General features: G+C 40.3%; 1 protein-coding gene and 1 pseudogene across 1 annotated transcript; one reads left to right on the forward strand and one right to left on the reverse strand.

The window, feature by feature from the left end:
* Positions 1 to 6,376: 6,376 nt before the first annotated feature.
* LOC126438172 (piggyBac transposable element-derived protein 3-like) lies at positions 6,377 to 14,758 on the reverse strand. Its single transcript, XM_050090546.1, has 3 exons — positions 14,685 to 14,758; positions 6,994 to 7,480; positions 6,377 to 6,931 (listed from the first exon to the last, which is right to left on the reverse strand). The coding sequence occupies exons 1-3, from the start codon at positions 14,756 to 14,758 to the stop codon at positions 6,377 to 6,379; spliced, it is 1,116 nt and encodes a 371-aa protein (XP_049946503.1).
* Positions 14,759 to 32,990: 18,232 nt separating this feature from the next.
* Positions 32,991 to 483,739, forward strand: LOC126438173 (protein HIRA-like; annotated as a pseudogene).
* The last annotated feature ends 67,113 nt before the right edge of the window (positions 483,740 to 550,852 follow it).

The following is a 550,852-nucleotide window of genomic DNA, read 5'->3' on the forward strand; positions in this document are numbered from 1 at the left end:
GCAAGGAGACGTGACGTCAGGATGATGAAATAAGTTAAACATTTCAGGATCAAAATGCCTCCATATTTCTTCCTTTATTGAAATTGTTCCTACATAGCAAACAAACGCCAAATACGTGCCATTAAAGTGCTTGTGAATCGTTTTAAACACTTAGTTTGGTAACCCTTTGTTTTATATGGCGCTTGTGCTCAGTACAACGCTCTGCAATAGTGCGAATTGTTTGTCAGATATACATGCTGCCTCATTGCTCTTCGAGTGTCCGGTGTGTATGGTGTACCCTGTACAAAGGGAGCTTGACAAGTTGGCCATAGTGGAGCATTGCCTAGAAAACGGACATAAAATACAGTTTGAAAATACAAAGTGTTGGCTTATGCGTCTACATATTGGGCCTCTGTTATAAAAGAAGTAGCCTAGATTCGTTTAAACAACTTCAACAGAGACCAGGGGTACACACTCAGCAGGGCATGGGGATGGGCGTTGGACATCGAAAGAAAGCAGATACGCAGTGTGGGAGCGGCAGTCTCAAACATGGCGCCTGCCCCTGGCGCCACCTGACATCAACGGTGCTGCCACGGGCAATAGCTGCGCTAACTGCCCGGGTCGACTTAACGCGCATGTGCGCCACAGTGGGTGTATCTGATTGGCTGCTGATGTCATCATGCCTATATAAGCGAGAAACCATAGCGGCCCGGCAGTCGGTGAACTCCTGACGATGGCGAAGATGGCCATCAAAAGCTCGAGGATTTTATTCGAATTGACGTGGCTTGAAAACCGAGAACGTTTTATTCAGATATTGCATTGTAAGCTGTAATCAGGAGCAAATATAGACTCGGATTTACAATTTAGTAATGATTGAAAAGCAGGATCATATTTAGAAACTAGTCAGAAAGGATCAACGATCAAATAAGTGGAATACGGAAGCACTAGGGAATGAAGAGATGGAGCAGGTCGCTTCATCTTATCTGAGGCTATAGATACTGCGATAATGAACAGCCCAGTAGGCGGTTCAGTGAAGAGGAATGGATATCTCTAAAAAGGACAATCACAGAAGTTGGAAAGAAAACCGTAGGTACAAGGAAGGCAACTGTGAAGAAACCATGGCTAACAGATGGAAATACTCCAGCTGACTGACAAAAGAAGGAAGTACAAAAATGTTCAGGAAAAGACAGTAATGCAGAAATACAAGTCACTTAGGAATGAAACAAATAAAAATTCAGGGAATCAATGGTGAAATGGCTACATGAAAACTCGGTAACATTAATAATGCAATGGTAATTGCTCTGTCAAATACAGAGGAGTGAACGGCTAGGTGGAAAGAGTAACTGAAGGATATTGTGGTGGGGACCACTTGCCTAATGACGTGATGGAAGTAGAAACAGGTGCCGACAGGGAAAAGATAGGAGATTCAGTAATAAAATCAAAATTTAAGAGAGCTTTGGACGACTTGAGATCCAGTAAGGCGTAATGGATAGCTACTATTGCATCGGAATTCCTAAAATGATTGGGGGAAATGGCAACGAAACGACTATTCACGCTGGTATGTAAAATGTATGAGACTAGTGATATACGACCATCAGACTTTCGGAAAAACACCATCCATCTAATTCCGAAGATTGTACGAGACGACAAGTGTGCGAATTATCGCACAATCAGCTTAACGTTTCAGATGTCAAATGGTGCAAGGTGTTCGAAATACTGAGGAAAATAGGGGTGAGCTATAGGGAGAAACGGGTAATATACAATATGTAAAAGGAGCAAGGGGGAACAGTAACACTGGAAGAACTAAGTGCTCTGATTAAAAAGGGTGTAAGATAGTGATGCAGTCTTTCGCCCCTAGTGTTCAATCTACATGTCGAAGAAGCAATTACGGGAATAAAAGACTTAAGAGTTGAATTACAATTCAAGGTGACTGGATATCAATGACAAGGTTCGTTGATGACGTTGCTATCCTCAGTGAGAGTGAAGAGGAGTTACAGGATCTGCTGAAAGGAATGATCAGCTTAATGGGTATAGAATATTGACTGAGAATAAATCGAAAAAGTTGCAGGTATTGATAAGTAGCAGAAATGAAAATAGGGGGAAACATAATATCAGAATTGGGACTCACAAAGTAGATGAAGCTATGGAATTCTGCTATCTTGGAAGTAAAATAACCCATGATGGATGGAGCAAGGAGGGCATGAAAAACAGTGCTGGAAAAAGGACTTTTCTTTTTGAAATCTACATGAGTAACTATAATATCCTTTAAGTAATTTGTGGCACATTACTGACTTAAGATTAAATATTTATTCTGAGAATGAACGTCCTTTCCTAAAACCATTTTGATAGTCACCTAAATGATGTCTAGTGGTTTTCTTCGCATCCTGTTTAGTAAAATCTTGGGAAATACTTTATATGCTACTGGCAGTAAAGAGACTCCTCTGTAATTTTTTCCATTCTGTTTATTACCTTTTTCGTAGAGTGGGTGTATCATGGCAACTTTCCCTTCCTCTGAGATTTTTTCTGTTTTCCAAATTTCTGCAAAGAGTAAATTTAGCTCCTTTCCTGTATTGGCAGGGAACACTTCAAAAGATCACCTGAATATAAGCTTCTCCACCAGCTTTGATGTTTTTGAGAGTCTTAATTACTTCTTGAATTTCTTCTATAGTTGGTGGAATATCATCTCCCCATTAATATCTGAGAGTTCGATTTTATAACTTCATTTAGGACAGTTCAGGAACTGATGAAAATATTTAGCTAGTGTTTCACAATTTTCAGTATTGCTTAACCAAATTTGCCGTTTTCGTTTTTGAAACAGACTTTGGAGTTTGTAACTCCCTTAATTTGTTCTTAAAAGTTTGATAAAAGAATGAGTATTACATCTTAGAAAATCTCTGTCTGTTTCCAAAAGTTTCTCCTTCTCAAAGGCTCATTTGGTTTTCTGATTAAGCTGGCTCTTTCCTATCTCTGTTGTTTAAATTGATCACAATCTTCAACTTTTTTAGCATTTTCATTTTTCCCATTTTTTAATCCTCTCTGCTATGGCTCTTTCCCATATTTCATTCCACCGCATTTTCCCTTTATTTTAATTGACCCAAATATTTTCTGTGAAGCATTATTAATTCCTTTGGTTATTTCATGCCAGCTGCCATTTACCCACTTCAATTTTTTCTTTGCAGTTTTTAACTGATTAAGCCTGTCTGTAGTATATTTTATTAACCCCTATGACTTTCTTTGTTCTTTATCAGATAGGGCTTTGACTTTAATCTTAGAGAGGTAATGATCAGAATCAAATTCACCATTCCTTACTACTTTCATATTCATAATTTCCATCGTACTTTTTTGCAAAATAGCCATATGATCAAACTGAAATTTACTTAACATTGGGTTGGGAGATATCCACGTTTTACCTTTTCTTGGGAATTCCCTAAAGAAAGTTGACATTAGTTTCAGGTGAGGACTTTGACACAAGGTGATTAGTCTCAAACCAACTGCGTTGGTTCTTCTATAAGCTGGGTAGTGTCCCACTACATTCTAAATTTCTTTTCTCTGCCTATTTGGCCATTGAAGTCGCCTAATAGTAATATGGTGTTCATCTTTGGAATTTTGAATATTTTCGTTTCTAAAAGATCCCAGAATTCCTCCGTTTTTTTCGTGTTGTCTTCATTTATTGGTGCATGGAGATTAACAAGTGTGTATATCTTATGTTTGCATTTTACTAATAGGGAAGATACTCTCTCAGAGGTGGATTTAATTTCCATAATATTTCCTATTATACTCTTATCAACATAGAAAGCTGTACCCAATAATGGAATCTGATTCATAATTTTGATTGTTGGTTTGCCTTTGAAGATTCTATAGTTACAAGTATCTGCTACATTTTCGTCTAGGAACCTCGTTTCTTGAACTACTAAAATATGAATTTTGCTTTTCTCTAAAAGTATTTCTAGTTCCTTTTTTACCAGTCTTGATTGGAGAATTTACATTTAAAGTGCCAAGAAAGAATTTGTTTTTGAATTTTATTTTAGAAAGATTTCAAGGTTGCTCTGATTCTACCTTCTGACTGCAGTTGTTGGGACTCCCCAGAACCCTTGGTCCCAGTGCACTCCGTGATGCAATGGTGGATTTCTCTCTCAAGTTATCACCTGGGGTAAAGTATTGATTTTGCGGACTTTCCATACGGCAATTGAAACTGTATTACATTCAAAGTAAGGAATTATATTCCCAGATAGATCCCACTGTTAGTCCGAAATTTGATTTTTTGTTCGTGGTTCACTCCACTAGGGTCTTCCGTTCTCTCCACCAATGGAAATTAAATCAGACTTCCTCTTCCGCCACCAAGGCCATTGATGGTATATAATCAGGAACTCTAAGCATGTGTCCTCACAGGATACTAACATCCAGTTAGAGCTTATCCGAATCCGAGAAATACATTTCAATTGTGGAAGTGTTACCTGCTACGTTGATAATGAGCCTATCAACAACAATACCCACGAAGCCAACCATGCGCAGCATTTTCTCTTCTTTTATGACGAGCCGTTCTACATCCCACCAGCATTTGGCAGTAACATGACAAAAAGCTGCGTGCGTTAGTGCCAGTACATCTGGCAGCTTAACAGTCTTGTTACTCCTCGGGCCAAATCCCACAGCTTGGCTCCAGATCAGTTCTGTTGGGTTCATATTGTAATGGTACAGTAACAAATGTAAAAATGCATCATTTGTATGACGTGCTCGATGCTGTGAAAATGATTGTTTTTCGTGTTTCTACAATAGTTATCTATCTATGTGGTATGAAACGATGGACATGGTCCAAATAAAGAGGATTTGGTTTCTCATTTTTGCCTTAAAGAATTAACTGTTACGTTTTCTTAATTTAAACAACTTTTATGAAGTCATTCATAAAACATCGATAATTAAGAATTTGTATTTAAAATGGAAACAGAAATTTCACATCCAGTATGTAATTAGAAACAAGAAGACGTGAATTATTCATAAAAATTATGATGATTTTTATAATTACGAGATGTATGTATTTCAAATTGAACGAGAAATAAAGAGTAACAATGGGGAGATTTGAACCAACGAACGAATTACCAGGTTGTCGTACACATTCCATTACGCTACCGACTGCGCTATACGTTCAACACAACATGTTTCCCCCAATCGCAATATACTTACAGGTCTCGGAAAATTTCAGAGCCGAATATCTCCGTAAATTTATTAAATACACTATGAACAGCCTATTTCTCGGCAATTTTTAACCGTGTTCCACGCACGTGTCTCACTACGGAACAGAAAGCAGCCTCAGTCATTTTCAGCATTAACCCTCTATTGCCCAAATTATTATTTCCTGTAGAAAAAAATATTTATATGCACAGAATGTTAGAGAATAATGTATTTAACATATATAAGGTGAATTTTTGTTTTTCAAATAATTTATTTTTTAAAAATAGTTCTGTGATTCTGAGGTCACAGTGGGCAGCTACATTTTTTGTTCAGTCTTGTACAAATAATTTAGTAGTTCTAATTCGAGACAAGAATGGAGCTGCATGTTACGGTAAAATTGGAAGTAAGTAAAGAATAATGAGATAACAATCAATTACAGACAAAAACATACGCAATACAATAATTTAAAAAATACAAACTTAAAAATTGATTTTAATGTCAGCAATTTTCTGGTTATTTTTAGTTTCTGACATGAACTACTGAGGATGAAAATAAAAACAAAACAGTTAGAATTTGGTGTGAAGCAAAGATGCACTTTACATTTTGTGCAAAACACTTTTGGTGCACCATTACATCCTGGTTTTTTGCAATGACCTCTTTTTTCTGAAAATTGAGGCCAGTGGCCAATTCCATCCTTCCTCACTTCTTTTTCAGGCAGTGGTGCTGCTGACCCAGTCTTCTTCTTCAACTGAATTGCAGTTTCCATTGACAAACTACTAGGTTTTCCCCTTTTTTTCTGTCCATCCTTATTCTGTTTGCAAAGACAAGCAGCAACAGTAGCTTTGAAGTCCAATAGGCTGAGCTGATCTAGTTTTCTCACGTTACACTCTGTACAATCTCTTCTGTATAGTAGCCAAGCATTGACTACAGTCAGATCAAGCAAGTGAAATACAATTCTCAAATACCATTTCTTTGACTGGATCTTGATGCGATACAATGCTATCAGTGAGTCCAACAGATAAATACCACCCATGCACTAATTGTAATAGTGAACAATACTGGGGCATTCAACATTTATTTTTTCTTTCTTTGTACAGTCCCATCTCTCCACTGTTGATGTTGGATGAGCACCAGCAAAAGTACTGAGCAAATAAACAGGCTTGTTATCATACCATTTTGCTGCACTCAAAGTAATGCCATCAATTTTAGATAAATGTTCCTCATAACTCCCTCAACCCTTCTTTTTCATGACTTTGCCAGAAGTGAACATACAGCCTTTGAGCCGATTAGGTCTCACAGTTTCTAAAGACTGAATACCCATCTCTTCTAGTTCAACTTCTAACCAAACTCCTATGAACCAATTATCAAAATACAGTTTGTGAAACATGTGTCTAGATATTACAGAAGCCAATCTGAGAACAACATTTCCACTCACACCTACATCAGGTAAGGATGGGTCATGTTTCACTTTCCCTGAATATATCTCTAAATTATGTGCAATTCCATGTGAATCACACAAGACAAATGCTTTGTAACCCCATTTTTTAGGTTTATTTTTGACATAATTCTTCAAGGTGTGTCTTCCCTTGAAAGGAATCATCTGTTCATCCACTGACAATTTTTCACTCATGGGAATTCTTCGAAAATTTTCAACCAATGGCTCCAGAAAGGGTCTGATCTTGTACAATGTGTCAGCTTGATCTATAGTTTCGTTATCATTGAAATGGAGGCCTAATTTTAGCTGCTCCCACCTATTGAGGCTCATTACATCAGCAACAGCTGGAATCTGAATAGTAGTTTTTCAATACATACGAGACGATGGAAGTCCATAAATGGACAAGTACATACAACAACCAAAAATTGTTCAATCTCATTTTTATCAGTGTTTATTGGTTTAGAAATGTCTTTCGGTATTGCATATAAGTTGGTTTGATCTACAGCATTTTCCAAAATTTTATCATCTAACAACTGCCTAAAATAGGTCATAGGTAGGCGAGGTTCTTCCGGTGCACAAGGGAAACAACACTTCCATGGTTGAACAGGACGAATAATACGATTGCTAGAACGTCTCCACTCATAATTGACTTGAAATTCATCACTAACATTCTCTTTATCACTTTCATTAGTCACAAGTACAGAATTATCACCATCCTCTTCACTATCATTATCACTCTCACCTATAATTATGTCACCTTGACGCTTTTCTACTATCTCAATATCATCCACACTATCTGAATCTAAGACAGAATCTTCTGATTCATACCCAGGAATAGTTCTAACTTCATATTCTTCACCTTTCTTACGTTTTCCATAAAACTTATTGGGCTCCAAGACTCTGTAACAAAGTGAGGTTATGATTCCATTATTGCCCAAGGTGACTTCAGAGAAACGGACCCAAATTCGCTCATAGCACATGCAATATTTATAGTTACATGAAATGCAGTGTTTATATTGAAGAATGATACTTACATTTCTAAGTATTTTTGTTTCTTGAAAAATGACAATAGCATCACTGTAAATAATAGCTAAACTTGCACCAGCACAGGAAGACGACAAATGACTGCAGTCCAACATTCAATGCTACCTACCAAAGATAATATTATTCTGGTGCCAGTGCAAACAACCTAAATATAAAGCAGCCAAATTGTAACACTCAAGTCACACTGGTCAAGAAAGAAATAATGATCCTAATGCGAAATATTACGATAAAATTTGACGTGACTTCAGAGTCACGGTGGGCAGTAGAGGGTTAACAGTGCGACAGCCAGAGCACAACCATGCAGAAGCTGTGACTGCACACGATTTTTTAAATAAAAACTACGTAGCTGAAGCATGATTAAGAAAAAAGTTGATGGCTGTTAATACATTTGAATATCTTAAAGTTTCAGTTAAAGTAACTTAGTAATAAGAAACCTCTTGCATAAGTAGGATCTACTTCCAAGAGCGTAACAACACCAGTGTATGTGTGCTATGGCTTTCGACCAATCATAGCGTTTGTGTTTGTTTGAATCAGGTTTATCCTAATGATGAACAGATTATAGTTTCAAAGTAATGGAAAACAAATCACGTTGAATATGACGACGCCAACTTGCCCCCTATCCCTTAGCGGGATGACGGGAGAGTGGAGGAGGAAAGATGTCCCGGTGTTTAAGTTTGACACCATGTGGTGGCCCTAGTAAAACTTCTCCCCCATCTGAGGTCAAGACTGAATGCAACAGTCTTGTCCTTTACTGATTTACGTAATCTTGAGGCTTTCTTATTTTAACCGATATTAAAATTAATCTACCCCCATACTTAGGCAACACATTGGTAGTCTTGGCAAATTAATAATATAAGGTAAATTTGCTAATTAAGTCTTTCAACTTGTTAATTACGTAATTACACAAGTGGTCTGTAGTTATTAATTTTATCCTCTGTATTAATTTGTGATTTTAAACATTGTTTATTAAGTAATTAATCACAACATTATTCGCTGCATCAAACAATCAACAGATGATGACTAAACTGCTGTGGCACATGAAACACTAAGGGTGTTATATTGCACAGCAACTGTTAGTTGCCATTGCTTTAACTTGGGCTCAATGTCAGCTTGCATGCCTGTAACTTGAATAATATCAGTAACAGCTCCTATTAACACATTGCTCAGTGTCATGTAGCAGTATCCTTACTATATTAGTTTATTATGGTATCATGAGGAATTCTTCGAGTTGATCTGTTCTGTATCTCCCCAGCAGGAGATAAGCATGTCCATAAGAAAAAGTCTTTTACAAGTTTTTGACATCTGCACATGACACTGATCCCAAACGAAATCGCCGGCCGCGGTGGCCGAGCGGTTCTAGGCGCATCAGTCTGGAACCGCACGACCGCTACGGTCGCAGGTTCGAATCCTGCCTTGGGCATGGATGTATCTGATGTCCTTAGGTTAGTTAGGTTTAAGTAGTTCTAAGTTCTAGGAGACTGATGACCTCAAAAGTTATGTCCCATAGTGCTCAGAACCATTTGAACTATTTTTGAACCAAACGAAATCGACCCCTCTTCCTGCTCACCCTACGGAAGTGCTTCCTTGAAACATGCGTTAATACTTGGTCTCTTCAACACTCATCTTTGACTATCAGCTGGAGTCAGAAAAATGCTGCACTCATCGGTGAAGAGAACCTGACAACATTGACACGGTTTGCATTGCTGATGTTCCATTACCCACCTTCTCCATGCACCACAATGCTGGGGCCTTTGTGCTGTTGTTTGCAGCAGATGCCTAGGTGCTTCATATGTCGTATGGAGATGGTTGTCTACATTCTGCGTTGAATAATCCCCAAAGGGCAGTGTACATATCTGTTGCATTCTCCTTGAGGGTCCTATGAGCTATAACACACACATCAATAAATGTGTTGTATCACCACGATATGCTGTGCAGCTGTGTTGTTATTGTGACTGTTTCTGTACCTACAGAAGACTGTCCCTGACGTTGTTTTGTAACCGTAAACTCAGTTATAATGCGTGATACCTACGGTACTGCACTCGAATGGACTCTAGCATTTCAGTTGAAAGTGAAGCTCCAGTGGACATGTGGAGAAGTCTGTGGAACAGTAGAGTGCACATGGATCATTACACGAAGGACAGTTGTAACCAATGATCAGGGCTGCATCATCAAGTTACGTGCAGAAGGTTTGTCAACCAGGGAAGTTGCTCGACATGTTCTTTGGAATCAAAGTGATGGGGTGCGGACACGAATTCGGTTCAAAATGACAAATGGTGTTGAAGACTTACACCGCAAAGGCTGTCCACCTTCGACAGGTGCACAGGATGATCGATATATACGACATTTGAGTCAAAGGAATTGTGGATCGACTGCTCCAGAACTAAATCCAACATTCTAAGAGGTTACAGGAAATCACGTATCGCATCAAACTGTTAGAAAACGACTGCATGATGTAAATCTCCATTCCCTACGACCACCATGTCGTATACCAGAACACCACGGACTTCGTTACAGATGGACATGAAATCATGCTGAATTGATGCCCCAGGATTGGCGTAAGTTGCTGTTCATGGACGAAAGTTGGATCTGTTGTAACCTGATAACTGCAGACAATCTCTGTAGAGACTATCTGCTAATATCTACTGCTTCCAGCACTGTGTGTCACATCTAAAACAAAGTGGTGATGGAGTTATGTTCTGGTGTAGCATTACATGAGGCCACCGTACAGCTCTCGTGGTTGTTGAGGGCAATCTCACTTTCTGCAGTGCAGGTATGAGATTTTGCAGCCAACAGTGGGATTGACTCACTAACGATTTGGTGAGAATTTCAGCTTGATGAACTGTAGCTCGCGTACTGCTTTCGTGGAAACAGTCCTTCAGCCCACTGGTGCCGAGTGGTTAAAGGCGCTACAGTCTGGAACCGCACGACCGCTACGGTCGCAGGTTCGAATCCTGCCTCGGGCATGGATGTGTGTGATGTCCTTAGGTTAGTTAGGTTTAAGTAGTTCTAAGTTCAAGCGGACTTATGACCACAGCAGTTGAGTCCCATAGTGCTCAGAGCCATTTCAGCCCGCTGGTATCACCAGAATTGAGTGTGCTGCCTGTTTGCTGAGCATGAACCCAATCGAACCTGATTCGTGAATATCGACAACAACCACATATTGTGTGCGACTTATACATAAGTGCATTGAGGAGTGGGACAATTGGGCCAGGGCTTGATGACTTCAGTGATGGCATGTCATGATGGATTCAAACTTGCATCTCGGCAAGGGGAAGTTCTACCACATATTGATGTTGCTCACGAGTCCCCTATGGAAACAGACGATTTTGTCAATACAAAAATGCTTGTTCTTTTGATTTGGTGATCTGTACGCATTAAGAAAGAATATAGGCACATGCCTTGGTGCTGGTTTTTTTGTTTTATACCGTGAATTTCGAAATAAAGTTGTGATGCAAAACTTTTGTTGGTATACGTATATAAGTAGTGTGTATCAATTGATGTTGTGGACCACGAGTGATCTCTAGAAGGAAGATCTTCAATATTTGGTGCCAGGTAAATTTTCAAATGGCGTCAAATATAGAATACTCAATTCACTGTGTGCATAATTATTCCCATGTCGAAATCGTCCCTACACAGCAAACAAACGCCAAATATTGACCACTATGAGAATGACCTTCAGTGTTTAGTGTCCAACAATAGCAGCTGAATGTTCAGATGATGTCAATGTGGAGTACACTAATTTGGTGTGCAGCTTCCCACGCTGACAAATCTCATTACTATAAAGGCTGATGGTCACATGGCATAATCTCAGACTCAGCCACTGAGATATGATGACAAACTAACTATTGAACATAAGCCACATTGTCCCATTCACTACTGGAAACAGCACACACACTACTGCACTCCACTGATAATGCAGCATTAGTTTCACTGCCAAAACACAATTTGGCTGTTCATAGTGGTTTCTTTTAGTCAAACTACGTTGATAAAGAGGTGTACAATTAAAAAAAATAACTTTTGAAGGTGATGTATAAGTCTTTCTGTGTGATTTATATACATTATTTTTGTACTGTCGCCAAAATCTCCCTCATAAAAACTCCTCTCCATACAATTCTATCACTTCATCAGACAAATCCTCAGTCTTGTAGAAGTCTTCATTGTATTCTTTTCAACTAACTGCTCTTTCCTTTCTGTTGAACAGTGAAACTCCCACTGCAATCTTAGGGTATGTTTATGCTGCAGACTTTCTACTGACACCTCACTGCCAGCACATTGCACCTCTCTGCTCACCAGGAGCCTTGTTACACTTACGCTCCAGCCTTGCTGCTCTCTGATAATAATTACCCTGTAGCCTTTTATGTAGCTAACTGAATGCTTGCAGAATCAAACATGGCACTGCTGGAGTGACCTTGAAGCAGCCAATTATGACCTAAGTTTCAGGCCATGCAGCGATGGTCACGGCGCAAAAAACAAACGAGCCGGATATCACCGTCTGGCGAAAATTGTAGGGAGCAGTTGGGCAAGCATCAATAGATTGTTTTAATTTGGTATACACCGAATCAGTCGTTGTTCTGTCGACCATTTCTTTTATGACATCTTCACATTTTTCTTGCATTGGTTGTGGCTTGACTTCCCCACACGTCCCATTTATTACATTCCTTAGTGACTCACATCGCTATATTTCTGTCTTTTGTTAGACGTTTTTGTACTTTGTTTTGTCAAGCAGTTTAATTAATCCTTCTGTTACCCAATCTTTCTTCATAGTCACTTTCCATGTACCTATGTTTGTCAGTCTAGCTTCTGTGATTATGTTCAAAATTTTTTAATTGGATAGGTAAAAAAATCTACTCACCAAGCTGGTGCCGTTTGGTGAGTAGATTTTTTATCCAACCAATTAAATAATTTTGTCAATAATTATTTGTTTATGTGATTATGTGTGTTATCGATGTCTATTCCTCTTCAGCTTAACTGCCTAGTGTGGTACTCATTAGGACAATATCCACAGCCTTAGAGACCTTCAAATACATCTCATCATTCCTTGGTATTACAATATCTCACATCTTCCCACGTTAATTCTTCTGGAAGATTATTTAAAATTTCAGTTTACTGTTCATCATTACCAAGTTGTGATCTGAGTCTATATCTGCTCCTGGATATGCCTTACAATATAATATATGACTCTGGAATGTCCATCTGAGCATGATGCAATCTAAGTGTAATCTTCTCATTCCTCATTCGCCATTCAGCATGTATAACTGAGCTATTGTTGTTGGTGTAGATTTTCTGTTGATTCTGATAGGAGCAACTCTTATCATCTTTCATATTAACTCACTCTGTGCCCACCCCAGTTATATCATCTTCTGCTTCTGTTGGTATTACCTTATATTTGGATGAGCAGTAAGTACTATATTCTTTCCATATCACTTCACTTATCCTCACAATATCTATATTGACCTCTTCATTTGCCTCTTCGGACTTTCTAACTTTCCTGCCATCTGACAGTCCACACTCTGACACGTAGAATGATAAACTTTCGTTGCTTATTCAATCTTTTATTCATGTTTACCTCCCACTTGATTGTCCTCTCCCAGAGATCTGAATTGGGGACTAATCCAGAATCATTTGCCCATGGGAAGACTATCATGACACTTTTTCAATTACCAATGCAGGTTACATGTCCAGTGAATACACACAATGTGGCTTTAGTACATTGATTCAAATTGCCTTCTGTATCCCCATGCTGTTGTTCATTGCTGATACTTCCACCTTTCAAGTGTAGTTTACCGCCCAAAATTTAAGCAGTGTCTGGAATCTAACCTCAATAGTTTCAATTGCTTGTCAAACACATTCCCCCTTTTTTAAAATTTTCTGTATTTTTTTTCCTTCCATAACTAAACTAATCCATCCCTATCTTCTGTCACATAATGTATTCAAACAGAGAGTAACACAAAGTGTTCTCGTAGACATCCCAGAAGAAGAGGTTTTGAATGAGATATGTTCCCCAGTAACAGTTCTTAATGTGAGAAGACTCTCAGAATGGTCTTAGGAGAAAACAAAAAATAAAATAAAATAAAACTACAAACAAGTGTGTTAACCTTTTACTCTCAAACTCTCCTGCAATATGTATATTTATTTGGTACAAGATGTGAGGTGTCACATCAAGTATCACAAACGGTAATCCACCTCCATTTAGGGAAACAAAGATGAGTATAATAGACACACATTCTCAGACTTAGTTTCCACATATCAATGGCAGTGTGGCGATGTTCAGAGAAGTAGTTAGACACCAACCGTCACCAGCTATGAAGGTTTGATTTCTCTTTGCCATGTTCTTTGGAGCGTCAAGCGTAGACCCACGTCTTGGTGCCCTTTCCTTAGTCTATGTGCTGTATACATTGTGCCATCAAGTACAATAAATCAGTGTTTTTAGCAATGGGTGTATTATTCGGTATTATAGTACCTACTTATACCCCGTATTGGTGACCCCGAGTTTGTTATTCCACCTTTTCGCACGAGTTAAGTGTTTGGGACTACCGCATAATGAAAAACGCCATTTACATCCATCGACTCAACCGCATCACGGAGACCATGGCCATGGGCTACACACACCTGGCATTCAGTGTCGACCAGCACAATGAAGAAAGCGTGTTTAACCCGCTGTATTTCCAACACCCTGCTACAGTGAAATCAGCTCACGCTACATCGCCAGAACCTGCTTCCACGCCACTTCGAGTACATAACCTAGAGAACAATCTGAGAGCCTCTGGTTTTGTGATGCCATGCTTCCCCCACATTACACCAAAATATGAATCACACCAGCGGAACAACCCCTTCACATTTCCTACACCTACACCAGTGCAACGAAACATTAATTACAGTGTGCAAGCAGACAGCATTAATTCCGTAGATGGACCTGCTTCTGTCCCATATAGACTTCAACAGTATCCTTCTGTGAATGTGACACAGCAACAAGTTGCACAGTTCACGAACGCCTCTATCGACTTATCAGGCAGTTACTCTAATAATGCGAGTGTTAGCATACCTTCGCCAGTGAACGTACCTCAGTACTTTTTCGTACCAGTTCATGGAACCTCTTCTTATACGTGCCATGTGAACATTGTAAAGATGCACCATGATCACGTAGTACCGCACCGCTCCATTGGAGCACAGTGAACTATTCCGCCAGGGGACCAAGTAACGTCAATTGTGAACACTGGCCTAATGATCAGCCATGTACCACAACACGTGTTGTGCCAGCTGCGTCGATTGACTGCTTCATTGCACCAAGCTACTCTACCGCCCAACAGTGCCACCGAGCACGTCGGCCGCACCACAAAGTCTAGAAGATACAGCAAACCCCCCCACATGGCACCTGATATCCGCGCTCACACCTAACCTATCTGCTGCTTCCAAACTGCTACCACCCAAGAGGCTACCGAAACTACCAGCGTTCACACTAGAACACCCCGAATTTTGGTTCGCTCTCGCAGAACAAACTTCTCAGTACTATTCGCTCAATGATGACTCAAGATTCATCTGTCTGCTGACCAACCTCCACGACCATGTAGACCTGATCCATGATTTAGTAAGCACATCCCCACAGGTAGACAAATACACAACTGCCAAGGAGATAATATTGGAAAGCGTCATCCAGACGTCAATGGAAAAGGTTCAGAACCTCATCTACAAGGAGCACCTCGGTGACAAAACTCCGTCTCAGATGTGGCAACGCCTATGACTCCTCATCAACAAACGGGCCCTGCCCAATGACACCCTCATGTCGATATGGATCGGGAAACTGCCTCTCTCCATCCAAACTGCCATCGCCAGCAACGAAGATCAATCAACTGAAGAACGCATCAGCGCTGCTGCCCGAGCGCACTCCGCTCTCCAGCGCGAACACCACGCGCAGCAACCCCCCCCCCCTCCCCCTCGCGCTACAACATTCCACCCCTCCCCCCCCCCCCCCCCAACGGCAGGCCGCAGACGACGCCACAACTTAGACGCCGGGCACAACTCACCAAGCCAGCCAAACCAACTACAAACCGCACAAACAGCAGTGACTACACCACCTCCGTCCCTTCCCCCTAGTCTCAACACTTCCGATGATCCAGAGCCCCAAGAGCACCCACAACACTACCCATTCTGCTACTACCATACCAAGTTTGATCGGGCGCTAAGAGATGCAGCCCTCCTTGCTACCACCCAAATGCACCGCGCAGGTCGATCTAGGCACTGCCACCTGCAACGAAAAAGCCAGGTGCAAGCTGTCCCTCGACTCAGTAGAGGAGCCACTCCCTAAGTGCACTCCTACGTACATCAGAGACTGTGAAATAGGCATTCGTTTCCTCATCGATACGGGCGCAGACGTGTCTTCGCTACCACTGTCGATGAAACCAGCAAACATCCGACCACACCGCACACAGTTACGAGCGGTCAACACTACGTGTCTAAAGTGTGTAGGCTCGATGTCATTTTCCGTACACCTTTCCCCCAAGTGCGTGTTTAAGTGGACTTTTCTGGTGGCAGACATTCCAGAACCGATTCTGGGCATTGACTTTCCTAAACACCATGTGCTTTCGCCTAACATAGGGTGCGATACTGTTTTTCACGAACTCTCGTGCAAACATTTCCAGTGCGCCACTGCGAGTGTGTGTGATACCGACTTGAGTTCATACTACCACCTAATAAGTTTGTGTGACTCGCTCTCAACCACTTTACAACAAATTACTGACAAACTGTTCGCCAAGACAGACGAGAGGACATGTTTACAACAGGAACAGCACAAGATCAAACGTCACATGGAAAAGGCTACACTCAAGCTTACGGCCACCAGGCGACACATCGAGAAGCTACAGGAATGCCTCACAGAGGACGATACTAAGGTTAGTACCAGTACCTCGATTTAGTGTGCGAACAGTGATTCTCCACCCACACACAGTGCTAATCTTCCCTCGGCAGACTCTGCACAGCTGCAACCCACAGATACAGATATTTGTAAACTTTCAGGTGTTACCATGACAACCACGTGCACAAAGAATGATGTCTTGCGCACGGCAGTTGTCACATCGCCACTAGTGCCAGTTTCCAACACCGCAGTTGTGGCTCGTACTCCCTCACCGCCAGCGACGCCTTCTGTGCCGGACCCGCTAACTAAAGACAAGGCCGCCACTACACGCAAGCATAACGCACTTTTTTCGCCGACTCCAGAAGCGTTTGTCACCCCCGTGCGGCAGGCATCTTCCCTAGAAATGCCCGTCGCGCCGCCAACTCAGATTATGGCCACACAGCACACTACGTCAGCAAGGACACAAGCAGCTGACCCGAAGACAACCTAACAGCACACTTGGAATACTTTGGACCTGCCAAACCACACCAGGCGCGTTGACCTCGCGCCACTCCAACAGACTGCTGCACAACACACGAGTGCTCACAAGTACACAGTCGCACGCATCGACCAACAGTCTCAGTCGCTACAAACGGAACCATCCACAAACTGCGCCTAACTGATGGACCCCCAATCTCTTGTAGAACTAGACGCTTAAAACCTGAACTCGTGCAGACCGCGAAGGAGCAAATTACTGAGCTTTTACAAGCCAAAGTCCTGGAGCCCTCCTCCAGCATGTGGTCTATGCCGATACGTTTCGTAGATAAGAAAGACGGTAACAAGAGAATGTGCAGAGACTACAGACTACTCAACGCCTGCACTATTCTTGACAAGTACCCTGTACCTAACATAGCCGATTTTGCACACGTACTTCCCGGCTGTAGTTATTTTTCGGTCATCGACTGCAAACGTGCGTATCATCAGATACCTATGGCACCCGAAGACGTTGAAAAGACGGCCATTACCACACCTTTTGGCGTCTTTGCATACCGTTACATGCCTTCCGGTCTTCGTAATGCAGCCCAGACTTGGCAGCAATTCATAAATGAGGTTCTCTTTCACCTCTCTTTTTGTTTCACCCATTTAGACGACATCATAGTCTTCAGCCCCTCACTGGAGGACAACAAGACCCATGTACAAACTGTACTCGATACCTTGCAGCCAGCAGGTATCGAAACTAACAGTAAGAAGCTGCAGTTACACCAGACCTCCATCGACTTCATAGGGTTCGTGGTGTCATCAGTTGGCAGTGAACCAGTGTTAGAGATGCAACGCCCGACTACTTACAAGGAATTGCGCTATTTCTTAGGAACAATAAACTATTACAGGAAGTACCTACCTGCTGCGGCAGGTCCAGGCTCCACTTACGGACGCGCTTGCAGGACAGTTAACCTTAGGCACACGACCCGTCCCTTGGACAGAAGAAATGAACTCCACTTTCGAGAAATTAAAAAAACTTTTGGCCTCAGCGGTTACCATAGCACACCCTCACCTGGAGGCAGAACTATTCATAACTACAGACGCTAGCGAAAACGCAGTAGGCGCCGTCCTGAGCCAAGCGGTCAGCGACTCTACCTCCCTACCGAGTTTCTTCTCGAAGAAATTGAACAACGTGCAGAAGTAGTACTCCGCTTTCGATCATGAACTATTAGTGGTCTACGATGCCATCAAACATTTTCGTCCAGAGATCGAGGGCCGAGGACTCTATATACTCATGGACCACAAACTGTTAGCCGATGCCATACAGAACCCCCCGAAAGACCCGCCCCCACGCTGTTTTCGATATTTCGACTTCATATCACAGTTTACCACTGATGTGCGGTATATCAGGGGCGCCGACAAGGTTGTCGCAGACTTCCCGTCGCGAGTGGACGCAGTGACGCCACTTTTCGGTATACCGAACCTCGATACCTTGCAAGCAGTGGACGAGGAACTCTTGACAATGATTTCCGACCAAAACTCGTCACTCAAACCAGTACGCACTACTTACCTGGGCGTAGTGGGCGAGATTTGGTGCAACGAATCCACCAGGACCCTACGACCGTTCAACCCATGTGCCTTACAGCGTGAAGTGTTTCTCAAGCTCCACAATTTAGCACACCCTGGCATCTGCGCATCCACATGACTCATAATGGAATGTTTTGTTTGGCACAACATGAAGCGTAACTGCCAAGAGTGGGCCTGCAACTGTACACCATGCCAACAGAACAAGTTATCACGCCGCTCCATACTCCCCACTGCATAGTTTCCCTACACCCACAAGCCGGTTTCAACATGTCCACACAGACTTAGTGGGTCCCCTCACCCCCTCTGAGGGCAACAGGTACATCCTTTCAGTAATTGACAGGACAACACGGTGGATGGAAGCACCACCCCTGCCAAACATTACCGCAGAGACTGTAGCACAAGAATTCTTCTCCGTGTGGATCGTTCGTTTTGGTTCCCCTGCCACTGTCACCACTGACCAAGGTCGCCAGTTCGATTCCACATTGTTCAACTCGCTCTGCACTCTTTGCAGTGTTGCCCCTGTTCACACCACAGCCTACCACCCCCAATACAATGGATTAGTTGAGCAATGGCACACGACGCGAAAGACTGCAATTCGATGCCATGGAAAGCTATGGACAGAGGCATTGCCATTCATACTGCTTGGTCTCCGTGCCACCTACAAGGAAGACTTGAATGGCACAACTGCCGAGTTTGTGTACGGACAGACACTCGTCTTACCTGGTGAACTGGTCAATCTCTCACCCGAACCCATCCTCTCCGAGCTACCCACCTTACTTGAATGCGTCAAACTGCATTGCTCTAAACTTCTACCACCCCCCCTCCTCCAGCCACACTCCCCCGCACACATACATCCTGCGAACATTGGAAACCTGCACACACGTAATGCTCCACGTGACACAGTGTGGACTCCCCTAAAGCCTCCCTAAACTGGTCCACATAAAATTATTAAACACAAAGACCAGACATTAACATCAAGGTCAAAGGCAGCCCAGTCCACTTCACCGGGTAAAACCAGCATATGTGGAGCCGACGTCCACGCCCCCTCTTGTTGAGGATGCAATTCCTCTAATCACATCACAGCTCACAATCGAGCTCCCTTATTTTGCCCCCGGCTGCTCCCACTTCTAGGCCCCCTGCAACTTGCAGGACTCCTGGCTCACCCTTCCGGGGTTTCTCGCCCCAACCTTCACTGTCCAACTCACCCCAAGCCAAGTCCAGTGACACCAACAGCTCTCCATCAAGCTCTTTACCCCCCTCTCAGACCTCTCCCCCCATGCCGGGAACATCAAGGTACTCCCAACCAAGCACATATTATCCCCATACTCCTGTGCCCCCCTCGCCGGGTCAGCACACACCACTGACCCCTCCCTGCTCGCCATTCCATGGCTTGTCAGCACCCCTACCTAGAACTGATCAGGGCCTTCCACCAGAGACCCATAAGATTGAACTGCGGGTGGACATTTCCCCAGGGGATATCACGAACCTCTCTATCACCATCCTAGGTGATTCTGCTTACGTACTGTTAGGAGTAAAACTGAGTGTGTCGCCCCCTATTTCCACACCAGCCACTTCAGTAGTGCAGTGATTCCCACTCCTGCCCTCCACATCTGTTGACTCTATCAGAGCATTTGTGTGCCCTAACGGGTACGTGTTCCTGTGTGGGCCGTGTGCGTCACAGATCTCCTCACCACACCCACACTCCAGGGCTGGCCGGCGCCTTCGTTACCCTCAGAGATTCGACAACTACGCCATCCAGTGGATCCCCCTCGAGCTGTGAGCCCAGCCATCACCGCCAATCCCAGATGACGTCGAGGAGTTATCAGTCACACATCTGCCTGTCGGCCCACTGCCCCCGCCCACTGCACCGATGAGTATTCCATACACCAAGAAGGAAGGTGGGCTATGTGGCAATGTTCACAGAAGTAGTTAAACATTGACTGTCACCAGCTATGAAGGTTTGATTTCTCTTTGCCATGTTCTTTGGAGCGTCAAGCAGAGACCCACATCTTGGCGCCCTTTCCTTAGTCTTTGTGCTGTATACATTGTGCCATCAAGTACAATAAATCAGTGTTTTAAGTAATGGGTGTATTATTCAGTATTATAGTACCTACTTATACCCCATAGCAGCACCTCAAGCAAATCTTCTGAAGTCATCCATTGCATCTCCAACAGATCAGCAAATACTACAGCACAAATAGTCAACATAATTTTGAATGAACAAAAAAAATGGAATTCAAATACAAAAATAAATTCTTCCAAGTGTAACAAGAATCCACATAGACACACAATACAGGAGTTAGGATTTGATGCAAGAGAATTAACTGTACCTCATATTGTATATAATAATTTCCAAGTTCAACATACTTCCCAAGTTGATAATGAATCTTTATTAAACAACTCATTGCCAGATAAAATGTTTCGTTTCATTCTTTGTCTTATAGATCAGCTGTGGAAAAATGAACCAGCAGATACACAGCCCTTTAGAACCAGACTGCTTAAACTGATTCCCATATAAGGAGGCTAACAAGGTCACTAAATGCAAAACCAGGAATTTTAGAGTTTTGCAATGGAATGCTAGATCTGCTATGTCCAACAAAATCAGCCTGTAAAATGAATTTCATCGACAGAAGGTTATGATAGCCTGCATGGTTCCAGTCTTCCTTACCTGTAACTTTCAATGGATGTTCTTTGACAAGTTCTGACAGATTAGATGGAAAAGCTGGTGTGGCAATTTTGGTTCACAGTGGTATATAATATACTAATGTAAATCTACAGTCACACAATTCAAATTTACATGCATTAGCTTTTACTATTTCTTGTATCACATCTACCTTCTTTATAGCGTCTGTTTATAATCCACTAAGAAATAAAATAGAAGCTGGGACATGGAATCGGCTAAATATGCCAGTCACTGTATGTGGTGATTTCAGCTCCCACTGTAAGAGTTGGGGCAGTGATTACACAGACAGAGAAGGAAACAACTTATTGACAGCAATAGAAGATAACCAAGAAACTAACCAACAAACTGTAATGAATGGTGGCCCACCCACCTTCATTCATCATCTGTTTAAAAAACAGTTCACCCCAGACATTATGCTGTACTCTCCTAGCATCGCCAATATTTCCAACTGGGAACTTTTAAGCGACCCACTGGGTTCAGACTCTGACAATCAAAAATTTATTTACATTTTTTGTGTGTAGACCATCAAGCTGATGACTTTTGCAAATGTCTTGCATAGGTTTAGCTAACACTTACATACAGTAGTAGTACATACATTCATCTTAATACCGAGCGAGGTGGCACAGTGGTAGCACACTGGACTCGCATTCGGGAGGACAACGGCTCAATCCCATCTCCAGCCATCCTGATTTAGGTTTTCCGTAATTTCCCTAAATCATTTCAGGCAAATGCCGGGATGGATCCTTTGAAAGGGCATGGGCGATTTCCTTCCCAATCCTTCCCTAGCCCGAGCTTGCGCTCTGTCTCTAATGACCTCGTTGTTGATGGGACGTTAAACATTAACCTAACCTAACTAATTCATCTTAATATTCTAATTATACTACTTGTTACAGAAGAGGGCAAGTAGATTAGAATTTACTGAGCGAATATAAACATTTATTCACTAAGAAGGATTTTAACTACTTGTGGAACAGCTTTAGTTCACAAGTTTGCATAGCATGCGGCAGCTTGTTGAACCATATCTGCTCATTAATGAAAGGACTATTGTCAGTTATTTTTAATTTTGTCCTCTGCCTGAAGTAGTTACTCTTACTTTTAGTATCATAATTTTGTGAATCACTGCATTTAGTTACTTTGTTTTTACAATTCATAAAAATATAGGAAGTTTATGCAAATACAAGGAATATACTGTTAGATATTTGCATTGGACAAAGGTTTCACTGCAGACCTCTCTGGACTTTAGTCCATGCATTAATCTAATTGTTCTTTTCTGTAATGCTAATATTCTACTCAGGTGCAAGTCTGCTGCACTATCCCACAACTCAATACCATAATTAAGAAATGGATAAACTTTTCCACAGTAAACAATTTTTAGCGTTTGACTTGGGACTGTTTTCGCCAGCTGATTTATCAGACATAGACTAATGCTGATTTTATCACATACAGAAGTAATGTGGTTTACCCAACCCAGATTTTTGTCTGGGAGGACGCCAAGAAATTTAATGTTATCTGTTTCTGCCTCATGAGAACCAGTTGTTTTAAATGTTAGTGGCTGGGATTTACTGATGGTATTTAACCCCTGGTGTAGAAAATATGTGGTTACTTCCATTACATCCTTAGTTGCAGCTGATTTTAATGTCTCCACATCTTTTTCATAAAATAAGCATAGGGTACTAGATGTGAGTTTAAGAGTTGTGTCATGTCCTTGACATAAACCAAGAAGAGAAAGGACCAAGTATCGATCCCTGGGTTACTGTGTCTCTAGAAGACTTGAAATCTGTAACCTTATTATCTATTTTACATGAAAGTTTAGTACACTGTTTGTGATTTGTCACGTATGCGGTCAGTAATCACATAAATGAGAGTTTGATGTTGCAAGCTTTCAATTTCTTAATGAGCTATTCATCGTTGATTGAGTTGAAAACTTTGGAAAGATCTAAGAATACGCCCGCTGTCTTCAGGTCTTGGTCTAGGAGGATGTACACTAAATGGAGAAATTCAGCAACTGCAGTAGTCATGCACTGATCTTTCCTAAAGCCATACTGGATTTCTGTTAACAATTTGTTCTTTGTAACATAAGCAGGGATCTGAGAAAGGGTAACCATTTCAAAAACCTTACTAAACCTTACTGAGTGGTAGTTTGAAATCTCTTTTGTATTCCCCTTCTTATGCTCTGGTTTAACAATGCTTATTTTGAGGCTACTAGGATAAGTGTTTTCTCCAACACTATAGTTAATGAGGTACATGAGTGTTGTAACTATTTGTTTTATGCAATTTTAACTGCTACTAAATTGCCAGTAACCATTAAAAACTAGTTTTTAGATAAAGCAGGGGTCAAACAGAGTTTGAAAGACTCTTTGATAGGCAACTCCTTCTACTCTGTAGATGTATATCTTAACAGAGACAGTTAAGCCAGGTTAAGTAAAAATGTTTTTTAGCTTTCAGTTTTGATAGCACTTGGTCACAACAGTCAATAGTAGGTATTTTGTGTATGATAAATTTGTTAATAGTGCATAACAATGTTTCACCCTGACTGTGTGTTAAATCTGCAAATATTAGATGCTTCAGTTTACTGTGAAGGAAATGTTCGGGTTACTTACACCAAACAACTCCCTTTTAGTGGTAGTTCATTTATTCACCCAAACACAAGCAAGGCTCACAAAGAACTGACATGACAGAACAGGCCAAAGATAATCTTAGCTTAGTTCAAAGATGGATGCATTGATGTTGGTGTTGATTTCATCAGCGCCAAACCCCCCCCCCCCCCCCTCCCCCGCAGTATGGAGTACTCTTGATAGGCTGGGGAGGGGGCACTATGGTGTCAGCAGAAGTGGTCTGTAGGAGCCGGACCATGGTCAGCTCGACAGTGTCATCGGGGAGCTGTGTGGGTAGATGTCATGAAGGAAGGTTTGGCCACAGAACCTGGAAGTCATGAAAGCGAACTGGGCATCGTACTGGGCATGCAGCGACAGACAGGCCGGCGGTTTGCGGGTGGAACTGAGCGACGATGACAATGTCTCTGGTGGGCGTGGCGAACACACGAAGCATGTCCAGGTCAACGAAGGGTGGGAGGGAAACACATTTCACCAGGTGGCAGGTAATGGCGGAGGTTGTGTCATGAGCACTGGATGAAGAGAAACACAAAGTGAACAGGGTATAATCGTGCAGTATTATTGAGATGTCATGGATTATGTCCAGGGGTACAGGCACAAACACCTCGAGCGAGGGCAAGATGGGGAGGGGGGCATGAGAAACCTCGACAGGGTGAGGCAGGCGATGGTGGAGAGCTCAAAGGGACCGGTGAAGGGCCCAGTGGCGAGGGTGTGATCGTAGGTAAGCTCGACGTGGGGAGCATATGGTCACTCGACGGAGTGCGTGAGACCGGAGTAGAGGGCGAGGTCGGAGGAGAGCTCGATGATTGGAGCTGGAAGTCACTTGACTGAGTGTGTAAGTTCAACGTGGAGGGAGTAGTCGGAGCGTTGTGAGCCACGACAGTGAGTGGCGTGGTCGTGGTAAAGGAAGGCTCGACATGAGCAGGCTTAAGTTTGTTGGGAGAGACTGTTACAGCTGAATCTTTCATCTGGATTTCATGTTGGCTGAACGCTGGAGAACTTGGTACGGGCCGGTATATGGAGGTTGGAAGGGAGCACAGACAGTGTCATCTCGGAACATGAAGTACTCGCAATTGTCCAGAGATTTCGGGACGTGAACCTTAGGGCGGGAGTGGCTGGCGGGTGGAGGGATATGGTGGTTGATGAAAAGGCATCTGACGTGGTCCACGAAGGAAGGTAAGTCAGACTGAGGGAGAGAAGCGGAAGGGCTCACAAGTTCGCCAGGGAGAACAATGTTCTGGCCATATACAAGCTCAGCTATTGTGCCTTTGAGGTCTTCCTTATAGATCGCACAAATGCCGAGTAGCACAAGGGGAAGGACCTCCATCCATAGTCATGGCATCGAAGAGCCGCCTTGAAAGTGCGGTGCCAGCGCTCAATTAGCCCATTGCTTTGCAGGTGATATGTTGTGGTATGGATGCGCCAGATGCAGCAAATGTTACAAATCTCATTGAACATGGCAGACTCAAATTGTCTGCCCTTGTCAGTCGTGATGATAGCTGGACATCCAAAACGCGATACCCATGACTTGACGAAAGCTCGAGCAACAGTTTCTGCCGTAATATTGAGGAGAGGGACAGCCACGACCAAGCAAGGGCGGGGGGGGGGGGGGGGGGGGGGCAACAATGTCAATATTAATATACTGGAAACGCCCAGGAGGGATCAAAAAGGCACTGAGGGGGGGTGGGGGGGGGTGAAGTGTGCTTCTATACTTTGCAGCGTTGACACACGATGCAGAGCATACCCATTGCTGGCAGTCCTTGTTGACATTTCTCCACACAAAGCCCTCAGCTATGAGGCAGGCGGATGCACAAACACTGGGGTGGGCTAAATTATGCAATGCGTAACGTGCCCGTACTGTCGTCACACAAGTTCTCACCAGAAATGCCAGGGAAGGTGGTGCAGACAAAGTGTAGTGAAGAGGTAGAATCTGAAATTTGGTTTTATGTTTCCCAGTCGGTGGGTTGGAGGTTAAGCAGTTCAGAGAAGTCTAACAGTGAATGGACTGCATCGACTCATGAAAGGAAATCTGCAACTATATTGTCAGCACCCTTTATATGTCTGACATTGGTAGTGAACTGAGATATGAAATCCATGTATCTGAAGTGGCGAGGAGCCGGATCAGCTGGCGGGGTTGTAATGGCCACAGCCAGGGGTTTGTGGTCCGTTAAAACATAGAAAGGGCGTCCCTCAATGTCACTCTTAAAATACTTGATCACTTCGTCGACTGCGAGCAACTCCATGTCAAATGTGGAATATTTCCGTTGTGCATTGGTGAGCTTGCGCAAGAACAACTGCAGAGGCGAAGTTTGGCCGTCGACTGTCTGGCTAAGGACAGCGCCAATGGCAGTATTGCTCATGTCTGTGGTGATGAAAAGCTGCACATTGGGATGAGGATGTGTGATGGTGCAGGCCTCGGCAAGAAAATTTTTGAGGGCAGTGAAAGAGTTAGTCCTAGCAGGGGTCCATGGAATGGGCCGAGATCCAGAAGTGTTGGTGCCTGCCAAGGCATCCGCCTGCCAAGGCATCTGTCAGTGGAGCCTGAATCTCCACAGCCCAAGGTAGATGTTGGCTATAATCATTAACCGTACCCAGATAGTGCTGGAGCTCTTTGAATGACAAAGGTCTGGGATAGGTTTAGTATTGTTTGTACTTTCTAAGGGGTGGTGAAATGCCGTCGGCAGAGACCCGAAAACCAAGAAAAGTGACAGCAGGCTGATGTAGCTGCAATTTGTCCTGGTTAGTCTCGATGCCTGCTGCTGTGAGAGTGTTCATAACAGTTTACACATGTTGAATGTTGTCCTCAACATAGGAGCTGAACACAGTAATGTCATCAAGATATGCAAAGCAGAATTTTAGGTCGAATAGCACTTTATTGATGAAGCGTTGCTATGTCTGGGTTGCGTTTCTCAAACCGAAGGGTATGATTCGAAACTGAAATAACCCAATTGTGGTGGTGATTGCTGTCTTCTTGATGTCTTCAGGTGCCATGGGGATCTGGTGGTAGGCCCGTTTGCAATCAATGACAGAGAATGTGGTCGCACCTGTGAGGGAACTGGTAAAGTCGGCAATGTTGGGTATGGGATAGGTGTCCATAATTGTTCGTGCGTTTAGTTGACAGTAATCTCCACACATGTGCCAGGACCCGTCTTTCTTGGGTGTCATATGAATGGGCGTAGACCAGCTACTGGCAGAGGGTTCAATGATGCTGGAGCTTAGTAGTTCAGAAATCTGATTTTTAAGGTCAGAGAGGCGCTCGGGACAAAGTCGACGTGATTTACTGGAGATTGGGGGACCTGACGTGAGCTGAAGCTTGTGAACCGTGCCGTTGGTGACGACGGAAATGTTGCCAGCGGCGCGGGAGGCGGTTTGTTTACAATGTGTGGTGGGCACGGCAGGCGAGGTGTGGTTGTGGTGTTTGGAGCCACTTGGCGGATCCGACAGGAGCAGAAGCGGCAAAGTGTGCCAGGAGTCAACACAACCAGATGGCCCCCGGCCCGCAGCAGTGGCACTGTGGTTGGGTGAGCTCGGTAGAGCTTGTGAGCCATTAGTGAGTCCACGGTCCGAGGGTGTGGCCTGTGACAGCGCGGTCGCGGGTGAAACGCTTGGCGTGAGTGCACTGTTTGTGTTGTCAGTGGTGGTCGCACAGCGGCGCGCCGGAGCCGAAGTTGCATAGTTTGAGGTGCCGTCCGTGAGGGGCGGGGTAGGAGCCATCAGTTCGGGAACACGTGATGCTCGTCACGCATGCACACTTGTGTCCAGCTGAGTGTCAAACGCTGCCATGTTAGGACGGTGTGGCCCTGCGGAGCTGTCAGTACATGTTATGGCGGTCTTGATAGTACAGTTGCGAGGGGTACCAGGAGATAAACACACAGAGGCTCGATTGCTGCGACTGCTGCGACTGCAAGCAGATTTGGCGCACTTATTGACCTTGCTTTGTCCTTACTGTAGTGTCTGTAATACCTTTGCTGCATCGGAGAGCTGGAGCTGAGATTCATGGAGCCAGAGGGAGAGCTCAAAGTTTTCCTTGCGTATGCGAGCGACATTTTCAAGCTCGACAAGACACCTGTGCATTGTTTCTTGTAACATCGTCGACAGAGATGAGCATGTACGGATGAGATAAGCCCAGACCGATGTGTCACGGGGGAGTTTGCTCGATGGAGCACAGGGGAAGTGAGTCTTGGACAGGTGATGAAACACGGTGTTTCGCACTAGGTTTGGTGAAAGTTTGTGGTGTCGCAAGAAGTCAATGCCTAGTATAGGTTCATCAATTTCGCACACTAAAAAGTCCACTCGATTTTGCAGTTTGTGAAGAATGAGATGACGTGGGAAGTGGAACCCGAGTGTTGTAGTTTAAATGAATTCACGGCCTGCAGTGAAGTATAATGATGGCGGATATTCGATGACACTAAGGATGTAGGCAGCAGTGAAACATCAGCGCCTGTGTCCACTAGGAAAAGGTATACCGACGAAATGTCTTTAATGTAAAGACGTCCACAATTATCTGGTCTTTCCCGGACAGAATGGAGTACTGGGCGGTGCCTGTCATGTTGTGCGCAGGAGGTGGCATCCGGATCTAGCTGCGATTGGCGTTTGGGAAGTAGCAGGGCGGTCTGCAGTTCTGTGCCGCCTCACCAAACCTTGTGTGGAAGTAACAGCATGGGTAGTGCAGTTGCATTTTCTGCGGAACGTTCGTTGCCAGTGGCGGTGGCAGAGGTTCGGTGGCCACAGCAGGCTCGGTTGCAGGAGGGGGCGTGACCATGGGCGGAGCCGGTGATGTCCCAGTAACTTGTGTACTGCTTCCCGGAGCGAGTGGAACGGTCGGCACAGTGCGGCCCCGGCCGCGTCCGGCCACAGGACGAAGAGCCTGAACCAAAGAATTGTCAGGTAGGCAGTGGCTAGCGAAATAGATCAGTGATGCATCGTGTAGCTTGTCAGCAATTGGCATTCTTTGCTCGACAGGTTCGGGAGACCTCTGAGCCAGAGCAAAGCGGATGTGAGGAGATATTTTATCTGACCAGATGGTGAGGAGAGTTGTGTCAGAGAGTAGATCGGCGCTGACCAGGGCACGTAGCTGTCTCCAGAGCTGGAAAGGTTTGTCGTTGCCTAGTTGCTCGACGTGGAGCACTTGCTTTGTTGCTGCCTCAGTTGAGCGTGCAAGCCGACGTAGAACTGTCTTTTTGGCTAGAGTGTACTCGGTAGATGAGTCTGGGGCGTCGACCAGGTCAGCAATCAAGTCCTCCTGGTCGTGCAGGTGGGTGATGAGACACAGAAACCTGGTTGACTCGTCGAGTTTGTAATGGTCGAACACTTCGTCCGCAATTTTGAACAAGGTTTTAGCTCTGTCGGGATTAAACGGCGGCAGCGTCGGTAAGCATTGTAGAATGTTTGGAAGAACAGATAGAGTTCGTTGGGGCACTGCCTGAAACGAGCTGTTGTTGCTGTAGTGTTCCAGGAGAGTGTGCCTCCAGGAGTTGTGGCAACGATGGCTGTTTGGGTGGCAGCGTGAAGGTGACACGTCGTGGTTGAGCATGATCCGTCGCGATGCAGAAGGCCGACGCGGGTGAGACACCGTAATGTGTCAACTGCGGTTGCGGAAGCTCAACGCGTAGCAGCTGTGTTCGGATTGATGTGTTGTGGAAGACCGACGCGGATGATGCACTGAGATGTTCCGAGAATGGTAGCGGAAGCTCGACTGGAACCGGCGCGGGGGCAACAGGTGAGAAAAAGTTCAAAGTTTGAGAATGCATGTTAGTCCGCGGAAAGCTCGACGAATGATCACAGCTGGGGCCTCCTGTGTTGCAGGGAGGCTACGGCGGTGTGGGCTGTCTGGTAGCACAGTGTGGGAAATGATGTCGAATGTGGGATGGAATGTGTGAATGTTCACTGCTCTTAGTCACTCCACTCAAAATGGTGTGTGGATAAGGTGAATGCCGTAGCACAAAACACTGAGGTGTAGCAGTGGGACGGAAGTGGAGGTCAGGCACAGATAACAAGTTATTGTTCCTGATGCAGGCCGAGGTATTGAAGTAGGAAGGAATGTGCTGATGCTGAACCAAGGCAGGCGTGGGCATGGTCGGATGCTGAGGAGGTTGACCTGTGAACAAAGCAGTTCTGGCCATGTGGCAGGTGTCCATGTGGTATTGCACGGATTGGGGCATGGCAAATCGTTGTCCTGGAGGCGGTAGGTTGTCCAACGAAGCATTTGCAGAAATCGGCATTGGTCCCGCACTGCACGGAGATCCGTAAGAGGTAACTGCACAGTCGATCAGGGAGGGCACATGTGGTGGGAACAAAGGCGTTTGATAGCCAGAGTCATGCACACTCCTAACCTCACTAATTGTTGCAGGCTCGAAAACACCAAGCGAAATGGGTGCAATCGTCGAGAGAGAGGCATCGTGTTGCAGTCCTGGCAGGTGTACATCACCCACAACACGATGCATGTCGATCAAAAAATCCGGCGTTAGGCGCTGGGCCTAAATCATTGTTCAAATGCTGTGTCGATGTAATACAAGCAAAAATAAGCAACGTGGAGGTCGCGGACACAGTAAAACGGCGAAAACGGAAGACATTACAACTCGGGGTCACCAGTGAGGGAAATGTTCGGGTTAGTTACACCAAACAACCTCCATTTAGCAGTAGTTCATTTATTCACCCAAACACAAGCAAGGCTCACAAAGAACTGACATGGCGGAACAGGCCAAAGATAATCTTAGCATAGTTCAAAGATGGATGCATCGATGTTGGTGTCGATTTCATATGCGCCACAACTGCACTGTATTCACCTATTTCCACAATCTCCTGACAAATGATCAGGGTATAAGTATTATATTCAAATGTTTTAGTTTTTTATCTTATACTTTCTGACATGTTCCACACTCACAAGAATAATCTCAGTTTTTGTGTCTATGGAAGAAAACTGAATCTAAGCTAATCTGGACTAATCAAGTAGACTACAAAATAGAACAATCAATTGATGTAATGAAGTCTATAGCCAGCACTTGGTGGGGTACTCATCTCTCTGTTCTGCTGATATTACACAGAGTACTAATAACAGTAGTACTAGACTAAGGAAGCTTTCTTTGTGGTAATGGTTCAAAAAAGCTCTGTCTAGATAATCTTCAATATTGTTGTCTTGGGATATGTAAATAAGGAATGCAATCCACAGCCATAAATGCATTGTTGGCTGAAGCAGTAGGAAAGCCCCTTTCAGAAAGAAGGCTTCAAATAACAAAGAAGATCTTACAATGGAAGAGACAAGACTCAGGTCTTACTTCACATCGTCTCCTACATCAATTACAATCACTGGATGTGTCAGTAGTTCAAATTCAAATCAATCTCACAACTGTAATCTTACCCTCCCACACATCACCATTAAAATTCACTGTCGGTTCATTATTTTCAAAAGCTTCGAGAGGCATAAGATGCACAAAAGAAAACCTTTTTAATAATCTTCATTATCTCGGTGTTGATGGTACCAAGTCTTGAATATAGGGTACATTCTTGAGGCTGAAATTTTTATAACGTTGCGGGTTCTAGTTGAACTGAATAACTGATGAAAATTTGCTATGAATATCTTTTTATTTTATCCCATTCTTTTATATCACACCGACTTTAGAATTCCACTTCAGAACATGAATTCACTTTGTTGTTGTCAAGATTAGAAATTCGTCTACTTCCATCAGAGGCATGCCCACTACTACTACATTCTGCAGTACTCACACTATTCCAAAGAGTTTACAAAGCAAAAGATTTTTATGTACTGTTTTGAAAAAAGAAGAATCATCACCAAGATATAACATTATTTTATAAATTAATCCAGAAATAAATTTAATAATTGGCATAAGATTGTGCAATTAATAACATGAATTTTAAATGTGCCAGAAATTTTGTAATTTCAAATATTTTTAAAACAAGAGTAATTTTAACTGTATGTACAGAGAAATAACAAATTAATTTCTTTTTACATATTTTAGCCCAAAACACAACACATCACATACCAAATCATTTGAAGTTCATTCAGTTAGACAGCTGATACAATGTTCACCTATACAATGAATCAAGAGAATACATGGCATAGGTTATTTCTATAAAAAAAAAAAAAGGGTAATGTTAGAGGAGAGTGACCCATTACACAACCTCTCCTTTTATTAGCAGCCATTCAAGAGGTCCAATTAAATTTCCATTCAGTTGCCAGTTGAGTAATGCTACAACTTTTTATTGTAACCTGACAAGGTGTTCTTCTTATGAATGGAACAAGGATGACATGAATTGAATTTTTGAAGTTTCTTCTAAGGCGTTGTTAATATTTACAGATGGGTCAAAAAGGAGATTCAGTGGTTCTGTTGGCTGTGCTTCTTTATGACCCGTAAATAGAACTTTGCAAACAATTTATCCTTCCAATACATTCTCCCATCTATATCACCGAAAAAATAGCCATGAAGGAGGCACTGTTACTAGGTAGACAAACAGGATATGGCAACATTGCAGTTATTTAAGATTCAAAAAGTGTTATTCTAACCAACAAAAATTCAAAATGGAACTATGATACAAACTTACATACAGCTGAAATTATTCACATGGTGATGCAAAGCAATGATAAAGGAATTCTATCTTCTTTCAATTGTATTCTCAGACTTTCAGACATAATAGAAAATGAATATGCAGATCAGGTTTGAAGTCAGTAGGAATTTTATATCACTCAAGAGTTTCTAAATCTGACCTCAGTCCATGGATCAAGGAAAAAAATTATTATTTATTCAAAAAAATGTTGGAAGCCATCTGTAGCCAATAAGGACAGCTTATATGCATTAATACAAGAATCTATCTCACATAAACCTTGATTCCTGGACAGAAATCTTTAAAGGAAATTAATAACTACTGTAATTTAGATATGGTTCAATCACTGATATTTTCCAGCCCAAATTCACCAAATTGGAGTCTTGGATTCCCCTTATTGTGACAGTGACAATATCTCCATGACAGCTCAAACAATATTTTCTTTGCTTGTCCAAAACACAGTATGCCTACTACCTTGTAGCTGCAAGACAATATTTAAATTTGTTACTTCAATTCAAATTGCGGCATAGATACTTAGATGTTCAAGAAAGTACCATTGAAAATATATTATTTAATCATTAAAATTTTCATTAAATTATATATGTAATATTAGTGGTTATGTGGTACTATTTACCAAGAGGTAAAGAAAACAAAAAACTAAAGAAAAACCTTGTATTTTACTTTGGATAAAAACAAACATAGAATCATTTATTCCACATAAAATTACAGATTTACGCAGAAATAAAGCAGAATGGAACAACATACTGACAGCGCAACTCAGAGTGCAGTACACACAAGTACTCACAATCAGAAAACAATGCAATGAATCAAGAGTTTCTGAATCTGATCTGTGACATGTTACGTCACAAAATTTTTAAGTTTTGACACATGCTATTCCACTTGATAATTGCCACAGAATCGAAATTGCGGTACTGGGTTTTAGAAATAAATAATTTTACAGTTAAATGGTGACCATGACAGCATGTACAAAATATTGTGTGACTGAACCTCAACTACGGAAGTTGATTTATTTATTTATTTATTTATTTATTTCGAGTTCTATATATCCATATGAGAATATATCTCTGGATATAGAACAAGTCTGTTTTTTACAAATTATTGTTTAGTGCACAAGTACATTGTTCTCATCATATAAATAATAGGAACATATAGGTTAACATATAACATTACGTGTGAGTTACTGTACTTTACTTCTGAATAAATATACAGTTATACATACAGATATACATACATTTCAGTTTTTAAATTACACTGTAGATAGATTAAGAATGATAAAGAATTATAAAGGCCACAAGAAAAGCATACTCAGGAAGCATTATGCATTTTGGCTTAGAAATTCGTCTATACTATAAAAAGATCCATCTAGAAGGAACTGCCTCAGCTTTTCTTTAAAGTGGGGTATGTTTCCAACCAGTTCTTCAATTATTGGTGGAAGGACATTAAAAATCTTGGTGCCACAGTCTAACACCCCCTCTGCACGATGCTCTTTGTTTTTACATCATAATGAATATCAAGTTTACTTCTGGTGATATAATTACGGTACAGACTATTGGATTTAAATAAATTGCTATTTTTTTGAAACAAAGCACATCAGAGAAAAATATATTGAGCAGTTTTTGTAAAGATTTGATCTCTAAATAGATTTCTGCATGAGTGCCTAGGATGTACTCTGCACATAATTCTTATCGCTCGCTTCTGTGCATGGAATAATTTTCTTGTCGACAATTGATTTCCCCAAATATTACACTGTAGGCCATAAGCTTATGGGAATAGCAAAAGTATGTTGTTTCTGTTGTGGTCACCTCTCTACTGCCTGATGTGTTTCTCAAGGCAAATGTTATTGAGTTTAACCTTTTCCACAGATCCTGAATTGGTAGTGCCACTTACGTTTGCTGCCTATATGCAGACCCAAGAATTTGGAAGACTCAACCTTTGTATTAGAGGAAAAAAGAACATAATTTGTCTTTTTTAGATTGATGGCAAGACCATTAGTCTCGAACCACTTGTCATAACTGCTATGGTAGTGTCATAAACGAACATGGTGAGTTTCCCATGTTCTGTGCATAGTGGTAGATCATTTATAAATATTAGAAAAAGAAGTGGGCCCAATACTGAGGCTTGAGGTACTCCAGTGGCAATGGAGCCCCAGCTGGAAGACACCATGCAGTACTTCCATGATTTCTTTCTGGTTTCTACCACACAGACAGGGTTCAAGCCATTTGCTTACTGTTCCACCCAATCCTAGGGTGTTGTCTTTATTCAGAAGAAAATGGTGACTTACACTGTCAAAAGCTTTTGACAGGTCACAAAATATTCGAACTGTCAGCATATTGTTATTTATAGATTCTAAAACATTGTCAACAAATGCATCCCCAGTTGATACCCTTTTTGAAAGCCAAACTGGCAACTGCTGAGGGTGCAATATTTACTAAGATGCTCAACCACTCTGTTGTGCACCAATTGGAAAAACTGAGAGTAATGAAATGGGTCAATAATTTGTAGCATCAATCTTTTCCCCCTTTCTATAAATTGGTCGTATAAGTCCACATTCTAACCTGTCAGGCAATACGCCTTCCTCCAGTGACATATTACAAATATGGCTGAGGACTGTACTTTTTCACTACAACAATATTTCTGTAACTTGGTGGAAATGTTATCAACTCCAACAGAGTTTTTACTTTTTAAAGACAGAATTACTTTTTCTATTTCTTTCACTGCCATTTTCCAAACATTTTGTTACTTAAGGTGTATCTTTATTTACAGTACCCAGTCACCCCATTTGTTTTGTGACTGTTAAGAAAAGGTTATTGAAAATATTAGCCAATATTTCAAGATCATCCACTGTATTGCACCCATTTCTTAAACTAGTAATTTCTTTGGCAGTTGATCTTTTCCCAGTCTCACATATTTCCATATGGTTTTCATTTTGTTAACCGATTTATCAATTTTCTCTTTGAAGTGCATGTTTCTTGATTTCTGTATCACTTTCCTTAACATCTTAGAGTCCACGTACCTTGCCTCTTCATGTCAGTATTGTTAGACAGTCTGGCTGACTTATAGAATTCTCTTTTTGTTTTACATGTGTACTCCATGACTTAAATGTAGTGTTAAACTTGTTTTCTGTGACTCTTTTCTTTGGCAACACTTCCTCAAAAAGACTTGTTATTTGATTAATAAAGACGATACATTTTGAGTTAACTTCTGTTGAATTATATATTTCAAACCAGTCTACTACTTGTTGCTCCTACCTATATGTCTACATTGTTTCTTTATTTACTGGTCTCAAAGTTTTTCAGATAGGTTGTAGTTTTATCTTAAGATCAAACTGAAGGAAAGTAAGAAGTACAACATCATGGTCTGACAGCCCACTTAAGACTTGACTGACTGACAAGCTGCTGTGCCTATACTTATTAACAAAACCATTATCAATAAGAGTACTTGAATGGTCAGGTAACCTAGTGGGAAATTCTACTATTTGCACTAATTTGTAAGCACTCATCAATTGCTCTAATTCTATTCTATCACTTATTTCAGTCAAGAAATTTAAATTAAAGTCACCTATTAATATGACTGAAATGTGTTTTTATACAATTTTGACAAAACTGCTTCACTCTGTTTGAGAAAGATTCCAAGATCCCCTGTAGTTACTCTATAAATTAACAATATCACAACTGGTCTCTTACTTGCTGTCAGCTCTATACACACACTTCAAAGTGTTGCTTAGTACAAATCAATATTTCTCTAATATGTTACTTTACTAGGTCACAAAACTTTTGTTTCCAGGCACGCACTTTACCACTAAAGTATGACGCCCACTCGTAAAATATAAATGAAATATAGTGTCATCTACATCATGTATTTAGTATTAAAAATACTGATTTTGGCGCCATATTTTCTTGTATTCAAAGTTCACCACCATACCACTAGGAGCGCTGCTGTCATTCTGTTTCCGTAGCGTTGTACTATTTATATTTTGATATTCTGTGCCTTAGTGTCAGACTCCGTCAGAATGAGCAGATCTTTGGTCTGCATCTTATTTATTATAGAGTTTATTTCAGTCAGAATGAAAATAAATTGTATTTAATGTCATAAAGACCTTTTGCATTGTGCAGGTTGCTGTTTTATTTGAAAATTAATATCTTTGATGGGTTACGCCTATCATTGATTGGTGTTGTTTTGCTTTCGTCAGAGGTGCAAGTGTATTGTGGATCTGGAGTATGGGAGTAAATACTTTTTATGTGGGTGTTGATGAGGATAACACGTTCACTCTTAATGATATTGAAGTGCAACGACAGCGAAAGTAAAGGAAGTGAAATGTCTGTACTGCGATTTAGGCTATGGAAATACGGAAGCGTCCGATCCCACCCGTCTGCTTTGACCCATGACGTCACAGATATGGCGGAAACAAACACAAACACACACACTTTCCACAAGAAGCCTAATGACACTAACGGGACAAGCGCGGGAAATGGGGTGTTTTGGGTGGGGGGCAAATTAAATATAATTAAATTTAGACGCCTTGCGTAGCTACAACGTGTAAGTGAAGACAGCCATGCATGAATAACGACCCACCTCCCCAGGGGTCATAACCCCTGCAACCCATAGAAGATAAAGATGCTTCAGTAGCTGATTAGTGTTTCTTGTCTTTTTAAAAAAAAAAAAAAAAAAAGTCTCACGGGATAGAACGAACAGATCAGAAAGATAAATATAATAAACTAAAACAGAAATTCGAGGAAACAGATAATTAAAATAAGTAATAAGTGTTATTAAATTTTTAAAAAAATCTCACAAGATAGAACAAACAGATCAGAAAAGTAAATAAAATAAGATAAAACAGACAGCCACACTCAAACCAAACTCCGCGCCTTCATGACGTCACACACAACACCTTTACGTCACGGGTCAAAGCTGACGCCTGGGATCGGACGCCTCTGTCGACCTTTAATTTTTTTCAGAACTTCCTATTTTCTCCGTTGACATCCATCCTGATGGATCCAGGTTTGCAACAGGAGGACAAGGTACTATTATGTGATGTATTTGGTATAATATGTTTGTGAACTTAATGTAAATCTTGTGTTTGACCAAAAGCATTTATTTATATGAACAGGACACCTCTTCCACGGTGCAAGTGTAGAAGAAAGATGTAGTAGCATCAGTGTGTTTTCGTAAAGATCTGCACCAAGAATAGAATAGATTTATTCACCCTTGAGAACAATTGAATGCACATATTTGTCTCTGTTATAGCCCAATAAAAAAATTTTGTGTGCGCATTCAGCAGCAAATGCACAGTATATTAATTTTATACATATAGATCACAAAGGACTAAGAATGTATTAGCCACTGCATAGGACTATGGTGCATAAGGGAACCAGAAATGAACAATTTGAAGCTATTTGATTTATCAACTATGCAGAACTATGTCCAAAAGAAGAAATGGATTAAGAAATTGTGAACTGTTGGTTGGTTTGTGGGATTGAAGGGACTACACTGCTACGGGTATCGGCCACTGTGAACTGTTAACAAAAAATTTGACTCTCAGAATATGGACCTTTTGAATATCACAGTTGTCAAGATGGTTTTCAGTTTGACACATTTGGTCCATGACAGTGCTACCAGTAGTTGGCTTTGCCATTAGTTTATTTCTATGTGCTTTATGATCAATTGACGGAAATCACAATTTGTCGACTATTACACCAGCTTTGTGTACAACAGCATTGTTACCCATGTATTTCATCTTTTTGCAGGTGGAGATTCTGGAAGAATTGTTATTTGGAATATGGCTCCAGTTGTTAGTCCAGAAATTGAAAATGATGAAAATATACCGAAAATGTTGTGCCAAATGGATAATCACCTAGGTATGCTTACAGCCTACACCTATTTGTTTCTTTCATTTTTTTAAGGAGCTATTTCTTACAACAAAATTTCAGATTAACATCAACTGTAATGATCACATGGTTTCTCAGATTTTCACTGCAATAACTGCAGGTGGTTCATTTTAAGTGACTGCTCATATATACATGAAGCTTGGTTTGTTCTGCACTCTGTACATCATAGATTGAAACTTCCTATGGGTTGACTCTTACACAGTAGATTACAGCAACCAGCCACTTTTTACAGTGCTATTTATTTATTTATTTAAACAGCACCGATATTGATTATGAACTGACAGGTTCATCTTCAGATGGCTAGTTCACGTTTTACATTAGCTTTTGCCTTTTGTTTCCCCAACGGATGAAATTTCATTGGGGTAATGGTGCATTACAATCAAAACAAGATGTGAGGCAATGTCTTTTTAACTATAATTGTGCCTCACAACAATTTTAAGTGAAGTAAAGAAATTATTAAAGGGAAGACATTCCGGTGAGTAACCGAAACATTCTGTAACTTTACAGGTGTCTTTGCTACAGGCTGTGTCTTTCCTAGTTCTTGGTAAGGGTTATTTAGTGCCCACATCCCCACACTTCCTTTGTTTCTGCATGCAATTCTTCCAAAATTGTCATTGGTGATTTGTCTATAATGTAATATAGCTTTTCTGAACATATCTTGCTAAACTAAAGTGTGTTAATGTGGAGGGAAAATAGATGTTGGGATGCGCTACATTTCATGGCATAACTACAACCTTTATTTTGTATTCACAGTTTTTAGTGTCTCTGCCTCACAGCCAATTTGTTGCCTCTAACAAAACCTAGACCTTGGGCTAATGTTACAGGTCAATTTGTTAACAAAGATGTGTTGTTGATGGGGGACGGAACTCAGTCACACTTGAACCTCATTTCCTTAACTCCTGAGGAAAAAAATCCTATGCGTATAGAACTCATTACCAAGCCCAATATGACCTTATAAAATGTAAAAGCCATAAAAATTCTGTAGTATGTGTGAATGATGGTACAAAAAACTTTTTGGTCTCTGTTTTTACCTAATACACAAGGCATAATCCGTATCACTTCAGGCAGGGGGGTTACCTTCATAGTCTCAGATGTTATTGAATTTAGCGTATGTTGAAATTCAGGAGTAAGTGAGAATCATGTATTTTTTTGTTTTCCCCACAAAAATTTCTGCCACTGAGATACAGGCCTCCAAAGATGACACTGTGAACACCATTTTGAAGATGCAAATTTTGGAATTTTTTAAAAAAATGCTGTATCTCTGTAAAAGTTCTAGATATTTTGTTAGAGTTTTTTTTTTATTTGAAAGATAATTGCTTTATGATGACAGTAGTAGCCTCCATTTGGACATATCTGTCAAAGTTCTTTTTCTTAATTTACAGTTTTTTTTTCCAAAAATGAATATATGATTTCAATGAAGTTGTTACTTACTAATTTCTTTGTTACAATGTTTATTTCCATTGTCTTTGTTGCAGTTATCTCTTATCACTTTCTTTGTTGCAGTTATTTTTTTCAGTCTCATTGTTGCAGATATTCTTACACTTTGTTGTAGTTTCTTGTCAGTTTCTTTATTGTGGTTGTTCATTGCAGGTTTCTGTATTGTAGTTGTTCAGTGCTAACTTGTTTTCTGAAAATGCTTCTAAGAAATCTGAGACCATACAGTAAGTTCTCTGTTTTCATGAGTAATTTGCCAGTTGACACAGTTGCAGTGTGTTTTGTGAAAAGGACTGTTTGAAATGTCTTCTGACTGGGGCCACAGAAGAGTGAAGTCTGCTGACTATTTGCATATCCATAAAAGACTGATATAAAACACAGACAAAAAAACAGACTTTACTCAAGTTGGGAATAAGTGTTCTCATTTGAAGAGTCTGTTTCAAAGTTAAGATGTTTCCAGTGATGAATTTTTGTGTTCTAAATGTTTTAACAGAATAACAACAATGATAGTATCTGAACAAGGTGAAGCCTCCCATGATGCAGGTGATGCAGATTTTGCATCAATAGAGGAAGAGTTAAATACCCTGAATCAGTCAACTACAGAGGTAGATGTTAGTCCTGTTTAGAAACTGTGATCAGTGAAGTCGAGCCACAAGCTCTTTGCCTCAAGAAAGCTCAGAGAAATTACTAAAGCAGTGGATGAATGCACTACAGCAAAACTGACCACACTCGTCAAAGTAAAAATTCCATCTTCAGAAGAAAATGAACCAAAGCACTCTTTCACCTCTTGCCAAGAATTTTCACAAATATCAATTCAGCTGTTGAATATTGTGCACCCTACAGTGAAAGGGTGCAAGTTTTAACTATTGTTCCAGAGACATTTTCAAAGAAAACAATTTTGAGCCATATTCCGTCAGTATCAAAGTACATTGTAGACAACTCAAGAAATGTGAGGTCAGTAAAAGGAGTCTTTGGAAGGCCACATCCCTATTAGGCCTATGTTCATCCTGTAGAAGCAGCTTAAGTTCAAATAGTGCAGTCATTTTATCTGGAAGATAAGTAGAACTGTTCTCGCCTGAGTGCCAACAAGAAAGACACTATATCTGTAACAGTTGAAAGTCAGAAAGTTATGTAAGTGAAGAGGTACATGACTGGTGGTATTAAAGAAACTTAATAGCAATTTATAAGAGCATCTATACAACTTCACATGTTGGGAGATCAAAATTTTATGCACTGCAATCCAAGTGGGTAGTTCCACACCCATCTAGAGATGTCTGTTTGTATGTGTACTGCGTGAATTTTGAACGTTGTATGGTAACTTTGAAGAACTTACTGGAGCACGTGACATATGACACCTTGGTTGTTGGGCGTGTGAAGTCATTAGTAGTCTGTTATGTAAAGCAAGATACTTGTTTGTTTCAAGAATTTGGCAACTGCCTTGGAAAGGGAGGACTGTCTTTACAGCCACTTGGCCGGAAGATGTAGCAGATAACTCTGCAGAAATTACATATGTGACATGGGAGGAAAGCAAACTAATTAAGAAAACTGTTGCCTCTGACAGTCTCATTGATGAACTTGGCAAATGGTCAGTGAAAGGAATAACACACCAGCATCTGAAGAAATTGCAAGAACAACACATTGCAGAAGTGAAAGGGTGTGTACAGGCTGAAGAACTATGTTTAGTTCTTCACTGTGATTTTGCTGATAACTGGTCTGTAATACTCCCACAAGATGTACAAGGGTATCATTGGAGTAATAACCAGGTTTCAATTTTTACAGGAGTGACATACTTTCAAAACAAGACCACAAGTGTTGCAGTTATAAGTGATGACATAGGCCATGACTCAGCACATGCCTTGCTAGCAATGCGCCAAATTCTTCAACTGCAAACAGGGGCAGAGATCATCATTATTTCTGATGGTGCTCCTAGTCATTTTAAGTGCTACTGGTCACAGGAAGAGTCCTTGTGATGGTGTAGGAGGCCTGCTGAAGCAATATGCTACAAAACACAATCTTTCGAGATCAAATACAGCTGCAATTCAGAATGCTGAGGATTTTACGAGAGTCGTGAAATCTTGCACATCCACAGCCCTCATTCTTTTGTCCAAAGAGGAAATCAAAGAATTCCGTGAGCGGAAAAAAAGAAGAATGGTCCAAACAAGCTACTACTGCGAAAGAAATTCAGAAGACACGTTTTTGGACTCAAAGTGATGGGCAAACTCATATTGCATGCACTTTAAAGAGCAAGAGAGAAGAAATTTCATTTGTTCGGTGAACACCTTAGAAACAGCAGGATAATATTTGGATTCACAACCTGAGAAGGGGAGTGTTTGTGGTGTGTGTGTGTATACAAAATTGTAGTGAACTTAATGCTAACACATGGACCAGCTACTGGATACAGGTTTCCAGCTGAAGGACAGCAACAACACCATCAGTGCTCACTTCCTGTTCAGTGTTTTGAAGATTGTAAGTGCTCCAGTTCCTATTGGTTCAACAGGAATGCATGACTGTATATCAAAAAAAGATACTGAAGCAGTGGAACACACTTCTAGTTCATTGACTGTCTAATTTCAATTCAAAACAGAGTGCACAGAAGTTGTATAAAGTGAAGCTTTTAAGTCTTCGAACCTTTCACATACATTTTGGAACAGTTTAAAAAGGTTGAAAAATGAATCTCTTACTCATCTTTCAAAACTAAAATTGTGTTAAATAAGGCTAGGTTTTGATGTTTATGAGCCTGTTGTGTGATAATGTGGTAATAAAACAGGTTTTATGTATGGCAAAAATTTCAGTTGCTTATAGAACCTGTTCAACCTAAAAGTGGAAGCTCTCCTTTTCAGCAAATGTAAAACTATATGGTACTAATCTACAGGAAAGAAATCAAAATTTTATGGATTGGTATTTTTAAAGAAAAAAGTCCATAAATTATCAGTAAAGTTCAGAATGCTATAATAAAATAACTTTGACAGATAAGTCCAAATGAAGGATTTCTTTGTAATCATAAAGCAGCTATCCTTCAAATAAGAAACACCCCCAACAAAATATCTGGAACTGGTCCAGAGATACAGCATTTTAAATTTTTTTTCCAAAATTTACAACTACAAATTGTTTTTTCCAGTGTCATCTTTGGAGGACTGTATCTTGGAACAGAATTTTTTTTTTTTTTGGAGAAAACAAAAATGTGTGTGTTTCTTAGTTAGTTTGACATTTTAACATATGCTAAATACAGTAACATCTGAGATGATGAAAGTAAGATTTTCTCTTAGCCTTCCTGTATTGATATGGACTATGCCATAAGTAAATAAATAAATAAAATTACTGCATATGACAGTTGATGTGATATGAAGTCTTAATGTAAGTAAAGGCCTATAGCAGTTAGAATAATTTGAACAATGCAAAGTGATAGCCTATAAAACAAAGAACATGAATGAAAAGTGTTTGCTGCATACAAGGATAAATTTGATAATACTGATGATTATGTAATTCCAATCCCAAAGAAAGCAGGTGTCGACAGGTGTGAAAATTACTGAACTATCAGTTTAATAAATCATGGCTACAAAATACTGACACACATTATTTGCAGAGGAATGGAAAAAGTCGTAGAAGCCGACCTCAGGAAAGATCAGTTTGGATTCCATGGAAATGTTCGAACACGCGAGGCAATACTGACCCAATGACTTATCTTAGAAGATAGATTAAGGAAAGGCAAACATACATTTCTAACATTTGTAGACTCACTGAAAGCTTTTGACAATGTTGACTGGGGTAAAATAAAAGGAGAGAAAGGCTATTCACAATTTTTACAGAAACCAGACAGCAATTATTACTACAAGAGTCGAGCAGTGCGAAAGGGAAGCAGCGATTGAAAAGCGAGTGAGACAGGGTTGTAACCTATCCCCGATGTTATTCAATCTGTATATTGAGCAGGCAGTGAAGGAAACAAAAGAAAAATTTGGAGTAGGAATTAAAATCCATGGGAAAGAAATGGAAACTTTGAGGTTTGCCAATGGCATTGTAATTCTGTCAGAGACAGCAAAGGACCTGGAAGAGCGGTTGAACAGAATGGACAGTGTCTTGAAAGGAGGATGTGAGATGACCACCATCAGAAGCAAAAGGAGAATAATTGAATGTAGTCAAATTAAATCAGGTGATGCTGAGGGAATTAGATTAGGAAATAAGACACTGAAAGTAGTAGATGAGTTTTTTTCTTTGTAGAGCAAAATGACTGAGGATTGTCGAAGTAGAGAGGATTTAAAATGTAGATGGTCTCTGGTAAGGCAACTGTTTCTGAAGAAGAGAAATTTTTTAACATCAAGTATAGATTTAAGTGTCAGAAAGTCCTTTTAGAAAGTATTTGTATGGACTGTAACCAGGCATGTTAGTGAAACATGGACAATAAATAGTTTAGACAAGAAGAGAATAGAAGCTTTCAAAATGTGGTGTTAGAGAAGAATACTGAAGATTGGATGGGTAGATCAAGTAAAATGAGGATGTACTGAATAGAATTGGGGAGAAGAGGAATTTGTGGCACAACCTGACTAAAAGAAGGGATCGGTTGGTAGGACACATTCTGAGCCATCAAGGGATCACTAATTTAGTATTGGAGGCAAGTGTGGAGGGTGAAAATCATAGGGGGAGACCAAGAGATGAATACACTAAGCAGGTTCAGAAGGATGTAGGTTGCAATAGTCTTGCTTTTAGAAAAGTGTTACAAGAAATTTGTTACATAAGCCATTAAGACTAAATGCTTGTTCCAGATCACAGCAGATAGTGCTCAAAGTAAACAATTTCAATGTTATGGAATACTGTACATAGAGGACAGACATCAGGTATTATTTAAATGAAAGCTCCATGATTAATTGCAACATAATTCATTTTTTTATAGTTTTGTGTTATCTTTTGGATATTTCTGCTGAATTGATCACACAAATACTACTATAGACAGAAGGGCAGGTGCTAAATACCAGTCCAGAATAAAGTATCTTGAACTGTTGTACCTGTTCAGTGACAGAGGGTCCTCATAACTCTATCAGTCTGTGTAGCTTTCATCTATCTATGATTCAAGACCTGGAGTGACAAGAAATAATATTTTAAATACTTTTTGCTTCATGAGTTGTTTGTTTAGTGAACATGCTTAAAAGTTCAGGATCAACACGGAGATAAATGGAATCTTAGGTTCATAAGAGGAAGAAGATACCTAGCGACAGTAGTACAGGAATAAAACTAAACTCAGAACAAGATAGCAGTAAACATAAAATCCATGAAGGTTCAGTGCTACATCTATTTCAGCGTTTAATCCACCTAAATGATCTAACATTGACCTCAATGGAGTGTTCAAAAACTATTAATTCTTCTTGAAGAGATTAGCATGTTCATCAAAAGGCAGCTTCGACTATAGCATACGTATTTCAGGAGACTGTTGAATAGGCCTACTGCAGGTTCACACTAAAAAAAAAATTCATGTTCTGAGTTGGGTTGATGTGGGGGGAGGAGACCGAACCGCGAGGTCATTGGTCTCATCGGATTAGGGAGGAACCATCCCAGCATTTGCCTGAAGCAATTTAGGGAAATCATGAGAAACCTAAATCAGAATGGGTGGACACAGGATTGAACTGTCATCCTCTCAAATGCAAGTCCAGTGTGCTAACCACTGTGCCACCTCGCTTGGTCATATTCTGAAATTTCAAATGAGTAAAAAAGAATCTTCTGGAAATAGATACTAATGATCATGTGCAAGGTGAAATAGCATGTGTAAAATTACTTGGTGCTCAGTTGGCTAACAAACTAAAATGGCGTCGGTACATATGCCTACATAAATTAATCAAGTTACTCAGCTTACACCCCTCCCCCCCTTTCCTCTTCTTCCCCTGACTCAGTTGTATCATTCTTTATATTGTCTTGAAAAACTAGGTTGTTATTTTGTGTTGTGTACTGTTCGCAGCCTCATGTTGACCTAGGAGATGAGAAAATGTCAATATGGTAGTAGTCGCGGATATTGGCCCCTTGTAGAACTCTGCCCATGAGTGAAAATCAGCCTCTCTTAATACTTCACTTCATAGGCTGTATGGATACAAGGCGTACTAATGCAAAATGCGTTACCCTTTTATGAGACTTAAATGTACAGAGTGAGCACAAAGTCTTGCCCTGATTGTAATAAAAACTGTTTGACATAATAATTTACATTTTATGCTGTTACTTAGGTTAGTGTTACTAGTTTCTTTTTAAGACCACTTATGTTAATAAACCTCAACAGGTACTCCCTTGGTAGCTCGGAGAATGTTGAGGCGGTATTCCAGTTCCCGCAAGGTGTTTCGTAACATGTGTTCTGTCACACTACCCACAGCAGCTTGAATCCTAGCCTTCAGTTTGTCATCGTCAGCAACTGGTGTGACAAAGAATCTGTCCTTGATATAGCCCCAGAAAAAAAAGTCAAGGGGCGTAATGTCTGGTGAGGGGAGTAATGTCAGGATTGGTGGATTGGAAGGAGTGCTATACCATGACAGAGTCTTCATCACACCAGTTGCTGACATCAATGAACTGAAGGCTAGGATACAAGCTGCTGTGGGTATTGTGACGGAACACATGTTATGAAACACCTGGCGGGAACTGGAATACCACATCGACATTATTCGAGATACCAAGGGTGCACATGTTGAGGTTTACTAAGATAAGTGGTCTTAAAAGAAAAAAAAAAAAAAAAAAAAAAACTATTAATAGTAACCTATGTAACGGCATCAAATATAACTTATTATGTCAAACAGTTTTTCTGTTATAAATTTTTATAATCAAGGTAAGACTTTTTTCTAAAATAATTGTCAATGCAAATGTAACATGCTCCTTCATGGCAGCTGCTGATACATGGGACAGCTCGTTTTTTTTCCCTAGAAGTTCTGAGCACTATTTAGCTACCAACAGTGAAAATTAGAATATCTCCCACTTAGACATGCCGGAACGCCTATTTCGGAGGAAGTAATAGGAAGAGAAGAGCAAGTAGACGAAGATGACAAGGGAGGTGACATTCTGCAACAAGAATTTGACAGAGCTCTAAAAGAACTGCGGGACAACAAAGTAACGGGTGTTGATTAGATTAGATTAGTACTTGTTCCATAGATCATGAATACGACACTTCGTAATGGAATGTGGCTATGTGGCTATCTGTCAGACTTTTGATCCTATTAGGTAAGTGACCAAAGACTTGTGGCAGCATAATTTACCCCCTTCTGAGCCAAAGTTAGATGTAACCTTGAGTAGTGAAGATCATCCTTTCTCTTAGTGTTGTAGCCATGTACACTGCTATTACTTTTGAATTCGTTCGGATTGTTAATAACAAATTTCATAATTGAATATATATATATTGTGAGGCTACAGTGAATATTTATAGCTCTTTAAATAAGTGTCTGTAGGATGATCTTGGATGAGCTCCAGTTACGTGCTTTTGTGCAGCCCCAGAATATGATACCATACGAAAACAGAGAATGAAAGTAGGCGTGGTAAGCTAATTTACTCAGATGTACATCACCAAAATTTGCAACGACCCTAATAGCATAAGTAGCTGAACTCAAACGTTTCAGCAGATCCTCAGTGTGCATTTTTTTTTTTTTTTTCAGTTCAAACCCTCATCAACGCATACACCTAGAAATTTTGAATATTCTACCTTAGCTACCGATTTCTGGTCGAAGTCTATATTTATTAATGGTGTCATTCCATTTACTGTGTGGAACTGTATATACTGTGTTTTGTCAAAGTTTAATGATAGCCCATTTCCAGAGAACCACTTAATGATTTTCTGAAAAACATTGTTTACAATTTCACTGGTTAATTCTTGTCTGTTGGGTGTGATAGCTATATTTGTATCATCAGCAGAAAGTATCAGCTTTGCATCTTCGTGAATATAGAATGGCAAGTCATTAATATATATTAAGAACAGCAGAGGACTGAAGACCGAACCTTGTGGCACCCCATTCTTGATTGTTTTCCAGTTTGAGAAATCACCAGTTTTTTGCATATTATGTGAACTGCTTATTTCAACTTTCTGCACTCTTCCATTTGAGCACTGTCCCATTCATACCACAGTACTTGAGCTTATCTAGAAGTATTCCATGATTTACACAATCAAAAGCCTTAGATAGATCACAAAAAATTCCAACGGGTGACTTCCGGTTACTCAGAGCATTTAATATTTCATTAGTGAAAGTATATATAGCATTTTCCGTTGAAAAACCCTTCTGGAAATCAAACTGACATTTTGTTAAAACTTTATTTTTACAAAGGTGTGAAGCTACTCTACATTACATTACTTTTTCAAGAATTTTGGATAAAGCAGTCAGAAGAGAGATTGGGCAGTAGTTGTTGACATCAGACGTATCCCCTTTTTTATGAAGAGAGATTGGGCAGTAGTTGTTGACATCAGACGTATCCCCTTTTTTATGCAGTGGTTTAACAATGGCACACTTCAGTCTACCTTACTTCAGAGAGCTATTACATATGTGGCTAAGAATCCCACTTATTTCTTGGGAACAAGCTTTTATTATCCTGCTGGAAATGCCATCAATTCCATGTGAGCATTTATTCTTAAGAGAGTTTATTATCTTCATAATTTCAGAAAGAGAGGTGGGTGGAATTTCAGTTGTATCAAATGGTGTGGGTAAGGCCTCTTCCATTAACCGCCTTGCTTCTTCTAATGATCATTTAGATCCTATTTTCTCTATAACATTTAAAAAATGATTATTCAAAATGTTTTCGACTTCCGGCTTGTTGTTTCTCAAGTTTCCATTCGCTTTTATGGTGATGCCATCATCCTGTACTCTTGGTTGCACTGCCTCCCTTGTAATAATATTCCAAATTGTTTTGGTTTTGTTATCAGAGGTATTAATCTCAGACATGATGCACATACTTTTGGACTTTTTAATAACCTTTCTTAAGGTAGCACAGTAGTTTTTATAATATTTGACTGCTTCTGGCTCATTACTCTTTCTTGTTGTTAGATACAGTTCCCTTTTGTGGTTACAAGAGATTTTTATTCCTTTAGTAAGCCAAGGCTTTTTGCATGGTTTCTTATAATTAGATTTAACTACTTTCCTGGGGAAACAGTTTTCAAATTCTCTTACAAGTGTATCATGAAATAAGTTATATTTTAAATTAGCATCGGGTTCCTTGTACACCTCATCCCAGTATAACTGCTAAAGATTTTCTCTTATTACACTCTTTCAGTGAATCAATATTGAAGTCCCCACAAACAATAATTTGCTTTCCCCTATCTGACAGATAGCACAACAAGACATCCAAGTTTTCCAGGAATAAATGAAAGTTTCCTGAAGGGGACCTACATACTGTTACAATTATAAAAGAGCCCTCCTTCAGTTTAAGTTGACAGGCACATGCTTCTATATGTTGCTCTAGACAAAACTTTTTTGTATCTAAGCTTTTTACACAGTGATAACTTTTGACATATATGGCAATTCCTCCTCTCACCTTATTCTCTCTACTCATATGTGCAGCTAGTTTATAACCACTGACATTTACCTTTTCCATATGAGACACAATGTGATGCTCAGACAGGCATAGTATATCTATTACATTATCAGATTCAATGTCATCTAAACAAACAAGGAGCTCATCTACTTTATTCTTCAATCCTGGAATATTTTGGTGAAAAATGGTAACATTATTATTTACTTTCCTCTTGTGAGAATTTTGTGAATTTCGGAACTCTTTAGCACCTGCCTGCCTGAACTTCTCAATGGACACTGAGAACCAATAAACTAATAAAAAAAACTGCAGAACTAATAAAGAATGCTGGTGACAGCTTGAAAATGATGCTGCTTAAACTTATTGGGTCCATCTATAACACAGAAGAGATACTGACGGACTTCCAGAAATGTATCATTGTTCCTACACCAAAGAAGGCAGCAGCTACAAAATGTGAACAGTACCGAACTCTAAGCCTAATATCACATGCATCAAAAATTCTCATAAAAATAGTCCTGAAGAGAGCTGAAGAGAAAGTGAAGGATATGAGTGAAGATCAGTTTGGTTTCAGAAGGGGATTGGGAACAAGAGAGGCAATTCTGGCATTGAGACTCGTTATAAAAAAGCAATTACAGAAAAATAAATCTACTTATGTTGACTTTGTAGACACAGAAAAGGCATGTGATAACATTATCTGGCAAGAGATGTTCAGAGTGCTGAGGAAAAGTGGAATAAAGTACAAAGACATCCCTGTGAAAGTCGGTTTCTATAAGAATGAGGTAGCAGTGATTAGGAACTGTCACCAGGAACAAGAAGCAAACATTAGAAAAGGGGTAAAGCAAGGATGTGCTCTCTCTCCTCTTATATTCAATGCTTACATCCAGGAAGCTATAGACCAAGTTCGAGAACCTACTGAGGTGGGGATCAAAATTAATGGGCAGTAGATAGACTTGCTATGTTATGCAGATGATATTGCTATAGTCACGGAGACAAAAGAAGCTCTAGAGGAAGTCCTCAGAACAATGGAAAAAATTCTGTGCAATCAGTATGGAATGAGAATAAACAAGAAAAAGACTAAAGTGATGGTATGCAGTACAGGAGCAGAATATGAACCTCTGAGGATGAGAATTGTAAGAGAGGAGCTGGAAGTGATCGAGGAATTTACTTACCTGGGAAGCAAAATCACAAGGGATGGTAGAAGCTGGAAAGAAATTGCGAGCATAATACAAAAGGCCAAAATTGCATTTAATCAGGGAAGAAACTTACTCACCAGCAACATCTGCCCGAAAATGAGGAAACGAATCATGAAAGGTTTCGTTTGGAGTGTGGCACTATATGGATGAGAAACTTGGATAGTTGGATGAGAAGAGAGAAGACGGCTAAAGGCCCTGGAGATGTGGTGCTATAGAAGGATGATGTGATGAAGGTCAGCTGGAGAGATAAAGTAACAAATGAAGAGGAGCTTAGAAGCGTACAGGAAACCAGATCTCTGTGGAGGCATATCCAAACAAGAAGAGACAAACTTGTAGGGCACATCCTACGACACAACATCATCATTGGAACAATAGCAGAACAAGCTATTGAGGGAAGGAATCGGCGGGGGACCAAGGATATTATACATGCAACAGATCATGAATGACATTGGATGTAACACATATGTGGAAATGAAGAGGAAGGCAGACAGAAGAGAAGAATGGCACTTTGCTGCAAACCAACCTCAGGGTTGAGCACTAAAAGAAGAAGAAGAAATGAACATGAATTATTAACATATCTAAACACTGTTTCTGTACTATTGTGTAAACAAAGGCAAACTTAATTTATAAACACTCAAGTTTTCAATTAAAAAATAAATAAAAGGAAAGAAGTTAATGTAAGATAGTTAAGATCAGAAAGGAGGTGTTCTGTATGCTGACTATACTTCAAGCAGGTGAATATTAAATGATTAATGTACCCCACATCTGAGCTGTTGCAATAACAGGTGCCGGAATTTCTTAGTTGAAAATAAAATAAATGCATAGGAAAACAGGCTTGATTAAATCTCATCCTCATGATTGCAGAGATAGCTCTACAGTGTATAGACTGTTGTGAAACCACAGAAATCTGGGTATGTGGGTTGTATCCGTATCCAACTATAATACATTGACACTAAGAAGGAGTTGTGCAACATAAATGAAAGTTGGTGGGCATGTTTATACATCTGAAAGATGACGTCGCTTCAAATTTTGTTGCAGTCACATAAGAGTGGCCTGATAGAGCCATTATGAGGATGCAGATCAGCTTTTGTTTAAATATACATTATAGTGGTCCTGAGCATTAGTTACTGTTGAAACTGGGCATGGTGAGTTGATGTAAGTCAAGAATGACTTTAAGATGAGGAAATCACTATTATCAAGGTATTAACACGATTCACGTTGTCTGTCGCACTTCACATAGTGTAGACCGGGAACTGTCTGCCAGGCATGCCCGATGTAAAACTGACTGGGCTCGGCCCGTGCTGCCTGAGTTGTTGTTGTTGTTCTGCCAGCAGAGGGCGTGGCCGAATTCTTGTGTGCCCTCTGGTGGACTGGACTTTACTTGCGGCAACTACTGTCTGTGACGTGCCGTGCCAATGTGCGCCTCCCGCGATCTTTCTGGTGGCTACTGCACTCCTCCTCCGGGGGGGGGGCGTGAAGCAACTGTGAGCCACTGCATCTGAAGGTGGAGCGTCATGCAGTAGCGATGACCTCCATGTCCATTGGCATGCTGGAGTCAGGGGTATCTGCCAACCCTCGAGCCGAAACCTTCGAATATGGTTGGAAGTGACCCACACGAAGAGGCCCCCATTGTCCCACCATCGGAGCCCGGGACAGAACAGGTGACAAGCTGTCGAACTCAGGATCCTGTTCCACCTCGGGAGGGGCAAGACCCAGTGGTGGGGATGATGGGGAAGGCACGACCACAGGTGAACCAGCCTCCTGAGAAACCGGGCCTGCGAGGGGGGCTGGCTCTTGCTGGGGCATCTCTAATGATGGCGATGCAGGTGCTGGAGCTACTGGAGGGCGCCAAGGCTGAGAACCATCGCTGTGTGGCGGAGTCACAGGGGGTAGAGGCGGTAGTGTCCCCTGTGAAAACAACACGGGTGCTGGCAATGGGGAAGCCGGTGCCTGAGGGGTCGTAGGGTGGGTGCCCAAACGTGGACGTAGCTGATTTTGGTGATGACGCACCTCCCGGTCCCCCGCCTGCAAGGTATAGAGCCAGCGGCCATTGCGGCGCAGGACCACCGCCCGTATCCAACATGGATTGCGACCAAACCCACATGCCCAGACAGACATACCTGGTGGTAAAAGCCGGGTACCCCGTTTTGAAAAGACTGGCGAGGACCAGGCCAGAGGAGGTGCAGCAGAGTCCTAGGTTGGCACCCGTGGAGGAGCTCTGCGGGGCTGCATTCTCCCATCGGTGTGGTCCGGTATGCCGTCAGGAAAAACATCAATGCCTCCTCCACAGGAAATTCGTGCACATACTTTTTCATCTGCATCTTAAATGTGCGCTCCATACGCTCGGCTTCACCATTCGATTGTGGATGAAAAGGGGGAGAGCAAACATGCCAAATACTGAAGCACCTACAAAAATCCTGGAAGGTCTGCGAAATAAACTGAGGTCCATTGTCTGATACCAGGGTGACTGGCAGACCTCCCACAGAAAAGATTTTTGTGAGTGCCTGGATTGCAACCTCTGAAGTGGTTGAGGAGCAGCGAGCCACATATGGGAATCGGGAATAAGCATCAATGACAATGAGCCAAAAGCCATTGAGAAACGGATGGTTGGAAGAAGTTCGACTTACGCAGGTTGCAACGCAGGCCCACGGACCTGAATTTGAGAAAGAGGGTTCGAAGGTTTTGCAAGTGTTCCTTCATGCTGCGACCTGTGACAATTATGTCGTCCAGGTAATTAATACAATGAGAGATTGTCGACATGATGTGCTCAAGATAATGCTGAAATATCGCCAGGGCACTGGATATTCCGAAGACCAAGCGCTGGTATTGGTGAAGGCCAAATGGGGTGTTGATGACCGCCAGCTGTTTGGAGTCCTCATCAAGTGGTATGTGATGATAAACCTCCAAAAGTTCGATTTTCGAAAAATATTGGCCTCCCGCCATGTCGGAGAACAATTCATCAGAACGAGGCAAGGGATAGGTGTCCACCACCAATTGGGAATTAATGGTGGCCTTGAAATCGCCACAAAGATGTAATTTTCCCGAAGGTTTCCTGACAATAACGAGGGGCGAAGCCCACTCACTAGAAGAAATGGGAAGAATGACCCCGAGGGCTGTCAGCCAGTCTAGCTCTGCTTTTACCTGAGGGCGGAGAGCCAAGGGGATCTGCCTCACACGTAGAAAACGCGGGCGAAGCGACGCCTTCAACGTTAAGTGAGCTTCAAAGTCTGGAACATGCCCCAGGCCCTCCTCAAAGATATCCTTAAAGTCAGAGGTCAAAGATTCCAATGATTGATAGGAAACGTCTTCGGAAACCAACTGTATGGTGTTTGCGATAGAAAAACTGAAAGCTTGATAGACATCCAATCCAAAAAGGTTAGCGAAGCTCGCATCACTGACAACAATACAAGTAGGAGGCCGAGTGACTCATTTGTAAGTAACATCGTTAGTGTATTGACCCAGTAGGGGAATGAACTGTTTACCATAACCACAGAGATGCTGGTAAACTGGCACCAACGGGGGCGACCCAAGGTCGGAGTAAGATTGTGCATTCAACAAGGAAACTGCCACGCCCGTATCTACTTGCAGTTGTAGTCGGTGCGACTGAACTGACACCACGATAAAGAGTTTGTGTGCCGATGTGTTGGGAGCCTGTCCCGATGAAAGTTCCTGAATGTCCTCTGTATCTGCTTCCTTCGATTCCTTTGAGGCTGAGTGGCAAACTTGAGCAATGTGTCCTTTTTTATTACATTTGCAACAAACGGCCCAACGCTGGGGCACTCTGACTGATCATGATGTATATAGCACAATGCACAGGATGGTAACAGGGGCCGGCGGCCAGAACTCTGTTTATGCGCCGTGCGGGAGCGGCCGTAACGGCCGGATTGTACCGCTCGCACGTCTTCCACCCCGGACGCAGTGGACATGGCTGCGTTGCCCTGAACCACTGCTATGTCACACCACACTTCCAACTGTTGACCTGCGGTGTGAGAGACTTCATACGATTGAGCAATGGACAGGACTTCCTCAAGGGAAGGATCTACCAACTGCACAGCCCGTTGCCGGACCTCCCTATCAGGGGCCGAACAAACAATGATGTCTTGCACCATAACATGGCCATACGACTCTCACAACTGATCCGTGACAAAATGGCACTTGCAACTAAGACCTTGTAGGGTAGCGGCCCGCACCCGGTAAGACTGATGGGGCTGTTTCTCGCATTGATAGAACTCAACCATAGCTGCCACAACATGCATGCGGTGGCGATAATAGGAAGACAGCAATTAACACAATGCGTCAAAAGACAAGGACGAGGGTTCCTGCAACAGCGCTAGCTGCCGCAAAACTTGATACAGGGAGGGAGATATCCAAGACAAGAAAAGAGCACGACATACCTCCACATCGGCAACATGAAATGCCTGGAAATGCTGCCGAAGGCGATGTTCATGTGTGTCCCAATCCTCCGCCGTCTCGTCATACGGGGTAAAGGGAGGAGGGAACGGCGCTGGAGCAGACTGCATGGAGAGCAACGCCGGAAGTGCTTGTGTCATGGTTGCCATGAGCTCCTTCTGCTGCTCAACCAAAACCCGCAATAAATCCTCCATGCTGTGGATAAGCTGCGAAACCAGAACAATGACACAACAAGCAAAAGAACGACCCTATTCGTCGCCAATTGTGTATTAACACAATTCACGTTGTCCGTCGCACTTCACTTAGTGTAGACCGGGAACTGTCTGCTAGGCATGCCCGATATAAAACTGACTGGGCACAGCCCATGCAGCCTGAGTTGTTGTTGTTCCACTGGCAGAGGGCGTGGCCGAATTCTCGTGTGCCCTCTGGTGGGCGGGACTTTACTTGCGGCAACACTGCCTGTGACGTGCCGCGCCGATGTGCACCTCCCGTGATCTTTCTTGTGGCTACTGCAATAAACACCAGTGAGTTTGAAAGAGGTCATGTTATAGGGCTACAAGAAGCTGGATGTTCTGTTCCTTCCTTGAAATTGCAGAGACGCTTGGTAGGAATGTAACATGATTGGTGGCACCTGTAGTCATGAAAATGTACAGTAGCAAGATGATTGGGCTCTGGACACCCACGTGGCACTACAGAGAGATGATGACTGTGTTGGGCATATATCTCTGGTGCATTGTACTGCAACTGCAGCAGCAGTGGTCACCACAGTGTTACAAATTAGTTACTTCAAGGACATCTTCGAGCCAGGTGCCCTGTAGCATGCATTCCACTGACCCAAACCACCACCATCTGCGATTTCAATTGTGTCAATTGAGAGCTCGTTGGAGAGCGGGATGGTGGTCTGTTGTGTTTTCTGATGAAAGCAGGTTCTACCTCATTGTCAGTGATGGCCCTGTGTTGGTTAGGAGGAAGCCATTTGAAGGCCTGCAGCCATCCTGTGTGTATGTTAGACACTCTGGATCTACACAAGAAGTTATGGTGTGGTTGCGATTTCGTATGACAGCAGCACCACCCTCGTGGTTATCCCACACTTCCTGACTACAAATTTGTACATCAATCTGGTGATTTGACGTGTTGTGCTGTCATTCATTAACAGCATTCCAGGGGCTGTTTTCCACAGGATAACGCACAACTGTAAATCACTGTTGTAACCCAACATGCTCTACAGATGGTCAACATGTCCCTTGGCCTGCTCGATCAGCAGATCTGTCTCCAGATGAGCACATATGGGACATCATCAGCTGACAACTTCAGGGTTTTCCACAAGTGGCATTAACCATCCCCGTATCAACCCACCAAGTGCAACAGGCATTGAACTCTTATCCCATAAACTGACATCAGGCACCTGTATAACACAGTGCAGACATGTTTGCAAGCTTGCATTCAATATTCTGACAGTTACGCCAGTTATTAATGGGCCAGCATTTCACATTTGCAATGGCTTATCTTACACTTCCATTAACCTGTGATCTAGCAATGTTAATCACTTAAATAGGTTACCTAGGCAAATGTATTCGCAAAATTACATTACTCTACATTAATATTTTTGTGTTGCATTTTTTTAATCAGTGTATTTTCATTTTTTAACAGATGTCTTCCATTCCTCTTTTTCTCTGTGATCTGATGTCCCTTTTAATTTGATGTAATAAATTGGTGTAAGGTAGCCTGATATCTCAGAGAGTTCCTGATATGGCAGCTTCCTTGGTCAACAGTTTTGTTAAACAAAACGCCTGCATGAGCTTTAACCCAAAGTAAATAAATATATTTGTTTGTTTGTAAACATTCTGTTATTTTGTTACCTATGTCAATAACAAGTTTATTGCTGTGTTTACTCCAATTTCTGCTCTCTATAGCTCTAAGAATACTTTTAGAATCAGAAACAATTATAATACTTTCATTATGCTGGGTTAAAGAGTACTTAATGGCCTTCATGATTGCTCTTGCTTCCACCGTATATGAAGAAGCTGATAAAGCTTATACTGTTCAAAGTGACCCCTTTTTGGACACATTGCTCCTTCCTCCTTCTGATCTTACAGGATGAGTCAATCAATTTTCAGTCGTTATGTGAACTGTGCAGCTACTAGCTACTACAAATTGTGGTGGCATAGTAGTTAAAAACTCTGGAGGGTGAGTGTGAGTGTTCAAATCCCAGGCTGATTATCCACATTTAGGTGTGCAGTAGTTTCACATATCCCCTCAAAACAAATGCCAAGACATCTTCTATCGGAAGAATATAGCCAATTTCCTTCCTCATTGTTGTCCTGTCTAATTGTGTTTTCCATTTGTAAATCATTTTTGACAAAATTGCTTATTTCTAAGCATGTTCTTGATAAACTTTGTACAATTTAATTTCCGTAAGATTTATCTGTATGTCTGTCATTTTTTACCTTCAGCATATAGAACAAAAACACAACAAAACAATGGAACTAAAACAATCAGTTATTGACATCTTTAATTTTCGTTCCCATCTATTTTTCACCTTCCCCCCTCCCCCCTCCCCCACCCACCTACCCACCCACCGTTCCACCTCTGCTACGTGCACATGCACAATTCACTTTGCTTTATTAACTCATGCATGATGTTTTAGTAGTAATCTCTGTCTTGCATATTACCCTGTCTTCCACCATTAAGCTCTCAGGATTTCAAATCTCGTCCGATGCTGTCCACTACAATCAGTTTTTCCTTCTCATCCCGTACGGTAAGTCTCCCCTGGCCCACAGTTCTGGGTGACTTTGCCAAAAACTATCCCTTTTCCTAGACCTCTCCAGTCCTTTTCCTTCACCCTTCTTCCTTCCCCTTCAACCATTAAGGAGCCACTGGCTCCGAAAGCTTGCCATTTACGACAGTCTTTTATGTGTGTGTTCTGCTGCCACTTGGTGAGTAGATTTTTTAAGATAAAACATTGGAACTGATATTACCTTGCTCTCTTCCTTAAATTTTTAATTGATTATACGTTATTATTTGCTGCAGCAAAATATTCTGACTCCAAGACACTATAGTGGTTCATATTCATTCAGCTGATTTTCCACATGCTTGTAAGGTTTTCAGGCATTGCACTGGGTAGTGTCATGGAAAGTGCACTGTGCTTCAATGTAGCAGCTCGTCATCTTCAACTGTGGGGAGTAGTTGTAGCTCGTCAATTCATATACTGATTCACTAGAGAAGTGCAGATGCCAAGAGGCTATAACATCATCACAGATAACATTGACATCTATAGCTCCCTGCTAAAGAAATAGGCAGGGGACCCCAGATGCATGACACATTGAAAACTGCTGCGGACCCCAGCACATGCATTGTGGCAAAGCTGAGCTCTCCTAGCTTTTGAGTCTGTCAGTGCAATCTTGTTGAATTAATGTATCTGCTCCAATCATTGCTTTAGTGCTACCAAAGCTGTGGAATCCTCTGTTTCTGTTGAGTAAATCATTTGCTATATATATTTCAACCATTACGTTAATGGCACAGCTTGTGGCAGGGGTTTCCTGCCCCACATGTGGGATCAACGGCTCATTCTTCTGGTAGTGGGGCTTTGTATGCTGACATATCCTATGATGATGTTATAGCCCTACTTCCTGGCACATGCATTCTTCTTAGAAACTTCTGTATAAATTGGCAGCCTACTTCAACTCAGCACAGTTCCACCAGAAAATGATGAGCAGCAACTTCATTGAAATATAACTTACGTTCCATGGCAGTAACCTACAGGGAGGAGACATCAACAGTTAAGAGTTTGATAATCTTCATTACGAGAGAAACAGACTGTTGTGTTCTCTTGCATTTTGATTAAGATTTTGGCTTCAGAAAACTTGATTGAAATTCACCAAGTGGGCACTGATGACAGTAAGAATTTGTTATGCATAACAAGAACTAGACATGATCTCCAGAAATCTGCATTCACTTTCCCTTTCTTATATTGTCATGTCAGTTGTCATATTCCTGGAAGTGATAGGCAGTGTTATTTGGTCACTTTCAGACCAGGCTGAAGAAGCCATGGTGTGTCGAATTTCTGTCACCTTGCATACTGACCACTTCAAAAATATAAACATTGCAGACATACTGTGCTTAATTTCACAGATAAAGACATTTAGGATGCACACACCCAAGCAGAATATTACCTCTGTGATGATGAAAGCATTTCGATATTCAAGAGAGGACAAGTGTGACACCATTATTTTTTTGTCTCTGACATCTTATTTTGACAACATGACAGATTTATTGGAGATTTCCAGAAGAATTCTATGGATGCATACAAGCAAAGACATCCACACTCCTCAGTGCCCACCTATTAATGACCACCTGAAACCAAGACTTTATGGCCTACCAAAGAGGCCTGCTTCACCCCTTGCCAGCAATATTGCAACCCTGACATACTACCCAGCAATAGATCTGGCTTCTCTTTTGAACCATTTGGTTCAAAAATTGAACACTGCATTAAAAATTCAGAAGACAAAATGTCAACTCAACGTCTTACTTCGCGAACCAACTGACATATTACAGTTTCGTCCCAGTTTATCTGTTACCAAAAGTGCCTTTTTAAGAAACATTGCATCAACTATAAAGTACCTCAGTGAGTAGTTCTTGAACCCAAATGTTTCTTGATATGTTTAAATGATACCTTGGTGGTATGACCACATGAGACCACAATGCTTCCTTTATTTTTAGAAATCAAAACTCCCTCTATACAATTGTCTGGTTAAAAATGAAGACCTCCCTTTTCTAGATGTCATGAATGTAGAAATCGCTCATGGGTCACAATATGTATGGTGAATGAACACACAATTACTTATAATTGTGAGCTACTAACTGTTTTCACTCATCCCAAGGCAGTAGTATTTTATGAGCACTCACTCAAATTGTGGGAGTTATATCAGGTCCTGAGAGCTTGTCGGCAGAGTTTACCCATTTCCATTTAGTGTTAGGTGTTAGCGCAGAAAAGGTGCTCTGAGAAGCAGATTCACCATGCATTTTGACTAGAATGCTCAAACACCATGAGCAACCAGATGTTGTGGAGAACTCAAGTAGGATGGTTTTCCTGCCATATGAAGATAAAGAGCAATGGTGAAACTCATCTCTGCATGTGGTTAGATGTACTCAGAACTGAGCTTCATGGAATAAAAAAAAATTTTGGGTATGCGTGTTTGAGAAAGTCAACAACATATTACACATAGAAAATATAAATTATGAACTGATATCTCTCTCTCTCTCTCTCTCTCTCTCTCTCTCTCTCTCTCTCTCTCTCTCTCTCTCTCTGTGTGTGTGTGTGTGTGTGTGTGTGTGTGTGTGTGTGTGTGTGTGTGTGTGTGTGTGTGTGTGTGTGTTTTGTTTTGTAGCATTCCATAAGTCATATGCAGTACTATATGGTAGGACAGCTAGGCAATAGAGCTTAGCAAGAATTACTTAGATTCATTTGTGATGAACCATAGGTTCCTAAGTAGTGAGCTCCCAGTCCCACTGATTCCCTATCATCTTAAAATAAATACATGCTCCAGCAACCAGTGTCTTAAAGAAAGCCAAAACGTATACTTAATTGTGAAGATCACAAGACTGCAGAAATCTGTCAAAGCCATCAGCCCTGAATGTGTACAATACACGAAGTGGGTTGATTGCTGTTGATGCAAAATAGTCAGTGATAATGTGTAGGATACCTCCTGCATCCCAGTTGCATTGAAAGTGAATTTCTGGTGACTTCAAGCTGTTGTATCTTGGGCAATATTTTGTTGAAATAAATGAAATTTTGCCATCTTGTACAACTTCATACATTCTCTTGAAAATAGTAATGTAAAGAATTTTATGTGCCATATTTCACCACAGTTTTTTAACACAAAATTACCTGAAAAATTGGCTCCGTAAATATCGACGCCTAAAACAATTTCAAAGTTTGGCTTTGTGTATATCAGGGACTAAAGGTACAATGAATGTGAAGTTCGACATGTAGTAACCTAACAACACAAGATTCTAAGATATAAAGTTTCATTTATATACCACTTTCCAATACTGAATAAATTCAGTACAGAGTTAAAGATTTTGTAAAAAGGTAAAAAATGCAGTGTTTTTGACCTAATTTTGCAAAAAGTTGTATTCTGTAAAACTCTCCAAACTGGACTTCTTAGAAAGACCATGGCTTTAACAAAAAGGAAATATGTTATTGATGAGCCAACAGAGGCTAAGAATGCTAGCTACAGTAATTTGAAACAAAATTGGGCACAAAAATCGCAAAAAGAAAAAATGTAAATTTTGGATTGTTATATCTCTTAGAGTTAATACATTGTGAATATGAAACTTATTGTGCACTAGCTCAGTAGCACAAGCATATGGAATAAAAAAAATTTTTCACCTACTATTTTCCATTAATCTACAAATTTGTAAAAAACTGATGATTTTTGTGAAAAGATGTAAATATGGTATTTTTGACACTTTTTTTGTTGTTATTGTTGTTGTTGTGGTGGTCTTCAGTCCTGAGTCTCCATGCTACTCTATCCTGTGCAAGCTTCTTCATCTCCCAGTACCTACTGCAACTTACATTCTTCTGTATCTGTTTAATGTATTCATCTCTTGGTCTCACTCTACGATTTTTACCCTCCACGCTGCCCTCCAATTCTAAATTGGTGTTCCCCTGATGCCTCAGAACATGTCCTACCAACCCGATCCCTTCTTCTAGTCAAGTTGTGCCACAAACTCCTCTTCTCAACAATCCTATTCAATACCTCCTCATTAGTTATATGATCTACCCATCTAATCGTCAGCATTCTTCTGTAGCATCACATTTTGAGAGCTTCTATTCTCGTCTTGTCCAAACTATTTATCGACCATGTTTCACTTCCATACATGGCTACACTCCATACAAATACTTTCAGAAATGACTTCCTGACACTTAAATCTATACTCCATGTTACGAAATTTCTCTTCTTCAGAAACGCTTTCGTTGCCATTGCCAGTCTACATTTTATATCCTCTCTACTTCGACCGTCATCAGTTATTTTGCTCCCCAAATAGCAAAACTCCTTTACTACTTTAAGTGTCTCATTTCCTAATCTAATTCCCTCAGCATCACCCGACTTAATTCGACTACATTCCATTATCCTCGTTTTGCTTTTTGTTGATATTCATCTTATATCCTCATTTCAAGAGACTGTCCATTCCGTTCAACTGCTCGTCCAGGTTCTTTGCTGTTTCTGACAGAATTACAATGTCATTGGTGAACCTCAAAGATTTTATTTCTTCTCCATGGATTTTAATACCTACTCTGAATTTTTCTTTTGTTTCCTTTACTGCTTGCTCAATATACAAATTGAATAACATCGGGGAAAGGCTACAACCCTGTCTCACTCCATTCCAAACCACTGCTTCCCTTTCATGCCCCTCAACTCTTATAACTGCCATCTGGTTTCTGTACAAATTCTAAATAGCCTTTCGCTCCCTGTATTTTACCCCTGCCACCTTTAGAATTTGAAATAGAGTATTCCAGTCAACATTGTCAAAAGCTTTCTCTAAGTCTACAAATGCTAGAAACGTAGGTTTGCCTTTCCATAGTCTTTCTTCTAAGATAAGTTGTAAGATCAGTATTGCCTCACGTGTTCGAACATTCCTACAGAATCCAAACTGATCTTCCCCGAGGTCGGCTTCTACCAGTTTTTCCATTCGTCTGTAAAGAATTTGCGTTAGTATTTTGCATCCGTGACTTATTAAACTTTCACATCTGTCAACACCTACTTTCTTTGGGATTGGAATTATTATATTCTTCTTGAAGTCTGAGGGTATTTCGCCTGTCTCATACATCTTGCTCACCAGGTGGTAGAGTTTTGTCAGGACTGGCTCTCCCAAGGCCGTCAGTAGTTCTAATGGAATGTTGTCTACTCCCGGGGCCTTGTTTAGACTCGGGTCTTTCAGTGCTCTGTCAAATTCTTCACGCAGTATCATATCTCCCATTTCATCTTCATCTACGTCGTCTTCCATTTCCATAATATTGTCCTCAAGAACATCGCCCTTGTATAGACCCTCTATATACTCCTTCCACCTTTCTGCTTTCCCTTCTTTGCTTAGAACTGGGTTTCCATCTGAGCTCTTGATATTCATGCAAGTGGTTCTCATTTCTCCAAAGGTCTCTTTAATTTTCCTGTAGGCAGTATCTATCTTACCCCTAGTGATATGTGCCTCTACATCCTTACATTTGACCTCTAGCCATCCTTGCTTAGCCATTTTGCACTTCCTGTTTATCTCATTTTTGAGACGTTTGTATTCCTTTTTGCCTGCTTCATTTACTGAATTTTTATATTTTCTCCTTTCATCAATTAAATTCAATATTTCTTCTGTTGCCCAAGGATTTCTACTAGCCCTCGTCTTTTTACCTACTTGATCCTCTGCTGCCTTCCCTCAGAGCTAACCATTCTTCTTCTACTGTATTTTTCCCCCATGCCTGTCAATTGTTCCTGTATGCTCTCCCTGAAACTCTGTACAACCTCTGGTTTAGTCAGTTTATCCAGGTCCCATCTCCTTAAATTCCCACCTTTTTGCAGTTTCTTCAGTTCTAATCTACAGTTCATAACCAATAGATTGTGGTCAGAGTCCGCATCTGACCCTGGAAGTGTCTTACAAGTTAAAACCTGGTTCCTGAATCTCTGTTTACCATTATATGATCTATCTGAAACCTGTTGGTATCTCCAGGCTTCTTCCATGTATACAACCTTCTTTTATGATTCTTGAACCAAGTGTTAGCTATGATTACATTGTGCTCTGTGCAAAATTCTACCAGGCGGCTTCCTCTTTCATTTCTTAGCCCCAATCCATATTCACCTACTACGTTTCCTTCTCTCCCTGTTCCTACTACCGAATTCCAGTCACCCATGACTATTAAATTTTCATCTCCCTTCACTATCTGAATAATTTCTATTATTTCCTCAAACATTTCATCAAATTCTTCGTCACCTGCAGAGCTAGTTGGCATATAAACTTGTACTACTGTAGTAGGCGTGGGCTTCGTGTCTATCTTGGCCACAATAAGGCGTTCACTATGCTGTTTTTAGTAGCTTACCCACATTCCTATTTTTTTATTCATTATTAAACTGACTCCTGCATTACCCCTATTTAAATTTGTATTTATAACCCTGTATTCACCTGACCAAAAGTCTTGTTCCTCCTGACACCGAACTTCACTAATTCCTATTATATCTAACTTTAACCTATCCATTTCCCTTTTTAAATTTTCTAACCTACCTGCTTGATTAAGGGATCTGACATTCCACGCTCCCATCCATAGAACGCCAGTTTTCTTTCTCCTGATAACAACGTCGTCCTGAATAGTCCCCGCCCGGAGATCCGAATGGGGGACTATTTTACCTCCAGAATATTTTACCCAAGAGGACGCAATCATCATTTAACCATACAGTAAAGCTGCATGCCCTCGGGAAAAATTACAGCTATAGTTTCCCCTTGCTTTAAGCCATTCGCAGTACCAGCACAGCCAGGCTGTTTTGGTTAGTGTTACAAGGCCAGATCAGTCAATCATCCAGACTATTGCCCCTGCAACTACTGAAAAGGCTTCTGCCCCTCTTCAGGAACCACACGTTTGTCTGGCCTCTCAACAGATACCCCTCTGTTGTGGTTGCACCTACAATACTGCTATCTGTATCGCTGAGGCGCGCAAGCCTCCCCACCAACGGCGAGGTCCATGGTTCTTGGGGGGGGGGGGGGGGGGGGGGGGGGGGGGGGGGGGGGGGGTGTCACTTCTTTTACAGATACTATTTTGTATCAAAGCTTTAAAACTGGCATCATTTGAAACAATTGTTTTAAGAGCTTGCAACCTCCACCTCAGCAACCAGCCCCCCCCCCCCCCTTTCCATCACTAGATAAGGGTGTAATTTCCAACATGGGCTAACAATACTACATGAATTCAGGGAAAGTAACTGGATATATCATGCTGCAAATAAAGTTTTAACTTTTGCATCTTATATAAAGTATATTGGTGATTAAAGGCATGATAAAGATGAAACTTTGTACACAAGACCTTAGCAAAGTAAAGTTTTTTCCAGTATAAAATATGGTTCATCTACTGCTTTCCAAATTTCTAGAAATTCATTCCAAACTTGTTTTTCATAAAAATTACAAAAGTAGATCACATTCAATTTGTATTTAGAAAATTTGTGTTCCATAATTAATTTCACACTAATTACAGCTGGAAAGAGCATGTTTTTGAAGCATCCAGAAAATCATATTCAATTTTCCAGTGTGCACTAACAATATCGGATAATGATGGCCAGATTTGAGGAAATGTGCCACAGCAACAGGGTACATTTCAGCAAAATGTTGTCCGTGTTTTATTGCCTATGATTTTTATTTTTAAATTGACAAGTAAGATCTCACTCTATTGTTTTGGTACATGGTGACATTGTCTTTATCAGTACAAGAATTTGACATGGCGACCCAGTTGCCATAGGAGTCATGAAATGCTAGCCACAGGTGGGTTTATTCATCCAGTTTCCTACAGCTGTAATTTGGTTTCTTAGTTTAGGATCAAAGCTTTGCGATGGTAATGGTCTGCTTACAAAGCCATTTCCTAAGTACCTAATCCCCAAATCTCAGTTCTGTAGGACTGTTGTAACTGTGACCAGAAAGGTTGCGGGGTTGTAGTGAAGGAGAGCTCGGTGAGACCCATGGAGCAGCCCATGAACAACAACACAAACAGGAAAGGACAGAAACGAACAACGAAGGACAACCGAGCAAGACCTTATGCACAACAACACACAAGAAGCAACAGAGTCACAAGAAAACCTCACCAATCAACCACATCCACTCGTACATGGAACAAATTAACGTAAACACGCTGTCTGTAGGCGAGATGTTGATAGACACAAACAAAGATCAGACTGACTGACTGGCTGAGCAAAAGGCAGGCGCTTAAATACATGATTGGGGACGTCGCTATTGGCCTCTGGGACCATGTGTTCCACCGTGGTGCCCTCACATTATACATGGGCCAGGAGGCGCGCCCCGCCCCGCCATGGCTTATGGTGTGACGGTGCAGAGACCTCTAGTGGTCTTCGACGTCCATGTCGTCTGGCACAGATTCAAAACCCGCGGCGCGTGGTACCAGGACGACTATCCAACATAGGCAGATTTTAAATTTGACAACATTTCAGTTTACATTTTTTTATAATATTTGAACCACTTTCTGCAGTTCGTTTTCTGGAAATTGATACTGTCAGTTAGATGATTGTATTGAAGGAAAACAGAGCATGATGGGGTCTTGCTCTGGTACCCAACAAACATTATGGCCAATAAAATGAATGAGCTGGGCCTTAAGCATGCATAAATTTTATCAGGGTATAATTGTGTTTCATTAATTTTTCAATAATGTTACCAATCCACCATTCAGTATCATATTTATAGGCAATATAATGACTGAGAGTATCAACTCCTATCCATTTCAGAGTGAGCATGGCTGCACTAGATACTCTGGCAACAAAATAGAAAATTTATCATGTCAGTAGAAACTTTGCTGATACGAATTGATGATGCTCTCTCATACTGGCAACTGTGCTGCTTTCTTGCCATCTTATTTCTTCAAACTTTTTGCTTTCTTACATTTCGTTTTGTAAAAAACACACACACACACACACACACACACACACACACACACACACACACACACACACACAGATATGTCACAAAAGATGAATAGATCTTTTGTCTTCAGTATTCGATTGGTTGATGGCCTTTGTAGGCTTGTGCATATAACCAGTTGCTTGTGCTACCAATCCCATCACTCCCTGCAGATTTTCCATAGCTGGTGACAAAAAAGTTCCATTCTGCATCAGTGTTGAAATCATTTTTGTGGCTACACAGATTGACAAAATTCTTATAATTTTTACATTGTGCAGCTGAGATGGCACTTAAATAATGTTTTTTTGTTTGAGTTCACAAAAAGTTGATCAGTTTTTGAATAAACGCCTGTACAGATACCGTAACATTTTGCATTGACCTGAAATAGTGCAACAGTTAACAGATTGCAACATTCCCTTGTTGATGTAATAAGCTACAAAATGGTGTAAAGTAGCATGCAGATTTTCCCTCTGGAAAACTAACTTTCTAAAAACATGTTGAATGACATCTATTTTTGTAATTTTTATGAAAATCAGGTTTGAACTGATTTTATAGAAATTTGGTTATCCTATAAAATACTTCATGTTGCTAAGTTGTTGTGTCCAACGTTTCATGTTTATCGTGCCTTTAATCAATGAGATACCTGAAGACAAAGTTAAAACTCTATTCGCATCACGATTTTTCCGTCCACTTTGCCTCAATTTATGTAGCGTTGTTATCCCATGTTGGAAATTACACCCACTGTTTTTGGGGGTGCGGGGATCTTAAACCATATTGTTTCAAATGAGACTGGTCTTCATGCTTTAAAAATGGTATTTGTAGAAGTGCTCAGTACACCAATTTACACCTTTTCACAAAAGTCATTCTCCCTTCTTTTCCAAATTTGTAGATTACTGGAAAATAGTAAGGGGATGAAATTTTGTTTGCCTTATCCTTATGCTAATGAGCCACTTGAACCATTGCATATTAAGTTTCATGTCCAGCATGTGTTTACTCTATGAAATACAAGAATCCAAAGTTTACATTTTATTCGTACTGCAACTTTTGCACCCAACTTTGATTCAAATTATCTGGCATCACTAGCCCACATTGGATTATCAAATACACATTGTCTTGTGGTTGAAGCCACAGTCTTCCTAATCAGCCCAGTGTGGGGAGTTTTAAAGAACACAGTTTTCTGCAAAATTAGGTCAATTTTCTCCGTAATTTATTCGGCATTGGAAAGTGGTAGTAAATGTCTTATATATGAGAACCTTGTGTTGTCAGATTACTATGTGCCAAATTTCACATTTGTCATAACTTTAGTTCCTGAGATATAAGAAGCCAATCTCTGAAATTTTTCTCAGGCTGAATATGGCTCATAATATTATTTTCATTGATATCCTTAAGAGAATGCATAAAAGGTGTACAAGATGGCCAAATTTGATTATTTTCAACAAAATATTACCCAATATATAACAGCTCAATGCCGTCAGAAATTCACAGTCTGTGCAAACTTGTGTGTGGAGCCAAACAAGGTGACTGGCTATATCTCTGCCAGTGATTCTTTGACGAACATTAAACTTTGCCAGTTATTGTTGGGGTTATGTGCAAATATTCACACAAAATTTCATCAAAATCCGTGATGATTGAGCAGGAAAATGTTCGGAAATTAGGCGATTAGAAGTGGCGTGACTGCAGAGAAAGTGGGCTAATGTAGCTGTCAGAGATGCCAAGAACATCATCAGGAAAATAAATACTGTGCTGAAAAAGAGCAGGACATTTGTTTTAAAACATAAATTGCTTGTATTGCCCTAAAATGGTCCAGTTGGGCACCTCACCTTAAACTCACATGTGACCAAGTATGAAATAGCCAACCAGATGAACTGCCGCTGCCAAGCTACAGCCTAAGGCCAACAGTTTCACTCAGTAATGGAACATCCTGTTAAAAAAATGTAACAGACTTCAGTAGCTGCTTCACAGTCTCTTCTCCGTGGAATTGGAAAATTGTAAGTATAAAAGTTTTTTCCAAATAAAATGCAGTCTTGTGAGAAAAATTATTTTATTTCTGCTGGAACTCAAACATAATACCTTCTATTTGTATTTTTCCCTTTTTCTCTCAACATTCCTCCTTGCGCACCAGTATCCTGGCGTGTCTTTCATCTACATGTCGCACTCCAACACAGTCTTTCCCAGTGCATTCAAGTCTTCTTGTTTTTTCTTCTCCACTTCATGCTCCACCCTTTTCCCCAATATCCACCACAGCTGGGATTGCTGCTTGCACAGTTCATGCAGCAACAGCTCTACACTACAGTAGGTGTGTGAATTGTTCATTAGTTATCTCTTACAATGAACTTTGCCCAGAATCCAAAAAATCTTCCATCTTTTATGTTTGGGTGTCCACTGTTTAGCACTCTTTACATTTGGAGAGGAAGTAATCTTACCCTAATGTACATGTTATATAAAAATTATGTCTTGTATACTGAATGCTGTAAGATGTTGTAAATATCAAAAACTGGGGCAAACAACTAGTTTCTGTAGAGGTGACTCTTGTGGGTGTTGCTGAACTCAAACATACTAACATTCATACCATTAACTGCAGATGTTCTCCATCACAACTTACATATAGAGGTCAGCAAACAATAAAGCCAGTTGAGATGCACTAGAGACTGGTTTCCATAGCTCTATCACTTCCTAGAAGTGAGACAATAAGAAATAATGCACGTTACTTACGGTGATAGCAACACAACTATCTCTTGTCGACAGCATCACGGTAGATATTTTCATGGAGTGTTGGGTAATGATAAATCATGAAGCACATAGATGACAAAGGGTGGATAGGTGGATCCTTGATGAATAGGGCAATATGAAAGTGAAATTTGTTGGAAGAAGTGTGACAGCCCATTTCTGTTTTTCTTTGTTTTGTCTCAGCTCATTACTTCTGATTAATTGGCAAAATAATGCAGGAATATTTGATAATATTTAAGCCAATGACATTCTTCCTACATTGTAGCAACTGTTTTGTGTATTAACACAATAAAGGTCTTGCCTACAAAGCAAGTAGGACCCCATCTTTGTTAAAAAAAAAAAGAAGAAAGGTCATACATATTTTCTGTGTGTGCCTCTTCAGAACCCATATTTGAAATGACTTCAACAATTCTGCGGTGAACTAGAATAATTGTTAATGCCAGATCTGTTTAGCTAAAAACCTGGCAACAGGTGTTAAATACGCTTCTTGTTATGTTTTTAGCAAATGGATGTAGCATTTAAGAATGAAAATAAATTTAGTTTTCAGTGTGTGTTTGAAGATACCACCCCAGCATTAGGCTCTGTCATCTTTCTTGACTACCTTCCAGAGGCCGTGCTTGTAACAATTGTTTCAAGAGTGTGTGGAACAGGGACCCAACCATTCATAGAATTTGCATTTTCCCTTCAAATTCTTGTAAATCACCAACAGTTGGGCAAAGCTTAGTTGCATTTGTTTAATTCTTCTGTCCTCGAAGTCTAAGAATAAAGTTGAAAATTTCATACTTTCTTGTTGACTTTTCTTATGGCAAATAGGCATTGGAATGTATAAGGATAGTAACAAAATGCCAATTAAACCATTAATTAGAGCAAGTCATATTCAGGAAATTTCATGAAACTTGTGCATGTTTATGTGATCAGGTTTAATTAATAAAGAAATGTGAAAAAATACAGCTTATTCAAACAACAGGCCTAATAGATCACTACAGGTGGTGTAGCTAAAATAAGAGCCAACTATTGACTGAACAAGCTTCACTGTGCAAATTATCATCAGAAGCATTATACAGTGTGTACTCACTATTCATAAATAACTAATTCATACATCTGTGGGTGACCTGACTGTAACACACGATGTTTTCACAGGAAGAGCTACTCCATATGGTGGTCTGACTCACTGCAACAGGTAGTTGAGCACTCCATTGTGTGGCAACAGGCACCAATGCTGCCAAAGTAAGAACTTTCTAGATATGACAATTTTTAAGAAATTATATAAAAAAAAAAGATGATGTAACTTACCAACCGAAAGTGTTGGTATGTTGATAGAGACACAAACAAACACAAACACGCACACACAATTCAAGCTTTCGCAACCCACGCTTGCTTCATCAGGAAAGAGGGAAAGGCGAAAGGATGTGGGTTTTAAGGGAGAGGGTAAGGAATCATTCCAACCTGGGAGCGGAAAGACTTACCTTAGGGGGAGAAAAGGACAGGTATACACTCGCTCGCGCGCATCCATCCGCACATATACAAACCAAAGCAGACAATTATATATGTAAAAAAACAATAAAAAAGGAAACATCTGATGTAGCTGGAAATGTAACATATCTCTCATGAGTTTTTGAAACTGGGTGCAATAAGTCCAAAAATAGCCAGTTTTGAGGAGAGATAAGAACTTTCAAAACAAAAGATTAAAATTACTTGTTTCACCTCTTGTCTCTAAAATGTGGACTGTATCTGAAAGTACAGAGATCATGTACCTTCTTTTGCTCACTTGTAGCACCACAGGAGATATAGACATTAAGCAGGACAATATGCCTCACTACCACTTCAAATGGTGCTGAGGGATGCTGGGTAACATTCATATCTACATCTGTACTGTGTGAACCATCATGAGATGCATGGCAGGGCTGTCTGGGACTATTGACCACAGTATTGTTAAGCAAATCTGGGATGTTGTTGACATGCAAGTTGTGGGTCTTTTTGTATAGTTGCAGACTGGCATGGCTCTTTTTAGCTTCCAGTTCTTTGTGAGATTTTCCGTCATCAACAGAATGGAGAAGGATATCGCATACTGCAAGGAGAGTTTCTGATTCAGTTACTTTCAATAAAACCATGAAAGTATTAAACTCAGAACTCCAGAACATTGTGAATGGTTACCCATTTGATACTCTGCTGTGATTAGTATAATTGGAGTGCACAGAACATGCATCATTGAGATTCCTGGTGTTTCAGAGAAATGTAGAATAGATTTTAAATACTATGACTTTTTCATTGTGCGGGTATGCAGATGATATACCAAAAGCAAGCACATAATCTACATCTAAATGTTTGCTCCATAAACCATCATACTCTGTATAGACCTGTACCCTATTCACAGCTATCTTGTATCAGTTTGACCTAGGTGTGTGCAAATTAGGTTTTTGTGGCCTTTGGGTGTGGTTTTGATCTTTAGTGAGACCAGTTTGCTTAAAACCCCCTTTTTCCCATGTATAAAGTGCTCTGCAGATCCCATTAATCTCGAGAACTTTGTGGTGACTAAAACAGCCAACATTGCCTCCATAGAGTTTTTTCTTTTAATTTCAAATAAACCTGCCAGAGGAACATCCACAACTGAACTTTATACCAGAGGTTGAAAATACCGCTACAGTTGTAAGGTTCTTTTATTTAGAACACGACCGGTTTTGTGCTCTTATACGCCCATCTTCAAATGTTATTCTGAAAACAATTAATAATTAATTGTGAAAATAATTTATTATGTTGGGCTCATGTAGTGTCTTAGCAGCAACACATTGCAGTGTTTCTTGATATCTTGGATCTTGTCTTCTGATTGTGAAAAATGCACCCATCATCTTGTCTGAAAGCAGTATAAATATTTTATACACACACTGCTCTGCAGCTTGCATGAATCTCAGGAACTTCATAGAGGCTCAAAGTTGATGTCAGCTGCAGAGGATTTATTTAAAATCCAATCAGAAGACAAGTTCCAAGAGATCAAGGAAAAACTGCACTATATGAGTAAGGAGAGGCATTTGAGATCCAATACATCTGGCATAATCTATTTCAAGAATTTCTAAATAAATTTAACACAACTGATCCCAACTTTTAGTCATGGTGAAAGTGTTGTTGTTGTTGTTGTTGTTGTTGTTGTGGTCTTCAGTCCTGAGACTGGTTTGATGCAGCTCTCCATGCTACTCTATCCTGTGCAAGCTTCTTCATCTCCCAGTACCTACTGCAGCCTACATCCTTCTGAATCTGCTTAGTGTATTCATCTCTTGGTCTCCCTCTACGATTTTTACCCTCCACGCTGCCCTCCAGTACTAAATTGGTGATCCATTGATGCCTCAGAACATGCCCTACCAACTGATCCCTTCTTCTATTCAAGTTGTGCCACAAGCTCCTCTTCTCCCCAATTCTATTCAATACCTCCTCATTAGTTATGTGATCTGCCCATCTAATCTTCAGCATTCTTCTGTAGCACCACATTTCGAAAGCTTCTATTCTCTTCTTGTCTAAACTATTTATCGTCCATGTTTCACTTCCATACATGGCTACACTCCATACAAAGACGTTCAGAAACGACTTCCTGACACTTAAATCTATGGTGAAGTTAGTAGCAACATTATTACATGCAACTTGTGAGTCAGTCTGAACTGCTATTGATGGATTTGTAACAACTTTTATTGTAGTTACTATTGTATCTGAATCTTCCATCTTACGCAGTAACATGTCCAATGATGGTTTTCCCAAAACTTTTAGTAAATAATGCAATCATTACTTTAAATCTTCAGAAAATATATTTGTTTTTTTGTTAATAGCAGAATTTTCTCCTTTATTGTACAATTTTTTTAAAATAAGATTTTTCTTCATTGTTGCAGCGTGTGTGAATTGTGTCCGGTGGAGTTTCTCAGGAACATTTTTGGCATCTGGTGGTGATGACAAGCTTATAATGATATGGAAAATTAGTAAATACACAGGTACGAATATTTCCTCTGTCTGTTTTAGTAAGGTGTCCTTCATTTTTTTTCTGTTTTTTGTTTTTACCTTTCTTCTTATTTGTCTACTAATGTACTGTCAGTAGGCTGATAGGTTTTGTGTTTTGCTAGTTTCCTTTGAAATGCTTCTTTTTAAAAAATGCATTGAAACAATTGTTTGAATATAGATTGATAGGTCTGGTAGTAGTATATATATCATGTTGATAAGTGTGATTCTTGTATTCTGGATGTAAATACATCCGTGAAATCTTCTCGGGTGATCAGCCGAGTAAAGGCGTCATCTTCTCGCAACGTTTCGAAGGGTTTCGTACCCATCATCTTCAAGCGCTTGAAGATGATGGGTACGAAACCCTTCGAAACGTTGCGAGAAGACGACGCCTTTACTCGGCTGATCACCCGAGAAGATTTCACGAATGGAATACACCGAGAAAGTCTCAAATCACATGTAAATACATCGTTACCTAAATGATTACTGTCACAAATCTCATAAATTATTAAAATTGAGTGTTGTAAAGTTAGAAAAATTTCATTTAAAAATGTGAACTGTACCTCAAGATACAAACTGTGCTGAAAACTGGAGAGCTGTCACTACCGGTAGTTAAGAGATTCAGATAGCCATTCCCCAAAAAATAGTTGGATATTGGAAGATTCCAGCTAGTTGATTTCTTGAGATGTATCCTCTGCAAAGTCTTTCCAGGTACCAGTGAATTTTCTTTTCGGGCAATTATGCAAAATGTGGCTCAGTGATGTTCCAGTGACATTGGTCATTCCTTCCTTATGAAGTGTTCCTTTAGTCACAGCATGGCCAGTTCTTATATGATTGAGGTAGCTCCATATTTTTCTTTGTATGGTGGTTCCCAAGAATTGGCTGGTCAGATCTATTTTATACCTATATTCTGATGACCATGGAAGAACATCTGTTGATTTCTCCATTCTGGATCATAGCTGCCTGGCATGAGTATGTCATTGTTTACCCAGATTGGTTCACTAGATTTTAGTTGTGAGTGTGATAAATTGTTCAGTGTTTCATGAATTGTTAAGTCTCTGGACCTTTTGAGTTCTGTCTGTTCATGTGTTATGCTTCTTATTGGAGATTAGATGGGGCAATAGTAGCAAGTACTGACAGTCTACATCTACATCTACATTTACACTCCGCAAGCTACCCAACGGTGTGTGGCGGAGGGCACTTTACGTGCCACTGTCATTACCTCCCTTTCCTGTTCCAGTCGCGTATGGTTCGCAGGAAGAACAACTGTCTGAAAGCCTCTGTGCGCACTCGAATCTCTCTAACTTTACATTCGTGATCTCCTCGGGAGGTATAAGTAGGGGGAAGCAATATATTCGATACCTCATCCACAAACGTACCCTCTTGAAACCTGGCGAGCAAGCTACACCACGATGCAGAGCGCCTCTCTTGCAGAGTCTACCACTTGAGTTTGCTAAACATCTCCGTAATGCTACGACAGTTACCAAATAACCCTGTGATGAAACGCGTCGCTCTTCTTTGGATCTTCTCTATCTCCTCTGTCAACCCGATCTGGTACGGATCCCACACTGATGAGCAATACTCAAGTATAGGTCAAACGAGTGTTTTGTAAGCCACCTCCTTTGTTGATGGACTGCATTTTCTAAGGACTTTCCCAATGAATCTCAGCCTGGTACCCACCTTACCAACAATTAATTTTATGTGATCATTCCACTTCAAATCGTTCCGCACACATACTCCCAGATATTTTACAGAAGTAACTGCTACCAGTGTTTGTTCTGCTATCATATAATCAAACAATAAAGGATCCTTCTTTCTATGTATTCGCAATACAATACATTCATCTATGTTAAGGGTCAGTTGCCACTCTCTGCACAAAGTGCCTATCCGCAGCAGATCTTCCTGCATTTCGCTACAATTTTCTAATGCTGCAACTTCTCTGTATACTACAGCATCATTAGCGAAAAGCCGCATGGAACTTCCGACACTATGGTGTCATGGTATTGGTGTGGATTTAAGAGTTCCTATCACAATTCTCATTCTGTTCTTTAGATGAATATCTATTTTATTGATGTGGCTATGTCCACCTCAAACACAAGAAAGCTTTCAATGACAGGATACACTAGTGGCTGTGCTGTAGTTCTCAAGATGTTTACATTTGATCCCAATTAATAACAGCCAGTTCCCTTTGTATATTATTTCTGTACTTTAGCTTTTGTTTTCTTAATTCTAAGTGTTTCCTAAATATTGGGGATTACCGAGAGTGATGTTGACTTTTCTTTTCTTCCTGTGTATCACTGACAGTAAGAAAGAGAGGGAAAATAGTTACAAACTGTTATTGTGCCATGGTAATGGAGCTTCTTGTTGATGCAGAACTGATCCAGAGTAATGTGAATCATATTTGTAAAAAATTTCAAACTTCTAGCAATTACCCCCATTGTCATCAGTAGGAAGAGAAACAGATAGTCAAAAATCCTGATTTAAAATGCCCATCTTAATTGAGTTATTGTAATTTGGAGTGTGGGCCGGAATTGTTATTGGTTCATACAACATGTTGTGCATATCCATAGGACAGTGTTTGGCCACAACTAATTTTTACAGATTTCAGTATTTGATTAACCATTGGTTTTTACTATGGCTTTGGAACACTGGCTAAATAAATTATCTGTTGTAGATAGTACCAAAGAATATAATGAATGGTTGAAGTGATGGCTATTTCATAGTTACGAGGGTTGCCCAGAAAGTAATACACCACATTTTTTTTCTCAGCTGAAAACAATGCTTAGAGTGGGAAACATTATGTATGTATTATATGAAATCTCCTGAGTGGGTGCGCCAAGCTTCTGTCACATTTGACAGATAACATAGCTGCAGGACAGTTTCAAAATGGCATCTGTAGGTGATGTACCGTACATTACAAGCAACGTGGTGTCAGTGAATTTCTCACTGCAGATAAACAAACTATGGGGAATATTCACAAGCACATGTGCAAAGTGTATGGAGCATCTGCTGTCAACAGAAGAGCAGTTAGTCACTGAGCACGGTGGGTGAGGTCATCAGAGTGCAGTTCAGTGGAGCTCCAGTGGTTGGGGTTAGGGCATCCTTGGCTGTCACAACTGACAGCCCTGAACTAGCTCCCCTCAGACTTCCTTGTTTGGGCTGTTAAAGGATGCCAATTGTGGAAGACATTTTGAGGACGATGGGGAGGTGATTCACACAGTGAAGCATTGTCTCTACCACCAGGACAAGGATTGGTACCGACAGGGTATATATGCCCTTGTTTCTCACTGGAGGAAGACCATAGAACAGGATGGAAATTACACTGAAAAATAGGGTGTGTAGATAGAGCACCATTCTTCTGTGTGTAATTCTCATTTTGTTCCATAAAAAATTGTCGAAGAAAACAAATGCAGTGTATTACTTTCTGGGGAACCCTTGTATTTGGATCACAGTTTTAATCCCTCATCTTCAAAATATTCTGCTTGGAATAGTGCTCGCTACGATTAAACAATGGACAGCCTAAGTTGATGCAACATTCTAACTGGTTGGTAATTAATATTCACTAGTAATAACTTCTGATACTAGGCATCTTTGGTTGTGTGATGTTTTAGTTGTTTACAGTGTGTTGTGTGTGCGTGTATTGTGTTTTTCTGAATAAACTATATTATGGTTCTTGGTAGGTGTAGCTCCACTTACAGAGGTGTTAAATTTCTGTGCACAGTGCTATCTCGTTACGTTTATACCATGAAAATGACAGCATGTTCGCCTGTTGAAATATTGCCGGTTGTTGGAGATGTCGCTCAGCTACATTCCTTTAATTTGTTTGAACATTTTATATGCAATGAGAAACTCAAATTTCATACAAAGGAATCAACTGCAACAAAGATTAGTTTATGTAGTACCTTTTTATACTTATAGCATAGTTTGGCCTCTCAGTGAGCCAGCTATTTACTGGGGATGATGCCTTGCCACTGTGGTTGCAGTAGTGGCAGTGGGCCAATTGCACTGGTATATTTTCATGTTTATACTTCCCATATGTCAACCTAGAACTCCATGGAAACACCACAGACTGAGAAGAGAGAGAGAGAGAGAGAGAGAGAGAGAGAGAGAGAGTGAGTGAGTGAGTGAGTGAGTGAGTGAGTGAGTGAGTGAGTGAGTGAGTGAGTGAGTGAGTGTGTGTGTGTGTGTGTGTGTGTGTGTGGGGGGGGGGGGGGGGGGGGGGGGGAGTGCGCGCGACCCACTTCCTTTCGTCTTCCCCTCTCCTTCCCTCTTTCCTGATGAGGCAACAGTTTGTTGCGAAAGCTTGAATTTTGTGTGTGTGTGTGTGTGTGTGTTTGTTTGTGTGTCTATCGACCTGCCAGCGCTTTTGTTCGGTAAGTCACCTCATCTTTGTTTTTATATATAATTTTTCCCACGTGGAATGTTTCCTTCCATTATATTGATATCATTAATTTGAATCCAACAATTACGTTTCTTATTGTCACTGTTGCATTTCGAAATTTTTCTGTCGTCTTATTTTCCTCTTTCTGTTTTTGCCAGTAGTTTCACTTTGTATTCACCTTCTCCTTTTTACCGTACTCTGCTATACTATTTTATCCCGCCTATATATATACTCAATAATATGTAACCCACTTCCAAACCATAACCAAAAAAATATTTTTTTTTTTGCCGCTTTCAGCACTACCGCCGCTATAATATCCACCGTTTCTAGTTCACAAACAGCTCCTTTCACCTTTTAAACAACCATTTCGGCCAGTTCTAATAACTTTCGCTTTATTTCCATTTCCGTTTTTCCCACATCACTGATCATTTTTAGCCGCTTCCCACAGGTTTTAACGCCATTATTTCTTCGTCAGACAATTGTTAGCCTCATTTTCATAATCTGCCACCACAATACCACTCCTTTTAATATACTACACGCAGTTTTTTCGAAATTTTCCCGAATTTCTCCGTCCTTTAACGTGTTTTGGCGGCAACACAACCACCTAACCTATATGCACATCGTTGTCTACCAACCCAAGTCCAACATAGCCCAGCTGTAACCAACACCTTTTCGCCTTTTTTCATTCCAGATCTCCAGTTTCTTTCCGGTTCACCTTTATCTCTCCCCATATATTTTTATTTTCATTTTCATTTCACCTCATGTTACACTTTCCACCTTCTAATACCATGTCACCCTCACAACACCCCCACAATGACCCCATTAAGTTTTATTTACATTCCCTCCGCAAACATGCCTTCGCCCTAGACAGATTACGCTCGCATATTTTATTTTCTCAGGCTTGTCTGACATTTGGCATTACCCCCAAAGGCCTCACACTTAAAGTTCCCATCTCTGGCTGCAACCCTTCCTTCCATCAGTCCCTATACCAGTTCCAAACTGAACAATCCATTGCCCTCACCCACCTAATCCTTCACCTACACATCAACTCAGCCAATGAACACACCCGTCAACTCCTATCCTTAATAAAAGTCCTTAATCTTTCCTCTCCCACATCCACACCGGCTGTTCAGAGCATCCTCCTACAGACCAACCGTAAATTAGAACAGCATGCCACCCTCCACCTCAAAAAACTATCCAATCTCCTGGTTTCCCACCTCCGGAAAGGCAACTCACTCACCCTTCACAACCTTTCCAGCAAACCTCAACCTCCTCTCATTGCACACAAACCCAGTCTCTCCCATCTACTCAATCTCCCACTTCCAGCTCCACTTCCTCCAAAACCTCAAAATTCCGATCAACACAATCTGGAACCACAACACCCGAATTCAGTAGTTAACCTTTCCTCCAAACCTCTCTCCCAATCCGAAACCTCTGTCCTATCCAAAGGCCTCACCTTCAGCCCCACTCCCAGATTCAACCAAACAGCCCTCGTCAAAGATTTACTGTCCTACACTCGTACTCTCTGCTGGAAGTATCACTTTGCCATGAAGAAAAATGATCCTAATCCTACTCCTAATGATCCGACTCCTCAAGACACCATCCAAATTGAACACTGCCTGGAACAGTTCCGTCCTCCATCACAGCGGGACCCACCTCCTCTTCCTCAAAATCACCCTCTCCAAACCTTCCAGGAATTTCTGACTTCCAGCCTTGCATCTCAATCCTTCTTAAAAAACCTTAATCCTACACCCAACATCACCACTGCTGAAGCCCAGGCTATCCGTGATCTGAAGGCTGACCGATCCATCGTCATTCTTCTGGCGGACAAGGGTTCCACGACCGTGGTCCTTGATCGTCGGGAGTATGTGGCTGAGGGACTGCGTCAGCTTTCAGACAACACCACATACAAAGTTTGCCAAGGTAACCCCATTCCCGATGTCCAGGCGGAGCTTCAAGGAATCCTCAGAACCTTAGGCCCCCAGCAAAACCTTTCACCTGACTCCATCAACCTCCTGACCCCACCGACACCCCGCACCCCTACCTTCTACCTTCTTCCTAAAATCCACAAACCCAATCATCCTGGCCGCCCCATTGTAGCTGGTTACCAAGCCCCCACAGAACGTATCTCTGCCTATGTAGATCAACACCTTCAACCCATTACATACAGTCTCCCATCCTTCATCAAGGACACCAACCACTTCCTTGAACGCCTGGGATCCTTACCCAATCTGTTACCCCCGGAAACCATCCTTGTAAACATTGATGCCACGTCCTTATACACAAATATTCCGCACGTCCAGGGCCTCGCTGCGATGGAGCATTTCCTTTCACGCCGATCACCTGCCACCCTACCTAAAACCTCTTTCCTCATCACCTTAGCCAGCTTCATCCTGACCCACAACTTCTTCACTTTTGAGGGCGGGACATACCAACAATTAAAGGGAACAGCCATGGGCACCAGGATGGCCCCCTCGTACGCCAACCTATTCATGGGTCACTTAGAGGAAGCCTTCTTGGTTACCCAAGTCTGCCAACCCAAAGTTTGGTACAGATTTATTGATGACATCTTCATGATCTGGACTCACAGTGAAGAAGAACTCCAGAATTTCCTCTCCAACCTCAACTCCTTTGGTTCCATCAGTTTCACCTGGTCCTACTCCAAATCCCATGCCACTTCCCTTGATGTTGACCTCCACCTGTCCAATGGCCAACTTCACACGTCCGTCCACATCAAACCCACCAACAAGCAACAGTACCTCCATTATGACAGCTGCCACCCATTCCACATCAAACGGTCCCTTCCCTACAGCCTAGGTCTTCGTGGCAAACGAATCTGATCCAGTCCGGAATCCCTGAATCATTACACCAACAACCTGAAAACAGCTTTCGCATCCCGCAACTACCCTCCCGACCTGGTACAGAAGCAAATAACCAGAGCCACTTCCTCGTCCCCTCAAACCCAGAATCCCCCACAGAAGAACCACAAAAGTGCCCCACTTGTGACAGGATACTTTCCGGGACTGGACCAGACTCTGAATGTGGCTCTCCAGCAGGGATACGACTTCCTCAAATCCTGCCCTGAAATGAGATCCATCCTTCATGAAATCCTCCCCACTCCGCCAAGAGTGTCTTTCCGCCGTCCACCTAACCTTCGTAACCTGTTAGTTCATCCCTATGAAATCCCCAAACCACCTTCCCTACCCTCTGGCTCCTATCCTTGTAACCGCCCCCGATGCAAAACCTGTCCCATGCACCCTCCCACCACCACCTACTCCAGTCCTGTAACCCAGAAGGTATACACGATCATAGGCAGAGCCACGTGTGAAAGCACCCACGTGATTTACCAACTGACCTGCCTACACTGTGATGCATTCTATGTGGGAATGACCAGCAACAAACTGTCCATTCGCATGAATGGACACAGGCAGACAGTGTTTGTTGGTAATGAGGATCACCCTGTGGCTAAACATGCCTTGGTGCACAGCCAGCACATCTTGGCACAGTGTTACACTGTCCGGTTTATCTGGATACTTCCCACCAACACCAACCTATCCGAACTCCGGAGATGGGAACTTGCCCTTCAGTATATCCTCTCTTCTCGTCATCCACCAGGCCTCAATCTCCGCTAATTTCAAGTTGCCGCCACTCATACCTCACCTGTCTTTCAACAACTTCTTTGCCTCTACACTTCTGCCTCGACTGACATCTCTGCCCAAACTCTTTGTCTTTAAATATGTCTGCTTGTGTCTGTATGTGTGGATGGATATGTGCGTGTGTGCGAGTGTATACCTGTCCTTTTTTCCCCCTAAGGTAAGTCTTTCCGCTCCCGGGATTGGAATGACTCCTTACCCTCTCCCTTAAAACCCACTTCCTTTCGTCTTCCCCTCTCCTTCCCTCTTTCCTGATGAGGCAACAGTTTGTTGCGAAAGCTTGAATTTTGTGTGTATGTTTGTGTTTGTTTGTGTGTCTATCGACCTGCCAGCGCTTTTGTTCGGTAAGTCACCTCATCTTAATATTATTTTCATATATTTGTATATTTTTCCCGCGTGGAATGTTTCCCTATTATATTCATATCATTAATATTATTTTCACACAAACATACACACAAAATTCTAGCTTTCGCAACCAACGGTTGCTTCGTCAGGAAAGAGGGAAGGAGAGGGAAAGACGAAAGGATGTGGGTTTTAAGGGAGAGGGTAAGGAGTCATTCCAATCCCGGGAGCGGAAAGACTTACCTCCTTAGGGGGAAAAAAGGACGGGTATACACTCGCGTGCACACACACACATTTTTTGTGTGTGTGTGTGTGTGTGTGTGTGTGTGTGTGTGTGTGTGTGTGTGTTTGTTTGGTAAGTCTCATCATCTTTGTTTTTAGATATATTTTTCCCACGTGGAATGTTTCCCTCTATTATATTAATATTATTTTCAGCAACATTTTAAAATTGTCAATAATTTGCTGTTGTACATACATTACTACATAATTTTTTGGAAGCTAACAGTTGTAGGAGTTCAAGTTTGGCATCTAGTCGTTTCCTCAAAGATATTTCAACATACAATATATTCAGCCTAACTTCATACAACTACTGCCATCATATATCTTCAACAATTACTAACTAACTGTGCTGACACAGCCACTTTAGTATGTATATTAATGTAACAAACACAAGGTTATAAGTGTTTTATTAAAACAGTTACTTTAATTACCTTAAAATGAAAATTACATATTCACAAATATTCTGGTGCGACATTAGACTTTACAAAAAGAAGGAAAAATATTTGATTTTCTGTGCAAACTTTCATGAAATGAATCTCTTTATGAAATTACTGTCAAGGTGCTTAATTATTTAAATTACTCTCATTTACAGAGGCTTCAATGCTGTAGCCAAAATATTTACTGCACCTAATTATTTTATGAGCTGTGTTGAAGGTCATGATCTAAAGAACACTATACAGTTTCAGTAATCAGACCAGACATTACAATGTGTTTTTTTCTGGGACTTTATTTTTGTTAATTTTATAAAATTGGATTATCCAAGTGAAAATTCATCATTCTGGATTAGGAGTTACCATCCTAACAAAACAGGAAGATACATGCATGAAAATTCAAAGTATCGTATTTTTGTAAATAAACTAGAATGACTGACTTGTCATTTGTGAGACATTTAGCAATCACAGATAGTATCAAATAAAGAATAATAACTGTGGAATAATTTCACTTAGGTTTAAATATAAGATAATGTGATAAAAGATACAGTGTATCGAGTAATATATTAAATATCGTATATCAAGGTGATTCGTAAACATATGTATCATATACTTCAATATTTGAGTCTCAGTCCATTATAGTACACACTCCTACAGCCTATTATAGTTTTTTTTGTATTTTCTGTCTGTTTTTTAAATTGTTAAAGGTATAGCTAACAATAGATACACAATTGTGCTGATTAACAGTTTCCTGCCAGTGATAATGATACTTAAAGCAAGGCAGTTTCTTCTTCAGCTTATGTTAGGAATAAGAGAATGCATAGAATATTTTCATGAATTAAGTCCCCAGTATTCATCTTCTTACAGAAATGGTAGCAGTACTGAAAGGTCATTCTGGACTAGTGAAGGGTGTTGCATAGGATCCTGTAGGCAAATATATGGCTTCACAATCTGATGACAAGACATTGAGGGTTTGGAGAACAGCAGACTGGAAAGAGGATTCAGTCATCACTGAACCATTTGAAGAGGTTTTTATCTCTTAAAATTATAATTTTGCACAAATATTACTCTACGAATTTTCATGTTAATATGAATGCTGACTTCAGTGGCTGGTAACGTACTGGTGTCCTTGTTTAAGTAATTACATTGTGGAAATACTGCTCCTTGTTTTATATCTGAGAGGGTAGAACATTAACAGTATTAGATCATAAATGTGTTGAAGAAACTCCTACTAGGAATTCAATTTTTAACTCTACCAAATCAGAAGGTATCATTTTAGGATGGAGCCAGATTTCAAAACCTGTTGATTGTTTCACTGTGGCTTTCTGAATAATCTGTTTCTTGATTGGCATATTTTCTTTCCCTTTGTTTATGTAACTGACACAGGTATTTGAAATGGGGTGCTGTGATTGAGGTAATGAATGCATGCCATTTGAATGAAGTAAGGTCAAATGTAACTGTACTGTTGCATATTGCAACAGCATTGCCAGCAAGGCTTAGGAACATTGTTAATTGAATTTGATCATCTCAGTGTTATCTGATACATAAAATGAACACTAGGAATACAAGAATATACTCAAACCCTTACTCCTGGAGTACATTAATAATTTGATAAATAAAGTAGATAAATTTTATGTATAGTATTTCAGGATACTGCTGCTATTTCCTGAAGCCTGATTGTAGAGTTGTGTAGTTAGGTGATAAGTTTACTTCGGCAAGTTTATTTTGACTGAAGGCGATCTGCAGTTAAAATGTGCTATTAATATATACAATTTTTATGTTATATATCTGATTGGTTTAGTAACAGTGTGTCGAATACTTACTTTCATATCTCATCATCGACATTGTGGCTGTCAAATTTTGCTGCTTATTGTATTTTGTAGTTGAAATTTTCATTTTTTATTAATTTTTAACAGCTTCACTTCACATAAGCCAATTATATTGTATGGTTACATATTAATTTTTTTATCGGTACAGTTATGTGGTGGTTATATATTCTTTGTATAGGTCTGTATGAGTATTCTTTGCATATCATGTTATTTTTTTACCACGTCCTAAAATTTTGACATAATTTTCAATAAAATTTTTATGCTTGAGTTAAGTCAGTTCATTTAGGATCTAGTCTGGGCATTTTTGTATATGTAGCGTCTATTTCTCTTTCTTCTAAAAGGGTCATTATTGGGCCTTTTGGTATTATATGTAGGATTTTCATTGTGTGCTCAGACTGCTTTATGTTTTGGGTTTCTGTTTTCATATGGCAGAAAAATTTTGAGAGATTTGTGTCATTCTTTCAGGTGTGTTCTCGATATCTGATCAGAAAATTTCATTCTGTTTGGTTTACATAGAATTTTTACTATCATTAAAATTGATTTAAAATAGTCCTGGATTCTTGTGTGTTGGTGTTTTTGTTTTGCTGGCCTTGATTTGTGTTTTTATGTTATCTCACTGTAGTATTTTTTAACCCCATAACTTACCAATTTTTTTAAAAAATTATGTTCCAAAAAATGATTATTTTTTTTATTAATGAAAACATCCTGTAATGAATGGCAGCACTTACAGACATATGAATACAACTTAGAAAGCTCAAAATAATGAGTTACAAAGTTTTGAAAATAACCAATAATAAAATCCCATGTATATTTGGGCACTGAACTTTGACTAAAATATAGTGAAACTTGAATTCATTTTTTAGTTTTTGTATAGCTGTGAAATCTAACCATGTATTTCAGAATGTTTCCTGTGAACATAAACTTTGGAGGAGTTGTATGGAGCACAATGGATGTGTTTCATGTTGTTCCACTGGTGAGCACTCATCACCCTGGTGACGAACTGTCATCACTTTCAGTCTCTAATGAAGTAACATCATATTCTTCTTCACTTTCTGAGCTGCTAAACTCAGTGTCAAATTCTGGTTTGCTATAGCAAATATTTTTTGAAAGCATTGCTTAAACAACAATATAGGAGAAAGCGCAAAGTTTGTTGTCAAATATCCAAAGCTGCACACAGTAAAGATGATATCTTATAGCAACCACATCAACCAAAACAGGACAGCCAGGCTACAAATGTAGTACCGGGTGCTCTCTAGTGGCTGAAGAAACTATTGTGCTGAAAGAGATATAAGCAGAGTCTTATATTTTCAAAGCCCTCTTGTTAACTTGCCTGAGTGTACTTGGGATTTTAAGTTTCTGTTAAAATAATAAATTCGAGGTAACTTGACATTTTATGTTAAGAATTTAGTAATGAATTTAATTTGTCTGATATATTTCCTATGTATGTATGTATGTGGTTTTCCATCTTGTTGGCGTTTTTTGTGTTAGTTTTATGTCAGCATTAATATAAAATCAGTTGTAATGATTGCAAAAAATTCTTTATAAGCCAGACAGGATGAAATTGAGAGCAGTCAAGCAATATAGAAACAAATCCCTCCACTTTTTTTTGCCCAATTGAAAACAGAAAACCATAATATAACAAATTTTATCCTGCAATGAAAATTCTACATATAATACCTAAAGAAGAAAGAAAACTGGCCATCTGTGGATCAGAGCGTGGAATGTCACATCCCTTAATTGGGCAGGTAGGTTAGAAAATTTAAAAAGGGAAATAGAAAGGTTAAAGTTAGATATAGTGGGAATTAGTGAAGTTTGGTGGCAGAAGGAAAAAGACTTCTGGTCAGGTGAATACAGGGTTATAAATACAGAATCAAGTAGGGGTAATGAAGGAGTAGGTTTAATAATGTATAGCATAATAGGAATGTGGGTAAGCTACTACAAACAGCATAGTGAACGCATTATTGTGGTCAAGATAGATACGAAGCCTACCACAGTAGTACAAGTTTATATGCCAACTAGCTCCACAGATGACAAAGAAAGTGGTGAAATGTATCATGAGATAAAAGAAATTATTCAGATAGTGAAGGGAGATGAAAATTTAATAGTCATGGGTGACTGGAGCTCGATAGTAGGAAAAGGAAGAGAAGGAAGCATAGTAGGTGAATATGGAATGGAAGTAAGGAATGAGAGAGGAAGCATCCTGGTAGAATTTTGTACAGAGCATAACTAAATCATAGCTAACACTTGGTTCAAGAATCATGAAAGAACGTTGTCTACATAGAAGAAGCCTGGAGATACTGGGAGGTCTCAGATAGAGTATATAATGGTAAGACAGAGATTCAGGAACCAGGTTTTAACTTGTAAGACATTTCCTAGGGCAGATGTGGACTCTGACCACAGTCTATTGGTTATGAACTGTAGATTAAAACTGAAGAAATTGCAAAAAGGTGGGAATTTAAGGAGATGGGACCTGGATAAACTGACTAAACAAGAGGTTGTATAGAGTTTCAGGGAGAGCATAAGGGAACAATTGACAGGAATGGGGGAAAGAAATACAGTAGAAGAAGAATGGGTAGCTCTGAGGGAAGAAGTAGTGAAGGCAGCAGAGGATCAAGTAGGTAGAAAGATGAGGGCTAATAGAATTGCTAGGGTAACAGAAGAGAGATTGCATTTAATTGATGAAAGGAGAAAATATAAAAATGCTGTAAATGAAGCAGGCAAAAAGAAATACAAATGTCTCAAAAATGAGATAGACAGGAAGTGCAAAGTGGCTAAGCAGGGATGGCTAGAGAACAAATGTAAGGATGTAGAGGCTTATCTCATGAGGGGTAAGATAGATACTGCCTACAGGAAAATTAAAGAGATTTCTGGAGAAATGAAAACCACTTGCATGAATATCAAGAGCTCAGATGGAAACCCAGTTCGAAGCAAAGAAGGGAAAGCAGAAAGGTGGAAGGAGTATATAGAGGGTCTATACAAGGGCGATGTTCTTGAGGGCAAATTTATGGAAGTGGAAGAGGATGTAGATGAAGAAGAAATAGGAGATATGTTACTGTGTGAAGAGTTTGGCAGACCACTGAAAGACATAAGTTGCAACAAGGCCCCGGGAGTAGACAACATTCCATTAGAACTACTGACAGCCTTGGAGAGTCAGGCCTATCAAAACTCTACCATCTAGTGAGCAAGATGTACGAGACAGGCGAAATATCCTCAGACTTCAAGAAGAATATAATAATTCCAGTCCAAAAGAAAGCAGGTGTTGACAGATGTGAAAATTACTGAACTATCAGTTTAATAAGCCACAGCTGCAAAATACTATCACGAATTCTTTACAGACGAATGGAAAAACTGGTAGAAGCTGACCTCGGGGAATTCCATAGAAATGTTGGAACACATGAGGCAATACTGACCTTAAAACATATATTAGAAAATAGATTAAAGAAAGGCAAACATGTGTAGACTTAGAGAAAGCTTATGACAATGTTGACTGGAATACTGTCTTTCAGGGGTAAAATACAGGGAGCGAAAGGCTATTTACAATGTGTACAGAAACAAGATGGTGGCTATAAGAATAGAGGGGCATGAAAGGGAGGCAGTGGTTTGGAAGGGAGTGAGACAGGGTTGTAGCCTATCCCCGATGTTATTCAATCTGTATATTGACCAAGCAGTAAAGGAAACAAAAGAAAAATTTGGAGTAGGTATTAAAATCCGTGGAGAAGAAATAAAAACTTTGAGGTTCACCAAAGACATTGTAATTATGTCGGAGAGAGCAAAGGACCTGGAAGAGCAGCTGAACAGAATGGACAGTGTCTTGAAAGGAGGATATAAGATGAACATCAACTAAAGCAAAACAAAGATAATGGAATGTAGTTAAATTAAATAGGGTGATGCTGAGGGAATTAGATTAGGAAATGAGACATTTAAAGTAGTAATTTTGCTATTTGGGGAGCAAAATAATTGATGATGGTCGAAGCAGAGAGGATATTAAATGTAGACTCGTAATTGCGAGGAAAGTGTTTCTGAAGAAGAGAGATTTGTTAACATTGAGTATAGTTTTAAGTGTCAGGAAGTCGTTTCTGAAAGTTTTTGTATGTAGTGTAGCCGTGTATGGAATTGAAATGTGGACAATAAATAGTTTAGATAAGAAGAGAATAGAAGCTTTCGAAATGTGGTTCTACAGAAGAATGCTGAAGATAAGATGGGTAGATCACATAACTAAGGAGGAGGTTTTGAATAGAATTGGGGAGAAGAGAAATTTGTGGCACAACTTGACTAGAAGAAGGGATTGGTTGGTAGGGCATATTCTGAGGCATCAAGGGATCACCAATTTAGTATTGGAGGGCAGCATGCAGGGTAAAAATCGTAGAGGGAGACCAAGAGATGAATACACTAAACAGATTCAAAAGGATGTAGGTTGCAGTAGGTACTGGGAGATGAAGAAGCTTGCACAGGATAGATATGATAGGGAAAGACAATTCATACAAACCTGCACAGAGAATCTATAAGCACTATATAATTCCATAGATGAATAGGATAAATATGTAGTGATACAACATCATCGACTTTGTCAAGGAAAGCTGTCAAATTTATAGAAAACAAAAATTTAAACCAAAAATTACTCAGCATCAACATCCTTTGTTGAGAAAAGAATATATATAATCAAAACCAACTCATTCTGCACTACAAATCCGATACACAGTCTTGTTTGACAGCCACAATGTCAATGATGAGATATGGAAGTAAGTACTTGAACATTACTTTAAAAAAAAAATTGCAATGTGCTGGTATAATATACATAAAATGTCACTACAAGATAACTACTACACTTCAAGCCCTGAGTAATAAAAAATTGTACCACTATTGATAACTAAAGTGTTGAGTTTTATTGCAGAGAACATACATAAACTCTTCTTCTTCTTTCGAATAACCCATTTGGAGGGTATGATGAATCAACTTTGGCTACTCTTTGTTGTATTAGATTTCCTTAGTTTCCAAATTTCCTTCATCCTTTTAGAGTGTTGTTCCCTTTCTTCTTGGGTTCACTATTGTCTAGTTGTTTTCTTTCTCTCCTGAAATTCTGCCTTTCTAACTGCCTTTCTGAAATATGTTCTGTTTTCTATTGTGTCCGTTGCAATTCCAGCATTTTCCATGTCCTTTTCAATCTCTTATGAACTATGCGGGCTTGGATTTGTAGCTATTGAGTAATGTGAATATCCACTTGGTCAGTCTGTTCTTATTGATTCTGAATATATGTCCAAAAAACTGCAGCCTCCTCTTCCTCATTACATCAGTTAGTTTTTCAGTTTTCGAGTATAGCTCTCTGTTTGTTTATCAAATTGTTTGTTGCTTGCTTAAGGTATGTTTCAGGATGCTCTGACTCATCCTTTGCACACTGCTGTAGACCCCCAGAATCCGAATGCCTAGTTTTAATTTCCTTACATAAACTCTATGTGTCGCCTTTGTCGAAAATACCTATTTGGCATTCAGATAAAACCCAAATGTTGAATCAGGTTCCAGTTGAGCTTGAGAGAAGTGTGTCATCTAATTATGCATTACAAAATCTTCAGTGAGAGGCTTCCAGACTCTTGTTTTAACATATGTATACATATGGAACTTAAAAATTTTGGTTCTTATTATTAATAATAAAGAGGGAATGGCAACTGGATCATATATTTATGGGTAAATTTCACCTTCGTGAAATCTACAGTGTCAAAGTTTTAAGAGGTGAAGACTCAGGGTCAGACCACTATGTCCTGAAGATCAAAATAAAATTAACACCAATGGTAAAGAAAAGATCTCAGAAAAAAAACTAGAAGAAAATTCAACCCAACCATCTTAACAAAAAATGAGGAAATACGCTAGGAAATCAGGTGAAGGATCTATCAACTATAATACGCTAGTAGAATTAACAACAAAATTAAAATCCATAGCAGAAGAGTTGGATCCAATAAATCCTAGGAAGAAACATGAGTGGTGGAATGAAGGCATTAGAAAGAAGACACCAAGCTTGGAGAAAGCATCAAGTCCAAAAGTCTGAAGAATCACATCTAGAACTTATGAAGTAAAGAAAGTCAAATCATAAAATCATCAGACAGACAAAACACAAACATCTTCAAATACCATAGAGAAGATAGAAGAAAACTTCCAGAAGAAACAGTCAAGAGATTATTACAAAACCTATGGGAGATATCTTAAAAAGTATGAGTTCCCAACATTGCTGCTGAGAGATAAGTCAGGAAATTTGGGGCATAGTAATCAAGAAAATGCAGAGATCCTTGCAGAGACTTTCAATAAACTTTTAAATTGTGATGGCCCACTGGAAACATTTCAAGTAGACACTGAAGCACCTATTTGAACCACCCCAGAGCTAATAGACCCTCCAACTATCAAAGAGATAGAGGTGCAATTCAGGAACAAAAATATTACAAGGCATGTGGTGAAGACTATGTATTTGCAGAAATCTGGAAGAATGCTGGAAAATGTGCGGTCATAAATTCCACCAACATCTAATTGAAATGTGGATCACAGAAAATTCCAGAGCACCGGACCTCAGGAATAATACATCAATTGTTCAAACAAATTTCGGGCTTGCAGCCGGGAAAATTTTAAAATTCAAATCCATCCAGCTTTTTTTTATTTTTTTTTTAATTTTTAAAGATAATTAAAGAGGAATAAACCTTCTGGACTGCACATACAAAATTTTCACCCGCATAATTTACAATAGGATGAAAAACATTCTGGAACAACAACTTGGAGAATACCAAGGATGATTTCGACCATACAGAAGGTGCACAGACCAAATTCATATCCTGCAACTAATAATGGAGTGTCACAAGTGTAGGAGCAAACAGTTATTCATCCCATTCATAGATTTGGAAAAAAAACGTTCATAGGAACCACACTTCTAAAAATCCCTAGATCATATGGCCGCCATCCCACACTGGGAAAACTCATTCAGCTAACTTTAACTAACACAAATTCAAAGGTCAAATTTAGAGGAGAAATGTCAAAAGCTTTCACAATAAAAACAGGACTCAGACAAGGTGATGGATTGTCCCCTTTGATTTCCAATGTGGCCCTCTATTACATCATGACAAACTGGCAAAAAGAAATTCCATGTAAAATAAAAATTGGAGGAAAATCAGCAATAAGAGCAAACTGCCCTGGGTTTGCTGACAATTTATCTCTCTAAGCCCTTGACATAGAAGAAGTTCATGCTCAGATCACAAGTTTCCAGAAAATTGCTTCAAATATAGGAATCTGAAACCATGCCCATGAAACCTCTATGCATAGATAAAATCTTCATAAATGATGAATCAATTAACATAGTTCTACAGTTCAAATATCTTGGAGAAATTATTTTGCACTACTTGGGTTAGAAAGCAACATGGATAAATAGAACCAACAAAATGAAAAAAGCACAATTTCTAACCTGGTCAACATATAATAAGAAATGGCCGTTAGTAGACACTACAATCCAACATTACAAAACTGTAACTCTCCCGGAAGCAACTTATACTTGTGAAAGTCTGTCCCAATCACCAGCACAAAGAAAAAGAAAAGAATCTCATATTTCTTTCATGTCTTATGACTCCCTGATAACAGGATTTTAAAACAACTAGTGATGAGAAGTCTCGGAAAGAAGACCGGAGGACAGTGGGCGAAAGAAATTCAACAAGATCTTGAAGCAGTCGGACTTAGAATTACTGATGCAGAGAACAAAAACTAAATCAACACTCTCCTTATGAATAATAAATTTTCAGCAGAAATGATATACAGAAGACTGGTAGATATTTCAGACGAGTTAAGAAAATTGTGTTTGGAACAAATGAAAAATACTGGACTGTGCACAAAAAGCAAGTAGTCCAATCTTCAAAGAGAAAGTGAACATGGAATATGGTTCAGTGTGGCCAATCAAGTTAGTAATAATAATAATAATAATAATAATAATAATAATAATAATAATAATAATAATTTGCTGTTATTCTTGCACTGGAGAAAACTTGCAAAATACTTCTGACATACCTTCCTGTCCACATCTAAACCTACTGCTTCAAAATTGCTATTAACTAAAGGAAATCGTTTTAAGATGTCAGGTCATGACAGGAGTAGTATGTAGAATTTATTAAATATTTAGCTGTTGAAGCTGCAACATTGTCATTGCTCAGTGAGAGGTTTGGGACTTAATAGAAACTATAGAACTAAACACAGATTGATGTGTCATATCCTTGTTCTGCTTTTGTGGCCTCATTGGACCACTTCAGTCAGAAATTTTCTGATCATCATCATCAATAAGTTTTCTTTCCAAATTGCCCAGTACCGTTTAATGTGCTACAACCTTTTTTATCATTCCTCATCTGTAAATACTCCTTGTATTTTATATTGTTTGTCTGTTTTTAATTTGAATCATATTTTTATGTTTTTCAGGGGTCCTCACACCTGTGACCAAAAAAGAGAGATTCTTTTTTTTCCCATATAGTGTCTGTAATGGGCTCCCATTCATTGTACATCACTTTATTTGGAGCAATCTGCCATTGTCCATCTTTTTGATATTTCTTATTAATACACGTTCCAGGTATCTTTTCCCTGCTTTTGGGATTATGTCAATTCTACTTTTCTAAGTGACTTTGAAAGGAGTTTCATTTCTGTTGAATCGCCATCCTGTAATGTTTTAAGCCTTGATTGATTGACTCTCTTTGTTGTATGTAGATCATGTTAAATTTAAGCTTTTTGAGCAGTGTTCTCCTTGCTAGCGCATGTGGACCTGCACCTTGTTAACGGTTCTTATGGTCATCAAGAAAATTAAGATTTGAAGACGATCTCTTAGAAGATTGAAGTGGCCATCTGAAAATAAAAATAGACAACTTAAATGTGAGCACAAGTGTGTGTTCTGAAATAAATTATAATATTATAAAGGTCACTGTTTCTCCTATGACAATAACCCAAAAAATGTTATCATTTTATTAGTTCTTTCTTCCCATGCAGGTTTCTCATCTTTGTGTGTTATAATTTCTCCTAGGTATTTAAATTATTTCTCTATTTTTACTTTCCTGTTACTTACTGTTATGTGGTTGATTACTAGTGGATCTGCTCAGTCTTTTCGAATGGTGTCTGGAATCCTATTGATTGTCGTTTTTTTGTAGGCTTGTTATTGGATTTCTGTCTTGTTGACTGTTATTAACTAGGAACACCAACTCATCTGTGAATCCCAAGCTGTTTAAGTTTATTTGGTCTTTCTTGGTTCCAATTCATATGTTTTGAGCATTTTCCTTGTACCATTATGGTGATTAACTGTCTCCCTGTCTTAACCCTATTTTAATCATAAATGGCTCAGATGTTTCTCCTCTGAACTTTACTTTAGAGTTGGTGTTTTTTTGAGTTAATTTTATCATATTTATTAATTTGGGATGGCATCTCAAATTCCTTTGTATCTTCATCATTGAAGAACTGTGAATATAATCATAAGCTTTTTTGAAGTTTACCAAGGTTACAACTTCCTGTTTTTTTTTCCTCCCTTTATAATAATCCATTACCAATTTCAAATTGATTATTTGTTCTGGCTAGCTTCTCCAAGACATAAATCCTCCTGGCTTTATCCTAGTTCCAGTTGAAGTTGATCTTTACAAAGATTATATAAAATTCTTCTATTGACTTCATATGTTTTTATCATTCCTCTGCAGTTGTGTGGATTTTGTTTGTCTCCTTTTTTGTGTAGTGATTGGACTATAGCTGCAGTCCAATGTTCAGATAGTTCTTTGTTGTTGCAGATTTTCTCTGTGTATTGGTGTAGCGATATCTTCACTGATTCTACTGCATATTTCCAAAGTTTCACTAATATTTGGTGTTCTCCACTTGCTTTATAGTTTTTGAGCTCTTTCAAAGCTTTGTAGACTTCATGGATTGTGTATGGGTTTATATTTTCTACTGGTGTTTTAATAGGAGTATCTGTGTTTATTTGCAGTAGTTTACATTTTAGTAACTTGTTTAATGTCCCTGCTAAAATTTCTGTATTCTTCCAGTCGCTTTGGGCCATCTTATTATTTTTATCTTTTTACATAAATATTGGAGAGTCACACCATTGTAATTGTCTGCTAAATATTTTGTAGTAATCCTGTCTGCTAAATATTTTCTAATAATTCCTTGAGTTTGTTTTCTGATTATTTGTTTCTATCATTAGAAGCATGGTGGCCTTTCACCGCACATCTATCTTAGATTTTCCCTATGTTCCTAGCTCACTGTGACCATCTGCTAAGGCAGTGAGGTTCTTCCTTGTGCACTTACTTCCACCCCAAGCTGTTGGTTCTGTTGTGCAAGCAGATAGCTGCCTGTTATGGTCACAGGCATTGGTGTGGTGCAGTAGCTTGGTTTCTAGGAAGGCTTCCATTGACCTGGCATCGCCCTCAGTCTTGTTCTTTTTCTTGTGGAGCCAATATTGATTACAGCCCCCATGACAATGCCACTATGAATAATCCACATGGTGATGCACTTTGCACCAAGAATCTCATCAACAAATTTCAAGACTCCCCCATGCCATGCTGTCTTTATACTTTCTACACAGCCCGGTGTGTAAATTTGTGATGTACGCCATGGGAAATTCCATCTGTGTTGATGCCCAAATGAGTACTATTAGAGTTTGAATTTAGCCACCAAGCTTCCATCACTGGCACAACTGCACCTTGCCACATGCTACTGCCACTCCAGCCATGTGACATGATCACCGAGCTGACTGCATGCTCCCGAAGCTGAATGCTGCAACACGAATCAGTGTGTGCAATTCATGGAGATGCGACCACTGGTGGCAAAGCTCCCAGCACTAGACTCCATGCCGATACCCACACAGACCTCTGCATGTACTGCCACTGCCATTCATGGCTGAGATATGAATGGGAATGTGGATTGCTAGGGAGGCATGCCAGGTAGTCTGTGCTGTTGTGCACTGTGCCTGCCTAGTGAGCATCAGACCTGGATTTGAATTCCGGCCTAGGTAAACATTTTCATTCATCACTTGAGTCTGCACTATACATTATAGATGCTTGAGACTTAGAAAGATCTCTGGAATCATATATAGTTTCACAGACAGCTGTGACATCGTATGCCTACTGCTCTGTCACCAACGCTGCCACCCTCATCAAAAGGATCCCTGAGGTGCTGCTAACGACACCACCAGCCGACCTGCAACACATTGCCTAGCAACTGGAGGTATACGACATCCTCACCTGACTCAGTGCCAATGTGGCAATGCTGCAGGCAGCTGTGACTCACCTCAACCCTGACCGCTGCCATCAAAGCAGCCCCAGCCACAGATGCAGTGACGGCTACAACAACTGCTTCAGCTCTAACCGTTCTGCTGACACCTCTAGCAATATGGCCAGCCTCTGCTGATACCACGAACACTTCAGCCCAGATGCTGCAAACTACAGGGAACCCTACTCTTGGCACTCAGACCCATACAGCTGCTGGGATAAGGTGTGCCCAGCTGCTGCTCGGTCTCCCAGCACTTGTTTGTTTGCAATGGTTGCTCTGCCATGCCATTCCTGATAGATACCAGGTCCAAGTTGCTTCCTGCAGAAGCTCATATGGGGCAATGGTGCTGCCACAGCTATTCTCCTGATGGCAGTAAATCTATACCATTGCCGCAGCATATATCGTCATATCGTAGACCATGGCCTGTAACAGAACCTTCCCGTGATCTTCACTGACATTGCTGTTACAGACACATTATCTGAGTGGACTTCATCAGGCACTATCATCTGCTCCCTGACGTAGCCAGCGACTATCTCATTGGAAGCGATACTGGGAGGTCAACGAAATGCGTCACTCATTCTGCTGTTTTCTCTAGTGTGAAGCATGTGGAATATTCTGGCCCATAAGCTGACCCCTGACACAATTTCCTGCTCTCACAAACTCATTCAGTGCACCAAGGGAGATCTGCACTTCAACTGCCCACTACACCAACACCTCTCCTGGTTCACCCATCTCCGGCCAGTCAAAGCCCCTACCACCGCACCCAGGTCACCAAGGCCAAGTTTGATGAGCTACTCATTGCTGGCCTATTGCATTGTGCAAAGAGCCTGTGAGTGTCCACCCCCCACCTTACCTAGAAGGGGGATGGCTCCTGGCAACTATGCAGTGATTACCATCTCTGATTGGTATCAACAACAACAAAGTACTAGTTAGGGCTACAATTTTTGGCACAATCAACTGTGTCTAGGCTTTCACCCCTATTTCTAGTTGCAACCAAGGACATTTAAAAGACCACCATCATCACAACATTTGGTCTCTAAGAGACCATCTGTATGACCTGTGGCCTCCATAATGCTGCCTAACATTACAGCATTCGTGGACGGTGTCTTTTGATGCTTGAATGCTGTTTTACTTACTTGGACAACTTGCTCGTTTTTTCCGTGTTCCCCGAGGAACATCACAAGCACCTCTGGAGTATTTTTGAATGCCTCCAGGATCATCAAAACAGCAAAGTGCATTCGTGGTGCCAGTTGAGGTGGTATTCCTATGTATTATCATCTCCACTGCCAGCTGGTGACCCTGCCTGACAAGGTACAAGCTGTCCTCGATTTCCTATGCTCGGTGACATTCAAGGACCTCTGCCACTTCCTTGGCATTTTAAACTACTCCTGCTGCCATCTGAGAAATACTGCTGATATGCAAGAGATTTTCATTCAGTGCTGCCCTTCATGTGGTCAAACAATGGGAAACAAGCTGGTGCAGTGGACACCGCAAATGGAAGACAATTACACCACAAAGAGCAACCTGGCAGACACATTGGCCCACCCCAAATCCACTGCCCTGCTTTGCCATCTTGGTCTACACCTGCCAGACACTCATCAGCACTGTCCTGCAGGAGCACACTGACTACATCTGGCAGCCATTCACTCTCTTCTCCAGCAAGCTCTCTGCTGTTCAACAGCATTGGAGCACATACGAAAGGGAGCTCCTTGCCATCTACAAGGCAATCAGATATTTCCAGCTTTTTGAGAGGCCCATCACTTCATGGTATTCATTGAACACAAATCTATAACGTCTTCCCTGTCAAAAAAACACTGATCTGTGGTCCCCACATCAATTCCAGCAGCTGTCATTCAACTCCATATTTACTACTGACATATGCCATGTCACTGGTATTGACTGGTATTGTCAACGCCAACTGCCTCAGCCGCATCTGCACTGTCAGTTCATCCTTGGAATAAGAGGCACTTAGCAATGACCAAGAGGAAGACCTGAAACTCACCCACCTTTGCCTAGATGCTGCATCCAGACTCCACTTTCAGTGTACATCCACTCCCGCTCAAACAACAGCAACTAGTGTGATGTATCCACTGGCTCACCAATCCCATTCTTGCCCGCTGCCTTCTGAAAGCCCACATTCTACCTGTTAGACAATGTGATGCACTCCACTGTCTACATGTCTGTTGCTCTGATGATGCAGTATTTTGTGTAGTCAGGTATTCAGGGAGACTGTAAGAGTTGAACCTGCACACGCCTCACCTGTCAGTGCGTAAATATTGGCCCCATGTAGATGTCCACATTACCATTTTTCTAGACTTTGTGCATGTTCGTGTGGACTTTGACAACCATCTACTTTTTTCTGCTGCCGTTGCCTCTCACGCTGGTGGACAGATTCACCAGCTTCCTTGAGGCAATGCCAATCTCGACATCATGACCACCACGGTAACCACCACCTTTGTCTCCACGTGGTTGCCCGTTTTGGCTGCCCGTGCTATGTCACAGTGGACTACAAGTGCCTATTTACATGTGCCTGACAGACTTCTGTGGGACTGAAATGCACCTGACATTGAGCTACCACCTAGCTGCCAATGGCTCGATGGAACGGTTTCACCAGTTTGAAGCATACACTCAGCTGTCATAACAGCAAGTGGAATACTGTCATGGTGCTGGTATTTATCAGCCTCCTTGTTGTTCACAGGGCTAAACTTGAGACATCAGCTACTGACCTCATTTACAGCTAGCCTCTCGCTGTGCTGAACGACTTCCTGAAGCCTGCCAACTGGCTCATGGATGACGTCATCCCAGGGTTTGTCATTGGCTTGTAGGATTGCATGGCTCATCTGCTGCCAACCCCCTGCCTGTCCATCCACAAGCACTATGGCAGATGTAAAGGATTCATTCATAGAAACCTTGTCTCGTGCTATTCTGTGCATTGACCCTTGTCAGCTCCCACTTCGCACGCACTGCCACACCCAGACTAGGTCCTGAAGTGTGACTCAAAGACATTTATCCTACAACTTCATGGCACCCCTACCAGCAGTGTGATTGATAGACTGAAGCCCACCTATATGCTGCCTGATCTCATGCAGCCCAGTGTGACTACCATCTTGGCCCAGGCGAGGTGGTGTTGTGGTTAGCACACTGGACTCTCATTCAGGAGGATGATGGTTGAAACACACATGCGGCAATCCTGACATAGGTTTTCTGTGACTTCCCTAAATCACTCTATGCAAATGTTGTGCTGGTTCCTTTGAAAGGGCACAACTGACTTCCTTCCCTAATCCGATTGGATCGATGACCTTGCCATTTCGTACCCTCCCCCGAATCAATCGACCAACCAACCAACTACCATCTCTGTGTAAATCTCATAGGCGATCACTTCCAATAACAGTGGTGCCACTGCTGCCAATGCCAGTGCTGACACCATGACAAGTGTCCCGCCACCAAAGACCTCGAGATGCTATCCTACCACACTACGGCTAAGGACACTGTGGAAAACCCACCATGCTACATCAGTGCTGGCCCTATCCCTGACCCACTGGTCGTTGACAACACAGACATCAGCACCCTTCACATGTAGGATGTCCCTGCTCCTATGCCTGTCTTATAGCCTACGCCTAACTCAGCAATTTCGCCTTGACAGCAGGTTAACATTCCCCCATCCAGCCCCCCACCCTCCCATCCCCCATCCCACTGCCACCACCAATGCTGCATGCAACTTCTACAATAGTGTTATTTCATCCTTTTCCAGCACCTCATCCTCAACTGCTGCTCATCCTCATACTGGAGGCACCAACCAAGCCATTCATGCTCACAGTGCCTGGCGCATGTGCTGTCAATGGCCAGAGTCTGCTAACAGCCTGCCAGCCTATCCTCACAGCCACCCGGCAACACCTCTGTGCTCTTGCTTCTACAGCCCCAAGCTGGCAACTGCGCCTTGCGCCTGCCCACTGCTGCAAGCACAGCACTGAACACGGCTCAGGCTGGCCCCGCACTCTCCACCCTGCACTGCATCAGGTTACTCACCACTTGGGCCCACTGATGGTACTGCACCACTGTTTGCTGTCATGGAGTGGACTAGCATACTTGACCGCCAGCCACCCCACCCACCTCACACCCAGCATCCTAACACCTGGCACCCACCTCCATTGCATGGCTGACAACTGCAGACCTGCAGTGTTGACCGCTCTGCTCATTGCCTCAACACTGATACAGTACACAGTCCTCACACCTCACCCCCCCCCCCCCCCCCCCGCCCCCGCCCACCACCAATCCCCCGCCATTGGTAGCAGCCTTCACCATCACCAACTCGCTCACCATCTGAGCTCCACTCTCATGAGGGGCAGGTGGGCCTTCGTGTGGCAGCCCTTCCCCGCACATGTGTCTTAGCATATCTGTGCATTCCTACTTCACTATGACTGTCTCCTAACACAGCAAGTTTCTTTCTTTGTGCATATACTTCCGTAACAAGCTGTCGATTCTGTCGTGTGACCGGATACCTTCCTACTACAGTCACTGGCTACAGGACAGTAGCTCAGTTCCTAGCAAGGTGTTCGCTGATCTAGCCCCACCCTTAGTTTTGCCCTTCTCCTCATGGCATCACATTAACTTTAGCCCAGCGACAGCAGTGGGCCGAACACACTATGTGGTAACGTGCTTTGCTCTGAAACTTTCAGCTTGAGTTTCATGACTCATCCGCACCACACCATCTCTACATCTATACAGCCCAGTGAGTAAATCAGTGACTCATACCACAGAACATTCTGATTGGCGCATATTAGTACCCACATGAGTGCTATTAGAATGCCGAGCTGTGCCTGTCACTGCTGGCACACTCATTGTTGAAATCCTGTCCAGACCACGTCTTCCGCAAGAGACAATTAATTCTGTGCATTGCATTGTAAAAATTTGTTGTTGTACTGGCAATACTCAGGGACGAGGTAGTGACTTTGTTCGATGTTCACTAGTTCTAGTGTGCCGTGCCTTTGTTTGGTGCCACCACATCAGTGATTCTCTCGAATATTTGTTAATTTTAAGACCATTTCATGCTTTTCTTTTGTAGTAATTTAGTCATTAAATAAATGTTTTGTTTATTAACCACTTGTGAACACTTCCTATTATGCCACATTTCACGGTTTAGTAAGATAGGTAGGAAAACTTTCGTACAGAAGTGTACACACAAAAAAGAACGTCATAGAGAACTGCCTAACTGCTTCACAAAACTGCTTCCACAAACTGGTTTGGCACTGGCCATTACACAGGATGGGCAAAATAAAACTGTCCCAGAAAATATTTACAAGATTGACATAGAATTGACCCTTGTTAATGAACTGGAGAACTGCATATCACAGAAAATACTGGAAAACATAAATTTGATACACCAGTCAGTTGCTGTCACATGTCTGTGTATTTGCAGCTCCCACTTGCTCTGTCCCAGTACACAGTTGTGTTATTGTGTTTGAGTCAGTGAGGGGAGACGACATATTTAGTGACCAGTTGTATTGGCACAAAATTGTGCTCACAATAACATACTTCTTATAGCCATTTCTAGTATTCACCCAAAATTCTAACATACAACAAAAGGTTAGCTGAAAAAGCTGCTATTGCTTCTGTTTCTTGGAAGTGTGATAACAGGTGTGAACCTAGTGATTATCTGAAATTTCAGTGAACTTAGTATTAAACTTAGGACTTCATTGTGTGCTAAGTTGTGTTGCTTGCCACTGTATAAACTGGTGTTCTCAGTGAGGTACATATTTAGTATCTTATTTCTTGCTTTCTCATCACTGAAAAAATATTTTAATACATTATATTTAGTCTAATAATACTGTAAATTGTAGTGTTACAAAGTGCTTACAACATGTCAGTTCAATGTTGTTTTATTTATTTGTATTTTTTCTTAAATTTTTAGTGTGGAGGTACAACACATGTCTTGAGGCTCAGCTGGTCACCAGATGGTCAATACTTAGTATCAGCACACGCCATGAATGGTGGAGGTCCCACTGCTCAAATTGTTGAACATGAGGGATGGCGGAAAGATAAGGATTTTGTTGGACACCAAAAGGCTGTCACATGCGTTATAAGTTTACTACGTTTTCCTACAGTAGGAATAATTCGTTTCTTATTCTACACTCGTGCTCATAAATTAAGGATAATTGCATAGTGTGGTGCCACACAATGTGGCACTACACAAAACTGGCACTAATAGCATAGTCACATAGGGAACAAACATGACACAGATTGGTAAGTCCACGGTATTGGTGATAAGTTTAGAAAACCGTCCCGAAACACATGTGCCAGAAAACGCCACTGTTTCCTGCGCATGTACCCCAACATCAATATTGGATATGATAACCACACACACTTACACAGGCCACACAATGGGTTGGCATACTCTGGATCAGGTGGTCGAGCGGCTGCTGGGGTATAGCCTCCCATTCTTGTACCCGTGCCTGTCAGAGCTCCTGAAGTGTTGTAGGGGTTTGAAGACATGCAGCGATACGTCAACTGAGAGCATCCCAGACGTGCACAATGGTGTTTAGGTCTGGAGAACAGGCAGACCACTCCATTCGTCCGATATCTTCTGTTTCAAGGTACTCCTTCATGATGGCAGCTCGGTGGGGCTGTGCGTTATCACCAATCAGGAGGAAGGTGGGACCCACTGCACCCCTGAAAAGATGGACATACTGGTGCAAAATGATGTCCCAAAACCCCTGACCTGTTACAGTTCCTCTGTGAAAGACATACAGGGGTTACGTGCACCAAACATAATCCCACCCCACACCATCAAACCACGACCTCCATACAGGCCCCTTTCAAGGACATTAAGGGGTTGGTATGTGGTTCCTGCTTCACGCCAGATGAAAACCCGGTGAGAATCACTGTTCAGACTATACCTGGACTCGTCCGTGAACATAACCTGGGACCACTGTTCCAATGACCATGTACTGTGTTCTTGACACCAGCCTGTGACCAGGGGTCAGTGAATGCACCTTGCAGGTCTCCAGATGAATAAACCATGTCTGTTCAGTCATCTATAGACTGTGCATCTGGAGACAACTGTTCCAGTGGCTGCAGTAAGTTCCTGAGCAAGGCTACCTGCAGTACTCTGTGGCTATCTGTGAGCACTGATGGTGAGATATCAGTCTTCTTGTGGTGTTGTACACTGTGGACATCCCGTACTGTAGTGCTTGGGCACGTTTCCTGTCTTCTGGAACCATTGCCATAATCTTGAGATCACACTATGTGGCACACAGAGGGCCTGTGCTACAACCTCCTGTGTTTGACCAGAGTACAGTCGCCCTAGTACTCTACCCCTCATAACATCATCAATATGTGTTCTTTGAGCCATTTTCAAGACACAGTCACCATTAGCATGCCTGAAAACGTCTGCACACTTACTTGGTGCACCATACTCTTAAATGCACCAACACACCTCTGTATATGTGACTGCTGCCAGCGCCACCATGCAATGACCGAAGGTCAAATGCACCGCATGGTCATACCCCGAGCTGATTTAAACCCACAAACCACCCACCAGAGCGTTGTTTCAGCATGTATCAGCATCATCCTTAATTTATGAACATGAACATGAACATGAGTGTAGTATGTAATAAATTATGAGTATGAATTACTGACCATTACTTACATTCAGTAGGTGAAATGTGTATTACTGCTGATACACACATATAAAAGAGTGACTCACTACCTGGCTCTTGGCATTAATAGTTTCTCCTTGGGAGAGGAGAGGAAAGGTTGGGAGAAGGTTTAATTGAAAAGGCAGTGTAAAAAGGCACCATCTATAATGAGCAGGGTTTATACACTTTGGGACAACTGGAAAATCTGGGAAAAACCCAGGAATTTCTTCATCCAGGAAGAACCTTGAATTTTTAGAAATCTGGAAATTTTTTATTGTTTTATTTCTCAGTTAAATTTTTGTAATTTTAACTGGTAAGAACTTAATGCAGCAATGAATCTATAAATGAGAGAATAACACCAAAACAAAACTTTAGTTGCATAGAAAATGTGCCATTTACAACAACAAAACACAGTGCATGCACATTTCTCTGCTGACAGTGAAATGTGTCAAAAGCTTTAGCACGAATCCCATGCAGTACTTTGTAACAACAAACTGCTTTCAATGAGCATCACATCACAACTGTTTGCAGTTCTAAAAGTTTGTGGAAAAATATTACAAATGGTGGTGTGAGAAGCTTTAGTTTTTAAAGTAAATTTCCTTTTAAGCAAGATGAATTGTGTTATGTTTGAGGATGTGCAATGAATTTCTTAAATCACAGAATGTTTGACTCACATTCAAAACTTAACACCATGAGGACCAGTCACTTGGAAAAGTTTTGGACCCAGAAGACAAGCGATTTATGCCATTATTTATAATTTATCTGAGACATTTGTCTTTGATGTTTCTTAAAGGGTAACACGTGTTAAAAAGACAAATCTTCAAGGTGAGTTTTTCATATTTATTTTAGTTCTTTCATAGATTACAAATTATCAGTGACAATGGCAAATAAAGTTATCATCCTTCCAAAAAGAAGTATGAGATGAGGTCTTGAGCAATTTCACATTTAATTGGCTTTTCTGTGGAAAAATAGAAGTGATCGACGGAACATGTATTCAGCCAGGTAACCCATGAAATGTTTGGTCCACATCAGTGAAATTTATAATTTTGCTTGTCAGAAAAATTCATCAGCTGTAATTTAAACTGTGCTTTTAGGATCATGCATAACCACACCCTCATAAAAAAAACTGCAAAAAATTTTTGGGAGTTTAGCTTTTCAGGTAACTGTACTGCATATATATCAATTTAAATCATTAACATTTCCTATTTGTGTATTTGCACTAGTTAACAGTGATGTTGCTATTTGCTGACGACATTGTGTGTCTTATGGTCCGAATATCTGCTGTCATTGGCTGGCGATCATGTGACACGAGCTACGATTGGCTGACAAAAGTGTACCAGGCAGTGAAATCTCAATTTCAGTGCTTTTGAAGTGCTGTATTTTGTGGAATTCTTGTTTATACTTTAATAATCCTAAAATATGCACTCTTCGTGTCCTGAACACCTCTCCAAAATATGTAGGTTTTTGCTAAAATGTCAGGAAGTTCGCACAAAACCTTTACCATCCAAAGAATTGATAAATAAGTTTTACAGCTCTGTGGGAATTTTACAGTTCCATGGGAAAGTATTTTGTCATTTAACACAGAAAAAATGTACTTTCATCCAGGAAAAAGTGTGTTTTTAACTGTAAAATTCGGAAATTATTATTTTTTTCTCTCTCTTTTTCCACATGTACACTCTGATGAGGTTGAGGTTACACAAAGCTCTGTCTGAAGCCTCACTACAATTGGCTCTCTCTCATTCTATGGTCTGAGAGCCTTGCCCGACCTGTCTCCTCTCAGCTGTGAGGAAGGAATTATTAGTGTGTCATTTTCACTGCAGTTCTATATATATTGTCTGTGAAGATAAATACTCATCAGTGATGCTGTCTCATAATTTGTTGGTTTTCTTGTACGAATTTTGTTTTGTTGGTAGTATTGTCGATAAAAGTTTAGTTCACAAATGTTTTCATTATTGGAGGTTGGCTATTTCTTTGAGTAGCTTTATAAACTGTTTGGAAACTGAAGAATAAGGATGTGTGCTGCCATTCTCTGTAGCTAAATATGTTACAAGGAACACCTACAGATATTTCACAAGGAGGGTATATCAGCACTTCTATTGGGTACCTTTACCTTTCACATAACTGGTGCACCATCACATAGACAGGTCCTGATGTGTTTATTTTCACTAAATGCATTAAAAGAAAACAAAGAACAGAATATGACTGCCGTACTTCAAATTGTAACACTATATTGTAAACTTTACTAATGTGGAAAGAAAAGTAATAAGACTAATAGAATTAAATTAGGTTTATGCCCTTTTTTCCATAATTCTTTCTAATGGTTCATTGGTGTCTTCTATCTTTCCCTATCTTACCTGGATCTTTATATATTTATATGACTGCTACAATCAACATCCTCTGTAAACTGTTTTCAGCAGTCTAGTCTATGTTTGCTCCTGCTATTTTTCCCCTTTACTGTTCATTCCAGCACCAAGTTAACTGTTTCTGCATTCTGTAGCAGTTGTGCCAACATGTCCATTTTTGTAATGTTGTTTCATAGAATTTGTTTCTCACTTATTCTTTTTAATACTTCATTTTACATTTTGATCTTGCCATTTATTTTTTAACACATCTTGAGAGAACCATTTTTCAAATGCTTCCAATTTCTTCTTCCCCAGATTTCTGATGATACGTATTTCACGTTGTGCTCCAGACACACACATACAGGAACTTCTTTGTTTCCAATGGAATATGTGCTGTAGAGCTCTCCTATTGCAGAAAGCCTTCTTCACCTTTGTCAGTTTCTTTCTGATATCTTTCTTACTGCAACCTGTCTCTGTACTCTTACTTCCTAGACTGGAGAATTCTATCACTTCTTCCACTCTGCATTGACTTCATATTTGCTTTGTTTATCCTAAAGCCATATTCTGTGCTTCCTGTACTGTCTGTTCCTTACAATAGATCTCCTAAGTCTTCCTTGCTTATGGTAAGGTGGTGTGCAAACCATAACATTATCTGTTCTCTTTCGACTTTATTCCTCTTCTGAAATTGTCTGTCACTATTTCATTGTTGCTTTGATGTACTAATTGCAGAACAGTTGTGAGAAGCTGCAACCTTGCCTTACACGCTCCCTAATACTTCCCTGTCTTGACATTCCATGTTTATTTCTCCCACTTGGCTTTTGCACATTTACAGTTAATTCTCCCATCTCTTTACTTTAGCCCCCAGTCTTCCAAAGATTGTGAACTACTTATGCCATTTTATATTTTTGAATACTTCCTCTAGGTCCACAAATGCTAGGAAGCTATCCTTATTTTTACTCATCTGCCTTCCATTACTAAGCACAACACCACAACTGCTTATCTAATACATTTTGTCTTTCTGAAGCCAAACTGTTCTTTTTCCAGTATATCTTCAGTTCTAGTTTCCACTCTTATTGACATTATTTTGCTCGGCAGTTTACAAGTGTAACTTATCCGACCTGTCATCTGACACAGTTACCACATTTATCCATATGTGCCTTCTATGGTAATGTGATGGCAGTACTTGTCTGGAAGTCTCATGGTAAGTAACATGTATCATAGATTTTTTTCAATTGCTGGATGGTTGCCTGTTTCCATTGTCTCTGATTCCAAGCAACCCGGTACCGTAGTGTTCCAGGCACCTGCTTCATGTAGTCATCCCTCTCTTTTGAGATCTTCCAGTACCTTGTTGCAGTCCCATTGCCCCCAGTGAAAAATTCTGGAGTCCACATACTGTGATTTTCACTGTGTCTTCACTGTATCTATCTAAATTGTTTTTTCCTTGTTCTCTCCACTTCCACAAAACTACTCTACATTTTTTACTTTTGATGTTTCTCAGTGCTTCAGAGAATTTCCCCTTAATAGCGTTGTATCCTAAATTTTCAGTATTGCTTTTATTCATATACTCCTTTTTCATTCTCTTCAGCTTCAATCTGTTGTTTATCATTACCAGATTATAGTCTGAGTCTGTTTCACACCTGGATATCCTGTGTAGATCAGGATTTATTTCTAAATCTTTCTCTAAACATAATGTAGTCTACTTGATATCTCTCTTTGTCTCCTGGTCTTTCTTTTGTGATTTTGGTAATGAATGTTTGCTATAAACAGTTGAAACCTATGACAGAAGATTTATTCAAGTGAACATCAGCAGCTGAGGAACGTGTTTATAGAATAAAAATCCACTTCAATTGCATGTGATTCCTTAATTTATTCCATGATTCGTTTCAAAGCCTAGAACTTTATCTTCAGGTGCCACCAAGTAATTATGGGAACATACAGGAATTGTATGAAATAAAATTGGCATAACTTCTGAAAGGTCTGCCTTAGGATGTTCAAAATGGATGGTCGGCTGCAGGGCATGATGTATGCACATGGCTTGGTTTAGCTCACTTGGATGGGTTCATCAGTATGCAAAATTGGTTCATTTGGGGGACTGAGAATCTGTATTTCATGACCAAGAAGTCTCTTCACCCTCAGTGGGTGACTTTGTAGTGCGCAGTGTCCAGTTATGGTATAATATGTGTGATATTTCTTGATGGCATGGTGGCTACCGAATGGTACGTGAAGGTTTCGGTAGATGATTTCATTCCCATTTTGACAAGATGTGGTTCGTGCAAGATGGAGCATGACCTCATCGAAGCAGGAGAGTGTTCGATGTCGTGGAGGAGCACATTGAGGATGACTGCATTCTGGCTCTGGGGTACTCAGAAGCCACTGGCATGGCCCTTGATTGGTCGCCATATTCCCTGGATCTGAACACTGGCAACTTCTTTTTGTGGGGCTATATTAAAGGCAATGTGTACAACAACAACCTCAAGACCTTTGCTGAGCTGAAAACAGCTATTCAGGCGTCATTGACATCATTGATGCTCAGGCACTTCAATGGATCATGCAGGATTTTGCTATTCGTCTGCACCACATTATGGCAGGCATATCAAACATGTCGTAATCTAAATCTGAATATCTGTAGTGACTTTTACATGTTGAATAAAGTGTTTGTACAAATTAATTTACATTTTTTTCATATAGTTCAATAGTCACCACCCTGTAACTACCACACATTTTTGTTCCCATAATTATTTGTTGGCACCTAATATGGAGTTTTATGCTTTGAAACCGGTCATGGAAAAACATACAAACTTTCATCTCTCTACACAATGTTGCCTTAGCTTCAGTTCTTGGTCACTGTTTTGCTCATAGTAACTCTTATTACATACCTTTCTGTTCATAATCATGCCAATACCCATTATACCATTCATTGATACTGTTTATATTGTACCCTACAATGATTTGACCAGAATTCTCTGGCCCCTTTACATTTCATTTCACTAATCCCCATCACTTCTAAATTTAGCAACAGACCCCCAGGGGGCTCACCACTCTTTGGCGGGTTTGTGCTTGGCTACCACAGGGCCCCAGCCTTTACAGCATTTTTACCTTCTGTGCTGCATGTCTTTCCTCTTGCTATTCTTTTTCCCCTCCCTTGGGGAACATGTCTCTGGTGTTATTGAGAATGTTCTGCATTCTCTGTCGCTGACCTAAGAACAGTCTCACCTTTTGTTTTTTTGCTCCCTTTCCTTTCTTTGTTTCCCTTCTCCTCTTGTTCCTCCGCTTTGGCATTTGAGGCTCCTCTTTCTCTTCTTCCTCCCTGTGTGCTCCTGAAGGTCGGCCCATGCATCTGACTTGTAACAGGTGACTGCGTAACACGTAATTCCCAGTTCTGGGTTGACAGGCAGGGTTCGCACATACCCCCTGGTACATGCCAGGGCCAGGGAGGGGTGATTGCAGCTCAGGCAATCTTCCCAAATTGCTGATTGGTCCCTCTGTCAGGTGTTCAGGAGGTGCAACCTGAGGTGTGAACAGTCACCTAAGGTGGGTGCGCCCCCTAGTGAAGGGGGCCCCCAGTTGGAAGGAGCATGCCATCAGAGATGCTGGCAATCATGGGGAATTTTCTCACAATTAATCAGTCAGCTTCCCAATCAACAACTATGATACGTAAATGTAATGAGGCTAATGATTCAAAGACCCTTACCCAGCACGACTGTTCCTCATTGTCTCACGTACTTAAGACGGTTTGTCCTTTGCCATGGTAAATCTGTTTATTATTCAGAAAGGTGCTGATGCAATTGCTGGCCCTGTGAAATCCTGCTCTCGTTCACAGAATGGCACTTGGATTTTGGAAACTATGTTTGATTCTCAAGCACAAATGCTTGCTGCCTCGCTTCTCCATGGCTGCCCTGTTTATGTCAGTGCCCATAGAACTTTGAATTCTTCCCATGGTGTAATTTACACGAGGCTGCTCGACTGTCTAACTGAGGCCAAAATCCAATCTTACCTATCTGATCAGGGTGTCACTGCCATCCATCATGTAATGAAAAAGGTTGATCTATCCTTACTGCCCACCCTCACCCTTTTTTCTCACCTTTGATAGAATTGTGCTTCCATCCAAGATCAAAGCAGACTATGAAATTATCACAGTTCGGCCATACATACCAAAACCTATGCGCTGCTACCAGTGTCATCATTTCAACCACATGAGATCATCTTGTCGACACCCAGCCAAATGTGTAATCTGTGGTAGGGATGCGTACAAGAGCGATTGTCCACCTCCTCCTCCCCGCGGTATCAACTGCAATGGCAGACATGCCGACTCCTCTTGGGATTTTCCCTTGTATCTTGATGAGCAGGCTGTCCAAGAGATCTGGGTAAAGGGAAAAGTGCCTTACCAAGTCACTTGCAAGTTAATGACTAGTCACAAATCCTGTGTTCTCCTGTCTGGCACATATAGTTCTGCTCTTGTTATCCCTCGCTCCATGAAGGGCATGGCCACGCAGGCATGCGACCTCAAATTCAGCTCTGAGGTAGTGAAATCACCCAGTGTCAATGTAGTATCGCCATCCCCCCCATCCAGCTGTGCAACATGTCATCAAACTCTTGCCTCAAGGGGCAAAGCCACCAGCTACTTAACCAGTAGGCCAGAAAGGACAGAAGGAGTACTTCCATGAAGACTTCCTCCATTCCTCCAGTGGAACAACACCCGAGTCTTCCTCTAACTGGAAAGGCTCAAGTAAGTCCACCAAAGGCAAAAGGTCTTCTCCTTCACCAACTCAAAGATCCTCTACAATGGTGTTGCCACTTGATACGTTAACCCGGCTAGCCTCCATGTCGCCAGTGCTCACACCAACTGTTTTTCAGTGTTGGACTCCACAGACCGACAACAAAATCAAGCTGATGCTTCTGTTGACCCCATGGGGCAGGATACTCCTGCTTCTGTGCCCTGTCATAGTCTGTCTTCACCAACTGTCACTGGGCAGCCACCGAGGTGACACCCCTTCATCTCTTTCTCATCATTACACACTTCCAATGGAACGTTCGTGACCTTTGGTGCCACAAAGAGGATTTACAGTTGCTTTTAGCATCACAGCGTCCCCTTGTACTCTGCATTCAGGAAACAAAATTGCACCCTCACACCCGCATTGAGCTTTCACATTTCTTACCAATTCGTTTTGACCTTCTCCCAGAGGTCAGCATTTCATCTCATGCGGGCATCATGCTGCTCATACAGGATGACATTCATAGTCAACCCACCTTCCTGACTATCCAGCTTCAAGCTGTTGCAGTTCAGCTTTCCTTTCCCTACCTGATTTTTTTCCGTCTGTACCATTTATGTCCCTTTGTCATTCGATGTCACCAGGGCACACTTCTTTCAGCTTATTGGGCAGCTGCCACCCCCATTTTTATTACTCAGTGACTTTAATGCATATTATCCCCTTTGGGGTTCTCCCAGGACCTGTCAGAGAGGTGCTCTCTTGGCTGATATTCTTAACCAACTTAACCTCTTCTGCCTTAACACTGGAGCATACTCTTTCCTTTCCGACTCCTTGCACTCCCATTTGGACCTATCCTTCTCCACTGCCAGCTTGCCTATCGTCTTGAGTGTTTCATTCTTTCTGACACTTACTCGAGCAACCATTTCCTATGTGCTATCCATTTTCTGACTTGTACTCTATCCGCATGCACACCCAAATGGCAGCTTACTAAGGCTGACTGGCAGCTTTAGTCCTCCCTGGTGACCTTTGAAGAGCAAGATTTCCCCAGTTGTGATGACCAGGTGGAATTTCTCACAAACGTTATCCATACCGCTGCAGAACATTCCAATCCTCACACTTCCTCTTTACCAAATTGTGTCCCAGTCCCTTGGTGGACTGAGGCATGCCGTGATGCAATTCGCACACGGAGACATGCTCTCCGCATTTTTAACCACCATCCTAATGGCAAACTGCATTCATGATAACCAGATACGTCCAAAGTGTCATAGCAAAAGAGCTTGCTGGATTTCATTCACTAGTTCTTTTAACAGTTCCACCTCTTCCTCTCTCATGTGGAACAACCTCCAATGGCTCACCGAGATCAAGATCCATTCCCCAATTTCCGACCTGAAAGTAGCACACGACATCAGCGTGGATCCAATTGCTATCTCCAACACCTTGGGCCACCATTTTGCAGAACTTTTGAGCTCTTCCCACTATCACACTGCCTTCATCCATCGGAAACAAGCGGAGGAGGCTCTGGCGATAAGTTCATTCCAATCCTCAGCCCCAGGGCCAGACGCCATCCACATTCAAATGTTGCAGCACCTTTCTCTTGCTGTCAAGCAATTTCTGCTTGACACATACAACCGCATCTAGGCAGAGGACACATTTCCCAGACACTTGCTTGAAGCCACCATCATACCTATACCTAAACCCGGTAAGGACAAAAACGTTCCTTCTAGCTACCGCCCCATATCTCTTACCAGCTGCATTTGCTAGGTGATGGAACACATGATTAATGCCCTTCTGGTACAGTGGCTCAAGTCTCGCAATTTACTGACGAGTGTACACTATGGATTTTGTTACTTTAGCCACCCATGTCATGAATGGTTTTCTGCAGAAATCCCAGACTGTCACTATGTTTTTCGATTTGAAGAAGGCCTACGACACCTGCAGGAGAACTGATATCCTCCATAGTCTCTGCACGTGGGGCTCCCATGGCTGCCTGCCCTGTTTCCTTCAGGCATTTTTAAAAGACTGAGTTTTCAAGGTGCGTGTAGATTCTGCCATGTCGGACACCTTTATCCAAGAAAACAGTGTGCCTCAGAGTCTCATCCGGGGTGTTGTCCTCTTTGCTGTCACCATTAATCCTATAATGGCTTTTCTGCCACCAGGCATCTCCAGCTCTCTTTTTGTTGATGATTTTTCCATCTGTTGCAGTTCTCCATGGACCTGTCTCACTTGCAGTTCTCGATGGACCTGTCTGACGGAGCGGCATCTTCAGCGATGTGTTGATTGTCTTTAGTCATGGAGCATTGACAATTGCTTTTGTTTTTCCACTGACAAAACCGTCTGTATGAATTTCTGTCGATGTAATTGGATTTTCCCACCATCTTTATATCTTTGGCCTTTTGCCCTTTTCTTCATTGAAACTACAAAATTCCTCGGGCTCATGCTTGATAGGAAACTCTCTTTGTCCTCCCACGTGTCTTACCTGGCAGCCCACTGTTCTCAATTCCTCAAAGTCCTACATGTCCTGAATGGTACTTCCTGAGGTGCTTATCGAACACCATCCTCTGTTTGTACCGGTCCCTTGTCCGTTCGAAACACGACTTTGGGTGCTTTGTTAACGCGTCTGCCCTTTCATCCCTCTTAATGCTGTCTCAACACTATCCACCATTGTGGCATCCGTTTGGCCCCGGGTGCCTTTTACATTAGCCTGGTTGAGAGTTTAACAGAAGCTGCTGAACTACCACTGTCCTACCACGGTGACTTCCTCCTCAGCAGGTATGCATGCTGTTTGTCTGCCATGCGTAGCCACCCATCCTATGCCATCTCCTTCAATGATTCCTGTGATGGCCAGTATGGGGCGTGTCCCTCTTCTCTGACACCTCCTGGAGTCCGTTCAGCTTTTGCTACAGCGGCTTAGCTTCACACTACCTGCAACTTTCCCAGTGGGTGTGAACCCTTCACCACATTGGCTTTGTGAAGCAACCCATGTTAACCTTGGCTTTCATTTGCTTCCTAAGGACACTATTCCAGCCTTGGTCTATCACCTTCAGTTTCACGACCTTCGCATGGAACTTCGCAACAGTACCTTTGTATACACTGATGGCTCTTGGACTGACCGTAGGGTTGCAAGTGCCTTCGTCATTGGCACCTGTGTCTTTCGACATTGGCTTCTGGCACACTGCTCAGTATTTACAGCCAAGCTCTTCTCCATTTGTCAGACCACGGAGTACATCCGACAACACAGCCTTTTCAATTGTGTCCTCTTCTCAGCCTCACTTAATGCCCTTCAAAGTCAAAGTGCACTGTACACCACCCATCCCTTAGTGCAGTTGGTCCAGGAAAACTGTCACCTGCTCACCCTTAGTGGAGCAGTGTGATATTTCTGTGGGTTCCTGGTCATGTTGGTCTGCCAGGAAACAAGCCTGCTGATACTGCTTCCAAGGCTGCAGTCCTCGTACTTCAGTCCCTACAATGATCTCTGTGTTTCTATCTGTCAGGAGGTAGTGTCCCTTTGGCATCGTCAATGGTCCTCCCTTCATGGGCTTATTAAGCCTCTCCCAGCAGCTTGGACAACCTTCTCTAGGCCCTTCTGCTGGGAGTAGGTCATTTTAACTAGGCTGCATATAGGGCACTGCCTTTTTAGCCATCGTCATTTGATAAGTGGCGCTACCCCACTACTTTGTACACATTGTGCCCAAGTCGTAACTGCCTGCCTCTTCCTTATGGAATGCCCAATTTTTAACCGTTTATGTTCCCACTTGGGTTTTCCCTCATGAGTTATCAGCTGTTTTAGCATATGACGGGCAGGCTGTTGACCGTCTTTTACTTTTTACCCGCCAAACCAATGTGGCAAAGTCCATTTAATTTTTAGTTTTCGACTTCCACTTCTGTATGTCATTGTTTTAGCCCTTTTTTCACATGTCCCCAGGGGCTCGGCATTCATTTGCTGGGTACGGGCTTGGTGACCCCGGGGTTCCTGAGCTGGGGATTGGTAAGAACCAGCAGTCCCGTCACCTTAAGTTCTGGGCATGCTGTCGCAACTGACGATCAGATGGCACCACAGGTTTTAAATTCTCATTAGAGACAACAGTTTGTGTTGCTTTTAATCGTTTCTGCTCTCTGTTTAATTTGCCCGTTTAAAAACTCAGGGTACTGATCTCACTTTTAAGGAAAAGGTTAAGTGTCTGGGTCTTATCTTTGATGAGAAGTTAACATGGTTGCCACACCTTAAAGAAATGAAACTGAGATTTCTCAAGGCCTTAAACATCCTTAAATGTGTTAATCATAGGTCTTGGGGAGCCGACAGAGCATGTCTGCTCCAACTTCATAAGGCCTTCGTGCAACCCCAGCTTGAATACGGATGCCAGATTTATGGGTCAGCAAGGCCTTCATACCTTAAAGTGCTGGATGCCATTCACCACGAGGGTATTAGGTTGTCAACAGGGAGTTACCACACGAGCCCTGTTGTTAGTTTGTGTGCAGAGGCTGGTGAGCCTCCTCTGTCTATTGGACGTCTTCTTCTCGTGGTATGCCACACATATACACTCCTGGAAATTGAAATAAGAACACCGTGAATTCATTGTCCCAGGAGGGGAAACTTTATTGACACATTCCTGGGGTTAGATACATCACATGATCACACTGACAGAACCACAGGCACATAGACACAGGCAACAGAGCATGCACAATGTCGGCACTAGTACAGTGTACATCCACCTTTCGCAGCAATGCAGGCTGCTATTCTCCCATGGAGATGATCGTAGAGATGCTGGATGTAGTCCTGTGGAACGGCTTGCCATGCCATTTCCACCTGGCGCCTCAGTTGGACCGGCGTTCGTGCTGGACGTGCAGACCGCGTGAGACGACGCTTCATCCAGTCCCAAACATGCTCAATGGGGGACAGATCCAGAGATCTTGCTGGCCAGGGTAGTTGACTTACACGTTCTAGAGCACGTTGGGTGGCACGGGATACATGCGGACGTGCATTGTCCTGTTGGAACAGCAAGTTCCCTTGCCGGTCTAGGAATGGTAGAACGATGGGTTCGATGACGGTTTGGATGTATCGTGCACTATTAGTGTCCCCTCGACGATCACCAGTGGTGTACGGCCAGTGTAAGAGATCGCTCCCCACACCATGATGCCGGGTGTTGGCCCTGTGTGCCTCGGTCGTATGCAGTCCTGATTGTGGCGCTCACCTGCACGGCGCCAAACACGCATACGACCATCATTGGCACCAAGGCAGAAGCGACTCTCATCGCTGAAGACGACACATCTCCATTCGTCCCTCCATTCACGCCTGTCGCGACACCACTGGAGGCGGGCTGCACGATGTTGGGGCTTGAGCGGAAGACGGCCTAACGGTGTGCGGGACCGTAGCCCAGCTTCATGGAGACGGTTGCGAATGGTCCTCGCCGATACCCCAGGAGCAACAGTGTCCCTAATTTGCTGGGAAGTGGCGGTGTGGTCCCCTACGGCACTGCGTAGGATCCTACGGTCTTGGCGTGCATCTGTGAGTCGCTGCGGTCAGGTCCCTGGTCGACGGGCACGTGCACCTTCCGCCGACCACTGGCGACAACATCGATGTACTGTGGAGACCTCACGCCCCACGTGTTGAGCAAGTCGGCGGTACGTCCACCCGGCCTCCCGCATGCCCACTATACGCCCTCGCTCAAAGTCCGTCAACTGCACATACGGCTCACGTCCACGCTGTCGCGGCATGCTACCAGTGTTAAAGACTGCGATGGAGCTCCGTATGCCATGGCAAACTGGCTGACACTGACGGCGGCGGTGCACAAATGCTGCTCAGCTAGCGTAGCGCCATTCGACGGCCAACACCGCGGTTCCTGGTGTGTCCGCTGTGCCGTGCGTGTGATCATTGCTTGTACAGCCCTCTCACAGTGTCCGGAGCAAGTATGGTGGGTCTGACACACCGGTGTCAATGTGTTCTTTTTTCCATTTTTAGGAGTGTAGATCTTTGTCCGTTCCTACATCGCCAGCATCCAGTTACATTCTTCAGCTGCCACTGGAATGGCCATTCAACCACCGACCACAAGCAACATGGCCATTTGGGATCTGTGCAATGGAGAGCCTTGAATTATTACGGGGGGGGGGGGGGGGGGGGGGGGGGGGTGGCATTAAGGTCCAAAGCCAGGGGTTGAGTAGGGTGTCCCCCTGGCTACTACCAAGGCCTAGATTGCTTTTAGAACTAACTATTTACAAGAAGCATTGTTCCCCAGACCATGTTTATAAAATTAAATTTAATGAATTTTTACGTAGCCACCCAGATTTTATTACTGTCTACACAGATGGCTCTAAGCAGGGAGATGTTTTTGTTTGTTCTGTCGTGCTCCCTGACACTGTCCTCAGGATAGGGCTCCCAGAGCAGTTTTTAGTTTATTATGTGGAATTGTTTGCTATCATGAGGGCAATGGAGCAGATGAGACAGTGCTGTGACAAAAAATTTATCATCTGCTCCAATTCTCAAAGTGCCCTTCTCGCTGTTGGACAGATGTACCCAGCAGATTGGATGGTGCAACAAGTGCAGGACACTCTCCTTCTCTTGCCCAGGCAAAACAAGGAAATCGTTTTGTGCTGAGTTCCAGGGCACATAGGCATCCAGGGTAATGAACTCACTGATGCTACTGCTAAGGAGGCTTGCTCCTTTCCTCCTCCTGCCAGCTGTTCAGTCCCTCTGTGGGCTGTCACTTCATTTGTGACCAGAAAGGCAACATTTTGGTGGGAGTCCCAGTGGCTGGAAGTGAGGAACAGTAAACTACGTTCCATCTAAACTTCAGTGTGACCATGGATCACCTCCTTTCGCTTGCGATGGTGTGAAGAAGTAGCCCTTACTTGGCTTAGAGTGGGACATATTGCCCACTGACACGGCGTGCTCTTACATGCTCTGACATGTAGTCAATTTTAACTCCTCTCTGTCTTCGTGTTCTGTAGTTTTGATTTGGACACGTATGACCTCAATTGTTTTTTGCACCCTAAAGCAATGCAAAATCAAACCCTTAGTAACAGAACTGTTGTTTCAGATTATCCTCTTTCCCTACAACATTACATGCAATGCTTTGATTTGCAGAATATATTCTTATTTTCCCGAGCAGCGTCATTTGAAGATTCAAATACGAGAATAGTTTACCGCTAGAATGTTTTTCAACAAAAATTATCAATATATTTAATTTTGATGACTGCATATATTGTGGATACATATTAGATGTCTTTAATGCAGTGGTTTCCATTAACTTCTGTATCAATATTCTGCTGAATGTTGTTGAATTTTCTGCCCTTAGGAGCATTTCCCAACCCAGTGGCAAGAGAGTGGCCTGAACTTTTACTCTCTCATTTGCACTCTTTTAACGAGGCCACTGTCATTATTATCAATGTTTTAAGCAATAACTAGGATTGAACCTATGACCCCAGACCTTTCTGGATTCATAGTTAGTTGCTATCCCTAAAACGAGATTTAAACCATATTGCACAATTATGTCCAAGAGTTTCTTATTTTATAAATTTTGAGTTATCAGTGGAAGGTAGAGGTAATTTTTGACAGAACACATTGGAAAGTAAGCTGTCATGTGTCTCCAATTTTTTCATATGCAACTAGAGGATCAGCATGTGTGTTTCAGTGGCATTTTTATCACTGTATAAAACAAAACAAACACCATCCTAACAAAACCTTGAAGGCTCAATAGAACAGTCTCATCCCAAGGCAAGAAGAGCTCTTGTCAAGACTATCAGGTGGACAGTACTTTTCGGGAATTGGTTTATCCTAATCTTATTTACAGTTGCAGCTATACAGACAATCCTGTAAATTCATGGTCATCATTATCCATTTGGATTACACAGATACAATAAATTGCTTTTCAGAATTGCTAGCACACCAGCAGTTTTCCAGTGTTTTTGAGCAGATGAGTCAAAACATTCTGATCAGACAAGTATCAGGACAATACAGTAGTAAATGTTGAACTTATGTCTGCCATTCCAGACCACTTCAACAGAATGGGCTAAAGTGTAACCTACAAAAGAATGAACTCTTTCACAAGCGAGTTGAGTATTTCATCTACATGTTGAATCTTAAAGGACTTCAACTGAATTGACAACATATGTAAAGCATGGAAAAAATTCAAGGGCCTACCAACTTAAGATCTTCAATCATTTCTTGACAAAATAAATTATTATGTATATTTTATGTTGGACCCTCTTCCTCACCAGTTACAAGTATGCTATTTTCTATTGATAGACAACACAACATGCTAATGCCAATGTCCTGTCTAGATTACCTGTGGGACCAATCTCTCATTTGATTCTCAGAGGCACTATGCTTCCAAGTAGACAGCATCTTACAAAACTGTCTTCAAGAGTGTCCTGTTGATTACACTGTGTCATGCTGGTTCATTTATTGTAGATGTCATAATTTTCGCATCTGTCATCTGTCAAAATTACAACAGCACCTACTCCAAACAAGCCAGCGTGACACACAGTGTAACCCAATATCCAATAAGAACAAATTCTCCATTGTGTATAAAATATTGTTGTCATGTGGATCACATCATGCTAGATAATAAATGTGACTTATGAAAATGGGCAGAGCCTTAAATGAGTTATTTAGTATATAAACAGCAGCTATAGTGTTAAAATGTCTTTCTTCAATATTTGATAGCTGCAAGACACAACACACTGAAAACGTTTATAAAACTCAATGTCAAAACTCTCTTTTGTACAAAAGTTGGTCAGCATTTTCAGGTAAATATTCTTCTTGATATTGTAATGTACAGGATGTCAAATTGTTATCTTTCTTTCTATAATTCGATCCATTAAAAAAAAAGAATCAGTCATGGTACAGCATTGTTCACTGCCCCACTTGGAAAAACACAGAGAGAAGTCTCATTCTGATATTTTGGATCTCAGACTGTGAGACCTGTGAGATAGTCGACATTTGGCGTTCATTTCGGCCGCGTGTCTGAAATCCGTGCTCGAGAGCTCAAGTGACAACAATGAGCAGGAGGGCCTGCACACACCAATAACAGCTTCTAGAACAGACAAACCCAGTATTAACACACAATTCACAAAAAACTAAAGCCAACTGGCAAGCACTGGGTAGCGACAAATACAGGACGAGACGTTAAATGTTATAGTGTGACAACCGCGATTACTATTAAAGCAATAGTTCGTTAAACAATCTCCAATGATATGAAATTTCACTTGATAAATTTATAAATCACCACTATCTCAAGGTGATAATGACCAGACAGTCTGCACACAACCTTAAATACCAAAGCACCATTTGATGGCGCAAAATCGTTACCATTATAGTTGCCAACAAGGAAGAAGTTTGCAATTCTAGTTTAAATTAGCAGCTGAAGTTTTATGTAGAGAATTAACTTTGATTCATAAAATTTACCACTTAATACATTAACAATAATAATAAAAAATGAATCACTGAATATCAGCCACACTTGCAATTCAAAATAAATGCAGTGGAATCAGGCACAGTGCAGTTTCATGGACTTGCAATACCAAGTATCGTGGACCCTCATCCAAATGGTTTACACATCCAAAAGTTCCACCACAAAATTGCTCATCGCTTAAAGTTAGTCCAGGAGCTCGCTGTTAACATGCACACCTGGGTAAACTCCCATGCTCTCCTCAGGACTCGAGATAGACATGACTCTTAAACAGAGCCTGTGATGACTGGTGACTGCTTTCACACTCCAGTTCTGCTCGCCGCCAGACCCAGGCACTGGAATGTCAACACTATGCCCAGTGCAGTACACTAAGCATCGACTGACTACTCATGATGCTCAATGCCCTATCTTCCCTCTGTCAATGTCCCCAACCACGTCTCCATCACTGCCCGGACCGAGTCTCCTTTGATGCCCCCGACTGAGTCTCACCTTGCCAGCCACTGCCATCCTAAATAGACGGTGCTAGCCAACCATGACACCACAAAGCATGACAGGGAAGCTATCCTGCTAAGAGCATCGCAAGAAGTCACAGTTCAATAACATTATTTTACTAGTTAGGTAATAATAATTATTAGACAGAAAATATATACCTGGAAAAGAATAAAAAGTAAACTGCAATTTATGAAATGAGTACTTGAACCATTATTTCTAATTGTGAATGTGATACGAAACCTTGTTGGTTTTATTTTATTTCTATCTGCAATGGTCTCTCGTTATTGATGTGCAAATGACATCATGTTGTGATGAGAAAGTTTGCCAGTGCACGTGACTTAATGGTGTAGGCACTTTTTCACACACACAGGACAATGAATGTAGTATGTATTTTCATTGTTTTACTGCATGTCTAATTCAGTGTTCCATTCAGAAACATCATGTTCATATTACATTATTTTTCTCCATGATTAAAAACTTATTTTATTGTTGACAAATATGTCTTTCTCTATTCATCTGTACTCACCAAGCCATCTTATGGTGTGTGGTGGATGGTACTATGTGTACCACTGTCACAGCCTCTTCCCTGTACCAGTCACAAATAGTTCACAGGAAGATTGCTGGTAAGGCTTTGTGTGGGCTCAATGTTTCTAATTCATGCTCATGATCTTTTCACGAGATATACATAGAAGGAAGCTATATACACTGAAGAGCCAAAGAAACTGGTACACCTGCATAATATCGTGTAGGACCCCTGTGAGCATGCGGAAGTGCCGCAACACGATGTGGCATGAACTCGACTAATGTCTGAAGAAGGGATGGAGGGAATTTACACCATAAATCCTGCAGGGCTGTCCATAAATCTGCAAGAGTATGAGGGGGTGGTGATCTCTTCTGAACAGCACGTTGCAAGGCATCCCAGATATGCCCAATAATGAGGATATTGAAAGGGTAATGCAGTATGTAAAGGGGTACGAAGATCTAATAGTCATGGGCGACTGGAATGCAGTTGTAGGGGAAGGAGTAGAAGAAAAGGTTACAGGAGAATATGGACTTGGGACGAGGAATGAAAGAGGAGAAAGACTAATTGAGTTCTGTAACAAGTTTCAGCTAGTAATAGCGAATACCCTGTTCAAGAATCACAAGAGGAAGAGGTATACTTGGAAAAGGCCGGGAGATACGGGAAGATTTCAATTAGATTACATCATGGTCAGACAGAGATTCCAAAATCAGATACTGGATTGTAAGGTGTACCCAGGAGCAGATATAGACTCAGATCACAATACAGTAGTGATGAAGAGTAGGCTGAAGTTCAAGGCATTAGTCAGGAAGAATCAATACGCAAAGAAGTGGGATACGGAAGTACTAAGGAATGACGAGATACGTTTGAAGTTCTCTAACGCTATAGATACAGCAATAAGGAATAGCGCAGTAGGCAGTACAGTTGAAGAGGAATGGACATCTCTAAAAAGGGCCATCACAGAAGTTGGGAAGGAAAACATAGGTACAAAGAAGGTAGCTGCGAAGAAACCATGGGTAACAGAAGAAATACTTCAGTTGATTGATGAAAGGAGGAAGTACAAACATGTTCCGGGAAAATCAGGAATACAGAAATATAAGACACTGAGGAATGAAATAAATAGGAAGTGCAGGGAAGCTAAGACAACATGGCTGCAGGAAAAATGTGAAGACATCGAAAAAGATATGGTTGTGGGAGGACAGACTCAGCATATAGGAAAGTCAAAACTACCTTTGGTGACATTAAAAGCAACGGTGATAACATTAAGAGTGCAACGGGAATACCATTGTTAAATGCAAAGGAGAGAGCAGATAGGTGGAAAGAATACATTGAAAGCCTCTATGAGGGTGAAGATTTGTCTGATGTGATAGAAGGAGTTGATTTAGAAGAGATAGGGGATCCAGTATTAGAATCGGAATTTAAAAGAGCTTTGGAGGACTTACGGTCATATAAGGCAGAAGGGATAGATAATATTCCATCAGAATTTCTAAAATCAGTGGGGGAAGTGGCAACAAAACGACTATTCACGTTGATGTGTAGAATATATGAGTCTGGCGACATACCATCTGACTTTCGGAAAAGCATCATCCACACAATTCCGAAGACGGCAAGAGCTGACAAGTGCGATAATTATTGCACAATCAGCTTAACAGCTCATGCATCGAAGCAGCTTACAAGAATAATATACAGAAGAATGGAAAAGAAAATTGAGAATGCGCTAGGTGATGATCAGTTTGGCTTTAGGAAAAGTAAAGGGACGAGAGAGGCAATTCTGACATTACGGCTAATAATGGAAGCAAGGCTAAAGAAAAATCAAGACACTTTCATAGGATTTGTTGACCTGGAAAAAGTGTTTGACAATATAAAATGGTGCAAGCTGTTAGAGATTCTGAAAAAAGTAGGGGTAAGCTATAGGGAGAGACGGGTCATATACAATATGTACAACAACCAGGAGGGAATAATAAGAGTGGACGATCCAGAATGAAGTGCTCCTATTAAGAAGGGTGTAAGACAAGGCTGTAGCCTTTCGCCCCTACTCTTCAATCTGTACATTGAGGAAGCAATGATGGAAAAAAAAGAAAGGTTCAGGAGTGGAATTAAAATACAAGGTGAAAGGATATCAACAATACGATTCGCTGATGACATTGTTATTCTGACTGAAATGGAAGAAGAATTAAATGATATGCTGAACGGAATGAACAGTCTAATGAGTACACAGTATTGTTTGAGAGTAAATCGGAGAAAGACGAAGGTAATGAGAAGTAGTAGAAATGAGAACAGCGAGAAACTTAACATCAGGATTGATGGTCACGAAGTCAATGAAGTTAAGGAATTCTGCTACCTAGGCAGTAAAATAACCAATGATGGACGGAGCAAGGAGGACATCAAAAGCAGACTCGCTATGGCAAAAAAGGCATTTCTGGCCAAGAGAAGTCTACTAATATCAAATACCGGCCTTAATTTGAGGAAGAAATTTCTGAGGATGTACTTCTGGAGTACAGCATTGTATGGTAGTGACACATGGACTGTGGGAAAACCGGAACAGAAGAGAATCGAAGCATTTGAGATGTGGTGCTATAGACGAATGTTGAAAATTAGGTGGACTGATAAGGTAAGGAATGAGGAGGTTCTACGTAGAATCGGAGAGGAAAGGAATATGTGGAAAACACTGATAAGGAGAAGGGACAGGGTGATAAGACATCTGCTAAGACATGAGGGAATGACTTCCATGGTACTAGAGGGAGCAGTAGAGGGGAAAAACTGTAGAGGAAGACAGAGATTGGAATACGTCAAGCAAATATTTGTGGACGTAGGTTGCAGGTGCTACTCTGAGATGAAGAGGTTAGCACAGGAAAGGAATTCGTGGCGGGCCGCATCAAACCAGTCAGTAGACTGATTACCAAAAAAAAAAAAAAAAATGTTCATGTCCGGATGTCCGGGGATTTTGGTGGCCAGTAGAAGTGTTTAAACTTGGAAGGGTGTCCCGGGGGCCACTCTGTAACAATTCTGGCCGTGTTTGGTATTGCATTGTCCTGCTGGAATTGCTCAAGTCCATCAGAATGCACAGTGGACATGAATAGATGCAGGTGATCAGATAAGATGCTTACGTACGTGTCACCTGTTAGTCATATCTAGATGTACCAGGTGTCCTATATCACTCTAACTGCCTATGCCCCACATGATTAGAGAGCCTTCACCAACTTGAACTGTCCCCTGCTGACATGCTAGGTCCATCGATTCATGTGGTTGTCTCCATACCTGTACATGTCCAAAATACTCGATACAAGTTGAAATGAGACTTGTCTGACCAGGCAGCATGTTTCCAGTCATCAACAGTCCAATGTCATTGTTGACGGGCCCAGGTGAAGCATATAGCTTTGTGTTGTGCAGTCATCAAGGGTACACAAGTGGGCCTTCAGCTCCGAAAGCCCATATCAATGTTCCTTTGAATGGTTCACATGCTGACACTTGTTGATGGCCCAGCATTGAAATTTGCAGCAGTTTGCAGAATGGTTGCACTTCTGTCATGTTGAATGATTCTCTTCAGTTGTCATTGGTCCCATTCTTGCAGGATCTTTTTCCAGCTGCAGTGATGTCAGAGATTTGATGTTTTAATGGATTCTTGATATTCATGGTACACTCGTGATACAGTCATATGGGAAAATTCCCACTTCTTTACTACCTCAGAGATGCTGTGTCTCATCGCTCATGTGCCGATTGTAACAGCACATTCAGACTCACTTAAATCTTGATAACCTGCCTTTGTAGCAGCAGTAACTGATCTAACAACTGCACCAAGACACTTGTCTTATATAGGCGTTGCCAACTGCAGCACTGTATTCTGCCTGTTTACATATCTCTATATTTGAATATGCATACCTATATGATATATACATGGTATATACATATTATATACATGGTATATACTGGGACTGAAGACCACAACAACAACATACCTGTACCAGTTTCTTTGGCACTTCAGTGTATTTGTTGACTCTTCTGGGAACGTATGATCTGGGAAACAATAAGTCTCACTGTGATGCAGAACGTCTCCCTTACAGTGTCTGCCACTGGAGTTGGTTGACACTTTAGAGTTTACTAAATGACCCTGTAACAAAATGGATTGCTCTTCTTTGGATCATCTCTATTTCCTCCGTCAGTCCTATCTGGTATGGATCTCATACTGATGAGCAATATTCAAGTATTGGTCTCTCTCTCTCTCTCTCTCTCTCTCTCTCTCTGTGTGTGTGTGTTGGAATGATTGACAGTTTATAATCTACAATAATCTAGAATTTAAAATTATCTTTATGAAATTATAACCTTCAACCATTCCCAATTTTTGCTATTTAACATGTTGGAGTCCAGCTGCTTAGAAGAATATCGGGTCTAGGAAACCAACCATTTATGCCATTATTTAAAGTATTTCTGGCATATATGTAATTGATGCATCTTCAAGAGTAACACATATTAAGAAAAGACCAAGCTTCAAGATTTAATTATGATGGAAAGTAAATTATTCTTCCAAAAACAGGTTCTCGGTGAGTTGTTGAGCAATTTCTTCCTTGTGAGCTTCCAAAATTTCTGCTTACTCAATGAACATGAAGTGTTTATAGCAGAATTACAGTAAACTGTGAAACCTAACAAATAAGTGCCTGAAATTAAATCAATGCAATTGTATTCGCTCAGGCAATTGCGACTGCATCTTTTACGTTTACTAATGTTTCTTTCGACATAATTCTAGAAATTGACAACAGAAGGCATCATCAGTTAGTGGACAGGTAACGAGATGTCCGTACATTGTTCTCATATGCCGTAAGTCAAGTTTTCGTGTGGTTTATGCCCGTGGTTTGAGAAATCACGGCCAGACCTATACTCGGGCATGGTCTTTTTAACACAAAGTTGTGGCCTGAGCCATGCTTGGGCTTGACCTGCATAGTGTTAGAGTGTGACACTGATGGCACCCATCACCAAATTACACTCCTGGAAATTGAAATAAGAACACCGTGAATTCATTGTCCCAGGAAGGGGAAACTTTATTGACACATTCCTGGGGTCAGATACATCACATGATCACACTGACAGAACCACAGGCACATAGACACAGGCAACAGAGCATGCACAATGTCGGCACTCGTACAGTGTATATCCACCTTTCGCACCAATGCAGGCTGCTATTCTCCCATGGAGACGATCGTAGAGATGCTGGATGTAGTCCTGTGGAACGGCTTGCCATGCCATTTCCACCTGGCGCCTCAGTTGGACCAGCGTTCGTGCTGGACGTGCAGACCGCGTGAGACGACGCTTCATCCAGTCCCAAACATGCTCAATGGGGGACCGATCCGGAGATCTTGCTGGCCGGGGTAGTTGACTTACACCTTCTAGAGCACGTTGGGTGGCACGGGATACATGCGGACGTGCATTGTCCTGTTGGAACAGCAAGTTCCCTTGCCGGTCTAGGAATGGTAGAACGATGGGTTCGATGACGGTTTGGATGTACCGTGCACTATTCAGTGTCCTCTCGACGATCACCAGTGGTGTACGGCCAGTGTAGGAGATCGCTCCCCACACCATGATGCCGGGTGTTGGCCCTGTGTGCCTCGGTCGTATGCAGTCCTGATTGTGGCGCTCACCTGCACGGCGCCAAACACGCATACGACCATCATTGGCACCAAGGCAGAAGCGACTCTCATCGCTGAAGACAACACGTCTCCATTCGTCCCTCCATTCACGTCTGTCGCGACATCACTGGAGGCGGGCTGGACGATGTTGGGGCGTGAGCGGAAGACGGCCTAACTGTGTGCGGGACCGTAGCCCAGCTTCATGGAGACGGTTGCGAATGGTCCTCGCCGATACCCCAGGAGCAACAGTGTCCCTAATTTGCTGGGAAGTGGTGGTGCGGTCCCCTACGGCACTGCGTAGGATCCTACGGTCTTGGCGTGCATCCGTGCGTCCCTGCGGTCTGGTCCCAGGTCGACGGGCACGTGCACCTTCCGCCGACCACTGGCGACAACATCGATGTACTGTGGAAACCTCATGCCCCACGTGTTGGGCAATTCGGCGGTACGTCCACCCGGCCTCCCGCATGCCCACTATACGCCCTCACTCAAAGTCCGTCAACTGCACATACAGTTCACGTCCACGCTGTCGCGGCATGCTACCAGTGTTAAAGACTGCGATGGAGCTCCGTATGCCACGGCAAACTGGCTGACACTGACGGCGGCGGTGCACAAATGCTGCGCAGCTAGCGCCATTCGACGGCCAACACCACGGTTCCTGGTGTGTCCGCTGTGCCGTGCGTGTGATCATTGCTTTTACAGCCCTCTCGCAGTGTCCGGAGCAAGTATGGTGGGTCTGACACACCGGTGTCAATGTGTTCTTTTTTCCATTTCCAGGTGTGTATAATAAAACAACAAGAGCATGTGTGGCAACACCTTCATCCTTTATGGATGTGCTCCTGAACACAAATCTTTAATTCTAGAATTTCATGAAAAGTTGTGTAGTTTTCAAGTTTCTGTTCACATTATATTATTACACATGTTAACCAAACCACTGGCATCTATCTATCATACAAACTTTTAATTTTGTTTTTAAAATGTGTAGAGGCTGTCTTGATATAGCATTGCTCTGAAGTTTTAATGTATTGTTCATTGTTTCAGCACTTCAATTCCAACATTCTGCAGAAACTATATCGTTCTTCATCGAAGCCTCAGCAGTACTGCTGTTGTGCAATTGGTTCTCGAGATCGATTGTTATCAGTATGGCTTACAGCACTCAAACGACCTCTTGTTGTGTTGCACGAGTTGTTTACTAATTCTGTGCTTGATCTGTCATGGAGCTGTACAGGTCTGCAGTTGATGGCTTGTTCATGGGATGGAACTGTTGCTTTTGTAGAGTTCTCAGAAGATGAACTTGGGAAGCCACTTACAATGGAAGAGAAGGTGTGTTTAATTAATATTATTTCTAATTCATTTTAATTACTGAAAGATAATGTTGACTCCTTCATTGATGGAATTATGTTTTATTCATGAATTGTTAGTTCCTTAGTGTGAAAAGCTAACATGGATTACTGGATTACTTTCACAACTTTACTGTAGGGGGGGGGACAAAGATGATGTATCTTACCAAACGAAAGCGTTGGCATGTTGATAGACACACACACACACACACACACACACACACACACACACACACACACACACACACACACACAAAATTCACTTTTTCGCAACCAACGGGCGCTTCATCAGGAAAGAGGGAAAGACAAAAGTGGGTTTTAAGGGAGAGGGTAAGGAGTCATTCCAATCCTGGGAGCAGAAAGACTTACCTTAGGGGGAAAAAAAGGAAGGTATACTCTCGCGCGTGCACACACGCGCACACACGCGCGCGTCCACACACACCGACCCACACACACACACCCACACACACACACACACACACACACACACACACACACACATGTCCATCTGCACATATACAGACACAAGCAGACAATTGTAAAGGCAAAGAGTTTGGGCAGAGATGTCAGTCGAGGCAGAAGTACAGAGTACATTTGCCTCTGTGTTTGTGTGTCTATCAACATGCCAACGCTTTCGTTTGGTAAGTTACATCATCTTTGTTTTTAGATATATTTTTCCCACGTGGAATAAACATGACTGTTCAGATAGAAGTTATACTAAAAATTTTCTGATCATTGGTCTGGCACCAAACAGAAGTAGCATTTCATAGGGATCCTTTCATGTTCCACACTTAAAGTTCTATCCACTTTTTAAAAGTCTTCTTTTGCATATTTATAATAAACTGTACTGGCAACAGTATTTGAAGACTAAATGGAGCATTTTATTTTATTTGTCTGAAAACAAACAAAATAGACTGAGTTGTTAGATATGCTGATAAAATGAATCCCATCTTCTGTCGTGTATTTTTTATACATCACTCCAAAACTCACAAACCCTGTCTCCTCTTCTTTTTTTTTTTGCCATGACAAAGAAATTACTTTAACATTTTGTGTTTGCCAGCCCTGTTGCTGTTTTTGTGAATGATATATGAATGTTTCCTTTCTCTCTGAAATTGTAGTGAGAGACTCCCTACTAATTCAAAAGAAAGTTAAAACATACCTCATCAGTCACTTTTTCTACAAATTATGTAAATACCCAGATTTAGATATTTAAGAATTCTGTTAGCTAGATGGCCAGTAGCAGTGTGGGTTTATATAGGAAGCTGTATAGTAATAATGTACTATAAATAGGACTTGTTTTTAAAGATGTATACATATTCTTGAAAACTACTATTGTAATCAAGTAAATAGTATGCTATTAATGGCAGACAAACAGCTGCTGTATGATGAAACTAACGAGGCAGCATTATTTTTCAAAGAAACAACTTTATTACTAATTATCTTGATTAAATTTGGATGGCATTAGTGTGAATAGCATTAAGTAGTGTAGTGATAGTTTATTGTTGAAAAGTTTGTCATATCTTTCTCATATGTTACGTGTATACCTTGACTTGTTCCACATCATTGGAGGTACCCCTTCTTGATAGTATCTACTGAATATGATAATGAATTCACATATCACTATAATTTGTGTATTTTTAATTACTTTTTTCTTTTTGTTTCACTTGTGGTTTACATAATTGGTAGCACCACAGCATGTAAGCAAATAATTTATTCTGCTTTAATTTTTATGTCTTCCTGATCCTTATCCTGTAGATTGTGTTATCGTCATCAGCTGTAGTTTATCGACAGGCAGGTTTTCATTCATTCAAGATTAGGTTTGCTCATGCTATTTTATATTTTTCTCTATCCCCCATTTTGTTTCAATTGTTAAATAATACAGAACTGCCCTGTTTTATACTGTCATAAATAAAGTTTTCTTGAAAGCTAACAGAATTGCTCCAAATGTGGAACATTTCCCTAAATCGTTTCAGGCAAATGCCGGGATGGTTCCTTTAAAAGGGCACAGCCGATTTCCTTCCCAATCCTTCCCTAACCCGAGCTTACGCTCCATCTCTAATGACCTCGTTGTCGACGGGACGTTAAACACTAACCACCACCACCAAATGTGGAACATTTACATGACTTTTCTGCAATTCACACTTAGTGTGGCAAACCACCTTCAGACATCCTGTACTGTTCACCCTCAAACAGCGCATATGGAAAATAAACACTTAAATCTTTTGGCATGAGCTCTGATTTTTTAAATTTTATTACAGCAATCACTTCTTTCTTGTAAGTGACAATAAAATATTTTAACATTCAGAGGAGGAAGTTGGAGGCTGAAATTTTGTGAAAATATCTTGCCACAGTGAAAAATGCCTTTGTTTTAACCCTTTCGTGGCTACAAGGGCCAAGTGTCCTGGCTACTTGGCCGGCTGATAAGAGGAAATGCAGCATTCGCCTGGCCGGTAGACTGCGGACTCAGCCCTGTGGTCGCTGTAGGCTATGGCCACTGTTGGCATCCCGCACGTTCTGGTGCATACAGAACCGCTGTACTGTCTCAGTGGTCATAGTTTCTGATGACCACGAAAGAGAGCTTGGAACTAAGTAACACTTTCTGTTATATGTTTATTATGGGCTGATAAACAGTTGGTTTAGAAAAATGATAGGAACGTTTTTAATAATAATTCCTATAACTTGAGGCTTATTCCGTCGATATGTGTGCCTACAACATATTAAAATTTCCTTAAAATCGAATGAATGTGTTCCAAGATATATAGTGTTAAAGTGAGTAGCGTGTAGTGAAAACGCCCAAATATTGGACAGTTCTTGCTACTATCTTAATTAAAAAATAATTACAGGAATTTAAAACCAAATTATGGCACATATCCGGACTCTGAGTTAAACAAAGCATATATCTGGATAACTCATTTTTTGATAGGCCCATGGGTTGGTTTGTAATTGAAGCCTAAAGTCGATTCTCCACAATAAGATTGGTTGGTTTAAGGGGTGAGGGGGGTGGGGCAGATAGTAAATGCCTACCTTCTTCTTGCTCAATGTTTTCTTTTTCAGCTCGTCATGTTCAGTACAGTTTCCTTTAATGGTTTCCCATTCTCATTTTTGATGCAGGCTTTGACTGCCACTGGCTGAATTAAAAACCCTTTTTATATACTTTTTTAAATTTTTTAATTTTAATTTATTACTTTCCTTTGCTTGAAACGTACACAGTTACTAAAACATACTAATATATCTTTAGTGTGTGATATTTTTCAAAACATGGCACCATACAGAGAACCACATCACACTTTTTGCATCTTACATGTGTAATTTTTTATTGTGAATTAGCAGTACATACTACACAGTGTGTCCGGGGAATCTCCTTTTTCTCTGTTGCTTCTAGGAACCCTGAATAATGTCCCTCTTTATTCTGCAGTTGGAAAGGGATTTCTTCTTTGGTTGTTCATAGGATTGCACTTTTACAAGTTTGACTATGAAATTCATTAAGCAACTGACAGATTGTTTCAAAGTGGTATTTCACTAGTGGTATCTTCCGTTACTTTTGCATTTCAAAAAATACTTTTTGCATTAAACACACACAAGTCAGTCATATGAAAGAATAATTTTTTGTACCACTTCATTGTCTTTCGGATGAACTGTTCAGAAGACAACAGCATGTCTGTCTTACCAACTGCACCCATTGACTTATTATAGCTGACAACACAGGTAGGTTTCAATTTGTTTTTGCCCACTCTATGGTCTTTTTTCTCTATCTCCACAAACTCTGGTCCATTTATGGTAGAAGGCATCCAGACTTCTCTCTTGCCCATCCATTTTAGTGTCATTAATGTTCCACAGGACTAGGACTGTATTTCCCCGTTTTTCAAACTGTCTGGCAACGGTGGTAGATGTTTCCTGTTTTTGCATGCCGTTCCAGTGGTGTTTGTACATTTATCATGGAGCCACAGGAATAATTCAAGGCTCGAATACCAATTGTCTAAATAAATGGTATGACCTTTGTTGGGGTATGGCTATAACAAACTCACAACAACATCGCCTGATTTTCCCCAATCAGCATTTCTAGATTCTATTTCTGAGGCAGCACCAGTGTAGACAATATAATCCAAAATATAATTGATTTGTACATTACAAAGGACAAAAATTTTAATGTCAAAATGGTTCCTTTGAAAAGTAGCAGACTTTCGTCAATCACTAGGTTTTCAAAGGGTACTAATGCCTGGCAGAATTTATTTTTTGTGTGATCTACAATGAGACATATTTTTACAAGAATGTCTTGGAGGTGTGGTGGAATTGTCACTGAAGTGCGATAAAGGCAGGATCAACTTGTACCAGTCCCTGGCCATTATGTTAGAGAATATTGGTGTTTGAAGCAGAGAATATGTCAACCAATATCCATTCGCTTCTAACTTTTTACTTCTAGGCATAAACAGAGAACTTGGTAGGAAGCAATAAAATTAAGCTGGCTCTGCGTGCTTCCAGCATGCAAATTTCCTGGGTACTGTTTTCATTTTTCCAGTAATAAATTTATGATAATTATTGATCTGTGTACAGATAGCAGAAACGAATTCCATGGACATGAAGTACAAAAATATCTAAATGACTTGCTGACTCTTCGAAGTCTGCTTTTAATGCACTAAATGTGTTCACAAAGTGGCGTCGTTTCATCACTGGATGATTCTCCGTCCAGTCATACTTTCTTTTTTCTGATGAAGTTTCACTTACTTCATCTTCTTTTCTGTCTTCAGAGCTAGAATCTTCTATTCTTGATGTCAAGGATTCAGCAGTACATTGACACGCATCCAACTCTTCATTGGAAGAAAGTTCTGCAGTATCACTACAATCTTTGTCACTACAATTCATAAGAATATCCATAATTTCCTTGTCTGATAAATTGTGTCCCATGATGGTGCGAATAAATTGAAATGTTGTGGACAGATGAAGTTGCATGAGAAAACATCATTTTAGCCATCATCATTTGTTAAGTGGCACTCCCCTGCCATTTTGTATGCATTGTGCCATAGTTTTAACTGCCCACCATTTCATGATGGAACGCCCATTTTTTAACCATTTATGTTCCCACTTGGGTTTGCCATATGAGTTATCAACTGTTTTAGCAAATGACGTGCAGGCTGTCAAGAGCATTTTACTTTTTATGTGTCAAACGAATATGTTGAAGGCCATTTAATTTGTAGTTTAGGACCTCCATTTCCGTCAGTAGCCATCTGGAGTTACCGCCCGCTGAGTGTACATCTAGGCCAATAGCAATGACCTTTCTACCTGCTGGACATACATGTATGCCCATAGTCACGAAAGGGTTAATGACTGCCACCACAACTCACTTATCGTATCTGTGATACTCCTTCCCCTCTTGCCGGGTAATACAGAATGAGCTACACTGCTGTGAACTTTTTCAGTGTCCTCCATCACTCCTATTCAGTAAGGATTCCATACTGCAAATCAGTACTCTAGCAGAGGACAGAGAAGTGTAGGTAAACAGTCTCTTTAGCAGACCTGTTGCATCTGCTAAGTGTTCCACCTATAAAATGCAGTGTTTGGTTTGCCTTCCCCACAACATTACCTATGTGATCATTTCAATTTAAGTTCTTCATAATTGTAATTCTTAGGTACTTAGTTAAATTTACAGCCCTTAAAGTTGTATTATTTATCATGTAACTGGAGTATAATGGATTTCTTTTTGTACACATGTGGATGACCTCATGGTTTTCCTTATTCAGGGACATTTTTTCATTTTTTCACCAAACAGATATCATGTCTTAAGTCATATTGCAGTGGGTTTGACTTTTGATGATTTCACTGATTCTTTGACACGCAGTTTATGTCAGATAATTATTATTTAATTACTGTTCTACAACTAGCTGCATAAATATTTTAAGAAAGTCATTGTTTGTTTTCTTTCCCTGCCAACTGTGAAACTTCAGCTAGCTTTCCTTCTAATAATACTGTCTTGGTTGCTAGGAAAGTCTGTCACTTTTACTCCATTTAAATTACATTTTGTTTCCTCCTTTTCTTTTCTTTTGTTTTCACGGTGTCTTCATCTTGTGAAATCATTAGAATCGACTGTTATTAACAAAGTGTAGGGATGATAAGGTTTTCACCAAAATTGGAATAATAAGAATATAGTGTAAAGCAGATAACAGCACATCTTGTTTAGGCCTCTACAAAGACCTATTATTATTATGCTCTTAGGTAACAACGAAGGATGAAATAATGGTATCTACATATGGTTTGCCTTCTTATTAAGCTTTAGAGTAGTAATATATTCAGTTGCCAAGGTCTTATAACAAGCTCCTAGTAGATATAAAGTAATAAACTGGAAACCCTTAAAAAAGTCATTGCTGCTTTTCTGCTAGAATCATGACAAAAGAACAGAGTTTACTTTAAATAAACTTTTATTCTTACACCACCTATGTAATTGTTATTGACTGGAAATTATTAATGCAGCCATATAAACTCTAAGCAAGTTGGTAGACAATGGCAACGTAGTAAAAATGAATCATAATGTTACCTGTGACAATATATAATGTGTATCCTCTCCGAAGCTCAAAATTTTGTTCATGATTGTCTTTGTTGCTCACATCTGTCTTCACACTATCATCAGATATTTCTCATAGTTTCATAACATTGCCTGGCATGCTATGACCAGTGATGTATATGATTTAATAAACTCAACACCAGGAAAAGAGAGAATGTAGTTTGTGGATACTGTACATAAGTTCGATATTTCTGTGTCTTCAGCAATGTGTAACTACCTCCTTGAGATGAGACTTCTCATCTAGAAAAATAGTACTACTTGCTAGTTTACTAATATAATGCTTATATCCATATCCAGTGGTCACGAGCCCTGAAGACCACACGCTGCCTGCACAAAGTGCCTGTGTTCCTTTCTGTTGTGCATGGTTTCTCCAGGTGTCTTTAATCCCTAGGGCTGCCAGACCCAAATGTCAGTACTAATGGCAGAATTGTAAATGACATAGACAAATGAAACCAATAAAATCAAAGTTGAGAAGACGCTGGTTTAAACACATTGTTCAAGACATGGTGACAATAGCTTTCTGGGAAACCTACTTATGTAAAGCTGCTCTGCATTTCATAATGTCACTTGGCTGTCACTGACTTTTGACTTTTGATATGAAATTGTACTGGATAGTAAATTTGATAGCACCATTTGTATCAAAACAAAACATATCTCGCATAGTACCTGAAGTTAGTGGTGCACCAATTGAAGATCATGTAGATTAAGTAGTTTGATTATGTGAATTACATTAATATGAATGCACATAGCTGAAGATTGAGAAATCTGTAGGAGGCTTTTATGCAGTAGTGGATACCAAATGTGTGACGATGATGCTGTTTTGTAACTAACCTAACCAACAAACATTTAATCTACAGATAATCAGTGTTATTCAATCGTAAAAATAACTAATGTGTTTCTTTCACTGCACCATCATCACAAGGCTATTTTCCAAGCTAATTAGAAATTGATTTGGAGCAAAATAAATAAGGTTAAGGCAAGTGCTCATGAGAATCCTGGACCAGCATCAGTTCTCAGCTTTCGTTATTGCATTAGGACAATGCCCTGTGTGCCTGGAAGTGATGAATTCCCATGCATCCTTTCCCTTTCTTTCCCCATTCTGTGTTTCATATAAATGTAAGCATCAGCCATGTCATCACAAGTGATGTCTGTTCTGTCGGACAGGTTGTAATGTTGTGTGTGTCTCACTGTTTTTTAAACTAATTTGCGCCTAATTTTATTCCGAAAACTCAGTAATGTATGTAAATGTGATTAAAAAAGTACTTGAAGTTAAGTGAAGCGCAGCTGAACAGCAAGAAATTCTTTAGTGCGCAATCCCCACAACGATAGTAGTTGTGATTCTTTGAGTATGGACTCTAAAAAACAAAAAAAAACAAAAATAAGATTTATTAAAAAAAAAGAAAAAAAAAAGGACTGTTAATTTGTATCTTGTGGAAAGAGGACTTGTTGCTATGCCATCGCTCAGAACGTATTTTTACATTTAATGAAAATTGATATTTTAGTGATAAAACCGAGTAAAGTATGTGTAAGAGTTGCCAAACATTTATGTATACAAATTTTTTGGAAGTGAAGAATAGAAATATCTTGTTTTTGGATGAGGAGGTAAACTTCATTGTCATTGCTGTCTATCAACCAACAGAATTGTAAGTGTACGAAGTTCACTAAAATACAGTTTTCATTCAATAAGTAACAATCCCTCAGAATTTCTTAATTACAGTAATTGGATTATATTCTTGTACAATAGTATTGTGCTGAACTCCACTGACCAATTTTGATGTAGCAGGACATGTAGTTTGAAGGGAGTTTGTGTGCTAAGGAATCTCTTATCTCTTTTTCTCACAAAAAGCAGATTGCTGTTTGATCTTATTTACTTACAACAGTGGTCCCTTAGGTATGAAAAGCTATGAAATTTTGGGCTCAAAGCTATCCACAATACGGCCAAGTAACTAACAGAGTTGTGTTTTAAACCTTAAAGAGCAGTAGCTTCCTCCAAATTGTAATACGTCACCAACTGGTGCAGAAGCTGATCATTCAAGGAGGCAGCAACCAAAATTCAGATACCAGTTACGACTTAAAGTAAAGTCTCAATCAAAAATCAGTCTCTCTCTCTCTCTCTCTCTCTCTCTCTCTCTCTCTCTCTCTCTCTCTCTCTCCAAACACATATATAAATATTCATATTATTAAAAAAGTAGGTCATTTTATATTAGGTCTGACAGAATGTACACAACTCAAATATATCAAACAAGACTGAAGTTCGTGCACATCACAGAATTCAAATAAAAAATAGTAAATGTGTATATCCATGCACAGTGTGTCACTCATTTCAGTTTGATTCATGTATGCCAAGGAAATGCAAGGCGTTCATCTTAAAGCATGTGCCATTCCAGGTTTCATAGCATTTCTGTGATAGCCTCCTGTGAGTCAAGATGACCTGTAACCACTTTCACATCCCTTCTTCATATTTGCTCAATGTCCTCTGTAAGTCATATGTGGTATGTGTCACACACACTCTAGCAATATTCTAGGTTGGGGTCACACAAGTGTTTTTCATGCTGGCTCCTCTGTAGAGTGATTGCATTTTCCTACAATGAACCAAAATCTGCTGTCTATTTTACTTTCAGCAGAACCAGTGAGATCATTCCATTTCATATCCCCACAGATTTTTACACCAAGGTGTTTGTATGAAATGACTGACTGTAATTGTCAGTCATTGGTATTGTAACCATAGGAACCACATTTTCTCATTTTGTAAAGTGTACACTTTTACATACCCGTCATTTAAAGCAAGGTTCCAATCTTTGCACCACTTTGACATGACGGAATACTAATGCAACCCTTTCCAGATATTGCTGCATCATCTGCAAAATGACTGACGCTATTATTAATGTCGTCTATAATGTCATGTGTATACAACAGTATCAATAAAGAGCCCCAACACAGTTACCTGTGGCCTGCCTCAAGTTACTTCTACATCTGTTGATGATTATCCATACTATTAATACCAGTTAATCCCACAGCCCAAGTGTTTAAAGAGACAGTCTCCCATGTATAAAAGAACTTCAGATGTCTGGCTTTACAAATGAGTTTGTGTGTTAAATATTTTACATTAAGTGTGTAAACCTTTATGTTTGAAGACTCAAAACCCCAATTACTTACGAGGACTATTCAGAAAGATGATGATGAAGAAGAAGAAGAAGAAGAAGAAGAAGAAGAAGAAGAAGAAGATGTATATACATTTTATTATATACATGTGAAAGAGCGACTGACATACTACTTTTCCACATTGTCACCAAACACATTGAGGCACTTATCATAGCGGTGGACAAGCTTTGAAAAACCTTTGTTGTATAATTCTGCCACCTGAGACATCAGCCAGTGAGTCAGCCTGCCTGGAGTTCTGCATCATCATCAAAGCACTGCGTTGCAAGCCATTTCTTCACTTTGGGAAACAAGTGGAAGTCGCTTGGTGCAGGATTGGGGATATAGGGCAGATGAGGGAAAATTTCCCATTTGAATGAATTAGGAGTTCTTTAGTGCGGTTTGCCATGTGAGGTTGGGCATTGTCAAGCAAAAACAAAATTTTGGACATAAGCTTTCCACGGCATTTGTTTTGAACTGCTCTTCTAAGGCCGTGCAAAGTTTGACAGTACCGGGCAGAATTTATGGTTGCTCCATGTTCGAGAAAATCAATAAGAAGCACACCCTGCCTATCCCAAAACACTGTGGCCAACAGCTTTCTTACCAACAAGGTTTGCAAACATTTTCTTTGTTTCTGGGAGGACCTGGGAGGACCTTGTGACCCCCACTCCATGGACTGTAATTTTGTCTCACAATTGACGTGTTTCACCCAAGTCTCATCACTGGTTATGATTTCATCCAATAATGAATCACCATGTTTCTGTTATGATTTGATCCAATAATGAATCACTTGTCAGCAGCTTCATTCACATGTCAGCAGCTTATGACATGATGTGGCGTACTGGTATAATATTGAAATTCCTGATAACTATACCTTATAAGACTAAGTAACCTCTTAAGGAACATGTTCAAAAATTAGCAGTGTGAAGTACACCAATTTAAAAAGAAGAGCAGACAATGTGTACTCTAATGATGGCTCACCTCAAGGCTCTGTTCTTGCTCTGGCCTTATTCAGTATGTAACAGCAGACCTGCCAGAACTCCAGTATGCAGGATGTGATGACAGACTAAGGTTTCTAAAACAAAAGTAAATCTTTTCCACCCCTCTAATCATTTAGCAGCAGCAAAGATCAACCCACAGTTTGGCCCTATGGCATTGCCAATCATAGTAATATGCCAACTTACCATGGCATCCCATTAGACAGAACTCTGACATAGCATAAACACCTTTCCAACACAGCTAAGAAAGTACAAAGATGAGTGAACTTGGCGAGGAAGTTGGTAGGTAGTATATGGGAAGCAAACATGTCAGTTGTCCGTGGAGCATGTCTTGCATTGATATATAGGGTGCATTTTAAAAAATCATAACTATTATGTTATTTGTGCATGAACAATGTACTGTTGGAATGAGCAAACTCTCGAGTTTTACATGGTTCCCACTAGGTAGCAGCAGTGTGCATCCACTTCAGTTCTACTAAAAATGGTGACAAGACAACAGAAAGCATTTTGTGTTCTACATTTTGCACAATGCAAGTAATAACTGTTCAGTGTGACTTTTGTACTAGGTATGGTGTGGATCCTCCTACAACACAGAGCATTAGACAATGGCATGAACAATTCTGAGAAACAGGTTGTTTGTGTAAAGGCAAATCCCTGCACCAACCCTGAGTGCCTGAAACAGACATCGAACACCTCTGCCATAATTTCACAAGGAGTCCACAGAAACCTGTTTGCTGTGCAGCTCGACAGCTCAACATGCTCCTGCTGTGCATCTGGCATGTGTTGCGTCAACATTTACACATGAAACAATACAAAATTGAGGTACGGCAAGTTCTTCGTGAAAGTGGCAAACAACAACATGTGATGTTCTGTAATTTCGTTCTGGGCAAGATGGAGGATGACAGTTTTCTTCCACGTTTAGTGTTTAGTGATGGGGCAACATTCCATTTAAATGGAAAGGTGAACCATTGTAATGTGAAAATATGGGGTACGGAACAACCACATGAGGCTGTACAACATGAGAGGGCTTTCCAAAATTTAATGTGTTTCATGCAGTTTCATGAGAAAAGGCGTATGGTCCATTTTTCGTTGCCAAGAGCACTGTTACAGGAAGCACATATCTTGATATTCCTTAGAACTTTCTTTTCCCACAGTTGGAGACTGATTCGAACGACTTCATTTACCAACAGGATGGGAAACCGCCACACTGTCATCAGGAAGTGGGGGAGTTTTTAAATCAAAGGATTACTGAACAATGGATCGTTGCACTGGAGGAAATGATTCAGCCATACATTACTGGCCTCCAAGGTCACGAGATCTGACTGTATGTAATTATTTCTTGTGGGGGCTTATAAAAAACTCTATTTATGTGCCTCCATTACCAACAACAATGAATGAACTGAGACATCGCTTAACAGCAGCTGGGGAAGCTGTAACTCAAACATGCTTGTTGCAGTGTGGGAACAATTTGAATACCACATTTCCATATGCCGTGCATCTCAAGGGGGCCCATATTGAACACCTACACCTATGAAAAGGTATTGGGGGGACTTTTGAGTCTCCTGTTCATCAAAAATAGAAAAACCATTGTATACATTTATTAGTTCAGAAATATAGATGTGCCAAATCAGATGATTCTTTTTTTTTTATAAACCCTGTACTCTGCAGTAGAATATTGCACATGAGTGTGGTTCTGCAGCGCACATGTGAAAAAATGATGATGATTACTTGAATGATTCTGTGAAAACCGTTAGTGACTCATTGCTGGCTACGAATACTATCGAACATCTGTGTTGTCTGCTTTTGTTGAAAGGTGGCTCTGTACAATCTTTGCAAGCAAGTCTAAAAATGAATCAGTCCCCCTTCACAAAGTTTTACTCTTGCCGCATAGGAAATGCCTCAAATCCAGAAGACCAGCATATGAAATAGAAATCCAAATGCTCTCCACTGGGTTGAACTGTGATGCTAAATGGAAATGTAAGTGGTAAGCCATGAAAACCGGGAGTCATGAGCTTATTGGCAACTCAACTTTTAAAGTTCCAGGCTTTCATCATCCTGGAAAGGTGTTGTGTAAAGCTTAATACATTTCGAACTGGAGAAGATATGTGCAAATACACCATGCACAAATGGCGTGTTTGCACTGATAGGATGTGTGTCTTTGGTGATGTACAGACAATAAACCACATTGTAAATAAGTGCCCTAATAGATGTTTCCCTAGTGGTATTGAGTCTGCATGAAGTATCTGAAAAGGTGCTTCACTGGGCTTAGTCTTCCAACATTTGTTTGTAGTCTGGACTACTGAATGTTTATATACCCTAAATAGTTGTGCATGTTAATTTTTTGGTGCACGAAGCTACATAAATTTAAGTATTAACTGTGTTTTTTGTACTTGTCACTTCTTTTTCCACATGTTGTTACTTTTAGGAAGCTTTAATTTTCGAGTACTAGTAATAGTGTTCCATAGATTTTGTGTTTGTTTCGAATAGAATCCAGAGACAGTTAGTGCTTATTTTCATTGTTTCCAACAAGAAGTGTCTAGTAACCACAGTTTAGTCAGCTATCAGCCGCCTTTAGTGAATTGGCAGTCTAGTTAAAAGTTGATTACTTAACTCTCTACAGTAAATTGTTGATTTCTTAGGATGGATAGGATGTGTGACTGCTGTGTACGGATGCAGGAGGAGCTGACCACTGTTTGCGAACAGCTGAACATGCTGATGGCCACGGTCAGCTGTCTTCAGGCTGCTGCCTCAGAGTGTAGCGGCAACGGGGAATCTGGTGCGTCACATGGCACACACCAGGTGTTACATGCTTCACCCACGGTCCCTGCTTTCGAGACATCTTCATGGGTACTGGACCCGGTTGGGCCACCCTCTCCCCAAGGAGAGTGGCGGGTTCAATGGCGTTCGCGTTGTTTGACGCGGAGGGTCAATGTGGAGGCTGGCCATGCCAGTGAGTGGACATGTGGCCGCTCCTTCAGCAAGGTCTGAACAGGCACACGGGGGGGGGGGGGGGGGGGGGTTATTAGTGATTGGGAGCTCCAATGTTAGGTGGGTGATGGAGCCCCTAAGGGAAATAGCAGAAAGGTCGGGGAAAAAGGCCAGTGTTCACTCTGTCTGCTTGCCAGTGGGGGTCTCATCCGCGATGTGGAGGAGGCCCTGCCAGCGGTAATAGAGAGCAGTTGGTGCACCTGACTGCAAATTGTTGCTCATGTTGACAGCAATGAGTTCTGCTGTCTGGGTTCAGAGTTCATCCTGAGTTCATACAGGCGGTTTGCAGTGTTGGTGAAGGTGGAAAGTCTCGCTCATGGGGTGGAATCTGAACTAACTATTTGTAGTGTTGTTCCCAGAACTGATTGCGGTCCTCCGCTTTGGAGCCGATTGGAAGGCTTAAACCAGAGGCTGAGACGATTCTCCCGAGATCTGGGGTGCAAATTTCTTGACCTCCACTATCGGGTGGAGAAATGTAGGGTCCCCCTGAATAGGTCAGGCATGCACTACACACAGGGAATGACAAAATTAATGTGGTAATAGTAAACTGCAGGAGGGTCTATAGAAAGATCCCAGAACTGCTCTCATTAATAAATGGTTACAATGCCCAACTAGTACTAGGGACGGAAAGTTGGCTGAAACCAGATGTAAACAGCAATGAAATTTTAAACTCAGATTGGAATGTATATCACAGAGACAGGCTGGACAGTGAAGGGGGAGGCGTGTTTATAGTGATAAAAGGTGCAATAGTAGCACAGGAAATTGACAGGGATCCAAAATGTGAAATAATTTGGGTGAAGATCACGGTTAAAGCAGACTCAAACATGGTAATTGGATGTCTTTATAGGCCCCCTGGCTCGGCAGCTGTTGTGGCAGAACACCTGAAGGAAAATTTGAAAAGTATTTAGAGTAGATTTCCCGACCATGTTATAGTTCTGGGTGGAGATTTTAATTTACCAGATATAGACTGAGAGACTCAAACGTTTATAACAGGTGGCAGGGACAAAGAATCCAGTGAAATTTTTTTAAATGCATTATCTGAAAACTACCTTGAGCAGTTAAACAGAGAATTGACTCGCGATAACATATTAGACCTTCTGGTGACAAACAGACCTGAACTATTTGAAACAGTTAACACAGAACAGGGAATCAGTGATCATAAAGCAGCTACAGCATCAGTGATTTCAGCCATAAATAGAAATATTAAAAAAGGTAGCTAAATTTTTCTGTGTAGTGAAAGTGACAAAAAGCAGATTTCAGAGTACTTGATGGCTCAACACAAAAGTATTATCTCATGTACAGATAGTGTTGAGGATCAGTGGACAAAGTTCAAAACCATCGTACAATATGCATTAGATGAGTATGTGCCAAGCAAGACTATAAGAGATGGAAAAGAGCCACAGTGGTACAACAACTGAGTTAGAAAACTGCTGCAGAAGCAAAGGGAACTTCACAGTAAACATAAACATAGCCAGAGCCTTGCATACGAACAAAAATTACGTGAAGCAAAATGTAGTGTGAGGAGGGCTATGTGAGAGGTGTTCAACGAATTCGAAAGCAAAGTTCTATGTTCTGACTTGGCAGAAAATCCTAAGAAATTTTGGTCTTATGTCAAAGCGGTAAGTGGATCAAAACAAAATGTCCAGACACTCTGTGACCAAAATGGTACTGAAGCAGAGGATGACAGACTAAAGGCTGAAATACTAAGTGTCTTTCTCCAAAGCTGTTTCACAGAGGAATACTGCACCCTAGTTCCTTCTCCAGATTGTCGCACAGATGACAAAATGGTAGATATCGAAATAGATGACAGAGGGATAGAAAAATGATTAAGATCGCTCAAAAGAGGAAGGGCCACGGGACCTGAGGGGATATCAGTTCGATTTTACACAGAGTACGTGAAGGAACTTGCCCCCCTTTTTGCAGTGGTGTTTCGTAGGTCTCTAGAAGAGTGTAGCGTTCCAAAGGATTGGAAAAGGGCACAGGTCATCCCCGTTTTCAAGAAGGGACGTTGAACAGACTTGCAGAACTATAGACCTATATTTCTTACGTCTATCAGTTGTAGAATTTTGGAACACATATTATGTTCGAGTATAATGACTTTTCTGGAGACTGGAAATCTGCTCTGTAGGAATCAGCAAGGGTTTCAAAAAGACGATTGTGTGAAACCCAGCTTGCGCTATTTGTCCACGAGACTCATAGGGCCATAGACATGCGCTCCCAGGAAGATGCTGTGTTTCTTGACTTCCGCAAGGCCTTTGATACAGTTTCCCACAGTCATTTAATGAACAAAGTAAGAGCATATGGACTATCAGACCAATTGTGTGATTGGATTGAAGAGTTCCTAGTTAACAGAACGCAGCATGTCACTCTCAATGGAGAACGCTTAAAGTAGTAAAGGAGTTTTGCTATTTGGGGAGGTAGAGAGAATATAAAATGTAGACTGGCAATGGCAAGGAAAGCGTTTCTGAAGAAGAGAAATTTGTTAACATTCAGTATAGATTTAAGTGTTACGAAGTCGTTTCTGAAAGTATTTGTATTGAGTGTAGCCATGTATGGAAGTGAAACATGGTCGATAAATAGTTTGGACGAAGAGAATAGAAGCTTTCAAAATGTGGTGCTACAGAAGAATGTTGAAGATTAAGTGGGTAGATCACATATCTAATGAGGAGGTATTGAATAGGATTGGGGAGAAGAGAAGTTTGTGGCACAACTTGACTTGAAGAAGGGATCGGTTGGTAGGATATGTCCTGAGGCATCAAGGGATCACAAATTTAGCATTGGAGGGCAGCGTGGGGGGTAAAAAGCGTAGAGGGAGACCAAGAGATGAATACACTAAACAGATTCAGAAGGATGTAGGTTGCAGTCGGTACTGGGAGATGAGGGAGCTTGCGCAGGATAGAGTAGCACGGAGAGCTGCATCAAACCAATCACAGGACTGAAGACCACAACAACAACAAATGTAGACTTCAACTTTCTATGTCTATGGGAAATTTTACTAAACTTTGAAGTATCTCCTGTACCTGAATCAAATGATTTTGTTCATGTATGTTATGAGACACAATATATTTTCTTCTGTCATTGATTAAATTCAATCTCTCTTGTGTTACCCAAGGATTTCTACTATTGTTCCTCTTTTTACTTACTTCATCCTCTGCTGCATTCACTCTTTCATCTCTCAAAGCTACCCATTCTTCTTCTACAGTACTCATTTCCCCTGTTCTTGTCAGTCATTCTCTAATGCTCCCTCTGAAACATTCTAGTTTGCTGTTTCTTCAGTTTTAATCTGCAATTCATAATCAATAAATTGTAGTAAGAGTCCACATCTGCACCTGAAATGTCTTACTACTTAAAATCTGGTTCTGAAATCTCTGTCTTACCATAATATAATCAATCTGGAACCTTCCAGTATCTCCACGTCACTTCCACATATAGAACCTTCTTTTACGATTCTTAAACCAAGTGTTAGCAGTGATTAAATTATGCTCTGCGGAATCTTCTACCAGGTGGCTTCCTCTTTCATTTCTTTCTCTCAGTCCATATTCACCTACTACTTTTCCTTCTCTTCCTTTTCCTACTATCGAATTTCAGTCCCCCATGACTATTAAATTTTCATCTCCATTAACTATCTGAATAATTTCTTTTATCTCACCATACATTTCGTCTATGCCGTCCTCATCTGCAGAGCTAGTTGACATATTAATCTTGTACTACTGTAGTGGGTGTGTGCTTTGTATCTATCTTGGCTACAATAATACGTTCAGTATGCTGGTCATCGTAGCTTATCCATATTCCTATTTTTTATTCATTATTTTAGCTACTCCTGCATAACCCATATTTGATTTTGTATTTATAACCCTGTATTCACCTGACCAAAAGTCTTGTTCCTCCTGCCACTGAACTTCACTAATTCCCACTATATCTAGCTTTAACCTATCCATTTCCCTTTTTCAATTTTCTAACCTACTTACCCAATAAAGGAATCTGACATTCCACGCTCTGATCCATAGAACACCAGTTTTGTTTCACCTGATAATGACGTCCTAAGGAGTCACCGCCCGGGGATCCATATGGGGGACTATTTTATCTCTGGAATTTTTTACACAGAGGATGTCATCATAATTTAACCATACAGTAGAGCTGCGTGACCTTGGAAAAATAAAGCTGTAGTTTCCTCCTGCTTTCAGCCATTTTGAATAATGTTACCAGGCCAGATCAGTCAATCATCCAGACTGTTGCCCCTGCAACTACTAAAAATGCTGCTGCCCCTCTTCAGGAACCACATGTTTGTCTGGCCTCTCAAGAGATATCCCTCCATTATGGTTGCACCTACGGTGTGGCTATCCATATCACTAAGGCATGCAAGCCTCCCCTCCAAGGGCAAGGTCCATGGTTCATGTTAACTTATATCTATAACATTTTCAAAATAACTGTAGCTTCGAAGTGATTTGTTGTGGAACTATAGCCATAAAATGACATCCTGTTAAGTGATGGTACTTGGATATGCCTAACAATGCAGCACAGCTAATTATCTTAATAATTTTAAGGCGCTATGGTAGTTATGCATACAAGTAACTGATTTAATAGTCATGAAACATCAAAGAAAATGTTAATGAAACGTAAACACTCTTGGATGAGAATTTAAAATTTACCTAGCTATGACTGTTCACTTGAAACCATTATCTTCAGATAAGTTGATTATTAACTGCACTCCTTAGCATAACAGGTATTTGCTGTGGTAAGATAGTTTAAATGCGCACACATGCACATGCTTGTCACCGATCGGCTGTCATTTTGTGGCTGTGGCACCATAATGGTACATTTCTGACCTTTGATTATTTGAGAAATTTTGTAGAATTTGAAGTCCCCCTGCTCAGAAATGACTATCAGGTTGTTTTTCTCCCCCTCTGTCCATGTATATGTCCACTGTTGGACAGACACAACAAAAAGACTGCTAAACAAGTGAGCTTTCACCTCAGCCAAAAAGCCTTCTCTTGAATTATACATAAAGCACACACACATATTCATGCAACTGCACATGACCACTGTCCACTGTCTCTGGCTGCTAAGGCAAAACTGTATGAAGAGTTGCATGTGTGTGAATGTGCGTGTGCTGTGTGTAGCTTACTTGTTTAGCAGTCTTTTGTTGTGCCTCAACATTTCTACTTTATGGTAAGATGAAATCTATCCTTTTTATAATATTGTCGTTATTCCATCCTGGATTTTCCATTGTTTTAGATATTCACTCTGTGTCTTGTAGCCCCAACCCTATTTGATAAGTGTGTTGTAATTCTTTTGTGGGACTCTTGTTAGTCACCTTTTACAGTATTTGGTTTTTCCTATATCATATACATGATAACTTTTCTTCAGAAAGCATTGTAACATTGCAGGTGCAACAAATGTTTTTGGAAGTGTTGGGAAAGTAAATGTCGAGAGTTGGCATTGCTGCATGACTTTGCGTGGACATAATGGTGGTGTCCTGGATATGGCATGGTCTCCACATGATGCGTGGCTTGCGTCTTGTTCTGTTGACAACACAGTGATTGTGTGGAATGCTCTTAAGATGCCAGGTAATAACAATGATTTATACAGGGTGTTTCAAAAATTACTGGTATATTTGAAACGGCAATAAAAACTAAACGAGCAGCGATAGAAATACACCGTTTGTTGCGATATGCTTGGGACAACAGTACATTTTCAGGCAGACAAACTTTCAAAATTACAGTAGTTACATTGTGGCTGCCAAATTTTGCTGCTTATTGTATTTTGTAGTTGAAATTTTCATTTTTTATTAATGTTTAACAGCTTCACTTCACATAAGCCAATTATATTGTATGGTTACATATTAATTTTTTTATCGGTACAGTTATGTGGTGGTTATATATTCTTTGTATAGGTCTGTATGAGTATTCTTTGCATATCATGTTATTTTTTACCACGTCCTAAAATTTTGACAAAATTTTCAATAAAATTTTTGTGCTTGAGTTAAGTCAGTTCATTTAGGATCTTGTCTGGGCATTTTTGTATATGTAGCGTCTATTTCTCTTTCTTCTAAAAGGGTCATTATTGGGCCTTTTGGTATTATATGTAGGATTTTCATTGTGTGCTCAGACTGCTTTATGTTTTGGGTTTCTGTTTTCATATGGCAGAAAAATTTTGAGAGATTTGTGTCATTCTTTCAGGTGTGTTCTCGATATCTGATCAGAAAATTTCATTCTGTTTGGTTTACATAGAATTTTTACTATCATTAAAATTGATTTAAAATAGTCCTGGATTCTTGTGTGTTGGTGTTTTTGTTTTGCTGGCCTTGATTTGTGTTTTTATGTTATCTCACTGTAGTATTTTTTAACCCCATAACTTACCAATTTTTTTAAAAAATTATGTTCCAAAAAATGATTATTTTTTTTATTAATGAAAACATCCTGTAATGAATGGCAGCACTTACAGACATATGAATACAACTTAGAAAGCTCAAAATAATGAGTTACAAAGTTTTGAAAATAACCAATAATAAAATCCCATGTATATTTGGGCACTGAACTTTGACTAAAATATAGTGAAACTTGAACTCATTTTTTAGTTTTTGTATAGCTGTGAAATCTAACCATGTATTTCAGAATGTTTCCTGTGAACATAAACTTTGGAGGAGTTGTATGGAGCACAATGGATGTGTTTCATGTTGTCCCACTGGTGAGCACTCATCACCCTGGTGACGAACTGTCATCACTTTCAGTCTCTAATGAAGTAACATCATATTCTTCTTCACTCTCTGAGCTGCTAAACTCAGTGTCAAATTCAGGCTTGCTATAGCAAATATTTTTTGAAAGCATTGCTTAAACAACAATATAGGAGAAAGCACAAAGTTTGTTGTCAAATATCCAAAGCTGCACACAGTAAAGATGATATCTTATAGCAACCACATCAACCAAAACAGGACAGCCAGGTTACAAATGTAGTACCGGGTGCTCTCTAGTGGCTGAACATGAAACTATTGTGCTGAAAGAGATATAAGCAGAGTCTTATATTTTCAAAGCCCTCTTGTTAACTTGCCTGAGTGTACTTGGGATTTTAAGTTTCTGTTAAAATAATAAATTCGAGGTAACTTGACATTTTATGTTAAGAATTTAGTAATGAATTTAATTTGTCTGATATATTTCCTGTGTATGTATGTATGTGGTTTTCCATCTTGTTGGCGTTTTTTGTGTTAGTTTTATGTCAGCATTAATATAAAATCAGTTGTAATGATTGCAAAAAATTCTATATAAGCCAGACAGGATGAAATTTTCTGTATATTGAGAGCAGTCCAGCAATAGAGATACAAATCCCTCCACTTTTTTTGCCGAATTGAAAACAGAAAACCATAATATAACAAATTTTATCCTGCAATGAAAATTCTACATATAATACCTAAAGAAGAAAGAAAACTGGCCATCTGTGGATCAGAGCGTGGAATGTCACATCCCTTAATTGGGCAGGTAGGTTAGAAAATTTAAAAAGGGAAATGGAAAGGTTAAAGTTAGATATAGTGGGAATTAGTGAAGTTTGGTGGCAGAAGGAAGAAGACTTCTGGTCAGGTGAATACAGGGTTATAAATACAGAATCAAGTAGGGGTAATGTAGGAGTAGGTTTAATAATGTATAGCATAATAGGAATGTGGGTAAGCTACTACAAACAGCATAGTAAACGCATTATTGTGGCCAAGATAGATACGAAGCCTACCACAGTAGTACAAGTTTATATGCCAACTAGCTCCGCAGATGACAAAGAAAGTGGTGAAATGTATCGTGAGATAAAAGAAATTATTCAGATAGTGAAGGGAGATGAAAATTTAATAGTCATGGGTGACTGGAGCTCGATAGTAGGAAAAGGAAGAGAAGGAAGCATAGTAGGGGAATATGGAATGGAAGTAAGGAATGAAAGAGGAAGCATCATGGTAGAATCTTGTACAGAGCGTAACTAAATCATAGCTAACACTTGGTTCAAGAATCATGAAAGAACGTTGTATACATGGAAGAAGCCTGGAGATACTGGGAGGTCTCAGATAGAGTATATAATGGTAAGACAGAGATTCAGGAACCAGGTTTTAACTTGTAAGACATTTCCTAGGGCAGATGTGGACTCTGACCACAGTCTATTGGTTATGAACTGTAGATTAAAACTGAAGAAATTGCAAAAAGGTGGGAATTTAAGGATATGGGACCTGGATAAACTGACTAAACCAGAGGTTGTATAGAGTTTCAGGGAGAGCATAAGGGAACAATTGACAGGAATGGGGGAAAGAAATACAGTAGAAGAAGAATGGGTAGCTCTGAGGGAAGAAGTAGTGAAGGCAGCAGAGGATCAAGTAGGTAAAAAGACGAGGGCTAATAGAATTGCTAGGATAACAGAAGAGAGATTGCATTTAATTGATGAAAGGAGAAAATATAAAAATGCAGTAAATGAAGCAGGCAAAAAGAAATACAAATGTCTCAAAAATGAGATCGACAGGAAGTGCAAAGTGGCTAAGCAGGGATGGCTAGAGGACAAATGTAAGGATGTAGAGGCTTATCTCATGAGGGGTAAGATAGATACTGCCTACAGGAAAATTAAAGAGATTTTTGGAGAAATGAAAACCACTTGCATGAATATCAAGAGCTCAGATGGAAACCCAGTTCGAAGCAAAGAAGGGAAAGCAGAAAGGTGGAAGGAGTATATAGAGGGTCTATACAAGGGCGATGCTCTTGAGGGCAAATTTATGGAAGTGGAAGAGGATGTAGATGAAGAAGAAATAGGAGATATGTTACTGTGTGAAGAGTTTGACAGAGCACTGAAAGACATAAGTTGCAACAAGGCCCCGGGAGTAGACAACATTCCATTAGAACTACTGACAGCCTTGGAGAGTCAGGCCTAACAAAACTCTACCATCTAGTGAGCAAGATGTATGAGACAGGCGAAATATCCTCAGACTTCAAGAAGAATATAATAATTCCAGTCCAAAAGAAAGCAGGTGTTGACAGATGTGAAAATTACCGAACTATCAGTTTAATAAGCCACAGCTGCAAAATACTATCACGAATTCTTTACAGACGAATGGAAAAACTGGTAGAAGCCGACCTTGGGGAATTCCATAGAAATGTTGGAACACATGAGGCAATACTGACATTAAAACATATATTAGAAAATAGATTAAAGAAAGGCAAACATGTGTTGACTTAGAGAAAGCTTATGACAATGTTGACTGGAATACTGTCTTTCAGGGGTAAAATACAGGGAGCGAAAGGCTATTTACAATGTGTACAGAAACAAGATGGCAGCTATAAGAATAGAGGGGCATGAAAGGGAGGCAGTGGTTTGGAAGGGAGTGAGACAGGGTTGTAGCCTATCCCCGATGTTATTCAATCTGTATATTGACCAAGCAGTAAAGGAAACAAAAGAAAAATTCGGAGTAGGTATTAAAATCCGTGGAGAAGAAATAAAAACTTTGAGGTTCACCAAAGACATTGTAATTATGTCGGAGAGAGCAAAGGACCTGGAAGAGCAGCTGAACAGAATGGACAGTGTCTTGAAAGGAGGATATAAGATGAACATCAACTAAAGCAAAACAAAGATAATGGAATGTAGTTAAATTAAATAGGGTGATGCTGAGGGAATTAGATTAGGAAATGAGACATTTAAAGTAGTAATTTTGCTATTTGGGGAGCAAAATAATTGATGATGGTCGAAGCAGAGAGGATATTAAATGTAGACTCGTAATTGCGAGGAAAGTGTTTCTGAAGAAGAGAGATTTGTTAACATTGAGTATAGTTTTAAGTGTCAGGAAGTCGTTTCTGAAAGTTTTTGTATGTAGTGTAGCCGTGTATGGAATTGAAATGTGGACGATAAATAGTTTAGATAAGAAGAGAATAGAAGCTTTCGAAATGTGGTTCTACAGAAGAATGCTGAAGATAAGATGGGTAGATCACAAAACTAAGGAGGAGGTTTTGAATAGAATTGGGGAGAAGAGAAATTTGTGGCACAACTTGACTAGAAGAAGGGATTGGTTGGTAGGGCATATTCTGAGGCATCAAGGGATCACCAATTTAGTATTGGAGGGCAGCATGCAGGGTAAAAATCGTAGAATGAGACCAAGAGATGAATACACTAAACAGATTCAAAAGGATGTAGGTTGCAGTAGGTACTGGGAGATGAAGAAGCTTGCACAGGATAGATATGATAGGGAAAGACTATTCATACAAACCCGCACAGAGAATCTATAAGCACTATATAATTCCATAGATGAATAAGATAAATATGTGATGATACAACATCATCGACTTTGTCAAGGAAAGCTGTCAAATTTATAGAAAACAAAAATTTAAACCAAAAATTACTCAGCATCAACATCCTTTGTTGAGAAAAGAATATATATAATCAAAACCAACTCATTCTGCACTACAAATCCGATACACAGTCTTGTTTGACAGCCACAATGTCAATGATGAGATATGGAAGTAAGTACTTGAACATTACTTTAAAAAAAAAATTGCAATGTGCTGGTATAATATACATAAAATGTCACTACAAGATAACTACTACACTTCAAGCCCTGAGTAATAAAAAATTGTACCACTATTGATAACTAAAGTGTTGAGTTTTATTGCAGAGAACATACATAAACTCTTCTTCTTCTTTCGAATAACCCATTTGGAGGGTACGATGAATCAACTTTGGCTACTCTTTGTTGTATTAGATTTCCTTAGTTTCCAAATTTCCTTCATCCTTTTAGAGTGTTGTTCCCTTTCTTCTTGGGTTCACTATTGTCTAGTTGTTTTCTTTCTCTCCTGAAATTCTGCCTTTCTAACTGCCTTTCTGAAATATGTTCTGTTTTCTATTGTGTCCGTTGCAATTCCAGCATTTTCCATGTCCTTTTCAATCTCTTATGAACTATGCGGGCTTGGATTTGTAGCTATTGAGTAATGTGAATATCCACTTGGTCAGTCTGTTCTTATTGATTCTGAATATATGTCCAAAAAACTGCAGCCTCCTCTTCCTCATTACATCAGTTAGTTTTTCAGTTTTCGAGTATAGCTCTCTGTTTGTTTATCAAATTGTTTGTTGCTTGCTTAAGGTATGTTTCAGGATGCTCTGACTCATCCTTTGCACACTGCTGTAGACCCCCAGAATCCGAATGCCTACTTTTAATTTCCTTACATAAACTCTATGTGTCGCCTTTGTCGAAAATACCTATTTGGCATTCAGATAAAACCCAAATGTTGAATCAGGTTCCAGTTGAGCTTGAGAGAAGTGTGTCATCTAATTATGCATTACAAAATCTTCAGTGAGTGGCTTCCAGACTCTTGTTTTAACATATGTATACATATGGAACTTAAAAATTTTGGTTCTTATTATTAATAATAAAGAGGGAATGGCAACTGGATCATATATTTATGGGTAAATTTCACCTTCGTGAAATCTACAGTGTCAAAGTTTTAAGAGGTGAAGACTCAGGGTCAGACCACTATGTCCTGAAGATCAAAATAAAATTAACACCAATGGTAAAGAAAAGATCTCAGAAAAAAACTAGAAGAAAATTCAACCCAACCATCTTAACAAAAAATAAGGAAATACGCTAGGAAATCAGGTGAAGGATCTATCAACTATAATACGCTAGTAGAATTAACAACAAAATTAAAATCCATAGCAGAAGAGTTGGATCCAATAAATCCTAGGAAGAAACATGAGTGGTGGAATGAAGGCATTAGAAAGAAAACACCAAGCTTGGAGAAAGCATCAAGTCCAAAAGTCTGAAGAATCACATCTAGAACTTGTGAAGTAAAGAAAGTCAAATCATAAAATCATCAGACAGACAAAACACAAACATCTTCAAATACCATAGAGAAGATAGAAGAAAACTTCCAGAAGAAACAGTCAAGAGATTATTACAAAACCTATGGGAGATATCTTAAAAAGTATGAGATCCCAACATTGCTGCTGAGAGATAAGTCAGGAAATTTGGGGCATAGTAATCAAGAAAATGCAGAGATCCTTGCAGAGACTTTCAATAAACTTTTAAATTGTGATGGCCCACTGGAAACATTTCAAGTAGACACTGAAACACCTATTTGAACCACCCCAGAGCTAATAGACCCTCCAACTATCAAAGAGATAGAGGTGCAATTCAGGAACAAAAATATTACAAGGCATGTGGTGAAGACTATGTATTTGCAGAAATCTGGAAGAATGCTGGAAAATGTGCGGTCATAAATTCCACCAACATCTAATTGAAATGTGGATCACAGAGAAAATTCCAGAGCACCGGACCTCAGGAATAATACATCAATTGTTCAAACAAATTTCGGGCTTGCAGCCGGGAAAATTTTAAAATTCAAATCCATCCAGCTTTTTTTATTTTATTTTATTTTTTTTTAATTTTTAAAGATAATTAAAGAGGAATAAATCTTCTGGACTGCACATACAAAATTTTCTCCCGCATAATTTACAATAGGATGAAAAACATTCTGGAACAACAACTTGGAGAATACCAAGGATGATTTCGACCATACTGAAGGTGCACGGACCAAATTCTTATCCTGCAACTAATAATGGAGTGTTACAAGTGTAGAAGCAAACAGTTATTCATCCCATTCATAGATTTGGAAAAAAAACGTATAATAGTGTTCATAGGAACCACACTTCTAAAAATCCTTAGATCATATGGCCGCCATCCCACACTGGGAAAACTCATTCAGCTAACTTTAACTAACACAAATTCAAAGGTCAAATTTAGAGGAGAAATGTCAAAAGCTTTCACAATAAAAACAGGACTCAGACAAGGTGATGGATTGTCCCCTTTGATTTCCAATGTGGCCCTCTATTACATCATGACAATCTGGCAAAAAGAAAATCCATGTAAATTCAAAATTGGAGGAAAATCAGCAATAAGAGCAAACTGCCCTGGGTTTGCTGACAATTTATCTCTCTAAGCCCTTGACATAGAAGAAGTTCATGCTCAGATCACAAGTTTCCAGAAAATTGCTTCAAATATAGGAATCTGAAACCGTGCCCATGAAACCTCTATGCATTGATAAAATCTTCATAAATGATGAATCAATTAACATATTTCTACAGTTCAAATATCTTGGAGAAATTATTTTGCACTACTTGGGTTAGAAAGCAACATGGATAAATAGAACCAACAAAATGAGAAAAGCACAATTTCTAACCTGGTCAACATATAATAAGAAATGGCCGTTAGTAGACACTACAATCCAACATTACAAAACTGTAACTCTCCCGGAAGCAACTTATACTTGTGAAAGTCTGTCCCAATCACCAGCACAAAGAAAAAGAAAAGAATCTCATAGTTCTTTCATGTCTTATGACTCCCTGATAACAGGATTTTAAAACAACTAGTGACGAGAAGTCTCGGAAAGAAGACAGGAGGACAGTGGGCGAAAGAAATTCAACAAGATCTTGAAGCAGTCGGACTTAGAGTTACTGATGCAGAGAACAAAAACAAAATCAACACTCTCCTTATGAGTAATAAATTTTCAGCAGAAATGATGTACAGAAGACTGGTAGATATTTCAGACGAGTTAAGAAAATTGTGTTTGGAACAAATGAAAAATACTGGACTGTGCACAAAAAGCAAGTAGTCCAATCTTCAAAGAGAAAGTGAACATGGAATGTGGTTCAGTGTGGCCAATCAAGTTAGTAATAATAATAATAATAATAATTTGCTGTTATTCTTGCACTGGAGAAAACTTGCAAAATACTTCTGACATACCTTCCTGTCCACATCTAAACCTACTGCTTCAAAATTGCTATTAACTAAAGGAAATCGTTTTAAGATGTCAGGTCATGACAGGAGTAGTATGTAGAATTTATTAAATATTTAGCTGTTGAAGCTGCAACATTGTCATTGCTCAGTGAGAGGTTTGGGACTTAATAGAAACTATAGAACTAAACACAGATTGATGTGTCGTATCCTTGTTCTGCTTTTGTGGCCTCATTGGACCACTTCAGTCAGAAATTTTATGATCATCATCATCAATAAGTTTTCTTTCCAAATTGCCCAGTACTGTTTATGTGCTACAACCTTTTTTATCATTCCTCATCTGTAAATACTCCTTGTATTTTATATTGTTTGTCTGTTTTTAATTTGAATCATATTTTTATGTTTTTCAGGGGTCCTCACACCTGTGACCAAAAAAGAGAGATTCTTTTTTTCCCATATAGTGTCTGTAATGGGCTCCCATTCATTGTACATCACTTTATTTGGAGCAATCTGCCATTGTCCATCTTTTTGATATTTCTTATTAATACACGTTCCGGGTATCTTTTCCCTGCTTTTGGGATTATGTCAATTCTACTTTTCTAAGTGACTTTGAAAGGAGTTTCATTTCTGTTGAATCGCCATCCTGTAATGTTTTAAGCCTTGATTGATTGGCTCTTTTTGTTGTATGTCGATCATGTTAAATTTAAGCTTTTTGAGCAGTGTTCTCCTTGCTAGCGCATGTGGACCTGCACCTTGTTAACGGTTCTTATGGTCATCAAGAAATTTAAGATTTGAAGACGATCTCTTAGAAGATTGAAGTGGCCATCTGAAAATAAAAATGGACAACTTAAATGTGAGCACAAGTGTGTGTTCTGAAATAAATTATAATATTATAAAGGTCACTGTTTCTCCTATGACAATAACCCAAAAAAATGTTATCATTTTATTAGTTCTTTCTTCCCATGCAGGTTTCTCATCTTTGTGTGTTATAATTTCTCCTAGGTATTTAATTTATTTCTCTATTTTTACTTTCCTGTTATGTGGTTGATTACTAGTGGATCTGCTCAGTCTTTTTGAATGGTGTCTGGAATCCTATTGATTGTTGTTTTTTTGTAGGCTTGTTATTGGATTTCTGTCTTGTTGACTGTTATTAACTAGGAACACCAACTCATCTGTGAATCCCAAGCCGTTTAAGTTTATTTGGTCTTTCTTGGTTCCAATTCATATGTTTTGAGCATTTTCCTTGTACCATTATGGTGATTAACTGTCTCCCTGTCTTAACCCTATTTTAATCATAAATGGCTCAGATGTTTCTCCTCTGAACTTTACTTTAGAGTTGGTGTTTTTTGAGTTAATTTTATCATATTTATTAATTTGGGATGGCATCTCAAATTCCTTTGTATCTTCATCATTGAAGAACTGTGAATATAATCATAAGCTTTTTTGAAGTTTACCAAGGTTACAACTTCCTGTTTTTTTTTTCCTCCCTTTATAATAATCCATTACCAATTTCAAATTGATTTTTTGTTCTGCCTAGCTTCTCCAAGACATAAATCCTCCTGGCATTATCCTAGTTCCAGTTGAAGTTGATCTTTACAAAGATTATATAAAATTCTTCTATTGACTTCATATGTGTTATCATTCCTCTGCAGTTGTGTGGATTTTGTTTGTCTCCTTTTTTGTGTAGTGATAGGACGATAGCTGCAGTCCAATGTTCAGATAGTTCCTTGTTGTTGCAGATTTTCTCTGTGTATTGGTGTAGCGATATCTTCACTGATTCTACTGCATATTTCCAAAGTTTCACTAATATTTGGTGTTCTCCACTTGCTTTATAGTTTTTGAGCTCTTTCAAAGCTTTGTAGACTTCATGGATTGTGTATGGGTTTACATTTTCTACTGGTGTTTTAATAGGAGTATCTGTGTTTATTTGCAGTAGTTTACATTTTAGTGACTTGTTTAATGTCCCTGCTAAAATTTCTGTATTTTTCCAGTCGCTTTGGGCCATCTTATTATTTTTATCTTTTTACATTAATATTGGAGAGTCACACCATTGTAATTGTCTGCTAAATATTTTGTAGTAATCCTGTCTGCTAAATATTTTCTAATAATTCCTTGAGTTTGTTTTCTGATTATTTGTTTCTATCATTAGAAGCATGGTGGCCTTTCACCGCACATCTATCTTAGATTTTCCCTATGTTCCTAGCTCACTGTGACCATCTGCTAAGGCAGTGAGGTTCTTCCTTGTGCACTTACTTCCACCCCAAGCTGTTGGTTCTGTTGTGCAAGCAGATAGCTGCCTGTTATGGTCACAGGCATTGGTGTGGTGCAGTAGCTTGGTTTCTAGGAAGGCTTCCATTGACCTGGCATCGCCCTCAGTCTTGTTCTTTTTCTTGTGGAGTCAATATCAATTACAGCCCCCATGACAATGTCACTATGAATAATCCACATGGTGATGCACTTTGCACCAAGAATCTCATCAACAAGTTTCAAGACTCCCCCATGCAATGCTGTCTTTATACTTTCTACGCAGCCCGGTGTGTAAATTTGTGATGTACGCCATGGGAAATTCCATCTGTGTTGATGCCCAAATGAGTACTATTAGAGTTTGAATTTAGCCACCAAGCTTCCATCACTGGCACAACTGCACCTTGCCACATGCTACTGCCACTCCAGCCATGTGACATGATCACCGAGCTGACTGCATGCTCCCGAAGCTGAATGCTGCAACACGAATCAGTGTGTGCAATTCATGGAGATGCGACCACTGGTGGCCCAGCTCCCAGCACTAGACTCCATGCCGATACCCACACAGACCTCTGCATGTACTGCCACTGCCATTCATGGCTGAGATATGAATGGGAATGTGGATTGCTAGGGAGGCATGCCAGGTAGTCTGTGCTGTTGTGCACTGTGCCTGCCTAGTGAGCATCAGACCTGGATTTGAATTCCGGCCTAGGTAAACATTTTCATTCATCACTTGAGTCTGCACTATACATTATAGATGCTTGAGACTTAGAAAGATCTCTGGAATCATATATAGTTTCACAGACAGCTGTGACATCGCATGCCTACTGCTCTGTCACCAACGCTGCCAGCCTCATCAAAAGGATCCCTGAGGTGCTGCTAACGACACCACCAGCCGACCTGCAACACATTGCCTAGCAACTGGAGGTATACGACATCCTCACCTGACTCAGTGCCAATGTGGCAATGCTGCAGGCAGCTGTGACTCACCTCAACCCTGACCGCTGCCATCAAAGCAGCCCCAGCCACAGATGCAGTGACGGCTACAACAACTGCTTCAGCTCTAACCGTTCTGCTGACACCTCTAGCAATATGGCCAGCCTCTGCTGATACCACGAACACTTCAGCCCAGATGCTGCAAACTACAGGGAACCCTACTCTTGGCACTCAGACCCATACAGCTGCTGGGATAAGGTGTGCCCAGCTGCTGCTCGGTCTCCCAGCACTTGTTTGTTTGCAATGGTTGCTCTGCCATGCCATTCCTGATAGATACCAGGTCCAAGTTGCTTCCTGCAGAAGCTCATATGGGGCAATGGTGCTGCCACAGCTATTCTCCTGATGGCAGTAAATCTATACCATTGCCGCAGCATATATCGTCATATCGTAGACCATGGCCTGTAACAGAACCTTCCCATGATCTTCACTGACATTGCTGTTACAGACGCATTATCTGAGTGGACTTCATCAGGCACTATCATCTGCTCCCTGACGTAGCCAGCGACTATCTCATTGGAAGCGATACTGGGAGGTCAACGAAATGCGTCACTCATTCTGCTGTTTTCCCTAGTGTGAAGCATGTGGAATATTCTGGCCCATAAGCTGACCCCCGACACAATTTCCTGCTCTCACAAACTCATTCAGTGCACCAAGGGAGATCTGCACTTCAACTGCCCACTACACCAACACCTCTCCTGGTTCACCCATCTCCTGCCAGTCAAAGCCCCTACCACCGCACCCAGGTCACCAAGGCCAAGTTTGATGAGCTACTCATAGCTGCCCTATTGCATTGTGCAAAGAGCCTGTGAGTGTCCACCCCCCACCTTACCTAGAAGGGGGATGGCTCCTGGCAACTATGCAGTGATTACCATCTCTGATTGGTATCAACAACAACAAAGTACTAGTTAGGGCTACAATTTTTGGCACAATCAACTGTGTCTAGGCTTTCACCCCTATTTCTAGTTGCAACCAAGGACATTTAAAAGGCCACCATCATCACAACATTTGGTCTCTAAGAGACCATCTGTATGACCTGTGGCCTCCATAATGCTGCCTAACATTACAGCATTCGTGGACGGTGTCTTTTGATGCTTGAATGCTGTTTTGCTTACTTGGACAACTTGCTCGTTTTTTCCGTGTTCCCCGAGGAACATCACAAGCACCTCTGGAGTATTTTTGAATGCCTCCAGGATCATCAAAACAGCAAAGTGCATTCGTGGTGCCAGTTGAGGTGGTATTCCTATGTATTATCATCTCCACTGCCAGCTGGTGACCCTGCCTGACAAGGTACAAGCTGTCCTCGATTTCCTATGCTCGGTGACATTCAAGGACCCCTGCCACTTCCTTGGCATTTTAAACTACTCCTGCTGCCATCTGAGAAATACTGCTGATATGCAAGAGATTTTCATTCAGTGCTGCCCTTCATGTGGTCAAACAATGGGAAACAAGCTGGTGCAGTGGACACCGCAAATGGAAGACAATTACACCACAAAGAGCAACCTGGCAGACACATTGGCCCACCCCAAATCCACTGCCCTGCTTTGCCATCTTGGTCTACACCTGCCAGACACTCATCAGCACTGTCCTGCAGGAGCACACTGACTACATCTGGCAGCCATTCACTCTCTTCTCCAGCAAGCTCTCTGCTGTTCAACAGCATTGGAGCACATACGAAAGGGAGCTCCTTGCCATCTACAAGGCAATCATATATTTCCAGCTGTTTGAGAGGTCCATCACTTCATGGTATTCATTGAACACAAATCTATAACGTCTTCCCTGTCAAAAAAACACTGATCTGTGGTCCCCACATCAATTCCAGCAGCTGTCATTCAACTCCATATTTACTACTGACATATGCCATGTCACTGGTATTGTCATCGCCAACTGCCTCAGCCGCATCTGCACTGTCAGTTCATCCTTGGAATAAGAGGCACTTAGCAATGACCAAGAGCAAGACCTGAAACTCACCCACCTTTGCCTAGATGCTGCATCCAGACTCCACTTTCAGTGTACATCCACTCCCGCTCAAACAACAGCAACTAGTGTGATGTATCCACTGGCTCACCAATCCCATTCTTGCCCGCTGCCTTCTGAAAGCCCACATTCTACCTGTTAGACAATGTGATGCACTCCACTGTCTACATGTCTGTTGCTCTGGTGATGCAGTATTTCGTGTAGTCAGGTATTCAGGGAGACTGTAAGAGTTGAACCTGCACACGCCTCATCTGTCAGTGCGTAAATATTGGACCCATGTAGATGTCCACATTACCATTTTTCCGGACTTTGTGCATGTTCATGTGGACTTTGACAACCATCTACTTTTCTCTGACTGCTGCCGTTGCCTCTCACGCTGGTGGACAGATTCACCAGCTTCCTTGAGGCAATGCCAATCTCGACATCATGACCACCACGGTAACCACCACCTTTGTCTCCACGTGGTTGCCCGTTTTGGCTGCCCGTGCTATGTCACAGTGGACTACAAGTGCCTATTTACATGTGCCTGACAGACTTCTGTGGGACTGAAATGCACCTGACATTGAGCTACCACCTAGCTGCCAATGGCTCGATGGAACGGTTTCACCAGTTTGAAGCATACACTCAGCTGTCATAACAGCAAGTGGAATACTGTCATGGTGCTGGTATTTATCAGCCTCCTTGTTGTTCACAGGGCTAAACTTGAGACATCAGCTACTGACCTCATTTACAGCTAGCCTCTCACTGTGCTGAACGACTTCCTGGAGCCTGCCAACTGGCTCATGGATGACGTCATCCCCGGGTTTGTCATTGGCTTGCAGGATTGCATGGCTCATCTGCTGCCAACCCCCTGCCTGTCCATCCGCAAGCACTATGGCAGATGTAAAGGATTCATTCATAGAAACCTTGTCTCGTGCTATTCTGTGCATTGACCCTTGTCAGCTCCCACATCGCACGCACTGCAACACCCAGACTAGGTCCTGAAGTGTGACTCAAAGACATTTATCCTACAACTTCATGGCACCCCTACCAGCAGTGTGATTGATAGACTGAAGCCCACCTATATGCTGCCTGATCTCATGCAGCCCAGTGTGACTACCATCTTGGCCCAGGCGAGGTGGTGTTGTGGTTAGCACACTGGACTCTCATTCGGGAGGATGATGGTTGAATCACACATGCGGCAATCCTGACATAGGTTTTCTGTGACTTCCCTAAATCACTCCATGCAAATGTTGTGCTGGTTCCTTTGAAAGGGCACAACTGACTTCCTTCCCTAATCCGATTGGATCGATGACCTTGCCATTTCGTACCCTCCCCCGAATCAATCGACCAACCAACCAACTACCATCTCTGTGCAAATCTCATAGGCGATCACTTCCAATAACAGTGGTGCCACTGCTGCCAATGCCAGTGCTGACACCATGACAAGTGTCCCGCCACCAAAGACCTCGAGATGCTAGCCTACCACACTACGGCCAAGGACACTGTGGAAAACCCACCATGCTACATCAGTGCTGGCCCTATCCCTGACCCACTGGTCGTTGACAACACAGACATCAGCACCCTTCACATGTAGGATGTCCCTGCTCCTATGCCTGTCTTATAGCCGACGCCTAACTCGGCAATTTCGCCTTGACAGCAGGTTAACATTCCCCCATCCAGCCCCCCACCCTCCCATCCCCCATCCCACTGCCACCACCAATGCTGCATGCAACTTCTACAATAGTGTTATTTCATCCTTTTCCAGCACCACATCCTCAACTGCTGCTCATCCTCATACTGGAGGCACCAACCAAGCCATTCATGCTCACAGTGCCTGGCGCATGTGCTGTCAATGGCCAGAGTCTGCTATCAGCCTGCCAGCCTATCCTCACAGCCACCCGGCAACACCTCTGTGCTCTTGCTTCTACAGCCCCAAGCTGGCAACTGCGCCTTGCGCCTGCCCACTGCTGCAAGCACAGCACTGAACACGGCTCAGGCTGGCCCCGCACTCTCCACCCTGCACTGCATCAGGTTACTCACCACTTGGGCCCACTGATGGTACTGCACCACTGTTTGCTGTCATGGAGTGGACTAGCATACTTGACCGCCAGCCACCCCACCCACCTCACACTCAGCATCCTAACACCTGGCACCCACCTCCATTGCATGGCTGACAACTGCAGACCTGCAGTGTTGACCGCTCTGCTCATTGCCTCAACACTGATACAGTACACAGTCCTCACACCTCACCCCCCCCCCCCCCCAATCCCCCGCCAATGGTAGCAGCCTTCACCATCACCAACTCGCTCACGATCTGAGCTCCACTCTCATGAGGGGCAGGTGGGCCTTCGTGTGGCAGTCCTTCCCCGCACATGTGTCTTAGAATATCTGTGCATTCCTTCTTCACTATGACTGTCTCCTAACACAGCAAGTTTCTTTCTTTGTGCGTATACTTCCGCAACAAGCTGTCGATTCTGTTGTGTGACCAGATACATTCCTACTACAGTCACTGGCTACAGGACAGTAGCTCAGTTCCTAGCAAGGTGTTCGCTGATCTAGCCCCACCCTTAGCTTTGCCCTTCTCCTCGTGGCATCACATTTACTTTACCCCAGCGACAGCAGTGGGCCGAACACACTATGTGGTAACGTGCTTTGCTCTGAAACTTTCAGCTTGAGTTTCATGACTCATCCGCACCACACCATCTCTACATCTATACAGCCCAGTGAGTAAATCAGTGACTCGTACCACAGAACATTCTGATTGGCGCATATTAGTACCCACATGAGTGCTATTAGAATGCCGAGCTGTGCCTGTCACTGCTGACACACTCATTGTTGAAATCCTGTCCAGACCACGTCTTCCGCAAGAGACAATTAATTCTGTGCATTGCATTGTAAAAATTTGTTGTTGTACTGGCAATACTCAGGGACGAGGTAGTGACTTTGTTCGATGTTCACTAGTTCTATTGTGCCATGCCTTTGTTTAGTGCCACCACATCAGTGATTCTCTCGAATATTTGTTAATTTTAAGACCATTTCATGCTTTTCTTTTGTAGTAATTTAGTCATTAAATAAATGTTTTGTTTATTAACCACTTGTGAACACTTCCTATTATGCCACATTTCACGGTTTAGTAAGATAGGTAGGAAAACTTTCGTACAGAAGTGTACACACAAAAAAGAACGTCATAGAGAACTGCCTAACTGCTTCACAAAACTGCTTCCACAAACTGGTTTGGCACTGGCCATTGCACAGGATGGGCAAAATAAAACTGTCCCAGAAAATATTTACAAGATTGACACAGAATTGACCCTTGTTAATGAACTGGAGAACTGCATATCACAGAAAATACTGGAAAACATAAATTTGATACACCAGTCAGTTGCTGTCACATGTCTGTGTATTTGCAGCTCCCACTTGCTCTGTCCCAGTACACAGTTGTGTTATTGTGTTTGAGTCAGTGAGGGGAGACGACATATTTAGTGACCAGTTGTATTGGCACAAAATTGTGCTCACAATAACATACTTCTTATAGTCATTTCTAGTATTCACCCAAAATTCTAACATACAACAAAAGGTTAGCTGAAAAAGCTGCTATTGCTTCTGTTTCTTGGAAGTGTGATAACAGGTGTGAACCTAGTGATTATCTGAAATTTCAGTGAACTTAGTATTAAACTTAGAACTTCATTGTGTGCTAAGTTGTGTTGCTTGCCACTGTATAAACTGGTGTTCTCAGTGAGGTACATATTTAGTATCTTATTTCTTGCTTTCTCATCACTGAAAAAATATTTTAATACATTATATTTAGTCTAATAATACTGTAAATTGTAGTGTTACAAAGTGCTTACAACATGTCAGTTCAATTTTGTTTTATTTATTTGTATTTTTTCTTAAATTTTTAGTGTGGAGGTACAACACATGTCTTGAGGCTCAGCTGGTCACCAGATGGTCAATACTTAGTATCAGCACACGCCATGAATGGTGGAGGTCCCACTGCTCAAATTGTTGAACATGAGGGATGGCGGAAAGATAAGGATTTTGTTGGACACCGAAAGGCTGTCACATGCGTTATAAGTTTACTACGTTTTCCTACAGTAGGAATAATTCGTTTCTTATTCTACACTCGTGCTCATAAATTAAGGATAATTGCATAGTGTGGTGCCACACAATGTGGCACTACACAAAACTGGCACTAATAGCATAGTCACATAGGGAACAAACATGACACAGATTGGTAAGTCCACGGTATTGGTGATAAGTTTAGAAAACCGTCCCGAAACACATGTGCCACAAAACGCCACTGTTTCCTGTGCATGTACCCCAACATCAATATTGGATATGATAACCACACACACTTACACAGGCCACACAATGGGTTGGCATACTCTGGATCAGGTGGTCGAGCGGCTGCTGGGGTATCGCCTCCCATTCTTGTACCCGTGCCTGTCAGAGCTCCTGAAGTGTTGTAGGGGTTTGAAGACATGCAGCGATACGTCAACTGAGAGCATCCCAGACGTGCACAATGGTGTTTAGGTCTGGAGAACAGGCAGACCACTCCATTCGCCCGATATCTTCTGTTTCAAGGTACTCCTTCATGATGGCAGCTCGGTGGGGCTGTGCGTTATCACCAATCAGGAGGAAGGTGGGACCCACTGCACCCCTGAAAAGATGGACATACTGGTGCAAAATGATGTCCCAAAACCCCTGACCTGTTACAGTTCCGCTGTGAAAGACATACAGGGGTTACGTGCACCAAACATAATCCTACCCCACACCATCAAACCACGACCTCCATACAGGCCCCTTTCAAGGACATTAAGGGGTTGGTATGTGGTTCCTGCTTCACGCCAGATGAAAACCCGGTGAGAATCACTGTTCAGACTATACCTGGACTCGTCCGTGAACATAACCTGGGACCACTGTTCCAATGACCATGTACTGTGTTCTTGACACCAGTCTGTGACCAGGGGTCAGTGAATGCACCTTGCAGGTCTCCAGGTGAATAAACCATGTCTGTTCAGTCATCTATAGACTGTGCATCTGGAGACAACTGTTCCAGTGGCTGCAGTAAGGTCCTGAGCAAGGCTACCTGCAGTACTCTGTGGCTATCTGTGAGCACTGATGGTGAGATATCAGTCTTCTTGTGGTGTTGTACACTGTGGACATCCCGTACTGTAGTGCTTGGGCACGTTTCCTGTCTTCTGGAATCATTGCCATAATCTTGAGATCACACTTTGTGGCACACAGAGTGCCTGTGTTACAACCTCCTGTGTTTGACCAGAGTACAGTCGCCCTAGTACTCTACCCCTCATAACATCATCAATATGTGTTCTTTGAGCCATTTTCAAGACACAGTCACCATTAGCATGCCTGAAAATGTCTGCACACTTACTTGGTGCACCATACTCTTAAATGCACCAACACATCTCTGTATATGTGACTGCTGCCAGCGCCACCATGCAATGACCGAAGGTCAAATGCACCGCATGGTCATACCCCGAGGTGATTTAAACCCACAAACCACCCACCAGAGCGTTGTTTCAGCATGTATCAGCATCATCCTTAATTTATGAACATGAACATGAGTGTAGTATGTAATAAATTATGAGTATGAATTACTGACCATTACTTACATTCAGTAGGTGAAATGTGTATTACTGCTGATACACACATATAAAAGAGTGACTCACTACCTGGCTCTTGGCATTAATAGTTTCTCCTTGGGAGAGGAGAGGGAAGGTTGGGAGAAGGTTTAATTGAAAAGGCAGTGTAAAAAGGCACCATCTATAATGAGCAGGGTTTATACACTTCGGGACAACTGGAAAATCTGGGAAAAACCCAGGAATTTTTTCATCCAGGAAGAACCTTGAATTTTTAGAAATCTGGAAATTTTTTATTGTTTTATTTCTCAGTTAAGTTTTTGTAATTTTAACTGGTAAGAACTTAATGCAGCAATGAATCTATAAATGAGAGAATAACACCAAAATAAAACTTTAGTTGCATAGAAAATGTGCCATTTACAACAACAAAACACAGTGCATGCACATTTCTCTGCTGACAGTGAAATGTGTCAAAAGCTTTAGCACGAATCCCATGCAGTACTTTGTAACAACAAACTGCTTTCAATGAGCATGACATCACAACTGTTTGCAGTTCTAAAAGTTTGTGGAAAAATATTACAAATGGTGGTGTGAGGAGCTTTAGTTTTTAAAGTAAATTTCCTTTTAAGCAAGATGAATTGTGTTATGTTTGAGGATGTGCAATGAATTTCTTAAATCACAGAATGTTTGACTCACATTCAAAACTTAACACTATGGGGACCGGTCACTTGGAAAAGTTTTGGACCCAGAAGACAAGCGATTTATGCCATTATTTATAATTTATCTGGGACATTTGTCTTTGATGTTTCTTAAAGGGTAACACGTGTTAAAAAGACAATTCTTCAAGGTGAGTTTTTCATATTTATTTTAGTTCTTTCATAGATTACAAATTATCAGTGACAATGGCAAATAAAGTTATCATCCTTCCAAAAAGAAGTATGAGATGAGGTCTTGAGCAATTTCACATTTAATTGGCTTTTCTGTGGAAAAATAGAAGTGATCGACGGAACATGTATTCAGCCAGGTAACCCATGAAATGTTTGGTCCACATCAGTGAAATTTATAATTTTGCTTGTCAGAAAAATTCATCAGCTGTAATTTAAACTGTGCTTTTAGGATCATGCATAACCACACCCTCATAAAGAAAACTGCAAAAAATTTTTGGGAGTTTAGCTTTTCAGGTAACTGTACTGCATATATATCAATTTAAATCATTAACATTTCCTATTTGTGTATTTGCACTAGTTAACAGTGATGTTGCTATTTGCTGACGACATTGTGTGTCTTATGGTCCGAATATCTGCTGTCATTGGCTGGCGATCATGTGACACGAGCTACGATTGGCTGACAAAAGTGTACCAGGCAGTGAAATCTCAATTTCAGTGCTTTTGAAGTGCTGTATTTTGTGGAATTCTTGTTTATACTTTAATAATCCTAAAATATGCACTCTTCGTGTCCTGAACACCTCTCCAAAATATGTAGGTTTTTGCTAAAATGTCAGGAAGTTCGCACAAAACCTTTACCATCCAAAGAATTGATAAATAAGTTTTACAGCTCTGTGGGAATTTTACAGTTCCATGGGAAAGTATTTTGTCATTTAACACAGAAAAAATGTACTTTCATCCAGGAAAAAGTGTGTTTTTAACTGTAAAATTCGGAAATTATTATTTTTTTCTCTCTCTTTTTCCACATGTACACTCTGATGAGGTTGAGGTTACACAAAGCTCTGTCTGAAGCCTCACTACAATTGGCTCTCTCTCATTCTATGGTCTGAGAGCCTTGCCCGACCTGTGTCATTTTCACTGCAGTACTATATATATTGTCTGTGAAGATAAATACTCATCAGTGACGCTGTCTCATAATTTGTTGGTTTTCTTGTATGAATTTTGTTTTGTTGGTAGTATTGTCGATAAAAGTTTAGTTCACAAATGTTTTCATTATTGGAGGTTGGCTATTTCTTTGAGTAGCTTTATAAACTGTTTGGAAACTGAAGAATAAGGATGTGTGCTGCCATTCTCTGTAGCTAAATATGTCACAAGGAACACCTACAGATATTTCACAAGGAGGGTATATCAGCACTTCTATTGGGTACCTTTACCTTTCACATAAGTGATGCACCATCACATAGACAGGTCCTGATGTGTTTATTTTCACTAAATGCATTAAAAGAAAACAAAGAACAGAATATGACTGTGGTACTTCAAATTGTAACACTATATTGTAAACTTTACTAATGTAGAAAGAAAAGTAATAAGACTAATAGAATTTAAATTAGGTTTATGCCCTTTTTTCCATAATTCTTTCTAATGGTTCATTGGTGTCTTCTATCTTTCCCTATCTTCCCTGGATCTTTATATATTTATATGACTGCTACAATCAACATCCTCTGTAAACTGTTTTCAGCAGTCTAGTCTATGTTTGCTCCTGCTATTTTTCCCCTTTACTGTTCATTCCAGCACCAAGTTAACTGTTTCTGCATTCTGTAGCAGTTGTGCTAACATGTCCATTTTTGTAATGTTGTTTCATAGAATTTGTTTCTCACTTATTCTTTTTAATACTTCATTTTACATTTTGATCTTGCCATTTAATTTCTAACACATCTTGAGAGAACCATTTTTCAAATGCTTCCAATTTCTTCTTCCCCAGATTTCTGATGATACGTATTTCACGTTGTGCTCCAGACACACACATTCAGGAACTTCTTTGTTTCCAATGGAATATGTGCTGTAGAGCTCTCCTATTGCAGAAAGCCTTCTTCACCTTTGTCAGTTTCTTTCTGATATCTTTCTTACTGCAACCTGTCTCTGTACTCTTACTTCCTAGACTGGAAAATTCTATCACTTCTTCCACTCTGCATTGACTTCATATTTGCTTTGTTTATCCTAAAGCCATATTCTGTGCTTCCTGTACTGTCTGTTCCTTACAATAGATCTTCTAAGTCTTCCTTGCTTATGGTAAGGTGGTGTGCGAACCACAACATTATCTGTTCTCTTTCGACTTTATTCCTCTTCTGAAATTGTCTGTCACTATTTCATTGTTGCCTTGATGTACTAATTGCAGAACAGTTGTGAGAAGCTGCAACCTTGCCTTACACGCTCCCTAATACTTCCCTGTCTTGACATTCCATGTTTATTTCTCCCACTTGGCTTTTGCACATTTACAGTTAATTCTCCCATCTCTTTACTTTAGCCCCCAGTCTTCCAAAGATTGTGAACTACTTATGCCATTTTATATTTTTGAATGCTTCCTCTAGGTCCACAAATGCTAGGAAGCTATCCTTATTTTTACTCATCTGCCTTCCATTACTAAGCACAACACCACAACTGCTTATCTAATACATTTTGTCTTTCTGAAGCCAAACTGTTCTTTTTCCAGTATATCTTCAGTTCTAGTTTCCACTCTTATGAACATTATTTTGCTCGGCAGTTTACAAGTGTGACTTATCCGACCTGTCATCTGACACAGTTACCACATTTATCCATATGTGCCTTCTATGGTAATGTGATGGCAGTACTTGTCTGGAAGTCTCATGGTAAGTAACATGTATCACAGATTTTTTTCCATTGCTGGATGGTTGCCTGTTTCCATTGTCTCTGATTCCAAGCAACCCGGTACCGTAGTGTTCCAGGCACCTGCTTCATGTAGTCATCCCTCTCTTTTGAGATCTTCCAGTACCTTGTTGCAGTCCCATTGCCCCCAGTGAAAAATTCTAGGGTCCACACGCTGCGATTTTCACTGTGTCTTCACTGTATCTATCTAAATTGTTTTTTCCTTGTTCTCTCCACTTCCACAAAACTACTCTACATTTTTTACTTTTGATGTTTCTCAGTGCTTCAGAGAATTTCCCCTTAATAGCGTTGTATCCTAAATTTTCAGTATTGCTTTTATTCATATACTCCTTTTTCATTCTCTTCAGCTTCAATCTGTTGTTTATCATTACCAGATTATAGTCTGAGTCTGTTTCACACCTGGATATCCTGTGTAGATCAGGATTTATTTCTAAATCTTTCTCTAAACATAATGTAGTCTACTTGATATCTCTCTTTGTCTCCTGGTCTTTCTTTTGTGATTTTGGTAATGAATGTTTGCTATAAACAGTTGAAACCTATGACAGAAGATTTATTCAAGTGAACATCAGCAGCTGAGGAACGTGTTTATAGAATAAAAATCCACTTCAATTGCATGTGATTCCTTAATTTATTCCATGATTCGTTTCAAAGCCTAGAACTTTATCTTCAGGTGCCACCAAGTAATTATGGGAACATACAGGAATTGTATGAAATAAAATTGGCATAACTTCTGAAAGGTCTGCCTTAGGATGTTCAAAATGGATGGTCGGCTGCAGGGCATGATGTATGCACATGGCTTGGTTTAGCTCACTTGGATGGGTTCATCAGTATGCAAAATTGGTTCATTTGGGGGACTGAGAATCTGTATTTCATGACCAAGAAGTCTCTTCACCCTCAGTGGGTGACTTTGTAGTGCACAGTGTCCAGTTATGGTATAATATGTGTGATATTTCTTGATGGCATGGTGGCTACCGAATGGTACGTGAAGGTTTCGGTAGATGATTTCATTCCCATTTTGACAAGATGTGGTTCGTGCAAGATGGAGCATGACCTCATCGAAGCAGGAGAGTGTTCGATGTCAAGGAGGAGCACATTGAGGATGACTGCATTCTGGCTCTGGGGTACTCAGAGGCCACTGGCATGGGCCTTGATTGGTCGCCAAATTCCCTGGATCTGAACACTGGCAAGTTCTTTTTGTGGGGCTATATTAAAGGCAATGTGTACAGCAACAACCTCAAGACCTTTGCTGAGCTGAAAACAGCCATTCAGGAGTCATTGACATCATTGATGCTCAGGCACTTCAATGGATCATGCAGGATTTTGCTATTCGTCTGCACCACATTATGGCAGGCATATCAAACATGTCGTAATCTAAATCTGAATATCTGTAGTGACTTTTACATGTTGAATAAAGTGTTTGTACAAATTAATTTACATTTTTTTCATATAGTTCAATAGTCACCACCCTGTAACTACCACACATTTTTGTTCCCATAATTATTTGTTGGCACCTAATATGGAGTTTTATGCTTTGAAACCGGTCATGGAAAAACATACAAACTTTCATCTCTCTACACAATGTTGCCTTAGCTTCAGTTCTTGGTCACTGTTTTGCTCATAGTAACTCTTATTACCTACCTTTCTGTTCATAATCATGCCAATACCCATTATACCATTCATTGATACTGTTTATATTGTACCCTACAATGATTTGACCAGAATTCTCTGGCCCCTTTACATTTCATTTCACTAATCCCCATCACTTCTAAATTTAGCAACAGACCCCCAGGGGGCTCACCACTCTTTGGCGGGTTTGTGCTTGGCTACCACAGGGCCCCAGCCTTTACAGCATTTTTACCTTCTGTGCTGCATGTCTTTCCTGTTGCTATTCTTTTTCCCCTCCCTTGGGGAACATGTCTCTGGTGTTATTGAGAATGTTCTGCATTGTCTGTCGCTGACCTAAGAACAGTCTCACCTTTTGTTTTTTTGCTCCCTTTCCTTTCTTTGTTTCCCTTCTCCTCTTGTTCCTCCGCTTTGGCGTTTGAGGCTCATCTTTCTCTTCTTCCTCCCTGTGTGCTCCTGAAGGTCAGCCCATGCATCTGACTTGTAACAGGTGACTGCGTAACACGTAATTCCCAGTTCTGGGTTGACAGGCAGGGTTCGCACATACCCCCTGGTACATGCCAGGGCCAGGGAGGGGTGATTGCAGCTCAGGCAATCTTCCCAAATTGCTGATTGGTCCCTCTGTCAGGTGTTCAGGAGGTGCAACCTGAGGTGTGAACAGTCACCTAAGGTGGGTGCGCCCCCTAGTGAAGGGGGCCCCCAGTTGGAAGGAGCATGCCATCAGAGATGCTAGCAATCATGAGGGATTTTCTCACAATTAATCAGTCAGCTTCCCAATCAACATCTATGATACGTAAATGTAATGAGGCTAATGATTCAAAGACCCTTACCCAGCACGACTGTTCCTCATTGTCTCACGTACTGAAGACGGTTTGTCCTTTGCCATGGTAAATCTGTTTATTATTCAGAAAGGTGCTGATGCAATTGCTGGCCCTGTGAAATCCTGATTTCGTTCACAGAATGGCACTTGGATTTTGGAAACTATGTCTGATTCTCAAGCACAAATGCTTGCTGCCTCACTTCTCCATGGCTGCCCTGCTTATGTCAGTGCCCATAGAACTTCGAATTCTTCCCATGGTGTCATTTACACCAGGCTGCTCGACTGTCTAACTGAGGCCAAAATCCAATCTTACCTATCTGATCAGGGTGTCACTGCCATCCATCATGTAATGAAAAAGGTTGATCTCTCCTTACTGCCCACCCTCACCCTTTTTTCTCACCTTTGATAGAATTGTGCTTCCATCCAAGATCAAAGCAGACTATGAAATTATCACAGTTCGGCCATACATTCCAAAACCTATGCGCTGCTACCAGTGTCATCATTTCAACCACATGAGATCATCTTGTCGACACCCAGCCAAATGTGTAATCTGTGGTAGGGATGCGTACAAGAGCGATTGTCCGCCTCCTCCTCCCCGCGGTATCAACTGCAATGGCAGACATGCCGACTCCTCTTGGGATTTTCCCTTGTATCTTGATGAGCAGTCTGTCCAAGAGATCTGGGTAAAGGGAAAAGTGCCTTACCCAGTCACTTGCAAGTTAATGACTAGTCACAAATCCTGTGTTCTCCTGTCTGGCACCTATAGTTCTGCTCTTGTTATCCCTCGCTCCATGAAGGGCATGGCCACGCAGGCATGCGACCTCAAATTCAGCTCTGAGGTAGTGAAATCACCCAGTGTCAATGTAGTATCGCCATCCCCCCCATCCAGCTGTGCAACATGTCATCAAACTCTTGCCTCAAGGGGCGAAGCCACCAGCTACTTAACCAGTAGGCCAGAAAGGACAGAAGGAGTACTTCCATGAAGACTTCCTCCGTTCCTCCAGTGGAACAACACCCGAGTCTTCCTCTAACTGGAAAGGCTCAAGTAAGTCCACTAAAGGCAAAAGGTCTTCTCCTTCACCAACTCAAAGATCCTCTACAATGGTGTTGCCACTTGATACGTTAACCCGGCTAGCCTCCGTGTCGCCAGTGCTCACACCAACTGTTTTTCAGTGTTGGACTCCACAGACCGACAACAAAATCAAGCTGATGCTTCTGTTGACCCCATGGGGCAGGATACTCCTGCTTCTGTGCCCTGTCATAGTCTGTCTTCACCAACTGTCACTGGGCAGCCACCGAGGTGACACCCCTTCGTCTCTTTCTCATCATTACACACTTCCAATGGAACGTTCACGGCCTTTGGTGCCACAAAGAGGATTTACAGTTGCTTTTAGCATCACAGCGTCCCCTTGTACTCTGCATTCAGGAAACAAAATTGCACCCTCACACCCGCATTGAGCTTTCACATTTATTACCAATTTGTTTTGACCTTCTCCCAGAGGTCAGCATTTCATCTCATGCGGGCATCATGCTGCTCATACAGGATGACATTCATAGTCAACCCACCTTCCTGACTATCCAGCTTCAAGCTGTTGCAGTTCAGCTTTCCTTTCTCTACCTGATTTTTTTCCATCTGTACCATTTATGTCCCTTTGTCATTCGATGTCACCAGGGCACACTTCTTTCAGCTTATTGGGCAGCTGCCACCCCCATTTTTATTACTCAGTGACTTTAATGCATATTATCCCCTTTGGGGTTCTCCCAGGACCTGTCAGAGAGGTGCTCTCTTGGCTGATATTCTTAACCAACTTAACCTCTTCTGCCTTAACACTGGAGCATACTCTTTCCTTTCCGACTCCTTGCACTCCCATTTGGACCTATCCTTCTCCACTGCCAGCTTGCCTATCGTCTTGAGTGTTTCATTCTTTCTGACACTTACTCGAGCAACCATTTCCTATGTGCTATCCATTTTCTGACTTGTACTCTATCCGCATGCACACCCAAATGGCAGCTTACTAAGGCTGACTGGCAGCTTTAGTCCTCCCTGGTGACCTTTGAAGAGCAAGATTTCCCCAGTTGTGATGACCAGGTGGAATTTCTCACAAACGTTATCCATACCGCTGCAGAACATTCCAATCCTCACACTTCCTCTTTACCAAATTGTGTCCCAGTCCCTTGGTGGACTGAGGCATGCCATGATGCAATTCTCACACGGAGACATGCTCTCCGCATTTTTAACCACCATCCTAATGGCAAACTGCATTCATGATTACCAGATACGTGCAAAGTGTCATAGCAAAAGAGCTTGCTGGATTTCATTCACTAGTTCTTTTAACAGTTCCACCTCTTTCTCTCTCATGTGGAACAACCTCCAATGGCTCACCGAGATCAAGATCCATTCCCCAATTTCCGACCTGAAAGTAGCACACGACATCAGCGTGGATCCAATTGCTATCTCCAACACCTTGGGCCACCATTTTGCAGAACTTTTGAGCTCTTCTCACTATCACCCTGCCTTCATCCATGGGAAACAAGCGGAGGAGGCTCTGGCGATAACCTTTCTCTTCTCCAAATTGTGAGTGCTACCATGCCGCCTTTACTATGAGGGAGCTAGATCATGCTCTCAGTTCATTCCAATCCTCAGCCCCAGGGCCAGACGCCACCCACATTCAAATGTTGCAGCACCTTTCTCTTGCTGTCAAGCACTTTCTGCTTGACACATACAACCGCATCTAGGCAGAGGACACATTTCCCAGACACTTGCTTGAAGCCACCATCATACCTATACCAAAACCCGGTAAGGACAAAAACGTTCCTTCTAGCTACCGCCCCATCTCTCTTACCAGCTGCATTTGCTAGGTGATGGAACACATGATTAATGCCCTTCTGGTACGGTGGCACGAGTCTCGCAATTTACTGACGAGTGTACACTGTGGATTTTGTTACTTTAGCCACCCATGTCATGAATGGTTTTCTGCAGAAATCCCAGACTGTCACTATGTTTTTCGATTTGAAGAAGGCCTACGACACCTGCAGGAGAACTGATATCCTCCATAGTCTCTGCACGTGGGGCTCCCATGGCTGCCTGCCCTGTTTCCTTCAGGCATTTTTAAAAGACTGAGTTTTCAAGGTGCGTGTAGATTCTGCCATGTCGGACACCTTTATCCAAGAAAACAGTGTGCCTCAGAGTCTCATCCGGGGTGTTGTCCTCTTTGCTGTCACCATTAATCCTATAATGGCTTTTCTGCCACCAGGCATCTCCAGCTCCCTTTTTGTTGATGATTTTTCCATCTGTTGCAGTTCTCCATGGACCTGTCTCACTTGCAGTTCTCCATGGACCTGTCTGACAGAGCGGCATCTTCAGCGATGTGTTGATTGTCTTTAGTCGTGGAGCATTGACAATTGCTTTTATTTTTCCACTGACAAAACCGTCTGTATGAATTTCTGTCAACGTAATTGGATTTTCCCACCATCTTTATATCTTTAGCCTTTTGCCCTTTTCTTCATTGAAACTACAAAATTCCTCGGGCACATGCTTGATAGGAAACTCTCTTTGTCCTCCCATGTGTCTTACCTGGCAGCCCACTGTTCTCAATTCCTCAAAGTCCTACATGTCCTGAATGGTACTTCCTGAGGTGCTGATCGAACACCATCCTCTGTTTGTACCGGTCCCTTGTCCGTTCGATACACGACTTTGGGTGCTTTGTTAACGCGTCTGCCCTTTCATCCCTCTTAATGCTGTCTCAACACTATCCACCATTGTGGCATCCGTTTGGCCCCGGGTGCCTTTTACACTAGCCTGGTTGAGAGTTTAACAGAAGCTGCTGAACTACCACTGTCCTACCACGGTGACTTCCTCCTCAGCAGGTATGCATGCTGTTTGTCTGCCATGCGTAGCCACCCATCCTATGCCACCTCCTTCAATGATTCCTGTGATGGCCAGTATGGGGCGTGTCCCTCTTCTCTGACACCTCCTGGAGTCCGTTCAGCTTTTGCTACAGCGGCTTAGCTTCACACTACCTGCAACTTTCCCAGTGGGTGTGAACCCTTCACCACATTGGCTTTGTGAAGCAGCCCATGTTAACCTTGGCTTTCATTTGCTTCCTAAGGACACTACTCCAGCCTTGGTCTATCACCTTCAGTTTCACGACCTTCGCATGGAACTTCGCAACAGTACCTTTGTATCAGTACCTTTGTATACACTGATGGCTCTTGGACTGACCGTAGGGTTGCAAGTGCCTTCGTCATTGGCACCTGTGTCTTTCGACATTGGCTTCTGGCACACTGCTCAGTATTTACAGCCAAGCTCTTCTCCATTTGTCAGACCACGGAGTACATCCGACAACACAGCCTTTTCAATTGTGTCCTCTGCTCAGCCTCACTTAATGCCCTTCAAAGTCTAAGTGCACTGTACACCACCCATCCCTTAGTGCAGTTGGTCCAGGAAAACTGTCACCTGCTCACTCTTAGTGGAGCAGTGTGATATTTCTGTGGGTTCCTGGTCATGTTGGTCTGCCAGGAAACGAGCCTGCTGATACTGCTTCCAAGGCTGCAGTCCTCGTACTTCAGTCCCTACAATGATCTCTGTGTTTCTATCTGTCTGGAGGTAGTGTCCCTTTGGCATCGTCAATGGTCCTCCCTTCATGGGCTTATTAAGCCTCTCCCAGCAGCTTGGACAACCTTCTCTAGGCCCTTCTGCTGGGAGTAGGTCATTTTAACTAAGCTGCGTATAGGGCACTGCCTTTTTAGCCATCGTCATTTGATAAGTGGCGCTACCCCACTACTTTGTACACATTGTGCCCAAGTCGTAACTGCCTGCCTCTTCCTTATGGAATGCCCAATTTTTAACCGTTTATGTTCCCACTTGGGTTTTCCCTCATGAGTTATCAGCTGTTTTAGCATATGACGGGCAGGCTGTTGACCGTCTTTTACTTTTTAACCACCAAACCAATGTGGCAAAGTCCATTTAATTTTTAGTTTTCGACTTCCACTTCTGTATGTCATTGTTTTAGCCCTTTTTCCACACGTCCCCAGGGGCTCGGCATTCATTTGCTGGGTACGGGCTTGGCGACCCCGGGGTTCCTGAGCTGGGGATTGGTAAGAACCAGCAGTCCCGTCACCTTAAGTTCTGGGCATGCTGTTGCAACTGACGATCAGATGGTTGGAGGAATGGTCTCGCACCACAGGTTTTAAATTCTCATTAGAGAAAACAGTTTGTGTTGCTTTTAATCGTTCCTGCTCTCTGTTTAATTTGCCTGTTTAAAAACTCAGGGTACTGATCTCACTTTTAAGGAAAAGGTGAAGTGTCTGGGTCTTATCTTTGATGAGAAGTTAACATGGTTGCCACACCTTAAAGAAATGAAACTGAGATTTCTCAAGGCCTTAAACATCCTTAAATGTGTTAATCATAGGTCTTGGGGAGCCGACAGAGCATGTCTGCTCCAACTTCATAAGGCCTTCGTGCAACCCCAGCTTGAATACGGATGCCAGATTTATGGGTCAGCAAGGCCTTCATACCTTAAAGTGCTGGATGCCATTCACCACGAGGGTATTAGGTTGTCAACAGGGAGTTACCACACGAGCCCTGTTGTTAGTTTGTGTGCAGAGGCTGGTGAGCCTCTGCTGTCTATTGGACGTCTTCTTCTCGTGGTATGCCACACATATACACTCCTGGAAATTGAAATAAGAACACCGTGAATTCATTGTCCCAGGAGGGGAAACTTTATTGACACATTCCTGGGGTTAGATACATCACATGATCACACTGACAGAACCACAGGCACATAGACACAGGCAACAGAGCATGCACAATGTCGGCACTAGTACAGTGTATATCCACCTTTCGCAGCAATGCAGGCTGCTATTCTCCCATGGAGATGATCGTAGAGATGCTGGATGTAGTCCTGTGGAATGGCTTGCCATGCCATTTCCACCTGGCGCCTCAGCTGGACCGGCGTTCGTGCTGGACGTGCAGACCGCGTGAGACGACGCTTCATCCAGTCCCAAACATGCTCAATGGGGGACAGATCCAGAGATCTTGCTGGCCAGGGTAGTTGACTTACACCTTCTAGAGCACGTTGGGTGGCACGGGATACATGCGGACGTGCATTGTCCTGTTGGAACAGCAAGTTCCCTTGCCGGTCTAGGAATGGTAGAACGATGGGTTCGATGACGGTTTGGATGTATCGTGCACTATTAGTGTCCCCTCGACGATCACCAGTGGTGTACGGCCAGTGTAAGAGATCGCTCCCCACACCATGATGCCGGGTGTTGGCCCTGTGTGCCTCGGTCGTATGCAGTCCTGATTGTGGCGCTCACCTGCACGGCGCCAAACACGCATACGACCATCATTGGCACCAAGGCAGAAGCGACTCTCATCGCTGAAGACGACACATCTCCATTCGTCCCTCCATTCACGCCTGCTGCGACACCACTGGAGGTGGGCTGCACGATGTTGGGGCGTGAGCGGAAGACGGCCTAACGGTGTGCGGGACCGTAGCCCAGCTTCATGGAGACAGTTGCGAATGGTCCTCACCGATACCCCAGGAGCAACAGTGTCCCTAATTTGCTGGGAAGTGGCGGTGCGGTCCCTTACGGCACTGCGTAGGATCCTACGGTCTTGGCGTGCATCTGTGCGTCGCTGCGGTCAGGTCCCTGGTCGACCGGCACGTGCACCTTCCGCCGACCACTGGCGACAACATCGATGTACTGTGGAGACCTCACGCCCCACGTGTTGAGCAAGTCGGCGGTACGTCCACCCGGCCTCCCGCATGCCCACTATACGCCCTCGCTCAAAGTCCGTCAACTGCACATACGGCTCACGTCCACGCTGTCGCGGCATGCTACCAGTGTTAAAGACTGCGATGGAGCTCCATATGCCATGGCAAACTGGCTGACACTGACGGCGGCGGTGCACAAATGCTGCTCAGCTAGCGCCATTCGACGGCCAACACCGCGGTTCCTGGTGTGTCCGCTGTGCCGTGCGTGTGATCATTGCTTGTACAGCCCTCTCACAGTGTCCGGAGCAAGTATGGTGGGTCTGACACACCGGTGTCAATGTGTTCTTTTTTCCATTTTTAGGAGTGTAGATCTTTGTCCGTTCCTACATCGACAGCATCCAGTTACATTGTTCAGCTGCCACTGGAATGGCTATTCAATCACCGACCACAAGCAACATGGCCATTTGGGATCTGTGCAAGGGAGAGCCTTGAATTATTACAGGGGGGGGGGGGGGGGGGCATTAAGGTCCAAAGCCAGGGGTTGAGTAGGGTATCCCCCTGGCTACTACCAAGGCCTGGATTGCTTTTAGAACTAACTATTTACAAGAAGCATTGTTCCCCAGACCATGTTTATAAAATTAAATTTAATGAATTTTTACATAGCCACCCAGATTTTATTACTGTCTACACAGATGGCTCTAAGCAGGGAGATGTTTTTGGTTGTTCTGTCGTGTTCCCTGACACTGTCCTCAGGATAGGGCTCCCAGAGCAGTTTTTAGTTTATTATGTGGAATTGTTTGCTATCATGAGGGCAATGGAGCAGATGAGACAGTGCTGTGACAAAAAATTTATCATCTGCTCCAATTCTCAAAGTGCCCTTCTCGCTGTTGGACAGATGTACCCAGCAGATTGGATGGTGCAACAAGTGCAGGACACTCTCCTTCTCTTGCCCAGGCAAAACAAGGAAATCGTTTTGTGCTGAGTTCCAGGGCACATAGGCATCCAGGGTAATGAACTCACTGATGCTACTGCTAAGGAGGCTTGCTCCTTTCCTCCTCCTGCCAGCTGTTCAGTCCCTCTGTGGGCTGTCACTTCATTTGTGACCAGAAAGGCAACATTTTGGTGGGAGTCCCAGTGGCTGGAAGTGAGGAACAGTAAACTACGTTCCACCTAAACTTCAGTGTGACCATGGATCACCTCCTTTCGCTTGCGATGGTGTGAAGAAGTAGCCCTTACTTGGCTTAGAGTGGGACATATTGCCCACTGACACGGCGTGCTCTTACATTGGGAGGAGCCCCCAGTATGTCAGAGACGCGGGACAAAGCTGACATCTTTTAACCGATTGTGTTCTCTTGCCGACCTGAGGCTTGAACTGGATATCCCACAGGATCTTCTCTCTATTGTAAATGATAACAAGGCGAATATTGTTTGTGTCTTAAAATTTTGTGCGGTGTCTGGAATTCTTCCCAAAATACTTGGTGTGCAATCTTAATGTGTCACATATTATTTCTAAGTTGTCATCCAACCACACTCATTGGTCCCTTTCTAAACAGCTTCTTTACAGGTATTTTCTCCATGATTTCGTTTAGTTATTCCACTGTGTCTCACTGGGGTTTTATTACGGGCTTTTCTGAACCTCTCATTTCTGGTGTTGCTTTACGTTTCCTGTGGTGGGATCAAACGTAGTTTTCCAGTTTATTGATCTCCTTCCATAGATTATGGAAATCTTCTTCAGTATAACTTTAATGCTATTGCGCTGATGACGTAGCTAAATCATCATCATCTTTTTCCATGTGCCTGTTTTTAGCTGTCTTCTATTATGTCAGTTGGGACTGACATGTAGTCATTTTTAACTCCTCTCTGTCTTCGTGTTCTGTAGTTTTGATTTGGACACGTATGACCTCAATTGTTTTTTGCACCCTAAAGCAATGCAAAATCAAACCCTTAGTAACAGAACTGTTGTTTCAGATTATCCTCTTTCCCTACAACATTACATGCAATGCTTTGATTTGCAGAATATATTCTTATTTTCCCGAGCAGCGTCATTTGAAGATTCAAATACGAGAATAGTTTACCGCTAGAATGTTTTTCAACAAAAATTATCAATATATTTAATTTTGATGACTGCATATATTGTGGATACATATTAGATGTCTTTAATGCAGTGGTTTCCATTAACTTCTGTATCAATATTCTACTGATTGTTGTTGAATTTTCTGCCCTTAGGAGCATTTCCCAACCCAGTGGCAAGAGAGTGGTCTGAACTTTTACTCTCTCATTTGCACTCTTTTAACGAGGCCACTGTCATTATTATCAATGTTTTAAGCAATAACTAGGATTGAACCTATGACCCCAGACCTTTCTGGATTCATAGTTAGTTGCTATCCCTAAAACGAGATTTAAACCATATTGCACAATTATGTCCAAGAGTTTCTTATTTTATAAATTTTGAGTTATCAGTGGAAGGTAGAGGTAATTTTTGACAGAACACATTGGAAAGTAAGCTGTCATGTGTCTCCAATTTTTTCATATGCAACTAGAGGATCAGCATGTGTGTTTCAGTGGCATTTTTATCACTGTATAAAACAAAACAAACACCATCCTAACAAAACCTTGAAGGCTCAATAGAACAGTCTCATCCCAAGGCAAGAAGAGCTCTTGTCAAGACTATCAGGTGGACAGTACTTTTCGGGAATTGGTTTATCCTAATCTTATTTACAGTTGCAGCTATACAGACAATCCTGTAAATTCATGGTCATCATTATCCATTTGGATTACACAGATACAATAAATTGCTTTTCAGAATTGCTAGCACACCAGCAGTTTTCCAGTGTTTTTGAGCAGATGAGTCAAAACATTCTGATCAGACAAGTATCAGGACAATACAGTAGTAAATGTTGAACTTATGTCTGCCATTCCAGACCACTTCAACAGAATGGGCTAAAGTGTAACCTACAAAAGAATGAACTCTTTCACAAGCGAGTTGAGTATTTCATCTACATGTTGAATCTTAAAGGACTTCAACTGAATTGACAACATATGTAAAGCATGGAAAAAATTCAAGGGCCTACCAACTTAAGATCTTCAATCATTTCTTGACAAAATAAATTATTATGTATATTTTATGTTGGACCCTCTTCCTCACCAGTTACAAGTATGCTATTTTCTATTGGTAGACAACACAACATGCTAATGCCAATGTCCTGTCTAGATTACCTGTGGGACCAATCTCTCATTTGACTCTCAGAGGCACTATGCTTCCAAGTAGACAGCATCTTACAAAACTGTTTTCAAGAGTGTCCTGTTGATTACACTGTGTCATGCTGGTTCATTTATTGTAGATGTCATAATTTTCGCATCTGTCATCTGTCAAAATTACAACAGCACCTACTCCAAACAAGCCAGCGTGACACACAGTGTAACCCAATATCCAATAAGAACAAATTCTCTATTGTGTATAAAATATTGTTGTCATGTGGATCACATCATGCTAGATAATAAATGTGACTTATGAAAATGGGCAGAGCCTTAAATGTGTTATTTAGTATATAAACAGCAGCTATAGTGTTAAAATGTCTTTCTTCAATATTTGATAGCTGCAAGACACAACACACTGAAAACATTTATAAAACTCAATGTCAAAAACCTCTTTTGTACAAAAGTTGGTCAGCATTTTCAGGTAAATATTCTTCTTGATATTGTAATGTACATGATGTCAAATTGTTATCTTTCTTTCTATAATTCGATCCATTAAAAAAAAAAGAATCAGTCATGGTACAGCATTGTTCACTGCCCCACTTGGAAAAACACAGAGAGAAGTCTCATTCTGATATTTTGGATCTCAGATTGTGAGACCTGTGAGATAGTCGACATTTGGCGTTCATTTCGGCCGCGTGTCTGAAATCCGTGCTCGAGAGCTCAAGTGACAACAATGAGCAGGAGGGCCTGCACACACCAATAACAGCTTCTAGAACAGACAAACCCAGTATTAACACAAAATTCACAAAAACTAAAGCCAACTGGCAAGCACTGGGTAGCGACAAATACAGGACGAGACGTTAAATGTTATAGTGTGACAACCGCAATTACTATTAAAGCAATAGTTCGTTAAACAATCTCCAATGATATGAAATTTCACGTGATAAATTTATAAATCACCACTATCTCAAGGTGATAATGACCAGACAGTCTGCACACAACCTTAAATACCAAAGCACCTTTGATGGCGCAAAATCGTTACCATTATAGTTGCCAACAAGGAAGAAGTTTGCAATTCTAGTTTAAATTAGCAGCTGAAGTTTTATGTAGAGAATTAACTTTGATTCATAAAATTTACCACTTAATACATTAACAATAATAATAAAAAATGAATCACTGAATATCAGCCACACTTGCAATTCAAAATAAATGCAGTGGAATCAGGCACAGTGCAGTTTCATGGACTTGCAATACCAAGTATCATGGACCCTCATCCAAATGGTTTACACACACAAAAGTTCCACCACAAAATTGCTCATCGCTTAAAGTTAGTCCAGGAGCTCGCTGTTAACATGCACACCTGGGTAAACTCCCATGCTCTCCTCCGGAATCGAGATAGACATGACTCTTAAACAGAGCCTGTGATGACTGGTGACTGCTTTCACACTCCAGTTCTGCTCGCCGCCAGACCCAGGCACTGGAATGTCAACACTATGCCCAGTGCAGTACACTAAGCATCGACTGACTACTCACAATGCTCCATGCACTATCTTCCCTCTGTCAATGTCCCCGACCGAGTCTCCTTTGATGCCCCCAAGTGAGTCTCACCTTGCCAGCCACAGCCATCCTAAATAGACGGTGCTAGCCAACCATGACACCACAAAGCATGACAGAGAAACTATCCTGCTAAGAGCATCGCAAGAAGTCACAGCTCAATAACATTATTTTACTAGTTAGGTAATAATAATTATTAGACAGAAAATATATACCTGGAAAAGAATAAAAAGTAAACTGCAATTTATGAAATGAGTACTTGAACCACTATTTCTAATTGTGAATGTGATACGAAACCTTGTTGGTTTTATTTTATTTTTATCTGCAATGGTCTCTCGTTATTGATGTGCAAATGACATCATGTTGTGATGAGAAAGTTTGCCAGTGCACGTGACTTGCTGGTGTAGGCACTTTTTCACACACACAGGGCAATGAATGTAGTATGTATTTTCATTGTTTTACTGCATGTCTAATTCAGTGTTCCATTCAGAAACATCATGTTCATATTACATTATTTTTCTCCATGATTAAAAACTTATTTTATTGTTGACAAATATGTCTTTCTCTATTCATCTGTACTCACCAAGCCATCTTATGGTGTGTGGTGGACGGTACTATGTGTACCACTGTCACAGCCTCTTCCCTGTACCAGTCACGAATAGTTCACAGGAAGATTGCTGGTAAGGCTTTGTGTGGGCTCAATGTTTCTAATTCATGTTCATGATCTTTTCACGAGATATACATAGAAGGAAGCCATATACACTGAAGAGCCAAAGAAACTGGTACACCTGCATAATATCGTGTAGGACCCCTGTAAGCATGCGGAAGTGCCACAACACGATGTGGCATGAACTCGACTAATGTCTGAAGAAGGGATGGAGGGAATTTACACCATAAATCCTGCAGGGCTGTCCATAAATCTGCAAGAGTATGAGGGGGTGGTGATCTCTTCTGAACAGCACGTTGCAAGGCATCCCAGATATGCCCAATAATGAGGATATTGAAAGGGTAATGCAGTATGTAAAGGGGTACGAAAATCTAATAGTCATGGGCAACTGGAATGCAGTTGTAGGGGAAGGAGTAGAAGGAAAGGTTACAGGAGAATATGGACTTGGGATGAGGAATGAAAGAGGAGAAAGACTAATTGAGTTCTGTAACAAGTTTCAGCTAGTAATAGCGAATACCCTGTTCAAGAATCACAAGAGGAAGAGGTATACTTGGAAAAGGCCGGGAGATACGGGAAGATTTCAATTAGATTACATCATGGTCAGACAGAGATTCCAAAATCAGACACTGGATTGTAAGGTGTACCCAGGAGCAGATATAGACTCAGATCACAATATAGTAGTGATGAAGAGTAGGCTGAAGTTCAAGACATTAGTCAGGAAGAATCAATACGCAAAGAAGTGGGATACGGAAGTACTAAGGAATGACGAGATACGTTTGAAGTTCTCTAACGCTATAGATACAGCAATAAGGAATAGCGCAGTAGGCAGTACAGTTGAAGAGGAATGGACATCTCTAAAAAGGGCCATCACAGAAGTTGGGAAGGAAAACATAGGTACAAAGAAGGTAGCTGCGAAGAAACCATGGGTAACAGAAGAAATACTTCAGTTGATTGATGAAAGGAGGAAGTACAAACATGTTCCAGGAAAATCAGGAATACAGAAATATAAGTCACTGAAGAATGAAATAAATAGGAAGTGCAGGGAAGCTAAGACAAAATGGCTGCAGGAAAAATGTGAAGACATCGAAAAAGATATGGTTGTGGGAGGACAGACTAAACATACAGGAAAGTCAAAACTACCTTTGGTGACATTAAAAGCAACGGTGGTAAAATTAAGAGTGCAACGGGAATATCATTGTTAAATGCAGAGAAGAGAGCAGATAGGTGGAAAGAATACATTGAAAGCCTCTATGAGGGTGAAGATATGTCTGATGTGATAGAAGGAGTTGATTTAGAAGAGATAGGGGATCCAGTATTAGAATCGGAATTTAAAAGAGCTTTGGAGGACTTACGGTCATATAAGGCAGAAGGGATAGATAATATTCCATCAGAATTTCTAAAATCAGTGGGGGAAGTGGCAACAAAACGACTATTCACGTTGATGTGTAGAATATATGAGTCTGGCGACATACGATCTGACTTTCGGAAAAGCATCATCCACACAATTCCGAAGACGGCAAGAGCTGACAAGTGCGATAATTATTGCACAATCAGCTTAACAGCTCATGCATCAAAGCAGCTTACAAGAATAATATACAGAAGAATGGAAAAGAAAATTGAGAATGCGCTAGGTGATGATCAGTTTGGCTTTAGGAAAAGTAAAGGGACAAGAGAGGCAATTCTGACATTACGGCTAATAATGGAAGCAAGGCTAAAGAAAAATCAAGACACTTTCATAGGATTTGTTGACCTGGAAAAAGTGTTTGACAATATAAAATGGTGCAAGCTGTTAGAGATTCTGAAAAAAGTAGGGGTAAGCTATAGGGAGAGACGGGTCATATACAATATGTACAACAACCAGGAGGGAATAATAAGAGTGGACGATCCAGAATGAAGTGCTCGTATTAAGAAGGGTGTAAGACAAGGCTGTAGCCTTTCGCCCCTACTCTTCAATCTGTACATCGAGGAAGCAATGATGGAAAAAAAAGAAAGGTTCAGGAGTGGAATTAAAATACAAGGTGAAAGGATATCAACAATACGATTCGCTGATGACATTGTTATTCTGAGTGAAAGTGAAGAAGAATTAAATGATATGCTGAACGGAATGAACAGTCTAATGAGTACACAGTATGGTTTGAGAGTAAATCGGAGAAAGACGAAGGTAATGAGAAGTAGTAGAAATGAGAACAGCGAGAAACTTAACATCAGGATTGATGGTCACGAAGTCAATGAAGTTAAGGAATTCTGCTACCTAGGCAGTAAAATAACCAATGACGGACGGAGCAAGGAGGACATCAAAAGCAGACTCGCTATGGCAAAAACGGCATTTCTGGCCAAGAGAAGTCTACTAATATCAAATACCGGCCTTAATTTGAGGAAGAAATTTCTGAGGATGTACTTCTGGAGTACAGCATTGTATGGTAGTGAAACATGGACTGTGGGAAAACCGGAACAGAAGAGAATCGAAGCATTTGAGATGTGGTGCTATAGACGAATGTTGAAAATTAGGTGGACTGATAAGGTAAGGAATGAGGAGGTTCTACATAGAATCGGAGAGGAAAGGAATATGTGGAAAACACTGATAAGGAGAAGGGACAGGATGATAAGACATCTGCTAAGACATGAGGGAATGACTTCCATGGTACTAGAGGGAGCAGTAGAGGGGAAAGCTGTAGAGGAAGACAGAGATTGGAATACGTCAAGCAAATAATTGTGGACGTAGGTTGCAGGTGCTACTCTGAGATGAAGAGGTTAGCACAGGAAAGGAATTCGTGGCGGGCCGCATCAAACCAGTCAGTAGAGTGATTACCAAAAAAAAAAAAAAAAAAAAAAAATGTTCATGTCCGGATGTCCGGGGATTTTGGTGGCCAGTAGAAGCGTTTAAACTTGGAAGGGTGTCCCGGGGGCCACTCTGTAACAATTCTGGCCGTGTTTGGTATTGCATTGTCCTGCTGGAATTGCTCAAGTCCATCAGAATGCACAGTGGACATGAATAGATGCAGGTGATCAGATAAGATGCTTACGTACGTGTCACCTGTTAGTCATATCTAGATGTACCAGGTGTCCTATATCACTCTAACTGCCTATGTCCCACATGATTAGAGAGCCTTCACCAACTTGAACTGTCCCCTGCTGACATGCTAGGTCCATGGATTCATGTGGTTGTCTCCATACCTGTACATGTCCAAAATACTCGATACAAGTTGAAACGAGACTTGTCTGACCAGGCAGCATGTTTCCAGTCATCAACAGTCCAATGTCATTGTTGACGGGCCCAGGTGAATCATATAGCTTTGTGTTGTGCAGTCATCAAGGGTACACAAGTGGGCCTTCAGCTCTGAAAGCCCATATCAATGTTCCTTTGAATGGTTCACATGCTGACACTTGTTGATGGCCCAGCATTGAAATTTGCAGCAGTTTGCAGAATGGTTGCACTTCTGTCATGTTGAATGATTCTCTTCAGTTGTCATTGGTCCCATTCTTGCAGGATCTTTTTCCAGCTGCAGTGATGTCAGAGATTTGATGTTTTAATGGATTCCTGATATTCATGGTACACTCGTGATGCAGTCATATGGGAAAATTCCCACTTCTTTACTACCTCAGAGATGCTTTGTCTCATCGCTCAGGCGCCGATTGTAACAGCACATTCAAACTCACTTAAATCTTGATAACCTGCCTTTGTAGCAGCAGTAACTGATCTAACAACTGCAAAAAGACACTTGTCTTATATAGGCGTTGCCAACTGCAGCACTGTATTCTGCCTGTTTACATATCTCTATATTTGAATATGCATACCTATATGGTATATACATGGTATATACATATTATATACATGGAATATACTGGGACTGAAGACCACAGCAACAACATACCTGTACCAGTTTCTTTGGCACTTCAGTGTATTTGTTGACTCTTCTGGGAACGTATGATCTGGGAACATTAACAATAAGTCTCACTGTGATGCAGAACGTCTCTCTTACAGTGTCTGCCACTGGAGTTGGTTGACACTTTAGAGTTTACTAAATGACCCTGTAACAAAATGGATTGCTCTTCTTTGGATCATCTCTATTTCCTCTGTCAGTCCTATCTGGTATGGATCTCATACTGATGAGCAATATTCAAGTATTGGTCTCTCTCTCTCACTCTCTCTCTCTGTGTGTGTGTGTTGGAATGATTGACAGTTTATAATCTACAATAATCTAGAATTTAAAATTATCTTTATGAAATTATAATTTTCAACCATTCCCAATTTTTGCTATTTAACATGTTGGAGTCCAGCTGCTTAGAAGAATATCGGGTCTAGGAAACCAACCATTTATGCCATTATTTAAAGTATTTCTGGCATATATGTAATTGATGCATCTTCAAGAGTAACACATATTAAGAAAAGACCAAGCTTCAAGATTTAATTATGATGGAAAGTAAATTATTCTTCCAAAAACAGGTTCTCGGTGAGTTGTTGAGCAATTTCATCCTTGTGAGCTTCCAAAATTTCTGCTTACTCAATGAACATGAAGTGTTTATAGCAGAATTACAGTAAACTGTGAAACCTAACAAACAAGTGCCTGAAATTAAATCAATGCAATTGTATTCGCTCAGGCAATTGCGACTGCATCTTTTACGTTTACTAATGTTTCTTTCGACATAATTCTAGAAATTGACAACATGTAATGGTCGCCTAGTCGTTGATATAGCTAATTGCTGTAATCGCACTATTTCACTCCCATTTACGGAGCTTGTTAGCACTTGATGTTAGGTTGGCACCATTAAAATGCGTTGTAGTAATCGCTGCTGCTTGCTGGATCGCTGCTGTGTCTCGATGCTGATGCTGGCTCTAAATCTGGTTGTCTAGGGTTAAAAACATGAGGTCCCGTGTTTTTTATGTGCTTTTGATGATAAAGAACGAGCGAAACCAACAAATATGTAACCTTCAAATATTTATTATGGTGGCCATCTTAATTCCACTGTCTACCAAAGACCATGACACAACACAAAGTAGTACTTCCATTACATGATCTTTGCATTGTTTATCCACCTCAAACAATAACACACAAACACACTTTACCAGAGTGACATTCCGACTGCCTCCTCGACCCTTCTTGCTGCTTGAATTACAACATTGTCAAAGAACTACTAAAAAGAGATATAGTTTATAAGTCACATGTACATCTGTTATCATAATTTGTGCAGATAAGTTATTAATTTGCATCGAGTGACATAATTTAACATGTTATGAAAATGACAGACAGATTTGTTGACTTGACAGAATAATTCTCTGTTACAAAAAGGCCATTTTTTTGAAGTTTGTCAATTGACTTCTCTAATTTGCATAAATAAGTAATTAACAGGAATTATTAAGAATTACATTGGTTTTCGTCTAAAATAGGATTGATTACGTGAATACTGAGTGAAAACACTCCTAGTGAACAAATAGGTTTCACTGGGTGATTTTTATTTAAGGAGATCCAAAATACCTAAGTTGGCTACTATTTTTCGTACTTCATATTAATTATTTAAGATAAACTTAGTGTTTTTACATGATGACATTTGCTGTATCAGTGATCAAGTGAAATTAACTTTTGTGTGGGTCAGTTATTCAGTATGATTTAATGGGTTGACTGTTTATGTAGACATGTTGTGCAATCATTGTTAACATACACAATAACTTTTCTATAATCATAAATACTCGTTAAACTTCGGTAAAGTAAAGCCTTTAATATGTTCTATTACAAACAGAAGGCGGCATCAGTTAGTGGACAGGTAACGAGATGTCCGTACATTGTTCTCATATGCCGTAAGTCAAGTTTTCGTGTGGTTTATGCCCGTGGTTTGAGAAATCACGGCCAGACCTATACTCGGGCATGGTCTTTTTAACACAAAGTTGTGGCCTGAGCCATGCTTGGGCTTGACCTGCATAGTGTTAGAGTGTGACACTGATGGCACCCATCACCAAATTACACTCCTGGAAATTGAAATAAGAACACCATGAATTCATTGTCCCAGGAAGGGGAAACTTTATTGACACATTCCTGGGGTCAGATACATCACATGATCACACTGACAGAACCACAGGCACATAGACACAGGCAACAGAGCATGCACAATGTCGGCACTAGTACAGTGTACATCCACCTTTCGCAGCAATGCAGGCTGCTATTCTCCCATGGAGTGATTGTAGAGATGCTGGATGTAGTCCTGTGGAACGGCTTGCCATGCCATTTCCACCTGGCGCCTCAGTTGGACCAGCGTTCGTGCTGGACGTGCAGACCGCGTGAGACGACGCTTCATCCAGTCCCAAACATGCTCAATGGGGGACCGATCCGGAGATCTTGCTGGCCGGGGTAGTTGACTTACACCTTCTAGAGCACGTTGGGTGGCACGGGATACATGCGGACGTGCATTGTCCTGTTGGAACAGCAAGTTCCCTTGCCGGTCTAGGAATGGTAGAACGATGGGTTCGATGACGGTTTGGATGTACCGTGCACTATTCAGTGACCCCTCGACGATCACCAGTGGTGTACGACCAGTGTAGGAGATCGCTCCCCACACCATGATGCCGGGTGTTGGCCCTGTGTGCCTCGGTCGTATGCAGTTCTGATTGTGGCGCTCACCTGCACGGCGCCAAACACGCATACGACCATCATTGGCACCAAGGCAGAAGCGACTCTCATCGCTGAAGACAAAACGTCTCCATTCGTCCCTCCATTCACGTCTGTCGCGACACCACTGGAGGCGGGCTGGACGATGTTGGGGCGTGAGCGGAAAATGGCCTAACTGTGTGCGGGACCGTAGCCCAGCTTCATGGAGACGGTTGCGAATGGTCCTCACCGATACCCCAGGAGCAACAGTGTCCCTAATTTGCTGGGAAGTGGTGGTGCGGTCCCCTACGGCACTGCGTAGGATCCTACGGTCTTGGCGTGCATCCGTGCGTCCCTGCGGTCTGGTCCCAGGTCAATGGGCACGTGCACCTTCCGCCGACCACTGGCGACAACATCGATGTACTGTGGAGACCTCACGCCCCACGTATTGAGCAATTCGGCGGTACGTCCACCCGGCCTCCCGCATGCCCACTATACGCCCTCGCTCAAAGTCCGTCAACTGCACATACGGTTCATGTCCACGCTGTCGCGGCATGCTACCAGTGTTAAAGACTGCGATGGAGCTCCATATGCCACGGCAAACTGGCTGACACTGACGGTGGCGGTGCACAAATGCTGCGCAGCTAGCGCCATTCGACGGCCAACACCACGGTTCCTGGTGTGTCCGCTGTGCCGTGCGTGTGATCATTGCTTGTACAGCCCTCTCGCAGTGTCCGGAGCAAGTATGGTGGGTCTGACACACCGGTGTCAATGTGTTCTTTTTTCCATTTCCAGGTGTGTGTAATAAAACAACAAGAGCATGTGTGGCAATACCTTCATCCTTTATGGATGTGCTCCTGAACACAAATCTTTAATTCTAGAATTTCATGAAAAGTTGTGTAGTTTTCAAGTTTCTGTTCACATTATATTATTACACATGATAACCAAACCACTGGCATCTATCTATCACACAAACTTTTAATTTTGTTTTTGAAATGTGTAGAGGCTGTCTTGATATAGCATTGCTCTGAAGTTTTAATGTATTGTTCATTGTTTCAGCACTTCAATTCCAACATTCTGCAGAAACAATATCGTTCTTCATCAAAGCCTCAGCAGTACTGCTGTTGTGCAATCGGTTCTCGAGATCGATCGTTATCAGTATGGCTTACAGCACTCAAACAACCTCTTGTTGTGTTGCACGAGTTGTTTACTAATTCTGTGCTTGATCTGTCATGGAGCTGTACAGGTCTGCAGTTGATGGCTTGTTCATGGGATGGAACTGTTGCTTTTGTAGAGTTCTCAGAAGATGAACTTGGGAAGCCACTTACAATGGAAGAGAAGGTGTGTTTAATTAATATTATTTCTAATTCATTTTAATTACTGAAAGATAATGTTGACTCCTTCATTGATGGAATTATGTTTTATTCATGAATTGTTAGTTCCTTAGTGTGAAAAGCTAACATGGATTACTGGATTACTTTCACAACTTTACTGTAGGGGGGGACTAACAAAGATGATGTATCTTACCAAACGAAAGCGTTGGCATGTTGATAGACACACAAACAAACACACACACACACACACACACACACACACACACACACACACACGTCCATCTGCACATATACAGACACAAGCAGACATTTGTAAAGGCAAAGAGTTTGGGCAGAGATGTCAGTCGAGGCAGAAGTACAGAGTACATTTGCCTCTGTGTTTGTGTGTCTATCAACATGCCAACGCTTTCGTTTGGTAAGTTACATCATCTTTGTTTTTAGATATATTTTTCCCACGTGGAATAAACATGACTGTTCGGATAGAAGTTATACTAAAAATTTTCTGAATATCGGTCTGTCACTAAACAGAAGTAACATTTCATAGGGATCCTTTCATGTTCCACACTTAAAGTTCTTTATCCACTTTTTAAAAGTCTTCTTTTGCATATTTATAATAAACTGTACTGGCAACAGTATTTGAAGACTAAATGGAGCATTTTATTTTATTTGTCTGAAAACAAACAAAATAGACTGAGTTGTTAGATATGCTGATAAAATGAATCCCATCTTCTGTCGTGTATTTTTTATACATCACTCCAAAACTCACAAACCTTGACTCCTCTTCCTTTTTTTTTGCCATGACAAAGAAATTACTTTAACATTTTGTGTTTGCCAGCCCTGTTGCTGTTTTTGTGAATGATATATGAATGTTTCCTTTCTCTCTGAAATTGTAGTGAGAGACTCCCTACCAATTCAAAAGAAAGTTAAAACATACCTCATCAGTCACTTTTTCTACAAATTATGTAAATACCCAGATTTAGATATTTAAGAATTCTGTTAGCTAGATGGCCAGTAGCAGTGTGGGTTTATATAGGAAGCTGTATAGTAATAATGTACTATAAATAGGACTTGTTTTTAAAGATGTATAAATATTCTTGAAAACTACCATTGTAATCAAGTAAATAGTATGCTATTAATGGCAGACAAACAGCTGCAGTATGATGAAACTAACGAGGCAGCATTATTTTTCAAAGAAACAACTTTATTACTAATTATCTTGATTAAATTTAGATGGCATTAGTGTGAATAGCATTAAGTAGTGTAGTGATAGTTTATTGTTGAAAAGTTTGTCATATCTTTCTCATATGTTACGTGTATACCTTGACTTGTTCCACATCATTGGAGGTACCCCTTCTTGATAGTATCTACTGAATATGATGATGAATTCACATATCGCTATAATTTGTGTATTTTTAGTTACTTTTTTCTTTTTGTTTCACTTGTGGTTTACATAATTGGTAGCACCACAGCATGTAAGCAAATAATTTATTCTGCTTTAATTTTTATGTCTTCCTGATCCTTATCCTGTAGATTGTGTTATCGTCATCAGCTGTAGTTTATCGACAGGCAGGTTTTCATTCATTCAAGATTAGGTTTGCTCATGCTATTTTATATTTTTCTCTATCCCCCATTTTGTTTCAGTTGTTAAATAATACACAACTGCCCTGTTTTATACTGTCATAAATAAAGTTTTCCTGAAAGCTAACAGAATTGCTCCAAATGTGGAACATTTCCCTAAATCGTTTCAGGCAAATGCCGGGATGGTTCCTTTAAAAGGGCACAGCCGATTTCCTTCCCAATCCTTCCCTAACCCGAGCTTACGCTCCGTCTCTAATGACCTCGTTGTCGACGGGAAGTTAAACACTAACCACCACCACCAAATGTGGAACATTTACATGACTTTTCTGCAATTCACACTTAGTGTGGCAAACCACCTTCAGACATCCTGTACTGTTCACCCTCAAACAGCGCATATGGAAAATAAACACTTAAATCTTTTGGTATGAGCTCTGATTTTTTAAATTTTATTACAGCAATCACTTCTTTCTTGTAAGTGACAATAAAATATTTTAACATTCAGAGGAGGAAGTTGGAGGCTGAAATTTTGTGAAAATATCTTGCCACAGTGAAAAATGCCTTTGTTTTAACCCTTTCGTGGCTACAAGGGCCAAGTGTCCTGGCTACTTGGCCGGCTGATAAGAGGAAATGCAGCATTCGCCTGGCCGGTAGACTGCGGACTCAGCCCTGTGGTCGCTGTAGGCTATGGCCACTGTTGGCATCCCGCACGTTCTGGTGCATACAGAACCGCTGTACTGTCTCAGTGGTCATAGTTTCTGATGACCACGAAAGAGAGCTTGGAACTAAGTAACACTTTCTGTTATATGTTTATTATGGGCTGATAAACAGTTGGTTTAGAAAAATGATAGGAACGTTTTTAATAATAATTCCTATAACTTGAGGCTTATTCCGTCGATATGTGTGCCTACAACATATTAAAATTTCCTTAAAATTGAATGAATGTGTTCCAAGATATATAGTGTTAAAGTGAGTAGCGTGTAGTGAAAACGCCCAAATATTGGACAGTTCTTGCTACTATCTTAATTAAAAAACAATTACAGGAATTTAAAACCAAATTATGGCACATATCCGGACTCTGAGTTAAACGAACCATATATCTGGATAACTCATTTTTCGATAGGCCCATGGCTTGGTTTGTAATTAAAGCCTAAAGTCGATTCTCCACAATAAGATTGGTTGGTTTAAGGGGGGAGGGGGGCGGGGCAGATAGTAAATGCCTACCTTCTTCTTGCTCAATGTTTTCTTTTTCAGCTCGTCATGTTCAGTACAGTTTCCTTTAATGGTTTCCCATTCTCATTTTTGATGCAGGCTTTGACTGCCACTGGCTGAATTAAAAACCCTTTTTATATACTTTTTTAAATTTTTTAATTTTAATTTATTACTTTCCTTTGCTTGAAACGTACACAGTTACTAAAACATACTAATATATCTTTAGTGTGTGATATTTTTCAAAACATGGCACCATGCAGAGAACCACATCACACTTTTTGCATCTTACGTGTGTAATTTTTTTTTGTGAATTAGCAGTACATACTACACAGTGTGTCCGGGGAATCTCCTTTTTCTCTGTTGCTTCTAGGAACCCTGAATAATGTCCCTCTTTATTCTGCAGTTGGAAAGGGATTTCTTCTTTGGTTGTTCATAGGATTGCACTTTTACAAGTTTGACTATGAAATTCATTAAGCAACTGACAGATTGTTTCCAATTGGTATTTCACTAGTGGTATCTTCCGTTACTTTTGCATTTCAAAAAATACTTTTTGCATTAAACACACACAAGGCAGTCATATGAAAGAATAATTTTTTGTACCACTTCATTGTCTTTCGGATGAACTGTTCAGAAGACAACAGCATGTCTGTCTTACCAACTGCACCCATTGACTTATTATAGCTGACAACACAGGTAGGTTTCAATTTGTTTTTGCCCACTCTATGGTCTTTTTTCTCTATCTCCACAAACTCTGGTCCATTTATGGTAGAAGGCATCCAGACTTCTCTCTTGCCCATCCATTTTAGTGTCATTAATGTTCCACAGGACTAGGACTGTATTTCCCCGTTTTTCAAACTGTCTGGCAACGGTGGTAGATGTTTCCTGTTTTTGCATGCCGTTCCAGTGGTGTTTGTACATTTATCATGGAGCCACAGGAATAATTCAAGGCTCGAATACCAATTGTCTAAATAAATGGTATGACCTTTGTTGGGGTATGGCTATAACAAACTCACAACAACATCGCCTGATTTTCCCCAATCAGCATTTCTAGATTCTATTTCTGAGGCAGCACCAGTGTAGACAATATAATCCAAAATATAATTGATTTGTACATTACAAAGGACAAAAATTTTAATGTCAAAATGGTTCCTTTGAAAAGTAGCAGACTTTCGTCAATCACTAGGTTTTCAAAGGGTACTAATGCCTGGCAGAATTTATTTTTTGTGTGATCTACAATGAGACATATTTTTACAAGAATGTCTTGGAGGTGTGGTGGAATTGTCACTGAAGTGCGATAAAGGCAGGATCAACTTGTACCAGTCCCTGGCCATTATGTTAGAGAATATTGGTGTTTGAAGCAGAGAATATGTCAACCAATATCCATTCGCTTCTAACTTTTTACTTCTAGGCATAAACAGAGAACTTGGTAGGAAGCAATAAAATTAAGCTGGCTCTGCGTGCTTCCAGCATGCAAATTTCCTGGGTACTGTTTTCATTTTTCCAGTAATAAATTTATGATAATTATTGATCTGTGTACAGATAGCAGAAACGAATTCCATGGACATGAAGTACAAAAATATCTAAATGACTTGCTGACTCTTCGAAGTCTGCTTTTAATGCACTAAATGTGTTCACAAAGTGGCGTCGTTTCATCACTGGATGATTCTCCGTCCAGTCATACTTTCTTTTTTCTGATGAAGTTTCACTTACTTCATCTTCTTTTCTGTCTTCAGAGCTAGAATCTTCTATTCTTGATGTCAAGGATTCAGCAGTACATTGACACGCATCCAACTCTTCATTGGAAGAAAGTTCTGCAGTATCACTACAATCTTTGTCACTACAATTCATAAGAATATCCATAATTTCCTTGTCTGATAAATTGTGTCCCATGATGGTGCGAATAAATTGAAATGTTGTGGACAGATGAAGTTGCATGAGAAAACATCATTTTAGCCATCATCATTTGTTAAGTGGCACTCCCCTGCCATTTTGTATGCATTGTGCCATAGTTTTAACTGCCCACCATTTCATGATGGAACGCCCATTTTTTAACCATTTATGTTCCCACTTGGGTTTGCCATATGAGTTATCAACTGTTTTAGCAAATGACGTGCAGGCTGTCAAGCGCATTTTACTTTTTATGTGTCAAACGAATATGTCGAAGGCCATTTAATTTGTAGTTTAGGACCTCCGTTTCCGTCAGTAGCCGTCTGGAGTTACCACCCGCTGAGTGTACATCTAGGCCAATAGCAATGACCTTTCTACCTGCTGGACATACATGTATGCCCATAGTCACGAAAGGGTTAATGACTGCCACCACAACTCACTTATAGTATCTGTGATACTCCTTCCCCTCTTGCCGGGTAATACAGAATGAGCTACACTTCTGTGAACTTTTTCAGTGTCCTCCATCACTCCTATTCAGTAAGGATTCAATACTGCAAATCAGTACTCTAGCAGAGGACAGAGAAGTGTAGGTAAACAGTCTTTTTAGCAGACCTGTTGCATCTGCTAAGTGTTCCACCTATAAAATGCAGTGTTTGGTTTGCCTTCCCCACAACATTACCTATGTGATCATTTCAATTTAAGTTCTTCGTAATTGTAATTCTTAGGTACTTATTTAAATTTACAGCCCTTAAAGTTGTATTATTTATCATGTAACTGGGGTATAATGGATTTCTTTTTGTACACATGTGGATGACCTCATGGTTTTCCTTATTCAGGGACATTTTTTCATTTTTTCACCAAACAGATATCATGTCTTAAGTCATATTGCAGTGGGTTTGACTTTTGATGATTTCACTGATACTTTGACACACAGTTTATATCAGATAATTATTATTTAATTACTGTTCTACAACTAGCTGCATAAATATTTTAAGAAAGTCATTGTTTGTTTTCTTTCCCTGCAAACTGTGAAACTTCAGCTAGCTTTCCTTCTAATAATACTGTCTTGGTTGCTAGGAAAGTCTGTCACTATTACTCCATTTAAATTACATTTTGTTTCCTTCTTTTCTTTTCTTTTGTTTTCACGGTGTCTTCATCTTGTGAAATCATTAGAATCGAGTGTTATTAACAAAGTGTAGGGATGATAAGGTTTTCACCAAAATTGGAATAATAAGAATATAGTGTAAAGCAGATAACAGCACATCTTGTTTAGGCCTCTACAAAGACCTATTATTATTATGCTCTTAGGTAACAACGAAGGATGAAATAATGGTATCTACATATGGTTTGCCTTCTTATTAAGCTTTGAGTAGTAATATATTCAGTTGCCAAGGTCTTATAACAAGCTCCTAGTAGATATAAAGTAATAAACTGGAAACCCTTAAAAAAGTCATTGCTGCTTTTCTGCTAGAATCATGACAAAAGAACAGAGTTTACTTTAAATAAACTTTTATTCTTACACCACCTATGTAATTGTTATTGACTGGAAATTATTAATGCAGCCATATAAACTCTAAGCAAGTTGGTTGGTTGGTAGACAATGGCAACGTAGTAAAAATGAATCATAATGTTGCCTGTGACAATATATAATGTGTATCCTCTCCGAAGCTCAAAATTTTGTTCATGATTGTCTTTGTTGCTCACATCTGTCTTCACACTATCATCAGATATTTCTCATAGTTTCATAACATTGCCTGGCATGCTATGACCAGTGATGTATATGATTTAATAAACTCAACACCAGGAAAAGAGAGAATGTAGTTTGTGGATACTGTACATAAGTTCGATATTTCTGTGTCTTCAGCAATGTGTAACTACCTCCTTGAGATGAGACTTCTCATCTAGAAAAATAGTACTACTTGCTAGTTTACTAATATAATGCTTATATCCATATCCAGTGGTCACGAGCCCTGAAGACCACACGCTGTCTGCACAAAGTGCCTGTGTTCCTTTCTGTTGTGCATGGTTTCTCCAGGTGTCTTTAATCCCTAGGGCTGCCAGACCCAAATGTCAGTACTAATGGCAGAATTGTAAATGACATAGACAAATGAAACCAATAAAATCAAAGTTGAGAAGACGCTGGTTTAAACACATTGTTCAAGACATGGTGACAATAGCTTTCTGGGAAACCTACTTATGTAAAGCTGCTCTGCATTTCATAATGTCACTTGGCTGTCACTGACTTTTGACTTTTGATATGAAATTGTAGTGGATAGTAAATTTGATAGCACCATTTGTATCAAAACAAAACATATCTCCCATAGTACCTGAAGTTAGTGGTGCACCAATTGAAGATCATGTAGATTAAGTAGTTTGATTATGTGAATTACATTAATATGAATGCACATAGCTGAAGATTGAGAAATCTGTAGGAGGCTTTTATGCAGTAGTGGATACCAAATGTGTGACGATGATGCTGTTTTGTAAGTAACCTAACCAACAAGCATTTAATCTACAGATAATCAGTGTTATTCAATCGTAAAAATAACTAATGTGTTTCTTTCACTGCACCATCATCACAAGGCTATTTTCCAAGCTAATTAGAAATTGATTTGGAGCAAAATAAATAAGGTTAAGGCAAGTGCTCATGAGAATCCTGGACCAGCATCAGTTCTCAGCTTTCGTTATTGCATTAGGACAATGCCCTGTGTGCCTGGAAGTGATGAATTCGCTTGCATCCATTCCCTTTCTTTCCCCATTCTGTGTTTCGTATAAATGTAAGCATCAGCCATGTCATCACAAGTGATGTCTGTTCTGTCGGACAGGTTGTAATGTTGTGTGTGTCTCACTGCTTTTTTAAACTAATTTGTGCCTAATTTTATTCCGAAAACTCAGTAATGTATGTAAATACCATAAATGTAAATGTGATTAAAAAGTACTTGAAGTTAAGTGAAGCGCAGCTGAACAGCAAGAAATTCTTTAGTGCGCAATCCCCACAACAATAGTAGTTGTGATTCTTTGAGTAGGGACTCTAAAAACAAAAAAAAAAAAAAAACAAAATAAGATTTATTAAAAAAAAAGAAAAAAAAAGAGGACTGTTAATTTGTATCTTGTGGAAAAAGGACATGTTGCTATGCCATCACTCAGAACGTATTGTTACATTTAATGAAAATTGATATTTTAGTGATAAAACCGGGTAAAGTATGTGTAAGAGTTGCCAAACATTTATGTATACAAATTTTTTGGAAGTGAAGAATAGAAATATCTTGTTTTTGGAAGAGGAGGTAAACTTCATTGTCATTGCTGTCTATCAACCAACAGAATTGTAAGTGTACGAAGTTCACTAAAATACAGGAAAAGAAATGCATTCTCTATAGTTTTCATTCAATAAGTAACAATCTCTCAGAATTTCTGAATTACAGTAATTGGATTATATTCTTGTACAATAGTATTGTGCTGAACTCCACTGACCAATTTTGATGTAGCAGGACATGTAGTTTGAAGGGAGTTTGTGTGCTAAGCAATCTCTTATCTCTTTTTCTCACAAAAAGCAGATTGCTGTTTGATCTTATTTACTTACAACAGTGGTCCCTTAGGTATGAAAAGCTATGTAAATTTGGGCTCAAAGCTATCCACAATACGGCAAAGTAACTAACAGAGATGTATTTTAAACCTTAAAGAGCAGTAGCTTCCTCCAAATTGTAATACGTCACCAACTGGTGCAGAAGCTGATCATTCAAGGAGACAGCAACCACAATTCAGATACCAGTTACGACTTAAAGTAAAATCTCAATCAAAAATCAGTCTCTCTCTCTCTCTCTCCAAACACATATATAAATATTCATATTATTAAAAAAAAGTAGGTCATTTTATATTAGGTCTGACAGAATGTACACAACTCAAATATATCAAACAAGACTGAAGTTCGTGCACATCACAGAATTCAAATAAAAAATAGTAAATGTGTATATCCATGCACAGTGTGTCACTCATTTCAGTTTGATTCATGTATGCCAAGGAAATGCAGGCGTTCAACTTAAAGCATGTGCCATTCCAGGTTTCATAGCATTTCTGTGATAGCCTCCTGTGAGTCAAGCTGACCTGTAACCATTTTCACTTCCCTTCTTCATATTTGCTCAATGTCCTCTGTAAGTCATATGTGGTATGTGTCACACACACTCTAGCAATATTCTAGGTTGGGGTCACACAAGTGTTTTTCATGCTGGCTCCTCTGTAGAGTGATTGCATTTTCCTACAATGAACCAAAATCTGCTGTCTATTTTACTTTCAGCAGAACCAGTGAGATCATTCCATTTCATATCCCCACAGATTTTTACACCAAGGTGTTTGTATGAAATGACTGACTGTAATTGTCAGTCATTGGTATTGTAACCATAGGAACCACATTTTCTCATTTTGTAAAATGTACACTTTTACATACCCGTCATTTAAAGCAAGGTTCCAATCTTTGCACCACTTTGACATGACGGAATACTAATGCAACCCTTTCCAGATATTGCTGCATCATCTGCAAAATGACTGACGCTATTATTAATGTCATCTATAATGTCATGTGTATACAACAGTATCAATAAAGAGCCCCAACACAGTTACCTGTGGCCTGCCTGAAGTTACTTCTACATCTGTTGATGATTATCCATACTATTAATACCAGTTAACCCCACAGCCCAAGTGTTTAAAGAGACAGTCTCCCATGTATAAAAGAGCTTCAGATGTCTGACTTTACAAATGAGTTTGTGTGTTAAATATTTTACATTAAGTGTGTAAACCTTTATGTTTGAAGACTCAAAACCCCAATTACTTACGAGGACTATTCAGAAAGATGATGAAGAAGAAGAAGAAGAAGAAGAAGAAGAAAAAGAAGATGTATATACATTTTATTATATACATGTGAAAGAGCGACTGACATACTACTTTTCCACATTGTCACCAAACACATTGCGGCACTTATCATAGCGGTGGACAAGCTTTGAAAAACCTTTGTTGTATAATTCTGCCACCTGAGACTTCAGCCAGTGAGTCAGCCTGCCTGGAGTTCTGCATCATCATCAAAGCACTGCGTTGCAAGACATTTCTTCATATTGGGAAACAAGTGGAAGTCGCTTGGTGCAGGATCGGGGATATAGGGCAGATGAGGGAAAATTTCCCATTTGAATGAATTAGGAGTTCTTTAGTGTGGTTTGCCATGTGAGGTTGGGCATTGTCAAGCAAAAACAAAATTTTGGACATAAGCTTTCCACGGCATTTGTTTTGAACTGCTCTTCTAAGGCCGTGCAAAGTTTGACAGTACCGGGCAGAATTTATGGTTGCTCCATGTTCGAGAAAATCAATAAGAAGCACACCCTGCCTATCCCAAAACACTGTTGCCAACAGCTTTCTTACCAACAAGGTTTGCAAACATTTTCTTTGTTTCTGGGAGGACCTTGTGACCCCCACTCCATGGACTGTAATTTTGTCTCACAATTGACGTGTTTCACCCAAGTCTCATCACTGGTTATGATTTCATCCAATAATGAATCACCATGTTTCTGTTATGATTTGATCCAATAATGAATCGCCATGTTTCTGGTAGGCCTCCAGAAATGTCAACAGTGCCTCCATTTGCTGTTCTTTATTGTGCTCTGTAAGCATTTTGGGCACCCACCATGCACAAAATTTGTGGTAGCCTAGCTTTCGAGTGACAATTTCAAACAATAATTTCAATGAAACTTGTGGAAAAGAAAGTGAAAGCTCCATTATTGTGAAGCGACGATTTTCACAAATCGTTTCATCAGCTTTAGCGACAAGATTGTCAGTCACAATGCTCAGGTGTCCACTCTTCTCTTCATCATGAACATTGGTTTAGCCATTTTTAAACCGAATGCACCATTCCTGGACAAAACATTCACTCGTTACATTGTTTCCGTATACTTCACACAGTTCACGATAAATTTCTATAAGTTTTAGGTTTTTTGCCAATAAAAACTGTGTCGCAGACCGCAGCTCACAACTGGCAGAATTTTCGAAATGCAGTGCACATTTCAAATTCAAATATCGAAAAAACCAGACATGCAGAGACGTTCCCACTGTCACAGATGGATGCTAACTGAGCTGCCGAGCTCACACATATACCAAAATATACGTGATTGGTGCGTGCCTAGCGGCGTCAGATGGAAATGTTCCCTACTTTCTGAATAGCCCTCATAGAATGTATTAGTTTCACCTTAGTGACCCATAGATTGGTGAAAAATTCCAAACCAAAATCGATTCATCTTAGATTCTGGCAGTTTTAAAATATCACATCTCTGGAACTGTGTCATACAATGATACAATTTTGCAGGTACATTCAGTGACGTATGTGGATACTGTCTCTAAAACATGTTGCAAATAATTTAGAAATGCAGTTGTAGTACATTAAAATGAGATACCTGAAGCTGAAGTTTTACTTCATGAATCACGAAAACGTAGTAAGCATTAAAAAGTTTTCCTTGCATTATTTCTGCATCTACATCTACATCTATACTCTGTAAACCACCATGAGGTTCATGCAAGAGGGTACATCCCATTGTAGTAGTTATAAGGGTTTCTTCCTATTCCATTCACATATGCAGCATGGAAAGAATGATTGTTTGAATACTTCTGTATGTGCAGTAATTATTCTGATCTTACATTTGTGATTAGTATGTGAGCAATATGTAGGGGGTTGTAGTACATACCTGGAGCAATCATTTGATTTTCTCAGTATAGTTTACATATATCTTAGAGAGTGTTCCAGCTTAGTTTCTTCAGTATTTTTGTGACTGTCTTCCAAGGATTATAAAATCTTTGACCAATCATGCTGCCCTACTCCATATTTGTTCAATATTCCCTGTTAGTCCTATCTGCTATGGGTCCCGTACACTTGTACACTTAAGCAATATTCTAGAATGGGTCACACAAGTGACTTGTAAGCAATCTCCAGTGTAGATTGATAACACTTCCCCAGTATTCTACCTGTAAACCGAAGTCTACCACCTGCTGTACTTACAACTGAACCTATGTGATCATTCGATTTCATATCCCTAAAAACTGTTACACCCAGGTATTTGTATGAGTTGGCCAATTCCAGCAGTAACTCATTGATATTTTACTAACTCATTGATATTATACTGATAGGTAAGGACGGGAAAATATATTTTTGTAAAATCCACATCTGTGTTTTGCAAAATTCGCATATAGTTTTGTTGAAATTTGCATATATTTTCTTTGTTTGTAAATTATTAGACACACAAATTTATAAGATTGTCATACTACACGAGTGAACACAGACAAATTACTAGTTCTTTGAAATTGTACTTTTTGATGGGAGTGTTTGCTTTTGCAAAAAACTTCAAGACCTTTTTCTTCCAAAACGGCACTTCTTTTCTTCATTTGGCTGCATTTATGCTTTCAAAACTGGTTGTTCTGTTGAAAAGCAGCAGCACTTTCCCTCTAGTTAAATGGAATGTGTCTCCAAATGTAAGATGTTTCTGAACATTACTTGTCTTTTCTCACCCAATTTGAAGATAAAAAATCTGCAGACTACTAAATTCAACCTTTCATGGGCATTCACAGCCATGTGACCCATGCGTGACAACACTGCAGATAGAGCTGACAAGGCATTTAGCATAGAAGTAGAATTGAAAGTACGGCAACTCAATTTAACGTTAGGAGAAAAATTTCGGCACTGTTAGAAAACTTTACAGATTTTGTGTTTCAGTCACTATAGTGCAGAGAGATGGTGCTATAGGCTATAGTCACAGATGGCTGCAAACATAAACAGACTAGAATTTTGACCACCACAGAGTAAGGAGCAGTGCACAGAAACAAACTCTGCCTCCATTTCGCTGAGCAGAAGCTTACAAATGAACTGACACATTGTCACAGGGATCACTGACCTCTTCTGGTTTTGTAAAGGTCATAATCAAAATCTGTGATGGACCAGGATTAGCCGCTTCAAAAGAAGAAAATGAGCAATGCACAACACAAAGCATTCAGGCACAGCTACTGCACAATGGCTTGATGAAGTTAGCAGATTACTGTTAAAGATGTAGTTAAGGCCCAACCTCTAGCAGTATTATATGCAAAATACAACTCTGACCATCAGCCACCTAATTTCCCACGTTAAAACTGTCCCTGTTATACTATCTTTTAAGCTTTAGCTAACAAACAAACAGGCACGTTTCCTTCTTATAAAATGCTAGGTCTCATGGCTGAGTACTGTGTTGCATTATGTGCCGTGTAACTTAAACAGTCCATCCAACCACCTACATTGGCATGGCTCCAGATCATTGAGCACACTTATACATTGGTTGTGGTTTGTACACTTCATTTTCCATGTAGGTTCTTGTGGACATTATCATTCTTAACTGGGCTTTGCCAGATGATGTACAATGCCAGTAACTGCTTATGTTTTGATATTCGATGCAGAAAATAGAGCTATTTCAACCTGTCTCTGACAAATAACTTGTCTGGATACAATTTGCTATGGAACAGCATCTGTTAAGTAATTTTGCATATTGTCATTTTGAGGGAAATTTTTGCAGTCCTTAGTCATAGGATACTACTCTCTCTCTCTCTCTCTCTCTCTCTCTCTCTCTCTCTCTCTCTCTCTCTCTCTCTCTCTCTCTCTCTCTCTTTTTTTTTTTCGAAGTGCAAAATTTTAAATTTCTGAACACTTAAAGCAAGTTACCAGTCTCTGCTCTGCACCACTTTGAGAGATCTGACTGAATATTTATGCAGCTTCTTTCAGATAGTACTTCATTATAGCTAACTGCATCACCTGCAAGATCATTAATATATGATATGAGCAGCAAGGGTCCCTACACACTTCCATGGGTTACACTTGAAGTTACTTCTACATCTGATGTTGAATCTCCATCCAAGGTAACATGATAAGTCCCCCTACCAAAAGGTCCTCAATTCAGTAACAAATTTCACTTGATACCCCATATGATCATAGTTTTGACAATAAGCATAGGTGTGGTATGGAGTCGAATGTGTTTTGGAAATCAAGAAATACATCATCTAGCTGTTCAAGATACTTCATTATGTTTGAACTCAATATATGGTCTAAGATTCTACAACAAATAGATGTCAAGGATGTTGGATGGTAGTTTTGTGGATCACTTGTACTCCCTTTCTTGTAGATGGGTGTGACCTGTGCCTTTTTCCAAGAACTAGACCTTGTTTTTTTTTTTTTTTTTTTTGTTCAAGATATCTGTGATACATTATAGTTACAAGAGGATGAAACTCAGCCACAAATTTAGTATAGAATATGATAGGGATTCCATCAGGTCCTGATCTTTGTTCAATTTTAATGATTTAAGCTGTTTCTCAAAGCCACTGACACCAATACTTATTCTGTTCATCTTTTCAGTGGTACGAGGATTAAATTGTGGCAGTTATCCAGGGTTTTCTTTTGTAAAGGAACATTTGAAAATTTAGTTAAGCATTTCAGCTTTTGCTTTGGTATCCTCAATTCAGCTTTTACATATGACCAGAATTTCTTTGGGTTCTGTGAAAGATCACTTGACAGTAATCTGCTAAGGTAGTCATTGAAGGCATCACAGATTGCTCTCTTGACAGGCAAACTCGCTTCACTCATTATCTCTCTCCCTATAGCCCTACGCTTTGTTTCACACCTATGATGCAGTGATCTCTGTTTCGTTAGAAGTTCTTTTACAGTGACTGTTTCCCATGGAGATTCCCTCCCACTATGAACTGTTCTATTGGGTACTTATCTGTCCAGTGCATGGTCAACTATTCTTTTAAACTTGAGCTAGATTTGCTCTTTACCTGTGCTGAAAGTTTAAAGTTCCCCATTGTGAGATGTCACTACTGATTTTTTATCTAGTCTACTGAGCATACTTTCCTAATCATTGTTGCCACAACTGTGTCATGGTCACTGATACTAGTTTTGATGTGGACATCCTCAAAGAGGTCAGCTCTATTTGTTGCCATTAAATTCAATATATTTCCATCAAGAGTGGGGATCTTAACTATGTGTTCCAGGCAGTTTTCAGAGAAGGCATTTAGTAATGCTTCACAGAATGTCTTATAACACCAACAGCCAACAAAACTATAACTGTCCTAATTAATTGTTGGATGATTAAAGTCTCCCCTGATGATTATGCTATGATTGGGGAACTTATGTACAATTGAACTAAGATTTTCTATAAAGTTTTTGTTTATATCAGGAGATGAGTCTGGTGGGCAATAAAAGCATCCATTTATCATTTTATTCCCACCCCTGATACTGGGTCTTGCCCAAACAATCTCACATGCCGCTTCGGTTTCTATCTTGCTGGATTTGAGTTTCTTGTATACTGGGGGACATTGCTGCAGATTGTGACAAAAGTCATTGAAACTCCATGCTCAAGGCTGATCTCCTGAACTATCTCTGTCAGTTGGTGGAATGACCCAAGAGTGGCCTCGGAGCCCAGATGAAAGGCATCTTTGTTCCAACTTGTGCCATAATCTGCAGTTGCTTGCACACTGTTCCCTCACTGGCTGCTTGATTAGCCTCTTCAACATGTTGAATGTGGCCTGCAGGCATACACACTGAGTGCACCTGGTGTCCTTTCGCGTCCCTTGCTGCAATTTTCCTACCATCATTTGCTGTACATTTCAACTGCTGACGATTAATAGACCTCCTACCCTTTTGTGTTCACCTCATCTTGCCACCACACAAAACAAATTTTCCTAAAACAGGTGAAGTGAGTCCCTCTGGATCAGTTTCAGTGAAAGACATCAGCTCGGACTGAGTCCTCCGTGGTCCTCGTCCACCCTGTAGAAGATGCCTAGATCTACCATTGACACGCCTCTCTCGGTAAAGTGAATGGTTAATGACAGATCCCATACTTTGCGCAGAGGAGACAGGATTCATGGGAGAGAATAGTACATGAGGTACCTCTGGTACAGATGTCACAGGTCACTCTCGGGAGCTCTCCACCAATTCTCAGCAACTGCCGATTGTTTGACTGTAGTCAGGGTGATTTCCAGATGCTTATGAATGTCAACCATTTCCATCCAACTATTTTGTGTGTGTGTGGGGGGGGGGGGGGGGGGGGGTCATACTTTCATTAACAGTCTTTGTTGTGGTGATGAGGCAAATGCTTCTTGAAAGTCAAGAAATACCTCTGCTTGATTGCTTTTATCTGTGGCTTTCAAAATGTCATGGGAGAGAAGCTCAATCTGAGTTACAAGTGACTGAAGTTTTCAGAATTCGTGCTCATTGGCATGGAGGTCATTCTAGTTGAGAATCTGGTTGAAATTTGAGCACAGAATATGTTGTTCTTAAATGAGTCTACCCCACTTCCCAGCCTCTTGTTCTCTTCTATTCTGTGTTTCTCTTGTTAACATTGTGTCTACAGTAACCCAACCTGCTCTTCAATATTGCTGCCACTGGCATTGAATATTTTCAATTAGAAATCCTATTTTAATTTAATATTTATGTTGTGAGTACTTTGCATTTTCCATAGCCAAACCTCTGCTTAATTTTGAAAGATAAATTTCTCGATTTGTTTCCTTAACTGGTGCATACCAAATCGATAGCACCACAAGTAGATATGAGATTTGTGTCATTAAACATAAGTAAAACTGTCAAACAACCACGCAACTGTGATATGTGTGTATGGACATAAACAGTGCTTCATTTGATTTAAACCAAGCGTGGTCTTGATTGCAGTTTTTGTTTTTTCTGCATTTTCATAACATGTTAGTGCAGCTGTAGCTGATAATATTTTGTAAGTACTCTTGTGAACAGTGTTAAGGGAGCCAGTGTGGAGCACCTGTTCATGACATTATTTGTAACGTCTTGAAATCCTGATACTAATATTGAACCTGTCATAATTGAAACAGACAATGCTTCATGAGCGCATGTATGGCAAGTCACTATCAGCTGCCAGTGGTGCAGGTGCATGTGTGGTGGAGACACCAGAGTTGCTTGCTGTCCGGGAGAAGGCAGAAAAAGCTGCATCAGAGAAAGCGGCAGCAGACGCTGGGCAGACTAACGGATCACTGGAACGGCCAGCTGCTTCTGTATCCCAGCCTTCAACACCTCTTAAGGGCCCCATCAATAAACAGATAGAGACTCGAACTTCAGATGGAAAGAGAAGAATAACACCTATGTACATACCTCTTGCACCAGATGCTGGGTGAGCCTTGATTAATTTTTCTGTAATTTTAAATTGTATTTGTGTGTTGTATGTGTATTGTGATCATTTTAAATTGAGTTTGATTGGGGGCCTGCACTAGTGCAATTAACTTCAAATCAGTCATGTTTTGTGTTGTAAATATAATGTAATTGTACAGATAAAAATCCTACTTACCAAGGAGAAGCAGGAGAAAACGTATATGAAGGTTAAAGAAATATGCAAGCTTTTGGAGCCAGTGGCTCTTTCTTCTTGCAGAAAGGTTGAGGGGAAAGGAAGAGTGATGAAGAAAAAGGATTTGTGAGGTTTAGGAAGTGAGGAGAGTACAGAAAAGTCACTCAGAACCTTGGGTCATGGGAGACTTACCAGATGGGGTAAGAAGGGGAGGGGGTGGGGGGAGGGAATGTTTAATTTGGGCAGTGAATGTCACTGAGGAACTTTGGCATTTTGGTCGGCAGTGCTCTTTCCAGTGTTATTTCCAGACATTGTGAACATCAAAGTTTGAGTGTGTCAGTTCCTTAGCAGTGGATAGTGCCTATTTTCTTGATATCAGTGTTCTGTGAGTCAGGCCAGCAATTTCAGTATGTATGAACAGCTGAGGGATACTGCTAATTTTATGGTACTCTCTAAGGAAAGCATTTTTACGCCATATCTCTGGTAGTCGTATATGGCTCAAGGAGGGCAGTCATGCAGTAGGAGTTGATTGTACTGTGCTGCTGATAGTGTGGATAATGTCATTTGGTGCCACACCAATCTTGTTCGTATGTGAGCAGATAATCATTGTAGGGGCACAGTATTTCACCTCCGAATAGATGAGCCCAACTTCTAATGTGCAAAGCTTATTTACCTAGGAGCCCAAATAGATGCCACACAGTTTATTAATCATTTTAATTCTTGCCCTTCTTTTACCTGTGGTCTTTGTCAGGTGCTCCTTCTAAGCAAGCATTCTGTCCACGGTAGTTGTCACGGTTGAGACCTTCATCTTGAGCGTTAATGTTAAGCTCTCTTCTTGTGACCATTACAGAGGTGTAAGCATGATACTTCTGTCTTAGTTGTGTTAAGCTGCAGTCTCCATTTATGAAAGTAGTTGCTTGGCAGCTTTAAGTCAGAGATCAAAATGTCTTTGGAGGCCTCAAATGATTCATGTTGTGCAACTTTGGCTGAGTCATCTGTGTAAATGAACTTTCTGGATTGTGTGTTTAGCTTGTTTGAAATAAAAATATTCAAGAAGATAAAGGCAAGTTTTGAACCTTTGGCAGTTCGTCTCCATGTGGTGTACCCTGTGTAATGTCAAAGAGGTAACAATGCCTGGTATTCAGACAGTCGTCAATTGCTGACCTCCTGGCAAGTTTTAAAACATCTATGGCTGCATCTTATTGATTTCTGAAGAAGACCTTTTGTTGCATTATATCTAGGGTTCTTTGTGTCAGTCTTCTTCAATGTTTGACTCCAGATGTTTAGAAATGGAATTTACTCCTCCGTGATAATGCTCCATTCAACCTTCCAGATAATGCATTATACAGGGAAAGATAAATGAGCTAGTTGAATAAATGAAATGTGAAGAAAGAGAGATTACATTTGCAGAAGTGCCAAAATAAACTATGAGTTATCAGTGCAAGGGGAGAAGGAGTGAATGAATAGAGAGAGAGAGAGCATGTGCATTTGTGTTTGTGGTCACATGCTTGCATGTATGTCTGTGGTGAAAGACTGGATTAATCATAAAATGTAGAACTTAGTAAATGAGAAAGTGACAAGGGAGAATACAATGTTAGGAAGAGAGAGGATTGTAATATGAGGGTAAAACAATGAGAGGTGGTGTGTATTTGACAGGTGTTGGGCATCAACAGTAAATGTAATAAATAGTGGTTTGTTTGATTCAGATGACCATTCTCTGGACTGTAATGGTTTAATTTTCCTGTTCACTCTGATTTTGCCAGGGATGATTTTGTAGCTGTAATGCACAAGGTTTGAAACTGTACAATGATTTACTGTATCCATAAATTTATTCTCCAGTCACCATTAGTACAGTACCAGTGCTTATTTGAAGTTTCTTGATAAGAAGTATTTTATGTGTTTTTGGGAAATAACAGTTAGATGTTCAGTCAGTAAAGAAAGAAAGGGACATTGTTAAGTATATTAACAAAAGTGATCTTAATTGTTATTGCAACATTAGTTTTAATGAACACATGTACAATGCAATCCCACATTATGTACCTGGCATCCTGCAGGGAATATTTTAGGCCAACACTTAGTGCATAAAAGTCAAAGGTGTCTTGAAGGATAGTTCCTCATCATACAGTTATGTTCACTGCTGGCACGCAACTGTTTACAGTATATAATATCATAATTTCTTATGATGTTACGTCGACTATATTAATATAGCTGTTATTCATGGATGAAAATTTGGTTTGCTTTTAGTAATGTAAAGGTGATTGGTGGCTGAAGCTGAGATGTCATTGCTTTCAGTTGTATTAAGAAGGATAATATGAACAGAATTTCTATTTTGTATAATATATGTCCTTGTGATGTTTTAGCATACCACACGTTAATGTTGTCTGAGGCTGTGTGGACCTATTCAGGAAGGTTCACAGTATCTGTTTCTGTTGCTAAATCTTTGTATATACATTTTTGTTGCCTGTATAAATGAAGTGCTGATGATATGTGGCTAATTTGGATAGAAGTTCATGGTGATGCTTGTAAAATTAGTATTACTGGCAATTGTACCATATATACATTAATTTGGTCTGTGTTTAAACACCCATTCTGCCTCATTCTGACTTACTAAATACATATGCCAGCTGTCATAGCTGAGGATGGGGTTTAACAGATACCTAGTATCAAAATACTCCCTTCATACAGCAACACCCCCCCCCCCCCCCCCCCACCTGCCGCAAAATTGTGGCTTCCACCACTCACCCAACCTATTTAATATCCTAGTCCCACCACTGTACTCCACTTCTTATCCCAAACCATCATCCATGTGTCACTACAATGTCAACAGGCAAAATACAAAACATATCATATACATCTTAACTATCAGTTTGTAACTATCTGTCCCACACATCTGTTCCAGCAAACTCCCTGACCTAAAACTCCACCCTTGGACATTTCTATCTCATTCACTTTTCCATTCACCCTTACCTTTGCCCCCGTCACCATTTTTCACTTCTGCACTCATCCCTCACTCCCTCCCTCCCTCTTCTATTTTGGGCTTGTTTCACTGCTGTCACTAAAACCCATCTGTCTCCCCCCTCCGATATTTCAACACTGCTCTATACTGTCCTTTCATCTTCTCCCACACTTTTGCCTAGATGACTATCACTGGCTAGTGCCTGTACACACTCATTTTTCTGAGTAATTTCCATTATAATAATGACAAGCATGTTTGCTGTGTCACATTATGTAGCTGATGAATACAGATATTGTGAGATGTTTCTTACACAAATACTAACTGCTTCTGCTACCCTATCTTCCCTCATCTAATATTGACAAATTATGTGCCCTGTACATTATGGTGAATATTAGTTGTCCATCATCCTTTATTGTGTTTTAGCTGATTGTCTCCTGTTCCCAGTTACTTATTTACCTCAGTCTTATGTCAGATAGAAAAAGGAATTAAATTATTGTACAGCATAAAACAAACCTACTGTATTTATTTGTTTTTAAAAGTATAAATACAATACACAAACTATAAAATTAAGCCCTTTACAAATTTATTGTAAAATTAATTCAAGACAAAACTTGATTACCTAAAATATTTGTCACTCCCTTTCCATTTCTGCTCACACTCCTAAGAGGGAAATGTCTTTGAGCTTAGCAACTCTGAAAACTGTGAAATCAATATTAAAGTTGGTAATTTTTACACACTTCCAGCATCCCACTTCCCTGCCCCCTTGTAGTGGTGCTTGGGTAAGGGATCTTGTACCTAAAATATTTTCCCCAAGATGGTGAGTTATATATGTACAAAGTGTGGTAGACATGTCTTCAGTGGTTTCTGAGTTTTGCCTACATGTTACCTGCTTCCCTCGTAACTTTTCATTCAGTTTTATGTTTTAATAGTTTTAACACCTACATAGAGAGTGCTGTAAAGGGTACATCCAAAGAGATACATTCAAAGGAGGTGGAGAGCAAGAAACAGCCACAAATTCAATGAATTCTGTGACTGATCAAAGCAGAGAAAACTGGCACAAAGAATGATTTCACACATTCCAGTAGAAAAGCTGGGACACTGATTCGGGAGCTGGGAGAAGACCTGTCCCATAACACAAATTATTGCCAGTCATTGAGTGAGAGTTTCCAAGGTTCCAGCAGATAAAACATGTGTTCAACAAGTAAACAGAGAACTTACTGAGGTTAAGAAATCTCTAGAATCTAGTGCAAAATTCTCATCTCAATTTATGACCACTGAACAGAAGACTGTCCTTACTGACATGAAATGTAGAAAAGCAGGTGCAGATGGGCTTTACTCAGGAATTCTGGTGCACAACAGTCCTGCCTTTTTAATGTAATTCTTCACAAAGGAACATTACCATCAAAATTTAAGAGCACTTAAGTTATTGTTATCAAAATTACAGGGAAAGAAAGAACTGCTTCAGAGCACATTTGTATTTAGCTATGGTTACAAATTCCTGGAAATAGTTATATTAGACAGAATACAAACCAAATTAATTATGTGGTACCAACTGAACAAGATAGATTACATCTTGTAGAAGCTGCTGTGAGCAAGTGCTCTCCTTGTCTACTCACACAGAAACTAGGTATCAGAAATTAAAGACCAGGATAGTTTTCATTCACATGTCAGCAGCTTATGACATGATGTGGCATACTGGTATAATATTGAAATTTCTGATAACTATACCTTATAAGACTAAGTAACCTCTTAAGGAACATGTTCAAAAATTAGCAGTGTGAAGTACACCAAGTTAAAAAGAAGAGCAGACAATGTGTACTCTAATGATGGCTCACCTCAAGGCTCTGTTCTTGCTCTGGCCTTATTCAGTATGTAACAGCAGACCTGCCAGAACTCCAGTATGCAGGATGTGATGACAGACTAAGGTTTCTAAAACAAAAGTAAATCTTTTCCACCTCTCTAATCATTTAGCAGCAGCAAAGATCAACCCACAGTTTGGCACTATTGCATTGCCAATCACAGTAATATGCCAACTTACCATGGCATCCCATTAGACAGAACTCTGACATAGTATAAACACCTTTCCAACACAGCTAAGAAAGTACAAAGATGAGTGAACTTGGCGAGGAAGTTGGTAGGTAGTATGTGGGAAGCAAACATGTCAGTTGTCCGTGGAGCATGTCTTGCATTGATATGTAGGGTGCATTTTAAAAAATCATAACTATTATGTTATTTGTGCGTGAACAATGTACTGTTGGAATGAGCAAACTCTCGAGTTTTACATGGTTCCCACTAGGTAGCAGCAGTGTGCATCCACTTCAGTTCTACTAAAAATGGTGACAAGACAACAGAAAGCATTTTGTGTTCTACATTTTGCACAATGCAAGTAATAACTGTTCAGTGTGACTTTCGTACTAGGTATGGTGTGGATCCTCCTACAACACAGAGCATTAGACAATGGCATGAACAATTCTGAGAAACAGGTTGTTTGTGTAAAGGCAAATCCCTGCACCAACCCTGAGTGCCTGAAACAGACATCGAACACCTCTGCCATAATTTCACAAGGAGTCCACAGAAACCTGTTTGCTGTGCAGCTCGACAGCTCAACATGCTCCTGCTGTGCATCTGGCATGTGTTGCATCGACATTTACACATGAAACAATACAAAATTGAGGTACGGCAAGTTCTTCGTGAAAGTGGCAAACAACAACATGTGATGTTCTGTAATTTCGTTCTGGGCAAGATGGAGGATGACAGTTTTCTTCCACGTTTAGTGTTTAGTGATGGGGCAACATTCCATTTAAATGGAAAGGTGAACCATTGTAATGTGAAAATATGGGGTACAGAACAACCACATGAGGCTGTACAACATGAGAGGGCTTTCCAAAATTTAATGTGTTTCATGCAGTTTCATGAGAAAAGGCGTTTGGTCCATTTTTCGTTGCCAAGAACACTGTTACAGGAAGCACATATCTTGATATTCCTTAGAACTTTCTTTTCCCACAGTTGGAGACTGATTCGAACGACTTCATTTACCAACAGGATGGGAAACCGCCACACTGTCATCAGGAAGTGGGGGAGTTTTTAAATCAAAGGATTACTGAACAATGGATCGTTGCACTGGAGGAAATGATTCAGCCATACATTACTGGCCTCCAAGGTCACGAGATCTGACTGTATGTAATTATTTCTTGTGGGGGCTTATAAAAAACTCTATTTATGTGCCTCCATTACCAACAACAATGAATGAACTGAGACATCGCTTAACAGCAGCTGGGGAAGCTGTAACTCAAACATGCTTGTTGCAGTGTGGGAACAATTTGAATACCACATTTCCATATGCCGTGCATCTCAAGGGGGGCCATATTGAACACCTACACCTATGAAAAGGTATTGGGGGGGACTTTTGAGTCTCCTGTTCATCAAAAATAGAAAAACCATTGTATACATTTATTAGTTCAGAAATATAGATGTGCCAAATCAGATGATTCTTTTTTTTTATAAACCCTGTACTCTGCAGTAGAATATTGCACATGAGTGTGGTTCTGCAGCGCACATGTGAAAAAATGATGATGATTACTTGAATGATTCTATGAAAACCGTTAGTGACTCAGTGCTGGCTAAAAATACTATCGAACATCTGTGTTGTCTGCTTTTGTTGAAAGGTGGCTCTGTACAATCTTTGCAAGCAAGTCTAAAAATGAATCAGTCCCCCTTCACAAAGTTTTACTCTTGCCGCATAGGAAATGCCTCAAATCCAGAAGACCAGCATATGACATAGAAATCCAAATGCTCTCCACTGGGTTGAACTGTGATGCTAAATGGAAATGTAAGTGGTAAGCCGTGAAAACCGGGAGTCATGAGCTTATTGGCAACTCAACTTTTAAAGTTCCAGGCTTTCATCATCCTGTAAAGGTGTTGTGTAAAGCTTAATACATTTCGAACTGGAGAAGATATGTGCAAATACACCATGCACAAATGGCGTGTTTGCACTGATAGGATGTGTGTCTTTGGTGATGTTCAGACAATAAACCACATTGTAAATAAGTGCCCTAATAGATGTTTCCCTAGTGGTATTGAGTCTGCATGAAGTATCTGAAAAGGTGCTTCACTGGGCTTAGTCTTCCAACATTTGTTTGTAGTCTGGACTACTGAATGTTTATATACCCTAAATAGTTGTGCATGTGTATTTTTTGGTGCACGAAGCTACATAAATTTAAGTATTAACTGTGTTTTTTGTACTTGTCACTTCTTTTTCCACGTGTTTTTACTTTTAGGAAGCTTTAATTTTCGAGTACTAGTAATAGTGTTCCATAGATTTTGTGTTTGTTTTGAATAGAATCCAGAGACAGTTAGTGCTTATTTTCATTGTTTCCAACAAGAAGTGTCTAGTAACCACAGTTTAGTCAGCTATCAGCCGCCTTTAGTGAATTACCAGTCTAGTTAAAAGTTGATTACTTAACTCTCTACAGTAAATTGTTGATTTCTTAGGATGGATAGGATGTGTGACTGCTGTGTATGGATGCAGGAGGAGCTGACCACTGTTTGCGAACAGCTCAACATGCTGATGGCCACAGTCAGCTGTCTTCAGGCTCCTGCCTCAGAGTGTAGCGGCAACGGGGAATCTGGTGCGTCACATGGCACACACCAGGTGTTACATGCTTCACCCACGGTCCCTGCTTTCGAGACATCTTCATGGGTACTGGACCCGGTTGGGCCACCCTCTCCCCAAGGAGAGTGGCGGGTTCAATGGCGTTCGCGTTGTTTGACGCGGAGGGTCAATGTGGAGGCTGGCCATGCCAGTGAGTGGACATGTGGCCGCTCCTTCAGCAAGGTCTGAACAGGCACACAGGGGGCGGGGGGGGGGGGGGGGGGGGTTATTAGTGATTGGGAGCTCCAATGTTAGGTGGGTGATGGAGCCCCTAAGGGAAATAGCAGAAAGGTCAGGGAAGAAGGCCAGTGTTCACTCTGTCTGCTTGCCGGTGGGGGTCTCATCCGAGATGTGGAGGAGGCCCTGCCAGCGGTAATAGAGAGCAGTTGGTGCACCTGACTGCAAATTGTTGATCATGTTGACAGCAATGAGTTCTGCTGTCTGGATTCAGAGTTCATCCTGAGTTCATACAGGCGGTTGGCAGAGTTGGTGAAGGTGGAAAGTCTCGCTCATGGGGTGGAATCTGAACTAACTATTTGCAGTGTTGTTCCCAGAACTGATTGCAGTCCTCTGCTTTGGAGCCAATTGGAAGGCTTAAACCAGAGGCTGAGACGATTCTCCCGAGATCTGGGGTGCAAATTTCTTAACCTCCACTATCGGGTGGGGAAATGTAGGGTCCCCCTGAATAGGTCAGTCATGCACTATACACAGGGAATGACAATATTAATGTGGTAATAGTAAACTGCAGGAGGGTCTATAGAAAGATCTCAGAACTGCTCTCATTAATAAATGGTTACAATGCCCACATAGTACTAGGGACGGAAAGTTGGCTGAAACCAGATGTAAACAGTTTTAAACTCAGATTGGAATGTATATCACAGAGACAGGCTGGACAGTGAAGGGGGAGGCGTGTTTATAGTGATAAAAAGTGCAATAGTAGCAAAGGAAATTGACAGGGATCCAAAATGTGAAATAATTTGGGTGAAGATCACGGTTAAAGCAGACTCAAACATGGTAATTGGATGTCTTTATAGGCCCCCTGGCTTAGCAGCTGTTGTGGCAGAACACCTGAAGGAAAATTTGAAAAGTATTTAGAGTAGATTTCCCGACCACGTTATAGTTGTGGGTGGGGATTTTAATTTACCAGATATAGACTGAGAGACTCAAACGTTTATAACAGGTGGCAGGGACAAAGAATCCAGTGAAATTTTTTTAAGTGCATTATCTGAAAACTACCTTGAGCAGTTAAACAGAGAATCGACTCGCGATAACATGTTAGACATTCTGGTGACAAACAGACCTGAACTATTTGAAACAGTTAACGCAGAACAGGGAATCAGTGATCATAAAGCAGCTACAGCATCAGTGATTTCAGCCGTAAATAGAAATATTAAAAAAGGTAGCTAAATTTTTCAGTGTAGTGAAAGTGACAAAAAGCAGATTTCAGAGTACTTGATGGCTCAACACAAAAGTATTATCTCATGTACAGATAGTGTTGAGGATCAGTGGACAAAGTTCAAAACCATCGTACAATATGCATTAGATGAGTATGTGCCAAGCAAGACTATAAGAGATGGAAAAGAGCCACAGTGGTACAACAACTGAGTTAGAAAACTGCTGCGGAAGCAAAGGGAACTTCACAGTAAACATAAACATAGCCAAAGCCTTGCATATGAACAAAAATTACGTGAAGCAAAATGTAGTGTGAGGAGGGCTATGTGAGAGGTGTTCAACGAATTCGAAAGCAAAGTTCTATGCTCTGACTTGGCAGAAAATCCTAAGAAATTTTGGTCTTATGTCAAAGCGGTAAGTGGATCAAAACAAAATGTCCAGACACTCTGTGACCAAAATGGTACTGAAGCAGAGGATGACAGACTAAAGGCTGAAATACTAAGTGTCTTTCTCCAAAGCTGTTTCACAGAGGAATACTGCACTCTAGTTCCTTCTCCAGATTCTCGCACAGATGACAAAATGGTAGATATCGAAATAGATGACATAGGGATAGAAAAATTATTAAGATCGCTCAAAAGAGGAAGGGCCACGGGACCTGAGGGGATATCAGTTTGATTTTACGCAGAGTACGTGAAGGAACTTGCCCCCCTTTTTGCAGCGGTGTTTCGTAGGTCTCTAGAAGAGTGTAGCGTTCCAAAGGATTGGAAAAGGGCACAGGTCATCCCCGTTTTCAAGAAGGGACGTCGAACAGACTTGCAGAACTATAGACCTATATTTCTTACGTCTATCAGTTGTAGAATTTTGGAACACATATTATGTTCAAGTATAATGACTTTTCTGGAGACTGGAAATCTACTCTGTAGGAATCAGCAAGGGTTTCAAAAAGATGATTGTGTGAAACCCAGCTTGCGCTATTTGTCCACGAGACTCATAGGGCCATAGACATGCGTTCCCAGGAAGATGCTGTGTTTCTTGACTTCCGCAAGGCCTTTGATACAGTTTCCCACAGTCATTTAATGAACAAAGTAAGAGCATATGGACTATCAGACCAATTGTGTGATTGGATTGAAGAGTTCCTAGTTAATAGAACGCAGCATGTCACTCTCAATGGAGAACGCTTAAAGTAGTAAAGGAGTTTTGCTATTTGGGGAGGTAGAGAGGATATAAAATGTAGACTGGCAATGGCAAGGAAAGCGTTTCTGAAGAAGAGAAATTTGTTAACATTCAGTATAGATTTAAGTGTTAGGAAGTCGATTCTGAAAGTATTTGTATTGAGTGTAGCCATGTATGGAAGTGAAACATGGTCGATAAATAGTTTGGACGAAGAGAATAGAAGCTTTCAAAATGTGGTGCTACAGAAGAATGTTGAAGATTAAGTGGGTAGATCACATAACTAATGAGGAGGTATTGAATAGGATTGGGGAGAAGAGAAGTTTGTGGCACAACTTGACTTGAAGAAGGGATCGGTTGGTAGGATATGTCCTGAGGCATCAAGGGATCACAAATTTAGCATTGGAGGGCAGCGTGGAGGGTAAAAATCGTAGAGGGAGACCAAGAGATGAATACACTAAACAGATTCAGAAGGATGTAGGTTGCAGTAGGTACTGGGAGATGAGGGAGCTTGCGCAGGATAGAGTAGCACGGAGAGCTGCATCAAACCAATCTCAGGACTGAAGACCACAACAACAACAAATGTAGACTTCAACTTTCTATGTCTATGGGAAATTTTACTAAACTTTGAAGTATCTCCTGTACCTGAATCAAATGATTTTGTTCATGTATGTTATGAGACACAATATATTTTCTTCTGTCACTGATTAAATTCAATCTCTCTTGTGTTACCCAAGGATTTCTACTATTGTTCCTCTTTTTACTTACTTCATCCTCTGCTGCATTCACTCTTTCATCTCTCAAAGCTACCCATTCTACTTCTACAGTACTCATTTCCCCTGTTCTTGTCAGTCATTCTCTAATGCTCCCTCTGAAACATTCTAGTTTGCTGTTTCTTCAGTTTTAATCTGCAATTCATAATCAATAAATTGTAGTAAGAGTCCACATCTGCACCTGAAATGTCTTACTACTTAAAATCTGGTTCTGAAATCTCTGTCTTACCATAATATAATCAATCTGGAACCTTCCAGTATCTCCACGTCTCTTCCACATATAGAACGTTCTTTTACGATTCTTAAACCAAGTGTTAGCAGTGATTAAATTATGCTCTGCGGAATCTTCAACCAGGTGGCTTCCTCTTTCATTTCTTTCTCTCAGTCCATATTCACCTACTACTTTTCCTTCTCTTCCTTTTCCTACTATCGAATTCCAGTCCCCCATGACTACTAAATTTTCATCTCCATTAACTATCTGAATAATTTCTTTTATCTCACCATACATTTCGTCTATGCCGTCCTCATCTGCAGAGCTAGTTGGCATATTAATCTTGTACTACTGTAGTGGGTGTGTGCTTTGTATCTATCTTGGCTACAATAATACGTTCAGTATGCTGGTCATCGTAGCTTATCCATATTCCTATTTTTTTATTCATTATTTTAGCTACTCCTGCATAACCCATATTTGATTTTGTATTTATAACCCTGTATTCACCTGACCAAAAGTCTTGTTCCTCCTGCCACTGAACTTCACTAATTCCCACTATATCTAGCTTTAACCTATCCATTTCCCTTTTTCAATTTTCTGACCTACTTACCCAATAAAGGAATCTGACATTCCACGCTCTGATCCATAGAACACCAGTTTTGTTTCACCTGATAATGATGTCCTAAGTAGTCACCGCCCGGGGATCCATATGGGGGACTATTTTACCTCTGGAATTTTTTACACAAGAGGATGTCATCATAATTTAACCATACAGTAGAGCTGCATGACCTTGGAAAAATAACGCTGTAGTTTCCTCCTGCTTTCAGCCATTTTGAATAATGTTACAAGGCCAGATCAGTCAATCATCCAGACTGTTGCTCCTGCAACTACTAAAAATGCTGCTGCCCCTCTTCAGGAACCACATGTTTGTCTGGCCTCTCAACAGATATCCCTCCATTATGGTTGCACCTACGGTGTGGCTATCCATATCACTAAGGCATGCAAGCCTCCCCACCAAGGGCAAGGTCCATGGTTCATGTTAACTTATATCTATAACATTTTCAAAATAACTGTAGCTTGGAAGTGATTTGTTGTGGAACTATAGCCATAAAATGACATCCTGTTAAGTGATGGTGCTTGGATATGCCTAACAATGCAGCACAGCTAATTATTTTAATAATTTTAAGGCGCTATGGTAGTTATGCATACAAGTAACTGATTTAATAGTCATGAAACATCAAAGAAAATGTTAATGAAACGTAAACACTCTTGGATGAGAATTTAAAATTTACCTAGCTATGACTGTTCACTTGAAACCATTATCTTCAGCTAAGTTGATTATTAACTGCACTCCTTAGCATAACAGGTATTTGCTGTGGCAAGATAGTTTAAATGCGCACACATGCACATGCTTGTCACCGATCGGCTGTCATTTTGTGGCTGTGGCACCATAATGGTACATTTCTGACCTTTGATTATTTGAGAAATTTTGTAGAATTTGAAGTCCCCCTGCTCAGAAATGACTATCAGGTTGTTTTTCTCCCCCTCTGTCCATGTATATGTCCACTGTTGGACAGACACAACAAAAAGACTGCTAAACAAGTGAGTTTTCACCTCAGCCAAAAAGCCTTCTCTTGAATTATACATAAAGCACACACACATATTCATGTAACTGCACATGACCACTGTCGACTGTCTCTGGCTGCTAAGGCAAAACTGTATGAAGAGTTGCATGTGTGTGAATGTGCGTGTGCTGTGTGTAGCTTACTTGTTTAGCAATCTTTTGTTGCGCCTCAACATTTCTACTTTATGGTAAGATGAAATCTATCCTTTTTATAATATTGTCGTTATTCCATCCTGGATTTTCCATTGTTTTAGATATTCACTCTGTGTCTTGTAGCCCCAACCCTATTTGATAAGTGTGTTGTAATTCTTTTGTGGGACTCTTGTTAGTCACCTTTTACAGTATTTGGTTTTTCCTATATCATATACATGATAACTTTCCTTCAGAAAGCATTGTAACATTGCAGGTGCAACAAATGTTTTTGGAAGTGTTGGGAAAGTAAATGTCGAGAGTTGGCGTTGCTGCATGACTTTGCGTGGACATAATGGTGATGTCCTGGATATGGCATGGTCTCCATATGATGCGTGGCTTGCGTCTTGTTCTGTTGACAACACAGTGATTGTGTGGAATGCTCTTAAGATGCCAGGTAATAACAATGATTTATACAGGGTGTTTCCAAAATTACTGGTATATTTGAAACGGCAATAAAAACTAAACGAGCAGCGATAGAAATACACCGTTTGTTGCAATATGCTTGGGACAACAGTACATTTTCAGGCAGACAAACTTTCGAAATTACAGCAGTTACAATTTTCAACAACAGATGGCGCTGCAGTCTGGGAAACTCTGTAGTATGATATTTTCCACATATCCACCATGCGTAGCAATAATATGGCATAGTCTCTGAATGAAATTACCCGAAACCTTTGACAATGTGTCTGGCGGAATGGCTTCACATGCAGATGAGATGTACTGCTTCAGCTGTTCAATTGTTTCTGGATTCTAACGATACACCTGGTCTTTCAGGTGTCCCCACAGAAAGAAGTCACAGGGGTTCATGTCTGGCGAATAGGGAGGCCAATCCACGCCGCCTCCAGTATGTTTCGGATAGCCCAAAGCAATCACACGATCATCGAAATATTCATTCAGGAAATTAAAGACATCGGCCATGCGATGTGGCCGGGCACCATCTTGCATAAGCCACCAGGTGTTCGCAGTGTCGTCTAAGGCAGTTTGTACCGCCACAAATTCACGAAGAATGTCCAGATAGCGTGATGCAGTAATCGTTTCTGATCTGAAAAATGGGCCAATGATTCCTTTGGAAGAAATGGCGGCCCAGACCAGTACTTTTTGAGGATGCAGGGACGATGGGACTGCAACATGGGGCTTTTCGGTTCCCCATATGAGCCAGTTATGTTTATTGACAAAGCCGTCCAGGTAAAAATAAGCTTCGTCAGTAAACCAAATGCTGCCCACATGCATATCGCCGTCATCAATCCTGTGCACTATATCATTAGCGAATGTCTCTCATGCAACATGGTAGCGGCGCTGAGGGGTTGCCGCGTTTGAATTTTGTATGGATAGAGGTGTAAACTTTGGCGCATGAGACAATATGTGGACGTTGGCGTCATTTGGACCGCAGCTGCAACACGGCGAACGGAAACCCGAGGCTGCTGTTGGACCACCTGCTGCACTAGCTGCGCGTTGCCCTCTGTGGTTGCCGTACGCGGTCGCCCTACCTTTCCAGCACGTTCATCCGTCACATTCCCAGTCCGCTGAAATTTTTCAAACAGATCCTTTATTGTATCGCTTTTCGAACCTTTGGTTACATTAAACCTCCGTTGAAAACTTCGTCTTGTTGCAACAACACTGTGTTCCAGGCGGTGGAATTCCAACACCAGAAAAATCCTCTGTTCTAATGAATAAACCATGTTGTCTACAGCACACTTGCACGTTGTGAACAGCACACGCTTACAGCAGAAAGACGATGTACAAAATGGTGCACCCACAGACTGCGTTGTCTTCTATATCTTTCACATCACTTGCAGCGCCATCTGTTGTTGAAAATTGTAACTACTGTAATTTCGAAAGTTTGTCCACCTGAAAATGTACTGTTGTCCCAAGCATATTGCAACAAACGGTGTATTTCTATCGCTGCTCGTTTAGTTTTTATTGCCGTTTCAAATATACCGGTCATTTTTGAAACACCCTGTACATTTCATACATAAAGTTTTGAAACACGAAGCAGTTCATTGTTTCATAAATAGGCAACTACTTGAACTATCGTTTGTGGTAAATATCTGTAAAGGTACCTCATAGGCTTTTGGAAAACAAATTAGATGAAAATAAACCAACTTAGAGGAGTTCCTCTTATTGAGGTTGTTTTTTGTTTTAGTAAATCCAGTCTCCTGAATTAAATGTAGTTCACAAACAAATAATCTTAGAATATTGAATAATATGCAGATTTTTGTGGCATTACAGAAGCACACAATTGTCAGATGATAGGCAATTTCTTGTTTATAAGTTAGTGCTCAGATGAGAGTTAGTCCTACAAATATATGTTCTGAAAAGCGTGGCATGTTAAAACAGATGAAAACCTGATCATATCATAAGCAACAGAAAATAATTTTTGCTCATGAAGAATAAATATTAATGGTGTCTGTCATATATATAGTGGAAATTAATGGTTAAAAAGTTGTACTATAGTTCTGCCTTCTGTAAGACATCATTAATTTATTTTTTCTGCACCTGTACGTGTTTCAGCACATTATCGCGCCTTCAGTGGACCGTTATTTGATTGTGTTATTTAAAAATAAGCAATATCTTGTATTGATAATGCCACAGGTACTCTTAACATCACGCTCTGCTGGTTTAAATAAGAAGTTATTATTTGACTTTTATTTATTTTGCAGATGAATTAGTTGTAACTCTAATTCAGTACATATTAACTAGAGTCAGTATTTTATCAGATAATAGTGAGAATAAGATAACGTGAATTCAACCAATGGAAAATCCTGAATGGAATGTAACAATAACATGAAAAGGATATTTGCTCTACTCACCATGTAGCAGAAATGCTGACTCGCAAGTAGGCTCAACAAAAATACTGTCTGGACAACAGTCTCTATATTCGCGAGCGCGCGCGCGCGCTGTTTTTTTTGTGTGTGTGTGTGTGTGTGTGTGTGTGTGTGTGTGTGTGTGTGTGTGTGTGAAGGCTCACTTCCGGAGAGTCTTTTCGTTGTGCCTATCTGCAACTCAGCGTCTTCACTGTAATGTGAATTCTTCACTTTGTTGTTGAATAAAGGGGTCCTGTGTTGTGTGTGTGTGTGTGTGTGTGTGTGTGTGTGTGTGTGTGTGTGTGTGTGTGTGTGTGTGTGTGTGTGTTAGACATAAATAAAATCCTGACAACATTTGTGTATGACTTCCCACTTATTTCTCTCCAGCCCAGCGGACAGATTAACAAATTTTAACAAACTTTGATTTGCTTTTGCAGATAAATCCAATTTCAAATCTTGATTTTACAGCCATCTTCATACAGTGTTATGCAGAGAACTGGAAAACAATGTGCTGCCTGATATTTTATTTTAATATATTAGCTTATTTCAGCTTATTCCCTTCATCAGTACATGTCCTGATGTTGTAGGGACATATGTCAACTTAATATTATTTTCATATATTTGTATATTTGGAATGTATCCCTATTATATTCATATCATTAATATTATTTTCACACAAACATACACACAAAATTCTAGCTTTCGCAACCAACGGTTGCTTTGTCAGGAAAGAGGGAAGGAGAGGGAAAGACGAAAGGATGTGGGTTTTAAGGGAGAGGGTAAGGAGTCATTCCAATCCCGGGAGCGGAAAGACTTACCTTAGGGGGAAAAAAGAACGGGTATTCACTCGCGCGCACACACACACATATCCATCTACACATACACAGACACAAGCTGACATTTGTAAAGGCAAAGAGTTTGGGCAGAGATGTCAGTCGAGACATCTCTGCCCAAACTCTTTGCCTTTACAAATGTCTGCTTGTGTCTGTGTATGTGCGGATGGATATGTGTGTGTGTGCGAGTGTATACACGTCCTTTTTTCCCCCTAAGGTAAGTCTTTCCGCTCCCGGGATTGGAATGACTCCTTACCCTCTCCCTTAAAACCCACATCCTTTCGTCTTTCCCTCTCCTTCCCTCTTTCCTGACGAAGCAACCATTGGTTGCGAAAGCTAGAATTTTGTGTGTATGTTTGTGTTTGTTTGTGTGTCTATCGACCTGCCAGCACTTTTGTTTGGTAAGTCTCATCATCTTTGTTTTTAGATATATTTTTCCTACGTGGAATGTTTCCCTCTATTAATATTATTTTCAGCAACATTTTAAAATTGTCAATAATTTGCTGTTGTACATACATTATTACTAATTTTTTGGAAGCTAACAGTTGTAGGAGTTCAAGTTTGGCATCTAGTTGTTTCCTCAAAGATATTTCAACATACAATATATTCAGCATAACTTCATACAACTACTGCCATCGTGTATCTTCAAGAATTACTAACTAACTGTGCTGACACAGCCACTTTAGTATGTATATTAATGCAACAAACACAAGCTTACAAGTGTTTTATTAAAACAGTTACTTTAATTACCTTAAAATGAAAATTACATATTCACAAATATTCTGGTGCGACATTAGACTTTACAAAAAGAAGGAAAAATATTTGATTTTCTGTGCAAACTTTCATGAAATGAATCTCTTTATGAAATTACTGTCAAGGTGCTTAATTATTTAAATTACTCTCATTTACAGAGGCTACAATGCTGTAGCCAAATTATTTACTGCACCTAATTATTTTATGAGCTGTGTTGAAGGACATGATCTAACAAACACTATACAGTTTCAGTAATCAGACCGGACATTACTAAGTGTTTTTTTATGGGACTTTATTTTTGTTAATTTTACAAAACTATATTATCCAAGTGAAAATTCATAATTCTGGATTAGGAGTTACCATCCTAACAAAACAGGAAGATACATGCATGAAAATTCAAAGTATCGTATTTTTGTAAATAAACTAGAATGACTGAATTGTCATTTGTGAGACATTTAGCAATCACAGATAGTATCAAATAAAGAATAATAACTGTGGAATAATTTCACTTAGGTTTAAATATAAGATAATGTGATAAAAGATACAGTGTATCGAGTAATATATTAAATATCGCACATCAAGGTGATTCGTAAACATATGTATCATATACTTCAATATTTGAGTCTCAGTCCATTATAGTACACACTCCTACAGCCTATTATAGTTTTTTTTGTATTTTCTGTCTGTTTTTTAAATTGTTAAAGGTATAGCTAACAATAGATACACAATTGTGGTGATTAACAGTTTCCTGCCTGTGATAATGATACTTAAAGCAAGGCAGTTTCTTCTTCAGCTTATATTAGGAATAAGAGAATGCATAGAATATTTTCATGAATTAAGTCCCCAGTTTCCATCTTCTTACAGAAATGGTAGCAGTACTGAAAGGTCATTCTGGACTAGTGAAGGGTGTTGCATGCGATCCTGTAGGCAAATATATGGCTTCACAATCTGATGACAAGACATTGAGGGTTTGGAGAACAGCAGACTGGAAAGAGGATTCAGTCATCACTGAACCATTTGAAGAGGTTTTTATCTCTTAAAATTATAATTTTGCACAAATATTATTCTACGAATTTTCATGTTAATATGAATGTTGACTTCAATGGCTGGTAACGTACTGGTGTCCTTATTTAAGTAATTACATTGTAGAAATACTGCTCCTTGTTTTATATCTGACAGGGTAGACCATTAACAGTATTAGATCATAAATGTGTCAAAGAAACTCCTACTAGGAATTCAATTTTTAACTCTACCAAATCAGAAGGTATCATTTTAGGATGGAGCCAGATTTCAAAACCTGTTGATTGTTTCACTCTGGCTTTCTGATTAATCTGTTTGTTGATTGGCATATTTTCTTTCCCTTTGTTTACGTAACTGACACAGGTATTTGAAATGGGGTGCTGTGATTGAGGTAATGAATGCATGCCGTTTGAATGAAATAAGGTCAAATGTAACTGTACTGTTGCATATTGCAACAGCATTGCCAGCAAGGCTTAGGAACATTGTTAATTGAATTTGATCATCTCAGTGTTGTCTGATACATAAAATGAACACTAGGAATACAAGAATATACTCAAACCCTTACTCCTGGAGTACATTAATAATTTGATAAATAAAGTAGATACATTTTATGTATATTATTTCAGGATACTGCTGCTATTTCCTGAAGCTTGATTGTAGACTTGTGTAGTTAGGTGGTAAGTTTATTTCGGCAAGTTTATTTTGGCTGCAGGTGATCTGCAGTTAAAATGTGCTATTAATGTATACAATTTTTATGTTATATATCTGTTTGGTTTAGTAACAGTGTGTCGAATACTTACTTTCATATCTCATCATCGACATTGTGGCTGCCAAATTTTGCTGCTTATTGTATTTTGTAGTTGAAATTTTCATTTTTTATTAATTTTTAACAGCTTCACTTCACATAAGCCAATTATATTGTATGGTTACATATTAATTTTTTTATCGGTACAGTTATGTGGTGGTTATATATTCTTTGTATAGGTCTGTATGAGTATTCTTTGCATATCATGTTATTTTTTTACCACGTCCTAAAATTTTGACATAATTTTCAATAAAATTTTTATGCTTGAGTTAAGTCAGTTCATTTAGGATCTAGTCTGGGCATTTTTGTATATGTAGCGTCTATTTCTCTTTCTTCTAAAAGGTCATTATTGGGCCTTTTGGTATTATATGTAGGATTTTCATTGTGTGCTCAGACTGCTTTATGTTTTGGGTTTCTGTTTTCATATGGCAGAAAAATTTTGAGAGATTTGTGTCATTCTTTCAGGTGTGTTCTCGATATCTGATCAGAAAATTTCATTCTGTTTGGTTTACATAGAATTTTTACTATCATTAAAATTGATTTAAAATAGTCCTGGATTCTTGTGTGTTGGTGTTTTTGTTTTGCTGGCCTTGATTTGTGTTTTTATGTTATCTCACTGTAGTATTTTTTAACCCCATAACTTACCAATTTTTTTAAAAAATTATGTTCCAAAAAATGATTATTTTTTTTATTAATGAAAACATCCTGTAATGAATGGCAGCACTTACAGACATATGAATACAACTTACAAAGCTCAAAATAATGAGTTACAAAGTTTTGAAAATAACCAATAATAAAATCCCATGTATATTTGGGCACTGAACTTTGACTAAAATATAGTGAAACTTGAACTCATTTTTTAGTTTTTGTATAGCTGTGAAATCTAACCATGTATTTCAGAATGTTTCCTGTGAACATAAACTTTGGAGGAGTTGTATGGAGCACAATTTGTGTGTTGTTCATGTTGTCCCACTGGTGAGCACTCATCACCCTGGTGACGAACTGTCATCACTTTCAGTCTCTAATGAAGTAACATCATATTCTTCTTCACTTTCTGAGCTGCTAAACTCAGTGTCAAATTCAGGCTTGCTATAGCAAATATTTTTTGAAAGCATTGCTTAAACAACAATATAGGAGAAAGCACAAAGTTTGTTGTCAAATATCCAAAGCTGCACACAGTAAAGATGATATCTTATAGCAACCACATCAACCAAAACAGGACAGCCAGGCTACAAATGTAGTACCTGGTGCTCTCTAGTGGCTGAACATGAAACTATTGTGCTGAAAGAGATATAAGTAGAGTCTTATATTTTCAAAGCCCTCTTGTTAACTTGCCTGAGTGTACTTGGGATTTTAAGTTTCTGTTAAAATAATAAATTCGAGGTAACTTGACATTTTATGTTAAGAATTTAGTAATGAATTTAATTTGTCTGATATATTTCCTGTGTATGTATGTATGTGGTTTTCCATCTTGTTGGCGTTTTTTGTGTTAGTTTTATGTCAGCATTAATATAAAATCAGTTGTAATGATTGCAAAAAATTCTTTATAAGCCAGACAGGATGAAATTGAGAGCAGTCAAGCAATATAGATACAAATCCCTCCACTTTTTTTGCCCAATTGAAAACAGAAAACCATAATATAACTAATTTTATCCTGCAATGAAAATTCTACATATAATACCTAAAGAAGAAAGAAAACTGGCCATCTGTGGATCAGAGCGTGGAATGTCACATCCCTTAATTGGGCAGGTAGGTTAGAAAATTTAAAAAGGGAAATGGAAAGGTTAAAGTTAGATATAGTGGGAATTAGTGAAGTTTGGTGGCAGAAGGAAGAAGACTTCTGGTCAGGTGAATACAGGGTTATAAATACAGAATCAAGTAGGGGTAATGTAGGAGTAGGTTTAATAATGTATAGCATAATAGGAATGTGGGTAAGCTACTACAAACAGCATAGTAAACGCATTATTGTGGCCAAGATAGATACGAAGCCTACCACAGTAGTACAAGTTTATATGCCAACTAGCTCCGCAGATGACAAAGAAAGTGGTGAAATGTATCATGAGATAAAAGAAATTATTCAGATAGTGAAGGGAGATGAAAATTTAATAGTCATGGGTGACTGGAGCTCGATAGTAGGAAAAGGAAGAGAAGGAAGCATAGTAGGTGAATATGAAATGGAAGTAAGGAATGAAAGAGGAAGCATCATGGTAGAATCTTGTACAGAGCATAACTAAATCATAGCTAACACTTGGTTCAAGAATCATGAAAGAACGTTGTGTACATGGAAGAAGCCTGGAGATACTGGGAGGTCTCAGATAGAGTATATAATGGTAAGACAGAGATTCAGGAACCAGGTTTTAACTTGTAAGACATTTCCTAGGGCAGATGTGGACTCTGACCACAGTCTATTGGTTATGAACTGTAGATTAAAACTGAAGAAATTGCAAAAAGGTGGGAATTTAAGGAGATGGGACCTGGATAAACTGACTAAACAAGAGGTTGTATAGAGTTTCAGGGAGAGCATAAGGGAACAATTGACAGGAATGGGGGAAAGAAATACAGTAGAAGAAGAATGGGTAGCTCTGAGGGAAGAAGTAGTGAAGGCAGCAGAGGATCAAGTAGGTAGAAAGACGAGGGCTAATAGAATTGCTAGGGTAACAGAAGAGAGATTGCATTTAATTGATGAAAGGAGAAAATATAAAAATGCAGTAAATGAAGCAGGCAAAAAGAAATACAAATGTCTCAAAAATGAGATCGACAGGAAGTGCAAAATGGCTAAGCAGGGATGGCTAGAGGACAAATGTAAGGATGTAGAGGCTTATCTCATGAGGGGTAAGATAGATACTGCTTACAGGAAAATTAAAGAGATTTTTGGAGAAATGAAAACCACTTGCATGAATATCAAGAGCTCAGATGGAAACCCAGTTCGAAGCAAAGAAGGGAAAGCAGAAAGGTGGAAGGAGTATATAGAGGGTCTATACAAGGGCGATGTTCTAGAGGGCAAATTTATGGAAGTGGAAGAGGATGTAGATGAAGAAGAAATAGAAGATATGTTACTGTGTGAAGAGTTTGGCAGAGCACTGAAAGACATAAGTTGCAACAAGGCCCCGGGAGTAGACAACATTCCATTAGAACTACTGACAGCCTTGGAGAGTCAGGCCTAACAAAACTCTACCATCTAGTGAGCAAGATGTACGAGACAGGCGAAATATCCTCAGACTTCAAGAAGAATATAATAATTCCAGTCCAAAAGAAAGCAGGTGTTGACAGATGTGAAAATTACCGAACTATCAGTTTAATAAGCCACAGCTGCAAAATACTATCACGAATTCTTTACAGACGAATGGAAAAACTGGTAGAAGCCGACCTTGGGGAATTCCATAGAAATGTTGGAACACATGAGGCAATACTGACCTTAAAACATATATTAGAAAATAGATTAAAGAAAGGCAAACATGTGTAGACTTAGAGAAAGCTTATGACAATGTTGACTGGAATACTGTCTTTCAGGGGTAAAATACAGGGAGCGAAAGGCTATTTACAATGTGTACAGAAACAAGATGGCGGCTATAAGAATAGAGGGGCATGAAAGGGAGGCAGTGGTTTGGAAGGGAGTGAGACAGGGTTGTAGCCTATCCCCGATGTTATTCAATCTGTATATTGACCAAGCAGTAAAGGAAACAAAAGAAAAATTCGGAGTAGGTATTAAAATCCGTGGAGAAGAAATAAAAACTTTGAGGTTCACCAAAGACATTGTAATTATGTCGGAGAGAGCAAAGGACCTGGAAGAGCAGCTGAACAGAATGGACAGTGTCTTGAAAGGAGGATATAAGATGAACATCAACTAAAGCAAAACAAAGATAATGGAATGTAGTTAAATTAAATAGGGTGATGCTGAGGGAATTAGATTAGGAAATGAGACATTTAAAGTAGTAATTTTGCTATTTGGGGAGCAAAATAATTGATGATGGTCGAAGCAGAGAGGATATTAAATGTAGACTCATAATTGTGAGGAAAGTGTTTCTGAAGAAGAGAGATTTGTTAACATTGAGTATAGTTTTAAGTGTCAGGAATTCTTTTCTGAAAGTTTTTGTATGTAGTGTAGCCGTGTATGGAATTGAAATGTGGACGATAAATAGTTTAGATAAGAAGAGAATAGAAGCTTTCGAAATGTGGTTCTATAGAAGAATGCTGAAGATAAGATGGGTAGATCACATAACTAAGGAGGAGGTTTTGAACAGAATTGGGGAGAAGAGAAATTTGTGGCACAACTTGACTAGAAGAAGGGATTGGTTGGTAGGGCATATTCTGAGGCATCAAGGGATCACCAATTTAGTATTGGAGGGCAGCATGCAGGGTAAAAATCGTAGAGGGAGAACAAGAGATGAGTACACTAAACATATTCAAAAGGATGTAGGTTGCAGTAGTTACTGGGAGATGAAGAAGCTTGCACAGGATAGATATGATAGGGAAAGACTATTCATACAAACCCGCATAGAGAATCTATAAGCACTATATAATTCCATAGATGAATAAGATAAATATGTAATGATACATATGTATTGTCAAGGAAAGCTGTCAAATTTATAGAAAACAAAAATTTAAACCAAAAATTACTCAGCATCAACATCTTTTGTTGAGAAAAGAATATATATAATCAAAACCAACTCATTCTGCACTACAAATCCGATACACGGGCTTGTTTGACAGCCACAATGTCAATGATGAGATATGGAAGTAAGTACTTGAACATTACTTTAAAAAAAATTGCAGTGTGCTGGTATAATATACATAAAATGTCACTACAAGATAACTACTACACTTCAAGCCCTGAGTAATAAAAAATTGTACCACTATTGATAACTAAAGTGTTGAGTTTTATTGCAGAAAACATACATAAACTCTTCTTCTTCTTTCAAATAACCCATTTGGAGGGTACGATGAATCAACTTTGGCTACTCTTTGTTGTATTAGATTTCCTTAGTTTCCAAATTTCCTTCATCCTTTTAGAGTGTTGTTCCCTTTCTTCTTGGGTCCACTATTGTCTAGTTGTTTTCTTTCTCTCCTGAAATTCTGCCTTTCTAACTGCCTTTCTGAAATATGTTCTGTTTTCTATTGTGTCCGTTGCAATTCCAGCATTTTCCGTGTCCTTTTCAATCTCTTATGAACTATGCGGGCTTGGATTTGTAGCTATTGAGTAATGTGAATATCCACTTGGTCAGTCTGTTCTTATTGATTCTGAATATATGTCTAAAAAACTGCAGCCTCCTCTTCCTCATTACATCAGTTAGTTTTTCAGTTTTCGAGTATAGCTCTCTGTTTGTTTATCAAATTGTTTGTTGCTTGCTTAAGGTATGTTTCAGGATGCTCTGACTCATTCTTTGCACACTGCTGTAGACCCCCAGAATCCGAATGCCTACTTTTAATTTCCTTACATAAACTCTATGTGTCGCCTTTGTCAAAAATACCTATTTGGCATTCAGATAAAACCCAAATGTTGAATCAGGTTCCAGTTGAGCTTGAGAGAAGTGTGTCATCTAATTATGCATTACAAAATCTTCAGTGAGTGGCTTCCAGACTCTTGTTTTAACATATGTATACATATGGAACTTAAAAATTTTGGTTCTTATTATTAATAATAAAGAGGGAATGGCAACTGGATCATATATTTATGGGTAAATTTCACCTTCGTGAAATCTACAGTGTCAAAGTTTTAAGAGGTGAAGACTCAGGGTCAGACCACTATGTCCTGAAGATCAAAATAAAATTAACACCAATGGTAAAGAAAAGATCTCAGAAAAAAACTAGAAGAAAATTCAACCCAACCATCTTAACAAAAAATGAGGAAATACGCTAGGAAATCAGGTGAAGGATCTATCAACTATAATACGCTAGTAGAATTAACAACAAAATTAAAATCCATAGCAGAAGAGTTGGATCTAATAAATCCTAGGAAGAAACATGAGTGGTGGAATGAAGGCATTAGAAAGAAGACACCAAGTTTGGAGAAAGCATCAAGTCCAAAAGTCTGAAGAATCACATCTAGAACTTATGAAGCAAAGAATGTCAAATCATAAAATCATCAGACAGACAAAACACAAACATCTTAAAATACCATAGAGAAGATAGAAGAAAACTTCCAGAAGAAACAGTCAAGAGATTATTACAAAACCTATGGGAGATATCTTAAAAAGTATGAGATCCCAACATTGCTGCTGAGAGATAAGTCAGGAAATTTGGGGAATAGTAATCAAGAAAATGCAGAGATCCTTGCAGAGACTTTCAATAAAATTTTAAATTGTGATGGCCCACTGGAAACATTTCAAGTAGACACTGAAGCACCTATTTGAACCACCCCAGAGCTAATAGACCCTCCAACTATCAAAGAGATAGAGGTGCAATTCAGGAACAAAAATATTACAAGGCATGTGGTGAAGACTATGTATTTGCAGAAATCTGGAAGAATGCTGGAAAATGTGCGGTCATAAATTCCACCAACATCTAATTGAAATGTGGATCACAGAGAAAATTCCAGAGCACCGGACCTCAGGAATAATACATCAATTGTTCAAACAAATTTCGGGCTTGCAGCCGGGAAAATTTTAAAATTCAAATCCATCCAGCTTTTTTTATTTTATTTTATTTTTTTTTAATTTTTAAAGATAATTAAAGAGGAATAAATCTTCTGGACTGCACATACAAAATTTTCTCCCGCATAATTTACAATAGGATGAAAAACATTCTGGAACAACAACTTGGAGAATACCAAGGATGATTTCGACCATACTGAAGGTGCACGGACCAAATTCTTATCCTGCAACTAATAATGGAGTGTTACAAGTGTAGAAGCAAACAGTTATTCATCCCATTCATAGATTTGGAAAAAAAACGTATAATAGTGTTCATAGGAACCACACTTCTAAAAATCCTTAGATCATATGGCCGCCATCCCACACTGGGAAAACTCATTCAGCTAACTTTAACTAACACAAATTCAAAGGTCAAATTTAGAGGAGAAATGTCAAATTTAGAGGAGAAATGTCAAAAGCTTTCACAATAAAAACAGGACTCAGACAAGGTGATGGATTGTCCCCTTTGATTTCCAATGTGGCCCTCTATTACATCATGACAATCTGGCAAAAAGAAAATCCATGTATATTCAAAATTGGAGGAAAATCAGCAATAAGAGCAAACTGCCCTGGGTTTGCTGACAATTTATCTCTCTAAGCCCTTGACATAGAAGAAGTTCATGCTCAGATCACAAGTTTCCAGAAAATTGCTTCAAATATAGGAATCTGAAACCATGCCCATGAAACCTCTATGCATAGATAAAATCTTCATAAATGATGAATCAATTAAAATAGTTCTACAGTTCAAATATCTTGGAGAAATTATTTTGCACTACTTGGGTTAGAAAGCAACATGGATAAATAGAACCAACAAAATGAGAAAAGCACAATTTCTAACCTGGTCAACATATAATAAGAAATGGCTGTTAGTAGACACTACAATCCAACATTACAAAACTGTAACTCTCCCGGAAGCAACTTATACTTGTGAAAGTCTGTCCCAATCACCAGCACAAAGAAAAAGAAAAGAATCTCATATTTCTTTCATGTCTTATGACTCCCTGATAACAGGATTTTAAAACAACTAGTGATGAGAAGTCTCGGAAAGAAGACAGGAGGACAGTGGGCGAAAGAAATTCAACAAGATCTTGAAGCAGTCGGACTTAGAATTACTGATGCAGAGAACAAAAACAAAATCAACACTCTCCTTATGAATAATAAATTTTCAGCAGAAATGGTGTACAGAAGACTGGTAGATATTTCAGACGAGTTAAGAAAATTGTGTTTGGAACAAATGGAAAATACTGGACTGTGCACAAAAAGCAAGTAGTCCCATCTTCAAAGAGAAAGTGAAAATGGAATGTGGTTCAGTGTGGCCAATCAAGTTAGTAATAATAATAATAATAATAATAATAATAATAATAATAATAATAATAATAATAATAATAATTTGCTGTTATTCTTGCACTGGAGAAAACTTGCAAAATACTTCTGACATACCTTCCTGTCCACATCTAAACCTACTGCTTCAAAATTGCTATTAACTAAAGGAAATCGTTTTAAGATGTCAGGTCATGACAGGAGTAGTATGTAGAATTTATTAAATATTTAGCTGTTGAAGCTGCAACATTGTCATTGCTCAGTGAGAGGTTTGGGACTTAATAGAAACTATAGAACTAAACACAGATTGATGTGTCGTATCCTTGTTCTGCTTTTGTGGCCTCATTGGACCACTTCAGTCAGAAATTTTATGATCATCATCATCAATAAGTTTTCTTTCCAAATTGCCCAGTACTGTTTATGTGCTACAACCTTTTTTATCATTCCTCATCTGTAAATACTCCTTGTATTTTATATTGTTTGTCTGTTTTTAATTTGAATCATATTTTTATGTTTTTCAGGGGTCCTCACACCTGTGACAAAAAAAGAGAGATTCTTTTTTTCCCATATAGTGTCTGTAATGGGCTCCCATTCATTGTACATCACTTTATTTGGAGCAATCTGCCATTGTCCATCTTTTTGATATTTCTTATTAATACACGTTCCGGGTATCTTTTCCCTGCTTTTGGGATTATGTCAATTCTACTTTTCTAAGTGACTTTGAAAGGAGTTTCATTTCTGTTGAATCGCCATCTTGTAATGTTTTAAGCCTTGATTGATTGACTCTTTTTGTTGTATGTAGATCATGTTAAATTTAAGCTTTTTGAGCAGTGTTCTCCTTGCTAGCGCATGTGGACCTGCACCTTGTTAATGGTTCTTATGGTCATCAAGAAATTTAAGATTTGAAGACGATCTCTTAGAAGATTGAAGTGGCCATCTGAAAATAAAAATAGACAACTTAAATGTGAGCACAAGTGTGTGTTCTGAAATAAATTATAATATTATAAAGGTCACTGTTTCTCCTATGACAATAACCCAAAAAATGTTATCATTTTATTAGTTCTTTCTTCCCATGCAGGTTTCTCATCTTTGTGTGTTATAATTTCTCCTAGGTATTTAAATTATTTCTCTATTTTTACTTTCCTGTTATTTACTGTTATGTGGTTGATTACTAGTGGATCTGCTCAGTCTTTTCGAATGGTGTCTGGAATCCTATTGATTGTCGTTTTTTTGTAGGCTTGTTATTGGATTTCTGTCTTGTTGACTGTTATTAACTAGGAACACCAACTCATCTGTGAATCCCAAGCTGTTTAAGTTTATTTGGTCTTTCTTGGTTCCAATTCATATGTTTTGAGCATTTTCCTTGTACCATTATGGTGATTAACTGTCTCCCTGTCTTAACCCTATTTTAATCATAAATGGCTCAGATGTTTCTCCTCTGAACTTTACTTTAGAGTTGGTGTTTTTTTGAGTTAATTTTATCATATTTATTAATTTGGGATGGCATCTCAAATTCCTTTGTATCTTCATCATTGAAGAACTGTGAATATAATCATAAGCTTTTTTGAAGTTTACCAAGGTTACAACTTCCTGTTTTTTTTTCCTTCCTTTATAATAATCCATTACCAATTTCAAATTGATTTTTTGTTCTGCCTAGCTTCTCCAAGACATAAATCCTCCTGGCATTATCATAGTTCCAGTTGAAGTTGATCTTTACAAAGATTATATAAAATTCTTCTATTGACTTCATATGTGTTATCATTCCTCTGCAGTTGTGTGGATTTTGTTTGTCTCCTTTTTTGTGTAGTGATTGGACTATAGCTGCAGTCCAATGTTCAGATAGTTCTTTGTTGTTGCAGATTTTCTCTGTGTATTGGTGTAGCGATATCTTCACTGATTCTACTGCATATTTCCAAAGTTTCACTAATATTTGGTGTTCTCCACTTGCTTTATAGTTTTTGAGCTCTTTCAAAGCTTTGTAGACTTCATGGATTGTGTATGGGTTTACATTTTCTACTGGTGTTTTAATAGGAGTATCTGTGTTTATTTGCAGTAGTTTACATTTTAGTGACTTGTTTAATGTCCCTGCTAAAATTTCTTTATTTTTCCAGTCGCTTTGGGCCATCTTATTATTTTTATCTTTTTACATTAATATTGGAGAGTCACACCATTGTAATTGTCTGCTAAATATTTTGTAGTAATCCTGTCTGCTAAATATTTTCTAATAATTCCTTGAGTTTGTTTTCTGATTATTTGTTTCTATCATTAGAAGCATGGTGGCCTTTCACCGCACATCTATCTTAGATTTTCCCTATGTTCCTAGCTCACTGTGACCATCTGCTAAGGCAGTGAGGTTCTTCCTTGTGCACTTACTTCCACCCCAAGCTGTTGGTTCTGTTGTGCAAGCAGATAGCTGCCTGTTATGGTCACAGGCATTGGTGTGGTGCAGTAGCTTGGTTTCTAGGAAGGCTTCCATTGACCTGGCATCGCCCTCAGTCTTGTTCTTTTCTTGTGGAGTCAATATCGATTACAGCCCCCATGACAATGCCACTATGAATAATCCACATGGTGATGCACTTTGCACCAAGAATCTCATCAACAAGTTTCAAGACTCCCCCATGCCATGCTGTCTTTATACTTTCTACACAGCCCGGTGTGTAAATTTGTGATGTACGCCATGGGAAATTCCATCTGTGTTGATGCCCAAATGAGTACTATTAGAGTTTGAATTTAGCCACCAAGCTTCCATCACTGGCACAACTGCACCTTGCCACATGCTACTGCCACTCCAGCCATGTGACATGATCACCGAGCTGACTGCATGCTCCCGAAGCAGAATGCTGCAACACGAATCAGTGTGTGCAATTCATGGAGATGCGACCACTGGTGGCCCAGCTCCCAGCACTAGACTCCATGCTGATACCCACACAGACCTCTGCATGTACTGCCACTGCCATTCATGGCTGAGATATGAATGGGAATGTGGATTGCTAGGGAGGCATGCCAGGTAGTCTGTGCTGTTGTGCACTGTGCCTGCCTAGTGAGCATCAGACCTGGATTTGAATTCCGGCCTTGGTAAACATTTTCATTCATCACTTGAGTCTGCACTATAGATTATAGATGCTTGAGACTTAGATAGATCTCTGGAATCATATATAGTTTCACAGACAGCTGTGACATCGCATGCCTACTGCTCTGTCACCAACGCTGCCACCCTCATCAAAAGGATCCCTGAGGTGCTGCTAACGACACCACCAGGAGACCTGCAACACATTGCCTAGCAACTGGAGGTATACGACATCCTCACCTGACTCAGTGCCAATGTGGCAATGCTGCAGGCAGCTGTGACTCACCTCAACCCTGACCGCTGCCATCAAAGCAGCCACAGCCACAGATGCAGTGATGGCTACAACAACTGCTGCAGCTCTAACCGTTCTGCTGACACCTCTAGCAATATGGCCAGCCTCTGCTGATACCACGAACACTTCAGCCCAGATGCTGCAAACTACAGGGAACCCTACTCTTGGCACTCAGACCCATACAGCTGCTGGGATAAGGTGTGCCCAGCTGCTGCTCGGTCTCCCAGCACTTGTTTGTTTGCAATGGTTGCTCTGCCATGCCATTCCTGATAGATACCAGGTCCAAGTTGCTTCCTGCAGAAGCTCATATGGGGCAATGGTGCTGCCACAGCTATTCTCCTGATGGCAGTAAATCTATACCATTGCCGCAGCATATATCGTCATATCGTAGACCATGGCCTGTAACAGAACCTTCCCGTGATCTTCACTGACATTGCTGTTACAGACCCATTATCTGAGTGGACTTCATCAGGCACTATCATCTGCTCCCTGACATAGCCAGCGACTATCTCATTGGAAGCGATACTGGGAGGTCAACGAAATGCGTCACTCATTCTGCTGTTTTCCCTAGTGTGAAGCATGTGGAATATTCTGGCCCATAAGCTGACCCCCGACACAATTTCCTGCTCTCACAAACTCATTCAGTGCACCAAGGGAGATCTGCACTTCAACTGCCCACTACACCAACACCTCTCCTGGTTCACCCATCTCCTGCCAGTCAAAGCCCCTACCACCGCACCCAGGTCACCAAGGCCAAGTATGATGAGCTACTCATTGCTGGCCTATTGCATTGTGCAAAGAGCCTGTGAGTGTCCACCCCCCACCTTACCTAGAAGGGGGATGGCTCCTGGCAACTATGCAGTGATTACCATCTCTGATTGGTATCAACAACAACAAAGTACTAGTTAGGGCTACAATTTTTGGCACAATCAACTGTGTCTAGGCTTTCACCCCTATTTCTAGTTGCAACCAAGGACATTTAAAAGACCACCATCATCACAACATTTGGTCTCTAAGAGACCATCTGTATGACCTGTGGCCTCCATAATGCTGCCTAACATTACAGCATTCGTGGACGGTGTCTTTTGATGCTTGAATGCTGTTTTGCTTACTTGGACAACTTGCTCGTTTTTTCCGTGTTCCCCGAGGAACATCACAAGCACCTCTGGAGTATTTTTGAATGCCTCCAGGATCATCAAAACAGCAAAGTGCATTCGTGGTGCCAGTTGAGGTGGTATTCCTATGTATTATCATCTCCACTGCCAGCTGGTGACCCTGCCTGACAAGGTACAAGCTGTCCTCGATTTCCTATGCTCGGTGACATTCAAGGACCTCTGCCACTTCTTTGGCATTTTAAACTACTCCTGCTGCCATCTGAGAAATACTGCTGATATGCAAGAGATTTTCATTCAGTGCTGCCCTTCATGTGGTCAAACAATGGGAAACAAGCTGGTGCAGTGGACACCGCAAATGGAAGACAATTACACCACAAAGAGCAACCTGGCAGACACATTGGCCCACCCCAAATCCACTGCCCTGCTTTGCCATCTTGGTCTACACCTGCCAGACACTCATCAGCACTGTCCTGCAGGAGCACACTGACTACATCTGGCAGCCATTCACTCTCTTCTCTGCCACACACCGTTGGGTGGCTTGCGGAGTATCTATGTAGATGTAGAAGCTCTCTGCTGTTCAACAGCATTGGAGCACACACGAAAGGGAGCTCCTTGCCATCTACAAGGCAATCAGATATTTCCAGCTGTTTGAGAAGGCCCATCACTTCATGGTATTCATTGACCACAAATCTATAACGTCTTCCCTGTCAAAAAAACACCGATCTGTGCTCCCCACATCAATTCCAGCAGCTGTCATTCAACTCCATATTTACTACTGACATATGCCATGTCACTGGTATTGACTGGTATTGTCATCGCCAACTGCCTCAGCCGCATCTGCACTGTCAGTTCATCCTTGGAATAAGAGGCACTTAGCAATGACCAAGAGCAAGACCTGAAACTCACCCACCTTTGCCTAGATGCTGCATCCAGACTCCACTTTCAGTGTACATCCACTCCCGCTCAAACAACAGCAACTAGTGTGATGTATCCACTGGCTCACCAATCCCATCTTGCCCGCTGCCTTCTGAAAGCCCACATTCTACCTGTTAGACAATGTGATGCACTCCACTGTCTACATGTCTGTTGCTCTGGTGATGCAGTATTTTGTGTAGTCAGGTATTCAGGGAGACTGTAAGAGTTGAACCTGCACACGCCTCACCTGTCAGTGCGTAAATATTGGCCCCATGTAGATGTCCCCATTACCATTTTTCTAGACTTTGTGCATGTTCGTGTGGACTTTGACAACCATCTACTTTTCTCTGACTGCTGCCGTTGCCTCTCACGCTGGTGGACAGATTCACCAGCTTCCTTGAGGCAATGCCAATCTCGACATCATGACCACCACGGTAACCACCACCTTTGTCTCCACGTGGTTGCCCGTTTTGGCTGCCCGTGCTATGTCACAGTGGACTACAAGTGCCTATTTACATGTACCTGACAGACTTCTGTGGGACTGAAATGCACCTGACATTGAGCTACCACCTAGCTGCCAATGGCTCGATGGAACGGTTTCACCAGTTTGAAGCATACACTCAGCTGTCATAACAGCAAGTGGAATACTGTCATGGTGCTGGTATTTATCAGCCTCCTTGCTGTTCACAGGGCTAAACTTGAGACATCAGCTACTGACCTCATTTACAGCTAGCCTCTCGCTGTGCTGAACGACTTTCTGGAGCCTGCCAACTGGCTCATGGATGACGTCATCCCCGGGTTTGTCATTGGCTTGTAGGATTGCATGGCTCATCTGCTGCCAACCCCCTGCCTGTCCATCCACAAGCACTATGGCAGATGTAAAGGATTCATTCATAGAAACCTTGTCTCGTGCTATTCTGTGCATTGACCCTTGTCAGCTCCCACTTCGCACGCACTGCCACACCCAGACTAGGTCCTGAAGTGTGACTCAAAGACATTTATCCTACAACTTCATGGCACCCCTACCAGCAGTGTGATTGATAGACTGAAGCCCACCTATATGCTGCCTGATCTCATGCAGCCCAGTGAGACTACCATCTTTGCCCAGGCGAGGTGGTGTTGTGGTTAGCACACTGGACTCTCATTCGGGAGGATGATGGTTGAAACACACATGCAGCTATCCTGACATAGGTTTTCTGTGACTTCCCTAAATCACTCTATGCAAATGTTGTGCTGGTTCCTTTGAAAGGGCACAACTGACTTCCTTCCCTAATCCGATTGGATCGATGACCTTGCCATTTCGTACCCTCCCCCGAATCAATCGACCAACCAACCAACTACCATCTCTGTGCAAATCTCATAGGCGATCACTTCCAATAACAGTGGTGCCACTGCTGCCAATGCCAGTGCTGACACCATGACAAGTGTCCCGCCACCAAAGACCTCGAGATGCTAGCCTACCACACTATGGCCAAGGACACTGTGGAAAACCCACCATGCTACATCAGTGCTGGCCCTATCCCTGACCCACTGGTCGTTGACAACACAGACATCAGCACCCTTCACATGTAGGATGTCCCTGCTCCTATGCCTGTCTTATAGCCGACGCCTAACTCGGCAATTTCGCCTTGACAGCAGGTTAACATTCCCCCATCTAGCCCCCCACCCTCCCATCCCCCATCCCACTGCCACCACCAATGCTGCATGCAACTTCTACAATAGTGTTATTTCATCCTTTTCCAGCACCACATCCTCAACTGCTGCTCATCCTCATACTGGAGGCACCAGCCAAGCCATTCATGCTCACAGTGCCTGGCGCATGTGCTGTCAATGGCCAGAGTCTGCTATCAGCCTGCCAGCCTATCCTCACAGCCACCTGGCAACACCTCTGTGCTCTTGCTTCTACAGCCCCAAGCTGGCAACTGCGCATTGCGCCTGCCCACTGCTGCAAGCACAGCACTGAACACGGCTCAGGCTGGCCCCGCACTCTCCACCCTGCACTGCATCAGGTTACTCACCACTTGGGCCCACTGATGGTACTGCACCACTGTTTGCTGTCGTGGAGTGGACTAGCATACTTGACCGCCAGCCACCCCACCCACCTCACACCCAGCATCCTAACACCTGGCACCCACCTCGTTTGCATGGCTGACAACTGCAGACCTGCAGTGTTGACCGCTCTGCTCATTGTCTCAACACTGATACAGTACACAGTCCTCACACCTCACCCCCCCCGCCCCTGCCCCCCCCCCCCCAATCCCACGCCATTGGTAGCAGCCTTCACCATCACCAACTCGCTCACCATCTGAGCTCCATTCTCATGAGGGGCAGGTGGGCCTTCGTGTGGCAGTCCTTCCCCGCACATGTGTCTTAGCATATCTGTGCATTCCTACTTCACTATGACTGTCTCCTAACACAGCAAGTTTCTTTCTTTGTGCGTATACTTCCGCAACAAGCTGTCGATTCTGTCGTGTGACCAGATACATTCCTACTACAGTCACTGGCTACAGGACAGTAGCTCAGTTCCTAGCAAGGTGTTCGCTGATCTAGCCCCACCCTTAGCTTTGCCCTTCTCCTCGTGGCATCACATTTACTTTACACCAGCGACAGCAGTGGGCCGAACACACTATGTGGTAACGTGCTTTGCTCTGAAACTTTCAGCTTGAGTTTCATGACTCATCCGCACCACACCATCTCTACATCTATACAGCCCAGTGAGTAAATAAGTGACTCGTACCACAGAACATTCTGATTGGCGCATATTAGTACCCACATGAGTGCTATTAGAATGCCGAGCTGTGCCTGTCACTGCTGGCACACTCATTGTTGAAATCCTTTCCAGACCACGTCTTCCGCAAGAGACAATTAATTCTGTGCATTGCATTGTAAAAATTTGTTGTTGTACTGGCAATACTCAGGGACGAGGTAGTGACTTTGTTCGATGTTCACTAGTTCTATTGTGCCATGCCTTTGTTTAGTGCCACCACATCAGTGATTCTCTCGAATATTTGTTAATTTTAAGACCATTTCATGCTTTTCTTTTGTAGTAATTTAGTCATTAAATAAATGTTTTGTTTATTAACCACTTGTGAACACTTCCTATTATGCCACATTTCACGGTTTAGTAAGATAGGTAGGAAAACTTTCGTACAGAAGTGTACACACAAAAAAGAACGTCATAGAGAACTGCCTAACTGCTTCACAAAACTGCTTCCACAAACTGGTTTGGCACTGGCCATTGCACAGGATGGGCAAAATAAAACTGTCCCAGAAAATATTTACAAGATTGACATAGAATTGACCCTTGTTAATGAACTGGAGAACTGCATATCACAGAAAATACTGGAAAACATAAATTTGATACACCAGTCAGTTGCTGTCACATGTCTGTGTATTTGCAGCTCCCACTTGCTCTGTCCCAGTACACAGTTGTGTTATTGTGTTTGAGTCAGTGAGGGGAGACGACATATTTAGTGACCAGTTGTATTGGCACAAAATTGTGCTCACAATAACATACTTCTTATAGCCATTTCTAGTATTCACCCAAAATTCTAACATACAACAAAAGGTTAGCTGAAAAAGCTGCTATTGCTTCTGTTTCTTGGAAGTGTGATAACAGGTGTGAACCTAGTGATTATCTGAAATTTCAGTGAACTTAGTATTAAACTTAGAACTTCATTGTGTGCTAAGTTGTGTTGCTTGCCACTGTATAAACTGGTGTTCTCAGTGAGGTACATATTTAGTATCTTATTTCTTGCTTTCTCATCACTGAAAAAATATTTTAATACATTATATTTAGTCTAATAATACTGTAAATTGTAGTGTTACAAAGTGCTTACAACATGTCAGTTCAATTTTGTTTTATTTATTTGTATTTTTTCTTAAATTTTTAGTGTGGAGGTACAACACATGTCTTGAGGCTCAGCTGGTCACCAGATGGTCAATACTTAGTATCAGCACACGCCATGAATGGTGGAGGTCCCACTGCTCAAATTGTTGAACGTGAGGGATGGCGGAAAGATAAGGATTTTGTTGGACACCAAAAGGCTGTCACATGCGTTGTAAGTTTACTACGTTTTCCTACAGTAGGAATAATTTGTTTCTTATTCTACACTCGTGCTCATAAATTAAGGATAATTGCATAGTGTGGTGCCACACAATGTGGCACTACACAAAACTGGCACTAATAGCATAGTCACATAGGGAACAAACATGACACAGATTGGTAAGTCCACAGTATTGGTGATAAGTTTAGAAAACCGTCCCGAAACACATGTGCCACAAAACGCCACTGTTTCCTGTGCATGTACCCCAACATCAATATTGGATATGATAACCACACACACTTACACAGGCCACACAATGGGTTGGCATACTCTGGATCAGGTGGTCGAGCGGCTGCTGGGGTATCGCCTCCCATTCTTGTACCCGTGCCTGTCAGAGCTCCTGAAGTGTTGTAGGGGTTTGAAGACATGCAGCGATACGTCAACTGAGAGCATCCCAGACGTGCACAATGGTGTTTAGGTCTGGAGAACAGGCAGACCACTCCATTCGCCCGATATCTTCTGTTTCAAGGTACTCCTTCATGATGGCAGCTCGGTGGGGCTGTGTGTTATCACCAATCAGGAGGAAGGTGGGACCCACTGCACCCCTGAAAAGATGGACATACTGGTGCAAAATGATGTCCCAAAACCCCTGACCTGTTACAGTTCCTCTGTGAAAGACATACAGGGGTTACGTGCACCAAACATAATCCCACCCCACACCATCAAACCACGACCTCCATACAGGCCCCTTTCAAGGACATTAAGGGCTTGGTATGTGGTTCCTGCTTCACGCCAGATGAAAACCCGGTGAGAATCACTGTTCAGACTATACCTGGACTCGTCCGTGAACATAACCTGGGCCCACTGTTCCAATGGCCATGTACTGTGTTCTTGACACCAGCCTGTGACCAGGGGTCAGTGAATGCACCTTGCAGGTCTCCAGGTGAATAAACCATGTCTGTTCAGTCATCTATAGACTGTGCATCTGGAGACAACTGTTCCAGTGGCTGCAGTAAGGTCCTGAGCAAGGCTACCTGCAGTACTCTGTGGCTATCTGTGAGCACTGATGGTGAGATATCAGTCTTCTTGTGGTGTTGTACACTGTGGACATCCCGTACTGTAGTGCTTGGGCACGTTTCCTGTCTTCTGGAATCATTGCCATAATCTTGAGATCACACTTTGTGGGACACAGAGGGCCTGTGCTACAACCTCCTGTGTTTGACCAGAGTACAGTCGCCCTAGTACTCTACCCCTCATAACATCATCAATATGTGTTCTTTGAGCCATTTTCAAGACACAGTCACCATTAGCATGCCTGAAAACGTCTGCACACTTACTTGGTGCACCATACTCTTAAATGCACGAACACACCTCTGTATATGTGACTGCTGCCAGCGCCACCATGCAATGACCGAAGGTCAAATACACCGCATGGTCATACCCCGAGGTGACTTGAACCCACAAACCACCCACCAGAGCGTTGTTTCAGCATGTATCAGCATCATCCTGAATTTATGAACATGAACATGAGTGTAGTATGTAATAAATTATGAGTATGAATTGCTGACCATTACTTACATTCTGTAGGTGAAATGTGTATTACCGCTGTTACACACATATAAAAGAGTGACTCACTACCTGGCTCTTGGCATTAATAGTTTCTCCTTGGGAGAGGAGAGGGAAGGTTGGGAGAAGGTTTAATTGAAAAGGCAGTGTAAAAAGGCACCATCTATAATGAGCAGGGTTTATACACTTCGGGACAACTGGAAAATCTGGGAAAAACCCAGGAATTTTTTCATCCAGGAAGAACCTTGAATTTTTAGAAATCTGGAAATTTTTTATTGTTTTATTTCTCAGTTAAGTTTTTGTAATTTTAACTGGTAAGAACTTAATGCAGCAATGAATCTATAAATGAGAGAATAACACCAAAATAAAACTTTAGTTGCATAGAAAATGTGCCATTTACAACAACAAAACACAGTGCATGCACATTTCTCTGCTGACAGTGAAATGTGTCAAAAGCTTTAGCACGAATCCCAAGCAGTACATTGTAACAACAAACTGCTTTCAATGAGCATGACATCACAACTGTTTGCAGTTCTAAAAGTTTGTGGAAAAATATTACAAATGATGGTGTGAGAAGCTTTAGTTTTTAAAGTAAATTTCCTTTTAAGCAAGATGAATTGTGTTATGTTTGAGGATGTGCAATGAATTTCTTAAATCACAGAATGTTTGACTCACATTCAAAACTTAACACTATGGGGACCAGTCACTTGGAAAAGTTTTGGACCCAGAAGACAAGCGATTTATGCCATTATTTATAATTTATCTGGGACATTTGTCTTTGATGTTTCTTAAAGGGTAACACGTGTTAAAAAGACAAATCTTCAAGGTGAGTTTTTCATATTTATTTTAGTTCTTTCATAGATTACAAATTATCAGTGACAATGGCAAATAAAGTTATCATCCTTCCAAAAAGAAGTATGAGATGAGGTATTGAGCAATTTCACATTTAATTGGCTTTTCTGTGGAAAAATAGAAGTGATCGACGGAACATGTATTCAGCCAGGTAACCCATGAAATATTTGGTCCACATCAGTGAACTTTATAATTTTGCTTGTCAGGAAAATTCATCAGCTGTAATTTAAACTGTGCTTTTAGGATCATGCATAACCACACCCTCATAAAAAAAACTGCAAAAAATTTTTGGGAGTTTAGCTTTTCAGGTAACTGTACTGCATATATATCAATTTAAATCATTAACATTTCCTATTTGTGTATTTGCACTAGTTAACAGTGATGTTGCTATTTGCTGACGACATTGTGTGTCTTATGGTCCAAATATCTGCTGTCATTGGCTGGCGATCATGTGACACGAGCTACGATTGGCTGACAAAAGTGTACCAGGCAGTGAAATCTCAATTTCAGTGCTTTTGAAGTGCTGTATTTTGTGGAATTCTTGTTTATACTTTCATAATACTAAAATATGCACTCTTCACATCCTGAACACCTCTCCAAAATATGTAGGTTTTTGCTAAAATGTCCGGAAGTTCGCACAAAACCTTTACCATCCAAAGAGTTGATAAATAAGTTTTACAGCTCTGTGGGAATTTTAGAGTTCCATGGGAAAGTATTTTGTCATTTAACACAGAAAAAATGTACATTCATCCAGGAAAAAGTGTGTTTTTAACTGTAAAATTCGAAAATTATTATTTTTTTCTCTCTCTTTTTCCACATGTACACTCTGATGAGGTTGAGGTTACACAAAGCTCTGTCTGAAGCCTCACTACAATTGGCTCTCTCTCATTCTATGGTCTGAGAGCCTTGCCCGACCTGTCTCCTCTCAGCTGTGAGGAAGGAATTATTAGTGTGTCATTTTCACTGCAGTACTATATATATTGTCTGTGAAGATAAATACTCATCAGTGATGCTGTCTCATAATTTGTTGGTTTTCTTGTATGAATTTTGTTTTGTTGGTAGTATTGTCGATAAAAGTTTAGTTCACAAATGTTTTCATTATTGGAGGTTGGCTATTTCTTTGAGTAGCTTTATAAACTGTTTGGAAACTGAAGAATAAGGATGTGTGCTGCCATTCTCTGTACCTAAATATGTTACAAGGAACACCTACAGATATTTCACAAGGAGGGTATATCAGCACTTCTATTGGGTACCTTTACCTTTCACATAAGTGATGCACCATCACATAGACAGGTCCTGATGTGTTTATTTTCACTAAATGCATTAAAAGAAAACAAAGAACAGAATATGACTGTGGTACTTCAAATTGTAACACTATATTGTAAACTTTACTAATGTAGAAAGAAAAGTAATAAGACTAATAGAATTTAAATTAGGTTTATGCCCTTTTTTCCATAATTCTTTCTAATGGTTCATTGGTGTCTTCTATCTTTCCCTATCTTCCCTGGATCTTTATATATTTATATGACTGCTACAATCAACATCCTCTGTAAACTGTTTTCAGCAGTCTAGTCTATGTTTGCTCTTGCTATTTTTCCCCTTTACTGTTCATTCCAGCACCAAGTTAACTGTTTCTGCATTCTGTAGCAGTTGTGCTAACATGTCCATTTTTGTAATGTTGTTTCATACAATTTGTTTCTCACTTATTCTTTTTAATACTTCATTTTACATTTTGATCTTGCCATTTAATTTTTAACACATCTTGAGAGAACCATTTTTCAAATGCTTCCAATTTCTTCTTCCCCAGATTTCTGATGATACGTATTTCATGTTGTGCTCCAGACACACACATTCAGGAACTTCTTTGTTTCCAATGGAATATGTGCTGTAGAGCTCTCCTATTGCAGAAAGCCTTCTTCACCTTTGTCAGTTTCTTTCTGATATCTTTCTTACTGCAACCTGTCTCTGTACTCTTACTTCCTAGACTGGAGAATTCTATCACTTCTTCCACTATGCATTGACTTCATATTTGCTTTGTTTATCCTAAAGCCATATTCTGTGCTTCCTGTACTGTCTGTTCCTTACAATAGATCTTCTAAGTCTTCCTTGCTTATGGTAAGGTGGTGTGCGAACCATAACATTATCTGTTCTCTTTCGACTTTATTCCTCTTCTGAAATTGTCTGTCACTATTTCATTGTTGCTTTGATGTACTAATTGCAGAACAGTTGTGAGAAGCTGCTACCTTGCCTTACACGCTCCCTAATACTTCCCTGTCTTGACATTCCATGTTTATTTCTCCCACTTGGCTTTTGCACATTTACAGTTAATTCTCCCATCTCTTTACTTTAGCCCCCAGTCTTCCAAAGATTGTGAACTACTTATGCCATTTTATATTTTTGAATACTTCCTCTAGGTCCACAAATGCTAGGAAGCTATCCTTATTTTTACTCATCTGCCTTCCATTACTAAGCACAACACCACAACTGCTTATCTAATACATTTTGTCTTTCTGAAGCCAAACTGTTCTTTTTCCAGTATATCTTCAGTTCTAGTTTCCACTCTTATGAACATTATTTTGCTCGGCAGTTTACAAGTGTGACTTATCCGACCTGTCATCTGACACAGTTACCACATTTATCCATATGTGCCTTCTATGGTAATGTGATGGCAGTACTTGTCTGGAAGTCTCATGGTAAGTAACATGTATCACAGATTTTTTTCCATTGCTGGATGGTTGCCTGTTTCCATTGTCTCTGATTCCAAGCAACCCGGTACCGTAGTGTTCCAGGCACCTGCTTCATGTAGTCATCCCTCTCTTTTGAGATCTTCCAGTACCTTGTTGCAGTCCCATTGCCCCCAGTGAAAAATTCTAGGGTCCACACGCTGCGATTTTCACTGTGTCTTCACTGTATCTATCTAAATTGTTTTTTCCTTGTTCTCTCCACTTCCACAAAACTACTATACATTTTTTACTTTTGATGTTTCTCAGTGCTTCAGAGAATTTCCCCTTAATAGCGTTGTATCCTAAATTTTCAGTATTGCTTTTATTCATATACTCCTTTTTCATTCTCTTCAGCTTCAATCTGTTGTTTATCATTACCAGATTATAGTCTGAGTCTGTTTCACACCTGGATATCCTGTGTAGATCAGGATTTATTTCTAAATCTTTCTCTAAACATAATGTAGTCTACTTGATATCTCTCTTTGTCTCCTGGTCTTTCTTTTGTGATTTTGGTAATGAATGTTTGCTATAAACAGTTGAAACCTATGACAGAAGATTTATTCAAGTGAACATCAGCAGCTGAGGAACGTGTTTATAGAATAAAAATCCACTTCAATTGCATGTGATTCCTTAATTTATTCCATGATTCGTTTCAAAGCCTAGAACTTTATCTTTAGGTGCCACCAAGTAATTATGGGAACATACAGGAATTGTATGAAATAAAATTGTCATAACTTCTGAAAGGTCTGCCTTAGGATGTTCAAAATGGATGGTCGGCTGCAGGGCATGATGTATGCACATGGCTTGGTTTAGCTCACTTGGATGGGTTCATCAGTATGTAAAATTGGTTCAATTGGGGGACTGAGAATCTGTATTTCATGACCAAGGAGTCTCTTCACCCTCAGTGGGTGACTTTGTAGTGCACAGTGTCCAGTTATGGTATAATATGTGTGATATTTCTTGATGGCATGGTGGCTACCGAATGGTACGTGAAGGTTTCGGTAGATGATTTCATTCCCATTTTGACAAGATGTGGTTCGTGCAAGATGGAGCATGACCTCATCGAAGCAGGAGAGTGCTCGATGTCGTGGAGGAGCACATTGAGGATGACTGCATTCTGGCTCTGGGGTACTCAGAGGCCACTGGCATGGGCCTTGATTGGTCGCCATATTCCCTGGATCTGAACACTGGCAACTTCTTTTTGTGGGGCTATATTAAAGGCAATGTGTACAACAACAACCTCAAGACCTTTGCTGAGCTGAAAACAGCCATTCAGGAGTCATTGACATCATTGATGCTCAGGCACTTCAATGGATCATGCAGGATTTTGCTATTCGTCTGCACCACATTATGGCAGGCATATCAAACATGTCGTAATCTAAATCTGAATATCTGTAGTGACTTTTACATGTTGAATAAAGTGTTTGTACAAATTAATTTACATTTTTTCATATAGTTCAATAGTCACCACCCTGTAGCTACCACACATTTTTGTTCCCATAATTATTTGTTGGCACCTAATATGGAGTTTTATGCTTTGAAACCGGTCATGGAAAAACATTCAAACTTTCATCTCTCTACACAATGTTGCCTTAGCTTCAGTTCTTGGTCACTGTGCTGCTCATAGTAACTCTTATTACCTACCTTTCTGTTCATAATCATGCCAATACCCATTATACCATTCATTGATACTGTTTATATTGTACCCTACAATGATTTGACCAGAATTCTCTGGCCCCTTTACATTTCATTTCACTAATCCCCATCACTTCTAAATTTAGCAACAGACCCCCAGGGGGCTCACCACTCTTTGGCGGGTTTGTGCTTGGCTACCACAGGGCCCCAGCCTTTACAGCATTTTTACCTTCTGTGCTGCATGTCTTTCCTGTTGCTATTCTTTTTCCCCTCCCTTGGGGAACATGTCTCTGGTGTTATTGAGAATGTTCTGCATTGTCTGTCGCTGACCTAAGAACAGTCTCACCTTTTGTTTTTTTGCTCCCTTTCCTTTCTTTGTTTCCCTTCTCCTCTTGTTCCTCCGCTTTGGCGTTTGAGGCTCCTCTTTCTCTTCTTCCTCCCTGTGTGCTCCTGAAGGTCGGCCCATGCATCTGACTTGTAACAGGTGACTGCGTAACACGTAATTCCCAGTTCTGGGTTGACAGGCAGGGTTCGCACATACCCCCTGGTACATGCCAGGGCCAGGGAGGGGTGATTGCAGCTCAGGCAATCTTCCCAAATTGCTGATTGGTCCCTCTGTCAGGTGTTCAGGAGGTGCAACCTGAGGTGTGAACAGTCACCTAAGGTGGGTGCGCCCCCTAGTGAAGGGGGCCCCCAGTTGGAAGGAGCATGCCATCAGAGATGCTAGCAATCATGGGGGATTTTCTCACAATTAATCAGTCAGCTTCCCAATCAACATCTATGATACGTAAATGTAATGAGGCTAATGATTCAAAGACCCTTACCCAGCACGACTGTTCCTCATTGTCTCACGTACTGAAGACGGTTTGTCCTTTGCCATGGTAAATCTGTTTATTATTCAGAAAGGTGCTGATGCAATTGCTGGCCCTGTGAAATCCTGATTTCGTTCACAGAATGGCACTTGGATTTTGGAAACTATGTCTGATTCTCAAGCACAAATGCTTGCTGCCTCGCTTCTCCATGGCTGCCCTGCTTATGTCAGTGCCCATAGAACTTCGAATTCTTCCCATGGTGTAATTTACACGAGGCTGCTCGACTGTCTAACTGAGGCCAAAATCCAATCTTACCTATCTGATCAGGGTGTCACTGCCATCCATCATGTAATGAAAAAGGTTGATCTCTCCTTACTGCTCACCCTCACCCTTTTTTCTCACCTTTGATAGAATTGTGCTTCCATCCAAGATCAAAGCAGACTATGAAATTATCACAGTTCGGCCATACATTCCAAAACCTATGCGCTGCTACCAGTGTCATCATTTCAACCACATGAGATCATCTTGTCGACACCCAGCCAAATGTGTAATCTGTGGTAGGGATGCGTACAAGAGCGATTGTCCGCCTCCTCATCCCCGCGGTATCAACTGCAATGGCAGACATGCCGACTCCTCTTGGGATTTTCCCTTGTATCTTGATGAGCAGGCTGTCCAAGAGATCTGGGTAAAGGGAAAAGTGCCTTACCCAGTCACTTGCAAGTTAATGACTAGTCACAAATCCTGTGTTCTCCTGTCTGGCACCTATAGTTCTGCTCTTGTTATCCCTCGCTCCATGAAGGGCATGGCCACGCAGGCATGCGACCTCAAATTCAGCTCTGAGGTAGTGAAATCACCCAGTGTCAATGTAGTATCACCATCCCCCCCATCCAGCTGTGCAACATGTCATCAAACTCTTGCCTCAAGGGGCGAAGCCACCAGCTACTTAACCAGTAGGCCAGAAAGGACAGAAGGAGTACTTCCATGAAGACTTCCTCCGTTCCTCCAGTGGAACAACACCAGAGTCTTCCTCTAACTGGAAAGGCTCAAGTAAGTCCACTAAAGGCAAAAGGTCTTCTCCTTCACCAACTCAAAGATCCTCTACAATGGTGTTGCCACTTGATACGTTAACCCGGCTAGCCTCCGTATCGCCAGTGCTCACACCAACTGTTTTTCAGTGTTGGACTCCACAGACCAACAACACAATCAAGCTGATGCTTCTGTTGACCCCATGGGGCAGGATACTCCTGCTTCTGTGCCCTGTCATAGTCTGTCTTCACCAACTGTCACTGGGCAGCCACCGAGGTGACACCCCTTCGTCTCTTTCTCATCATTACACACTTCCAATGGAACGTTCGCGGCCTTTGGTGCCACAAAGAGGATTTACAGTTGCTTTTAGCATCACAGCGTCCCCTTGTACTCTGCATTCAGGAAACAAAATTGCACCCTCACACCCGCATTGAGCTTTCACATTTCTTACCAATTCGTTTTGACCTTCTCCCAGAGGTCACCATTTCATCTCATGTGGGCATCATGCTGCTCATACAGGATGACATTCATAGTCAACCCACCTTCCTGACTATCCAGCTTCAAGCTGTTGCAGTTCAGCTTTCCTTTCCCTACCTGATTTTTTTCCATCTGTACCATTTATGTCCCTTTGTCATTCGATGTCACCAGGGCACACTTCTTTCAGCTTATTGGGCAGCTGCCACCCCCATTTTTATTACTCAGTGACTTTAATGCATATTATCCCCTTTGGGGTTCTCCCAGGACCTGTCAGAGAGGTGCTCTCTTGGCTGATATTCTTAACCAACTTAACCTCTTCTGCCTTAACACTGGAGCATACTCTTTCCTTTCCGACTCCTTGCACTCCCATTTGGACCTATCCTTCTCCACTGCCAGCTTGCCTATCGTCTTGAGTGTTCCATTCTTTCTGACACTTACTCGAGCAACAATTTCCTATGTGCTATCCATTTTCTGACTTGTACTCTATCCGCATGCACACCCAAATGGCAGCTTACTAAGGGTGACTGGCAGCTTTAGTCCTCCCTGGTGACCTTTGAAGAGCAAGATTTCCCCAGTTGTGATGACCAGGTGGAATTTCTCACAAACGTTATCCATACCGCTGCAGAACATTCCAATCCTCACACTTCCTCTTTACCAAATTGTGTCCCAGTCCCTTGGTGGACTGAGGCATGCCGTGATGCAATTCGAACACGGAGACATGCTCTCCGCATTTTTAACCACCATCCTAATGGCAAACTGCATTCATGATAACCAGATACGTGCAAAATGTCATAGCAAAAGAGCTTGCTGGATTTCATTCACTATTTCTTTTAACAGTTCCACCTCTTCCTCTCTCATGTGGAACAACCTCCAATGGCTCACCGAGATCAAGATCCATTCCCCAATTTCTGACCTGAAAGTAGCACACGACATCAGCGTGGATCCAATTGCTATCTCCAACACCTTGGGCCACCATTTTGCAGAACTTTTGAGCTCTTCTCACTATCACCCTGCCTTCATCCATTGGAAACAAGCGGAGGAGGCTCTGGCGATAACCTTTCTCTTCTCCAAATTGTGAGTGCTACCATGCCGCCTTTACTATGAGGGAGCTAGATCATGCTCTCAGTTCATTCCAATCCTCAGCCCCAGGGCCAGACGCCATCCACATTCAAATGTTGCAGCACCTTTCTCTTGCTGTCAAGCAATTTCTGCTTGACACATACAACTGCATCTAGGCAGAGGACACATTTCCCAGACACTTGCTTGAAGCCACCATCATACCTATACCTAAACCCGGTAAGGACAAAAACGTTCCTTCTAGCTACCGCCCCATCTCTCTTACCAGCTGCATTTGCTAGGTGATGGAACACATGATTAATGCCCTTCAGGTACGGTGGCTCGAGTCTCGCAATTTACTGACGAGTGTACACTGCGGATTTTGTTACTTTAGCCACCCATGTCATGAATGGTTTTCTGCAGAAATCCCAGACTGTCACTATGTTTTTCGATTTGAAGAAGGCCTACGACACCTGCAGGAGAACTGATATCCTCCATAGTCTCTGCACGTGGGGCTCCCATGGCTGCCTGCCCTGTTTCCTTCAGGCATTTTTAAAAGACTGAGTTTTCAAGGTGCGTGTAGATTCTGCCATGTCGGACACCTTTATCCAAGAAAACAGTGTGCCTCAGAGTCTCATCCGGGGTGTTGTCCTCTTTGCTGTCACCATTAATCCTATAATGGCTTTTCTGCCACCAGGCATCTCCAGCTCCCTTTTTGATGATGATTTTTCCATCTGTTGCAGTTCTCCATGGACCTGTCTCACTTGCAGTTCTCCATGGACCTGTCTGACGGAGCGGCATCTTCAGCGATGTGTTGATCGTCTTTAGTCGTGGAGCATTGACAATTGCTTTTGTTTTTCCACTGACAAAACCGTCTGTATGAATTTCTGTCGACGTAATTGGATTTTCCCACCATCTTTATATCTTTGACCTTTTGCCCTTTTCTTCATTGAAACTACAAAATTCCTCGGGCTCATGCTTGATAGGAAACTCTCTTTGTCCTCCCATGTGTCTTATCTGGCAGCCCACTGTTCTCAATTCCTCAAAGTCCTACATGTCCTGAATGGTACTTCCTGAGGTGCTGATCGAACACCATCCTCTGTTTGTACCGGTCCCTTGTCCATTCGAAACACGACTTTGGGTGCTTTGTTAACGCATCTGCCCTTTCATCCCTCTTAATGCTGTCTCAACACTATCCACCATTGTGGCATCCGTTTGGCCCCGGGTGCCTTTTACACTAGCCTGGTTGAGAGTTTAACAGAAGCTGCTGAACTACCACTGTCCTACCACGGTGACTTCCTCCTCAGCAGGTATGCATGCTGTTTGTCTGCCATGCGTAGCCACCCATCCTATGCCACCTCCTTCAATGATTCCTGTGATGGCCAGTATGGGGCGTGTCCCTCTTCTGTGACACCTCCTGGAGTCCGTTCAGCTTTTGCTACAGCGGCTTAGCTTCACACTACCTGCAACTTTCCCAGTGGGTGTGAACCCTTCACCACATTGGCTTTGTGAAGCAGCCCATGTTAACCTTGGCTTTCATTTGCTTCCTAAGGACACTACTCCAGCCTTGGTCTATCACCTTCAGTTTCACGACCTTCGCATGGAACTTCGCAACAGTACCTTTGTATACACTGATGGCTCTTGGACTGACCTTAGGGTTGCAAGTGCCTTCGTCATTGGCACCTGTGTCTTTCGACATTGGCTTCTGGCACACTGCTCAGTATTCACAGCCAAGCTCTTCTCCATTTGTCAGACCACGGAGTACATCCGACAACACAGCCTTTTCAATTGTGTCCTCTGCTCAGCCTCACTTAATGCCATTCAAAGTCTAAGTGCACTGTACACCACCCATCCCTTAGTGCAGTTGGTCCAGGAAAACTGTCACCAGCTCACTCTTGGTGGAGCAGTGTGATATTTCTGTGGGTTCCTGGTCATGTTGGTCTGCCAGGAAACGAGCCTGCTGATACTGCTTCCAAGGCTGCAGTCCTCGTACTTCAGTCCCTACAATGATCTCTGTGTTTCTATCTGTCAGGAGGTAGTGTCCCTTTGGCATCGTCAATGGTCCTCCCTTCATGGGCTTATTAAGCCTCTCCCAGCAGCTTGGACAACCTTCTCTAGGCCCTTCTGCTGGGAGTAGGTCATTTTAACTAGGCTGCGTATAGGGCACTGCCTTTTTAGCCATCGTCATTTGATAAGTGGCGCTACCCCACTACTTTGTACACATTGTGCCCAAGTCGTAACTGCCTGCCTCTTCCTTATGGAATGCCCAATTTTTAACCGTTTATGTTCCCACTTGGGTTTTCCCTCATGAGTTATCAGCTGTTTTAGCATATGACCGGCAGGCTGTTGACCGTCTTTTACTTTTTACCCGCCAAACCAATGTGGCAAAGTCCATTTAAGTTTTAGTTTTCGACTTCCACTTCTGTATGTCATTGTTTTAGCCCTTTTTCCACATGTCCCCAGGGGCTCGGCATTCATTTGCTGGGTACGGGCTTGGCGACCCCGGGGTTCCTGAGCTGGGGATTGGTAAGAACCAGCAGTCCCATCACCTTAAGTTCTGGGCATGCTGTTGCAACTGACGATCAGATGGTTGGAGGAATGGTCTCGCACCACAGGTTTTAAATTCTCATTAGAGAAAACAGTTTGTGTTGCTTTTAATCGTTCCTGCTCTCTGTTTAATTTGCCCGTTTAAAAACTCAGGGTACTGATCTCACTTTTAAGGAAAAGGTGAAGTGTCTGTGTCATATCTTTGATGAGAAGTTAACATGGTTGCCACACCTTAAAGAAATGAAACTGAGATTTCTCAAGGCCTTAAACATCCTTAAATGTGTTAATCATAGGTCTTGGGGAGCCGACAGAGCATGTCTGCTCCAACTTCATAAGGCCTTCGTGCAACCCCAGCTTGAATACGGATGCCAGATTTATGGGTCAGCAAGGCCTTCATACCTTAAAGTGCTGGATGCCATTCACCACGAGGGTATTAGGTTGTCAACAGGGAGTTACCACACGAGCCCTGTTGTTAGTTTGTGTGCAGAGGCTGGTGAGCCTCCTCTGTCTATTGGACGTCTTCTTCTCGTGGTATGCCACACATATACACTCCTGGAAATTGAAATAAGAACACCGTGAATTCATTGTCCCAGGAGGGGAAACTTTATTGACACATTCCTGGGGTTAGATACATCACATGATCACACTGACAGAACCACAGGCACATACACACAGGCAAAAGAGCATGCACAATGTCGGCACTAGTACAGTGTATATCCACCTTTCGCAGCAATGCAGGCTGCTATTCTCCCATGGAGACGATCGTAGAGATGCTGGATGTAGTCCTGTGCAACGGCTTGCCATGCCATTTCCACCTGGCGCCTCAGTTGGACCGACGTTCGTGCTGGACGTGCAGACCGCGTGAGACGACGCTTCATCCAGTCCCAAACATGCTCAATGGGGGACAGATCCGGAGATCTTGCTGTCCAGGGTAGTTGACTTACACCTTCTAGAGCACGTTGGGTGGCACGGGATACATTCGGACGTGCATTGTCCTGTTGGAACAGCAAGTTCCCTTGCCGGTCTAGGAATGGTAGAACGATGGGTTCGATGACGGTTTGGATGTACCGTGCACTATTAGTGTCCCCTCGACGATCACCAGTGGTGTACGGCCAGTGTAGGAGATCGCTCCCCACACCATGATGCCGGGTGTTGGTCCTGTGTGCCTCGGTCGTATGCAGTCCTGATTGTGGCGCTCACCTGCACGGCGCCAAACACGCATACGACCATCATTGGCACCAAGGCAGAAGCGACTCTCATCGCTGAAGACAACACGTCTCCATTCGTCCCTCCATTCACGCCTGTCGCGGCACCACTGGAGGCGGGCTGCACGATGTTGGGGCGTGAGCGGAAGACGGCCTAACGGTGTGCGGGACCGTAGCCCAGCTTCATGGAGACGGTTGCGAATGGTCCTCACCGATACCCCAGGAGCAACAGTGTCCCTAATTTGCTGGGAAGTGGCGATGCGGTCCCCTACGGCACTGCGTAGGATGCTACGGTCTTGGCGTGCATCTGTGCGTCGCTGCAGTCAGGTCCCTGGTCGATGGGCACGTGCACCTTCCGCTGACCACTGGCGACAACATCGATGTACTGTGGAGACCTCACGCCCCACGTGTTGAGCAAGTCGGCGGTACGTCCACCCGGCCTCCTGCATGCCCACTATACGCCCTCGCTCAAAGTCCGTCAACTGCACATACGGTTCACGTCCACGCTGTCGCGGCATGCTACCAGTGTTAAAGACTGCGATGGAGCTCCGTATGCCACGGCAAACTGGCTGACACTGACGGCGGCGGTGCACAAATGCTGCTCAGCTAGCGCCATTCGACGGCCAACACCGCGGTTCCTGGTGTGTCCCTGTGCCGTGCGTGTGATCATTGCTTGTACAGCCCTCTCACAGTGTCCGGAGCAAGTATGGTGGGTCTGACACACCGGTGTCAATGTGTTCTTTTTTCCATTTTTAGGAGAGTAGATCTTTGTCCGTTCCTACATCGCCAGCATCCAGTTACATTGTTCAGCTGCCACTGGAATGGCTATTCAATCACCAACCACAAGCAACATGGCCATTTGGGATCTGTGCAAGGGAGAGCCTTGAATTATTACAGGGTTGGGGGGGGGGGGGGGGGTATTAAGATCCAAAGCCAGGGGTTGAGTAGGGTATCCCCCTGGCTACTACCAAGGCCTAGATAGCTTTTAGAACTAACTATTTACAAGAAGCATTGTTCCCCAGACCATGTTTATAAAATTAAATTTAATGAATTTTTACGTAGCCACCCAGATTTTATTACTGTCTACACAGATGGCTCTAAGCAGGGAGATGTTTTTGGTTGTTCTGTCATGTTCCCTGACACTGTCCTCAGGATAGGGCTCCCAGAGCAGTTTTTAGTTTATTATGTGGAATTGTTTGCTATCATGAGGGCAATGGAGCAGATGAGACAGTGCTGTGACAAAAAATTTATCATCTGCTCCAATTCTCAAAGTGCCCTTCTTGCTGTTGGACAGATGTACCCAACAGATTGGATGGTGCAACAAGTGCAGGACACTCTCCTTCTCTTGCCCAGGCAAAACAAGGAAATCGTTTTGTGCTGGGTTCCAGGGCACATAGGCATCCAGAGTAATGAACTCACTGATGCTACTGCTAAGGAGGCTTGCTCCTTTCCTCCTCCTGCCAGCTGTTCAGTCCCTCTGTGGGCTGTCACTTCATTTGTGACCAGAAAGGCAACATTTTGGTGGGAGTCCCAGTGGCTGGAAGTGAGGAACAGTAAAGTACGTTCCATCTAAACTTCACTGTGACCATGGATCACCTCCTTTCGCTTGCGATGGTGTGAAGAAGTAGCCCTTACTTGGCTTAGAGTGGGACATATTGCCCACTGACACGGCGTGCTCTTACGTTGGGAGGAGCCCCCAGTATGTCAGAGACGCGGGACAAAGCTGACATCTTTTAACCGATTGTGTTCTCTTGCCGACCTGAGGCTTGAACTGGATATCCCACAGGATCTTCTCTCTATTGTAAATGATAACAAGGCGAATATTGTTTGTGTCATAAAATTTTGTGCGGTGTCTGGAATTCTTCCCAAAATACTTGGTGTGCAGTCTTAATGTGTCACATATTATTTCTAAGTTGTCATCCAACCACACTCATTGGTCCCTTTCTAAACAGCTTCTTTACAGGTATTTTCTCCATGATTTCGTTTAGTTATTCCACTGTGTCTCACTGGGGTTTTATTACGGGCTTTTCTGAACCTCACATTTCTGGTGTTGCTTTATGTTTCCTGTGGTGGGATCAAACGTAGTTTTCCAGTTTATTGATCTCCTTCCATAGATTATGGAAATCTTCTTCAGTATAACTTTAATGCTAGGGCGCTGATGATGTAGCTAAATCATCATCATCTTTTTCCATGTGCCTGTTTTTAGCTGTCTTCTATTATGTCAGTTGGGACTGACATGTAGTCATTTTTAACTCCTCTCTGTCTTCGTGTTCTGTAGTTTTGATTTGGACACGTATGACCTCAATTGTTTTTTGCACCCTAAAGCAATGCAAAATCAAACCCTTAGTAACAGAACTTTTGTTTCAGATTATCCTCTTTCCCTACAACATTACATGCAATGCTTTGATTTGCAGAATATATTCTTATTTTCCCGAGCAGCGTCATTTGAAGATTCAAATGCGAGAATAGTTTACCGCTAGAATGTTTTTCAACAAAAATTATCAATATATTTAATTTTGATGACTGCATATATTGTGGATACATATTAGATGTCTTTAATGCAGTGGTTTCCATTAACTTCTGTATCAATATTCTGCTGATTGTTGTTGAATTTTCTGCCCTTAGGAGCATTTCCCAACCCAGTGGCAAGAGAGTGGTCTGAACTTTTACTCTCTCATTTGCACTCTTTTAACGAGGCCACTGTCATTATTATCAATGTTTTAAGCAATAACTAGGATTGAACCTATGACCCCAGACCTTTCTGGATTCATAGTTAGTTGCTATCCCTAAAACGAGATTTAAACCATATTGCACAATTATGTCCAAGAGTTTCTTATTTTATAAATTTTGAGTTATCAGTGGAAGGTAGAGGTAATTTTTGACAGAACACATTGGAAAGTAAGCTGTCATGTGTCTCCAATTTTTTCATATGCAACTAGAGGATCAGCATGTGTGTTTCAGTGGCATTTTTATCACTTTATAAAACAAAACAAACACCATCCTAACAAAACCTTGAAGGCTCAATAGAACAGTCTCATCCCAAGGCAAGAAGAGCTCTTGTCAAGACTATCAGGTGGACAGTACTTTTCGGGAATTGGTTTATCCTAATCTTATTTACAGTTGCAGCTATACAGACAATCCTGTAAATTCATGGTCATCATTATCCATTTGGATTACACAGATACAATAAATTGCTTTTCAGAATTGCTAGCACACCAGCAGTTTTCCAGTGTTTTTGAGCAGATGAGTCAAAACATTCTGATCAGACAAGTATCAGGACAATACAGTAGTAAATGTTGAACTTATGTCTGCCATTCCAGACCACTTCAACAGAATGGGCTAAAGTGTAACCTACAAAAGAATGAACTCTTTCACAAGCGAGTTGAGTATTTCATCTACATGTTGAATCTTAAAGGACTTCAACTGAATTGACAACATATGTAAAGCATGGAAAAAATTCAAGGGCCTACCAACTTAAGATCTTCAATCATTTCTTGACAAAATAAATTATTATGTATATTTTATGTTGGACCCTCTTCCTCACCAGTTACAAGTATGCTATTTTCTATTGGTAGACAACACAACATGCTAATGCCAATGTCCTGTCTAGATTACCTGTGGGACGAATCTTTCATTTGACTCTCAGAGGCACTATGCTTCCAAGTAGACAGCATCTTACAAAACTGTCTTCAAGAGTGTCCTGTTGATTACACTGTGTCATGCTGGTTCATTTATTGTAGATGTCATAATTTTCGCATCTGTCATCTGTCAAAATTACAACAGCACCTACTCCAAACAAGCCAGCGTGACACACAGTGTAACCCAATATCCAATAAGAACAAATTCTCCATTGTGTATAAAATATTGTTGTCATGTGGATCTCATCATGCTAGATAATAAATGTGACTTATGAAAATGGGCAGAGCCTTAAATGAGTTATTTAGTATATAAACAGCAGCTATAGTGTTAAAATGTCTTTCTTCAATATTTGATAGCTGCAAGACACAACACACTGAAAACGTTTATAAAACTCAATGTCAAAACTCTCTTTTGTACAAAAGTTGGTCAGCATTTTCAGGTAAATATTCTTCTTGATATTGTAATGTACAGGATGTCAAATTGTTATCTTTCTTTCTATAATTCGATCCATTAAAAAAAAAGAATCAGTCATGGTACAGCATTGTTCACTGCCCCACTTGGAAAAACACAGAGAGAAGTCTCATTCTGATATTTTGGATCTCAGACTGTGAGACCTGTGAGATAGTCGACATTTGGCCTTCATTTCAGCCGCGTGTCTGAAATCCGTGCTCGAGAGCTCAAGTGACAACAATGAGCAGGAGGGCCTGCACACACCAATAACAGCTTCTAGAACAGACAAACCCAGTATTAACACACAATTCACAAAAAACTAAAGCCAACTGGCAAGCACTGGGTAGCGACAAATACAGGACGAGACGACAAATGTTATAGTGTGACAACCGCAATTACTATTAAAGCAATAGTTCGTTAAACAATCTCCAATGATATGAAATTTCACTTGATAAATTTATAAATCACCACTATCTCAAGGTGATAATGACCAGACAGTCTGCACACAACCTTAAATACCAAAGCACCATTTGATGGCGCAAAATCGTTACCATTATAGTTGCCAACAAGGAAGAAGTTTGCAATTCTAGTTTAAATTAGCAGCTGAAGTTTTATGTAGAGAATTAACTTTGATTCATAAAATTTACCACTTAATACATTAACAATAATAATAAAAAATGAATCACTGAATATCAGCCACACTTGCAATTCAAAATAAATGCAGTGGAATCAGGGCACAGTGCAGTTTCATGGACTTGCAATACCAAGTATCGTGGACCCTCATCCAAATGGTTTACACACACAAAAGTTCCACCACAAAATTGCTCATCGCTTAAAGTTAGTCCAGGAGCTCGCTGTTAACATGCACACCTGGGTAAACTCCCATGCTCTCCTCCGGACTCGAGATAGACATGACTCTTAAACAGAGCCTGTGATGACTGGTGACTGCTTTCACACTCCAGTTCTGCTCGCCGCCAGACCCAGGCACTGGAATGTCAACACTATGCCCACTGCAGTACACTAAGCATCGACTGACTACTCACAATGCTCCATGCACTATCTTCCCTCTGTCAATGTCCCCAACCACGTCTCCATCACTGCCCCGACCGAGTCTCCTTTGATGCCCCCAACTGAGTCTCACCTTGCCAGCCACAGCCATCCTAAATAGACGGTGCTAGCCAACCATGACACCACAAAGCATGACAGAGAAACTATCCTGCTAAGAGCATCGCAAGAAGTCACAGCTCAATAACATTATTTTACTAGTTAGGTAATAATAATTATTAGACAGAAAATATATACCTGGAAAAGAATAAAAAGTAAACTGCAATTTATGAAATGAGTACTTGAACCATTATTTCTAATTGTGAATGTGATACGAAACATTGTTGGTTTTATTTTATTTCTATCTGCAATGGTCTCTCGTTATTGATGTGCAAATGACATCATGTTGTGATGAGAAAGTTTGCCAGTGCACGTGACTTGCTGGTGTAGGCACTTTTTCACACACACAGGACAATGAATGTAGTATGTATTTTCATTGTTTTACTGCATGTCTAATTCAGTGTTCCATTCAGAAACATCATGTTCATATTACATTATTTTTCTCCATGATTAAAAACTTATTTTATTGTTGACAAATATGTCTTTCTCTATTCATCTGTATTCACCAAGCCATCTTATGGTGTGTGGTGGACGGTACTATGTGTACCACTGTCACAGCCTCTTCCCTGTACCAGTCACGAATAGTTCACAGGAAGATTGCTGGTAAGGCTTTGTGTGGGCTCAATGTTTCTAATTCATGCTCATGATCTTTTCACGAGATATACATAGAAGGAAGCTATATACACTGAAGAGCCAAAGAAACTGGTACACCTGCATAATATCGTGTAGGACCCCTGCGAGCATGCGGAAGTGCCGCAACACGATGTGGCATGAACTCGACTAATGTCTGAAGAAGGTATGGAGGGAATTTACACCGTAAATCCTGCAGGGCTGTCCATAAATCTGCAAGAGTATGAGGGGGTGGTGATCTCTTCTGAACAGCACGTTGCAAGGCATCCCAGATATGCCCAATAATGAGGATATTGAAAGGGTAATGCAGTATGTAAAGGGGTACGATGATCTAATAGTCATGGGCGACTGGAATGCAGTTGTAGGGGAAGGAGTAGAAGAAAAGGTTACAGGAGAATATGGACTTGGGACGAGGAATGAAAGAGGAGAAAGACTAATTGAGTTCTGTAACAAGTTTCAGCTAGTAATAGCGAATACCCTGTTCAAGAATCACAAGAGGAAGAGGTATACTTGGAAAAGGCCGGGAGATACGGGAAGATTTCAATTAGATTACATCATGGTCAGACAGAGATTCCAAAATCAGATACTGGATTGTAAGGTGTACCCAGGAGCAGATATAGACTCAGATCACAATATAGTAGTGATGAAGAGTAGGCTGAAGTTCAAGACATTAGTCAGGAAGAATCAATACGCAAAGAAGTGGGATACGGAAGTACTAAGGAATGACGAGATACGTTTGAAGTTCTCTAACGCTATAGATACAGTAATAAGGAATAGTGCAGTAGGCAGTACAGTTGAAGAGGAATGGACATCTCTAAAAAGGGCCATCACAGAAGTTGGGAAGGAAAACATAGGTACAAAGAAGGTAGCTGCGAAGAAACCATGGGTAACAGAAGAAATACTTCAGTTGATTGATGAATGGAGGAAGTACAAACATGTTCCGGGAAAATCAGGAATACAGAAATATAAGTCACTGAGGAATGAAATAAATAGGAAGTGCAGGGAAGCTAAGACAAAATGGCTGCAGGAAAAATGTGAAGACATCGAAAAAGATATGGTTGTGGGAGGACAGACTCAGCATATAGGAAAGTCAAAACTACCTTTGGTGACATTAAAAGCAACGGTGGTAACATTAAGAGTGCAACGGGAATACCATTGTTAAATGCAGAGGAGAGAGCAGATAGGTGGAAAGAATACATTGAAAGCCTCTATGAGGGTGAAGATTTGTCTGATGTGATAGGAGTTGATTTAGAAGAGATAGGGGATCCAGTATTAGAATCGGAATTTAAAAGAGCTTTGGAGGACTTACGGTCATATAAGGCAGAAGGGATAGATAATATTCCATCAGAATTTCTAAAATCAGTGGGGGAAGTGGCAACAAAATGACTATTCACGTTGATATGTAGAATATATGAGTCTGGCGACATACCATCTGACTTTCGGAAAAGCATCATCCACACAATTCTGAAGACGGCAAGAGCTGACAAGTGCGATAATTATTGCACAATCAGCTTAACAGCTCATGCATCGAAGCAGCTTACAAGAATAATATACAGAAGAATGGAAAAGGAAATTGAGAATGCGCTAGGTGATGATCAGTTTGGCTTTAGGAAAAGTAAAGGGACGAGAGAGGCAATTCTGACATTACGGCTAATAATGGAAGCAAGGCTAAAGAAAAATCAAGACACTTTCATAGGATTTGTTGACCTGGAAAAAGTGTTTGACAATATAAAATGGTGCAAGCTGTTAGAGATTCTGAAAAAAGTAGGGGTAAGCTATAGGGAGAGACGGGTCATATACAATATGTACAACAACCAAGAGCGAATAATAAGAGTGGACGATCCAGAATGAAGTGCTCGTATTAAGAAGGGTGTAAGACAAGGCTGTAGCCTTTCGCCCCTACTCTTCAATCTGTACATCGAGGAAGCAATGATGGAAAAAAAAGAAAGGTTCAGGAGTGGAATTAAAATACAAGGTGAAAGGATATCAACAATACGATTCGCTGATGACATTGTTATTCTGAGTGAAAGTGAAGAAGAATTAAATGATATGCTGAACGGAATGAACAGTCTAATGAGTACACAGTATGGTTTGAGAGTAAATCGGAGAAAGACGAAGGTAATGAGAAGTAGTAGAAATGAGAACAGCGAGAAACTTAACATCAGGATTGATGGTCACGAAGTCAATGAAGTTAAGGAATTCTGCTACCTAGGCAGTAAAATAACCAATGACGGACGGAGCAAGGAGGACATCAAAAGCAGACTCGCTATTGCAAAAAAGGCATTTCTGGCCAAGAGAAGTCTACTAATATCAAATACCGGCCTTAATTTGAGGAAGAAATTTCTGAGGATGTACTTCTGGAGTACAGCATTGTATGGTAGTGACACATGGACTGTGGGAAAACTGGAACAGAAGAGAATCGAAGCATTTGAGATGTGGTGCTATAGACGAATGTTGAAAATTAGGTGGACTGATAAGGTAAGGAATGAGGAGGTTCTACGTAGAATCGGAGAGGAAAGGAATATGTGGAAAACACTGATAAGGAGAAGGGACAGGACGATAAGACATCTGCTAAGACATGAGGGAATGACTTCCATGGTACTAGAGGGAGCAGTAGAGGGGAAAAACTGTAGAGGAAGACAGAGATTGCAATACATCAAGCAAATAATTGTGGACGTAGGTTGCAGGTGCTACTCTGAGATGAAGAGGTTAGCACAGGAAAGGAATTCATGGCAGGCCGCATCAAACCAGTCAGTAGACTGATTTCCAAAAAAAAAAAAAAAAAGAAAGAAAAATGTTCATGTCCGGATGTCCGGGGATTTTGGTGGCCAGTAGAAGTGTTTAAACTTGGAAGGGTGTCCCGGGGGCCACTCTGTAACAATTCTGGGCGTGTTTGGTATTGCATTGTCCTGCGGGAATTGCTCAAGTCCATCAGAATGCACAGTGGACATGAATAGATGCAGGTGATCAGATAAGATGCTTACGTACATGTCACCTGTTAGTCATATCTAGATGTACCAGGTGTCCTATATCGCTCTAACTGCCTATGCCCCACATGATTAGAGAGCCTTCACCAACTTGAACTGTCCCCTGCTGACATGCTAGGTCCATGGATTCATGTGGTTGTCTCCATACCTGTACATGTCCAAAATACTCGATACAAGTTGAAACGAGACTTGTCTGACCAGGCAGCATGTTTCCAGTCATCAACAGTCCAATGTCATTGTTGACGGGCCCAGGTGAAGCATAAAGCTTTGTGTTGTGCAGTCATCAAGGGTACACAAGTGGGCTTTCAGCTCCAAAAGCCCATATCAATGTTTCTTCGAATGGTTCACATGCTGACACTTGTTGATGGCCCAGCATTGAAATTTGCAGCAGTTTGCAGAATGGTTGCGCTTCTGTCATGTTGAATGATTCTCTTCAGTTGTCATTGGTCCCATTCTTGCAGGATCTTTTTCCAGCTGCAGTGATGTCAGAGATTTGATGTTTTAATGGATTCCTGATATTCATGGTACACTCGTGATACAGTCATATGGGAAAATTCCCACTTCTTTACTACCTCAGAGATGCTGTGTCTCATCGCTCAGGCGCCGATTGTAACAGCACATTCAAACTCACTTAAATCTTGATAACCTGCCTTTGTAGCAGCAGTAACTGATCTAACAACTGCAAAAAGACACTTGTCTTATATAGGCGTTGCCAACTGCAGCACTGTATTCTGCCTGTTTACATATCTCTATATTTGAATATGCATACCTATATGGTATATACATGGTATATACATATTATATACATGGTATATACTGGGACTGAAGACCACAGCAACAACATACCTGTAACAGTTTCTTTGGCACTTCAGTGTATTTGTTGACTCTTCTGGGAACGTATGATCTGGGAACATTAACAATAAGTCTCACTGTGATGCAGAACGTCTCCCTTACACTGTCTGCCACTGGAGTTGGTTGACACTTTAGAGTTTACTAAATGACCCTGTAACAAAATGGATTGCTCTTCTTTGGATCATCTCTATTTCCTCTGTCAGTCCTATCTGGTATGGATCTTATACTGATGAGCAATATTCAAGTATTGGTCTCTCTCTCTCTCTCTCTCTCTCTCTCTCTCTCTCTCTCTCTCTCTCTCTCTGTGTGTGTGTGTGTGTTGGAATGATTGACAGTTTATAATCTACAATAATCTAGAATTTAAAATTATCTTTATGAAATTATAACCTTCAACCATTCCCAATTTTTGCTATTTAACATGTTGGAGTCCAGCTGCTTAGAAGAATATCGGGTCTAGGAAACCAACCATTTATGCCATTATTTAAAGTATTTCTGGCATATATGTAATTGATGCATCTTCAAGAGTAACACATACTTAGAAAAGACCAAGCTTCAAGATTTAATTATGATGGAAAGTAAATTATTCTTCCAAAAACAGGTTCTCGATGAGTTGTTGAGCAATTTCTTCCTTGTGAGCTTCCAAAATTTCTGCTTACTCAATGAACATGATGTGTTTATAGCAGAATTACAGTAAACTGTGAAACCTAACAAATAAGTGCCTGAAATTACATCAATGCAATTGTATTCGCTCAGGCAATTGCGACTGCATCTTTTACGTTTACTAATGTTTCTTTCGACATAATTCTAGAAATTGACAACAGAAGGCATCATCAGTTAGTGGACAGGTAACGAGATGTCCGTACATTGTTCTCATATGCCGTAAGTCAAGTTTTCGTGTGGTTTATGTCCGTGCTTTGAGAAATCACGGCCAGACCCATACTCGGGCATGGTCTTTTTAACACAAAGTTGTGGCCTGAGCCATGCTTGGGCTTGACCTGCATAGTGTTAGAGTGTGACACTGATGGCACCCATCACCAAATTACACTCCTGGAAATTGAAATAAGAACACCGGGTATTCATTGTCCCAGGAAGGGTCAGATACATCACATGATCACACTGACAGAACCACAGGCACATACACACAGGCAACAGAGCATGCACAATGTCGGCACTAGTACAGTGTATATCCACCTTTAGCAGCAATGCAGGCTGCTATTCTCCCATGGAGACGATCGTAGAGATGCTGGATGTAGTCCTGTGGAACGCCATGCCATTTCCACCTGGCGCCTCAGTTGGACCAGTGTTCGTGCTGGACGTGCAGACCGCGTGAGACGACGCTTCATCAAGTCCCAAACATGCTCAATGGGGGACCGATCCGGAGATCTTGCTGGCCGGGGTAGTTGACTTCCACCTTCTAGAGCACGTTGGGTGGCACGGGATACATGCGGACGTGCATTGTCCTGTTGGAACAGCAAGTTCCCTTGCCGGTTTAGGAATGGTAGAACGATGGGTTCGATGACGGTTTGGATGTACCGTGCACTATTCAGTGTCCCCTCGACGATCACCAGTGGTGTACGGCCAGTGTAGGAGATCGCTCCCCACACCATGATGCCGGGTGTTGGCCCTGTGTGCCTTGGTCGTATGCAGTCCTGATTGTGGCGCTCACCTGCACGGTGCCAAACATGCATACGACCATCATTGGCACCAAGGCAGAAGCGACTCTCATCGCTGAAGACAACACGTCTCCATTCGTCCCTCCATTCACGTCTGTCGCGACACCACTGGAGGCGGGCTGGACGATGTTGGGGCGTGAGCGGAAGACGGCCTAACGGTGTGCGGGACCGTAGCCCAGCTTCATGGAGACGGTTGCGAATGGTCCTCGCCGATACCCCAGGAGCAACAGTGTCCCTAATTTGCTGGGAAGTGGTGGTGCGGTCCCCTACGCCACTGCGTAGGATCCTACGGTCTTGGCGTGCATCCGGGCGTCCCTGCGGTCTGGTCCCAGGTCGACGGGCACGTGCACCTTCTGCCGACCACTGGCGACAACATCGATGTACTGTGGAGACCTCACGCCCCACGTGTTGAGCAATTCGGCGGTACGTCCACCCGGCCTCCCGCATGCCCACTATACGCCCTCGCTCAAAGTCCGTCAACTGCACATACGGTTCACGTCCACGCTGTCGCGGCATACTACCAGTGTTAAAGACTGCGATGGAGCTCCGTATGCCACGGGAAACTGGCTGACACTGACGGCAGCGGTGCACAAATGCTGCGCAGCTAGCGCCATTCGACGGCCAACGCCACGGTTCCTGGTGTGTCCGCTGTGCCGTGCGTGTGATCATTGCTTGTACAGCCCTCTCGCAGTGTCCGGAGCAAGTATGGTGGGTCTGACACACCGGTGTCAATGTGTTCTTTTTTCCATTTCCAGGTGTGTATAATAAAACAAAAAGAGCATGTGTGGCAATACCTTTATCCTTTATGGATGTGCTCCTGAACACAAATCTTTAATTCTAGAATTTCATGAAAAGTTGTGTAGTTTTCAAGTTTCTGTTCACATTATATTATTACACATGATAACCGAACCACTGGCATCTATCTATCACACAAACTTTTAATTTTGTTTTTAAAATGTGTAGAGGCTGTCTTGATATAGCATTGCTCTGAAGTTTTAATGTATTGTTCATTGTTTCAGCACTTCAATTCCAACATTCTGCAGAAACAATATCGTTCTTCATCGAAGCCTCAGCAGTACTGCTGTTGTGCAATTGGTTCTCGAGACCGATCGGTATCAGTATGGCTTACAGCACTCAAACGACCTCTTGTTGTGTTGCACGAGTTGTTTACTAATTCTGTGCTTGATCTGTCATGGAGCTGTACATGTCTGCAGTTGATGGCTTGTTCATGGGATGGAACTGTTACTTTTGTAGAGTTCTCAGAAGATGAACTTGGGAAGCCACTTACAATGGAAGAGAAGGTGTGTTTAATTAATATTATTTGTAATTCATTTTAATTACTGAAAGATAATGTTGACTCCTTCATTGATGGAATTATGTTTTATTCATGAATTGTTAGTTCCTTAGTGTGAAAAGCTAACATGGATTACTGGATTACTTTCACAACTTTACTGCAGGGGGGGTGGGGGGGGGACAAACAAAGATGATGTATCTCACCAAACGAAAGCGTTGGCATGTTGATAGACACACAAACAAACACACACACACACACACACACACACACACACACACACACACACACACACACACACAATTCACTTTTTCGCAACCAACGGGCGCTTCATCAGGAAAGAGGGAAAGACAAAAGTATGTGGGTTTTAAGGGAGAGGGTAAGGAGTCATTCCAATCCTGGGAGCAGAAAGACTTACCTTAGGGGGAAAAAAGGAAGGTATACACTCGAGCGTGCACACACGGGCACACACGCGCGCGTCCACACACACACACACACACACACACACACACACACACACACACACACACACACACACACACACACATGTACATCTGCACATATACAGACACAAGCAGACATTTGTAAAGGCAAAGAGTTTGGGCAGAGATGTCAGTTGAGGCAGAAGTACAGAGTACATTTGCCTCTGTGTTTGTGTGTCTATCAACATGCCAACGCTTTCGTTTGGTAAGTTACATCATCTTTGTTTTTAGATATATTTTTCCCACATGGAATAAACATGACTGTTCAGATAGAAGTTATACTAAAAATTTTCTGATCATTGGTCTGGCACTAAACAGAAGTAGCATTTCATAGGGATCCTTTCATGTTCCACACTTAAAGTTCTATCCACTTTTTAAAAGTCTTCTTTTGCATATTTATAATAAACTGTACTGGCAACAGTATTTGAAGACTAAATGGAGCATTTTATTTTATTTGTCTGAAAACAAACAAAATAGACTGAGTTGTTAGATATGCTGATAAAATGAATCCCATCTTCTGTCGTGTATTTTTTATACATCACTCCAAAACTCACAAACCCTGTCTCCTCTTCTTTTTTTTTTTGCCATGACAAAGAAATTACTTTAACATTTTGTGTTTGCCAGCCCTGTTGCTGTTTTTGTGAATGATATATGAATGTTTCCTTTCTCTCTGAAATTGTAGTGAGAGACTCCCTACCAATTCAAAAGAAAGTTAAAACATACCTCATCAGTCACTTTTTCTACAAATTATGTAAATACCCAGATTTAGATATTTAAGAATTCTGTTAGCTAGATGGCCAGTAGCAGTGTGGGTTTATATAGGAAGCTGTATAGTAATAATGTACTATAAATAGGACTTGTTTTTAAAGATGTATAAATATTCTTGAAAACTACCATTGTAATCAAGTAAATAGTATGCTATTAATGGCAGACAAACAGCTGCTGTATGATGAATCTAATGAGGCAGCATTATTTTTCAAAGAAACAACTTTATTACTAATTATCTTGATCAAATTTGGATGGCATTAGTGTGAATAGCATTAAGTAGTGTAGTGATAGTTTATTGTTGAAAAGTTTGTCATATCTTTCTCATATGTTACGTGTATACCTTGACTTGTTCCACATCATTGGAGGTACCCCTTCTTGATAGTATCTACTGAATATGATAATGAATTCACATAACGCTATAATTTGTGTATTTTTAATTACTTTTTTCTTTTTGTTTCACTTGTGGTTTACATAATTGGTAGCACCACAGCATGTAAGCAAATAATTTATTCTGCTTTAATTTTTATGTCTTCCTGATCCTTATCCTGTAGATTGTGTTATCGTCATCAGCTGTAGTTTATCGACAGGCAGGTTTTCATTCATTCAAGATTAGGTTTGCTCATGCTATTTTATATTTTTCTCTATCCCCCATTTTGTTTCAATTGTTAAATAATACACAACTGCCCTGTTTTATACTGTCATAAATAAAGTTTTCTTGAAAGCTAACAGAATTGCTCCAAATGTGGAACATTTCCCTAAATCGTTTCAGGCAAATGCCGGGATGCTTCCTTTAAAAGAGCACAGCCGATTTCCTTCCCAATCCTTCCCTAACCCGAGCTTACGCTCCATCTCTAATGACCTCGTTGTCGATGGGACGTTAAACACTAACCACCACCACCAAATGTGGAACATTTACATGACTTTTCTGCAATTCACACTTAGTGTGGCAAACCACCTTCAGACATCCTGTACTGTTCACCCTCAAACAGCGCATATGGAAAATAAACACTTAAATCTTTTGGTATGAGCTCTGATTTTTTAAATTTTATTACAGCAATCACTTCTTTCTTGTAAGTGACAATAAAATATTTTAACATTCAGAGGAGGAAGTTGGAGGCTGAAATTTTGTGAAAATATCTTGCCACAGTGAAAAATGCCTTTGTTTTAACCCTTTCGTGGCTACAAGGGCCAAGTGTCCTGGCTACTTGGCCGGCTGATAAGAGGAAATGCAGCATTCGCCTGGCCGGTAGACTGCGGACTCAGCCCTGTGGTCGCTGTAGGCTATGGCCACTATTGGCATCCCGCACGTTCTGGTGCATACAGAACCGCTGTACTGTCTCAGTGGTCATAGTTTCTGATGACCACGAAAGAGAGCTTGGAACTAAGTAACACTTTCTGTTATATGTTTATTATGGGCTGATAAACAGTTGGTTTAGAAAAATGATAGGAACGTTTTTAATAATAATTCCTATAACTTGAGGCTTATTCCGTCGATATGTGTGCCTACAACATATTAAAATTTCCTTAAAATCAAATGAATGTGTTCCAAGATATATAGTGTTAAAGTGAGTAGCGTGTAGTGAAAACGCCCAAATATTGGACAGTTCTTGCTACTATCTTAATTAAAAAATAATTACAGGAATTTAAAACCAAATTATGGCACATATCCGGACTCTGAGTTAAACAAAGCATATATCTGGATAACTCATTTTTCGATAGGCCCATGGGTTGGTTTGTAATTGAAGCCTAAAGTCGATTCTCCACAATAAGATTGGTTGGTTTAAGGGGGGAAGGGGGGCGGGGCAGATAGTAAATGCCTACCTTCTTCTTGCTCAATGTTTTCTTTTTCAGCTCGTCATGTTCAGTACAGTTTCCTTTAATGGTTTCCCATTCTCATTTTTGATGCAGGCTTTGACTGCCACTGGCTGAATTAAAAACCCTTTTTATATACTTTTTTAAATTTTTTAATTTTAATTTATTACTTTCCTTTGCTTGAAACGTACACAGTTACTAAAACATACTAATATATCTTTAGTGTGTGATATTTTTCAAAACATGGCACCATGCAGAGAACCACATCACACTTTTTGCATCTTACGTGTGTAATTTTTTATTGTGAATTAGCAGTACATACTACACAGTGTGTCCGGGGAATCTCCTTTTTCTCTGTTGCTTCTAGGAACCCTGAATAATGTCCCTCTTTATTCTGCAGTTGGAAAGGGATTTCTTCTTTGGTTGTTCATAGGATTGCACTTTTACAAGTTTGACTATGAAATTTATTAAGCAACTGACAGATTGTTTCCAAGTGGTATTTCACTAGTGGTATCTTCGGTTACTTTTGCAATTCAGAAAATACTTTTTGCATTAAACACACACAAGTCAGTCATATGAAAGAATATCATGGAGCCACAGGAATAATTCAAGGCTCGAATACCAATTGTCTAAATAAATGGTATGACCTTTGTTGGGGTATGGCTATAACAAACTCACAACAACATCGCCTGATTTTCCCCAATCAGCATTTCTAGATTCTATTTCTGAGGCAGCACCAGTGTAGACAATATAATCCAAAATATAATTGATTTGTACATTACAAAGGACAAAAGTTTTAATGTCAAAATGGTTCCTTTGAAAAGTAGCAGACTTTCGTCAATCACTAGGTTTTCAAAGGGTACTAATGCCTGGCAGAATTTATTTTTTGTGTGATCTACAATGAGACATATTTTTACAAGAATGTCTTGGAGGTGTGGTGGAATTGTCACTGAAGTGCGATAAAGGCAGGATCAACTTGTACCAGTCCCTGGCCATTATGTTAGAGAATATTGGTGTTTGAAGCAGAGAATATGTCAACCAATATCCATTCGCTTCTAACTTTTTACTTCTAGGCATAAACAGAGAACTTGGTAGGAAGCAATAAAATTAAGCTGGCTCTGCGTGCTTCCACCATGCAAATTTCCTGGGTACTGTTTTCATTTTTCCAGTAATAAATTTATGATAATTATTGATCTGTGTACAGATAGCAGAAACGAATTCCATGGACATGAAGTACAAAAATATCTAAATGACTTGCTGACTCTTCGAAGTCTGCTTTTAATGCACTAAATGTGTTCACAAAGTGGCGTCGTTTCATCACTGGATGATTCTCCGTCCAGTCATACTTTCTTTTTTCTGATGAAGTTTCACTTACTTCATCTTCTTTTCTGTCTTCAGAGCTAGAGTCTTCTATTCTTGATGTCAAGGATTCAGCAGTACATTGACACGCATCCAACTCTTCATTGGAAGAAAGATTCGCAGTATCACTACAATCTTTGTCACTACAATTCATAAGAATATCCATAATTTCCTTGTCTGATAAATTGTGTCCCATGATGGTGTGAATAAATTGAAATGTTGTGGACAGATGAAGTTGCATGAGAAAACATCATTTTAGCCATCATCATTTGTTAAGTGGCACTCCCCTGCCATTTTGTACGCATTGTGCCATAGTTTTAACTGCCCACCATTTCATGATGGAACGCCCATTTTTTAACCATTTATGTTCCCACTTGGGTTTGCCATATGAGTTATCGACTGTTTCAGCAAATGACGTGCAGGCTGTCAAGCGCATTTTACTTTTTATGTGTCAAACGAATATGTCGAAGGCCATTTAATTTGTAGGTTATGACCTCCGTTTCCGTCAGTAGCCGTCTGGAGTTACCACCCGCTGAGTGTACATCTAGGCCAATAGCAATGACCTTTCTACCTGCTGGACATACATGTATGCCCATAGTCACGAAAGGGTTAATGACTGCCACCACAACTCACTTATCGTATCTGTGATACTCCTTCCCCTCTTGCCGGGTAATACAGAATGAGCTACACTTCTGTGAACTTTTTCAGTGTCCTCCATCACTCCTATTCAGTAAGGATTCAATACTGCAAATCAGTACTCTAGCAGAGGACAGAGAAGTGTAGGTAAACAGTCTTTTTAGCAGACCTGTTGCATCTGCTAAGTGTTCCACCTATAAAATGCAGTGTTTGGTTTGCCTTCCCCACAACATTACCTATGTGATCATTTCAATTTAAGTTCTTCGTAATTGTAATTCTTAGGTACTTAGTTAAATTTACAGCCCTTAAAGTTGTATTATTTATCATGTAACTGGGGTATAATGGATTTCTTTTTGTACACATGTGGATGACCTCATGGTTTTCCTTATTCAGGGACATTTTTTCATTTTTTCACCAAACAGATATCATGTCTTAAGTCATATTGCAGTGGGTTTGACTTTTGATGATTTCACTGATTCTTTGACACACAGTTTATATCAGATAATTATTATTTAATTACTGTTCTACAACTAGCTGCATAAATATTTTAAGAAAGTCATTGTTTGTTTTCTTTCCCTGCAAACTGTGAAACTTCAGCTAGCTTTCCTTCTAATAATACTGTCTTGGTTGCTAGGAAAGTCTGTCACTATTACTCCATTTAAATTACATTTTGTTTCCTTCTTTTCTTTTCTTTTGTTTTCACGGTGTCTTCATCTTGTGAAATCATTAGAATCGAGTGTTATTAACAAAGTGTAGGGATGATAAGGTTTTCACCAAAATTGGAATAATAAGAATATAGTGTAAAGCAGATAACAGCACATCTTGTTTAGGCCTCTACAAAGACCTATTATTATTATGCTCTTAGGTAACAACGAAGGATGAAATAATGGTATCTACATATGGTTTGCCTTCTTATTAAGCTTTGAGTAGTAATATATTCAGTTGCCAAGGTCTTATAACAAGCTCCTAGTAGATATAAAGTAATAAACTGGAAACCCTTAAAAAAGTCATTGCTGCTTTTCTGCTAGAATCATGACAAAAGAACAGAGTTTACTTTAAATAAACTTTTATTCTTACACCACCTATGTAATTGTTATTGACTGGAAATTATTAATGCAGCCATATAAACTCTAAGCAAGTTGGTTGGTTGGTAGACAATGGCAACGTAGTAAAAATGAATCATAATGTTGCCTGTGACAATATATAATGTGTATCCTCTCCGAAGCTCAAAATTTTGTTCATGATTGTCTTTGTTGCTCACATCTGTCTTCACACTATCATCAGATATTTCTCATAGTTTCATAACATTGCCTGGCATGCTATGACCAGTGATGTATATGATTTAATAAACTCAACACCAGGAAAAGAGAGAATGTAGTTTGTGGATACTGTACATAAGTTCGATATTTCTGTGTCTTCAGCAATGTGTAACTACCTCCTTGAGATGAGACTTCTCATCTAGAAAAATAGTACTACTTGCTAGTTTACTAATATAATGCATATATCCATATCCAGTGGTCATGAGCCCTGAAGACCACACGCTGCCTGGACAAAGTGCCTGTGTTCCTTTCTGTTGTGCATGGTTTCTCCAGGTGTCTTTAATCCCTAGGGCTGCCAGACCCAAATGTCAGTACTAATGGCAGAATTGTAAATGACATAGACAAAAGAAACCAATAAAATCAAAGTTGAGAAGACGCTGGTTTAAACACATTGTTCAAGACATGGTGACAATAGCTTTCTGGGAAACCTACTTATGTAAAGCTGCTCTGCATTTCATAATGTCACTTGGCTGTCACTGACTTTTGACTTTTGATATGAAATTGTAGTGGATAGTAAATTTGATAGCACCATTTGTATCAAAACAAAACATATCTCGCATAGTACCTGAAGTTAGTGGTGCACCAATTGAAGATCATGTAGATTAAGTAGTTTGATTATGTGAATTATGTTAATATGAATGCACATAGCTGAAGATTGAGAAATCTGTAGGAGGCTTTTATGCAGTAGTGGATACCAAATGTGTGACGATGATGCTGTTTTGTAACTAACCTATCCAACAAACATTTAATCTACAGATAATCAGTGTTATTCAATCGTAAAAATAACTAATGTGTTTCTTTCACTGCACCATCATCACAAGGCTATTTTCCAAGCTAATTAGAAATTGATTTGGAGCAAAATAAATAAGGTTAAGGCAAGTGCTCATGAGAATCCTGGACCAGCATCAGTTCTCAGCTTTCGTTATTGCATTAGGACAATGCCCTGTGTGCCTGGAAGTGATGAATTCGCTTGCATCCTTTCCCTTTCTTTCCCCATTCTGTGTTTCGTATAAATGTAAGCATCAGCCATGTCATCACAAGTGATGTCTGTTCTGTCGGACAGGTTGTAATGTTGTGTGTGTCTCACTGCTTTTTTAAACTAATTTGTGCCTAATTTTATTCCGAAAACTCAGTAATGTATGTAAATGTGATTAAAAAAGTACTTGAAGTTAAGTGAAGCGCAGCTGAACAGCAAGAAATTCTTTAGTGCGCAATCCCCACCACAATAGTAGTTGTGATTCTTTGAGTATGGACTCTAAAAAACAAAATAAGATTTAATAAAAAAAAAGAAAAAAAAGAGGACTGTTAATTTGTATCTTGTGGAAAGAGGTCATGTTGCTATGCCATCACTCAGAACGTATTGTTACAGTTAATGAAAATTGATATTTTAGTGATAAAACCGAGTAAAGTATGTGTAAGAGTTGCCAAACATTTATGTATACAAATTTTTTGGAAGTGAAGAATAGAAATATCTTGTTTTTGGAAGAGGAGGTAAACTTCATTGTCATTGCTGTCTATCAACCAACAGAATTGTAAGTGTACGAAGTTCACTAAAATACAGGAAAAGAAATGCATTCTCTATAGTTTTCATTCAATAAGTAACAATCTCTCAGAATTTCTGAATTAGAGTAATTTGATTATATTCTTGTACAATAGTATTGTGCTGAACTCCACTGACCAATTTTGATGTAGCAGGACATGTAGTTTGAAGGGAGTTTGTGTGCTAAGCAATCTCTTATCTCTTTTTCTCACAAAAAGCAGATTGCTGTTTGATCTTATTTACTTACAACAGTGGTCCCTTAGGTATGAAAAGCTATGAAAATTTGGACTCAAAGCTATCCACAATACGGCCAAGTAACTAACAGAGTTGTATTTTAAACCTTAAAGAGCAGTAGCTTCCTCTAAATTGTAATACATCACCAACTGGTGCAGAAGCTGATCATTCAAGGAGACAGCAACCAAAATTCAGATACCAGTTACGACTTAAAGTAAAATCTCAATCAAAAATCAGTCTCTCTCTCTCTCTCTCTCTCTCTCTCTCTCTCTCTCTCTCTCTCTCTCTCTCTCTCTCTCTCTCTCCAAACACATATATAAATATTCATATTATTAAAAAAAAGTAGGTCATTTTATATTAGGTCTGACAGAATGTACACAACTCAAATATATCAAACAAGACTGAAGTTCGTGCACATCACAGAATTCAAATAAAAAATAGTAAATGTGTATATCCATGCACAGTGTGTCACTCATTTCAGTTTGATTCATGTATGCCAAGGAAATGCAGGCGTTCATCTTAAAGCATGTGCCATTCCAGGTTTCATAGCATTTCTGTGATAGCCTCCTGTGAGTCAAGCTGACCTGTAACCATTTTCACTTCACTTCTTCATATTTGCTCAATGTCCTCTGTAAGTCATATGTGGTATGTGTCACACACACTCTAGCAATATTCTAGGTTGGGGTCACACAAGTGTTTTTCATGCTGGCTCCTCTGTAGAGTGATTGCATTTTCCTACAATGAACCAAAATCTGCTGTCTATTTTACTTTCAGCAGAACCAGTGAGATCATTCCATTTCATATCCCCACAGATTTTTACACCAAGGTATTTGTATGAAATGACTGACTGTAATTGTCAGTCATTGGTATTGTAACCATAGGAACCACATTTTCTCATTTTGTAAAGTGTACACTTTTACATACCCGTCATTTAAAGCAAGGTTCCAATCTTTGCACCACTTTGACATGACGGAATACTAATGCAACCCTTTCCAGATATTGCTGCATCATCTGCAAAATGACTGACGCTGTTATTAATGTTGTCTATAATGTCATGTGTATACAACAGTATCAATAAAGAGCCCCAACACAGTTACCTGTGGCCTGCCTGAAGTTACTTCTACATCTGTTGATGATTATCCATACTATTAATACCAGTTAACCCCACAGCCCAAGTGTTTAAAGAGACAGTCTCCCATGTATAAAAGAGCTTCAGATGTCTGACTTTACAAATGAGTTTGTGTGTTAAATATTTTACATTAAGTGTGTAAACCTTTATGTTTGAAGACTCAAAACCCCATTACTTACGAGGACTATTTAGAAAGATGATGATGATGAAGAAGAAGAAGAAGAAGAAGAAGAAGAAGAAGAAGAAGAAAAAGAAGATGTATATACATTTTATTATATACATGTGAAAGAGCGACTGACATACTACTTTTCCACATTGTCACCAAACACATTGCGGCACTTATCATAGCGGTGGACAAGCTTTGAAAAACCTTTGTTGTATAATTCTGCCACCTGAGACTTCAGCCAGTGAGTCAGCCTGCCTGGAGTTCTGCATCATCATCAAAGCACTGCGTTGCAAGACATTTCTTCATATTGGGAAACAAGTGGAAGTCGCTTGGTGCAGGATCGGGGATATAGGGCAGATGAGGGAAAATTTCCCATTTGAATGAATTAGGAGTTCTTTAGTGTGGTTTGCCATGTGAGGTTGGGCATTGTCAAGCAAAAACAAAATTTTGGACATAAGCTTTCCACGGCATTTGTTTTGAACTGCTCTTCTAAGGCCGTGCAAAGTTTGACAGTACCGGGCAGAATTTATGGTTGCTCCATGTTCGAGAAAATCAATAAGAAGCACACCCTGCCTATCCCAAAACACTGTTGCCAACAGCTTTCTTACCAACAAGGTTTGCAAACATTTTCTTTGTTTCTGGGAGGACCTTGTGACCCCCACTCCATGGACTGTAATTTTGTCTCACAATTGACGTGTTTCACCCAAGTCTCATCACTGGTTATGATTTCATCCAATAATGAATCACCATGTTTCTGTTATGATTTGATCCAATAATGAATCACCATGTTTCTGGTAGGCCTCCAGAAATGTCAACGGTGCCTCCATTTGCTGTTCTTTATTGTGCTCTGTAAGCATTTTGGGCACCCACCATGCACAAAATTTGTGGTAGCCTAGCTTTCGAGTGACAATTTCAAACAATAATTTCAATGAAACTTGTGGAAAAGAAAGTGAAAGCTCCATTATTGTGAAGCGACGATTTTCACGAATCGTTTCATCAGCTTTAGCGACAAGATTGTCAGTCACAATGCTCAGGTGTCCACTCTTCTCTTCATCATGAACATTGGTTTAGCCATTTTTAAACCGAATGCACCATTCCTGGACAAAACATTCACTCGTTACATTGTTTCCGTATACTTCACACAGTTCACGATAAATTTCTATAAGTTTTAGGTTTTTTGCCAATAAAAACTGTGTCGCAGACCGCAGCTCACAACTGGCAGAATTTTCGAAATGCAGTGCACATTTCAAATTCAAATATCGAAAAAACCAGACATGCAGAGACGTTCCCACTGTCACAGATGGATGCTAACTGAGCTGCCGAGCTCACACATATACCAAAATATACGTGATTGGTGCGTGCCTAGCGGCGTCAGATGGAAATGTTCCCTACTTTCTGAATAGCCCTCATAGAATGTATTAGTTTCACCTTAGTGACCCATTGGTGAAAAATTTCAAACCAAAATCGATTCATCTTAGATTCTGGCAGTTTTAAAATATCACATCTCTGGAACTGTGTCATACAATGATACAATTTTGCAGGTACATTCAGTGACGTATGTGGATACTGTCTCTAAAACACGTTGCAAATAATCTAGAAATGCAGTTGTAATACATTAAAATGAGACACCTGAAGCTGAAGTTTTACTTCATGAATCACGAAAACGTAGTAAGCATTAAAAAGTTTTCCTTGCAATATTTCTGCATCTACATCTACATCTATACTCTGTAAACCACCATGAGGTTCATGCGAGAGGGTACATCCCATTGTAGTAGTTATAAGGGTTTCTTCCTATTCCATTCACATATGCAGCATGGAAAGAATGATTGTTTGAATACTTCTGTATGTGCAGTAATTATTCTGATCTTACATTCGTGATTAGTATGTGAGCAATATGTAGGGGGCTGTAGTACATACCTGGAGCAATCATTTGATTTTCTCAGTATAGTTTACATATATCTTAAAGAGTTTTCCAGCTTAGTTTCTTCAGTATTTTTGTGACTGTCTTCCAAGGATTATAAAATCTTTGACCAATCATGCTGCCCTACTACATATTTGTTCAATATTCCCTGTTAGTCCTATCTGCTATGGGTCCCCTACACTTGTACACTTAAGCAATATTCTAGAATGGGTCACACAAGTGACTTGTAAGCAATGTCCAGTGTAGATTGATAACACTTCCCCAGTATTCTACCTGTAAACCGAAGTCTACCACCTGCTGTACTTACAACTGAACCTATGTGATCATTCAATTTCATATCCCTAAAAACTGTTACACCCAGGTATTTGTATGAGTTGGCCAATTCCAGCAGTAACTCATTGATATTTTACTAACTCATTGATATTATACTGATAGGTAAGGACGGGAAAATATATTTTTGTAAAATCCACATCTGTGTTTTGCAAAATTCGCATATAGTTTTGTTGAAATTCGCATATATTTTCTTTGTTTGTAAATTATTTGACACACAAATTTATAAGATTGTCATACTACACGAGTGAAGACAGACAAATTACTAGTTCTTTGATATTGAACTTTTTGATGGGAGTGTTTGCTTTTGCAAAAAACTTCAAGACCTTTTTCTTCCAAAATGGCACTTCTTTTCTTCATTTGGCTGCATTTATGCTTTCAAAACTGGTTGTTCTGTTGAAAAGCAGCAGCACTTTCCCTCTAGTTAAATGAATGTGTCTCCAATGTAAGATGTTTCTGAACATTACTTGTCTTTTCTCACCCAATTTGAAGATTAAAAAATCTGCAGACTACTAAATTCAACCTTTCATGGGCATTCACTGCCATGTGACCCATGCGTGACAACACTGCAGATAGAGCTGACAAGGCATTTAGCATAGAAGTAGAATTGAAAGTACGGCAACTCAATTTTAACGTTAGGAGAAAAATTTCGGCACTGTTAGAAAACTTTACAGATTTTGTGTTTCAGTCACTATAGCGCAGAGAGATGGTGCTATAGGCTATAGTCACAGATGGCTGCGAACATAAACAGACTAGAATTTTGACCACCACAGAGGAAGGAGCAGTGCACAGAAACAAACTTTGGCTCCATTTCGCTGAGCAGAAGCTTACAAAAGAACTGACACATTGTCACAGGGGATCACTGACCTCTTCTGGTTTTGTAAAGGTCATAATCAAAATCTGTGATGGACCAGGATTAGCCGCTTCAAAAGAAGAAAATGAGCAATGCACAACACAAAGCATTCAGGCACAGCTACTGCACAATGGCTTGATGAAGTTAGCAGATTACTGTTAAAGATGTAGTTAAGGCCCAACCTCTAGCAGTATTATATGCAAATACAACTCAAACCATCAGCCACCTAATTTCCCACGTTAAAACTGTCCCTGTTATACTATCTTTTAAGCTTTAGCTAACAAACAAACAGGCATGTTTCCTTCTTATAAAATGCTAGGTCTCATGGCTGAGTACTGTGTTGCATTATGTGCCGTGTAACTTAAACAGTCCATCCAACCACCTACATTGGCATGGCTCCAGATCATTGAGCACACTGATACATCGTTGGGTTTGTACACTTCATTTTCCATGTAGGTTCTTGTGGACATTATCATTCTTAACTGGGCTTTGCCAGATGATGTACAATGCCAGTAACTGCTTATGTTTTGATATTCGATGCAGAAAATAGAGCTATTTCAACCTGTCTCTGACAAATAACTTGTCTGGATACAATTTGCTATGGAACAGCATCTGTTAAGTAATTTTGCATATTGTCATTTTGAGGGAAATTTTTGCAGTCCTTAGTCATAGGATACTACTCTCTCTCTCTCTCTCTCTCTCTCTTTTTTTTTTTTTTCGAAGTGCAAAATTTTAAATTTCTGAACACTTAAAGCAAGTTACCAGTCTCTGCTCTGCACCACTTTGAGAGATCTGACTGAATATTTATGCAGCTTCTTTCAGATAGTACTTCATTATAGCTAACTGCATCACCTGCAAGATCATTAATATATGATATGAGCAGCAAGGGTCCCTACACACTTCCATGGGTTACACTTGAAGTTACTTCTACATCTGATGTTGAATCTCCATCCAAGGTAACATGATAAGTCCCCCTACCAAAAGGTCCTCAATTCAGTAACAAATTTCACTTGATACCCCATATGATCATAGTTTTGACAATAAGCATAGGTGTGGTATGGAGTCGAATGTGTTTTGGAAATCAAGAAATACATCATCTAGCAGTTCAAGATACTTCATTATGTTTGAACTCAAAATATGGTCTAAGATTCTACAACAAATAGATGTCAAGGATGTTGGATGGTAGTTTTGTGGATCACTTGTACTCCCTTTCTTGTAGATGGGTGTGACCTGTGCCTTTTTCCAAGAACTAGACTTGGTTTTTTTTTTTCAAGATATCTGTGATACATTATAGTTACAAGAGGATTAAACTCAGCCACAAATTTAGTATAGAATATGATAGGGATTCCATCAGGTCCTGGATCTTTGTTCAATTTTAATGATTTAAGCTGTTTCTCAAAGCCACTATCACTAATACTTATTCTTTTCATCTTTTCAGTGGTACGAGGATTAAATTGTGGCAGTTATCCAGGGTTTTTTTTTTTTTGTAAAGGAACATTTGAAAATTTAGTTAAGCATTTCAGCTTTTGCTTTGGTATCCTCAATTTCACTTCATGTCTCATTCACTAGGATCTGGACACCAACTTTGGTGCAATAACAGCTTTTACATATGACCAGAATTTCTTTGGGTTCTGTGAAAGATCACTTGACAGTAATCTGCTAAGGTAGTCATTGAAGGCATCACAGATTGCTCTCTTGACAGGCAAACTCGCTTCACTCATTATCTCTCTCCCTATAGCCCTACGCTTTGTTTCACACCTATGATGCAGTGATCTCTGTTTCGTTAGAAGTTCTTTTACAGTGACTGTTTCCCATGGAGATTCCCTCCCACTATGAACTGTTCTATTGGGTACTTATCTGTCCAGTGCATGGTCAACTATTCTTTTAAACTTGAGCTAGATTTGCTCTTTACCTGTGCTGAAAGTTTAAAGTTCCCCATTGTGAGATGTCACTACTGATTTTTTATCTAGTCTACTGAGCATACTTTCCTAATCATTGTTGCCACAACTGTGTCATGGTCACTGATACTAGTTTTGATGTGGACATCCTCAAAGAGGTCAGCTCTATTTGTTGCCATTAAATTCAATATATTTCCATCAAGAGTGGGGATCTTAACTATGTGTTCCAGGCAGTTTTCAGAGAAGGCATTTAGTAATGCTTCACAGAATGTCTTATAACACCAACAGCCAACAAAACTATAATTGTCCTAATTAATTGTTGGATGATTAAAGTCTCCCCTGATGATTATGCTATGATTGGGGGACTTATGTACAATTGAACTAAGATTTTCTATAAAGATTTTGTTTATATCAGGAGATGAGTCTGGTGGGCAATAAAAGCATCCATTTATCATTTTATTCCCACCCCTGATACTGGGTCTTGCCCAAACAATCTCACATGCCGCTTCGGTTTCTATCTTGCTGGATTTGAGTTTCTTGTATACTGGGGGACATTGCTGCAGATTGTGACAAAAGTCATTGAAACTCCATGCTCAAGGCTGATCTCCTGAACTATCTCTGCCAGTTGGTGGAATGACCCAAGAGTGGCCTCGGAGCCCAGATGAAAGGCATCTTTGTTCCAACTTGTGCCACAATCTGCAGTTGCTTGCACACTGTTCCCTCACTGGCTGCTTGATTAGCCTCTTCAACATGTTGAATGTGGCCTGCAGGCATACACACTGAGTGCACCTGGTGTCCTTTCGCGTCCCTTGCTGCAATTTTCCTACCATCATTTGCTGTACATTTCAACTGCTGACGATTAATAGACCTCCTACCCTTTTGTGTTCACCTCATCTTGCCACCACACAAAACAGATTTTCCTAAAACAGGTGAAGTGAATCCCTCTGGATCAGTTTCAGTGAAAGACATCAGCTCGGACTGAGTCCTCCGTGGTCCTCGTCCACCCTGTAGAAGATGCCTAGATCTACCATTGACACGCCTCTCTCAGTAAAGTGAATGGTTAATGACAGATCCCATACTTTCTGCAGAGGAGACAGGATTCATGGGAGAGAATAGTACATGAGGTACCTCTGGTACAGATGTCACAGGTCACTCTCGGGAGCTCTCCACCAATTCTCAGCAACTGCCGATTGACTGTAGTCAGGGTGATTTCCAGATGCTTATGAATGTCAACCATTTCATCCAACTATTTTGTGTGTGTGTGTGTGGGGGGGGGGGGGGTCATACTTTCATTAACAGTCTTTGTTGTGGTGATGAGGCAAATGCTTCTTGAAAGTCAAGAAATACCACTGCTTGATTGCTTTTATCTGTGGCTTTCAAAATGTCATGGGAGAGAAGCTCAATCTGAGTTACAAGTGACTGAAGTTTTCAGAATTCGTGCTCATTGGCATGGAGGTCATTCTAGTTGAGAATCTGGTTGAAATTTGAGCACAGAATATGTTGTTCTTAAATGAGTCTACCCCACTTCCCAGCCTCTTGTTCTCTTCTATTCTGTGTTTCTCTTGTTAACATTGTGTCTACAGTAACCCAACCTGCTCTTCAATATTGCTGCCACTGGCATTGAATATTTTCAATTAGAAATCCTATTTTAATTTAATATTTATGTTGTGAGTACTTTGCATTTTCCATAGCCAAACCTCTGCTTAATTTTGAAAGATAAATTTCTCGATTTGTTTCCTTAACTGGTGCATACCAAATCGATAGCACCACAAGTAGATATGAGATTTGTGTCATTAAACATAAGTAAAACTGTCAAACAACCACGCAACTGTGATATGTGTGTATGGACATAAACAGTGCTTCATTTGATTTAAACCAAGCGTGGTCTTGATTGCAGTTTTTGTTTTTTCTGCATTTTCATAACATGTTAGTGCAGCTGTAGCTGATAATATTTTGTAAGTACTCTTGTGAACAGTGTTAAGGGAGCCAGTGTGGAGCACCTGTTCATGACATTATTTGTAACGTCTTGAAATCCTGATACTAATATTGAACCTGTCATAATTGAAACAGACAATGCTTCATGAGCGCATGTATGGCAAGTCACTATCAGCTGCCAGTGGTGCAGGTGCATGTGTGGTGGAGACACCAGAGTTGCTTGCTGTCCGGGAGAAGGCAGAAAAAGCTGCATCAGAGAAAGCGGCAGCAGACGCTGGGCAGACTAACGGATCACTGGAACGGCCAGCTGCTTCTGTATCCCAGCCTTCAACACCTCTTAAGGGCCCCATCAATAAACAGATAGAGACTCGAACTTCAGATGGAAAGAGAAGAATAACACCTATGTACATACCTCCTGCACCAGATGCTGGGTGAGCCTTGATTAATTTTTCTGTAATTTTAAATTGTATTTGTGTGTTGTATGTGTATTGTGATCATTTTAAATTGAGTTTGATTGGGGGCCTGCACTAGTGCCTATTAACTTTACATCAGTCATGTTTTGTGTTGTAAATATAATGTAATTGTACAGATAAAAATCCTACTTACCAAGGAGCAGCAGGAGAAAACGTATATGAAGGTTAAAGAAATATGCAAGCTTTTGGAGCCAGTGGCTCTTTCTTCTGGCAGAAAGGTTGAGGGGAAAGGAAGAGTGATGAAGAAAAAGGATTTGTGAGGTTTAGGAAGTGAGGAGAGTACAGAAAAGTCACTCAGAACCTTGGGTCATGGGAGACTTACCAGATGGGGTAAGAAGGGGAGGGGGTGGGGGGAGGGAATGTTTAATTTGGGCAGTGAATGTCACTGAGGAACTTTGGCATTTTGGTCGGCAGTGCTCTTTCCAGTGTTATTTCCAGACATTGTGAACATCAAAGTTTGAGTGTGTCAGTTCCTTAGCAGTGGATAGTGCCTATTTTCTTGATATCAGTGTTCTGTGAGTCAGGCCAGCAATTTCAGTATGTATGAACAGCTGAGGGATACTGCTAATTTTATGATACTCTCTAAGGAAAGCATTTTTACGCCATATCTCTGGTAGTCGTATATGGCTCAAGGAGGGCAGTCATGCAGTAGGAGTTGATTGTACTGTGCTGCTGATAGTGTGGATAATGTCATTTGGTGCCACACCAATCTTGTTCGTATGTGAGCAGATAATCATTGTAGGGGCACAGTATTTCACCTCCGAATAGATGAGCCCAACTTCTAATGTGCAAAGCTTATTTACCTAGGAGCCCAAATAGATGCCACACAGTTTATTAATCATTTTAATTCTTGCCCTTCTTTTACCTGTGGTCTTTGTCAGGTGCTCCTTCTAAGCAAGCATTCTGTCCACGGTAGTTGTCACGGTTGAGACCTTCATCTTCAGCGTTAATGTTAAGCTCTCTTCTTGTGACCATTACAGAGGTGGAAGCATGATACTTCTGTCTTAGTTGTGTTAAGCTGCAGTCTCCATTTATGAAAGTAGTTGCTTGGCAGCTTTAAGTCAGAGATCAAAATGTCTTTGGAGGCCTCAAATGATTCATGTTGTGCAACTTTGGCTGAGTCATCTGTGTAAATGAACTTTCTGGATTGTGTGTTTAGCTTGTTTGAAATATAAATATTCAAGAAGATAAAGGCAAGTTTTGAAATTTTGGCAGTTCGTCTCCATGTGGTGTACCCTGTATAATGTCAAAGAGGTAACAATGCCTGGTATTCAGACAGTCGTCAATTGCTGACCTCCTGGCAAGTTTTAAAACATCTATGGCTGCATCTTATTGATTTCTGAAGAAGACCTTTTGTTGCATTATATCTAGGGTTCTTTGTGTCAGTCTTCTTCAATGTTTGACTCCAGATGTTTAGAAATGGAATTTACTCCTCCGTGATAATGCTCCATTCAACCTTCCAGATAATGCATTATACAGGGAAAGATAAATGAGCTAGTTGAATAAATGAAATGTGAAGGAAGAGAGATTACATTTGCAGAAGTGCCAAAATAAACTATGAGTTATCAGTGCAAAGGGAGAGGGAGTGAATGAATAGAGAGAGAGAGAGCATGTGCATTTGTGTTTGTGGTCACATGCTTGCATGTATGTCTGTGGTGAAAGACTTTATTAATCATAAAACATAGAACTTAGTAAATGAGAAAGTGACAAGGGAGAATACAATGTTAGGAAGAGAGAGGATTGTAATATGAGGGGAAAACAATGAGAGGTGGTGTGTATTTGACAGGTGTTGGGCATCAACAGTAAATGTAATAAATAGTGGTTTGTTTGATTCAGATGACCATTCTCTGGACTGTAATGGTTTAATTTTCCTGTTCACTCTGATTTTGCCAGGGATGATTTTGTAGCTGTAATGCACAAGGTTTGAAACTGTACAATGATTTACTGTATCCATAAATTTATTCTCCAGTCACCATTAGTACAGTACCAGTGCTTATTTGAAGTTTCTTGATAAGAAGTATTTTATGTGTTTTTGGGAAATAACAGTTAGATGTTCAGTCAGTAAAGAAAGAAAGGGACATTGTTAAGTATATTAACAAAAGTGATCTTAATTGTTATTGCAACATTAGTTTTAATGAGCACATGTACAATGCAATCCCACATTATGTACCTGGTATCCTGCACGGAATATTTTAGGCCAACACTTAGTGCATAAAAGTCAAAGGTGTCTTGAAGGATAGTTCCTCATCATACAGTTATGTTCACTGCTGGCACGCAACTGTTTACAGTATATAATATCATAATTTCTTATGATGTTACGTCGACTATATTAATATAGCTGTTATTCATGGATGAAAATTTGGTTTGCTTTTAGTAATGTAAAGGTGATTGGTGGCTGAAGCTGAGATGTCATTGCTTTCAGTTGTATTAAGAAGGATAATATGAACAGAATTTCTATTTTGTATAATATATGTCCTTGTGATGTTTTAGCATACCACACGTTAATGTTGTCTGAGGCTGTGTGGACCTATTCAGGAAGGTTCACAGTATCTGTTTCTGTTGCTAAATCTTTGTATATACATTTTTGTTGCCTGTATAAATGAAGTGCTGATGATATGTGGCTAATTTGGATAGAAGTTCATGGTGATGCTTGTAAAATTAGTATTACTGGCAATTGTACCATATATACATTAATTTGGTCTGTGTTTAAACACCCATTCTGCCTCATTCTGACTTACTAAATACATATGCCAGCTGTCATAGCTGAGGATGGGGTTTAACAGATACCTAGTATCAAAATACTCCCTTCATACAGCAACACCCCCCCCCCCCCCCCCCACCTGCCGCAAAATTGTGGCTTCCACCACTCACCCAACCTATTTAATATCCTAGTCCCACCACTGTACTCCACTTCTTATCCCAAACCATCATCCATGTGTCACTACAATGTCAACAGGCAAAATACAAAACATATCATATACATCTTAACTATCAGTTTGTAACTATCTGTCCCACACATCTGTTCCAGCAAACTCCCTGACCTAAAACTCCACCCTTGGACATTTCTATCTCATTCACTTTTCCATTCACCCTTACCTTTGCCCCCGTCACCATTTTTCACTTCTGCACTCATCCCTCACTCCCTCCCTCCCTCTTCTATTTTGGGCTTGTTTCACTGCTGTCACTAAAACCCATCTGTCTCCCCCCTCCGATATTTCAACACTGCTCTATACTGTCCTTTCATCTTCTCCCACACTTTTGCCTAGATGACTATCACTGGCTAGTGCCTGTACACACTCATTTTTCTGAGTAATTTCCATTATAATAATGACAAGCATGTTTGCTGTGTCACATTATGTAGCTGATGAATACAGATATTGGGAGATGTTTCTTACACAAATACTAACTGCTTCTGCTAACCTATCTTCCCTCATCTAATATTTACAAATTATGTGCCCTGTACATTATGGTGAATATTAGTTGTCCATCATCCTTTATTGTGTTTTAGCTGATTGTCTGCTGTTCCCAGTTACTTATTTACCTCAGCCTTATGTCAGATAGAAAAAGGAATTAAATTATTGTACAGCATAAAACAAACCTACTGTATTTATTTGTTTTTAAAAGTATAAATACAATACACAAACTATAAAATTAAGCCCTTTACAAATTTATTGTAAAATTAATTCAAGACAAAACTTGATTACCTAAAATATTTGTCCCTCCCTTTCCATTTCTGCTCACACTCCTAAGAGGGAAATGTCTTTGAGCTTAGCAACTCTGAAAACTGTGAAATCAATATTAAAGTTGGTAATTTTTACACACTTCCAGCATCCCACTTCCCTGCCTCCTTGTAGTGGTGCTTGGGTAAGGGATCTTGTACCTAAAACATTTTCCCCAAGATGGTGAGTTATATATGTACAAAGTGTGGTAGAGATGTCTTCAGTGGTTTCTGAGTTTTGCCTACATGTTACCTGCTTCCCTCGTAACTTTTCATTCAGTTTTATGTTTTAATAGTTTTAACACCTACATAGAGAGTGCTGTAAAGGGTACATCCAAAGAGATACATTCAAAGGAGGTGGAGAGCAAGAAACAGCCACAAATTCAATGAATTCTGTGACTGATCAAAGCAGAGAAAACTGGCACAAAGAATGATTTCACACATTCCAGTAGAAAAGCTGGGACACTGATTCGGGAGCTGGGAGAAGACCTGTCCCATAACACAAATTATTGCCAGTCATTGAGTGAGAGTTTCCAAGGTTCCAGCAGATAAAACATGTGTTCAACAAGTAAACAGAGAACTTACTGAGGTTAAGAAATCTCTAGAATCTAGTGCAAAATTCTCATCTCAATTTATGACCACTGAACAGAAGACTGTCCTTACTGACATGAAATGTAGAAAAGCAGGTGCAGATGGGCTTTACTCAGGAATTCTGGTGCACAACAGTCCTGCCTTTTTAATGTAATTCTTCACAAAGGAACATTACCATCAAAATTTAAGAGCACTTAAGTTATTGTTATCAAAATTACAGGGAAAGAAGGAACTGCTTCAGAGCACATTTGTATTTAGCTATGGTTACAAATTCCTGGAAAAAGTTATATTAGACAGAATACAAACCAAATTAATTATGTGGTACCAACTGAACAAGATAGATTACACCTTGTAGAAGCTGCTGTGAGCAAGTGCTCTCCTTGTCTACTCACACAGAAACTAGGTACCAGAAATTAAAGACCAGGATAGTTTTCATTCACATGTCAGCAGCTTATGACATGATGTGGCATACTGGTATAATATTGAAATTTCTGATAACTATACCTTATAAGACTAAGTAACCTCTTAAGGAACATGTTCAAAAATTTGCAGTGTGAAGTACACCAAGTTAAAAAGAAGAGCAGACAATGTGTACTCTAATGATGGCTCACCTCAAGGTTCTGTTCTTGCTCTGGCCTTATTCAGTATGTAACAGCAGACCTGCCAGAACTCCAGTATGCAGGATGTGATGACAGACTAAGGTTTCTAAAACAAAAGTAAATCTTTTCCACCTCTCTAATCATTTAGCAGCAGCAAAGATCAACCCACAGTTTGGCCCTATTGCATTGCCAATCACAGTAATATGCCAACTTACCATGGCATCCCATTAGACAGAACTCTGACATCGCATAAACACCTTTCCAACACAGCTAAGAAAGTACAAAGATGAGTGAACTTGGCGAGGAAGTTGGTAGATAGTATATGGGAAGCAAACATGTCAGTTGTCCGTGGAGCATGTCTTGCATTGATATATAGGGTGCATTTTAAAAAATCATAACTATTATGTTATTTGTGCGTGAACAATGTACTGTTGGAATGAGCATACTCTCGAGTTTTACATGGTTCCCACTAGGTAGCAGCAGTGTGCACCCACTTCAGTTCTAGTAAAAATGGTGACAAGACAACAGAAAGCATTTTGTGTTCTACATTTTGCACAATGCAAGTAATAACTGTTCAGTGTGACTTTCGTACTAGGTATGGTGTGGATCCTCCTACAACACAGAGCATTAGACAATGGCATGAACAATTCTGAGAAACAGGTTGTTTGTGTAAAGGCAAATCCCTGCACCAACCCTGAGTGCCTGAAACAGACATCGAACACCTCTGCCATAATTTCACAAGGAGTCCACAGAAACCTGTTTGCTGTGCAGCTCGACAGCTCAACATGCTCCTGCTGTGCATCTGGCATGTGTTGCATCGACATTTACACATGAAACAATACAAAATTGAGGTATGGCAAGTTCTTCGTGAAAGTGGCAAACAACAACATGTGATGTTCTGTAATTTCGTTCTGGGCAAGATGGAGGATGACAGTTTTCTTCCACGTTTAGTGTTTAGTGATGGGGCAACATTCCATTTAAATGGAAAGGTGAACCATTGTAATGTGAAAATATGGGGTACGGAACAACCACATGAGGCTGTACAACATGAGAGGGCTTTCCAAAATTTAATGTGTTTCATGCTGTTTCATGAGAAAATGCGTATGGTCCATTTTTCGTTGCCAAGAACACTGTTACAGGAAGCACATATCATGATATTCCTTAGAACTTTCTTTTCCCACAGTTGGAGACTGATTCAAACAACTTCGTTTACCAACAGGATGGGAAACCACCACACTGTCATCAGGAAGTGGGAGAGTTTTTAAATCGAAGGATTACTGAACAATGGATCGTTGCACTGGAGGAAATGATTCAGCCATACATTACTGGCCTCCAAGGTCACGAGATCTGACTGTATGTAATTATTTCTTGTGGGGCTTATAAAAAACTCTATTTATGTGCCTCCATTACCAACAACAATGAATGAACTGAGACATCGCATAACAGCAGCTGGGGAAGCTGTAACTCAAACATGCTTGTTGCAGTGTGGGAACAATTTGAATACCACATTTCCATATGCCGTGCATATCAAGGGGGGCCATATTGAACACCTACACCTATGAAAAGGTATTGGGGGGACTTTTGAGTCTCCTGTTCATCAAAAATAGAAAAACCATTGTATACATTTATTAGTTCAGAAATATAGATGTGCCAAATCAGATGATTCTTTTTTTTTATAAACCCTGTACTCTGCAGTAGAATATTGCACATGAGTGTGGTTCTGCAGCGCACATGTGAAAAAATGATGATGATTACTTGAATGATTCTATGAAAACCGTTAGTGACTCAGTGCTGGCTACGAATACTATCGAACATCTGTGTTGTCTGCTTTCGTTGAAAGGTGGCTCTGTACAATCTTTGCAAGCAAGTCTAAAAATGAATCAGTCCCCCTTCACAAAGTTTTACTCTTGCCGCATAGGAAATGCCTCAAATCCAGAAGACCAGCATATGAAATAGAAATCCAAATGCTCTCCACTGGGTTGAACTGTGATGCTAAATGGAAATGTAAGTGGTAAGCCATGAAAACCGGGAGTCATGAGCTTATTGGCAACTCAACTTTTAAAGTTCCAGGCTTTCATCATCCTGGAAAGGTGTTGTGTAAAGCTTAATACATTTCGAACTGGAGAAGATATGTGCAAATACACCATGCACAAATGGCGTGTTTGCACTGATAGGATGTGTGTCTTTGGTGATGTACAGACAATAAACCACATTGTAAATAAGTGCCCTAATAGATGTTTCCCTAGTGGTATTGAGTCTGCATGAAGTATCTGAAAAGGTGCTTCACTGGGCTTAGTCTTCCAACATTTGTTTGTAGTCTGGACTACTGAATGTTTATATACCCTAAATAGTTGTGCATGTTAATTTTTTGGTGCACGAAGCTACATAAATTTAAGTATTAACTGTGTTTTTTGTACTTGTCACTTCTTTTTCCACATGTTGTTACTTTTAGGAAGCTTTAATTTTCGAGTACTAGTAATAGTGTTCCATAGATTTTGTGTTTGTTTCGAATAGAATCCAGAGACAGTTAGTGCTTATTTTCATTGTTTCCAACAAGAAGTGTCTAGTAACCACAGTTTAGTCAGCTATCAGCCGCCTTTAGTGAATTGGCAGTCTAGTTAAAAGTTGATTACTTAACTCTCTACAGTAAATTGTTGATTTCTTAGGATGGATAGGATGTGTGACTGCTGTGTACGGATGCAGGAGGAGCTGACCACTGTTTGCGAACAGCTGAACATGCTGATGGCCACGGTCAGCTGTCTTCAGGCTGCTGCCTCAGAGTGTAGCGGCAACGGGGAATCTGGTGCGTCACATGGCACACACCAGGTGTTACATGCTTCACTCACGGTCCCTGCTTTCGAGACATCTTCATGGGTACTGGACCCGGTTAGGCCATCCTCTCCCCAAGGAGAGTGGCGGGTTCAATGGCGTTCGCGTTGTTTGACGCGGAGGGTCAATGTGGAGGCTGGCCATGCCAGTGAGTGGACATGTGGCCGCTCCTTCAGCAAGGTCTGAACAGGCACACAGGGGGGGGGGGGGGGGTTATTAGTGATTGGGAGCTCCAATGTTAGGTGGGTGATGGAGCCCCTAAGGGAAATAGCAGAAAGGTCGGGGAAAAAGGCCAGTGTTCACTCTGTCTGCTTGCCGGTGGGGGTCTCATCCGAGATGTGGAAGAGGCCCTGCCAGCGGTAATAGAGAGCAGTTGGTGCACCTGACTGCAAATTGTTGCTCATGTTGACAGCAATGAGTTCTGCTGTCTGGGTTCAGAGTTCATCCTGAGTTCATACAGGCGGTTGGCAGAGTTGGTGAAGGTGGAAAGTCTCGCTCATGGGGTGGAATCTGAACTAACTATTTGTAGTGTTGTTCACAGAACTGATTGCGGTCCTCCGCTTTGGAGCCGATTGGAAGGCTTAAACCAGAGGATGAGACGATTCTCCCGAGATCTGGGGTGAAATTTCTTGACCCCCACTATCGGGTGGGGAAATGTAGGGTCCCCCTGAATAGGTCAGGCATGCACTACACACAGGGAATGACAATATTAATGTGGTAATAGTAAACTGCAGGAGGGTCTATAGAAAGATCTCAGAACTGCTCTCATTAATAAATGGTTACAATGCCCACATAGTACTAGGGACGGAAAGTTGGCTGAAACCAGATGTAAACAGTTTTAAACTCAGATTGGAATGTATATCACAGAGACAGGCTGGACAGTGAAGGGGGAGGCATGTTTATAGTGATAAAAAGTGCAATAGTAGCAAAGGAAATTGACAGGGATCCAAAATGTGAAATAATTTGGGTGAAGATCACGGTTAAAGCAGACTCAAACATGGTAATTGGATGTCTTTATAGGCCCCCTGGCTCAGCAGCTGTTGTGGCAGAACACCTGAAGGAAAATTTGAAATGTATTTAGAGTAGATTTCCCGACCACGTTATAGTTCTGGGTGGAGATTTTAATTTACCACATATAGACTGAGAGACTCAAACGTTTATAACAGGTGGCAGGGACAAAGAATCCAGTGAAATTTTTTTAAGTGCATTATCTGAAAACTACCTTGAGCAGTTAAACAGAGAATCGACTCGCAATAACATGTTAGACCTTCTGGTGACAAACAGACCTGAACTATTTGAAACAGTTAACGCAGAACAGGGAATCAGTGATCATAAAGCAGCTACAGCATCAGTGATTTCAGCCGTAAATAGAAATATTAAAAAAGGTAGCTAAATTTTTCTGTGTAGTGAAAGTGACAAAAAGCAGATTTCAGAGTACTTGATGGCTCAACACAAAAGTATTATTTCATGTACAGATAGTGTTGAGGATCAGTGGACAAAGTTCAAAACCATCGTACAATATGCATTAGATGAGTATGTGCCAAGCAAGACTATAAGAGATGGAAAAGAGCCACAGTGGTACAACAACTGAGTTAGAAAACTGCTGCGGAAGCAAAGGGAACTTCACAGTAAACATAAACATAGCCAAAGCCTTGCATACGAACAAAAATTACGTGAAGCAAAATGTAGTGTGAGGAGGGCTATGTGAGAGGTGTTCAACGAATTCGAAAGCAAAGTTCTATGTTCTGACTTGGCAGAAAATCCTAAGAAATTTTGGTCTTATGTCAAAGCGGTAAGTGGATCAAAATAAAATGTCCAGACACTCTGTGACCAAAATGGTACTGAAGCAGAGGATGACAGACTAAAGGCTGAAATACTAAGTGTCTTTCTCCAAAGCTGTTTCACAGAGGAATACTGTACTCTAGTTCCTTCTCCAGATTGTCACACAGATGACAAAATGGTAGATATCGAAATAGATGACAGAGGGATAGAAAAATGATTAAGATCGCTCAAAAGGGGAAGGGCCACGGGACCTGAGGGGATATCAGTTCGATTTTACACAGAGTACGTGAAGGAACTTGCCCCCCTTTTTGCAGTGGTGTTTCGTAGGTCTCTAGAAGAGTGTAGCGTTCCAAAGGATTGGAAAAGGGCACAGGTCATCCCCGTTTTCAAGAAGGGACGTCGAACAGACTTGCAGAACTATAGACCTATATTTCTTACGTTTATCAGTTGTAGAATTTTGGAACACATATTATGTTTGAGTATAATGACTTTTCTGGAGACTGGAAATCTGCTCTGTAGGAATCAGCAAGGGCTTCAAAAAGACGATTGTGTGAAACCCAGCTTGCGCTATTTGTCCACGAGACTCATAGGGCCATAGACATGCGCTCCCAGGAAGATGCTGTGTTTCTTGACTTCCGCAAGGCCTTTGATACAGTTTCCCACAGTCATTTAATGAACAAAGTAAGAGCATATGGACTATCAGACCAATTGTGTGATTGGATTGAAGAGTTCCTAGTTAACAGAACGCAGCATGTCACTCTCAATGGAGAACGCTTAAAGTAGTAAAGGAGTTTTGCTATTTGGGGAGGTAGAGAGGATATAAAATGTAGACTGGCAATGGCAAGGAAAGCGTTTCTGAAGAAGAGAAATTTGTTAACATTCAGTATAGATTTAAGTGTTAGGAAGTCGTTTCTGAAAGTATTTGTATTGAGTGTAGCCATGTATGGAAGTGAAACATGGTCGATAAATAGTTTGGACGAAGAGAATAGAAGCTTTCAAAATGTGGTGCTACAGAAGAATGTTGAAGATTAAGGGGGTAGATCACATAACTAATGAGGAGGTATTGAATAGGATTGGGGAGAAGAGAAGTTTGTGGCACAACTTGACTTGAAGAAGGGATCGGTTGGTAGGATATGTCCTGAGGCATCAAGGGATCACAAATTTAGCATTGGAGGGCAGCGTGGAGGGTAAAAATCGTAGAGGGAGACCAAGAGATGAATACACTAAACAGATTCAGAAGGATGTGGGTTGCAGTAGGTACTGGGAGATGAGGGAGCTTGCGCAGGATAGAGTAGCACGGAGAGCTGCATCAAACCAATCTCAGGACTGAAGACCACAACAACAACAAATGTAGACTTCAACTTTCTATGTCTATGGGAAATTTTACTAAACTTTGAAGTGTCTCCTGTACCTGAATCAAATGATTTTGTTCATGAATGTTATGAGACACAATATATTTTCTTCTGTCATTGATTAAATTCAATCTCTCTTGTGTTACCCAAGGATTTCTACTATTGTTCCTCTTTTTACTTACTTCATCCTCTGCTGCATTCACTCTTTCATCTCTCAAAGCTACCCATTCTTCTTCTACAGTACTCATTTCCCCTGTTCTTGTCAGTCATTCTCTAATGCTCCCTCTGAAACATTCTAGTTTGCTGTTTCTTCAGTTTTAATCTGCAATTCATAATCAATAAATTGTAGTAAGAGTCCACATCTGCACCTGAAATGTCTTACTACTTAAAATCTGGTTCTGAAATCTCTGTCTTACCATAATATAATCAATCTGGAACCTTCCAGTATCTCCACGTCTCTTCCACATATAGAACCTTCTTTTACGATTCTTAAACCAAGTGTTAGCAGTGATTAAATTATGCTCTGCGGAATCTTCAACCAGGTGGCTTCCTCTTTCATTTCTTTCTCTCAGTCCATATTCACCTACTACTTTTCCTTCTCTTCCTTTTCCTACTATCGAATTCCAGTCCCCCATGACTATTAAATTTTCATCTCCATTAACTATCTGAATAATTTCTTTTTTCTCACCATACATTTCGTCTATGCCGTCCTCATCTGCAGAGCTAGTTGGCATATTAATCTTGTACTACTGTAGTGGGTGTGTGCTTTGTATCTATCTTGGCTACAATAATACTGTCAGTATGCTGGTCATCGTAGCTTACCCATATTCCTATTTTTTTATTCATTATTTTAGCTAATCCTGCATAACCCATATTTGATTTTGTATTTATAACCCTGTATTCACCTGACCAAAAGTCTTGTTCCTCCTGCCACTGATCTTCACTAATTCCCACTATATCTAGCTTTAACCTATCCATTTCCCTTTTTAAATTTTCTAACCTACTTACCCAATAAAGGAATCTGACATTCCACACTCTGATCCATAGAACACCAGTTTTGTTTCACCTGATAATGACGTCCTAAGTAGTCACCGCCCGGGGATCCATATGGGGGACTATTTTACCTCTGGAAATTTTTACACAAGAGGATGTCGTCATAATTTAACCATACAGTAGAGCTGCGTGACCTTGGAAAAATAACACTGTAGTTTCCTCCTGCTTGCAGCCATTTTGAATAATGTTACCAGGCCAGATCAGTCAATCATCCAGACTGTTGCCCCTGCAACTACTAAAAATGCTGCTGCCCCTCTTCAGGAACCACATGTTTGTCTGGCCTCTCAACAGATATCCCTCCATTATGGTTGCACCTACGGTGTGGCTATCCATATCACTAAGGCATGCAAGCCTCCCCACCAATGGCAAGGTCCATGGTTCATGTTAACTTATATCTATAACATTTTCAAAATAACTGTAGCTTGGAAGTGATTTGTTGTGGAACTATAGCCATAAAATGACATCCTGTTAAGTGATGGTGCTTGGATATGCCTAACAATGCAGCACAGCTAATTATTTTAATAATTTTAAGGCGCTATGGTAGTTATGCATACAAGTAACTGATTTAATAGTCATGAAACATCAAAGAAAATGTTAATGAAACGTAAACACTCTTGGATGAGAATTTAAAATTTACCTAGCTATGACTGTTCACTTGAAACCATTATCTTCAGCTAAGTTGATTATTAACTGCACTCCTTAGCATAACAGGTATTTGCTGTGGCAAGATAGTTTAAATGCGCACACATGCACATGCTTGTCACCGATCGGCTGTCATTTTGTGGCTGTGGCACCATAATGGTACATTTCTGACCTTTGATTATTTGAGAAATTTTGTAGAATTTGAAGTCCCCCTGCTCAGAAATGACTATCAGGTTGTTTTTCTCCCCCTCTGTCCATGTATATGTCCACTGTTGGACAGACACAACAAAAAGACTGCTAAACAAGTGAGTTTTCACCTCAGCCAAAAAGCCTTCTCTTGAATTATACATAAAGCACACACACATATTCATGTAACTGCACATGACCACTGTCGACTGTCTCTGGCTGCTAAGGCAAAACTGTATGAAGAGTTGCATGTGTGTGAATGTGCGTGTGCTGTGTGTAGCTTACTTGTTTAGCAATCTATTGTTGCGCCTCAACATTTCTACTTTATGGTAAGATGAAATCTATCCTTTTTATAATATTGTCGTTATTCCATCCTGGATTTTCCATTGTTTTAGATATTCACTCTGTGTCTTGTAGCCCCAACCCTATTTGATAAGTGTGTTGTAATTCTTTTGTGGGACTCTTGTTAGTCACCTTTTACAGTATTTGGTTTTTCCTACATCATATACATGATAACTTTCCTTCAGAAAGCATTGTAACATTGCAGGTGCAACAAATGTTTTTGGAAGTGTTGGGAAAGTAAATGTCGAGAGTTGGCGTTGCTGCATGACTTTGCGTGGACATAATGGTGATGTCCTGGATATGGCATGGTCTCCATATGATGCGTGGCTTGCGTCTTGTTCTGTTGACAACACAGTGATTGTGTGGAATGCTCTTAAGATGCCAGGTAATAACAATGATTTATACAGGGTGTTTCAAAAATTACTGGTATATTTGAAACGGCAATAAAAACTAAACGAGCAGCGATAGAAATACACCATTTGTTGCAATATGCTTGCGACAACAGTACATTTTCAGGCAGACAAACTTTCGAAATTACAGTAGTTACAATTTTCAACAACAGATGGCGCTGCGGTCTGGGAAACTCTGTAGTACGATATTTTCCACATATCCACCATGTGTAGCAATAATATGGCGTAGTCTCTGAATGAAATTACCTGAAACCTTTGACAACGTGTCTGGCGGAATGGCTTCACATGCAGATGAGATGTACTGCTTCAGCTGTTCAATTGTTTCTGGATTCTGGCGGTACACCTGGTCTTTCAGGTGTCCCCACAGAAAGAAGTCACAGGGGTTCATGTCTGGCGAATAGGGAGGTCAATCCACGCCGCCTCCTGTATGTTTTGGATAGCCCAAAGCAATCACACGATCATCGAAATATTCATTCAGGAAATTAAAGACGTCGGCCGTGCGATGTGGCTGGGCACCATCTTGCATAAGCCACGAGGTGTTCGCAGTGTCGTCTAAGGCAGTTTGCACCGCCACAAATTCACGAAGAATGTCCAGATAGCGTGATGCAGTAATCGTTTCTGATCTGAAAAATGGGCCAATGATTCCTTTGGAAGAAATGGCGGCCCAGACCAGTACTTTTTGAGGGTGCAGGGACGTTGGGACTGCAACATGGGGCTTTTCGGTTCCCCATATGAGCCAGTTATGTTTATTGACGAAGCCATCCAGGTAAAAATAAGCTTCGTCAGTAAACCAAATGCTGCCCACATGCATATCGCCGTCATCAATCCTGTGCACTATATCATTAGCGAATGTCTCTCATGCAACATGGTAGCGGCGCTGAGGGGTTGCCGCGTTTGAATTTTGTATGGATAGAGGTGTAAACTCTGGCGCATGAGACGATATGTGGACGTTGGCGTCATTTGGACCGCAGCTGCAACACGGCGAACGGAAACCCGAGGCTGCTGTTGGACCACCTGCTGCACTAGCTGCGCGTTGCCCTCTGTGGTTGCCGTACGCGGTCGCCCTACCTTTCCAGCACGTTCATCTGTCACGTTCCCAGTCCGCTGAAATTTTTCAAACAGATCCTTTATTGTATCGCTTTTCGGTCCTTTGGTTACATTAAACCTCCGTTGAAAACTTCGTCTTGTTTCAACAACAGTGTGTTCTAGGCGGTGGAATTCCAACACCAGAAAAATCCTCTGTTCTAAGGAATAAACCATGTTGTCTACAGCACACTTTCACGTTGTGAACAGCACACGCTTACAGCAGAAAGACGACGTACAAAATGGCGCACCCACAGACTGCGTTGTCTTCTATATCTTTCACATCACTTGCAGCGCCATCTGTTGTTGAAAATTGTAACTACTGTAATATCGAAAGTTTGTCCGCCTGAAAATGTACTGTTGTCCCAAGCATATTGCAACAAACGGTGTATTTCTATCGCTGCTCGTTTAGTTTTTATTGCTGTTTCAAATATACCGGTCATTTTTGAAACACCCAGTACATTTCATACATAAAGTTTTGAAACACGAAGCAGTTCATTGCTTCATAAATAGGCAACTACTTGAACTATCGTTTGTGGTAAATATCTGTAAAGGTACCTCATAGGCTTTTGGAAAACAAATTAGATGAAAATAAACCAACTTAGAGGAGTTCCTCTTATTGAGGTTGTTTTTTGTTTTAGTAAATCCAGTCTCCTGAATTAAATGTAGTTCACAAACAAATAATCTTAGAATATTGAATAATATGCAGATTTTTGTGGCATTACAGAAGCACACAATTGTCAGATGATAGGCAATTTCTTGTTTATAAGTTAGTGCTCAGATGAGAGTTAGTCCTACAAATATATGTTCTGAAAAGCGTGGCATGTTAAAACAGATGAAAACCTGATCATATCATAAGCAACAGAAAATAATTTTTGCTCATGAAGAATAAATATTAATGGTGTCTGTCATATATATAGTGGAAATTAATGGTTAAAAAGTTGTACTATAGTTCTGCCTTCTGTAAGACATCATTAATTTATTTTTTCTGCACCTGTACGTGTTTCAGCACATTATCGCGCCTTCAGTGGACCGTTATTTGATTGTGTTATTTAAAAATAAGCAATATCTTGTATTGATAATGCCACAGGTACTCTTAACATCACGCTCTGCTGGTTTAAATAAGAAGTTATTATTTGACTTTTATTTATTTTGCAGATGAATTAGTTGTAACTCTAATTCAGTACATATTAACTAGAGTCAGCATTTTATCAGATAATAGTGAGAATAAGATAACTTGAATTCAACCAATGGAAAATCCTGAATGGAATGTAACAATAACATGAAAAGGATATTTGCTCTACTCACCATGTAGCAGAAATGCTGACTCGCAAGTAGGCTCAACAAAAATACCCGTGTGTGTGTGTGTGTGTGTGTGTGTGTGTGTGTGTGTGTGTGTGCGCGCGCGCGCGCGCGTGCGTGAAGGCTCACTTCCGGAGAGTCTTTTCGTTGTGCCTATCTGCAACTCAGCGTCTTCACTATAATGTGAATTCTTCACTTTGTTGTTGAATAAAGGGGTCCTGTGTTCTTAGACATAAATAAAATCCTGACAACATTTGTGTATGACTTCCCACTTATTTCTCTCCAGCCCAGCGGACAGATTAACCAATTTTAACAAACTTTGATTTGCTTTTGCAGATAAATCCAATTTCAAATCTTGATTTTACAGCCATCTTCATACAGTATTATGCAGAGAACTGGAAAACAATGTGCTGCCTGATATTTTATTTTAATATATTAGCTTATTTCAGCTTATTCCCTTCATCAGTACATGTCCTGATGTTGTAGGGACATATGTCAACTTAATATTATTTTCATATATTTGTATATTTGGAATGTATCCCTATTATATTCATATCATTAATATTATTTTCACACAAACATACACACAAAATTCTAGCTTCCACAACCAATGGTTGCTTTGTCAGGAAAGAGGGAAGGAGAGGGAAAGACGAAAGGATGTGGGTTTTAAGGGAGAGGGTAAGGAGTCATTCCAATCCCGGGAGCGGAAAGACTTACCTTAGGGGGAAAAAAGAACGGGTATTCACTCGCGCGCACAGACACACATATCCATCTGCACATACACAGACACAAGCAGACATTTGTAAAGGCAAAGAGTTTGGGCAGAGTTGTCTGCTTGTGTCTGTGTATGTGCGGATGGATATGTGTGTGTGTGTGCGAGTGTATACCCGTCCTTTTTTCCCCCTAAGGTAAGTCTTTCTGCTCCCGGGATTGGAATGACTCCTTACCCTCTCCCTTAAAACCCACATCCTTTCGTCTTTCCCTCTCCTTCCCTCTTTCCTGACGAAGCAACCGTTGGTTGCGAAAGCTAGAATTTTGTGTGTATGTTTGTGTTTGTTTGTGTGTCTATCGACCTGCCAGCGCTTTTGTTTGGTAAGTCTCATCATCTTTGTTTTTAGATATATTTTTCCTACGTGGAATGTTTCCCTCTATTAATATTATTTTCAGCAACATTTTAAAATTGTCAATAATTTGCTGTTGTACATCCATTATTACTAATTTTTTGGAAGCTAACAGTTGTAGGAGTTCAAGTTTGGCATCTAGTTGTTTCCTCAAAGATATTTCAACATACAATATATTCAGCATAACTTCATACAACTACTGCCATCGTGTATCTTCAAGAATTACTAACTAACTGTGCTGACACAGCCACTTTAGTATGTATATTAATGCAACAAACACAAGCTTACAAGTGTTTTATTAAAACAGTTACTTTAATTACTTTAAAATGAAAATTACATATTCACAAATATTCTGGTGCGACATTAGACTTTACAAAAAGAAGGAAAAATATTTGATTTTCTGTGCAAACTTTCATGAAATGAATCTCTTTATGAAATTACTGTCAAGGTGCTTAATTATTTAAATTACTCTCATTTACAGAGGCTACAATGCTGTAGCCAAATTATTTACTGCACCTAATTATTTTATGAGCTGTGTTGAAGGTCATGATCTAACAAACACTATACAGTTTCAGTAATCAGACCGGACGTTACTAAGTGTTTTTTTCTGGGACTTTATTTTTGTTAATTTTACAAAATTGGATTATCCAAGTGAAAATTCATAATTCTGGATTAGGAGTTACCATCCTAACAAAACAGGAAGATACATGCATGAAAATTCAAAGTATCGTATTTTTGTAAATAAACTAGAATGACTGACTTGTCGTTTGTGAGACATTTAGTAATCACAGAAAGTATCAAATAAAGAATAATAACTGTGGAATAATTTCACTTAGGTTTAAATATAAGATAATGTGATAAAAGATACAGTGTATCGAGTAATATATTAAATATCGTACATCAAGGTGATTCGTAAACATATGTATCATATACTTCAATATTTGAGTCTCAGTCCATTATAGTACACACTCCTACAGCCTATTATAGTTTTTTTGTATTTTCTGTCTGTTTTTTAAATTGTTAAAGGTATAGCTAACAATAGATACACAATTGTGGTGATTAACAGTTTCCCCGCCTGTGATAATGATACTTAAAGCAAGGCAGTTTCTTCTTCAGCTTATGTTAGGAATAAGAGAATGCATAGAATATTTTCATGAATTAAGTCCCCAGTTTTCATCTTCTTACAGAAATGGTAGCAGTACTGAAAGGTCATTCTGGACTAGTGAAGGGTGTTGCATGCGATCCTGTAGGCAAATATATGGCTTCACAATCTGATGACAAGACATTGAGGGTTTGGAGAACAGCAGACTGGAAAGAGGATTCAGTCATCACTGAACCATTTGAAGAGGTTTTTATCTCTTAAAATTATAATTTTGCACAAATATTATTCTACGAATTTTCTTGTTAATATGAATGTTGACTTCAATGGCTGGTAACGTACTGGTGTCCTTATTTAAGTAATTACATTGTAGAAATACTGCTCCTTGTTTTATATCTGACAGGGTAGAACATTAACAGTATTAGATCATAAATGTGTCGAAGAAACTCCTACTAGGAATTCAATTTTTAACTCTACCAAATCAGTAGGTATCATTTTAGGATGGAGCCAGATTTCAAAACCTGTTGATTGTTTCACTGTGGCTTTCTGAATAATCTGTTTGTTGATTGGCATATTTTCTTTCCCTTTGTTTATGTAACTGACACAGGTATTTGAAATGGGGTGCTGTGATTGAGGTAATGAATGCATGCCATTTGAATGAAATAAGGTCAAATGTAACTGTACTGTTGCATATTGCAACAGCATTGCCAGCAAGGCTTAGGAACATTGTTCATTGAATTTGATCATCTCAGTGTTATCTGATACATAAAATGAACACTAGGAATACAAGAATATACTCAAACCCTTACTCCTGGAGTACATTAATAATTTGATAAATAAAGTAGATACATTTTATGTATATTATTTCAGGATACTGCTGCTATTTCCTGAAGCTTGATTGTAGACTTGTGTAGTTAGGTGATAAGTTTATTTCGGCAAGTTTATTTTGGCTGCAGGTGATCTGCAGTTAAAATGTGCTATTAATGTATACAATTTTTATGTTATATATCTGTTTGGTTTAGTAACAGTGTGTCGAATACTTACTTTCATATCTCATCATCGACATTGTGGCTGCCAAATTTTGCTGCTTATTGTATTTTGTAGTTGAAATTTTCATTTTTTATTAATTTTTAACAGCTTCACTTCACATAAGCCAATTATATTGTATGGTTACATATTAATTTTTTTATCGGTACAGTTATGTGGTGGTTATATATTCTTTGTATAGGTCTGTATGAGTATTCTTTGCATATCGTGTTATTTTTTACCACATCCTAAAATTTTGACAAAATTTTCAATAAAATTTTTATGCTTGAGTTAAGTCAGTTCATTTAGGATCTTGATTGGGAATTTTTGTATATGTAGCGTCTATTTCTCTTTCTTCTAAAAGGGTCATTATTGGGCCTTTTGGTATTATATGTAGGATTTTCATTGTGTGCTCAGACTGCTTTATGTTTTGGGTTTCTGTTTTCATATGGCAGAAAAATTTTGAGAGATTTGTGTCATTCTTTCAGGTGTGTTCTCGATATCTGATCAGAAAATTTCATTCTGTTTGGTTTACATAGAATTTTTACTATCATTAAAATTGATTTAAAATAGTCCTGGATTCTTGTGTGTTGGTGTTTTTGTTTTGCTGGCCTTGATTTGTGTTTTTATGTTATCTCACTGTAGTATTTTTTAACCCCATAACTTACCAATTTTTTTAAAAAATTATGTTCCAAAAAATGATTATTTTTTTTATTAATGAAAACATCCTGTAATGAATGGCAGCACTTACAGACATATGAATACAACTTAGAAAGCTCAAAATAATGAGTTACAAAATTTTGAAAATAACAAATAATAAAATCCCATGTATATTTGGGCACTGAACTTTGACTAAAATATAGTGAAACTTGAACTCATTTTTTAGTTTTTGTATAGCTGTGAAATCTAACCATGTATTTCGGAATGTTTCCTGTGAACATAAACTTTGGAGGAGTTGTATGGAGCACAATGGATGTGTTTCATGTTGTCCCACTGGTGAGCACTCATCACCCTGGTGACGAACTGTCATCACTTTCAGTCTCTAATGAAGTAACATCATATTCTTCTTCACTTTCTGAGCTGCTAAACTCAGTGTCAAATTCAGGCTTGCTATAGCAAATATTTCTTGAAAGCATTGCTTAAACAACAATATAGGAGAAAGTACAAAGTTTGTTGTCAAATATCCAAAGCTGCACACAGTAAAGATGATATCTTATAGCAACCACATCAACCAAAACAGGACAGCCAGGCTTCAAATGTAGTACCAGGTGCTCTCTAGTGGCTGAACATGAAACTATTGTGCTGAAAGAGATATAAGCAGAGTCTTATATTTTCAAAGCCCTCTTGTTAACTTGCCTGAGTGTACTTGGGATTTTAAGTTTCTGTTAAAATAATAAATTCGAGGTAACTTGACGTTTTATGTTAAGAATTTAGTAATGAATTTAATTTGTCTGATATATTTCCTATGTATGTATGTGGTTTTCCATCTTGTTGGCGTTTTTTGTGTTAGTTTTATGTCAGCATTAATATAAAATCAGTTGTAATGATTGCAAAAAATTCTATATAAGCCAGACAGGATGAAATTTTCTGTATATTGAGAGCAGTCCAGCAATATAGATACAAATCCCTCCACTTTTTTTGCCCAATTGAAAACAGAAAACCATAATATAACTAATTTTATCATGCAATGAAAATTCTACATATAATACCTAAAGAAGAAAGAAAACTGGCCGTCTGTGGATCAGAGCGTGGAATGTCACATTCCTTAATTGGGCAGGTAGGTTAGAAAATTGAAAAAGGGAAATGGAAAAGTTAAAGTTAGATATAGTGGGAATTAGTGAAGTTTGGTGGCAGAAGGAAGAAGACTTCTGGTCAGGTGAATACAGGGTTGTAAACACAGAATCAAGTAGGGGTAATGTAGGAGTAGGTTTAATAATGTATAGCATAATAGGAATGTGGGTAAGCTACTACAAACAGCATAGTAAACGCATTATTGTGGCCAAGATAGATACGAAGCCTACCACAGTAGTACAAGTTTATATGCCAACTAGCTCCGCAGATGACAAAGAAAGTGGTGAAATGTATCATGAGATAAAAGAAATTATTCAGATAGTGAAGGGAGATGAAAATTTAATAGTCATGGGTGACTGGAGCGCGATAGTAGGAAAAGGAAGAGAAGGAAGCATAGTAGGTGAATATGGAATGGAAGTAAGGAATGAAAGAGGAAGCATCATGGTAGAATCTTGTACAGAGCGTAACTAAATCATAGCTAACACTTGGTTCAAGAATCATGAAAGAACGTTGTATACATGGAAGAAGCCTGGAGATACTGGGAGGTCTCAGATAGAGTATATAATGGTAAAACAGAGATTCAGGAACCAGGTTTTAACTTGTAAGACATTTCCTAGGGCAGATGTGGACTCTGACCACAGTCTATTGGTTATGAACTGTAGATTAAAACTGAAGAAATTGCAAAAAGGTGGGAATTTAAGGAGATGGGACCTGGATAAACTGACTAAACAAGAGGTTGTATAGAGTTTCGGGGAGAGCATAAGGGAACAATTGACAGGAATGGGGGAAAGAAATACAGTAGAAGAAGAATGGGTAGCTCTGAGGGAAGAAGTAGTGAAGGCAGCAGAGGATCAAGTAGGTAGAAAGACGAGGGCTAATAGAATTGCTAGTGTAACAGAAGAGAGATTGCATTTAATTGATGAAAGGAGAAAATATAAAAATGCAGTAAATGAAGCAGGCAAAAAGAAATACAAATGTCTCAAAAATGAGATCGACAGGAAGTGCAAAGTGGCTAAGCAGGGATGGCTAGAGGACAAATGTAAGGATGTAGAGGCTTATCTCATGAGGGGTAAGATAGATACTGCCTACAGGAAAATTAAAGAGATTTTTGGAGAAATGAAAACCACTTGCATGAATATCAAGAGCTCAGATGGAAACCCAGTTCGAAGCAAAGAAGGGAAAGCAGAAAGGTGGAAGGAGTATATAGAGGGTCTATACAAGGGCGATGTTCTAGAGAGCAAATTTATGGAAGTGGAAGAGGATGTAGATGAAGAAGAAATAGAAGATATGTTACTGTGTGAAGAGTTTGGCAGAGCACTGAAAGACATAAGTTGCAACAAGGCCCCGGGAGTAGACAACATTCCATTAGAACTACTGACAGCCTTGGAGAGTCAGGCCTAACAAAACTCTACCATCTAGTGAGCAAGATGTACAAGACAGGCGAAATATCCTCAGACTTCAAGAAGAATATAATAATTCCAGTCCAAAAGAAAGCAGGTGTTGACAGATGTGAAAATTACCGAACTATCAGTTTAATAAGCCACAGCTGCAAAATACTATCACGAATTCTTTACAGACGAATGGAAAAACTGGTAGAAGCCGACCTTGGGGAATTCCATAGAAATGTTGGAACACATGAGGCAATACTGACCTTAAAACATATATTAGAAAATAGATTAAAGAAAGGCAAACATGTGTAGACTTAGAGAAAGCTTATGACAATGTTGACTGGAATACTGTCTTTCAGGGGTAAAATACAGGGAGTGAAAGGCTATTTACAATGTGTACAGAAACAAGATGGCGGCTATAAGAATAGAGGGGCATGAAAGGGAGGCAGTGGTTTGGAAGGGAGTGAGACAGGGTTGTAGCCTATCCCCGATGTTATTCAATCTGTATATTGACCAAGCAGTAAAGGAAACAAAAGAAAAATTCGGAGTAGGTATTAAAATCCGTGGAGAAGAAATAAAAACTTTGAGGTTCACCATAGACATTGTAATTATGTCGGAGAGAGCAAAGGACCTGGAAGAGCAGCTGAACAGAATGGACAGTGTCTTGAAAGGAGGATATAAGATGAACATCAACTAAAGCAAAACAAAGATAATGGAATGTAGTTAAATTAAATAGGGTGATGCTGAGGGAATTAGATTAGGAAATGAGACATTTAAAGTAGTAATTTTGCTATTTGGGGATCAAAATAATTGATGATGGTCGAAACAGAGAGGATATTAAATGAGGACTCATAATTGCGAGGAAAGTGTTTCTGAAGAAGAGAGGTTTGTTAACATTGAGTATAGTTTTAAGTGTCAGGAATTCGTTTCTGAAAGTTTTTGTATGTAGTGTAGCCGTGTATGGAATTGAAATGTGGACAATAAATAGTTTAGATAAGAAGAGAATAGAAGCTTTCGAAATGTGGTTCTACAGAAGAATGCTGAAGATAAGATGGGTAGATCACATAACTAAGGAGGAGGTTTTGAACAGAATTGGGGAGAAGAGAAATTTGTGGCACAACTTGACTAGAAGAAGGGATTGGTTGGTAGGGCATATTCTGAGGCATCAAGGGATCACCAATTTAGTATTGGAGGGCAGCATGCAGGGTAAAAATCGTAGAGGGAGACCAAGAGATGAGTACACTAAACATATTCAAAAGGATGTAGGTTGCAGTAGTTACTGGGAGATGAAGAAGCTTGCACAGGATAGATATGATAGGGAAAGACTATTCATACAAACCCGCATAGAGAATCTATAAGCACTATATAATTCCATAGATGAATAAGATAAATATATAATGATACAACATCATCGACTTTGTCAAGGAAAGCTGTCAAATTTATAGAAAACAAAAATTTAAACCAAAAATTACTCAGCATCAACATCCTTTGTTGAGAAAAGAATATATATAATCAAAACCAACTCATTCTGCACTACAAATCCGATACACGGTCTTGTTTGACAGCCACAATATCAATGATGAGATATGGAAGTAAGTACTTAAACATTACTTTAAAAAAAAATTGCAATGTGCTGGTATAATATACATAAAATGTCACTACAAGATAACTACTACACTTCAAGCCCTGAGTAATAAAAAATTGTACCACTATTGATAACTAAAGTGTTGAGTTTTATTGCAGAGAACATACATAAACTCTTCTTCTTCTTTCAAATAACCCATTTGGAGGGTACGATGAATCAACTTTGGCTACTCTTTGTTGTATTAGATTTCCTTAGTTTCCAAATTTCCTTCATCCTTTTAGAGTGTTGTTCCCTTTCTTCTTGGGTCCACTATTGTCTAGTTGTTTTCTTTCTCTCCTGAAATTCTGCCTTTTTAACTGCCTTTCTGAAATATGTTCTGTTTTCTATTGTGTCCGTTGCAATTCCAGCATTTTCCATGTCCTTTTCAATCTCTTATGAACTATGCGGGCTTGGATTAGTAGCTATTGAGTAATGTGAATATCCACTTGGTCAGTCTGTTCTTATTGATTCTGAATATATGTCCAAAAAACTGCAGCCTCCTCTTCCTCATTACATCAGTTAGTTTTTCAGTTTTCGAGTATAGCTCTCTGTTTGTTTATCAAATTGTTTGTTGTTTGCTTAAGGTATGTTTCAGGATGCTCTGACTCATTCTTTGCACACTGCTGTAGACCCCCAGAATCCGAATGCCTACTTTTAATTTCCTTACATAAACTCTATGTGTCGCCTTTGTCGAAAATACCTTGGCATTCAGATAAAACCCAAATGTTGAATCAGGTTCCAGTTGAGCTTGAGAGAAGTGTGTCATCTAATTATGCATTACAAAATCTTCAGTGAGTGGCTTCCAGACTCTTGTTTTAACATATGTATACATATGGAACATAAAAATTTTGGTTCTTATTATTAATAATAAAGAGGGAATGGCAACTGGATCATATATTTATGGGTAAATTTCACCTTCGTGAAATCTACAGTGTCAAAGTTTTAAGAGGTGAAGACTCAGGGTCAGACCACTATGTCCTGAAGATCAAAATAAAATTAACACCAATGGTAAAGAAAAGATCTCAGAAGAAAACTAGAAGAAAATTCAACCCAACCATCTTAACAAAAAATGAGGAAATACGCTAGGAAATCAGGTGAAGGATCTATCAACTATAATACGCTAGTAGAATTAACAACAAAATTAAAATCCATAGCAGAAGAGTTGGATCCAATAAATCCTAGGAAGAAACATGAGTGGTGGAATGAAGGCATTAGAAAGAAGACACCAAGCTTGGAGAAAGCATCAAGTCCAAAAGTCTGAAGAATCACATCTAGAACTTATGAAGCAATGAAAGTCAAATCATAAAATCATCAGACAGACAAAACACAAACATCTTAAACTACCATAGAGAAGATAGAAGAAAACTTCCAGAAGAAACAGTCAAGAGATTATTACAAAACCCATGGGAGATATCTTAAAAAGTATGAGTTCCCAACATTGCTGCTGAGAGATAAGTCAGGAAATTTGGGGAATAGTAATCAAGAAAATGCAGAGATCCTTGCAGAGACTTTCAATAAACATTTAAATTGTGATGGCCCACTGGAAACATTTCAAGTAGACACTGAAGCACCTATTTTAACCACCCCAGAGCTAATTGACCCTCCAACTATCAAAGAGATAGAGGTGCAATTCAGGAACAAAAATATTACAAGGCATGTGGTGAAGACTATGTATTTGCAGAAATCTGGAAGAATGCTGGAAAATGTACGGTCATAAATTCCACCAACATCTAATTGAAATGTGGATCACAGAGAAAATTCCAGAGCACCGGACCTCAGGAATAATACATCAATTGTTCAAACAAATTTCGGGCTTGCAGCCGGGAAAATTTTAAAATTCAAATCCATCCAGCTTTTTTTATTTTATTTTATTTTTTTTTAATTTTTAAAGATAATTAAAGAGGAATAAATCTTCTGGACTGCACATACAAAATTTTCTCCCGCATAATTTACAATAGGATGAAAAACATTCTGGAACAACAACTTGGAGAATACCAAGGATGATTTCGACCATACTGAAGGTGCACGGACCAAATTCTTATCCTGCAACTAATAATGGAGTGTTACAAGTGTAGAAGCAAACAGTTATTCATCCCATTCATAGATTTGGAAAAAAAACGTATAATAGTGTTCATAGGAACCACACTTCTAAAAATCCTTAGATCATATGGCCGCCATCCCACACTGGGAAAACTCATTCAGCTAACTTTAACTAACACAAATTCAAAGGTCAAATTTAGAGGAGAAATGTCAAATTTAGAGGAGAAATGTCAAAAGCTTTCACAATAAAAACAGGACTCAGACAAGGTGATGGATTGTCCCCTTTGATTTCCAATGTGGCCCTCTATTACATCATGACAATCTGGCAAAAAGAAAATCCATGTAAAATCAAAATTGGAGGAAAATCAGCAATAAGAGCAAACTGCCCTGGGTTTGCTGACAATTTATCTCTCTAAGCCCTTGACATAGAAGATGTTCATGCTCAGATCACAAGTTTCCAGAAAATTGCTTCAAATATAGGAATCTGAAACCATGCCCATGAAACCTCTATGCATAGATAAAATCTTCATAAATGATGAATCAATTAACATAGTTCTACAGTTCAAATATCTTGGAGAAATTATTTTGCACTACTTGGGTGAGAAAGCAACATGGATAAATAGAACCAACAAAATGAAAAAAGCACAATTTCTAACCTGGTCAACATATAATAAGAAATGCCCGTTAGTAGACACTACGATCCAACATTACAAAACTGTAACTCTCCCGGAAGCAACTTATACTTGTGAAAGTCTGTCCCAATCACCAGCACAAAGAAAAAGAAAAGAATCTCATATTTCTTTCATGTCTTATGACTCCCTGATAACAGGATTTTAAATCAACTAGTGATGAGAAGTCTCGGACTGAAGACCGGAGGACAGTGGGCGAAAGAAATTCAACAAGATCTTGAAGCAGTCGGACTTAGAATTACTGATGCAGAGAACAAAAACAAAATCAACACTCTCCTTATGAATAATAAATTTTCAGCAGAAATGATGTACAGAAGACTGGTAGATATTTCAGACGAGTTAAGAAAATTGTGTTTGGAACAAATGAAAAATACTGGACTGTGCACAAAAAGCAAGTAGTCCAATCTTCAAAGAGAAAGTGAACATGGAATGTGGTTCAGTGTGGCCAATCAAGTTAGTAATAATTATAATAATAATAATAATAATAATAATAATAATAAATTGCTGTTATTCTTGCACTGGAGAAAACTTGCAAAATACTTCTGACATACCTTCCTGTCCACATCTAAACCTACTGCTTCAAAATTGCTATTAACTAAAGAAAATCGTTTTAAGATGTCAGGTCATGACAGGAGTAGTATGTAGAATTTATTAAATATTTAGCTGTTGAAGCTGCAACATTGTCATTGCTCAGTGAGAGGTTTGGGACTTAAGAGAAACTATAGAACTAAACACAGATTGATGTGTCGTATCCTTGTTCTGCTTTTGTGGCCTCATTGGACCACTTCAGTCAGAAATTTTCTGATCATCATCATCAATAAGTTTTCTTTCCAAATTACCCAGTACCGTTTCATGTGCTACAACCTTTTTTTATCATTCCTCATCTGTAAATACTCCTTGTATTTTATATTGTTTGTCTGTTTTTAATTTGAATCATATTTTTATGTTTTTCAGGGGTCCTCACACCTGTGACCAAAAAAGAGAGATTCTTTTTTTCCCATATAGTGTCTGTAATGGGCTCCCATTCATTGTACATCACTTTATTTGGAGCAATCTGCCATTGTCCATCTTTTTGGTATTTCTTATTAATACACATTCCGGGTATCTTTTCCCTGCTTTTGGGATTATGTCAATTCTACTTTTCTAAGTGACTTTGAAAGGAGTTTCATTTCTGTTGAATCGCCATCCTGTAATGTTTTAAGCCTTGATTGATTGACTCTTTTTGTTGTATGTAGATCATGTTAAATTTAAGCTTTTTGAGCAGTGTTCTCCTTGCTAGCGCATGTGGACCTGCACCTTGTTAACGGTTCTTATGGTCATCAAGAAATTTAAGATTTGAAGACGATCTCTTAGAAGATTGAAGTGGCCATCTGAAAATAAAAATAGACAACTTAAATGTGAGCACAAGTGTGTGTTCTGAAATAAATTATAATATTATAAAAGTCACTGTTTCTCCTATGACAATAACCCAAAAAATGTTATCATTTTATTAGTTCTTTCTTCCCATGCAGGTTTCTCATCTTTGTGTGTTATAATTTCTCCTAGGTATTTAAATTATTTCTCTATTTTTACTTTCCTGTTACTTACTGTTATGTGGTTGATTACTAGTGGATCTGCTCAGTCTTTTCGAATGGTGTCTGGAATCCTATTGATTGTCGTTTTTTTGTAGGCTTGTTATTGGATTTCTGTCTTGTTGACTGTTATTAACTAGGAACACCAACTCATCTGTGAATCCCAAGCTGTTTAAGTTTATTTGGTCTTTCTTGGTTCCAATTCTTATGTTTTGAACATTTTCCTTGTACCATTGTGGTGATTAACTGTCTCCCTGTCTTAACCCTATTTTAATCATAAATGGCTCAGATGTTTCTCCTCTGAACTTTACTTTAGAGTTGGTGTTTTTTTGAGTTAATTTTATCATATTTATTAATTTGGGATGGCATCTCAAATTCCTTTGTATCTTCATCATTGAAGAACTGTGAATATAATCATAAGCTTTTTTGAAGTTTACCAAGGTTACAACTTCCTGTTTTTTTTTCCTCCCTTTATAATAATCCATTACCAATTTCAAATTGATTATTTGTTCTGGCTAGCTTCTCCAAGACATAAATCCTCCTGGCTTTATCCTAGTTCCAGTTGAAGTTGATCTTTACAAAGATTATATAAAATTCTTCTATTGACTTCATATGTTTTTATCATTCCTCTGCAGTTGTGTGGATTTTGTTTGTCTCCTTTTTTGTGTAGTGATTGGACTATAGCTGCAGTCCAATGTTCAGATAGTTCTTTGTTGTTGCAGATTTTCTCTGTGTATTGGTGTAGCGATATCTTCACTGATTCTACTGCATATTTCCAAAGTTTCACTAATATTTGGTGTTCTCCACTTGCTTTGTAGTTTTTGAGCTCTTTCAAGGCTTTGTAGACTTCATGGATTGTGTATGGGTTTATATTTTCTGCTGGTGTTTTAATAGGAGTATCTGTGTTTATTTGCAGTAGTTTACATTTTAGTAACTTGTTTAATGTCCCTGCTAAAATTTCTGTATTTTTCCAGTCGCTTTGGGCCATCTTATTATTTTTATCTTTTTACATTAATATTGGAGAGTCACACCATTGTAATTGTCTGCTAAATATTTTGTAGTAATCCTGTCTGCTAAATATTTTCTAATAATTCCTCGAGTTTGTTTTCTGATTATTTGTTTCTATCATTAGAAGCATGGTGGCCTTGCATCACACATCTATCTTAGATTTTCCCTATGTTCCCAGCTCACTGTGACCATCTGCTAAGGCAGTGAGGTTCTTCCTTGTGCACTTATTTCCACCCCAAGCTGTTGGTTCTGTTGTGCAAGCAGATAGCTGCCTGTTATGGTGACAGGCATTGGTGTGGTGCAGTAGCTTGGTTTCTAGGAAGGCTTCCATTGACCTGGCATCACCCTCAGTCTTGTTCTTTTTCTTGTGGAGTCAATATCGATTACAGCCCCCATGACAATGCCGCTATGAATATTCCACATGGTGATGCACTTTGCACCAAGAATCCCATCAACAAGTTTCAAGACTCCCCTATGCCATGCTGTCTTTATACTTTCTACACAGCCTGGTGTGTAAATTTGTGATGTACGCCATGGGAAATTCCATCTGTGTTGATGCCCAAATGAGTACTATTAGAGTTTGAATTTAGCCACCAAGCTTCCATCACTGGCCCAACCTGCACCTTGCCACAAGCTACAGCCACTCCAGCCATGTGACATGATCACCGAGCTGACTGCATGCTCCCGAAGCTGAATGCTGCAACATGAATCAGTGTGTGCAATTCATGGAGATGCGACCACTGGTGGCCCAGCTCCCAGCACTAGACTCCATGCCGATACCCACACAGACCTCTGCATGTACTGCTACTGCCATTCATGCTCTGTCACCAACGCTGCCACCCTCATCAAAAGGATCCCTGAGGTGCTGCTAACGACACCACCAGGAGACCTGCAACACATTGCCAATGTGGCAATGCTGCAGGCAGCTGTGACTCACCTCAACCCTGACCGCTGCCATCAAAGCAGCCACAGATACAGTGACGGCTACAACAACTGCTGCAGCTCTAACCGTTCTGCTGACACCTCTAGCAATATGGCCAGCCTCTGCTGATACCACGAACACTTCAGCCCAGATGCTGCAAACTACAGGGAACCCTACTCTTAGCACTCAGACCCATACAGCTGCTGGGATAAGGTGTGCCCAGCTGCTGCTCGGTCTCCCAGCACTTGTTTGTTTGCAATGGTTGCTCTGCCATGCCATTCCTCATAGATACCAGGTCCAAGTTGCTTCCTGCAGAAGCTCATATGGGGCAATGGTGCTGCCTCAGCTATTCTCCTGATGGCACTAAATCTCTACCATTGCCGCAGCATATATCGTCATATCGTAGACCATGGCCTGTAACAGAACCTTCCCGTGATCTTCACTGACATTGCTGTTACAGACCCATTATCTGAGTGGACTTCATCAGGCACTATCATCTGCTCCCTGACGTAGCCAGCGACTATCTCATTGGAAGCAATACTGGGAGGTCAACAAAATGCGTCACTCATTCTGCTGTTTTCTCTAGTGTGAAGCATGTGGAATATTCTGGCCCATAAGCTGACCCCCGACACAATTTCCTGCTCTCACAAACTCATTCAGTGCACCAAGGGAGATCTGCACTTCAACTGCCCACTACACCAACACCTCTCCTGGTCCACCCATCTTCTGCCAGTCAAAGCCCCTACCACCGCACCCATGTCACCAAGGCCAAGTTTGATGAGCTACTCATTGCTGGCCTATTGCATTGTGCAAAGAGCCTGTGGGTGTTCACCCCCCACCTTACCAAGAAGGGGGATGGCTCCTGGCACCTATGCAGTGATTACCATCTCTGATTGGTAACAACAACAACAAAGTACTAGTTAGGGCTACAATTTTTGGCACAATCAACTGTGTCTAGGCTTTCACCCCTATTTCTAGCTGCAACCAAGGACATTTAAAAGACCACCACTATCACAACATTTGGTCTCTAAGAGACCATCTTTATGACCTATGGCCTCCATAATGCTGCCTAACATTACAGCATTCGTGGATGGTGTCTTTTGATACTTGCCTGTTGTTTTGCTTACTTGGACAACTTGCTCGTTTTTTCCGTGTTCCCCGAGGAACATCACAAGCACCTCTGGAGTATTTTTGAATGCCTCCAGGATCATCAAAACAGCAAAGTGCATTCGTGGTGCCAGTTGAGGTGGTATTCCTATGTATCTCCACCGCCAGCTGGTGACCCTGCCTGACAAGGTACAAGCTGTCCTCGATTTCCTATGCTCGGTGACATTCAAGGACCTCTGCCACTTCCTTGTCATTTTAAACTACTTCTGCTGCCATCTGAGAAATACTGCTGATATGCAAGAGATTTTCATTCAGTGCTGCCCTTCATGTGGTCAAAACAATGGGAAACAAGCTGGTGCAGTGGACACCGCAAATGGAAGACAATTACACCACAAAGAGCAACCTGGCAGACACATTCGCCCACCCCCAATCCACTGCCCTGCTTTGCCATCTTGGTCTACACCTGCCAGACACTCATCAGCACTGTCCTGCAGGAGCACACTGACTACATCTGGCAGACATTCACTCTCTTCTCCAGCAAGCTCTCTGCTGTTCAACAGCATTGGAGCACACATGAAAGGGAGCTCCTTGCCATCTACAAGGCAATCAGATATTTCCAGCTGTTTGAGAAGGCCCATCACTTCATGGTATTCATTGACCACAAATCTATAACGTCTTCCCTGTCAAAAAAACACTGATCTGTGCTCCCCACATCAATTCCAGCAGCTGTCATTCAACTCCATATTTACTACTGACATATGACATGTCACTGGTATTGACTGGTATTGTCATCGCCAACTGCCTCAGCCGCATCTGCACTGTCAGTTCATCCTTGGAATAAGAGGCACTTAGCAATGACCAAGAGCAAGACCTGAAACTCACCCACCTTTGCCTAGATGCTGCATCCAGACTCCAATTTCAGTGTACATCCACTCCCGCTCAAACAACAGCAACTAGTGTGATGTATCCACTGGCTCACCAATCCCATTCTTGCCCGCTGCCTTCTGAAAGCCCACATTCTACCTGTTAGACAGTGTGATGCACTCCACTGTCTACATGTCTGTTGCTCTGGTGATGCAGTATTTTGTGTAGTCAGGTATTCAGGGAGACTGTAAGAGTTGAACCTGCACACGCCTCACCTGTCAGTGCGTAAATATTGGCCCCATGTAGATGTCCACATTACCATTTTTCCGGACTTTGAGCGTGTTCGTGTGGACTTTGACAACCATCTACTTTTCTCTGCTGCCGTTGCCTCTCACGCTGGTGGACAGATTCACCAGCTTCCTTGAGGCAATGCCAATACTCGACATCATGACCACCACGGTAACCACCACCTTTGTCTCCACGTGGTTGCCCGTTTTGGCTGCCCGTGCTATGTCACAGTGGACTACAAGTGCCTATTTACATGTGCCTGACAGACTTCTGTGGGACTGAAATGCACCTGACATTGAGCTACCACCTAGCTGCCAATGGCTCGATGAACGGTTTCACCAGTTTGAAGCATACACTCAGCTGTCATAACAGAAAGTGGAATACTGTCATGGTGCTGGTATTTATCAGCCTCCTTGTTGTTCACAGGGCTAAACTTGAGACATCAGCTACTGACCTCATTTACAGCTAGCCTCTCGCTGTGCTGAATGACCTCCTGGAGCCTGCCAACTGGCTCATGGATGACGTCATCCCCGGGTTTGTCATTGGCTTGCAGGATTGCATGGCTCATCTGCTGCCAACCCCCTGCCCATCTGTCCGCAAGCAGTATGAAAGGTGTAAAGGATTCATTCATAGAAACCTTATCTGGTGCTATTCTGTGCATTGACCCTTGTCAGCTCCCACTTCGCACGCACTGCCACACCCAGACTAGGTCCTGAAGTGTGACTCAAAGACATTTATCCTACATCTTCATGGCACCCCTACCAGCAGTGTGATTGATAGACTGAAGCCCACCTATATGCTGCCTGATCTCATGCAGCCCAGTGTGACTACCATCTTTGCCCGGGTGATGTGGTGTTGTAGTTAGCACACTGGACTCGCATTCGGGAGGATGATGGTTGAAACACATGTGCGGCAATCCTGACTTAGGTTTTCTGTGACTTCCCTAAATCACACTATGCAAATGTTGTGCTGGTTCCTGTGAAAGGGCGCAACTGACTTCCTTCCCTAATCCGATTTGATCGATGACCTTGCCATTTCTTACACTCCCCTGAATCAATCAACCAACCAACCAATCAACTACCATCTCTGTGCAAATCTCATAGGCGATCACTTCCAACAACAGTGGTGCCACTGCTGCCAATGCCAGTGCTGACACCATGACAAGTGTCCCGCCACCAAAGACCTCGAGATGCTAGCCTACCACACTACGGCCAAGAACACTGTGGGAAACCCACCATGCTACATCAGTGCTGGCCCTATCCCTGACCCACTGGTCGTTGACAACACAGACATCAGCACCCTTGACATGTAGGATGTCCCTGCTCCTATGCCTGTCTTATAGCCTACGCCTAACTCGGCAATTTTGCCTTGACAGCAGGTTAACATCCCCCCATCCAGCCCCCCACCCTCACATCACCCATCCCCCATCCCACCGCCACCACCAATGCTGCATGCAACTTCTACAATAGTGTTATTTCATCCTTTTCCAGCCCCACATCCTCAGCTGCTGCTCATCCTCGTACTGGAGGCACCAGCCAAGCCATTCATGCTCACAGTGCCTGATGCATGTGCTGTCAATGGCCAGAGTCTGCTATCAGCCTGCCAGCCTATCCTCGCAGCCACCCGGCAACACCTCTGTGGTCTTGCTTCTACAGCCCCAAGCTGGCAACTGCGCCTTGCACCTGCCCACTGCTGCAAGTACAGCACTGAACACAATTCAGGCTGGCCCCGCACTCTCCACCCTGCACTGCACCAGGTTACTCACCACTTGGGCCCACTGATGGTACTGCACCACTGTTTGCTGTCATGGAGTGGACTAGCACACTTGACCGCCAGCCACCCCACCCACCTCACACCCAGCATCCTAACACCTGGCACCCGCCTCCATTGCATGGCTGACAACTGCAGACCTCCAGTGTTGACCGCTCTGCTCATGGCCTCAACACTGATACAGTACACAGTCCTCACACCTCACCCCCCACCCCCCCATCCGCCGCCATTGGTAGCAGCCTTCACCATCACCAACTCGCTCACCATCTGAGCTCCACTCTCATGAGGGGCAGGTGGGCCTTCATGTGGCAGTCCTTCCCCGCACATTTGTCTTAGCATATCTGTACATTCCTACTTCACTATGACTGTCTCCCAACACAGCAAGTTTCTTTCTTTGTGTGCATACTTCCGCAACAAGCTGTCGATTCTGTCCTGTGACCGGATACCTTCCTACTACAGTCGCTGGCTACAGGACAGTAGCTCAGTTCCTAGTAAGGTGTTCGCTGATCTAGCCCCACCCTTAGTTTTGCCCTTGACCTCGTGGAATCACATTGACTTTGGCCCAGCGACAGCAGTGGGCTGAACACACTATGTGGTAACGCGCTTTGCTCTGAAACTGTCAGCTTGAGTTTCATGACTCATCCGCACCACACCATCTCTACATCGTCTATACAGCCCAATGAGTAAATCAGTGACTTCTACCACAGAACATTCTGATTGGCAAATACAAGTACCCACATGAGTGCTATTAGAATGCCGAGTTGTGCCTGTCACTGCTGGCACACTCATTGTTCATATCCTGTCCAGACCACGTCTTCCGCAAGAGACAATTAATTCTGTGCATTGCATTGTAAAAATTTGTTGTTGTACTGGCAATACTCAGGGACGAGGTAGTGACTTTGTTCGATGTTCACTAGTTCTAGTGTGCCATGCCTTTGTTTAGTGCCACCACATCAGTGACTCTCTCAAATATTTGTTAATTTTAAGACCATTTCATGCTTTTCTTTTGTAGTAATTTAGTCATTAAATAAATGTTTTGTTTATTAACCACTTGTGAACACTTCCTATTATGCCACATTTCACGGTTTAGTAAGATAGGTAGGAAAACTTTCGTACAGAAGTGTACACACAAAAAAGAACGTCATAGAGAACTGCCTAACTGCTTCACAAAACTGCTTCCACAAACTGGTTTGGCACTGGCCATTGCACAGGATGGGCAAAATAAAACTGTCCCAGAAAATATTTACAAGATTGACACAGAATTGACCCTTGTTAATGAACTGGAGAACTGCATATCACAGAAAATACTGGAAAACATAAATTTGATACACCAGTCAGTTGCTGTCACATGTCTGTGTATTTGCAGCTCCCACTTGCTCTGTCCCAGTACACAGTTGTGTTATTGTGTTTGAGTCAGTGAGGGGAGACGACATATTTAGTGACCAGTTGTATTGGCACAAAATTGTTTTCACAATAACATACTTCTTATAGCCATTTCTAGTATTCACCCAAAATTCTAACATACAACAAAAGGTTAGCTGAAAAAGCTGCTATTGCTTCTGTTTCTTGGAAGTGTGATAAAAGGTGTGGACCTTGTGGTTATCTAAAATTTCAGTGAACTTGGTATTAGACTTAGAACTTCATTGTGTGCTACGTTGTGTTGCTTGCCACTGTATAAACTGGTGTTCTCAGTGAGGTATGTATTTAGTATCTTATTTCTTGCTTTCTCATCACTGAAAAAATATTTCAATATATTATATTTAGTCTAATAATACTGTAAATTGTAGTGTTACAGAGTGCTTACAACATGTCAGTTCAATTTTGTTTTATTTATTTGTATTTTTTCTTAAATTTTTAGTGTGGAGGTACAACACATGTCTTGAGGCCCAGCTGGTCACCAGATGGTCAATACTTAGTATCAGCACACGCCATGAACGGTGGAGGTCCCACTGCTCAAATTGTTGAACGTGAGGGATGGCGGAAAGATAAGGATTTTGTTGGACACTGAAAGGCTGTCACATGCATTGTAAGTTTACTACGTTTTCCTACAGTAGGTATAATTCATTTCTTATTCTACACTCGTGCTCATAAATTAAGGATAATTGCATGTGTGGTGCCACACAATGTGGCACTACAAAAAACTGGCACTAATAGCATAGTCACATAGGGAACAAACACGACACAGATTGGTAAGTCCACGGTATTGGTGATAAGTTTAGAAAACCGTCCCGAAACACATGTGCTACAAAACACCACTGTTTCCTGCACATGTACCCCAACATCAATATTGGATATGATAACCACACACACTTACACAGGCCACACAATGGGTTGGCATACTCTGGATCAGGTGGTCGAGCGGCTGCTGGGGTATAGCCTCCCATTCTTGTACCTGTGCCTGTCAGAGCTCCTGAAGTGTTGTAGCGGTTTGAAGACATGCAGTGATACGTCAACTGAGAGCATCCCAGACGTGCTCGATGATGTTTAGGTCTGGAGAACACGCAGACCACTCCATTCACCCGATATCTTCTGTTTCAAGGTACTCCTTCATGATGGCAGCTCGGTGGGGCTGTGCGTTATTACCAATCAGGAGGAAGGTGGGACCCACTGCACCCCTGAAAAGATGGACATACTGGTGCAAAATGATGTCCCAAAACCCCTGACCTGTTACAGTTTCTCTGTGAAAGACATACAGGGGTTACGTGCACCAAACATAATCCCACCCCACACCATCAAACCACGACCTCCATACAGGCCCCTTTCAAGGACATTAAGGGGTTGGTATGTGGTTCCTGCTTCACGCCAGATGAAACCCGGTGAGAATCACTGTTCAGACTATACCTGGACTCGTCCGTGAACATAACCTGGGACCACTGTTCCAATGACCATGTACTGTGTTCTTGACACCAGCCTGTGACCAGGGGTCAGTGAATGCACCTTGCAGGTCTCCAGGTGAATAAACCATGTCTGTTCAGTCATCTGTAGACTGTGCATCTGGAGACAACTGTTCCAGTGGCTGCAGTAAAGTCCTGAGCAAGGCTACCTGCAGTACTCTGTGGCTATCGGTGAGCACTGATAGTGAGATATCAGTCTTCTTGTGGTGTTGTACACTGTGGACATCCCGTACTGTAGCGCTTGGGCACGTTTCCTGTCTTCTGGAATCATTGCCATAATCTCGAGATCACACTTTGTGGCACACAGAGGGCCTGTGCTACAACCTCCTGTGTTTGACCAGAGTACAGTCGCCCTAGTACTCTACCCCTCATAACATCATCAATATGTGTTCTTTGAGCCATTTTCAAGACACAGTCACCATTAGCATGCCTGAAAAAGTCTGCACACTTACTTGGTCCACCATACTCTTACATGCACCAACACACCTCTGTGTATGTGACTGCTGCCAGCGCCACCGTGCAATGACCGAAGGTCAAATGCACCGCATGGTCATACCCCGAGGTGATTTAAACCCACAAACCACCCACCAGAGCGTTGTTTCATCATGTATCAGCATCATCCTTAATTTATGAACATGAGTGTAGTATGTAATAAATTATGAGTATGAATTACTGACCATTACTTACATTCAGTAGGTGAAATGTGTATTACTGCTGATACACACATATAAAAGAGTGACTCACTACCTGGCTCTTGGCATTAATAGTTTCTCCTTGGGAGAGGAGAGGGAAGGTTGGGAGAAGGTTTAATAGAAAAGGCAGTGTAAAAAGGCACCATCTATAATGAGCAGGGTTTATACACTTCGGGACAACTGGAAAATCTGGGAAAAACCAAGGAATTTTTTCATCCAGGAAGAACCTTGAATTTTTAGAAATCTGGAAATTTTTTATTGTTTTATTTCTCAGTTAAATTTTTGTAATTTTAACTGGTAAGAACTTAATGAGAGAATAACACCAAAATAAAACTTTAGTTGCATAGAAAATATGCCATTTACAACAACAAAACACAGTGCATGCACATTTCTCTGCTGACAGTGAAATGTGTCAAAAGCTTTAGCACGAATCCCATGCAGTACTTTGTAACAACAAACTGCTTTCAATGAGCATGACATCACAACTGTTTGCAATTCTTAAAGTTTGTGGAAAAATATTACAAATGGTGGTGTGAGAAGCTTTAGTTTACAAAGTAAATTTCCTTTTAAGCAAGATGAATTGTGTTATGTTTGAAGGTGTGCAATGAATTTCTTAAATCACAGAATGTTTGACTCACATTCAAAACTTAACACTATGGGGACCAGTCACTTGGAAAAGTTTTGGACCCAGAAGACAAGCGATTTATGCCATTATTTATAAGACATTTGTCTTTGATGTTTCTTAAAGGGTAACACGTGCTAAAAAAGACAAATCTTCAAGGTGAGTTTTTCATATTTATTTTAGTTCTTTCATAGATTACAAATTATCAGTGACAATGGCAAATAAAGTTATCATCCTTCCAAAAAGAAGTATGAGATGAGGTCTTGAGCAATTTCACATTTAATTGGCTTTTTTGTGGAAAAATAGAAGTGATCGACGGAACATGTATTCAACCAGGTAACCCATGAAATGTTTGGTCCACATCAGTGAAATTTATAATTTTGCTTGTCAGAAAAATTCATCAGCTGTACTTTAAACTGTGCTTTTAGGATTATGCATAACCACACCCTCATAAAAAAACTGCAAAAAATTTTTGACCACCAGTATTATATGTGAGAGCTTAGCTTTTCTTGTAACTGTACTGCATATATATCAATTTAAATCATTAACATTTCCTATTTGTGTGTTTGCACTAGTTAACAGTGATGTTGCTATTTGCTGACGACATTGTGTGTCTTATGGTCCAAATATCTGCTGTCATTGGCTGGCGATCATGTGACACGAGCTACGATTGGCTGACAATAGTGTACCAGGCAGTGAAATCTCAATTTCAGTGCTTTTGAAGTGCTGTATTTTGTGGAATTCTTGTTTATACTTTCATAATACTAAAATATGCACTCTTCGTGTCCTGAACACCTCTCCAAAATATGTAGGTTTTTGCTAAAATGTTAGGAGGTTCGCACAAAACCTTTACCATCCAAAGAGTTGATAAATAAGTTTTACAGCTCTATGGGAATTTTACAGTTCCATGGGAAAGTATGTTGTCATTTAACACAGAAAAAATGTACTTTCATCCAGGGAAAAGTGTGTTTTTAACTGTAAAATTTGGAAATTATTATTTTTTTCTCTCTGTTTTTCCACGTGTACACTCCGATGAGGTTGAGTGTACACAAAGCTCTGTCTGAAGCCTCACTACAATTGGCTCTCTCTCATTCTGTGGTCTGAGAGCCTTGCCCAACCTGTCTCCTCTCAGCTGTGAGGAAGGAATTATTAGTGTGTCATTTTCACTGCAGTACTATATATATTGTCTGTGAAGATAAATACTCATCAGTGATGCTGTCTCATAATTTGTTGGTTTTCTTGTATGAATTTTGTTTTGTTGGTAGTATTGTTGATAAAAGTTTAGTTCACAAATGTTTTCATTATTGGAGGTTGGCTATTTCTTTGAGTAGCTTTATAAACTGTTTGGAAACTGAAGAATAAGGATGTGTGCTGCCATTCTCTGTAGCTAAATATGTTACAAGGAACACCTACAGATATTTCACGAGGAGGGTATATCAGCACTTCTATTGGGTACCTTTACCTTTCACGTAAGTGGTGCACCATCGCATAGACAGGTCCTGATGTGTTTATTTTCACTAAATGCATTAAAAGAAAACAAAGAACAGAATATGACTGTGGTACTTCAAATTGTAGCACTATATTGTAAACTTTACTAATGTAGAAAGAAAAGTAATAAGACTAATAGAATTTAAATTACGTTTATGCCCTTTTTTCCATAATTCTTTCTAATGGTTCATTGGTGTCTTCTATCTTTCCCTATCTTCCCTGGATCTTTATATATTTATATGACTGCTACAATCAACATCCTCTGTAAACTGTTTTCAGCAGTCTAGTCTATGTTTGCTCCTGCTATTTTTCCCCTTTACTGTTCATTCCAACACCAGGTTAACTGTTTCTGCATTCTGTAGCAGTTGTGCTAACATGTCCATTTTTGTAATGTTGTTTCATACAATTTGTTTCTCACTTATTCTTTTTAATACTTCATTTTACATTTTGATCTTGCCATTTAATTTTTAACACATCTTGAGAAAACCATATTTCAAATGCTTCCAATTTCTTCTTCCCCAGATTTCTGATGATACGTATTTCACGTTGTGCTCCAGACACACACATTCAGGAACTTCTTTGTTTCCAATGGAATATGTGCTGTAGAGCTCTCCTATTGCAGAAAGCCTTCTTCACCTTTGTCAGTTTCTTTCTGATATCTTTCTTACTGCAACCTGTCTCTGTACTCTTACTTCCTAGACTGGAGAATTCTATCACTTCTTCCACTCTGCATTGACTTCATATTTGCTTTGTTTATCCTAAAGCCATATTCTGTGCTTCCTGTACTGTCTGTTCCTTACAATAGATCTTCTAAGTCTTCCTTGCTTATGGTAAGGTGGTGTGCGAACCATAACATTATCTGTTCTCTTTCGACTTTATTCCTCTTCTGAAATTGTCTGTCACTATTTCATTGTTGCTTTGATGTACTAATTGCAGAACAGTTGTGAGAAGCTGCTACCTTGCCTTACACGCTCCCTAATACTTCCCTGTCTTGACATTCCATGTTTATTTCTCCCACTTGGCTTTTGCACATTTACAGTTAATTCTCCCATCTCTTTACTTTAGCCCCCAGTCTTCCGAAGATTGTGAACTACTTATGCCATTTTATATTTTTGAATGCTTCCTCTAGGTCCACAAATGCTAGGAAGCTATCGTTATTTTTACTCATCTGCCTTCCATTACTAAGCACAACACCACATCTGCTTATCTAATACATTTTGTCTTTCTGAAGCCAAACTGTTCTTTTTCCAGTATATCTTCAGTTTTAGTTTCCACTCTTATGTACATTATTTTGCTCGGCAGTTTACAAGTGTGACTTATCCGACCTGTCATCTGACACAGTTGTCACATTTATCCATATGTACCTTCTATGTTAATGTGATGGCAGTACTTGTCTGGAAGTCTCATGGTAAGTAACATGTATCATAGATTTTTTTCCATTGCTGGATGGTTGCCTGTTTCCATTGTCTTTGATTCCGAGCAACCTGGTACAGTAGTGTTCCAGGCACCTGCTTCATGTAGTCAACCCTCTCTTTTGAGATCTTCCAGTACCTTGTTGCAGTCCCATTGCCCCCAGTGAAAAATTCTAGGGTCCACATGCTGCGATTTTCACTGTGTCTGCACTGTATCTATCTAAATTGTTTTTTCCTTGTTCTCTCCACTTCCACAAAACTACTCTACATTTTTTACTTTTGATGTTTCTCAGTGCTTCAGAGAATTTCCCCTTAATAGCATTGTATTCTAAATTTTCAGAATTGCTTTTATTCATATACTCCTTTTTCATTCTCTTCAGCTTCAATCTGTTGTTTATCACTACCAGATTATAGTCTGAGTCTGAGTCTGTTTCACACCTGGATATCCTGTGTAGACCAGGATTTGTTTCTAAATCTTTCTCTAAACATAATGTAGTCTACTTGATATCTCTCTTTGTCTCCTGGTCTTTCTTTTGTGATTTTGGTAATGAATATTTGCTATAAAAAGTTGAAACCTATGACAGAAGATTTAATCAAGTGAACATCAGCAGCTGAGGAACGTGTATATAGAATAAAAATCCACTTCAATTGCCTGTGATTCCTTAATTTATTCCATGATTCGTTTCAAAGCCTAAAACTTTATCTTTAGGTGCCACCAAGTAATTATGGGAACATACAGGAATTGTAAGAAATAAAATTGTCATAACTTCTGAAATGTCTGCCTTAGGATGTTCAAAATGGATGGTCGGCTGTGGGGCATGATGTATGCACATGGCTTGGTTTAGCTCACTTGGATGGGTTCATCAGTAAGCAAAATTGGTTCATTTGGGGGACTGAGAATCTGTATTTCATGACCAAGAAGTCTCTTCACCCTCAGTGGGTGACTTTGTAGTGCGCAGTGTCCAGTTATGGTATAATATGTGTGATATTTCTTGATGGCATGGTGGCTGCCGAATGGTACGTGAAGGTTTCGGTAGATGATTTCATTCCCATTTTGACAAGATGTGGTTCGTGCAAGACGGAGCATGACCTCATCGAAGCAGGAGAGTGTTTGATGTCATGGAGAAGCACATTGAGGACGACTGCATTCTGGCTCTGAGGTACTCAGAGGCCACTGGCATGGGCCTTGATTGGTCGCCATATTCCTTGGATCTGAACACTGGCAACTTCTTTTTGTGGGGCTATATTAAAGGCAATGTGTACAACAACAACCTCAAGATCTTTGCTGAGCTGAAAACAGCCATTCAGGAGTCATTGACATCATTGATGCTCAGGCACTTCAATGGATCATGCAGAATTTTGCTATTTGTCTGCACCACATTATCGCCAATGGTGGCAGGCATATCATACATGTCGTAATCTTAATCTGAATATCTGTAGTGACTTTTACATGTTGAATAAAGTGTGTGCACAAATTAATTTATATTTTTTTTTTCATATAGTTCAATAGTCACCACCCTGTAACTACCACACATTTTTGTTCCCATAATTATTTGTTGGCACCTAATATGGAGTTTTATGCTTTGAAACCAGTTGTGGAAAAACATACAAACTTTCATCTCTCTACACAATGTTGCCAGTTCTTGGTCACTGTGCTGCTCATAGTAACTCTTGTTACCTACCTTTCTGTTCATAATCATGCCAATACCCATTATACCATTCATTGATAATGTTTATATTGTAACCTACAATGATTTGACCAGAATACTCTGGCCCCTTTACATTTCATTTCACTAATCTCCATCACTTCTAAATTTAGCAACAGACCCCCAGGGGGCTCACCACTCTTTGGCGGGTTTGTGCTTGGCTACCACAGGGCCTCAGCCTTTACAGCATTTTTACCTTCTGTGCTGCATGTCTTTCCTCTTGCTATTCTTTTTCCTCTCCCTTGCGGAACATGTCTCTGGTGTTATTGAGAATGTTCTGCATTGTCTGTTGCTGACCTAAGAACAGTCTCACCATTTGTTTTTTTGCTCCCTTTCCTTTCTTTGTTTCCCTTCTCCTCTTGTTCCTCCGCTTTGGCGTTTGAGGCTCCTCTTTCTCTTCTTCCTCCCTGTGTGCTCCTGAACATCGGCCCATGCATCTGACTTGTAACAGGTGACTGCGTAACACGTAATTCCCAGTTCTGGGTTGACAGGCAGGGTTCACACATATCCCCTGGTACATGCCAGGGCCAGGGAGGGGTGATTGCAGCTCAGGCAATCTTCCCAAATTGCTGATTGGTCCCTCTGTCAGGTGTTCAGGAGGTGCAACCTGAGGTGTGAACAGTCACCTAAGGTGTGTGCGCCCCCTAGTGAAGGGGGCCCCCAGTAGGAAGGAGCATGCCATCAGAGATGCTGGCAAACATGGGGGATTTTCTCACAATTAATCAGTCAGCTTCCCAATCAACATCTATGATACGTAAATGTAATGAGGCTAATGATTCAAAGACCCTTACCCAGCACGACTGTTCCTCATGGTCTCACATACTGAAGACGGTTTGTCCTTAGCCATGGTAAATCTGTTTATTATTCAGAAAGGTGCTGATGCAATTGCTGGCCTTGTGAAATCCTGCTCTCATTTACAGAATGGCATTTGGATTTTGGAAACTATGTCTGATTCTCAAGAACAAATGCTTGCTGCCTCGCTTCTCCATGGCTGCCCTGTTTATGTCAGTGCCCATAGAACTTCGAATTCTTCCCATGGTGTAATTTACACCAGGCTGCTCGACTGTCTAACCGAGGCCGAAATCCAATCTTACCTATCTGATCAGGGTGTCACTGCCGTCCATCATGTAATGAAAAAGGTTGATCTCTCCTTACTGCCCACCCGCACCGTTTTTTCTCACCTTTGATAGAATTGTGCTTCCATCCAAGATCAAAGCAGACTATGAAATTATCACAGTTTGGCCATACAATCCAAAACCTATGCGCTGCTACCAGTGTCAACATTTCAACCAAATGAGATCATCTTGTCGACACCCAGCCAAATGTGTAATCTGTGGTAGGGATGCGTACAAGAGCGATTGTCCGCCTCCTTCTCCCCGCGGCATCATCTGCAATGGCAGACATGCCGACTCCTCTTGGGATTTTCCCTTGTATCTTGATGAGCAGGCTGTCCAAGAGATCCGGGTAAAGGAAAAAGTGCCTTACCCAGTCACTTGCAAGTTAATGACTAGTCACAAATCCTGTGTTCTCCTGTCTGGCACCTATAGTTCTGCTCTTGTTATTCCTCGCTCCATGAAGGGCATGGCCACGCAGGCATGCGACCTCAAATTCAGCTCTGAGGTAGTGAAATCACCCAGTGTCAATGTAGTATCGCCATCCCCCCCATCCAGCTGTGCAACATGTCGTCAAACTCTTGCCTCAAGGGGCGAAGCCACCAGCTACTTAACCAGTAGGCCAGGAAGGACAGAAGGAGTACTTCCATGAAGACTTCCTCCATTCCTCCAGTGGAACAACACTCGAGTCTTCCTCTAACTGGAAAGGCTGAAGTAAGTCCACCAAAGGCAAAAGGTCTTCTCCTTCACCAACTCAAAGATCCTCTACAATGGTGTTGCCACTTCATACAGTAACCCGGCTAGCCTCCGTGTCGCCAGTGCTCACACCAACTGTTTTTCAGTGTTGGACTCCACAGGCCGACAACACAATCAAGCTGATGCTTCTGTGGACCCCATGGGGCAGGATACTCCTGCTTCTGTGCCCCATCGTAGTCTCTCTTCACCAACTGTCACTGGGCAGCCACCGAGGTGACACCCCTTCATCTCTTCCTCATCATTACACTCTTCCAATGAAACGTTCGCGGCCTTTGGTGCCACAAAGAGGATTTACAGCTGCTTTTAGCATCACAGCGTCCCCTTGTACTCTGCATTCAGGAAACAAAATTGCACCCTCACACCCGTATTGAGCTTTCACATTTCTTACCGATTCATTTTGACCTTCTCTCAGAGGTCAGAATTCCATCTCATGCGGGCATCATGCTGCTCATACAGGATGACATTCATAGTCAACCCACCTACCTGACTATCCAGCTTCAAGCTGTTGCAGTTCAGCTTTCCTTTCCCTACCTGATTTTTTTTCCGTCTGTACCATTTATGTCCCTTTGTCATTCGATGTCACCAGGGCACACTTCTTTCAGCTTATTGGGCAGCTGCCTCCCCCATTTTTATTACTCAGTGACTTTAATGCATGTTATCCCCTTTGGGGTTCTCCCAGGACCTGTGAGAGAGGTGCTCTCTTGGCTGATATTCTTAACCAACTTAACCTCTTCTGCCTTAACACCGGAGCATACTCTTTCCTTTCCGACTCCTTGCACTCCCATTTGGACCTATCCTTCTCCACTGCCAGCTTGCCTATCGTCTTGAGTGTTCCATTCTTTCTGACACTTACTCGAGCAACCATTTCCTATGTGCTATCCATTTTCTGACTTGTACTCTATCTGCATGCACACCCAAATGGCAGCTTACTAAGGCTGACTGGCAGCTTTAGTCCTCCCTGGTGACCTTTGAAGAGCAAGATTTCCACAGTTGTGATGACCAGGTGGAATTTCTCACAAAAGTTATCCATACCACTGCAGAACATTCCAATCCTTACACTTCCTCTTTACCAAATTGTGTCCCAGTCCCTTGGTGGACTGAGGCATGCCGTGATGCAATTCGCACACGGAGACAACATCAGCGTGGATCCTATTGCTATCTTCAACACCTTGGGCCACCATTTTGCAGAACTTTTGAGCTCTTCCCACTATCACCCTGCCTTCATCCATCGGAAACAAGCGGAGGAGGCTCTGGCGATAAGTTCATTCCAATCCTCAGCCCCAGGGCCAGACACCATCCACATTCAAATGTTGCAGCACCTTTCTCTTGCTGTCAAGCACTTTCTGCTTAACACATACAACCGCATCTAGGCAGAGGACACATTTTCCAGACACTTGCTTGAAGCCACCATCATACCTATACCTAAACCCGGTAAGGACAAAAACGTTCCTTCTAGCTTCCGCCCCATCTCTCTTACCAGCTGCATTTGCTAGGTGATGGAACACATGATTAATGCCCTTCTGGTACGGTGGCTCGAGTCTCGCAATTTACTGACGTGTGCGCAGTGTGGATTTACTTACTTTAGCCACCCATGTCATGTATGGTTTTCTGCAGAAATCCCAGACTGTCACTATGTTTTTCGATTTGAAGAAGGCCTACAACACCTGCAGGAGAACTGATATCCTCCATAGTCTCTGCACGTGGGGCTTCCATGGCTGCCTGCCCTGTTTCCTTCAGGCATTTTTAAAAGACTGAGTTTTCAAGGTGCGTGTAGATTCTGCCATGTCAGACACCTTTATCCAGGAAAACAGTGTGCCTCAGAGTTTCATCCGGGGTGTTGGCATCTTTGCTGTCACCATTAATCCTATAATGGCTTTTCTGCCACCAGGCATCTCCAGCTCCCTTTTTCTTGACGATTTTTCCATCTGTTGCAGTTCTCCATGGACCTGTCTGACAGAGCGGCATCTTCAGCGATGTGTTGATCGTCTTTAGTCGTGGAGCATTGACAATTGCTTTTGTTTTTCCACTGACAAAACTGTCTGTATGAATTTCTGTCGACGTAATTGGTTTTTCCCACCATCTTTATATCTTTGGCCTTTTGCCCTTTTCTTCATTGAAACTACAAAATTCCTCGGGCTCATGCTTGATAGGAAACTCTCTTTGTCCTCCCATGTGTCTTACCTGGCAGCCCGCTGTTCTCAATTCCTCAAAGTCCTACATGTCCTGAATGGTACTTCCTGAGGTGCTGATCGAATACCATCCTCTGTTTGTACCGGTCCCTTGTCCATTCGAAACACGACTATGGGTGCTTTGTTGACGCGTCTGCCCTTTCATCCCTCTTAATGCTGTCTCAGCACTATCCACCATTGTGGCATCCGTTTGGCCCCGGGTGCCTTTTACACTAGCCTGGTTGAGAGTTTAACAGAAGCTGCTGAACTACCACTGTCCTACCACGGTGACTTCCTCCTCAGCAGGTATGCATGCTGTTTGTCTGCCATGCGTAGCCACCCATCCTATGCCACCTCCTTCAATGATTCCTGTGATGGCCAGTATGGGGCGCGTCCCTCTTCTCTGACACCTCCTGGAGTCCGTTCAGCTTTTGCTACAGCGGCTTAGCTTCACACTACCTGCAACTTTCCCGGTGGGTGTGAACCCTTCACCACATTGGCTTTGTGAAGCAGCCCATGTTAACATTGGCTTTCATTTGCTTCCTAAGGACACTAATCCAGCCTTGGTCTATCACCTTCAGTTTCACGACCTTCGCATGGAACTTCGCAATAGTACCTTTGTATACACTGATGGCTCTTGGACTGACCGTAGGGTTGCATGTGCCTTCGTCATTGGCACCTGTGTCTTTCGACATTGGCTTCTGGCACACTGCTCAGTATTTACAGCCAAGCTCTTCTCCATTTGTCAGACCACGGAGTACATCCGACAACACAGCCTTTTCAATTGTGTCCTCTGCTCAGCCTCACTTAATGCCATTCAAAGTCTAAGTGCACTGTACACCACCCATCCCTTAGTGCAGTTGGTCCAGGAAAACTGTCACCAGCTCACTCTTGGTGGAGCAGTGTGATATTTCTGTGGGTTCCTGGTCATGTTGGTCTGCCAGGAAACGAGCCTGCTGATACTGCTTCCAAGGCTGCAGTCCTCGTACTTCAGTCCCTCCAATGATCTCTGTGTTTCTATCTGTCAGGAGGTAGTGTCCGTTTGGCATCGTCAATGGTCCTCCCTTCATGGGCTTATTAAGCCTCTCCCAGCAGCTTGGACAACCTTCTCTTGGCCCTTCTGCTGGGATTGGTCATTTTAACTAGACTGCGTATAGGGCACTGCCTTTTTAGCCATCGTCATTTGATAAGTGGCGCTACCCCACTACTTTGTACACATTGTGCCCAAGTTGTAACTGCCAGCCTCTTCCTTATGGAATGCCCAATTTTTAACCGTTTATGTTCCCACTTGGGTTTGCCCTCATGAGTTATCGGCTGTTTTAGCATATGACGGGCAGGCTGTTGACCGTCTTTTACTTTTTACCCGCCAAACCACTGTGGCAAAGTCCATTTAATTTTTAGTTTTCGACTTCCATTTCTGTATGTCGTTGTTTCAGCCGTTTTTCCACGTGCCCCCAGGGGCTCGGCATTCATTTGCTGGGTACGGGCTTGGCGACCCCGGGGTTCCTGAGCTGGGGATTGGTAAGCACCAGCAGTCCCGTCACCTTAAGTTCTGGGCATGCTGTTGCAACTGACGATCAGATGGTTGGAGGAATGGTCTCGCACCATGGGTTTTAATTTCTCATTAGAGAAAACAGTTTGTGTTGCTTTTAATCGTTCCTGCGCTCTGTTTAATTTGCCCGTTTAAAAACTCAGGGTACTGATCTCACTTTTAAGGAAAAGGTGAAGTGTCTGGGTCTTATCTTTGATGAGAAGTTAACATGGTTGCCACACCTTAAAGAAATGAAACTGAGATTTCTCAAGGCCTTAAACATCCTTAAATGTGTTAATCACAGGTTTTGGGGAGCCGACAGAGCATGTCTGCTCCAACTTCATAAGGCCTTCGTGCAACCCCAGCTAGAATACGGATGCCAGATTTATGGGTCAGCAAGGCCTTCATTCCTTCAAGTGCTGGATGCCATTCACCACGAGGGTATTAGGTTGTCAACAGGGACTTACCACACGAGCCCTGTTGTTAGTTTGTGTGCACAGGCTGGTGAGCCTCCGCTGTCTATTGGACGTCTTCTTCTCGTGGTATGCCACACATATAGACCTTTGTCCGTTCCTACATCGCCAGCATCCAGTTACATTGTTCAGCTGCCACTGGAATGGCTATTCAATCACCAACCACAAGCAACATGGCCATTTGGGATCTGTGCAAGGGAGAGCCTTGAATTATTACAGAGGGGGGGGGGGGGGGGGGCATTAAGGTCCAAAGCCAGGGGTGGAGTAGGGTATCCCCCTGGCTACTACCAAGGCCTAGATTGCTTTTAGAACTAACTATTTACAAGAAGCATTGTTCCCCAGACCATGTTTATAAAATTAAATTTAATGAATTTTTACGTAGCCACTCAGATTTTATTACTGTCTACACAGATGGTTCTAAGCAGGGAGATGTTTTTGGTTGTTCTGTCGTGTTCCCTGACACTGTCCTCAGGATAGGGCTCCCAGAGCAGTTTTTAGTTTATTATGTGGAATTGTTTGCTATCATGAGGGCAATGGAGCAGATGAGACAGTGCTGTGACAAAAAAATTATCATCTGCTCCAATTCTCAAAGTGCCCTTCTTGCTGTTGGACAGATGTACCCAACAGATTGGATGGTGCAACAAGTGCAGGACACTCTCCTTCTCTTGCCCAGGCAAAACAAGGAAATCGTTTTGTGCTGGTTTCCAAGGCACATAGGCATCCAGGGTAATGAACTCACTGATGCTACTGCTAAGGAGGCTTGCTCCCTTCCTCCTCCTGCCAGCTGTTCAGTCCCTCTGTGGGCTGTCACTTCATTTGTGACCAGAAAGGCAACATTTTGGTGGGAGTCCCAGTAGCTAGAAGTGAGGAACAGTAAACTACGTTCCATCTAAACTTCAGTGTGACCATGGATCACCTCCTTTCGCTTGCGATGGTGTGAAGAAGTAGCCCTTACTTTGCTTAGAGTGGGACATATTGCCCAGTGACACACGGCTTGCTCTTACGTTGGGAGGAGCCCCCAGTATGTCAGACGCGGGACAAAGTTGACATCTTTTAACCGATTGTGTTCTCTTGCCGACCTGAGGCTTGAACTGGATATCCCACAGGATCTTCTCTCTATTGTAAATGATAACAAGGCGAATATTGTTTGTGTCTTAAAATTTTGTGCAGTGTCTGGAATTCTTCCCAAAATACTTGGTGTGCAATCTTAATGTGTCACATATTATTTCTAAGTTGTCATCCAGCCACACTTATTGGTCCCTTTCTTAACAGCATCTTTACAGGTATTTTCCCCATGATTTTGTTTCGTTATCCCGCTGTGTCTCACTGGGGTTTTATTACGGGCTTTTCTGAACCTCACATTTCTGGTGTTGCTTTACGTTTCCTGTGGTGGGATCAAACGTAGTTTTCCAGTTTATTGATCTCCTTCCATAGATTATGGAAATCTTCTTCAGTATAACTTTAATGCTAGGGTGCTGATGACGTAGCTAAATCATCATCATCTTTTTCCATGTGCCTGTTTTTAGCTGTCTTCTATTATGTCAGTTGTAATTGACATATAGTCATTTTTAACTCCTCTCTGTCTTCGTGTTCTGTAGTTTTGATTTGGACACGTATGACCTCAATTGTTTTTTGCACCCTAAAGCAATGCAAAATCAATCCCTTAGTAACAGAACTGTTGTTTCAGATTATCCTCTTTCCCTACAACATTACATGCAATGCTTCGATTTGTAGAATATATTCTTATTTTCCTGAGCAGCGTCATTTGAAGATTCAAATGTGAGAATAGTTTACCGCCAGAATGTTTTTCAATGAAAATTATCAATATATTTAATTTTGATGACTGCATATATTGTGGAAATCATATTAAATGTCTTTAATGCAGTGGTTTCCATTAACTTCTGTATAAATATTCTGCTGATTGTTGTTGAATTTTCTGCCCTTAGGAGCATTTCCCAACCCAGTGGCAAGAGAGTGGTCTGAACTTTTACTCTCTCATTTGCACTCTTTTAACGAGGTCACTGTCATTACTAAAGAATAACTAGGATTGACCCCAGACCTTTCTGGATTCATAGTTAGTTGCTATCCCTAAAATGAGATTTAAACCATATTGCACAATTATGTCAAAGAGTTTCTTATTTTATAAATTTTGAGTTATCAGTGGAAAGTAGAGGTAATTTTTAACAGAACACATTGCAAAGTAAGTTGTCATGTGTCTCCAATTTTTTCATATGCAACTAGAGGATCAGCATGTGTGTTTCAGTGGCATTTTTATCACTGTATAAAACAAAACAAACACCATCCTAACAAAACCTTGAAGGCTCAATAGAACAGTCTCATCCCAAGGCAAGAAGAGCTCTTGTCAAGACTATCAGGTGGACAGTACTTTTCGGGAATTGGTTTATCCTAATCTTATTTACAGTTGCAGCTATACAGACAATCCTGTAAATTCATGGTCATCATTATCCATTTGGATTACACAGATACAATAAATTGCTTTTCAGAATTGCTAGCACACCAGCAGTTTTCCAGTGTTTTTGAGCAGATGAGTCAAAACATTCTGATCAGACAAGTATCAGGACAATACAGTAGTAAATGATGAACTTATGTCTGCCATTCCTGACCACTTCAACAGAATGGGCTAAAGTGTAACCTACAAAAGAATGAACTCTTTCACAAGCGAGTTGAGTATTTCATCTACATGTTGAATCTTAAAGGACTTCAAATGAATTGACAACATATGTAAAGCATGGAAAAAATTCAAGGGCCTACCAACTTAAGATCTTCAATCATTTCTTGACAAAATAAATTATTATGTATATTTTATGTTGGACCCTCTTCCTCACCAGTTACAAGTATTCTATTTTCTATTGATAGACAACACAACATGCTAATGCCAATGTCCTGTCTAGATTACCTGTGGGACAAATCTCTCATTTGACTCTCAGAGGCACTATGCTTCCAAGTAGACAGCATCTTACAAAACTGTCTTCAAGAGTGTCCTGTTGATTACACTGTGTCATGCTGGTTCATTTATTGTAGATGTCATAATTTTCGCATCTGTCATCTGTCAAAATTACAACAGCACCTACTCCAAACAAGCCAGCATGACACACAGTGTAACCCAATATCCAATAAGAACAAATTCTCCATTGTGTATAAAATATTGTTGTCATGTGGATCACATCATGCTAGATAATAAATGTGACTTATGACAATGGGCAGAGCCTTAAATGAGTTATTTAGTATATAAACAGCAGCTTTGGTGTTAAAATGTCTTTCTTCAATATTTGATAGCTGCAAGACAAGGTAAATATTCTTCTTGATATTGTAATGTACAGGATGTCAAATTGTTCTCTTTCTTTCCATATTTCGATCCATTAAAAAAAAAGAATTAGTCATGGTACAGCATTGTTCACTGCCCCACTTGGAAAAACACAGAGAGAAGTCTCATTCTGATATTTTGGATCTCAGACTGTGAGACCTGTGAGATAGTCGACATTTGGCCTTCATTTCGGCCGCGTGTCTGAAATCCGTGCTTGAGAGCTCAAGTGACAACAATGAGCAGGAGGGCCTGCACACACCAATAACAGCTTCTAGAACAGACAAACCCAGTATTAACACACAATTCACAAAAAACTAAAGCCAACTGGCAAGCACTGGGTAGCGACAAATACAGGACGAGACGTTAAATGTTATAGTGTGACAACTACAATTACTATTAAAGCAATAGTTCGTTAAACAATCTCCAATGATATGAAATTTCACTTGATAAATTTATAAATCACCACTATCTCAAGGTGATAATGACCAGACAGTCTGCACACAACCTTAAATACCAAAGCACCATTTGATGGCGCAAAATCGTTACCATTATAGTTGCCAACAAGGAAGAAGTTTGCAATTCTAGTTTAAATTAGCAGCTGAAGTTTTATGTAGAGAATTAACTTTGATTCATAAAATTTACCACTTAATACATTAACAATAATAATAAAAAATGAATCACTGAATATCAGCCACACTTACAATTCAAAATAAATGCAGTGGAATCAGGGCACAGTGCAGTTTCATGGACTTGCAATACCAAGTATCGTGGACCCTCATCCAAGATGGTTTACACATCCAAAAGTTCCACAACATAATTGCTCATTGCTTAAAGTTAGTCCAGGAGCTCGCTGTTAACATGCACACCTGGGTAAACTCCCATGCTCTCCTCAGGACTCAAGATAGACACGACTCTTAAACAGAGCCTGTGATGACTGGTGACTGCTTTCGCACTCCAGTTCCACTCGCCGCCAGACCCAGGCGCTGGAATGTCAACACTATGCCCACTGCAGTACACTAAGCATCGACTGACTACTCACGATGCTCCATGCGCTATCTTCCCTCTGTCAATGTCCCCAACCACGTCTCCATCACTGCCCCGACCAAGTCTCCTTTGCTGCCCCCGACTGAGTCTTACCTTGCCAGCCACAGCCATCCTAAATAGACGGTGCTAGCCAACCATGACACCACAAAGCATGACAGAGAAACTATCCTGCTAAGAGCATCGCAAGAAGTCACAGCTCAATAACATTATTTTACTAGTTAGGTAATAATAATTATTAGACAGAAAATATATACCTGGAAAAGAATAAAAAGTAAACTGCAATTTATGAAATGAGTACTTGAACCACTATTTCTAATTGTGAATGTGATACGAAACCTTGTTGGTTTTATTTTATTTCTATCTGCAATGGTCTCTCGTTATTGATGTGCAAATGACATCATGTTGTGATGAGAAAGTTTGCCAGTGCACGTGACTTGCTGGTGTAGGCACTTTTTCACACACACAGGACAATGAATGTAGTATGTATTTTCATTGTTTTACTGCATGTCTAATTCAGTGTTCCATTCAGAAACATCATGTTCATATTACATTATTTTTCTCCATGATTAATAACTTATTTTATTGTTGACAAATATGTCTTTCTCTATTCATCTGTACTCACCAAGCCATCTTATGGTGTGTGGTGGATGGTACTATGTGTACCACTGTCACAGCCTCTTCCCTGTACCAGTCACGAATAGTTCACAGGAAGGTTGCTGGTAAGGCTTTGTGTGGGCTCAATGTTTCTAATTCATGCTCATGATCTTTTCATGAGATATACATAGAAGGAAGCTATATACACTGAAGAGCCAAAGAAACTGCTACACCTGCATAATATCATGTAGGACCCCTGTGAGCACGTGGAAGTGCCGCAACATGATGTGGCATGAACTCGACTAATGTCTGAAGAAGGGATGGAGGGAATTTACACCATAAATCCTGCAGGCCTGTCCATAAATCTGCAAGAGTACGAGGGGGTGGTGATCTCTTCTGAACAGCACGTTGCAAGGCATCCCAGATATGCCCAATAATGAGGATATTGAAAGGGTAATGCAGTATATAAAGGGGGACGAAAATCTAATAGTCATGGGTGACTGGAATGCAGTTGTAGGGGAAAGAGTAGAAGAAAAGTTTACAGGAGAATATGGACTTGGGACGAGGAATGAAAGAGGAGAAAGACTAATTGAGTTCTGTAACAAGTTTCAGCTAGTAATAGCGAATACCCTGTTCAAGAATCACAAGAGGAGGTGGTATACTGGGAAAAGGCCAGGAGATATGGGAAGATTTCAATTAGATTACATCATGGTCAGACAGAGATTCCAAAATCAGATACTGGATTGTAAGGCGTACCCAGGAGCAGATATAGACTCAGATCACAATATAGTAGTGATGAAGAGTAGGCTGAAGTTCAAGACATTAGTCAGGAAGAATCAATACGCAAAGAAGTGGGATACGGAAGTACTAAGGAAAGACGAGATAGGTTTGAAGTTCTCTAACGCTATAGATACAGCACTAAGGAATAGCGCAGTAGGCAGTACAGTTGAAGAGGAATGGACATCTCAAAAAAGGGCCATCACAGAAAATGGGAAGGAAAACATAGGTACAAAGAAGGTAGCTGCGAAGAAACCATGGGTAACAGAAGAAATTCTTCACTTGATTGATGAAAGGAGGAAGTACAAACATGTTCCGGGAAAATCAGGAATACAGAAATATAAGTCGCTGAGGAATGAAATAAATAGGAAGTGCAGGGAAGCTAAGACAAAATGGCTGCAGGAAAATGTGAAGACATTGAAAAAGATATAATTGTGGGAAGGACAGACTCAGCATACAGGAAAGTCAAAACAACTTTTGGTGACATTAAAAATAGCAACGGTGGTAACATTAAGTGTGCAACGGGAATTCCACTGTTAAATGCAGAGGAGAGAGCAGATAAGTGGAAAGAATACATTGAAAGCCTCTATGAGGGTGAAGATTTGTCTGATGTGATAGAAGACGAAGCAGGAGTTGATTTAGAAGAGATAGGGGATCCAGTATTAGAATCGGAATTTAAAAGAGCTTTGGAGGACTTACGGTCAAATAAGGCAGAAGGGATAGATAATATTCCATCAGAATTTCTAAAATCAGTGGGGGAAGTGGCAACAAAACAACTATTCACGTTGGTGTGTAGAATATATGAGTCTGGCGACATACGATCTGACTTTCGGAAAAGCATCATCCACACAATTCCGAAGACGGCAAGAGCTGACGAGTGCGATGATTATTGCACAATCAGCTTAACAGCTCATGCATCGAAGCTGCTTACAAGAATAATATACAGAAGAATGGAAAAGAAAATTGAGAATGCGCTAGGTGATGATCAGTTTGGCTTTAGGAAAAGTTAAGGGGCGAGAGAGGCAATTCTGACGTTACGGCTAATAATGGAAGCAAGGCTAAAGAAAAATCAAGACACTTTCATAGGATTTGTCGACCTGGAAAAGGTGTTCGACAATATAAAATGGTGCAAGCTGTTAGAGATTCTGAAAAAAGTAGGGGTAAGATATAGGGAGAGACGGGTCATATACAATATGCACAACAACCAAGAGGGAATAATAAGAGTGGACGATCCAGAATGAAGTGCTCATATTAAGTAGGGTGTAAGACAAGGCTGTAGCCTTTCGCCCCTACTCTTCAATCTGTACATCGAGGAAGCAATGATGGAAATAAAAGAAAGCTTCAGGAGTGGAATTAAAATACAAGGTGAAAGGATATCAACGATACGATTTGCTGATGACATTGCTATCCTGAGTGAAAGTGAAGAAGAATTAAATGATATGCTGAACGGAATGAACAGTCTAATGAGTACACAGTAATGAGAACAGCGAGAAACTTAACATCAGGATTGATGGTCACGAAGTCAATGAAGTTAAGGAATTCTGCTACCTAGGCAGTAAAATAACCAATGACGGACGGAGCAAGGAGGACATCAAAAGCAGACTCGCTATGGCAAAAAAGGCATTTCTGGCCAAGAGAAGTCTACTAATATCAAATACCGGCCTTAATTTGAGGAAGAAATTTCTGAGGATGTACTTCTGGAGTACAGCATTGTATGGTAGTGAAACATGGACTGTGGGAAAACCAGAACAGAAGAGAATCGAAGCATTTGAGATGTGGTGCTATAGACGAATGTTGAAAATTAGGTGGACTGATAAGGTAAGGAATGAGGAGGTTCTACGTAGAATTGGAGAGGAAAGGAATATGTGGAAAACACTGATAAGGAGAAGGGACAGGATGATAAGACATCTGCTAAGACATGAGGGAATGACTTCCATGGTACTAGAGGGAGCAGTAGAGGGGAAAAACTGTAGAGGAAGACAGAGATTGGAAAACGTCAAGCAAATAATTGTGGACGTAGGTGCAGGTGCTACTCTGAGATGAAGAGGTTAGCACAGGAAAGGAATTCGTGGCAGGCCGCATCAAACCAGTCAGTAGACTGATTACCAAAAAAAAAAAAAAAAAAAAAATGTTCATGTCCGGATGTCCGGGGATTTTGGTGGCCAGTAGAAGTGTTTAAACTTGGAAGGGTGTCCCGGGGGCCACTCTGTAACAATTCTGGGCGTGTTTGGTATTGCATTGTCCTGCTGGAATTGCTCAAGTCCATCAGAATGCACAGTGGACATGAATAGATGCAGGTGATAAGATAAGATGCTTACGTACGTGTCACCTGTTAGTCATATCTAGATGTACCAGGTGTCCTATATCACTCTAACTGCCTATGTCCCACATGATTAGAGAGCCTTCACCAACTTGAACTGTCCCCTGCTGACATGCTAGGTCCATGGATTCATGTGGTTGTCTCCATACCTGTACATGTCCAAAATACTCGATACAAGTTGAAACGAGACTTGTCTGACCAGGCAGCATGTTTCCAGTCATCAACAGTCCAATGTCATTGTTGACGGGCCCAGGTGAAGCATATAGCTTTGTGTTGTGCAGTCATCAAGGGTACACAAGTGGGCCTTCAGCTCCGAAAGCCCATATCAATGTTCCTTTGAATGGATCACATGCTGACACTTGTTGATGGCCCAGCATTGAAATTTGCAGCAGTTTGCAGAATGGTTGCACTTCTGTCATGTTGAATGATTCTCTTCAGTTGCCATTGGTCCCATTCTTGCAGGATCTTTTTCCAGCTGCAGCGATGTCAGAGATTTGATGTTTTAATGGATTCCTGATATTCATGGTACACTCGTGATACAGTCATATGGGAAAATTCCCACTTCTTTACTACCTCAGAGATGCTGTGTCTCATCGCTCATGTGCCGATTGTAACAGCACATTGAAACTCACTTAAATCTTGAAAACCTGCTTTGTAGCAGCAGTATCTGATCTAACAACTGCACCAAGACACTTGTCTTATATAGGCGTTGCCAACTGCAGCACTGTATTCTGCCTGTTTACATATCTCTATATTTGAATATGCATACCTATATGGTATATACATGGTATATACATATTATATACATGGTATATACTGGGACTGAAGACCACAGCAACAACATACCTGTACCAGTTTCTTTGGCACTTCAGTGTATTTGTTGACTCTTCTGGGAACGTATGATCTGGGAACATTAACAATAAGTCTCACTGTGATGCAGAACGTCTCTCTTACAGTGTCTGCCACCAGAGTTGGTTGACACTTTAGTGTTTACTAAATGACCCTGTAACAAAATGGATTGCTCTTCTTTGGATCATCTCTATTTCCTCTGTCAGTCCTATCTGGTAGGGATCCCATACTGATGAGCAATATTCAAGTATTGGTCTCTCTCTCTCTCTCTCTCTCTCTCTCTCTCTCTCTCTCTCTCTCTCTCTCTCTCTCTCTGTGTGTGTGTGTGTGTGTGTGTGTGTGTGTGTGTGTGTTGGAATGATTGACAGTTTATAATCTAGAATTTAAAATTATCTTTATGAGATTATAACCTTCGACCATTCCCAATTTTTGCTATTTAACATGTTGGAGACCAGCTGCTTAGAAGAATATCGGGTCTAGGAAACCAACCATTTATGCCATTATTTAAAGTATTTCTGGCATATATGTAATTGATGCATCTTCAAGAGTAACACATACTAAGAAAAGACCAAGCTTCAAGATTTAATTATGATGGAAAGTAAATTATTCTTCCAAAAACAGGTTCTCGGTGAGTTGTTGAGCAATTTCTTCCTTGTGAGCTTCCAAAATTTCTGCTTACTCAATGAACATGATGTGTTTATAGCAGAATTACAGTAAACTGTGAAACCTAACAAATAAGTGCCTGAAATTACATCAATGCAATTGTATTCGCTCAGGCAATTGCGACTGCATCTTTTACGTTTACTAATGTTTCTTTCGACATAATTCTAGAAATTGACAACAGAAGGCATCGTCAGTTAGTGGACAGGTAACGAGATGTCTGTACATTGTTCTCATACACCGTAAGTCAAGTTTTTGTGTGGTTTATGCTCGTGCTTTGAGAAATCACGGCCAGACCTATACTCGGGCATGGTCTTTTTAACACAAAGTTGTGGCCTGAGCCATGCTTGGGCTTGACCTGCATAGTGTTAGAGTGTGACACTGATGGCACCCATCACCAAATTATAATAAAACAACAAGGGCATGTGTGGCAACACCTTCATCCTTTATGGATGTGCTCCTGAACACAAATCTTTAATTCTAGAATTTCATGAAAAGTTGTGTAATTTTCAAGTTTCTGTTCACATTATATTATTACACATGATAACCGAACCACTGGCATCTATCTATCACACAAACTTATTAATTTTGTTTTTAAAATGTGTAGAGGCTGTCTTGATATTGCATTGCTCTGAAGTTTTAATGAATTGTTCATTGTTACAGCGCTTCAATTCCAACATTCTGCAGAAACAATATCGTTCTTCATCGAAGCCTCAGCAGTACTGCTGTTGTGCAATTGGTTCTCGAGATCGATCGTTATCAGTATGGCTTACAGCACTCAAACGACCTCTTGTTGCGTTGCACGAGTTGTTTACTAAATCTGTGCTTGATCTGTCATGGAGCTGTACAGGTCTGCAGTTGATGGCTTGTTCATGGGATGGAACTGTTGCTTTTGTAGAGTTCTCAGAAGATGAACTTGGGAAGCCACTTACAATGGAAGAGAAGGTGTGTTTAATTAATATTATTTGTAATTCATTTTAATTACTGAAAGATAATGTTGACTCCTTCATTGATGGAATTATGTTTTATTCATGAATTGTTAGTTCCTTAGTGTGAAAAGCTAACATGGATTACTTTCACAACTTTACTGTGGTGGGCGGAGGTGGGGGGGGGGGGGGGGGGGGGAGGTAGGGGAACAAACGAAGATGATGTATCTTACCAAACGAAAGCATTGGCATGTTGATAGACACACAAACAAACACACAAACACACAAACACACACACACACACACACACACACACACACACACACACACGTCCAACTGCACATATACAGACACAAGCACACATTTGTAAAGGCAAAGAGTTTGGGCAGAGATGTCAGTCGAGGCGGAAGTACAGAGTACATTTGCCTCTGTGTTTGTGTGTCTATCAACATGCCAATGCTTTCGTTTGGTAATTTACATCATCTTTGTTTTTAGATATATTTTTCCACGTGGAATAAACGTGACTGTTAAGATAGAAGTTATACTAAAAATTTTCTGATCATTGGTCTGGCACTAAACAGAAGTAGCATTTCATAGGGATCCTTTCATGTTCCACACTTAAAGTTCTTTTCCACTTTTTAAAAGTCTTCTTTTGCATATTTATTATAAACTGTACTGGCAACAGTATTTGAAGATTAAATGGAGCATTTTATTTTATTTGTCTGAAAAAAAACAAAATAGGCTGAGTTGTTAGATATGCTGATAAAATGAATCCCATCTTCTGTCGTGTATTTTTTATACATCACTCCAAAACTCACAAACCTTGTCTCCTCTTCTTTTTTTTGCCATGACAAAGAAATTACTTTAACGTTTTGTGTTTGCCAGCCCTGTTGCTGTTTTTGTGAATGATAAATGAATGTTTCCTTTCTCTCTGAAATTGTAGTGAGAGACTCCCTACCAATTCAAAAGAAAGTTAAAACATACCTCATCAGTCACTTTTTCTACAAATTATGTAAATACCCAGATTTAGATATTTAAGAATTCTGTTAGCTAGATGGGCAGTAGCAGTGTGGGTTTATATAGGAAGCTGTATAGTAATATTCTTGAAAACTACCATTGTAATCAAGTAAATAGTATGCTATTAATGGCAGACAAACAGCTGCTGTATGATGAAACTAACGAGGCAGCATTATTTTTCAAAGAAACAACTTTATTACTAATTATCTTGATTAAATTTAGATGGCATTAGTGTGAATAGCATTAAGTAGTGTAGTGATAGTTTATTGTTGAAAAGTTTGTCATATCTTTCTCATATGTTACGTGTATACCTTGACTTGTTCCACATCATTGGAGGTACCCCTTCTTGATAGTATCTACTGAATATGATAATGAATTCACATATCGCTGTAATTTGTGTATTTTTAATTACTTTTTTCTTTTTGTTTCACTTATGGTTTACATAATTGGTAGCACCACAGCATGTAAGCAAATAATTTATTCTGCTTTAATTTTTATGTCTTCCTGATCCTTATCCTGTAGATTGTGTTATCATCATCAGCTGTAGTTTATCGACAGGCAGGTTTTCATTCATTCAAGATTAGGTTTGCTCATGGTATTTTATATTTTTCTCTATCCCCCATTTTGTTTCAGTTGTTAAATAACACACAACTGCCCTGTTTTATACTGTCATAAATAAAGTTTTCTTGAAAGGTAACAGAATTGCTCCAAATGTGGAACATCTACATGACTTTTCTGCAATTCACACTTAGTGTGGCAAACCACCTTCAGTCATCCTGTACTGTTCACCCTCAAACAGCACATAGGGAAAATGAACACTTAAATCTTTTGGTATGAGCTCTGATTTTTTAAATTTTATTACAACAATCACTTCTTTCTTGTAAGTGACAATAAAATATTTTAACATTCAGAGGAGGAAGTTGGAGGCTGAAATTTTGTGAAAATATCTTCCCACAGTGAAAAATGCCTTTGTTTTAACCCTTTCGTGGCTACAAGGGCCAAGTGTCCTGGCTACTTGGCCGGCTGATAAGAGGAAATGCAGCATTCGCCTGGCCGGTAGACTGCGGACTCAGCCCTGTGGTCGCTGTAGGCTATGGCCACTGTTGGCATCCTGCACGTTCTGGTGCATACAGAACCGCTGTACTGTCTCAGTGGTCATAGTTTCTGATGACCATGAAAGAGAGCTTGGAACTAAGTAACACTTTCTGTTATATGTTTATTATGGGCTGATAAACAGTTGGTTTAGAAAAATGATAGGAACGTTTTTAATAATAATTCCTATAACTTGAGGCTTATTCCGTCAATATGTGTGCCTACAACATATTAAAATTTCCTTAACATCGAATGAATGTGTTCCAAGATATATAGTGTTAAAGTGAGTAGCGTGTAGTGAAAACGCCCAAATATTGGACAGTTCTTGCTACTATCTTAATTAAAAAATAATTACAGGAATTTAAAACCAAATTATGGCACATATCCGGACTCTGAGTTAAACAAATCATATATCTGGATAACTCATTTTTCGATAGGCCCATGGCTTGGTTTGTAATTAAAGCCTAAAGTCGATTCTCCACAATAAGATTGGTTGGTTTAAGGGGGGAGGGGGGCGGGGCAGATAGTAAATGCCTACCTTCTTCTTGCTCAATGTTTTCTTTTTCAGCTCGTCATGTTCAGTACAGTTTCCTTTAATGGTTTCCCATTCTCATTTTTGATGCAGGCTTTGACTGCCACTGGATGAATTAAAAACCCTTTTTATTTACTTTTTTAAATTTTTTAATTTTAATTTATTACTTTCCTTTGCTTGAAATGTACACAGTTACTAAAACATACTAATATATCTTTAGTGTGTGATATTTTTCAAAACATGGCACCATGCAGAGAACCACATCACACTTTTTGCATCTTACGTGTGTAATTTTTCATTGTGAATGTGCAGTACATACTACACAGTGTGTCCGGGGAATCTCCTTTTTCTCTGTTGCTTCTAGGAACCCTGAATAATGTCCCTCTTTATTCTGCAGTTGGAAAGGGATTTCTTCTTTGGTTGTTCATAGGATTGCACTTTTACAAGTTTGACTATGAAATTCATTAAGCAACTGACAGATCGTTTCAAAGTGGTATTTCATTAGTGGTATCTTCCATTACTTTTGCGTTTCAAAAAATACTTTTTGCATTAAACACACACAAGTCAGTCATATGAAAGAATAATTTTTTGTACCACTTCATTGTCCTTCGGATGAACTGTTCAGAAGACAACAGCATGTCTGTCTTACCAACTGCACCCATTGACTTAATATAGCTGACAACACAGGTAGGTTTCAATTTGTTTTTGCCCACTCTATGGTCTTTTTCCTCTATCTCCACAAACTCTGGTCCATTTATGGTAGAAGGCATCCAGACTTCTCTCTTGTCCATCCATTTTAGTGTCATTAATGTTCCACAGGACTAGGACTGTATTTCCCCGTTGTTCAAACTGTCTGGCAACGGTGGTAGATGTTTCCTGTTTTTGCATGCCGTTCCAGTGGTGTTTGTACATCTATCATGGAGCCACAGGAATAATTCAAGGCTCGAATACCAATTGTCTAAATAAATGGTATGACCTTTGTTGGGGTATGGCTATAACAAACTCACAACAACATCGCCTGATTTTCCCCAATCAGCATTTCTAGATTCTATTTCTGAGGCAGCACCAATGTCGACAATATAATCCAAAATATAATTGATTTGTACGTTACAAAGGACAAAAATTTTAATGTCAAAATGGTTCCTTTGAAAAGTAGCAGACTTTCGTCAATCACAAGATTTTCAAAGGGTACTAATGCCTGGCAGAATTTATTTTTTGTGTGATCTACAATGAGACATATTTTTACAAGAATGTCTTGGAGGTGTGGTGGAATTGTCACTGAAGTGCGATAAAGGCGGGATCAACTTGTACCAGTCCCTGGCCATTATGTTAGAGAATATTGGTGTTTGAAGCAGAGAATATGTCAACCAATATCCATTCGCTTTTAACTTTTTACTTCTAGGCATAAACAAGGAACTTGGTAGGAAGCAATAAAATTAAGCTGCCTCTGCGTGCTTCCAGCATGCAAATTTCCTGGGTACTGTTTTCATTTTTCCAGTAGTAAATTTATGATAATTATTGATCTGTGTACAGATAGCATAAACGAATTCCATGGACATGAAGTACAAAAATATCTAAATGACTTGCTGACTCTTCGAAGTCTGCTTTTAATGCACCAAATGTGTTCACAAAATGGCGTCGTTTCATCACTGGATGATTCTCCGTCCAGTCATACTTTCTTTTTTCTGATGAAGTTTCACTTACTTCATCTTCTTTTCTGTCTTCAGAGGTAGAATCTTCTATTCTTGATGTCGAGGATTCAGCAGTACATTGACACGCATCCAACTCTTCATTGGAAGAAAGTTCCGCAGTATCACTACAATCTATGTCGCTACAATTCATAAGAATATCCATAATTTCCTTGTCTGATAAATTGTGTCCCATGATGGTGCGAATAAATTGAAATGTTGTGGACAGATGAAGTTGCATGAGAAAACATCGTTTTAGCCATCATCATTTGTTAAGTGGCACTCCCCTGCCATTTTGTACGCATTGTGCCATAGTTTTAACTGCCCACCATTTCATGATGGAACGCCCATTTTTTAACCATTTATGTTCCCACTTGGGTTTGCCATATGAGTTATCGACTGTTTTAGCAAATGACGTGCAGGCTGTCGAGCGCATTTTACATTTTATGTGTCAAACGAATATGTCGAAGGCCATTTAATTTGTAGTTTAGGACCTCCGTTTCCGTCAGTAGCCGTCTGGAGTTACTGCCCGCTGAGTGTACATCTAGGCCAATAGCAATGACTTTTCTACCTGCTGGACATACATGTATGCCCATAGTCACGAAAGGGTTAATGACTGCCACCACAACTCAATTATCGTATCTGTGATACTCCTTCCCCTCTTGCCGGGTAATACAGAATGAACTACACTTCTGTGAACTTTTTCAGTGTCCTCCATCACTCCTATTCAGTAAGGATTCAATACTGCAAATCAGTACTCTAGCAGAGGACAGAGAAGTGTAGGTAAACAGTCTTTTTAGCAGACCTGTTGCATCTTCTAAGTGTTCCACCTATAAAATGCAGTGTTTGGTTTGCCTTCCCCACAACATTACCTATGTGATCATTCCAATTTAAGTTCTTCGTAATTGTAATTCTTAGGTACTTAGTTAAATTTACAGCCCTTAAAGTTGTATTATTTATCATGTAACTGGGGTATAATGGATTTCTTTTTGTACACATGTGGATGACCTCATGGTTTTCCTTATTCAGGGACATTTTTCATTTCTTCACCAAACAGATATCATGTCTTAAGTCATATTGCAGTGGGTTTGACTTTTGATGATTTCACTGATTCTTTGACACACAGTTTATATCAGATAATTATTATTCAATTACTGTTCTACAACTAGCTGCATAAATATTTTAAGAAAGTCATTGTTTGTTTTCTTTCCCTGCAAACTGTGAAACTTCAGCTAGCTTTCCTTCTAATTATACTGTCTTAAAAAGGTTGCTAGGAAAGTCTGTCACTATAACTCCATTTAAGTTACATTTTGTTTCCTTCTTTTCTTTTGTTTTCACGGTGTCTTCATCTTGTGAAATCATTAGAATCAAGTGTTATTAACAAAGTGTAGGGATGATAAGGTTTTCACCAAAATTGGAATAATAAGAATATAGTGTAAAGCAGATAACAGCACATCTTGTTTAGGCCTCTACAAAGACCTAATATTATTATGCTCTTAGGTAACAACGAAGGATGAAATAATGGTATCTACATATGGTTTGCCTTCTTATTAAGCTTTAGAGTAGTAATATATTCTGTTGCCAAGGTCTTATAACAAGCTCCTAGTAGATATAAAGTAATAAACTGGAAACCCTTAAAAAAAGTCATTGCTGCTTTTCTGCTAGAATCGTGACAAAAGAACAGAGTTTACTTTAAATAAACTTTTATTCTTACACCACCTATGTAATTGTTATTGACTGGAAATTATTAATGCAGCCATATAAACTCTAAGCAAGTTGGTTGGTTGGTAGACAATGGCAACGTAGTAAAAATGAATCATAATGTTGTTGTTGATGTTGTGGTCTTCAGTCCTGAGACTGGTTTGATGCAGCTCTCCATGCTACTCTATCCTGTGCAAGCTTCTTCATCTCCCAGTACCTACTGCAACCTACATCCTTCTGAATCTGCTTAGTGTATTGATCTCTTGGTCTCCCTCTATGATTTTTACCCTCCACGCTGCCCTCCAATGCTAAATTTTTGATCCCTTGATGCCTCAATACATGTCCTACCAACAGATCCCTTCTTCTAGTCAAGTTGTGCCACAAACTTCTCTTCTCCCCAATCCTATTCAATACCTCCTCATTAGTTACGTGATCTACCCACCTTATCTTCAGCATTCTTCTGTAGCACCACATTTCGAAAGCTTCTATTCTCTTCTTGTCCAAACTGGTTATCATCCATGTTTCACTTCCATACATGGCTACACTCCATACAAATACTTTCAGAAACGACTTCCTGACACTTAAATCTATACTCGATGTTAACAAATTTCTCTTCTTCAGAAACGATTTTACCTGTGATAATATATAATGTGTATCCTCTCCAAAGCTCAAAATTTTGTTCATGATTGTCTTTGTTGCTCACATCTGTCTTCACACTATCATCAGATATTTCTCATAGTTTCATAACATTGCCTGGCATGCTATGACCAGTGATGTATATGATTTAATAAACTCAACACCAGGAAAAGAGAGAATGTAGTTTGTGGATACTGTACATAAGTTCGATATTTCTGTGTCTTCAGCAATGTGTAACTACCTCCTTGAGATGAGACTTCTCATCTAGAAAAATAGTACTACTTGCTAGTTTACTAATATAATGCATATATCCATATCCAGTGGTCACGAGCCCTGAAGACCACACGCTGCCTGCACAAAGTGCCTGTGTTCCTTTCTGTTGTACATGGTTTCTCCAGTTGTCTATAATCCCTAGGGCTGCCAGACCCAAATGTCAGTACTAATGGCAGATTTGTAAATGACATAGACAAATGAAACCAATAAAATCAAAGTTGAGAAGACGCTGGTTTAAACACATTGTTCAAGACATGGTGACAATAGCTTTCTGGGAAACCTACTTATGTAAAGCTGCTCTGCATTTCTTAATGTCACTTGGCTGTCACTGACTTTTGACTTTTGATATGAAATTGTAGTGGATACTAAATTTGATAGCACCATTTGTATCAAAACAAAACATATCTCGCATAGTACCTGAAGTTAGTGGTGCACCAATTGAAGATCATGTAGATTAAGTAGTTTGGTTATGTGAATTACCTTAATATGAATGCACATAGCTGAAGATTGAGAAATCTGTAGGAGGCTTTTATGCAGTAGTGGATACCAAATGTGTGACGATGATGCTGTTTTGTAACTAACCTAACCAACAAACATTTAATCTACAGATAATCAGTGTTATTCAATCGTAAAAATAACTAATGTGTTTCTTCCACTGCTCCATCATCACAAGACTATTTTCTATGCTAATTAGAAATTGATTTGGAGCAAAATAAATGAGGTTAAGGCAGGTGCTCATCAGAATCCTGGACCAGCATCAGTTCTCAGCTTTCGTTATTGCATTAGCACAATGCCCTGTGTGCCTGGAAGTGATGAATTCCCTTGCATCCTTTCCCTTTCTTTCCCCATTCTGTGTTTCGTATAAATGTAAGCATCAGCCATGTCATCACGAGTGATGTCTGTTCTGTCGGACAGGTTGTAATGTTGTGTGTGTCTCACTGCTTTTTTAAACTAATTTGTGCCTAATTTTATTCCGAGAACTCAGTAATGTATGTAAATACCGTAAATGTAAATGTGATTAAAAAAGTACTTGAAGTTAAGTGAAGCGCAGCTGAACAGCAAGAAATTCTTTAGTGCGCAATCACCACAACGATAGTAGTTGTGAATCTTTGAGTATGGACTCTAAAAAACAAAATAAGATTTATTAAAAAAAAAGAAAAAAAAGAGGACTGTTAATCTGTATCTTGTGGAAAGAGGATATGTTGCTATGCCATCACTCAGAACGTATTGTTACATTTAATGAAAATTGATATTTTAGTGATAAAACCGAGTAAAGTATGTGTAAGAGTTGCCAAGCATTTATGTATACAAATTTTCTGGAAGTGAAGAATAGAAATATCTTGTTTTTGGAAGAGGAGGTAAACTTCATTGTCATTGCTGTCTATCAACCAACAGAATTGTAAGTGTACGAAGTTCACTAAAATACAGGAAAAGAACTGCATTCTCTATAGTTTTCATTCAATAAGTAACAATCTCTCAGAATTTCTGAATTACGGTAATTGAATTATATTCTTGTACAATAGTATTGTGCTGAACTCCACTGACCAATTTTGATGTAGCAGGACATGTAGTTTGAAGGGAGTTTGTGTGCTAAGCAATCTCTTTTTCTTCCAAGAAGCAGATTGCTGTTTGATCTTATTTACTTACAACAGTGGTCCCTTAGGTATGAAAAGCTACGAAAATTTGGGCTCAAAGCTATCCACAATACGGCCAAGTAACTAACAGAGTTGTATTTTAAACCGTAAAGAGCAGTAGCTTCCTCCAAATTGTAATACATCACCAACTCGTGCAGAAGCTGATCATTCAAGGAGGCAGCAACCGAAATTCAGATACCAGTTACGACTTAAAGTAAAATCTCAATCAAAAATCAGTCTCTCTCTCTCTCTCTCTCTCTCTCTCTCTCTCTCTCTCTCTCTCTCTCTCTCTCCAAACACATATATAAATATTCATATTATTAAAAAAAAGTAGGTCATTTTATATTAGGTCTGACAGAATGTACACAACTCAAATATATCAAACAAGACTGAACGTTGTGGACATCACAGAATTCAAATAAAAAAATAGTAAGTGTGTCACTCATTTCAGTTTGATTCATGTATGCCAAGGAAATGCAGGCGTTCATCTTAAAGCATGTGCCATTCCAGGTTTCATAGCATTTCTGTGGTAGCCTCGTGTGAGTCAAGCTGACCTGTAACCATTTTCACTACCCTTCTTCGTATTTGCTCAATGTCCTCTGTTAGTCATATGTGGTATGTGTCACACACGCTCTAGCAATATTCTAGGTTGGGGTCACACAAGTGTTTTTCATGCTGTCTCCTCTGTAGAGTGATTGCATTTTCCTACAATGAACCAAAATCTGCTGTCTATTTTACTTTCAGCAGAACCAGAGTGATCATTCCATTTCATATCCCCACAAATTTTTACACCGAGGTGTTTGTATGAAATGACTGACTGTAATTGTCAGTCATTGGTATTGTAACCATAGGAACCACATTTTCTCATTTTGTAAAGTGTACACTTTTACATACCCGTCATTTAAAGCAAGGTTCCAATCTTTGCACCACTTTGACATGACGGAATACTAATGCAACCCTTTCCAGATATTGCTGCATCATCTGCAAAATGACTGACGCTATTATTAATGTCATCTATAATGTCATGTGTATACAACAGTATCAATAAAGAGCCCCAACACAGTTACCTGTGGCCTGCCTGAAATTACTTCTACATCTGTTGATGATTATCCATACTATTAATACCAGTTAACCCCACAGCCCAAGTGTTTAAAGGGACAGTCTCCCATGTATAAAAGAGCTTCAGATGTCTGGCTTTACAAATGAGTTTGTGTGTTAAATATTTTACATTAAGTGTGTAAACCTTTATGTTTGAAGACTCAAAACGCCAATTACTTACGAGGACTATTCAGAAAGATGATGAAGAAGAAGAAGAAGATGTATATACATTTTATTATATACATGTGAAAGAGCGACTGACATACTACTTTTCCACATTGTCACCAAACACATTGAGCCACTTATCATAGCAGTGGACAAGCTTTGAAAAACCTTTGTTGTAAAATTCTGCCACCTGAGACTTCAGCCAGTGAGTCAGCCTGCCTGGAGTTCTACATCGTCATCAAAGCACTGCGTTGCAAGCCATTTCTTCATATTGGGAAACAAGTGGAAGTCGCTTGGTGCAGGATCGGGGCTATAGGGCAGATGAGGGAAAATTTCCCATTTGAATGAATTAGGAGTTCTTTAGTGCGGTTTGCCATGTGAGGTTGGGCATTGTCAAGCAAAAACAAAATTTTGGACATAAGCTTTCCTCGGCATTTGTTTTGAACTGCTCTTCTAAGGCCGTGCAAAGTTTGACAGTACTGGGCAGAATTTATGGTTGCTCCATGTTCGAGAAAATCAATAAGAAGCACACCCTGCCTATCCCAAAACACTGTTGCTAACAGCTTTCTTTCCAACAAGGTTTGCAAACATTTTCTTTGTTTCTGGGAGGACCTTGTGACCCCCACTCCATGGACTGTAATTTTGTCTCACAATTGACGTGTTTCACCCAAGTCTCGTCACTGGTTATGACTTGATCCAATAATGAATCACCATGTTTCTGTTATGATTTGATCCAATAATGAATCACCATGTTTGTGGTAGGCCTCCAGAAATGTCAACGTTGCCTCCATTTGCTGTTCTTTATTGTGCTCTGTAAGCATTTTGGGCACCCACCATGCACAAAATTTGTGGTAGCCTAGCTTTCGAGTGACAATTTCAAACAATAATTTCAATGAAACTTGTGGAAAAGAAAGTGAAAGCTCCGTTATTGTGAAGCGACGATTTTCATGAATTGTTTCATCAGCTTTAGCAACAAGATTGTCAGTCACAATGCTCAGGTGTCCACTCTTCTCTTCATCATGAACATTGGTTTAGCCATTTTTAAACCGAATGCACCATTCCTGGACAAAACATTCACTCGTTACATTGTTTCCGTATACTTCGCACAGTTCACGATAAATTTCTATAAGTTTTAGGTTTTTTGCCAATAAAAACTGTGTCGCAGACCGCAGCTCACAACTGGCAGAATTTTCGAAATGCAGCGCACATTTCAAATTCAAATATCGAAAAAACCAGACGTGCAGAGACGTTCCCACTGTCACAGAAGGATGCTAACTGAGCTGCCGAGCTCACACATATACCAAAATATACGTGATTGGTGCGTGCCTAGCGGCATCAGATGGAAATGTTCCCTACTTTCTGAATAGCCCTCATAGAATGTATTAGTTTCACCTTAGTGATCCATAGATTGGTGAAAAATTCCAAACCAAAATCGATTCATCTTAGATTCTGGCAGTTTTAAAATATCACATCTCTGGAACTGTGTCATACAATCATACAATTTTGCAGGTACATTCAGTGACGTATGTGGATACTGTCTCTAAAACATGTTGCAAATAATTTAGAAATGCAGTTGTAATACATTAAAATGAGATACCTGATGCTGAAGTTTTACTTCATGAATCACGAAAACGTAGTAAGCATTAAAAAGTTTTCCTTGCATTATTTCTGCATCTACATCTACATCTATACTCTGTAAACCACCATGAGGTTCATGCGAGACGGTACATCCCATTGTAGTAGTTATAAGGGTTTCTTCCTGTTCCATTCACATATGCAGCATGGAAAGAATGATTGTTTGAATGCTTCTGTATGTGCAGTAATTATTCTGATCTTACTTTCATGATTAGTATGTGAGCAATATGTAGGGGGCTGTAGTACATACCTGGAGCAATCATTTGATTTTCTCAGTATAGTTTACATATATCTTAAAGAGTCTTCCAGCTTAGTTTCTTCAGTATTTTTGTGACTGTCTTCCAAGGATTATAAAATCTTTGACCATTCATGCTGCCCTACTCCATATTTGTTCAATATTCCCTGTTAGTCCTATCTGCTATGGGTCCCGTACACTTGTACACTTAAGCAATATTCTAGAATGGGTCACACAAGTGACTTGTAAGCAATCTCCAGTGTAGATTGATAGCACTTCCCCAGTATTCTACCTGTAAACCGAAGTCTACCACCTGCTGTACTTACAACTGAACCTATGTGATCTTTCGATTTCATATCCCTAAAAAGTGTTACACCCAAGTATTTGTACGAGTTGGCCAATTCCAGCAGTAACTCATTGATATTTTACTAACTCATTGATATTATACTGATAGGTAAGGATGGGAAAATATATTTTTGTAAAATCCACATCTGTGTTTTGCAAAATTCACATATAGATTTGTTGAAATTCGCATATATTTTCTTTGTTTGTAAATTATTAGACACACAAATTTATAAGATTGTCATACTACACAAGTGAACACAGACAAATTACTAGTTCTTTGAAATTGAACTTTTTGATGGGAGTGTTTGCTTTTGCAAAAAACTTCAAGACCTTTTTCTTCCAAAATGGCACTTCTTTTCTTCATTTGTCTGCATTTATGCTTTCAAAACTGGTTGTTCTGTTGAAAAGCAGCAGCACTTTCCCTCTAGTTAAATGAATGTGTCTCCAATGTAAGATGTTTCTGAACATTACTTGTCTTTTCTCACCCAATTTGAAGATTAAAAAATCTGCAGACTACTAAATTCAACCTTTCATGGGCATTCACAGCCATGTGACCCATGCTTGACAACACTGCAGATAGAGCTGACAAGGCATTTAGCATAGAAGTAGAATTAAATGTACGGCAACTCAATTTTAACATCAGGAGAAAAATTTCGGCACTGTTAGAAAACTTTACAGATTTTGTGTTCCAGTCGCTACAGCGCAGAAAGATGGTACTATAGGCTATAGTCACAGATGGCTGCGAACATAAACAGACTAGAATTTTGACCACCACAGGGGAAGGAGCAGTGCACAGAAACAAACTCTGCCTCCATTTCGCTGAGCAGAAGCCTACACAAGAACTGACACATTGTCACAGGGGATCACTGACCTCTTCTGGTTTTGTAAAGGTCATAATCAAAATCTGTGATGGACCAGGATTAGTCACTTCAAAAGAAGAAAATGAGCAATGCACAACACAAAGCATTCAGGCACAGCTACTGCACAATGGCTTGATGAAGTTAGCAGATTACTGTTAAAGATGAAGTTAAGGCCCAACCTCTAGCGGTATTATATGCAAATACAACTCAAACCATCTGCCACCTAATTTCCCACGTTAAAACTGTCCCCATTATACTATCTTTTAAGTTTTAGCTAACAAACAAACAGGCATGTTTCCTTCTTATAAAATGCTAGGTCTCATGGCTGAGTACTGTGTTGCATTATGTGCCGTGTAACTTAAACAGTCCATACAACCACCTACATTGGCATGGCTCCAGATCATTGAGCACACTGATACGTCGTTGGGTTTGTACACTTCATTTTCCGTGTAGGTTCTTGTGCACATTATCATTCTTAACTGGGCTTTGCCAGATGATGTACAATGCCAGTAACTGCTTATGTTTTGATATTCGATGCAGAAAATAAAGCTATTTCAACCTGTCTCTGACAAATAACTTGTCTGGATACAATTTGCTATGGAACAGCATCTGTTAAGTAATTTTGCATATTGTAATTTTGAGGGAAATTTTTGCAGTCCTTAGTCATAGGATACTATTCTCTCTCTCTCTCTCTCTCTCTCTCTCTCTCTCTCTCTCTCTCTTTTCGAAGTGCAAAATTTTAAATTTCTGAACACTTAAAGCAAGTTACCAGTCTCTGCTCTGCACCACTTTGAAAGATCTGACTGAATATTTATGCAGCTTCTTTCAGATAGTACTTCATTATAGCTAACTGCATCATCTGCAAGATCATTAATATATGATATGAGCAGCAAGGGTCCCTACACACTTCCATGGGTTACACTTGAAGTTACTTCTACATCTGATGTTGAATCTCCATCCAAGGTAACATGATAAGTCCCCCTACCAAAAGGTCCTCAATTCAGTAACAAATTTCACTTGATACCCCATACGATCATACTTTTGACAATAAGCATAGGTGTGATATGGAGTCGAATGTGTTTTGGAAATCAAGAAATACATCATCTAGCTGTTCAAGATACTTCATTATGTTTGAACTCAAAATATGGTCTAAGATTCTACAACAAATAGATGTCAAGGATGTTGGATGGTAGTGTTGGATCACTTGTACTCCCTTTCTTGTAGATGGGTGTGACCTGTGCCTTTTTCCAAGAACTAGACTTGGTTTTTTTTTTTTTTTTTTTTTGTTCAAGATATCTGTGATACATTATAGTTACAAGAGGATTAAACTCAGCCACAAAATTAGTATAGAATATGATAGGGATTCCATCAGGTCCTGGATCTTTGTTCAATTTTAATGATTTAAGCTGTTTCTCAAAGCCACTGACACTAATACTTATTCTGTTCATCTTTTCTGTGGCACGAGGATTAAATTGTGGCAGTTATCCAGGGTTTTCTTTTGTAAAGGAACATTTGAAAATTTAGTTAAGCATTTCAGCTTTTGCTTTGGTATCCTCAATTTCACTTCATGTCTCATTCACTAGGGTCTGGACACTAACTTTGGTGCAATAACAGCTTTTACATATGACCAGAATTTCTTTGGGTTCTGTGAAAGATCACTTGACAGTAATCTGCTAAGGTAGTCATTGAAGGCATCACAGATTGCTCTCTTGACAGGCAAACTCATTTCACTCATTATCTCTCTCCCTATAGCCCTACGCTTTGTTTCACACCTATGATGCAGTGATCTCTGTTTCGTTAGAAGTTCTTTTACAGTGACTGTATCCCATGGAGATTCCCTCCCACTATGAACTGTTCTATTGGGTACTTATCTGTCCAGTGCATGGTCAACTATTCTTTTAAACTTGAGCCAGATTTGCTCTTTACCTGTGCTGAAAGTTTAAAGTTCCCCATTGTGAGATGTCACTACTGATTTTTTATCTAGTCTACTGAGCATACTTTCCTAATCATTGTTGCCACAACTGTGTCATGGTCACTGATACTAGTTTTGATGTGGACATCCTCAAAGAGCTCAGCTCTATTTGTTGCCATTAAATTCAATATATTTCCATCAAGAGTGGGGATCTTAACTATGTGTTCCAGGCAGTTTTCAGAGAAGGCATTTAGTAATGCTTCACAGAATGTCTTATAACACCAAAAGCCAACAAAACTATAATTGTCCTAATTAATTGTTGGATGATTAAAGTCTCCCCTGATGATTATGCTATGATTGGGGAACTTATGTACAATTGAACTAAGATTTTCTATAAAGTTTTTGTTTATATCAGGAGATGAGTCTGGTGGGCAATAAAAGCATCCATTTATCATTTTATTCCCACCCCTGATACTGGGTCTTGCCCAAACAATCTCACATGCCGCTTCGGTTTCTATCTTGCTGGATTTGAGTTCCTTGTATACTGGGGGACATTGCTGCAGATTGTGACAAAAGTCATTGAAACTCCATGCTCAAGGCTGATCTCCTGAACTATCTCTGCCAGTTGGTGGAATGACCCAAGAGTGGCCTCGGAGCCCAGATGAAAGGCATCTTTGTTCCAACTTGTGCCACAATCTGCAGTTGCTTGCACACTGTTCCCCCACTGGCTGCTTGATTAGCCTCTTCAACATGTTGAATGTGGCCTGCAGGCATACACACTGAGTGCACCGGTGTCCTTTCGTGTCCCCTGCTGCAATTTTCCTACCATCATTTGCTGTACATTTCAACTGCTGATGATTAATAGACCTCCTACCCTTTTGTGTTCATCTCATTTTGCCACCACACAAAACAGATTTTCCTAAAACAGGTGAAGTGAGTCCCTCTGGATCAGTTTCAGTGAAAGACATCAGCTCGGACTGAGTCCTCCCTGGTCCTCGTCCACCCTGTAGAAGATGCCTAGATCTACCATTGACACGCCTCTCTCAGTAAAGTGAATGCTTAATGATAGATCCCATACTTTCTGCAGAGGAGACAGGATTCATGGGAGAGAATAGTACATGAGGTACCTCTGGTACAGATGTCACAGGTCACTCTCGGGAGCTCTCCACCAATTCTCAGCAACTGCCGATTGACTGTAGTCAGGGTGATTTCCAGATGCTTATGAATGTCAACCATTTCATCCAACTATTTTGTGTGTGTGTGTGTGTGGGGGGGGGGGGGGGGTCATACTTTCATTAACAGTCTTTGTTGTGGTGATGAGGCAAATGCTTCTTGAAAGTCAAGAAATACCTCTGCTTGATTGCTTTTATCTGTGGCTTTCAAAATGTCATGGGAGAGAAGCTCAATCTGAGTTACAAGTGACTGAAGTTTTCAGAATTCATGCTCATTGGCATGGAGGTCATTCTAGTTGAGAATCTGGTTGAAATTTGAGCACAGAATATGTTGTTCTTAAATGAGTCTACCCCACTTCCCAGCCTCTTGTTCTCTTCTATTTTGTGTTTCTCTTGTTAACATTGTGTCTACAGTAACCCAACCTGCTCTTCAATATTGCTGTCACTGGCATTGAAAATTTTCAATTAGAAATCCTATTTTAATTTAATATTTATGTTGTGAGCACTTTGCATTTTCCATAGCCAAACCTCTGCTTAATTTTGAAAGATAAATTTCTCGATTTGTTTCCTTAACTGGTGCAGACCAAATCGATAGCACCACAAGTAGATATGAGATTTGTGTCATTAAACATAAGTAAAACTGTCAAACAACCACGCAACTGTGATATGTGTGTATGGACATAAACAGTGCTTCATTTGATTTAAACCAAGCGTGGTCTTGATTGCAGTTTTTGTTTTTTCTGCATTTTCATAACATGTTAGTGCAGCTGTAGCTGATAATATTTTGTAAGTACTCTTGTGAACAGTGTTGAGGGAGCCAGTGTGGAGCACCTGTTCATGACATTATTTGTAACATCTTAAAATCCTGATACTAATATTGAACATGTCATAATTGAAACAGACAATGCTTCATGAGCGCATGTATGGCAAGTCACTATCAGCTGCCAGTGGTGCAGGTGCATGTGTGGTGGAGACACCAGAGTTGCTTGCTGTCCGGGAGAAGGCAGAAAAAGCTGCATCAGAGAAAGCGGCAGCAGACGCAGGGCAGACTAACGGATCACTGGAATGGCCAGCTGCTTCTGTATCCCAGCCTTCAACACCTCTTAAGGGCCCCATCAATAAACAGATAGAGACTCGTACTTCAGATGGAAAGAGAAGAATAACACCTATGTACATACCTCCTGCACCAGATGCTGGGTGAGCCTTGATTAATTTTTCTGTAATTTTAAATTGTATTTGTGTGTTGTATGTGTATTGTGATCATTTTAAATTGAGTTTGATTGGGGGCCTGCACTAGTGCCTATTAACTTCACATCAGTCATGTTTTGTGTTGTAAATATAATGTAATTGTACAGATAAAAATCCTACTTACCAAGGAGCAGCAGGAGAAAACGTATATGAAGGTTAAAGAAATATGCAAGCTTTTGGAGCCAGTGGCTCTTTCTTCTGGCAGAAAGGTTGAGGGGAAAGGAAGAGTGGTGAAGAAAAAGGATTTTTGAGGTTGAGGAAGTGAGGAGAGTACAGAAAAGTCACTCAGAACCTTGGGTCATGGGAGACTTCTCAGATGGGGTAAGAAGGGGAGGGGGTGGGGGGAGGGAATGTTTAATTTGGGCAGTGAATGTCACTGAGGAACTTTGGCATTTTGGTCGGCAGTGCTCTTTCCAGTGTTATTTCCAGACATTGTGAACATCAAAGTTTGAGTGTATCAGTTCCTTAGCAGTGGATAGTGCCTATTTTCTTGATATCAGTGTTCTGTGAGTCAGGCCAGCAATTTCAGTATGTATGAACAGCTGAGGGATACTGCTAATTTTATGGTACTCTCTAAGGAAAGCATTTTTACGCCATATCTCTGGTAGTCGTATATGGCTCAAGGAGGGCAGTCATGCAGTAGGAGTTGATTGTACTGTGCTGCTGATAGTGTGGATAATGTCATTTGGTGCCACACCAATCTTGTTCGTATGTGAGCAGATAATCATTGTAGGGGCACAGTATTTCACCTCCGAATAGATGAGCCCAACTTCTAATGTGCAAAGCTTATTTACCTAGGAGCCCAAATAGATGCCACACAGTTTATTAATCATTTTAATTCTTGCCCTTCTTTTACCTGTGGTCTTTGTCAGGTGCTCCTTCTAAGCAAGCATTCTGTCCACGGTAGTTGTCACGGTTGAGACCTTCATCTTCAGCGTTAATGTTAAGCTCTCTTCTTGTGACCATTACAGAGGTGGAAGCATGATACTTCTGTCTTAGTTGTGTTAAGCTGCAGTCTCCATTTATGAAAGTAGTTGCTTGGCAGCTTTAAGTCGGAGATCAAAATGTCTTTGGAGGCCTCAAATGATTCATGTTGTGCAACTTTGGCTGAGTCATCTGTGTAAGTGAACTTTCTGGATTGTGTGTTTAGCTTGTTTGAAATATAAATATTCAAGAAGATAAAGGCAAGTTTTGAAATTTTGGCAGTTCATCTCCATGTGGTGTACCCTGTGTAATGTCAAAGAGGTAACAATGCCTGGTATTCAGACAGTCGTCAATTGCTGACCTCCTGGCAAGTTTTAAAACATCTATGGCTGCATCTTATTGATTTCTGAAGAAGACCTTTTGTTGCATTATATCTAGGGTTCTTTGTGTCAGTCTTCTTCAATGTTTGACTCCAGATGTTTAGAAATGGAATTTACTCCTCCGTGATAATGCTCCATTTAACCTTCCAGATAATGCATTATACAGGGAAAGATAAATGAGCTAGTTGAATAAATGAAATGTGAAGAAAGAGAGATTACATTTGCAGAAGTGCCTAAATAAACTATGAGTTATCAGTGCAAAAGGGAGAGGGAGTGAATGAATACAGAGAGAGAGCATGTGCATTTGTGTTTGTGGTCACATGCTTGCATGTATGTCTGTGGTGAAAGACTGGATTAATCATAAAACGTAGAACTTAGTAAACGAGAGAGTGACAAGGGAGAATACAATGTTAGGAAGAGAGAGGATTGTAATATGAGGGGGAAACAATGAGAGGTGGTGTGTATTTGACAGGTGTTGGGCATCAACAGTAAATGTAATAAATAGTGGTTTGTTTGATTCAGATGACCATTCTGTGGACTGTAATGGTTTAATTTTCCTGTTCACTCTGATTTTGCCAGGGATGATTTTGTAGCTGTAATGCACAAGGTTTGAAACTGTACAATGATTTACTGTATCCATAAAATTATTCTCCAGTCACCATTAGTACAGTACCAGTGCTTATTTGAAGTTTCTTGATAAGAAGTATTTTATGTGTTTTTGGGAAATAACAGTTAGATGTTCAGTCAGTAAAGAAAGAAAGGGACATTGTTAAGTATATTAACAAAAGTGATCTTAATTGTTATTGCAACGTTAGTTTTAATGAACCCATGCACAATGCAATCCCACATTATGTAGCTGGCATCCTGCAGGGAATATTTTAGGCCAACACTTAGTGCATAAAAGTCAAAGGTGTCTTGAAGGATAGTTCCTCGTCATACAGTTATGTTCACTGCTGGCACGCAACTGTTTACAGTATATAGTATCATAATTTCTTATGATATTACGTCGACTATATTAATATAGCTGTTATTCATGGATGAAAATTTGGTTTGCTTTTAGTAATGTAAAGGTGATTGGTGGCTGAAGCTGAGATGTCATTGCTTTCAGTTGTATTAAGAAGGATAATATGAACAGAATTTCTATTTTGTATAATATATGTCCTTGTGATGTTTTAGCATACCACACGTTAATGTTGTCTGAGGCTGTGTGGACCTATTCAGGAAGGTTCACAGTATCTGTTTCTGTTGCTAAATCTTTGTATATACATTTTTGTTGCCTGTATAAATGAAGTGCTGATGATATGTGGCTAATTTGGATAGAAGTTCATGGTGATGCTTGTAAAATTAGTATTATTGGCAATTGTACCATATATACATTAATTTGGTCTGTGTTTAAACACCCATTCTGCCTCATTCTGACTTACTAAATACATATGCCAGCTGTCATAGCTGAGGATGGGGTTTAACAGATACTTAGTATCAAAATACTCCCTTCATACAGCAACCCCCCCCCCCCCCTTGACACAAAATTGTGGCTTCCACCACTCACCCAACCTATTTAATATCCTAGCCCCACCACTGTGTTCCACTTCTTATCCCAAACCACCAAACCATCATCCATGTGTCACTACAATGTCAACAGCCAAAATACAAAACATATCATATACATCTTAACTATCAGTTTGTAACTATCTGTCCCACAATCTGTTCAAGCAAACTCCCTGACCTAAAACTCCACCCTTGGACATTTCTATCTCATTGACTTTTCCATTCACCCTTACCTTTGCCCAGCTCACCATTTTTCACTTCTGCACTCATCCCCCCCTCCCTCCCTCCCTCCCTCCCTCCCTCCCTCCCTCTTCTATTTTGGGCTTGTTTCACTGCTGTCACTAAAACCCATCTGTCTCCCCCCTCCGATATTTCAACACTGCTCTATACTGTCCTTTCATCTTCTCCCACACTTTTGCCTAGATGACTATCACTGGCTAGTGCCTGTACACACTCATTTTTCTGAGTAATTTCCATTATAATAATGACAAGCATGTTTGCTGTGTCACATTATGTAGCTGATGAATACAGATATTGTGAGATGTTTCTTACACAAATACTAACTGCTTCTGCTACCCTATCTTCCCTCATCTAATATTTACAAATTATGTGCCCTGTACATTATGGTGAATATTAGTTGTCCATCATCCTTTATTGTGTTTTAGCTGATTGTCTGCTGTTCCCAGTTATTTATTTACCTCAGCCTTATGTCAGATAGAAAAAGGAATTAAATTATTGTACAGCATAAAACAAACCTACTGTATTTATTTGTTTGTTTTTAAAAGTATAAATACAATACACAAACTATAAAATTAAGCCCTTTACAAATTTATTGTAATATTAATTCAAGACAAAACTTGATTACCTTTCCATTTCTGCTCACACTCCTAAGAGGGAAATGTCTTTGAGCTTAGCAACTCTGAAAACTGTGAAATCAATATTAAAGTTGGTAATTTTTACACACTTCCAGCATCCCACTTCCCTGCCCCCTTATAGTGGTGCTTGGGTAAGGGATCTTGTACCTAAAATATTTTCCCCAAGATGGTGAGTTATATATGTACAAAGTGTGGTAGAGATGTCTTCTGTGGTTTCTGAGTTTTGCCTACATGTTACCTGCTTCCCTCATAACCTTTCATTCAGTTTTATGTTTTAATAGTTTTAACACCTACATAGAGAGTGCTGTAAAGGGTACATCCAAAGAGATACATTCAAAGGAGGTGGAGAGCAAGAAACAGCCACAAATTCAATGAATTCTGTGACTGATCAAAGCAGAGAAAACTGGCACGAAGAATGATTTCACACATTCCAGTAGAAAAGCTGGGACACTGATTCGGGAGCTGGGAGAAGACCTGTCCCATAACACAAATAATTGCCAGTAATTGAATGAGAGTTTCCAAGGTTCCAGCAGATAAAACATGTGTTCAACAAGTAAACAGAGAACTTACTGAGGTCAAGAAATCTCTAGAATCTAGAGCAAAATTCTCATCTCAATTTATGACCACTGAATAGAAGACTGTCCTTACTGACATGAAATGTAGAAAAGCAGGTGCAGATGGGCTTTACTCAGGAATTCTGGTGCACAACAGTCCTACCTTTTTAATGTAATTCTTCACAATGGAACATTACCATCAAAATTTAAGAGCACTTAAGTTATTGTTATCAAAATTACAGGGAAAGAAGGAACTGCTTCAGAGCACATTTGTATTTAGCTATGGTTACAAATTCCTGGAAAAAATTATATTAGACAGAATACAAACCAAATTAAGTATGTGGTACCAACTGAACAAGATAGATTACACCTTGTAGAAGTTGCTGTGAGCAAGTGCTCTCCTTGTCTACTCACACAGAAACTAGGTACCAGAAATTAAAGACCAGGATAGTTTTCATTCACATGTCAGCAGCTTATGACATGATGTGGCGTACTGGTATAATATTGAAATTTCTGATAACTATACCTTATAAGACTAAGTAACCTCTTAAGGAACATGTTCAAAAATTAGCAGTGTGAAGTACACCAAGTTAAAAAGAAGAGCAGACAATGTTTACTCTAATGATGGCTCACCTCAAGGCTCTGTTCTTGCTCTGGCCTTATTCAGTATGTAACAGCAGACCTGCCAGAACTCCAGTATGCAGGATGTGATGACAGACTAAGGTTTCTAAAACAAAAGTAAATCTTTTCCACCTCTCTAATCATTTAGCAGCAGCAAAGATCAACCCACAGTTTGGCCCTATTGCATTGCCAATCACAGTAATATGCCAACTTACCATGGCATCCCATTAGACAGAACTCTGACATAGCATAAACACCTTTCCAACACAGCTAAGAAAGTACAAAGATGAGTGAACTTGGCGAGGAAGTTGGTAGGTAGTATATGGGAAGCAAACATGTCAGTTGTCCGTGGAGCATGTCTTGCATTGATATATAGGGTGCATTTTAAAAAATCATAACTATTATGTTATTTGTGCGTGAACAATGTACTGTTGGAATGAGCATACTCTCGAGTTTTACATGGTTCCCACTAGGTAGCAGCAGTGTGCACCCACTTCAGTTCTAGTAAAAATGGTGACAAGACAACAGAAAGCATTTTGTGTTCTACATTTTGCACAATGCAAGTAATAACTGTTCAGTGTGACTTTCGTACTAGGTATGGTGTGGATCCTCCTACAACACAGAGCATTAGACAATGGCATGAACAATTCTGAGAAACAGGTTGTTTGTGTAAAGGCAAATCCCTGCACCAACCCTGAGTGCCTGAAACAGACATCGAACACCTCTGCCATAATTTCACAAGGAGTCCACAGAAACCTGTTCGCTGTGCAGCTCAACAGCTCAACATGCTCCTGCTGTGCATCTGGCATGTGTTGCATTGACATTTACACATGAAACCATAAAAAATTGAGCTACGGCAAGTTCTTCGGGAAAGTGGCAAACAACAACGTGTGGTGTTCTGTAATTTCGTTCTGGGCAAGATGGAGGATGACAGTTTTCTTCCACGTTTAGTATTTAGTGATGGGGCAACATTCCATTTAAATGGAAAGGTGAACCATTGTAATGTGAAAATATGGGGTACAGAACAACCACATGAGGCTGTACAACATGAGAGGGCTTTCCAAAATTTAATGTGTTTCATGCAGTTTCATGAGAAAAGGCGTATGGTCCATTTTTCTTTGCCAAGAACACTGTTACAGGAAGCACATATCTTGATATTCTTTAGAACTTTATTTTCCCACAGTTGGAGACTGATTCGAACGACTTCATTTACCAACAGGATGGGAAACCGCCACACTGTCATCAGGAAGTGGGGGAGATTTTAAATCAAAGAATTACTGAACAATGAATCGATTGCACTGGAGGAAATGATTCAGCCATACATTACTGGCCTCCAAGGTCACGAGATCTGACTGTATGTAATTATTTCTTGTGGGGGTTATAAAAAACTCTATTTATGTGCCTCCATTACCAACAACAATGAATGAACTGAGACATCGCATAACAGCAGCTGGGGAAGCTGTAACTCAAACATGCTTGTTGCAGTGTGCGAACAATTTGAATACCATATTTCCATATGCCGTGCATCTCAAGGGGGGCCATATTGAACACCTACACCTATGAAAAGGTATTGGGGGGACTTTTGAGTCTCCTGTTCATCAAAATTAGAAAAACCATTGTATACATTTATTAGTTCAGAAATATAGATGTGCCAAATCAGATGATTCTTTTTTTTTATAAACCCTGTACTCTGCAGTAGAATATTGCACATGAGTGTGGTTCTGCAGCGCACATGTGAAAAAATGATGATGATTACTTGAATGATTCTATGAAAACCGTTAGTGACTCAGTGCTGGCTAAAAATACTATCGAACATCTGTGTTGTCTGCTTTTGTTGAAAGGTGGCTCTGTACAATCTTTGCAAGCAAGTCTAAAAATGAATCAGTCCCCCTTCACAAAGTTTTACTCTTGCCGCATAGGAAATGCCTCAAATCCAGAAGACCAGCATATGAAATAGAAATCCAAATACTCTCCACTGGGTTGAACTGTGATGCTAAATGGAAATGTAAGTGGTAAGCCGTGAAAACCGGGTGTCATCAGCTTATTGGCAACTCAACTTTTAAAGTTCCTGGAAAGGTGTTGGGTAAAGCTTTATACATTTCAAACTGGAGAAGGTATGTGCAAATACACCATGCACAAATGGCGTGTTTGCACTGATAGGATGTGTGTCTTTGGTGATGTACAGACAATAAGCCACATTGTAAATACGTGCCCTAATAGATGTTTCCCTAGTGGTATTGAGTCTGCATGAAGTATCTGAAAAGGTGCTTCACTGGGCTTAGTCTTCCAACATTTGTTTGTAGTCTGGACTACTGAATGTTTATATACCCTAAATAGTTGTGCATGTGTATTTTTTGGTGCACCAAGCTACATAAATTTAAGTATTAACTGTGTTTTTTGTACTTGTCACTTCTTTTTCCACGTGTTTTTACTTTTAGGAAGCTTTAATTTTCGAGTACTAGTAATAGTGTTCCATAGATTTTGTGTTTGTTTTGAATACAGTCCAGAGACAGTTAGTGCTTATTTTCATTGTTTCCAACAAGAAGTGTCTAGTAACCACAGTTTAGTCAGCTATCAGCCGCCTTTAGTGAATTAGCAGTCTAGTTAAAAGTTGATTACTTAACTCTCTACAGTAAATTGTTGATTTCTTAGGATGGATAGAATGTGTGACTGCTGTGTACGAATGCAGGAGGAGCTGGCCACTGTTTGCGAACAGCTGAACATGCTGATGGCCACGGTCAGCTGTCTTCAGTCTGCTGCCTCAGAGTGTAGCGGCAATGGGGAATCTGGTGCGTCACATGGCACACACCAGGTGTTACATGCTTCACCCACGGTCCCTGCTTTCGAGACATCTTCGCGGGTACTGGACCCGGCTGGGCCACCCTCTCCCCAAGTAGAGTGGCGGGTTCAATGGCGTTCGCGTTGCTTGACACGGAGGGTCAATGTGGAGGCTGGCCGTGCCAGTGAGTGGACATGTGGCTGCTCCTTCAGCAAGGTCTGAACAGGCACACGAGGGGGGGGGGGGGGTTATTAGTGATTGGGAGCTCCATTGTTAGGTGGGTGATGGAGCCCCTAAGGGAAATAGCAGAAAGGTCGGGGAAGAAGGCCAGTGTTCACTCTGTCTGCTTGCCGGTGGGTGTCTCATCCGAGATGTGGAGGAGTCCCTGCCAGCGGTAATAGAGAGCAGTTGGTGCACCTGACTGCAAATTGTTGCTCATGTTGACAGCAATGAGTTCTGCTGTCTGGGTTCAGAGTTCATCCTGAGTTCATACAGGCAGTTGGCATAGTTGGTGAAGGTGGAAAGTCTCGCTCATGGGGTGGAATCTGAACTAACTATTTGTAGTGTCATTCCCAGAACCGATCACGGTCCTCCACTTTGGAGCCGATTGGAAGGCTTAAACCAGAGGCTGAGACGATTCTCCTGAGATCTGGGGTGCAAATTTCTTGACCTCCACTATCGGGTGGGGAAATGTAGGGTCCCCCTGAATAGGTCAGGCATGCACTACACACAGGGAATGACAATATTAATGTGGTAATAGTAAACTGCAGGAGGGTCTATAGAAAGATCCCAGAACTGCTCTCATTCATAAATGGTTACAATGCCCACATAGTACTATGGATGGAAAGTTGGCTGAAACCAGATGTAAACAGCAATGAAATTTTAAACTCAGATTGGAATGTATATCACAGAGACAGGCTGGACAGTGAAGGGGGAGGCGTGTTTATAGTGATAAAAAGTGCAATAGTAGCAAAGGAAATTGACAGGGATCCAAAATGTGAAATAATTTGGGTGAAGATCACGGTTAAAGCAGACTCAAACATGGTAATTGGATGTCTTTATAGGCCCCCTGGCTCAGCAGCTGTTGTGGCAGAACACCTGAAGGAAAATTTGAAAAGTATTTAGAGTAGATTTCCCGACCACGTTATAGTTCTGGGTGGAGATTTTAATTTACCAGATATAGACTGGGAGACTCAAACGTTTATAACAGGTGGCAGGGACAAAGAATCCAGTTAAATTTTTTAAAGTGCATTATCTGAAAACTACCTTGAGCAGTTGAACAGAGAATCGACTCGCAATAACATGTTAGACCTTCTGGTGACAAACAGACCTGAACTATTTGAAACAGTTAACGCAGAACAGGGAATCAGTGATCATAAAGCAGTTACAGCATCAGTTATTCAGCCATAAATAGAAATATTAAAAAAGGTAGCTAAATTTTTCTGTGTAGTGAAAGTGACAAAAAACAGATTTCAGAGTACTTGATGGCTCCACAAAAGTATTATCTAATGTACAGATAGTGTTGAGGATCAGTGGACAAAGTTCAAAACCATTGTACAATATGCATTAGATGAGTATGTGCCAAGCAAGACTATAAGAGATGGAAAAGAGCCACAGTGGTACAACAACTGAGTTAGAAAACTGCTTCGGAAGCAAAGGGAACTTCACAGTAAACATAAACATAGCCAAAGCCTTGCATACGAACAAAAATTACGTGAAGCAAAATGTAGTGTGAGGAGGGCTATGTGAGAGGTGTCCAACGAATTGAAAGCAAAGTTCTATGTTCTGACTTGGCAGAAAATCCTAAGAAATTTTGGTCTTATGTCAAAGCGGTAAGTGGATCAAAACAAAATGTCCAGACACTCTGTGACCAAAATGGTACTGAAGCAGAGGATGACAGACAAAAGGCTGAAATACTAAGTGTCTTTCTCCAAAGCTGTTTCACAGAGGAATACTGTACTCTAGTTCCTTCTCCAGACACTGGACTCACATTCGGGAGGACGATGGTTCAATCCCGCGTCTGGCCATCCTGATTTCGGTTTTCCGTGATTTCCCTAAATCGCTCCAGGCAAATGCCGGCATGATTCCTTTCAAAGGGCACGGCCGACTTCCTTCCCCGTCCTTCCCTAATCCGATGAGACCGATGACCTCGCTGTCTGGTCTCCTTCCCCAAAACAACCAACCAACAACCAACCTTCTCCAGATTGTCGCACAGATGACAAAATGGTAGATATCGAAATAGATGACAGAGGGATAGAAAAACAAATAAGATCGCTCAAAAGAGGAAGGGCCGCGGGACCTGATGGGATATCAGTTCGATTTTACACAGAGTACGTGAAGGAACTTGCCCCCCTTTTTGCAGCGGTGTATCGTAGGTCTCTAGAAGAGTGTAGCATTCCAAAGAATTGGAAAAGGGCACAGGTCATCCCCGTTTTCAAGAAGGGACGTCGAACAGATGTGCAAAACTATAGACCTATATTTCTTACGTCGATCAGTTGTAGAATTTTGGAACACATATTATGTTCGAGTATAATGACTTTTTTGGAGACTGGAAATCTACTCTGTAGGAATCAGCAAGGGTTTCAAAAAGACGATTGTGTGAAACCCAGCTCGCGCTATTTGTCCACGAGACTCATAGGGCCATAGACATGCGCTCCCAGGAAGATGCTGTGTTTCTTGACTTCCGCAAGGCATTTGATACAGTTTCCCACAGTCATTTAATGAACAAAGTAAGAGCATATGGACTATCAGACAAATTGTGTGATTGCGTTGAAGAGTTCCTAGGTAACAGAACGCAGCATGTCATTCTCAATGGAGAGAAGTCCTCCGAAGTAAGAGTGATTTCAGGTATGCCGCAGGGGAATGTCGTAGGACCATTGCTATTCACAATATATATAAATGACCTTGTGGATAACATCGGAAGTTCAGTGAGGCTTTTTGTGGATGGTGCTGTAGTATATCGAGAGGTCGCATCAATGAAAAATTGTACTGAAATGCAGGAGGATCTGCAACGAATTGATGCATGGTGTGGGGAATGGCAATTGAATCTCAATGTAGACAAGTGGAATGTGCTGTGAATACATAGAAAGATCATTTATCATTTAGCTACAATATAGCAGCTCAGCAATTGGAAGCAATTAATTCCGTAAATTATCTGGAAGTAGGCATTAGGAATGATTTAAAATGGAATGACCATATAAAATTAATCGTCAGTAAAGCAGATGCCAGACTGAGATTCATTAGAAGAATCCTAAGGAAATGCAGTCCGAAAACGAAGGGAGTAGGTTACAGTACACTTGTTCACCCACTGCTTGAATACTGCTCACTGGTGTGGGATCCATACCAGATAGGGTTGATAGAAGAGATAGAGAAGATCCAACGGAGAGCAGTGCGCTTCGTTACAGGATCATTTAGCAATCATGAAAGCATTACGGAGATGATAGATAAACTCCAGTGGAAGACTCTGCAAGAGAGACGCTCAGTAGTTCGGTACGGGCTTTTGTTGAAATTTCGAGAACATTTTCACCGAGGAGTCAAGCAGTATATTGCTCCCTCCTACATATACCTCATGAAGAGACCATGAGGATAAAATGAGAGAGATTAGAGCCCACACAGAGGCATACCGACAATCTTGCTTTCCACGAACAACACGAGACTGGAATAGAAGGGAGAACTGATAGAGGTACTCAAGGTACCCTCTGCCACACACCATCAGGTGGCTTGTGAACTATGGATGTAGATGTAGATGTATAAATATGTATGTCAGTTTTCTTGTTGCCATTGATACATGTGGTGCTGCTGCTGCTGCTGCTGCTAGTAATCATATGTTATATTATCACAATGATTTACTTTCGAATTTTCAGTGATATTGTTATTAATATAAATTTTTTGTATTTTCCTCACAGGGATGGGCCTCGACCTTTTGGGTTGGCAATTACTGGTAGTGCACACCAGCCAACATTTAGCAGTTAATCTGAGACCAAAAGTCGTATTATGATTGAAAATCGGGATGATGTGGTGCGGCCAAATGTTAGTAGCAGTGGAGGAACTCCTGGTTCTAGCAAATCTTGTGATGGCACACCAAGCCCTGCTGGAAGTACACCTGTCAAAGGTGATCAGGCAGATAATAGCCTAGCTGGAACCCAAGTAGTTATCGGAGTAACTGACAACAAGCATCGCTCAACAAGCAATTCAGAAATGTAAGTTAATAAATGAAAATATATCTCCAGCAAGTTGTGTGTACTCTTTCCTTTCTTCTTGACTGTAATTGTATCCAAGCTATCTTAGAAAATTTGCAGTTGGTTCTTGGTTATCACCTTGCAATTTATGTGTTAAACAATGGCATCTCTAGGTTGGAATATCAGTAATATTAGGAAAATTATAGATTGCTACTTACCATAAAGATGACCTGTTGAGCTGCAGGCAGACACAATGAAAACCCTGTTACACATTAATAGCTTTTGGACAAAGCCTTTTTCAGCAAAGGAAACATCTCATATCCTGACAAGAAAGCACACATCATGCATGCATGACCACTAGCAAATGATCGAAGCATCTAAACTTTGGCATTCTTCAGTAGCACTATATTCACTTACATACGTGACTCACTCCTTCAAATACACTGGTCAACACAATTAGGGAATCAGTTGAGATGTCTGGGTTCAGAAGTATTGTCATTGACAGAATGAACTAAAATGGTTCAACATCTTTCTGTTGGTTCTACGGGGTGGAGACAACAACATTACGAAACTTTATGGCAGATTAAAACTGTGTGCTGAATTGAGACTCAAACTTGGGTCCTTTGCCTTTCATGGGAAAGTGCTCTACCTCTGAACTACAGAAGCATTCCTGGAGTGCTAATTCTGCAAGGTTTACAGGAGAGCTTCTGTGAAGTTTGGGAGGTAGGAGACGGGATACTGGCAGAATTGAAGCTGTGAGGATGGGGCATGAATCGTGCTTGGGTAGCTCAGATGGTAGAGCACTTGCCACGAAAGGCAAAGTTCCCGAGTTCGAGTCTCAGTCCGGCACACAGTTTTAATCTGCCAGGAAGTTTCATATTAGCACACACTCCGCTGCAGAAGGCAAATCTCTCTCAACAATATTACGATCACTGAGATAGTGGTAATAACGTAAAGCTACTGCAGATGGGATTGGTGTTGACTTGTGTTTACTCTACCAAACGAATTACACAAGTAGTTGGATTCAGGGAGAGCCATAGGATGGATGGAAGTGGGACAGACACAGAGAGAGGTGGCTGCAGGCATTTGAGTGTCCCAGAGTGTAATATCTAGGACCTGGACACAATTTCAGACAACAGGAACCATTAAAATAAGGCAAGGCCAAGGTCATCCATGGGTAACATCAACAAGAGATGACAATTATCTCTGGTTAACAGCTCGTCGAGACAGGAGGCTGAATGCACCTCAACTGCAATGCACCCTCCAGGCAGCAACAAGATGAAATCGCCTTCGGGAATGTGGCCTGTATTCATGGAGGCCTATGGTGTGTGTCCCATTAAAACCATGACACCAGCTAGCCCACAGAAACTGAGTGAAGGAACATCAGGATTGGAGTCTTACTTTTCACAGATGAGTCTAAGATTTTGTGTTCAGCCAGACAACGCCATTCCCTTATCTGGAGAGAATGTGGAATTCAGAACAATCCTGCTTCTGTGCAGGAAACATCACCATATCACGGTGGTTGACGAATAGTGTGGGCAGGAGTCAGTATTGGTGGATGTACGGACCTCTATGCTGTTCAGAATGGTGCTTTGACTGCTCAGAGGTATAGATACGAGATCCTTCGACCTTCTGTTGTGTCGTACACAAGTGCCATGGGAGATGGGTTCCTTTTGGTGAACGATAACACTCTTCGTACAGAGCTGCACTGGTGGAAAATGTGCTTGAAGCTGAGGTAATTGAACAAATGGAGTGGCTAGCTTTTTCACTGGATTTCAACACAATTGAGCGTGTCTAGGATGCATTTGGCAGACACATTGCAGCCACATCAGCACCTCCCACAACTGTTGCAGAGCTGGATATTGCACTCATGGAAGAATGGTCAAATATCCCTCAAGAGCTGATTCATAACCTCACACTGTCCGTGCCATGCAGGTGTGCACCTGTACTGGCTGCCTGAGTTGATCACGCACAATATCATAGGGCAACTAAATGACTGTATCACTATTATGGTAGCCTCATGGTGCCTCACTCTATGTAATTGCCATGTAAACCTCAAGTAAAGAGTTGAGACAGCAAAATATCGTACTTTATCTCACACACATTCCACTTGTAACTGCTTCCCTTTCACGCATCTCAACTCTTACAACTGCTATCTGATTTCTGTACAAATTGTAAAGAGCCTTCTGCTCCCTGTATTTTATGCCTGCCACCTTAAGAGTTTGAAAGAGAATATTCCAGTCAAAATTGTCAAAAGCTTTCTGTAACTCTACAGATGCTATAAATGTAGGTTTGTCTTTTCTTAACCTGTCTTCTATGAGAAGTTGTAAGATCAGTATTGCCTCACATCTTCCTACATTTCTATGGAATCAAAACTGAACTTCCCCCTACTTCAGCTTCTATCAGTTTTCCCAATCTTCTATAAAGAATTCATGTTAGTATTTTGCAGCCGTGACTTATTAAACTGATAGTTTCTCACCTGTCAGCACCTGCTTACTTTGGAATTAGAAATATTATATTCTTCTTGAAGTCTGAAGTCTGAGAGTATTTTGCTTGTCTCATACATCTTGCTCACCAGATGGAAGAGGTTAGTCATGGCTGGCTCTCCCTGAGTTTTCAGTAGTTCTAACAGAATGTCGTCTACTCTCGGGGCCTTGTTTTGGCTTAGGACTTTCAGTACTCTGTGAAATTCTTCACGCAGTATTATATCTTCCTTCTCACCTTCATCAAGATCCTCTTCCATTTCCAAAATGTTACCCTCAAGTGTATTTCCTGTCTATTGACTCTCCATATACTCCTTCCACCTTTCTGCTTTCCCATCTTTGCTTAGCTCTGGTTTTCCATCTGATGTCTTGAAATTAACACAGGTAGTTCCCTTTTCTGCAAAAGTTCCTGCTTAGCCATTTTGCATTTCCTGTCAGTCTCAGTTTTTAGACATTTGTATTCTCTTTTGCCTGCTTCATGTACTGCATTTTTATATTGTCTCCATTCATCAAGTAAATTCAATATCTCTCGTTTTACCCAAGGACTTCTGCTAGCACTTGTCTTTTTACCTACTTGATCCTCTGCTGCTTTCACTATTTCATCTCTCAAAGCTATCCATTCTTGTTCTATTCTATTCTATTCCTTTCCCCCCATCTTGTCAGTCATTCTCTAATGCTTCCTCTGAAACTCTTTACAATCTCAGGTTCTTTCAGAGTATTCCTATCTTTTTGCAGTTTCTTCAGTTTTAAACTACAGTTCATCACCAATAAATTGTGCCCAGGGGCCACATCTGCCCCTAGAAATGTCTTACAATTTAAAACTTTGTTCCTCCATCTTTCTGTGTCATCTGGCCATTTTCAGAATCTTATCAATATTCATCCATAAACTTTCAGCTGCTAATCTTGTACTCAAATGAAGAAGCTTGTTCAAAGATCTTCCAAAATTCAGGTACAGTCTGAGTCCTCAAATATGTTTGTCCAAGCAAGTGTGACATAGGTATCTCAACTCTGCCATGTTTGGCTATAGATGAATTTTTGAAATGAACATGTGCTTCAGAGGGAACAATTGACAACAACGGGGAAAGAAATACAGTAGAAGAAGAATGGGTAACTTTGAGGAATGAAATAGTAAAGGCAGCAGAGGATCAAGTAGGTAAAAAGACGAGGGCTAGTAGAAATCCTTGGGTAACAGAAGAGATATTGAATTTACTTGATGAAAGGAGAAAATACAAAAATGCAGTAAGTGAAGCAGGTAAAAAGGAATACAAACGTCTCAGAAATGAGATCGACAGGAAGTGCAAAATGGCTAAGCAGGGATGGCTAGCGGACAAATGTAAGGATGTAGAGGCTTATCTTAAAAGGGGTAAGATAGATACTGCCTACAGGAAAATTAGAGAGACCTTTGGAGAAAAGACAACCACTTGTATGAATATCAAGAGCTCAGATGGAAACCCAGTTCTAAGCAAAGAAGGGAAAGCAGAAAGGTGGAAGGAGTATATAAAGGGTCTATACAGGGGCGATGTTCTTGAGGACAATATTATGGGAATGGAAGAGGAGGTAGATGAAGATGAAATGGGAGATATGATACTGCGTGAAGAGTTTGACAGAGCACTGAAAGACCTAAGTCAAAACAAGGCCCTGGGAGTAGACAACATTCCATTAGAACTACTGACAGCCTTGGGAGAGCCAGGCCTAACAAAACTCTACCATCTGGTGAGTAAAATGTATGAGACAGGCGAAATTCCCTCAGACTTCAAGAAGAATGTAGTAATTCCAATCCCAAAGAAAGCAGGTGTTGACAGATGTGAAAATTACCGAACTCTCAGTTTAATAAGCCACAGCTGCAAAATACTAATGTGAATTCTTTACAGACGAATGGAAAAACTGGTAGAAGCTGGCCTCGGGGAAGATCAGTTTGGATTCTGTAGAAAAGTTGGAACACGTGAGGCAATACTGACCCTACGACTTATCTTAGAAGCTAGATTAAGGAAAGGCAAACCTACGTTTCTAGCATTTGTAGACTTAGAGAAAGCTTTTGACAATGTTGACTGGAATACTACCTTTTAAATTCTGAAGGTGGCAGGGGTAAAATACAGGGAGCGAAAGGCTATTTACAATTTGTACAAAAACCAGATGGCAATTGTAAGAGTCTAGGGACATGAAAGGGAAGCAGTCGTTTGGAAGGGAGTGAGACAGGGTTGTAGCCTTTCCCCAATGTTATTCAGTCTGTATATTGAGCAAGTAGTAAAGGAAACAAAAGAAAAATTTGGAGTAGGTATTAAAATCCATGGAGAAGAAATAAAAACTTTGAGGTTCGCCGATGACATTGTAATTCTGTCAGAGACTGCAAAGAACCTGGACAAGCAGTTGAACAGAATGGACAGTGTCTTTAAAGGAGAATATAAGATGAATATCAACAAAAGCAAAACGAGGGTAATGGAATGTAGTCGAATTAAGTCAGGTGATGCTGAGGGAATTAGATTAGGAAATGAGACACTTAAAGTAGTAAAGGAGTTTTGCTTTTTGGGGAGCAAAATAACTGATGACGGTCGAAGTAGAGAGGATATAAAATGTAGACTGGCAATGGCAAGGAAAGCGTTTCTGAAGAAGAGAAATTTTGTAACATGGAGTATAGATGTAAGTGTCATGAAGTTGTTTCTGAAAGTATTTGTATGGAGTGTAGCCATGTATGGAAGTGAAACATGGTCAATAAATAGTCTGTACAAGACGACATTAGAAATGTGGTGCTACAGAAGAATGCTGAAGATTAGATGGGTAGTTCACATAACTAATGAGGAGGTATTGAATAGAATTGGGGATAAGAGGAGTTTGTGGCACAACGTGACTAGAAGAAGGGATTGGTTGGTAGGACATGTTCTGAGGCATCAAGGGATCACCAATTTGGTACTGGAGGGCAGCGTGGAGGGTAAAAATCATAGAGAGAGACCAAGAGATGAATACACTAAGCAGATTCAGAAGGATGTAGGCTGCAGTAGGTACTGGGAGATGAAGAAACTTGCACAGGTTAGAGTAGCATGGAGAGCTGCATCAAACCAGTCTCAGGACTGAAGACCACAACACAACAACAGCAACACATGTGCTTCAGCCTTTCCCACACTACAAATTTTTTGAATGAATTGCTAACAAACTGGACGCCATTTTAACAAGAGCCTGTGTGGCCTCAGTTGTAATTAGGGATTTTTTATCAGGTAAAATACTACATACAGTACTGAGACTAACAGTCCATCAACACTAGAATATACTCTGTCAGGAGTTCCTTGAAAAATTAAGCTGATTCTTGTTTTATTGTTGACTGCGTTTACTTAAACTTATGGAATGACTTTTTTCAGTTTCATAAACATTTTATTTTTATCTGTTATTACTTTTATGTTGTAATTTCATGTAGTGACGTTCCATGATCTTGGAGATTTGCTCCCATGGAACTTGATGTGTAAATAATAAATAATAAATAAATGAATTATCTCTTCCCCTTGGATTTAATCTGAAAATATCAAATGTGGCTAAACCATTAATGCTTTGTAGGATTATAGGACATGTCCTGTAGTGTGTGACCCTGACATAGTTCCCATTGTAGTATCAACTCATTTATTCAAATTTTTGAAATAATTAAATTTTAATGTATTCACTAATTTGTATGAAATGACTATGTCTTTCATGCAGATACCAAATTAAGGGTACTCTGCAGGTACTCAAATCCACCAATGTCTTTTATCTATGGTAATTTTCTTAGATCCAATTGTCAAATCAGGTGTGTTAATAGAAGACTCAAGACTTTGGAAACTTTTGTTTGACAAAATAAGTCACTTCCACATCCAAATTAATCAGTGCAATTCCAGAAACAATTTCTCATTAACAGCTCATCAGTTTCAGTTAGTATGTTCTGGGTATCTGAAAACTTTTCCTGGACTTTAGAAAATTGTTAGTGTATCTTTAATTATCTCTTGCCTGTGAGAGTAAGTGTAAAGTATTGTTTTGAAGTTCGAGACCCCAATACGACTGCATCCTCTTGATTCAGGATACAATTAGATTATTTTTCATTCCACAGAACCATTGTGAAGAGATCTTCAAGGATACTGACCATGTCATAAAACGAGAAATAGGCTTATTAAAAGGAAATGAAACTATTGAACAGTGTACTTCATCACATTTAGAAAAATTCACACGCACATTTATACATCAACAACTCAGACATTTGGACTACATTGTCTCTGAGAAAACAAATTTACAACCAATGACTGTATGACATAAGAAAACTTTCCCTGGGAGCCAAATTGAACATTTGCATATATTCACAATTAATTCAAGACTTACTATCTTTGTCAGAATTCAGTGTTGCTTATTACAATTATTACTGTGAAAATAAACTTTTTCACACACAATTTATTTTCAGTTTGTCACTTCATTCCATTTTGTCTCTCTGTTTCACCAGTAAATCTTGGGACGTCCATAGTTGATACTAATAAAGAAAACTCAAGCAGGGATTAATATCTAAGTGTGACTCTGAGTGATGTTACAATATAAATGCTATGATAATGCTGTCTACACTTTTGCCACTATACTAGTACTGTCACTCTTGTCATTCACCACAACTTCAATATACCGTATTTACTCAAATCTAAGCCGCACCTGAAAAATGAAACTCGAAATGAAGGAAAAAAGAAAATTTCCTGAATCTAAGCCACACCTGAAATTTGAGGCTCGATATTCAAGGGGAGAGAAAAAATTTAGACTGCACCTCCAAATCGAAGCAAAGTTTGTCCATTTTAACATGAGACACAATTTCGGTTGAATGGGTGAAGATACAGCTACAGTAGTTTGGTTCGAGTCGTAAGCTTAACAGTTAAGCTTTACCAAGTAGCCATTGTTATGTGTCAGGCGTTCTGCCCGTATTTATAAGGGTACCCTTCCTTTCTCATGTGCTCCATCTGGTTTCAATCGATTGCTTATTTTGCTTTGATCTGACAAGTGCCGTTCTCTTTGTTATAGGTGTTTATGTCACTCTAAGCTGAAAATGCATTATTGTACTGTGTCATGCATTGTTTGTCGCAGTCTGATAATGAGTGCTTATGACCTGTCACTGCTCGCGGCATGACTCGCTTTTATGTGCGCTACCGTGGCCTACAATAAAAAAAAGAGAGGAATTGTCTCATAAGGGAACCAATGGCAAGAGACTACTATTTGTTGTTACTTACGCTGCCACTTTCTTTGATAATGATCAACAACAACCAAATAATAGACTGCGTATGATAGAAGATGTTCTGAACGAGAGTTTAGCGAAAATTTTTCTCCATTTGAAAATCTTTTCAGACGCCTCTTTAGTACATTACATTCTGCACAGCAATTAGAGTCATCTTAGATTTAAAAATCAAGTCAGCTGCCAAGCTTCATTTCTGACTCTATCACTGTTCAGCATAAGAATAATACAAATATAAACATGACATGATATGTATATCCTTCCGCGTTTGCCGTTGTCTCACTCTAGTTTCGTAGTTTATTAGGCGTACAGGATTTAATTGAGATAGCAGCAAACAGAAAGAATACATGGCATAATGTTTACATTCTTCTACCTTTTCTTTTACTTTATTTACTGACGCAGAGGTTTTGGTTCCAGTGTTTATATTTGTGCCTGCAAAGCATGCCTGTGTAGCACTACATATATTCGACGACAGAAGTTAGTTGTGGTGAAACATACCAAAATTTTTAGAATTTCCGCTTACTTTGCACTCGATTCTAAGCTGCAGGCGGTTTTTTGGATTACAAAAACTGGAAAAAAAGTGTGGCTTAGATTCGAGTAAATACGGTAAATGTACCCTAAGTCCTGTTTCTTAAAATGGAAAACTGTAACTAAATGAGCCTATGGTCACCCATGTTGTCTAGTCATATTGTAGTCATGCTGTGAGATGTCCAATATCAGAGGGGCAAGGGCATGGGAAAAGGTAAGTCCAAGGTGTGCACATGCAACACAAGTAGTCCAAGTTCTAGTAGCAAACATCGGCCATCTCATTGTTAGTAAGATGAGTGGTCCAATGTTGGCAGCTAAAGCTGCGGTGCTGGCACAAGGTGATATTCCCACAAGCTGCTGCAACTTCTCCTGGCACAAGGATAGTATGAGTCATTTCTGAATGCTGATGTTCCATGTATCACCCTTCTGCACCAGAAAATGTCAGTTCACATTTATAGGCACAATTAAAGCTGCTCCTTTCTGCTGTTGATAAATTGGTTAGCTGTGTATGGTCTCCTTGAGCAACCAGCAACATCAATCCCTTCTTTTGACTTTCTTTTCTAATTTATTGATTTGTCAACCTTCAAATATTTGATGTGGCTTCAAATTTGTGTGTTGCTCACAGTATTTCAGCTTAACATTTTCTTCACATATTGTTGTACTCTCTGACAGATCTAGTGTGCAAAATTCTCATTAAAAGCTAATTTATTCTTCTTTCAGTTAATTTAATGTTTTCATTTTTATTTATTTAATTCACTGTAACTGCTTATTTCGGCCTCTTCACAGGCCCGACAGCTACACTCACCAAAATCAGATGTTAGATTTCATGATATAAAGTTGATCTTGTCTTCTTGGTTCGGACATCGGACATTCAAAATTGTTGCTATTATTTGCATGTAGATAACACCATCATTGTTTAAAAAAAAAGTAATTAGTTGTGTGCTTAATATAATAATCTGTTGTATTGACTCATAACCATGTACATCACTCTCCTTGCATTAGATCAGCTCAAGTTTTCCTCTCTGTGTATAAGTTATTATCCTTAGGAAAATATGATGATGACTCAGTTTTACCCAAAATTGTATGTTAGTTCATTATAATGTAATTCTGACATTTAACATGCAACCATTGACAATTGTCATGTATGTCTCACCCTAATGTGTGACGTGTTTGTGTGAAACAATCTATTCTAAACACACAAGTATATGATTGCATTTCACAACAAAAACATGTAATGTGATAAGTAAATAGATCCATTAACATCTTTTATTAAATTTTGCTCTAGAACATGTCTTGGTCATCAACCATTGGTAGGAAAATTTGTGAGAAATGCACTGATGGCTTGTCTCACTACAAAATACAAAATTATGCACATAATGAGAAAAGGCACTTAGTCCAAAATGATGGGTTTGTGGTGAATGACCGTAAAAGTTTAATTGTGTCTGAGAAATCTGATCTTGCTTTATTTGACAGTAGGGCATTTTTATTGCTGACTACATTTGTTTAGCCACATTTTAATGAATTCTTTATAACTATAAATTTTAATTCTGTTATTTGCTTGTTACAAAGTAGAGCACCACTGTTGTTTAATATAACACAGTAATACTCTTGTCTCTGGATCATAGTAATTATTAAATACAAAATGACACCATAGCATAAAAATTATCATGTTGTTCATGGACTCTGAAATGTTATATAATAGTATAAAGTACAACATTGATGAAATAACTGTTTACACACACAAATGACTTGATCTTTTTCCTCTGACAATATTTTGTACAAAACAGACAGAGTCTTTCACATTCACTTTGTAAGGCTTAGTGAGGGCTTGAACTAAAGCAAGGAATGCATATTCCCTGTAGTTAGTAACAAAGAATTTGGACTTTTAATCCTACATAATTCAGTTTTTGCATTTCACTTATGGCTGTTTCCCAGTAAACCCCTGATATAAAGAAATACAATGTGTTAGATCACAAACTAATTAAATCAGCAGTATGTGAGGTTGATTTCAGTGTCATAGATAACTTGCATAACAGATATATTGTGTTTCTATTTTAAAGGAAACTGCAGCTGCAGAAAGCAGAACGCAGTGCACCAGTTGCAGCAAAGAGACGACTGGATAGGGAGCCATTGGGAGGGAAGGGGAAGCGGATGCGTCTGTTACCACCAGCTGATAGCAAACCAGCACCACAACCAGTGCCACCTCCTGCCCCTGCAGCCTCTGAGCATCCGGCTCTTTCTCTGCCTGTTCTTTGGCTATCAAAGTCGGCATCTGTACCAGTGAGTTGTTCACTGATTTAAAAATAGTTCTAAGTTGTAAATGAAGATATTGATTAAAGAATTCTCATCATTATTAGTAAAATTCCATCCTGAAACACCAAGATCAAATGAGACTTCATCTATGTACAAATTTAGTTAACTTTTAATTCTTTAAGTGATCTAACAATTCAGAAACTATAGGCAACAGGAAAAATATTGTCTAATTCCTATGCAAAACCTGGACGTGTCTTTCTTCTTTGTATTGGGGCATGTAGAAACTGAGGGCAGAAGCAAATTCTATAAAATGTTTTCAGTTAACTGTGCATGTAAAATTTTTATAAAATTCAGACTTTTGACAATATTCATCAGTATCTTCATTAGGAAAGCAACTGATGCCAAATAGTTGCTTTTCTCTTGAAGACAGTTGTAGATAATGTTGAAAACTTGGACCTTTATACAGGTTAAATGCAAAAAAATCGCCAAGGATATCAAATCTGCCCTGGAAAAAATTGTGATTACTTTAAGCGAGTTGATATATCAGCAAGGGATTCCATTTGGCAGCACAATGTGACACAGTATGCTGCCCTATAGCATGTTATTATTAGAGCGACGTTAAGGGGCTATTTACAGTAAACCGTTATTGTCTTAAAAAATTGAACTGAACACAATAACTCCATCTGTCAGGGTGTATACGACTCGGGACAACCGGGAGATCCGGGAAAAACCCGGGAATTCTTCATTGTTCTTGTTCTCAGTCAAATTTTCGTAATTTTGACTGGTAAGAACGGATACTCTAACGAAGGATATTACTGTATCCCGCTACTGCAGAATAATACTGCAGCAATAAAACATGAACGAAGGAAAAAACGAAAATAAAACTTAAAACTGCAAAGGAAATGCGCCATATACAACAACAAAACACAGTGCTCATACAAGCATCTGCCAACAGGAAAATATGTCAAAGGCTTTAGGAAGACTATGCAATGCTTCGTAACAACAAATTGCCTCCGATGAGTGTGACATCACAACTGTTTACATTAGATTCGTTTTAGCAGTTACAAGCAGGATCATGCGTATGCGCAGGTGAGTAGTAGCTTCTCCCACTTCTGGCTACAGAAATGTGGCTGTTGGCTGTGTAAGCAGTCGCAGCAAGCAGCTAGATGTTACCGGGAAAAATTTTTGTGGAGCGCCCAAGCTGCCAGATTCATGCATGCGCAGCAGGCCCAGATCTGGGAGGGGGGCAAATTCATAATCTTGAGGAAAAAAAACATTTTGTGTTAGACAAAGCGCATAGCATCTAACGCACATTAGTCTATCGATTATTAATGTTACTTTGAAACGCATCCCTGTCGGTTTTTGAACATTTTCGAACACATTCTAAGTTGATTTCTGAATGAATTGTAAGTTGATTTCTGAATGAATTGTAAGTTGATTTGTGAATATGTGCATAGTGTTCATGATGTCTCTGTCAGAAACAAACTTTCATGAGTGGAGTAAGGCCGAATGGATGAATACCAACCGCTGTATGATTGTGTGTTTGATTGGGTTTGCGAATGATGAGCGTTGTTATAATTACTAGCGAAATCCATAGATTCAGACTACTGGAGTGGAAATAAATGAATAACAGGTAAGATAGATTACGTATTAAAATGACTCTGAGCACTATGGGACTTAACATCTGAGGTCATCAGTCCCCTAGAACTTAGAAATACTTAAATCTAGCTAACCTAAGAACATCACATACACATCCAAACCCGAGGCAGGATTCGAACCTGCGACTGTAGCGGTCACACGGTTCCAGACTGAAGTGCCTAGAACCGCTTGGCCACTGCAGTCGGTGATTACATATTACCTTCTCGGTGTATCCAAGAAAATGAAATTTTGACAGAAAATTTTTTGCCAGATCGCTATACTAGTAAGGGTCAGTTGTACAGTCCATGACTAGCAGCCGCTTTGAGTACTATTCTGGAAGTAGCATGGAAAACGCATTTTATGAACATGTAACAATGCCTCACCGGAGAATAATCGCGGGATAACTAAACTGGTGATTCTGGTAGAGTTAGTGAAGTTAACCGGCGAATAAGATTTGACATTGACAGGAATAGTTACAGAATTAGTGATAACAAGACTCTTTGTTAGAACGAGGAAGGAGGAGAAATGGGGACACCACACAAACTATGGAACAATATGACTATTCTAAGTTTCTATAAAAATTTTGTACTACTACTTTTCAATCTCATGCTTGGGAATCTGGAGCGTATGAATGAAGTGTGAAACTATTTCCTAAAGTAAACCTTTTGCTTGTAGTAGGCCTAATAGGCATTTGATATTGGTTCTTTGTGAATTATATTCTGTCGATAAAAATGACTGTTTGTGCCAAAATAGTCTCGTTTATTTGGTGTGTGTTACAATTGTGGCAGTATGAGAAAGGCCTGTTTTGTTTTATCTACCAGAGAGTGACAAAATAGACATAATAAGATCGAGAAACACCACCATTCTTGTGCCCTATTTTTATTAACAGCTATTAGTATTAGACAACTACATTTCAATTTTTCATGTAGCAAAACGTTTGCAGAACTTTGATGAGGCAACAGATTCTTTCGCAGAAACGAAAGCACGCCATGTAAAGCTGTAGCAAGATTAGAGAGAAAAAGTTCTTGGAGCTAAGGATTGAAGAAATGTGTATTGTCTTGCTTGTTTCATGTCTTTAATGGTTTTATGTATCCTATATTTAATTTTATGTCACACAAAGCAGCAAGTTGTTAGCTGATAGGGAATAAAGAATACAAATTTTCTGAAGAGTTTTTTTTCTAAGTAGAGGGACAGGATGTCAAACCGGCCGACTGTAAGCATGAGAGGCACCACAGGACATTTTAATTTCCACTGTCCTGAATATGGTTTGATGGTATCCATTACAAAATACACGTTTCAATTCCACAGAGCGAAATACGGTGACGTGCGATAGGGGAATGCTGTATGAAGAGGTGTGGTGCTGCGCTTTGGCACACTTAAGACCAAATAACATGTCTTACATTTCCTCGAAAACATATGTTTTATGCATCAGAATCTTCAGAAAGATTTGCACAACAAAATGTATATATTTTTGAAAATTCAATTTTTTTCTAATTGACGTCCTGTCTGAAACGCTTGAGGGAGTGGCGGGGTATTGCCCCGGTTCGGAAATATCATAGATCCAGGGGTGATGCGCAGAGCAGTCTAAGTTATAGTGGGCAAGTGGGTAGTCTCCACGTGACCCGTATTTACATTTAGTGATTTTGCTGTTTCCCCTTCATTTACTGCTCTCATGTGAAATGAAAACAAAATAGATTTCTGTGGACAGGGGCTATCAAGGGAATTAAAATACATTCACATAATTACGGAAGGCTAAAATGTGTTGTTAGTTGCAGATTTTATTTTATTTCCACCTTTCTGACAGTCAAGCATTAATTGCCTTCCAGAACAATGAAGTTAATTTTGTCAGTTTGCTAAAGAAATTTTCTTTTATTAATCTTCTCCGCTGAGGAAGACAATATATTTGAAACGAAGTGTTTAATTCCACACACTGTTCGCTGCATTTCAAGTGCACGTTTTCAACTTCTAGCACGTATGGCATTATGCCATAATAAAGAACCAAACATGAGATAACATAGTACTGGTACTCCAAGTAATTTTACATCCCGAAAACTTAATTGAAAAGCTTAATATCAGGTCGTGGCCTACTTCACTGGGAATTTGGATATATGAATGTGCACTTTAAATGTGCATATTTTAGTATGGGTCACAAAATTCCGATGCTCTTGGAGTATCCTCTGATGTGTTGTTTCTTTTATGACATAATGTAAGATCTTCTAAAGTTTTACACACATGAACATATGGGCTCCCGCAGAAACGAACCTATTCCTAGTAGGTCGTGGGAAAATATTCCTATTGGTGGTTTGAAAAGCTTTGCTATCAAAGTAAATTTCCTTTTACGCCAAGTTGAACTATGTGCGAGAATGTACGATGAATTTCTTAAATCAAAGAGTGTTTGACTCTCATTTAGAAATCAACTCTTTGATTATGAGCTATTTAGATGAATTTTGAGCCCAGAAGATCAAACATTTATATCGTTATTAAAAATTTTACTGACACATTTGTGTGATATATCTTACACGCAGAAAAGACCAACATTATATGTGAAAGCTTAGCCTCTCTTGCAGCGTATTAATCTTATAGACCAATATTAAATGTGAAAGCTTTGCTTTTCGTGTAGCAACACTATGTATATTAACTTAAACCATTAGCTTTTTCTGTTTGTGTGTTCCCGCTTCTTAACAGTGATGCTGCTATTGGCTGACTACATCACATGTCCTCAGCTCTGAATACCCGCTGTCATCGGCTGGCGAGGTCACATGACATGAGGTATGCCTGGCTTACAAAAGATCATTGCAATCTCGATTTCAATGCTTCAGAATGTAACATGCGGTGTTTGGTGGAATTTGAATTTATATTTTCATAATACATGTTGCTACTCATCAAAGATCTTTCCAATACGTGTTTATTCCCTGTGTTTCATTTTCTAAAGCGCCAGGAAATTCTACACCCACTTATAAAACCATAACCATTCAAAGGACTGATAAGTTATACAGTTCCGAGAGTTAACAGGGGAAAAGTATGTTTTCACCCAGGAGAAAGTGTATTTTTAACTGGGAAATCCGGGAGAAATCCAGGAATATTTTTTCCTTGTCCGCGTATACACCCAGTCTGTGTTTTCCATTAGTTTCCTCAGTTTTTTTCCAGTTTTACACACAGCAAGGGGGCAAACAGAGTTGAAATTCATATTCTGGGCATAGAGATTTGCATTTATCACAGTTTCCCTAAGTGAATGGTTATTGCTGGAATGACTTGTTTGGAAAGGATGTGGTAGTTTTGCTGCTTCACACTTACAGATTTTAGCCTTGACTTCCATTGCTAAGAACCTTTGCATTAAAGCAGTGTTAAAGTTCTAATCTGACCTTTTACATTTCTGCAAAGTTTTCAATTTCGTGTGATAAAATGTTTTTTATTGACAAAAAAAGGCATGCTTTGCTTACTTGTCTCCACTTTATTGGTGATGCAAAAGAAAAATATAAACAATGAAAAGGAAATGTATTGAAGTAATAATAACTGAATAGCACTGTTGTATTGAGTAAGTGATAAAGGTGGAAGACTGAGAAAAATGTGACTGATTATAGGAACTAAGGGTGGACAAATATTCACACACACTTCCAGTGTACCAGGTGTCTCTCTTAAAGACTCTTTAGGCACATTTACTCTGGTTCATCAGCAGATATTTGCAATGTATATCTTCTGTCAGCCTAAACAAATACTGCTCATCACATCTTTCACATGATTCCCAGCTTTGACGAAATGCATCGATTTATTTCCCGTTTCAAACAAAATGGCTTTTAAATTGGAATTTTACAATCCCATTCAGTAGAGTATTACCAGATTAGTCTAGAGTGATATTTGTATCATTGATATGTGTTAAGGGGAACAGTGAAACATAAGGAATAACCGGTACTCCAGCAGTGACTGATGAGCAGCGTGTTTCTGCACGGCAATAGCGGTCAGCGCAGACCATGGAGGTGCTGTCACTGCAGGAGTACCCATTATTCCTCATGTTTTGTTCTCCGCGTTAATACACATCTGTAAAACAAATATTGCATTAGACTAATTTCGGCCTGTCTGTTCAGTAGGCACATAAAATACCACCTAAAAAATAATTTTATTTGTAAGAGAAAACAGACTGATGCTTCCCATCAAAACTGGGTGTCACATGAAAGATGTGATGAACAGCATTTGGCTGTGCTGGCTCCAGATACACAATTCAAAAACAAAATTGTAAATATCTGCCAAAACACCAGAGAAAATGTGCTTGATGACTCTTAGGAGAGAGGCCCTGAGTAGCGTTGCTTCAGATTGAAAAGAACGACGTATGCATGAGAAAATCAGTCAGAAGTTTATCTACATACCTTCCAATGTGCTGTCTGTATCATTTTCTAGCAGGAACAAAATGAACAGTATCACCTGAGGCAAAGTTATCAACTTTTGGTTTTATAAATCGCATTCTGCAATTTTTTTTTTTTTTAATCTGTTCATGAAACTAACTAACAATACTACCGAGGCAACTCATTTAGTTAGTTTGGAATACCCAAGGAAAACAGAAAACAGTCAGTCTGTTCATGGAAAGAGTAGTCAACAAGCTACTTGTGTGCTCAACATGATGCTGACTTCAAACGGAGTCACAGTCTCTGGTGTAAATAGCTGACAATACTAAAGTTAAATCCTTATTGTAATGTTTGTTTTGTACAGAAAGAGAAGAAAATGTTTTCATGCAGAAAACGGCGTCATGTTGACAGAACCATTGGATCAAAAGAATTGCAAAAACTTGTATAAGAAGCCCAACCACAAGATGTGTGGTGCACAAATTAGGTACTTGGCCATCGGGGTAAAATTGTCAGTAGTGAGTGACATCTTGAGTACTTGTTGTGTCCCATGTAAACTGGGCAAAGTCCTGCATTACTAAGCCAGCCTGCGATGAAATATACTTCTGTGTATGCTCCTATAAATGGGACTCAACTAGAGATTTCAGATGGAAGTTACAGGGAGGGAGGCAGAGTATTCCTCAGCATCAACCACTAAATTAAGAATGAGATATAGTAACGGGACACATTTTTGACCAGCCGTATTTCAGTTGTAAAGAAGGAAGATGGTACCTTGGATGAGGTTCTATGCCTGTGTCTATGTAACTGCTCCACAAGCTATCATCGGTGCATGGCAGAGGATACCCCATACCACTACTAATCATTCTTTTTCCTGTTCCACTTGCAAACAGAGTGAGGGAAAAACTGCTGTCTATATGCCTCTTTGTGAGCCCTGATATCTTGTATCTTTTCTTTGTGGTCCTTACTCGCAACGTATGCTAGCAGGAGTGTTTAACAGTCAGCTTCAGATGCTGGTTCTCTAAATTTTATCAATAGTGTTTCTCAAAAAGAAAGTTATCTTCCCTCCAGTGATTCCCCTTTGGGGTCCCAAACATTTCTGTAAAACTTGCGTGTTGTTTGGACCTACTGGTAACAAATCTAGCAGCACGCCTCTGAATTGCTTTGATGTCTTCCTTCAGTTCAATCTGATATCGATCCCAAACCTTGGACATTGCTCAAGAATAGGTCGTACTAGCATCCTGTATGTGGTCTCCTTTCGTAAAATTCTCGCAATAAACCAAAGTCAACCATTTGCCTTCCCCACCACATTTCTCACAGGCTCATTCCATTTCATAGTGCTTTGCAGCATTACACTCAGTTATTTAAATGATTTGACTGTGTTGAGCAGGTTATTCCTAATACTGTATCTGATCCTAATACTGTATCCAAACATTATAGGTTTGTCCTTCCTATTCCTCCACATTAACATACATTTTTCCTCATTTAGAGCTAGCTGCCATTTGTCACACCAACTAGAAATTCTGTCTTTCATCTTTTATCTTCCTACAATCACTCAACTTCGACACCTTACTGTACACCACAGCATAATCAGCAAACAACTGCAGATTGCTGCCCAGCCCCTCTGCCAAATCATTTATGTATATAGCGAACCACAGAGGTTCTATCACAGTTCCCTGGGGCCCTCATGGCGATACCCGTGTCTCTGACAAACACTGTTACTTAAGAAGTCTTTGAACCACTCACATATCTGCTAACTTATTCCATATGCTCGTACTTCCATTAACAATCTGCAATGGGACACAATGTCAAATACTTTCTGGAAATCAAGAAGTGTGGAATCTCCATTTTGCCCTTCATCCATAATTTGCAGTATATCATGTGAGAGAAGGGCAAGCTGAGTTTTGCACAAGCAATGCTGATTTGTGGGCATAAGCATCTCAGTCTTAAGAAAGTTGAGTATACTCAAACTGAGAATATGTTTGAGAATTCTGCAGCAGATCGAAGTAAGAGATATTGGTCTGTAATTTAGTGAGTCCATTCTTTTTTCCTTCTTATATTCTGGAGTCACCCGTGCCTTTCTCCAATTGCTTGTGACTTTGCTCTGGGTGAGAGATTCACCATAAAAGCAAGCTAGGCAAGGGGCTAGTGTCATTAGAGTACTCTTTGTAAAACCAAATTAGGATGTCATCTGCACCTGGTGATTTATTTGCTTTCAGTTGTTTCTCTATGGCCTCGTTGCTTGTTACTACTTCGCCCATACTGGAGTCTGTCCAATGGTCAAATGATGTTAGTACAGTTCTGTGTGAGTGATTTCTTGAATGTGAAATTCAAAACTTCAGCTTTCATTTTGCTGTCTTCAACTGCTACACCAGACGGTCAACAAGGGTATGGAGCCACTGTGATACCAATAACTAAGCCCAGTAAGGGCAAACACCATCCTTCTAGCTACCGCCCCATCTCTCTCACCAGCTGTGTTTGCAAGATGATGGAATGTACGATTCATGGCTGGCTGGTATAGTGGCTCAAGTCTCGCAATTTACTAACCACTGCACAGTGTGGACTTTGAGCAAACCGTTCTGCAGTTGACCACTTTGTCCACACATGACATGGAATGGTTTTCTGTGGAAATCCCAGACTGTGGCCATGTTTTTCAATTTGGAGAAAGCCTACGACACTTGCTGTAGGACGGGTATCCTCTGTACTCTCTGCCTGTGGGCCTTTCATGGCCGCCTGCTCCGTTTCCCTAAGAAATTTTTAAGAGACAGAGTTTTCATGGTCCGTGTGTGTTCTGCCATGTTGGACACCTTTATCCAGGAGCCTGAGAGCCAATTAAAGATTTTACACAGCACCAGGATTTTCACAGGTTCTGTGACAATCTTTTGCTAAGTTATGATAGTGGTAGTTGTAAGCTCTGCGCATGGATCTTTTCATAGATGCACAAATGTCTACTAACCTTTGCTTGTTGTCATTTGTGCGTTTCCTTTTGAACAAGAGAGCAACAGCCTCCGCTTCCTCAGCATCTTCCGAATTTCATTATTAAACCATAGTGAGTCTTTTCCATACTTTATCCACTTCCTAGGCAAATAAATCTCCAGACCACAATTTACAATCTGCTTAAACTTTGTCTATAATTCCTCAGTGTCTATCTTACTGGAACTAAGTGATACCAGTTCACTGTCTAACTGAGATGCTAACAAATGCATATCTCCTTCTGCTATTTAGTAGAAACACTCCCCTAGCCTTCTAGACTGATTTATTAATTTCCGTAACCATGTTGCTATAATGACATCATGATTACCTATCCCCCTTTCTGTACTGACATTGTCGATAAGGTCCGGCCTACTTGTAGTTACAAGGTCTAAAATATTTCCATTGTGTATAGCCTGCTCAAGACAGTTTTCAGAAAATGTGTTCAAAAATATTTCACATGACTATCTACCTCTCCCCTAGCAATGAATCCTTAGACATCCCAGTATATATATTCCAGTATATACTCGGTTAGTTAAAGTTGCCTTCAAATAGTACTACATGATCTGGGTATTTACGCACTACTGACCATAGACTTTCTTTGAATGATTCTAAAACTGTCACAGCAGTATCGGGTGGCCAGTAAAAACAATCTCCCTCCCATGGCCTGTAATCTGTCTTTCTGATGTATGCTCAATGACGCGCAAAATATCTCAGAACTTTCCACTTCGGGTTTCAGCCAGCTCTTGGTCCCAAAAATAATTTTAGCACAAGTCTTTCCAGGGGGGCAGTAAATTCAGGAACTTTATTACAAAGACTTTGACAGTTCACTGATAATATTTTGACAGTCAATGTGTCTTTAGTCTGAACTCGGTATGACGTCTCTTGCTGCATATCGACTGGTGAGTATTCAATAGAGCACCTCAAACTATCATCTAGTCTAAAAAGACCTCATGTGCACTCCTCAAGTACTGTGCTATGCGTGTAGCGGCTTCCTTTGTGTAGTGCAACCCTGATCTATCAGGGGAGTCCTAAAAATGCAGCTCTAGAAATCTGCAGCCAGGTTTTGCCTTCTCACACTAGAGGGGATCACAAAGCAGAGTGAAATTTGTCAAGAGGCTACGAAATCATATGTTTTTGACTGAAGCTACCATATGTGTACAAATGCTCAAATATGCCGTTGTCACTGACTGAGTTATGTGTAACTCAATTCTAGCTGTGTTGTCATTCCATGTAAGAACCAAATGCATAAGGATCCTTTTGAATTACTGTGATTAGAGGAGGTTGAATATGTAATTGAATTGCAGCACATAGTGAAGGAGATGATCTCAAGAAAGTGACATTTCTGAAAATTTATTTTATTTACCTTGCTTCCATAACTTTATTTGTAAAGTTATAGCATACACTTTATTCTATAAAAATAGTGATGAAGTAAAATTTTACTCAATACAGCTCCCATATAGAAGTGACCTAATAATGTTAGCTTAGGAGGAACTAAATGTTAGTGTCCTAAAAATATCTGTTTTACACACAAAATGTTTTTTAGCAATACCTTGGACATTATTCACCTTCAAGTAGCCCCAATGTAATGTTTGAATGTACATATTTCTCTACAGAAAGACAACATTAGTAGTATACACCAATGATGCAATTGTTATTCGTCAAGAGTGCTACACTAGCATTGATCTATTTTTATCGCATCAGATTTTGTGGGAAAGTTTTTACATTATACCTATAGTTTTTACATTATACCTGTAGTGTTTGGGAAGACGTGATTTTCCTCTAAATAAATAACACTGTTGACCCAGTATATAATGTACATAATTAATTTGTAGACATAAAAATGCAGTTCCTGGTTCAGAAATATGCCCCCAAAAGTGGCACTGAGTGTTCAGAAGGAACTGCTTACTCCATTAACAAAATTACAGTGTTTCATCAGCTTTAGCCCCTACATGGTGACTTCATAACGAACACGGATGCCCAAGCCTTTGTGTACTGACCTTGAGTGCAACATATTTGTGGTTCATTCCAAAATTTCTCTCAAGAGCGCACTTACGTGGTATCTGTAGGAAAAGTAAGCTGTGTGTATTACATCCACATTCATCACATAATAATAACCACTTAGAATTTGAAGCTATTAGGTATGGTGTAGCACTGAGTTCTATTTTTGGACCTTTCTTGTTTCTTGAACACATAAAATTTTGCTGAGGATGCAAGTATAGGAATTTTTATTGTGCCATTGCCTTGAGGGAAAAGGCAACCTATGGAATATCTGATAACATTAACAGATGATTAAAGGCAAATGGTGTATCATCAAATTAAGAAAAGACTCAATACTTTCACACCAATACTTCGCATAGAACTGAGGCATAAAGATATTTATTTGAAAGGAGCAAGGGAGTGGCTGTGTGGGGTAAACATATAATATGGGGACCATTGCTAATAATGTATTAACAGGTGATCTCCCAATAGGCACTCATGGAAATATTTAAAGAAATAAGGGACTGTGTCAAGGGAATGACTATCTTAGATTATCTGTCTCCTCTAACAATACAACATAACATGCGACTATTTATCAAATATGGTCTAACATATTCACCTATTGCTAAAAGTTCTGTCGCTATAGCACTTACATGTGAGACATGGAAAAAGTCATGAACCCTTTAAGGCAGTGAGGGAATAATTGGGATCTGTGAGCAGTTTGCCAAAATCACTAGTCAACATCCTACAAATCCATTATTTGAACCATTTTTAATTGGATGCTATGGTCTGTTCAGCCGATAAATACAGGAAATATGTGCTGCTTAATGTGGTAAAGCCTAAGTACACAATACTTGTATTTTTCATGTGAGTCAGCATAGTGAGTTTACTCATTTAATCATTGTTTGTAATTAGAATGGAGTTACTTCTGTGTAAAAGTTGAGGGTCCTGTTTTATCCTTAAATGCTGCATATTTATTGTTTCAAGCACTTTCCCCTGTAATTCAATCTTTTTGGTAAGGAATTTACTGCATCACTCTTGAAATCGTAAACAAAATTTCATTCTACACCCAATTTGCTAATTTAATCTCTCTTTCATTGGCAAGCGTTCATAAATTCGCATTTTCATATGTCTGAGATAAAGATTTAATTCCATTTAATTATTTGTACTGTACCTAACAATTATGTTTCCAGCTGTTGGGAGGGCGTAAACGATTAGAAGCATCGAATGGTGCTCTCAACACTCCACATGGTCCACTGACACGGGTCTGTGTGTGCAGTGTAGCAGACACTGAACAGCCACCAGACTGGGAGGCTGTGTTGGGTTCTCCGGCAGCTGGAGTAGCTGCCAATAACCAAGTTATTGCTATTGCGTGCCAAGATGCTATGCTCCATTTGCTTGATTTGATAACAGGTACCGTAGCATTACATTAATATTTCATTACAGATGCAGAGGATTGGCTGAGAACAATCTTAAGACTATTTTCTAAGTATATTATTGTTAATTGAAATTATAACTAAATGAAGAACATGAAATAAGTCTTTACCCAAAAAATGGTTTAGTTAAACATATAAGATAATCGTATATCTAATTAGGTATGTTTATTCCACTTGTGTCTTAAATAAGAGCTTTACAGGAGGAAATGGGGGCTATTTAAGGGGAGTTCAGTATTCCAAAAAACATTTGATATTCAGTAACAAGTACTAGCTGTAACTCATTGTATTGTAATGTGCATGGGTAAATATTAGTCATTTAGTGCATACCAAAACTATTTAAAACACACAATGTACTGTTCCTCAGAATCCAAGCAATGTCAGGGCTCATTATTTTGATGGGAGTAGTATAGACTGTCTGACATTCATTTGGTTAAAGACTCAGTGTTGGTTTATTTTTCACTCACTGTACTCTCAGTTAATCTGCACAACTGGATTGCACATGTTGGAGGTTACATTTTGCACAGTCTCTTTGTGAGTGCTTGCTTGTTCTTGGTTCTTTTTAGCTGTGTCAAGGAGAGGAGGATCCATAGACCTTAGTATTTGACATAAAATTTCAACATGATACATCTAATTGTTCCTGAGAGGAGGGGGGTTTTACAGACAGCTGGACAACAAAATGCTCCTCTTAGAATTCTGTTTCTACCAATTACGGTACAGAACCCTAAGAATGAGCTCCAAGGTCTCATAGAAGATGCACAGTTGTGTCAAAAGTTGCTACAGTTGCTGTCAACTGTTCTGCTTCCCTTACTTTGTGTTCAAGGTGCCATTATTAATGACTTATGTCTCTCCATTAACTCAACAAAAAATAATGAAGTTAGAGTTGTTAAAAGAGTGATAAAACCCCTAAATAGCAAAAGTCAGATTTGTTGAAGCACTTATCGTACTCCTAACTAAAGTAAAAGAGAGTTTGTACTTGAAATACTATAGTGTTTTGGTGCCACGTGAGCTGACATTAACCAGATTTATGTCTCCAATTCATCTACTATCTGCTTTGAAAACACAAATAAGATCACATAATTCCTGTGTAGATGTGTCTTAGTGAGGGAAAAAGTGAGTCTTTTGTGCTAATATAGAGTGTGAAAACTTCTTCAGGGCAGAGATGTACCGTATTTACTCGAATGTAAGCTGCACTTTTTTTCCGGTTTTTGTAATCCAAAAAACCACCTGCGGCTTAGAATCGAGTGCAAAGTACGCCGAAGTTCTGAAAAATGTTGGTAGTTGCCGCCACAACTAACTTCTGCCGTCGGATATATGTAGCACTACACAGGCATGCTTTGGAGGCAAAAAAGATAAATACTGGCGCCAAACACACTGCAAAAAAAAAGGTGGGAGACGAGCACCTTCGACCACTGCATTTTCATATGTTATCCAACGAAGTAAATACAAATTCTGTATTGTCCATCTTCAAATGTAGCAGCATTTCAATGTACTGTGAAAATCCGACTGTCAAGACTGTTTGGGATGTTTGACAAAATATGGCCAACTCTACGTTCTGAATTTTATCCTACCTGTGAGAAGAGATGGTTCCTTATAGGAACTTTTATGAATTGTGAATCGCATGCAGTATTCTCTTCACCATGAGAATAATATGAATATAAACATTTTGCCATGTATTCTTTCATGTTTGCTGCTAACTCATTTAAATCCTGTCTGCTTAATAAACTACGAAACTAGAGTGAGACAACAGCAAATGCGGAAGAATATACATATCATATCATGTTTATATTCGTATTATTCTTATGCCTAATAGTGATACAGTCAGAAATGAAGCACAGCAATTGACTAGATTTTTAAATCTAAGATGACTCTAATCTCAGTGCAGAGTGTAATGTACTAAAGAGGTGTCTGCTAAGATTTTCAAACAGAGAAAAATTTTTGCTAAACTCTCGTTCAGAACACCTTCTATCATACGCTGTGTATTATTTGGTTCTTGTTGATCATTATCAAAGAAAGCAGCAGTGTAAGTAACAACAAATAGCAGTCTCTTGCCATTGTTTCGCTAATGAGACAATTCCTCTCTCTTTTTTTTTGTTAATTGTAAGTGGCGGTAGCGTGCACAAAAGCAAGCCAAGCCACATTATCAGAATGCGACAAACAGTGCATGACACAGTACAATAATGCATTTTCAGCTTAGAGTGACGTAAACACCTATAACAAAGAGAATGGCACTTATCAGATCAAAGAAAAATAAGCAATCAATTTAAACCAGATGAAGTACGTGAAAAAGGAAGAGTACCCGTATAAATACGGATGGAGCACCTGATGCATAACAATGGCTACCTGGTAAAGCTTAACTGCTAAGCTTACGACTCGAACCAAACTGCTGTAGCTGTATTGTCATTCATTCGATCTAAATTGTGTCTCATATTACAATGGATCAACTTTGTTTCGAATTGGAGCTGCTGCCTAAAACTTCTCTCTCCCCTTGAATTTTGAGTCTCAAATTTCAGGTGCGGCTTAGATTCACGAAATTTTTTTTTTTTTTCCTTCATTTCGAGTCTCATTTTTCAGGTGCGGCTCAGATTCGAGTGCGGCTTAGATTCGAGTAAATACAGTGAGTTGTTGTGGAGATTCTGAGGCAGGATTCCATGTGAAGAACTCCATCCTATCTTTGTGATGGCAAAACATTGATGCTGTCTTTTCATTGTCTGAGAGTAAATTTACTAGTGAATTGCTCATAGTTATCATGACTCGGCTAAACATTAAAAAGTCACAAATCAGAGGAATGTGTCGCTTTCTGTGATAAAAACCAGAGTAGAGCCATGTGTCATTTACCAATATTGAGAAACTATAAAGTGTTGGGTGATACATCCAGTTTCGACAGACTATTAAGGATTGGTTGACACATCTTGTCTCCTACACTGTATTCCTTGGGCTTGAAGCTTCTTCAGACTATTATCACAACTCGGAAATTGTCATTGACAAATAACTGACTTAGTAAGTGTAAGACGTTCAGGGGTCTTGAGGAATTTTTTTTACACACACACACACACACACACAGACACACACACACACACACACACACACACACACACACACACACACACACGCAGTACGGTGCAGCGAGTAGGTGTGCAGACGTTTTCAGACATGCTAATGGTGACTGTGTGTTGAAAATGGCTCAAAGAGCACATATTGATGCCATTATGATGGGTAGAATACTAGGGCGACTGGAGTCTGGTCAAACACAGCAGGTTGTAGTACAGGCCTTCTGTGTGCCACAAAGTGTGATCTCACAATTATGGCAATGATTCCAGTAGACAGGAAATGTGTCCAGGTTCTATAGTACGGGATGTCCACATTGTACATCACCACAAGAAGACTGATATCTCACCATCAGTGCCCACAGATAGCCGCGAAGTACTGCAGGTAGCCTTGCTCGGCACCTTACTGCAGCCACTGGAACAGTTGTCTTCAGACACACAGTTTATAGATGACTGAACAGGCATGGTTTATTTTCCCCTAGATCTGCAAGGTGCAGTCCACTGACCCCTGGTCACAGGAGAGCTCGTAAATCCTGATATCAAGAACACAGTACATGGTCATTGAAACAGTGGTCCCAGGCTATGTTCATGGACGAGTACACATGTAGTCTGAACAGTGATTCCCACTGGATTTCCATCTGGTGTGAAGCAAGAACCAGATACCAACTCCTTAATGTCCTTGAAAGGGACATGTATGGAGGTCATGGTTTGATGGTTGGGTGGGATTATGATTGGTGCACGTAACCCCTGCATGTCTTTACAGAGAAACTGTAACAGGTCAGGTGTATCGGGACATCATTTTGCACCAGTACGTCTGCCTTTTCAGGGGTGCAGTGGGTCCCACCTTCCTCCTGATGGATGATAATGCACTGCATCACCAAGCTACCGTCATGGAGGAGTACCTTGAAACAGAAGATATCAGGCGAATGGAGTGGCCTGCCTGTTCCAACATCAAGCACATCTGGGATGCTCTTGGTCGAAGTATGGCTGCACGTCTTCAAACCCCTATGACACTTCAGGAGCCATGACAGGCACTGGTGCAGGAATGGGAGGCTATACTCCAGCAGTTGCTCGACTACCTGATCAAGAGTACACCAACCTGTTGTGCGGCCTGAGTACGTGTGCATGGTGATCATATCCCATACTGATATCGGGGTACATGCGCAGGAAACAGTGGCGTCTAGTAGCACATGTGTTTCGGGTCGGTTTTCTCAACTTATCACCAGTACTGTGGACTTGCAGATCTGTGTCGTGTGTGTTCCCTATGTGCCTATGCTATTAGTGCCAGTTTTGTGTATTGCTATGTTGTGGGGCACCACATTCTGCAATTATCCTTAATTTGTGAACATGAGTGTAATTACAACCAGAATGCAAAGAAAAGTAGTATAATTCACACTTAAGATGATGATGATGATGATGATGATGATGATGATGATGATGATGATGATGATGATGATAATGATGATGATAATGATGATGATTGGTTTTTTGGCGCACTCAACTGCGCGGTCATCAGCGCCTATACAGAGTCCCAATTTTTACACAGTCAAATTTTTTTACACAGTCCAATCTATCCATAGTCACATATGATGATGATCAAATGATGAGGACAACACAAACACCCAGTCCCCAGGCAGGAAAATCCCCAACCCATCCAGGAATCGAACCCGGGACCCCCTGATCCAGAGGGAGCAATGCTAGCCACAAGACGACGAGCTGCGGACATAATTCATACTTAACAGTGCACTTATGTACTTACCATTTCACAAAGTGCTCGATGATGACATTCTACCATTCCTCAGCAAGATTAGAACTTTGGTTTATTACAAATCAGTTACATAATAATTTTTGATATAATTTTAAGGGCACTATTACTTAAAAATTTGATGTCTTTCTAGAAAGTGTAAATCTTCATAATTTGTAAGAAAAAGTTGGCTAATTACCCATAATCTCTCCATTTGTAAATAATATGTTTTACTGTCACTTTTCTCGTTTTTACATTATGGTTTGAATTTTAGTGAAAGACTTGGGAACACGAATTCATACTGTATCATCAGTTGTATACTATCTTTGTGTTTCTACAAATGTTACATGTGATATCCTCATTCAAACAAACTGTTACCCCTAATTTCTTTGTCCATCTATGTGATTTAAGGTATATTTTTGAGAATTTTTGATGGTATACGAATGTTGTTTGCAAAATGGTTTAGTTTAACACTTCAGATAATCTTTGTTGTTGTTGTGGTCTTCAGTCCTGAGACATGGTTTGTTGCAGCTCTCCATACTACTCTATCCTGTGCAAGCTTCTTCATCTCCCAGTACCTACTGCAACTTACATCCTATATCTGTTTGGTGTATTCATCTCTTGGTCTCCCTCTACGATTTTTACCCTCCATGCTGCCCTCCAATACCAAATTGGTGATCCCTTGATGCCTCAGAACATGTCCTACCAACCGATCCCTTCTTCTAGTCAAGTTGTGCCACAAACTTCTCTCCCCAATCCTATTCAGTACTTCCTCATTAATTATGTGATCTACCCATCTAATCTTCAGCATTCTTCTGTAGCACCACATTTCGAAAGCTTCTATTCTCTTCTTGTCCAAACTATTTATCGTCCATGTTTCACTTCCATATAGGGCTACACTCCATACAAATATTTTCAGAAACAACTTCCTGACACTTAAATCTATACTCGATGTTAAATTTCTCTTCTTCAGAAACGCTTTCCTTGCCATTGCCAATCTACATTTTATATCCTCTCTACTTCGACCATCGTCAGTTATTTTGCTCCCCAAATAGCAAAACTCCTTTACTACTTTAAGTGTCTCATTTCCTAATCTAATTCCCTCAGCATCACCTGACTTAATTCGACTACATTCCATTATCCTCATTTTGCTTTTGTTGATGTTCATCTTATACCCTCCTTTCGAGACACTTTCCATTCCGTTCAACTGCTCTTCCAAGTCCTTTGCTGTCTCTGACATAATTACAATGTCATCGGTGAACCTCAAAGTTTTTATTTCTTCTCCATGGATTTTAATACCTACTCCGAATTTTTCTTTTGATTCCTTCTCTGCTTGTTGAATATAGAGATTGAATAACATCGGGGAGAGGCTACAACCGTGTCTCACTGCCTTCCCAATCACTGCTTCCCTTTGATGTCCCTCGACTCTTATAACTGCCATCTGGTTTCTGTACAAATTGTAAATAGCTTTTCGTTCCCTGTGTTTTACCCCTGCCACTGATAATCATATTCCGAACAATGTTTATTCCAGTTGTCATAAATAAGAACTTTACAGGAGGAAGAGGGTGCTTTGAAAGAGGAGTTCATTATTCCAAATCACTGCTATACAGTAACAATTGTGAGCTAAAGTTGTGTGTTATAAAAATTTTGTCAGCAATATCTTGCAGGGAAAATCATGTAATATTGGGTTTTGTGCGTATTGTAACTGTTATAATTTGTTCCATTTAATTTCCCCCTTCAATAGCAATGTATATTGTTTAAAGTGCTGCTGTTTCCAAGTTAGTTACATGGATCTGTTAGCATAAAACTCACACACACAAACACACATCTTCAGAAACTGTGGCAATGTGAAATGGTTATCTTACATAGCACAAAATATTCGGGAATATGATGAGAACTATCATTAGAAGCAAAAAAGGTCAAGTAAACATGGGCTCAAAGATGCATATCTTGAAGAGCTGTGAGCATTTGATTATTTTCAATACTGTAAAACAAATATCTTCTACTGCAAACTCTTTGCTTTCCATATTTTGAGAAGTGATAGTGTGGACCAAAACAATAAAAAATGTCCAGTAAGCATGGGTTCTAAAATGTGTACCTTAAGAGCTATGAGCCTTATTCAATAGGAGAGATGTTTCAAAGTAGCAAAGATGTCCTCCTGGACCATCCTGTATATAGAAGTGAGACATACTGTATTAAAACGACAGCAAAAACAAAATAACTTACCAAAAATTCTAGTGTACAGGAGTATCATGGACTAGTGTCACTGTTAGTAATTTAGGCTGCTTGAAGTAAAACTAGCTGTGGTTGTTAAATGGCATTAGAACAGAAATGCTTTCAAATGTAGAATCTAAAGTTTTAGTATTAGGTATACACTCATATTCTATAAAATAAACAAAATATATAAATGTAATAAAATATTCTGTGAACTAGTATGGCAGTGGAACCACTTTAAAATATGACACAATTTTATGAAAAGCAGCAGTGTTTTTAAGTATTGTAGCAGTTACCTCTTGGATCAGGATTTATAATGGTCATGGAAGCTAAATATGTGAGGTGGTCACACTAGTGGTGCAGGTGGTCAACCTCGGGAACTGGAGGAGGTGGCTGTCATGCATCCTAAGGTGTCACTGAAACAGCAGTGTCTGGAAACATGTTTATTACTTGTGAGTTTACAGTACTGATTGTCTTGTCTGGTGGTGTGGAAGACCTGCTGAGTCACATACCAGAGTGCAACAAGGAATGCAGGCACACAGCTTTCTTGGTTACAGCCATTGTGTAGGTCAGGACCCAGTGGCCATGTCAGGCAGGTAACTGGAATAGGAATCTGTAGGCGCAAGCCTACTTTGGCTCACTGGCAATTAGTGTGGTGCACCCCAGCACCCTCAAAGATGATTGTGCACTTAAGCAGGTGCCAACAGGATATCACGAATGGCAGACATTCTAAAGGAGGAAGCCTAGGCACAGATCAGCAGCACAGTGTACTGCCAGGAAGACGGTACTATGAGGGCTTTGCAGAAAGTTTTTTAGCAGCTCTGAAACTAGAAGTCTCACAACAGTGGGATTATTTCAGTTTGAAAGTGCATTGTTTTTCGACCTTGGAGCATGTGCCCAACAGTTCCCCCACCACTGGACTTCAAACCATGTTGTGAAGGTGAATGAAGATGCATGCAGTGCTGAGCGAGTCTGACACAGTGCGAGATGGTTCTATCGTGCCACAATTTTCATGCAGTGGCCAAAAAAAGAAGTTGAATGCAGAAGATCTCCAACCTTGACTGTTACGGTGAGTCTAGGGCTAATCTGGAAATTGATTTCATAAGCTTTCAAGAGGTTGGGAGTCTCCTGAAGATGAACCTTGTCCTGGTCACCTAGCAGTGGCAGTGATCCAAGAAAACACTGATTGGCATTGAAGGTACTCTAAATATTAGATTAACTACATTGCAGAACATTGTGCACAATAATTTAGACCTTTGCAAGAGATGTGCCCATTGGGTGGCACAGTCCTGGCAGAAGTCCAAAAACATCTGAGAATGTGTTGCCCAACATGTTGTAGGTGGTAATTTGTTGTTACTTGAATAACCCTTCCCCAGGGGAAGCCTCAGACTCGCCAACATCTTCTTGTACCACAGAAATGACCATACAGCAGTGGCAGCTGTCTGAATGTGGTCTCTTATTTTGGCAGCAATCAGCACATTACGATTCACCAATTGAGTCATCCTGTAAATAGCGAGACTGTCATTCCCTCGTAATCAGAAATGCAGGTGGGATCACCACACATCGAGACTGAGGCTTTCTGAAACGGTCGTATTTAAGCTGGACATAATGTCATCAAGGCTGGTGATATGGTCATTTGCTCTCATTATCTGGAGATGATAGCAGACTTGCTCCCAACATGGTGTCTCAGTTATTGTCAGTTCTCCTTGCCTTCATATTTTTCTTCAGTGCAATAATGGCTTGAATAAGCTGAGCTTAGATGTTACATATTATGGCTCCATATTGCAAGACTCACAGAGTAACACATTAGGTGCTGTCATACTGCATTATTTGCATGTATTAATTATGGCTCGGCTCAGTGTGGAAATGTGGTGCCTAGTCTTCTGGAACAGTGCATTCTGAATAGGTATGTGTGCAGATGTGGAAATGGATTAATAATTGTGTGAATAATTGGAAAAACTTTGAAGATTATTTATGAATATGTGCATAATCTTGGGTAAACTTTAACTTTTATCAATATTAACAGACCTTTAATATCATTACATTCAATAGACATAATTTGCATTACATACTGCTGCTTCCAGTAGTATGCGGTACCAGATAATCACTGCAACCATTGAAATTGTTGATCTTCACATTAATTCCATTGTGTGTAGCATTGATTGTGACTTCTAGATAAAGGAATGCTCTTTCGGATACTGTGTGAATTATTGTTGTCTGCACCGAATCTCTTGATGCAGGATCTTGGTGGCAAGTGAAATGATGAACAGAGGATTTGAACTCTTAACTGTGTGAGCAAATATTCTTTTTCTAATAATTTATCGTAATATTTTAATGAATGGTTGAAATACACATTTTTAACGATGCTGGTATGACAGAACCAAGCATACGTCTGTATGCTACCACTTTCTGAAACAAAAAGATGAAGATACATGAATTAATGAATTGAAGAGCATATTTCTTACTTTGTTTCATACACGTATTGAACGATGTATCAAAACATTATCCTTGCATAAAACAACCCATTAATTTACTTGTGGCTGTGTGTGTAATTCATTCAGTTTACATATAGCTTATATATAAGAAAAGAAAAGAAAAGAATAATATGATTCAATACAATTCCTTCTGTGCCCCAGATACTGCTTGTGACATAAGATATGAGCCAGCTCTGATGATGTGCCGTCTGTGCCAAGTCACAACTTTAAAAATTTGTATGTACACCCCAGGAGTCAGACCTGCTATGCAACAGAATGTAAAAGCTAAATGTACCTAAAATAAGAATACTACGCAGTCATAAAAACTTTTTTTTATTTGTATAAATAGGGAGGGGTTGAGATATTTAAATTAACAGGAATGTTGGACAGTAGTGCCTTCGTCATCTCATGGTACCATGTTTACTACTTGGGATATTGAGAGTGGTCTCATGGCTACATGATACCTCTTGGGGGTGAAATGGTACCAATGGAAGATAGGTAAGAATCAGCTTCAACATGGGTCTGCCACATTTGCCTTCTTGAAAGATGTCAAAATACCAGTTTAATGTGATGTTTTGTTCTTTCAGTGAGTGTTGTGGCTCTCTCTTACTGTGAACAAAGATTTCCATTCCTTGTAATATGTTTAAAGTGTACCTGTTTGTTCCTTTATGTAAAATTTCTAAATTGCCATGTATTGTCCCACTTTATGTTTAAGGGAGCTCAGCTGATTACTGAAAGGATTTCCGTTCATACGTGCACTTTTTAAATTGAACAGCAAAATTTCTGCATGTTTCTCCAACTTAAAATTTGTTGCAGTCCTGACAATTAATTTTATACTTGCCCATAAATTTGTTAAGTCTCTCGCTGATTTTATGTCATATTCCTGCTTCTGATTTTTCTGTATTACCAAAGCCTAAATTCACTTTTAACTATTAGCAATTTGGTGTGAGTGAGCGCACTTTTTGTCATGAGCCTTCTTTCTTCTGCTTCTTCTTTTTCTATGTTTGTAGTATGGTCCTTTCTTTTCTTTTAACTACTTAAACATGTTCTTGACACTATTGTTCTTATATTCATTGACCTTCGCTACTTCTGCAAGTACGCTAAGCAGTTTCTGCATTTCTTTATTTTTGAACAGAAATGGTAGGCTCCTATGGACAACTAATCTAAAACAAGCTCTTTGCAGCTTTTGTGATAGTTGGAGTTGACTTCTGTGATTATATCTGTGTTAATGGTTCTTTGAACACTCCAAATAAATATTTACCATCTTTTGTGGTCAGTAATATCACACAAAAATTGGTAAGCTCTGATTTGTATGAATTTTTTAGTACTGATTTCATACAATAATGGAAAATCTTAGTGGGAATACAACTGAATAAGCAATGATATTGAGTAGCTGATAGAAGAAACTGAACATCAAATATGTTTCCAAACAGTCACTCATGAATACTCTCACTTATTGTAAAAGATAATGGATTGATTCTATGGCCTTACTCACTTAGGTATCTAGCCATACTAATTTAATGCACAATTATTGTGTATTGTGTGAAACAGTATCTATATTACTAAATGGCTAAAATGGTCATCAGGTCCCAATTACTGTTACCAATCTTACGGAGTTCAGGGGCAACCTTGGCTGACATTTTGAACTAGAGAACAGTTGTTTTGATATACATCCATACACATTTGATAAAGTAATTTAATATAGACAGTATCTGGATGGTATTGTACTATTTTATGAAAGTGATACAATGAGGTGTGTACTGTAGGTTATTCATCTTGCAACCCTGTTCACTACTTCATTTTTCCCCCTCATGACTCTACTCCAATGGAATATTTCCAGCCTTTGATCCAACAAAGAGGATTTACAGCTGCTTGTAGAATCACAGCAACCCCTTGTACTCTGCCTTCAGGAAACAAAATTGTGTCATCATTTGTGTTTCTTGACAGTCTGTTTTGACCTCCCCCTGACATCGACATTCCACCTCATGTGGGAGTCACACTCTGTTCATATGGGATGACATTCATAGTCAACCCATCTCCCTCACTGCCTGTCTTCAAGGTGTTGCAGTTTTCTTTCCTCACCTGACATTTTCCCTTCGATCCATTTACATCCTTCCGTCATTCGATGTCACCAGGGCAGCATTCCTCCAGCTTATTGGGCAGATACCTCACCCATTTCTGCTTCTCGGTGACTGCAATGTGCACCATCTCCAAGAACCTGTTGGATATGTCCTCTTGGCAGACCTTTGTAATCAATTTAACCTCTTCTGCATTAACATGCGAGTACCCACAGTCCTTTCTGACTCCTCGCACACCTGTTCCCATTTGGACCTATCCTTCAGCACTGCCCAGCTTGCCCATTTTCTCGAGTGATCCATTCTTTCTGACACCTACTCGAGTGACCATTTCCCGTGTGCTGTCTGTTTTCTTACACCTACCCCACCTGCATGCACACCCAAATGGCAGCTTACTAAGGCCGACTGGTGGCTGTACTCCTCCTGGTGACCTACTGCAAACACCATTTCCCCAGTTGTGTTGACCAGGTGGACTACCTTACAAACATTATCCTTACCACTGCAGATCCCCACACTTTCTCTTCAACACACTGTGTCCTGCTTTCTTGGTGGACTGAGGCATGCCACGATGCGATTCGCGCACAGACTTACTCTCCACATTTTTGACAGTCACCCTATGATGGCAAACTGGGCTCATTATAAACAGATGCTTGCACAGTGTTATCGTGTTATTGAGGATAGCAAAAAGCTAGCTGGATTGCATTCAGTAGTTCTTTTAACAGTGCCACTCCCTCTCTGCTGTGTGGGCTAACCTCCAGCGGCTCTTTGGGACCAAGATTCATTCTCCAATTTCCGGCCTGACAGTAGCTGATGATGTCATCATGGACCCTATTGCTATCTCCAACACCTTGGACAGCCATTTTGTGGAAATTTCTTGCTCTTCCCACTGTCACACTACCTTTCTCTATAGAAACAATCAGAGGAGGCTTGGGCATTATCATTCTCTTTTCAGAATTGTGAGTGCTACAATGCCACCTTTGCTATGAGGGAGCTACATCATGCTCTAACTTCATCTAATCCTTTGCCCCAGGGTTAGACGCTTTTCACATTCAGATGCTGCAGCACCTTTCTCTTGCAGACAAGCACTTGTCTCCTTCAAAACTGCATATGGGCAGTCGGCACATTTCCCAGACACTGGTATGAAGCTACTGTGATACCAATTACTAAGCCCAGTAAGGGCAAACACCATCCTTCTAGCTACCGCCCCATCTCTCTCACCAGCTGTGTTTGCAAGATGATGGAATGTACGATTCATGGCTGGCTGGTATCGTGGCTCAAGTCTCGCAATTTACTAACCACTGCACAGTGTGGAGTTTGAGCACACCGTTCTGCAGTTGACCACTTTGTCCACACATGACATGGAATGGTTTTCTGTGGAAATCCCAGACTGTGGCCATGTTTTTCAATTTGGAGAAAGCCTACGACACTTGCTGTAGGACTGGTATCCTCTGTACTCTCTGCCTGTGGGCCTTTCATGGCCGCCTGCTCTGTTTCCCTAAGAAATTTTTAAGAGACAGTGTTTTCATGGTCCGTATGGGTTCTGCCATGTCGGACACCTTTATCCAGGAAAACAATGTGTCTCAGGGTTCCGCCCTTAGCATCCTCCTCCTTGCTATCGTCACTAACCCTATAATGGCCTGTCTCCCATTGGTCATCTGCGGCTCCCTTTTTGTTGACTATTTTGCCATCTATTGCAGTTCTTCTCGGACCTGTCTCATTGAGTGGCGTCTTCAGCGATGTCTTGATCATCTTTTACTCATGGAGTGTCAACAATAGCTTTCATTTTTCCACTGACAAAACCATTTGTATGAATTTCTGGCAGCACAATTGATTTATCCCACCCTCTTTACATCTTGGGCCTGTTGCTCTTCTGTTCGTTGAAACTACGAAATTCCTGGGGCTAATGCTCAATAGGAAACACTCTTGGTCCTCCCACGTGTCTTACCTGGGAGCCCACTGTACATGGTCCCTCAATGTCCTACATGTCCCCAATGGTACTTCCTGGGGTGCCAATCGAACCACATGCCTCCATTTGTACCAGTCCTTTGTCCATTTGAAACTAGACTATGGGTACTTTGTTTATGCATCTGCACATCCGTCCCTCTTGTGCTGTCTCAATGCTATCCCCCATCGTGGCATCTGTTTGGCCACTGGTGCCTTTTACAGTAGCCCGATTGAGAATCTGTATGCTGTAGCTGCTGACCTAGTGCTGTCCTACCAATGTGACTTTCTCCTCAGTAGGTATGCATGCCATTTGTCTGCCAAGTGTGACCACCCATCCTACGCCTCCTCCTTCGATGACACCTTTGATCGCCATATGGGGCGTGACCTTCTCTGTTACCTTCTGGAGCTCACTTTCGGCTCTTACTCCGGCAGCTTAACTTCTCACTCCCTTCAACTTTCCCGGTAGGTGTGAACCCGCCACCACCTTGGCTTCATGCGGCAGCCTGTGGTCACCTCGGCCTTCACTCGCTTCCTAAGAACACTACACCAGCCTTGCTCTATCACCTTCAATTTCACAACCTTCACATGGAACTTCGCGACTGTACCTTTGTGTACACTCATGGCTCTCGGACTAACTGTGGTGTCGGGTATGCCATCGTCATTGGCTTTGAAGTTTTTCGGTATTGACTTCCAGATCACTGCTCAGTATTTACAACAGAGCTGTTCGCCCTGTATCAAGCCACAGAGTACATCTGGCGACACAGCATTTTCAATTGCGTCATCTGCTCAGACTCTCTCAGAGCCCTTCAAAACCTGTGTGCACTATACACTGCCCATACCTCAATGCAGCAGGTCCAGGAAAACTGTCGTTTGTTCACTGTGCTACACTCCTGGAAATGGAAAAAAGAACACATTGACCCCGGTGTGTCAGACCCACCATACTTGCTCCGGACACTGCGAGAGGGCTGTACAAGCAATGATCACACGCACGGCACAGCAGACACACCAGGAACCGCGGTGTTGGCCGTCGAATGGCGCTAGCTGCGCAGCATTTGTGCACCGCCGCCGTCAGTGTCAGCCAGTTTGCCGTGGCATACGGAGCTCCATCGCAGTCTTTAACACTGGTAGCATGCCGCGACAGCGTGGACGTGAACCGTATGTGCAGTTGACGGACTTTGAGCGAGGGCGTATAGTGGGCATGTGGGAGGCCGGGTGGACGTACCGCCGAATTGCTCAACACGTGGGGCGTGAGGTCTCCACAGTACATCGATGTTGTCGCCAGTGGTCGGCGGAAGGTGCACGTGCCCGTCGACCTGGGACCGGACTGCAGTGACGCACGGATGCACGCCAAGACCGTAGGATCCTACGCAGTGCCGTAGGGGACCGCACCGCCACTTCCCAGCAAATTAGGGACACTGTTGCTCCTGGGGTATCGGCGATGACCATTCGCAACCGTCTCCATGAAGCTGGGCTACGGTCCCGCACACCGTTAGGCCGTCTTCCGCTCACGCCCCAACATCGTGCAGCCCGCCTCCAGTGGTGTCGCGACAGGCGTGAATGGAGGGACGAATGGAGACGTGTCGTCTTCAGCGATGAGAGTCGCTTCTGCCTTGGTGCCAATGATGGTCGTATGCGTGTTTGGCGCCGTGCAGGTGAGCGCCACAATCAGGACTGCATACGACCGAGCCACACAGGGCCAACACCCGGCATCATGGTGTGGGGAGCGATCTTCTACACTGGCCGTACACCACTGGTGGTCGTCGAGGGGACACTGAATAGTGCACGGTACATCCAAACCGTCATCGAACCCATCGTTCTACCATTCCTAGACCGGCAAGGGAACTTGCTGTTCCAACAGGACAATGCACGTCCGCATGTATCCCGTGCCACCCAACGTGCTCTAGAAGGTGTACGTCAACTACCCTGGCCAGCAAGATCTCCGGATCTGTCCCCCATTGAGCATGTTTGGGACTGGATGAAGCGTCGTCTCACGCGGTCTGCACGTCCAGCACGAACGCTGGTCCAACTGAGGCGCCAGGTGGAAATGGCATGGCAAGCCGTTCCACAGGACTACATCAAGCATCTTTACGATCGTCTCCATGGGAGAATAGCAGCCTGCATTGCTGCGAAAGGTGGATATACACTGTACTAGTGCCGACATTGTGCATGCTCTGTTGCCTGTGTCTATGTGCCTGTGGTTCTGTCAGTGTGATCATGTGATGTATCTGACCCCAGGAATGTGTCAATAAAGTTTCCCCTTCCTGGGACAACGAATTCATGGTGTTCTTATTTCAATTTCCAGGAGTGTATTTATGTGGGTTCCTGATCATGGCAGACAGGTTCCTGGTCATGTCAGTCTCATAGGAAACAAGGCTGCTGACACTGTTGCCAAGGCTGCAGTCCTCGTGCCTTAGCCCACTATTTCTTGTATTCCCTCCAATGGTATCTGTGTTTCTGTCTGTCAGGAGGTGGTGTCACTTTGGCATCGCCACTGGTCCTCCCTTCATGGGAATAAGCTACAGGTTATTAACCCTCTCCCAGCAGCTTGGACGACCTCCTCTCAGCCTTCCCACTGTGAGGGGGTCATTTTCACTAGGTTGTGTATTGGGCACTCCTTTTTAGCCATTGTCATTTGTTAAGTGGTGCTCCCCCACTAGTTTGTACATATTGCACCAAAGTTTTACCTGTCCATCATTTCCTGATGGAATGCCAATTTTTAACCATTTATATTCCCACTTGGGTTTCCCACCTGAGTTATCGGGCATTTTAGCAAACGCCACATGGGCTGTTGACCATGTTTTATTTTTTTACCCGTCATAGCAATATGGTGAACGCCATTTAAAATTTAGTCATGAACCTCCATTTCTTTATGGTCTATTTTATAGACCTTTCTCCACATTCCTGATTTTAGCTGTCTTCTCTTACATGGATTGAGAATGATGTGTAGTCACTTTTCAACTCCTCTCTGTCCTCTGTTCTATAGTTTTGACAGGGGCGTGAATGACCCTAGTTGTTCCGATGCCCTAAGACAAAACAAACAAACCAGCCCTGTTCAAAACACTGCCCATTACATTCATATGATTTTCCAGGCCCTTTTCCATCTGTGACAGAATTATAATGTCAGTGACAGACCTCAAGAGGTTTTATTTCTTATCACTGAACTTCATTTCTCTTCCCCAGATTTCTCCTTGCTTTCCTGTACTATTTGCTTGGTGTACAGATTGAATAACATCAGGGGTAGGCTACAGTCTTGTCTCACTCCTTTTTCCAACTACTGCTTCTCTTTCATGTCCTTAAACTCTTATAACTGGACTTTGATTTCTGTACAAGTTGGAGATAACCAATCACATGCTTTGTTTTATTGTCAAAAGCTTTCTTTACGTTAGCAAATGCTATAAGTATAGCTTTGCCTTTCTTCAACTTGTCTTGTAGGATAAATCATAGATAGGGTCACTATTGCCTTGCATATTCCTATATTTGTCCAGATCTTCCCTGAGAATTAGCCATTCTTGTGTAAATTGTCTGTGCCAGTATTTTGCAACCATGACTTTCTAAACCGATGGTTCATACTTGTCAGCACCAACATTTTTTGAACTGAAATTATTCTTGAAATCTGAGGGTATTTTGCCTGTCTCATATATCTTTGACACAAAGCCCATAGTGTTGCTATGGCTGGCTGTCCTAAGTATCTTAATAATTCCAAGAAAATGTTGTGCTCTGTCAAATTCTTTTCACAATATCATTTCTCGTCTTCCTCTTTCATATATATAATATTGTATTCAAGTTTGTTTCCATGTTACTACTGTAACATATTCTTTCAAACTTTCCTTCAAACTTTCAATCTCCAATTCTTTGCTTAGTTCTGGTTTCCCATGTGAGATTTTGATAATCATACAGGTGCTTCTCTTTTCTCCAAAGATCTGCTGAATTAGCCTCTTTGCAACATATATCAACCTTAGCATTTCTCTTCTAACCATTTATGTTTTACCATTTAGCACTTTCTGTCAATCTCAATTTTTAGATGTCTGTATGCCTTTTTGCCTGTTTTGTTTGCACCATTTTCTCCTTTGATCAGTTAATTTCAGTATCTCATTTGTTACCCAAAGATTTCTACTGTGCTTTGTCCCCTAGACTGTTTGACCCCCTGCTGCCCCTGCTATTTGAAATGATGGTTTAGCAGTAGCAACAGGCTGAGAAGTGGAAGTGTGTGATTATTGTGGCGGTGCAAATATGTTTAAATGGTCACACAACTTTCATCAACCTTTTCTACTTGGTTACGGTTATCAAATATCAATAAAAGCAATCCCAAAAAGATGTGTATCAAAATGACATAGAAACCACAAAAACTGTAATGTCTTCCCTTTTAAATTCTCAGATCAACTGGGCAAACGTCTTCTGTGAGTGGGGTCATTTCAGTTAACAGTAGAGTTAAATTACACTTCATACGTACATTACAATAAAATCCATGAAGTAATTGAGCTTTAGGTCAAACATCTCAAAATTCTCAGAAAGAAAGGGAGAGGATAGAAATGAAACTGACACGCTTGGTAACCACACTTATGAGTTAAGATAAATAACATTGCTGGGAGGCACATTCAGACAATTCATTCTAAATTGTTGTACAGTATTTCGTACGCAACTGTAAGGGGAGATGGGCTACAGAGTGGTGCAGCATCTGTCGTCCTAGGGACATGGACAGGAGCAGAAATCTCCATAGGGGCTCAGCATTCATTTGCTGAGTACAGGATAGGCGACCCCAGGGTTCCTGAGCCCTGGGCATGCTTCAGCGACCACCGAGTGGCGCAGTGGTGGAATGTTGTCTGTTCCGGAGAACGGGGGTTTCGGCTTCACCGCCTGGACCATGAGGAAGGTATACACACCTTTATAAAAAGCCCCCAACCTCAAGGTGTGCTACATATTGATGAGGTGAATGGATGTTGAGGTAAAACAGTCTCTAGTGGGAAACCTCTGGGGCACCTGCTGCCCCTCCCCCAGTTGTACAAGGCTTGCTCAGGCATGTAGGGCTCCGCCCGAGTTGACAGTTGTTACCATAGCATCTTGTGGGATCCTATGGAACAGTCTCATCAAACTACTACTACTGATGGGGTGGGTGTACCGTCAGGTAGTGCTTACACCCAATCCTCCAAGAGAGCTCGGTTGGTCAGTCCTCCTAAAAAGAAGTCCCAGAATCATAGTAACAGAGCATTAGTGTGCCATAACACTTTCATTGTAATCAAGCGAACAGAGGGAACCTTTGAGAAGATCTCCCCTTTGTATGTTCACAAGGCATTGGAAGGTATTTCTGGGTCTCTAAAAAGTGCCAGACAACTTCGTAATGGAACACTTCTAGTTGAAACTGCTAATTCAAATCAGATATCTAAGCTTTAAGCATCTGGGAGGTAAGGCCTTAGGTGACTACCCAGTTGAGACGGAGTTGTATAACACCCTTAACTTTAGTAAGGAGCGGGCACCTGCTCTGATATAATGGAGGTGGACCCTGTGGAGTTACGTGAAGAATGGAAAAATATGGGCATCACGGAAGTGCAGAGCTATATGAGGAGAGTCAACGGCAAATTGGAAAAATTGGCAACATTTATTGTAACATATAGTACCCAGGAATTACTTGAACTTATTCTTGCAGGCTGTATCCATCTTAACATTCAACCGTTTGTTCCTAATCCAATGATATGTTAAAAATGTCAACGATTAGGCCATACCACTGTGAGATGTAATGGGCAGGCTAAGTGTAGCAATTGTGGAGGTTCAGCTCACAAATCAGGCAATTTTGTACACCTCCTCCAAAATGTGTAACCTCCTCTGGGAATCACCCAGTCTGGAGCAGAAAGAGTGAGATTTACAACAAGAAGAGTAAAATTCAGCAGTTGAAGATCAAGAGACGCATACCTTATGGTGAAGTTAAAAAAAGCTATCAAAGCTATGCAACCTCCGGGTTTTGCTGCTGCTTCTTGCATCAGACCTTAAGACACCAATTGTTAAGTGTGATGCCTTCACACAAACTCAGACCACAGATTCCAATATGAGCACATGCACTTGTCGGTTAACCTGTGGGGAAATGCTACACTTGAAGCAGAAGTCATTTGGTAACTGTCAGCAATGGGCTTACCACCTAAGCCACATACCACTACCCCACTTCAGAAGCCAACTAAGCCATCCCCACAACCCAAGCAAACAGCTCCTCCCATAAGTAAAGAAAAACATCCTTCGAAAAGTAGTTCCAAATCCAAGAAAGTGGTAGTTAAACCTTTAGATTGATGAGCTCTCTCCATCTCTAATGGGGGGACTCTGCTCTTTAGGATATGGATTTCCAGCTACAGGAACCAGAGATTCGGGAACCAGCAAATGTTCCCTCTGATCTCCCCTGTAAATCAGTACTTCCGAGGAAGAAAGATAAGATCAACATTCACTAAACAGTGGCCTCCACAGGGACATTTGTGTTGCAGTGGATTTTAAATGGATATCACTCGCATTTGAAAGAATCACAGGTCCTGGTCCAGGAAAAACCAGTCTGCATCCGCCTACTTCCACAGGTCCTGCCTTTTGAAGTTTTACAGCGCATTTGTTCAATCACATTTAGAGTATGGCAGCATAGTCTACGGATCAGCCCATACTTCCTACTTCAAGATGTTACACACTGTCCACCATGAAGACATTTGGATACCAACTGGTGCCTTTCAGACCAGCCCACTTCAGAGTCTGTGTGCAGTGGCTGGTGAACCACCACTTGGATTCAGTGACATATCCTTTTGGCTCAGCAGGTGCTGAAAATCTCAGAATCACCTCAGTCATTGGCATTTAATGATGTGGGTCAACACACCTTTGAATGGCTGTTCAGGAATCGGCCCCATGCGTCCAAGCCATTTGGGAAACATGCTACAAACTGTCTCAAGGATCTGGATATCAAGCATCAAAATACGCACCCAGGGATGGAACGCATTGCTGCTTTGGTGTCTTCAGAGGCCCAAAGTGATTTTAAGCTTGACACAGTACAAGAAAACTTGTACTCCAGATTATGTTTTTACAACTTTGTTTTTGTCCACTCCAAGTATGTACCAAAGTTTCATCACAGTTTACCGTATTTACTCGAATCTAAGCCGCACCTGAAAGATGAGACTCGAAATGAAGGAAAAAAAATTTTCCGAATCTAAGCTGCACCTGAAATTTGAGACTCGAAATTCAAGGGGAGAGAGAAGTCTTAGGCCACACCTCCAAATCGAAACAATGTTGGTCTATTGTAATATGAGACACGATTTAGGTCGAATGAATGACGATACAGCTACAGTAGTTTGGTTCGAGTCGTAAGCTTGGCAGTTATGCTGTACCAGGTAGCCATTGCTATGCGTCAGGCACTCCATCCGTATTTATTCAGGTACCCTTCCTTTTTCATGTGCTTTGTCTGGTTTGAATTGATTGCTTATTTTTCTTTGATTTGATTAGTGCCGTTCCCTTTGTTACAGGTGTTTATGTCACTCTAAGCTAAAAATGTATTACTATACTGTGTCATGCATTATTTATTGCATTCTGTGTTTGCAGCCTGTCGCCGCTCACGGCATGGCTTGCTTTTGTGCACGCTACCGCCGCTTACAATAAAAAAATAAATAAAAAAATAAAGAGAGAGAGAGAGAAGAATCGTCTCATTAGTGAAACAATGGCAAGAGACTGCTATTTGTTGTTACTTACACAGCTGCTTTCTTTGATAATGATCAACAAGAACCAAATAATAGAATGCGTATGATAGATGATGTTCTGAAAGAGAGTTTAGCAAAAATTTTTCTCCGTTTGAAAATCTTTGCAGTTGCCTCTTTAGTACATTACATTCTGCACAGAAATTATAGTCATCTTAGATTTAAAAATCTAGTCAATTACCGTGCTTCATTTCTGGCTGTATCACTATTAGGCACAAGAATAATACGAATATAAACATGACATGATATGTATATTATTCCGCGTTTGCTGCTGTCTCACTTTAGTTTCGTAGTTTATTAGGCAGACAGGTTTTTAATGAGATAAAAGCAAACACGGAAGAATACATGGCAAAATGTTTATATTCGTATTATTATTATGGTGAAGAGAATATTGTGTGTGATTCACAATTCATAAAAGTTCCTATTAGCAACCATCTCTTCTCATAGGTAAGAAAGAATTCAGAACATATAGTTGGCCATATTGACAAACATCCCAAACAGTTTTGCCAGTCGGATTTTCGTAGTACATTGAAATGCTGCTAAATTCAAAGATGAACAATACTTAATTTGTATTTACTTTGTTGGATAATGTATGAAAATGCAGTAGTCGAAACTCAAGGTGGAGAAAAAAGCTCCGGCAGAAGTTAGTTGTGGCGGCACCTACCAAGATTTTTCAGAACTTCCGCTTAATTTGCACTCGATTCTAAGCCGCAGGCGGTTTTTCGGATTACAAAAACCAGAAAAAAAGTGCGCCTTAGATTCGAGTAAATACGATATACAGATGGATTCCAGCAAGAGAATGTCCTCAGTTGTTCTGCTGTTTTCTCTGATAGAGTTTTTAAAGTATGTCTTCCGGAAGAATTTACAAATTATGATGCGGAATTATATGGCATTCCAATGGCACTAGAGAGCGTTTAGAGACACCACTGTACAATATTTCTTGTCTGTTCCAACTCACTTTGTGCACTGCAAGCACTTCACCAAATGTATCCAGTAGACCATATGATTCAGCTCATCCATGACTCCTTACAGCAGCTCCAACATCATGGCAAGAAGGTGATCTTTTTGCTGGGTAACTGGCCGCATTGGGACACAGGGAAATGACATGGCTGATAAAGCTGCAAAGGAAGCATGTCGACATGGTGCTGTCCATCAATATCCCATCCAGTTGCACACTATCATCTCATTTTCTGATAGACGCATCTTGTGTCAGTGGGAGACTGAATGGTTGCAGGTGACAGAAAACAAACTGCACTCACTCAAATCGACCACACAGGCATGGCAGACTTTGTCAGCCCCTACGCTGGAAGGAGGTTCTGCTTACCAGACTGCACATTGGACATAGCCCCTTAACACAGGGCTTCCTCCTCCAGTGGGAGGATCCACCACTCTGTGAAATTCGTGGCATGCCACTTTCAGTTCAGCATATTCTGGCAACATATGTATTATACAGGGTGTCCCAGCTATCTTGTCCACCCAAAATATCTCTGGAACAGTAACAGCTATTGGAAAACGACTTTCACCTGTATCAATGTAGGGCTTGGGCCAATGAATGTACATATTTGGAAACATTCTAAAACGAAAGCATATGTGTTTTTTTAACATAAACTTATGTTTTTTTAAATGGACATCCTATATTTTTTCTTCAGCAATCCATAGCATGACAAAGCACATACACAAGGGCATTGATTGCATCGCAATATTCCCATTACATCCCGAGATATTGAGATGTGAAGTTGACACTTGAAACACCCGACATGTGATGCTAGCGCACGTCCTGAGGCTCAGGCGTGAACCCCATGCTGCCCGTAATCGCGCAGCAGACCGTATTAGTCGTTTCGGACCTCTTGGTAAGTATGGAAGTGTGATTACGCATGTCAATCACATCGCGATTACGGGCAGCATGGGGTTCACGCCTGAGCCTCAGGATGTGCGCTTAGCAGCGCATGTCGGGTGTTTCAAGTGTCAACTTCGCGTCGTAATATCTCGGGATGTAATGGGAATATTGCGATGCAATCAACGCCATTGTGTATGTGCTTTGTCATGCTATGGATTGCTGAAGAAAAAATACAGGAGGTCCATTTAAAAAAACATAACTTTGTGTTGAAAAACACATATGCTTTCGTTTTAGAATGTTTCCAAATATTGTACATTCATTGGCCCCAGCCCTACATTGATACCGGTGAAAGTTGTTTTCCAATAGCTGTTATTGTTCCAGAGATATTTTGGGTGGACAAGATAGCTGGGACACCCTGTATACTGATATTAGGGCGGCCCTTTGTCTCGATGGAGTTCTGCCCACCATCCTCGCAGATGCCGATTCCTGCGGTGAAATTTTGTGAACTGTCAGGCCTCATCCCTAAATTGGTGGTGAAGGGAGGCAGACTTTAATACACTCCTGGAAATGGAAAAAAGAACACATTGACACCAGTGTGTCAGACCCACCATACTTGCTCCGAACACTGCGAGAGGGCTGTACAAGCAATGATCACACGCACGGCACAGCGGACACACCAGGAACCGCGGTGTTGGCCATCGAATGGCGCTAGCTGCGCAGAATTTGTGCACCGCCGTCGTCAGTGTCAGCCAGTTTGCCGTGGCATACGGAGCTCCATCGCAGTCTTTAACACTGGTAGCCTGCCATGACAGCGTGGACGTGTACCGTATGTGCAGTTGGCGGACTTTGAGCGAGGGTGTATAGTGGGCATGCGGGAGGCCGGGTGGACGTACCGCCAAATTGCTCAACACGTGGGGCGTGAGGTCTCCACAGTACATCGATGTTGTCGCCAGTGGTCGGCAGAAGGTGCACGTGCCCGTCGACCTGGGACCGGACCGCAGCGATGCACGGATGCACGCCAAGACCGTAGGATCCTACACAGTGCCGTAGGGGACCGCACCGCCACTTCCCAGCAAATTAGGGACACTGTTGCTCCTGGGGTATCGGCAAGGACCATTCGCAACCGTCTCCATGAAGCTGGGCTATGGTCCTGCACACCGTTATGCCGTCTTCCGCTCACGCCCCAACATCGTGCAGCCCGCCTCCAGTGGTGTCGCGACAGGCGTGAAAGGAGGGACGAATGGAGACGTGTCGTCTTCAGCGATGAGAGTCGCTTCTGCCTTGGTGCCAATGATGGTCGTATGCGTGTTTGGCTCCGTGCAGGTGAGCTCCACAATCAGGATTGCATACGACCGAGGCACACAGGGCCAACACCCGGCATCATGGTGTGGGGAGCGATCTCCTACACTGGCCGTACACCACTGGTGATCGTCGAGGGGACACTGAATAGTGCACGGTACATCCAAACCGTCATCGAACCCATCGTTCTACCATTCCTAGACCGGCAAGGGAACTTGCTGTTCCAACAGGACAATGCACGTCCGCATGTATCCCGTGCCACCCAACGTGCTCTAGAAGGTGTAAGTCAACTACCCTGGCCAGCAAGATCTCCGGATCTGTCCCCCATTGAGCATGTTTGGGACTGGATGAAGCGTCGTCTCACGCGGTCTGCACGTCCAGCACGAACGCTGGTCCAACTGAGGTGCCAGGTGGAAATGGCATGGCAAGCCGTTCCACAGGACTACATCCAGCATCTCTACGATCGTCTCCATGGGAGAATAGCAGCCTGCATTGCTGCGAAAGGTGGATATACACTGTACTAGTGCCGACATTGTGCATGCTCTGTTGCCTGTGTCTATGTGCCTGTGGTTCTGTCAGTGTGATCATGTGATGTATCTGACCCCAGGAATGTGTCAATAAAGTTTCCCCTTCCTGGGACAATGAATTCACGGTGTTCTTATTTCAATTTCCAGGAGTGTACATTATAAACTACTCCACATGTGGGATCAGCCTTCATCCCCATCCATGAGATTAGCATGCTGACTTTTCATCAGGGCACTGATAACTATGATGTTGAGCGCCCCTCACCTCGAATCATCATCATCATCATCATCATCATCATCATCATCATCATCATCAGGAGCAGAAATTAACAGTGAACATATAAATACAGTAAAAAGAAGTTTTACTTAATTTGTAATTTTCTTCAAGTGTTGTTAAGAAACTTTACAAAAGAATAAACAGTAGTAAAGTCCAGCTAAGCTGTTACAAGAAGAAAAAAGCATTGTGCAGTGTGAGCCTCTTGCTACTAAGGCACAAGTGAACTTTCGAAGTCTGACTAACACTGAAGACTGTGATTGAGACTGGGCAGTGCAGCTGCCACCAGCCATTCTATATCATGGCAGCAGAAGATACTCTTAGTCACAGCCACTGAAGGCATGGCTCAGCAGATGCACATCGTTGAATCTGACAGATCCTCATGCAACTGCTATTGACATCTGTTGAAAACGTGTGTTTCTGTTTCTGACTGTGAGATGCCAGGAGTGTAGTGTCACTATGTGGTTTCGCAACCCTCTCCCCAAACCACCTAACCATCTCTGTGTACTGTGGATGAGCGAATGATAACTAGCTGGAGGTCTGGTTGCACGTGAGGAGATGGGAGCCAAACCAAAGGCTGGCGCTGAGTATCTGCCCATGCCCCAGCATATGCTCAGCATGCCTGGGAACATTACCCAAAAAAACAGGCAGGGAGGATGTACCGACATCCAGAGGCAGAACAGCAAATGAAGACAGAGCACCTCAACAACTACAAAGGGCTCTGTAGTGGCATGTGGGACAGCTACCATGAAGAGGGTCCCATTCCCAGGCAGTGGTGGCTGTCAAGATAGTGATGTCCATAGAAGGGCATTGACTTCCATTGGCTCCAGGACTGGCACTGATGACGTGGGGTCCCTGGGAGCTGGATGCAATGAGGGCTGCTGCATCCAAGTGGGCATGGAATGTGAAAGCACAAAGCTTGCTGCAGGATCAAACAATTTACATAGAAGAATTTGATTGTGGTGGCACCTGAGCAATCCTTTCAGTTATTGCAGTAAAAACACATTATGTCCAAGAAGTCCTACTATGATGCCATGCTACCAGTGCCTCCATGCACCATACAATCTGTAAAACAACATATCATTAGTGTGATACTTTGTCTCAGTGGGTGGAATGGGCATCACTCGCTGTGGCAGGTGCAGCAAATAAAGCAAAGTGTGGTGGTGCTGTCCACATACCAACTCTGCCGGTGGTTGTCTATTGTGTGATGGGGAATGGTAGAAATAAAAGAATAGCAGCAGAGTTAGATCCCGTGTGTGAGAGGTATGAAGTTTGTCCATCCATTGCGTAGATGTTTGTACACAGCAATCAGCTTCACTGTTGTATTGTGGGTGGAATGATGCACTCATGGTATTTGATGCCGGAGGTGGTGCAAAACTGTTCACACTCGGTGCAAATAAATTGAGGTCCATTGTCAGACGTAATCACGGTAGGCAATCACTCGAGGCACAAAGATTGATGCCAAGGCCTGGATTGTGGAGTGAGTTGTCATAGTAGAGAGCATAGGAACCACAAAGGGAAATTTGCTGAAATCATTAGCGAAGATGAGCCAACGTGTATTCCAGTTACGGCCCCTGAAATCCAAGTGCATAAATCACCAATGTGCTTGTGGTTTGGTCATTCAAAGAACTGCTGAAACACGGCTGACTGATGTTCAGCACAGGATTGGCACTGAGAAGTCATCTGTTCAATATGCGCATTGACTCTGTGCCAAGTGCAGTAACGCCACACCAGCTGCAAGGTGCGAATGATGCCACAGTGGGCATGGTGTAGCAAATGAAGTGTGTCAGAGTGGAGAACCTGGGGAATGACAACATATGGTCATTATCCATGCGAATCAAACTGATACCTTGATGAACGGAAAATTTTGTGCCGATGGGCAGAGTATCAGTGAACCACATAACTACAAATCTTTGGCTGAATGCGGCCAACCAGTGCTGACAGAGTGCGACTGAATCTGCAAATTGGGATCCGCTGCTGCAGCCTGAGCAATTTTCCAGTGGCTAAGTGGAAAGCTATGCAAAGCATCTGTGTCTCGTACATCAACGTAGCAACAAGATGTGGAGGACTCATTGAATGCTGAATCTGGGCCAACGGGGAGGTGAGAAAAAGCTTCTGTGTTGGCATGCTTTGAAGTGAGCTGATACACAATCTCATATTAGTAATTTGACAAAAGAAGAGCCCACCATTGTAGCTTCTGCAATGTGCGATTTTGGACTGAATGAGAAGGACTAAACAAAGATTGAAGAGGGTTATGGTCAGACACCAAGTAAAATTTTCTGCCATGGAGATTCTGGTGAAACGTAGTTACATGATATACAATGGTAAGAGCCTCCGTTTCAATTTTCAAGTAATTACACTGAACTTTGGACAACAACTTTGTAGCAAAGATAAGTGGCCTGTCAACATGACCAAATGTATGCGACGGAACTGCACTAATACCATAAGAGGAAGTATCCACAACCAAGACCTCCAGTTTGGCTGGATCAAAATAAACAAGGCATTGATCACTAATCAAAACATCTTTCAACTTCAGGAAAGCAATTTACTCCTTTCTTCAATGATTCTTCTATATTTGAACAACTCAGTCAAACAAACACTTTATTGTAATGTTCAGTATAATGACTATCAAAAATCTCAACAACAATGAAGTTTTCAAGCAGTGTCTATCTTCTGAGTAAGTCAGTTCAAGGACAGTCTTCATTTGTTCCAGACTTGACAATGGTGTTGACACTCTTGCTCTGAGTAGTTCACTGCACGTTCCAAATGTGTACCAACAAAGCTCAACTCATCAGTCACAGCCAACGAACTTCCTTTTGTATTTTGTTGCTGGTTTTTTGCCACCTTATGTCCATATATATAGTTCACACCATCTCCACATACAGGTACAAGAGTCCACGCAGTAGATGTTGTTTCTCTTTCCAAACACATTATATGATAAGGTGGTACCTCAAAACTGTCTGCTGTGCTTTTGCAGGAATCTTAATAGTCAAGAATTTGCAGAATCTGTTGCAACAAAGAGTGTGGGTATTTAAGAATTTTTTCCCAATTTCATGAGTTGGCTATACTGCACGTGATGGCATCACAAATCATTGCATCACTGTAGTATTTGCCTCAGTCACATTTGAATCTACACTGTCTAGTAAGGCCCTGCAAATCAGTCACGCAGTGACGGTATGTCTGTCCTTGTTGCGTACTCAACCTAAATGGTTTGTAACGGGCATCCACCACTTGTACCCTATCCTCGTAACACTTTGTAAGCACCTGTCTTAGGTCTTCATATTTTACAAAGTGGGAAAGAGTTTGGCACACTGCCTATAAGTAGTCACTCCCACCATATTCAAGGACTAAGAATGTTTGTCAGTATCTTGTACGTGATGCAGTGCGATGTGCACTTTGAACTGAGCAAAGAATGCATTCCAGTCTTCCTTCATCTTATCAAACTCGCAAAATGGCAACGCGCGTGCCCACACACACACACACACACACACACACACACACACACACACACACACACACACACATACACAGCCGGGTGGATGGTAGTGGTGTTGCAATTGTTCCCAATGTCAGTTTTGACCCCATCTCCACCATCTTGGAAGTGATTCACCACTTCAATCATGTGCATCCTTCGTTGACTCACGCAGCAGGCAATTGTGGCATGGTAGTCATTTGGAACCAAGCAATGCACAAAGACGCAAAAAGCAATACAAAATTCCGCAGAAAAAGGGGGGGGGGGGCAAAAGCAGCAACCATAGAACCTGGAACATAAATAGCACAAGCAAGCAAACACAGGGGACAAAGCATACAAGCCCACAAGTGACAAAAGCAACCAAAAAGTCAACAGTAAAGTGAAAAGACAGTGACATGTGGGAACAAAAACATCTTGTCTCCAGGTTACTTATATACTATTCCTTACACAATGATGAGGAGAGGTGGGTTACAGAGTAGTACAGCATCTGTCCTTGTAGGCAAGCTGGATAAGAGCAGAAATGATTAAATATGGTTAACAGAAGTTTTACATATCTTGATGCTGTCTCCAGGAATTGCGAAGACACTTTACAAATGAAGAAACAGCAGTAAAGTCCAGTTATTAGAAGAAGCTAGAGAGCATCGTGTAGTGTGAGGCTCCTGCTACTAATGCATAAATGAACCATCAGAGGCTGTCTAAGACTGAAGACCATTGAAGACTGTGATTGAGACTGAACCATGTAGCTGCTGCCGGCCATTCTATATCACGACGGTAGGGTACTCTTGTAGATGGAGCTACTGAAGACATGGCTTGGCAGGCGTGCATCATTGGATACACTGGGCCCCGCATGATGGCTATTGGCGTCTGTCAGAAGCGTGCATTTCTGTAGCCAACTGTGAGCCGCTGGTGGGGATGGTATTGATGTGAGATGCCAAATAGACAACAAAGAAGAGGGCTGTCAAATATGGGAGTTTCATGTGGAGAGTCTGTCATGCAGGGCACACAGCACAAAGACACAGTCATTGAGTGATCAGTGCTCCGTAAAGTAGGCATTGCTGTCTGCTTGGTGACCTTCCACTCAGATGCCAACTGGTCTTCTTCAGACCTAATTCCAAGTTCTGTTTATTTTACTCCTCCAGTCCAGACTACCCGTAGTTGCCACTGGACTTTCACTTGTCATCACCAGTGATGCCGATAGTCGGCTCCTTAGATCGCCCATGTCCCCTCACTGCAGTGAGAAAACTGGAAGTTTGGCACTACCTGCTGAGGTGGATGGATCGTCAACTGTGGCACAAAATCAGAGCACATATTTAACCTCGCAGAACTACCCACTTGTCTTCTATAGTATTATTTTCCTCTGTTTCAGTCTTTCATTGCCTAATACTCCATTTTAAACTGTCAATAATCTATGGTTCTCTCTTTTCATTCAAGTCTTATCTCATAAACCGTAATTTGCAGTTTGTAATTTATCATAGCCCACATCTTCATCTGGACATGTTGTGCAGTGTAAAATCTGTTACAAAATTTCTGCGTTTCTGTTATACTAGCCTCCCCAGCAGCTTCACCTGCAGGAGCATTTGACACATATGTTGAACACATGTTGTCCTGCCCCTCTCTGTGTTCACTTCTTCCTCCCTCTGTCTGTCCACATCATTGTCTCACCTCTATCTATCTCCTCTCTCATCTCTTCATCTCCTCCTTACCCTCCATTCCCTCCCTCTGCCCATATCTTTCTCCACCTCCCTCTGACCATATCTTCCTCCCCCACTCTTCATCTCCCCCCCCCCCCCCATTTTTCTATTTTTACCTGCCCACTACCCCTTCCACCTTTCTCATGCATCTCCCCACCTCCCCTTTCTCTATCCATTCCCTCCTCTCCTTGTTCTGTCCATCCCCTCCTCTCCTCGCTTTGTCCATTCCTTCCTCTATCCATCTCAAGCTGTACCCTGCATGCACACTAGCATGTGTAGCCCCTTGCAGTACAGTTTTTAAAGCAGGCTGGTAACTACTCCCACAATGCACCTCTCATGCAGGGCAGACTACATATCAGCTTCTTGAAAATCATTTATTTGCTCTGATGTACAGGCCACCATACAAAGCAGATTGATAAACCAGGCTGATACCACTGCAACCATGATGGGCAGCCTGTATGCCGGGGGCTGGAACAAACAATTTTTCCTTCTCTTTCTTTTCCTACTATCAAATCGCAGTTTCCCATCACAATCACAATTTTGCCTCCTTTAACTATCTGAATAGTTTATTTTCTCTATCCAAACACTATTTCTGTCTCATTAACATCTATGGAGCTAATGGGCAAATGAACTTGTACTACTTTGGTGGGGATTGACTTCATGCTTATTTCGCCTATGATACTGCTTTCACTATGCTGTTCATACTATGTCACTCACATTCTTATTTTCTTATGTGCTAATAGACTTACTTTTGCATGTTTCAGTGAAATACAGTTTGTCACCTTTTTCTTTTTTTCATAGCTAATATGGAAATGAAAGTTAATGTGAAGTTGTGATAATGGATGAAGTACAATTAAAGTTTACTCTATACTATTTATATTACGAACATTGAAATGTCCTGTCAGAAGTGAGGAGCATATGAGGAGGGATACATTTATATAGAAGATTCAATGTTCTCTTGCAATTTTTGAATGTTGATGTCATTTTCCACAGCCTAAAATCAGAGCTGTTGTAAAACACAGTAAACCTGCAGTGGATCCATAATTATTTCGTTGCAGGAAGACGACCTTTCCCACCTCTCGTGCTGTCAGCGGCTCCATCCCGTTTGGTGCTTTCAGGGCTTCAGCATGTTATGGTTATCACAAGCAATGGCTGCATTAGTGTATGGGACTTTGAGAAAAGCCGTTGCCTCATCAAGAATGAATCGCTGATGTCTATTATGTGTTCTGAACCAGGTACACAGAGTCGTTTGCAGTCACTGCAACTTCTTTTTAATTTTATGTTGCCTGGTGTGTTGAAGAGATCAGTTCATTGCTGCCATGGTCTTATTAAAATTACTTGGTAGTTGACTTTTCCAAACCTTGCAACTGAGGTGCTCAACATTACACAGTCTTTTCATCATTGCCAGTATGTTTTGGACCTGCGATGAACAGTATCGATTCTTTGGAGTATCAGAAGAGGTGTCTCTAGAACTATGCATGTATTGCAAGTGTCAAGTATTTTAAAATACGTTTTCAAGGGATTCCATTTACTAAAAAATTACAAATCTGATCATTTTCTTTCATTTTATGGAGTTATAGTGATACAGAACCACCAGTAAGTCATAGGGTAGTGAAAATAAACAATAAAGGCTTATGAAGAAGTCTTTAAAAGGAAAAAGAAGACAGCAGATGGCTGCAGTTCATAACATTATGTGCTCTATGAGAGTGGGTAAATTAAAGGTTAACAGCACATCAGCACTGGATAATTTTTAACACAATTTGTAAATATTCTTAAAATGATTTATCACCACTTGAAAAAGCAGGATCCATGCATTTCATGGGAAAAAGCTGACTCATGACATAACTTTACCATCTCTGTGTTTAGCACTCCAATATTTTCTTCCACATAGTTATCACTTTGGATATATTATCACATTCTCCACTGCTGAGTCACTTTCAGTTTACCACCACATGTGTCACCAGACAAAAGTCAATATAATTAACAAAATAAATAAATATGAAATAAAAATTATTGACTGTGGGGGGAATAATTAGAAAGCATGAAGAAAATGAAAAGTTTTACTTGTATTTCAATCATCTGATGTTAAAGGTATGTGGAATGAAGGTAAGTAAACTTTCAGCTTGATATGTGTGCTTCTGCAGTTGTCCTCAATTACTATATCTCAATATTATTTAGGCTCTTATCTTACAGTAATTCTTTTTCCTATCTTTACAGGCTCTGTTGCCACAATTTTGAGTTGTACAGTAACAGAGAAAGGCTGCCCTATAATATCACTATCAACAGGAAAAGCATTCCTGTTCTCCAGTGATCTAAGTTGCTGGTAGGAGGAATAGAAATCTTAGATATTTATTTCGGTTGTTTTTTTTATACATCCATGATGACAAAATTTGTGTGCCTTGTCTTGTTCACCAGGTTATTAATGGGTGACAGCTTAGATGCAGTCCAGCGCTCTTGTGCTCAGCGTACATTCACTCAGCTGCTGCCACAAGAAAACAAATTGCTTCCACTTGCTTCTTTGCAGTCTCACATTAAAGGGTATGTTGTGAACAAATAAATGTAAACTTCAGTTACTAATAACATTCATATTTTGTTAATATTTGATTTAACTGAGTAAATTCTTCTAGCAGTTTTGCTCAGTAGTTGTTTCATTCTGAAAGCTAAGTTTTTGTCTTTCATTTGGTGAACCATGGACCTCACCAAGGTGTGGTGGCTCATGTGCCACATCTATACAGCTTATCATACCATTGGTTCAACCACAATGGAGGGGTATTTATGGAGAGAGCAGACATACTTGAGCTTCCTGAGGGGCAGCAGCCATTTCAGTAGTGGCAGAGGCAACAGTCTAGATCATTGGCTGATCTGCCTTTGTAACATCACCCACGGTTGTGCTGTTACTGCAAAGGACTAAAACAGAGGGGAAATTACAGTCATAATTTTTCTTGATTTAATGATGATGACATCCTCCTGGGTAAAATATCCTTGAGGTAAAATAGTCCCCTATATTGTCCTTCAGGCAGAACTACTCAAGAAGTTGTTGTCATCAGGAAAAACGGAACTGGCATTATTTGGGGTAAAGCATGGCATATTAGATGTGTTAATTGAATCGGTAGGTGGAGAATTCAAAATGAGAAATGAGTAGGTTGAAGTTAGATACGAAGGTAATTAGTGAAGTGAAGTGGCAGGTAGAATAGGACTTCTGGTCAAGTTGGCACAGTGATACATATATAGAAAATCAAGAAGGGATCATGCAGGAGCACGTCCAATAATGAACAAGAAAGTAAGAAAAGTCGTCAACTAATATGAACAGCGTAGTGAGCAAAGTATCGCAGTCAACCCAAGCCACAGTAGTACAACTTTATATGCCAACTTGCTCTACAGGTAATGAAATGATTGAAAGAATGTATGATGAAAGTAAAAAGGGAGACAGAAAGTTAATTGTAATGGGGTACTGGAACTCAGTGGTATTCCAGAGGGGGAGAAGAAAAAGTAGTAGGAGACCATCGTTTGGAGGAAAGGAGTGAAAGAGGGAAGTGCTCAGTCGAATTTTTGCACAAGTTTTGCATATGTTGATTGTCACTAACACTTGGTTTAGGTATTATGCAAGAATATTTTATATATGGATGAGATGTTATGGCACTGAAATATTTAAGATTTCAAAACCAAATGTTAAACTATTAGATTTTTCCTGGGTCAGGTGTAGACACACCTTAATTTATTGGTTATAAACAGCAAATTAAGGCTTAATAAACTGGATAAATTGAAAGAACTTGAGGTTGTTGAGAGTTTCAGAGGAAGCATTAGGCAATGTTTGTCTGAAACAAGGAAAATGAATAAAGTAGAAGACAGAAACTGTGAGTGATGAAAGAGTTAAGGTAAAACAATAATGGAAATTCCTGGATGAGGCAGTATGTAAAATAAAAGAAAGACAACCACTCACCTGTAGCAGTTCAATGCATGGAGCACAGTTACACATAGAAAATACAATTCACACTAGCTTTTGAGTACTAGTTCTTTTTAAAGCAATGGTACACACATTCACACACACAACCACACAGGCACCCAAAAGCACACTCCCATGCCCACGGTAAGACTGATTACTGATATTCGAGTATTGAAAACATTTCCTTGTGCCGATGGAGATGGGGAATGGGGTAGGAAAGAACACAAGGTATGGGTAGCGAGAAAGAGGCTGGTCTTTGGACAGATGACTTCGTGGCCACACAAGATGTAAAGAATACAGAGGATATAACAAAAAGAGGTGTAGGGAGAGGGAAAGGTGTACTGAGGGGAAAAATGGGGAGAGGGGAAAAGGAAAGTAAACTAAAGATGAAGAGGGAGAAAGGGAGGGGGGAGAGAAGGGAGAGGGATTGAGAAAGGGGAAGAGCAGAGAGGGGGAGGGGCATGTGCGAGTGAATGAGTGAGTGAGTGCATGATCTAGATGGTGAAGGAGTGGTGTCAACAGAAGAGAGAAGAGAAAAGGCAAAGTGAGGCAAGGGGAACAGGTTAGCGGAGGCTAAGGCCAGGGGGATTTCAGGAGTGCAGGATGTGTTAGAAAGACAACAGATTCCCCACTCTTGAAACCCCATCAGCCCAGACTTCCTCTAACGTGTTTCCACTGCCTAAGCTTTCCTTTCCCATTCTCTCTTCTGTCGGCATCACACTTCCATCCAATTCATACACTGCCTTCTCCCACTACTCCCCTCCCACATGCAGCCATCTCCCTGTCTGTCCCCCTCTCCCCGTCTGTCCCCCTCTCCCCGTCTGTCCCCCTCTCCCCGTCCGTCCCCCTCTCCCCGTCTGTCCCCCTCTCCCCGTCTGTCCCCCTCTCCCCGTCCGTCCCCCTCTCCCCGTCCGTCCCCCCTCTCCCCGTCCGTCCCCCTCTCCCCGTCCGTCCCCCTCTCCCCGTCCGTCCCCCTCTTCCCGTCCGTCCCCCTCTCCCCGTCCGTCCCCCTCTCCCCGTCCGTCCCCCTCTCCCCGTCCGTCCCCCTCTCCCCGTCCGTCCCCCTCTCCCCGTCCGTCCCCCTCTCCCCGTCCGTCCCCCTCTCCCCGTCCGTCCCCCTCTCCCCGTCCGTCCCCCACTCCCCGTCTGTCCTCCACCCCGTCTGTCCCCCTCTCCCCGTCTGTCCTCCACCCCGTCTGTCCCCCTCCCCCTCCCCCTCTCCCCGCCTGTCACCCTCCCCCTCTCCCCGCCTGTCACCCTCCCCCTCTCCCCGCCTGTTTCCCAAGAAATGTATAAACACGCCAGGCAGTACTGACACTATGACTTATCTTAGAAGATAGCCTGAAGAAAGGCAAACCAATGTTTACAGAAGTTTTAGTTTGGCTGAAGTTTAAGAGAATCATCCGAAAAAATCATTGTAGAAAGAAGTGGGATACTGAAGTGCTGAGGAATGCTGGGAGGCATTTGAAGTTCATTTATTGTGGATACTGAGATAAGGAACAGCAGAGTAGGCAGCTCATTTGAAGAGGAGTGGACATCTCTGGAAAGGGAACAGATGCTGGGCAGACAAACATAGGTACAAGGAAGGTGACTGTGAAGGAACCTAGGCTAACAGGTGAAATACTTCAATTAATCAATGAAAGAAGGAAGTACAGAAATGTTCAGGCAGTGGCTGAAATACAGCAATGTAAATCCCTTAGATATGAAATAAGCTTGCAAACTGAGGCAGAAGAAATGGTGTTTAGGTCTGCTCTCATCTTTTCTTGATCTATGTGCAAAATGAGAATATGTGTGTGTGTGTGTGTGTGTGTGTTACAGCAAAGTGAGATAATGAGTGACTTATTTCAGTTCATACGAAATAATAGGTAAATAATTATCTATCTATTATAATTATAATAAATAATTATAATAAATTATAGTTTTAACCAGTGTACAACTTTCTTCTTCTTCTCCTCCTCTCTCTCTCTCTCTCTCTCTCTCTCTCTCTCTCTCTCTCTCTCTCTCTCTCTGTCTTTACGATGATGAGGTCATGAGATATCACAGTGGGAATGTTTAACGACATAATATAAATTATAGTGTGCCTTCATCTGCAATAACTCCTGTTCCTCCTCTACTTCCGACATGGTTTTTAATTCATGCGAATTGAGGTGGCTGACATTCTCACAAACTGTATCCCAGTTGATGCAGAACTTGGAACAGTGGAGGCCTGTCTTTTGGCAACTACAAGAGTTGCCAAAGTTTAGCATTTGCATGGGATATAGGTCAGAATAACACTGGGTGCTGGCAGCTCAAGCATATGCAATCCTTGGACCTCGTCCAACCTGACTCCTCAGGATTTTTATTTTTGCACAGCCACTGTTGTATATGGCTGTACAATCTGAGAATATACTGGCAAGCAGCATCTACTGTTGGTAGCAGAGAATTGATGTTGGTAGTTGTTACGAATGCCGATTTGGTGGAGCTTCCATATTGGATGTGGTTCAGAGGCACCTGCTTATACCACCACACAACTTAACGAGGGATCTTTTACTGCACTCCACCACTGCCTCATTGTCCATGTTTGGATCTTTAAATATTCATATGTCCTGTTGCAATTCAGGATGTTTCTTCAGTGATGCGTTTCACTTTTACCTGACTGTAAAGAGCAGAAGTAGTGTCACAGCAACTTGACTACATGCAAATACGAGATTTTCTCTCAAGCAGAGTGGCCAATTCCCTGAGAACAGTCAGGCTTCTGGGAATTTTTTTTGCCTGCTTTCATCATTAATGCATTATGTTGTTGAAAGAAGTCGGATAGAATGATGAGAAGCCCTCCCCCCCCCTTGCCATCCACAAAAACTATGACGGTTGAATGTGTGGAAGCCAGAGATGTGCAGTGTTGACAATCGTATAGAATGATTTGAAATTGAATGACCACATAAAATAAATCATGAGTAAGACAGATGCTAGATAATTTCATTGGAAGAATCCTCAGGAAATGTGCTCTATAAACAAAGGAAATAGCTTACAAAACACTTGTTCGACAAACACTGCTCACCAGTATGGGATCCCTTTCAGATTGGACGGATAGAGGAAATATTGAAGACTGAAAGAACAGCAGTGCATTTTGTTACAGTTTGATTTAGTAAGCACAAAAGCATCACAGAAATGGTCAACCAATTGCAATGGCAGGCACTGCAAGAGAGGTGTTCTGCATCACAGTATGGATTATTGTTAAAGTATTGTTATAGTATGTTCCTAAATGAGTCAACAACATATTGCTCCCTTCTGCGTACATCTCACAAAAGGAACATGAAGATAAAACCGGAGGAATTGAGCCCACACAGAGGCTTATTGGCAATCATTCTTTCCACAAACTATTTATGACTAGAACAGGAAAGAGGGGAAATGACAGCAGTACTCAAAGTACCCTCACCCACATACAGCAAGGGGGCTTGCAGAGTGTAGACATAGTTGTAGATCAAGGTATCGACATCTTCCATGGCTTACTTGGAAGTTATGCCTGCTATGTCCAATTTGTCCATTAAAACTGATATTAAGCATTCCTCCTCCTTCAAATTAGACAGGAATTTGTCCTAAGTGACATGTGTTACACACCTTTCATTGATGATTATTTCTACAAAGCTGTGTTTGTGGGACCTTCTCAATTGCTCTTCCTCCTTAAGTTTTTTGCTAGTGTACTTCTTTGAACATTGTTCATGAACCTTAAACAAAGTTTTGCTCTTCAAAAGGGCAGCTAATCCCGTTCTTCCCCTTCTTACATACTTCGAGAACATTCTTTAACGCCACCTCGGGCTTGGATGGTGATACTTTTCTCCCATCATCCAGTACACCATCACATGTAACACACCTTTGACCTCATCTCATTCTGTATGACTGTTTTATATATTTAAACTGAATTTCCAACCGCCAGAGGAGGAATCAAAATACACAGACTGGCCTCTCACCTGTCAGGAGGAAAGGTCAGTGCCAGCTCACAAACATCTTGCACTCCCCCTCAGCAAGTGTCAACTACCAACCACTCTAATAACATTATGACGCTACTGGAGAATGGAAATTGGCTAGGGATGTGCGACAAAGTATGGTAGGAATGTGAGGGGGCTAGGTCCTGAGATGGCCCATCACCTTCAGTTCTGAAATCATGCTAACTTCAACATTCACTAAACACTTACAGTTGGTCCGGCAAGAAAAGTCACAATGAACTGCTATGTGGGAAATTTTATCCTCTTTACTTTTGTACATTGTCAGATTTACTGAAATTTTTGTCTTTTCTGAGTTGTAAGTGTAAAAACCCAAAAAGTTTCATTTTTTGTGGATTTTTTCCATTTTTGCCTCATTTCTGGACCAGAGTTTCAGTGGAACTTTCAAAATTCAGATTCAAAACCCTCAAAAACATATAGAAAGCTTGTCAAAAACTTCTGTAAAAGCTTCAATTACTTGTCCTTTCTGAGCATCATTTGATTGGACTAAAAGTGGAAGACATCAAAGACTCCTTTGTCAGATCTAATGTCCGTATTATGACTAATGTGGTCTACCAAGCACAGTTGCATGATGCCTATCTAAAGGCTTACAAGTGCAACATAAATTTGGTTTTTGGTATTTCATATACTGTAATTATTTTACCTTTATTTTAACATTTTTTAGCCCAATATCAGCCCATGTCCTGTGCTTTGTTCTTGTCAAGCTATAGGTTATCAAGGATACCTGTCATATATTTATTGATAGAATTTAAAAGGCTGTCATTATCTATTCATTATGAGGTAAGATGTCGAATTAAAGATTTAACACAATAAGTCTTGGATTAAAGTTAAAAACTATGTATGTCTTGAGGTAGCATAACTCATGTGCAAAGTGCTCCTACACACACACACACACACACACAAAATAAAAAAAAAAAAAATAACACTTTCTAAATTTTTGCTGTTCATCATCATCAGGTGTGATATGATGTTTTAATTATTACTTCTTTACTACTAACTGTATTCAGAACACATTCTGCAGGCTGTATTCATATATACCACTGAAAGCACCTGCATAATTGTATGATTGTGTGACGCCCAGTTCAGGAGATATGACATCAAATACATTTGTAAAGTAAACAGATGTTTGAAGTTGTTTGATACATAAGAGTTCAGTTCTTTAAAAAAATGGGGATTGCAGCTCTTGAGTGCATCACTCACAGCAGTGAAATAGAGTGCAAGTACACAACACCACTTAGAATATGAAACTGATCTATTCTCATGCTGTATTTAGACAAACATGCCATTATAAAACTGATGTGGAGCTTCTCATAACATCAGCAGGCATGTAGTCATATGCATTGTTTAAATCAATGAAACACATGTAGATATCATGTTCTGTTCAATGATTTTCTCTTGAACTAGTTTAACTAAAGAAATAGCAGCATTCCCTGTTAGGTCAGAAGTTACATTGGCTTTTGGGAATTATTTATTCAGTAAGAGAAACTGCCATTTATTAACAATATATGACAGAACTTTTCTGTCTGCACATAGTATATTTTTCATTGATTGGCATGCCTTATGGGTGAGAATCTATTTGTGTTAAATTCAGCATCGAGGTGAGATTAGGGCATATATAGGCAGTCATTTTTCTCTCGTTGTGTTTGGGAGTGGAATAGGGAGAGAAGATGTTAGTTGTGGTACGGGGTACCCTCCACCACACACCGTACGGTGGATTGTGGAGTATGTATGTAGATGCAGATGTAGATGAACAACTGGTCCCTCTGAAGTTGAACAGCTTACAGATTATCAGTCTCTGTTGGCTCATATTTCATTGTCTCTGTGGGAGGTTATATGTTAGCATCATTTTAGATGTATCGAGACACTGATTAGCCCAACCCTCAGCTTCACTTGTAGCCCTGCTTATTTGAACATCTATAATATCTCTCGTAGCTTAAATAACATAATTGAGGAGGTGCCAGTACATAGAGCTAGGATGCATACAAGCTTTTTGTATTTTCCAGTAAATCTGAGGAATGTGTTTTTCAAGCGGTGATTTAAATCTGTCCACAATGTAAGGAGCACATTTCCATTTGCATTATACTTTCCAGTACTGTGACTCTGGTTATTCCATTCCTGCCTTCATTTCCTGGAATATGAAACATATCGCACTTCCCTGACTGCTCCCAGCACGCTTATTAGTGTGTGTGTGAGATATATCACACCTCCCTGGCTGCACCATAACTCTCTCTGTCAACCTTTGTGGTGTTGTGTATCATTTTTGTCATATCTCATCATTTAGGTACTCACTTCAACAATTTCATCTCTGCTGTTGTCACATTTTCATTTCTCTCAAAATAAATGAACAAGTAAATATTAACTTGTCTTCTGCTGGTAGCCATGGAATAGAAATGCTGTTCAGAAAGTTATGAACCTCGATTTTCACCTCATTGTCGGAGTTGAATCGCTTTCGGCCAAATGTTCTTTTAACCTATGGAACAGGTGATAGTCACCGGGTGCCAAGTCAGGACTGTAGGGTGGGTGGGCGATTATGTTCCACTGAAACTGTTGCAGGAGAGCAACGGTTTGACGAGCGATGTGTGGGCGAGTGTTCTCATGGAGAGTGTCTACACCCTTGCCCAACATTCCACTTCTCCGGTTCTGAGTTGCCCGTTTGAGTTTTTTCAGAGTCTCACAATACCTGTCAGCGTTAATTGTGGTCCCAGTGATTCAGCTCCAATGATGAGGTAAAAGAAGAGGTTCATAACTTTCGAACAGCATGGCGGTGAGCTGGTTTGACATGTGCATACAAAAACTGCCACAGCATCTACAAAAATGCATCAACAGAAATGGTGATTATGTCGAAAAATAGCTAAATGTTTAAGCTGTTAACTGATGTAAACCATTGTAGAAATAAACAGCTCTGTGTACTTATAAAAAAAATAGGAAACCTTACTTTTGGTATTACCCTCATAAGATGTACGTGTAACATCGTCAAATGAAGATCAACTAAAATTTTCTGATAGCCTACAAGCATGTGCCCTGATAAAATGAATGTGTTAGTGTCTCAGTGGTTAAATGCCAGAATAAGGATCCAAAGGTCTGCAGTTCCATCCCTAGTCAATTCTACAATTTTTTCCGTTACTTGTCTCTTCTTTTTCCTGTGGCAGTGTTTGTTAATGTGAAAAATGCCAAGTTTCACTCTGGTTCAGAGTCCATTTTAAGCTGTAGGTCCTCCTGTAACTGGTTGGGAAATAGAACGTGGCTTGATGGTGCAGCTCATCCTCACTGCAAGTGGTCAGGGCATTCAATGGCAAGGGATGTCACACAGACAAGAGCAGCTGTTCGCAGTGACTGCTCTTGTTGCATCAACCACGAGCAGCTGGTCTCGGTGACCGCTCTTGTTGCATCAACCGCCACACTGTCAAACCAGCCAAAACCTCATTATCAGCTTGTATGTGTAGTGCAACACAACAGAGCTGCCTCCTGCTACTGCCGCCACACAGCAGTCAAATGTGCTAGCACGTGCACACAGGGTTCCCCCAGTGTGCAGCGAATCTGTATTCTGAGGCAACTCAATGCTGACCGGTGCAACAGGCCAGTTGCCACTGTGTCAAAGCCATACTCTGTGTGACCAGCAGAATGCAACAGTAGGTATTTTAACAATACGGCCTGGCCATTCAGGCTCAAGGCTGCAGGCCGTACCACGAAGCCATGTTCTGTATGGCCAGGCCTTAAAGTTCATTAGTATACAAACCAACCATCAGGTTGACAACAGTTTTGAATTTTTAAGAGAAAAAGTATTTTGCATTGGCATTGCAAAAATGCTTGGTCATCAGTCTGTCGTTACTTCCCTTGGGAGTTTTATGGAGTGGTTTGGTAAGTTTATTTTGAACTGCAAATCAAACCACACCAGAGGATCTTTTAAGATGAAATTGCAGTAGTGAATACAGCCACTCAGATTCTGTCTCACTTCTGTACTATTTTCATACAAGTCTCACAGATGGCAGCAATATTGTTGAACTGGGATAGTTCTTGTCCAATGACTGCTGTTTTTCTCTTTGTCACAAACGCTTGTCACACTTTGCCGAGATATGAAAGTGCCAGATCACTGTCTCTAAATTTGAAAAATGGTGACATAGTTTTTGATTGTATGACTGTTAGTGGTCTTGGTTTCCCATCAGATTTAAGTAAGATGAACTGTGTTTGTTACTTTTCCTAAGTCATTCTGTGGATTGGAATAAGCACAACATTCCTAAGCTGAGCTGATTTGTCATAAGATGTACTGCTGAACCAATCATTCCATCTCACTCTTTTTCTAGGAGTGACAAATCTTTTCTGACAGCCTGCAGGCAGATAGTGGACTAGTAGCTTCTCTTACAGCCAGTGCTTCATCACAATAGGACTCAACTCTATGTCTGGTATACTTGCCAGATTGTTGCCAGTGCATGACTATATTTCAGTGGAAAAGCAGTTGCACAAGTGCAGAACCACTCTACCAATCTGTACTTCCATGGAACAGTAGAGCAAAGACTAATACGGCTGGCAGAAGAGAATGGATGCAGCACTTGCTCAGTGATCATTATAAATGCTCTGATGAGTACCGCTACAGAATATCACACTGTCCTATTCATTCACTAGGGAAGGTGAAAATGTTTGCCTTATCTGCAGTGTCCAATAGCATATAATAGTGCTGTCTGTGTACAGAGTGGAGGCTCTTGCCTAATGCTACACTTCCTAAATTGGGCAGTGTTTCCTTCACAAAATGCAACCTGTGATGAATAGATATGGTTTTCTGGGGTGTTACTGCTGTGTGTGTGCATCTATAGCCATTTTGAGAGATTTAAGAATGCTCACAAATCAGTCATAACTAGAAGTCATACTCCAGATAGAAGTTGACCCCATTGCTGCAAAAGCACTGCAGAAAAATGCACCATACACATTGTCTGTGAACTGAGATGCAAGTTAGTTTCAGCATTTTGTACTGGTGTGACTACCACTAATGACACATTAAAGATGAGTAGCCACCTACAAATTGTTTGCAGTCACAGATGTCAGTCTCTCTTACTTACCACACACTGTAATGTGGAAACAGTGGTATAGGTAACAGGGAAACTATTAAAGACATTTGACTCCCACCCCTTGTAACCCCTACCACAGTCATACGACTAATGGTAACAATAGTCTCTTGGAATTCTGCTAACACTTAGCTGTAGTTCATCTTTACCTTAACTTCAAATAATTTTCTTCACCCTTTTCATTTCCCTTCTGTTGTATCCACGGACCCAACCAACCAACCAACCAACTCAGGCACACGCGCCCTGACCGTGATATTGCTGGCCACAGTTCCTGTCGTGGCCGTCGGCGTCTCAGGGTCTTACCACCAATGGAAGAGGTCGCACCATGGCTGAGCTTGGGTCCGCAGCACCCTCTGCCTTTTGCATATGAGGAGGAGCGCTGGCCCTGAGACGGACAGTCTATTGTCGATTGTCTATTGCTAGCCTTTCGTGGAGCTTATAGCAGAGCCATTTCAGTGTGATATTTGCTATTGTATTCGACTAGGCTCAGTACATGGATTACTCTTGGATATTACTTGGACTTTTATTGCTGGTGTACACTTTGTCAGAAATAAAGATAAGTTATCTCTTCATTCTAGCTGGTGCAATTCTTGTCATTAATTATTTTTCGGCCAACAGACATAGCTACATCCTGGTCACTAACCACGCTTTATAAAATTTGTGGTGGCTGCCCCAAAAGTACCGCCAAAGTCCTTGGGTTTGGGAGCCATCACAAAACCTTCAGTTTATTATTAGTACTCTTAAATATGAATCTTGGCTTTTTAAATTGGTTGCAGCTTTTCACTTATCATACACTTTTACCTATTCTGTTTCAGGGGTTGGTGGGACTTCCTTGCATCATCTATTCTTATTTCTTTCCTCTTCTTGTTGCTATCAGCCTGTTTTACACAAACTTGATACCTTGGATTACAATTTTTGTAGCTGCCTTGAATATTTGAAATTTGTTGTCTCAACTTACTAGTGCAGCTGCTTATAAATTATAGATTCTCTGTTTAGACCACTTGTTCAATTATTATGTTTATAAATCTTTAATTTTCATTTTAATTTCTATAGCAGTGAACCATATTTCTTATTTTAGATTCTCTTCAACTACATGAGCATTACAGTGGTGTTGAAGCTTCTCTTTTACTTTTTACAGTTTAAAAAATGTTCAGGTAAAGCCTGTGGAGTTCACATTTACAGTAGTGAATCTCTTCCTTGTTGTGGGCCTTGAAACTGTGGAGGAAGAGCGAGAAATCAGTTGAGGGCTGAAATTTCAAAAATAGAACAAAATTAGATGTAATTACCATGAAGTTTCTGACTTTTGATTTGTTCAACAATTGTAATGTAAGCTTTGTTTTTATTGTAGCGGTGGACCACTTCTTACATGAAGTTTTGATAAAAATTGTTGAAATTCCTGTTAGTAAAAGTGCTTTTTGAAAGCTGTGGATTCAAAAAAATCATTTATTAGTCAAGGTGGCAAGTACAGGTTTTTATATCTACAACTATTTTTGGCTGCATTAATTAATGACCTTCAGATCTGCAACACAACAAAAATTGCATCTAAGAAAATAATACTATATAAACAATTAATATAAAATAATTCTAACAAAAGTTTGTTCCACCTAAATTTTTTGTTTAGTATACATCACCAAATGGTGAGACACATTGTCATAATTTTGTTTAACCTGTGTTACTTATTATATAATCTAATGGAACAGTGGTGTGTAATTATGTCAGATGTCTTTAAATTGTGATGATGTATGTGATATAGTGCATAAATATGCCAAAAAAGTATAAGTTTAGATTACAATTGTTACCTAAGTTTACAACATCGTTGAGTGCTATGTAAAGGAATAAAATCAAATATTCTCCATGTGTGCATAGTGCAAACATATCTGACATGCATATGTTACTCTGCAGACATAGCACAAGAACAAATGAAATGTGTAATGTTGACTCCATTACATGAGACTTTTGTGATCACTGTGTAAGTCTGTTACTAAATATGTTCTGTTGGCAAGTATGCTCAACACCTGTCAACAGTGCCCTCAGATGGAACTTTCTTCCTTTCAAGCGCTGACACAAGGTGCCTGCTGGTCTTCTTCCTGCTGCCTGCTATGGCATGGGTACTTATCTGTTTACAGATACCGTGTGTCATGAGTAACCAGTGATGTTTACATTCACATGTGGAGTGCACTTAGTAATAGACTTCCACAGTAAATATGGAAGTCTCATATAACATAGTCGCCGTCATACTGTGCCTTCAAAATAACGTATGGATGTCAGTTATGCACATATGGAGAATGTTTGATTTTGTTGTTATAAATGGCACTCAAAAATCTTGTAAACTTGTGTAACACTCATAATCTTAACTTGTACTTTTTCTCACATATTAGTATACTATATTATATATAGTGTCATGATTTAAATTTGTCTTACAGGCATCAGATTATATAATTAGCAGTGCAGCTGGAACAAAATTATGATGATATGTCTTACCAAGTGGTGATTTACACTAAATAAAAAAATGGTTTTGGTACACACTTTCTGTTAGAATGTTTTTCTATTAATTGTTTACACTGTATTATTTTCTTAGACTCAGTTTCCCACATATTACAGATCTGAAGATGGCTAATTAAGATAGGCAAAACTATTTACCAATAAAAGAAAAAATTGTACTTGCTATCTTGACTAATAAAGGATTTTTCTGATTGCACAACTTTTAATAAACATACATCACTTATCTCCAATTTGACTATGTCAGGTACAAACAAAAGTGCTTTTGACTATTTATTGTTTTTACTTGTAATTTGGCAAGGTAAAAATCCACCACATGAATATTGTTACAGTTGAAAAATCAAAAAGAATTTTGTTTTATTTGTGGTTATGAAATAATACCAAAAATCTATTTGACTATGAGAAAGCCACAACAAAACCTGTTGACATCAGCTGAACATCCAGTGTGTGCTTCATCTTCAGTCAATATTCACCCTAGTTAAAATTCATTACCTGTGAGTAAATGATCTTTACAGCTGATTCAGGTACACCATGCACTTTGTCCAAATACTTTAATCAGAGAAAATGGCTATTTTTAAGTTCCATTGTTTAACCACTTATTGTAACTCCTTTCCACTGTGTATCTTGATCATTGAACACTAACTTCGGTCGCACCACATTCAAGAAGTGCTTTAATTTAGTCCATAATGTGATAAAAAGTGGTGAATAAATCATATTTTCACATTATAGGCCAGAGTGAGATGTATTTTTTAGTCTCTCACAAATTTCTCTTTTAAGTTAAGTTTATTTATGTGATTTAACTGAAAGTAATTAATGTAACACATCATATGGAAAAATTTATTTTCTTAGATACTGCCTTCACCATTATACTTTTGCATTCATTACACTAGAGCTTAAAAGCTGTTATGTACCCCATGATAGCTACATTACTGAAGTTAAGTAAAAATTAACTACTATAATGTACTAGAATGGTTGCTGATTCCATCTTAAATCTGGAGTAATATATCTGTTCTTTATCCATATATTAATGTATTATAAAGCTGGATGCTGTCGAGTTATTCACATTATCAACAGTACTTTGTCTTCTGGTAAAAAAAAAACATCTACATTCAACCAAAACATTTTTCCTTCTACAGGATTTCGTCTACGGCAAGTCGCCTTCTTAATGGTGCAAATGTTGGGCCTCTATGCACAATAAACTTTCTGGAACAACAACTTTCAGCATGTGTTGCACTGAATTCAACGAAGGAGTACCACAGTTGGTTGATGTGTCTTGCCAGGTTTCTCATTCAAGAAGGTATTTCCATTGACGTCATATATAAAAACATAATTTTAGAGATGAGTGTTATTGTACATTTCTCAGAAAATACTTGTGTTGTTTCGGCTGTTGTACAGAATAAATTTAACATCTGTTCTACTTAATATGGTTATCTGATCTGACCTGATAACAACTGTAATGTTTCTTTTGTCCGCCCCTGGTAGTTGAGTGGTCAACGAGACGGAATGTCATGCCTAACAGCCCCGGTTCGATTCCCAGCTGGGTCAGAGATTATCTCCTCTCAGGGACTGGGTGTTGTGTTGTCCTTATCATCATCATTATTTCATCCCCATCGCAGGCAAGTCGCTGAAGATTTTCTCCTCTCAGGGACTGGGCTTTGTGTTGCCCTTATCATCAGCATTATTTCACCCCCATCGACATGCAAGTTGCCGAAGTGGCGTCAACTGATAGACTTGCACCAGGCGAGTGGTCTACCCAACGGGAGGTGCTACCCACACAGTGTTTCCGTTTCCAATGTGATAGTTCCCCTCAAAGTTTCAGATTGTCTTAGCCACATTGTATATTGAAAAGCTGCCCTACACGTGTTAATTACACATCATTTTCGAAGGCTGAGTGGAATATATACATAGTATCATTGGTAAACAAATGGTTACATTGAATCCAAAATAGAACTGAAGCATCTAGGGAGCTCTTGCCATATATAAAAGCCTTCCATATTAAAATCACTACATGTACAAAACATACGGGGTATAATGTGAGCAACAGATGACTGCAAATTAATTACTGGTACTATGTGTTGTCACAAGTGATGTCAGCTACAAGAGAGTGCAGGGGTAGCAATATATCTACCATTTACATACTGTAATTTTATAGACATGTGTAATAAATTACACAAAGATTAAAAATGAAATAAGAGTAAAACTAGTAGGATATCATATTATGATTGTTCAAACAACTAACTGCCCTATTTAACACACATGTGCTGTACTTAACAGCAAGATAGATGGCTTTACTTGTAAAAAACAATTTCAGCATACATATGGTTAACATTTACAGTAGTTGATGTATACATTCCCCATTTTGTAATATAATTACAAACACACAGGATAAACTGTAAAAGGATTGCATAGATGAGATAATAAAATAAAATGAATAATATGAAATTACAGTTGTTCAAGTGAATAAACATTGATATAATAGTGTAGGCTAGGTGGCATTGTTTATGAAAAAATAATTACAGTAAGTACAGTGTAGCTGTGTTATCAACAGTTGCTATGGTATAGTGTCCATCGATGGAGTATCATTGTGATACTATTTACAGTGCCTGAAATGAAATGAATTACCAGTAGGATTAACCATAATACTGGTGCTCATTTTGTAATAATGTATATCCATAAAATTTTGTAATAATGGATTCATAAAAGTAAATATATATATTTACGATACGTACTATATAATGTGAGCACCTCTGCCATCAACTTATGGTGGTTTGCAGAGTATAGCTGTAGTAAATGTACATTTGTAGATTTAAAATTTCAGGAAGGTGAAGGAGACATTAACTACTAACCTAAGATTATTTATGATGTGGAAATATTGCCATGTAAAATTATTTGTGTTTACAATCATGTAAAAAAGGACAATGAACTGCAATGCTCAGTGTATAAAACTATTATTACAATCTTAAAGTTATTACTACAGCCTGATTTGAAAAAGAAGGGAGGTGAATGGAATGTAGGAAAAGTTGGTCGGAAAGGGGGGGGGGGGGGGTTATAGAGGGTGAAATGGATAGCAATGGTGTTGTAAGGTAATAAATTTTTTAAAATACTAATTGCAATTAAAAATAATGCTTACAATATATTGTTTGTAAAAAATAATTATGTCATAGCTGTGTTATAAATAGTTATTGTGGTACACAGTCCACATAACTTTCCATCGCAAATACAAATATTGCTTAAAGCCTCATAGTGGCATTGAAGATGTAGCAACAATCATCAGTGCTATTTTAAGATTTAATGGAAGCTATAAAACCAAAGACTGTCTTCCTAGAATGATGTACATATGAGCTTGAAGTACGTAATATGTAACAGTGAAAACAATAATTTATAGATAAAATTATTTAATTGGATAGATAAAAAATCTACTCATCAGCATTAGCAAGAAGCAGCCAGATGGTACCCTGAAAAATATTTTGGCGCACCCAAGCTGCCAGATTGCCGCATGCGCATAGCAGTCTGGGTTGTAGTGGGGAGGGTTGGTATCCACGTAAGCCGTGTTTACATATAGTGATTTTGATGTTTCCTCTTCATTTATGCTTCTCACATCAAATGAAAACAAAGCCTATTTCTGTGGCTGGAAGCTATCAAATGAATTTAAATAAATTTACATAATTATGGAAGGCTAACACATGTTATTAGTTTCAGTTTTCTTACTTATTTTATTTCCATGTTTTTGGCAGTCAATCACTTTCAGAACAGTGAAGTTATTTTTTTCGATTTGCTATATAAATGTGGCTTTTATTAATCTTTCCCCAGAGGCAGTCAATTTATTATAAACAAAGTGTTTTATTCTGCACTATTAGCTAGTTTCAACTCTTCACTAAATTTCAAGTGCACATTTTCATCTCCTGGCATGTATTTCATTATGCCACAATAAAGAACCAAACAGGAGGTACTACAGTATTGGTATTCCAAGAAAATTGGCACCCAGAAAACCGCACTGAAATCATAATATCAGGTTGTGGCCCCATTTATTGTGAATCTGGACATATGAAAAAAAATGTGCACTTCAAGCCGAATTGTGCATTTTATTATGGTATTAGAAATTCCAATGCTCTTGGAGTATTCTGTTGCTTTTATGATGTCATGTAAGAGCTCTTAACACTATATATGTATGAACATATGGGCTTCCTACATCATCGTAGCTCCCCACGTGTTCTCTGGCACTCTGTAGCAATTGCTAAAACAAAACTTATTCCTGACAGCTTGCAGGAAAATTGTGTTTTGAAAAGTGTTCGTTTCAAAGTAAATTTCCTTTTGCGCAAGATGTTTCATATTACATGTGCGAATGTTCAATGAATTTCTAAAATCACAGAGTGTTTGATTCTCATTTAAACCTTAACACATTGAGGACTAGCCACTTAGAGGAATTTACAGCACAGACACCAGACTTTTATGTCATTATTTAAAATTTTACTGGCACATTTGTGTGACGTATCTTAAAGTGTAACACACGCAATAAAGACCAATATTATATGTGAAAGCTTAACTTTTCTTGTAGCCACACTATATACGGTAATTTAAACCATTAACTTTTCCTATTTGCGTGTTCACTCTACTTAACAATGATGTTGCTGTTGTGACTGACTATGCTATGTGTCCTATGCTCTGAATATCTGCTGTCATTGGCTGGTGAAATCATGTGACATGAGGTATGACTAGCTTACAAAAATGCATTTCAATCTCAATTTCAGTGCTTTGGAAACTAACGTGCTGTTTCAAATCTATACTAGCATAATACAAATACAAACATATGCAGTGTATCATAATATGAAAATATGCAGCGTAACTGTTGCTGCACATCAGAGCTTTCCAAAACTTTTTTTTTTTTCTTTGATTCTGTGAAGTTTCACACTGATGTATAAAACCTTTACCATTCAAAGGATTGATATTTTTACAGCTTGAAGGGAATTATACTGTCACTTATCATCACCTAGGAAGAAGTGTACTATCACATGGGAAAATGTGCATTTTTAACTGGGAAATCCGGGAATTCCTTTTTTCTTGTCCGCGTGTACACCCTGGTAACGCATACTTTATGCTCATATGTATGTCATTCTAGGAAGCCAGGCTTAGGTTTATAGCTTCCTTTATATCATATAATAGCAGTAATGATATTTGCTATATCATTAATACTTTAATGCCATTATGAGGCTAGAAACAACATTTTTAATTCCAAGGAAAAGTTTTGTGGGGTCTTGCCCACTCACCTCGAATAGGGTGCCTAAAGGATGCTGCATTCTCAGAATGCTATACAACAATTCAAGCAAAACCACAGTAATAGTTTTTATTACAAATGTGCTAATACTGTCTGTATACTGAGCGGCCAAGGCTGGCAGGAATGGCGCTTATATTCTCCTCTTGTAGAGACCGCACCTTACATGGTGCGGTCCTGATCAGCACACCATTGGCCAATGTCGTTTCACTACCTTCTCTTCTCTTTTGTTCTTCATCTTCATTCCAGTGCTTGCAGTTATGTCAGAACATTCCTCCCCCACAAAGTAATGGACCATTGTTGTGTAGGGAGTGCGACCAGGGTGTGGAAGGCAGGAGTGTGAGCTAATTGCCGGCCTGTAAGCTGTGGCTGCAGGGGACATCAAGGTTGCAGCCGTACCCCGCCATCTGGCCTGTAGTCTGGTGGAAGCATTTCCGCAGAAAATGACCAGAATGGTACGCGTCCACCTCTTGCTGCCATGAACCATATGAAGAAGGCGGCGACTGCTGCAATGTGGGTGGGTCCATATCCATCGGTAGGATGAGAGGAGGCGAAGGCTCCATCTCCATTGGGTCATCCTGCAGTGTTGTGATGACACCCTCTGGTGGCTGCTGTGGCCACATTGTCCTCTGGATCTGTGAATCTGGGGGAAGAGAGACTGAAAGATCATCGTGTACATGACAGATGCGAAACTGATGGCGGCGCTGTAAGCCAACTGGGCCTTAAAGAAGATACATGCAAGTGCCTTGCACCCACCGTCTGCTGCTGTAGTGATTCGAGAATTTCTGTGTAAATTTTAGAACCACTCAGCCTTCTACTGTCTTGAACACATGATATTTTACATATGAGTGTGAGAAAGTGGAATCTTGCCCACTGTGCATCACATGTTTGTGCGTGCAGTTTGGAAATGAGTCGCGAGCAGAATGAAGATGCAGCGGTCGAACTGCACCAACAAGTACTTGTCAGCCAGTCCATGGAAGTTTAGTGAAAGTGGACAAAAGAACCATGGAGTGTTTAAGCTACTCTGTTCTAATTGTGTTTTGACCACTGCTATAGTAATGTGTATAGTTGAAAAAGAACACTTTAAAAACTTTTTTCTTAGCCTTGGTGAAGGGAAGACGTGTATTAAGATTCATGTTGAGAATGGACATGGTTATTAAGCCAACCTTCTCTTATATGTAAATTAACTTTGTTTCTGACTTTTGGACATGCAAGAGACTTACTAACTAGTATTTATTTATGTGAAGAGTGGGATTTGTAAAATGTCTGAAGTTCAAATATACAGCATTGGTTGAATCAAATGAAACTTTATATGTCTACTTATTTTTATAAGTAGCAAAAGTCTTGAGACATTTCTGAAACTAGTAACATACTTCGGAGAAGAAGAGAAAGAGTTTGCAGTGGCAGGCTAACCAGCAAGGAAGGTCGGCCGAACATCTCAAGTAAGTCATCTCTTTAAAGAAATGGAAGTTTGCATACATACTTCAACACTTTTAAGTCGTCCAAACCATTAGAACATGATGACCATGACAGGACAGAAGAAAAGAGGAATTTCAAGATGAAAACAAGAGAAAAATCTATCATGTATCGCTTTAGTAACCGAGCATAATAAGGAGAAAATCTCGCTGTATTAGACCAAGAAGTAATACTCCTAGAACAGTCGGACAAAGAAGATTCAGTGCGGGGATTATACAGCCCTCACACACATCGCGAGGACGCAGACGTGGAAACCAACATCCGATTTTGCCGGCACGAGTTGCTGTTCACTGGTGCTGCCCTGCTTCCACATCTGCTCACCTACGCAGTGAGAACTCTATGCTGGCTGAGTGTGAAACATAACTTAATTACTGTAATAAGAAGTGTGACAGAATACTGTGGAGTGAACTGTTACTGTGTATTTAGTATAATTACAATTAGTATTAAATGCTTACAAGGTCTAAAGCCTATAGTAGTATGCATAACATACAATTACAATTAGCATTAAATGCTTACAAGGTCTAAAGCCTATAGTAGTATGGATAACATACAGCAGGTCAAGGAAACTTCAGAACCACCCATGGCTATGAGAGTTAGCAAAGAAGGACCAGACTGGTGTGAGTTAGTAAATCTGATCAAAACTTTAAATTCTAAATTAGATGCCCAGAGTGAAGCTTCAAACACTCAAAATGCAACTTTAAGTGAAAAATTAGGTTCAGTACATTCTCAACTAAGTACCCATAGTGAAGTGTTGAATGCTCAGAGGGATACTCTAAATGTCCAGAGTGAAACTCTAAATAGTCAAGCGACAAACCTATATTTGCTAAATGCCAAAGTCGACTCACAAAGCAAAGAGTTTAGTAAACTATGTGAAGGCATGGATGCTGTAAAGACTGAATTTGATGCCTTAAATAGTAAAGTAGGAAATTTGAAATTAGATGTAAAGGATGAATTGACTAGTTCCTTGACTATTCATGTAAATCAAATGTTTACCTATTTCAGCCAGAAACAGAACGATAATTTTCAGAATCTAACAAAAAGGTTAGAATTGAATATTGGAGACAAATGTAATAGTGCAGAATCAGAGCTTAATGAAAAGTTGGGATCCTTTGAAATTGTGTGCAATGTTTAATTCAATGCTGAAAAGCAAGGGTTGAGTACTTTGAGGGTGTCGGTAAGCAAGATAACTTAATGCCAATTACTGAATCGCAAATTAAGGTATTAATACAAGAGTGGATAATGTGGAAGGGAACTTCAAAGAGAAATTGGTGAACTCTGATATCATAAATATTAATAGTTTGGAGGAACAGGTGGAAGAACTTGTAGAGCGGGAAGTTTCCAAGAAAGTAACATGTGGAAACATATCTCCTTTTTATCTTCTGAACTTCGTGATACCAAGAAAGTTGTCGATGACCTGTGACCGGAATTCAGACTTATCCAGAATAAAGTAGACAAAGGAGTAACTTCACAGTATGTAGTATTAACTAGTAAAGTAATGACTGATCCACAGTGGTGGTGGGGGGTCTAATTCAGGATTATCCAGGCAATTTCCTAAATTTAAGCCAGACGAGGATGTACATCCGACTCATTTTTGAAAAGATTCAATCAAGCTTTGCCAAAGAATTGGGAAGATTCTAAAAAGATCGTATTTCCTGTGGGGTGCCTACTAGGAGAGGCCTCAGAATGGGGAACTGTATATACTGAGAATTTTTCTTGTTAGGGAGACTTCCAAAAGAAATTTAAAGAGAGATACTGGTCTGCTAATGCGCAGGAAAAGTTAATAATCACATCTGTGGACCCAAAATATTACAACAATACTTGGGGTACCATGAGGAAATATTTCGACGGGCATCTAAAAACATGGGCAAAGTACTTAGATAAGCCAATGGAAGAAGAGGGATTAGTGCAAATTTTAATTAGACGATTACCCAGTTGTGCAAGAAAAGACATCTTATTTAGTGGCTGGAAAACGGTAGAGGAACTGTTATCTTTCATTGATGTACTAGATGCCATAAATAAGGACCGTAATGAAGCTTTACACCAAGGGGAAACTTCGAACTATAAAAGAAATAATGGAAATAATTTCAAAAAGCATGAAGTAAACCTCGCAAAAGTACACCAGTACAATAAGCAGCATTGTAAAGACAATTACCAAAAGAAGCATCCACCTTCAAATCTAAATCCAGTAACTTCCAAGGATTTGTACCGAGTAACCACAAAACGTTGAATGGAAATGTAGTACCTCGTTTCGGTAACCAACCCATAATGAGTGGTAATGAGGAAAACATGGTTCAGTCTGTATTCAGGGCCGGGGCCCAGATTGTAGAGATACACTAGGAGGCCTCATTTGGTATATGTGTGTTAACTTTACCCACAAAATACCTACAAAGGAATGGTTGCTGCTTGAAGAACCATGCTTAGATACTAATAACCCACAACCTATAATAGCAGGGACTGTGAAGACTTCCGAGATTAACATATTTATAGACTTGGGGAGTGAAGTATCACTCATATCCAAAGAATTCTTTAACTCGATACAAAATAAACATCACTTACCATTATTGCCAGTAACTGGAGTATATATAGTCGGGATAACTGGAACGAAAAGTAAAATTATGAAATATGAAACTCAGGTGAACTGTCATATTGGAGGTATACTATTTTGTCAAACACTATTGATAGTAGAAAATATTAACAGGAATGTATTGTTTCGTTTAGATTGGTTATTAGAGTTTAAGGTCATCTTAAACTTCTACGAAAATCTTTGTTTTGGTAAAGGGAATAGTAGATGTTGGATTCCTTTTATGATAAACAGCTGCATTGAAAAACAAACAGCGGAGTGTCAGTGTCTGTGATTAACAGCTACAGCACAGTTGTAACCAAGATCGATAATGTAGATCCGGAACACATCGAACTGATATACACAATAGAGTTAATAAATCCCAAATATTAACTGAACAACAAAGAGAGATTTATATAAAATTTTAATGGAATATGAAGTAGTTTCTTCCGATTGTCCAGGTAACATCAGCAACTATATTTGTAAATTCAGAATCAAAGATGACACTCCATTCTTCTGTAAGCCATATCCCATACCTGTGAGTTTTAAGGAAGCAGTTAGAGATGAAATCAATAAGATGACTGATAATAATATTATAGAACGTAGTTCCGGCATCATGAATAATCCTCTGGTCATGGTGAAAAAAGCTACAGGTGGAGTACGATTAGTGTTAGACGCTCATACATTGAATAGACATATAGAGACAGAAAGAGACAAAATGATTAATATTGACGAATTGTTATCCAAATTTGAAAAGGCAAGGTTCTTTAGCACGATGGAGCTGACTGTGGGATATTGGCAAATAAAGTTACATAAAGAATCTTAAAAAGTATACAGCATTCCTATTTGATGGAAAATCATATCGTTTCAATGTACTGCCATTCAGACTTAATGTCTCTGTGTCTGTATTTATACGTGCGTTAGATGAGGCACTAGGCAGAGAGTTATTGAAGGATTTATAATATATGTAGATGATATCCTGATAATATCAACTACTTTCGAAGAACATTGTTTAACTTTGTGCAAGACTTTGAAAAGGTTTAAAGAGAAAGGTATTATGGTGAAACTGTTGAAATCTATTTTGTGTGCCAAGAACTTAAGTTCTTAGGTCATATTGTAGGCATACAGGGATTAGACCGAACCCTGAATGCATCAAAGCTATCGAAGAATGTCCACACCCCAAAAATGTAAGACAGCTAAAAGGATTTTTAAGTATGGCCAGATACTATTGATGTTAAATACGAGGGCAAGAACTAAATGACCCGAGAATTTTACGTTTATTAAAAAAGGGAGTACCATGGACTTGGAATCAAGGTACAACTGATGCATTTGAAAACATCAAAAGAGCACTTGTAGAATCACCCATATTACATCCTCCGGTTATGGTCAAACTGTTTTAAGTTGTCAAGAGATGCATCTGATTACGGTATTGCTGTGAAACTTTGCCAAGGAGAGTGGGATTTAAATAATGTAGAACACCAAACCATAGCTTTTGCTAGCCATAGGCTAAATAGGTATGAATTAAATTACACAGCTATGGAAAAGGAACTATTGCCAATTGTGTAGGGCATTCAAAAATTTCAAACGCTAGTGTGGGGATCTGAAATCCACGTTTATACAGATAATCAAGCTTTATCCTTTCTAATGAGTAGTCAATTATTGCACAATAGGTTAATGCTATGGATGCTTTTCCTACAGGAGTATGATATTAAGATACGATATGTAAAAGATTCTGAGAATATTGTACCTGATGCTTTGTTTAGGCTACCCATAGGAATGAAAGAATTGAAATGTACAGAAGGACCCAGCGTTATTTTACCATTAATTTTATGTCAGTAGAATATCCGAACATCAGAGTAAAGGAAATGGCCGAAAGAATAACAGAAAATATCCATCATCCTGATCAATTAGGAAAATGGAAAATTGTAGGTCATAACTTATTTTAGAGAGAGCACAACATCACAGCGTTGGTGCTTATGTATTCCGAAGGTAATGGAAGACGCACTTGTGTGGTATGTTCATACAGGATATGGACACTTCAGAATAAAAAAGTTAATAACACATATGAATAAGTTTTATTATTTTAAGAAACTAGGGCATAGAATAGCATCTTTGATAAGAACTTGTGAAATTTCCGAGAAAGTGAAAGAGAATAATACTCATGTAAAATACAAAATGTATCCTATTATTCCTATCATTACATGATCTCACAGCGGCAGCATTTTTGGACCAGTTCCAAAAGGAAAGGGAAGAGTATCATACATTATGGTAATCATAGAGTGCTGGTAAAAGAATGTTAGACTATATCCTATTAAAAAAGCAAATATGCAAACAGTTATACACTTTTTACAACAATACTTCCTAGAAGTAGGTAAACCAAAACGGTTTCTTACAGATAATGGACCACAGTTTGTAAGTAATGAATTTAAAGAATTCCTAGCATGGGAAGGTATTCATCAGGTGCTAATATCTAATTATAACCCATCATCAAACCTGTGTGAACAAGTGATGAAGGAAACTGGAAAATTGTGTCATACTTACTGTCATGAGAAACATATTTTGTGGGCAACAAAAATTAAAGATTTTGAACTTATTTTAAATGAATTACCACATTTACTGACTGGGTTGACACCTTTAGACATTATAGGTAAAGCATTTATTGGAGAACCTATAATTATATATAAAAACAAAGATGAGGTGACTTACCGAACAAAAACGCTGGCAGGTCGATAGACACACAAACAAACACAAACATACACACAAAATTCAAGCTTTCGCAACAAATTGTTGCCTCATCAGGAAAGAGGGAAGGAGAGGGGAAGACGAAAGCAAGTGGGTTTTAAAGGAGAGGGTAAGGAGTCATTCCAATCCTGGGAGCGGAAAGACTTACCTTAGGGGGAAAAAAGGACAGGTATACACTCGCACACACGCACATATCCATCCACACATACAGACACAAGCAGACATATTTAAAGACAAAGAGTTTGGGCAGAGATGTCAGTCGAGGCAGAAGTGTAGAGGCAAAGAAGTTGTTGAAAGACAGGTGAGGTATGAGTGGCGGCAACTTGAAATTAGCGGAGATTGAGGCCTGGCGGATGACGAGAAGAGAGGATGTACTGAAGGGCAAGTTCCCATCTCCGGAGTTCGGATAGGTTGGTGTTGGTGGGAAGTATCCAGATAACCCGGACGGTGTAACACTGTGCCAAGATGTGCTGGCCGTGCACCAAGGCATGTTTAGCCACAGGGTGATCCTCATTACCAACAAACACTGTCTGCCTGTGTCCATTCATGCGAATGGACAGTTTGTTGCTGGTCATTCCCACATAGAATGCGTCACAGTGTAGGCAGGTCAGTTGGTAAATCACGTGGGTGCTTTCACACGTGGCTCTGCCTTTGATCGTGTACACCTTCCGGGTTACAGGACTGGAGTAGGTGGTGGTGGGAGGGTGCATGGGACAGGTTTTGCATCGGGGGCGGTTACAAGGATAGGAGCCAGAGGGTAGGGAAGGTGGTTTGGGGATTTCATAGGGATGAACTAACAGGTTACGAAGGTTAGGTGGACGGCGGAATGACACTCTTGGCGGAGTGGGGAGGATTTCATGAAGGATGGATCTCATTTCAGGGCAGGATTTGAGGAAGTCGTATCCCTGCTGGAGAGCCACATTCAGAGTCTGGTCCAGTCCCGGAAAGTATCCTGTCACAAGTGGGGCACTTTTGTGGTTCTTCTGTGGGGGATTCTGGGTTTGAGGGGACGAGGAAGTGGCTCTGGTTATTTGCTTCTGTACCAGGTCGGGAGGGTAGTTGCGGGATGCGAAAGCTGTTTTCAGGTTGTTGGTGTAATGATTCAGGGATTCCGGACTGGAGCAGATTCGTTTGCCACGACGACCTAGGCTGTAGGGAAGGGACCGTTTGATGTGGAATGGGTGGCAGCTGTCATAATGGAGGTACTGTTGCTTGTTGGTGGGTTTGATGTGGACGGACGTGTGAAGTTGGCCATTGGACAGGTGGAGGTCAACGTCAAGGAAAGTGGCATGGGATTTGGAGTAGGACCAGGTGAAACTGATGGAACCAAAGGAGTTGAGGTTGGAGAGGAAATTCTGGAGTTCTTCTTCACTGTGAGTCCAGATCATGAAGATGTCATCAATAAATCTGTACCAAACTTTGGGTTGGCAGACTTGGGTAACCAAGAAGGCTTCCTCTAAGCGACCCATGAATAGGTTGGCGTACGAGGGGGCCATCCTGGTACCCATGGCTGTTCCCTTTAATTGTTGGTATGTCTGGCCTTCAAAAGTGAAGAAGTTGTGGGTCAGGATGAAGCTGGCTAAGGTGATGAGGAAAGAGGTTTTAGGTAGGGTGGCAGGTGATCGGCGTGAAAGGAAATGCTCCATCGCAGCGAGGCCCTGGACATGCGGAATATTTGTGTATAAGGACGTGGCATCAATGGTTACAAGGATGGTTTCCGGGGATTACGTTTGTTATTGTCACTGTTGCATTTCGAAATCTTTTCTGTCGTCTTATTTTCCTCTTTCTGTTTTTGCCAGTAGTTTCACTTTGTATTCACCTTCTCCTTTTTACCGTAATCTGCTATACTATTTTATCCCGCCTATATATATACTCAATAATGCGTAACCCACTTCCAAACCATAACCAAAAAAATTTTTTGCCGCTTTCAGCACTACCGCCGCTATAATATCCACCGTTTCTAGTTCACAAACAGCTCCTTTCACCTTTTAAACAACCATTTCGGCCAGTTCTAATAACTTTCGCTTTATTTCCATTTCCGTTTTTCCCACACCACTGATCATTTTTAGCCGCTTCCCACAGGTTTTAACGCGATTATTTCTTCGTCAGACAATTGTTAGTCTCATTTTCATAATCTGCCACCACAATACCACTCCTTTTAATATACTACACGCAGTTTTTTCGAAATTTTCCCGAATTTCTGCGTCCTTTAACGTGTTTTGGCGGCAACACAACCACCTAACCTTTATACACATCGTTGTCTACCAACCCAAGTCCAACATAGCCCAGCTGTAACCAACACCTTTTCGCCTTTTTTCATTCCAGATCTCCTGTTTCTTTCCGTTTCACCTTTATCTCTCCCCATATATTTTTATTTTCATTTTCATTTCACCTCATGTTAATACTTTCCACCTTCCAATATCATGTCACCCTCACAACACCCCCACAATGACCCCATTAAGTTTTATTTACATTCCCTCCGCAAACATGCCTTCGCCCTAGCCAGATTACACTCCCATATTCTATTTTCTCAGGCTTGTCTGACATTTGGCATCACCCCCAAAGGCCTCACACTTAAAGTTCCCATCTCTGGCTGCAACCCTTCCTTCCATCAGTCCCTATACCAGTTCCAAACTGAACAATCCATTGCCCTCACCCACCTAATCCTTCACCTACACATCAACTCAGCCAATGAACACACCCGTCAACTCCTATCCTTAATAAAAGTCCTTAATCTTTCCTCTCCCACATCCACACCGGCTGTCCAGAGCATCCTCCTACAGGCCAACCGTAAATTAGAACAGCATGCCACCCTCCACCTCAAAAAACTATCCAATCTCCTGGTTTCCCACCTCCGGAAAGGCAACTCACTCACCCTTCACAACCTTTCCAGCAAACCTCAACCTCCTCTCATTGCACACAAACCCAGTCTCTCCCATCTACTCAATCTCCCACTTCCAGCTCCACTCCCTCCAAAACCTCAAAATTCCGATCAACACAATCTGGAACCACAACACCCTAATTCAGTAGTTAACCTTTCCTCCAAACCTCTCTCCCAATCCGAAACCTCTGTCCTATCCAAAGGCCTCACCTTCAGCCCCACTCCCAGATTCAACCAAACAGCCCTCGTCAAAGATTTACTGTCCTACACTCGTACTCTCTGCTGGAAGTATCACTTTGCCACGAAGAAAAATGATCCTAATCCTACTCCTGATGATCCGACTCCTCAAGACACCATCCAAATTGAACCCTGCCTGGAACAGTTCCGTCCTCCGTCACAGCGGGACCCACCTCCTCTTCCTCAAAATCACCCTCTCCAAACCTTCCAGGAATTTCTGACTTCCAGCCTTGCATCTCAATCCTTCTTAAAAAACCTTAATCCTACACCCAACATCACCACTGCTGAAGCCCAGGCTATCCGTGATCTGAAGGCTGACCGATCCATCGTCATTCTTCCGGCGGACAAGGGTTCCACGACCGTGGTACTTGATCGTCGGGAGTATGTGGCTGAGGGACTGCGTCAGCTTTCAGACAACACCACATACAAAGTTTGCCAAGGTAACCCCATTCCCGATGTCCAGGCGGAGCTTCAAGGAATCCTCAGAACCTTAGGCCCCCTGCAAAACCTTTCACCTGACTCCATCAACCTCCTGACCCCACCGACACCCCGCACCCCTACCTTCTACCTTCTTCCTAAAATCCACAAACCCAATCATCCCGGCCGCCCCATTGTAGCTGGTTACCAAGCCCCCACAGAACGTATCTCTGCCTACGTAGATCAACACCTTCAACCCATTACATGCAGTCTCCCATCCTTCATCAAGGACACCAACCACTTCCTTGAACGCCTGGAATCCTTACCCAATCTGTTACCCCCGGAAACCATCCTTGTAACCATTGATGCCACGTCCTTATACACAAATATTCCGCATGTCCAGGGCCTCGCTGCGATGGAGCATTTCCTTTCACGCCGATCACCTGCCACCCTACCTAAAACCTCTTTCCTCATCACCTTAGCCAGCTTCATCCTGACCCACAACTTCTTCACTTTTGAAGGCCAGACATACCAACAATTAAAGGGAACAGCCATGGGTACCAGGATGGCCCCCTCGTACGCCAACCTATTCATGGGTCGCTTAGAGGAAGCCTTCTTGGTTACCCAAGTCTGCCAACCCAAAGTTTGGTACAGATTTATTGATGACATCTTCATGATCTGGACTCACAGTGAAGAAGAACTCCAGAATTTCCTCTCCAACCTCAACTCCTTTGGTTCCATCAGTTTCACCTGGTCCTACTCCAAATCCCATGCCACTTTCCTTGACGTTGACCTCCACCTGTCCAATGGCCAACTTCACACGTCCGTCCACATCAAACCCACCAACAAGCAACAGTACCTCCATTATGACAGCTGCCACCCATTCCACATCAAACGGTCCCTTCCCTACAGCCTAGGTCGTCGTGGCAAACGAATCTGCTCCAGTCCGGAATCCCTGAATCATTACACCAACAACCTGAAAACAGCTTTCGCATCCCGCAACTACCCTCCCGACCTGGTACAGAAGCAAATAACCAGAGCCACTTCCTCGTCCCCTCAAACCCAGAATCCCCCACAGAAGAACCACAAAAGTGCCCCACTTGTGACAGGATACTTTCCGGGACTGGACCAGACTCTGAATGTGGCTCTCCAGCAGGGATACGACTTCCTCAAATCCTGCCCTGAAATGAGATCCATCCTTCATGAAATCCTCCCCACTCCGCCAAGAGTGTCATTCCGCCGTCCACCTAACCTTCGTAACCTGTTAGTTCATCCCTATGAAATCCCCAAACCACCTTCCCTACCCTCTGGCTCCTATCCTTGTAACCGCCCCCGATGCAAAACCTGTCCCATGCACCCTCCCACCACCACCTACTCCAGTCCTGTAACCCGGAAGGTGTACACGATCAAAGGCAGAGCCACGTGTGAAAGCACCCACGTGATTTACCAACTGACCTGCCTACACTGTGACGCATTCTATGTGGGAATGACCAGCAACAAACTGTCCATTCGCATGAATGGACACAGGCAGACAGTGTTTGTTGGTAATGAGGATCACCCTGTGGCTAAACATGCCTTGGTGCACGGCCAGCACATCTTGGCACAGTGTTACACCGTCCGGGTTATCTGGATACTTCCCACCAACACCAACCTATCCGAACTCCGGAGATGGGAACTTGCCCTTCAGTACATCCTCTCTTCTCGTCATCCGCCAGGCCTCAATCTCCGCTAATTTCAAGTTGCCGCCACTCATACCTCACCTGTCTTTCAACAACTTCTTTGCCTCTACACTTCTGCCTCGACTGACATCTCTGCCCAAACTCTTTGTCTTTAAATATGTCTGCTTGTGTCTGTATGTGTGGATGGATATGTGCGTGTGTGCGAGTGTATACCTGTCCTTTTTTCCCCCTAAGGTAAGTCTTTCCGCTCCCAGGATTGGAATGACTCCTTACCCTCTCCTTTAAAACCCACTTGCTTTCGTCTTCCCCTCTCCTTCCCTCTTTCCTGATGAGGCAACAATTTGTTGCGAAAGCTTGAATTTTGTGTGTATGTTTGTGTTTGTTTGTGTGTCTATCGACCTGCCAGCGTTTTTGTTCGGTAAGTCACCTCATCTTTGTTTTTATATATAATTTTTCCCACGTGGAATGTTTCCTTCCATTATATAGAACCTATAATTAAGTGTTTTAATGGGTCTGAACAACCAAGTGTTGATTACGAAGTGAATCAGAGAATAGTTTCTAAGAAATTAGTTGAAAAAGCACAACAAAGAGTAAGTAAACATAATGAAAAGGCTGTGGAACATCAATACGAAGTTGATGACATCTTCAAAGCTCGACGATAAAGAAAGAGACTCATAAATTTTTCCAGAGATATGAAGGACCATATCGAGTACTAATGATAAAACATCCCAAGACATTATTTTTAGTAGATCCGGCAATTGGATTAGAGAAGGGGAAGTACAATGTATACGTTCCCCAGGGACATTAACATTCTGTGTTAATGGGTGGAGTGACAACCGTCAGATCCCAAGCTGTTTTCGGTGTTTCTTCCAAAACAGTTTTCCTGAACCAAATTCCTTTAAAATTTTACACTATTCTGTCATCTATTCCTAAAATCTATCCTATAATTTTAGTGTTTAGAAAACTGGACATGACAATTAAGTAGAAAATGATCCAGGCAAATGACAGAATAAGGAGGAAAGCAGTATTGCCGTAAAAATAAAATGAATGAAGTATTATATGTGTGGAAAATATAATGTCATGTAACAAACTATACAATAGTGTATAAATTCCCTATTTTATATAGAATATTTTATACCTTTTATCAAAGGTGATGTAAATGGAAGTGTTTGTATCAATTTTGAAAGGGGTGGTTAACATAGATAAAACCATTTTTTACAAGAACACACAAATCATGGCTAACACAAAACATACATCACACTTTCAAACAACCCTCACAAACAAGTGTGCCTGATTCTTCATCACTTGCTGTTTCCATAGGATTGCTAAGATTTCCTTTGGGGACCTCAAGGGTGAAGTTGGGGATGTCCGTTCGGTAGGAGATGATTTAACAGCAAACCACCTCTGGTGTCTCACTCAAGTACCTGTGAGGTAGGAGGTAGGGATCCTGGCGAAGGAGGGTGGGAAGGGTTTCCCATCCTTGAGGCTATCTTTTTTTCTCTTCTTCGATCTTAGCAACCACATCTATTTTTTTCCTATATTACTTCTCAATTGAGGAACTATCTATTTTTTCCCCTCTTTCCATATTCACTAACTTCTATCGCTGAAGAAGTCCTTCCTGGTTTCCATGGTTTCTAATAACCTACATCTTATCTTTAGATAAGAACACCAAAGAATCACACTACATGAACACACATCCACTTACACACAAGAATAACCTTATACACAAACATTGAAATTACAGACTAAAAACCTGTTGCGATGTGAGAACCGCCAGGTGTTGTAGGTGAAAGAATGTGTGTACATAGGAACATGTGTACATATATATAAAAACTATGACAGTTCTACCTCTTTGTGTATACATGAAGAGGTGTATATGAAGAAATTATAGTGGCGATCAACTCATGCACAAAGAGAGACAAAAGCATGTGAGTTAGTGGAATAACTATAAAGCAGTAGTGAGCAGGGGATGGACAAGAAAGAGGCATGAGCAAAGAAAGAGAACGTAAGCTAGAGTGGAATTAATCGTTATAAGTCATTTAAGAAAAATCAGTGGATTGTAGGATAGTGGAACTTAAATAGTGTATGTAGACATATTATCTATGGAGAGTATATAATTTGAGAAGTAGAGGAGAACACTAGGAAATAGATTATGTATTAAGAAGTGAGTGTGAAGTCTGTGATAGATTTATGTCTTAACCAGAAAATACTTAATTAGGTTATACATAGAAGTGTACACTGGGGTAATGAACCGTGAGGCCTATTCAGAAAGGATAAGTGGGGTGTACACAGCATTTACTGAGTATAAAGGGCAGGTGTACCTACATGGAGATAAGATGACCTGTGGCCTATAAAACAGCAATGTTTTATAAAGGGACATACCTACCAGAATGGAAAGAGTGGAAGAGCACTCATAAGGTCAACCCTCAAGTAAGGTATACGTACTGATCCTAGCAGAAGGGGACAGTATCGTGACAGAAGTCACACATTTTATAGCCATTATTCTGGAAAGCATGAATTCTATACAAAATTAGCATTATTGTGTTTCACTTAAATAAATGTCAAAAAGAACACTTTCCTTTTGCTCAGAGTTCCTCCAAACTGCAAAAAATAATAAAACTAGTATGTACTAATAAAATGGTAGTACAAAGAATGAGAACAGAAAATAGATTACTCAACATTACATGATCACCTGAAGTTTACAACTGGAAATAAGGAAAGAGTCCTCACGATTCCTAAATACTAGTCAAGCTTACTAAATCACAAATGAATACTCAGGTCTTGATATCAAAATAAAGTGAGAATAGAATAAAGAGACACTCATATTGCTCTGGAGAAAACAAAGGGTTGTTATTGAAGTGGAAGATGTATATATAAACCTATGTGAGAAATGTATACTGCTAAAATGTAAATGTTATTATGTGTGATATTATGTACGTAATGATTGTGTATAAAAAAAACCTGTTCAATCGGGGGTGGGGGATATGTAGGGATTCGAGAATTATCACGTAAATTCTAGAACCACTCGGCCTTCTACCATCTCGAACACATGATATTTTAGATATGACTGCAAGAAAGTGGAATCCTACCCACTGCGTGTCACATGTTTGTGTGTGCAGGTTGGAAATGAATCATGAGCAGAACGTAGACGTGGCAGCTAAACTGCACCAACAAGTACTTGTCAGTCAATCCATGGAAGTTCAGTGAAAATGGACAGTAGAACCATGGAGTGTTTATGCTACCCTGTTCTAATTGTGTTTTGACCATTGTTATAGTAATGTGAATAGTTGAAAAAGAACCATTAAAACTTTTGTCTTAGCCTTGGTGAGGGAAGACGTGTATTAAGATTCATGTTGAGGATGGAGCCGGCCGGAGTGGCCGAGCGGTTCTAGGCACTACAGTCTGGAAACACATGACCACTACAGTCGCAGGTTCGAATCCTGTCTCAGGCATGGATGTGTGTGATGTCCTTAGGTTAGTTAGGTTTAAGTAGTTCTAAGTTCTAGGGGACTGATGACCTCAGCAGTTAAGTCCCATAGTGCTCAGAGCCATTTGAACCATCTGAGAATGGACATGGTTATTAAGCCTACCTTCTCTTATATGTAAATTAACTTTGTTTCTGACATTTGGACATGTGAGAGACTTACTAACCAGTATTTATTTATGTGAAGAGTGGGATGTTGTAAAATGTCTGAAGTTCAAATATACAGCGTTGGTTGAATCAAATGAAACTTTGTACATCTACTTATTTTTATAAGTGGCAAAAGTCTTGAGAAATTCCTGTAACTTGCAACATATTTCGGAGAAGAAGAGAGAGAGAGTTTGCAGTGACAGGCTAATCAGCAAGGAAGGTTGGCCGAACATCTCAAGTAAGTCATCTCGTTAAAGATGCCTTTAAATTGTGATGATGTATGTGATATAGTGCATAAATATGCCAAAAAAGTATAAGTTTAGATTACATATGTTACCTAAGTTTACAACATCGTTTAGTGCTACGTAAAGGAATAAAATCAAACATTCTCCATGTGTGCATAGTGCAAACATATCTGACATGCATATGTTACTCTGCAGACATAGCACAAGAACATATGAAATGTGTAATGTTGACTCCATTACATGAGACTTTTGTGACCACTGTGTAAGTCAGTTACTAAATATGTTCTGTTGGCAAGTATGCTCAACACCTGTCAACAGTGCCCTCAGATGGAACTTTCTTCCTTTTAAGCGCTGACACAAGGTGCCTGCTGGTCTTCTTCCTGCTGCCTGCTATGGCATGGGTACTTATCTGTTTACAGATACCGTGTGTCATGAGTAACCAGTGATGTTTACATTCACATGTGGAGTGCACTTAGTAGTAGACTACCACAGTAAATATGGAAGTGGGAAACTGAGTCTAAGAAAATAATACAGTGTAAACAATTAATATAAAAACATTCTAACAGAAAGCGTGTACCAAAACCATTTTTTTATTTAGTGTAAATCACCACTTGGTAAGACATATCACCATAATTTTGTTCCAGCTGCACTGCTAATTATATAATCTGATGCCTGTAAGACAAATTTAAATCATGACACTATATATAATATAGTATACTAATATGTGAGAAAAAGTACAAGTTAAGATTATGAGTGTTACACAAGTTTACAAGATTTTTGAGTGCCATTTATAACAACAAAATCAAACATTCTCCATATGTGCATAACTGACATCCATACGTTATTTTGAAGGCACAGTATGACGGCGACTATGTTATATGAGATTTCCATATTTACTGTGGTCCTGGAAGTTTGCATACATACTTCAATGCTTTAAGTTGTCCAAACTGTTAGACTGCCACTAAAAACCCTGTAAAAGATAATATCATGTGGCACGAAGTGATACTTGTGGCCTTCCTTCGGCGCTGGATGCTGAAGAGGGTGGAGCAGTGTCTGATGGCAGTGGCCGTGAAGTAATTCCGCCATCGATGGTCCATCTTGTGGGTGCGAACGATATGAGGTGGGAAAGAGCTGCATCCCTGGTGTGTGCAGAGCAAAGTTTGGCCATCTGCTGCTTCAATGTTCTGACAAAATGTTCCACTTTGCCATTCAACTGTGGATGGATCAGTGCACTAGTTAGATGCTGTATGCCATTGTGCTCACAGAATGTTTGAAATTCATTTGAAATGAACTGAGGGCCGTTGTCTGACACTATTACTTCAGATAAACCTTCGAGGCAAAAGATCATTGAAAACACCTGAATTGTGCAACCTGCCATTGTCGATTTCACTGGAACAGCAAAAGGGAACTTGCTATACAAGTCAAACTCACTCAACCAATGATTGTTCCGAAAAGGTCCTGCAAAGTGTGAGTGCACATATAGCCATGGCGATTACAACTTAGGCTAAGCACAGAATTTTTATGGTGGATTGGACTGATTTTCCGCACATGGGTGACACTGTGAAATCATCTGTTTGATTTGGCTGTCCATACCCAGCCAAATACAGTGTCAACATGCTAACTGTTTCGTACGAACAATCCCCCAGTGTCCTTGGTGTGAAGTAACTGCAACACTTCTTTTTGCAAAGCTTTGCGGATCAATACATGTGACTGACCACTGTTATTTTGTACAAGAATCACGCCTTTCTTTTCAGCGAGGCTATGCTGATGTGTAAAGTATCGGTGCACCACAGAGTTCTTTATGTAATGCAAGGAAAGAGGACAATATGTGCAAATGTAGTTGAGCAAAATCTGGATCAGCGTCCGTGGCCTGTGCAATTTTCTTATAGTTCAGCAGAAAAGATTGAAGCTATTCAGAGTCCTGAGCATTGATGTGACAACAAATGCAGCAGAAGCATCAAAGTCTGTTCCAGGGCCATTTGGAATACATGAAAGCACGCCTGCATTACCATGTTGAGCTGTCAGATGATACATTATCTAGTACTGGTATTGAGACGAGAACAACAAAACTCATCTTTGCAATTTTTGGGCAGTTTGTACAGGAAGCAGTTTTATCAGATGAAACAAGGACTGCAAATGCTTGTAATCCATTACCAAGTAAAATTTTCTGGCATACAAATAGTGGTGAAATTTGATGACACCATACACAATACTGAAAGCCTCTTTTTCAATTTGTGATTAGTTACACTGAGCTTTAGGCAACACTTTTGATGTGAAAGCAATAGGCCTCTCTTTATTACCAATTCTGTGTGAAAGCCCTGCACCGATTTCGTAAGAGGAAGCATCAACTTGCAATACAACTGGTGGTTTGTCGCGATCTAAATGAACTAAGCATTTATCACTGAGCAATGCACCTATTAGTATTTGCAAAGCTGCTTCACATCATTTGTCCAAACAAAGGCGACATTGTATATAGTCTTCATGGGTTTGCCACCAGTTCACGTTGTGCAAATTCCACAATACTTCCTCAGAGCAGCTGTCCTACATCTTCAGGTGATTCAACCTTGCTGGTGGCTAGGTATTGTAGTGATTTGAGAATTTCTGTGTAAATTCTAGAACTACTCAGCCTTCTACCATCCTGAACACACAATATTCTAGATATGAGTGTGGGATGGTAGAGTCCTTCCTACTGCGCATCACATGTTTGTGTGTACAGGTTTAAAATCAGTCACGAGAAGAAAGTAGACGCGGCGGTCGAACTGCACCGACAAGTATCTGTCAGGCAATCCATAGAGATTTTAGTGCATGTGTAAGGAAGAACCATGGAGTTTTTATGCTGCTCTGCTTATTGTGTCATTGACTATTGTTATGTGAAACAAGAACAGTTGAAAAAGTACTCTTTTAGACTTTTGGCTCAGTCTTGGTAGAGGCAAGACATATTTTCCAATTCATTTTGAGAAAGTCATAGTAGTCGATCCAACTTTCTTTTAACTGTAACTCATTTTGTTTCCAATGTGTGACGGTATGAGGTACTTACAGGAAGTTACATATGTATGTTGAAAGTGTGAATTATATTGTGCATGAAAGTCAAATACGTCATTAACTGACGAAAAGGAAAGTTTGTATGTATACTCATTTTATTAGTAGTAAGAGGCTTAAAAGTTCCTGTACCTATCGCTATTTGATGGAGAGGAAGTCAAGAGATTTTCCAGCAGCCAACTATCTCTTAAAGAAGAGGGATGCAAAATTCCAAGTCACCTCGTGAAGAAGTGGAATGCGGTTTGGAGAAAAAAAATCAGTATAACCCACAGTCACACTTTAAGCCATCAGAATGTTAGAGTACGACTGAGGGTATCTGCACATTGAGGCCCCGTTTCATGACACGAGTGCGAAGAATGTGTACGTGTGGAAATTGCACATGCACAGTGATTTGTGGATGGATGGTGCCATACTAAAACGTGGAAATCGCAGAGGGTTCTCCTGCGTGCGCACGGTACGCTGCGTTTACTAACAGTATGGCCAGACATTATTCATCAAAGACCATAATAGACCAATGTTATAATGGGTCTGTTATCAAAAAAATCTTGATTTTAGTGTTGTGGTTTAATAGCAGTTGACAATTGTGGAATACTGTCTGAATACAGGACATCACATGATTTATGAAAAGATGGAAGTTTTATCCCCGGCGTCATTTTGGGATTGCATCACAAAGGAAGCAATACATATCTGTACTGCTGCTAATCTCATCAACAGGGATGTGGGATTTCAACTGAGCACAGCCTGGAACCCTGGATTAGCTGCTATTAAATCACAATGCAAAAATCAATATTTTTCGATAACAGACCCATCATATCATTGTTCTAGTACGGTCTTTGGTGAGTAATGTCTGTCTGTACTGTTAGTAAACGCAGCATACAGCGCATGCACAGGAGAGTCGCTCTTTGATTTTCGGCAGTGGATGTTTGAGTATGGCACTATCTACCTGCAAATCATTGCACATGCATGATTTCCAGGCCTGCGCATTCTTTGTGGGCATGTTCTAGAAATGGGACATCGATGTGCGGATACCATCAGTCGTACCTAGCCACAAGCAAGGTTGAACCAGCTGAAGATGTCGGACAGTTGCTCTGAGCGTATATTGTGGCATTTGCACAACATGATCCAGCATTAAACCCGTGAAGACTGTTTACAACATACCTGCCGGGAAAGCTTGAAGAGTCACAAAGGGGACATTATTGCGATGCCAGTGATGCAGTGGAGCTGCGATTTGTGCAGCATTTGGTATGAACCAAATATAATAGTTCATTTTCCCTAAAACTGACTGCAATTCTGTGATATTGTGAGGAACTGGCAAGTCTCATATGGCTAACAAATGCGACTGAAGTGGATGTACACCTTGACTGTTTGACATGACCAAGATACTGCAATTTAGGTTTAAAAAAGTGACACTTGTCCAGTCTACACTTTAGTCCTGACTCAGATAACGCACAAAACAAACCACGTTCTTCAGGTGTATGACCTGCTATGATAATATCATCCAAATAGTTTGAATAGTTTGGCATTTTGCAGTCATCTGTTCCAAATACTGTTGTAAAATGGTGGGTGTGGAAGCACTGCCAAAAGGCAAACACAAATATTTAAATAAACCCAAATGGGTATTTACTACACACACTTTTTGAGATTCTTCACCGAGCAGTATTTGGAGATATGCATGGCGCAAACCAGTTTTTGAAAAATAGTGTCTATCAACTAATCTGTCCTTGAAATTCTCTGGCTGTGGCAGTAGATAAGTATCAATAACAGTTTGTGAGTTGACTGTAGACTTAAAGTCAGTGAATGCGACCTGGAGGTTTGGGGAGCAAGACCAGTGGACTTGTCCGTTGACTAGCTGATATGGGTGCAATAACTAGATTATATTGCACTTCTTTAAGTTCACCAGCGAATTTGTCCTGCAATGCAATGGGAACAGTTCTGGCCCAGCAAAATTTTGGCTGAGCATTGTCTTTAAGCGTCATATGTGCAACAAAATTGTTAGCTTTTCCTAAAACTTCAGAAAAGAGTTCCGGGAATCCTTTTAGCAAGCTAACTACACAGTCTTCTGCATTGAATGCAGATGCTGACAACACATTGTCTTGAATGTTAAAGCCAAACAAATGATAAGAATCAAAACCAAATATGTTCTCACAATCGCGTGATTGCAACACTGTAAAAGTCACTGTTCGTGTATGTGAGTGATAAATGGTAGGCAAAGTACATGTTCTGAGAAGAGGTATGTCTTTTACATTATAAGCCATCAGTTGCGTGCTAGTTTGAGAGAGGCAAGGGGGGCCTAACACTTCATATGTGTGACGATTTAGCAGTGTGACATAGGCACCCACCTCGAATTGAAATTTCACAAGTTCCCCACATATAAGTAAATGAACAAAAAGTTTGTTTGACTGATGTATCACTGATGAATCTGGTGCAGCTTGCTAGTTGCAGACTTGGAATGTACTGCTTTTATGACATGGGCCTTGTGTCTAAATTTTTGTGAGTGGGGCAGATTCTTATTTTTGTTCTGTCACAAACATATGGATTGCACATGTCCTTTTCTACCACAGGCGTAACACAGAGCCTGTCGGGAGGGGCAGTCTTGGCGTTTGTGCTGTGAATAACACCGAGGGCAAGACTTAATTCTGTTCGCCTGTTTAGTGAACCGCTTACACAATGTGGAACGTTGTTTACTCAGAGCGGCTAGTGCACGCCGCCGGTGCAGAATGAGGTGATCGCAAGCAAGGGACTCAACCCGACAGATAGCTGGCTGCTCAAATTAATGAGTCAAGAAGGCACCAGAATCGTACTGATCTAGTATTTGCACTACCTGCTGAAATGATGGATCGGACTGTTTCAGAATCTGTTCTCTGAGTTTGACATCAGGTACTTTATACACGATCGCATCACGCAACATAACATCTGAATGTAAAGCACCGCAAGTACATTTGAATTTGCATTTCCTTGTCGTACCTTGCAAATCTGTTACCTGTTTCCGATAAGTTTGATCTGGCCTTTTTTGAAATTAAAGAATTGATATCTAGCTGCTACGACTTTCACTTGTTGTTCATAATAGTTAGTTAGAGAAGCGATTACTTGGTCATAATTAAGTTCACTTGGAGTTGTGTTGAGGATACAACTTCTGGATAAGTCTGAACACTGTACTTTCTACTGTTGATAATAAATATGGAAGTTTCACCATACCTGGTACATTGTGGGCAATGATGTGGGCTTCAAACCACAACCACTCTAGCCATTCCTCTTCTTGTTCACAAAACTGTCAAAAAGTTAGTGTAGCAACTGTAGTAGGTGGTGCTTGTTCTGGCAGGTGCACAGCTTTGGCCAGCAGCTGCTGCAACATGTTGAGTAATGTGGAGATTTGTTGAGTGTGGAACTGAAACACCTGCATTAGCTTTGTAGCATCTAATGCTTGCAGCTGCGGCGCCTGAGCAGGGGGCGGTCAGGTGAGGTGGGCATGTTGTTCGACACAAATGCAACAAATAGGCAAGGCAAGTAAACAAAGAAAGTAAAAAGTTTCTGCAATGATGACCTGAAAACACTGATAAGCAAAAACGACAAGAAACTGTTAAAGCAAATAATTGCCCCTGCAAAGTAAAGACAAAGAGAGAATTAAGGCACCAGCACAATATAAACAAAAATGCTGTGGCCGTCAGGCTCTGGGTTTGGCAGATACTCATCGCCAAATGTGAGGTCTTGCCCACTTGTCTCGTATAGGATGCCTAAAGGATGCTGTGTTCTTGGAATGTTCTCGGAATTCATGTAAAATCACATTAATAGTTTTCTTACAAATGAGAAGAGTGACAATATTCAACGTGTATTTATAAGTGGTTGCAAGCGATGGGCAACATGCAAAATAAGTGTCCTTTGCTATATACAGTGTTCTTGCAAGCAATTGATATGGATCACATGTCACTGTTATTGTAGCACTCTCTGCTAGGTCGTGCTAGTGCTGTCCGAATACTGAGCCGATACTGAGCGACCAAGGCTGGCAGGAGCAGTGCTTATATTCTCTTCTTGTAAAGGCCACTCCTGTCATAGTGTGTTCTAATCAGTGCACCATTGGTTGACGTCGTTTCACTGCCTTCTCTTGTTTGCGTTCTTCATCTTTCTTCCGGCAATTGTGGTTACGCCAGAACAAGTTTTATGGACTGTATACCATAGTAACTGTTCATAACACAGTTACAATGTAATTATTTTTCACAATTAATGTTGTATGCAATATTTCTAATTGCAATTACAATTTAAAAATATATATTACCTTGCACCACTACTGCTATCCATTTCTCTTTTTATAACCTTCTCCCCTCACAACCAGCTTTTACCATGTTTATTTCCCCCCCCCCCCCCCCCCCCCCCCTGCCACCCTTTTCTCATATTAGCCGTAGTAATCATTTTGAGATAGTACTAATACATTAATACACTGAACATTACAGTTCATTGTCCTTTTCTAAGTGATTGAAAATACACATGATTTCGCTTGGCAATGTTCCCATCAGAAATAATCTTGGCTCAATAGTTAATCCATCCTCCACCATTCTTATCTTACACTATCCACTTGAAGATGTCAGCAACAGAGTGAAATAGTGGAAGGAAATATAGTGAACATGCAGACCCTCTACATGTGGGATAAATACTGAGAAAAAGAGAGAAGAAAACAGTTGTTGAAATGTGGTGAGGGAATCACAAGATGATCAGTAGTGTATACATTTATTGAAAAATGTCTCCCATTGAAAAAATAATCTAAGTTTACCAATGTTTTTAAAAAGTTTGTGACGTGATCGACAAAATACCACATGAGTGATTCCTACTTCTGTAATAAATTCAGAGAAAATGAATTGTAAATAATTGACACTCAATATTGTGTACCAACAATCAGCTTCCAATAGTGTTCACAAGGAAAAGAAAAACACTTGTTGTATTCTTTTTGTATGTCAGCACATAATAATGAAATATTATCCTTTAAAGTAAAAAGAATAAAGTGGCCCCCTTCCCACTTTATGTCCAGGTCCCCAGTTTTAAATAGCCCTCCTCTCTTGGGTGACATACGTTGTCTGTGGTTATATCAATGCAGAAATACCAGTATCAATACAGAAATACCAAGAATCAAAAGTTAATGTTGCCAGATACTGCATTTTGAAAGACCAGGTTAAAATAGCAACAATATGGAAAGGATAGATTGCTACTCCACGTATCGGAGGCATTAGTCGCAAACAGGCACAGTGAAAACAAGCGCGCGCGCGCCCACACACACACACACACACACACACACACACACACACACACATTCACAACTGACATGTACAAGGCCATTGTAATCTCCAGGTGCTAGGGCTGACTGCATCTAGCATCAGGAGATGACAGTGGCCACTTGTGCGTGAATTGCGGTTGTATGAATGTGTGAGACTTTTCTACTTCTGATGAAGGACCATGTCCAAAAGCTGAATATTTCCAGTATACTTTTTCGTTGTACATGTCTATGACTTAATGCCTCCTCTATGAGCTGAGTAAAAGTCCATCCTTTCCACATTGATATTAATCCGTACACTGTATTTAATATGCAGTTTTGTTATGGTGGAACAATCTTGGATTCTCTTTCCTTAGAGTCTGTTTCTGTGTGGAATATGGTGGTTAGTGTACAGATACTCATATAAACTTGCTGTCAAAGTTTGCCTGTGAATGATAATTGTATTATGGCATTAATAAGACAGTGACCACACTTAGCCATCATAATAGAAATCACTCTTCTAATGATCCATGCGTAATGTCACAGCAGATAACCTTGCAAATGGTAGTCCTTTTTATAGTTGGTATAGGTGTGCATATGTGGGCACTAACAGTTCAAAACTTCTCATTTATTTTCAGCTAGGCCTAGATTAAGCCTTTAGCTTGACAGTCTTTCATTAGTTCATGATTCTCAAGAAATAACTCCAATATATGCCATGTAATATGAATGTATGCTATATCATAATCACACAGTTGTAAGTTATGAAACTGGACTTCAGTGCAGCAGCAAGGATAAGTAAGTGATAAACATTTTCTTGCCACTGTAACATTGCTTTCTAAACATGAAAGAGACCATTCCTGTATTTGAGGGTAATAGGACAGGATTGTAAAACTGAGTCCTACAATAGATATTAAATAGGCTGTTGAATATGAATTAATAAAAAACTACACTTCCATTGTGTTGGCACATAGTATGTGTAAGATTATGCCTTCCCTTACAGCAGTAAGTATGTAAAGATAATTAAAATGCCAAATATAGAAAATGTCACCAATTTGTATATTTCTTTAACAATGTGCTACACCAAATTATATATCCCATTCTCTTCGTAAGTAGCTGCTTTTCCTATTTTTAAGGTTGCACAGTTGAAAATAAATCTGTATTTGATTAAATATGTGACACATCCTCATGTACCAATCCATGAAGTGAAGTGAACAGTGTTCTAACATCATGGTTGGACTGTCTGGCACAATGTTACCTCAGTGCACCACCTTTTCAGAAAGACAATCGGTATTACTAAGCAACTATCCTTGAACCTAGTACCAGTTGCAGTTTGCCTTTTGACAGCTTCCAGTGGGAATGAAAGTTTGAATTTTGACATTTTGTCTAGTTATTGACTGAATTTAAAAATGTAGTATGCTGTCATAATTTACTCATTATGAGGTTTATTCTTATGTTAATAGTTTAAAACAGTAAGACAAGTACTGCAGCTAGAAACTGTGTGTGTGTGTGTGTGTGTGTGTGTGTGTGTGTGTGTGTGTAACTGGTGGCACATAAGTGTGTGTGTGTGTGTGTGTGTGTGTGTGTGTGTGTGTGTTGTGTGTGTGTGTGTGTGTTGTGTGTGTGTGTGTGTGTGTGTGTGTGTAACTGGTGGCACATAAATATCCGGACTTTATTCATCCAGTACTTCAGAATGAGGGCACTTGGCAATTTCCAGTGAACTTTACACACAATTTCAAACATTAATGAAACATTTTTTCGCTGATTCCATCCACAGAGTGAAGAAAGGAAAAAAGTTTATCGGTCACTACATTTTCACTGTTCATGCAGTAAGATTTCGCCATCATATATGATTTTTTAACTTCTTATTTCTATGTTATTAACTATTCACAACATAGTTTGTAGATAGTATCCACATACGCCTTTGAATGTACCTGCAAAATTATATCATTGTTGACACAGAGTTCAGGTGATATAATGTCATAAACAATGAGATGTTTGAAAAACTAGTTTTTGCTTAAAACAGATCGCAGATTACCCAGGCTGCATTCATCCAGTGTTTCATAGTGAGAATACTTATAGACTTCCAACAAACTTTAAGCATAATATCAGACCTTTTCCAAGCTTTTTCTCACTTAAATGCTTAATATAAAATATTCAACACATTAACTTCTATGTAAAATAATCAGACATTTGGAACATTTTATACATGGGAATTTTTAAACAGTTTGGAATTTGGTGGTAAGAAGCTAAACAGTTAGTGAATAAAACTGTATTCAATTCAAAATATTAACTACTCATTTCACAGTGTTAGGCTAAATATGTCTTTAATAAATCTGAGTTTAATGTGGTCTTATTTACTTATCTTAGAACTCATGTAAAGGCTTAATAACACCGTCTTTCTTGAAAACTGCATTAAAAATTTTGATAGCCCTGGTTTGTGAAACTTGGTATGAATACCACACACATGAGCAATGTGCTACTGTGAGGGAAAAGAGTGGTAAACAATGCATTCTGCTGGTGAACACGTTTCCTGGTATCCTTTCGGTGAATCAAAATGTTCAGTTGCATATGAGTCAATCTGGTCATCCACTTCATGGATCCAGGAACTGTTGCTCTCAGGTGTTTGTGTGATATGACTGACTCTAATTGTGACTCATTAATCATGTACTTTTTATGTTTGGTAAATTTGCAGGACTGCATTTATATCTGTTAGGAATTAACTTCTGGTTTTTATACTAGCCTTATATTTTCTAAAGATATAACTAAATATTTAGTAAAACTGGCTACTAAATTTTAATGCACAATATTGGCCATAATAATTCCCCCACTCTCTGTGCATGTTTTGAAGCCACTTACAAACCAGGTGTGATCCTGATTAACCCTTTGACTGCTAGAGATGTGCTCTCTGCATTCTGTGCTGAGCATGGCTTTGTTGTCAGTGTTACTGCTCACCTAATGCTAGTACCTGTGCTAACAGGTGGTGTTCCAGGCATTATGAAATACTTATCATACAGTTTTAAGAAAACTATGTGGTGAAAAAATTTGATTTTTGCATATCTTACCATCTGATGTCTTCACTTGATAAAGGACTGAATTTCTTTTTGTTATTTGTCATAACTACTGTGCTGCATCAAATAAAGTAAAGCATTACATGAAATTTTAAAGAGTTTGCATTGCATAGCCTTTGCATATGGCTGATTTTAGCTCATATATTGGTATGTACGAAATGTAGATAAAATATCAAAATGCTTTTGAAAACTGAGAGCACAAGAATATTTCACTTCATTGTCAAAGCATTGGTTTTTATATCCAGTGGATGTTCATGCACAGAATGTTCAGTTCCATCCCTGCACATTGGGAATAAAGTACTCATAGCAGTTGTTATATTTCATTAATGATTCAAGATATCAAAATGAGGATTTTAGAAAATGACAGCATGAACCATACATTGTGTGATATGTAGGTGAAAACTTTTTTGTTCATGAAGATAAGAAAGTAAATTGTTCACAGGAGTTAGAGAATGGATGGAGTGGGATGCATAGACACATTAGTAGTGCTTAAGGAAAACCAGGAGGCTGCATTTTAACAGGTCCTTAACATATGAGGAGCACGGGGAATGATGAGTTAACTCGCCCACAGCGATCAAAGAGTTAACAGGTTTATTGGAGTCCTGCAACACAGAGTACATCCTGTTACCCTTGTCCATGGTACTTTGAAGACTGACTATCAAGAACATTAAATTGGTTCATGTGATCAGAATTTTTTGCAACCATGCTGATGCCATGGAAAAGATTATTTTGTTCTGTATAGTTCCTCCTGCTTGAATTTTGATACAGTACACTGAAGGGCCAAAACATTGTGACCACTTGTTTATAGCATGTTGCTTCACCTTTCTAATGCTATACAGTATCAGTTTTGCTTGTCATCACAACTTTTTTATATTTGTTTTAAAGAGGAAACATAGTTATATTGAAAACTTTATTGGTAACAAATACAGGAAAGTTTGAGCTATCGTTTGTTATCATTTAGACGTCTTTCATATTGTGAGACCAACTGTCGTATTACTGTGTTGGAGGAGGCTGGGAATGAAACCAGCTAATGTAACTGGCATTTCCAGCTCTTAATTTGGTGGAAATGCTGACTGGAGGGCGGGAATTTCTCGAATGTGAAGGAAAGATAGAAATTGCTGAGAGCAAGAACTGTATGGTGGAAGATAAAATAGTTCCTGCCAAGCTCCTTCACAACAGTTGTTGTGCAGCAGTCCTTATGTGGGTGAGCATTTTCATGGGTTAACACACCTGCGTTGAGCATTCTTGTTTGGAATGTCTCATCACAATTTCCACAACGTTTCATAGTGACAGTAACAGGCGGCAAGGCATTTGCCGTTCCATTGCTGGGCAGGCAGTTAATGGGCAGAATGCCCCTCCTGTCCCAGAACACCAAGCACCTACTTTCCCCACCAACAATGTCTCCTTGAACTTCGTCTTGACGGGAGACCTACTTCTCTATTCTACAAACCACTGTGAAGTGATGGCAGAGGGTGTGTTCCATTGTACCAGTTATCAGTGCTTTTTCCTGTTCCATTCATGTATAGAGTAAGGGCAGAATGATTGCTTACACACCACTTGTCTAATCTTGCCTTCGTGATCCCTGTGGAAGCACTATGTTTGGGTTGTAAGATATTCCAGGATTCATCACTTATATTTGCTTCTAGAAACATTCTAAGTAGGATTTCTCATTCCAGTTTGCATCTGTGAATTCAGTTCTTTAATCAGCTTCCTGACACTCTACCATGTATCATTTCATATCCCCACAAATTGTTACACCCAAGTACTTGTGTGAGTTAACTGATCCCACTGTGAAGTTGACTGATCCCATCGTGAAACCGGTAATGTTGCTTTGATTCCAGAGTAAAGTCAACAACCCAAATCTCGGGTTATCTTCCATTAGGAACGTGGATGCACTCAACAACTGTGATATGACTTTCAAAATGACTTTTCAAACCCACATCTCATCACCTATTATGATCCTGTCGAGGAACTCGTCACAGTCATCATGGTTCTGCTGCAGAAATGTCACTGCTGCTCTGAAGCAATTTATTTTGCATTGGTTGTCAGGTTTATCAGTACCCACCTGCTACACACATTCTTGAACAGAAAGATGCCATTGATGTTGGGAAAGACATCAAGCATGAGGGGGTGCTGGTGTTCTGTAATAATTTTATTGTAGTCCACGGCTGTCATGTTGTCTTCAATCATTATCTCAGATCCCAAGGAAGTCCCTGTGAATTTTCTCTGTAGCTTGATACTGTTCCCAACATCCCTGTGTCTGTGTCATGGTGTGTGTTTTGAGCTGCTGTTTGCCTGGATGACTGCATGTCTGTACATCAATCCAAGCAATAAGTTTCTATTAATCCATGGTCCAATCCAGATACTCTCATGCCTGCTGCAGTCATAGTTGACAATAGTTTTGAATCAACATGAAAACACATAGGGGTTATCTGTTGTTTAGTTCCATGCTCAGCAATATGTGTTGAACGGTGGGATCCTAAACTCTTGTGCCTGCACAAGCATTGTGCTTTGTGGTTAGATCTGCCACAGATCATAGCATATTCTGTATGTTGTAGTGGACTACCACCTGACCGTCACATGCTGTGATGGGCTTGAATGTCCAATACCATGTCACCTACTTGGGATTCCACGATCTTTAAAAATGATTTTCCATAGATGAGTACAACAGTAGCATGTGAACAGTTGACTAGCTTTGCAGATTCTGAGATGCTCATTTCCAGGCACTGGGACAGAGTCCATTATGCCAGATGATTTCCTCATTTGCAGCCATATAATCACTACAATTATTGCACTTTCATATCTACTCTGTCTATATAATTCCCTTATCTCAGATGCCTCAGTGTCGCCAGGCTGCATTCAGTCTAGCAGTAGCAGGTGGGCGTAATATTTTGGTTCATCACTGTAGAGGTGAATAATGCAGAATGTTAATTTCGTGTGTTAGCTCTGCTCTCTAATACGTGTTATGTGTGATGTTTTCCAACTGTTGATAACTGTCCTATGTTCAGTGAAACTCTCCTCTTCTGCATCTGCCATAACATGGCATGGGAGAAGAATTTTGTAGTGGCCCAGATTCAGTATCAATTTCAGACACAATTTCATTCTTTTTTTTTTTGGAAGGGATCCTGATGTCACAGACAAATGAACAGATGGTTTACAGGCCAGTCATTTTTGGAGAAGTGGTATATACAGGAGTGAACAGTAATGAAAGTCCTTCTGGAACTTCAAGTATGTTTCTCTGGGCAATCTTCCAATACACCAACTTTCAGCAGCTTCCAGTTACTCAGCAGTTGATAAAGACGACTTTCAGTGGTGTATAAATTTCCCAAAACTCACACTGAGCCTAGAAGCAGTGTTCACAATGAGGTTCCTTTCTAATTAAGATTAATGGGCTCAATCTCACACCAACATTCACTAAATAGGGAAAGCTCTTGTAGAAACACTGGTAAGGATAAATGGAAACCAAAATAACTGATAAAGTCGTGAAGAATTTATGATAAAAAGAGGTGGTGCAGTTAAAAAAGTCACAGTATCTAAACAAAGTCCATTCGCATGGGACATACTAATTAAGAATTTTTTATTAAAAACATAAGAGTCTTTAGACATGTGACTTGTTACATCAGTACTGTGTAACTGGGAAACTGTTTTTGTCCTACTGCTCATTATACTTGTGGGAGTATTGAGCTTAAGAATAAACTATAGGAGATTTGTCTGTGAACCAAGTGGGCAAGATATTGAATTGTGATCTGGCTCTTTAAAAGAAACCTCTTCAGATCAATATGTCCTTTCCCCACTGCATTGCTTCTCAAGAAAGCCACATCTACTGCAATAAACAGCCTCTCTCAAAACATACAGAGGGACTGACAGTAGAAATTAACATTCCAGTTTTGTGGCAAAAGAGAAGCCAATTCTGACTGGTTCAAAGATGGGAGGGGTGACAACAAACAAAGATAGATTGAAAAGACCAAAGATATAAATAGATGCCTGAGAAAACAGAAAGAAAGTACTGCATTGTTTGAGCCCCTTTCTCATTGTGAACTCAAGATGGGAAACAAGCTCCCCATCTTCTATATGCATCTTGCCATTAATGACTCTTCTTTCTCTTTCTTTATTTTGTGTTCCTTATCAATATGAACTTTTACTTTTCCTATTATATTTTTTAGAACTCTGTGCCTCATTCAGTAAAAAAAGAACCCTTACAGATTTACTTTCATGTCCATCTCTCTATGAAGAGAGACCTTTTTTTTTTCAGGAATGGGTAGCTGTATCAAATTGAAATTTATGTCTGATACTAAAGACTATGGTTCCTTGGTGGTGTAAAACATTTAAGTTTCTGAGTCGATGTAATCAAAAGATATAACCATTTATGTCGTCTGTTTTGATAAAAAGTCACTCATCAAAACCTATAGAGGAAATATCTATGTACGTAATTAAGCTTGTACTGAACCCTCAAAGTGCAAGTCCTACTTGCACTTCTCTGGTTTTCTTGTTTTGTTTCCATTATCATCTTGCAATTTCTTATAGGTTTTATGTTAATCCTTGACATTCTTATTATTATTATTAACAGTTCTTACCTTACTCCGTTTGTCTGAAGACTGAGATGGTACATCGAATGACATTGAACTCTTAATTAACAGGCATGGGGCTCAATCCCCATCCATTCAACCATATTTAGGTTTTCTCCTCTAGACCATATTTAGGGTAGTATCATTACAGATATGGCCTTTTGCTTGACCAACGCTCCAACTATAATTGTGATCTATCTCAGATGACACTGACACTTTTCCTGTTGTGTTTCTGTCCTAATCCATATTTTCAATGATTTTACATCTCCTCTAAAACATGTGCATCTTTCTTTTGCTTATTCCTCATCTTTCTTTCTCTTTCTGCTGAGGGAATACTTAAAAATTCCAAGATGTAGAAGGTCAATCATGCTTTCTAATTTATGTGTGTAACAACCTTGCTTTATTTCTTTCTTCTTTGGCTACAAGGTTATATATGTTCTTCTTGAGTCTTGCATATGATTAATTTTCATTTACTGTTAAAATAACTTTGCAAGAAATTTCCTGTGATGGTTTTGCTCTGCTTTAAAGGTCTGGAGTCCAAATTACGGCTAATCTGTAATGGTCTGCTGGGTCCCACACACAGGCATTCAAATCAAAGCAAATCTTGGGAAAACACAATTATGGTGAGTACAATATCTGGACTTGTGGGTGTGTTATCAGTAATATTCCATCTTAATGATTTTGTTCTTTGTTCCAGGGGTTTTCAAAGCCCATTTTGCTAAGAGAGATACTTTCTCTGATGGGCACGAATCTCAGATTGCAGAGACTACTTGTTGAATATAGTGACTAGCTCACACAATTAGAACAATCTGCTCAGTTATTTAATGGAATGGAAAATCAGTGAGAAGGTTACCATAAAGTGTTTTCATTACACAGAATGTCGTGAAAAGTTGTGTAATACAGGTGCAATTTTGTGAAGTGACTTGCCTAATGACAAAATGTTTATCTTATTTTTTAAATAGTACTTTAAATAAAATTATACTTAGTATTACTGCTGTTCTGTGGAGTATCATGCTAAACAACATTGTGGTGTCAGTGATGAATATTTTTCTGTCTTACTGTCACCACAAAATTAGAGATATTCAAACATAATTCATATGGAGACATGAGCAATGTGTTCAGTAAGCAAACTTCACTGCCATGTAGAACACTAGTGTCCCACCTCAGGCAACAAATTATTATTTGTTATTTTGTGTGTGTTTGTACCTGTTCTTATTTGTTCTGCTGTTAAGTGATAAGAAAATCAGTATATTTTAATAAGCAACATCTTACGTTATCAGTATTCATCACATAACATTCTCAGAAAAAGATATGTTACTTTGAAAGACTGCTACCCTCACAACATTCAACTGTAAATAAAAACATTGTTTTATAATAAAACAAGAAAATCCAAACAAGATTTTTCAAAGAGCTTCATATAAAAATTGTAATGCTTGTCATTGCTCTGTGTTGTTTATTCATTTAAAGGCAGTGTGTTATTTTTGTATTTAAAGGCAGTATTGTTAGTCATGTAAAACATGGATAGTCATCACATATTTATTTAGGTTACTTGTGTCTTTTGTAAAGTTTTCATATGTTATTTAATTGTTTGATGAAGTTCAGTTAACTTAGTTTCTGTGATATTAATCTGCAAAATAATTCTGAAATAGTTGATTATTGTGTGTATGACTTATCATCACAAAAAGATTGACATAAATGGGTGTACTAGTGTCTTGATTTTAAACTTAATTTAAGAAAATGTGTTTGTTACAAGTCATAGTTCTAGCTGATACATTCCTCTGCCTCATGTAGCGAATGAAAATAATTGATATTCATCAATTCATGAATGCTGAAAAGTTATTCAACTACAACTGTGTTCATTCAATTACTTTTAATAACAAATGTGAATAATAACTGGTTCTTTTCTTCTGAGGACCAAGCCATGTCAGTTAAATTTGTCATTCTACTTTTTATTATTTTATGCATAACTTCATTCTGTAGAATTTTTTTCTTTGGTGTATGCACACAAAAGACTCCTATTGAGAAATAGTTCAAAATTCAGCTGTTGTTAGTCAGTATAAAACGCTTTAGAAACCCTGTAAAATAGTCTTTTCGTGTTGATTTTATACACAGCTCTTCATCATTATAGAGCAGATGTGCATTATCTTTTACAAAGAAACAATAATAATAACTGATTTCTCACCAAATAAATTTAATTGGTAATTGTTTTCTGTAAGTAATGTTTTTCTGCATTCGCATTCTTATGCATGTGTGAATGTGCAAGTGAGATTTGTTTGAATGTGCAAGTGAGATTTGTTTGAATGTGCAAGTGATATTTGAATCTGAATGGATGGATAATTTGATCTGAGTTTATTGTATAAAACTGTATGTTACAGGAGTGTGTACCTTGAAGGAATAATTGATTTTATTTAAAACATTCGTTCAACATTTTTTTAAGATTTTATTTAAATGTTCACAACATTAAATAGCCTTATTGCAATTTGAAATGCAAAATGTGTAGCAGTGGCTGTGATTGTGTTTCATTCTGGATTATTATTTAAAAGGAAATTAAATTACTGTATTTTTTCATTCATTGGTGTGAATTATGATTCACATTTTAATACTGATAAAATTTGAGTAATTGCTTCATACCTAAGTGATTTGGTGAATAAGTATTTCATTCAATTTGAAGTTCTGTGTTTGTTCATAAGTGGAGCACTTCCTGCAATCATCTTCTAGTGATAGTTTATAATGACATGAGATGACATAAATGAATTGGAAATATTTGACAATCAAAATTACAAGTTTTTACTTTTTTTTCATGTGACTGTCATATACCATACATTTAAACATTTGTCACATTATTTAACAATTTTGAAGACTGCTATCTTCATTCTGTCACTTGATGTGGCTGGCAACAAGAGATAGCATCTTAAGGTCCACATCGATTCCAGCCAATGTTTTAAGTCCATGAACAACATCTTTACGATATAACAGCAATGCCAGAAATCAACATTCTGCAGAGTTTGTGTTTTAGATGGGCCGTCTCAGTTTCCTTTCAGGCTAAGTTTGAGCATTTGCATTTATTCCTCATTTTCGTGTGGTGGAATTTGCAAAATCAGTAACTTTTCATCAAAGACAAAACTTTATTGCTTTGTACAGTATGGTACTAAGGACTCCCATTAGTAATTTATTGTTATCTTGTCTTGGCTGTTATATTTCATAAAATGAAGTGGCAGACCACGCACTTTCTTTCCACAAAGTTAGGATGCTTTCTTGTCATTGTAACAGTGACAGCTTTATTTTTCTATGGTGACCTCAAGCAAAACATTGGAAAAAAAAGGTGAAAATTGCTACAAAAGTTGAGATATTATGACTCAGCCATTTTCTTCAACTTTTGTCACATTTCTGTAGGAACTCATCACTGACTACATGATGAGTAATGAAATGGCCAGCCACCTCAACATTTGTTCTTCCATTTTTAAACAAGTGATTGCACTGCTGCACAACACCTTCGCACGTCATACTCTTTCTTTTTTGAATGATTTCTTGAAGCCTTCCGCTGCCATTTTCTTTGTTTCTTGTATGATTGTGCTGTGTTGGCCTAAGGCCGAAATTGAACAATCGTAAAGGAAATAAAGAAAATGGCAGCTGAAGGCTTCAAAGAATCATCCAAAAAATTCATTGCAGCTGCGGATTCTTATCACATTGAAAATTGTACTCTTTCCATAAATAGCACAAATTTTGTGATAAACAGGAACATCTGTGATGGTTTTCTTGAGGAAAAAAAATAGTATTATCTCTCAGGGAACAAATCTAATGGTGTTTGGAAGTGCAGCATTCATTTTAAATGACTCCTGCAGAGAAACAGGCAACTATAAAACTTTGTCACTAGTACAGATGGTGAACTAATGTACACATTGGTACAGGACTAGCAATTTAGCCTTTCTTGAGTCCAAGTCATCCTTATTCACCATAAGGCACTAATGGACAAGTACTTCATTTTATGAACAATAAGTAAAATGGACTGTCATCCCTAAATTAGACAGTACTTATAATGCCAATTGTTCATGATGTAAATTCCGATATTCATTACTGTAGAATATTAGTGTTTACAGACAAAGTTGAATCATAAATATTTGTCATTATGCTATGATAATGGAAATTCCATGATTGGAACAATAAACTAAAGTGAGGAAAGGCAACATTTCATCTGTAGTTATTGATGTATGGGGCATACAAATATGTACAATTAACTGTTGAGCTGTCACTGTTAACGTTTTAGTACATGTTCTTTCATACATAACCACTCTATAGTGTGTCACCATGACCAGAAGTGGGTGCATTGAGAGAGAGAGAGAGAGAGAGAAAGAAAGAAATAGATCATATAAATCAACAACAAGTGAGTAGTTGTCTTAACTCAATTTTGTTTTCATCATTATGAGCTATATCTCAATAAAATGAATAACCTTAGTGCCTGAAAAGAAATACCTACTTGCCAACACTGGCAGTATAATTGAGTCATGTCCAAGTGGAGCAGGATTCAAATCCCAATCAAGCTGTCCAGATTTAGATTTTCTGTTGTTTCTCTAAATCAGTTTGGGTAAGTGATTTTTTGCAAAGAACATAGTCAGTTTCCTTTCTCATCCTTTTCCAATTTGAACATGTGCTCCATCTCTGTTAAACTTTAATCTTCCTTCCTTCCTTTTCTTTTTATCTTTCCTTCCTTCCATTCTTTTCTGCATGTGATATGTCATAACAACAATAATTGGAACAGATCTGATATGCTAACAAATTTAAAAATGTTTTTAAATCTTTAGCTTTCGTTAGTGTAGGAAGGAAGTCCTGCCCTCATGTTGTAAAGAGAGGAGCTGTGTAAATGGAGTAAGCTCTTGCCGTCTCATGCAATGAAACCCGCAGTATAAATAGGACTTAAGCTTCATATTTAATACTCGGCATTTACGAAGATGAAAGTGACACAAAGAGTTAACTAATGCTTAAATGTGTTATCAAACTAAATTTGATTTGTACGCTGACACACTTAGTGATTATATATATATTGCTACAATATACAATGCTTGACAAAAATAAGTGAAGCACCCAAAACCAACAAAACAAAACGGGTTGAGAAGCTATGTGGTGTTACTTCAATGACTATAGAGTCAAATTTATAAAGAACTTCAGAGGACGAATCCACTTACAAGTATGATGTTGCACCCCCTCTGGCCTTGAAGCATGCACTGATCTGATTGGGAAGGGTATCATAAAGCCTTTGTATCCTCACCTGAGGCATGTTACTTCACAAATGTTCTAACTGGTCCTTGACATTTTTGATAGAGACACTAGGATGGAGCTGACATCGAAGCTTGTCCCACACATTCTGTGGGGGACAGATATGGGTATCTTGTTGGCCATGGGAATACCTCAACATCATGAGAACATTTAATACAGAAACATGCCCCCTGTGAACAAGCATTATCCTTTTCAAAAGTGTCACCACGAGGGAGAATACTTGGAAATACAAGATGCCGGTGACATACAGTGGTGCTGTCAGTTCCTTCAATCGTTACCAGCCACATCTGAAGTAATATACAGTGGCTTGCCACATCATGATGCTAGGACAAACACTGTTGTGCCTCTCCAAAACATTGAAAGAATGGGACCCCTACCCAGGTAGCCACCATACTCACCGATGATAGTCATCCAGAGTAGTGAAGAATTGAGATACATTGATGAGAACAATACATTGTCATCCATCAACAATCCGTGCTTCCTGGTAATGACATCACTCAAAAGGCAGCAGTTATATGTTGTGGTGTTAATGGCAGCCTATGTATAGAACTGTAGTTTCATAGTCTGGGTGCTGCCAGTCTCTGAATTATTATGGTTCAAGGAGTCCATTACTTTTTCTTGGATCCTCCCTTGTAGTTGTCAGACATGCTCGATTGGAACCTAGACAAGTACACCAGGTCTCATGTTCCAATGCAGCCCAACATCAAGCCACTGTCACATCTGAATGCCCCACAAATTTGAATAGTCCTCAATTCCACCAGCTGGCCAAATGGAGACCAACAACGACGCATCTTTCATTCTCTGTAGGGTCTGATAACGCTGTCTGACACAAGTATGTAACATCTCATTGTCCTTCATAGTGATTGCTCAACATCTGATGCTGTTTGTGCCCCTTATACCCCCTACCACACCATGGTAACAACACTAAACATGAATAATGCCCTCAGGTGGCCATTCTAACAGCTACACAGAACTGCAGCTCTATAATCTTTTACAAACCCACTGATGCTGTGCGCACATTGACATGCAGCAAGTCTTCTGGGTGCTTCGCTTTTTTGTCTAGCAATGCAGATACAATTTCTGTGTTTGATTGCAAAGATTGACAATGATGGGAGAAAAAGGGCTACTGGCCCACAGTCTTCTAATGTTTGCTGGAGGGGTCAAAAAACAAAACATATAATATATGCTGCAATGTGGAATGGATTCATTTCTGTAATTTAGAGCCATAAATTCTAATTTGTACAGGACTTTAGTGCAGTACAAACAGTAATGTATTGTATGTTATAATATAGGGCAGGAAATGACATATGTCCCAACTCTTGTGTCTGGCTAGTAGGCATGTCCTGTTTTGTGATGCTCAAGTAATAATATCAATAATAATAATAATAATAATAATAATAATAGCCAATTCAGTGTATAGATATTTATATTATAGTTGTGCTTGCTTTATTATACTGTTAGGCAGAACTAATTTATTGTGTTTTAACAGTGGCATCTGATTTTACATACATGCATAGATAAGTTTCACAAACTGTACAGTAAGTAAACACAGAATGTGAACTAACTCGCCATATCCCCATCTTGGATAGCAGTTGCAGTCTTATACAACAATTTCAGGCATGATGTTAATACTTATTTTTGAATTAACAGCAGAACAACACGCTGTGAGTTGCATGACTAATTTCTAACATTTAAATTAATGTTTCGTTGTTTATTCCCGGCCAGAGTATATTTCTCCAGTATTTAACCCACTCTGATGCCCTTCTGAGGATACTGCTCTGTTGTTTCAAAATGTGCTCGGATTGTAAGATGCAAAGATTTTCTTATGTGCAAAGTTAAATTGTAAAACATAATAATGGTTGGAAATAATGCACCTATTTAACTTAAGAATCATCAAGATCTTGGCATTCCTTTATTTGTAGTTGAAGTTAATGGAAAACACATGGAAGGAAAAGTCATATAAGAGAAAAATAGTTGAGCCTTTTGAGTCCTGTGTTGAGAAAACACAATACACAGAGCAAAATGAAACCTTTTGTGCAATTGATCAGTCTAGCATTAGATATCAAATCAAATTGTAGGTTCCTCAGGGAAGATGTAAAAATAATGTTGGTTATGTACAGGAACATGCATAAAAGCACACATATTGTGTACACGAATGAATAGGCAGGCAAGAAAATGGAACATGAAAGAAAGAAAGAAAATAGACTAATTGTAGTATGTCCTCATTTTATGTTTATAATAGTTATTGTACAGTAGTTCAAATATAACATCAAATACATTTTATTTGACCAGTTAATCCATGAATAAGTAGTATAAACCTTTCTATGTAATTGACCTGATGTGTGTATGCCCTGGAGGTGGGACGTACGAAAGAAATTGAGACTTGCTATTGTAAACCTTCGGTCATGTAATTACCACCTGCTTCTTGATTTGGAATGCCTACATCTCAACTCCTGTTTGAAAGACTTAAAATCATAATAATTACGAGAAATGAGATTTGATGCCGAGGGTGGGTGTAGAAATCTTTTAACCTTTTGCAGGACCTGACACTAAATTCTACGGTCAGTTTACAAATTGCACATAAGTGCAGGAAAAAGTTGGAATTACACCACATTATGAGGACTGATGATCCAACTTCAGTACCTGTATTTGTATATATTTCTCATCACACTTATACAATGATTTTTTTTAAAGTGTCTTCCAGCACTGATATGTTTTCTGGCCCAGTGTATATGGGATAACTACGGGGTGTTTGCCTCACAATGAGATTCTTACTTCACACTAATTTTTTTATTACTCATTGAATGGAAATGTGTTTAGAATCTAGAGTTCTGCTTCTGAGAAGGGACTTTGTCTGAGAGCTGATATATTTCTAGTATTCTTTCCATTGTGCCTTTCAGCAACTCAGTGCCACCTCTGTGTGGTGAGTAACAAATCTGTCCTTTCCATATTGTTCAAAACATGTTTACAGTTTTCTGAATTACTGCTCATTCAGAAGGAACATTTCATGTAGGATCTGTGGAAGAGCCGTTAGCATACCTCTTTTTGTTTTGTTTTCGTAAATATGTCGTTTTGTATATCATTGAGGATCTCCTCACTGAGGATCTATACAAGGAAAAGTACATCTTATCCAACCTACTGCAGAAACAAGTAGGAATCACCATACAGTTCTTCCATTATGCAAAATATTGCAATAGGTTTGTTTTTGTGTTTACTCTTCAAAAAGTGTGCAACAGATATCTGGTCCAATGTGCTGGCTATTTTTGCAGTGTCTGCTGTTTGTTTGCATTATGTTGCCACATGTGCTTCATGTTTCAGACAAGAAGATACTGAACTTCAAAACTCTCTGCATATATGTTGAGTTACAACCTCATTTACCTTACATTAATTCAGCACCAAACAATTTTATCTAGTTTCTTGTTCTTTGCTGATAAACCTTTGACTAGATAAATAAGTTAAGCAAATTATTAAGTGTACCAAAACTTTAGTTGTTACATTTTCTGTACATTTTTTACCTGGAGTCTGTGCCTGTGACCCAATGTTGTACAGGATTGGTATTATTGCCCCTACTTGTACACTGTTTTGTTGTATTTTCCCAGAAACTAGCTGAAAAGAAACCTTTAGTTCCATAAGCAAAGAGAACTACTTCCTTTTGAAGTTTTGTCAAATTAGTGTGCACATACATATTGAACACTTCATTGTAAGGATATTTCACATTGATTTTCGTTTATTGTGGGAAGGCTCAGATGATGTATTTTGTTCAGCTTTTAAAAGAGCTCTCACGTCAACACCAGTTATTGCCTAAAATCCACAAGTCTTTTTAAGAACAAGTAAGCCTTTAAATTTAAATAGTGAATTCTAATGACATGATTTACATACATCCTCAAGTCTCATCTATCAGGTTGGAATAAGTCATGACATCTGTCATTGCACACAATTGAATAGTGAAATAGAAGTATTTTTAACCAAAATAATCAACCATGATAATGCTCTGAGAGTTCCAAAAAATAGTCATTATAACTTTTATTTATGACACATTCAGTTTTGATTTTCATTGTTCCTTTTCACCATTAACATCTTCTGCTTTGGCTGCAAGTTTCCTATGGGGTGTAATAATGGAGCCAAGTTTTAATGTATAGTCTCACAATGACACCAGAAGTCCTTCGGATTGTTTCACTTTCTCCAAACATCATTTTATCTGTCCTCCCTTGATCATTTTTGATTTGGAGTCAACAAATGAGGTGCAAATTAAACACTGAGCTTTATTCCAGACTTCATCTACCAGTTCATATAAGATTTGAATCATTTCATGAAAGGTGATTTGATAATCTTCTATGACAGTACTGTAAATTTTGTCAACAAATTCTTTAAAAGAAACTTAGTGTGTGCCCAGAATATACCAAATCTTCAGGATTGAAACAAGTATATTCAGATCAATTTTTACTGTAGTAGAAGATCTTGAGTACTAAGTTAGTAGAACCATGAACTTCTCTCACTGTCTTTTTTTTTTAGTCCATTTTTTGTAAACAAAAATGTAATGTGGATATATTTGCTCATATTTGTTTATTCGTGACACCAGTCATGTACTACCACTCCAGACAGACAACAGTATGCTGCACCTATTGGAAAGATTGAACAAAACCATTACACACTTCATTGACAAGATTTACTTACCAAAATTACTTTTTGTGCTGCTGGTTTCAGTTACTAATTAGCCTGTGATTGATGGAGTTAAAAGACAGTCCAGTGATCTTTTGCTGAAAGCCATCCTTAATACTCCACCACATATAGGACCTGGTTTGTGCAAGATTTACTAGAAGCTAGTTGCTGTATGAATTCATATTATTGGATTTTTCCAATTTGATTTAGTGCCTGGTGAGGAACTGAACTAGCTTAAGTGGTGCAAATATTCATATTTTAAAACAAATGGTTGAAGAATGCCATCGAATAGTGTGTTGTTGTAATATTTCCTGTTTTGTAATTGTACAGCTCAAGAATGAATTTTATTCTGAAAATTAATATTTGTGTTGAATGAGCATAGTGTTTGTGGTGTGCTAATTAACAAGTCTTTGATTCCTTTTCAAGTATCTAGCCTTTCTCTATGTTTTCAGAATCTGTAGTTTGACTATAGAGATGTTCATCAATTACAACAGCCATTTCCAGGTGTGTTGGCCCAAGTTTTTAATTTGTTTGGCCCTCAGTTCATTGGCATTATTCACAAATGAACAGCTCCATATCAGTTACAGTGAATGCCAGTTTAAGAATGTGGTTTTCACACTTGCACCACAGTACTCTTAATCAATCTGTGTGGTCTGGGAGAGACTGGTTAACAAAATATTTCTGACTCTGTGTTGCATCCCCAAATAGACAAAAATGTTACTAAAATAATACTCTTTCATCCATTATCATGAGTAAAGGGAGGAGGGTAGTTCACTGATGAGTATCCTTTGGAACTCTGTTGTTTGTCTCCTGTTAAAGCCAAGGTTTGTAGTGGCAGCTGAAGCCACCCATCATGACCTCATGGTAACTATCATGACCTCATGGTAACTATCACCATCAGGTTCATTAAAGAACTACTGCTTGTCTGGCAGAACATGCACAGAGGTGGTGCAGTACTGTGAAGTTTCTACAGTATACATTTGAATGTTGTCCAGCAGTGAGACTGAGATGATATAATGACTTGGTTTGGTGACAGTTATGCTGTTGTACTGGTTGTGTGGTCATTGTGGCATGATGTTCATGCCATTGATTTGGGTCAGTGCCACGAAGCCCTTCTGCAGGTCTTTTGTACTAAGAGGATATTGCGTGGGTGTTCTTGCACTTGTCCAACAATACAGTATCCTTGTTAGTAGTAGGTCCTCAGTATTGATTAAGTTGTTGTCATGGAACTTCAGGAGTGGAGGTTGGTATTTAATGCTGACATTTACCAGCATTTCCAGGGATGTGGCTAATTATGTTTAGTACAGTGGAAGGAAAAGGAAAGAACTACTGAAGGTTTGTTGTTGTCGGCATTCATGCACTGTCCTCTTATTGAATTCATCTGAGCAGTATAAAAACCAATGTTCTTTTAAGTTTGTATTTTTTTACAGACTGCAAAAGATGCTGAGTCAAAATTTGAGCAGTTTCATCTGACTCTTCAACAAAATTATGAAGTTTAACTTCCTTCCTTGAGACTGAAACATCTTTTAACAACAGGAACAAATTCTGCAACACTTCTGTTTGAGTTATCTGTCATTACTGTTCCATAATTAATATTTTCTAAAGAATGCAACACATCATCATGAACAAATGCCAAAATTACATCAACAATAATTGTTTAAGTTTTGCTTCTAGCAAAAGAAAATTTAGGATCATATAATTTTTTAACTAGGTTGGACATGCAGTATGATACTTAGAGACTGAGTTCATGTGTAGCTGTGTAGTAGCCTCTTTAGCAGCACACTCTGCATAAGTAATATTCCCACATTTCTCTTTAAAAAAACCTTTTCATATCTACATCTGCACGAGTACTCTGCAAATCACACTTGAGTGCCTTGGCAGAGGGTTCATCAAATCACCTTCACACTAATTCTCTATTATTCCACTCTCAAACAATGCACAGAAAAACGAACACCTATGTCTTTCCATGTGAGCTCTAATTTCCCTTACTTTATTATGATTGTTGTTTCTCCCTTTGCAGGTCAGCATCAACAAAATATTTTTGCATTTGGAGGAGAAAGTTAGTGAATGAAATTTGGTGAGAAGATCCTGCTATAGTGAAAAACACCTTTGTTTTAATGATTTCCAGCGCAAATTTTGTATCATGTCCGTAATACTCTCCCTCCTATTTCTCAATAATGCAAAAAACATTGCCCTTCTTTGAACTTTCTCTTATGCTTCATCAAGCAGTAGCAGTAATAGCGCTCCTATGTTTAGTTGTCTACATGATTTTTAATATCACCATTTTCTTTATGTACAACAGAAAATTCTCCAGTACATAGTGTACAATAAACACATTCATTGTTACTGTCATTACACAATTAAAAAAAAAATGTTCCTGCTGCAGATTAAAATTAAACGGTTTTTTGCCCATTGCTAAACAATGAGACAAAAACAGCTCTCGATCCGATGTTGGCTGAGAGAGGCACAGTAGTAAGAGGATATTTAAAAATGTGATGTCGAACATATAAGTTAAAAAAAAAAAAAAAAAATAATCAAACTAGTCACTAAATTCTCAAACCCCAAACATTTTTGTAGCCCCTGTTACTCTGGACAGCACTAAAAACCAGGACTGTCCAGGTTAATCGTGGACATATAGTAAATCTATGTAGAGTTCCCAAAACAATAAAACAGGCTAAACTGATTTATTAAATAACATGGGAAGTTGAATCACTGTTTCTTTGCCATTAAATATAATTGCTGCATACTCTATGCAGAGACAGACTTGACAGAATTATATAAATAGGAATTTCCTGACAGATTAAAACAGCATGCTGGGCCAGGACTCAGACCTGGGACCTTTTCAAAGGATCCATTTTTGAGTTCCATCCCAGCACCATGTTATAACTACCAGGAAGTTTCAAATCCTGTACAATCTGCCATCAGAGTGAAAATTCATTAATTATGTAAAGTTACTTTAAAATATTACAAAAATTATATAACTATGTATATAAAAGTGGAAACCCATGTTTATTTTCTTGGAGTGGAACTTTTCTAGATGATGTCAATTCAGTAAAGAAACAGAAGTACTATGCAATGTATCACTGCCATTTTATCATGTACATGAAACAAATAATTGTTCATCTATGTTCTATGATTATATGAGTGCTCAGGCAATTACACCAATGTGTATGGAAAGATATGCTAACATAAATAAAAAAAATTGTTTTTCTCCAAGACAAGCTATGTAACATTTTCTTAAATGTGATTCTTTTCTAAATGTGAATTATGCAAAGTTATTTTGTCATTTATTTATACTTTCATTTGTTAGTTGTGAAATGCATAAAACAAAAGATGGCAGATTAAAATGATACAGCAGGCATTGTCATTTCAGTGAACTATTGTGCTCCTTTAGTAAACATTCTGAATATTTCTTATGCATTTAAGATATTTAGTGTTTTTCTCACTTTTGCATCATCTGGTCCAGTCTATACTTGCAAGAGATATAGGTAAGTATTGCAGTGGTGTGACAGAACTATTTTTGTATTGTTTGGTCTGCAATCTCCATTAAACAGTTTCATTGTAGAAAAAGTGTTTTATTTTGTATTTGCAATTACATTTGTTACTCACAGTATACATAAAACAAAAGATTGTAGATGAAAACAATACACCAACCCTTTTCATTTCAGTTAATTTCAATGTTCCATTAGAATACATTATCAAAATTTCCTATGTGTTTTGGAAATTCAGTATTTTCCTCATTTGTCCACATTTTTGTCCCATCTGTAATTGTGAGAGATATAGGGAACTCGTTTATTGTTGTAGTAGAACTATTATTACCTTTTGTGATATTTACTATCTCTTTTCTGATTACTACAGGCTACTTTTGTCACTTGACGGACTTTCATTATGATCCTCACTTTTCTTTGCATGGTGATATCAATTATCGTGAGTACTGAAATGTTTACTATGTATACTGAAGTGAGTATGCTTAAATAGATTAACTCTTAAATTTGTATTGTATTATCAGAAAAGTTATTTATGGAAGAAAACAGTATATTTCATCTCCCTTCACTTCTGTTTGTTAAAAAGCCTTGAGAACCTAAGTTCTGTATTCATTCTTTTGCTCTCTTTATGTAACCCAACTTTTAACCTAGCAAGTCTTTCTTCCTCCTCTTCCCCAACATATTTCTTGACAAATGCTGCTGAGATGTCTGCAGTGTTGTATACCTGAATCAACAGAAGTATATTTTCCTTGAAGGCTTTATTAATGTGTTCCTTAGTTTTTGTTATTTCTGCTTTACATGAAAGCTTAGTTCAATTTTTCAAATACTTTAGTTTATTCTATGTAAAAAATGTAGCCTGTAAATATCTTTTTACTCGTGGCATTAAACACAAGTTAATGTGCTTAGTGTACTTTTTTTATTTTCCTTTAGGTTGTCGTAAGATGAGCTCTGATTACGTGAATACCCATATTTTTGGAGAATATGTGACTCATCCTTGCAGCTAATTAACAGCTTGGTGCATTTCATGATGTCGCAGAAGCAACATGCAGATTTTGTTACATGGACTGGGTACATAGTGTTGCTGCTATAGCTTCTTTTCATTCTGAAATATACTTTTTACAGGTACTTATGAAGAAAAAGTCACAATTAGAAAATATCATTTATTTAAAATGACTGGTTTCCACATGCAGTAGGCCATCTACAGGCTGCTTGCATAATTTGCTGATGCTGGCGACTTAATGAGCGAGCAGCTGTGTGTTGTCAATATGATAACTGCTCTGTTATAATCTTGACAGCACACAGCTGCACAGTCCGTCACTAGGTCCAGCAAATGGTGGTGTCAATTTGAAGATGGCCTACTGTATGTGCCAAAACCGGTCATTTTTTAAAAAAATGATATTGTGCAAGATGGCAGAGTGATTATTACTCTGGACTCACATTCAGGAGCACAACTGTTCGATCCCATGTCCGGCCATCCTGATTTAGGTTTTCCATGATTTCCCTAAATCGCTTTAGGCAAATGCCGGCATGGTCCCTTTGAAAGGGCATGGCCGACTTCCTTCCCCAACCATACCTAATCCGATGGGACCAATGACCTCATTGTTTGGTCCTCTCCCCCAAATCGACCAACCAAATAACTGAGATTTTGTGATCTTGACTGTTTCTTCATAAATAATTATCACGAGTAAGACTGCTGACACTGCCAACCACATTGATTTACATCACTTTTTACATTATACTGCAGTTGCCTTCATTCTGCCTATATAACTCCATCCATAATGCTTCAGTTAAACTATGATTTTTAAGAAACTGTGGTGGTTGATGCAGAAACAATAATGTCTTGATAGCTTTCATGATGGGGTTCATGCAATAACAGCCTGCCAAACACTTTTATTTTGTAGTTAAGCATAGCACTTAATGCTGCTATCAAAGATTTTGCACTTTGTTTCTGAACAGAAGCTTTTGTTAATAATTTATGGTAATTTTGGCTAAACAAAACTACAACTCATTTTGTTCTCTGATAGATCTTTTGAAGTTCTACTTTATCTTTTTAAAACTCTAGGAAGCCAATTTTTTTAGACCAAATATTTTAAAATATCAAGTGTCAGGTCTACCTAATAAGTTTAATTATTTTGTAGCTTCCTGGTGTGGTTCTGTATTGATGCAAGAAAAAAGTTTTATTGAATATTTTGGGCATTTACATTCATAAGTAGCCATCTTTAAACCTGTGCTCTCAGGTACTGTATATAAGAATTGTGTGGGTCAGCTAGGGATGCATATATTTTGTACGTTGTGTTGTTAGAAAACTCCCCATATTACTGAGTTTCAGGAATAGACATACTGTAATAAAACTTTAATTGTGGACTAGGATTTCTAAAATTTTCCTGCTGGCATTAACCTAAATATATGTATGTCACTGCCATTACAAACTACTGAGATGCAACACCTACAGAGAATAAATGAGGAGAAAACACAGTATTTCTTACTCTTCCTGTTATACAGTATGTTACTGTATGATTGTAAAGATATCAATTTCAACCTGAACATGATGGTTTAGTATTATTTTTTAAATGATTCCATATTTTGTCTGTGTTTTGTTACTTAGTGAACTTTTTTTAACAGCTGCAGGAGATTTCCTGTACCTAGTAACACAACTTCATTCACTGTTGACATAGATAAGGATACATCAATAAGAACATAGTTAAGTAATAATTACAGTCACTAGTAAATGACTTGGAGATAACTGCCTACTAGGAGAAGCAGTGCCTCTGTTGTCATGACGATATTTTGAGTACCAATCAAACCACTCCCATCCCCAAAGTGAAGCAGGCACTATGCTTTTCAGGTACCAGTGTATGAAGGGAGTACAAAGAGCACTTCGATTTGAGGAAAGCCAATTCATAATTTTGAATTTGCTCTCAAACTATGTAAGCTTCATGAGATGTGGAAGGAAGTAATACACTACTGGCCATTAAAATTGATAAACCAAGAAGTAATGCAGATGATAAATCGGTATTCATTGGACAAATTTATTATACTAGGACTGACATGTGATTAAATTTTCACGCAATTTACGTGCATAGATCCTGAGAAATCAGTACTCAGAATAACCACCTCTGTCTGTAATAACAGTCTTGATACGCCTGGGCATTGAGTCAAACAAAGCTTGGATGGCGTGTACAGGTACAGCTGCCCATGCAGCTTTAGCATGATACCACAGTTCATCAAGAGTAGTGACTGGCATATTGTGACGAGCCAGTTGCTCGGCCATCACTGACCAGACGTTTTCAATTGGTGAGAGATCTGGAGAATGTGCTGGCCAGGGCAGCAGTTGAACATTTTCTGTATCCAGAAAGGCCCGTACAGGACCTGCAACATGCGGTCATGTTATTATCCTGCTGAAATGTAGGGTTTCGCAGGGATTGAATGAAGGGTAGAGCCATGGGTCGTAACACATCTGAAATGTAACGTCCACTGTTCAAAGTGCCGTCAATGTGAACAAGAGCTGACTGAGACTTGTAACCAATAGCTCCCCATACCATCATGCTGGGTGATACACCAGTATGGCAATGAAGAATACACGCTTCCATTGTGTGTTCACCGCAATGTCGCCAAACACAAATGCAACCATCATGATGCTGTAAACAGAACCTGATTCATCCGAAAAAATGAAGTTTTGCCATTTGTGCACCCAGGTTCATCATTGAGTACACCATCGCAGGCGCTCCTGCCTGTGATGCAGCATTAAGGGTAACCGCAGCCATGGTCTTCGAGCTGATAGTCCATGCTGCTGCAAACATCGTCGAACTGTTCATGCAGGTGGTTGTTGTCTTGCAAACATCCCCATCTGTTGACTCAGGGATCGAGATGTGGCAGCACAATTAGCTATAGCCATGCAGATAAGATGCCTGTCATCTCGACTGCTAATGATATGAGGCTGTTGGGATCCAGCACAGCATTCCGTATTACCCTCCTGAACCCACCAATTCCATATTCTGCTAACAGTCATTGGATCTCGACCAATGCGAGCAGCAATGTTGCGATATGATAAACTGCGATCGCGAAAGGCTACAGTCCAACCATTATCAAAGTCGCAAATGTGATGGTACATATTTCTCCTCCTTACACTAGGCATCACAACATCATTTCACCAGCCAATGCCGGCCAACTGCTGTTAGTGTATGAGAAATCAGTTGGAAACTTTCCTCATGTCAGCACGTTGTAGGTGTCACCACAGGTGCAAACCTTGAGTGAATGGTCTGAAAAGCTAATCATTTGCATATCACAAAATCTTCTTCCTGTCGCTTAAATTTCGTATCTGTAGCACCACACCTAAAGGTGGCAGGGGTTAAATACAGGGAGCAAAAGGCTATTTACAATTTGTACAGAAACCAGATGGCAGTTATAAGAGTTGAGGGGCATGAAAGGGAAGCAGTGGTTGGGAAGGGAATGAGACAGGATTCTAGCCTCTCCCCAATGTTATTCAATTGTTATTCAGTCTGTATATGGAGCAAGCAGTAAAGGAAACAAAAGAAAAATTTGGAGTAGGTATTAAAATCCATGGAGAAGAAATAAAAACTTTGAGGTTCGCCGATGACATTGTAATTATGTCAGGGACACCAAAGGACTTGGAAGAGCAGTTGAATGGAATGGACAGTGTCTTGAAAGGAGGATATAAGATGAACATCAACAAAAACAAAACGACAATAATGGAATGCAGTCGAATTAAGTCGGGGTGATGTAGAGGGAATCAGATTAGGAAATGAGACACTTAAAGTAGTAAAGGAGTTTTGCCATTTGGGGAGCAAAATAACTGATGATGGTCGAAGTAGAGAGGATATAAAATGTAGACCAGCAATGGCAAGGAAAGCGTTTCTGAAGAAGAGAAATTTGTTAGCATCCAGTATAGATTTAAGTGTCAGGAAGTCGTTTCTGAAAGTATTTGTATGAAGTGTTGCCATGTATGGAAGTGAAACATGGACAATAAATAGTTTGGACAAGAAGAGAATAGAATCTTTCGAAATGTGGTGCTACAGAAAAATGTTGAAGATTAGGTGGGTAGATCACGTAACTAATAAGGAGGTATTGAATAGGATTGGGGAGAAGAGAAGTTTGTGGCACAACTTGACTAGAAGAAGGGATCGGTTGGTAGGACATGTCCTGAGGCATCAAGGGATCACAAAGTTAGCATTGGACGGCAGCATGGAGGGTAAAAATCGTAAAGGGAGACCAAGAGATGAATACACTAAGCAGATTCACAAGGATGTAGGTTGCAGTAGGTACTGGGAGATGAAAGAGCTTGCACAGCATCGAGTAGCATGGAGAGCTGCATCAAACCAGTCTCTGGACTGAAGACAACAACAACAACAACAACAACAACAACAAGCACCTCATCTTCATGGTGTAGCAATTTTAATGGCCAGTAATGTAAGTTGAGCAGTGTCCCCATGTCAGCCTTTACTGGATTAGTTGATAGAAGCCGTTCTCCACAAAGCCTGTTATATCACTGTGACTAAGAGCTGGTTCTACATTGTTGATATTCCTACCTGGAATTTACATTGTTTAATTTGTAATTACATTGCATGAAAAAATATTTCAGCACAAATTTGAAAGTATGATATAATTGGATGGATAAAAAATCTATTCTCCAAGTGGTAGCAGGAGAACATATACATAAAAGCTCTGAGGACTTGCATATGTAATATCTTTTGTATGTGTGTTCTCACTCTGGCATGTGGTGTGAGAAAATATATTTTTTGGTATTTGTTATTCAAGTTCAGAATTAAAATTAAAACATTTTCAAAAGTCTTGGGATTCTTGGGAGTGGCATATAGCCAGTATCTGTTTCCCAGCATGGATGAACTGCCTATACATTAAACATAATTAAGCTTCTATGGAACCCTCAGTCCTACACACACCTGACCAATTTTTTTTCAAACATGAGATGATCCTTTGCATTTCTTGGAGCATAGTTCACCAGTCTGTGTTTCTGCTATGAAGTGCAGAAGTTTTTTTGTCCTCCCAGCTATCACTTTGAGGATCTCCTTGAAATATTATTGAAATATTTTTGCCATCTGAACAACTTTGAAGTGTTCTTGCTGTTTTTCAGTTAACTCTTGATACTTGGATTTCATAACTATCCTTATTCACTGTTACCTTGTCGTGATTCTTGGGTTGTTTCTTTTAACTTCTTATAGGACTTACCACTTTCATTACTGTGATAATTCTCTGGTATCTCCTCTGACTGCCTTGTTAGTAGTTCTCTTTTTCTTTTCTACTATCTGACATTATTGCTACTTCAGTCTTCTTTTCATTCTGCAAAGGAGTCTGCATATAGAACACTTGTGGAACCCATTGTTGAATATTGTTTGAGTGTTTGTGGAGGCATAGAACCACTGGCTCTAATCCCAATAACATCACTGCCATACCACAGCAAGAACAACTGTATCTTTGCTAGATCAGTTCTCTGTAGTTTGCACTCTATGCTACATGTATTGTGTATACATTGTAAGAATAAAAGTATCCATAGTAAGTGGCGGGAGTGCGAGTGATTATTTAGCGTTGCAATTACCACACCTGCTCCCCACTACCTACATGGTCACTAAGACAGTCATTAATGTATCTCCATTCCTTATCTATGTATTATTTTCCTACTTCCTGATGATGTAGCATTTGTGCCAACATTTGTCAGTATCACCGTAGTACAAATTTATCCTTAAGTTTGTTCACATTGTATTTCTTTGTGCTGACAGTCTTTCTTTTAAGTACTGCAGATAGTTTCTGATTTCCACCCACTAGACAGTGGTCAAAGTTACCATTAGCTTCTCAAAAAAATCCCCATTTTTAGCAAAAGTCACCCTCTGGTTTGTGATTAACATATGGTCAATTTGATTTGTCTGATTTGCTCCTGTGATTTTCCAAGATATATTGTACATATACCTCAGAATTTGATTCTGCCATAGAGGCATAAGTTCCTTCTCCGCAAAAAGGATTCACCAAGGTGTGATGATTTTGGTTATGTTGTAGAGCAGCACTTCTTTCAGCTGACTTCTGTTAGAGTAATCATTCATTTGAATGGTGACTTACTTTCTGTTTCAGGTTATGAAATAAACCATGCAAAACTGTGTATGAATGTTTGCCCATAACGTCATCCCTAAAATTCGAAGGATTGAAATTAGCAGTTTTTCTAACCCACTAACTCTCATTGTGTGACCATACAATATCTTTCATTTCGCAGATTTTTTATATTGTATTTGTAGTAACTACTCTGTTTTACATTTTCTCCAGAATTTTTATTCCTGTTATTAATTTAGTTTTAGTGTTGTAATATTTATTCAGTTTACAATCAGTGATCTTTTATTTAAAAAAGTGAGGGTGCTAGGATGATGCTGTTATGTGACCTATATCCTTAAAATGACTACCTGAAGGCTTGCTGTAAGAGAGTTTACTGAAACTATCTGACAAATTCAGATACTAAAAGATTAGTGTAAAAGTTAATGATAGATTGTTTTTATTGTGTAATTTCTATTGAAAGAAGCTGCATTATTCATTGACATTAGTGCTCCACAAACCTAATGGTTCTGTTTGAATAGTTTTATCAAAAAGAAAATCAAGAAACAGAATTGCCAGTCAGGAGAAATTCAGTACTGTTGATAGACACTCATAAAATTACATACACTGTCTTAGCTTTAGCAAAGTAACCAATAGTTCCTTCTGTGAGGAGGAGAGAGGCACAGGTCAGGAAAGGTTAAAAAGGAAGGGCAGGTCACTTGGATCGAAGGGGGAGAGGGACCCACCTGGGATGAAGGAAAGGGGTCTGAAGGTAAGGTCTGACCAGCAATTCTGTCCCAAAATTCTATATCTTTGTTTGTTATCTTCTGCACTGCATGAAGATAATGGTGTTCAAAATTTGCTACAATATTTCTATCACTCTATTGCAGCAGCAGTGGTTCATCAGATGAAGATATCACCTTATCTGGAGTATTTCAATCACTGGAATATATCTACCATGAGCTTGCACATTTAAAACACGTGAAAATCTACCCTGCTCTTGGTTGGAAAGATTTTACAGTCATATGGAATAATACTAATAATATAACTGAGCAGAAATTCTATTCAAATATTGCACCACTATTTAAAGACTCATTGACAAATGAAGTAAGAAAGGCTGCCGGCATTTTTAAAATAGATCTGGAATTTCAATTTACTTTTTATGCATGTGGTCTTTTGTAGAACAGTTCTGAGATATCTCAAACGCTGTTTTTTTTAAAAAAATAATCTGTCAGTTGTAGACTGTTTTTGTCAGTTTAATGGTGATAAGCTCCAGCTGGGAATAGAGTAGAGTACAGTTAATGGAATGCAGTGGATCACTTTGAAGTCTCAGCATTGTCAAGGATTATAAATGAGTCAAGCATTATTTCTGCCCTTTTAGAGGTTTTTCAGTATTTCATTCTTGACATTATCTGGAAATACAGAGCAGAGCCACTTGCCTAAAGAAGAGCAGTATCAGTATACTAGTAAAAATAACAATGGGTAAATAACAGAGTAGGGTAAAAGTCTAGAGCTGGGCCAGTAGCGTATTTAAATGTCTTGTGCAGCAGTGTTGTCAGATTCTTCCACATGATGTAATCGGCCAAAGAAACGTCTGCAATACCAGACATCCCACACACTACCATCATAAATCATTTGGGTTTTCCTAGCATCTTATGACGCCTGCCATCACAGTTGCATGGTGGATTCAGAATCACACGTTTGATACCAATCGTTTGGAGCCTGCGGCTCCAATAGGCAAACATTCTTGGAAATTACTGAATGTTGGACCATGCAATACCATTGTTTGAATAAAGATTTTTGTGAATACAGTTTTGCTGGACTACTGAAATTTTAAGATCTATAACATTTACATTAGTTAGCATATTGTTTTCAACATTTAAAATTTTTTGATCTAAACTCCTAAAGTTCTGTTCCATTTTTTCCTCTATGGCCTTCTGTTGAACTCTGACATCATTAACATTCTTATCCTGATTTGCAGATTGTGCAACTAACTCATTTTCAAAAACAATAAATTTATTTCCTATTACATCAACTTATTCATTCACACTTTTTAATCCATCTGACAACCTATTTCTTAGCCGCGAAACCTAATTACTAAGTTAGTCTATTTGGTATTGTACCCTGTCCATTTTATCATTGTTTTCAGTTCGTACTTCTGTTAACTGATCTGTAACTGCTTTCTATTTTGCCAAAATCAACTGTGTAACATCAGTTTTAACTGTTTCTTTGCTAACTATACTTTCACTTGGTTCAAACATGTTCTGGCTTGGTCCTACAGCTTTCACATCTACATCACTAACCTCATCTCTATTCATTTTCCTAGCAATCACACGAGTCCACCAGATATATTAATTCCACAGATAGTTTGTACTTATCTTTTCTGATGTCCTTCATTGTATTTGTAAAGTCCTCTTTCAATTCATCTGGTCCATCATTGTTGATATTATCTAATCACTGTTGATATGACTTCGTTGGGCAGCTCACAGGTCTTCTTTGATTGAGTGATTGTAATTTCATTTATACATAAACTGTAAATGACCCATATCCAAAATCCATTCTTCTTATGCAACACACCAAACTTCGTTATCAGTCAACGGATCATGGCTGATGCACACACTTGTAATTTTATCCTCTCACATATCACAGTTTAATGTCCCTTAGTGTCTTCATTATTTTCAAAAGCTCTGAGAGGTGTAAAATATACAAAAGAAAAATTTTTTACTTATCTTCATTTTCTCTTCTTGTTGTGGGCTCCAAGTCTTGCGCCTGGGGGTACATTCTTGCCGCTGAAATTTTGATTTAACATTGTGGGTTCCTGATGACTGACTAACTGATGAAGATTTGCCTTTATATTTCTTGAACTTTATTCTTTGTCACATTATTAAATATCACACCATCTTTACAATTTCCACTTAATGTTCCAAATTACATCGTTAGTGTCAATCATAAAAAAAACAAAACATCTGCCTCCATCAGAGGCATACCCACTACTACTACATTCTGTGGTACTCACAATATTCCAAGGTGCTTACAAAGCAAAAGAGTTTCAAACTTTCCTGACCAAGATATGACATTATTTTATAGGTGAATCCAGAAATAAATTTAATAATTAGTGCTAGACTGTGCAGTTAATAACATGAATTTTAAGTATGCCACATATTCCTAAAAGAAAAATAATTTTAGCTATATTGATTGTAACAACTTAATTTCTTTTTATACATTTTAGTCTGAAATATAATATATCATACAAAAAATCAAATGAAATTATTTCAGTGAAACAGCTGAGAATGTTGACCTATACAAGAATTGATAGTGTGTGTGTGTGTGTGTGTGTGTGTGTGTATATATATATATATATATATATATATATATATATATATATATATATATATATATATATATATATTATTGTTATTATTGGTGTTTTGCCCTTAAAGAGCGCATTTGGACTAAACTACATGGCCAGTTCCTTTTGCTGCCTTCCTTGCTGCCCAAACTTCCCTCATTCGCTCGCTGTGTTTCTGTTTCCGGTCCTCTGTCCATGCTTCTTGTCAGCTTTGTGTCTTCGGCTTCATCTTGATTGCCTTTTTGGTTGCCCATATTTCTTTCATCTCCTGGCTGTGATCTTGCTTGCGTTCTTCAGTCCATTTTATGCCTGTTTGTTTGTCGCTATGTATCTCATGTAGTTTACTTTTCTTAATGATGTTTCTGAACTTTATTCTGTCGTTTATTGTGTCTGCTGTTATGTTGAGCTGGTTCAGGTCGTTTTCTACCTCTGCCACCCATTTGTTGTTTCTAGTGGTTACCCAGTCAAAGATCTGTTTGGTCAGCCTGTGTGATGGCATTCTGTATAGGTGTCCATAGAATTGTAGTCTGCGTTTTCTAATCTTTTCTGTGATTGTCTCCGTATGTTTGTACAGTTCCTCTGTAGGTTTCTTGATCCATATTCCATTGTTGTTAGTTGCGCCAAATATTTTCCTAAGTATTTTCCGTTCTACTTTTTCTAATTGTCTGATACGTGTATGCCCTAGGATTAGTGTGGTCTCTGCTGCATATAGTGCGTCGGGGAGCACCACCGTGTCGTAATGGCGTAATTTGGCTTTTTGTGAGATAGACTTCTTGTTTAATGATTCCACACTACTTTGTATGCCTTGTCCAGTTTAGTCTTTCTTTCTTCGTTTGAGTCTCTGTTATGTCCACTCATTTGTAGTGTTTCACCGAGGTATTTGAAGTTTGCTGTTTTGTAAATCGTGCCATACTTTGTGTTCAGAGATGAGAGTTTCTTTGTGCTCATAAACTGTGTCTTTTCGTTAGAGATCTGTAGTCCAGTTTTGGAAGCGATTTTGTGCAGTTTTTAAATAGTGTCTTTTGTTTCCTTTATACCTTTCGTGACAATCGCCAAATCGTCTGCAAAAGCCAGGCATTTAATCTGTAGGTTTCCTAAGGTTATCCCCTGTTGTGATGTTTCCCATTCTTTTATGACCTTATCTAACACCAGGTTGAAAAGGAGAGGTGAGAGGCCATCGCCTTGTCGGACACCTGTGCGAATTTCAAAGGGCTCTGATAGTTCCCCACAGAACTTTACTTTAGAGGTCATGTTGGTTAAAGTTTGCTCTATGATAGCCCGTGTTTTGTTGTCTACTTTGTATTCTGCTAGAATTTTGAAGAGAGTTTTCTGGTCGATAGAGTCATACGCCTTTTTGAAGTCAACAAAGGTAATGATCAGGTTCTGTTTGTGTTGTAAAATCATTTTCAGGTTCCAAATTTGTTCCGCACAAGACCGCCCTTTATGGAAGCCTGCTTGGTATTCCCCAATCAAGTGGTCGGTTTGGCATTCTAGTCTGTTCAGTAAAGCTTTAGAGAGGATCTTGTATGTGACCGGTAGTAGGGATATTCCTCTGTAGTTGTTCGGGTCAGTCTTGTCACCTTTTTTGTGTAGTGGGTGTATCAGGGCAGTTTTCCAGTCACCAGAAATTTTCATGGTCTTCCAGATGTCTTCCAAGATCCTGTGGATGTCTTTGGTGAGTTCTGGGTCTTGCAACTTCCAGATTTCCGTGATGATGCCATCTTCTCCTGGTGCTCTACGATTCTTGAGTGACTTTATTATTTCTTTAACTTCTTCTAGAGTTGGAGGTTCACTATCTGGATTGTATGTAATCGTTTCTGTCATCATTTCTTCCATGGGGGGGTCTGTGTTGAGCAGTTTTTTAAAGTACTTTGCCAGAATGTCACAATTGTTTTTGGTATTGGTTTCTAGGGTTCCATCCAGTCTTCTGAAGCACAAGTTGGGTGGTTGATACCCAGTCATATTTTCTCTGAACGTTCTGTAGAAGTTTCTTGTACTGTTCTTCATGAAGTCCGATTCGATCTCTGTCAGTCGCCGTTTGTCATACTGTCGTTTTTCACTGCGAATGATTTTGCTTGATTGTTTCTGTGTTTTCAAGAAGTTCATCCAATTCTCTTGGGATTTATGGCTACTAAATTTTTTCCATGCACTGATTCGTTGGTCAATAGCTTGGTCACATGTGTGGTTCCACCAACGGTGTTTCCGTGTTCGTGGTGCTTGTGCTAGTTTCATGGCCTCTCGGATTCTTCGTGAAAGTTGTGTCCAGTCTGTCGTTTTCTCCATTTTAATTTTGTGTAATATTTGTGTCTGGTTTAAAGTAAGGTATTCTGGATCTGGTCTAACAATTTTGTTCTTCTGGAGCTTTTTCTTGGGCAAAAGACGAATCCTGATCTGTAGTAGGTGGTGGTCTGAGTCGAAGTAGCCTTTACGGGTGTCTATGTTGAAAATTTCTTTTTGTGAGTCTTTCTGCACTATTACGTGGTCGATTTGTAGTTCTTGCTTTCCGCTGGGGAATTTCCATGTGGTAAGTTTTCGTGTTGGTTTCTTGAATTTTGTTGACATAATGGCGAGGTCGTGGCTTTTGCAAAAGTCTATCAGATGTTTTCCGTTTTTGTTGGTGTCCTTGTGAGGAGTATGTTTTCCTGTGATATGTCTGTATATCTTTTCATTTCCTAGTTTGGCATTGAAGTCTCCCAGTATTATTTTGACTCTATGTGCAGGAATTTTTCTGATAGTTTCTTCCATTGTCGTCCAGAAGTCATCAATTTCGTCCGGGTTTTTCCTGTCGTAGTCATTAGTTGGTGCATGTGCGTTGATTATTGTGTAGGATTTATTGGTTGATTTCACTGTGATGGTGCTGATTCTTTCGTTTGGTGACGAAAAGTCGATTATGCTGTCCGTGATGGACCTGTGTACTGCAAATCCTGTGCCAAAAAGCCTTAGGTTTTTCAGTTGTCTCGATGGTTTTCCTTTGTATATTCTGTAATTCTCCGTGTTGAAATGGTCTTCGTCTGTGAATCGTGTTTCTTGCTGTGCACATATTTTGATTTGAAATTTTTCGAGAGTGTCTGTCAGTTGTTTCATCTTTCCTGTCTTCATCAGTGTGTTCACGTTGAGTGTGCCGATGTAGTGTTTGCGTTTGGTCTTGAGGGAGTTTGAGAAGCTCCGATTCTTGTCATGATGTCCGTGAGCCCCTGGAATCCGATGCTCACGACAATCCCAGTCTATTGACCGGGGCCCGGGGTAATGAGATTTTTCTCGTTGTACCATCATGACGTTTAGTAGTTGGACGTATGGCATGCTGCCGAGTACAACCTGACTTTCCAGATCAGGAGGTTGGTTGAGGCCGCCACTGACATGTGGAGCAGACACCTTTTGTAGCCGCCCACTGTGGGAACAGACGCTACTAGTAGTTTTGGTCCGCCCCAAGTATTTCATTTCCTCGGTACCACATACATCTAGGAGGCATTCCCCTGTCCACCACCTGCTTGTGTCTGTATATGTGTGGATGGATATGTGTGTGTGTGCGAGTGTATATCCGTCCTTTTTTCCCCCTAAGGTAAGTCTTTCCACTCCCGGGATTGGAATGACTCCTTACCCTTTCCTTTAAAACCCACAACCTTTTGTCTTTCCCTCTCCTTCCCTCTTTCCTGACGAAGCAACCGTTGGTTGCAAAAGCTAGAATTTTGTGTGTATATTTGTGTTTGTTTGTGTGTCTATTGATGTGCCAGCGCTTTTGTTTGGTAGGTCACATCATCTTGTGACTTACCAAACGAAAGCGCTGGCACGTCGATAGACACACAAACATACACACAAAATTCAAGTGGCAACAAACTGTTGCCTCATCAGGAAGGAGGGAAGGAGAGGGAAAGACGAAAGGATGTGGGTTTTAAGGGAGAGGGTAAGGAGTCATTCCAATCCCGGGAGCGGAAAGACTTACCTTAGGAGGAAATAAGGACAGGTATACACTCGCACACACACTCATATCCATCCGCACATACACAGACACAAGCAGACATTTGTAAAGACAAAGAGTTTGGGCACAGATGTCAGTCGAGGCGGAAGTGCAGAGGCATAGATGTTGTTGAATGACAGGTGAGGTATGAGTGGCGGCAACTTTAAATTAGCGGAGATTGAGGCCTGGTGGATAACGGGAAGAGAGGATATATTGAAGAGCAATTTCCCATCTCCGGAGTTCGGATAGGTTGGTGTTAGTGGGAAGTATCCAGATAACCCGGACGGTGTAACACTGTGCCAAGATGTGCTGGCCGTGCACCAAGGCATGTTTAGCCACAGGGTGATCCTCATTACCAACAAACACTGTCTGCCTGTGTCCATTCATGTGAATGGACAGTTTGTTGCTGGTCATTCCCACATAGAATGCGTCACAGTGTAGACAGGTCAGTTGGTAAATCACGTGGGTGCTTTCACATGTGGCTCTGTCTTTGATCGTGTACACCTTCCGGGTTACAGGACTGGAGTAGGTGGTTGTGGGAGGGTGCATGGGACAGGTTTTACACCGGGGTGGTTACAAGGGTAGGAGCCAGAGGGTAGGGAAGGTGGTTTGGGGATTTCATAGGGATGAACTAAGAGGTAACGAAGGTTAGGTGGACGGCGGAAAGACACTCTTGGTGGAGTGGGGAGGATTTCATGAAGGATGGATCTCATTTCAGGTCAGGATTTGAGGAAGTCGTATCCCTGCTGGAGAGCCACATTCAGAGTCTGATCCAGTCCTGGAAAGTATCTTGTCACAAGTGGGGCACTTTTGTGTTTCTTCTGTGGGAGGTTCTGGGTTTGAGAGGATGAGGAAGTGGCTCTGGTTATTTGCTTCTGTACCAGGTCGGGAGGGTAGTTGCAGGATGCGAAATCTGTTGTCAGGTTGTTGGTGTAATGGTTCAGGGATTCCGGACTGGAGCAGATTCAATTGCCACGAAGACCTAGGCAGTAGCGAAGGGACCGTTTGATGTGGAATGGGTGGCAGCTGTCATAATGGAGGTACTGTTGCTTGTTGGTGGGTTTGATGTGGACGGACGTGTGAAGCTGGCCATTGGACAGATGGAGGTCAATGTCAAGGAAAGTGGCATGGGATTTGGAGTAGGACCAGGTGAATCTGATGGAACCAAAGGAGTTGAGGTTGGAGAGGAAATTCTGGAGTTCTTCTTCACTGTGAGTCCAGATCATGAAGATGTCATCAATAAATCTGTACCAAACTTTGGGTTGGCAGGCCTGGGTAACCAATAAGGCTTCCTCTAAGCGACCCATGAATAGGTTGGTGTATGAGGGGGCCATCCTGGTACCCATGGAAGTTCCCTTTAATTGTTGGTATGTCTGGCCTTCAAAAGTGAAGAAGTTGTGGGTCAGTATGAAGCTGGCTAAGGTAATGAGGAAAGAGGTTTTAGGCAGGGTGGCAGGTGATCGGCGTGAACGGAAGTGCTCCATCGCAGCGAGGCCCTGGACATGCGGAATATTTGTGTATAAAGAAGTGGCATCAATGGTTACAAGGATGGTTTCCGGGGGTAACAGACTGGGTAAGGATTCCAGGCATTCGAGAAAGTGGTTGGTGTCTTTGATGAAGTATGGGAGACTGCATGTACTGGGTTGAAGGTGTTGATCTACATAGGCAGAAATTATGTTCTGTGGGGGCTTGGTAACCAGCTACAATGGGACGGCTGGAATGATTGGGTTTGTGAATTTTAGAAAGAAGGTAGAAGGTAGGGGTGCGGGGTGTCAGTGGGGTCAGGAGGTTGATGGATAATCAAAGCATGATATCATCTATCTAGTGAAATGCATCCGGATCCAATTTGACAACAAAAGACATTAGCATTGATTTCCAATAGCAAAGCCCTAATAATGGACTTGAGTCCTTGGAAATTTCAGCTTGTGGCTCCATTCCTCTCTTCTGCATTTTTCACCAGCAAAAAAGTCATACTGTTTGCACTCATCATATTGTAAACAGCAATCTCTTGCAGTGAAAATCAGTAGGAATAACCCATCTACCTTGACCCATAGTACTTCACTTGTTTTACGTAGCCACCAGCTGAAGCTTCCATCCAGGACACAATTCACTAACAGAAATCTGACAGATATGTTACACTATTCAGCAAACAACTCTGTTTTCACTTATGATATCACTAACAGCAGTTTAGATCATGGACTGCCCAGCATCCATAGCATCTCGTCTCACACATTACTATTGCTTGTTGATGCTGCCCATTCATTACACATCATTTAATGGCACCATTTGCTATCAATAATGAAACATGCTCTATCTGATCTTGATCATAGTATTTATTGTCCTGCTTTTATCAGTGTTTATACCTTTTGGTGGTTCACTGACTGAGTCAGCCAGTTTCATACTTAAGTTACCCTTCTCTTGAGTAAATATTTGAATGTATATATAAATTTTGCCCCCAGTACAAAAATAACTTTATTTTAAATTTTACATGATGACATTTTAGACCTTACTGATTCATCTTCAGGCATTTTGGTTTTTACAGTAATCACACATGACCTTCTAAGTTATTTATTGTATCTTGTACTACTTAAACATAGGTATATGGAATAGGTATAAAGATATAAGGATAAAAATTTATTACTGATAAGGATGAAGAAATTCTGTGCGGGGAGGTATATAAAATAGCTCAAGAAGCACTGATAATTCCATAATTAATCTAGTGTAACATGGTTCCAAGTAACTGAAAGCAGTACAGATTTTTTTTAAAAAAATCAGCACACATTAAATACCCTATTGATAAAAAATTGCCGTGTTACATTACATGAAGTCAAAGCATGTAAGGTGCTTCCCACATATACGTATCTCAATAAAAATTCAGTTGATTAAATGCACTCAGATGATAAAATCCTCATACCATCTATGAACGTTGGCAGAGAACATTACTGTCACAGGCATGTCACATAGCATTAAGCTAACAGCAGAGTGCTAATATAGAGGTGACAGATCCACTTTTGAGTACCCCCCTCCCCCATCCATGAGCAATAATTGGCAAGACCCCTCCAGGTCTGCCTGGTTTAGCATTTGTGCTTGCATCAGCGTGGTTTTCTTTTTGTGTCACATTGCTTTGTTACTTAAACATACAGGTTACTTTTTTCTGTTGTCTCCTCACTGTCAGTGATCACACAGTATGTAATTACTACAGATTTTATATGGTGCATAAGCCCAATGTAATTTTATACGTATGGTCAGGTGATATCATAATTGTTATATTGGGTACTTTGAAAAATCTGCCTTTATTTCTGATGCATCACTATTCATTGCTTGTAAGCACTGCATGTGATCATTTAGCTTGTATTACACATGCCATCCAACAGCAAGGTAGGTAACTTTTTAGTGTGCCCACTGCCTCTGTGTCAACACTCCGCTGGAAGCATAGTGCTCTGTAGCAAGCATGTGAGAGTCATATTCACCATGAGCATGCGCGGATGGTATCAGGATTTTTTCAGCTGTTGGCATTTTATCAACTGGGTGCATTTTATCAACCATATGCATTTTATCAACTGTGTTCATTTAACCAACTGGATTTTTATCAAGATATGTATACTTGGAGAGTGCCTTTTACACTTAGGCCACATGTAACGTAACATGGCAGTTTTATGACACATTACATATGGTACATTAAGTTTTGTATATTCTATATCATTGTAGTTTCTCTGCAATCCCTCCCCCTTGGAACAATAAAAGTGTCTACACTGTGATCATGACGTATGATGTGTGATCGTTTCCAGGTAATATACAGATCTGACAGCAAATAATGTACCATCAGAGTCACTATTTGGATTTTTAAAGGGTCCTGGAATTGAGAAGGCTCTACTTATAAAATGATAATGAACTTGACACATTAGACAATAAAGTGCAGGCTCCTGGTATATTTTATAATTGCCAAAGGCATCTGACTGCATAAATGCATATACAATTTTATGTAAATTAGAATATAGGAATACAACAGCAAATGCTGCAAAATGATTCATATCCTATATATTTGTCTGGAAACAAAAGGTATCAAAAGGAAAGATACATGTAGCCTATTAAGCTAACAGGCATCATCCAACTGGTGACTAATTACATATGGTGTCCCACAATATTCCATCTTAAGGTTCATATATTTTCTTTTGTGTGTCAATGGCCTTTCATCTTTGTCATTTTGGTGGTTGATTACACTTCTTCACACCCTATGTCTGCTAAAAACAACCTCTGGAGCAATTGAATGGCTGAACACACTGGACATCACACTGTAGCAGATACACACTGAAAATTAAGTGCTATAGAAACTAGACCATAATTAATGTTTAAATATTGTAATCACCATTAAACATTCAGTATCGTTTGCATTTTGTTTATAATACACATCTTCTGACAACTTTGTATAATTCTGAGTACAAAATTGTGTTACACCTGAATTATGAAATTAACTCTGTAGAAACCATTTGATAAATAAATAAAATATGTAAAATTACCAGAAGTCAAGTTTGTTTTGTATGCAGGTAATGAGAACATTGCAATAAATAGCAAATTAAATATAGTCTTAGGAAGTTTGGCTAACAATTTTTTAATGAACATTAATAAATGGTTCCTAGCCATTTCTCTGTCACTAAACTTTGACAAAGCACACTACATGAAGATGCAGTGTAGAATATCAGGTTTCCTGCCAGTATACATGTAAAGTATATAACAGTCAGATAGAAGAAGTTGGCAGTTTTAAATTCTTTGGATTACAGGTTAATGACAAATTCAGCTTGGAGAAGCACGCCACAGAACAGCTGAAGTGCCTAAACAAATCTCTATTTGCAATACGAATGTTGTCAGACATAGGTGATATAAAAGTAAAAAAGCTAACATACTTTGCTTACTTTTGTTCCATAATGTCATACAGGATGATTTTTGGGGTAACTCATCAATCCAAGCTAAAGTTTTCTGAATCCAAACACATTTAGTAAGAAATTAATGGTATGAACTCAAGAACATCTTACAGAAGCCCGTTTAGGGAACTAGGGATACTATCTACTGCTGCCCACTATGTTTATTCCTTTATGAAGTTTGGTATTAAATATATATCTCTTTTTCAAACCAATAGCACAGTTCATAGGATCAATACTAGGAATAAGAATTATATTCATAAACATTTACCATTTACTTTGGTGCAGGTCCCCCACTATGGCTGAATGGCCAGTGCAGTTGACTGCCATAAGGAGGACCTGAGTTTGATTCCCAGTACTGCCAGGGATTTTTCATTGGTAGGAAGACTGGAACAGGTTGCTTGCAGCCTCATGATTCTAGCTGAGGAGCTACTTGACTAAGAATTAGTGGCTCCAGGTCACAAAAACTGATGTGGCAACAGTGTGCTGACTCCATGCCATAAAAAATTTAACTACTAGTAAAATTCAGTTAAAGAGGTTTCTGAAGGATTTATTCATGTTTGACCCTTTCTACCCCCCAAAAATATATCTTTCAGTCTATAGTTGCTTACTGATTACCAGTTCTGGTACATATTACTATCCTCAGGCTGTTGTATGATCAAATAATCCCAGTACACAGCAAAAATAATAAAGTAAGAGACATTTACAAAATATTTATTTTTTCTCTAGGATAGCAATCACATGGCACAGAGTGCAATCTTTAAATGTGTAGGTCTCCCCTTCCCTTAACTTTACAAGGATGCAAATTGGGGCCAACACTGGTAAGAGCACTTCTTATGTACGGATTTCATTTTTCCTCAAACAAAAAACAAAAAAAAAAAATATGTAAAAGACGTCTAAGAATAAAAGCAGCATAAAATATGAAATTTAAGACATTAGGAGGGTGTGCTGGAAAGTAATGCCTCTGAAATTTTTGTGTGAAAACTCTTAAAGCTTTTTAAATAAAACAATCACCATTATTAACATTCATTATCTTTATTACTAACATATTGATCTGGCTATAATTCTTTTGATCAAGTGAGTGTCATCATAATAATAGCATTATATATAAAACAAAAAACTGTTTTTATTGAAAAGATGTGCAGTGTGGCTATGTGTTAGTCTGCAACGATCAGTCGACAGTCTTTGGCCATATTTACAGTTATGTTTCTTCAAGCAGTGTCCATGTATATGCTGGGGCTCTTGGTGGTGGTGCATTGTGCTTCCTCCATAGCATGCCACAGTTCAACAACCCACTACAACCATGCTAATCATTCCCCATAGATAACATGCAGTTGTGAGTTGCTGCATTGACGGGCATTGGTATCAGAGGAAGACTACAAAGGACTACAACACTAATAGTTTTGTGTTGTCTTGTTGTCACTATAGGCTTGTACCATGGGAAGCAAGGAGAGGATGTTGTTTGGCGGCTGGCACCCTCTTTCTTCAACACATACTGCACACATATATTAACAGTGTTCTTTATTAACAAAACAAGAAGCTACTCATCTTAAGTTAGTGCATGTGTTTTGGTATGAGCTCTTCTGTAATATTCCATGTTAGCCTCACTGCTGGTGAAGTACAAGTCCCATTATTCATCCTACTCTGGTCACCATGTGCTGCCTCAGACTGAGACTCTGACTGCACCTGTGACTTTCTGCAACTGCAAGTGACTGGGATGAGACTGATGACTCAATTCGTTGACTCACCGGATGACTGACTGGACCCTCCAGTCCATGGCAGCAGTCTAAATACTGGTGGTTGAGAGGGCATTGGTAATGTGCTGCTTCTGAGTCTGTCTTTGGCATCTCTCATGATAGGCTCACTTAATTCAGCACCTATTACCTATTACAATCTTCTTGCAACCTCTTTGCCAACCGGTGTGCTGGCAACAGCTTGCACCAGCCCATTCATCTCCTCTGAAATGCCACACCATTGTCATGTAGTGAGGCTGCGAATGACAAAGGGGAGGGAGGCAGGATGCTGGATGTAGAGATGAGCTGGGAGCCGTGACTGTGGAAGAAGGTGTACTTCCGACTGTACCTCTCCATCTGGCTTGCAAGGCAACAGGAACATCCTCCAGAAAACTGCTGCCAGGGCACACATCCAAGCCTGAGTGCATGTCCTGGAGTGATGACAGCAATGGCGATGGCAATGGCAGGTTCAGGTCCATTGGGTTGGCTAGTGGGAACAGTGGGGGCATCATCCATCGACTCATCCTGGGGTGGCCTGGCAACACCAGTGGGCATCTGCAAAGGCAATGCAGTCCAGTGAGGCTGTGAATCTGGGGGAAGAAAACTGGGAGAATGACGGGGCAAATGACATGAGCAAATTTGGTTCTGCTGGCAGTGCTGCACGCCATCGGGACATGCAATCAAATACATATAAAAGCCTATGCATTCCTGGATCATGTCTCTTTTCCAGTGCCCATAGTTGCTATAGACTGTGAAAAGAACAAGATCATGTAGTGTAAAGCAATACTTGTGGTCCATTGGCAGCCCGGGATGCTGCGGTTGGTGTAGCAAGTGTAGTAGTGTCCGATGGCAGCGGCCGTGCACAAGTTCTGTTTGTGATGGTCCATCTTGTGGGTGGGAGCAGTAGGAGATGAGAAAGAGTCACAACACCTTTTCCTGTGTGTAGGTGGTGTGACGCTTAGCCATCTGTTATTTGAAAGTGTGTACAAAGTGTTCTGTTTCTCCATTGGACTGTGGGTGAAACAAAGCACTTGTGAGATGATGAATGCCATTACATTCACAAAACTGTTCAAAATGATGCGACTGAACTGTGGTCCATTGTCTGACACAAGTACTTCCGGCAAACCTTCTACACAAAATATTGAGTACAATGCTTGAATGCTGTTACATGATGTGGTGGAGTTCATAGGCACCACAAATGGGAACTTGCTAAAAGAGTCTATCACTATGAGCCAACGAGTGTTCCAAAATGGTGCTGCAAAGTCTATGTGCACTTATTGCCATGGAAATTGAGTCTTAGGCCAAGACGAGAATGTTTGTGGCAGAGCAGATTGGTTTTCTGCGCATGTGCAACACTGTGATGTCATTTTTTAATGTGTGTGTCCGTGCCCTGTCAAGTACAGAGCTGGTGAACTAACTGTTTAGTGCAAACAATTCCTCAATGTCCTTGGTGGTGCAATCACAGCACACCTTTTGGAACACTTTGGGAATGAGCACACATGATTGTCCACTGTCGTTTTGAACTAGAACCACAACCTGTTGTACTGAAAGGTTATGTCGACGAGCAAAGTATTGGCGCACAACTGAGTTCTGGATACTGTTCAATGAATGAGGCCGAGACATGTGAGTGTTATACAACAAAATCTTGATGTCTAGGGTCTGTTTATGTGGGCTGTGGAATTTTTCTGTAGCGTATGGGAGAAAATCCCAGAAATTCTGAGTCCTGCACATCAGTTTGTCAACAAGATGTGGCAGATGCATCAAAATCAAAGTCTGGACCAATAAGAAGTATAGGTAGGACATCTGCATTGCCATACGTTGCCATAGGTCTGTACACAATTTCATACTGATACTGTGAAAGCAACAGAGCCCAGCATTGCAATTTTTAAGTGATGCATGTAGGAACTGGCTTTGATGGATGAAACAAGGATTGCAAAGGCTTGTGATCTGTCACTAAATAGAACTAAATAGTGGTGGTATTTGGTAACACCATACACAATAGCAAGAGCCTCTTTTTCTGTTTGAGAATAATTGCACTGAGTTTCAGTTATCAACTATGAGGCAAAAGCAGTAGATCTGTCTTGTGCACCAATTCTGTGTGAAAGCACAGTGGCAATTCCATAAGAAGCAGCGTCATCTTGCAAAACTACTGGCTTGGCAGAGTCAAAATGCACTAAACATCTGTCACTAAGCAAAGCATTTTTGAGTTTCTGAAATGCATCTTGACAGTCTTTAGCCCACACAAAAGGCACGTTTTTGCATGCAGGTGATGCAATGGAGCCATGATCTGAGAGGCACTAGGTACGAAGTACATGTCATCTTGCCTAGCACTAACTGCAGTTCAGACACAGTGCAAAAAGAGGCAGGTCATGGGTCACAAGTAGATGAGATTGGAGAGGGGTGCACACCCTGACTGTTTATAACATGACCTAAGTACTGTAGTTCAGTTTGAAAAAAGTCACATTTTTTGAGATGACACTTGAATACTGCTTCTAACAACACTCAGAAAAGAGTATGCAAATTGACAATGTGTTCCTCTGGTGTATGACCTCAGATGACAATATCATCAAGGTAGTTTGAACAAAATGGCACTTTTGTAGTCAGCTGTTCCAAGTAACATTAAAATGGCGGGTGTGGGAAGCACTGACAAAGGGCAAATGCAAATACTCGAACAGTCTTAAGTGTGTATTTATGACAAAAACTTTCTGTGATTCTTCATCCAATGGAATTTGCAAGTAGACATCACACAAATCTATCTTAGAAAAGCAACGTCCTGCATCAGGCTTGTCCATGAGTACTGCAATGTGAGGTAATGGATAGGTGTCAACTACTGTCTGTGGGTTGACTGTAGACTTGAAGTCAACACAAATGTGAATGCAACCAGAAGGCTTAGGCAACAAAATGAGAAGACTTGCCCATTGACTAGCTTGAATGGAAGCAGTTACACCATTATTTTGCAATTCTTTCAATTTACTGGCAACTTTGTCTCTTACAGCAAATGGAATGGGGCAGGCCTGGAAAAACTTAGGCTGTGCATTGTCTTTCAGTGTAACATAACATGAGCTACAAAGTTATTAGCTTTTCCCATTCCTTCTGAAAATAGTTCAGGAAATTCTTTAAGCTAGCTAGTGACACTGTCTTTTGATCCAAAAGCTGATATGGAAAGTACATTCTCGTGGATGCTAAGTCCAAACAAATCAAAGGCTTCTAAACCGAAAATGTTTTCACTGTCATGTGACTTCAGCACAGTGAAATTCACTGTCCTAGTGTGAGAATAGTAAGTGTCAGGCAAACTATTTTGTCCGAGCACTGGAATTTCCTGTCCATTGTAAGCAGTGAAGTGCTTGCTATTTAGAAAGGCATGGTGAGCCTACCTGTTCATACATGGCACAGTTCAGCAAAGTTAGTGAGGCACCTGTGCCTAACTGAAAGTTCATACAATGGCCAGCAATGACTAACGAGACAAAAAATTGGTTATAACATTATTCCACAGCACTAGGGTGAGAAGGAGGCACACAACCTTAACCCTGCTTTTGTCAGAACCTGGTGTAGGTTTGGAAAACAAAATGTTCGCTGCATTTGCATGAGACCATTTCTTATGGGAGCAGGCAAAATTGCCTTTTTGTGCCATTGCAAAGAAACTGCTTGGACATGGCCTTTTTTCCAGGCATGTAACACATTGCATTATGTGAGAGGAATCCTGTCTTTTATGGTGAGCAAAACATCTAGGGAAAGACTTCACTAAGTTAATAGGTCAGCTTACATGTCTATGTGGCTGTTCACATGGCTGTGTATGGGCTCGTTGTTGTCGCTGCTTGGGGCAGTCATGAGCAAGGGGTGACTTGACTGGACAAACCGAGGTCTGGTCAAACTTACTGGCTGCCATGGCACCCAAATCATGTTACTATAAGATTTGCAATAAGCTCAAAATTTACAAACCAAGAAAAACCAGAATTTCCAAAAGCAGCTTGTAGCATGAGGATGGATCCAACAGACGAATATAAAGTGTTGAAAGTAATAAAAAGCTCAAAACCTAAAATTTCAGCAGGAGTAGATGAGGTGCCTGTTTATATCATAACAATCACAGCCGCACAAATCACAAGGCCCTTGGCATACGTAGCCAACTTATCATTTAGTGAAGGAGTGTTCTCAGAAAGGATAAAAATGTCAGAAGTGAAGCCATTATTAAAAAATCGTGACAAGCAAGAGGTAGAAAACTATTGGCCAATATCCCTCCTTCCAGAATTTTCCAAAATAATAGAAAAATTAATGAAGCATGGAATCAACAAATATTTAAATGGCCATAAGTTACTAAATAGAAATCAGCATGGCTTCCAGGCAGATAAAAATACAGAAAGAGCGGAAGTGTGCTACACTGAACAAATAATCAAAAATCTAGAAAAAGACAATTGTGTAGTAGGAATAAATGTAGATCTTTTCAAAATATTGGACACTGTCGATCATAGCAATCTTTTAGAAAAACTTGAAGTGTTAGATATTAATGGGACTGGGAAAAAGTGATTTGAATCAGACCAACAAAACAGAACACAGATTGAAGGACTGATGTCAGATTACTCCAACCACAAAATAAATTTAATATCAGATGCAAAAAAGTTGAAATAGGAGTGCCGCAAGGCAGCATTCTAGGTCCCTTATTCTTCCTTGTCTACATAAATGACATTCACACCTCACATGGAGCAGCAAAGGCCATACTATTCACAGATGATACTAGTGTGACAATAGGTTCACCAAAGCAAATGCTGCAAAACAACTATTGATCAAGTAATAAAGGATCTCCACACTTGGTTCAATGGAAACTGGTTGACATTAAATGCAAATAAAACAAATTATATGCAGTTTGAGAAAATAAGTCAAAATGTAAATCTCGATCTGTTGTTGGGTGACAAGGCCATAGACAGAGTGGCATCAACTAAATTGCGGGGGATTCATGTAGATGAAAATCTTAATTTTAATGACCATGTAATGAAACTTGTGCAGAAACTCAATTTAGCCTGTTTTGCTCTTAGGATTATTGCAAATATTTGTACTGCAGAGGGTGCCAGGATGGCATATTTTGGCTATTTTCTGTGTCTTGCAAGATAAGAAATAATATTTTGGGTTTCCACCACTTGCTGTCTAAAACAAATCTTTCTGTTACAGGAGAAGGAGAGGGCTATCCGAATTATAACACACAGTCATCCACAGACACAATGAAAACCCTTATTTATCAAGCTTAAAGTTCTAACAATACCTTGACTTGCATAACTACAATAGCCGAAATAGCATAGCACTCCATACCCAGCAAACAAAAAGAACACACACACAAAGGCATGTGAGCCATATTGGTACAAAACACTACAACAGACTACCAGCCAACATCAGAATGTTAAAGGATGAAAACAGATTTAAAGGAGAATGTAAAGAATTTCTATTTGAACAATGTTTTTACTTGGTAAATTACTATTTAGGCCAATAAATAATTCTTATAATGTTTATATTAAGGCAAAACTGAAAACACTGTCTTTCATTCCCTTTCTGTTAACTTTGTATATCTGACGGACAGCTGTTCAGTGTGGTAAAATCTTTACTGAATCATTGTAATGAATATAAGGGCTTCCTTTTTAGGGAAGACAAAAATAAAGCCTTAGGGCAAACAGTCTATGCAGTTACAATGTTGTTAGAATACATGTATAAAAAGTAGTCTTACTGTGTCTTGTATGACCAAGTATTATCCTTTTTACTTTTTTTGTACAATTTTGTATGTATTATTCCTTGCACAACTCAATATAAAACATTGTATGTTCCTTTTCCATAAATTGTTTTCCATAAATTTACATGTAATTTTGGACAACATCCATACAATATTTATTGCCTACAGCTGGATAAATATATAAATAAAAAATAAATACTTAGGGAAGTGACGAATCAGATTACTTTAGGATCATATTCTAATATCTGGGACAGTGGGTGTTATTGCATCTTTAATCATTAAATCACTGTAAAAGTTACCGTAACTACACTTAAATTTGCACTTCCTGGTCATGCCTGTGTACCACTGATGGTACATCTCTTCCAGCCTTTTATGCAAGCAAGAAAACTGATATCTGGCTGCAGCTACTTGGACTCGCTGCTCATAATATTGAGTTAATGTGGCAATTACTTGATCATAACTGAGTTTGTTGGGAGATGCAGTTGTGAATACTTTTTGTATTAACCTCAACCCTGGGGTTCCCACAATCAAAAGAAAATATTGTAGCTTTACAGTACCTTCAACATGATGAACTTGACAATGTAATTGAAATTGTGACAGGTATTCAAGCCATTTCTCTTCTGTGTCATTAAATTACCTGAGCATTGGTTTGCCAGTTGGTGGCACTTGTTGGGCTGGTTGGTTTGTTTGTTAAGAGACTGACTCAGCTTGTGCAGCCAGTAGTTGCTGTACTGTCATCAGCAAGGTTGCAGTCTGTTGGTCTGAAACTGAAAAGCCTGTGTTAGATCCATCACATTGGCTGTCTGTGGCTGAGGCGTAGGGGTAGGGAATGGAGGGGGTGGGGGAGCCATGGTTTACACAAATACGTTATAGCAAAAAGCAAGCAAAGCCTTTTAAAAGAGAATTTTGATTAGTTCTGTGGCTCCCCTCCTGGAATACACGCAAGAACACAACAACACGTTGGTAAAGAGAAATGAGCACCCCTGCAAGCTAAGACAAAAGAGAAGCAAGCAAAATCTGCACTGAATTATAGTTGACACTTTTGTGTCATCCCATTGGCGCTGTAGGTTTGTACTGTGCGAAGCAAGGAGAAGACGTTGTTTGGTGGCCAGTATCCTCATTCTACAACACAAACTGCACACATATATTAACTGGGTTCTTTATTAACAGAACAAGAAGCTACCTGTCTTAAGCTGGTCCACATGTTGTTGTACGAGCTCTTCTATAATAGTCCACATTAGCCTAACTTCTGGTGAAGTACAAGTCCCACTGTGCACCCAACTCTGGTCGTTATGTGCTGCCTGAGATTGAGACTCTGATCATGCCTGTGACTGCAAGTGATTGGGCTGCAACAGACGACTCAACTCAGTGACTCACTGGATGACTGACTGTGTCCTCTGGTCCACAGTGGCAATTTAAATGCTGGCAGTTGAGAGTACATTAGCGGTGCATTGCTTCTGAGTCTGTCTTTGGCCTCTTTCCTGAAGGTTCATTTGATTCAGTGCCTGTTATTGATCTTCTTGCAACCTCTTTGCCGACCAGTGTGCTGCTGCCAGCTTATGCCAGCACAAGTACAGCCACAAAACGAACATATCATGCTATGAATGTTATCCTATTGTGCCACTTTAATGCTACTCTTATGTTCTAAACCTGGTGGCGCTCTGTGTCTACAAGTGAGGAGACCACTTTATGTCCATAGTTACCTTGTGCATTTGCAGCTTAAAACAGCAAGTCAAGTACTTATAAAACATCATCATCTTAAAATCAGTCTTTATGTCAATAATTTAAAACATAGTAATCAGTGGAATAAATGACATAGGGAAAAGACAGACATATAAAACTTTACAAATATAGTCTAAGATTAAATGAGTGGAACATTTATTTTTCACGGCTACTACAGTAGTAAAAGTTTATATGCCAACTAGCTCTGCAGATGACGAAGAAATTGAAGAAATGTATGATGAAATAAAAGAAATTATTCAGATAGTGAAGGGAGACGAAAATTTAATAGTCATGGGTGACTGGAATTCGAGTGTAGGAAAAGGGAGAGAAGGAAACGTAGTAGGTGAATATGGATTAGGGCTAAGAAATGAAAGAGGAAGCCGCCTGATAGAATTTTGCACAGAGCACAACTTAATCATAGCTAACACTTGGTTTAAGAATCATGATAGAAGGTTGTATACATGGAAGAACCCTGGAGATACTAAAAGGTATCAGATAGATTATATAATGGTAAGACAGAGATTTAGGAACCAGGTTTTAAATTGTAAGACATTTCCAGGGGCAGATGTGGACTCTGACCACAATCTATTGGTTATGACCTGTAGGTTAAAACTGAAGAAACTGCAAAAAGGTGGGAATTTAAGGAGATGGGACCTGGATAAACTGAAAGAACCAGAGGTTGTACAGAGTTTCAGGGAGAGCATAAGGGAACAATTGAAAGCAATGGGGGAAAGAAATACAGTAGAAGAAGAATGGGTAGCTCTGAGGGATGAAGTAGTGAAGGCAGCAGACGATCAAGTAGGTAAAAAGAAGAGGGTTAGTAGAAATCCTTGGGTAACAGAAGAAATATTGAATTTAATTGATGAAAGGAGAAAATATAAAAATGCAGTAAATGAAGCAGGCAAAAAGGAATACAAACGTCTCAAAAATGAGATAGACAGGAAGTGCAAAATGGCTAAGCAGGGATGGCTAGAGGACAAATGTAAGGATGTAGAGGCTTATCTCACTAGGGGTAAGATAGATACTGCCTACAGGAGAATTAAAGAGACCTTTGGAGATAAGAGAACCACATGTATGAACATCAAGAGCTCAGATGGAAACCCAGTTCTAAGCAAAGAAGGGAAAGCAGAAAGGTGGAAGGAGTATATAGAGGGTCAATACCAGGGTGATGTACTTGAGGACAGTATTATGGAAATGGAAGAGGATGTAGATGAAGATGAAATGGGAGATACGATATTGCGTGAAGAGTTTGACAGAGCACTGAAGGACCTGAGTCGAAACAAGGTCCCCGGAGTAGACAACATTCCATTGGAACTACTGACGGCCTTGGGAGAGCCAGTCCTGACAAAACTCTACCATCTGGTGATCAAGATGTATGAAAGAGGCGAAATACCCTCAGACTTCAAGAAGAATATAATAATTCCAATCCCAAAGAAAGCAGGTGTTGACAGATGTGACAATTACCGAACAATCAGTTTAATAAGCCACAGCTGCAAAGTACTAACACGAATTCTTTACAGACGAATGGAAAAACTAGTAGAAGCCGACCTCGGGGAAGATCAGTTTGGATTCCGTAGAAATACTGGAACACGTGAGGCAATACTGACCCTACGACTTATCTTAGAAGAAAGATTAAGGAAAGGCAAACCTACTTTTCTAGCATTTGTAGACTTAGAGAAAGCTTTTGACAATGTTGACTGGAATACTCTCTTTCAAATTCTAAAGGTGGCAGGGGTAAAATACAGGGAGCGAAAGGCTATTTACAACTTGTACAGAAACCAGATGGCAGTTATAAGAGTTGAGGGACATGAAAGGGAAGCAGTGGTTGGGAAGGGAGTAAGACAGGGTTGTAGCCTCTCGCCGATGCTATTCAATCTCTATATTGAGCAAGCAGTAAAGGAAACAAAAGATAAATTTGGAGTAGGTATTAAAATCCATGGAGAAGAAATAAAAACTTTGAGGTTCGCCGATGACATTGTAATTCTGTCAGAGACAGCAAAGGACTTGGAAGAGCAGTTGAACGGAATGGATGGTGTCTTGAAAGGAGGATATAAGATGAACATCAACAAAAGCAAAACGAGGATAATGGAATGTAGTCGAATTAAGTCGGGTGATGCTGAGGGAATTAGATTAGGAAATGAGACACTTAAAGTAGTAAAGGAGTTTTGCTATTTGGGGAGCAAAATAACTGATGATGGATGAAGTAGAGAGGATATAAAATGTAGACTGGCAATGGCAAGGAAAGCGTTTCTGAAGAAGAGAAATTTCGTAACATGGAGTATAGATGTAAGTGTCAGGAAGTCGTTTCTGAAAGTATTTGTATGACGTGTAGCCATGTTTGGAAGTGAAACATGGACGATAAATAGTTTGGACAAGAAGAGAATAGAAGCATTTGAGATGTGGTGCTACAGAAGAATGCTGAAGATTAGATGGGTAGATCACATAACTAATGAGGAGGTATTGAATAGGATTGGGGAGAGGAGAAGTTTGTGGCACAACTTGACCAGAAGAAGGGATCGGTTGGTAGGACATGTTCTGAGGCATCAAGGGATCACCAATTTAGTATTGGAGGGCAGCGTGGAGGGTAAAAATCATAGGGGGAGACCAAGAGATGAATACACTAAGCAGATTCAGAAGGATGTAGGTTGCAGTAGGTACTGGGAGATGAAGAAGCTTGCACAGGATAGAGTAGCATGGAGAGCTGCATCAAACCAGTCTCAGGACTGAAGACCACAACAACAACAACAACAACAGTCACAAAATAGATGCCAAAACTGTCAAAACACCTAGAACAGTTGTAACCCTATATAAATTGAGATACAGATTTTGAAAATTCCACCTGTTTAGATATTTCACAAATTTAAGAGGTATTCAATAGACAATGGCTTGACATGCTAAAACGTGTAGTGAAAATAAAGAAATAACAATCTAAGTGATGAATAAATGCCACATTCATTCAATAAATCTTTTACTGCACTATCCCTTGTGTAGAAGATTTATTGATTAAAAGTTAGGGAGGGAGGGAAGGATTGCTGATAAGATCCTTAAACCATGTATCAGAAGTTTATCCAGCAAATAACCTGATGAGGCAACCTTACATCCATTCTGTAGATAGTTCTAGGAATTGCATTTTTCTAATTTCTGTCTGATCACCGAGTAACTAACTTGTTTGTCCATTCATGTGAGTACACATTTGCATCCCCTCTAAGCTGTTCATCATCAGGACCTTAGGGACAATATGCAAAATTTCACAATTTTCCTATGTCTTGTATCACACTTCCCCTCCACTCTAACTTTCAATCTTTGACTATACTTCCAAAGTTTTATCTGTTGCTACTTCCCCTATGTCATTTTCTTAGCTCTTCTCCTTCACTCATCCCCTTCCCTTCCTCCTACCCTTAGCAAAATAAGCTATATATCATTTTAATTAACTCCACTGTGGGTTCTTGGTGAAATTCAGTGCATTGTATTAACTAAACACACACTTTTTAGGCTTATTTCACATACTTTTTTATTACTGTATGGCATGTGTTTTGGGTTATAAGTCCATTTTCTAGTACACAACTGATTCCAAAGATAGGAACCAAGCAAAATGTTCTCCTATGGCATGCCAGTGTAGAAGTGGACACACACAGACAGCTAAGTGAAAAATCTGTACAATATGTATGTTTATTTATATATAAAAGCCAACTTCAGAATTTTCTTTTGTGTGAGACTGCATGTACAACTTTTTTTTACTGTTTGAAGTTCTAGATTCACATATTTTCACTGACTGTATCAACACCAATTTGTATTGAGGGAACAGGGTGCAACCAATTTCAGATTGTGGCACATGTTGGAATAAATGATACCTGTCATCTGGGCTCTGAGATCATACTAGGGTCATTCCAGTGACTGGCAAAGAGGATTTAGAAGACTAGCCTTGCATTTGGAGATTCAACAAAGCTCACAATTGCAGCATTGTCCCCAGTATTGATCGTGGCCCTTTGGTTCTGAGTAAAGGGGAAGGACAGAACAAGAGACTTCAAAGGTTCTGTGAGCAGTTAGGCTGTGGCTTCCTGGATCTTGCTCCACAGGATTGAGTACAGTAAGAGTCCCCTAAACAGATTAGGCATGTACTGCACATCAGAGGCTGCTGCTCAAGTAACTGACTGTGTGTGGGGAGCACACAAGGATTTTTTTAAGATTAGGTGACTCTCCCTCCAATCCAGGTAATTATGGCTGTAGGAAACCCAGCAGCATAAAATCAAAAGAAATGCCTCCTACAGGTGAGAGTATTAAAATCCTAATGGTAAACTGCAAAGCATTTGCAACAAATTTCCAGAGTCAGAAGTGCTCATAAAAAGCAGTGAAGCTTACATATGCTAGGTGCAGAAAACTGGTTGAAATATGAAATTGATAGGGAGATTTTTTGGGTAAAATATGAATGTGTATGGAGAGGATAGACAAATGGGAAATGGAGGTGGTGTATTTGTTACAGTAGACAGGAAACTCAAATCCACCAAGATTGCAATTGAAGCTGCATATGAGATTGTTTGGGCAAGACTCAATATCAAGGATAGGCATAAAATGATAATTTGATCCTTCTGTCACCCACAACACTCATCTCCTGACATTACCGAAAACTTTAGACAAAACATCAGTTTACTTGTACATAAGTTCCCCAATTGTACTGTAATCATAGGTGGAGACTTCAACCATGCAACAATTAAATGGAAAAAATTAAAGCATTGATAGTGGTGGGCATGATAAGACATCCTGTGAAACTTTACTAAAAGCCTTCTCAGAAAACTGCCTACAACAGATAGTTAGGAACCCTACTCATGATGGAAATATGTTGGATCTAATGGCAACAAATATTCCTGACCTCTTTGAGGATGTCCACATCAAAAATGTTATCAGTGACCATGATGTAGTTGTGGCAACAATGATTACCAAAGTACAAAGGACAACTAAAACAAGGTGTGTGTGTGTGTGTGTGTGTGTGTGTGTGTGTGTGTGTGTGTGTGTGTGTGTTCAGTAAACTAGATAAAGATTTGCTAATGAAATTTCTCAATGAGTAACTTTAACTTTTCATCACAGGGTAGGGGCGTGTAGAGGTAATCTGGCTCAAGTTTAAATTCATAATGTGAGCAGACCTCCATAGTATTCAGACCCTGTAAACAAACATCTAAAGAAACAGAGATTACTGCACAATAGGTGTAAAAAAAAAAAAACCATGCAGTGCATTAGGCTGTCAAGAGAGCAAAGAGTGATGCCTTCAGTAACTACTGCAGCAGAATATTGTCAAATGTTATTCCACAAAACACAAAGAAATTCTAGTTGTATGAAAAGGCTTGTTGTGGCACTAAGGTTTGTGTCCTATCCCTAGTGAATGAGACAGGAAATGAAATTGAGGATAGCAAAGAAAAAGCTGAAATATTGAACTCAATTTTCAAAGTTCCTTTACAAACAAAAACGTGGGAGAATTGCCCCAATTTAATCCTTGTACCACTGAACAGATGAATGAAAGAAGTAATAGTGTCAGTGGTGTTGAGAAACAGCTGAAATGGTTAAAATCAAACAAAACTCCAGGGCCCAATGGAATCCCTCCCTGAATCTATACCGAATTTGCCACTGAGTTAGCCCCTCTTATAACTATAATCTATTTAGATCCCTTGAACAAAAAACCTTGCCAAGTTATTAGAAAAAGGCACAGATCACACCTGTCTACAAGAAGGGTAGTAGAAGTGATCTGCAAAATTACCGTTCAGTATCCTTGATATTTAGTTGTTGTAGAATCTTAGAAAGTATTCTTAGCTCAATCATAATGAGATATCTTCCATAGCTACACTTATTGTCAAAAGTACAATCATGTTGGATATCAAGTGAAATTTGTGACTGGATTGAGGACTTGTTTGGAGGGAGGACTGCATGTTATCTTTTTCAGATGTAGAAGTAATTCTGGGTGTGCCCCAGGGAAGTGTGTTTGGGCCCATACTGTTCATGTTGTATGTTAATGACCTTACAGATAATATTAATAGTAGTAACCTCTGACTTTTTGCAGTTATGTATAATTAAGTACTATCTGATAGAAGCTCTATAAATATTCAGTCAGATCTTGATAAGATTTAAAAGTGGTGTGAAGCTTGGCAACTTGCTTTAAATGCTCAGAAATGTAAAATTGTGCATCTCACAAAACAAGAAAATTTCCTCTGATGGTAATATTAATGAGTCACTGTTTGAATTGGCCAACTTATACAAAAACCTGGGTGTAACATTTTGTAGGAATATGAAATGGAATGATCTCATAGGTTCAGTTGTGGGTAAATAAAATAAAAAATAAAATAAAAGCAGATAGTAGACTTCGGTTTATTGGTAGAATACTGGGGAAGTGCAATCAGTCTACAAACTACTCATGCAACCGGTTCTAGAATATTGCTCAAGTGAGTGGAACCATACCATATAGCACTAACAGGGGATTTTGAATATATGCAGAGAAAGATAGCACTAGATGTCACAGGTTTCTTTAATCAATGTGATATTGTCACATATATAGTGAAGGAACTGAAAAGTAAGACTCTTGAAGAAAAATGTAAACTATCCCAAGAGAGTATATTAACAAAGTTTCATGAACCAGCTTTAAATCATTACTCTACGAATATACTTCAACCATCCCCCATGCTTCACTCACATAGGGATCATGAGGATAAGATTAGAATAATTACTGAATGCACAGAGGCATTCAGATGATCATTCTTCCCACATTCCATACATGAATGGAACACAAAGAATCTCTAATAACTGGTACAATGCGACACATGATCTGACATGCACCTCATGGTGGTTTTCAGAGTACAGATGTAGTTGTAAAACTTACAAAACTATATTTCAAAATTTACCAGTATGAGTGTTTTAGACACATAACTTATTTTAGAGTTTGTGGTTCACAATTCTGCCAAAGAATACAGTACCCCTGAATTTCATTGTATATAAACACAAATAAATGTGCATTTTTGAGAATTTTCGGAAATTACCATTGTCCTTTGCATAATCTGTACACAACTAGTAGTAAATCAGCATTTGTGATTCAGTTACTGTAGCAGATATTCTAAGTAAGATACTGTATTACACCTGGTTTCCTCTTAAAGAGGAGGTGCCACATACATTATGCGCATTTATCATAAATTAACTCAGTTTTTGAGTTAGCTAACGACGACAATTAACCTCAAAATATTTTAAAACTGGTATTTATTACCACAGGTTGATGTGTTGCTTCAATAGGATTCTCATTTTGTGTGTTTGTATTAGTTCTTATAGGGAATTTGCAACTTTTTATCTCAGCAGATTAAAAGTTATCAACGAGCTTAATTTAGTTGTTTGTTCACTGTCCTGTAATACATTGCACCAGCTAAAATGCAGCTCCACTCTGAATGCTGGTGTCAAACACAGAATGAGTTGATTGACATTAGTAAGCAGCTGGAAAGTACCCTGACTACAATCAAATGATTGGCAATTGCTGCAAGAGTTGTGTACCTGTGATACTAGTATCAGAAATACTTCAAGTACTATCTTCTCCTGTGGATCCTGTGTCATCTGCAGAAAGTACAGGATCTGTGATCACTTGTTCACTTGGCTGTGAGTGGCGTGTCAACAGGGACCAGTGAGGACTGTGGGTGTTGCACCACTCCCCCTAACCAACAAGTTCCAGGTCCTGTCTTTCACTGAAACTGGAGGTGAGCCGATGGTACTTACTTTGCCTGTTTTGGGAAACCTGCTTTGTCTGGCATCAGGAGGAGGCAAACACAATGGGATAGGGGTCCAATAATTGTTGGTAGTCGAAACATACTGTGAATGATAGTGTCCCTAAGGGTAATGGCAGCAAGGGTCAACAAAGGACACCAAGTGATCTCAATGTGTATGCCTGGGGGCCTTATTCAAGATGTTGAGTCTATTCCAACAGCCATTGAGGGAACAGGGTGCAAGCAACTGCAGATTATGGTGAACACTGGAACAAATTATGCCTTTTGTGTGGACTCTAAGGTCATACTAGGAATGTTCCAGTGGCTGGCAGAGAAGATTGACAAGGCCAGGCTTGTGCATGGAGTTTCAACAAAACTCAAAATTTGTAGCATTATCCCCAGAATTGATAGTAGTCCTTTGGTTCTGAATCAAATGGAAGGACAGAACTAGAGACTTTGAAGGTTCTGTGAGAAGTTGTGGTGTGACTTCTTGGACTTGTGCCATAGGCTTGAGAACTGTAGCGTCTCTCTAAATGGGCTTAGTGCGCACTTCACATCAGAGGCTGCTACTCAGGCAGCTGACTGTGTGTGAAGTGCACACACTGGTTTTTTAGATTAGGCAACTCTCCATCCAATCCAGATAATGATAGCTGTAGGAAACATAGGACTATCAATTATAAGATAAGAAAACAGCCTCCCACAGATGAGAGTATTAAAGTCCTAGTAGTTAACTCCCAAGGCATTCAAACAAAGTACCAGTACTTATGAAAAGCAGTGAAGCTAACATAATAACAGGTACGAAAAGTTGGTTGAAACCTGAAGTTGATAGCCATGAGATTTTTTAGGAAAGTTTCAGTGTATATGGAAAGAAAAGGCAAATGGGGAATGTAAATAATGTATTGTCATAGTAAACAGCAAACTCAAATCCACCTTGATAGAAACTGACGGTGTATGTGAGATTTTTTGGGCAAGATGCAGTATAGGGGAAGAGCATAAAATGATAATTTGATCCTTATGTCACACACAAGACTCACTTACTATGTAACCAAAAACTTCAGACAAAACATTAGTTCACCTGTACATAAGTTCCCTAGTCATACTGTAATCAGAGGTGGAGACTTTAATCAACATCCTACAATTAATTGGAAAAAATTAAAGTTTTGTTAGCAGTGGATGTGATAAGACATCCTGTGAAACTATACTAAAAGCCTTCTCTGAAAACTACCTATAAAAGATAGGAACCTAACTCATGATGGAAATATGTTGGATCTAATGGCAACAAATAGATCTGACCTCTCTGAAGACGTCCATATCAAAAATTGTATCAGTGACCATGATGTGGTTGTGGCAACAATGATTACCACAGTATAAAGGACAACTTCAACAAGCAGTAATAATATATATATGTTCAGTAAACTAGATAAAAATTCAGTAGTGACTTATCTCAATGAGGAACAGTCCGCCCCGATGGCTGAGTGGTCAGTGTGACGGATTGCCGTCCTATGGCCTTGGGTTCAATTCCCGGCTGGGTGAGGGATTTTCTCCACTCGGGGACTGCGTGCTGCATTGTCTTCATCATCATTTCATCCCCATTTGGCGCCCAGGTCACCCAATGTGGCCTCAAATGTAATAAGACCTGCACCAAGGCAGCCGGACCTGCCCCGTAAGGGGCCTCCTGGCCAATGACGTCAAATGCTCAATTCCATTTCATTGAGGAACTTTAAACTTTTAGCAAGGGGCAGGAGCATTTGAAGACCTCTGGCTCAAGTTTAAAAGAATAGTTGACCATGCACTAGATATCTGTCCAATAGAACTGTTCATAATGGGAGGGAACCTCCATGGTATACAGTCACAGTAAAGAAACTTCTAAAGAAACAGAGATTACTACATAATAGGTGTAACACAAAGCTTAGGGACATAGATAGAGAGATACTGCATGAAAAATATTTGGCTGTCAAGAGAGCAAAGAGTTGATGCCTTCAGTGTCTACTGTAGCAGAATACTGTCAAATTTTATTTCGCAAAACACAAAGTAATTCTTGTTGTATGAAAGGGCTCTTAGTGGCACCAACATTTGTGTCCAGTCCATAGCAAATGAGACAGGAAATGAAACTGATGGTAGCAAAGCAAAAGCTGAAATGCTTAACTTCATTTTCAAATGTTCCCTTACAAACGAAAACCTGGGAGAGTTGGCCCAATTTAATCCTCATACCACTTAACACATGAATGAAAGAAGTAATTGTATCAGTGGTGGTAAGAAACAGCTGAAATCATTAAAATTGAACAACGCTCCAGGGACCAAAGGAAACCCTGCCTGATTCTATACTGAATTTGCAGTTGAGTTAGCCTCTCTTACAACTATAATCTATTGTAGACCTCTTGAACAAAAAACTATGCCCAGTTCTTGGAAAAGGCATAGGTCACCATCCAATATCCTTGATACTAATTTGTTGTAGAATCTTAGGACATATTCTTAACTGAAACATAATGAGATATCTTGAACAGAATGACCTCCACAATGCCATCCGGCATGGATTCTAAAAACATCGACTGTGTGAAACCCAACTCTCACTTTTCTCACATGGCATAATGAAAGCTTTGGATCTATATAGTCAGGTAGATGCAGTATTTCTTGAGTTCTGAAAAGCATCTGACTGAGTTCCACAGCTACACTTATTGTCAAAAGTACAATCATATGGTATATCAAGTGAAATTTGTGACTGGTTTGAGGACATTTTGATGGGGAGGATGCAGCATGTTATCATGGATGGAGAGTCATCATCAGATGAAGAAGTAGCTTTAGGTTTTCCTGAGGGAAATGTGTTGGGGTCTTTGCTGTATATTAATGACATTAAAGACAATGTTGATAGTAACCTCAGATGCAGATGATACAGTTATCTACAATGAAGCTGCATAAATATTCAGCTAGATCTTGATAAGATTTCAAAATTGTGCAAAGATTGGCAACTTGCTTTAAATGTTCAAAAATGTAATATTATGCACTTCACAAAACAAAAAAAAATGTCATAGAACTGTAATATCAATAAGCTACTGTTTGAATTTACCAACTTATACTAATATCTGAGTCTAGGGATATGAAATGAAACTTTGTAGGGATATGAAATGAAATAATCACATAGGCTCACTCCTGGGTAAAGCAAGTGGTAGACTTCAGTTTATTGGTAGAATACCGGGGAAGTGCAGTCAGTCTACAAAGGAGATTCCTTACAAACACGTGTGCAACTGGTTATGGAATACTGACCCAGTATGTGGGACCCATACCAAATAGGACTAACAGAGGATATTGAACTACAGGTTTTTTTTTACCCAGGGGAGAGAGCCACAGAGATGCTGAAGGGACTGAAAAGTAAGACTCTCGAAGATAGGTGTAAACTATTTTGAGAAGGTCTGTTGACAAAGCTTCAAGAACTGGCTTTAATTGGTGACTGTAGGAATATACTACAATCCCCTATATATGACTCCCATAGGGATCATGATGTTAAGATTAGAATAATTACTGTATGCAGAGACATTCAAAAAATCATTCTTCCCACTCTCCATTTATGAACGGGATGGGAAGGAACTTAAATAACTGATACAATGGGCTGTACCCTCTACCATGCACCTCATAGTGGTTTTCAGCATACAGATGTAGATGCAAGTATAGATGTAAAGATACATATGTCATCTTCTTAACCTACCAGTTTTTGAGTTGTGTCAAAATTGTCAACAGAGATACCTTTAACAATTTAATTCGAGAATCAATATGTTGAGAAGTTGATGTATTTTTCTTGCTTGTTTCCCATAGGATACATTGGGTACTAAAAAATTAGCTTATAACCTGAAACCTAGGTCATACAGTAATAATAAAGTTTGTGAAACAAGACTAGAAAAAACTGTTTCATTCAGTTAATACTCTATACTGTATTATTACATGAAGTGTATGATATTTAGTCTAATGTATTCCACTGTTACTATGTTTTAAATTAGTGATGTAAAGATTAATTTAAGATGACAGGATCCCTAGCTCCATGATTTTTTAAATGCACTTGACTTATGGTTTTAAGCTGCAGATGCATAAGATGTAGCATAGAATGTCCTCCTGCTGGTCCCTGTAGTGGACACATTTTTTTTGGTACCAAGCCTACCAACCAGACTCAGCCATAGACCAATGTTGAACCCTACTCAACTCAGTTCACTCCTCCATCCAACTGTGATTCACACCCACTCCCCCCAAATCCCCACCTGTTAACTTTCCAGAATTTCTTAACCTCAGACCTTGCCTCACCATCATTCCCCAAATCCCTCAACATGCAAATTAACCTTACATCTGCAGAGAGAACCATAGTCCACCATCCAAATACTGATCCTGACCTTGTAGTCCTACCTGCAGATAAAGGCTACACCACTGTTGTTTTAAACAACAAGGATTACCTGCCAGAAGAACTCCACTGGCTGTCAGATACATCCACCAAAAACCTTGCACAGTGACACCATTCCAGAAATCCAGCAGGATCTTCAGTCATTCCTCAAATCCTTAGGCCCATCCCAGAATCTCTCCCCAGAATCCATCTCTGTGCTTACCGCTATCACTCCCCGCACTCCTACCTTCTACATGCTTCCTGAAGTCCATAAACCCAACTACCCAGAGATACCCAATTGTTGCCAGTTACTGTGCCCCCACAGAGACAATCTCTGCCCCTGTAGACCAACACCTTCAACCTATTACCCAGAACCTACTCTCCTATATAAATGATACCAACCATTTCCTCCACTGACTCTCCACAGTTCCTGTCCTTTTACCACATGGTGCCCTGCTCATCACTGTCGATACCACCTCCCTTTACACTACCATACCTAATGCCTATGGCCTTACTGCTATTGAACACTACCTTTATCAATGCCCAACAGATTCCAAACCAATAACCTCTTTCCTAATCATCATGACCAACTATATCCTCACCCACAATTACTTCTCCTTTGAAGGCATTACCTACAAACAAATCTGGGTACAGCTATTGGCACCTGCATGGCACCATCTTATGCCAACCTATACATGGGCCATTTAGAGGAATCCTTCCTATATACCCAGAAGCCTAAATACCTCAACTGCTTCAGATTCATCGATGACATCATTGCAATCTGTATCGAGGGTGAGGACACTCTATCCACATTCCTCCAGAATCTCCACTTCGACAGCTGCCACCCATTCCACACCAAGAAGTCCCTTCCATACAGCTTAGCCACTCATGGTCATCACATCTGCAGTGAGGAGCAGTCCCTCTCAAAATATACTGTTGGGTCTCACTGAAGCCTTCACAGACCGTAATAATTCTCCCAACCTCATACAAAAACAAATCTCCTGTGCCTTACCTATGCAGCCTCCCACCACCTCCCAAAGCCCCTCTGTCTGGCCACAGAGAAAGGTCCCCCTCATAACACAGTGTCACCCAGGCCTGGAGCAACTGAATTACACTCCCTGCTGGGGTTTTGACTATCTCTCATCATGCCCAGAAATGGGAAATGTCCTGCTCACGATCCTTCCCACCCCTTCCACAGTGGCCTTCCACCATCCACCAAACCTACACAGTATACTCATCCAACCGTACCCAGCCCCTGACCCCAATGCCTTACCTTGTGGCTCATATCCCTATAATAGACCTAGGTGCAGGACCTGTCCCATATATTCTCCCCCACCACCTATTCCAATCTGGTCACAAACATCACCTATATCATCAAAGGCAGGACTCCCTGTGAAACCAGTCATTTGATCTACAAGCTAAGCTGCACCCACTGTGCTGCATTCTATGTGGGCATGACAACCAACAAGCTTTATGTCTACATGAATGGCCACCAACATAATGTGCCCAAGAAACAAGTGGACCACCCAGTTGCTGAGCACACTGCGAAACATGACATACTTCATTTCAATGACAGCTTCACAGCCTGTGCCTTATGGATCCTTCCCACCAACACCAGCTTTCCTGAATTGTGCAGGTGGCAACATTTTCTGCAATATATCCTACTTTCCCGTAACCTTCCTGCCATCAACCTTTGTTAGTCATTGTCCTCTTCTCTTCCATTCAGCCCCTTCTCTGTTTCCATTTCAGCACTACACAGCTCTTATTCTGTCATTGCAGGAAGGAAGGGGTAGTAGACAGCAGAATACGCAGAGTAAAAGACAAACACTACATTTCTGTTCCTCAGTTGGTGTCATCTCAGATAGTCGATATGACTGTCTCAATGAGCATCATTTACTGCTGACTGGTGACTGAGTGCCAGTAGCTCTGCAGAAGTTACAGACCCACAAGGGTATGAAAAAAGATTTTGCTCTGATGCCAAGTATCAGGGGAAAATGATTACAAATTCAAAGACAGTTTCTTTAGAATGGAATGTGGTAAAAGGAGGAAAACAATTGATCTGTTATTAGTAGAAGATATAGCAACAGTGTTGCAGGAGGGGTGAGTGGTGGTGTGCAAAACATGCAGTGATGGGGATTTTCCCAAACTTTGTACATTTCTGTGAGGAGTTTTACAAAACATCCTGCACTGCTACCAATACAAAATTACCATTGTTCAGGAATCACTTCATGCTGACCTCCAAGGCAGACAAACATTTATTGTAGAATTTCTTGCTCACTTAGAGGCAGACAATGAATGGCCATGGAACATTCTGTGGACAGACTAAACCTATTTTCATCTCCAAGGATGTGTCAATACACAGAAGCAGAATATGTGCAATGGAAAATCCACTCCCACATCAAATGATACCATTTCATTCTGCAAAGGTAGCTGTGTGGTGTGGGTTGATGGCACTGTTTATTGTGGGCCCATATTTTTTCAAGAAGGTGAGGCCTGTGAGTCTTGTTAACAGTACTGTCACTGGTGAACAATATGAAAGTCTTTTGCACATGAATGTTATTCCAACCCTTCAGTAGTGTTGATGTGTGGAGAGAATAATTTTTCTGCAAGATCGTGCTCTTCTGTGAATTGCACAGCAGCTGCTGCAGATGCATTTTGGAAATGCTAGAATTATCAGTCATCATTTCCCTACAGCCTGGCCATCCTGATCATCTGATTTAATCCATGTGACTTCCAGCTCTAGTGTTAACTGAAAGATGCTATGTGCAGTACTCCAATTACAAAGGTAGCTGAACTGAAGGCATGCATTGCACAACACATTCTGAATGTGAACTCTGAGACACTCGAACCTGTTGTGGAACATTCTGTTTCTCGATTTCAATGTATGATAGAAAATGAGAGACAGCATATTGAATACGACTTGTGGCACTATCATGACAAAAAACTGATTTCATTGTTGCTTTTTATGCAATTTTTGGCCTCAGGACACTTAACACATTGGAGCCTAATGGGTCAGCAATCCATTTAATACCCAGACCCTGAGGAAATTTGCTACAATTTTCATTGTTTTAATAAATTTACTAATCGGCTTACCTCTTTAGGCAGTACATCAGCTTAACCTTCCATCCTTCCTCTTTATGAATATGTATACATTTAGCACAAATGAATTATAAAGGGATTTGTAGATATTACTCTAAAGATACAGTTTTTCAGCATTTTTATTTTTCCCCGAAGTGAATAAAATTTTCGTAAGTCATAGGGAATTGTAGACTGTTGATTTAAAATCACTTGTCAGAAGGAAATACCAAATGCTTCATTTCTAGGTAAAGTGTTTTAGTGTGAATTTTTTCTCATTCTTACAAATTAGAGAACTTCACTTGGGTATGAAATCCATAAAAACACTCGGAACACAAAGGCCTGTGTTACATGGCCTACAGTATCTGTCTCTTTCCTCACTACCTTTCCTGCAGCTTTCCCTTGTTCCGAACAGATCTTGCATCTTCTAGCTGTGCATGTTTTCTTTTCTGTTGGTGACACTTTCTCAGGAAAATGATGTGCTGTGAGTCTGTTTGCACTTGCAACTCCAGATGCTGAATGTATGTCTTTATTTAGTTCTGCTCCTCCTTTTTGAGCCAATTGCTTTGCTAACCTACAGATGAAATCTGCTAATGCACAATTTTTTGATATTGTAAATAATGTTGGCATTCACAACTGCCCTGACAAAAATATGGAAGGAAATATTTTTCCATCATTTTACAGTCTTTCACTAGAAGAGATAGTAACTGATCAGCTAGTCTCCTCTGTCAACACCTGTTTTAGACAAGTTGTCATCTGGCTTTACTACCTCAACATATCCTGGATTTTACACTGACATGTAAAGCAGTCATCTTATGCTGTGTTGGCAACATGTTTGCTCCATGTTTTCTTTCCGTTTCAAGCAGAAAAGGTGTCCTTTGTGATGAAATATCATTTCTCCTATCTTTAGTTTTTGATTTATCAGGTCTGTAGGCAAACCTATCCTGTTCTTCATCCCAGTTCCAACTTCCAATGTATTTCTTTCCCATAGCTCTTCAAGGACTGCAGGACTTGTATAAAATCTGTCCAAGTACACCATACGTCCTTTTCCCAAGTAAGAGGAACATAGTCTCAGCAGCAGGGATTTGACAGAATTCTCAGTATTTCTTTTTCCCCAAGTATAAACTTCAGCATTGCACATGTGACATGTTTGAGCATCACTTACAACATACAGTTTTATCCTGTATTTCCCTGGTTTGTCTTTCATATGAACATGGAATCCAATTCTTCCTCAAAAAGGACGTCACATTTCATGGTGGATAAGACTTTTCTGCATCTTTCTGTGAAAAAGTCTCAAACAGGTCTTATTTTAAGCAAAGGGCCATGGCCTGGTTCTTGTTGCAGTATCTATAACATGTTATTGTTCACATGCAGCATTCTGAATATGGCAAAAGTCTGTCTCATGGCATTAGCTGAGAAGAAAATGATGAAGCAAGCACAGGGTCTTCAGACCAATAATCCCTAAGTTTCGGTTTCTTTACAACACACATATGCAAAACAATTGCAAAAAATTGATATACTTCATGTATCCTCACTGCTCTCCATTTCTTCCATAAAGATTTTGGTTTGATTCTGTTCTGACAATGAAGTTCAGAAATAGAATCAGTAGCATATAAATTTGCCTGTGACTTTACTTTCACAAACATGCTGTGATCAAAAAATTCCAGTAAACAGTCTAGCTCTGTTGATAATGCATCAACAGGAACCTGAATTCCACTCATTTCTTCAAATAGAGGTAATTCAGGGAGTGCATCAAAATGGCACCATTCGTTATGAGGGGCAGGCTGCTGAACTGAATGACAAACCTGACTAATAGAAACTTGTGCAGTAGCTTCTTCATACTCACTACCATCATTTCTATCAGCAGCACAGGTTTCACTCTCCAGCTCACGTGAATCATCGTTGTCTTCTGAAAAATTGCTGATGTCATCTAAAAGATCATCAATTTCTGAACCATTGTTCAAGAGTTCTTCAATCTTTAAGTTTGACAAGCAATGACTGTTAGCCATATTCACTATTTATATGTTTTTACACATGGAAAGGAGGCACACAATAGCACAACATGACAGCCAACATAGAACAAAACAACCTTTAGTAATATTCTGAGAGCGCGTGTAGTTCGTGTAACACTGGTACCATTTACGAGAGACTGGTGCATACTAGCCATCAACAATGCACTTACGACAGCCAAACAATTAATCTTGCCACTTACAAATGTAAAACATACGTTTAAATCACAAATAAATAAGTTGGAATAAAGTGAAGAATGTGAGGGAAGGTTCAGGTAGGTTACACCAAACAACACCCATTTTGCAGTAGTTCATTTATTTACCTAAACGCATTCAAGGCTCACAAAGACCTTAACATGGTGGAACAGCCCAAAGACAATGCCCAGAGTCCAAAGATGATGCTCACAGTCCAAAGATGAACGCATATCGATGCTGGTGTCGACCTCATTGGCACCTTGGCACCACATAGCCCTCCCCCCTGCAGTACGGAGTACTCTAGAGTGGCCGGTGAGGGGGAGGGGGGGCGGGGGGTGACTAAGGCATCGGCAGGGGTAGTCCGCAGGAGCCAAACCACGGTCACCTCAACAGCATCGTCAGGGAACTGTGTAGGTAGATGTCGTGAAGAAAGGTTCGGCCACTGAACCTGGAAGTCGTTGAAGCGAGCCGGGTGTCACACTGGGCGTGCTGGTCATGTGGTGACAGGTAGGCTGGTGGTTTGTGAGTGGAATGGAGCAACAACGGTGACGTCTCCGGTGGGTGTGGCAAACACGCGAAGCATGTCCAGGTTGACGTCGGGCGGGAGGGGAACACACTTCACCAGGTGGCAGGGAATGGTGGAGGTTATGTCATGAGCACTGGATGAGGACAAACACACATCGAACAGTGTATCATTATGCAGTATTATTGAGATGTCGTGGATTATGTCCAAGGGGACAGGCACATACACCTTGAGTGAGGGCACGTTCAAGATAGGTGGGGTGAGAAACCTCGACAGGACGAGGCAGGCGACGATGGAGAGGTCAAAGGGACCGGCGAAGGGTCTGGCGGCGAGGGAATGATCATAGGTAAGCTCGACCGAGGGGAGCCTGTGGTCACTCGACGGAGTGCATGAGACCAGAGTAGAGGGTGAGGTTGGAGGAGAACTTGACGATTGGAGCTGAAAGACACTCGATCGAGTGTATAAGTCCAACGTGGAAGGAGTGGTCAGAGTGTCATTAGCCACGACAGTGAGCGGCGTGGCCGTGGCCTGAAGGGGGGTAGAAGAAGGCTCGACATGAGCAGGCTTAAATCTGTTGAGAGAGACTGTAACAGCTGAATCTTTCATCTGGATGTCATAGATGTTGGCTGAGTGCCGGAGAACTCGGTACAGGAGGTTGGAGGAGAGCACGGATAGTGTCATCTCGAAGCATGATGTACTCGCAATTGTCCAGAGATTTTGGGACGTGATCCTTAGGGTGGGAATGGCTGGAGGGTGGAGGGATTTGGAGGTTGATGGAGTGGTCCACGAAGGAAGGTAAGTCAGACTGAGGGAGAGAAGCGGAAGGGCTCACAAGTTCGCCAGGGAGAACAATGTTCAGCCTGTATATGAACTCGGCTATTGTGCGTTTGAGGTCTTCCTTATAGACTGCACGAATGCTGAGTAGCATAAGGGGAAGGGCCTCTGTCCATAGAGAGTCATGACATTGAAGAGCCGGTGCCAGCACTTAACTAGCCCCTTACTTTGCAGGTGATGTGCTGTGGTATGGATGCGTCGGATGCCGCAAATGTTACAAATCTCATTGAACAGGGCCAACTCAAATTGTCTGCCCTGGTCAGTCGTAATAATAGCTGGACATCTGAAACGCGATACCCATGACACGACGAAAGCTCGAGCAACGGTTTCTGACGTAATATTAGGGAGGAGGACAGCCTCGACCCAGCTAGTTGTTCAGTCGATAGACGAGAGAACATAACGAAAGCCATTAGAGGGGAAGAGAGAGCTGACAATGTCAATATGAATATGCTGGAAACGCCCAGGAGGGATCGAAAAGGTGCCGAGGGGGTGAAGTGTGCTTGTGTACTTTGCAGCGTTGGCACGCGATGCAGGAGCGTGCCCATTGCTGGCAGTCCTTGTTGACGTGACAAGATGGCCGCCAGCCCAAAGCAGTGACACTGTGGTTGGGTGAGCTCGGCAGAGCTTGTGAGATGTTTGTGAGTTGATTGTCTGAGGGTGCGGCATGTGGCAACACGGTCGTGGGCGAAACACTTGGCGCAAGTGCACTGTTCGTGTTGTCAGTGGCGGTCGCACGGTGGTGCACAGGAGCCGAAGTTGCATAGTTTGAGGTGCTGTCCGTGAGGGGCGGGGTAGGAGCCGTCAGTTCGGGAACATGTGACGCTCGTCGCGCATGCACACTTGTGTCCGGCCGAGTGTCAAACGCTGCGGTGTTACAGGGGGTGTGGCCCTGCAGAACTATCAGTACACATTATGGCAGTCTTGACAGCACAATTGTGAGGGGTAGCGGGAGGTAAACACACAGAGGCTCTATTGCTGGGATTGCAAGCAGATTTGGTGCACTTACTGAGCTTGCTTTGTCCTTGCTGTAGTGTCTGTAATTCCTTTGCTGCATCAGAGAGCTGGAGCTGTGTTTCTTGGAGCCGGAGGGAGAGCTTGAAGTTTTCCTTGTGTAGGCGAGTGACTTGTTCAAGCTCAACAAGGCACTTGTGCGAGGCTTCTTGTAACATTGTAGACAGAGACGAGCATATACGGATGAGATGAGCCTGGACCAATGCATCAAGGGAGGGGTTGCCCGACAGAGCACAGGGGAAGTGAGTCTTGGACGGATGATGAAACACTGTGTTTCGCACTAGGTCAGGTGAAAGTTTGTGGTGTCGCAAGAAGTCAATGCCTGGTATAGGCTTTTCAATTTCCCACACTAAAAAAGTCCTCTTGAGTTTGGAGTTTGCAGTTTGCAGAGAGTGAGACGACATGGGAAGTTGAACCCGAGCATTGTAGTTTAGTTGAATTCACAGCTTGCAGTGAAGTATGATGAGGGTGGATGTTCGACGACGCTAAGGACATAGGCAGCAGTGAAACATCGGCATCTGTGTCCACTAGGAAAAGGTATCCCAACTAAATGTCTTTAATGTAAAGTCGTCTGCAATTATCCGGTCATTCCTGGACAGAATGGAGCACTGGGGGATACCTGTCATGTTGTGCACAGGAGGCGGCACCTGGACCTACCTGCGATTGGCGTTTGGGCAGTAGCAGGGTGGCCTGCAATTCCATGCCGCCTCACCAAACCATATGTGGATGTAACAGTACCGGTAGTGTGGCTGCATTTCCTACGAAAACTTCTTTGCCAGTGGCGGTGGCTGAGGTTTGGTAGGCACATCAGATTCGGTTGCAGGAGGGGGCATGACGGTGGGCAGAGCCGGTGACGTCCCAGTTGCTAGCTTACTGCTTCCCAGAGTGAGCAGAACGGTCAGCACAGTATGGCCCCGGCCGCGTCTGGCAGCAGGGCGATGAGCCTGAACCTGAGACTTGTCAGGTAGGCAGTTGCTGGCGAAATAGAGCAGTGATGCATCATGTAGTTTGTCAGCAATTGTCAGTGTTTGCTCAACAGATTCAGGAGACCTTTGAGCCAGAGCAAAGTGGATCTGAGGAGGTAGTTTATCTGACCAGATGGCAAGGAGAGCTGTGCCAGAGAATAGATCGGCATTGACCAGGGCACGTAGCCATCTCCAGAGCTGGGAAGGTTTGTCGTTGCCTAGTTGCTCAACGTGGAGCATTTGCCGTATTGCTGCCTCAGTTGAGCGTGCAATCCAGTGTAGAACTGTCTTTTTGGCTAGAGTGTACCATATAGATGAGTCCGGAGTGTCGACCAGGTCAGCAATCAAGTCCACAGAAACCTGGTTGACTCATCGAGTTTGTAATGGTCGAACACTTCATCCACAATTTTGAACGAGGTTGTTACTCTGTTGGGATTAAATGGCGGCAGCATCAGTAAGCGTGAACAGGATGAGTTGAGTTCGTCAGGGCACTGCCTGAATCGAGCTGTTGTTGCTGCAATATTCTAGGAGATTGTGCCTCCAGGGAATGTGGCAACAACGGCTGTTTGGGTGACAGCATGAAGGTGATACATTGTGGTTGAGCATGATCCGTCGCGACGCGGAAGTCCGACGCAGGTGAGACACCGTAATGTGACGATTGCAGTTGCGGAAGCTCAACACATCGCAGGTGTGTTCGGATTGGTGCGTTGCGGAAGACCAACGTGGATGAGGCACCGAGATGTGCCGAGAATGGTAGTGGAAGCTCGACTGGAGCCAGTGCGGGGGCAACAAGTGAGAAAAAGTTCAAAGTTTGAGAACACGTGTTAGTCCATGGAAAGCTCGATGTACGATCAGAGCCGGGGCCAGCTGTGTTGCAGGGAGGCTGTGGAGGTGCGGGCTGTCCAAAAGCACAGTGTGGGAAATGATGTCGAACGTGGGATGGAATGTGTGAGTGTTCACTGTTCTTAGTCGCTCCACTCAAAACGATGTGCGGATAAGGTGAATGTCGTGGCACAAAACACTGAGGCATAGCAGTGGCACAGAGAAGGAGGTCAGGCACAGATAACAAGTTATTGTTGCTGTTGCAGGCCGAGGTTTGGAAGTAGGAAGGCATGTAGTAATGTTGGACCAAGGCAGGTGCGGGCGTGGTTGGATACTGAGGAGGTAGACCTGTGAACAAAGTAGTTCCAGCCATGTGGCGGGATCCGCGTGGTACTGCACGGATTGCGGCATGGCAAATCGTTGTCCTGGTGGTAGTAGGTAATCCACTGAAGCATTTGCAGAAATCAGCATTGGCTCCACACTGCACGGTGATACGTAAGAGGTAACTGCACATTCAGTGAGGGAGGGCACATGTGGTGGGAACAAATTTGTTTGATAGCCAGAGTCATGCACACTCCTAACCTCACTTATTGTTGCAGGCTCGAAAACGTCTGGTGAAATTGGCGTAATCGTCGAGTGAGGTGCATTGTTTGCAGTCCTGGTGGGTGTACATTGCCCACAACATGATGCATGTTGATCACAAAATCCAGCGTTAGGCGCTGGGCCGAAGTCATTGTTTGAATGCTGTGTCGATGTAATACACGCGAAAATAACCAATGTGGAGGTTGGGGACACAGTAAAATGGCGAAAACGGAAGACGTTACAACTCGGGGTCACCTGTGAGGGGAAGGTTCGGGTAGGTTACACCAAACAACACCCATTTTGCAGTAGTTCATTTATTCACCTATATGCATTCAAGGCTCACAAAGAACTGAACATGGCGGAACAGCCCAAAGACAATGCTCACAGTCCAAAGACAATGCTCACAGTCCAAAGACGAACGCATATCGATGCTGGTGTTGACCTCATTGGCGACACAAACGTATGACATACGTCCATCGGATTTTATGGTTAAAACATGGTGAATGTATCTAGTACATTCATCGGTTTCAATGTGTTAACCCTTGATTAATGAGGTGACTTTCCTGTAATATATATTACAAGGTGGGGTCCATGAGACTTCTATGTTTAAACTGAGTTTTAAGGTGCAAATCATATGAAAATTTTAACTGAAGTTACATAGCATTTATTTTTACAATTATGTCAGTGTTATTTAAGGACTACTTGTTGAACTTATTGCACTAAATAATGCCTGTAGCGTTTTACTTTTGATCACACGAACTCAAATACTTTTGTACAGTTTTTTTTAAATAGTACACATAAACATACTGTCAGAGAACTGAGTTGTAAATCCTGTAAAATTGTAGTATCTCTGTAGCAAGTAAATTTCCATATAAAATTAAATTCCAGGGTTTATACCATCACATAAAAATGGCACTTAATAGGTACAAAAAGAAAGTCAGCAAAACTGACATTCATTACTGGTGGCTACATTTTTCTGTATTACTGCTCAGTACACATTTAATTTTAACTAACAGTTTAAGTGTTTTATTGGAGAAACAGAATGTTCCCCATTACACTTGTCTTGAAGTTCTTCATCTGAATGTCCCTCTTGTTCACTAAAAGAACTGCAATCACTGTTTTTTATTAAAAAAGGTCATCTTTTTTGTATATTTCTTGATCTATATAACTGCCATCTTCCTCCATCCACTGACTAACAATTTGCTCAAACTTAGGACCATTAACATTTGCACATTCCTGTAAATACATTTTGTATTACACTGAAGAAAACAGGTATGTGGTTCACGAGGTGAGATCAAGGAAAACACCATCACATGTTGATAACATTTATCAACAACTGACAAAGAAGGTGATAATGCAGCAGACAACAAAACAGTGTGAGGTTGGCAGTTTAAAGAGAATTGGGGAAGTATAGAAGTATTCCACCTGAATTGAATACATAGAGCAAGTTGGAAAATTTGTGCATCGACTGAAAGATCACATTTCAGGAGTTAAAAGTTAAAAACTAGTTTTTGTTATTTTTATATGTTTTTTGGCCACAGGGCAATTAAAAACCATTTTTTTCCATCCAGTGCGGTACAACCTTGCAATGGTGGGTGGCCTTACCTGACAGTGAAATGTGGGATTGAAATGTTGTGACACAGCTATCAAATGTCAAACTAGTGTGGTCATGCACATTGCACAGTATGGTTGGTTTAATGTACAACTCACATCATAGCTGTCATATTAAGATTCTTCTGTCATTTGTGACTGAACCCATTTACATTATGATGTTTACATTGTCATCTAGTGGGGAAATTTTCATTAGGTTTGTTTTGTTTCCATAATACTTCTCACTTCTTTGATAATATTAAGTGCAAATTTGACATTGTTCTGAGAAATGGTCCCTTTTTTACAGCATTTTGGAACTGAAACTTTAATTATAATCACCCTGTTGTAGGGATTTGGGTTGAGGCACCTAGTGCTGTTGGCATGATGAACCATGGAGTGCAAATGAAGAGGCCAGTCAATGCGCTAGGTATTAACGGTACAACATTAGCAGAACAAGAATCAGTTACATAAAAGTTTACAATCATGTATTCTTCTGTCTGTTGGCTCCAAGGTCAGTGGCATTGTAGCATTCTGTCTTGTAACATGCTGACGCCATCTCAACAAGTGCAGAGAGCATCATCCAGTAGCATATGGTTCAAGTAAACAAGCTTTTAGGTGGCTGGTAGGCATTGCTTACAGCTGGCATAGCCTGTACAGTGGGCTTTACTGCCAAGGACATTGACTGTATATTACCAGAGCATTCTCATGACCATTAAAGGGGTGTGCTCAGGTAATCTCTCAGCAGCTCTGAATGATGTGGAGATGAGCCAAAGCATAGTCTTTCCACCAAGTAAGGTTGGAGATGTTGATGACTGCTTGCAATTATTAGTCTGGGGCCACAGCTGTTAGTGTGCATCAGAAATACTGTAGCAGATTTACTTCAGAATTATGTGCTGGAGGTTTTAAAGAAATATGATCTTGAGGGAAAGGTGTTTGCAGTTTCTGCAGACAACACTAACACCAATTTTGGTGGTAAGCAGAGGAAAGGAAAAAACAATTTGTTCTATAAACTGCAACAGAACACAGTGAATAATGTAGTAGGTGTTGGCTGTCCAGCACATGTGGTGCACAATTCCCTACAAAGTGGCCTGTAAAATATTTGCTTATTTCAAAAGTAAAAACATTAACATGAAAAACATGATTATTTGGTGGAGTTTTGTCTGACAATTCCTGGGTCAAATGCTGCTGCGGAACGTGTGTTTTCGTTAGTGAATTCTTTTTGGTCAGATGGAGGAAAAAAAAAAAAAAAAAAAAAACCAGAATGTAAGTTGAAACAGTGAGGACCTTACTCATTGTCAAAACACACTTTAATGGTGAATCGTGTACTGACTTTTCTGATACAATTTCAAACGAAACTGCACTTCTCGATAAAGTACATAAAAGTGAAAAGTACGGTGATAGTGTGGCAGAATAATTGTAAAAAGTTATTTGGGATCATCTGAGTCCACGTTCTAAAGGTAAACTTGTATGTGTATTAAATTTAGTCAGTACAATATTTATGTCCCGTTTTTTTTCTTCATTGTCCCAAGTTTTCCTCTTTTTCAATGAAAATGAAATGGACACCCTAGAGTACGGAAAGGTAGCGTCTTGAAGACAGAAGACATCTTGACATACAGTTTCATGTATGACAGCTTCAGCTTCACTGTTGGTGTACTGCAACGCAAATATGTCAAAGTTCAGAAGTGTGAGTATTTATTACTACTTGTCCAAGTTAATGATGTTATGCCTGGCCAGTAATGACTGAAAGTGACCTATTTTTCCAGGCTCATCAGCACTCTTCAGCACCCCTCTATCTCATAAGAATGACTTCCAGGGCTTCAGCTTGTTGCCTTTCTGCCATTTCAGCCAGCTGAGAAGTGAAACTTCCTGACAGATTAAAATTGTGTGTTGGACCAAGACTCAAACTCAGTACATTTGCCTTTCACGAGCAAGTGCCCTACTGATGGAACTACCCAAGTACAACTCATGACCTGCCCTCACAGCCTCAACTCTGCCAGTACCTCATCTCCTACCCTCCAAACTTTACAGAAGCTCTCCTATGAACTTTGGGTAACTAGCACTCCAGAAAAAAAGGAAGTTGTGGAGATGTGGCTTAGCCACAGCCTGGGAGATGTTTCCGGAATGAAATTTTCACTCTGCAGTGTGAAAATTTCATTTCAGAGGCTGATAAATGTTCTCATTAAACTCTTACTCTTTTTTATGAAATCAAGCTATGCTGTTAGAATGAAACAATGCCCTCTCCTTGCTGAGGTCATTTTCCTGATTTTACAATTCTGACTTCTCACTTGTGTGAGGTGAGGCAATGTCCTCTGGGTTTTTTTCCAGTTTTGGCAATGTTGACCTTCTGCCTGTTTGTCATGTTGACT

Source organism: Schistocerca serialis, unplaced genomic scaffold, assembly GCF_023864345.2.
Source record: "Schistocerca serialis cubense isolate TAMUIC-IGC-003099 unplaced genomic scaffold, iqSchSeri2.2 HiC_scaffold_1261, whole genome shotgun sequence".
In the NCBI taxonomy this organism is placed as follows: Eukaryota; Metazoa; Arthropoda; class Insecta; order Orthoptera; family Acrididae; genus Schistocerca; species Schistocerca serialis.

Coding starts and splice junctions, on each gene's coding strand:
- LOC126438172 (XM_050090546.1), bottom strand. CDS start 14,758: ATGGTGCATCTTTACAATGTTCACATGGCACGTATAAGAAGAGGTTCC. Junction 7,481..14,684: donor TGGTACGAAAAAGTACTGAG/GTACGTTCACTG, acceptor ACTTTGTTACAG/AGTCTTGGAGCCCAATAAGT. Junction 6,932..6,993: donor TTGAACAATTTTTGGTTGTT/GTATGTACTTGT, acceptor ACTACTATTCAG/ATTCCAGCTGTTGCTGATGT.